The following is a 407,735-nucleotide window of genomic DNA, read 5'->3' as shown; positions in this document are numbered from 1 at the left end:
TATAGTGCCATTCAGAAGATATTAATTTTTACGTTGTAAAACTCAGTATTTTCCCTTTATAATTCTGGTTTTCGGATGATGTTTACATCTTGCCATTGTGTTTATAAAATATCCACGCATAATTTCTTTGAGAAATTTTCTGATTCAATTTAATCTTTGATTAATCCCATATTTATTTTTGTATATGAAGTGAGGCAGGGGTCTAATTTTACTTTTTAAAATGGCTATGCAGGGGCGCCTGGGTGGCTCAGTCGGTTAAGCTCCTGCCTTCAGCTCAAGTCATGATCTCAGGGTCCTGGGATGGAGCCCGACATCTGGCTCTCTGCTCAGCCGAGAGTCTGTTTCTCCTCCTCTCCCTCTGTGCTCTCCCTTTCTCTCAAATAAATAAATAAAAATCTAAAAAAAATGGCTATGCAGTTGCTTCAATACTTTTTCTTGAATAACTCTTCCTTGCTGACTTGAATCATTTCCATATATATATATGGATTTGTTTCTGGACTCTTATTTTGTTCCATTTATCTGTCTGCACTATCACCATAAAATTATTTTAAGATTTTATTTATTTATTTATTTATTTATTTTTTAAAAGATTTTATTTTATTTATTTGAGAGAGAGAATGAGAGAGAGAGAGAGCATGAGAGGGGGAGGGTCAGAGGGAGAAGCAGACTCCCCGCCGAGCAGGGAGCCTGATGCGGGACTCGATCCCGGGACTCCAGGATCATGACCTGAGCCGAAGGCAGTCGCTTAACCAACTGAGCCACCCAGGCGCCCAAGATTTTATTTATTTATTTGACAGAGAGAGAGACAGCGAGAGGGGGAACACAAGTAGGGGGAGTGGGAGAGGGAGAAGCAGGCTCCCGCTGAGCAGGGAGCCCCATGCGGGGCTTGATCCCAGGACCTGAGCCGAAGGCAGATGCTTAACGACTGAGTCACCCAGGCCCCCCTACCATAAATTTTATTTACAGTAGTTTTAATACCTGGTAAAGCAAGCCCCTCTCCCTTACTCCATTATCCCTTGCGTTTTTAGAATTTTCTTGGCTATAAAATTGCATATTTTTTCTGAAAGTGTTTTTCTTTTTTTTATTAACAAGGTGTAATGCTACCTTATTAACTAATTTGCATTCTTTTTTTTTCTTTTAAGATTTTATTTATTTATTTATTGAGAGAGAGAGAATGAGAAACAGAGAGCATGAGAGGGAGGAGGGTCAGAGGGAGAAGCAGACTCCCTGCTGAGCAGGGAGCCTGATGCGGGACTCGATCCCGGGACTCCAGGATCATGACCTGAGCCGAAGGCAGTCGCTTAACCAACTGAGCCACCCAGGCGCCCCTAACTAATTTGCATTCTTGGTTGCTTACTCTCTTTTAACTCACTCTATTAATGAGAGTCTTTTTAAAAAAGATTTTATTTATTAGAGAGAGAGGTGGGGAGGGGAAGAGGGAGAGGGAGAGAATCTCAAGCTGACTCTGCACTGAGGGCAGAGCCTGGTGCAGGGCTGGATCTCCTGACCCTGAGATCACAACCCTGAGATCATGACCTGAGCTGAAACCAAAAGTTGGATGCTCAACAGACTGAGCCATATTAATGAGAGTTTTAATAAGCTCTCCTTAGAGTCCAAGCTGTTCACCCGCTGCCTTATGTGCTTATCTCTTTCACCATTTCTGCATTAATTTGTTAAAGAGCAGGAGAATAAAATTTGTAGTTTATGCCAGGGTAAGGGAAGAAAATCTACAGCCTGTTGAGTGCCATTTAATGGCATTTTACTAGTCATTCTTGCATATCCTCCTCAATATGCACCTGCTTCCTTTATTATTTCCTTTCTTCTTCTTTCTTTTACTTTATTTCCTGTCTCTTAATTCTTCCTTACTGGTAACATCCAGGGAGCCTATCTAGAATGAAAACAAAAACACTGGAGAAACCCATACAATGACATAAGGGGTTTCACCCTTTCTGCATATTTTATATTCATACTTTATTTTTTATTCACTTTTATTTTTTATTTCACCTTTTCTGCATATTTTGATATTTTTATTCAATACAATGGTAACAGTTCAGTAGCCCTGAATTTGGAAGCATATTTATAGTCAGTATTAATCAATGGAGTCATTTGATTCTTGTTTGCCTTATATAATCTTGGATAATATCATAGCCATCCCACTACAGATATATTTTTTAAAGATTTTATTCATTTATTTATTTAAATTTTGTTTATTTATTTGAGAGAGAGGGAGAGTGTGAGAAGGGGGAGGGCCAGAGGGAGAAGCAGACTCCCTGCTGAGCAGGGAGCCCGATGTGGGACAACATCCCAGAGGGCCTCCAGGATCATGACCTGAGCCGAAGGCAGTCACTCACCAACTGAGCCACCCAGGCGCCCGACAGACATTTTTTTAAAGTAATCTGTACACCTAACTCAGGGTTTGAGCTCACAATCCCAAGATGGAGAATCACATACTCTAGTGACTGAGCTAGCCAGGCACGCCTGTTAGAGACATTATTAATCACTAAGATTTCTACGATGTATGGGAAAGGACCACCCTGGGCTAGAGATCCAAGGTCTAATTTTCGCCCTGTTCCCTGTTCATTTAAGAACAAAGAAGTTAAGGTAGAGCCAGGGGCCTGGGTGGGATGATGGAAGTTGGGAGCCCTTGGTTTGCCAACGAGGAAATGGGGAATAATGGAAACTAGCATTTGTTACCTATTATATGCCAGCTAGCATTCTAGATGCTTTACATATACTACTCTTCTATTGAACCGGAAGCTTAGAACTACTTTTAGTTCCATTTTATAGATGACAAACTAGAGACAATGAGATTATAAGTAGCTAGCACATAGTATATGGTTCATAAGGATTTAGTCAACTATGAGATATTCTACCGCTCTTTTCCACCAACTTCTTTCCCTAATTGAGCAGTCTAGGATTGTAAAATGAATACCAAATTGCAGGATGCAAAAGACGAGGCGTTAATAGCAGTACTTACCCTGTTTTGCCTTTTTTCTTCACTGTACTATGTGATCTAGATGCAGAAAATTTTGAAGAGGGAAAAGAAACTATGTTTAGAAACCCCATCTTTTCCATGATAGGTAATGACTGACTCTGAGGCGGTCAGGGGCAGGAGGAAACTCTCTTAATGTTCCCAGAATTGAAGCCACAATCTCTTTAGTATATGTGCTGCCGAAGCGAGCACAGAAGCCACAATCTCTTTTATCTTGCTGGCCAGCTTCACATCTGGCTTGACTGTGGTGCACAAGACTTAAAAGAGGGCTATGTGAGGCAAGAGGTGGGAGGCTTGTTAATGTTTTGATTTGGGGTTTTCCCTCCAAGTTTGGAGTCATCATGCCTTAACACTGCTGTCTCTGAACAGAGATTTCAGGCAAAGGCCAACGCTTTGGTTGCACGCATCACCCGTACATTTAGCTGGTACCAAACATGTTTACATATATATTCCACCGTCATCCCTAAAACCATTTGTCTGGAGATGGATGGGGCTGCCGCCCTTACTGCGAACCTGCAGGGGAGTCATTAGATAGTTTCCTTCAGATTTGACAAGGGCTGGGCAGCAGAAACGTGTCTTGGAACTACAGGGTTTTCCATTCCTCTCAACTTCTGATACTTCTTTTTAAGATTTTATTTATTTATTTGACAGACAAAGCGAGAGAAGGAACACAAGCAGGGGGAGAGGCAGAGGCAGAGTGAGAAGCAGGCTCCCCGCTGTGCGGGGAGCCCGATGCGGGACTCGATCCCAGGATTCCGGGATCATGACCTGAGCCGAAGGCAGAAGCTTAATGACTGAGCCACCCAGGCGCCCCTCAACTTCTGATATTTCTGACCTTTGCCTCTCTTGAATAACCAGTGGGCAATATTGTATATTTTCCTTCCTTCCTTCCTCCGTTTTCACCCCCATTCCTCCCTCTCTTCTCCCCCTCTCTATTTCCGCTCCCTCCCTCTCTCTCTCTTTCCGCTCCGTCATTCTCTCCCTTTTCTCCCCCCCCCAGGCCTGTTCTCTGCTTGCCTGTAACCCTGGCCATCTGCACCCCTCTCAGTAACTGTAGTATGCTTTCAGTATTGCACCGTATTTCCTTATGCTCTGTGATTCTTACCCCGTACTTCTAAGCTGCAACCCCAGGACTTAAGGCCTAGACGGCGCTCCGCAAGCCCGCGTCCTCGCGTCCCCGCGTCCCCGTGTGCCCCGTGCCCCGACGACGCTTACGCTCGGGGAGAGGATAAAGGCCAATTGGGCGTGGCCGTTGGTGACGTCACAACGGGGGGCGGTGCCTTCTGAGCGTCGACGGGCACCGTAGACGGAGTTCGTGGAGAGGGAACCGCGGCGATCGCGGTGTCCGCGGAGGTTCGTGATCCTGCCTCGGCGGAGGTAGGACGGGCCAAAGGTGGGTCAGCCACAGGTTAGTTGAGTGGTTTATGCCTAGCGAGAAGATGTGGCCATTAGTTTAATACTTTTTAGGGAGTCCGCGAGGCAAAGGTTTTGAACTACAGAGCTGCGGTAGCTGACTCTCAGGTGAAGGAAAATGGGCGAAAGCAGAGGGGTTTTTTTTGACTTGGATGAAGGATGGGGAGCGGTGTGTGGCCACCGAAAGCGGGAGATAGAAGTTTGGATGTGAACGACCAAAATTCCGTTGAAGCCGGACCGTTGATGATTGTTGGGGGTGGGGAGCTGAAGGCGCTAGCGGATCTGCGAGAGTGGGAAAAACGACAGCGAGTGATTGGATATTTTGAACGTATGGGCGGTGACGTGGGGAGATTTTGAGCCAATTAGGAGGAGGCATCGAGTACCAGCCAGACCAATCACGGGGTACCTCGAGCCCTGGTTTCCCTGTTGTGGGGCGGATTATGGTAAGAAACGACCGCGTGGAAATTTACTCCAGGCCTGGTTCTTGGCATGCGACAGCCAGGCCCTGCCCCTCATTAACTGCTTTTTCTGAGTTTTAAAACTTCTAAAGCATTTTTTCCCCTTCGGATAACAAGGAACTGGAAAATTTGTAAAGAAATTTTATTGAGAGACTGGAGGATAAAGGACAGAGTATTAAAATATTTTCTTATTTCATAGGCCTGAACCAGAGATTTCAAAATGGACAATACTGATTTTCGTTCCATGGATTTTAAAGGTATATAGCTTTACATGGTAATAAAAATGTCAGGTTGGTTGTTGCCTTATCTAAGATCTAAATGTATTTTGTTTCTGAATTTTATCTCTTTGGTCCAAATTTTCTCATTTATATACCAGAAAAACAACATAGATGTTTAAGACACTGGAACCCTTTTAGAAGCTTGTAAAGGAAACAGAATTCACAATTCATCTCTTGTTTTCTGAGGATTCTTGTGGCATGCAAAATAACACTGGTTTAATCTGAATTAGGGATCAACTACTTAAAAAAAAGTACATTAAAAAAATTACTGCAAGATCCCGAAGTGCCTTGCCATAATTATCAGTGAGAAATAAATTATATCCTGTGTAGTTTTAGATTTAAGTGCATTTTATTGTATCTTAATTATTTTAAGAACTGGTAATCCATGTATGGTATTTATGGGAAATCTTAATTAACAAAAGCAATTTAATTGACCAGAACACCAGATTCCTCAACCATGCCAGACATGGAAGAGTTTATGGTATTTCTTTTTTTCTGGGGACATGATTAGACCTGTAGTGCAGTTACATTCACATTCATATAATAATGAAATGTGTTGTAAGCAGGGTGGCTACAAATCTATTAGGTCAATGTTTTGTTAATGCTTGTCATTTAAAAATTACAGTTTAAGTTTTTTTTTTAAGCCTGAAGTTTTTTAAAAAAACTTTATTTATTTATTTATTTTTAAAGATTTTATTTATTTATTTGAGAGAGAGAGAGAATGAGAGAGAGCACATGAGAGGGGGGAGGGTCAGAGGGAGAAGCAGACTCCCCGCCGAGCAGGGAGCCCGATGCGGGACTCGATCCCGGGACTCCAGGATCATGACCTGAGCCGAAGGCAGTCGCTCAACCAACTGAGCCACCCAGGCGCCCTAAAAAACTTTATTTTTTATTTTTATTTTTATTTATTTATTTTAAAGATTTTATTTATTTATTTGACAGAGAGAGAGAGCGCACAAGCAGGGGGAGCAGCAGGCAGAGGGAGAGGGAGAAGCAGTCTCTCCGCTGAGCAGGGACCCCGATGTGGGACTCGATCCCAGGACTCTGGGATCATGACCTGAGCTGAAAGCAGACACTTAACTGACTGAGCCACCCAGGCGCCCTGATTTTTATTTTTTGAGTAAACTCTATCCCAAACTTGGGGCTCGAATTCAAAATCCCAGGATCAAATCATATGATCTACTGACTGAGCCGGCTAGGCACCCCCAAAGCCTTAAGTTTTAATTTAGGATATAGTAGCTTTCTTATTTATTTCTTTATATTTATATTATTTTATATTAATTTTATTTTTTAAATAATCTCTGTATCCATCGTAGGGCTCAAACCCACAACCCTGAGTTCAAGAATTGCATGCTCCAGGGCGCCTGGGTGGCTCAGTTGGTTAAGGCGACTGCCTTCGGCTCAGGTCATGATCCTGGAGTCCCGGGATCGAGTCCCGCATCGGGCTCCCTGCTCGGCAGGGAGCCTGCTTCTCCCTCTGACCCTCCCCCCTCTCGTGTGCTCTCTCTCATTCTCTCTCTATCTCAAATAAATAAAATCTTTAAAAAAAAAAATTGCATGCTCCACTGACTAAGCCAGCCAGGCACCCAAAGGATATAGTATCTTAAAGGATATAAACATGGAATAGGCATTATGACTTTTAAGTACAGTTGACCTTCAAAAAACACAGGTTTGAACTGCTCAGGTCCACTTACATGCAGGTTTTTTACAGTGTGATATTGTAAATATTTCTCCTTATGATTTTCTTGACATTTGATTTTCCCTAGCTTACTTTATTATAAGAATACAGTATATAATACACATAACATGCAAAATATGTGTTAATTGACTGTTACTGGTAAGTCTTCTGGTCAACCGTAGGCTATTAGTAGTTAAGTGTTTGGAGAGTCAAATTCATAGGTGGATTTTCAAATGTGCAGGGGTCAGTGCCCCTAACCCCCCGTGTTGTTCAGGGGTCAGTTGTGCATGGTATTTGAGATCTCGTATTTACGTAAATATTTGAAGCACACAGAAAAGTATACGGAGTAAGATAATGATATATTATCTGTTTACCACTAACTTTTGCTGAATCTTAACAGTTTGCCATATGCTTCAGATAGGTCATTGTTTCAGAGAACTAAAAGATTACATGTGCCAGTTTTTCATCTTTTAAAATTTTACATAAATTTGTATCATTTTGTATGATTTTTTTCTGCAGCTTGTCTTTTTTTGCTCAGTATTGTGTTTTCCATATTTACCCATATGGATATTTTAGTTCTAGTTCATTTGTTTCCACGGCTGATTAGTACTATTACTTTGAATATGTCTCTCTCTCTCAAATAAATAAAATCTTAAAAAAAAATATCTCTCTTTCTCTCTTAAAATAAATAAACCAAATCCTTTAAAAAGGGGGGATGCCTGGGTGGCTCAGTTGGTTAAGTGTCTGCCTTCAGCTCAGGTCATGGTCCCGGGGTTCTGGGATTGAGCCCCGTGTTGGGCTTCCTGCTCAGCGGGAAGCCTGTTCTCCCTCTCCCTCTGCAGCTCCCCCTGCTTGTGCTCTCTCACTCTCTTTCTCAAATAAATAAAGTCTTTACTTTGAATATAAGTATACCACAATTTATTTATCTAATCTCCTTTGTTGGCTCTATGAGTTGTTTTCAAATATTTGCTATTACAGACGACAGCACTACAGTGGACATTGTGTTGCAGAGAGTTTAGGAGGAGTTTTCTTTTTCCTTTTTCTTGTTGTTTTTTTTTTTAAAGTAATCTCTATGCCCGATGTGGGACTCAAACTCACGACCCAACATCAAGAGTCATATGCTCTATAGACCTAGCCAGCCAGGTGCCCCTAGCAGGAGTTTTCAAACATTTTTGGCCACCACCCATGGCAAGGAGATATATTTTACATCACATCTACACAGTGTATCAAAAGTTTAATGAAATAACCCTTCCTACATGCAGTACACTATGACATTTTTTAATTTAAATTCAATTAATTAACATATAATGTATTATTTGTTTCAGGGGTACAGGTCTGTGATTCATCAGTCTTACATAATACCCAGTGCTCATTATTAATACAGGGCCTCCCCAATGTCCGTCACCCAGTTACCCCATCCCCCACCCCCCTCCTCTCCAACACTATGATATTTTCTATTCTGTGCTTTTTCATTAAAAAATGTTGGTTATGACCCACTAAATTTATTTACTTCTTGAGCACTTGTGGGTGAGGCTCTAGTACAGTGCTGTCTGATTGAAACAGTGCAAACACAATTTTATATTTTTTAGTAGCCACATTAAAAAAAGGCTGAATAGAGTAAATTTTAACAATACAAATTATAGGGGCACCTGTCTGGCTCAGTCAGAAGAGCATGCGGCTCTTGATCTTGGGGTTGTGAGTTTGAGCCCCATGTAGGGTGTAGAGATTATGTAAATAAATAAACTAAAAAACCAATACAAATTATATAGCTCAATATATCTAAAATGTTATCATTTCATCATATGATCAATATAAAAATTATTAGCAAGATATTTTATGTTCTTTTTTTTGTACAAAGTCTTTGAAGTCAGGTATGTATTTTATACTTAAAAACATACCTCATTTTTGACTTGCCTCATTCCAAGTTCTCAGTAGTCACATGGGGCTAGTAGCTACCCTATATAATGGCAGTGCTGTTCTAGGGAATACATTTAGGAGTGGAGCTTCTGGGTCAAAAGCTATGAGCATCTTTAACTTTATAAATATTGCCAAATTGCTGTTGAGTGGTTTTAATAATTTGTACTCCCTCTCCCTTTCTCTTTTCCCTATATTCTTGCTAAGAATTGGTATTGTCAGACTTAAAAGAATTTGCAGGTGTGTGGGCGCCTGGGCGGCTCAGTTGGTTAAGCGACTGCCTTCGGCTCAGGTCATGATCCTGGAGTCCCGGGATCGAGTCCCGCATTGGGCTCCCTGCTCGGCGGGGAGCCTGCTTCTCCCTCTGATCCTCCCCCCTCTCATGTGCTCTCTCTCTCTCATTCTCTCTGTCTCAAATAAATAAATAAAATCCTTAAAAAAAAAATTGCAGGTGTGAAGAGTGTTGTTGTTGTTGTTTTTTTAAAGATTTTATTTATTTATTTGACAGAGAGAGAGTGAGCACAAGTAGGCAGAGCAGCGGGCAGAGGGAGAGGGAGAAGCAGGCTTCCCGCTGAGCAGGGAGCCCGACGCGGGGCTCGATCCCAGGACCCTGGGATCATGACCTGAGCCGAAGGCAGACGCTTAACAACTGAGCCACCCAGACACCCCAAGTGGTGTTGTTTTTAATTACCGTTTTATTTTGGAATACTTTTAGATTTACAGAAATAGTGCAGAGTTCCCATATTACCCCCAGACAGTTTCATTTTCATTTATGTTATCATCTTCCATGAGCATTGTTTGAATTTCCATTTCCCTGATAACTAGTGAAGTTAGGTGTATTTTCATAGATTTATTGGCCATTTGTGTTTTCTCTTCTGTACATGTAACCTTTTCAGTCAAGTTTTGTAAAAATGAACCACAGAAAACCATGTGGCAGCTCTAGGTCATTTTCTTCTTAGGGAGAATTGACATAACATCCATCTTTTTGTATCAACAGTTCAGACAATTTCAAGACCAAGAAGAAATTGGTCTAAGTTATACCCGTTGGGGCTAAATAAGTGTAACTCCTTTTCTGTATGCCAGATCTTCAACTATTTGAAGATATTTATGTCCCCTGGGAAGTCTCTTCTTCAGATTAAGCATTTTCAGTTCGTTCAGTCATTCCTCATGTTTCATGGTTTCTAGTCACCTTATCATCTTGTGTGCTGTCCTCTGAAAATTCTGTTTTTTCATGTTATTCCTTAAAGTGCGGTACCCATAGCAACACAATATTTTAGGTTTTATATGATCAGCACAAAATAATCCTCTTTAGATTTAGGAGTGATCATCATTCTCTTAGATACTGATGTAGTTAAGATTGAATTTTTTTTCTTTTTTGGGGTGAGGCCAGTCACACTACACTGGTGATTCATTTTGAGCTTTTTTGCCCTCCAAAGGCCCTCAGTCTTTTTATCTTTATTATTTTTATTATTTTTTAAGATTTTATTTGACAGAGAGTACAAGCCGGGGGAGCAGCAGGCAGACGGAGAGGGAGAAGCAGGCTCCCCGCTGAGCCGAGAGCCCAAAGTGGGGCTCCATCCCAGACTCTGGGATCATGACCGGAACCAAAGGCAGACACTTAACCTACTGAGCCATCCAGGTGCCCCATCCCTCAGTCTTTTTAAGTACATGCTGCTATTAAGTTACATTTTGCCTGTCATATACTGGTACAGTTAGTTTTGAAGACTTAAATGCAGGACTATAATTTTTTTTTTAAGTAGGCTCCATGCCCAGTGTGGGGCTTGAACTCAGAACCCTGAGATCAAGAGTCACATGTTCAGGGGTGCCTGGGTGGCTCAGTTGGTTAAGCGACTGCCTTCGGCTCAGGTCATGATCCTGGAGTCCCTGGATCGAGTCCCGCATCGGGCTCCCTGCTCAGCAGGGAGTCTTCTTCTCCCTCAGACCCTCCCCCCTCTCATGTGCTCGCTCTCTCTCATTCTCTCTGTCTCAAATAAATAAATAAAATCTCTTTTTTTTTAAAAAAAGAAGAGTCACATGTTCTACTGACTGAGCCAGCCAGGTGCCCCTATAATTTTTTTTTTCTTACATTAATCCCATTACTACAACCAGAGATTTGATTTTTATTCCTGATTATACATCTGTCTTATTTGTTATCTCTCAGCTTCTTCATCCAACTCATTTTTTAAAAGATTTTATTTATTTGAGAGAGAGAGAGAAGGAGAGATCATAAGCCAGGGGTGGGGGGGTTGTAGGGGCAGAGGGAGAAGGAGAAACAGGCTCCCCACAGAGCAGGGAGCCCGACACAGGGCTTGATCCCAGGACCTTGAGATCATGACCTGAGTCTAAGGCAGACACTTAACCGACTGAGTCACCCAGGTGCCCCTTCATCCAACTCATTGACGAAATTGTTAAAAAGGACAAGGCCAAGAACAGAGTGCTATGCCATGAAAAACCTCACTACAGATTGACATCAGTCCATCAAGCAGCATGCTTGTTCAACCTTCCTGATTTGCTCTTGTGTTCAAAGTCTGGCAACTGTCTTATTCTGTACTTGACTTTGTCCCTAGATTTAGAATTTCTGGTTCATCTTTTCTAAGGAGTCTTCGGGCTCTTTGTATATGTACTTCTCTTACCAACTCTCCTGTTGACTTTTTTCCCCCGAGTTTTATTGAGATGTAATTGACATAGTGTGTGTTTTTTTTAAAGATTTTATTTATTCATTTGAGACACAGAGATACAGAGAGAGAGAGAGAGCATGAGCAGGGAGAGAGGCAGAGGGAGAGGGAGAAGCAGGCTCCCTGCTGAGCCAGGAGCCCGATGTGGGGCTCGATCCTAGGCCTCTGGGATCATGACCTGAGCCGAAGGCAGACGCTTAACCATCTGAGCCACCCAGGCGCCCCTGACATAGTGTGTTTTTAAGGTATACAGTGTGGTGATTTTATATATGTGTATATATCTAAATGATTACCATGGTAAAGTTAGTTGACACATTCATCATCTCACATAGGTTATAGTGTTTCTGGGGGGTGGGGAAATGGGTGAAGGTGGTCAAAGGGGACCAACCTCCTGTTTACCTTTGAGGCTGCCTTTTTTTTTTTTTTTAAAGATTTTATTGATTTATTTGACACAGAGAGAGAGAGACAGCAAGAGGGGGAACACAAGCAGGGGGAGTGGAAGAAGGACAAGTGGGCTTCCTGCTGAGCAGGGAGCTGGATGTGGTGCTCAGTCCCAGGACACTGGGATCATTACCTGAGTTGAAGGCAGACGCTTAACAACTGAGCCACCCAGGTTCCCCAAGAAGCTGCCTTTAAAAAAATTATTTTATTTTATTATTATTTTTTAATTTTTAAAATTTTTAATTTTTTAAAGATTTTTTCATTTATTTGTCAGAGAACACAAGCATGGGGAGCGGCAGGCAGAGGGAGAAGCAGGCTTCCCGCCGAGCTGGGAGCCCGATGCAGGGCTCAATCCCAGGACCCTGGGATTATGACTCGAGCTGAAGGCAGATGCTTAACTGGCTGAGCCACCCAGGCATCCCTATTATTTTTTTTAAAGATTTTATTTATTATTTAAAAAATATATTTTTTAATATTTATTTAGTTGACAGCACAAGCAGGGGGAGCAGAAGGCAGAGGGAGAGGGAGAAGCAGGCTCCCCGCTGAGCAAGGAGCCCGATATGGGGCTCGATCCCAGGACCCTGGGATCATGACCTGAGCTGAAGGCAGACACTTAATGGACTGAGCCACCCAGGTGCCCCAAAGATTTTGTTTATTTATTTGAAAGAGAGAGAGAGGGAGAGGGAGAAGCAGACTCCTGCATGAGCAGGGAGCCCGACACGGGGTTAGAACCCAGGACCCTGAGATCATGACCTGAGCCGATGGCAGTCGCTTCATCGACTGAGCCACCCAGGTGCTCCCAAACTGCCTTTGTTTGTTTGTTTCTTTTTTTTCCCTTTCTCTTTCTTTCTGTCCTTCCTTCCTTCCTTTTCCCTTTTCCCTTTCCTTTCCTTTCGCTCCCTCTCTCTCTCCTCCCTCCCTTCCTTCTTTCTTTCTTAGTAATCACTATACCCAGTGTGAGTCTTGAACCCACTACCCCAAGATCAAGAGTCAGATTCTCTTCTGACTGAGCCAGCTCGGCGCCCCTTAGGCTGCTTTCCTGATGTTGAACAAAGTCTGATGTCACACTGTGCTGTCCTGCTCCTGACCTACAGCCTCCTGGGATTTCAGCTCTGCAGTACTTCTTTCTTTCCCCTGCCTCCTGTTCCTCTCTCCTTCCTTTTCCTTTTCTTTTTTTTCTTATTGTTCTTTCTCAGAAATCAGTTGGACTTAAGCATAATTTATGTAGAGTAGAATTTACACATTTTATTTTATTTTATTTATTTTTAAGATTTTATTTATTTATTTGACAGATTCACAGCGAGAGAGGGAACACAAGTAGGGGGAGTGGCAGGCAGAGGGAGAAGCAGGCCTCCCCAAGGAGCAAGGGAGCTCGATGCGGGGCTTGTTCCGCAGACCCTGGGACCATGACCTGAGCCGAACGACTGAGCCACCCAGGTGCCCCAAGAATTTACACATTTTAAATGTATAGGTTGATCCCATTTTTTGGGTAAATGTAAACCATATAAATAACATTTCAATCAAGAAATAGAACATTCTTATCTCAGAAAATTCTGTCATGCCCCTTTGTAGTCCATCTACCGCCCACCCTCCACTCTAGGCAACCACTGTTCTGATTTCTGTCACTGTAGATTAGTTTATAAATGAAATCATCTAGTATGTATTCTTTTTTTTTCTGTGCTGTCTTTCACTAAGCATAGTTATTTTGAGATTCATCCATGTTGTTGCATATGAGTAGTTAATTTTTTTATTGCTTAGTAGCATTCCACTGGATATATATACCAGTGTTTATCCATTCATATCTTGATGGACATTTTTGACTATCATGAGTAAAGTTGCTATGAATATTCATGTATAAGTTTTTTTTTTTTAATATTTTATTTATTTGACAGAGAGAGAGATAGGGAGAGCAGGAACACAAGCAGGGGGAGTGGGAGAGAGAGAAGCAGGCTTCCCGCCAAGCAGGGAGCCTGATGCGGGACTCGATCCCGGTACTCCGGGATCATGACCTGAGCTGAAGGCAGACGCTTAACGACAGAGCCACCCAGGTGCCCCATGTATAAGGTTTTTAAAATGACTTAGGTTTTCATTTCTCTTGGGGGAAATGCCTAGGAGTGGATTTGCGGAGATGTAAAGTGCCTTTGTAACCAGGTTTCAACAGATTGTCTAGAGTATATCCTTTCTGGAGGACAGGTTTTGAAGGGTTCAAATTCTTAATTTGAAGGGGATTAAGAGGTATAAATTTCTAGTTATAAAATAAATAAGTCATTGGGATGAATAGTACAGCATAAGGAATATAGTCAGTAATATTAGGATAAAGTTGTATGGTGATGGATGGTAACTACCCTTATCTTGATGACTATAGCGTATTGCAAAGAATTGTTGAATTCTGTGTTGTGCACCTGAAACTAATATAACGTTGTATGTCAACTATATCTCAATTGAAAAAAAAACAAAACAATAGCATCTGGGCTGGGGGTTTCCTAAAACTGTTCTGTCTGATTCAGAGAAAGTTCCTCATCTTGGCAAGCACCAGGACCATCCAAAATAGAAGGCGACTTAATATGGGAATAGCAAAAAATTTAGTAGAGTTTTTGAAAGAGTATTTGTACCAAGATAATTTAGCTCAGTTGTCCTTCTCAACATTAAGATTGTTTCTTTTTAAAAAATGCCAACTGTTTATCAAGCTTTAGGACTCTCTTTCGTTTTTTTTTAAGATTTTATATATTTATTTGAGAGAGGGAGAGAAAGAGCATGGATGGGGGGAGGGGCTGAGGTGAAGGCAGATGCTTAACCAACTGCACCACCCAGGCACCCCTCCTATGGTTAATTTGGAGACAATTCTCCTTTTTCTAGATTTTTTTTTTTTAAGATTTTATTTATTTATTTGAGAGAGAATGAGAGAGAGAACACATGAGAGGGGATAGGGTCAGAGGACGAAGCAGACTCCCTGCCGAGCAGGGAGCCCGATGCGGGACTCGATCCAGGGACTCCAGGATCATGACCTGAGCCGAAGGCAGTCGCTTAACCAACTGAGCCACCCAGGCGCCCCTTTTTCTAGATTTTTAACATCTTTGTGTTTGCTTTTATATATATACCCTTATGGTCTATTAAGATACGTAATTTTATACTTTCGTTTCCTATTAAATTTATGATGACTGTTAGGAGGTAGATATAAACTAATTTGTTTCAACAAATTTTCAGAAGTCAGTCATGACATATACTCTAGATCAGCCCTATCTATTAGACCTATAATGTGAGCTGCAAATGTAATTTAAAAATTTGGGCGCCTGGGTGGCTCAGTCGTTAAGCGTCTGCCTTCAGCTCAGGTCATGATCCCTGGGTCCTGGGATCGAGTCCCGCATCGGGCTCCCTGCTCAGCAGGAAGCCTGCTTCTCCCTCTCCCACTCCCCCCTGCTTGTGTTCCTGCTCTCACTATCTCTCTCTCTGTCAAATAAATAAATAAAATCTTAAAAAAAAAAAATTTATAGGGATGCCTGGGTGGCTCAGTTGGTTAAGCGTCCAGCTCTTGATCTCACCTGAGGTCTTGATCTCAGGGTCGTGAGTTCAAGCCCTGCAGTGGGCTCTGAGCCTGCTTAAAACATTTTTTTTTGAGTAGTCACATTAAAAAGTAACGAGAAAAAGAAAGTAAAGAGAAACAGGTGCAATTATTTTTAGTAACAATAATAACTTTAATATTATATTTTAGCCCCACATATCCAAAATATTTCAACATGCAATCAGCATGCAAAATTACTGAGATATTTTACATTCTTTTTTTATACTAAATATTTGAAATCTGATGTGTATTTTACAATTACAGCATATTTCACTTTGGACTAACCACATGTCAGGTGCTCAGTAGCCACATGGGGCTGCCCTGTTAGACTGCAGATCTAAACTTAAAAACTTCAGTAGTAAAACTCAGTCAAGATAATTGGCTTTCTTTGAATCTCAATGGTTTTTTTTTTTTTTTTTTGAATCTCAATGGGTTTAAATCATTTGGAAGCTTCCCTGAACTATTTTTTCCTTATTCCTTTAAATGCCATAATGGGATCCTCAGATTAGGAATGGCAGAGTTATTAGGAAATGTTCCAAGACAAGGCCACATAGTTCAGAGTCATGAGCATAGCTTTTTTATTTTTTAAAGATTTTATTTATTTGACAGAGAGAGCACAAGCAGAGGGAGAGAGAGGGAGAAGCAGGCTCCCCGCTGAGCAAGGAGCCCGATGCGGGACTTGATCCCAGGACCCTGGGATCATGACCCAGGCCGAAGGCAGCCGCTTAACCGACTGAGCCACCCAGGCGTCCCATGAGCATGGCTTCTATATGGCCTGTGCAGAAATCTTGTTGGGGTCACCTAGTATGCACATATTAGGTAGCAATAATAATACAGTTTATGAAATAAAGAGGTAGAATAACACAATACAACCTTCTTAGTGTGCCATGTAATGTGTTTCAGGCTCTGTCCCCTACATGCCTGCCTGCCTTTCTTTCTTGTATTTTTTTTAAGTAACGTCTGTGTGCAATTTGGGGTTGGAATTTATGATCCCGAGAATAGGAGTCTCTACTGATTGAGCCAGCCTAGCTCCCCTTCCACTTGCCTTTCTAATGGTGTTTCTTGTAACCTTCCTTTACCCATTTTCTAACCATACATAATTATTTATGGTTATTTAAACCCACTGTGCTTTTCAACGCCTCTGTGCATCCCCCTCCGTTTGGTATGTTGCCTGGCAATCTCTAACTCATCCTTCAAGACCCACCTCAAATGGAATGGCAACTTAATGAAGCCTATTCTGCCATTCTTATAACCCATCTCTCAAATGGGCACTCAGTTCTTTCTTTATATTCATCTTGTACTCACAGCACTTAATACATAGTGTTGTAAATTTTCCCATTTTAATTTCCCTTAGTAGTGTGATACACCTATTTGATGGCATAGACGGCCTCCCTCATCCTTGTATTCCTCGCAAGATCCCCAGTTCAGCCTTCCAAATGTGTTGTTACAGTCTGTCACCTGCATTCCCAACCTTTCCAGGTATTGTTTCTGGTCTGATTTAGATGTGAATCTACTAGGCTAGTGTCTTGGATAAGTCTTTCGTCCAGTGCCTGTCACATTGTTAACACTCAGTAAACAAATCAATTAATTAAATTAAAGTTGCTTAAATAGATGGAAATAGCCTTTGGTAACCATGGTGAGCAAAACACACCAGATCTTAGCTGAATAGAAGATTCTCAGTCAAAAACAATGGGGCTCATATCTTGGCCATTGTAAATAATGCTGCAGTAAACATAGGGTGCATATATCCTTTTGAATTAGTGTTTTCATTTTCTTTGGGTAAATAAATACCCAGTAGTGGAATTATTAGATCATATTTTTAATTTTTTGAGGAACCTCCATGCTGTTTTCTGCAGTAGTTGTGCCGATTTGCATTCCCACCAGTAGTGTATGAGGGTTCCTTTTTTTAAATTTTTAAATTTATTTTATTTTTATTTTTTAAAATTAATTTGTATATCTTTTAAATGCATGTGCCTCTGGTAGAGTGCTCACTTCTTTAATTTTTTATTTATTTGTCAGAGAGAGGGAGGGAGGGGGAGGGAGCCCACGCACAGGCAGGGGGAGCGGCAGGCAGAGGGAGAAGCAGGCTCCCCACTTAGCAAGGAGTCCGATGCGGGACTCGATCCCAGGACCCTGGGATCATGACCTGAGCTGAAGGCAGATGTTTAACCAACTGAGCCGCCTAGGTGCCCCCTTTTCTTTTTTTTTTTTTAAGATTTTATTTATTAATTTGAGAGAGAGAGCAGGAGTAGGGGGGAGGGGTAGAGGGAAAGGGAGAAGCAGACTCCCTGCTGGGCAGGGAGCCCAATGATGTGGGGCTCGATCCCAGGATCCTGGGATCATGACCCCAGCTGAAGGCAGGTGCTTAACAGACTGAGCCATCCAGGCTCCCTGAGGGTTCCTTTTTCTCCAGATCATTGCCAACACTTGTTATTTCTTATCTGTTTGATTTTAGCCATTTTGATAGGTATAATGAGTCCACTGATAGATGAATAGGTAAGATGTATATACACACACACACAGTGGAATAATACAGCCATCAAAAGGATGAGACTGTGCCATTTGTGACAACATGGATAGACCTAGAGGGTATTATGCTAAGTGAAATAAGTCAGACTGAAAAAGACAAATACTATATGGTTTCACTCATATGTGGAATCTAAAAAAAAAAAAAAGAACACACAAATGAATCAACAAAAGGCAGAATCACAATCTGTAAACACAGAGGACAATGTGATGGTTGCCAGAGGTGAGGGGTTGAGGGTGGGGGGGGAAGGGCAAAATGGGTTAAGGGGAGTGGGAAATACTGGCTTCCAGTTATAGTATTAATAAGTCATGGGAATAAAAGGCACAGCATAAAGAATATAGTCAATGGTATTGTAATAGCATTGTATGGTAAGAGGTGGTAGCTACACTTGTGGTGAGTATAGAATAATGTTTAAACTTGAATCACTATGTTGTACACCTGAAACTAATGTAACATCGTGTGTTAACTACACTGAAATAAAAAAACTTAAAAAAAATCTTTTACTGAAAAACAACAATAGGGCTCAACTACAAAGGGTAACAGGGTGTAATGAGAGTAACAGAGTAATATATACAGATACTTGGTAAAGAAGATGCTTAGGGATAGGATTGGATGAGTTGGCAAGTTGAGTCTGGTTATGGGCCTTGTATTTAGAAGAGTGTGAAAGATATAAAATACCTAGATTAGCTGCATCATTTACACAGTGCATTTGGTTGATAGGACTGAGTTGTGGCTCTTTTGAGACATTCTTCCTACTGATGTAGTTTGACCAGAATCAAGCCGGAAATTCCTTTGTGGTTAGCATGATATTGTCAGCTCTTGCTTCCCCCACAGTCCCAGCCAGTTGCCCTCCAAAATTTTATATAGCTTTATCTCCTGTTGAGCCCAGGCTTCGGTTCACTCCAGTCCCTGATCCAGTTCTGTCCAAGGCCAAAAAGAATAGCAGTATTGTGGAGTAGGGAAGAAGTTAGTTTGAAGTGAAATCCTATTGGCCGTCAGATTTGAGATTTAACATGCTAGGGGCAACCTCTAGGTACCTGTTGAGCTTTGGAGCTAGCCGTATCATTTCTGTTTGCCAGGATTTTCACAGAGTTAGCCTGTCCTGCGTCCTTTTCTAGTTGCCCTCCAGGACCAAGATGCTGCTCAGAAGTACAATACACCACTGTGAATAGTTCTCTTTGAACTATGGTGCAGGACTTCTGCATTATGACTTGCTGCTTGGAATCTCTTGTAACATATCCAGTTTGTCAGTTGGGACCTCCTGGAATATTGTATAAAAATGATGATCTCTCTGACCATAGAAAATATTATTTACAATGTGATTTTAATCTAGGACTAAATCTGTTTGAGTTTTCCATGCCCTTTTGACACTGGATATTTGGCTGTGGTCATTCAAACTAGCCTCAGCTGGAGTACTTTTTCTTAGCCTGCAATCAGAATTCTAGTGTGGTATACTCTGAACGGTGTTGGCTCATTTTTTCTCTCCCTGAGGTTTTTTAGTTGTGTCAGTCTTGGCATATCACTTACTTCAGGCCCTTCCTGATAGAACTAGAATAATGGAAAGTACAGGATTTCAAATTAGAAAGCCTGAGTTCAAATCCTAGTTTGCTATTTTCTTTGTATCACCTTTGAGAAGTCACTACACTTTGTTAAATCTCAGTTTCTGCATCTTATAAAATACAGATATCTCCCTTGCAGAGTAGATTGATGATTAAATGAGAATGCATGTGAAAAAGCTTTGAGACTGTAAAGCACTATGCAAATGTTAATTTTATTGTCATTTTCCGTTTTTTTCTCACTAAAGAAGTTGCAGATAATCATCGTGACTCAGAGTAAAATCTTGAATTGACCCTGACAGGTCTTTGAGCTGCTTTGGCTTTCAAATGACTGGTTGAGCTGGTGGAGGCCACAGGGAGAGACTTGGCAGGATGTTTGATAGATTTTTTTTTTCCATGTTATAATGGAAGATCCCTTTCTCAAGGATAGGGAAAATGCTTACTTTTTATTATTCTGTACCTAGAATGCTGTCTACCAAATCAGAGTTAATTGGTACTGATTAACATGGCTATCTCAATAGAGTGACCCCTTCAGGATGAATCTCATTTAAATTAAATTGACTGAAATCATGCTGCAAATCATAGTTTATTTCAGTAGTTAGGAAGATAATTTAATCACATTCTTTCAAAATGTACAGTCTTGCTGGATATAACCTTAATACAGCATGTTGTCTTCAGATCTCAGGAATAGGTTGTATTTATAGAAGCTCTTTTCTGAGCTTCTCTTAGAAGCAAGTCTCTCATTCATGGTGTAAGTCAACCATTTAGCTGTGTGGTGTCTACTACTTACTCAGCTTTGCTGACTGTGTTTTATCCCAAAGCACTGCGTGCTGTCATTGCCTCAGCTGGTGTCAATCAAGTTGCACACCTGAGTGACTTCGAAAATAATGTTTTAAAGGACCAGGATTATATTGACAGAGAACGAATTATATAAAACATTAAGAAAACATTCACAAATCAAAATTAATGTCTTCACAGTCTCATGTGTTATGTAACCACAAGTTATGACTAGTATTCTACTGAAGTATTTTTGAATTTTTTTTAAAAAAGGAACTCAAATTAAGAATTTATATTGGGTTTTTGTTTTCTTGTCAAAAACATTTCAAGAATCTATTTTTAGGTACGCCTGGGTAGCTCAGTTGGTTATGCGGCTGCCTTCGGCTCAGGTCGTGATCCTAGGGTCCTTGGGATCGAGCCCTGCATCGGGCAAATAAATAAACAGTAACAATAAACAAAATCTTTTAAAAAATAATCTGTTTTTATATAATATTTGGATTTTTTTTTCTTAAGATTTTATTTATTTGTCAGAGAGAGAGCACAAGCAGGGGGAGCGGCAGACAGAGGGAGAGGGAGAAGCAGGCTCCCTGCTGAGCAGGGAGCCCGACACGGGGCTCGATCCCAGAACCCTGGGGTCATGACCTGAGCCGAAGCAGCCGCTCAACTGACTGAGCCACCCAGGTGTCCCAATAATATTTGGATTCTTTTTTTTTTTAAGATTTTATTTATTTATTTGAGACAGAGAGAATGAGAGACAGAGAGCATGAGAGGGAGGAGGGTCAGAGGGAGAAGCAGACTCCCTGCCGAGCAGGGAGCCCGATGCGGGACTCGATCCTGGGACTCCAGGATCATGACCTGAGCCGAAGGCAGTCGCTTAACCAACTGAGCCACCCAGGCGCCCCATAATATTTGGATTCTTAAAAACGATTTTTAAACTTTCCTAATTCTTTTTTTATTGAGGTATAATTGACATACACCATTATATTAGTTTCAGGTGTATATCATAATGATTTGGTCATTGTACTTATTGTGAAATGATCACCACAAGTCTAGTTAATATCTATCACCATGCATAGTTATAAATGTTTTTTCTTGTGATGAGAACTTTTAAGATTTACTCTTTTAGCAACTTTCAAATATGCAATACAATATTATTAACTACTGTTACCATGCTGTACATTACATCCCCAGGACTTGATTTACTTTATAACTAGAAGTTTGTACCTTTGACTCCAGTCACCCATTTCGCACCCGCCCCTGCCAGCAACCACCAGTTTGTTCTCTGTATCTATGAGCTTGTTTTTTTTTTTAAGATTTTTTTAAGATTTTATTTATTATTTGAGAGAGAGAGTGCACAAGCAGAGGGAAGAGGCAGAGGGAGAAGCAGGCTCCCCTCTGAGCAGGGGTCCCATTGGGACTCGATCCCAGCACGCTGGGATCACGACCTGAACTGAAGGCAGATGCTTAACCGACTGAGCCACCCAGGCGCCCATGAGCTTGTTTTTTTTTTTTTTTTTTTTTTTTTTTTAAGATTCCACATATATGAGAGATTATATAATACTTGTCTTTCTCTGTCTGACTTATTTCACTTAGCAGGATGTCCTTAAGGTCCATCTATGTTATTACAAATGGCAAGATTTCATTCACCTTTATGGTTGAATGATATTCCATTGTGTGTATATATATAATTTCTTCATTCATTTATCTGTTGATGTACACTTAGGTTGTTGCTGTATTTTGCCTATTGTAAATAATCTTCGATGAATGTGGGGGAGCATATATTTTTTCAAGTTAGTGCTTTCATTTTCTTCAAATAAATACCCAGAAGTGGAATTGCTGGATTATATGGTAGGTCTATTTTTAATTTTTTGAGGAAATTCCATACTGTTTTCCATAGTGGCTACACCAATTTACGTTCCCACAAATAGTGCACAGGGGTTCCTTTTTCTTCACACCCTCGCCAACACTTGTTATTTCTTGTCTTTTTTTTTTTTTTTTTTTTAAGTAGGCTCCATGCCCAATATGGGGCTGGAACTCACAACCCTGAGATCAAGAGTCCCATGCTCTACTGACTGAACCAGCCAGGTGCCCCCGTTTCTTGTCTTTTTGATAGTAGCCATTCTAACAGGTGTGAGGTGCTAACTCATTATGGTTTTGATTTTCATTTCCTTGATGATTAGTGATGTTGAGCATCTTTTCAGGCCCTTGTTGGCTTTCTTTATGTCTTCTTCGGAAAAACGTCTATTCAGATCCTCTGCCCATTTTTATTTTATTTTATTTTTAGATTTTATTTATTTATTTGACAGAGAGAGACACAGCGAGAGAGGGAACACAAGCAGGGGGAGTGGGAGAGGGAGAAGCAGGCTTCCCGCAGAGCAGGGAGCCCGATGTGGGACTCGATCCCAGGACCCTAGGATCATGACCTGAGCTGAAGGCAGTCACTTAACCAACTGAGCCACCCAGGCGCCCCCTCTGCCCATTTTTAAATTTGATTGTTTTTTTTTTTTGAATTGTAGAAGTTATTTATATATTTTGGATATTAATTCCTTAACAGATACATGATTTGCAGGTATTTCCTCCCATTCTGAACTTTCTTAATTCTGTTATCAGTATTTCGAGGAAGGGCTGTAATATATACGCTTCTCAGCCTGATACTTGTCTAATCTTATAAGAATCAAGATATTTAATATTAGCCTTTCCATGATCTATTTTATGGGAGTAGGGAAGCTAGAGGTTTTTCTTTTTGTATATATTTCATCACCTGAGATGTATGAAATATATATGGTATATTTTCCCTAATACCTCTGCTCATGCAGTGGGTACTAAAGATTCCATGAGCTGTAAAAATATATATTTGAGCATAATTTGCTTAGTGAAGTCTATATTATTTTATTAAGTAATCTCTATGCCCCACATGGGGTTTGAACTCACAACCCTGAGATCAAGAGTTGCATGCTCCAACTGAGCCAGCCGGGTGCCCCTTGCTTTATGACATCTTAATGTGAATCTATTTTCTGATGCTTAACTGACGGTTTTTCATTTAGCAGATTATTATAGCGTGTTAAAAATTCTTTCAGAAGGTGCTCTGCAGTGTATAGTATTGTTATGAATATTAACATTCTTGCTAATTGATGCTCAAAAATGTAAGAAATTAGAGACATGTAGAGGTTATGGAGATCTCTGTTACAAGAGTTTGGAAAAATCTCAATTCGATAATATGAAAGGCATTAATTGTGATTTTACATCATGCTTCAGTTTTAAGGAATTCTGTGGTCTTGTAAGATTCAGTTACATGGAGTCTGGAGCTCAGATTGTTTAGAAAATGGTGACATCATTTGTACAGATTCAGTAACTGGTTAATGTTGTTGCTAATTGGGTATGTCATTTTTTTCTCTCAAAGTGAGGTCAGGACTTCAGAGCCAGCATTGTAAGTTATGTCTGTCTAATGCTTTAAAGTATTAATAAGTATTTCAGTTTTACAGGGCACATATATGTCTCCTTTCAGAATTTCTACATATTCTAGTTTTGAAGACATTGTTAATTTCTATTTTGTACTCTACCCTTAGCTACACGAAACTTTATCTCCAGTTTGGTTTTACTCTAAGGATAATTCAGGTTTCTTCATGCTATTATTCATTTTACCAAAGATCTAGGAACAGATTTCGAAATTATTTGCTACTTTTAGCCAATGGTGGTATGGTTCACAGCAGTTTTATCATCCATTGTTATTTCAGAAATTGTTGAAAACCTGATTTTAAGAGATAATTCACCCAGCATACCTGAGGCAATTGACAGACTCTTCGCCGACATAGCAAATATCAACAGGGAGTCTATGGTTGAAATACAGGATGCTCAGGTTGGTATAAAAACAATTTTGTTTATTATAAATTTTTTTTTTAAGGATTTTATTTATTTATTTCAGAGAGAGAGTGAGAGAGAGAAAGAGCACAAGAGGGGGGAGCGGGAGAGGGAGAAGCAGACTCCCTGCCGAGCAGGGAGCCCGATGGGGGACTCGATCCCAGGACTCCAGGATCATGACCTGAGCTGAAGGCAGTCGCTTAACCAACTGAGCCACCCAGGCGCCCCAATTATAAATTTTTTTTGAAATATTTTATTTTTAAAGATTTTATTTATTTGAGAGAGAGAGTGAGTGAGAGAGAGAGAGAGAGAGGGAAGGAGCAGTGGGGGGGTGAGGCAGAGGGAGAGGTAGAAGCAGACTCCCCACCGACCCACTGTGCAGGGAGCGTGATGTGGGGCTTGATCTTGGGACTCCAGGATCATGACCTGAGCCGAAGACAGATGCTTAAGCAACTGAGCCACCTAGGTGCCCCCAAAAGATTTTATTTTTAAGGAATCTCTACACCCAACATGGGGCTCAAACTCACAACTCGGAGACTAAGAGTTGTATGCTCCACTGACTGAGCCAGCCAGGTGCCCCTGATAAATTTTGATGATTCACCATTTTAATTAAAGTCCCGTATAAGTAAAAAATAAAATAGTCTTTATGATTAACCATTATAAATACATAGAAATCTGTTTTTGGATTTTCAAACCTAATGGCTTAATAACAGCTAAAACAAAGAATAAATGATACAATGCAGCATAATTAATTGCTCAATTATGTGAAACTTAATGAATACAGAAATTCAAAGAGGAGAGAGATCCACGTAGACTGTAGTAGTTGCTGAAAGCTTTGTGCATGTTCCTGGTGAGACTGAACTGGATTTGAGTTACATAAAGACAATGGGAGGAGGTATATTAGGTAAAGCCAGTAGTATGAATAAAAGTGCATAGATAGGAATGAACAGGTTGTGTTCGTGGGACAGTCAAATAATTACTCTAACAGTGGGTACATTTTGGGGGAGGCAAGGTAGAATGGTACTAGATTACGGAGGGCCTATAAATGACCAACAATAATCACGTATGCATAAAACATGCAAGAAAAATAATATCATTGGAGGTGGGCAGTATTTTAACTGGCTAAGAAAATGTTTCTCTTGCTTAGCTTGAAGAAATGGCAGTAAACCTGTGGAACTGGGCCGTTACCAAGGGAGTAGGTTTGGTTATAAGTGAAGAGCAGAAAGCTAAATGTACGTATACATTTTGTGACTTGTGGTATGAGTAGTATTTTTATTATACATTAGGTTGTGTTCTTGCAGTTTAAATAATATTTTGACTAGTTTACAGATGGATATTTGTTAAAATAAAACTAAACAAAATGATCCATACATAGAAGTTTCTCAAGCAAACATCCTGAATTTTATGGTTTTTTTTTTCAGAGATTAGCTCCTGATTAATAAAAGCATCACTGCAAGAAATAGTCTGGTGGTGAACAATAAAGATGATAAAAGGGTGGGAAAGTGAGAACTTGAGGAAATGTTAAAGGACATGGATTATTTTCCCTGGAGAAGAGATGATCAGAATCTTCAGGGTTCTGAAGGACTATCAAATAGTAATTTCCTTTCTCCATTAATAATAGAATGAGAAATGTTGCCATATGAGGGATTTAGATTTAAAAATCGGTAAAGAATAATTTCCTCATGAGGTGGGTTGATGAGCTTTAGACTGAGTTACTGAGAAAAATTATAGAAGTTTTTTCCTACCTGTGAGAGCAACCAAAAAGAGTAACAACAAAACAGAACCCCCAAACCGCACTCATCTGCTCGGATGCATTATATGTGGTCCACTGTCTGGCAGAGTTCTGGTGCTTTAGCTAAGTGGTTGGGTCTAGTGTGCTGACAGTTAACCAATTTTCAACAAAGATAGTGACAGTTAATGCATTTATGGAAAGTATATTGCCCCATTATAAAGGGTACATCGAGCCAAAACGTGAATCTCTAGACTGCTTGGCTTTGTAAGGACAAGTGAATTTTGTCTGTATGCAGCAAGTAGACTTCATTGCTAAGTGTTTATCTTTATGAATATAAACCAAACTGTGTACAGTATCAGTGTAGGTCTAGGGTGATTAATGGTTAATATAGTCAATAATATACTTATTTATTAGTCCATTCCTCTATTAGGATGTTTAGAGAATGGTTCTACCTCTTTAGCTCTCAGATAAATGTTGATATTGCTCCTCGGAGCCTTTGACCCTGTAGTTATGGGACGAGTTAGAGATTTATCTGTTGAAGAAACTTAGTACACAGTCGAACTGTGTGATATTAAAATCTAAACTCCTACTGTTCTATCAAGGAACATTGTTCTCGCTGTTTTTCACTATTTGTCAAATAGTAGAGATTTGGTAGCTGGACCTCTCCCAATGTACTGACTCTGTGCATGTAGCAGTTCTTAATTAGACATTTGGGGGCTTGTTCTGTGTATAGTAATTTTAAGAAACAGTGGAAAACAGGATGTGAGTGTAGAAAGCCTCTGATATAAGAGTTTTATTCCAAAAATATGTTGATTGGAAGATATTTTGTCTCCTTAAAAACAAATTCAGTGTGCCCGGATTATGGTATGTGATGAAAAAGTTATCAAGATTTATAACCTACAATTTTTTGTTATTGGGAAGAATTATGGAACACTGAACAGAAACAGGAAAGTCAGAAGTAGAGGAATAACTTGTAAATTTTAGTTTTAGACCTGTTGCATTTGAGGTGACAATAAGTTTGGAGATGTGAGACTAGAACTTATGAGAAAGGTCAGGTTGCCTAGAGATTTGGTAATTACTCACATGGAGGTGATGAAGCCACACGAGTAGTTGAGTTCTCTGAGGGAGAAAATAAAGAGCAGTTATTCTTAAATATTGGTATAAATAAGAATCACCTGTGGAGTCTGTTAAAATGCAGATGCTCAGGCCCCACCATTGGAGACTTTGATTTATAGGTTTAGGATAAAACCTGGATATGTATATAATTTGAAAACTGTTCCCATGTACACCAAATTTTAAGAACCAATGGTGTTGAGAGAACAGAGTGGTGAGATTTTTACCTTGACTCTGGCAGTTAAGGACTGGGAAGAAAAATAACGAGGATAGGAGACCAAAAGTGACAGATTATTCTAGAGGAGACTCACTATCCATTTATTGAGTGCCTACTCCTTATAGGATTGTCATACCATATGGCAGGCAGTAAGTGAAAGGGGCAAGGTAAGACTCCAGAAGAAAAATACCAGGCATACATTATGCTTGAGGATCTGGGAAGGAGTGGATTAACAATAAAAATAAAGAATTCACAGATGCCAGAGGATGCAACACTGTGTTGTCTGAAGTCAATTGAAATACCAAGCTTCGGGCACTGATGGAACAGAGTAAGGCAGATGTAAGGAGTCAGGCAGCAAGCACCTAACCAGTATGTTTATAACACAGAGGGGCCAAGAACAGGCTGGTGAGAAGGCAAAGATAAAGCAGCAGCCGCAGAGAAGACATCTTTATACTGAAGTAGCGTTCTGTCTTGGCCTCAGCTGCCTTTGCCAGAAGGCGTATTGGTGGTGACTATAAACAGCCAGATCAAGAACATGGGGATGGGAGCAAAGTTCTTAGACGAAGGCATTTCCCATAGAGGGAGACTGCTCAGTGCTGAACCGAGACAGTGTGAAGTGAAGGAAGTAGCATTTTTTAGAAAAGATTTTATTTATTTATTTATTTGGGACAGAGAGCAAGAGAGAGTGCGCACACTAGCCAGCAGGGGGAGGGGCAGAGGGAGAGAAGAGAATCCCAAGCAGACTCTATGCTTAGCGCGCAGCCCACGGCGGGGCTCAGTCCCACGGCCCTGAGATCATGGCCTGAGCTGAAACCAAGGGTCGGAAGCTTAATGAGCTGAGCCCCCTAGGCGCCCCGGAGGTAGTATTTTTGAAAAAGGTTATGGTCATTGTGAAATGTTGCTCTGAAGTCAGGGAAGGTGATCTTTGGTAGTACAATTTTAGAAACGTGGTAAGGATGCAAAACAGATGGCAGGGGCTTAATTAAGGAGATGAGTGAGTAGCAAGAAAGTAGAGGTAGTAGACAGACCATTCAACCTAAGAAGTTTGTCTTTGAGAGAAAGAGAAGTGAAACAGAAGCTTGAAGCACAGTGGGGTTAATTGATGTTTTTCAAGGAAGAGAGACAGGTATGTTTGAAGGTAGAAGGGAAGGAGTAAATTGAGAGGGAGGTACTGAAGATATCTTTGGAGAGGGAAAATGACTGAGAGATCAGGTTCCTTGAGAACACCAAAGAATTCGTAAACTTTGGAAAAAATAAAGGAAATATCTTCAAAATTGGAAAAGCGAGACAAAGCAGATATATGATTAGCAGTTATTTTATTGGGAGGTTTTTTTCAGCAATAACTTTATTAGAGGATGACTAGAATTTATATTTCATGATGGGTAATGAGAATCTGACTTCAATTACCCCATAATTTCATCTGGGCAAATCTCTTTTTCAATGGAATATTAATTGAAAATGGTATTAGTATAGGTTGATTGGCTGCTGAGATCTAACATCAAAGCAACTAGTTCAGTTATTTATGAAGTCATCTTTAAAAATTGGACAAGTTTTATGATGAGAGAAACTATGTAAATAAAGAGCTTACAGTTATTCAAACTTTCCTATTTTCGGGGGAAGTGAACTATATAATGAAGATAATCTATATTTTCTAAGTTACACTTCAAGAACTTCTACATCATCAACAGAAAAGAATATATTTAGAAAGATTCACAGTTTAGGGGAATAATCTAAAACTATTCTGGTGTTCAGAAATTTTGTCAGATGTTGAATAGCTTTTTTTTAAGATTTTATTTGTCAGAGAGGGAGAGAGAGAGAGAGCACAAGCAGGGGGAGCAGCAGGCAGAGGGAGAAGCAGGCTCCCCGCTGAGCAGGGAGCCTGATGCGGAACTCGATCCCAAGACCCTGGGATCACGACCTAAGCCGAAGGCAGACGCCCAACCAACTGAGCCACCCAGGCATCCCTGTTGAATAGCTTTTGATTCCAGTTTTACTTAGAATTATTTTTGCTGTCAGCATAATACACACAAAAGCATCACATGGAACTAGGTATCTTCAGTGAGTCTTCAGAATTTAAGACCTGCAGAACTTAAAATTTGAAAACTAAATATCTGTCTGATTAGAGATTAGAGTATTAAGCAAATAATTCATTTGATAATTTTCAGCTCATTTACTTTTGATAATTGATTTTTTAAAAAGGACATTACAGTTATCATTTTAACAAGACTGGTTTCACTTTGCTCCTCTTTTCTCTTCATAAGTATATATAAAAGGAGAATGAATGTTTTGTGTTTATGGGTGTCTGATTACTGTTTTGCAGTACGGCATGTTGCTTGCAAGTTGGTGTGTATGTGTGGAGGCTCAGCTGCTTCCGAAGAAGCTATTCGAAGACAGATTTTGGTAAGTCCTAATTAAATAAGGAGAAAGTGCAGATGGAATGAAATAGCCATTACTCCTATGAAGATGGTTAAAGTTGGTGTGACCCGGGAAGGGGGTTAGATCCTTTAGTGCTATCCATGTTCCTTTTATGATAATTGTACCTATTACAATGAAAGGTCTCAGTACTGTCATTACAGTGATTCAGTGGACTAAGTATTGAACTTAAATTCAGGATTTATGGTAAGTAATAAAAAGTAATAGTTCTCTGCTTCATCATTCCCTACCCCTGTCTTGCTCCCTAGAAGCAAGTGTTATTTTTTTAGTGGAAAATGTTTTTCCCAGTGTTCTAAAATAGTATTTTATTGAAAAGCTCAAATGTGCACACAAAATAGATAAGATGGTACAATGATTTCCCCATTTCCCCATCACTCAGCTAGAGTTATCACCAATTCCTGACCACTCATTTTTTCTATAGCTCCTCCAACAGCAAATCCCTGACCCCATGGGTTATTTTGAAACAAATATAAAACACATCATTTTGTTCAGAAATATTTCAATATGTGTCTCTAAAACACAAGGTATCTTTTTTTAAAGATTTTATTTATTTGAGAGAGAGAGAACATGAGCGGGGCAGAGGGCAGAGAGAGGGAGAGCGAGAAGCAGACTTCCCGCTGAGCAGGGAGCCTGATTCCAGGCTTGATCCCAGGACCCCAAGATCATGACCTGAGCCAAAGGCAGACGCTTAACCAGACACTTAACCTACTGAGCCATCCAGGTGCCCCGACAAGGTGTTTTTTTTAATTCAAACAAACCCAATGCCCATGATCATACCTGATAAAATTTAACAAAGATTTCCTAAAATCATCAAATATCCAGTCTTCCCCTCCTGCCTGCATGTTCCCACACTTCAGACTCTCACACTCTCACTCTTTTACTTGCTCTTGCTCACTTGTGTGCTCTTTCTTTGCTCCTCCCTCCCTCCATTTGGTTTCTTAGAACCAGGATTAAAGAAAGTCCACACCTTCTATTTTGTTAATATGTCTCTTTTCATCTGCATGTTTCCCCCTCCTTTTTAAAAAATCTGTTGAATAAATGTATTTGTTGAAGAAACAAGGTTGTTTGTCCTATAGAGTTTGCTAAATTCTGGATTCTGATGACTGCATCGTCATAGTATCATTTAATATAGCCTTCTGTCCCCCGTTTTTCCTGTAAACTGGTAGGTAGATTTAGAAACATGATCTGATTCAGGCTCAGTTTTGTCAAGAATAATTCACAGGCAGTATGGTATATTTCCGTCAGGAGGTACTAATATCTATTTGTTGTATTAGTGCCCTTTGATGATTATTGTCCCTGGGCCCATTATTTCTATAGGGGTTTGCACATTCTATTTCTATATTCCTTCTTTGTTTATTAACTGGGATAGAGAGAAACTTTCCCTCATCAACTATTTGGTTACCTTGAAGTATACCTTTATAAGAAAGGACAGTCTTGACTTGTTCCTTTTTTTTTTTTTAGCAGTTTTCAGAATGAGTTGGTTCTTTAACATCCTTAAATGATGATCAGGTAGATTTTTTTAAAAGTATCATTGTGAACTCATGGATTTTAACATTTGTAATGCATTTCAAGCCATTTTAGTTATTATTCTTATTGAAGCACCTCTCTTTGGCCAGAAGGAGCCTCTTGATGTGATTCTGAAGCCTTTTAACACTACTCCAGTAATCCTTAATTAAAACTGAAATAATAGTCAAAATTTGATTTCTGATATGGGAAGATATCCAGTCTCATTTTGTATAGTTCCTGCCCTAGTCATTCCTTGAAAGAGCCATGTTTCCTTTTAGTGGAGAATGTTATTTAGAAACCACAATCTGGAAATTACGAGTGCTCATTGCTACTGCATTGGTCTTTGTTTCTAGACCTTTTTACTAGACAGAGCTGTGAAATACATATATTTTTGAAAGACAAAATATGTAATGAGTTCACAGTGATGTTTAAAAAAAGTATTTATTTATTTATTTGAGAGAATGAGAGAGTGCCTGCGTGAACTGGGGGCAGGGCACCGGGGGAGGGAGAGGGACAAGCAGATTCCATGCTGAGTGTGGAGTCCAACATGGGGCTGGATTCCATGACCCTGAGATCATGACCTGAGCCAAAACCAAGAGTCAGATGCTCAATTGACTGAGCCACGAAGATGCCCCTCCATAGTGATATTTCTAATTGGTATTTAGGGTTATAGGATTTTATTTTATTTTTTTATTTTTTCTATTTTATTTATTTATTTATTTACTTTTAAAGATTTTATTTATTTATTTGAGAGAGAGAATGAGATAGAGAGCATGAGAGGGGGGAGGGTCAGAGGGAGAAGCAGACTCCCTGCTGAGCAGGGAGCCCGATGCGGGACTCGATCCAGGGACTCCAGGATCATGACCTGAGCCGAAGGCAGTCGCTTAACCAACTGAGCCACCTAGGCGCCCCATGGATTTTACTTAGCTTCTTGACAATCTTGGTGGCCCTGGCAATCTTGGTGCCTAACAACATTAATATAATGAATGGTTTTATCCAAAAAATGTATATTTATAATTGTTTCATAATACATCAATATCAATATTGATTTCTAAAAATAGTTCAAGAAATTTTTATACTTTTATTCTTTTTTTTTTTTTAAAGATTTTCTTTATTTGATAGAGACACAGCAAGAGAGGGAACACAAGCAGGGGGAGTGGGAGAGGGAGAAGCAGGCTTCCCGCTGAGCAGGGAGCCTGATGTAGGGCTCGATCCCAGGATCCTGAGAACATGACCTGAGCCGAAGGCAGACGCTTAACGACTGAGCCACCTAGGCACCCCTACACTTCTTTTATTCTTAGTATATGTCTCACTAGGGATGTGTAGTCAAAGTATTTTTTAAATATTATTAAAAAATATTTTTAAAGATTTTATTTATGTATTTGAGAGCGAACATGAGAGAGAGAGAGGATGAGCAGGCAGTTGGGGGGAGAAGCAGACTCAGGGCTCGATCCGAGGACCCTTGAGTTCATGACCTGAGCCAAAGGCAGACGCTTAATGACTGAGCCACCCAGGCACCCCTTAAAATATTGTTTCAGAAGTACTCGAAATAATTCCTTTTTCTGTAATGAAGCTATTCACTTGATACATAGTTAGATTTATTATTTATTTCTTTCTTTATTAAAAGATTTTATCTATCTATTTGACAGAGAGAGACACAGCAAGAGAGGGAACACAAGCAGGGGGAGTGGGAGAGGGAGAACAGGCTTCCCATGGAGCAGGGAGCCCGATGTGGGGTCGATCCCAGGACCCTGGGATCATGACCCGAGCCAAAGGCAGACACCTAACCGACTGAGCCACCCAGGTGCCCCAGATAATTTATTTTTGTTTGCTTTTGATTTTTGACAGTTGCTTTTTTTCTGCCCTTAGGATTGAATTTTGTTTTATAATTATGTCAAATATTTACATGGTTCCAAAGTCAAGTCTACTGAAGGAAGTATATTCAGATAAGTCTACCTTCTATCCGTGTCCTCTCTACTCTGTTCCCTCACTTTCCCTGTGGATAGCTATTTTGTTTATTGTTTATCCTTTTTTTTATTTTTTATTTTTTTATTTTTATTTTTTTATTTTTTTTTCCAAAGATTTTATTTATTTGAGAGAGAGAGAATGAGAGAGAGAGCACATGAGAGGGGGGAGGGTCAGAGGGAGAAGCAGACTCCCTGCCGAGCAGGGAGCCTGATGCGGGACTCGATCCAGGGACTCCAGGATCATGACCTGAGCCGAAGGCAGTCGCTTAACCAACTGAGCCACCCAGGTGCCCTATCCTTTTTTTTAAATAAAACAGCAGGTATATATTCATGTCTTTCCCCACCCCAAAGGTTCTTATATAAATGGTAGCATTCCATATATATTTTTTTTCCACCTTTTTTTACCTCATTTAGTGTTATATCCTAGAGATCACTCCATAGCAGTATATAGAGATATTCCTCATTTTTTATAGCTACACAGTATTCAGTTGGTACATATACCTTATTATATTCAACCAGCTTCCTTCCATGGACATTTGGGTGCTGCAATGAATTGCCTTGTATATATGTTTTTTTCTTATTTTTTTAAAGCTGCTACTAGTAATTATTTCTGTTTTCACATCTCATGGTTACCTCCATATATTTTATTTATTTTATTTTTTTATTTTTTAAAGATTTTATTTATTTATCTGACAGAGAGAGACACAGTGAGAGAGGGAACACAAGCAGAGGGAGCTGGAGAGGGAGAAGCAGGCTCCCCGCTGAGCGGGGAGCCCGATGTGGGGCTCGATCCCAGGACCCCGAGATCATGACCTGAGCCGAAGGCAGACGCTTAATGACTGAGCCACCCAGGCGTCCCGACCTCCATATATTTTAATCATACATTCGTATCACTGTCTTAGTTTGTTAGGGCTGCCATAACAAAATAACACAGACGAGGTGGCTTAAACAGTAGAAATTCATTTTCTCAAAATTATGAAGGCTGGATGTGTAAGATAAAGGTGTTTGCAGGTTTGGTTTCTTCTGAAGCCTCTCTCCTTGACAGAGAAGGCAGATGGCTGCCTTCTCACTGTGTTTTCATATGGCCTTTTCTCTGTATGCATGCATCTCTGGTGTCCCTTTGTGTATCCAGATTTCCCCTTATTAGGACACCCATCAGATTAGATTAGGGCCCACCACAGTAGTCTCATTTTAACTTCATCACCTTGTTAAAGGCCCTATCTCCAAATACAGTCCCATTATGAGGTACTGGGAGTTAGGGCTTCAACATACGAATTTTAGGGACACATAGTTCAGCCTATAATCATCATCATCATCATCATAATAATAATAATAAAATCCTGATTTATCAGTTTTACATATGATCTATTTTTTTGTGCTATGATAGATGAAGATTTATCTTCCTATTATTTTTTACCTCCCCGTATTCCTCCTTTCAGTTTTTGTTAACTATATTATACTATTTTTAATTTATCTGATGGCAACCTTTTTCAACCTTAAATGTAATATATTAAAATTTTTCTACATCAAAAACTGATGATGTACTGTATGTTGGCTAACAGAACATAATTAAAAAAAATAAAAATCCAAAAAAATTTTTTCTTTCTCCCATCAATTTTGGAGATTATATTTTTACTTTCCACCTTGTGAGGATATTTGTACTTTTGCATTCTCTCTACCTTTCCCTCATTTTTAACCTTCCAACTTCTGTTAACTTCTAATATTGCATTTTTGGCTTTGTTGATTTTGAAGATAGAAAACTAAAAGGAGCATTTTACTGATTGTGACTGCTATACGATTCTGTGGATAATGCTATTTCTCTTTGTTTCCATCTGTTAGTTCTCTTCATTCTATTTCCTTAGATATTCTTCTGTTGAGTGTGATGTCCTTTAATGAGGTCGGTTTCCCTCAGTTGTTTGGGGATTCTTGCTCAGATTTGATTTGAGATTCCTTGATAGTCTGTGAATACTGTGTCACGCTGTTTACCATAACCTGAATCAAGTGACTGATCAAGAGGTAGAGCTGGATGTTTTGTATTGGCCTGTGTTGTCAGCCATCTGGAACTCTATTTTTCTCTAGCCTAAGTGATTGTACTCAGTGTTCCTTCCTGGGGAGGAGGGAAGATACCTCTTGGTGGGGAGGCCAGCTGCTTGATACTACTATTCACATCCAGCATGTTTTCCACATTTTGCATTTTTGTGCATTTTGGTATGTGGGTTTTTGTTTCATCCCATTTGGTGTCTGTTTTTCAGAAGTTCCTCATAATTTCAGGTCAAATGAAAATGCCCCTTGTTTTTCAGGACTCTTATTGATAAGAAAAATATGTATATATTTTCTCTTATTTCTAGGGAATATATATATATAAATCCTTAGAGATTATATGTATCACATATATGTATATAACATGACATATATAATTTCTAGGGATTTATAGTACATAAAATTTATACTGAAGTTTATAGTATACTTATATCCTATATGTAAATTTATAGTAAAATATACAGTATATTTATTATATATATTTTATACATGCACACATACACACACACATACATATCATTTCTAGGGATTTGTAGAAGGGGTAGAGCTGTAGTATGTGCTCAGTCCTCCATCTTGATTCAGTTCTTGTTTGCTTCCATAGCATTTGTGCATATTACATAGCAACTATTTATTTAGATGTCTGTCAGTTATAACACTGTGAGCTTCTGTAGTGTTCCTGGCTTATAAAGGATACTTAACAAACATTTGTTGGGCTAATAAAAATTTTATTAGAGATGTATTTAAAAACTGGAACCAAGGTGTGGAGTTATAGTCTAATGTGTATCATATAACTTCCTTCAAGTATGTGAAGAATTAATTTTTCAGAACTTTCTATTCTATCTATCCCAATATTTTCTTTTAATAATTCTTAGAAAATGTGTTTTCAAGTCTATTAATTTTTTATTATTGCTTTTCTTGAGACCATTTCTATTAAATTATGGAGTTCAGAGCAGAACATAGAACTGTAATAAATGCTGTTATTTTTTTTCTGGGGATTACACTACTGAAAATGGACAGAGGATTAAATATTTTATTTAATATTCTCTTCAACCAGTTTGGAGGAGTTGTGAATTTTTAAAAATTATTCTCTAACTTCTCTCTTCTAGATGAATATGAAAACAGGAAAAGGGTGGGTGGATGTTGGAAATGCTGTGATTGCTGATCAGTTTTTTCAAGCTGCCATGACTGTAAGTTACCACTGATTTTTAGCTGTAGCCATTATTAGTAATAGTTGTGGTTATTCTCATCATGACATTGTATTATGATTTTATTTTCCAGGGTCTGGAGCAGTTATATATCAAATTAATGCAGAGAAGCTCCACCGAGGTCCACATGACTTTGCAGAAGATGGCTGTGGAGAGGGACCTTTTCAAAGTGCTTTCTTACCAAGCAGAAGCAGTAGGTATCATGGTCACCATAGCCTTACAGTGGGGCATTTTGTATATGTGAAAGCAAAGTGATGAGATATAACTTACTAGAAGAAAGTCAGGTGTCATTGGCCTTTTATGGAGGATATTATATTTGATTTTTTATCTCCATTTTATATCTGAAGTTAACGTTATTAATGGTGATTAGTATCTGTGTGGGGATGGATGAAGTTAGAAAGGCTGATATATAACTAAACATCATTTTTAATCACTGCATGTAATGTCTGTCATTTCTTTATGGCAGTAGCCTCGACTTGAAACACCTCTCTGTGACTTTCTCTTACATTAACAGTCTGCCTAAAATAATTGCCTGAAAAGAGTCTTCTCATTTGCAGTTGTTCTGGGTTGTTTACTGAGGTTTTCTAAAAGTCTGCTGCTATCAGTGTTTAAAGTTGTACTTTACCTCTGTTTGGCTTGTGGGTTTCCTCTTTTGTCATGGTGCAGTTAGGTGTTCATTTATAGTTGACAAAGTGTAAGCCATGATGAGTTTGCTCTGTGTAATTATGTAACATTTGAAATGAAAGAGACTTTAAAAATCATCTAGTATAATCCTCTTATTTTTATTTTCTAACATTTTTTATTGAGATATAATTCATATACTATAAAATACATTTAAAATGTACAGTTCATTGGGGCACCTGGGTGGCTCAGTTGTTAAGCGTCTGCCTTTGGCTCAGGTCATGATCCCAGGGTCCTGGAATCGAGCCCCACATCGGGCTCCTTGCTCCACGGGAAGCCTGCTTCTCGCTCTCCCACTCCCTCTGCTTGTGTTCCCTCTCTCGCTGTGTCTCTCTCTGTCAAATAAATAAAATCTTTTTTTTTTAAGATTTTATTTATTTATTTGAGAGAGAGAGAATGAGAGAGAGCACATGAGAAGGGGGGAGGGTCAGAGGGAGAAGCAGACTCCCTGCCGAGCAGGGAGCCCGATGCGGGACTCAATCCAGGGACTCCAGGATCATGACCTGAGCCGAAGGCAGTCGCTTAACCAACTGAGCCACTCAGGCGCCCCAAATAAATAAAATCTTTAAAAAAAATGTACAGTTCATGATATAGTATATTCACAGAATTATGCAATGTTCACCACAGTCAAGCCAACAGAAGGAAGGAAATAATAAAGATTAGAGAGGAAATATATGATATAGAAACTAAAAAAACAGTAGAACCAGTAATGAAGCCAGGAACTGGTTCTTTGAAAAGATTAATAAAATTGATAACCTCTATCCAGACTTATTTTTTTTTAAAGATCTTATTTATTTATTTGACAGAGAGAGAGATAGCGAGAGCAGGAACACAAGCAGGGGGAGTGGGAGAGGGAGAAGCAGGCTTCCCGCCGAGCAGGGAGCCCGATGCGGGGCTCGATCCCAGGACCCTGGGATCATGACCTGAGCCGAAGGCAGATGCTCAACAACTGAACCACCCAGGCGCCCTATCCAGACTTATTAAAAAGAAAAGAGAAAGGACCCAAATAAATGAAATCACAAATGAGACAGGAGAAATAACCCAACACCACAGAAATACAGATAATTTTAAGAGAATATTACGAAAAACTATATGCCAACAAGTAGGACAACCTAGAAGAAATGAATAAATTCCTAGAAACATATAAACCACCAAAGCTGAAACAGAAAGAAATAGAAAATTTAACAGACTGATAAACCAGTAAAGAAATTGAATCAGTAATCAAAAAACTCCCAACAAACAAAAGTCCAGGACCAGATGCTTTCATAGGCGAATTCTACCAAACATTTAGAGGAGTTCATAGGAGCGCCTGGCTGGCTCAGTTGGTGGAACATGCAACTCTTGATCTCAGGGTTGTATGTTTGAGCCGCCCGTTAGGTGTAGAGTTTACTAAAAAATAAAATCTTTAAAAAAAAGGGAAGAGTTAATACCTATTCTTCTCAAACTATTCCAAAAAACAGAAAAAGAAGGAAAACTTCCAAATTCATTCTGTGTGGCCATCATTACCCTGATACCAGAACCTGATACTAAAAAAGAGAACTGCAGGCCAATATCTCTGATGAACATGGTTGCAAAAATTCTCAAAAAATACTAGCAAACCAAATCCAACAATACGTTAGAAAAATTATTCACCACAGTCAAGGATTTTTCAGGATTGCTTTGGCTATTTGGGGTCTTTGGTGGGATTATCAAGTGGGATTTATTCCTGGGTTTCAAGGATGGTCAATATTAGCAAATCAGTAGACATGATATACCACCTTAAGGGTAAAAGAAAGCATAAGAATTATATGATCATTTTAATAGATGCAGAAAAAACATTTGACAAAGTACAACATTCATTCATGATAAAAACCCTCAACATCTCCCTCTCCCTCTGTTGCTCTCTCTCTCCCTCTGCTGCTCTCTCTCTGTCAAATAAATAAAATCTTAAAAAAAAACCCCTCAACAAAGTAGGGTTAGAGGGAACATACATCAACATCATAAAGGCCATATATGAAAATCACACAGCTAATGTCATCCTCAATGGGGAAAAACTGAGAGCTTTTCCTCTACAGTCAGGTACAAGACAGGGATGTCCACTCTCACCACTGCTATTTAAGTTCTAGCCTCAGCAATCAGACAACAAAAAGAAATAAAAGGCATCCACATTGGTAAATAAGAAGTCAAACTTCCACTATTTGCAGATGATATGATATTGTATATAGAAAACCTGAAAGATTCCAGTGAAAAACTGTTGGAGCTGATACACAAGTTCAGTAAAGTCGCAGGATACAAAATTAACATACAGAATCTGTTGCTCTTCTATACACCGATAATGAAGCAGCAGAAAGAGAAATGAAGGAATCAGTCCCACTTAGAATTACACACAAAAAAAGATACCTAGGAAACAACCTAATCGAAGAGGTGAAAGACCTGGACTCTGAAAACTATAAAACACTGAGGGAAGAAATTGAAGATGACACAAAGACACAGAAAGACATTCCATGCTCATGGATTGGAAGAGCAAATATTGTTAAAATGTCTATACTACCCAAAGCAATCTACACATTTCATGCATTCCCTATCAAAATACCACGAGCATTTTCCCCAGAGCTAGAACAAACAATCCTAAAATTTGTACAGAACCACCAAAGACCCTAAACAGCCAAAGCAATCCTGAAAAAGAGATGTAAAGCTGAAGGCATCACAATTCCGGACTTCAAGCTCTATTACAAAGCTGTCATCATCAAGACAATATGGTACTGGCACAAAAACAGACACATAGATCAATGGAACAGAATAAAAATCCCAGAAATGAACCCACAACTGTACAGTCCTTTAATCTTCCAACAAAACAGGAAAGAATATCGAATAGAAAAAAGACAGTCTCTTCAACAAATGATGTTGGGGATACTGGACAGCTACATGCTGAAATCTTGATATTTGCAATGACATAGATGGAGCTATAGAGTATTATGCAAGTGTAATAAGTCAGAGAAAGACAAATACTGTGATTTCACTCGTGGAATTTAAGAAACAAAACAAATGAGCAAAGGGAAAAAATAAGAGAGACAAACTAAGAAACAGACTGTTAACTCTAGAGAACAAACTGATGGGAGGTGGGCCAGGGAGATAGGTTAAATAGGTGATGAGGATTAAGAAGTGCACTTGTGATGAGCAACTGGGTGATGTATGGAAGTGTTGAATCACTATATTGTACACATGAAACTAATATTATACTGTACGTTAATGAATTTAAATACAAACTTTTTAAAATAATAAAGCATTTTCATCACCCTAAAAAGAAACCCCCTGTCCATTAGCAATCACTCTCCATTCCTCCTGACCCCAGCCCTAGGAACCACTAATCTTTCTGTCTCTATAAATTTTGTTGTGATGAGCACTGGGTGTTATAGACAACTAATGAATCGTTGAACACTACATCAAAAACTAATGATGTACTATATGTTGGCTAACTGAACATACTAAAAAAAATTTACCTATTCTGGATCTTACATATAAATGAAATCAATTAGTGTTCTTTTGTGATTAGCTTCTTTCACTTAGCACGTTTTTAAGGTTCAGCTATGTTGTAGCCTGTATACTTCATCTGTTTATTACCAAATAATGTTCTACTGTATGAATATACCACATTTTCTTTATCCTTCCATTTACTGATTAACATTTGGGTTGTTTCTAATTTTGAACTACTATGAATAATTCTGTTGTGAGCATTCATGTACAGATTTTTCTATGTACCTGTCTTTATTTCACCTGGATATATATCTAGGAATAGAATTGGTGAATAACATGGTAACTCTATGTTTAATCTTTTATGAAACTGGCAGAGGGAGAGAATCTCAAGCAGACTCCCTGCTGAGTGCAACCCTGACACTGGGCTCAATCTTACCACCCCAAGACCGTGACCTCAGCAGAAATCAAGAGTCAGACACTCAACAGACTGAGCCACCCAGGCACCTAGACAGATTTAATTTCTTTATACCTAAGAATTTTGTACTTTCAGCACTTACATTTAGGTCTGTGATTCATTTCAATTAATTTTTGGGTATAGATTGAGGTAGGGGTCCATGTTCATTCTTTTGCATGTGGCTATCCACTTGTTCCAGCACCATTTGTTGAAAAGATTATTCTTTCCCTATTGAATGGTCTTAGCTCCCTTTCTTTTTTTCTTTTAAAATTTTTATTTAAATTCTAGTTAGTTAACATATAGTACAGTTTTTGTTCAGTAAGTGATTCATCACTTGCATACAACACCCAGTGCTCATCATAACAAGCGCACTCCTTAATCCCCATCACCCATGTAGCCCATCCCCCATCCACCTCCCTCCAGCAACCTTCATTCAATTTGTTCTCTATTGTTAAGAGTCTTTTCTGGCCTGTTTCCCTCTCTCCTTTTTTTTTTTTTTTTCCTTTTCCTTCCCTTATGTTCATCTGTTTTATGTCTTAAATTCCACATGTGAATGAGATCATATGGTATTTGTCTCTCCCTGATTGACCTGATTTGCTTAGGATACACTCTAGCTCTGTCCACATTGTTGTAAATGGCAAGATTTCATTCCTTTTGATGGCTGAGTAGTATTCCATTATAGATATATACCATGTCTTCTTTATCTATTCATCAGTAGATGGACATTTGGGCTCTTTCCATAGCTTGGCTATTGTTGATAATGCTGCTGTATACATGGGGGTGCTTGTACCCCTTTGAATCTGTATTTTTTTTAAAGATTTTATTTATTTATTTGAGAGAGCACAAGCAGGGGGAGAGGCAGAGGGAGAGGGAGAAGCAGACTCTTTGCTGAGCAGGGAGCCTCACGCAGGACTCGATCCTGGGACTCTGAGATCATGACCCAAGCCGAAGGCAGACACTTAACCAACTGAGCCACCCAGGTACCCTGGGTTTTCTATTCTGTTCCATTGATCTATGTGTCTGTTTTTGTGCCAGTACCATACTGTCTTGTTGACTACAGCTTTGTAGTCCGGAATTGTGATGCTTCCAACTTTGCTTTTCTTTTTCAGGATTGCTTTGGCTATTTGGGGCCTTTTGTGGTTCTGTACAAATTTTAGGATTGTTTGTTCTAGCTCTGGGGGAAATGCTGATGGTATTTTGATAGGGATTGCATTAAATGTGTAGCTTGCTTTGGGTAGCATAGACATTTTTTAAAAAAAGATTTTATTTATTTATTTGACAGAGAGAGACTGCGAGAGAGGGAACACAAGCAGGGGGAGTGGGAGAGGGAGAAGCAGCTTCCTGCTGAGCAGGGAGCCCGATGTGGGGCTCGATCCCAGGACCCCGGGATCATGACCTGAGCTGAAGGCAGACACTTAACAACTGAGCCACCCAGGCGCCCTGGTAGTATAGACATTTTAACAATATTCATTCTTCCAATCCATGGAATGTCTTTCCATTTCTATGTGTCGTCTTCAATTTCTTTCATAAGTGTTCTGTAGTTTTCAGAGTACAGATCTTTTACATCTTTGGTTAGGCTTATTCCTAAGTATCTTAATGGTTTTTGTGTAACTGTAAATGGTATTAATTCCTTGATTTCTTTTTCTGCTTCATTCTTGTTGTATAGGAATGCAACAGATTTCTGTATGTTGATTTTATATACTGCAACTTTGCTGAATTTAGGTATTAGTTCTAGCAATTTTCTGGTGGATTCTTTTGGGTTTTCTGCATAGAGTATCATGACTTCTGCAAATAGTGACAGTTTGACTTCTTCCTTGCCGATTTGGATGCCTTTTATTTCTTTTTGTTGTCTGATTGCTGAGGCTAAGACTTCTAGTATTATGTTAAATAGTAATGGTGAGAGTGGACATCCCTGTCTTGTTCCTGACTGTAGAGGAAAAGCTCTCCGTTTTTCCCCACTGAGGATGATATTAGCTGTGGGTGTTTCTTATATGGCCTTTATGATGTTGAGGTATGTTTTACCCATGCCTACTTTGTTGAGGGTGTTTATCAAGAATGGATGCTGTATTTTGTCAGATGCTTTTTCTGGGTCTATTGAGAGGATCATGTGGTTCTTATCCTTTCTTTTATTAATGTGGTGTATCATGTTGATTGATTTGCAAATATTGGACCACCTTTGCAGCCCAGGAATAAATCCGACTTGATCGTGGGTGGCACCCTTTGTCAAAAATCAGTTGATCATAAATGTGAAGGTTTATTTCTGGACTTTTTATTCTTTTCTATTGATCTGCACGTCTGTTTTTATTTTTTTAAATTTTTTAAAAAGATTTTATTTATTTTTTTTGTCAGAGAGAGAGAGCACAAGCAGGGGGAGCGGCAGGCAGAGCAGGTAGAGGGAGAAGCAGGCTCTCCACCAAGCAAGGAGCCCGATGCGGGACTCGATCCCAGGACCCTGGGATCATGACCTGAGCCGAAGGCAGACGCTTAAGCGACTGAGCCACCCAGGCGTCCCTGAATGTCTGTTTTTATGCCATACCATACTGTCTTGATTACAGTAGCCATGTAGCAAGTTTTGAATGAGAAAGTGTGTCTTCCAATTTTGTTGTTTTTAATATTATTTTGGGTCTCTTGTGTTTTTATATGAATTTTAGGATAAGCTTCTCAATTTATGCAGGGAAGCCAGCTGGGATTTTGATAGGGATAGTGTTGAGTCTGTAGATGACCTTGAATACTATTGCTATCTTGAAGTATTAAGTGTTCTGATTCATGAATATGGGATGTCTTCCCACTTATTTAGGTTTGATTAACTTTTTGTTTTTTTAATGGTGAAACTGAAGTTCTGAGAGTAAGTTAGTTGAAGATCTGAAACCAGAACCAAGATTTTCTGATGTTCTGCCTAATGCTTCCTTCCCTGCAAATTAGGTTGACTGTATAAAAGAGAACCCCCTTTTGGCAATTTTGTCTTTTACTCTTAATATTTTTGTGGGTTATATTAATGCAACGACTAAAAATTTGTTATGAAGTCCAGTAGGTCTTGGTGTTACCTGTTAACTCTTCTACCAATTTGCTCTATGTCCTTGGGCTGTTACTTTACGTCTCTGAGCCTGTAAAATCCAATATAAATTTGAGATCAACTGTCTGTGCACTACATTATGACAGAGGTACATTTGGCTTGCTGGTAGTTCATATGAAAAAGATCTATGTGTTTTAATTGTCTACAACCTCAAGTTTCAATCAGTGATGTGATGTAGCTGCAAAAAAAGCTAGCACAATCTTAGGTTATATTAATAGATATATAGTGCCAAGACATAGGTAGATGTTTTCAACTAGTTAACATCTTGAATATTGTGATCAACCTAGGCATCACACTTTAAAATCATTGTAATAGTGTGGTAATAGTGTGGAAAATATATCATGTGAAAAATATTTGAGGGATATAGAGATGTCTGCCTGGAAAAAAAGAAGATAGTAGGAATTATAGCTCTCTTTGAATATTTTAAGGATTATCATATCAAAGAAGAATTAAAGTCCACAGGATAGAACTGAGACCATTGAGAAAGATAGTTTCAAAGTTTTTGGCTCAATGTAAAATGTCCTTTTATCAGTGATAATAATCCAATAATAGTATAGTATAGCTTTGTTGCAAGATGGTAAGTCTGTTGTCATTGAAAGACTGCAAGCAAAGGTATGAACATCCTAAGAATTATATATGTTATAGAAAGGATTCCTTCATTAGATAGGAAATTAGGTTAGATGACCCTTTCGTCTCTTCTTAATACAAAGATTCCATGTTTCTAGAAAATGTTGTGGTATTCTTTAGTGTAATGGATGTTGATGTCTAAATGGTATCTTCTTTAGCTCACAGAAATTTTTAGTATTTATGATCAATAATGAGAACCATATAATTCTTGATTTTGGTGATGATGTCTTCAAAATTTGAAATGAAGACTGTTTTTGCTGTAAGTAGATTTTCCATTTCAAAGATATTCTCACCTTTAGGGCCTGTGGGTTTTGTTGATGTCTGCTTGGCAGAAGACATCTTTATGAACCACTGTCAGTAGTGGTGTTTATTAGTGAGTTCTCTGTCCCCGTAGAGTGCCTGAGATATTCTTAGAGATGTATATAGACCTTATCTTTCTGTAGGCATTTCCCATAAACTGATTAGAGAATTGCTTTATTAATTTATTATTTATTAAATTATTCAACAGAAAATGAGTATCTTGTACAAATAGAGTAATATGTTAGGCTTTGTCAGGGAGAGAAATAATCATATATCCTATCTTCAAGGAGATTCTGGTTTAGTTGGTGAGATAAATAATGCATATACAAAATAGAAAGAATTAAGTATCATAAAAGAGGTGCAGATAAATTATCTACAGGCAGTGTTCAGTGCTATATAGGAATAGACTTGTAAGGTATGGTCATTTTCCTCCATAAAATTTTGAGCTAGTTTGGAAGTTAGGCTACAAATGTTGTTTTTTTTTTTTTTTTTTAAAGATTTTATTTATTTATTTGAGACAGAGAGAATGAGAGACAGAGAGCATGAGAGGGAAGAGGGTCAGAGGGAGAAGCAGACTCCCTTCCGAGCAGGGAGCCTGATGCGGGACTCGATCCCGGGACTCCAGGATCATGACCTGAGCCGAAGGCAGTCGCTTAACCAACTGAGCCACCCAGGCGCCCTACAAATGTATTTTTTAAAAGTGGGAAAAGGAAAATATAAGTGCCAAATGAGTGGCATAGATTGGGCAGGGCATAGGCTTTGTCTAAGGTAGTGACATGGTGTTGATAACAGTTGTTAAGAATTTACTTTTCCTCAGTCTCTACATTCACCTACAAGGTGATAATCTTCTGTTTGCCCTTGTATCACAGATTATCTGCAGTCTTTTAGCCTTGTAGAAGTAACTATAGATCTTGTTGTTTCTCCTAATGTCTTCTTCTCCTTGTGTATTAGCAGTGCCTCTTTTCGCTGTCTATATCATCTGCAGATGCAGGGGTCATATGTTGTGCTTCTGCTCCCTTCCCTCTTTACTAGGGTAAGACCACTTATAGAAGCTGACAGGGCCACATGGATGTAGGAAACATGAGTTTATCCATAAAGACTATGATGGAGAGTATCTTGGAAATGCAAGGCAGGTGGAAAGCCCAGTTTCTCTATTATACTGAGGGCCGTGGCCCACCCTCTCCCTACTAGTTAAAAAAGTAGTAACAGGGTGCCTGGGTGTTACCCAGGGTCCTGGGATCAAGCCCCATGTCGGGCTCCCTGCTCAGTGGGAAGTCTTCTTCTCCCTCTGCCTCTATGCCCACTCGTTCTCTCAACCTCACTCTCATGGTCTCTCAAATAAATAAATAAAATCTTTTTAAAAAAGTAGTAACAAAAAGTTAACTTTTATATTGTCAACATCTAGCATGGTACTTGGCACATAAGAGATAACATGTAAATGTATGTTGTATAAATGAATCTGCTCTCCTATTATCCCTCTGTGTCCTCTTTGTTTCCCCAAAAAGAGTAATAGTAGTATATGGGATATGAAAGGTTGAGTGATAACTGGTATATAGAGGTAGGAAAGGGGGCAGAGATTATTGTGAACTGGGTTGGTAGAGGAAGACACACACAGGATTTAGGACATGATTTGGATTTTGGATGCAGGAATAGATATAGAAAAGTAGTAAAGAGAGCACAGGATATTCTAGGCAGAGCAAAGGCTTGAGCATGAGCAAAATCATATAGGCAGACATTGATAGGTCTTGTTTAAAGAATATCGAGTGACCAGTTTCTTTGAAGGAAACTATTTGTTCAGGGACATAGTAAGGGCTAAGTGTAGAGAAGTAAGTTGGGCCAAGTTGAGAGGCCCAAATATACCTCTCTGAAAACATACTTTTGATATTTTCCTAAGGGCAGTGGGGTGGTTGAAAGTTTTTGGGAAGAGGTAATATGGCACCAAGCAAAGAGTAGCCTTGCAGTAGTGCTTAGGAAAAAAGGCGCAGTATTGGGAATATAGTCTGTGATATTGTAACAGCATTATATGGTGACAGATGGTAGCTACACTTGTGAGCATAGCATAATGTATAGAATCACTGTGTTGTACACCTTGAAACATTGTGTGTCAACTATACTCAAAAAATTTTTATTTTTTTAATTTATTTTTTATTTTTTTAAAGATTTTATTTATTTATGTGACAGAGAGAGACACAGCGAGAGAGGGAACACAAGCAGGGGGAGTGGGAGAGGGAGAAGCAGGCTTCCCGCCGAGCTGGGAGCCCGATGCAGGGCTCAATCCCAGGACCCTGGGATTATGACTTGAGCTGAAGGCAGATACTTAACTGGCTGAGTCACCCAGGCATCCCTATTATTTTTTTTAAAGATTTTATTTATTTGAAAGAGAGAGATAGAGAGGGAGAGGGAGAAGCAGACTCCTCGCTGAGCAGGGAGCCTGATGCGGGGCTCGACCCCAGGACCCTGGCATCATGACCTGAGCCGAAGGCAGACGCTTAACGACTGAGCCACCCAGGCGCCCCTCTTTTTTTTTTTTTTTTACAATTTTATTTATTTATTTGTCAGAGAGATAGAGTGAGAGAGCACAAGCAGGGGGAGTAGCAGGCAGTGGGAGAGGGAGAAGCAGGCTCCCCACTGAGCAGGGAGGTTGATGCAGGGCTGGATCCCAGGACACTGAGATCATGACCTGAGCCAAAGACAGACGCTTAACCATCTGAGCCGCCCAGGTGTCCCAAGATGAGAGTCTTAACTATAAGTGTAAAAATAGGAATGGGAAGGAAGGGGGCAGATACAGGAGATCCAAAGGAAGCAAGCATTTATGCTCAGAACTGAACCACTCAGTCCTCGGAGGCAAGAGAGTGAGGATGGTAAGAAAGCCAAGTCATTTCCCAAACATTTACATGTGGGGGAAGATGTAGTAAAATGTAGAACAAACAAAAAGGACAGATGACACACCAGAAATGAAGGAGGACTGGAACAGTCATGAATGGGAAGAGAACATTTCATTGAAAAAGGGATGATCAGTAGTGCAGTGCTTCAGAGAATTAAAGGAAAACGAGGTTGGAGAAAAGGCTCTTGGACATTTAGGATGACAATAGGGACCATAGAAAGTAATTTTAGTAGAAAGGTAAAAGTGGAGGACAGACTGTTAGGAGTTTAAGGGCTGAGTGGATAGTGAGGTAATGGAAGAATTTAGTATGGTGGAGGGATCTGTGAGGGCAAAACTATTTCCTTTTCTTTTCTTTTTTTTTTTTTTAAGATTTTACTCATTTATTTGACACGGAGAGCACACAAGCAGGGGGAGCGGCAGAGGTGGAGGGAGAAGCAGACTCCCCACTGAGCAGGGAGCCCGTCGCGGGGCTCGATCCCAGGCCCCTGGGAACATGACCTGAGCCGAACGCAGATGCTTAACCGACTGAGCCACCCAGGCGCCCCAAAACTAGTTTCATAATAATTCTAAGATGTTATTTGCCCCCTTGCTATGTTGGTGTTTGTACCGTGTTGTGGAAGCAATGGTGGGGAAAACTGCTGGCACTTTAACGTGAATCTAGACAGTGGCACACCTTTTACTAGTCATTGTATTCTTCATCACTACCCACTTGCGGTGAAAAGAATGCCAGTTTTACTTAAAAATGCCCCTGGTGAAACAATAAAAATGATTAAGTTTAATAAATTTTGACCCTTGAGTTTTCATATTTTTGTAATGCAAATGGAAATACCCACAGGACACTTCTACTGCATATTGAAGTATGATGGTTGTCTTGAGGAAAGGCCCTTATGTGATTGTTTTGACTTGTGAGCTGAATTAGCTACTTCTGTTTTAAAGAGTGACTGATAGATAAACTTTGTTCATTCAGACTTGGGTATTTACAGACATTTTCCAAATGAATGAAGTGAGAATGTGACGTCAAGGAAAGAAACTGACAGTATTTGTTGCTAGTGATAAAATTTAAGCTGTTAAGTAAAAGAATTTTGGAAAATTTGTACCTCCACCATGACTTTGATAGCTTTCACCTAAACTTTTCTGATGAAATTGATGATATTAACTAATGTGATTTCTATTTTTTTCAAATTTTATTTTATTTTAAAGATTTTATTTATTTATTTATTTGAGAGACAGTGAGAGAGAGCGTGAGCAGGGTGAGGGACAGAGGGAGAAGCAGACTCCCTGATGAGCAGGGAGCCCAGTGTGGGCCTGATCCCAGGACTCTGGGATCATGACCAGAGCTGAAGGCAGACGCCTAACCGACTGTGCCACCCAGGCGCCCCTGACTAATGTGATTTTTTAAAAAATTTTATTTTAGGGGCGCCTGGGTGGCTCAGTCGTTAAGCGTCTGCCTTCAGCTCAGGTCATGATCCCAGGGTCCTGGGATCGAGCCTCGCATCGGGCTCCCTGCTTGGTGGGAAGCCTGTTTCTCCCTCTCCCACTCCCCCTGCTTTTGTGTTCCCTCTCTCGCTGTGTCTCTGTGTGTCAAATAAATAAAATCTTTAAAAAAAATTTTTATTTTAGAGAGAGAGGGAGTACATAGGGGTGGAGGGGTAGAGGGAGAGGGAGAGAGAATCTTAAGCAGGCTCCGTACTGAGCGCAGAACCCTGAGCTGAAACTGAGTCAGATGCTTAACCAATTGTGCCACCCAGGCGCCCCTTAACTAATGTGATTTTTAAAAACTTTTTATTTTGAAATAATTATAGGTTCACAGGAAGTTGCACAAATATTTTGAGAGTTCTGGAGTACCTTTCACCCAATTTTCTTCAGCAGTAACATCTTCTGTAAATGTAGTGCATTATAAAACCAGAAAATTGACATTATTACAATCCATAGGCCTTAGTCATATTTCACCAGTTTGACATGATAAACTCATATGTGTGTCTGTAGTTCTATACAGTTTATCACATGAGTAGATTCATGTAACCACTACTACCACAATCAAGATATAGAACAATTCCATCACCAAAAAGATTGCTTGTACTTCTTCTTTGTAGTTATAGCATGCCCATTCCCCCATTCCCTCTTCTAGGCAACTAATATTCTCCACCTCTATAGTTTTGTCATTTGGGGATATTATATATATAGAATCATATAGTATGTAACCTTTTGATAGTGCCTTTTTGTTTTTTTTTTTTAAGATTTTATTTATTCATGAGAGACAGAGAAGGGGAGAGAGAGAGAGAGAGAGAGGCAGAGGGAGAAGCAGGCTCCCCAAGGAGCAGGGAGCCTGATGCGGGACTCAATCCCAGGACCCTGGGATCATGACCTAAGCCAAAGGCAGACGCTTAACCATCTGAGCCACCCAGGCACCCTTGATAGTGCCTTTTTGAGCTTAGCATGATTGCTTTGACATCCTTCTGAGTTTTGTGTATCAGTTGTTTGTTCTTTATTTGTAAGTAGCATTGTACGGTATGGATCTACCAGTTTGTTTAGCCATTTACTATGGAAGGAATTTGGGTTGTTTCCAGTTTTTGGCTATTGCAAATAAAGTTGGCATGAACATTTGTGTAGAGGTTTTTGTGTGGACATAAATTTTCATTTCTGTGGGATAAATGCCCAGGAGTGCAATCACTGGGTTGAATCGTTAGTGTATGTTTAGTAGTTTGTATTTTAAGAAACAACCAGACTGTTCCCTAGAGTGGCTGTGCCATTAATCCCTACAAGCAATGTATGGAAGTTCCCATTTTCTGCATTCTTGCCAGCATTTTTGTATTGTGACTAATTTATTTTAGTTATTCGATGTCTAGTGATGTTTCATCCTGGTCTTAATTTGTACTTCCATAATGGCTAATGATGTTGAACATTTTTTCATGTACTTATATTTGCCATCTGTATATTCTTTTTTTTTTTTTAAAAGGTTTTATTTATTTATTTGACAGAGAGGGAGATAGCGAGAGCAGGAACACAAGCAGAGGGAGTGGGAGAGGGAGAAGCAGGCTTCCCTCCGAGCAGGGAGCCCGATGTGGGGCTTGATCCCAGGACCCTGGGACCATGACCCGAGCCGAAGGCAGACGCCTAATGACTGAGCCACCCAGGCGCCCCTGTATATTCTCTTAAGTGAAATGTCAGTTTGTGCTTCTTACCCATTTGCTAATTGGGTTGATTTTTTTTTTACTGTTGAATTTTGTGAATTATATATTCTAGATTTGAGTCGTTTGTCAAATATGTATTTGTCTTTTCTTCCTCTTAATAGGGTTGCAGAGCAAAAGTATTTAATTTTGATGAGTTTAATTGATTTTTTTAATGGATTCTGCTTCTGGTGTCATGTCTCAAAATTCTTCAAGCTCTAAATCTGAAATACTTTCTCCTATAAGTTCTATAGCTTTACCTTTTATGTTTAAATCTATGATTGATTTTGAGTTAATTTTCTTTTAAAAATGTAGGCTCCACACCCAGCGGGGAGCCTAATCTCACACCCCTGAGATCATAACCTGAGCCAATATCAAGAGTTGGATGCTTAACCAACAGAGACACCCAGGTGCCCCAGCATCATTTTTTTTTTTTTTTAAAAAAGACTACTCTTTCTTCATTGAATTGTCTTTGTACTCTTATAAAAAGTCATTTTACCCTAAATCTATGGATTTATTTCTAGACTGTTTTATTCCATTGATTTTTATGTCCTGTGTCATTACATAAATTCAATTACTGTAGCTTTGTAGTAAATTTTGAAATAGGGAAGTGTGAGCCTTGCAACTTTTGCTCTTCTTTTAAAAAATGTTTTTGTCTGTTCTGGGTCCCTTACATTTCCATATAATTTAAAATTAGCATGTCAGTTTTTGTAAAAGCCTGCTAGAATATTGATAGGAAATGCATTTGAATTTGTAGTTCAATTTAAGGGGCATTGCCATCTTAAGAATATTAAGTCTGATCTGTGAACATGAACTTTTCATTTTATTTAGGTCTTTAATTTCTTTTTTTATTTTATTTAATTTATTTATTTGCGAGAGAGAGAATGAGAGACAGAGAGCACAAGAGGGAGGAGGGTCAGAGGGAGAAGCAGACTCCCTGCCGAGCAGGGAGCCCGATGCGGGACTCGATCCTGGGACTCCAGGATCATGACCTGAGCTGAAGGCAGTCGCTTAACTGACTGAGCCACCCAGGCGCCCCTAGGTCTTTAATTTCTTTCAACAATATTTTGTAGTTTTTAATGTACAGTATTGCAGTTCTTTTGTTGAACTTATTCCTAATTATTTTATTTTATTTTTATTTTTTAAGGATTTTATTTGTTTATTTGACAGAGAGAGACACAGCGAGAGAGGGAACACAAGCAGTGGGAGAGGGAGAGGGAAAAGCAGGCTTCCCGCTAAGCAGGGAGCCCGATGTGGGGCTTGATCCCAGGACCCCAGGATCATGACCTGAGCCAAAGGCAGACGCTTAATGACTAAGTCACCCAGGCGCCCCTTAATTATTTTATTTTTTGATGTTAATTTAAATGGAATTAATTTTTTATTTTCATTTTTAAAGATTTTATTTATTTATTTGAGAGAGAGCACAGAGGGAGAGTGAGAGGAGCAGACTCACTGCTGAGCAGGGAACCCAATGTGGGGCTCAGTCCGAGGACCCTAAGATCATGACCTGGGCCAAAGGCAGACACTTAACCATCTGAGCCACCCAGGTGCCCCTAAATGGAATGCATTTTTTATAAGATTTATTTATTTGAGAGAGAGAAAGCGTGCGTGCATGTGTGTACAAGTAGGGGGGAGGGGTAGAGGGCGAGAATCTTCAAACAGACTCCCCACTGAGCGCAGAGCCCGATGTGGGGCTCAGTCTCACGACCCTGAGGTCATGACCTCAGTTGAAACCAAGAGTCAAACGCTCAACCGACTGCGCCACCCAGGTACTCCTTAAATGGAATTAATTTCTTAATTTCAGTTTTGGTTTACTCATGGTTAGTGGGTAGAAATACAGTAGATTTTTGTATTTTGTACCCTGCAACCTGGCTGAACTTGTTTATTCATTATAATAGTTTTTTTTGTATGTGTGTGTGTATTTCTTTTCTTCTTTTTTTTTTTTTAAGATTTTATTTATTTGACAGAGAGAGACACAGCAAGAGAGGGAACACAAGCAAGGGGAGTGGGAGAGGGAGAAGCAGGCTTCCCGTTGAGCAGGGAGCCCGATGCGGGGCTCGATCCCAGGATCCTGGGATCACGACCTGAGCCGAAGGCAGACGCTTAACGACTGAGCCACCCAGGCGCCCCGTGTGTGTGTATTTCTGAGGACATTCTATATACAAGATCATGTCATTTGAGAATAGGGATAATTTTATTTAGGAATTGTATTCAGGAATAAATTTAACTAAAGAAGTATAAGACTGTATACTGAAAAATGTAAAATATTGTTGAAGGAAATTAAGAGGATCAAAATAAATGGAAAGTTAGCCTATATTCATGGATTGGAGGACTTAATATTAAGATGACAGTATTCCCCAAAACTGATCTACGAATGTTATTCAATCCCTATCAAAATTCCAGCTGCCTTGTCTTTTGTAGAAATTGATAAATTGATCCTAAAATTTATGTATTCATGATACCTAAAATAACTTGAAAAATAACAAAAAGATCTTGTAAAAGAATAAAGCTGGGAGACTCACACTTCTTAATTTCAAAACTGAAGTATCAAGACAGTGTGGTATTGGCATAAGAACAGACATACAGATCAAGTGAATAGAATTGAGAGTCCAGAAATAAACCCCTACATTATGGTCAAATACCTAAAAGAGATGAAAGTATAAAGCTCTTAGAAGAGAACATAGGTATAAATCTTTGTGATGATTAGTCATTTCTTAGATATGATACCTCAAGCACAAGCAAAGAAAGAAATTGCTAAATTGAACTTCATCAAAATTTAAAACTTTTGTTCATCAGAAGATACTATGAATAAAGTGAAAAAACAGCCCACAGAATGGGAGGAAATATTTGCATGTCATATATTTGAGAATTATCTAGCATCTAGAATATATAAAGAGCTCTTAGAATTTAACAATGAAAAGAAAAATAACCTAAATTTAAAATTGGCAGAAGACTTGAATAGACATTTCTCCAGTGAAGATAAACACATGGCCAATAAGCACATGAAAAGATGCTCAACATTATTAGTCATTAGGGAAATGGAAATCAAAACCACAATGAGATGCTACTTCACACTCACTCAGGTATGTAAAATAACAAAAATCAAAAATAAGAAATTGGTGAGAATATGGAGAAGTTAGAACCCTCATAACTGCTGGTGGGAATGTGAAGTGGTAAAACTGCTGTGGAGAGCAGTTTGGAAGGTCTTCATAAAATTAAACAACCCACTTGGTTGTGGTGAATAATACCTTTCATGTACTGTTGGATCCTGTTGGCTAGTATCTTGGTGAGAATTTTTGCATCCATGTTCATCAGGGATATTTTTCCGTAATTCTCCTTTTTGGTGGGGTCTTTGTCTGGTTTCGGGATCAAGGTCATGGTGGCCTCATAGCTGCTGTATCACTTTCCAGTAGCTGGCTTGGGTAGGCTCCCTCCCCCTGAGGTTTATCTTCCCCTATCGCCTTGCATTCACTTTGCTGCACCTCCTACCTTGCAGAAGGTGGTCGCTTTTCTATTTGTAGAATTGCAGCAAATCTTTTCTTCTTAGATCTCTGGTTGAGTTCACAGGTGTTGAGAATGATTTGATAGCTATCTAGCTGAATTCCAGGGACCAAACAAAACTAAGGTCTCCTACTCCTCCCTTATTTAAATTCTAGTTACCGTATATGGTAAAACTGATTTCAGGTGTAGAATTTAGTGATTCATCACTTACATATAACACCCAGTGCTCATCACAAGTGCCCTCCTTAATACCCATCTCCCATTTAGCCCATCCCTCACCCACCTCCCTCCATCAACCCTGTTTCCCTCCCTTTTTTTTCCATTCCCCTATGTTCATCTGTTTTGTTTCTTTTTCTTTTTTTAAAGTTTTATTTATTTATTTGAGAGAGAGAGAGCACAAGCAGGGGGAGCGGCAGGCAGAGGGATAGGGAGAAACAGTCTGCCTGTGGAGCAAGGAGCCAGACGTGGGGCTCAAGCCCAGAACTCTTGGATCCTGACCTGAGCTGAAGGTAGATGCTTAACTGACTGAGCCACCCAGGTGCCCCTGTTTTGTTTCTTAAATTCCATATACGAGTGATATCATATGGTATTTGCCTTTCTGTGACTGACTTATTTTGCTTAGCATAATAAATATTTTTTACATTTCAGCTTTTAAGTTCAATTAAAAGCAATGAGAATATTGGCAAAAGTTGTCAGAATGAACTTTGTAGCTCTTTATTGAACTTTATTAGAAATTACAACTAGCTATAACCTAGATAAAATCTCTTTGAGTCCTCAAGAATTTTTAAGAGTTCTAAGGCTCCTGAGACCAAAAAAAAAAAAAAAAAAATCAGAGCTGTTGGTATAGGATTGGTCTGGAGCTGTGACTGACAGCATCAATATCACCTAGTGGGGATGCCTAGGTGGCTCAGTTGGTTATGCGTCTGACTCCTGGTTTTGGCTCAGGTCGTGATCTCATGGGTTGTGGGATCGAGCCCTGCGTTGGGCTCTACACTCTGCTGGGAGTCTGCTTGAGGATTATCTCCCTCTGCCCCTTCCCCCCAGTCATGTGCATGCACACGCACTCTCTCTCTGTCAAGTAAATACATCTTAAAAAAATAAAGGGTCATTTAAAAAAGTATCACCAGGGCGCCTGGGTGGCTCGGTTGGGCGACTGCCTTCGGCTCGGGTCATGATCCTGGAGTCCCGGGATCGAGTCCCGCATCGGGCTACCTGCTCAGTAGGGAGTCTGCTTCTCCCTCTCCCGCTCCCCCCTCTTGTGCTCTCTCTCTCTCACTCTCTCTCTCAAATAAATAAAATCTTTAAAAAAAAAAAAGTATCACCAGGAACCTGTTAGAAATGCAAATTATTGGATGCCACTTAGACCCAATGAATCAAATTCTGGAGGTAGAGCCCAACAATCTGTGTTTTAGCAAGCCTTTCATATAATTGTTTTATGCTAAAATTTGAGAATATTCATATTGCATATTCTGTCAGGATGTTTGACAGTGAGAAGAAAAATTGAGTTGTAGCTACTCAGAGAAGGATGGTCAAAGGAAGATTATTTTCAAAATAGAGTATATATAAGCATAGGTTGAATATAAAAAGCAAGGGAGAAGAAGATTGGAGGAGTTGGATAAAGAGGTGTCATATACCAGAAGATGGAAATGAATCTGATCAATACATATATAGGGGGATAAAGAAGCATTTATCTAGTGCCTGCTGCGTGTGTGTGTGTGTGTGTGTGTGTGTGGTATACATATATATGTCAGTATATATAAGTCAATGGTCTGTGCAATAGAGGTAAAAAGATCTATAACGTTAGTATGTAGTACCTCCCTTATAGGAGCTTAAGGTAAATTTTGTGGTAGATAGAGATGTGTAAACAGATGCAATACAACAGGGTAATTGCTTTAAAAGAAATATGCATGATGTTCCACAATAAAACAAAATATGAGCAAGTAACTCTGCTGTGAAAATTAAGACTGAACTTTTCTGGTAAGGAAAGGGGGCATAAGATAGATATTTTATTTTATTTTATTTTTTTAAGATTTTATTTATTTGACAGAGAGAGACAGCGAGAGAGGGAACACAAGCAGGGGGAGTGGGAGAGGGAGAAGCAGGCTTCCCGCCGAGCAGGGAGCCCGATGTGGGGCTCGATCCCAGGACCCTGAGATCATGACCTGAGCCGAAGGCAGATGCTTAACCGACTGAGCCTCCCAGGTGCCTTGCCAAAGAGGTTTCCTCTCTTTAACAATGAGTACCACATAAGAGCAATTAACCTCTTTTATTACAATTCTTGGCACTGGTGGTGGCGTTGACTGCTAAAATTATTCATTTTTGTATACTGTCTTTTAATTTTTTTAGAGAGAGGGGGAGGGGAGAGGGGCAGAGGGAGAGGTAGAGAGAGAATCTTAAGCAGGCTCCACACGGCTCCATCTCACGACCCTGAGATCATGACCTGAGCTGAAATCAAGAGTCAGACACTTAACCAACTGAGCTACCAGGTGCTGTCTTAAAGTTTATGAAATGCTTTCACATCTGTGATCTCATTTGATTCTCCTAAGTTCAATCCTGTGTGGTAGATATTACTTGTCTTTACACTTAAGGAAATTGAGGCTCATTGAGGCTCATAGAGGCTATGACTTGCCTAACTTCACTGAGCAAAGAAGTAGAATTGTCAAATAACTGTGTGGTACACCTGAAACTAATAGAACCTTGTATGTCAGCTATATATTTTTTAAAGATATTATTTATTTATTTGACAGAGAGAGACAGTGAGAGAGGGAACACAAGCAGGGGGAGTGGGAGAGGGAGAAGCAGGATTCCCACTGAGCAGGGAGCCTGATGGGGGGCTCAATCCCAGGACCCTGGGATCATGACCTGAGCCGAAGGCAGACGCTTAATGACTGAGCCACCCAGGTACCCCTGTCAACTGTATTTTGATTAAAAAAAAAAAAAAGGCAGAAAAACTGGGAATCCAAAGCCCATATCCTTTTTACAGCATCAGTATAGGCTGGGCATCATCCCAGATGTAATGAATCAGAATTTACAAGTGATGGGACCAGGGCATGTGATTTTTGAAGAGCTCCATTGGTGAGTCTGATGCTCACCAAAGGTTGCTAGAGCATTACATCATGCTGCCTCTTCTTTAAGACGTCTTGTACCCGAATTCTCTATCTTTTGGGTTTGAAATATTGATTTGTGGCCCAATAAGATGAATAAATTTTCAAAACTAGCTTGAATTATTAGAGATTTCATTTCCACTGAGGTAAAATCTGATTAATGATGGATACTTTATGGATTTTTTACAGCATTATATTGCTTTATATGTTATAAGAACAGAAGACATTCTCCAATATGGGGTTTGTCACTCAGCATTTCTCCTTTATGATGATTTCCTCCACCTTGAATAATGAATCAGTCAGCAAGTATTCATCAAACATCTATTTGTATAGACATGAATAGTATTTTGTAAACTCTGTAGATAATTGAGATTTGGTTTATTGAGGCTCTTGTGTTTACAATTTATTTTTCCCTTTAACACAATTTAGCATTTAAGCCTTAGAGGAGGGTTTTTACTCAGCAAGATGTCAAGCTTAATATTCAGCAGGTAGATAGAGGAGAAAACTAAAAAGAAGCTGGCTTCTTACATTCTTCATCTTTTCTTCTCTCTGCTCAATTGTTTTGTTACCCAAAGCACAAGAGTATTTGATGTCAAATAAGACAGAGAAAAGAACACAGAAAATATAGGGATTTTTCCCCTACGAAGTACTTCATCAAATTATTTTCTTGTATATGTCCATGTTTTTTATTATGCATTTATTTATTTATAAATATTTTATTTATTTATTTGACAGAGAGGCACAGGGAGAGAGGGAACACAAGCAGGGGGAGTGGGAGAGGGAGAAGCAGACTCCCTGCTGAGCAGGGAGTCCAACCCAGGACTCGATCCCAGGACCCCGGGATCATGGCAGACGCTTTAGGACTGAGCCACCCAGGCGGCTGTCCATGTTTTTTTTTTTTAATATGGCTTGTCAGCTAAATTTTTAAATGACTGAAAGAAGCCTCTTCTACAAGTGCCTATGTAATGTGTGAATGATGTTTTCATTCATTTGACGTTGTTCAGTCAGAATGATAGAGCTGACAGGAATCTTAGAGATAATGTTGTCCTGATTTTATGGATGAGGAAACTGAAACCATGAGAGTGTAAGGTTCAAGGTTATATATAATAAATAGCAGAGTAGCTCTTCTGGCTCCAAGATAGGATTGCGCTTACCTGCCTTTCATAGCAGATATTCACAGCAGTTCAGACTATGAGGTTATTGTGAGCCTGTTTTAGGACAAAAGACTCCTATTTAACATTTAAAAATCCTTCTAATGTGGAGATAAATACAAGAGCTATTCAAGTTGGGGAAGCATCTATTAGACGTGGCATTATATCATAATGTACTAACACAAGATTATACACCAGTTTTACCATTTCCAGAAAAAAGTAAATGACTCCCATCACTATCAACTCTTGTGTTACCCAAGATTCTTCTTATTTTTTTGTATTTTGAGCTGGCTATTATGTTTAGCTAGACCAATTAGTGTTGCTAAAAAGATTAGAAAACAAATTAAGACTTTTTAACGAGAGTTAAAAATATGTTGAAATTGGCTTATAGAGAAATAGCTTATTTCATTTTAACCAATTATTGATATTTTTTTCACTTTCTCAGGCATGTGCTCAAGGGGATTTTCAAAGAGCATCTACATGTGTGCTGCGCTGTAAGGATATGTTGATGAGTTTCCCCAAAATGGTGAGTGAAATCTCTGTATTTATTCTCCAAGAGTTTGAAAATATGCTATATCAGGTTCTAGGTAGAATCATGACTACTTCATGCAGCCCTTCAGAGATTATATTTGAGGTCAGTTCCACTCATTTAGCTGATCTTTGAAATATTTTCTTTGTTCTTTACTAGAAAGGGTGTTTAAAAATGCAAAAGGCTATTTCTTAAAATTTCTTTGCTTTCCTTTTTATTGTCAGACCATTTTGATAATATTTCCTCCATGTTTCAAGCTATGTGATGAAAGATTGGAAAAAAAATGAGTTTATTTCCCTGCTGCCAAGGTTGATAGCAGTTAATCATATCACTGCCATTGTATTTTTCTATATTGGGTTGTGGGGGTGTGAGACAATTGATAGGATAAATAAATCCTACTTCCCAGTCTGGTTCTCATCAAAATTCCAGGGTTGATAATTTTTAATTTTTCTACTTTATCTCCCTTTTCTATTATTTCTTTCTTATTTCACCGCTTGTGTCTACTTCACTCTTTACTATCACAGAGGGAATTGATAGATATATTTGGATGTTAGGATGAATGTTCCTAAGGCTTCATGTATTATACCTAGTTGTGAGTTTGGTCTTATCTTTCCCCCAAATTCTGTGTTATAATGTAGAACTTAATTTAGTAAATATATATTAACAATTATATGCTAGGTACTCTTCTAGGCTTTATTTTTGTATTTATTTTATTTAAAAAAATTTTTTTTAAAGATTTTATTTATTTGAGAGAAAGAAAGAGAGAGAGGGTGCCTGGGTGGCTCAGTTGGTTAAGCGACTGCCTTCGGCTTGGGTCATGATCCTGGAGTCCCGGGATCGAGTCCCACATCGGGCTCCCTGCTCAGCAGGGGGTCTGCTTCTCCCTCTGACCCTCTTCTCTCTCATGCTCTCTGTCTCTCATTCTCTCTCTTTCTCAAATAAATAAATAAAATCTTAAAAAAAAAGAGAGAGAGAGAGCATGAACAGCGGGGAGGGGTAGAGCGAGAGTGAGAGGGAGAAGCAGACTCCCCGCTGAGCAGGGAGCCTGATATGGGACTCGATCCCAGGACCCTGAGCTGAAGGCAGACATTTAATTGACTAACCACCTGGGTACCCTCTCTTCTGGGCTTAAAATAAAATTTTTTTTTAATTTAAAAAAATTTTTTTTATTTTTTAAAGATTTTATTTATTCATTTGAGAGACAGACAGAAAGCAGGAGCAGAGGGGAGAGGGAGAAGCAGACTCCCCACTGAGCAGGGAGCCCGATGCGGGACTCGATCCCAGGACCCTGAGATCATGACCTGAGCCAAAGGCAGACGTCTAACCATCTGAGCCACCCAGGCACCCCTAGACAGTGTCTGGGGAGCATGTGACTCTTGATCTTGAGGTTGGGAGTTCAAGTCCCATGTTTGGTGTAGAGATTACTAAAAAAAACTCCATAAAATTTTTAAAAAGTTAAAAAAATTTTAAGGCAATTTCATATTTTTAAAAAACGTTACAAGAATAGTATGAAGAACTCCTTTCATCGTTTGCACAGAGACCTCATTCAAGTTTCCCAAAACTGTCCTCTATACAAAATGGAATCAATCTGGGATTGTACCTAGTCTCTTTCAGTCTGGGACGCTTCCTCACTCTTGCTTGACTTTCGTGACTTCGGCAGTTTTGAAGATTACTAACCAGTCATTTTGTAGAATGCAACTTAGTTTTTTTAATTAAAAAATTTTTTTTAGATATGATTGACATATTGTATAAGTTTGAAGTATACAGCATGTTGGTTTTATACATTTATATATTGCAATATTACTATAGTAGTGTTAGCGAACACCTTTATTATGTCACATAATCATTGTTTTTTTGTGTTGAGAACTATTAAGATCTAGTCGCTTAGTAATTTTGAAATTTATAATACAGTGTTGTTTACTGTAATTACTATGTTGTGCATTAGATCTCCAGAACTTATCTACTAGCTGCAAGTTGCTACCCTTAAGCAACATCTTCTAATTCCCCCACCCTTAATTTGAGTTTGTTCAGAGCTTCCTCATGTTTAGAAAAAATTATGACTCTGGGACCAGAAAATCACAGAAGTGATTCTGTATTCTCCTCATGGCTTCCTGTTGGGTGGCAGACAGGATTTGATTTAATCTGTTATTAATGGTGCTAATTTTGATCTCTTGATTAAAATGGTATCTTCCAGGTTTCTCTAGTATAAACGTATGTATTTTTTCCCTGTGTTATTCATAAGTATTTTGTGGGGTGATACTTTGAAACTATATGAAGTCCAATTTCTCATCCTACTTTCACCATCCATTGATATTTCTTGCCTAAATTAGTACTGTGATGGTTGACAATTGGCTATTTTTCTTTATTTATTTCTGTATTTATTTGAGAGAGAGTGAGAGAGAGCATGAGAGGGGAGAGGGTCAGAGCGAGAAGCAGACTCCCCGCTGAGCAGGGAGCCCGATGTGGGACTCGATACTGCGACTCCGGGATCACCACCTGAGCTGAAGGCAGTTGCTTAACCAGCTGAGCCACCCAGGCGCCCAGACAATTGGCTGTTTTTCTAATTCCATCTTTCTTTCTATATTCATTAATTGACATTCTATAAAAACATTTTTATTGGGCGCCTGGGTGGCTCAGTTGGTTGGGCAACTGCCTTCGGCTTAGGTCATGGTCCTAGAGTCCCAGGATCGAGTCCTGCATCGGGCTTCCTGGTCAGCAGGGAGTCTGCTTCTCCCTCTGACCCTCCCCCCTCTCATGCTCACTCTCTCTGTCTCATTCTCTCTCAGGTGGATGAATGAAATCTTAAAAAAAAATTATTAAAAAAATTTATTGTGGGAAAATATATATAACATAAAATTTGTCATTTTAACCATTTTTAAGCATATAATTCATTGGCATTAAGTACATTCACAATGTTGTATGACCATCACCACTATCAGTTTCCAAAATTTTTCATCACTCCAAATAGAAACTCTGTACCCATTACACAATAACTCCCTATTACCTTTTCTCCACAGTTCCTGGTATCCTCTAATCTACTTTCTATCTATGGACTTTCCTGTTCTAGATATTACATATAAGTGGAATCATATAATATTTATCCTTTTATGTCTGGCTTACTTCATTTAGCATTAATATTTTTAAGATCCACCCATGTCATAGCATGTATCAGAATTGTATTCCTTGCTATGATTGAATCGTATTTCATTGTATGTATGTACCACATTTTATTTATCCACTCATCAATTGATGGATACTTGGGTTGTTTCTACCTTTTGGCTATTGCAAATAATGCTTCTATGAACATTGATGCATAAATATGTTTGAATCCCTGTTTTTATTATTTTTTTGAACCCTTGTTTTTTTTAAAGATTTATTTATTTTAGAGAGTGTGAGCATAGAGAGGGGCAGAGGGAAAGGGAGAGAAGCAGACTCCTGCTGAGCGCTGAGCGCAACGTGGGGCTCGATCTCACGACCCTGAGATCATGACCTGAACCAAAATCAAGAGTCAAATGCTTAACCAACTGAGCCACCCAGGTGCCCCTTGAGCCCTTGTTTTTAATTCTCTTGGATAAATATCTAGTATTGGAATTGGAGGGTCATATGGTAATTCTGTGTTTAACTCTTTGAAGAATCACCAAACTGTTTTCCGTAGCAGCTGCACCATTTTACATTCCTGCCAGCAATGTATGAGGGTTCCAGTTTTTCCATATCCTCACCAACTCTTATTTTCCAGTTTTAAAAATTATTATAGCCATCCTAGTTGGTGTGCAGTGGTCTCTCATTATGCTTTTGATTTTCATTTCCTTTGAAAACCTTTTCATGTGCTTATTGGGCATTTGTATATCTTCTTTAGAGAAATGTCTATTAAATTCCTTTGCCTATCTTTATTTTTTTATTTTTTTAAAAATATTTATTTATTTGAGAGAGAGAGAATGAGAGAGCATGAGAGGAGAGAGGGTCAGAGGGAGAAGCAGACTCCCCGCTGAGCAGGGAGCTCCATGTGGGACTTGATCCAGGGACTCCGGGATCATGACCTGAGCTGAAGGTAGTCACTTAACCAACTGAGCCATCCAGGCGCCCTCTTTGCCTATTTTTAAATTGGGTTATCTTTTGGTTGTTGAGTTTTAAGAATTCTTTATATGGTCTGGATATTAAAGCCTTATATGATTTGCAAATATTTTTGCCCATTCTGAGGGTTGTATTTTCACAGTCTTTTTTTTTTTTTTTTAAGATTTATTTATTTATTTGAGAGAACGTACATGAGAGGGGGGAGGGTCAGAGGGAGAAGCAGGCTCCTCGCTGAGCGGGGAGCCCGATGCGGGACTCGATCCCGGGACTCCAGGATCATGACCTGAGCCGAAGGCAGTTCCTTAACCAACTGAGCCACCCAGGCGCCCTATTTTCACACTCTTGATAGTGTCCTTTGATGCACAAAAGGTTTTAATTTTGATTAAGTCCAGTTTATCTATTTTTTCTTTTGTTGCCTATGCTTTTGGTGTCATTTAAGAAACTTGCCAAATCCAAGGTCATGAAGGTTTTTGTGTTCCTTTGAGAGTTTTACAGTTTTAGCTCTTAAATTCAGGATTTTTTTTTTTTAAAGATTTTATTTATTTATTTGAGACAGAGAGAATCAGAGAGAGAGAGCACATGAGAGGGGGGAGGGTCAGAGGCAGAAGCAGGCTCCCTGCCAAGCAGGGAGCCCGATGTGGGACTCGATCCAGGGACTCCAGGATCATGACCTGAGCTGAAGGCAGTCGCTTAACCAACTGAGCCACCCAGGCGCCCTAAATTCAGGATTTTGATCCATTTTAATTTTTGTGTATTGTGTGAAGGGTCCAAGTTCACTATTTTGCTTGTGGATATCCATTTATTCTAATACCATTTGAAGAGATTATTCTTTCCCCATTGAATGGTCTTCGCACCCTTGTCAAAAACCAATTGACCATAGATTTCAGACTTTATTTCTGTGCTCTTAGTTTTGTTCTCTTGGTCTCTATGTCTATTCGTATGCCAGTACCACACTATTCTGATTATTGTTTTGTTCTGCTATACATTTGAAGTAGGGAAGTGTGAGACCTCCAACTCTGTTCTTTTATTTCAAGATTGTTTTGGGTCTTCTGGGTCCCTTGAGATTTAATATGAATTTTAGCATAGGTTTTCCCATTTCTTCAAAAATGGTGATTGGGATTTTGATAGGGATTACACTGAATCTATGGGTCTATTGGATAACATTGTCATCTTATGATACTAAGTTTTCCAATTGTAGGTGTGCTGACAATACTCCCATCTTTGGTTCTCCATCTTGTTCGTGTCCGTTCAATGAGTGCTCCTGGGGCTACATGTTTTGGGCCCCTTGGAGATTAATATACACACTTTAGAAATGCCCACCAAAGCTGGAATGTAGGGAGGCTTGTTTTAGCCTCTCATGAGTGTGTTAGAGATAGTATAGTCTTCCCCATCTTGATGCACACATAAAATCATGAGGTCTATTAAATGTTAGTTCTCAGGTGCACGCAAACCCTTTGAAGTGCATACATACCCTTTGATCTCACTACAGTGCCCTCCCTCGTGTCCCCTTGCTTAATAAAATCTGTAGACTAAGGTCTAGACTTTGTGGAAAATAGCTGCAGCTGCCCTTATCATCATCTGCCCAATCCTCCTTATCAGTTACCCTAAATAAAACTGTGTAAACCGTATGGAGTTGCCTACTTCATTTTTCAGTCTCAAAGTGGCTTCTCAGTTTGGAGGACACCTTCTAACACCAACCCATGAACATGGGATGTCTTTCCATTTATTTAAGTCTTCCTTAGTTTATTTCAGTAATGTTTTATAGTTTTCAGTGTACAGTTCTGTACCTCTTTGGTTAAATTTATTCCTAAATATTTTATTCTTTTTGATGATGATATAAATGGAATTATTTTCTTAATTTCCTTAATTGAGGGGCGCCTGGGTGGCTCAGTCGTTAAGCATCTGCCTTCGGCTCAGGTCATGATCCCAGGGTCCTGGGATGGAGCCCCGCGTTGGGCTCCCTGCTCAGCAGGAGGCCTGCTTCTCCCTCTCCCACTCCCCCTGCTTGTGTTCCCTCTCTTGCTGTTTCTCTCTCTCTGTCAAATAAATAAATAAAATCTTTAAAAAAATTCTTTAATTGATTGTTCATTTCTAGTGTATAGAAATACAACTGATTTTTGTGTGTTGATTTTGTAACCTTCAACTTTGCTGAATTCACTTAATACCCATAAAAAGGCTTTTTTATTTTTTTAAGATTCTTTAGTATGTTCTGTGTGTAAGATCATGTCATCTGTGAATAGAGATAGTTTTACTTCTTCATGTCTAATCGGGATGCCTTTTTTTTTTTTTTCTTTTTTAATTGCTCTAACTAGAACTTCCAATACTGTTTTGAATAGGAGTGATGAAAGCTGGCATCCTTGTCTTGTTCTTGATCTTAGAGGAAAAGCTATTGGTCTTTGACCATTGAGTATGATGTTAACTGTGGGTTTTTCATTACACAGCTTTTATCACGTTGAGGAGGCTCCTTTCTGTTCCTCGTTTGAGTGTTTTCATTGTGAGAGGTTGTGGAATTTGTGAAATACTTCTTTTAAATCAATTGAAATTTTCATGTGTTTTTCTATAATTTTTGATATATTGTTATTTTCTTTTTTGAGAGAAGACTGCATACATCGTGTACCTTTACTGCTTAATACTGCAGTGTATATTTCTTTTTTTTTTTTAAGTAAACTCTGTCCCCAACATGGGGCCATGTTACATAATCTACCAACTGAGCCAGCCAGGCGACCCCAGTATATATTGCTTAAGAATAGAATATTCTCTTCTTTATAAACACAGAACAATGATCAAATTCAATAAATGTAACATTCATAAGTACTTTAATCTATAACTCATATTCTAATTTTGTTAACTGTCCAAATAGTGTACTTTATAGCATTTGTTCTCCCCCGTCTCCAACCAGTCCAGGATCCAGTTCAGGATTATGCTTGCATTTGGTTGTTCCATCTCTTTTGTATCTTTTAATCTGCCTTCATCTTTCATGAAATTGGCATTTTCAAAACAGCTTTATTGAGATATGGTAAATCATATACATTTAAATTTTATAGTTTGATGAGTTTTGGCATATGTATACACACATGAAACCATCATCACAATCAAGATTATGAACCTTTCTATAACCCCCAAAAGTTTTCTTTTGTCTCCCGTTCCTCCTCCCACCTTTTTACCCAGGCAGCCACTGATTGGTTTTCTGTCTTTATAGTTTGCAGTCTTTTCTATTTTTATATAAATGGAATCATGATTTGTCTTCTTTTACTTAGTATAGTGATTTTGAGATTCATCCATGTGTTTGTGCATGTTAGTAGTTTTTGTTTATTTGTTTGGTGGTGAAACAAGAAGGGAATTTATTTCAGTGAGGCCAACACTGGGAAGAGAGCAGACTAGTATATGAAAGACTGTCTCCCTAGTAGTTTGTTTTTATTGAAGAGTAAAATTCCATTGTATGGATAGATCACAATTTGTTTATTACCCTGTAGATGAGATATTCAGATTATTTCTAGTTTTTAGCTATTTTTTTTTAATCTAATATAAACGGAACTGCTTTAAACATTCATGTATAAATTTTTTTGTGGATATGTGTTTTTATTTCTCCTGGGTGTTCTAGGAATGAAAAGGCTGCATCATATACTAGCTGTTTGTTAACATTTACCAAAATTTTATGTATGTATTTATATAAATTTCAGCTATACAGCCTTACACTTTGACATCTGTATATAGTACAAAGTGACTACCACAAGTCTAGTTATACCATCCATCACCATACAGTTGATCTCCTTTGTCTTTCTCCATCTGACTTATTTCACTTAGCATAATACAAGAGAATGGAGGAAGGAGAAAATAAAAACCAAAACAGGATTTCTGCCCTGTCTGAGTAACTGAAACCAGACCTAGAGATACTTTCTCAGTGTGCACCATGGTACTTATGCTTAGTTTCTGGCTGCATTCATTTAGGCCGTGGTGTACCAGGGGAAAAGAATGGTAAACTCACCAACATCTTGGTGTTACTTTGAATTCTGGTATTCTTCCCCAATCTGTCTTCTGTTTGCTTTTCAGAGACCTCAAATAGTTTCACGCAGTTGGTCCAGGTTTTATAGTTACATTAAGTGGGAGAGAAAGGGTGGCATGTACTTATTCTATCTTATCCAGAGCTAAACTCAGTTTATTTTGATGTTCACCTTTTCCCAGATTTTGCCATTAGAAGCCCCTATAAATTGACTTCTTTGCCTTTTTTGACATATTGCCATCACCTGTGAGTACTTCTTTCCTTTCTGTCCCTGTAAAATGTTCCAGGCTCATCCTGTACTCTTCACTTAAGCCATGGAATTAGCTATTTTATCTCAGTTGCTTTGGTTCCTTTTGATGGAAAATGTTATTTAGAAGCCAAGATCTGGACAGTACGTGTGCTTATTGCTTTTGGGGGTGTCACTGCTGTCATACTGTCTCAGTGAACAGAATGTGTGTGTGTGTATTTCTTCACACATTTGTATATATAGATACATAGATATTTATATATAACATATATATGTTATATATATATATCTGTATACATATATATGTACACACACATTTCCATCCATGTTTATATGTAGCATCTCAGTATAGCTATTTATTTTTTTTTAAAGATTTTTATTCATTTGAGACAGAGATACAGAGAGAGAGAGAGCATGAGCAGGGAGAGGGAGAAGCAGGCTCCCCGCCGAGCCAGGAGCCTGATGTGGGGCTCGATCCCAGGACCCCGAGATCATGACCTGAGCCAAAGGCAGACACTTAACCATCTGAGCCACCCAGGCGCCCCTTTCTATCTATCTATTTAATCTACTGAAAGCCATGATACATTCAATTTCAGTGTAATGCCAAAGTGTTCATCCTAATGTTCTCCCTTTCCATATTTCTTTCTTTCTTTTTTTTTTTTTAAAGATTTTATTTATTTATTTGAGAGAGAGAGAATGAGAGACAGAGAGCATGAGAGGGAGGAGGGTCAGAGGGAGAAGCAGACTCCCTGCCGAGCAGGGAGCCCGATGCGGGACTTGATCCCGGGACTCCAGGATCATGACCTAAGCCGAAGGCAGTCGCTTAACCAACTGAGCCACCCAGGTGCCCTCCCTTTCCATATTTCTAATTTTCTTCTCCAGTAATGAGAAACCTAGCTTTTATTATCTTTAATATATTTGCTTATTTAATTAGTATCCCCTGTATGTAACCAATTTCCCATCTCCTCTGCCACCCTCTCCACTCTGAGGATGCCCTCCTCTACCTGTTCATGCTCTAGCTCTTCCTTCTGGGCCTCCGTGCATGGATGCTCACTCCCCTTCACCTGCTCCAACACCCTATGCCTGGCCATTACTCCCCGTAGAGGCTTTCTTACCCTTCTTAGGCTCTGAGTCTCCATACTTGTCTGATGGGTGGATGAACAATACATTCTTGTACTAGCTGATTGCATGGAATCTTATCAGGGAAACCACTCAGTCCCAGAGTGTTTCTCCCTCTGGAAAATTATAGAACTATAAAAATAAATTCCGAAAATCCTGTAATTCGAGTGGCTATTGTTACAGAGAAGAGAAAGCACACAAAAACTGGGTACCAAGAATAGCTGACTTGACATCAGGATGTCCCTAGCCCTTGGAAGAGGATTTTATGAAGCTCTTAAAAAAAAAAAAACCTACTCTGAAGAAAGTTGAACTTAATTAGCTTCTTTTTTTTTTTAAGATTTTATTTATTTATTAGAGAGAGAGAAAGCACAAGCAGCGGGAGTGGCAGGCAGAGGGAGAAGCAGGCTCCTAGCCGAGCAAGGAGCCCGATGCGGGACTCGATCCTAGGACTCTGGGATCACGACCTGAGCCGAAGGCAGATGCTTAACCGACTGAGCCACTCAGGCATCCCGAAACTTAATTAGCTTCTATTTTAAAGTAAATGTATGTCACACAACAGTTCCAGGGGCTTGATGGAGATGTTGTGAAATCAAATAAAGAAATGGTTGGAAATAACTAGTTTAGTGTCCAACTTTTTTATAGGTGCATAGTGAAAAATCAATGGGAATAATTGGGACATAGTGGTATTTTGTTTAATTGAACTTTGTTTAGTGAGAGTTAGAAAATTCTTCCAATTTGAGCATTTATTTAAAAAAATTTTGCGGGCGCCTGGGTGGCTCAGTTGGTTAAGCGACTGCCTTCGGCTCAGGTCATGATCCTGGAGTCTCAGGATCGAGTCCTGCATCGGGCTTCCTGCTCAGCGGAGAGTCTGCTTCTCCTTCTGACCCTCCCCCCTCTCATGTGCGCTCTCTCTCTTTCTCATTCTCTCTCTCAAATAAATAAATAAAATCTTAAAAAAATTTTTTTGCATATATTTAGCTACCTTGGTAAGTAGAACATAGAGACTGTCTTTTTGATATTTGAGACTCTTGTAATTACTCAAAACAAGGTTTGTGATCTATGTGTACAGCATTGTAGGAAAGAGCTACTTAATGGGTGTAGCTAGTGGTGAGATATTTATTGCTCTGAAAATCAGTGTCCACAACTGTAAAACGAGTGTATGACAACATGGTCTCAAATGTTCCTTCAATATAAAAATTCCTAGTGCTTGATTTAGAGAAGCCCTGGGCAATAGCCCAGAGTGTGTGTGTATGTATATTTTTTATAGTTAAGCTTTCTTTTAGCAGATTGCTTACTTAATTCTTTTACCTGTTTCTCCTCAAAGTTTGAAACTTTAATTGGAATTTTATTTTCATTAGTTGATTCATGTGTTCAGCTTGTATCGTTTATTTCTATTTTTAGATTGCTCTAGAATTTATTTTTAGTATAGAATTTTTATTTCATTGTGAAACTTTTCATTTACACAAGGAAAATGGCCAGTTGGTCTCTAAAATCCTTTGCAATAATTAGTTCAAGATTCAGTTAGATTTCATTGCTGCTTTGTTAGGGGCGCAAAGTTTCTAAATGAAGTGTAGGCTGCCTAGACTTATTACCATGATTTTATTTTTTGTCTATTTAAACATGATTTTACATATTTAAGAATTTGTACATATCTCTCTGTAGTAAAAATCTAATCTCATGGCACACAAATGAATTATGCCTCTGGAAGTAAAATTCAGTTTTCTGCCTGTTATGGGTTAGTTAGGATATAATTGCTTTCTCTGACCCTTTCCACCCACTGCTTTGTGTATCTGGGAGAGCATAAATCTCTTAAGGGTATCAACTTTCATTCCAAACTCAAAATCATTTGAGCCTTAAAAATGACTCATTGGAATCTTTGTAATGGCATGTTCCACTAAATTTTAACTGAATTTTATACTTTTTAAATAAATAACTACAGCATATGGAAAGCCTGGCTGTAGTAAGGCTCTTTATATATCCATTAGAACACTAATCCTTTTAACAAACATCAGTATTTATTTTTAGTTCAGGCTGTTATTGTTATTTTTTTAAAGATTTATTTACTCATTTTAGAGAGAGGGAGAGAGAGACAGCACAGGGGAGAGGCAGAAAAGAGTCTGAAGCAGACTCTTTGCTTAGTGCATAGCCCCATGCTGCATGGGGCTCGATCCCACAACCCAGAGACCACGACCAGAGCTGAAACCAACAGTCAGACACTCAAACGACTGTGCCACCCAGGCACCTCAATCATGGTTATTTTTAAATGTGTATGGTTTACTTTTTATTCTGACTTTTTATATGTAACTTTTATTTTTTTATCACTGTATATATGATAATGGTTTAATGAGAAAAATAGTTCTACAGTTCTTGTTATAAAATCATCAGTCCCCCCCCAAAAATCAAATCAAATCATCAGTCCCTCCCACCCCATTTTTTAATCTTGCAGAACTGTTACTTTCAGTTATTTTAGTTGGTTCTTTTGGTATTTACCTTCCCATCTCTGAGTAGTGTTCTTTTACTACTACTACTTCTTGATTTTTTTTTTTTTACTATTTCTTGTTTTTTTTTGATTTAGGTATCATCTGTTGACTTCCCATTTTAGAACATGAATTTAAATCCTTTTTGGCCTCCCCTTCCCCCACCACTCATATGCCTATTTCCACTCTCACTCCATCATCTCTATATAGTTACGCCATAATTTTGATTAGATTAATATTCAGTGTTTACACTGCTATGTTTATGTAAATGCTATTTGTAGTTGAACCGTATAGGGTACTATGATTATTTTTTTCTTTCCTGCATAACATTTTGTTTTCCCTGGAGTTAATAGTTGTATTGGTTTTCCTGATCGGTTAGTATTATATGTACTTATTATGGTCTCTTCCCCAATATTGTTTCTCCCCTAATTATGTAGACTTTTCAATATGTTAAAATATTTTAGTTATTTTATCAGTTTCATTTGTTCAAGGAAATCTCTTCTATAGTTTCTGATCTGCTCTAATCTGGGCAGGTTGCTCTCTACGCATGTTACACAGTTGTTGTTTGAGATATTCTTCCTCCAGTGACTTGGGAATTCCCTTCAGCTCTCTCTTAGTTTGGATCCCTATTTCTTGATTTCTGTGTCTTTTTGTGGTTTTACTCTGTCATTTTTGTAGGGCATATCCTGCAGTATCTTCCTAAGAATAGTTGCTTGGGATATAGATTTATTTATTTATTAAAAAATTTATTTACAAGACCAGTGCTCTAACCCCTGAGCTATGGAGCCAACCACTAAAAATTTATTTATTTAAAGATTTATTTATTTATTGTAGAGAGACAGAACGAGAGCATGAGCAGGAGGGGCAGAGGGAGAGGGAGAGAGAATCCCAAGTAGACTCTGTGCTGAGTGCTGAGCCCGACGTGGGGCTCAATCTCAGGACCCTGAGATCATGACCTGAGCCAAAACCAAGAGTTGGATGCTTAACTGATTGCACCACCCAGACGCCCCTGGGATATAAAATTATTTAAAGACTTTGCATGTGTAAACATTTTATTCTACCATCACACTTAATTTATAGTTTGACTGGATGTGGAATTATGGGTTAGAAATCATTTTAAAGATTCCATTACATTGTCTTCTAGTTTCTGATGTTACTATTAAGAAACATGATGCGTTCTTTTTAGTTTTTTTCTCCAATATATTTATTTTTATTAAAGTAAGATTCCTATAACATAAAATTAACCATTTTAAAGTTTACAGTTCAGTGTCACTTAGTATATTCACAGTGCTGTGCAACCATCACCTCTGTCTAGTTCCAAAACATTGTCATCATCCTCAAAGGAAACCCCATACCATTAAGTAGTTGCTCCTTATTACCCCTTCTTCCCAGCCCCTTGGAAACCATTAATCTGTTTTCTTTTGCTATGGAGTTACCTATTACAATATTCCATGGCATGTGTAAACCACATTTTCTTTATCCATTCATCTCCTGATGGACATTTGGGTTATAGCCTCAGCTACTATGAATAATGACGCTATAAACGTTCATGCATGTGTGATTTTTTTAAACTTTAAAAAAAATTTTTATTGGGTGTTATTTTTTCTTATTTTATCTTTTTAAATTTAAATTCAATTAATTAACATATAATGTGTTGTTGGTTTCAGAGGTAGAGGTCAGTGATTCATCAGTCTTATATCACACCCAGTGCTCATTACATAATGTGCCCTCCTTAATGCCCATCACCCAGTTACCCTATCCCCTTCCCCTCCAGCAACCCTCAGTTTGTTTCCTATGATTAAGAGTCTCTTAAGGTTTGTCGATTTTTTAAACTTTTTAAAAAACTTTTTTTGTTGAAGTGAAATTCACATGGTATAAAATTAACCATTTTAAAGTGAACAAGTTCGTGTAGTACATTCAAAATATTATGCAGCCATTACTTCTATTTAGTTCCAAAACATTTTCATCACCCTGTAACCATTAAGCAGTCACTCCCTACTGCCCCCTCTCCCTGGATACTGGCAGCACCAGTCTACTTTTCTGTATCTGTGGACTTAATTTTTCTGGCTGAATGCATTCCACTATATTGATATACCACAATTTCTTTATCCATTCATTGGTTGATGGACCTTTGGGGTTGTTTCCACTTTTAGACTACTATAAATAGTGTTGTTCTAAACATTTGAGTACAAGTATTTAAACACCTGTTTTCAATTCTTTTTTGATATATATCTAGGACTGGAATTGCTGTCATATGGTAATTCTGTGTTCAACTTTTTAAAAAAAGATCTTTAAAATTTATTTTGAGAGAGAGAGAGAGACAGAAGCTCACAGGGGAGTGGGAGGGAGGGAGAGAGAGTCTTAAGAAGACTCCATGCTGAGCGTGGAGCCCAATGTGAGGCTTGATCTCATGACCCTGAGGTTACGACCTGAGCCAAAACCAAGAGTCAGATGCTTAATGGACTGTGCCATCTAGGCGCCCCTCTGTGTTCAACTTTTTTTAAAAAAAGATTTTATTTATTTATTTACCAGAGAGAGAGTGAGCACAAGCAGGGGGGACAGCAGGCAGAGGGAGAAGCAGGCTCCCCATTGAGCAAGGATCCCAGTGCAGGACTCGATCCCAGGACCCTGGGATCATTACCTGAGCCAAAAGCAGACGCTTAGTCGACTGAGCCGCCCAGGCATCCCTATGTTAAACTTTTTGATGAAGCGTCTGTTTTCCACATTGGCTGTACCATTTTACAGTCCCATCAGCAATGTACAAGAGTTCCAATTTTTTTACATCCATCCTCACTAATGCTTGTTAATTTCCAGTTTTTAAAAAGTTCTTAAGAAGTTTTTATTTAAATTCCAGTTGATTAACATATAGTGTAATATTGGCTTCAGGAATAGAACTTAGTGATTCATCATGTACATATAACACCCAGTGCTCATCATAATAAGTGCCCTCCTTAATACCCATCACCCATTTAGCCCCTCACCCACCCACTAGCAACCCTCAGTTTCTTCTCTATAGTTAAGAGTCTCTTATAGTTTGGCTTCCTCTCTTTTTGTTTTCCCTTCCCCTATGTTCATTTGTTTTGTTTCTTTTTTTAAAAGATTAATTAATTATTTTTATTAATTTAATATTTCAGAGAGAGAGAGGGAGAGAGTGCAGTGGGGAGGTGCAGAGGGAGAGGAAGAGAGTGAATCTCAAGCAGACTCCCCACTGATCACGGAGCCCACACGGGGCTCGATCCCAGGACCCTGAGATCATGACCTAAGCTGAAATAAAGAGTTGGACACTTAACCGACTGCACCACTCAGGCACCCCAAGTTTGGTTAAGTTCTTTATAGATTTTGGATACTAATCCTTTATCAGATAGGTCATTTGCAAATACCTTCTCTCTTTCTGTAGGTTGTTTTTTAGTTTTGTTGATTGTTTCCTTTGCTTTGCTGTGCAGAAGCTTTTTATCTTGACAAAGTCTCAATAGTTCATTTTGGCTTTCATTTTTCTTGCCTCTGGAGATGTGTCTAGTAAGAAGTTGCTATGGCCGATATAAAAGAGGTTGCTGCCTGTGTTCTCCTCTAGGATTTTGAAGGTTTCCTGTCTCACGTTTAGGTCTTTCATCCATTTTGAATTTATTTTTGTGTATGGTGTAAGAAAGTGGTCCGGTTTCACTCTTCTACATGTTACTCTCCAGTTTTCGCAGCACCATTTGTTGAACAGACTGTCTTTTTTCCATTGGAGATAATTCTTTCCTGCTTTGCTGAGGATTAGTTGACCATATAGTTGGGCTCCATTTCTGGGTTTTCCGTTCTGTTCCATTGATCTGTGTGTCTGTTTTTGTGCCAGTACCATGCTGTCTTGGTGATCACAGCTTTGTAATATAGCTTGATGTCTGGAATTTTGATGCCTCCAGCTTTGCTTTTCTTTTTCAGGATTGCTTTGGCTATTCAGGGTTTTTTGTTGTTCCATACAACTTTTAGGATTATTTGTTCTAGCTCTGTGAAAAATGCTGGTGGTATTTTGATAGGGATTGCATTAAATGTGTAGATTACTTTAGGTAATATAAACATTGTTAATGTTTGTTCTTCTAATCCATGAGCATGGAATTTTTCCCATTTCCTTGTGTCCTCTTCAATTTCTGAAAGCAGGTTCTTGAACAGGTAATTGCCACACCCATGTGTATTGCAGCATTATTCAAAATAGTTAAGAGGTGGAACTCAAATGTCCATCAACAGATGAATGGATTTTTTAATATTATTCAGCCTTAAAAAGAAAACATTTTGGGGGCACCTGGGTGGCTTAGTTAAGTGCTGCCTTTGGATCGGATCATGATCCCGAGGTCCTGGGATCAAGCCCCGCGTCGGGCTTCTTGCTTGGTGGGGAGCCTGCTTCTCACTCTCCTCACCACTCATGCTCTGTGTTGCTGTCTCTCTCTCTCTCTCTCTCTCTCTCTCTCTCTCAAACAAATAAAATCTTTATTTAAAAAAAGAAAAGAGGGGCGCCTGGGTGGCTCAGTCGTTAAGCGTCTGCCTTTAGCTCAGGTCATGATCCCAGAGTCCTGGGATGGAGCCCTACGTCGGGTTCCCTGCTCTGCTGGAAGCCTGCTTCTCCCTCTCCTCCTCCCCCTGCTTGTGTTCCCTCTTTCACTGTGTCTCTCTCTGTCAAATAAATAAATAAAATCTTTAAAAAAAAAAGAAAAGAAAACATTTTGTTAAATGCTATAGCAAGGATGATCCTTGAGGATGACACTATGCTAAGAGAAATAAGCCAGTCATAAGAATCCAAATACTGTATGATTCCACTTATATGAGGTATCTAAAGTAGTCAAACTTATAGAAACAGAAAGTAGCATGGTGCTTGACAGAGGTTGGGGGAAGGGTTGGAAATGGGGAATTGCTTAGTGGGTATAGTTTCAATTTTGCAAGATGAAAAAGTCTATAAATCTTCTGCACAACTATATGAATATAGTTAACACTATTAAATTGTACATTTAAAATGGTTAGATGGTAGGGGCGCCTGGGTGGCTCAGTCGTTGAGCGTCTGCCTTTGGCTCAGGTCATGATCCCAGGGTCCTGGGATCGAGCCCCGCATCGGGCTCCTTGCTTGGCGGGAAGCCTGCGTCTCCCTCTCCCACTCCCCCTGCTTGTGTTCCCTCTCTCGCTGTGTCTCTCTCTGTCAAATAAATAAATAGAATCTTAAAAAAGAAAATAAAATGGTTAAGATGGTAAATTTTGATATGTGCTTTTTACAGAAGTTTTATTGGGGTTTCAAGAGAGCAGAGGTAATCGTGTGTACTCAATCTGATGTCTTTAATAGGATCTTGATGCTCTCTTTTTTTTTGGTTTGTTTTCTTTTGTTTTTTTCTGTGTTTTGCTTATCTGTTTTACTTTTTTCCACCTTTCTTTGGTTTAGGTGAATCCTGTGGGATTTTTAGAATTACATTTTGATTTGTCTATATTTTAGAGTGCTGTTCTTATAAGGCCACCAGTCCTTTTAGGGTTCACCCCAATCCAGTTTTACCTTCTCTTGATTACATTGCAAAGACCCTGTTTCCAAGTAAGGTAACATTCACTGGTTCCAGGTAAACATGAATTTTGGGAGGACATTATTAAACCTAGTATAGTCTTCTTTTTTAAAGATTTATTTATTTATATATTTGAGGGAGAGACAGAGAGAGAACACACAAGCTTGGGGTAGGGGCAGAGGGAGAGAATCTCAAGCAGACTCACCACTGAGCCTGGAGCCTGACACAGGGCTTCATCTCTTGACCCTGCGATCATGACCTGTGCTGAAACCAAGAGTCGGACACTTGACTGACTGAATCACCCAGGTACCCCTAGTCTTTTTTTTTTTTTTATGGTTTTGTTTTTAAGTAATCTCTGCACCCAGTGTGGGGCTCAAACTCACAACTCCGAGATCAAGAGTCACATGCTCCACTGACTGAGCCAGCCAGGCACCCCTAAACCTAGTATAGTCTTGATAGGACAGGTCCTACTTTGTTCTTCTTCACCGTTGTCTTAGATTTTCTGGGACTTTGCCCTTCCATATTCATTTTAGAGATAGTTTGGTGAAAAGCTATTGGGGGGCGCCTGGGTGGCTCAGTCGTTAAGCATTGCCTTTGGCTCAGGTCATGATCCCGGGGTCCTGGGATCGAGCCCCGCATCAGGCCCCCTGCTCAGCGGGAAGTCTGCTTCTCCCTCTGCCTCTGCCTGCCTGCCGCTCCCCCTGCTTGTGCTCTCTCTCACTATCTCTCTCTGTGTGTCAAATAAATAAATAAATAAATCTTAAAAAAAAAGATTCTCTAAAAAGTATTGCAATGTTGATTGAAATAGCATTGGACTTCTAGATTAATTTGGAGGGCATCATTATCTACATAATACTGAGTCTTCCTATCCATGAATGTGATAAATCCTAATTTATATAATTTTCTTTAATGTGTTTCAACATAGTTTTGTAATTTTCTGTATAAAAACATTTCATATTCAATCGCTATCATAAGCGATATCTTAAAGATCATGTTTTTAAATTGTCACTAATGTATAAGAATGCATGGCTTAAAATGTTTAATATCCAGCAACTTCTCTGAACTCTTACTAATTTAAAAAAATTGTTCTGTAAAGTCTCTTGGATTGTTTGAATTTTTATGTTTTTACCATTTCTCTCTTTTGGCTCTGGTTCTTTTGCTATCTATTTCACATTGTAAATTACTAAAAGACAGAAACCTTTCTTCAATATGCTTTGGAGAGTAAATGGACAGTGAGTAGTATATTGAAATATATGAAAGGAGATTCTTAGGTGGTGTTTAGGAAAAGAAAACTTTTGATATCTTGCACAGTGTTAGTGCTGATAAAGGGAAAAACACATGTAGAGAGAATGGAAAAGGGCTGAATTAAAAGATCTAGGATATATAACAGAAGAGTAATTATGCCTTTGTCAGGATGCGGCTACTAGTAAACAACATTTAAGTCCAGAGTTAAGAGTTTATATTTTATGTGGAAGGTGGTTGATAGAACTATATTGTTAGGACACTCATGATTTTTATTTTAAAGGTCAATGCAATTATTTAGTGTGTTTTTTTATTATTAATTTTATTATGTTATGTTAGTCACCATACATCATTAGTTTTTGATGTAGTGTTCCATGGTTCATTGTTTGTGTATAACACCCAGTGCTCCATTCAATACGTGCCCTCCTTAATACCCATCACCTGGCTAACCCATTCTCCCACCTCCCATTTAGTGTGTTTTTGATGGGCTTAAGGTTTAGGTAGCGGCCCTGAAAATCTAGAGCAGGAAATCTTATAATGAGAGGAAATGATCGGATAAAGACTAGAGAAGAGCTAACATAATGTTATTTACTTAAAAGGAATTAATGAATTAAATAAACCAACTCTCTTTTTTTCTGAGACATCCTTTCTGTATGCCAAAACTGGATTAGAAATTACTGTAAGGTGTTAACATGAAGGCAGAAGGTAATGCTGTTCAGAGACAGAGAAATAAAGTGTTTGGAAAATTGTGTCTTAGGGCACCAGGAGAAATAACTAATGACCTATAGTTGATTATTATTGAGATATCCGAGGTTTAAAGAAAGCTGAGTCAGGGAGGGATTGGAACGTAAATGTCTTAAAGCCATTAAGGAAGAAAGCCAGGCAATTATCATTCAATTCTTGCTACATTGTTAAAATTGAACAAAATGTAAAAATATATGATCTATAAATGTGTAAAAGACAACAAAAGCAGAAAGAAAAATAGTTCAGAACTTGGGACTGGAAAAATAATTCAAGGTTTGTTTTTTCTGAGTTTTAAAATCCTAATATACAAAGTAATTTGCAGGAGAGATGACCTTATCTAGTTAATTAAAAATACAAGGCCTCCGATTGAACGTGAAAGTTAGTGATGAAACTCATTTTTAGCAGCAATATCTGAGTTTTAAAAATCATCCATATAATCTCATGTTGGCATTGTAAAGTGAGTATTCAGTTGGAGCTGTCTTTCTGGGCTGGTAGATTTAGCAGTGGATGGAGGTTCTAGAGATTCCATAGGTTCTGGAGCTTCCATAAGTCCCTTTCTGTATGACCAGTATAACAACAGACTTACAGATCTGCCTTCTTTGTATTGTTTTTTGCCATTGTGTATTGCTTGCAAAATGAGAGGTTAGCACCCCATGGAAGGCTGGGAAGATATTTTTATTTTTTATTTTTTGTTTTTGTTAAGATTTTATTTATTTGAGATCAAGCGAGAGAGAGATGGGAAGATAGCACAAGGTGGGGGGGGGGGGGGGCAGAGGGAGAGGGAGAAGCAGGCTCTCCACTGAGCAGGGAGCCCGACTCAATCCCAGTAGCCCAGGGTCATGACCTGAGCTGAAGGCAGAAGTTTAACCAACTGAACCACCCAGGTGCCCTGGGAAGATATTTTTAAAGAGATATTTTTATGAATCTTAGTACTTTATACCCTGTAGAAATGTGTCATGAGGGCAGGGATTTTTCTCTGTTTTGTTCACTGAGGTATGTGTAACGACTAAAATAGTGCCTGATAGATAGGAGATGCTTAGTAAATATTTATTATTGAATGTATAAATGATTGTGTGCATGGAACAGTACTGGTAGTTAAAAGATTTTTTTTTGTCATTACATTGAAAATACGCTGTGGTTCTCTTAAAAGATACTTTAGTATTTTATAGCTTTGTTGTTGGAAGTTTGTTATTATTTTGCATTCTTTTTTCCCTCTAGGAAGTAGCATTTAATGTAAGTACACTTGAAGATTTTGTGAGGGCAAAGACAAATCCTGGGGAAACTGAATAAAGACTTAATACACTTAGATGTTAGTCGAAAGTTTTATTTTCCATTTTCTTCTGTGCAAGTTAGTTACAGGCCTCTCTGCAGTGAGTGGATGTGAGCTGCATTATTACAGTATAGCTGTATAATTGGTGTGGCCCTGTGTGAACCTATGGGATCTGGGGCATGTAATGAGTTAAGCTTTTTCTGCTGAAATGTCAAGAATGCATTTAAATACTTCTGGATTCTTGCCAGACCCACATTACCAAGACTATTCTTTATTTTAGATTCAAATATACAGTAGGTCTGAAGTGCTCAGGCATGCATATTGAATTTCTTTCTGAATGTACTGTAATTCAAAAGGAAACTTTTTTTTGAAGGAAGACAGGTCTTTACACATTACTTATAAATAACTTGCCTCAGATCTTGGATTCTTAATTGAAGATCTGCTTCTGTAGTCTTACTCAGGTAAAACTTATAAAGGACTCTATTATATGGGTATAATCAGATTCTGGATAGATGGTGTCTGTAAATACTGAAGGGATATTTGGATAAGTTATTAGAATTTTAAAATTTGTCTCTTAAGCCATTTCCCAGTATTTTGACAGGTGACAATTATGTAAGATATGGCATTGATGCAGGGACTGAGATGCTGATAATCCATAAAAAGTATTTTCCTATGGCACCATTCACATACTTGTTCCTACTTTTATCTCAGTGGTAATTTATGTAAAGAAAATTTTTGTTGTTAAAGAGGGTTCATTAAACTATCCTAAATATGTCCTATGACTAGACAGTGTATTGGACACTTTTTAGAACTTTAGAATTTTTAAAAGTTGTCTTGATTTTGAAAAAAAAAATCCCCTTTTATGGTGATGTTTTTCTTTGACTATACTCACTGATCTAATGCCTCTTACTGGATCTCGCAACCTACAGAGGAGGTTGTCCTTTTGCTGGGCAATGGTTAGGTTTCCCATTTCCTGTTACAAAGTACCTTTCAAGTTCTAACAGTAATGTATTACTTTTCCATATTTAACTATTATCCCAAACTGAATATTTTGTAGCTCCTCTTTAGATAATTTGGGAGGTTTTAATAAGGAATAGTGGGTTATTTTGATGTACAGAATACTTTATGTCTTTAAGACTCTTGAACTGTTATCGATTTTTTAATGTTAAAAAAAATCATGACTCTGACCTTTTTTTTTTTTTTTTTAATATTGCAGACTAGATATCTTCACATTCTCTGTTACAACTTCGGAGTAGAAACCCACAAGCAGAATAAATATGAAGAAAGTTCTTTCTGGCTTAGGTAATACAAACAAAATTAGTGAATGTGAATTTAGGGATATCATCATACAGTTAAGTAAATACTTACTATGTGGTACTTTGTCAGTTTAAACATTCTCTGACTTCAAATGCCAATATGCTAAATTTATTTATTCCTTTAATATGTGTTGTTTATTCTTACATGTTGTCTAGGAAAATGTATTCTATTCTTTTTTTTTTTTAAAGATTTTATTTATTTATTTGACAGAGAGAGACAGCGAGAGAGGGAACACAAGCAGGGGGAGTGGGAGAGGGAGAAGCAGGCTTCCCACTGAGCAGGGAGCCCGATGTGGGGCTCGATCCCAGGACCCTGGGATGACCTGAGCCGAAGGCAGACGCTTAACGACTGAGCCACCCAGGCGCCCCATGTATTCTATTCTTAATAAAACACAAGACTATGTTCTTCTTTCATTCCTCCTTCATATCTCCATCAAGAATATGAATTTTTTGGGACGCCTGGGTGGCTCAGTTGGTTAAGCGTCTTGCCTTCAGCTCAGGTCATCATCCCAGGGTCCTGGGATTGAGTCCCTCATCTGGCTCCCTGCTCAGCGGGGAGCCTGCTTCTCCCTTTGCCTGCTGTTCTCCTTGCTTGTGCACGCTTGCTCTCTCTCTGAAAAATAAATAAAATAAAATCTTAAAAAAAAAAGAATATGAATTTTTCTTTTACTTTGTTACATATTGCTCTCTGCCAACCCCAGAGTATACGGGTGGATGGGTGAAGAGTAGGATCAGGATCAGCTAAAATTGTTATTATTAAATGACTCTGCTATTTTAATATCAATAAGTGTATATTTAGCACTTACTGTATGATCAGTATTATACTAATATTTGTACTATTGTGTTGAATCTGAAAGTATCAAGGGAATAATGTAAAAATGTAGCAACTATATGCAAGAACCCTGTCTTTCACTGAACACTTAGGCACAGCACAGGTTCTGACACATAGTAGATATTCAATAATTGCTAGTTAAATGAATTTATGTGAAAAATGTATTTTTCTGGAGATGTCACATAAGGTACTTTGAACATCAGGGGATTATGGAATAAAATATATCAAATCAATTCACTAAATGTTTCTCCATTGTGAGTATAGGGTTAGTTCTGGTTATTTGGAGATACTCTCAGGGTTAGTTTAACTGTTGTGAAAATTACATTTGCCATTAATGAAATAAATGCAAATATGGTCTTTGAGATTATAGTAATCACAGGTTTATATATCCCTAACAAAATATTTATGCAAATAACTTTTTTATGTAAAAGCCTTTTTTTTTTTAAAGATTTTAAAAAATTTATTTGCCAGAGAGAGAGCATAAGCAGGGGAAGCGGCACAGGGAGAGGCGGGCTCCCTGCTGAACAAGGGGCCTGATGTGGGGCTCAATCCCAGGACCCTGGGATCATGACCTGAGCTGAAGGGAGATGTTTAATAGACTGAGCCACCCAGGCGTCCCTGTAAAAGACTTTTTAGAGCCTAAAGATTGATCAAACTCTATGAAGAACTATGCCTAGCAGAACAGGCTTATAAAGTTATGAGTTATACTTGACTCAATTTAGAATGTTTCACACAAGTGGAATATACCTGAAGTTATTATAAAATTGCATTTTAATAAATTGAATTATTTCATATATAATCAAAGGAGCTGAGTAGTTTAGCACAGGTTTTACAACAGGTTTCGTTTAAATGAATCTTTTTGTAAAGTGAATGATAAGTGAGTTTTGTTACAGGATTTGGCAGTATTGGGGGGTACAAAGTTTGTGGCATCAACCTATCAAAAAACTAGTATGCCAAGAAGACAGGGATGAGGAGGACAAAAGAAATTAAAAAAAAAATACCCCCCCCCCCCAAAACATGCTGGTGCCATGGGTGGCTTCTGGAAGCTTAAAACTGTGGAGGTAAGCTTGAAGTTTATGCCAAGAATGAGGTGGAATGTTTTCTAGGAAATGGTCATAAGAATAGGCTGAGGCTTAAAGTGGCATATGTAGGCCATTTTCACATATGCCATGGGTTGTTGATGTCTTATCTGTCGTTACCATTTTTAGAACACCTTACAGAAGAAAAATTTGATGGTGACAGGATGATTGACATACATATCATCAGCTGGCTATATCAGATTTTTACTGTATGTTTAGTGGCTATATTTTTAGGAATATCATTTGATCCACAGTCAGATTTTCATCAAAATCTATATTGTAAATTTATAGAGCACCATTATATTTTGAGTCTTTTGTGTTCTTGTCATTAGAATGAGATTAGGGAAACCAGGAAGAACTTAAATTCTAGCTCTAGGGGCGCCTGGGTGGCTCAGTCGTTAAGCGCCTGCCTTTGGCTCAGGTCATGATCCCAGGGTCCTGGGATCGAGCCCCGCATCGGGCTCCCTGCTCGGCAGGAAGCCTGCTTCTCCCTCTCCCACTCCCCCTGCTTGTGTTCCCTCTCTAGCTGTCTCTCTCTCTCTCTGTCAAATAAATAAATAAAATCTAAAATAAATAAATAAATAAATAAATTCTAGCTCTAGTTATTATATATGATTTTAATCTCTGCCTGATTATATTTTCTACCTCTTTTGGGGATATAAAAATATCTTGGTGAAGTATTTTCAAATGCCCTGAAAAATTACATTTTAATGCGTTTTAAAAGAGACAAAAATAATTATCAATGTTGTTAACAGTAGGAATTTTAGCACAGTGGATAGTTTTTCTAGTATTAGACCAACTCAATCAAAATTTGAGTCCTCTATGACGTCAGGGTGAAACTGGTAATATTGTGATACCTACTTTTTAGAATTACTGTACAGCTTAAATATGTTGATGCATGTGTTGTAGAGTGTTCAATATCTTGCTTGGGAAACAGAAACTGGTCAGTAAATGGTAGCTGTTGCTGCTATTTCTTTTTTTTAAAGATTTTATTTATTTATTCATGAGAGACAGAGAGAGAGAGGCAGAGGGAGAAGCAGGCTCCCAAGGAGCAGGGAGCCCGATGCGGGACTCGATCCCAGGACCCTGAGATCATGACCTGAGCCGAAGGCAGACGCTTAACCATCTGAGCCACCCAGGCGCCCCTGTTGCTGCTATTTCTAGGTGATATGTTTGCTCTTTACTGTAAATGAACACTAATGTGGCAAGTCCACTAGTTTAGTTCTAAACTTTATCACAGTGAAATCAAACGTGGATTACTTGTTGACTTCCCAGGTAACTATATTATAAAGACAAATACCCACATTTTCTGTCATACTGCTTATCTTTGGAAGTTTTTCTTTGTGCTTTAATTATCCATGTATTAAGACTATTGGGAGCAGTTGGTGGTACTGTAGAAATGAATAGCTGCTAATTAAACATCCGTCTCTGTAAATTTTACACCAGAAGGAGGCAATGGAGAGTGTACTTTCTACAGGCTTAAGTCTTTTGTAAACAGTGAATATCTTAAGGTAGAGGTTATATGCAGTTTGAAAGTACCCGTTCAGGGGTGCCTGGGTGGCTCAGTTGGTTAAGCGACTGCCTTCGGCTCAGGTCATGATCCTGGTGGAGTCCCGGGATCAAGTCCTGCATCGGGCTCCCTGCTCGGCAGGGAGTCTGCTTCTCCCTCTGACCCTCCCTCCTCTCATGTGCTCTCTCTCATTCTCTCTCTCAAATAAATAAATAAAATCTTAAAAAAAAAAAAAAGGAAGTACCCGTTCAGTCTTAAAAGGAAAAACTCCAGTTTTACACAAATGATAACATATCAAAATTGCTATAGTATATTAGAATTTTGTTGAAATAGAAGCCTAGAACATAAAAGAGTGGTGGTGGGTATTGTTTATAAAGCTCTTTTCTGTCCCTCAGTTCTTGTTAACAGATCTCACTCAGTTCAGGACCTTTTTCAGTTTTTGTCTCCCCCTGCCTTTTCTTTTGCTAAGAAAAGTTCATGAACAGCTGCTGTTCTTGCTTTTTTCTACCACACTTTTTTGATCACGTCCCCTTATTAGAGATGCCATGGATTAAGAGAAGGCTGCTGTAATTATGAATGGAATTGGGAATCCTTTAGCTTACTTTACTGTAGGCATCAGGGTACCTGCCTCAATGTATTCAATGACAAATTTAGTTAGGACTCTGTTAAATATAAAATTTCAGACCTTTGAAATCAAATGCTAGTATTGGAAATATATTTAAGAGGTTTTTTTGTTTAATAAGACGCATTTTGGGGGGCACCTGTCTGGCTCAATTGGAAGAGCATGTGACTCTTGATCTCAGGGTCACGGGTTCAACCCCTACGTTGGGTGTAGAGATTACTAAAAAAAAGAAATAAACTTTGCTGCTCCTCCCCTTTTGTAATTCTTGCTATATTGAGCTCCTCTGTCTGCTCCTAGCAGAAGACAAGCATAAGTAGATGGGAAGAGATTAGTGATATAGAACTTTCTTTCTTCACAGTCTAGGGGATTTCAGTTGCTCTGGTGGCGTTTAAATTTAGTCTTTATCTTTTAACGTCCTAATAATTGGGACATATATTATGCTGAATTTGGCTTTTTATAAAAGATATACAGAAATTGCACGGTAACAAATTAGTATTCTAAAAGAAGCACTTGTAAACCAAACAAATACAGGTAAGTCTAACTCAAACGGCTTTGGGATTACATTGATTTACTGCAGAGATTTTGCAGATTTTTTTCTCCCTGGGAGGAAAACGCCTTAATCGCAAAACCTTAGTCATATCCTTAATCACGGATGATTTTTCTTTTATTTCTAGTAGTTCTAATTCAACTGTGTTACTTGGAGCTACTGACTGGTACACACTTGGGAGGCTCACTTTTTTCCTTTTGCTGTAAGAAGACCTATTTTGTAATTGTGGCAAATTAAATTTCGGAGAGAACAGTTAAAATGAAAGTGATGCAGTAAAAATGTTTAAAATTTCTTCGCTGATAAAAGAAGTTATATGTGCTAATTATGAAAATTTAAATATTACAAAAATATATAATGTGTTAAGTAAAAGTCCTTTGTAATCCCACATTCATAAATGCTCATTATTAACATTTTACTTTGTTTTTTTAAATTTTTTTCACAAACAGTTTTTAAAAGGTCTTTTAATATGTTAAATGACAAGGAAGACATGAGAATCATTGAAATGCATTTGGAGGATTTAAGGAATTGAGTTTTTTCAAAATGGACTGTAAATAAGGAAAATTAATGGAACAAAACCAAGCCAAAGACTATACGTAGGACAATTCCTAATTGCTGATCTCTTGTTAGAGACAGTGAGATAAATTGGGAAAATGACAGAAGACATTTGAATTGGACAAAATCATGGAGAATTGGATAAAACCCTGAAGGTGTTCTATAAAAAATAATCTAATTGATCTTAATAAATGAAATAAAAATGACCCTACTTTCTTTGACCTACAGGTCAGAGACTGCTTAAAGATTCCTGAAGAGTCCTTTGTAGGTTAAATTGTGAATATTTCTCAACTCCTTGTGTGAGAGCTCTGTGCTGCCTTTTCCCCTACAGAATCCAAAGAAAGCACGATTTCTTCAGCATCCTTCTGAGACCGTAATTACAGTTTATATTTTCTTTAAAAAACTTCCCAACCTAAACTTAGTGTTGCTAGATTTTTTGGATGTGAATAAATAATTGGGTAGACGGTATATTAGAGTAGGAATAATTTTGGAGCTCCTCTTCTAACACTACTTTTAATTTCTCTAAAGTTAATCTAAAACCTGTCTCAGTTGGTAGCTAATGTGAGTTAGGAATAGTTTTTACCCTGCACGTAGTATCCTCAAGTGAAGTGTGTCTCTTTCCTGCTTCTATAAAACTTCTTGTATCTCTCATTGAATCAAAAGAGGAGAATTCAGCAAAAATTATACTACTGTTTTTTTTTTAAAGATTTTATTTATTTATTTGAGAGAGAATGAGAGACAGAGAGCATGAGAGGGAGGAGGGTCAGAGGGAGAAGCAGACTCCCTGCTGAGCAGGGAGCCCGATGCGGGACTCGATCCTGGGACTCCAGGATCATGACCTGAGCCGAAGGCAGTCGCTTAACCAACTGAGCCACTCAGGCACCCATATACTACTGTTTTCTAAATTTATAGCGCTTAGAGTTAGCGAACCAGATTATGTAAGTTCCATGTTGGGTTTAAAATAGGTATTATGTTTACAATAGGGACAGTATTTATGAGGTATTTTTATTTATAACTGCCTAGTCTTTATAATGGTTATATATAGGAATATATATCACCAGAGGTCTTTTTTTTTAAAGAAGATTCTACCTTTTTAAGTAATCCCTACACACACACACACAGGTGGGGCTCGAACCTACAACCCTGAGATCAGGAGTTGCATGCTCTACTGACTGAGCAAGCCATGTGCCCCACCAGAGGTCTTCTAATAAGGAAATAACAAAGGAAATATAAATATGTTTTCTGCACAAATATTAATGATTCATTGTATGAGCCCAGGGGAAATTTGTATCAGTTTCAATGCTACTTAATGCTCATCCCTTTATTTTCCCTTTGTTCTCAGCCCAAGACCTTGAGAATTTGACAATATTATTTATAGTCAGGCAATGTGATCTAAGGAATGATCACAGAGCTAGCAGTAGAAAATCTGTTACTAATCAATTGTGCAACCTTGGGTCACTCACCTAATAATGTGCTGCAATGTCTATCTGAAAAATGGGTACAGTATTATCTGTGTCACAGGCTTGTAATAAAGATGCCATAAGGAACATAATAGGACTTTGAAAAGTTAAGGGTATTACATAATCATAGACTGTGATAAATTATTAACTATAAAAATCATATGCAAGACCTATTTTAATGGTAAATGGAATGTATTAGCACCATCTTGTGGAAATATAATGAATTGTATAACAGCAGTTTTAACAAGATAATTTACTAAAGCTAACACTTAGAGCTGTAAGATTCTTTACAGATCTAGTTCAGTAATTTAGGAACTGTGTTCTCTGGTGCTCTCTGGTTCTGCCAGAACAGCTTTTCAGAATCTCCATTAAGGGAAAAAGGAGATGTAGCCACAATTCTCTAACACACCCATCTTGATTCAGAGAAGTTAGGCATTAATTTTGGTAAGTAGTATGTCCATGCAAGATTTTGTTTGAAAAAAGTGATTCACTTGCTTACAGTTTAAAAATGACTGGTATAGATCAATTTCATCTTGTATAGATAGGGAAGTGTACATTTAGAGAGATTTATACAGTGGCACCTAGTTGGGACCTAGATCTCCAGTCTTTTAGGAATAGTCTTTCTCCAAAGTTCAGTAATGAGGTTCCCTCTTTGATTCCTGATTTTGACTAGTATGAGTCTTCTCTCTTCTTTTCTTGGTCAGTCTAGCTAAAGGTTTGTCAGTCTGTTGGCTTTTTTCAAAGCATCAACTTTTGCTTTTATTGATTTTTCTCTGTTGTTTTTCAGTTATTTCATTTAATTCCTGCTGTAATCTTTATGACTTTTCCCATCCATGCTTGCTTTAGATTTAGTTTGCTCTTTCTGTTCGATTTTCCTAACATGGAAGGTTGAGATCTTACTTCTCTTTTAATATTGTTATAGGTATAAAATTTCCCTTAACCATTGTTTTCCATCCCATAAATTTTGGTATGTTGTATTTCCCTGTTCACTCAGCTCAAGGTATTTTCTAATTTCTCTTGTGATTTATTCTTTGACTCATTGGTTATTTAGGAATGTGTTGTTTAATTTCCACTTAACTTCTTGATTTCTAATTTAATTTCATGTAGGTGGGGAACATACTTTCTATAACTTCAGTTTTGTTAAATTTACTGAGGCTTTTTAATATGTTCTATTCTGAAGAATGTTCTCTGTGCATTTGAGAAGAGGGTGTAGTCTGCTATTATTGGGTGGAGTATGATATAGATGTCTGTTAGGTTAGTAGGTATATAGTGTTGTTCAAGTCTTCAGTATCCTTTTTGATGCTCTGCCTAGTTGTCCTGTCTGTTATTGAAAGTGGGGTATTGGGTGCCTGGGTGGCTCAGTCGGTTAAACGTCTGCCTTCAGCTCAGGTCATGATTCCAGGGTCCTGGGATCAAGCCCCACATCAGGCTCCCTGCTCAGCGGGAAGCCTGCGTCACCCTCTCCCCCTCCCCCTGCTTGTGTTCCTGCTCTCACTATCTCTCTCTCTGTGTCAAATAACGAAAGAAAATCTTTAAAAAGAAAAAAAGAAAGTGGGGTATTGAAATCCTCTGCCTTCATTGTTGAGTTATATATCTTTCCATTCAATTTTGTCAACTTTTGTTTATGTATTTTGGGGGCTCTCTTGTTAGGTTTATATATGTTTTTGTTATATCTTACTAATGGATTTGCTCTTTTATCATTTTAAAATATCCCTCTTTATCTCTAGTAACATTTTTCATCTTAAAGTCTATTTTGTCTGATATTAGTGTAACCACTCTAGTGCTCTTAGGTTGCTGTTTACATGGTATGTCTTTTTCCATCCTTTACTCTCAACCTCTTTGTATGTTTGAATTTAAAGTGTGTTTTTTGTCAGGGTGCCTGGGTGGCGCGGTTGGTTAAGCATCCGACTCTTGGTGTCAGCTCAGGTCATGATTTCAGGGTTGTGAGATTGCGCCCTGCCTCAGGCTCCACGCTCAATGCGGAGTCTGCAGAGTTTCTCCCTCCCCCTCTGCCCCCCACCCCTGCATGTGAGCTCTCTCTCTAATAAATAAATATTAGAAAAAAATAAAGTGTGTTCCGTGTCAACAGCATACAGTTGGATCTTTTTAAAAAATCCAGCCTGAAAATCTCTGCCATTTGATTTTATTGTTTAATCCATTCAGCCTTTTAATGTTGATATTGTTGGATTTATAGCTGACATTTTGTTTTCTGTCATGTCATGTCATGTCTCATGACTACCTATTCTCTCTTTTCCTCCTTTACTACTTTAAGTGAATATCTTTTCAAAATTAATTTATTTTTTGTTGTGGTAATGAATATATACAACAAAATTTGCTATTTTAATTATTTTAAGTGTATAATTCAGGGGGATTAATTACATTCCCAGTGTTGTTCGACCATCATTGCAATCAATTTCAAAAACTTTTTTCATCACCTCAAATAGAAATTCCTTAACTTTTGGGGCGCCTGGGTGGCTCAGTCATTGAAGCGTCTGCCTTCAGCTCAGAGCATGGTCCCAGGGTCCTGGGATCGAGCCCCACATCGGGCTCCCCGCTCAGTGGGAAGCCTGCTTCTCCCTCTCTCACTCCCCCTGCTTGTGTTCCCTCTCTGACTGTGTCTCTCTCTGTCAAATAAATAAGTAAAATCTAGGAAAAAAAAAAAGAAATTCTCTAACTTTTGAACACTAACTCCCCATTTCTCCTTCCCCCTTCCCCGGTCCCTGATAATCTCTAATCTCCTTAATATCTCTGTGAATTTGCCTATCTTAGATATTTCATGTGAGCAGAATCATACAATATTTGTCTTTTTTTGTCTGGCTTATTTCACTTAGGAGAATATTTTCAAGGATCATCCATGTTGCGACATGTATGAGAACTTCATTCTTTTTTTTTTTTTTTACCAATAATTTACTTTATTGTGGTAAAATATACATAACATAAAGTTTACTACCATTTTAACCATTTTTAAGTGTACAATTCAGTGGCATTAAGTATACTCACAGTGTCGTATAAGCATTACCACTGTCTATTTCTAGAATGCTTTTATCCTAAACAAATTCTGTACCCATTAAACAATAATTCCCCAATCCTCTCACCCCTGGTAACCTGTATTCTACTTTCTATCTCTATGACTTGGCATTTTCTAGGTTCCTCATATGAATAAAGTCATACAATATTTGTCCTTTTGTGTTTGGCTTATTAACATGTTTTCAAGGTTTATCCATGTTGTGGCATGTATCAATATTTCATTATTTTTATGGGTGAATAATATTCCATTTTATGGATTTAACACATTTTCTTTATCCATTCAGCACGTGATGAACACTTGAGTTGTTGCCATCTTTTTTTTTTTTAATATTTTATTTATTTATTTGACAGAGAGAGGGGTAGTGGTTCAAGCAGGGGGAGCGGCAGGCAGAGGGGGAGAGAGAGGCAGAGGGAGAGGGAGACGCCGGCTCCCCACTGAGCAGGGAGCCCGATGTGGGGCTTGATCCCAGGACTCTGGGATCATGCTCTGAGCTGAAGGTAGACGTTTAACCGACTGAGCCACCCAGGCACCCCTCCATCTTTTTTGTTATTATGAATAATGCTACTATAAACTTTGGTGTATAAGTATCTGCTCGAGTCCCTGCTTTCACTTCTTTTGTATGTATACCTAGGAGTAGAATTGCTGGGTCTCATAAATGGATATCTTATAGTATACCATTTAAATTGGTTAACAGTTTTTAAAATTACATATTCTTCGTGTTATTTTCCTTATGGTTGTTCTAGGGCTTACAATATACATCTTAATTTATTAGAAGTTACTTCAGATTTATATTAACTTTCTACTGAAAGAAGTTTTACTTCTTTTTTTTTTTTTTTTTTAAGATTTTATTTATTTATTTGGGAGAGAGAATGAGAGACAGAGAGCACGAGAGGGGAGAGGGTCAGAAGGAGAAGCAGGCTCCCCGCCGAGCAGGGAGCCCGATGTGGGACTTGATCCCAGGACTCCAGGATCATGACCTGAGCTGAAGGCAGTTGCTTAACCAACTGAGCCACCCAGGCGCGCAAGAAGTTTTACTTCTATATAGCTATTCCCTATTCTCTTTTTTTGCTATTATAATTATATAAATTATGTCTATATATGTTTAAAAACTCAGTAATGTGTGGTTATAATTATTACTTTATATAATCTTATGTATTTGAAAGAAGACGAGAGAAAAAAGGAGAGCATAAATATTTTTATAGAATCTTTTTATGTATTAGCCTTCTCATCAGTTTTGGTTGTCTTTGTTTACTTCCTATAGATTTAAGTTACCATTTGGTGTTATTTCCTTACACTAATTATAACTTTATTCCCACCCACTTCTTTGTGTTGTCAGAGTAAAAATATATTACATATACAATGCCCAACAATAAAGTTTTATAGATATTTATATAGTTGCTTTTTAAATAAGGAAGGAAATGAGAAGAAATATATAATCATATTGTCTTTTATAATTATCTAAATAATTACTAACACTTTTTTTCATATGAATTCACATTAATGTTTGGTGTCATTTGCTCTCAGCTTGAGGAATGTTCTTTTGTATTTCTTGTAAGACAGATCAGCAAGAAATTCTCTCAATTTTTGTTTATCTGGGAATGTATTTAGTCTTCTTTTGAAAAATAGTTTCTCTAGATACAGGATTCTTAGTTGACAGTTTTTTCTCTTTAAGCACTTTAAATATGTCATCCCTGCTTTCTGGCACCCATTATCATGTGATGAATAGTTAGCTGTTAATCTTGTTTCCTTTGAAATGATGAATCATTTTTCTCTGACTGCTTTCAAGATTTTCTGTTTATCTTTGACTTTCAGTAATTGGAGTATGATGTGTCTGGGTATGGATTTGTGTGTGCATGTATGTGTGATCCTACTTGGAGCCCATTAAGGTTCTTGGATGTGTAGGTTATTGTTTCCCCTCAAATTTGGGAAGTTTTCAACCATTATTTTTTTGAATATATTTTCTATTTCTTTCTCTTGCTTCTCTCCTTCTGGTACTCTCATGCATATGTTGTGCTGTATGATGTCCCACACGTCTTTGAAGGTCTGTTCTTTTTTTCCACTCTTTTTTCCCTGTTTGTTCCTCAGATCTGTATAATCACTACCAATCTATCTCCAAGTTTATATATTCTTTTTTTGCCTGCTCAAATCTACTATTGAGCCTCTCTAGTGAATTTTTCATTTCAGTTATTGTACTTTTCAACTTCAGAATTTCCACTTGGTTCTTTTTTATAATTTCTGTGATTTAATTGTTATACTCTTATTCTCTATTTGCATCATTGTTATTATACCTTCCTTTAATTCTTTAAATATGCTTTCCTATAGTTCTTTAAACATATTTATGATAGCCGCTTTGAAGTATTTTTCTACCAACTGCAACATCTGGGACCTCTCAGAGGCAGTTTCGATTGCCTTCCTTTTATCCTCTGTATAAGTCCACTTTACTGTTTTATTGCATGTGTTCTAATATTTTGTTGAAAACTAGACATTTTGGATAATACCTTGCAGCAAGTCTGGATACCAGTTTCCCACCTTTATGGAACTTATTATTATTTTAATTGTTTGGTCATTTATTTATTTGGTTATTTGACTGGACTAATTCTGTGAAGTTTATTTTTCTCACAGTGTGTGACCTCTGATGTTCCTGCTCAGGGTTTTTCCCCTTGTTTTTGTCTTTTTATGGCTTTCTAGGCTTCACCTCGCATCCACATAAGCCACTTGTTGGTCAAGGGTTGTGTTTAAGGTCACTTGACCAGTTAGTTAATTCACCCTTTCTTGTTGGATGTGTATTTGTCTTAGAGGTTTCACAGTTCAGTGAATTTATTATTTTACCCTGCATTAGCCAGGGGCTAATAGCTAGTAGGTTCCCTTTCTGATCATGCCTGAGAGGGCAGCCTTGGGCATGTGCACAATCTCTCAGACTGCCCAAATATGCGTGCAATTTGGTTATTTAAAACAAACATGTTTTTTAGAGCAGTTTTAGGTTTACAGCACAGTTGAGAGGAAGGTAGAGATTTTCCACATATCCCCTGATTCCGCACATTCATAGCCTCCCCACTAATCAACATTTCTCCCCGGAATGGTACATTTTTTTTTCTAAGGATGAACTTACATTGACACATCGTAATCCCCCAACTCTGTAGTTTACCTCAGGGTTCACTCTTGCTGTTGTATATTCTACAGGTTTAGACAAATGTATGATGACATATATCTACCATTATAGCATTTTAGTGTCATACAGAATAGTTTCACTGCCCTAAAAATCCTCTGTGTTCTGCCTCTTCATCCCTCTCTTCCCCAAACTCTATCAACCACTGATCTTTTTGGTCTCCATAGTTTTGCCTTTTCTGGGATGTCATATAGTTGGAATCATATAGTATGCATCCTTTTCAGATTGGCTTTTTTCCCTTAGTAATAATGATTTAAGTTTCCTCCATGTGTTTTCTTGTCTCGATAGCTCATTTATTTATTTATTTATTTTAAAAAGATTTTATTTATTTATTTTTGGGGGAGAGAGAGAGAGAGAGAGACCATGAGCGGGGGGGCGGGGGGAGGAGCAGAGGGAGAAGCAGGCTCCCCGCTGAGCAGGGAGCCCAACACGGGACCTGATACCAGGACCCTTGGATCACAACCAAGCCGAAGGCAGATGCTCAACTGACTGAGCCACCCAGGCACCTGATAGCTCATTTATTTTCAGTGCTGAATAATATTCCACTGTCTGGATGTACCATAGTTTATTTGTCCATTTCCCTACTGAAGGACATCTTGGTTGCTTCCAGTTTTGTCAGTTATGAATAAAGCTGCTATAAATATCCACATGCAGATTTTTGTGTGGGTATAAGTTTTCCATTCCTTTTGGTAAATACCAAGGAGTGTGATTGCTGGATCATATGGTAAGCATATATTTAGTTTTATAAGGAACCACCAAACTGTCTTGCAAAGTGGCTGTACAATTTTGTATTCCCACCAGCAATGTATGAGAGCTCTGTTACTCCATATTCTCACCAGTGTTTTAGACTTAGTGTTTTAGACTTGAGCCATTCTGATAGGTATGTATTGGTATTTAATTTTTGTTTTAATTTGCATTTCCCTTATGACATAAGATGTGGAACATTTTTTCATAGGCAAATTTATTTGCCATCTGTACATCTTTTTTTGGTGAGGTATTTGTTAAGAACTTTGGATCATGGTTTAATTAGGTTGTTTGTTTTTTTACTGTTGAGTTTTAAGAGGTTCTATTTGTATATTTTGGATATCAGTCCTTTATCAGATGTGTCTTTTGCAAATATTTTCTCTGAATCTGTGGCTTGTCTTCTAATTCTCTTAATATTGTCTTTCACAAAGCAGAAGTTTTTAATTTTATTTTTATTTATTTATTTGAAGATTTTATTTTTAAGTAATCCCTGCACCCAGCATGGGGCTCGAACTTACAACTCTGAGATCAAGAGTTGCATGCTCTACCAACTGAGCCGGCCAGGCATCTCAGAAGTTTTAAATTTTAATGAAATCTAGCTTATCAATTATTTCTTTCATGGATTGTTTCCTTGGTGTGTTGTATCTAAAAAGGCATCACAGGGGCACCTGGGTGGATCAGTCGGTAGAGCATGTGACTCTTGATCTTAGGGTCGTGAGTTCAAGCCCCACATTGGGCATGGAGCCTACTTAAAATAATAATAATAATAATAATAAATAAATAAATAAAAAGGCATCACAATACCCAACATCATCTAGGTTTTATCCTATGTTATCTTCTAGAAGTTTTATAGTTTTGCACTTTACATCTAGGTCTGTGTTCCATTTTGAGTTAGTTTTTGTGAAAGATGTAAGGTCTGTGTCTGGATTCTTGGATGTCCAGTTGTTCCAGCATCACTTGTTGAACAGATGGTTGTTGTTCTGTTCTGTTTCCTTTGCTCCTTTGCTCCTTTGTCAAAGATCAGTTGAATGTATTTATGGGTGCTCTCTATTCTGTTCCACTAGTCCATTTGTATTTTCTTTAGCCAATTCCTTGATGACTGTAATAATGTACTGTCTTGATTGCTGTAGCTTTTTAAAAAGATTTTATTTACTTGAGAGAGAGAGAGCACAAGCAGGGGGAGGGGCAGAGGGAGAGGGAGAAGCAGACTCCCTGCTGAGCAGGGAGCCCGATGTGGGGCTCGATCCCAGGACCCTGGGATCATGACCTGAGCTGAGGGCACACACTTAACCAACTGAGCCACCCAGGTGCCCTGGTTGCTGTAGCTTTATAGTAAGTCTTGAAGTTGTGTAGTGGCAGTCCTGTCCTGCAATATTATGTTGACTATTCTCATCTCTTATCACTCCATAGAAACTTTAGAATGTTGAACTAGTCTTGCATACCTGAGATAAATCTCACTTTGTCATCATGTATAGTTTTTTAAAATTGTATTTTGGGTTTGATTTGTTAATATTTTATTGAGGATTTTACATCCATGTTCATGACATATATTGGTTCATAGTTTTCTTGTAATGTCTGACTGGTTTTGGCTATTATTAGGGTAATGCTGGCCTAATAGAATGAGTTAGTTAGGAAGTATTCCTTCTGCTTCTATTCTGAAGAGATTGTAGAGAATTGGTATAATTTCTTCCTTAAATGTTTAGTAGAATTTACCACTGAACACATCTGGGCTTGGTGCTTTCTGTTTTGGAATGTTGTTAATTTTTGATTCAATTTCTTTGATTATCTATGGGCCTATTTAGACTATTTCTTTTCTTTTTTTTTTTTAAAGATTTTATTTATTTATTTGACAGAGAGACACAGCGAGAGAGGGAACACAAGCAGGGAGAGTGGGAGAGGGAGAAGCAGGCTCCCCGCAGAGCAGGGAGCCCGATGTGGGACTCGATCCCAGGACCCCGGGATCATGACCTGAGCTAAAGGGAGATGCTTAATAGACTGAGCCACCCAGGTGCCCCTAGACTATTTCTTCTTGTGTGAGTTTTGGCTGCTTGTATTTTTCAAGTAATTGGTCCATTTAATCTAGGTTATCAAATTTGTGGGCATAGAGTTATTTATAGTATTTCTTTATTACCCTTTTAAATTTTCATGGTATGTGTTGTGATGTCCCCTCTTTGATTTCTGATATTAATAGTTTCTGTCCTCTCTTTTTTTCTTAGTTAGCCTGGCTGGAGGCTTATCAGTTTTACTGATTATTTCAAATACTAGTGGTTGGTTTCATTGATTTTTCTGTTTTTTTTTTTTTTTTTTTTTAAGATTTACTTCTTTGAGAGAGAAAGAGAGAGCACACGTGCACGAGCATGTGAGTGAAAGGAGGGGCACAGGGAGAGGGAGAGAAGCAGACTCCCTGCTGAGCACAGAGCCCAACTCAGGCCAATCCCAGGATCCTGAGATCATGACCTGAACCAAAATCAAGAGTCCTCGGCTTAACCGACCAAGCCTCCCAGGCACCTCTTGATTTTTCTCTGTTGATCTCTTTTGATTTCTTGTTTTAATTTTATGATTTTTGCTCTAATTTTTCTCATTTTTTTTCATTCTGCTTTTTTTGGATTTGATTTGCTTGTCTTTTTCTATTAAGGTGGAAATTTAGATTATTGATTTTAGATTTTCTTTCTTTTCTGATATATATTCAATGATACAAATTTTTCCCTAAGCACTGCTTTTGCTGCATCTCACACATTTTGTTAAGTTGTGTATTCATTTTCATTTAGTTCAAAGTATTTTTGAACTTATTTTGAGATTTCTCCTTTGACCCATGTGTTATTTACAGAGGGGTATTGTTTAATCTCCATGTATTTTAGAATTTTTCAGTTATCTTTCCATTATTTACTTCTGTTTTAATTCCGTTGTGGTCTGAGGGCAGACTTTATATGATTGTTGTACTTCTAAATTTGTTTAAGTGTGTTTTATGGCCCAGAATGTGGTTTAGCTTGGTGAATGTTCCATATAAGCTTGATAAGAATGTGTATTTTGCTGTTGTTGGATGTACTAGTCTGTAGATGTCAGTTATATCCAATTGATTGATACTGTTGTTGACTTCAGCTATGTTCTTACTGATTTTTTTGCCTGCTCTATTTCTGAGAGAGGGGTATTGAAATATCCAACAATGATAGTAGAGTCATCTATTTTTCCTTGCTGTTCTATCAGTTTTTGCCTCACACACAGTTTGATGGTCTGTTAGGCTCATACACATTAAGAATTGTTAGGTCTTCCTGGAGATTTGACCCTTTTATCATTATGTTATACTCTTCTTTATCCCTAATATTTTTCCTTACTCTGAATTCTGCTGTCTGATATTAATATACCTACTCTTGCTTTCTTTGGATAGCATTAGCATGGTATATTTTCCTTCATCTATTTACAGAGATTTACATTAATCTCTGTGTATCTTTATATTTAAAGTGGATTTCTTTTTTTTTTTTTTTTTAAAGATTTTTTTATTTATTTGACAGAGAGAGAGACACAGCGAGAGAGGGAACACAAGCAGGGGGAATGGGAGAGGGAGAAGCAGGCTTCCCGCAGAGCAGGGAGCCCGATGTGGGGCTCGATCCCAGGACCCTGGGATCATGGTCTGAGCCGAAGACAGACGCTTAACGACTGAGCCACCCAGGCGCCCCTAAAGTGGATTTCTTATAGACAACATTCAGTTGGGGTTTTTGTGTATATATTTTAACGATTTTATTTGTTTATTTGACAGAGAGATAGAGAGAGCCAGAGAGCACAAGCAGGGGGAATGGCAGAGGGAGAGGGAGAAGCAGGCTCCCCACTGAGCAGGGAGTCCGATGTGGGGCTCGATCCCAGGTTACTGGGATCATGACCTGAGCTGAAGGCAAGACGCTTAACCGACTGAGCCACACAGGCACCCATATTTAAATTCTGTTAATTAACATAGAGTGTATTATTAGTTTCAGAGGTAGAGTTCAGTGATTCATCAGTCTTATATAATACCCAGTGCTCATTATATCACGTGGCTTCCTTAATGTCCATCCCCTATCCCCCATCCCCCAACCTCTCTACCCTCCAGCAACCCTCAGTTTGTTTACTATGATTAAGAGTCTCTTATGGTTTGTCTCCCTCTCTGATTTCATCTTGTTTTATTTTCCCCTCTCTTCCCATATGATCCTCTGTTTTGATTCTTAAATTCCACATATGAGTGAGATCATATAACTGTCTTTCTCTGATTGACTTTTGTTTAGCATAATACCCTCTAGTTTCATCCATGCCGTTGCAAGACAGTCTCCGTCTTTTAATTGGTGTATTTAGACCAATTGAAATTCAAAGTGATGATGATATAGTTGGATTAATATCTACCATATTCATTACTGTTTTCTTTTTGTTGCCCTTTTTCGTTTTTCCTACTGTCTTGCGCTCCTTTTCTGACTTTTGTGGCTTTATTTATTTTTTTAAAGATTTTATTCATTTGTCAGAGAGGGAGAGGACTTTTGTGGTTTTAATTGAGTATTTTATGATTCCATTTTCCTCTCCTTTCTTAGCATATACGTTATACCTCTCTTTCTTTCTTTCTTTTTTTTTTTTTAAAGATTTTATTTATTTGACAGAGAGAGACAGGCAGAGAGGGAACACAAGCAGGGGGAGTGGGACAGGGAGAAGCAGGCTTCCCGTGGAGCAGAGAGCCCGATGCGGGGCTCGATCCCAGGACCCTGGGACCATGACCTGAGCCGAAGGCAGATGCTTAACGACTGAGCCACCCAGGCGCCCCTATACCTCTCTTTCTTTAAAAGATTTTATTTGGGGCGCCTGGGTGGCTCAGTCTTTAAGCGTCTGCCTTTGGCTCAGGTCATGATCCCAGGGTCCTGGGATCAAGCCCCGCATGGGGCTCCCTGCTCAGCGGGAAGCCTGCTTCTCCTTCTCCCATTCCCCCTGCTTGTGTTCCCTCTCTCACTGTGTCTCTCTCTGTCAAATAAATAAATAAAATCTTTAAAAAATAAAAAAATAAAAGATTTTATTTACTTATTTTGAGAGAGTGAGAGAGGGGTGGTAAGGGGAGGGGCAGAGGGAGAAGGAGAAAGAGAGAATCTCAAGCCAACTCCATGCTTAGCATGGAGCCCAAGGCTGGGCTTGATCTCAAGACGACCCTGGGATCATGACCTGAGCCGAGATCAAGAGTTGGACACTTAACCGGCTGAGCCACCCCAGGCATCCCTATACTACTATTTTTAAGATTTTATTTTTAAGTTATCTCTACACCCAACATGGGGCTCAAACTCACAACCCTGAGATCAAGAGCTGCATGGGGGTGCTTGGGTGGCTCAGTCAGTTAAGCATTGGACTCCTGATTTAAGCTCAGGTCTTGATCTCAGGGTCGTGAGATTGAGCCCCGAGTTGGTTTCTTGGTCACTGGGGAGTCTGCTTGAGATTCTCTCGCTTCCTCTGCCTCTGCTGCTCTCCCTGCTCAAGGTGCTTTCTCTCTCAAGATAAATAAATCTTAAAAAAAAAAATTGAGCCAGGCACCCACTTCTTTCTTTCTTTCTTTCTTTTTCTTTCTTTCTTTCTTTCTTTCTTTCTTTCTTTTTCTTTCTTTCTTTCTTTCTTTCTTTCTTTCTTTCTTTCTTTCTTTCTTTCTTTCTTTCTTTCTTTCCTTTCTTTCCTTTCTTTCCTTTCTTTCCTTTCTTTCAAGATTTTATTTATTTATTTGACAGAGAGAGACACAGCTAGAGAGGGAACACAAGCAGGGGGAGTGGGAGAGGGAGAAACAGGCCCCCCGCCGAGCAGGGAGCCCGATGCGGGGCTCGATCCCAGCACCCCGGGATCATGACCTGAGCCGAAGGCAGATGCCCAATGACTGAGCCACCCAGGCGCCCCTTCTTTTTTTTTTTTTTTTTTAAACTTTTTTAGTGGCTGCCCCAGAGTTTGCAGTGTACATTTACAATTGATCCAAGTCTACTTTCAGATCACACTGTACCACTTCATGGGTACTACCCATGTGTGAATGCTTTGTAAGAATTTGTAAGAATTCTTCAGAATTCCTCCCATCTATTTGTATCATTGCTGTCATTTGTTTTACTTTATTCTAAGCACATACATACATAAGATATATAAATTAAGCATGTATACTTGGAATACATCATTGCTATTATTTCAAATAAATTGTTTTCTGTTAGATCAGTTAAGAGTAAGAAAAATGAAAGTCCTTATTTTACTTTCACATATTCCTTCTTTGATGCTTTTCCTTATTGTATATAGATCCAAGTTTCTGACCTATATTATTTCCCTTCTGTATGAAGAACTTCTGTTAACATTTCTTGTAAGGCCAGTCTACTAGCTACAAATTCCCTCAGTTTTTGTGTATCTGAGAAAATCTTTATTTTTCCTTTACTTCTGAATGATATTTTCCTATGGTTCAGAATTCTAGGTTGGTGGTATTTTTCTCTCAACACTTTAAATATTTCACTCCATTCTCTTCTTGCTTGCGTGGTTTCTGAGAAGTTGGGTGTAATTCTTATTTTTGTACTTTTATAGATAAGGTGTTTTCTTCCTCTAGCTTGCTTTAGGGTTTTTTCTTTATCTTTGTTTTTCTGTAATTTGGAATGCATAGTTGTAATTTTTTTGGTATTTATACTGCTTGGTGTTCTCTGAGATTCCTGGATTTGTGGTTTGGTATCAGACATTAATTTGGGGGAAATTCTGTCATTATTGTTTCAAATATTTCTTGTGTTTCTTTGTTTTTTCTCCTTATTGTATTCCCATTATACTTACATCATACCTTTTGTAGGTGTCCTATAATCCTTGGATAATCTGTTTGTTTTTTTTTTTTTTCAATCTTTCTTCTCTTTGCTTTTCTGTTTTCAAGGATTCTGCTGATATATCCTCTACTCATAGATTGTTTCCTCAGCCGTGTCCAGTTTATTAAAAAGCCCATCAAAGACATTCTTCATGTCATTTACAGTCTTTTTTATTTCCAGCATTTCTTTTTGGTTCTTTCTTAGAATTTCCATCTCTCTGCTTACATTGCCCTTGTGTCTTATTTTTTATTCCTGAACTAATAATTCTAATATCCTTGCCATGTCTGGTTCCAGTGCTTGCTCTGTCTCTTCAAATTGTGTTTTTTTGCTTTTTGGTATTCCATGTAATTTTTTCTTTTTCTTTTCTTTTTTTAAAGATTTATTTAGGGCGCCTGGGTGGCTCAGTTGTTTAAGCGACTGCCTTCGGCTCAGGTCATGATCCTGGAGTCCTGGGATTGAGTCCCGCATCGGGCTACCTGCTCCGCAGGGAGTCTGCTTCTCCCTCTCCCGCTCCCCCGTCTTGTGCTCTCTCTCTCTCTCTCACTCTCTCTCTCAAATAAATAAATAAAATCTTTAAAAAAAAGAGATTTATTTATTTGACAGAGAGAGAGATAGCGAGAGCAGGAACACAAGCAGGGGGAGTGGGAGAGGGAGAAGCAGGCTTCCTGCCGAGCAGGGACCCTGGGATCATGACCTGAGCCGAAGGCAGACGCTTAACGACTGAGCCACCCAGGCGCCCCCGTGTAACTTTTTCTTGATAGCTTGACATGTTGTACTGGGTAAAAGGAACTGCTATAAATAGACCTTTAGTAATGTGGTGGTTAGGTGTTGGGTTAGTCCTACGTTTAGTTCTTAGTCTTTTGGTGAGTGTATGTATGCCTTTGAACTGTGAACTTCACAAGTGTTTGCAGTTTTTTCCTCCACCCTTAGGTGTGGTATACCATGGCTAGAGTAGTCTAGGGTTGAGTATATCTCTTCCCCAGGTAAGTTGGGCTCTGATAATACCCCAGGAGGTGGGCTCTAGTTAACTAGTTTCCCCTGAAGACAGGCCTTATTAAGAAGAACAGATTGGTTCCTTATCATTAATTCCTGACAAAGCCCAAGAGGATTTTCTCTGATATTTACTGTGGGAATCTTGAGCTTCTGGAGATAAATCTGACAATATGGTGGGTATGCCCCTAAGACTATGTTGTCCCGGAGTTTTAAATTCTCAGACTCGTTCACAACGAGCCTCCAGCAACCTGTCAATTATAGTTCATAATTTCCTGCCTCAGCACTGCTTCCCCTGGCAGTTTCCACTGGTGAGTCCCTCCTGTGGTAAGCCACAATTCCTTGTATTTTGCCTGTCCATCTCTCCATTGGGGGGGCTGGGTGGAGAGACAGTGGTTTGCCCTTTGTCCTCCCCTCTTTTATGGATCCAAGTACAGTTGTTGATTTTTTAGTCTTTTCAGCTTTTTACTTGTTAGGACGAAGTAGTGACTTCCAAATTCCTTACATGTGGAACTGAAAACTGGAAGTGTGATTTGATTTTTAAGCTTGGCTTCCTTACCATTACCTTGGATCAGAGTAGCTACATTTTCAGTGTTTGGTAAGAGGTTCTGCTTAAGCCCCTTGAGCCACTGAGGCTCTGGATTCTTGGCTGATGTATTTGTGTGTGCCTTGAGGAATGCTTTCTAGTCTGCTCCACGTCTCTCCTTCTGATCCCTCCTGGGTGGGTGCAGCCTAGCGAATATGCGTAGCCTTCTGTATCTCCAGGGGTGAGTGTGACCTCCCGGATTATTCTTCTTGGCTGCCTCTTTCCCTGGTTCTCTGTGTTAAAATTCTTGCTGGTCTGCTATTTCACTTGTTGATATTATTATCACAGAGCTACCACCCCCCTCTTAATTGCTCACCACCAAGATCTCCCTTGTTTTTGACAGTGCCTTGGGCAGGAACTTCTTGCTCCATTCCAAATAAGTCAGTCCTCTCAGGTAGAGATGCTGAGCTCTGTTTTCTTTATTGCCTGTTTCTTCCCCGCTGGGGCGGACCTTTGTGCCACACTACTGGAGTTGGTGGCAAGAGCATGGCCTGCTTCTCTTGGCGTGAGAGTGGGTGTTGGGGGGGGACTGGTCGCCTCTGATCTTCTTAGCAGGCGCTCCTGGCATGGAACCACTGCTTAATGAGACAGTCTGGGTGAAGATCATCAGGGTCCCAGTATTCTTGACCTGTCACGCCTGAGGTAGAGCCCTTACCGTAAGAGTGAGAACTGAGGTGTGCCTGGGTGGCTCAGTTGGTTAAGCGACTGCCTTCGGCTCAGGTCATGATCCCAGGGTCCTGGGATCGAGCCCCACGGGAGCCTGATTCTCCCTCTGCCTGCTGCTCTGCCTACTTGTGCTCTCTATCTCTCTGTCAAATAAATAAATAAAATCTTAAAAAAAAAAAAAAAAAAAAGAGTGAGAACTGAGTGGGGAAAGGAAGACCCAGTCCTCTAATTGTGCCTGCCCAGAATTGCACTTCCACAACACAGGCCTGGGGAGGATAAGAGAGGCCGGCAGCCTGCCTCTGCTAGGTGAAACCATGACCTAAGAGTCTAGGAGCTGCATGGAAAGGGAATTACTCCCTTCTTGACAGCACCCATCCGGAGTAGTTTTCATCATGGGGAGCTGGTGTGGACAGGGGCAGATTGTGACTCAAATGCCATAGACTCTCACCGTTCTCACTGAGATTTGGTTGTTCTTGTTGTTGTTTTAAATAAATGTTTTTCCATTTGCCATATGCCCTTGGGAAAATTTCCAAAGACTTTACCTGGTTGTCTGTTGTAATGATTTTTCCAGGCAATTGGTTGTTTCATTGGGGAGAGGGTCCAAGATTATACCACCATTGCAGAAGTTTCATCCTCATTGGTTATTTTAAAAACTGGAAGTAGGTTTAATGTACCAAAGGAGACCTCTGTGAGATAGGGCTTAGGATCACTAGGCCAGTGTTACATCCTTGCTAGTGATCTGAAAACTCAGTTTGGCAGTTCTGAGTCTTTTAGAGTTTTTTAAAAGGAATATTTCAAAGTACCGTCTTCAGTTTAGTTCAGTTCACCAAAATTTTATTGACATCTTTCCTTGGAATACCAATCTTATGGTGAATAATCTTTGTTTTGCGTTTTAGGTTTTGAAACCCTGAGGCTCATGCTGATAATATTATTTGTGGTTATCAGAATGTCCCATGGATAATATGGTTTGCTAATTAAAGCATAGACTGAAAATCAAATTTCTCTACTCCCCAACCCCTCACTCTCATTTTCAGTACCAATCTAGGATATATTAGAAATCACTTAACTGCTAAATTGCTTAATTCAGCTGTAAAATAGAACTAATAGTGCCTCACAAGGGTGTTGTGAAGCTTAATAAATATTGCTAAAGCGTTTGTTTCTGTAAAAACTCCTGTATTTGTTTTATTTTACAAATATATTCGTATTTCTAGACTTTAAAATGTGCTCATTAAAAGGTCGTATATACACGTAAACTAGTTTTAAATGCAGTAAAATGCTATATATATATATATATAGTATACACAAAGCACTATATACCACATATATCCAAATGGAAAAGAATAATAATATAGTGTTAATTTGTTGGCAGTACATCCTGAGGAAATTGTGGTTGTCTACTGTTTGAAAGAGTTGCTTTATATATTTGATATTCATATATTAATAGACTAATAATGTGTTGTAGTGCAAAACAGAAAAGTTGGAATAAAGTATAATTATACCATGTCTTCTTAGTGATACATAATCTTAAAAATATAATTTGAAATGAATATGTATTCTTTTTCCTTTTTTAATGATAGCCAGAGCTATGATATCGGGAAGATGGATAAGAGTTCTGTTGGACCAGAAATGCTGGTAAGGATCATGTTAAATATTGTAGAAGTAGGTTGAAGAAATATATTTTGTGTTATTGTTATTAAACTATAATAGTCTGTCCCCACTTTGTGAGTAAAATTATCCTTTGGGCACATCATTAATATCTCCGTGTATTAGTTTCTGTAAAATTGATATACTAGTATAATCTACAATGCAGGTAGATTCTTGTACCCAAGAGTTAATATATGGAAATGCTTGGAACAGTGTTGAGCTATGTAAATTTTAGATTTTATTATTGCATGTTAAAATTTTTAGGTTTTTCCCTAACCATATAGAGTGTGCTTGGTATGAAAGTTAATTTTAATATTTAATCAAGTAAAATATGATTAGGTAAATAAATCCAATGTAAAAGTAATTTAATATATGCCATAGCAAAATGGAATTTTGTTTGAAAATCCATCTTTGCTTCTTACCTTTACAGTGTCTTAATCAAAATATAACTAAATACCTATATATATATAGCAATGTGATAGGTGGGGAATAACAGAGAAGTATAAAACATGACTTCTACTCTTAACAAGCTTATGTTTGGAGGATAAAACTAATACAAGTGAATATAATGGAATAATATTCAGCCTTGAAACAGAAGGAAATTTTGACACATGCTACAACATAGATGAACCTTGAGGATATTATTCTAAGTGAAATAAGCCATTCACAAAAAGACAAATACTGTATGATTCCACTTAAATGAGGTTATCTTGAGTAGTAAAATTTATAGAGACATAAAGTAAAATGGTGGTTGCAGGAGTTTGGAGGGAGGAGAACTTTGGGGGAGCTATTGTTTAATGGGCACAGAGTTTCAATTTTGCAAGATTAAGAGTTATGGAGATATATGATGGTAATGGTTGCACAACAGTGTGAATGTACTTAATACTACTGAACCATACACTTAAAAATGATTAAGAGGGTCAATTTTATGTGTATTTTAACACAATTAAAAATAATAAAAACATTGTTATAGTGTCACATCATGGCATGTTATATAGGAATGAGAATAAATGAGCTACAGTAATTGCAACAGTATGGATGTTCTCACATATAATGTTGAGTAAACAAAACAATTTATAAAGTAGTACATACTGTATGACTCTATAAATATAAATGCCAAAGCAAGTAGACCTAATGTACATGGTGTTGGAAGACAGGTAATTGGTTACTCTTGTTTGGAATAGTGTCTGAAGAGAGTCTTCAGGTGAACCTGTTGCTGTTAATGTTCTGTTTCTTGATTTCTGTGTTGTTAACATACATGTGTTCACTTTGTGAAGATCAGAGCTGTGCTCTTGAGATTTTTGAACTTTTTTAATGTATACTTCAGTTAAAGTTTCAAAAATAGATTTTAAAAACTAGTATAAGTGATTTGGGAAAAATAAGTGATAAACTGTGTGGTACAGTAAAGGGGAATGTCAGGGTTGGCTAGAGAAGTTGAAGAAGCCTTCTGGTAGGATGGCCTTGAAAAGTAGATGGGATCCATACAGTGAAAATGGAGGGAGAAGGGGATACCAGGCAAGGGATCTAGATGGAGGAGAAGGTAAGGAAGAAGAGTATAGGAGTTAACCGTGTGATTAAAATGTAATATTTCTATTGTGAATTATGGAGAGGTAAGATTATGAAGTAGTTTATGAAGTAGTTTTTCTTTTGTGCTAGCAGTACCTTATTGAGGTATAGTTTATATATATTAAATTGCACAAATCTTAAGTGTACAGCCTGATGAATTTTAATATATCTAGATAATCTTGTAACAACCACGTAGATCAAGATACAGAAATTTCCATGACCCCCAAAAGTTCCCTTGGCCCTTTCTGGTTGATTGCCATTCATACCCCCAAGATAAAACCACTATTCTGACTTCTGTGGCTGTAGATTATTTTTGTTTTTTCTTGGACTTTGTATAAACAGAATCATATAGTATCTACTGTTTTACGTATGGCTTCTTTTGTTTAACATAATGGTTTTGAGATTCATTCATTTTGTTAGATCTTTCTGATTATTTGACCCTTTTACTATTACAAAATAGAGTTTTTCTCAGAGATGCCATATTTACTCCATAAAAGTCCTCTGGGGAAGTTTATAAGTTGAGAGTTGTTCCATAATAATAGTAATGATATTAAGTATATTGTACACATCTTATTTGATCCATCTTAGTTTTTGAATTAAAAAACTCAGAAATAGAACACCCTAAGTATCGTTTCTCTGGATTTACAGAGCTCTAATATGTTAAGATTATCTTTGCCTGGTCCTACTCTCCTCATTATATTTAGAGGCAGATTCTTCATTGAAATAGAGCTCTTCTTTTCAAAATCTAAATCTGTAGTTAAATAAATGCTGTTTAGAGTTACTCCCCTTATCAATATAAACCTGGCTGGAGAAACAGACTTAATTCAGCAATACATATTAATTTTAAAACTTAGCTGAGTTGGGAGAAACCTCTATAGGAAAGCATATCTGTTCCTATAAAATGATGGTATATGTGCTCTTGGTCTAATTGGTTAATTGCAACTAGGCTGTAAAGTCTTTGAGAGAGCAATTATGTCTTTCTATTTATCTTTTTTGATGGAGTCCTAATGCAATGCTACCTATACAGTAGGTTGTAAGATGATTAAATTAAATAGTGCTGTGCTATTGTTTACTTTATTTGTAGAGTGGGGATAATAAAGAACTTCAATGCTAAAACACTGTTAAAAATATATTAACACAGTTGTTATAAAATTCTTAGTGTTTGATGTGGGTAGCATAATGATGAGACATATCCCAAGACTATGTGGCTACCTAAGGAAATGCTATTTCATAAAAATAGCTTAAGTTTGAGAAGATGCCTTTCACTGTGTAAGTGCTGGTCAGCTGTTAACTGCAATTTAACCCTCACCTGAGTGCTTTTTCTATTTTTAATTATAGGCTAAAGTTCTGCGGTTACTAGCCACTGCTTATTTGGATTGGGATGACAAAGAATATTATGATAAGGCTCTCAGTGCTATAAACCTAGCAAACAAGGTATGAGAGGTTTCTCCTTTGGAAATTAACTTAATGAATTTTTTAGAGCTTCGATTCACATTTTGAAATCTAGACATTTGCTTCAGTATTCCTGCTTTTACTTAATTATTTGCTCTTTATTTTTTTTATGATATACAGATCACATTATAATGGAGAATTAGAAGTAAAAAAGAAAATAATGGTATTATTTATACTTAGTAAAAAATAAAGTATAATTAAATTGCTTTGATTTAGTGGCAATTCACAGAAGATACCAGATAAAACAAAAATGCTTTTCTCACATTAAGAGTCCTATGTATTTCTTTCTTTTTTTTTTTCCCCCGGGAGGTTGCCAGAGGGGAGGTGGGTAGGGGGATGGACGAAATAGATAAAGGGATTCAAGAAGTACAAACTTCCAGTAACAAAATAAAAAAGTCATGGAGATGAAAAGTACAGCATAGAGAATATAGTCAATAAGATTGTAAAAACGTCATTTGGTGATAGATGATGACTACACTTATTGTGGTGACTACTGAGTAATGTATAGAATTGTGGAATCACCGTGTTTTACACCTGAAACGAATATAACACTCTGTTAGTTATACTTCAGTAAAACAAAGAAACATCCTTGGGTTTTTTTTATAGCATCAGATTGTTTCGATCTGTTCTGCACAGAAAGGAAAAATTAAAATACACCTCAACAACAGATTTTTTGAAAAAATTGTCTTTTGCATGGAACAGAAAGTGTTCTCTCTGCTGTTAGATTTTAGGATAAAGAAGGAAATGGTGATAAAACAGGCAGATAATGGGATTTTGTTTAAAAAATATCAGTGGGAGGACACCTGGGTGGCTCAGTCCGTTAAGTGTCCGACTGTTGATCTTAGCTTAGGTCTTCACCTCAGAGTCCTGAGTTCAGAACAGCTCTGCATTGAACTCCACGCTATGGAGCCTACTTAAAAAAATCAATCAATAAATAAACAAATAAAAAACGTTAGTGGTTCACTTTCATCTCATGTTCATACATACATTCACACATATATGCCTTTACCCTCCTGGACAAAGAATATTGATAGGGTGATGACCATTTACAAAGAGATTTAGGGGTGATAGGCTGGCTCAGTGGGTGGAGCTGTGACTATTGGACTTGGGGTTGTGAGTTCGAGCCCCCACGTTGGGTGTACAGATTGCTTAAGAATAATAAATCTTTAAATAAAAAAAGAGATTCATTTAGGATCAATGTATTTTACTTATTAATAAGGCAAATAATTATACTGATACTTTTTTTCAGTTTTAATTTAAATCCAATCAGTTAGCATACAGTGTAATATTAGTTTCAGGTATACAATATAGTGATTCAACACTTCCAATACAATACCTGGTGCTCATCACAAGTATACTCCTTAATCCCTGTCACCTATTTAACCCATCCCCCATCCACCTTCCCCCTGGTAACATCAGTTTGTTCTCTATAGTTAAGAGTCTGGTTTCTTGGTTTGCCTCTCCTTTTTTACCCTTCTGCTCATTTGTTTTGTTTCTTAAATTCCACATATGAGTGAAATCATATGGTATTTATCTTTCTGTGACTTAGCATAATACTCTCTAGCTCTATCCACATCATTATAAATGGCAAGTTTTCATTCTTTTTTATGGTTGAATAATATTCCATTGTATATATACCACATCTTCTTTATCCATTCATCAATCAATGGACACTTGGTCTATTTCAGTATCTGGTGTATGGTAAGTAATGCTGTTAAACATAAGGGTGCATATATCCCTTCAAATTAGTATTTTCTGTTCTTTGGGTAAATACCTAGTGGTGCAATTGCTGGATCCTAGGGTAGTTCTATTTTTAACTTTTTGAGGAACCTCCATACTGTTTTCCAGAGTGGCTGCAACCAGTTTTCATTCCCACCAATAGGGAAGGGTAGAAGGGTTCCTTTTCTCCACATCCTCGCCAACACCTGTTGTTTCTTTTCATGTGTCTGTTGCCCATCCGTATATCTTATTTGGAAAAATGACTGTTCATGTCTTCTGCCCATTTTTAAATTGGATTATTTGGTTTTGGGGTGTTGAGTTTTATAAGATACGTCATTTGCAAATATTTTCTCCCATTTTGTAGGTTGCTGTTTAGTTTTGTTGATGTTTCCTTTGCTGTGAAGAAGCTTTTTATTTTGATGAAGTCCCAATAGTTTATTTTTGCTTTTGTTTTCCTTGCCTCAGAAGACATAACTAGAAAGAAGTTGTTATGGCTGATGTCAGAGAGGTTACTGCCTGTGTTCTCCTCTAGGATTTTGATGGTTTCCTGTTTCACATTTAGGTCTTTCATCCATTTTGAATTTATTTTTGTGTATGGTGTAAGAAAGTGGTCCAGTTTCATTCTTTTGCATGTGGCTGTCCACTTTTCCCAACACCAGTTGTTGAGGAGACTGTCTTTTTTCCATTTGATATTCTTTCCGGCTTTGTTGAAGTTTAATTGACCATATAGTTGTAGGTTCATTTCTGGGTTTTTTTTCTTTTCTGTTCCATTGATCTATGTATTTATTTTTGTGCCAGTACCATACTATTTTGATCACTACAGCTTTGTAATACAACTTGGAGTCTGGAATTATGATGCCTCCAGCTTTTCATTTCTTTTTCAAGGTATCTTTGGCTATTCTGGGTCTTTTGTGGTTCCATACAGTTTTAGGATTGTTTGTTCTAGCTCAGTGAAAAATGCTGGTGGTATTTTGATAGGGATGGCATTAAATGTATAGGTCAGTTTGGGTAGTACAGACATTTGAATAATATTGGTCCTCCCAATTCATGAGCGTGGAATGTCTTTCCATTCTTTGTGTCATCTTCAATTTCTTCCATCAGTGTTTTATAGTTTTCAGAATACAGGTCTTTTACCTCTTTGGCTAGGATGTTTCCTAGGTAGTTTTTGGTGCAATTGTAAATGGGATTGTTTTCTTAATTTATCTTTCTGCTTCCTCATTATTGGTATATAGTAATGCAACAGGTTTCTGTACATTGATTTTGTATCCTGTGACTTTACAGAAATTGTTTATCAATTCCAGCAATTTTCTGGTGGAGTTGTTCAGGTTTTCTTTTTATTAATTAATTAATTAATTAATTAATTAGAGAGAGAGAGACAGAGAGGGAACCCAAGCAGGGAGAGTGGGAGAGGGAGAAGCAGGCTCCCCATTGAGCAGGGAGCCCGATGTGGGACTCGATCCCAGGACCCTGGGATCATGACCTGAGCTAAAGGCAGACGCTTAACGACTGAGCCACCTAGGCGCCCTGTTTGGGTTTTCGTGTAGAAATCATGAGAATCATGTCATCTGCGAATAGTGAAAGTTTGACTTCTTCCTTGCTGATTTGGATGCTTTTATTTCTTTTTATGTTCTGATTGCTAAGGATAGGACTTTCAGTACTATGTTCAATAGCAGTGGTGAGACTGGACATCCCTGTCCTGTTCCTGACTATAGAGGAAAAGCTCTCAGTTTTTCCCCACTGAGGATGATATTAGCTATGGATTTTTCATACATGGCCTTTATTATGTTGAGGTTTGTTCCCTCTAAACCTTTGTTGAGGGTTTTTATCATGAATGGATGTTGTACTTTGTCAACTGCTTTTTCTGGATCTATTGAAAAGATCATATAGGTTCTTATCCTTTCTTTTGTTAATGTGGTATATCACCTTGATTTATTTGTGAATATTGAACCACCCTTGCAGCCCAGGAATAAATCCCACTTGATCATGGTGAATGACTTTTTAAATGTATTGTTGGATTCAGTATGCTAGTATTTTATTGAGAGTTTTTTAATGTTCATCAGGCATCTTGGCCTGTAGTCCTCTTTTTTTAGTGGAGGCCTTAACTGGTTTTGGAATGAGGGTAATGCTGGCCTCATAGAATGAATTTGTTCCTTTTTTGTTTTTTGGAATAGTTTGAGAAGAATAGGTATTAACTCTTCTTTAAAAGTCTGGTAAAATTACCCTGTGAAGCCATCTGGCCCTGGACTTTTGTTTGTTGGACGTTTTTGGATTACTGATTCAATTGCTTTGCTGGTTATCAGTCTGTTCAAGTTTTCTGTTTCTGTTTCTTCTGTTTCAGTTGTGATAGTTTATATGTTTCTAGGAATTTGTGCATTTCTTCCAGGTTGTCCAGTTTGTTGGCATATAGCTTTTCATCATATTCTCTTATAATTATTTGTATTTCTGTGGTGTTGGTTATTTCTCCTGTCTCATTTGTGATTTCATTTATTTGGGTCCTTTCCCCTTTTGATAAGTCTGGATAGAGGTTATCAATTTTATTAATTTTTTAAAAATTTTATTTATTTGAGAGAGAGATGCAGAGAGAGAGCACGAGCATGAGTGGGGGGAGGAGCAGAGGGAGAGGGAGAAGCAGACTGCCCCACTGAGCAGGGAGCCTGACATGGAGCTCTATCCTGGGACTCCAGGATCATGACCTGAGCAGAAGGCAGATGCTTAACCAGCTGAGCCACCCAGGCGCCCCAAATTTTATTAATTTTTTCAAAGTACCAGGTCCTGGTTTCATTGATCTGCTCTGTTGTTTTTTTAGTTTATCATTTATTTTTGCTCTAATCTTTATTATTTCCTATCTTTGCTGGCTTTAAGCTTTGTTATTCTTTCTGTAGCTCCTTTAGGTGTAAGGTTAGGTTGTTTTTTGAGACTTTTCTCGATTCTTGAGGTAGATCTGTATTGCTATATACTTCCCTCTTTGAACCACTTTTCCTGCATCCCAAAGCTTTGTACTGTCATGTTTTCAATCTCATTTGTTTGTTATTTGGTTTCCTGGTTATCCCATTCATTGTTTAGTAGAATGTTGTTTAACCTCCATTTATTTGTGGTCTTTCCAAATTTTTTCTTGTGGTTGACTTGTTGTTTCATAGCATTGCTATCGGTAAAGGCACATGGTATGATTTCAGCCTTTTTGTATTTGATGAGGCCTGTTTCATGACCTAGTATGTGATTTATTCTGAGAATGTTGCATGTGCACTTGAAAAGAATGTGTATTCTGGTATTTTAGAATGGAATGTTCTGAATATATCTGTTAAGTTCATCTGGTCCAGTGCGTCATTCAGAGCCCTTCTTTCCTTGTTGTTCTTCTGCTTAGATGATCTGCCCATTGCTGTGAGCTGATCTGTCCATTGCTGTCCCTACTATTACTGTATTATTATCAATGAGTTCCTTTGTGTTTGTGATTAATTGTTTTATATATTTGGGTGCTCCCATGTTGGGTGCATAAATACTTACAATTGTTAGATCTTCTTGCTGGATTGTCGCCTTTATTATTATATAGTGCCCTTCTTTGTTGCTGTAGTCTTTGTTTTAAAGTCCAGTTTGTCTTATATAAATAATGCTACTCTGTTTTTTTTTTTTTAATATCCATTTGTGCTGTAGATGTTTCTCCTTCTCCTCACTTTTATTCTGCAGGTGTCTTTAGGTCTAAAATGAGTCTCTTGTAGGCAGCATATAGATGGGACTTGTTTTCTTATCCATTCTGATGCCCTGTATTTTGATTCGAGCATTTAGTCCGTTCACATTCACAGTTATTATTGATAGAAGTGTATTCAGTGCCGTTTTATTCCTTGTTTTGTCATTGTTTCTGGAGATTTTCTCTTTTCCCTTCTAACCTTTGTCACTATTGGTCTTTCTTTCCTGCTCAGAGAGTTCCCTTTAATATTATTTGCAGGGCTGGTTTAGTGGTCACGGACTCCTTTAGTTTTTGTTTGTCTGGGAAACTCTTTCTCCTTCTATTCTGAATGATAGCCTTGCTGGATACAGTATTCTTAGCTACAGACTTTTCCCATTCAGCGTGTTGAATATATCATGCCACTCCCTTCTGGCTGTCCATATTTTTGTTAAGAAATCTCCAGCTATTAAGGACTTCTTTTGGGGCACCTGGGTGGCTCAGTTGGTTAAGTGACTGCCTTCGGCTCAGGTCATGATCCTGGAGTCCCTGGATCGAGTCCCTCATCGGGCTCCCTGCTCAGCGGGGAGTCTGCTTCTCCCTCTGACCCTCCCGACCCTCCCCCCTCTCATGCTCTCTCTCTCTCAGTCTCTCTCTCAAATAAATAAATAAAATCTTAAAAAAAAAAGGACTTCTTTTGTCTTGCCATTTTTAAGATTTTTTCCTTATCACTGTATTTGTCCAATTTAATTACAATATGTCTTGGTCTTGGCCTGCTTTTGTTGATTTTGATGGGAGTCCTCTGTGCCTCCTGGATGTGGGTGTCTCTTTCCTTCCCCAGATTAGGGAAGTTTTCAGCTGTTGCTTGAAATAAATTTTCTGCTCCCTTTTCTCTTTCTTCTTTTTCTGGAACTCTTATTATACAAATGTTATGATTCATGGAGTCACTGAATTCCCTAAGTCTTTTCTCATGTTGCATAATTCTTCTTCATCTCTTTTGTTCAGCTTTATTATTTTCCATTATTTTGTCTTCTAGGTCACTAATTTGTTCCTCTGCTTCTTCTAGGCTGCTGTTCATTGCATCAAGCCTGTTTTCAATCTCATTTATTGCACTTTTCAGCTCTGATTCTTTTTTATTTTTTTATTTTATTTAATTTATTTTTTTAAAGAATTTTTTATTTATTAATTTGAGACAAAGAGATATGGAGAGAGAGAGAGAGCAGGAGCAGTGGGGAGAGGCAGAGGGAGAGGGAGAAGCAGACTCCCTGCTGAGCAGGGGGCCCGACGCGGGGCTTGATTCCAGGACCCTGAGATCAAGACCTGAGCTGAAGGCAGACACTTAACTGACTGAGCCACCCAGGCACCCCAGCAAATGCCCTTTTTAATACCCATCACCCATCTAGCCCATCCCCCACCCACCTCCCTCCATCTACTCTTAGTTTGTTCTCTATTGTTAAGAGTCTCTTATGGTTTGTTTCCATCTCTCCTTTTTTCCCCCTTTCCCATATGTTCATCTCTTTTGTTTCTTGAGTTCCACATAGGAGTGAGATCATATGGTATTTGTCTTTCTCTGACTGATATTTAACTTAGCATAATACACTCCAGCTCCATTGATGTCATTGCAAATGGCAAGATTTCATCCTTTTTGATGGGAGAGTAATATTCCATTACATAAATATACATGCGCGCTCGCACGTGCACACACACACACCCCACATCTTTATCCAGTCATCAGTCAATGGACATTTGAACTCTCCATAATTTGGCTATTGTTGACAATGCTGCTACAAACATGGGGCTGCATGGATCCCTTTGAATCTGTATTTTTAATCCTTTGGGTAAATACCTAGTAGTGCAATTGCTGGATTGTAGGATAGTTCTATTTTTAACTTTTGGAGGAAACTCCATAATGTTTTCCAGAGTGACTGTGCCAGTTTGCATTCCCACCAACAGTGCAAGAGGGTTCCCCTTTCTCTGCATGACTGAGTCTTTCTTTTAATTATTTATTTACTTATTTGTCAGAGAAAGAGCACATAAGCAGGGGGAGCAGCAGGCAGAGGGAGAAGCAGGCTCCCTGCTAAGCAAGGAGCCTGATTCAGGACTTGTTCCCAGGACCCTGGGATCATGACCCAAGCTGAAGTCAGACACCCAACCGACTGAGCCACCCAGGCGTCCTGACTGATTCTTTTTATCACTGTGGTAAGGGTCTTACCAATGTCCTCTATTCTTTTCTCAAGTCAATGAGAAAAGACAAAGTACAATGAGTACTCTTGTGATTGTTGCTTTAAATTCTTCATCAGGCATGTTACTTATATCTGTTCCACTTAGATCTCTGAGATAAGGCCATGGCCTTATCTTGTTCTTTCATTTTGGATAAATTCTTCCATCTTTGCATTTTGTTGAAATCTCTGCCTTCTCTGTGTTAGAAAAGCCAGTTATGTCTTCTGATCCTTTTTCAGTATGGCCTCTTCTCTCCCTTTAGTTATGAAGTTTGTTCTGTCAGTCTTCAGGTTGATTTCTCTGATATTTAGGATGATTTTTTAATTATCTAGTTGTGTTTGTGGGAGGAGTTGAGCCTAGGGACCTCTTACTCCACTGCTATCCTCTTCTCCTTTATACTGACACGTTTTAGAATTTTTAAAAAGAGATTAGAAGCATAAAAATGAATAGTTGATTAACCAGAATATTAAATTTCCCAAACAGACCACTTACTTGAATTATATTTTCCTGAAATTTATATCATGTGGATGGAATTATTTAATGCTGAAAAACCTTTTTAATATTAAATTTTTTTAATTTAAAAATATTAATAGAAATAAACACTTTCAAAAATTGCATGCTTTTTATATTTGCTAAGAAGCAATTTCTCTCCCCCCTGCCAATAAACAGGGCAGGAGAACTGAGGAGATTGCATACCAGCTATATGCCTTCTTGCCAGCATGTCTCTCTGTTCACTGGATGCAAAAGTTGTAGTTTTTATAGCAATTATTGCTATTATTCCTGAATTACTGTATTTAATAGCCTAATGATTGATCCTGGACATACCTAAATTGGGTGTATTGGGATTTCAGTGGCAATAGACACTTAAAAAGGTTTTATTTGGAAATAATTTCAAACTTATAGAAAAGTTGCAAGAGTGAGAATAGTCCAAAGAACACCAGTATATACGGGGTGCCGGGGTGGCACAGTTGGTTAAGCTTCCAATCTTGATTTAGGCTCACGTTGTGATCTCAGGATCGAGCCCTGCATTGGGCTCTGTGCTTAGCTTGGAGTCTGCTTGAGATTCTCTCCCTCTCCCTCTTCACTTCACCCGGTGCTTGCTCTCTCTCTCTCAAATAAACAAATAAAATCTAAAAAAAAAAAAACCACTTGTATATACTTTATCCAGATTCACCTGTTATTAATATTTGTGCACTCTCTTTACATATTGTTGAGGGAATATAACCCATAATATATCCATATTATTGAGGGATTTAATATATATTATATACCCACAATAATGAGCTTTATAGCATTTTTCTTTTTTTTTTAAAGATTTTATTTATTTGAGAGAGAGAATGAAAGAGAGAGCACAAGAGGGGGGAGGGTCAGAGGGAGAAGCAGACTCCCCACTGAGCAGGGAGCCCGATGCAGGACTCGATCCTGGGACTCCAGGATCATCACCTGAGCCGAAGGCAGTCACTTAACCAACTGAGCCACCCAGGCGCCCCGCATTTTTTCTTTCCAATATGGGGTTACTCTAGGATCAGGTATTCTATTTATTTGTCATGTCTTAGTCTCCTGTACTCTGGAACATTTCCACAACCTTTCTTTGACTTTTGTGTCATTGACATGTTGGAAGAATACAGTAGCTTCCCATCTTGTTTTAAGTGAAAGTTCTTCATTTGAGGTTTATCTCATGATTAGATTCAGTTTATACTTTTGTGACTGGAATGCTACATAAATGATGGTAATGTGTCCTTTCTCAGGGCATCTCATCTGGAAGCCCATGATGTCCATCTGCTCTTTATTGGTGATGTTAATATTGATCACCTGAGCAAAGGTGCTGCCCAATTTCTTCATTGTATATTTATTATTTTTCCCATGAAACGAATAGTGGGGAGGCTTAAAATTGTGTATGTACCCCGTTTCTTTTTTTTTTTTTTAAGATTTTATTTATTTATTTGAGAGAGAGAATGAGATAGAGAATGAGAGCACAAGGGGGGGAGCGGGAGAGGGAGAAGCAGGCTCCCCGCTGAGCAGGGGAGCCCGATGTGGGACTTGATCCCAGGACTCCAGGATCATGACCTGAGCCGAAGGCAGTCGCTTAACCAACTGAGCCACCCAGGCGCCCTGTACCCCGTTTCTCATGAAAATTTCCCTTTAGAGTTAGTGCTGTTGCTTAAACCAGTCTTAAGATTGTTGCCAAATGATCGTTTTTTTTAATTTTAATTTTTAAGTAATCTCTACACCCAATGTGGGGCTCGAACTCACAACCCTGGCATCAGGAGTCACATGCTTTACTGACTGAGCCAGCCACGCACCCTGCCAAATGATCATTTTTGAACTTTAGCACTCCCTCCACATTTACTAGGTGGCAGTCAGCATTCTACTATAAGCATTCATTTAGTATTTATTTATTATTTACTTACTTATTGGCTTATTTCATTTAGTATCAGTATGGATTTCTGTATTCCTATTTTTTCAACTGATTCTTAATTACTCTTAATTACCAGTTATATTGAGTTATAATTGACATACAATAAACTGCACATGTTTAAAGTATAAAATTTGATGAGTTTTAACATACGTATAAATCTGTGAAACAGTCACCACAATCAGGGTAGTGCATATATACATCACTCCTCAAAGTTCCTTCATGTCCTTTTGTCAACCCTCTCTCCCACTTTTCCTTAAGTAACAGCTGATCTGCTTTCTGTCATCATAGATTAGTTTGTGTTTTCTAGAGACTTATACAAATGGAATCATAGAGAATATATTCTTGTTTTATATGGCTTCTTTCACTCAGCATAATTATTCTGAGATTCATTCATGTTGTGTGTATGCATAGTTTATTCCCTTATTGTTGAGTAATGCCTCATTTTATGGATATGTACCACAGTTGCTCTTTAATCTACTTTGTCTTTATTATTATAGTTACTTCAGCTTCCATTGACTGGTGTTAGCGTGGTATATCTTGTGTCCTTTTCACCACTCCGGTCTTTGTGTTTAAAGAGCGTGTCTTGTAAGCTGCATATAGTTCAGTCTTGCTTTTTTTGTTGAATCTGACAATCTTGGTCTTTGAACTGCGGTGTTTAGAATGTTTACATATGATGTGATTATTGATATGGTTAAGTTTGAGTTTATCATCTTGTTTATTTTCTAATTGTCCCATATATTGTTTATTCCCCTTTTCTTCTTTTTCCACCTTCTTTTGGATTATTAGACTATTTTTTCAAAATAGTTAATGAATGCAGTATAATTTTTATACCAACCTCCTGAAGAATTTATATTGGAATATTATGAAAAGATTCTAAGGATTATCTAGAAGAATAAGCAGTGAGACTAGCCAAGGAAACTTTGAAAAGAGTAATTAAAAAGGCCTTGTTACATGACATATTTGAGTAATTTTTAAGATTCACTTTTATTTCTTTTGTTGGCTTATTAGTTATAACTCTTTGTTTTGTTATTTTAGTGGTTTCTTTAGTGTATATACTATATAGCTTATCTTGGTCTACCTTCATATGTCATCATAGTATACTTCCATATCTCCCAGCCTGACCTTTATGCTATTGTTGTTGTGCATTTTACTTTTACAATATGATATAAAATTAATAATACTTACTATTTTTGTTTGTATTGTCAATTTTCCTTTAAAAGTGATATAAATAATAAAAATCTTAGATATTTACACATGTAGTTACCATTTCAAATGATTTTTATTCCTTTGTATATATCAAAATTTCCATCTTGTTGTTTTTCTTCTGTTTGAAGAACACTGTGTTAGGATTCTCCAGAGAGACCAGTAGGAGATACCTATATTTATGTCTATGTCTCTGTCAACATGTATACCTATATCAATATAGATGTATATAGATATGGAAAGAGAGGGTTGGGGGGATGGTAAGGAATTGGCAGCTCCCAGCCTTATGGAGGCTGGTGAGTCTCAAGATCTGCGGGGTGAGTTGGTAAGCTGGAGACTCAGGAGAGCTGAAAATGTAGTTCCAGTCTGAGTCCAGAGGCCTGAGAACCAGGAGAGCTAATGATATAGTTCCAGGTTGAAGGCTGGCAGACTTGAAATTCAAGAAGAGCCAGTGTTTTAGTTCTAGTCCAAAGGCAGAATAAAGCCGGTGTCCCAGTTCAAAATCTGTTAAGTCAGGAAGAGTTCTGTCTTATTCAGGGCAAGGTCAGCCTTTTTGTTCTGTTCAAGCTTTCAACTGATTGGGTAAGTCGTACTCACATTATGGAGAGCAATCTTCTTTACGCAGCCTACTGGTTTGAATGTTAATATCATCCAGAAACAGAAAGACCCAGAATAATGTTTGACAAACTATCTAGGTACCCTGTGACCGAGTCAAGTTGACACATAAAAGTAGCCATTACAGACATCTTTCAGCGTTTCTTGTGGTGCTGCTGTACTGATGAGGACTAATTTCACTCAACATTTATATGCTTAGAAATGTCTTCACATTCTTTCTTTTAAAAAAAGCTTTATTTTGAAATAGTTACAGATTCATAGGAAGTTACAAAAGTAGTACAAAGGAAGAAATAATAAAAACAATCATGGTGAGGATTTAGAAGAAAATTTTAACACCCACCCCCAGGAGATAGCACAAAGTCCTGTGTTCCCTTCCCCAAGCTTCCTCTAATGATTACCTGCTACATTACTATATCAAAAACAGTAAATTGTCATTGGTATAATGTATGTGTATAGGTCTATGCCATTTTATTCCATGTGTAGATTCATGCAACTACCATGGCAGTAAGATACCGAACTATTTCATCACTCCAGACGTTTCTCTCATGCTACTTTTTAATTCACACTCATACATGCCCCACCCCTAAGCCCTTGCAACCTCTATTTTTTCATCTCTGTAATATTGTCATTCCAAGAATATTATACAAATGGAATTAAGCAGTTTGTGACCTTTTGAGATTGGCTTTTTTCACTTAGCATAATACCCCCCCCCTTTTTTTTTTAAGATTTTATTTATTTGCAAGAGAGAGAATGAGAGACAGACAGCATGAGAGGGAAGAGAGTCAGAGGGAGAAGCAGACTCCCCGCCGAGCAGGGAGCCCGATGCGGGACTCGATCCCAGGACTCCAGGATCATGCCCTGAGCCGAAGGCAGTCGCTTAACCAACTGAGCCACCCAGGCGCCCCCACTTAGCATAATACCCTTGAAATCCATCCAACTTTTCCTGTGTATCAATAGTTGGTTTCTTTCATTGCTGAGTAGTGCATGATATAGATGGAATCAGTTTAACTATTCATCTATGAAAGGAAACCTTGGTTGTTTTCAGATTCTGCTATTATAAATAAACTTGCTATGAATATTTGTATATAGGTTTTTGTGTGGATGTAAGTTTTCATTTTTCTGGGTAAATGCCTGGGTGTGCAATTTTGGGGTTATTTGATTTTTAAGACATTGCCAAACTGTTTTCAAGAGTGGCTATACTGGGGCGACTCCAACTCTTGGAGTCGGCTTAGGTAATGATCTCAGGGTCATGAGATTGAGCCCCACATGGGGCTCCACGCTCAGCACAGAGTCTTCTTGAGATTCTCTCTGCCCCCCCGCCACCCATGCTCTCTCTCTCTCTAAAGTAAATAAATAAATCTTAAAAAAAAGAGTAGGTGTACTGTTTTGCATTTCCACCAACAGTCTATGAGAGTTCCAATTTCTCTGCATTTTCCTAGCATTTGGTATTGTCACTGTTTTTATATTTTAGCCCTATTAATAGGTATATGGTGGTTTTAATTCATACTTTTCTAATGACTAATGATGTTGAACACCTTTGCATGTGCTCCTCTTTGGTGAAATGTCTCTTCATAGCTCTTGTCCATTTTATAATTGGATTGTTTAACTTTTTACTGTTGAGTTTGAGAGTTCTTTATATATTCATGATAAGAGTTCTTTGTCACATGTCTGGTTTGCAAATATCTCCCAGGGTGTAGGCTCTCTTTCCAGCTTCTTGGTGATTTGTTTTGTGGCCCAGGATATAGTATATGTTGGTAAATATCCTGTGAACACTTTAAATATGTGTATTCAGCTCTTTTTGAGTGGAGTATTCTATAAATGTCAGTTAGATTCTGTTGATTGATGGTATTGTTGAGTTCTTCTATATCTTTACTGAGTTTTTATCTAGTTCTATGAGTTTTTGAGGTGGAAGTGTTGAGGTCTCCAACAGTAGTTGTATTTCCATAAATTGTTCCATCAAATATTTCGCAGCTCTTTTGTTTGGTGCATACATATTTAGAGTTACTATTTCTTCTTGGTGGATTGACCCTTTTATCATCATATAATGTTCTTCTCAGTTACTGGTAATTTTTTTTTGCTCTACAGTCTACTTTATCTGTTATTAATATAGCCATTCCTGCTTTCATATTTAAAAATTTTTCATAGCATAGAATTTACCATCTTAACCAATTTAAGTGTATAGTTCAGTGGCATTGAGTATATTTATATTGTATATCCATCACTACCATCCATCTCCAGAACTTTTCCTCTTACAAAATGTAAACCTGTACCCATTAAATAATAATTCCCCGTTCTCTTTTCCCTCTAGTTCCTGGCAGTCACCATTCTTTCTGTCCCTGAATTTGGCTATTCCTGGCAGTCACCATTCTTTTTGTCCCTGAATTTGGCTATTCTAGATATCTCATATAAGTGAAATCAAGCACTGTTTGTCCTTTTGTGACTGACATATTTCATGTATGAAAATGTCCACAGGTTCACCTATGTTATAACATGTATCAGAATTTTTTTTCCTTATTAAGGCTGAATAATATTCCTTTCTATGTATGTACCACATTTTGTTTATCCATTTTTTTATTGATGAACATGTTGGTTGTTTTTACCTTTGGCTATGTGAATAATGCTACTGTGAATGTGGGTGTACAAATAACTGCTTGATTCCCTGCTTTCAGTTGTTTTGGATATAAGTGTAGAAGTCTCTAACTTTTTGAACATATGAAATATAGTTATGAAGTGCAGGCAAGTTACCTGGAAACAAATTGACCCTGCTGCTCTTTCTCAGTATGAATTTTTAGTTTGTCTTTAATGGAAATTAATCTTTTAGAGTCCTATACAGCATGGATTGAGGTCATGGCCCGACAGAGAAGCTGTCTGTTTGCTTTAGCCATCTGTCCATGAAGTATCACTCGTTTGGCTACTTTTATTTTGATTTTTCAGTTCTTGGACCATATCAGTAGTGTAAATTTGAACTCCATATCTACCTGAGGTCAGAGCCTGTTAAAAAATTCTCCAGGCCAGAAGAAAATTTATCTGGATGAATAAATTTTTTGGCCTCATTTAGAGATTAGGCAGAAGAGAAACAAATTTCCTATACCATTAGATTTTTTAAAAAGATTTTGTTTATTTATTTGAGAGAGAGAGAGAGAGCATAAGTGGGACAGAGCAGAGAGAGAGGGAGAAACAGACTCCCCGCTGAGCAGGGAGCCTGATGCAGGGCTTGATCCCAGGACCTTGGGATCATGACCTGAGCCCAGGTCAGACGCCCAACTGACTGAGCCACCCAGGTGCCCCATATACCATTAGATTTTTGAAAGAAAAAAATTCTAGGAAACTCACCATTCCCACTCATTTCACTTCTCTCTGTTTCTGTGCCTCACTGAAATATTTCTACTTTTTACTTTTCAGGGTCCTCAGGTTGTTGCTTTGTATATCTTGCTCAGAGTTTTTAGTTGTAATTAGTAGAAGATTTAGGAGCCATGCTCCATTTTGGCTGGAACTGGAACTTAGAGTAAAAATTTTAAATATCTGTTTTTGAAGGAAAATTAATATTTGGTAGCTTTATGTTGTTCCATAACGTTATTTTTGAAAATTTATTGGTATAATGAAATTGAAAAAGTCTTGGGTGCTTTGACAAGCCTCCAAAAGCACAAGCAAAAAGGAAAATTAGATAAAATTGGGCTTCATTAAAATGAAAGTTTTGCTTCAAGCAAAATCATCAAGAAAGTGAAAATACAACCCATGGGATCCTCCCAATAAAATGGGAGAAAATGTTTGCAAATTACATATTTGGTAAGTGTCTAGTATCCAGAATAAATAAAAAAACTCGTACTACTCACTAGTAAGATAAACAGCTAATTAAAAATGAACAAAAGAGGGGCGCTTGGGTGGCTCAGTTGTTAAGTGTCTGCCCTCAGCTCAGGTTATGATCCCAGGGTCCTGGGATCGAGCCCTGCATCGGGCTCCTTGCTCTGCAGGGAGCTTGCTTCTCCCTCTCCTTCCCGCTTGTACTCTCTCACTGTCTCTCCTCTCTCTCTCTCTCTAATAAATAAATAAAATCTTTAAAAAAAATAAAAATGAACAAAGGATCTGAATAGACATTTCTTCAAAGAAGATATATATACCAATAGCCAATAAGCACATGGAAAGGTGCTCAACATCATTAATTATCAGAGAAATGAAAATCAAAAGCACAATGAGGAATCACTTCACACCCCACTAGGATTACTATAATTTAAAAAAATGGACAAAAACAATTGTTGGTATGAATGTGGAATAATTACAAGCTATGTATACTCCTGGTGGGAATGTAAAATGATATAGCCACTTGGGAAAACAGTTTGGCAGTTCCTCAAAAAGTTAAACATAGAGTTACCATATGATCCAGCAATTCATTCCTAGGTATATACTTAAAAGAACTGGAAACGTGCCTGCACAAAAACTTGTGCATGAATGTTTCTAGCACCCTTATTTACAATAGCCAAATGATGGAAACAGCCCAGATGTCCATCAACTGATGAATGGATAAGCAAATAATGGTATATCCATATACTAGAATATTATTCAGCTATAAAAATGAGCACAGTACTGATACATGCTACATATTAATGAACCTTGAAAATACTATGCTAATTGAAGGAAATCAGCCACAATAGAACACATATTATATCATTCTATTTATATGAAATGTCCAAAATAGGCAAATATATATAGACATGAAGTAGAATAGTGGATGCTAGGGCTTGGGGCATGGGGAAATAGAGAAGGACTACTGAAGGGTACAAGGTTTCTTTTTGAGGTGATGAAAATGTTCTAAAACTGACCGTTGTGATAGTTAAACAACTTTGTGTATATACTAAAAATTATTGAGTTGTGTGCTTTAAATGGGTGAATTGAATGGTATATAAATTATAACTCAATGAAACTATTACCCTAAAAAAGGTCCTGCAACAAATTTTCTTTGCTAAAAGGTATTTGTAGCCAGAATGTGGGTAAGGTTCCTGAAGGAGAGTGTATAGAGAAAAAAAGTATTTAGCTTTAGAGGAGCTGAACTTTAGGAATGACTCACAGTAGAGGCCTAGGAGGATAAAAAGAACACATTAAAGAGGTAAAATACCCACCAGATTGGCAAAAACTTAAAAGTCTGGTAATTCCAAGTGTTGACAAGGATGTGGAACACTGGGAATTCTCATCTACAACTGATGTCACTGTAAAGTAGTATACCACTTTGGAATTGGAAGTCTGAGTCTTCCTATTTTGTTCTTTGTAAAGAATGTTTTGGCCATTCTAGAACTCTTGCATTTTCATATGAATTTTGGGGTCATTTTGTCAACTTCTGCAAAGAAGCCCCTGGAAATTTGACAGGGATTGCATTGAATCTGTAGATAAACTAGGGGATTGTTGTCATCTTAACAATATTAAGTCCTCAATTCAGGAACGTGGGATGTGTTTTCATTTAGTTAGGTCTCTAATTTCTTTCAACAGTGTCCTGTGTGTTTTCAGTATTCAAGTCTTGCCCTTTTGTTTAATTTATTTCTATGTATTTTATTCTTTTTGATGCTACTTAAAATGGAATTATTTTCGGGGTGCCTGGGTGGCTTAGTCATTAAGCGTCTGCCTTCGGCTCAGGTCATGATCCTAGGGTCCTGGGATCGAGCCCCGCATCGGGCTCCCTGTTCCGCAGGGAGCCTACTTCTCCCTCTCCCACTCCCCCTGCTTGTGTTCCCTCTCTCGCTGTGTCTCTCTCTGTCAAATAAATAAAATCTTTAAAAAAATGGAATTATTTTCTTAACTTCAATTTTGGATTGTTTATGGTTAGTATATAGAAATACCATTGATTTTTAAAATACGGATGTTGGAATCTTTCTGAACTAATTTTTAGCTTTAATAGGTTTTTATTAAATTTCTTAGGATTTTAATTTTTATTGTTGAAATATAGTTGACATACAGTGTTATTACTCTGGGTGTACAACATAGTGATTCAACAGTTACATACATTATAAAATACTCACCGTAATAAGGGTAGTTACCATCTGTCACCATACAACATTGTTAAAATATTCCCTGCATTATACTTTTTCATCCCTGTGACTTGTTTTCTAATTGGAAGTTTGTACCTCTTAATCCCCTTCACCTATTCTGCCCTTACCCTCACTCTCCTCCCTCTAGCAACCATCAGTTTGTTCTCTGTATTTATGAGTCTGTTTCTGTTTGTTATGTTTTCTTTTGTTTTTGAGATTCCACATATACGTGAAATTATATGGTATTTGTCTTTCTCTGACTTATTTCACAGCATAATACCCTCTAGATCCATTCATGTTGTTGCAAATAGCAAGATCTCATTCTTTTTTTTCCCCCTAGTTTTACATAAGTGCACTGTTTCTATTACAGCTTATTTTTTAAAATTTTAATTCCAGTATATTTAACATACAGTGTTATAATAGTTTCAGGTGTACAATATACTGATTCAACAATTCCATACATTACTCAGTGCTCATCATGTTAGGTGTACTCTTAATCCTCTTCACCTATTTCATCCATCCCCCCACCCACCTCCTTTCTGGTAACCATCAGTTTGTTCTCTATAGTTAAGAATCTGTTTTTCGATTTTTCTCTTTTTTTCATTGTCCATTGTTTTATTTCTTAAATTCCACAGATGAGGGAAATCATATGGTATTTGTCTTTTTCTGACTTATTTCGCTTAACAGTATACTCTCTAGCTCCATCAATGTCATTGCAAATGGCAAGATTTCCTTCTTTTTATGGCTGAATAAAATTCCTGTGTATGTGTGTGTGTGTGTACCACATCTTCATCATCCATTCGTCAGTCGATGGACATTTGGTCTGTTTCAATACCTTGGGTATGATAAGTAATGCTGCTATAAAAATAGGGGTGCATGTATCCCTTTGAGTTAGTGTTTTTGTATTCTTTGCGTAAGTACCCAGTAGTGTGATTGCTGGATCATAGGGTAGTTCTATTTTTAACTTTTTGAGGAAGCTCCATACTGTTTTCCAGAGTGGCTGCAACCAGTTTTCATTCCCACCAACAGTGTAGAAGGGTTCATTTTCTCCACATCCTCAGCAATACCTGTTGTTTCTTGTGTTGTTGATTTTAGCTGTTCTGACAGTTATGAGGTGATATCTCATGGTGGTTTTGATTTATGTTTCCCTGATGATGAGTGATGTTGAGCATCTTTTCATGTGTCTGTTGCCCATCTGTATGTCTTTTTGGAGAAATGTCTGTCCCATGTCTTCTGCCCATTTTTTAATTGGATTATTTGATTTTAGGGTTTTGAGTTATGTAAATTCTTTATATATATTAGATACTAACCCTTTATAGGATATGTCATTTGCAAATAATCTCTGTGATTCCTTAGATTACCTTTTAGTTTTGTTGATTTTTTTCCTTGACTGTGCAGAAGCTTTTTATTTTGAAGTAATCCCAATAGTTTATTTTTGCTTTTGTTTCCCTTGCTTCAGGGAACCTATCTAGAAAAAGTTGCTATGGCTGATGTCAGAGAGGTTACTGCCTGTGCTCTCTTCTAGGATTTTTATGGTTTCCTATCTCACATTTAGGTCTTTTATCCATTTTGAATTTATTTTTGTGTGTGGTGTAAGAAAGTGGTCCAGTTTCTTTCTTTTGCATGTTCCTATCCAGTTTTCCCAACACAATTTGTTGAGGAGACTCTTTTTCCCATTGGGTATTCTTTTCTGCTTTGTTGAAGATCAATTGACCATATAATTGTGGGTTCATTTCTTGGTTTTCTGTTCCATTGATCTATGTATCTGTTTTTGTGCCAGTACCATACTGTTTTGATCACTACAGCTTTATAATATAACTTGGAAGTCCTGACTTGTGAGGCCTCCAGCTTTGCTTTTCTTTTTCAAGATTGCTTTGGCTATTGGGGGGCGGTCTTTTGTGGTTTCATATATATTTAGGATTATTTGTTCTAGTTCTGTGTAAAATACTATTGGTATTTTTATAGGGAATAGGATTTTCTATATACAAGATCATGTTATCTGCAAATAGAGATAATTTTACTTCTTCCTTCCAGTCTGGTGCCTTTTATCTCTTTTTCTCCCCTAATTGCCTGGCAAGTATGTCCATTACAATTTTGAATAGAAGTGGCAAGAGCAGACTTCTTTTTCTTGTTCCTGATCATAGGGAGAAATCTTTCAGTATTTCACCATTCAGTATGGTGTTAGCTGTGAGTTTTTCATAGATACCCTTTGTCAGGTTGAATAAGTGCCCTTCCACTCCTAGTTTTTTGAGCATTGATATAGCTACTTTGAAGAGTTTTATTTATTTATTTACTTGAGAGAGACAGAGAGCATGAGTGAGCGAGCGGGGGCCGGGGGGTAGAACAAAGGGAGAGGAACAAGCAGTCTCCGTGCTCAGCACAGAGTGTGACACAGGGCTCAATCTCTCGACCCTGAGATCATGACCTGAGCTGAAATCAAGAGTTGGACACTCAGAACTGACTGAGCCACCCAGGCATCCCATGATACAGCTACTTTGGATACCAGTTTGAGATTACTTGATAAAGTTGAACTTAACCATATCCAACCACCCAGCAACTTCACTCCTAGGTATATACTTTGGAAAAAAAGTTGTTGCATTTTTATACTAGGAGATTGTACAGAAGCTGATGCAAGGATTGTTCAAAATAGCAATTGGGTTGAAAATAACTTTGATGTCTAAAGTAGAATAGGTAGATAAATTTTGATATATTCATGCAATGGAATACTGTACAATAGTCGTTCTCAAACTTTAGCATGCATAAATATTAACTAGATTTCCTATTAAAATGCAGTGTTCTTATTTATTACCTTACTAAATAAGTACTAAAATTTATGTTGAAATGGAAACTTCTCATAATGCAAATCAATAGTAATAATTTTATCCATTTTCTTAAAAATAATACACACACATACATAGTTTATTGGGCCCTACCCATATTTTCTGATTCAGTAGATTTGGGGTGAGACCTGCATTTCTAATAGGTTTTCAGGTAATGCTGATCAAGGAATACCCTTTGAAGACCTTGGTATACAGTAATGAAAACACATAAATTCCATGTATCAACATAAATGAATCTGAAAATCATGACATTAAACGAAAGAAGCACGTCCAAGAAGAATTTATATTTCTGTTTTAGTGAAGTGAAATGCAGGCAAAACTAAACAATATATTGAGTATCTATAAAGAAGAGAAAGGGAATTACTGCACAAAATTCAAGTGGTGTTTACCTTTGTTGGGGAAGATAGGAGGTTGCAAATGGGCAAGAGTATACAAGAGGCCTGTGGTGGTTGTATTCTGTTTCTTTATCTGTGTGATTAGTGCATGGGTGTTTGTTTTATCTTTATTCTGTAGACTCTGCATATGTATTTTATATAATCGTGTGTGTATGTGATAAACTTTGCACTAAGAAAATGGCAAAGTTATCTTTAAAGCTTGCAGGAGAACTGGACAATAAATAGAAGGGAGGCCAAGTGTAGAAAGAGCTTCACGAGAGACAGCATATTACAGAAAAGATTATGGCCCTTAGAGTCAGAAAGATCTGAATTCAAAGTTCAGTTCTACCACTTACCAACTATGTCATTGTGTGTAAGTTACTGCATCTGGGCCTCAGGTTTCTCATCTGCAAAACAGGATTTATAGATAACTTGCCTTGAAAATTTTTTGTACCTGGATCCTTTTTTTCCAATAACTGTTTGGCAAAAAGAGAAAAAAAAAGTAAGTAGAAATCTAAGGAATAAGAGTGAGAAAAAACAGTGAGAAAAGTTACAGAAAAGACAAGGATATTAATTATAGGGAGAAAGCTGATGGATTTAATAGGTAGTTATGATTTCTGAAAGTGTAGTTTCAGGAGACAAGGATATACCCTACAGTGCAAATGTTTACAGAAGTGAATCCATGATTATACAATGAAAGCAAAGTGTTGTCCATTCTCTGGAGTTGTTTGGTAATGAAATCAAAGGGAAAACCAGAATGTCAACTTGTGTGAGTATAGTAGACTGAAGGAAAACAGATCCTGCCAAGCCCTGGAAGACCTGTACATCTCTGAAAGTAAAAGGGGATTGAATCCAGGACCTATTCCAACATGTCTGTCAGGAAATGTGGCAATGCAGTAAAATAAAATTTGCAACCTCGGTTTATTATTTGTACTGATGGCGTCTATATTTGCAAACCCTTTTAATACCAGTGCATCCTTTCCCTAACTTTCCATTCTTAAGGCATCTCACACATGAATTGCTATAATTATTTGCCAAGGTTGGAGCTAATGAGTACAATGTTCATGTAGAGGCTAAATGCCTTTGTAAAGAGAAGGGTTCTCTTCTGTGGGCCTAGACTGCCCTTTTAATCTGAGCCAGCTGTTTAAATATGTATCCTGTCAGGCAAAAGCAGAACCAGGCAAGAGACCACAGATAGTGTAGAACCAGCTAACAAGGATTTGGAAAGACCATTCAGAGTACATTGTTATTAATAGTAAATATGACCGGCATAATGCTATAGGGAAGACAGTACGTTTTCATTTCATTCAACCATGTTTCCAAAGGACCTTTGTTGTTACTAAAATCTCAAAAGAAAGCAAATATAATTGACATGTGGAGTTTTGCTTATCAAGTCCAGAATATGGCCTTACATTCACACAGTTTAAGTATTGATCTTGCCGTTAAGTGCTTGCCACTCAATCAAATGTTTAAATGTTTTTTTCCTTGTATTATTTCATTTAAATTAGATAAAATACCAGAAAATATCCTCAGGGATAAACCAGATTTTATGATCTGATCTTTTATAATTTTGATTTTCATGAGTCATTCTGCTGTGGTTGAATAAAACAGGCAATTACTTGAAAATTGTCTTTTACATTCTACAGTTTTAATGTCATTGTGATTTCTCTGTTTAAAATAGGAACATTTAAATCCAGCTGGGCTTTTCTTAAAGATGAAAATCCTCTTGAAGAGTGAAATAGCTAATGAAGAACTCCTTGAAGGTATCATCTCTGCGTTTGAAGAACACACAATTTTGAAATATCATCACCAGTTTGTTTAATATAGGATCTTTTATAGTATGCTAACAATAAGTGCAATTTGATGGTGACTGAGAAGGAAATTGATCACATAGGATAAGGAGAAGCCTGTCAGCTAGGAAGAAAAAGAGAAGGAAGAGGGAATAGTTGCAAATTTAATGGGTAGTAAAAAAAAAAAAAGAGGTGAATAAAAACTATTTGGTTTTTTTTTTTTTTTTCAGTTTAGCAAAAATTGCAGCTGCCCTTCTGAAGTTGTCTAACACCATGAAAAAAGATTAACTTTGGGTAGAAAAAGCCTTTGTACTGCTGTGCTTTTTATAATTACTTGTATAAACATTGCTGTTTGTTTTTCAAAATTCTTTTTTTTTTAAGATTTATTTATTATTTTAGAAGGAAAGGCAAAGGGAAAGGGAGAGAGAGTCTTAGGCAGACTCCGTGCTGAGTGTGGAGCTTGACATGGGGCTTGATCTCATGACCCTGAGATCACGACCTGAGCTGAAACCAAGAGTGGACCCTTAACGGACTGCACCACTCAGGTGCCCCTTTTTCAGAATTCTTAAGGGTCTAGAATGTACACCTCACAGAGTAAACATCCTGATACACATCTTTGAGTCATTTGGCAAGTCACTTAATTTTTCCCTTGCTTCAGTTTCTTCGTCTTTAAAAGAGATATAATAATAATGTCTACCTCATTGTGTTATTTTGAGAATCCTTGAGAAAATGTATATAAAGCATTTAGCAGCATGCCTGGTGCAGAGTTAGTGTGCAAAACTTGTTACCTATTATTGTAGCTATTATTATTACTGTTACTACTGCAAAAAGTCTCTCTATGCACACTGGCCCCTTAACAGTATTTCAATTATGTTTAGCCGTAAATATAATTTAAATTCTTTTAATGTGTATGTGCTTTATTTTTTTCTATATAAAAGTATAGTTGCATTATAGAGGTATATTATTTTTACTATATAAAATTATATGCTATAATAACTATCCCATAGATAATAACGATTTTTAATAAATAGGATAATAATCAAATTTGGTAGTAGCTCTAAATTTAGTTCTAATTTAGTACTTCTGAAACTTTCTGTGACCTCTAGAGTTTTAGCTAATCACTAGGAGACCTTAGAAGCTGAAGTGTATAGAGGATTCTGTATCTCTAGGTAACAGTATCATCTCAGTATACACAGGTTGAAAAATGTTAGGAACCAGGAAGACAACTCTACTTTTTTTCCACTAGGAGAATAAACAAACCAACTAACTAATTAGAGGAATAGGCTTACTCAAACCAATACAATATAGGAAGAGCAAAGGGATTATGGAGTCACCTACTGTAAAGTTGACTAATCTTAGATTAGAATTCCCCATTATAATATTTATCAAAATGCAGATAAAAAGCAGAGTTTAAAATGAAACTGTTCTATATGCCCATATTGTTTTTATTTAATCTAGTCTCTTGATATTCAGAGTAATGAAGTCGCAATGTTAGATTACAAATTAGGAGACTTCCCTGAATCCAAGTTTTCTATACCTTAAAATATTAAATTATCTTTTACTTTGTTGTATCGAGAGAATGTATGAAACTTGCGTTTTTGTAGTCCATTCATTTCTTTGCTAGTGGAAGTACTTTACTCTTAGAATGGTCAGTCTAACTGCTGGTATTAGAATTTCACTGGTATTTTTTGTAGTAGAAAAAGTGGAAAAATATACAAATTTTTTTTTTATTATGAAAGGGTAGCACATACCCATTAAGGAAACTTTTGGAAAATACTAAAAATATCCATAGTCCCGCCATTCACTGGAATATAAGTTCCTTGACAATAGGGATTTTTGTGTGTGTTGTCCATTACTGGGTTCTTAGCACCAAGCACGGTTTCTGGCACAGAGAATACACTCACTAGATATTTGGTAAATAAATAGTCTGAACACTCACTTCTAGCAGTTTGATCATTTATTTTCAGAGCTTTTTCTATTTTGGTTAAATTTGTTTGTTTTATAGAATTTTGACCATATAGTACATGCAGGCTTTATTTCCTGATTTTTCACTTACTGATCTTATAAACATTTTTCATACTAGAGCATATTCATTTTTTCTGTTATTTCATACTCAACGCTTTAAATGGTTTTTGTAATAGTTTATCACCTACCTATAGTGAACACTCAAGAATATAGTTCCTTTTTATTATTACAATCTACACTGATTTTAATATCTTTGCTTATAAACATTTTCCCTTATTTCAGACGACTTTTCAGAAGTACACTTTTTGCAGTAGAGGGAATACGTAATAATAATAATAGTCACTGTCATTTGCTGAATGCTTACTCTCTTTGCCATGTAATTTACATTCGTTATCTCATGTAACCCTCTCAACAAACCTAAGAGATGGGTGATATATTCCCATTTTACAGATGACAAAACTAAGGCACAGAAAAACTAAGTAACTTGCCTATAGCCATGAAGGTGGCAAATGGTTTCAAATACAAGTCTGACTTCAGGTCCCAAGCTTTTAACCACTGTGTTCTTAGCATACATTATTGCCAAATTGCTTTTCAAAAAGATTATACCAAGTTACTTTGCCATCCATAGAAGAGTACCTGGTTCATTACACTCTGGCATTGGATGTTACCATTTTATAAAAAGATTTTGATAAATTATTAGGCAAGGCATGGTATATGGCAAATGTTTAGAAAGCAGATTTTGAACAGAGGAAAATTACTGAAAATAGCTAAGCTTCCTCAGGAATGAAACTGATACAATTATTTCACTTTTTTTCTTTTTTAGCTGTTACGGAAATAATACATCTTGACACGTCTCTAGACTTTTGTCTGAACGTTGCTAAACTGCTGATGGATCATGAACGGTACAGTAGAATTGATTTTTTTTTTCTTTAAAGACTAACATTTTTTAAGGTTTCCATTAATATATATTGAATATATCCATTTATATTCATCCGTATTCACAGAGCACCACATTTGCCATTGTGCTGATCAAATTAGAAGATGGAACTGCTTGCTTAATGATTTAAACAGTCAAAAGTCAAGTTAATTTTTAAAATTAACAGTAAAATTTTGAAAAAGAAATAAAAGGAGAAAAGAATAAGGTAGTCGGGGCTGTGAAAAACAGGAGTTAAGCCTAGGTTAACCTACAGGGCAGTGTCAGGTGGAACAGGAAGGCATGAGCAAGTGCAGTTCTACGAGTAATGCACCTCTCTGGCTCTATCTTTATGGGACCATTAGTGTCGAAAGGGATCTTAAAGTATTTACAGACCTCTTAATGGTTCCCAGACTTCAGTGTGCATCAGAATTACTGGGGAATAAGCACTTGAAAAGATGCTCAGCATCATTAGCCATCAGAGAAATGCCAATCAAAACCACAACGAGAAACCACTTCACCCACTAGGATGGCTATAATCAAAAAGACAGATAACAACAGATGTTGGCAAGGATGTAGAGAAATTGTAACCCTCATACACTGATGGTGGGATGGTAAAATTGTACAGCTGCTTTTCAAACAGTCTCTTAGTTCCTCAGTGAGTTAAATGGAGAGTTACCATATGACCCAACAATTCCATTCCTGAGTTAAATAGAAAACGTATGTCCATAAAACACTTAACGTGTGAATGTTCATAACAACGTTATTCTTAATACTCAAATGTGGAAACAATTAAAAATGTCTATCAACTGATGAATAGGTAAACAAAATGTGGTATACCCATAGCATGGAATATTATTTGGCAATAAAGGGTGATGTATGGAACTGTTGAATTACTATATTATACACCTGAGATTAATATAACACTGTTAACTAACTAGAATTCAAACCTTTAAAAATTTAAGAAAAAAAACCAGAGTACTGATATATGTTACAACATGGATGAACCTTAAAAACATTATGCTAAGTGAAAGAAGCCAGTCACAAAGATCATATATCATTCCATTTATATAATATTTCCAGAATAGGTACATTTATAGAGACAGGAGGTAGATTAGTGGTTGCCTAGGGCTGTGAGACTTGGGGAAAATGGGGAGAGACTGCTAATGGGTATGGCATTTCTTTTTGACGTGATAATAGTGTTTTAAAATTGATTGGGTGATGGTTGTACAACTGTGAATATACTAAAAACCATTGAATTGTGTACTTTAAATGGGTGCTTGTATGGTATGGGAATTATACCTCAATAAAACTGTTATACAAAATGATCACTAGGGAACTTTTTAAAAATATAGAGATCACAGGCCTTGCCTTAATCCAACAAGTCCAGACCTCTATTCTTTATTAGTTCCTTTAAGTGGTTCTGAGAATCACTATTTTAGGTTAGTAAACATTTTCTGTAAAGGGCCAGGTGGTATTTTAGCCTTTGTAAACCATAAATTCTCTGTAACACTTCCTTTACTCTGCTCTTACAGTGAAAGCAGCCATAGAAAATCTGTAAATAAATGGAAACGACTGTGTTCTAATAAAGCTTTATTTACAAAAACAGGTGGCTGGTTGGATTTGGCCTGCAAGCTATAGCTTACCAACCATTGTTGCAGACCAGTCTCCTACCTGACATGACTTCTTGGATGAGAAATGATTATTATGTTTCTACAAAGCCAGAACACACAATTTTTTCTTATATACAATTGATACATATTTTCCAGTAATTTCTAAGGCTGCTAGTTCTGCCATGTGGTAACATCAAAATCTTTTACTTGACAGTTCTTCCCCACTTCATTCTAACATTGTTCATTAATATTGGTCAGTCACTTCTAGTTTGTAAGTATGGTAACTGGAAATGAACATAATACTACAGATGTGGTCTAACCAATAGTGCCTACTTTTTATGTTCTAAATGTTCTAAACCTGCACTATCCAGTATTGTAGCAAGCCACATATAGCTATTTAAATTTAAATTAACTAAAATTAAACAAAATAAAAAAATTTAGTACCTCAGTCACACTAGATATATCAAGTTTCATTAACCACATGTGCTGAGTGGCTATAGCTTACTGAACAGCGCAGATAGAGAACAATTCCAATATCATAGGAAGTTCAACTGGGCAGCACTGTTCTAGAGCCTGTTTCTTTTAATGAAGCCAATGTTAAGATTAGTGCTTTTCTTACAGCCACATCACATAGTGAATTTACTGGGCTTAGAAAACTAGATCTTTACAATATCAGTTGCTCTTATCTCTGAATTTACTTTTGTGATTGAATAAGTACCCAATGGCCACACTAAAAGGAAAAAAACCTAGTTCTTTCCTACTGTGTGTTTTTCCCATGTATATTTCTTCGCTGTGAGTATCCTTTACTACTCACACAAAACATTTCACTTCCTGTCACTAAATATGTGGAGGTTTTTCCCCACACCAAGCAATTCTTTGTGACACTAGTTGGTGTCCTGCAATTCAACTCAATTCTGACACTGTCTACCTGGAGATAACATCAGATCCCACAGTTTAAGGGCTTGGTCTCACAAGACTGCCCCCCCCCAATACTTCAGAAGCCAGTTGCAAGCCCAGGTTATCACCTATGTTTCTGACCAACTGGATATAGATCAGAGGTTCTAACAACCCCCCTCCTCAGGTTCAATTAATTTGTTAGAGTGGCTCACAAAACTCAGGGAAACACTTAACTTATGTTTACCAGTTTATTGAAGGACATGATAAAGGATACAGATGAATAGCCAGATGAAGAGATACATAGGGTGAGGTCTGGGAGAATTCTGTGCACAGGTGCTTCTGTCCATACGGAGTTGGGATGTGGTACCCTCTTGGTGTGAATATGTTTACTAGCCAGGAAGCTCTCTGGACCCTGCACTATTGGGGTTTTCTGGAGACCTTCTCATGTAAGCACGATCAATTACTAATTCTATTTCCAGTCCTTCTCTCTTCTCTGAAGGATTTGGGGTGGAGCTGAAAATTCCAAGCTTCTAATCATGGCTTGGTCATTCTGGTGATCAACCCCCATCCCGAGCCATCCAGAATAACCTCAGTAGAACAAAAGATGCTGCTAGAGCTCTTATCACTTAGGAATTTATAGTTTTAGGAGCTCTGTGTCAGGGATGGGGTAAAAAACAAATATTGGAACAAGAGATGCTCCTAGTGTTCTTATCACTTAGGAAATGACAAGGGTTTTAGATATTTGTGCTAGGACCCAGGGGCAGAGATCAATATATATTTTCTATTATCCCACATGTATTTTATAAGCTATTAAGTTTCAACCTGATTGTTATAGCCTATTTTTTTTTAGTTGTTCTAATCCTGTGAATTTTAATTCTGTCATGTGGTGTATTTAACTTCTCTTCCCAGTTTATGTTATCCAGATTTTATAGGCATTCCAGCTGTCTTCATCCAATTCACAGTAGCAAACTTTCTCGTAAAGGACAAGATAGTATATATTTTAGGTTTCTGGACCACACAGTTTCTTTTTTTTCTAATTTTTTTCTTCAAAATTTTATTTAAACTCTAATTAGTTAACATATAGTGTAATATTGGTTTCAGGAGTAGAATTTAATGATTCATCACTTACATACAACACCCAGTGCTCAACACAACAACTGCCCTCCTTAATACCCATCACCTGTTCAGCCCATCCCCCACCCACTGCCCCTCCATCAACCCTGAGTTTGTTCTCTGTCGTTAAGAGTCTCTTACGTTTTGCTTCCCTCTCTTTTTTTTCCCTTCCCACACGTTCATCTGTTTTGTTTCTTAAACTCCACTTATGAGTGAAATCATGGTATTTGTCTTTCTCTGACTTACTTCACTTGCACAATACTCTATAGTTCCATGTACATCCTTGCAAATGGCAAGATTTCATTCTTTTTTATGGCTGGGTAATATTCCATTGTATATATATACCACATCTTCTTTATCCACTCATCCGTTGATGGACCTTTGGATTCTTTCCATAATTTAGTTATTGTTGATAATGCTGCTATAAACATTGGGGTGGATGTGCCCCTTCGAGTTAGTATTTTTATACCCTTTGGGTAAATACCTAGTAGTGCAGTTCCTGGGTCATAGGGTAGCTCTATTTTTAACTTTTTGAGGCACCTCCATACTGTTTTCCAGGGTGGCTGGACCAGTTTGCATTCCCACCAATAGTGCAAGAGGGTTTCCCTTTCTCCACATCCTCGCCAACACCTGTTGTTTCTTGGGTTGTTAATTTTAGGCATTCAGACTGGTGTGAGGTGGTATTTCTTTTTATTTATTTATTTATTTATTTATTTATTTATTTATTTATTTATTTGTCGGAGAGAGAGAGAGCGAGCACAAGCAGGGGGAACGGCAGGTAGAGCAGGCAGAGGGAGAAGCAGACACCCCGCTGAGCAGGGAGCCCGATGTGGAACTCGATCCCAGGACCCTGGGATCATGACCTGAGCCGAAGGCAGACGCCCAACTGACTGAGCCGCCCAGTGTCCCATGAGGTGGTATTTCATCATGGTTTTGATATGTATTTCCCTGATGATGAGTTGATGTTAAGAATCTTTTAATCTTTTCATGTATCTCTTAGCCATCTGGATGTCTTCTTTGGAAACATGTCTGTCTATTCCTGTCTTTTGCCTATTTCTTAACTGGATTATTTGTTGTTTGGGTGTTGAGTTTGATTAGTTCTTTATTTTATAGATTTTAGATACTAACCCTTTATCAAATATGTCATTTGCAAATATCTTATCCCATTATGTAAGCTGCCTTTTAGTTTTATTGATATTTTCCTTTGCTGTGCAGAAGCTTTTTATCTTGATGAAGCCCCAGTAGTTCATTTTTGCTTTTGTTTCTCTTGTCTCCATAGACATGTCTAGTAGGAAGTTGCTGCGGCTAAAGTCAACGAGGTTGCTGCCTGTGCTCTCCTCTAGAATGTTGATGGTTTCCTGTCTCACATTTAGGTCTTTCATCCATTTTGAATTTATTTTTGTGTATGGTGTAAGAAAGTGGTCCAGTTTCACTCTTCTACATTTTACTGTCCAGTTTTCCCAACACCATTTGTTGAAGAGACTGTCTTTTTTCCATTGGATATTCTTTCCTGCTTTGTTGAAGATTAGTTGACCGTATAGTTGTGGCTTCATTTCTGAGTTTTCTATTCTGTTCCATTGATCTAAGTGTCTGTTTTTGTGCCAGTGCCACACTGTCCTGATCACTACAGCTTTGTAATATAGCTTGATGTCTGGAATCATGATGCCTCCAGCTTTGTTTTTCTCTATCAAGATTGCTTTGGCTGTTTGGGGTCTTTGGTGGTTCCATACAAATTTTAGGATTGTTTGTTCTAGCTCTGGGAAGAATGCTGTTGGTATTTTGATAGGGATGGCATTAAATGTGTAGATTGCTTTGGGTAGTGTAGACATTTGAACAATATTTGTTTTTCCAATCCGTGAGCATGGAATGTCTTTCCATTTCTTTGTGTCATCTTCAATTTCTTTCATCAGGGTTTTATAGTTTTTAGAGTACAGATCTTTTACCTCTTCGGTTAGGTTTATTCCTAGGTGTCTTAGGGGTTTTGGTCCAATTGTAAATGGGATCAGTTCCTTGGTTTCTCTTTCTGCTTCTTCATTATTGGTGTATAGGAATGCAACATATTTCTGTATGTTGATTTTATATCCTGCAACTTTGCTGAATTTGTGTATCAGTTCTAGCAATTTTTTGGTAGAGTCTTTCAGGTTTTCTACATAGAGAATCATGTCATCTGCGAATAGTGAAAGTTTGGCATCTTCCTCGCTGATGTGGATGCCCTTTATTTCTTTGTGTTGTCTGATTGCTGAGGCTAGGACTTCCAGGACTATGTTAAATAACAGTGGTGAGAGTGGACATCCCTGTCCTGTTCCTGACTATAGAGGAAAAGCTCTCAGTTTTTCCCCACTGAGGATGATATATATGTGTGGGTTTATTCCTGGGTGGTCTGTTTTATTCCTTTGATCTATGTGTGTGTTTTCATACCAGTACTATACTGTTTTGATTATTGTATCTTTGTAGTATAGTGTGAAATCCAGGAGCATGATACCTCCAGCTTTGTTATTCTTTCTCAAGATTGCTTTGGCTATTCAGGGTTATTTGTGGTTCTGTATAAGTTTTAGGATTCTTGTTCTACTTCTGTGAAAAATGCCATTGGTATTTTCTTTTGTTGTTGTTGTTGTTGTTGTTTTGATATCAGGGTAATTCTGGCTTCATTAAATAAGTTTCAAAGTGTTCCCTTCTCCAATTTCTTGGAAGTTTGGGAAGGATTGGGATTTATTCTTTAAATATTTGGTAGAATTTGGGAGTAAAGCCATCTAATCCTGAGCTTTTCTTAGTTGGGAAATTTTTGATTACTGCTTCAGTGTCTTTGCTAGTTATAGGTCTGTCAGGTTTTCTGTTTCTTAATGATTCAGGCTTCGTAGATGGTTGTGTTTCTAGGAAATCATGCATTTCTTCTAGGTTATCCAATTTGGTATATAAGTTTTCATGGTAGTCCCTTATAATTATTTTAATTTTTGAGGCATCAGTTGTAATTTCTTTTCTTTCATTTCTGATTTTATTCACTTCTAATCTAGCTAAAAATTTGTCACTTTTGTTTATCTCTTCAAAAAAACCAACTCTTAGTTTCATTGATTTTTTTTTTCTATTGTTATTCTAGTCTCTATTTCTTTTATTTTGCTCTAATTTTATTATTTCCTTCCTTCTGGTAGTTTTGTAGTTCGTTTGTTCTTCTTTTGCCTATTCCCTTAGTTGTAAAATTAGGTTGTTGATTTGAGATCTTTCTTGTTACTGAATGTAAGCATTCATAGATATAAATTTCTCTCTTAGCATGGCTTTTTTTGTTCCCTGTAAGCTTTGGTAGGTTGTATTCTCATTTTCATTCAGTCTTAAGTTTTTTCTAATTTCCCTTGTGATTTCTTCTTCATTTCATTGGTTGTTTAAGTCTATTGAGGGGTGCCTGGGTGGCTCAGTCAGTTGAGTTTCTGACTCCTGATTTCAGCTCAGGTCATGATCTCAGAGTCATGAAATCGACCCCCCACATTGTGCTCTGCAGTGGGCATGGAGCCTACTTAAGATTCTCTCTCTCCCTCTCCCTCTGCCCTCTGCCCTGCTTTTGCTCTCTCTCTGTATAAACAAACAAACAAATAAATAAATAAGTGAAATCAAATCTACTGAGACTAAATTTGTGGCCTAACATTTGGTCTATCCTGGAAAATGTGCCATGTGCCCTTGAGAAGAATGTGTATTTTGTTAATGGGTAGACTGTGCTGTACATGTCTCTTGATTTATTGTGTTGTTAAAGTCCTCTATTTCTTATTTTTATCCAGTTCTATCCATTTTTGAGAAGAGGTCTTGAAGTCTCCAACTATTATTGTAGAGCACTATCTTACCTTCAGTTCTCTTAAATTGATGGTCTGTTATTATTTTATATTTTCTTGCAGTATTGGATTTTTAATTAATGTATAATGTATTTCTTTGTCTTTTGTAACTTTTTAAATTTAAAGTCAGTTTCGTTATAACCACCCCTGCTCACTTTTGGTTACTATTTGTATGGAATATCTTCTGTCATTTCACTTTCTACCTGTTTGTGTCTTTGAATCTAAAGTGAATCTCTCCTGCACAGTATATAGTTGGATTCTTTCTATCCATTCTTCCAATCTCTGTCTTGTGATTGGAGTTTCATCCATTTACATTTAAAGAAATTATTTATAAGGAGGGGCTTTTGTTATTTTATTGTTTGTTTTATATATACACCTCATAGTTTTTTTTTTGTCCCTCATTTCCTGAATGTTGTGTTTAAGACTGACAAACTTTTCTCCCCAGTTCTACATTCTAAAGGAATTTATCATGTAGCAGAGTTCACAAATCAGTGGACTGTGAGCTGGATATGGCCAGAAATGTGTTACATAAGGATTAATTAATTGCCAATATTTAACAATTTTAAATAAAAATCTGGATTTCTGACTTCTCTGAAAAATCTGGAAACATTTGGTCAGTATTCCTGCTAAGCAACAATCATTTGGAGCTAAGTGGCCATTGCCACCTTTAGACATTGGGGCGTGTATTCTCCAGTTTGACATAGTCCACACACTTCCTTATTTTCTACCTTATCCTGTGTGTCAAGTTGTCACTTGTCTTTTTTTGTGTTGTTATCATTCGTAGAGCAGATATAAGGGGAAACTAAATGTTTATGGCACCCACATTTCTTTTTTAAAAGTGAGAGAATGTAAGCTAGACTGAGAGGGCATTTCAAGAAAATAAGAGAGAACAAATTTCTTTGTGATGGAAATAAAAGATTCTGGTGTGTTTAATATACAAAGTGTGTTTGTGTCAAATGAATACAACTTACAAGCTCATTATAAAGCAAAATAAAGGAGAAACTATGGCTAGTATACAGAAAAGTGATGTCATGAAAACTTAACTGAATAAAATAAGCAATCCTGTTATAAAATGCAATTTTATAGTTATATATTAAGGAAAAAGATTGCCCAGGAGTCAAACACTTTTACAGATGACAGTTTACAAAAGAGTATCTATTGAGAGAGGCACAAGATGTGTTCTTAAGTTTCAAATGCAAATCTAATCCGAAATGCTGTTGTTTGGCACATTGAAGATATGGTTGGTAATTTATTGGACGGGTTGCTTTAAAAGGGGTTATTTGTTCTTTTTTTTTTTTTTTTTTAAAGATTTTATTTATTTATTTGACAGAGAGAGACACAGCGAGAGAGGGAACACAAGCAGGGGGAGTGGGAGAGGGAGAAGCAGGCCTCCCCGTGGAGCAGGGAGCCTGATGCGGGGCTCGATCCCAGGACCCTGGGATCATGACCTGAGCCGAAGGCAGACACTTAACGACTGAGCCATCCAGGCGCCCCAGGGGAGTTATTTGTTCTTTGTTGTTGTTGTTGCATAGACAGATGTGATACTGCCCAGTAAAGCATATTTATTGGTGGTGTCAATGAGAATTTTGATATGACAGAACTTTTGAACACTGTTGCTGTGTTTTACAAGTTTAATATTGATTGGTCAACATAATTTGTGTGACTACAGAAGGTATTTCTGCAATAGTTAGTTATTAAAATAAATCTTGATTTGAAATTTAAATACAAGGTTGAAGTGTTTTTTAAGAGTATAAGATGTCTATTAATTGTATCATTTACCAGGAAGCCCTTTGTGCTAAAAAGTTAAAACTCAAACATGTGGATGTGTTAATAATACATGTATGGATGGATAATCTTCTGTGGCTTCAACAGAGATTATTGCTTTGTTGGGTAAATTTGATGCATAATACAGTAGTTGCATCTATTTCTTGGAGGTTAGGGGGCTTATTGGATGAGGTGCTGTTAAAGGTTGGGATGTCCTGAAGGCCGACTTTTAAGATGGTGTTTAGTGTGCACATAGTTTATTGAGGGGTGCTCTTAGGATCAGTGCCTATGAGGGGAGGAAGAAAAGGATGCTGGACTAGGTAAAGGGAGAAATTGGGCTAATGTAGAGTTGCAAGGCCTCAGCTTATCCCACCGGGAACTCTGAAGCTGGGGTGGTCCTTCGGAATTGTTTTCGGTTAGAATAAGATGGCCATGTCTTGTAGCCTGGTGTTGAGTAGTCTTGGATGCCACCTGCCCTGGAAAGATGGCATAATCTTGGGTGAGATGGCTCTCTTCAGGGTAATTCCTAAAGAGCAACCTGGAAATAAATACTTCAGTCCTGAAGGGAAGATCTGTATGATGCAACACAGCATTCATGACAGGTGCTAAATAAAGAGATATTTTTTGAACTGTTGAAAGAATTCAACTTGCTCATGTCATCCACGGGAAAATTTCTGCCTCAGCTCAAAGACTTGACCTCTTTGGTGACTATGACAACCCATATTAACACTCTGAATCTCTCTCTCTCTGCAAATGCATTCATAAGTAATTACAGAAATGAAAATTGTAATTCATGTTCTTAGTGAAGTAATTTCTTTGGGAAACTCATTTGGCAAAGAGTAATCTGACTCACTTCTCTATGCTTAAATTGGCTTCCAGAGATAGAAGTGATTACCTAAACTACATATTCAAAGATTGAATTCGTAAAATGTTTTGTCATTTCCAACATTATGCTAATGAAAAACTATTTATTTTGCCTTTCTCAATTAATACTACTAATGTGAAAGAAGAACAACAAATTGAACTGTAGTGTAATGTGGTATTGAATTCTAATTAGACAACTTAGGCATATCAGATGTAGTGGCCATTAATTGCTTTTGGTCAGATGCCATTCATTCATTCCACTTTCCAACTGACATCTCTTGATAACAGTACTCAAATTTTCATGTAGGCATCTACTTTTCTCTCTCAGCCCATGTGGATATTGACATATTGATATAGAAAAGTTTCAGGTTTCTATTTCCCAATCAACAGAGAAATCAATTTCAAAAGGAAAATTTGATAAATTAAGTGTTTTTATTTTTAAATTTCAAATTTAAAGTATAGCTTCTATTTTCTTACCTGTTTGTACTATGTTGTTAACAATGCTTATACCATTGTTCAGTTAATAATAAGGTTTCAGAGACGCCTGGGTGGCTCAGTTGTTGGGTGTCTGCCTTCGGCCCGGGTTGTGATCCCGGGGTCCTGGGATCGGGCCCCGCATCGGGCTCCCTCCTCTGCAGGAAGCCTGCTTCTCCCTCTCCCACTCCCCCTGCTTGTGTTCCCTTGCTCGCTGTCTCTCTCTCTGTCAAATAAATAAATAAAATCCTTAAAAATAATAATAATAAGGTTTCATTATATATCTGGCAGTTGCTTTTTCTTAGTCTGTTTCACTCATTTATGTTACACGCTTGGCATCTGTAGACAGTAGAGGAAGTTGCATTATAAAATGGACAATGATATTTTTATAGCAAAAGAATAAATATATTTTATATACAGAAGTTTGTTTTAGCAATAAAAGCTAAGTGTGCAGAACATTAACTTAGATAGTGAATGCAGTTCTGCTATGTACTTTAAGCTAATGTTGTATAGACCTAGGCTTCTGATGATGCACCTTGATGCAAGGATAAAATTTTGAATACATTGATAAATGGATGGAAATACCATGTCTCTCAAGTGATTTTTTTTTTTAATGTCACCTTTTCTAGTCAAGCTTCATTAGAAGTTAGTGTGCAGACAATTCTAGGTGACACACTTAGGAGATCCTGGTAATATGTGGTGGTATAATAAAGGAAGACCATATGCTTTAAATTATACAAAAGCAGTTAGATGGTTTGATATTCTGTTATTATGGGTGATTTTTCCTGAAATTGTTAGATTATGTTTACTCTCTGACTTTATCATTTAAGTAAACTTGTCAAAAGATAAAATAAGATTAATTTGGCATGCCTTTTTCTGAACAAATTCTTGCTGTTTTATGTTAATGCTTCTCAGATTTTAATGTGTATATGAATAGCTCAAGATCTTGTTAAGATAGAGATTCTAATTCAGTAGATCTGGGGTGAGGCTTGAGATCTGCATTTCTAATAAGCTTTCCATGTGATGCTGATGATGTTTGTCTGTGGACCACACATTGAGTAGCCACGTTAGGGAGTCTGTTGCTCTCTTAAAAAAAAAAAAAAAAAAAATCAAAGTTTTCCTTCTTCAGTCTTCATCACCCCTTCAGTTTTCTGTATGTAATTTATTAAAGACTTCTATAACTTAAAAGTCTCATTTATAAATCTAGGGATCCTGAACTCCTTTACAACAACTAAGTTACTATTACGTCTTCTCACCTTGAGCTTTAATTCTTTCTTTTCAAAATTTTTATCTATTTTATTTTTTATTCTATAAACATACCATGACTATAATAAAAATTTTAAAAGAAGAAAGATCATATGTGGGGCGCCTAGGTGGCTCAGTTGTTAAGCGTCTGCCTTCGGCTCAGGTCATGATCCCAGGGTCCTGGGATCGAGCTCCACATCGGGCTCCCTGCTCAGCGGGAAGCCTGCTTGTCCCTCTCCCACTCCCCCTGCTTGTGTTCCCTCTCTCGCTGTGTTGTGTCTCTTGGTAAAATAAATAAATAAAATCTTAAAAAAATAAAAGGAAAAGAAAAAAGATCATATCTAATCTTACACTTAAGATATCTTGTTATTGGTAAAATGGCTCAGACCCTTCCTTTTAGGATTAATCAGTTACTGTTCATACCAGTGAAAAGAATATCAAATCAAATAATCAAACTAAGAGATTTTGAATTGGAACAAGACTACCCAGATAGTCAGAAACCTTGAGATAAAGTGATCTAGAAAAGTCAGTGTAACGTAAAAATATGAACAAGATTGTAGGAGATCAGATTGACATTGCCAAACTAAAATCAAGAGTAGAGAAAAGCAAAATCAGGTTTCTGAAGTCAAGATCAGAATTTTTGGAAGTCAGAATTAGATGCAGGGAAAGCAGTTTGTTTAGTCTCATCAAGTTTAAAAAAAAAGGGGGGGGGAACAGAAAGCCTTACAGGTTAACCACTTTGTTCCCAACCTTCCTGTTATGTAAGACCTGATGTTGTTTTATTAATAGTTTTTGAATTCACTGTTGAATATTACAATAAAATGTTTTAGAGCTCTCAATTCTATGCATTAAATGAATTCTAGAAAACTTCTGTTTAGAGAAAATCTGATACAGTAAATAGTAGTTTTCCATAGACTTAACATTAAAAAATAAAAATGACTTACCTCCAAAAAGTTTTTGGCTCTAAAATACAGTACAGTGGGCGCCTGGGTGGCTCAGTTGGTTAAGCGACTGCCTTCGGCTCAGGTCATGATCCTGGAGTCCCTGGATCGAGTCCGCATCGGGCTCCCTGCTCGGCAGGGAGTCTGCTTCTCCCTCTGACCCTCCCCCCTCTCATGTGCGTGCTCTCTCTCTCTCATTCTGTCTGTCTCAAATAAATAAATAAAATCTTTTAAAAAAAATAAATAAAATACAGTACAGTCATATTTAGGAATGCAGCATATTATTTATTTATTTATTTGAGGGGGCGGGGACACATGAGCAGAGGGAGAGAGTGAGGGAGAAGCAGACTCCCCACTGAGCAGAGAGCCTGACTCAGGGCTCTATCCAAGGACCCTGGGATCATGACCTGAACTGAAGGCAGGCGTTTAACCCAACTGAGCCACCCAGGCGCCCCAGGAATGCAGCATGTTTTTTAAATCATATGTTTAAATGAAATTTATTCTTCTGATAATATAATAACAAGTACTTGAGTGGCTTGCAGAAATGGCATGCTGAGATGAGTGAGATAATATCCTGAAAATCCCGGGAAAGAGACAGATATAATATTGAAGACCTAATACTCTCAACACTAATTCCTTCCTGGGATAGATCTAAAAGGTTATCACCAGACACTCAGAAGTAAAAGCAAACATCCACTGGCTCCTGGGATTTAATTTAATCATGCTTACATGGATATTCTCATCTAACAGCCACTGTCAAAGCTGACTGTTGGTAAGAATTATCACCATGGTTCTTTCGTCTCCTTTCCCATTTCAGGTCAGATACCCATACAACATACTTTGTAGGGCATCCATTAGAATTTTTTGTTTTAATAAAAATTGTTAATGAGTTTATTAGAAAAAAATAGTTCCAGTCTGTAGGAAAGGAAGTTGGTACAGAATATATACTCAGTTCTTGCATCTTCACTGTATTTGGTTTGGATAGATGGTTTATGTGTTCCCCCCCCCCCCCGGCAGGGTGGAGGGGGAGTTGGTTTTAGGGTGTTTGAGATGGGAAGAGGAATTAAAGGGATTTTTTTAAGGTTGATTGCTTCTTGGAGACAAGAGTTCAATTTTCCTTAGCACATTGGATACATTTAAGTACATTTTATCAACAAAAATTGTGCCTGGTGCAACATGTTGTCTGGAGTCTGGTTGGAGCTTAAAAAAATATAAGAAACAGACATTCCTCTAATGAATTTACAGTCTGCTGTAGCAAGTTAAGCATATATATGATTAGTCAACTGACAGTAAAATGCAGGATATGAGAAATGCATGATATAGTGATAAATCCTGTATGAATTTAGAGGAGGGGGTGAAAGATCACTGTGGGCTCTACTGATCAGAGAATGCTAAATGGAGGAGATGGGGACTTAGAAAATGTAGATCAGCATAGGTGAATGAATAGGAATTTCTGGCAGGAAGATTAGAGTGAGCAAAAATGTGAGCACAAGGCAGGTTTAGAGACAGTAATTTAGTCCAATTTAGTATCTTGTATGTAAAGAGCAGCATATGGAAGGCATAGGAACTTCTTTTAGGGAACTTACAAGCCTTATTGGAAAAAAGTATATTTGTAAAGATAACAATATAAGATAGGGCATAGAAAATGAGGATAACTGACAAATTAGTATAGGAATTCAGCAGAGGCCTAGATCATTAATGGACTGGGAACATCAGAAAGGGTTCTTTGAAGGTGAGACTTCAGCTGGGCTTTGAAGATGGGAGAGAATTTAGTAAAGTGGAAAGGAGAAGTAAGGACATTTGTAGCAAGTAGATAGGGAGACGACATAATCTGTTCAGAATATGATTAATGGATCAGAGAGGCTGTAGCATGCATTTTATATAAAAGCTGTAATGAGATATAAAGTTAGGTAAATTGGGGTCGTTTGTGAAAATCCTTGAAAATCAAGTTAAAGGACTTTATGATATAGGCAAATAAGGACCCACTGAAGGTTTTCAAAGAGGGTAGTGACATGCTAATGGAAACATATGCAAGAAGTTGAGAGGGGTGAGATTAGAAGTAGGAAAATCAAATAAGAATCATCACAGGTGGCTCACATATGAAGTGATAAGAACCTGAATTAGATTGATAGTAGCGGGAATGCATTCTTTCCCACCTGAGTTCCTACAGTGTATCAGTTATTTTGTCGCTGGGTATTAAAGATACAGAAATTAAATAATATATAGTCCTTGGTCTCAAGAAGATCACTGCCTAATGGGGAAGAATAGTTCATAATTATGAAATAAATACAATCAGAATATTTTGGTGTCTCCAAAGAGGGCCTAGAAAGTGGATGATTTATAAAGATAAAACTATTCTTGCCTACATATTTGGTATTAAAATTATATTGTTTTGAGTTGTTGTACTGCCTTTTGCTGTTTTTGCTTTTTTTCAACCTTGTTAGTAACTAATTTGCCAGTCCCACACTATCTTCAGAACCTATCTTTTTTTAAACATTTCCATAGTAAAGCCATGAACTATGCAAATAAGTTCTTGCCATAAACTATACAAATAAGGAATCTTACTCTCAGAGATTCCAGTATAGGAAATTGAGGGAAGTGATGATAATGAAAGAACATGAAAAATAATAGTTGCAGACTTCAGTACCCCACTTTCAGCAAGCCAGACAGAAAATCTACAAGGAAACTTTGGACTTGAACCATATGTTAGATCAAATGGACCCAATAGACATTTATAGAAGAACATTCCATCCAACAGCAGCAGAATACACATTCTTCTCAAGTGCACATGGAATATTCTCCAGGATAGATAATATCATAAAATAAGTTTTAGCAAATTTGAGAAGATTGAAATCATACCAAGTATCTTTTCCATTCACAATGGAATGAAACTAGAAGTTAGCAAGAAGAGGCAAGCAGGAAAATCTACAAATTTTCAACAGGAGTGTTTAATTAACAACACACTCTGAAACAGCCAGTGGGTCAAAGCAGAAATCAAAAGGGAAATAAAAAATATCTCAAAACAAATGAAAATGGAAACAACACCCCCAAATCTGTGGGATGCTGCAAAAGCAGTTCTGAGAGGGAAGTTTATAGCAATAAATGCACATATTAAGAAAATAGATCTCAAATAAACAACCTAACTTTATACTTCAAGGAACTAGAAGAAAAGCAAACTAAGCTCAAAGTTGGCAGAAGAAAGGAAGTAACGAAGATCAGAGAGGAAATAAATGAAATAGAGACCAGAAAAACAATAGAAAAAATCAATGAAATGAAGAGGTAGTTTTTTTTAAAAGATAAAATTGATACAACTTTAACTAGACTAAGAAAAGAGAAGACTCAAAATTAGAAATGAAAGAGGAGACATTACATCTGACACCACACAAATATAAAGGAGTGTAAGAGAATATTATGAACAATTACATGCCAACAAATTAGATAAACTAGAAGAAATGATAAAATCTTAGAAACATCAACCTACCAGGACTGAATCAGGAAGAAATAGAAAATCTGAACAGAAAGTAATGAGTAGGGAGGTTGGATCAGTAATCAAAAACCTCCCAACACAGAAATGCCAGGGATCAGATGGCTTGACTGGTGAATTTTACCAAACGTTCAAAGAATTAATGCCAGTCCTTCTCAAACTCTTCCAAAAAACTGAAGAGGAGGGAATACTTCCAAACTCATTTTATGAGGCCAGCGTTACCTGATACCAAAGCCAGATGAGGGCACTGTAAGAAAACTATAGACCAATATTCTTTTTTCCCCGAAATTTTTATTTAAATTCTAGTTAGTTAACATGTAGTGTTTCAGGAGTAGAATTTGTGATTCACCACTTATATATAATACCCAGTGCTTATCATAACAAGTACCCTCCTTAATACCCATCACCCATCTAGACCATCCCCCACCCACCTCCCTCCATCAACCCTTAGTTCTCTATTGTTATTCTCTCTCTCTTTTTTTCCCTTCCCATATGTTCATCTGTTTTGTTTCCTAAATTCCACGTATGAGTGAAATCATGTGGCATTTGTATAGACCAGTACTCTTGATGAATATATATGCAAACATTTGCAACAAAATATTAGCAAACCGAAATCAACAACACATTAAAATGGTTAAACAGCATTACCAAGTGGGATTTATCCCTGGGATGCAAAGGTTAAACAGCATTACCAAGTGGGACTTATCCCTGGGATGCAAGGATGGCTCACTATATGCGAAGCAATAAATGTGGTTGATATAGTACACTAATAGAATGAAAGATAAAAATCATGATTTTATGTGAGGGATGGGCAAAATAGGTGAAGGGGATTAAAGTATACAAACTTTTGTTATAAAATAAATGAGACACAGGGATACAATGTCTGTCACAGGGAATATAGTTAGTAATATGTAGTATGTACATAGTATAGTGACAGATGGTAGCTAGATTTAGCAGGGTGATCACTTTGTAATGTATATAACTGTTGAATCACTATATTGTACATCTGAAACTAATATAATATTGTATCTCAACTGCACAAAAAATCATTATTCTCCCAAGAGATGCAGAAAAAGTGTTTGACAAATTTATATCCTTTCATGATACAAAACCCTCAACAAATTGTGTATAGAAGGAACATACCTGTACGTCTGAGGATTAAATTAATTTGTGTAATATTCCTGGGACATAATAAGCATTCAATAGACTTTGGCTATTATTACTTTTGAAGAAGTATTGAAACTAATATTTTATCATTTCAAGTTGAGCCATGTATCTACAGAATAGAATTCATGTTCACCATTTTATATAAGGCTAGTAGTACTGGACATGATTGAGATACTACATTTAGCTTCTTAAGCAGTTTTGTGAGCATCCCTTGCTCATTTATTGTGCAGTTGTGAGCTGTGCCTTAGAGTAAATTACAGGACAATTTTACTAACTCTGAGCCATTTACAGGCATTGAAGTGATGATTACTAAAATGCTATTTAGCATGAGCAGTGAGTATATGTCAGCAAGAGGCAACATGAGGTGTATTGGAATGAGTCCTTGCTAATAACTGAATGACCTCAGACAGGTCATTTAGCTCCTCAGGGCCTGTGAAAAGCAGAATAATGGCCCCTAAGGTCCATCCATATCCTAATTCCTGGAAGTGTTAATATGTTACCTTACATGGCAAAAGGGATTATGTATATGTAATTAAAGCTATTAATCAGTTGAATATAAAATAAGGATATTATCCTTGATTATCTGGGTGTGCCCAGTATAATCACACGAGCCCTTAAAAGCAGAAGAGGTATGCAGACTGAAGTCAGATACATTCAAAGCACAAACACTGGTCAAAGGGAATTCAGGCGGCATCTAGGAGCTGAGAACAAATCCCAGTTGAAGGCCAGTAAGGAAATGAGACCTCAGTTCCCACAACCTTACAGAACTGATTTTTGCCGATGCCTGAATAACCCTAGAAGGAAATTCTCCTCTAAAGCTCCCAGATAAGAGCCCAGGCCAGCCAATACCTTGACTTGGCCTTTTGAGACCCTAAGCCCAATTCCCAGGTGAGCCTGCCTAGATTTCTGACCTACGGAATTGTGAAATAATAAATGTTTTTTTTTTTTTTAAGATTTTATTTATTTATTTTAGAGAGAGAGCGCATGAGTGAGGGGAGGGGCAGAGGGAGAGAGAGAATCTCAAGCAGACGCCACGCTGAGCATGGATCCCACGACCCTGAGATAGTGACCTGAGCCAAAACCGAGTCAGGTGCTTAACCGACTGAGTCATCCAGGTGCCCCAATAAATGGGTGTTTTAAACAGCTAAATTTGTGATAATGTGTTACAGCAACAATAGAAAACCAAAGCCTCCAGTGCTTCTGTAAATGAGGGGGTAGAGAAGGTTTGAATAAATAAACTTTAAGGTTCCTTCTAGCTCTAAATCCTATGATTGTGGGATTCTCATTAAGCTGCTAGTTTGTGAACTGAAGCCTAACAACCATAAATAGGATGGCCACATAACACACACACACACACACACACAGAATACTTTACGAGATCCATATGTTTAAAGGTTATATATGGCAAAGCTACAGGTTGGGGGACTCTCTAATGCCAGATCAACTAGATTGCTAAGTGGGTTTTTTCAACTGCAAAGCGAATAGTTGCAGCCAAAGCCGGGTTCTTCAGGTGTAGCCTAAAATTAGGGTTCAATGAAAAGGTTACTTTCTATGTGTAGATTATTTATACCCTTAAGTAGAAAATGGTTGTTATTATCAAACCAGAAGATCAGTGATGTCTATATGCCTACTAGCATTATAACAATTTATTGTTCTTAGTCCTTCAAGGATTATCAGTTATATACCCTATATTTCTAACACATAACAGATTCTCAGAATTCATCATATTTGGCTAACTTGTCCTTTGTTTTTTATGAAACTAACTCCAAGGAGCAGAGATTTTGATATTACCTGTAAATGAGTATTTAGTACATTCCTCAGAAATGTAACAGTGTTTTTAGAGCAATCTCCAGGGTTCTCTGTGCAAGGTGACAGTGAGTTCATGACAGTTCTAACTGGCCTTCCCATCCTCCTCTAGCAATTATGCAAAGTAATGCCCAATTTCCTTTATTTTCTTATTTTTTTATTTTTATTTTTTTAAAAGATTTTATTTATTTATTTGACAGAGAGAAAGAGACAGCGAGAGCAGGAACACAAGCAGGGGGAGTGGGAGAGGGAGAAGCAGGCTTCCTGCTGAGCAAGAACCTGATGTGGGACTCGATCCCAAGACCCTGGGATCATGACCTGAGCCCAAGGCAGATGCTTAATGACTGAGCCACCCAGGTGTCCCTCTTATTTTTTAAAAACAGCTTCATTGAAGTGTAATTGATATAAAATTCAATGCATATATTTAAAATAAGTGGACAATTCAATAAGTTTTGACACATATATAAACGATAGGTACCATACATTCATGTATAGACACACATTTTTTTTTTAAAGATTTTATTTATTTATTTGACAGAGAGAGACACAGCCAGAGAGGGAACACAAGCAGGGGGAGTGGGAGAGGGAGAAGCAGGTTTCCACTGAGCAGGGAGCCCGATGTGGGGCTCGATCCCAGGACTCTGGGATCATGACCTGAGCCAAAGGCAGCCGCTTAACTGACTGAGCCACCCAGGTGCCCCTTAATAGTGTCTTGATAAAATGAATTGGGAAGTGTTTGCTCTTCTATGTCTGGAAGATATTGTATAGAATCAGTGTTAATTCTTAAGTATTTGGTAGAATTATTCAGTGAAACTATTTTGGCCTGGAACTTCTTTTTTAGGAGTTTTAATTTTTTAATTTTTTTTCATGAGTTTTTAAATTACAAATTCAATTTCCTTGACAGTTGTAGGGTTATTCAAATTATATATTTTATACTGATGAATTGTGTTAGTTTTGTGCTTTTGGGGGTATTGGTCCATTTCATCAAACTTGTTAAATTTATGTATGTGGAATTGCTCATAGTGTTCTCTTGTTCTTTTGATGTATGCAGGGTCTGTAATAATATCCTGTTTCATTCCTGATATTGGTAATTTGAGTCTGGTCTCTTTTTATTTACAGTCAGATGGTTATCAATTTTTATATATATTTTTTTTAATTTGAGTATAATTGACCACATACTGTTTATTAGTTTCAGGTGTACAACATAATGATTCAGTATCTTTATACCATTATGCTTTGTTCACCACAAATGTCGCTACATCTGTCACCATACAATGCTATTACAATATCATTGACCATATTGATGCTATTCCTTTTATTCCTGTGACTTCATTCCATAACTGGAAGTCTGTATCTCCCACTCCACTTCACCCATTTTGCCCATTTACCCACCCCTTCCCCCTCTGGCAACTGTCAGTTATCTGTATTTAGAGGTGTTACTCGGCTTTTTGTTTATTCACTTTTTTTAAAAAAAATTATTTATTTTTTCTTTTTTTTTATTATGTTATGTTAATCACCATACATTACATCATTAGTTTTTGATGTAGTGTTCCATGATTCATTGTTTGCATATAACATCCAGTGTTCCATGCAGGATGTGCCCTCTTTAATACCCATCACCGGGCTAACCCATCCCCCCTCCCCCTCCCCTCTAGAACCCTCAGTTTGTTTCTCAGAGTCCATAGCCTCTCATGGTTTGTCTCTCCCTCCACTTTTCCCCCCTTCATTCTTCCTTTCCTGCTATCTTCTTTTTTTTTTTTTTTTAACATATGATGTATTATTTGTTTCAGAGGTACAGGTCTATGATTCACTTTTTTCTGTTTTTAGATTCCACATGTAAATGGAATCATGTGGTATTTGTCTTTCTCTGTCTGAATTATTTCACTTGGCATAATACTCTCTAGGACCATCTGTGTTGTCACAAATGGCAAGATCTCATTCCTTTTTTATGGCTGCTTAATATTCCATTGTAGATATCTATATCTATATCTATACATATATATCTATATATATCTATTGATGGACACTTAGGATGCTTCCATATCTTGGCTATTGTGAAATATGCTTCAGTAAACACAGGGGTGCATATATCTTTTTGAATTAATGTATTTTTTTCTCCTTTGGGTAAATATCCAGTAGTGGAATTATTGGATCATATGGTATTTCTATTTTTAATTTTTTTAAGGAACCTCCATACTGTTTTCCATAGTGGCTGCACCAGTTTGCATTCGCACCAGCAGTGCACGAGGGTTTCTTTTCTCCACTTCCTCACTAACACTTGTTACCTTCTTATTTGAGCCATTTGACAGGTATAGGCTGATATCTCATTGTAGTTTTGATTTGCATTTCCCTGATAAGTGATGTTGAGCATCTTTTAATGTATCTGTTGGTCATCTCTATGTCTTTTCTGTTATATATTTTTTGAAGAACCAACTTCAGCTTTTCTATTGATTTTTTTCTATTGTTGTTTTAAAATTTTATTAATTTCTGTTCTTTTTTAGAAGATTTTATTTTAGAGAGAGAAAGAGAGAGCACACACACAAGCAGGAGGAGGGTCAGAGTGGGAAGGAGAGGGAATCTCAAGCAGACTCTGAGCTGAGCAGGGAGCCTGATGTGGGGCTAGATCCCAGGACCCTGGGATCATGACCTAAGCTGAAGGCAGACACTTATCTGACTGAGGCCACCTGGGCACCCCTGGTCCTAGTGCCTTTTATCTTTACTTTTATTGATTCACTTTGTAGCCTTTCATTGTAAGAAATTTAGCTATGATTATTACTAATAAAAAAGAAGATATAAACCTGTACACACACATAGACACATACACACACAGCTACAAAGCACAAGAAGCAAAACCTAATAGAACTAAAAGAAGAAATAAGCAAGTCCACAATTAGAGTTGGAGACCTCAACACTCTGTCAAAAATTCATAGAAATAGAAAAAAACCAGCTACGATACATACTCATCAACTCTCAGGATCTGACATTTACATTAGACTTCATCAAACAGCAGCAGAACACACAGTCTTTCCAAGTGTCCATAGAATATATGTTGAAATAGACTATATTCTGGGCCAAAAAAAAGAAAGAAAGAAACTTAAAAGAAGTAAAAACATAGAGTGTTTTCTCTGGTAACACAGATCAAATAGAAATCAATACCAGAAAGATAATTGAGTTAAACTGAAAACAATACATCAGAATTTGTGGCATACAGATATAGCAGCACGCTAAGCGGGAAGTTTTTTTTTTTTATCATTAAAGGTTTATATTAGGAAAGAAGAGAAGTCGGAGCACCTGGGTGACTCATTTGGTTGAGTGTCTGCCTTTGGCTTAGGTCATGATCCCAGGTTCCTGGGATCAAGCCCCACACTGGGCTCCCTGCTCAACAGGGAGCCTGCTTCTCCCTCTCCCACTAGCCCTGCTTCTGCACTCACTCGCTCTCTGTCAAATAAAAAAAATTTTTTTTTAAAGATTTTATTTACTTATTTGACAGAGACACAGCAAGAGAAGGAACACAAGCAGGGGGAGTGGCAGACAGAGGGAGAAGCAGGCTTCCCGCCGAGCAGGGAGCCCGATGCGGGGCTCGATCCCAGGACCTGGGATCATGACCTGAGCCGAAGGCAGACGCTTAACGACTGAGCCACCCAGGTGCCCCCAAATAAAATATTTTTTTAAAAAAGTCACTAGGACCAAAGTCTGAAGGAAGGACACCAGGAACAAGCTTCCAAGAGTTCCTTCCCATTAGAGTTGCACAGGACATGCTTAATTCCTCTAGCAGTGAGTATGACAACATGTGTGAACTGTTGTTTATCAGGGAGCTCATTAGAGACTAAGTCCCTCAGGCTTTACATGGGGATGCTCACGTAGGTACCCCTCCCTAGCGCATACCAAGATTCCAGATACCATTTTGTTTGTGCAGTCTAGACATAGTGAGCCACCCTTAGTATTAATGGAATGCTTTATATCAGTGTAGGGAACTGTTTACCAGCCAAGTGACCAGATGTCAGCCAAGGGCCAACTTTTCAAGCAGGCCTTTCTTTTTTTAAGCTTTTATTTAAATTCCATTTAGGTAACATCCAGTGTAATAGTAGTTTCAGGTGTACAATTTAGTGTTTCAACACTTCCATACAACACCTGGTGCGCCAAGTACACTCCTTAATCCCCATCACCTGTTTCACACGATCCCCCCCACCCCGCCACCTCCCCTCTGGTAACCTTCAGTTTGTTCTCTATAGTTAAGAGTCTGTTTCTTGGTTTGCCTTTCTCTCCCTTTTTTCCCTATGCTTGTTTCTTTTATTTCTTAAATTCCACGTATGAGTGAAATCATATTGTATTTGTCTTTCTCTGACTAACTTATTCCACTTAGCATAATACTCTGTAGTTCCATCAACATCATTGCAGTTGGCAAGATTTCATTCTTTTTGATGGCTGAGTAATATTCTGGTGTGTGTGTGTACCTCCTCTTCTTTATCCATTCATCAGTCGATGGACACCTGGGCAGTTTCCATAATTTGGCTATTGTAGATAATGCTGCTATAAACATTGGGGTGCCTGTATCCCTTTGAATTCATATTTTTGTACTCTTTGGGTAAATACCTAGTAGTGCAATTGCTGGATCCTAGGGGAGTTCTATTTTTAACTTTTGCGGAACCTTCACACTGTTTTCCAGAGTGGCTGCACCAGTTTGCATTCCCACCAACAGTGCAAGAGGGTTCCCCTTCTCTGCTTCCTCACCAGCACCTGTTGTTTCCTGTGCACAAGGCCTTTCTAAGTATAGGCAATCTCAGCCTTGCTATGCGTACTCTTTTCTGCACCCTGTGTCATATACTGATGTATATATTCTTTCCAAAACATAAAGGTATAACTGATGTGTATACACTCTTAAGGGTATAATTTCTGTAAATTAGCATTTCTAAATCCTTTTTAATATGCCTATTTCAAGATTCTGTATATGTATTTATCTATATTTTTATTCCATTACCTGAATTGCTATTTTCAGCCTCAATAATCTTGTTTTGCAGTTCTTTTCTTTTATTCTAATACAATAAATTTTAGTTTTTTCTCCTTCATTGTATCTTTTTCCTCTAACAATTGTTTCCTCTTTCAATTATATATTGATAAAATACTCATTTTTCTTTACAGCTAATGGTTTAGTCACATAAGAATACATACAAAAGAATGTAAACGGCCATTGGCTTTCAGGAGGGCTTGTTGAGGGGCCTGTTCCTTTCCTTCAGACCCCTGAGGGTTGAGGGCTCTAGAGAAAAGGTAGAGAGGCCATCATGCCCAAGTAACAGATTTCCTGAGAGCTCACAGTAAGTGAGGCCTCTGGATAGGGCATGGGTCTTAGAGAGAAGGGAAAGTTGCTGCAAGTGTGGATCCGGGAGAGGCAACAGAGGGAGCCTGGATTCGCTGCCAGGGTCAGAGCCTACCTACACTGAGCTGTGAATGCCTTGAGTGGCCTGGTTGGGTGAGAGAAAGGGCTTAAAGAAATGTGGACGGCCTTAAAGAAACGTCTGCATTACTCTCTGTAGATGGAGATTTTTTAGATGGTGGCATATTCCCGGCAGCAGTTCATATGACTTTATTAGATCCTAATTGTCAGTATTTATTTTGATCACATCTTTAGCATTTGTACAGATCTCTTATGGGAGGAAGAGGAATCCAATTAAAATGATTTATAGTTAACTTGAAATAATGAAAACACTTAATATGGGAGTTAAATAATTTTCCTTTGAATCACATCTATGACCACTGTTACTGTGATCCTGAATGTTATTTTCACAGAAAGTCGGTACAGTACAATGGGAAAAACTCTAGGGGTAAAAAGACTTGGATTCAAATCCTGAATGCTGCTTTTGTTTCTATTTTATGTGTTTTATGGCCTTTCTGAGCCTCAACTGCAAAATGAGTATGATGCAACACACTTTATGGTGTTAATATAAAAATTTAATAAGATAGTGTTAGGTGCTTAGCACACTACTTAGCATAGAAACTGTACCCACCCAGTATTTGTAACCTTTCATTACCTTTTTTTTTTAAGATTTTATTTATTTATTTGACAGAGAGAGACAGTGAGAGAGGGAACACAAGCAGGAGGAGTGGGAGAGGGAGAAGCAGACTTCCTGCTGAGCAGGGAACCTGATGTGGGGCTTGGTTCCTTAACAACTGAGCCACCCAGGCACCCCATTACTTTCTTTTTTTTAAATTAATTAATTTATTTGACAGAGAGAGCACAAGCATGGGTAGGGGGAGAGGGAGAAGCAGGCTCCCAGCTGAGCAGGGAGCCCGATGTGGGGCTCGATCCCAAGACCCTGGGATCATGACCTGAGCTGAAGGCAGACGCTTAACCGACTGAGCCACCCAGGCACCCCCCTTTCATTACTAAGTCTCCTTATGTTGGTATAAGAAGGTTTCCTGAAAGAGGAAATATTCTCTTCTTTCTAAGAACAGTATCTTGTATCATGCCATTAAATATTTCACATCTGTAATGTTTGAAGAAAATTTGGGCTTTTCATGGGAACAATGATTTTTATAGTTTTTAAGTTATTTTTCTCCAGAATCGATGACAGGAATGGCCAAAGTTGTTTTCCTTTCATATAGATTTCCTTTCATATAGATTTCCTTCATATAGATTTCAAAAGAAATCTATGTTAAATGATTTATATAGTTGTCTTCTGATATTTGGGTAGGAATTTTTTTTCCTCTTTCTTTTTAGGTGTGAAGGAGAATTCCAGGAGAAAAAGGATAGTAAAAGTTTAAAAATCAAGCAGAACTTGAGACGAAGGCTTCTGATTCAGGATGGGTTGGCAGAGTATCAAATTGGCAAAACCTAAAGTTTCATTATTATATTAGGTGATGCTGATGGAATTGAAAATTTTATATGCTATGCACCTACTGACATTTCCAAGTTGACAGCTTCTCCAGCACCTACTCTTTTGGAGGACAAATTGACAGGATCAAAATTTAAAGTTACTCATATTCAGCAGTTTTACTCCTTGGTATTTATAGGTGGTACTTCACATGTTTACAGGGATATTTGCCAGAACATGGTTTGTAATAGTGAAACACTGAAAGCATCTTGAGTATCATCAGTAGAGGAATAGATAAGAAAAGTAAGGTATCTCTATACAATAAAATACTGTGTGGGAATTAAAAAAGCTAAGGTAAATCTATATGTAATGAACTCTAAGACATGGTATTGAGAGAAAAAGAAGCATCGTATGCATAATATGTCACTTATATATTTTATTTTTTTTTAAGATTTTATTTATTTATTTGACAGAGGGAGAGAGCACAGGCAGGGGGGACAGTAGAGGGAGAGGGAGAAGCAGGCTTCCCACCAAGCAGGGAGCCCGATGCGGGGCTCAAACCCAAGACCCTGGGATCATGACCTGAGCTGAAGGCAGACGCTTAACCATCTGAGCCACCCAGGCTCCCCGTCACTTATATATTTTAAAAACTATGTTTCTGTAAGTACAGACATGCATATAAGTGTACCAGGAAAGGACTGGAAAGGATACTTACTAATCTTAGAAGTGTCTACCTCTGAGAAAGGGACTGGGACAGGGTAGGGGTCCTCAGAAACATAAGCTTTATTTTTACTATTTGTAATTTTTTATTTAAAAACTTTTAAAAAGTTTTTTTAAATTCTGGTAAAACACACATAACATAAAATTTATCATCTCAACTATTTTTAAGTGTCTAGTTCACTAATGTTAAGTACATTCACATTGTTTTGCAACCAATCTCCATAGCCCTCTTTTCATTCTGCAAAACTGAAGCTCCGTGACCACTGAACAATAACTCCTCAGTGCCCCTTCCCCCAGTCCCTTGCATCCATTAATCTACTTTCTGTCTCTATGAATGACTAGTATAGGTACCCCATATTAGTGAAAATTATACAGTATTTGTCTTTTTCTGACTGGTGTATTTCACTTAGCATAATGTTCTCAAAGTTAAACCATTTGTCAGAATTCCCTCTCTTTTAAAGGCTGGATAATATTCCATTGTATGTATATACTGCATTTCATTTATTCATTCATCCATTGATGGAGACTTGGGCTACTTCCACCTTTTGGCTATTGTGAATAATGCTATGAACATGGGTGTACAAATATTTCTTTGAGACCCCGCTTTCAGTTATTTTGGGTTTATACCCAGAAATAGAATTCCAGGATCATACGGAAATTCTGTTTTTAATTTTTTAAAGAAATTTGCTATACTGTTTTCCATAATGGCTGTATCATTTTACATTTCCCACCAACAGTGCACAAGGTTTCCAATTTTTTCACATCCTCGCCAACACTTGTTTTTGTTTGTTTTGATAGTAGCCATCCTAATGGATGTAAGATGGTATCTCATTGTGGTTTTGATTTGCATTTCCCTACTGATTTGTGATATAGATTATCTTTTCATGTGATTATTACCATTTGTATATCTTTTTTGGAGAAAATATCTATTCAGGTTATTTGCCAGTTTTTAAATCAGGTTGTTTGCTTTTTTTGTTTCTGAGTTTTAGGAGCTCTTTATATATTCTGGATATTAACCCTGTATCAGTTTGATTTGCAATTATTTTCTCCATATTATTCCATAGAGAGCCTATTTCACTCTCTTGTATCCTTTAATACACAAAAGTTTTTAATTTTAATGTAGTCCAGTTTATTTTTGTTTTTGTTACCTCTGATTTTGGTATCATATCTAAGAAATTATTACCAAATCCAATGTTATGAAGATTTTCCCCTGTTTTCTTTTTTTTAAAAGATTTTATTTATTCATTTGTCAGAGAGAGAGAGAGGGAGAACCACAAGCAGGGGGAGAAGCAGGCTCCCCATTGAGCAAGGAGCCTGATGCAGGACTCGATCCCAGGACCCTGAGATCATGGCCTGAGCCGAAGGCAGATGCTTAACCGACTGGGCCACCCAGGAGACCCTCCCCTATGTTTTCTTCTAAAAGTTTTATACTTTAGTTCTTCTGTTTAGGTCATTTGATCCATTTTCAGTTCATTTTTGTATATAGTATAATATAAATGTCCAGTTTCATTCTTTTGAATATGGATATCCGTTTTTCCTGACACCATTTGTTGAATAGACTGTTCTTTCCCCTACTGAATGGTCTTGACACCCTTGTTGAAAATCATTAGTTTGTAGGGGCACCTGGGTGGCTCAGTCGGTTAAGCGTCTGCCTTCGGCTCAGGTCATGATCCCAGGGTCCTGGGATCGAGCCCCGCATCGGGCTCCCTGCTCTGCGGGGAGCCTGCTTCTCCCTCTCCCACTCCCCCTGCTTGTGTTCCCTCTCTCGCTGTGTCTCTCTCTATCAAATAAATAAAATCTTTAAAAAAAAAAAAAAAAAAAAAAAAAAAAAAAAGAAAATCATTAGTTTGTATATGTGACATTTTATTTCTGAATTCTATTTTATTCCATTAATGTATATATCTGTCTTTATGCCAGTACCACACTGTTTTGATTACCTTGGTAGTAAATTTTGAAACCAGGAATTGCTAGACTTTCAGCTTTGTTTGGAGTCCCTTGTGATTCCATATGAGTTTTAGGGCAGAGTTTTCCATTTCTGCAAAAAATGTCATTGGGATTTTCACAGGGTTTACATTTAATCTGTAGATGCTTTGGTATTATTGGCATCTTAATGATATTAAGTCTTCCAATCCATGAACTATGTGCATTTTTAAATAATCAGAATATACTGTTGTACTATTTGTATAATGAAGCATAAATAAATTTTTTAAAAGGAGTTGCTGGCAGAGGGAACTGGTTTCTTTTTTCTCTTTCAGTTTTGTTGAGATATAATTTACATTCAGCACTGGATAAAGTTTAAGGTGTCTATCACAATGGCTTAAGGTGGTCAAGAGGTACAGACCTCCAGTTCGAAGATAAATAAATACTGGGGATGTAATGTATAACGTGACTATAGTTAACACTACTGTATGGTATATTTGAAAGTTACTAAGAGTAGATCATAAAAGTTCTTACCACAAGGGACTAGTAAATTTCTAATGTCAGTTCATGTGTCTTTACTGGATCTCATGTTCCAATTTTTATAAATTGGCATCAGTTCTAGAAGCAGAAGCATAAATTAGATATTAGAGAGATGATTATCTGACTATAGGTGTTCATGATAAGAAAATGTTTGTGGCTTAATAAATTAAACAAATTGAATTAAATAATTTATTGTTAACAAATAGGCTTACTTAGACATTTGATGATATTACCTAAGCTCAGATAACAGTTTTATCTTGCATGTTTTGCTCATTCGCAAATAAACTTTAGTCCCTTTGATCAAAAACCAGTTATTCTATTCATGCCATTTAAAATTGTGTCTCATTGAACAGAGAGACTGTTGGGTTTTATTTCATGAAGATTATCTGTGAACATTTTAAGTCATCAGAAAATATTGGAAAAGCTCTACTGCTCCACATTGACATGCTTTTACAAAGAAAGGAAGAACTGCTTGCCAAGGAGAAGATTGAAGAAATCATTTTAGGTCAGTAGGATTTCTGCAGGTTTTATTATTTTTTTACTTTTATTTTTTTAAGATTTTATTTATTTGTCAGAGAGAGAGAGGGAGAGAGAGAGAGCACAAGCAGGGGGGAGCAGCAGGCAGAGGTGAAGCAGGTTCCCTGCTGAGCAAGGAGCCCCATGTGGGACTTGATCCCAGGACCCTGGGATCATGACTTGAGCCAAAGGCAGACACTTAACTGACTGAGCCACCCAGGTGTCCCTTCTGCAGGATTTAGAAAGGTGTTAATATGCATGTAATTCTTAGATGTCAGAACAGTGGCAAAATCCTTAGGTCAGTGGATCCCTTTTTCTCACTTCCTTTTTTTCTCCCTAATAACCATTAGCTATAACACCTCCCTGATCTAGATTTCACAAACTAGAATGAGAAACAGCAAAAATAGCAAAACATCAGCAAAAACAGACAAACCTCTGAGCTTCAATCTCTTGTGTAGTGAAAAATTGTGAGGTTAAAGGCCTAATTTCATGATTTCAGTGTGATCTCCAATAAGCTCTGTGTGCCTTCTGGCAAGTTAATAACATCTCTGGATCTTGTTTTTTTCTAACTATAAGACAGAGGTTGTGAAATAGCTTCCTAGTTTTTAACTTCCTTTTTAGCCCCAGCATCCTTTTTGTCGTGCAATCTTATGTGAACCCTGTCCCAAATAAAATAGTTTCTCTGTTAAAGCAGAGATGTAGAATCAAATTTCAGCATTCCCCTAACCCCCTACCTCTCTGTAGAACTCTGTACCCTGAAGAACACAGATAGTATGATCCCTTTCTTGGAAAATTCTCACCCCAATACATCCTTCCAATTCTACACATATACAGAAATATAACAGGAGTGATAGTCACTAAATGTTAATACTGGGATTTATTCTGAGTGATGGCATTTTAGGTGACTTGTTGCTTTCTTTCTTTTATTTTTTTTTTTAAAGATTTTATGTATTTTTTTTTTTCGAGAGAGAGAGAGGAGGAGAGAGGAGGAACAGAGGGAGAGAGACAAGCAGACTCCACGATGAGCACGAGCCTGATATGGGGCTCCATCTCACTACCTCAGTACCATGACCTGAGGTGAAATTAAGAGTCAGATGTTCAACTGACTGAGCCACTCAGGCGCCCCTACTTTCTTTATATTTTACCAGATTTGTTGAATTTTTACAAGCATGTATCATGTTTTTATAAAAAGTCACTGATTTTTTTAAAAGGAAATCTTTTTTTTTTTTTTTTAAGATTTTATTTATTCTTTTGACAGAGACATAGAGAGAGAGAGCACAGATAGAGCAGCAGGCAGAGGGAGAAGCAGGCTTCCCGCTGAGCAGGGAGCCTGACAAGGGACTCCATCTCAGGGCCCTGGGATCATGACCTGAGCTGAAGGCAGCCACCTAACGGACTGAGCCACCCAGGCGCCCTTAAAAGGAAATCTTTTGAGCAGATAATCTCTAAGAGCCTTTGAACTCTAGATTCTGTGAGCCATATTTAATTGATAATATGCTCCCTCACAAGAATCCAGTTATTTTTAGACCCAATTTTGATAAGTTTGATTATCTGGTTTTCCACCCCTTTAGCATTTTAACGGTAGCATATTACAAAGAGAGAAAGGGTCTACAGGGAAATACGTAGATAATCTGACCACAAGGGAGGAGAAAACTCTACAAATTTTATAAAACAGTTTCAAATATTTTTAAAAATACAACAGTAGTTCCCAAAGTCACCACTGTGATATTTAAGTATAATAAAATACAATAGTTGTTAGTTATTGACCTTGAATGGGCAAGCAAAGATTAAATTGTGCTTCAGAAACCTAGAAAGTATGTTTACAAAAACATAATTTAGGGGCGCCTGGGTGGCTTAGTCGGTTAAGCGTTTGACTGTTGATTTTGGTTCAGGTCATGATCTCAGAGTGTGAGATCAAGCCCCCGTGTCAGGTTCCATGCTCAGCGGGAAGTCTGCTTCTCTCTGTCTCTCTCCCTCTGCCCCTCCCCCTGTTCATGCTCTACATGCTCTCTCATCCAAATAAATAAATCTTTTTAAAAAGAAAAACCTAATTTATAAAACCTAATTTTTAGAAAAATTAAGAACTTTAATGAAATAATTTAGACTTTTCAAAATAAAGAATGTTTTATTTTTAATGAAAGTTAACTGTCGGCTAACTAGAAAATGTATTTATCCAGAATGACTAATTTTCCTAAGATTATAGTTAACCAGTTTTATTGTGATATTGAATTATAAACTTATACTCTCAAAGTCATGTAATATTTTAAGTAGGTACATTAAATAGCATTTTACTCTCATGTGAGTAATTTTGTCTAAGCCATGGAACAAATTAGGTCTGTGGACTGGGCTGGGAGGTCAGAGACTCTTTGTGTTCTTATCAAGACTTTTGTGGAAATCAGTAGTGCCGAAGGGGTAGAAGAGAAGGGGGTATAGAATTCTGTTACAATTTAAACTTTACCTTAATGTGTGCTAATGTATTTGAACCCTGTAAATGTCTAGACCAGAAACAATCAGACATGAGTTACAATTTAAAGTAATAAAGTTTATGTGTAAACATGGTCTTAAAGTATTTTACAAAGGCTTTAAGGTATAATTGGCCTTTCTTGTGAACTTGATCTGATCTTGTTAGTACATAATAATATAAACACTTCTTATTAACGATTTTTAGCTTTGTTGTCTCTTCATTCACAATAACATTAAAGCACCAGATGATGATCAAATTTGGAACATGGAAAATACGTTAAAAAGAGACTAAGCTGGAAAACTATCACAGATTGATAGGCGAATTACTGTGATTCTAGCAAACTCTGATTGTATTATGTAATCAGTTTTGCTAGTAAACCTAAAATTGATGATGAAAACCTGTCTGAATGTGATTGTGTTTATAGCCATTACTTAAAGATTACAGGTTCTGAATATAGCTAGCACTCTTATTTAATGTAATAGATCTTGAGTTTTGTTTTTAGAGCTTCGGTTTTTATTTTCAGGTCACCAAACAGGAAGACGATTGACAACAGAATTAGTGAGCTGTTTACACAGCATTCTGTGGAAAAAAGCTGCCAGATGTTTTGAGGTTTGGGAAGAATCTATTTTCATTCTTTATATTCTTTCTCTACCCTAACAAATAAGTGTATTCACTATAAAAATCATAGAGCATCAAATATTTTAATAATCTCTCTGTTTAGGTACCATCTATGTATTAAATATTCATAATGTAGAATGTTAATGGGCATTGGATAAGAATTCATTTAAAACTACTAAGCTTGGTTCATCCCCATTGGGAGCTTACAATGTAGGGAAATGACATGTCTGATATTAAGATATAGGAAAGTAATTTATTTTAACATGACAAACAAGAAAGTCAGAGCTTTATTCCCTTTAAAAAACTATGATTTGGAGCACAGAGGATTTGTAGGGCAGTGAAAATACTATGAATGATATTGTGATGATGGATATTTGTCATTATGCGTTTGTGTAAGCCCATAGAATATACTACACCAAGAGTGAACCCTAATGTAAACTGTAGACTTTGGGTGATTATGATGTGTCCATGTAAGTTCATCAGTTGTAATATGTACCACTTTGGTACATTTGGTAGAGAATGTTGACAAAGTGGGAGGCATGTGTGGGGGCAGGAGGTCTATAGCCAGTCTCTGTACATTTCCCTGTTTTGCTGTGAACCTAAAACTGCTCTTAAAAAAAGTTTTTGTGCAATTTAAAAATGCAAAAACATGGTAATATTTTTTCTCTTTACAAAACAATCCAGGTTTACTATGGAAAAAATTGACACTTCAGATAAGTTGTGTGTTTGTTTGTTTGTTTGTTTTTTTTAGAAAGTAAAGAATAGGGGTTGGCTCATTTGGTAGAGCATGTGACTCGATCTCGGGATCATGAGTTCAAGCCCCATGTTGGGTGTAGAGCTTACCTAAAAAAAAAAGAAAGTAAGGAATAGTCGAGAGCACGGGCAATTAATTTCTCAGACATCAGCTGTAGCAACATTTTTCTAGACATATCTCTTGAGGCAAGGGGAACAAAAGCAAAAATAAACTATTGAGACTGCATCAAAATAAAAAGTTTCTGCACAGCAAAGGAAACAATCAACATAACTAAAAGGTAACCACTTGAATGGGAGAAGATATTTGCAAATGACAGATCCAATAAAGGGTTAGTATCCAAAATATATGAAGAACTGATACAATTCAACACCCCTTCCCCCAAAATAATCCAATTAAGAAATGGGCAGAAGACATGAACAGACATTTCTTCAAAGAAGACATCCAGATGGCCAACAGACACATGAAAAGAGGCTCAACATCACTCATCATCAGGGAAATGCAAATCAAAACCACCATGAGATATCACCTCACACCTGTCAGAATGGCTAAAATAAAAAAGACAAGAAACAACAGGTGTAGGTGAGGATGTGGAGAAAAAGGAACCCTCTTGCATTGTTGGTGGGAATGCAAACTGGTGCAGCTACTCCGGGAAGGAGTATGGAAGTTCCTCAAAAAGTTAACAGTAGAACTCTCCTATGATCCAGTAATCATACTACTAGGTATCTTCTCCAAAAATACAAAAACACTAACTCAAAGGGATACATGTACCTTTATGTTTATAGCAGCATTATTTGCAACAGCCAAATTATGGAAGCAGCCTGAGTATCCATTGATAGGTGAATGGATAAAGAAGATGTGGTGCATAAATATATATATATATATATATTATTATTAGACATGAATATTAGACATGAAATGGAATATTTGAATATTAGACATCATGGAATGGAATATTAGACATAAAAATGAATGAAATCTTGCCATTTACAATGACATGCATGGAACTTGAGAGTATTATGGTAAGTGAAATAAGTCAGAGAAAGACAAATACCATATAATTTCACTCATATGTGGAATTAAACAAATGAGCAAAGGGGAAAAAAGAAAGAGAAACCAAGAAACAAATTCTTAACTATAGAGAACAAACTGATGATTACCAAAAGGTAGGTGTGGGGGCGGGGAATGGGTGAAATAGGTGATCAGGATTTAGAAGTGCAGTTGTCTTGATGAGCATGGGGTGATATATGGAATTGTTGAAGCACTACATTGTACACCTGAAACTAATATAACACTGTATGCTAACTATACTGGAATTAACCAAAATGTAGTAGAGATCATACTTGTGTGTTTGCCTGAGTAATTGCTCCCCCCCCCTCACTGATAACCTCCCTCCAAAGAAATGAAAAAAACAAGACAAAATAAATGAAAAAGTGGTTTTTGAGACGCTGGACATCAGGCAATGGAGAGTAATCTTTGGGTGATAGGAAGTAAGCAAGGTGAGTACTTAAGTTGTGTAGCTTACTCCCTTGAGTTTCCAGGCTGTAGCACAAGAAGAGGAACTGAAATGGATCCTAGCAGTCTTCCTAATTTAAGGAGATGGAGCTGAGAGTCTAGGGAGACCAAAGCAGCTAGAGTTCATAAGACAGGGTGCCAGGGAGAAGAGCACAGCTCAGAAAGAGACCCCCAGCAGTCAGAGAGTCCTCCTCCCTTGTTTAGCCAAATACTAATTAGGACAATATGGGATGAGAGGACCTGGAGCTAGGGGGGAATAACCATCTAAAAATATTAATGTGGGAACAGTGCCTGGCACTCACAAAGGTCTGGGAATAGGGCCTGTTCATACTAGCCAGACAGAAAATCCTCTAATTCATGGGACATTAGGTAGAAAACTCAGGCAGGTCTTGTCTGAGTAGTGGGGAATAATTAGTTCTGCACTGAACATTGTTCCAGACTTACCTAAAATATCAAAAGTATGACCTGAAAGGATGAAATTGATCCCAATAAGCTTAATTGCTTCCCAGAGTAGAGGTCAAGAATATTTATCAGAATACCAAACTATCCAGCACCCAACAAAGTAAAGTATACAATATTTGGCATCCAATAATAAATTACCAAATATACAGTGAGGCAGGAAAACACTTTATAATGAAGAGAATGAGCAATCACTTGAAACTGACATGAAAGTTAGCATTAACTGAACATTAAAATACCTCATATAATTTTATTCCATATATTCAAAAAGTAGAGACACAGAAGATAAAAAAGACCCAAGTCAAATTTCTAGAGATGAAAACTAGGTCTAGGATAAAAAATATATTGGGTAGTATTAATATCAGATTAGACATTGCAGAGGTAAAGATTAATAAACATGGCAATAGAAGCCATCCAAAATGAACCACACAGGGAAAAATTTTTTTTAAATTAAAATAGCATCACAAGCTATGGAAAGACTTCAGGTAGCTTAATATATGGATAATTGGAATCCCCAAATGAAGAGAGAGAATAAATATATGAAGAAATAATGGTTGAAAACTTTTAACATTTAATGAAAACTCTAAATCCGCATATTTAAGATGTTTAGCAAACCCCAAATACAAGAAACATGAATAAAACTAAACCAAGGCACATAATAATCAAATTGCTCAAAACCAGTGATAAAGAGAGTATCTTAAAAGCAGCCAGAGAAAAATGACAGCCTGCATACAGAGGAACAAATTAAGGAAGACGCTGGATTTTTCATGAGAAGCAGCAAGCAAGAAAACAGTAGAGCAACATCTTTAATATAATGAAAAATAACTGTAAACCTAAAATTCTATACACAGAACAAATGCTGTTTAAAAATGAAAAGTAGTTGGTAGGAATGTATAGAAAGAAATCTGTAGTGCACAAACAATGAATCATGGAACACTACATCTAAAACTAATGATGTAATGTATGGGGATTAACATAAGAATAAAAAAAATAAAAAAATAAAAAAATAAAATCTGTAAAAAAAAAAAGAAAGAAATCTGTAGAAAGCAGTATGGTGGTTCCTCATAAAATTTAAAATAGAATTACCATATGATCCAGCAATTCCAATTCTGGATGTATATCCAAAAGGATTGGAAGGAGGATTTATAATTCAAGAAAAAGGAGATAAAATAGTATTATGAAGAATATTTAATAATCCAAAAGAAGCAGAAAAAGAGGAAAGTAGGTAGGACAAATGGATAACAAATAGGAAGATGATAGATTGAAATCTCAGCATATGCAAAACTCACATTAAATTAAAATGACCTCAACTCTTCAGTGAAAAACAGACATTGTCAAAATGGGTTACAAAGCAAGACTCAACTTTATTTTATGACTGCTTAAAAGACATAAATATGAAGATACAAATAGGTTACAAGCAAAAGAATGAGAAAAAATATAGATATTCTAAAATTTATACATAAAAGCAGAGGAATGAAAATAGCTAAAAATAATTCTGAGAAAAAAGGAACAGAGAGGGAGGAATTACTCTACCTGACTTCAAGATTTATATAGCTACAGTAATCTTGACTGTGTGGTATTCTCAGAGAGATGAACACATAGACCATTGGAACTCAGTGGAGAACCCCAAAAGAATCCCATACCAGTGTGCTCAACTTATTTCCGATAATTTGCAAAAGGATTCAATGGAAGAAGAATGGTCTTTTCAACTAATAGTGTCTGAGTAATTGCACATCCATAGGCAAGAAAGTTAATCTTGATCTAAACCTTACACTTTATACAGTTAACTCAAAGAAGAATCAGTGACAGGAGGAAAACTGGAAAATTCACAAATACATAGAAATTAAACAGCATACTCTTGAACAACCAGTGGGTGAAAGAAGAAGTCAAAAGAGGGGAAAGAAGGTGAGGCAAACCAGGCAACAGGCTCTTAACTATAGAGAACAAACTGAGGCTTACTGGAGGAGAGGTGGGCGGGAGAATTGATTAAATAGGTGATGGGTATTAAGGAGGGCACTTGTTGTGAGGAACACTGGGTATTATATATAAGTGATGAATCACTAAATTCTACACTGGAAACTAATGTTACACTGCATGTTAACTAACTGGAATTTAATAAGAATTTGGAAGATAAAAAACAATCTTGAGACAAATGAAAATGGAAACCTAAGTTACCAAAATATATCGGATGCAACAAAAGTAGTTCTAAAAGGGAAGTTTATATTGACAAATGCCTCAGTAAACAACCTAGTACACTTATCTTGATGAGCACTGAGTAATTTATGGAATTGTTGAATCACTATATTGTATACCTGAAACTAATATAACACTGTATCATAACTACACTGGAATTAAAAGAAAAGAAATAAAAATAATAAAAACAAATAAACAACCTGACTTTACACCTCAAGGAACTAGAAAAAGAGTAACTAAACCCAAAGATCGCAGAGAAAGGAAATAACAAAAAAGCAGAGCAGAAATAAATTAGAGATTAAAAAAAAAGAAAATTTCAACAAAATGAGAGTTGGTTTTTGAAAAAATAAACAAAATTGCAAATGTTTAGCTAGACTAACCAAGAAAAAGCAGAAAAAAAAGATAGTGGACTCAAATAGAATTAGAAATGAGAGACATTACAGCTGATACCTCATAAATACAAAGGATTGTAAGAAACTATAGTGAACAATTATGTGACAACAAATTGGATAATTTAGAAGAATGCATAAATTTCTAGAAATTACAAACTACCTAGACTGAATCATGAACAAATAGAAAATGTGAACAAATCAGTAATGAGTAAGGAGGTAGAATCAATAATCAAAAATCTCCGAATAAAGTACTGCCTAGGACCAAATTGTTTCATGGGTAAATTCTACCAAACAGTTGAAGAAGAATTAATGCTAATTGTTCTCACACTCAAACTCATCCCAGACACTTCCAAACTATTTTACATGGCCAACATTGCCCTAATACCAAAGCCAGACAAGGACACTATAAGAAAAGGTAACTGCAGGCCAAAATCCCTGATGAACAAAAAAACCCTCAACACAATACTAGCAAACTGGATTCAACAACATATTAAAAGGATCTTACACAGTGACCACATGGAAATTTTCCCTGGAATTCAAAGAAGGTTTAACATATGCAAATGAGTAAATATGATACACCACATTGAAGGGAATGAAGGATAAAAATCATATGATCATCCCAATAAATGCAGACAAAAAATTTAACAAAATTCAACATCCTTTCATGATGAAAACTCTCAACAAATTAGGTATAAGTGGAATGTACTTCAACATAATAAAGGCCATACCTGACAAGCCCACAGCGAACATCATACTCAAGGGTGAAAAACTGAAAACTTTTCATTAATGATCAGGAACAAGACAAGGATGTTCATTCTTACCACTTCTATTCAACAGTACTGGAAGTCCTAACCAGATCATTTAGGCAAGAAAAAGAAATAAAAGGCATCCAAATTGGAAAGGAAGAAGTAAAGTCATCTCTTCAGATGACTTAATATTATATATAGAAAATCTTAAAAGACTCCACAAAAAAAAAAAAACCTGTTAAACAAATTCAGTGAAATTGCAGGATACAAAATCAATATACAAAAATTAGTTGCCCTTTTATATAGTAACAATGAACTATCTGAAAAATTAAGAAAACAATCCCATTTATTTTATTTTTTAAAAGATTTTATTTATTTCTTTGACAGACAGCGAGAGAGGGAACACAAGCAGGGGGAGTGGGAGAGGGAGAAGCAGGCTTCCCTCTGAGCAGAGAGCCCGATGTGGGGCTCGATCCCAGGACCCCGGGATCATGACCTGAGCTGAAGGCAGACGCTTAACGACTAAGCCACCCAAGTGCCCTGAAAACAATCCCATTTAAAATAACATCTAAAATACTTAGAAATAAATTTAACCGAAGAGATGAAAGATCTATACACTGAAACCATAAGACATTGATGAAAGAAATTGAAGAAGACACAAGTAAATGGAAAGATATCATGTGTTCACAGATTGCAAGAATTGAGATTGGAAGAATTAATATTGTTAAAATGTCCATATTACCCAAAATGATCTATAGGAAAACCTGTCATTTGTGACAACACAGATAAATCTCGAAGACATTATGCTGTGAAATAAGGCAGACACAGAAAGACAAATACTGCATGATCTCAGTTATATGTGGAATCTAACAAAGTCGAACTTATAAAAACAGAAGAGGATGATGATTATCAGGGTTTAGGAGTTGGGGGAATTGGGGATATGTTGGTGAAAGGATACAAACTTTCAGTTATTAAATGAATAAGTTATAAAGACCTAAGTTACTGCATGTTCTCTATAATTGTAATAATGTATTATATACTTGAAATTTGCTAAGGGAATAAATCTTAAGTGTTTTCACCACAAAAAGTAACTATTTGAGGTGATGGGTATGTTAATTAGCTTGATTGTGGTGATCATTTCACAATGTATTTGTATATCAAAATGTCTTGTTTTACTCCGTAGAATCAGGTACTGCAAAATAGAATGGTATTCTTGTTCTCTTTTAGAAGGCCTGTATTTCTTTATGGAACAGATTTAAAATTACTTCAGAATTCCCTTCTCCTATTGATTCTCTTTCTTTTCCCTCATTTTCCAGTCTTGCAGAATGATATTTTTAAACTCCCACTTCCAACACTGGAGAAGAATATAATCTTGATTCTAAATAGTAATAAGCAGTGTTGGACCTACACAGCACAGTTTTTTCTAGTTGAAGAGTGTTTTATTCCATTTAGGTCCTAATGACTCCTGTTCTTCGTTGAAAAATGTGAAGCTTCTTGATGGGGAGGGTACAAGGGACTCATCTACCTTACACACACACCTCATTGTGTGCATGAGCAATCTGAATTTTCTTAGTTTAAAAAAAGTTACCCAGATTATTTCTATCAGATTTTTCCTAATAGTGTCTTACCCTTGAAAATTTGTTAGTGCCTCAAAAGTAAAAAAAAAAAAAATTGTACAAAAACACAGTGGCACTTCATTATCGTAGTGAAAAACCTGGAAATCAATTAAATATCTAGCATTAAGAAAATCATTGTATATTAACTTAATTGAATGTTAAATATTCCTTAAATTGACAACTGTGAAGACTCCATAGTAATATAGATTAATATTTACAAAATAAAGTCAAATGGAAAGAATGGAACATGAAACTCTAATATAAACTATGATTGCAACTATATACAAATACAAAAGGACAAGGTTAAAATGGAGTGTAAAAAATGAAAATAGCTGTATTAGCATGGTGAATTATGGATATTCTTTTTAAAAATTTTTTTTTAAATTTTATTTATTTGAGAGAGAGAGAGAGAGAAATAGCATGAGAGGGGAGAGGGTCAGAGGGAGAAGCAGGCTCCCCGCTGAGCTGGGAGCCCGATGCGGGACTCGATCCCAGGACTCCGGGATCATGACCCGAGCAAAGGCAGTCGCTTAACCAACTGAGCCACCCAGGCACCCTAAAAATTATTTTTTTTAATTAATTCTTTTTAATGTTCAATTAGTACATCATAAGTTTTTGTTGTAGTGTTCAGTGATTCATTAGTTATGTATTTAATAACTAAAATTGTTTTTTGAGTTTTCTAGGGTGGTTCACCACCCCTCAGACTTTCCATCCCACATGTGAAATTTCTTTTTAAAAAAATTTTATTGAGGTATAATTGACACAGTTAAGTGTACAATGTGATGATTTGACTAGGTATATGTATACATTATGAAAGAGTTCTAACCATTGATTAACATATTCATCACTTTTTTTAGTGAGAATATTTAAGTTCTATTCTCTTAGCAAAATTCAATTATACAACCTAGTATAGCTGTAGTCAGCTATAGTCACCATGTCATACGTTAGATCCTCAGACCTTTTTCATTTTTTTTTAAGATTTTATTTATTTGAAAGAGAGACACAGTGAGAGAGGGAACACAAGCAGGGGGAGTGGGAGAGGGAGAAGCAGGCTTCCCGCGGAGCAGGGAGCCCGATGCGGGGCTTGATCCCAGGACCCTAAGATCATGACCTGAGCCGAAGGCAGATGCTTAACAACTGAGCCACCCAGGCGCCCTGACCTTTTTCATTTTATAACTGAATGTTTGTACCCTTTTACCAACCTCTCCCCATTTCTCCTGCCCTCCAGTCCCTCCCAACCACTCTTCTCTCTGTTTCTAGAGTTTAACTTTTTTTTTTTTCCAGATTCTACATATAAGTGATGACATGAAAGATTTTATCTTTGTCTGGCTTATTTCACCTAGCATACTAGTCCTCCACGTTCATCCTTGTCACAAATGGCAGGATGCCCCCTCTTTTTTATGGCTGAATAATATTCCATTGTGTACATATACCATATTTTCTTTATCTCTTTATCAGTAAATGGACACTTAGGTTGTTTCCTATACCTTGGCTATTGTGAATATTGCTGCAGTGAACATGGGAGTAGAGATATCTCTTTCAAATAATGACATGGGATTGCTGGATCATATGGTAGTTCTAATTTTAATTTCTTGAGAAACCTCCATACTGTTTTCCATGATAACCCTACGTTTTACATTCCCACCAACAGCGTACAAGGTTTCCCTTTTCTCCACATCTTCACTAGCATTTGTTATCCCTTGTCTTTTTGATAATAGCAACTCTAATAGTTATGAGATGATATCTCATTGTGGTTTTGATTTGCATTTTCCAGATGATTAGTATTGTTGAGCACCTTTTCTTCTATCTGTTGGCTATTTGTATGTCTCCTTTTTTTAAAGATTTATTTATTTGAGAGAGAGAGCATGAGCAGGGGGAGGGGCAGATGGAGAGAGGAGAGAGAAAATCCTCAAGCAGACTCCCAGCTGAGCGTGGAGACTGACCTGGGCCTTGATCTCACAACCCTGAGATCATGACCTTGAGCCAAAATCAAGAGTCGAATGCTTGGGGAGCCTGGGTGGCTCAGTTGGTTAAGCATCTGCCTTTGGCTCAGGTCATGATCCCAGGGTCCTGGGATCGAGCCCCACATTGGGGTCCCTGCTCAGCAGAGAGCTTGCTTCTCCCTCTCCTGCCTTCCCTGATTGTGCTCTCTCTCTTTCTGTCAAATAAATAAATAAAATCTTAAAAAAAAAAAAAAAAGAAGAATCGAATGCTTAACCGACTGAGCCATCCAGGCACCCCTGTATGACTTTTTTGGAAAAATGTCTATTCAGGTCCTTTGCCCATTTTTAAATTTTTTTTTTGTTTTTTGTTTTTTGCTTTGCTATTGAGTTGTAGGAGTTCTTTGTATATTTTGGATATTAACCCTCTATTGAATATGTGGTCTTCAAATATTTTCTCCCATTCCCTAGGTTGCCTTTTAATTTTGTTGATGGTTTCTCTGAAATTTCTAATGTGGGGAAAGAAGAGAGAATATTGATTGCCACTTAATCTGTAACTTATACTGATCTAGACGGATCATAAAATGCACTTAGAACTCAACTAGAGAGGGTATTTTGTTTTGGTTGCCTAAAAAAGAAAACAATACAATTTCTTGGTTTTTTTCTAGAGGAGACTTAGAAAAATTAAGGTGAAATGTAGAGATATCTCTGTAATTTTATTATTTCTTTTCAACCTTTAGATACAAAGTTACGCTGATGCCCTAAACTGGTACTATTATTCTCTGAGATTTTATGCAGCTGATCAAACAGATCTGGACTTGGCCAAGCTGCGGAGGAACATGGCTTCCTGTTACCTGCATTTGAAACAACTTGATAAGGTCTTTTGATTTATCTGTTTTTCTTTTTCTTTTTTTTTTTTAAAGATTTTATTTATTTATTTGACAGAGAGAGACAGTGAGAGAGGGAACACAAGCGGGGGGCAGCGGGAGAGGGAGAAGCAGGCTTCCTGTGGAGCAAGGAGCCCGATGCGGGGCTCGATCCCAGGGCCCTGGGATCATGACCTGAGCCGAAGGCAGACGCTTAACGACTGAGCCACCCAGGCGCCCCTGATTTATCTATTTTTCAAAGGCAGGAGGTGTTACATGCAGTGGCAGAGAGGTAGATACAGTTTGGTGTGTCTTCTTGGCTACGAGGTTAAGATATCTGAGAGTTCTTTCATACAAGATAAACTCAAATTGATATTTTCCTGCTTTGTACACTGTAAACATGACTGATTGGGACTTCCCAGAAAGAGAGAACTTGAAAAACTATTAATTCCATTACTTACTGGGTTTTTTTGGCATCCTTTTCTGAAAAGTAATATATCATTGGAACTTCTGAACAAAGTTGTCTTGCTACTAACCATCTGCAATATTGTCTTTGAAGCCGACTAAATTTTAAGGTACACTTTTATTGGTCAAACATTTCAGTGTGGGAAAATACTCAGATAAAATGGTCATTCTTTTATGTACTGGGTTATCTGTTACCTATTCAACCACTTTAGAAAATGTTTAGCAACCGATTGTTTTTCAGAACAAAATTCTAGGAGGTGAATGAGATAAAAACCTATTTAAGGAAGGGACATTTCTTCCTTTGGGCATCATATAGTATGCACTTAAGTGGGGAAAGGTATTGGCTTGTGGAAGGACAAGTGTGGGCCCAGATAAAATATGAAGGCTTTTGTTGCTTTTCAGGTTTTAATGACAAGTTTAGGGGAAAATATGTGATTACTGATTGCAATTCCAGACATTTTCTTTGAGTTTTTGTTTACTTTGAAGGGTTGTTTGACTAAATACTTTAAATTTTCTTTGAAAAGAATATTTACCATTTAGTTTGTATTTTAAAAACTTATAGTTCTGGAAGAGATGTTGAAATGTTACTTAGTTCATGATAGTTCAGCATAGCCTAGCATTTAAGTGTTTCAGAAAGATAGTTGACACTACTATTGACTTAAAGACCTGAAAAAGAAGATTATCATACAGGTTTCATTACCTAATTCATTATATTTCTGCGTAGGATGCCATTAACTATTTCAGAAAGATAGTTGCTTACTTAAAGACATAAAGAAGGTGATCAGAAAGTTACTGTAACTTTCATGATTTATGTTGGCCTGATAGTTTGGGAAGGACTTGGAGTCAGACATGCCATTTGGATGAATACTTTTCAGGCCAAGGAAGGGTATCTCTTCTGCTATCTGTTCAGCTAATGCGGATAGAGTACAGCACAAGACACTGTGATAGTCTTTGAGGATACAGACGTGAATAAGACATAGTAGCCTTTAACTCAACCAAGCAGCTAGCCTCAGGGTATCCTAATGGGCAGATCTTTAAAGGTTTTATTTATTTGAGAGAGAGAGCGAGTGCACGCATGAACGGGGGGTGGGTGAGGGGCAGAGGGAGAGGGAGAAGCAGACTCTCCATTGAGCAGGGAGCCCAACGTGAGGCTCGATCCCAGGACCCAAGGATCATGACCTGAGCCAAAGACAGATGCTCAACTTACTGAGCCACCCAGACATCCCTAGAATATGAGGCTCTTTTTTAAGAGTGGAGGTCAGGCATAGGGGACCAGTCTAGGATGCAGTTACTAGAACTGAAGTGAGTAGATACAGTCTTTCAAGACTTGAAGCAGTGCCTTTTCCTTTTTTTTTTTTTTTAAAGTAGTCTCTACACCCAGTGTGGGGCTTGAACTCACGACACTGAGATTGAGTCACATGCTCCACCGATTGAGCCAGTCAGGCACCCTGAAACAGTGCTTCTTAAGTCTCCTCTGACTAATGTCAAGTTTGATCTTAGAGCCTAATATAGGAGTAAGCCTATAATTTTGAGTACAAATGGTATTAGTAGTAAGGAGGAGAAGAAGAGGAGAGCGGGAAACCAGGCATGTCCTAATAGTGTATACTCAGCATGTAATTATATCATTTAAGGCCAGACTGGTGATGAAGCCAAAAGTTATTCTCAGTATGTTCAAGGTAATCTTGTTGATTACTGTTAGTATATTTTTCTCTTCATCTTTTCTGTCTTGAACTTAGCAGACATTGATTTGGTACCCGCCATATGTAAGGAATACTCTCCTGTGCACTAAGACAGATAGAAAGGTGAAAAGAAATTACACAATCCATTATATTTTACTGTTTTACTATTCCCACCTTCCCTTGTTAATTTTCATTGTCTTTTTTTCACTCCTTTCCTTGAGCTATTTGAACGTTGTTCAGAAAAAATTTATGAAACCATGTTTACTGGATCTGCTAAAATTGCATGGTTTTTCAGCTAGGTACTCAATAAAACTGACTCTTACTAACTTTCTGTCATATTCCTCACAATGGTGATTCCAAAATTTTTTGTCCTTAAGCCACCATGCTTTACCCTTCCCTTTAGCAAAAAACTTTATCTTGTAATTTTCTGAACTTATAGCCACTCACATAAACTTCGTCAACTTTTCCTTTCTTTACACTTCCTTTCTTCTTCTTATCTCTTAGAAAGAACTTTTTCTGGGGACCTTCTCTACAAATCTCAACTTGAACTCTTGTTTTTTTTTTTAAAGATTTTATTTATTTATTTGACAGAGAGACAGCGAGAGAGGGAGCACAAGCAGGGGGGGGAGTGGGAGAGGGAGAAGCAGGCTTCCCGCGGAGCAGGGAGCCCAATGCGGGGCTCGATCCCAGGACCCCGGGATCATGACCTGAGCTGAAGGCAGACGCCTAACGACTGAGCCACCCAGGCGCCCTCAACTTGAACTCTTTAATATTTCTCTCTCAACTGTTTCTTTCCCCATCACTACAATTATTTTGACATCTTCTTTATTCAAAAACCCTTCTTCAGGCTTGTCATCCTGCTCAAATTACAGTTCTCTCTTGTCCTTCCTTTCACCAAACTTTTTAACCTAAAATTACTGCTGATATTTTTTTCACTGTGCATTTATTTAAAAAATATGTATTGACTGTTTACTATATGTTAAGTACTGTCCTAGGCATTGGAGTATAGTAATGAACAAAACAGACAAAAACACCTACACCCATGGAGTTTATCACTCTCCTAGGAGAGACAGAAAATAAAAAGATGAATATTATGGCATATTACAGAGGTCAGCAAAATTTCTGTGAAGAACCACATAGTAAATATTTTAGGTGTTTTACACCATACAGTGTCTGTTGCAGCTATTCAGCTCTGCTGTTGTTCCATGAAAACAGCCATAGACCATGTGTAAACAAATGGGCATGGCTGCATTCCAATGAAACTTCATTATTTAGGAACACTGAAATGTGAATTTCATATAATTTTCATGTGTCATAAAATATTATTCTTCTTTGGATTTTTTTTTCAACCTTTCAAAAATGTAAAAGCCTTCTTAGCTTGTGGACTATACAAAAATAGATGGTGGCCTAGAAGTGGCCCAAAGGCCATAGTTTGCTGGCCCTGTTACATTAGTGATAAGTGCTACGGAGAAAACTAAGGAGGAAAGGGTGGCATTAAATGTTTTAGAAGAGGAATAAAGGGTTGAAATTTTAGATAGGGTGGCCAAGGAAGGCCCCAGTGAGAAGGTGATTTTTGAGTAGAGACCTGAGGAAATGAGGGATCTGGCTATGTGGGTATCTGGGGAGGGGGGAATCCCACGGCATTCCAAATAGCAGGAATAGCAAGTGCAAAGGTAGTGGGGATAGGAGAATACCTGGGGTATTTGAAGAATAGCAAAGGGACGGGTGTGGCTTTAGCACAGGTAATATTAAGGAAAGTAGGAACTGTGATCAGGGAAATAGTGGGGAAACGGATCATGTAAGAAAGACATTGTAGTTCATTGTAAAGATTTGTCATTAATGCTAGGCGAGATGGGGAGCCATGCAGGGTTTTGGGCAGAGGAATGACATGATCTGACTTGCATTTTATTTTATTTTTTGAGTTTAAAAAATTTTTAAGATACAGAACACTTCACAAATTTGCATGTCATCCTTGTGCAGGGGCCATGCTAATCTTCTCTGTATTGTTCCAGTTTTAGTATATGTACTGCCAAATTGAGCACGATCTACCCTGCATTTTAATAAGATCAGTCTTACCACTGTATTGAATAGGCTAGGGCAGGTGCAAGGGTGGAGGCAAGGAGACCATTTAGGAGGCCACTGAAATAATCTAGGCAAGAGATGAGGTGGCATGGACTGGAGTGGAAGAATTGTGGATGGGGAGCAGATTCTAAATAGAGTATAAAAGTAAAGATGACAGAATTCCCTGACAATTCCCAACCAGATGTAGGATAGAAGAAAAAGAATAGACAAGGCTATCTAAGGTTTTTGGCCTCACTACCTATCCCCCTCTTGATGATTTTTGCATCTTTGATTCTATAAAGATCACTAGTGACCTTTTAATGATCAGGTCTAATGATCTTTTCTCAGTCCTTCTTATCCTCTGATCTCTCTAGCACAAAACAATGTAATACTGTCAACCACTTCATCCTTCTGGAAACTTTCTCTTTGGCTTCTATGACATCTCTTAATCCTATTTATTGCTCTAGCTATTCCTTCTCTGTTTCTGTTACTGGCTCTTTTCACCAAATAAATATTGGATGAGGGCAGGTATTATGTTTGTCTTCTTCACTATTTTATCCCTAACACCCATGACCATGCCTGGTACTTGGTAAGTTTTCAATAAACATTTGTTGAGTGAATTTATTATCTGGTCTCTTCTTTTTTTTTTTTTTCTTCTGTACACTCTACCCTCAGTAATCCATCTTAGCTTCAACTCTTCATTCCTAAATCTGTATGTCTAGCCCTGATCTCTCTCATAGCCCACATTCACTTTTCATCGTTGGGTGTACCCAGCAATCTGAGACTGAAATTTTAGATTCTTGGATTCCTTCTGCTCCCCCTGTATTCATCATGTGCCATGGCTGATCAGTTCTATTTCTGCAGTATTTTTGCCAGCTGTCTCCTCTTCCATCTTTACCTCACTACTCTAGTCCAGGCTTTCATCACCTCTGTCACCATTGGAATAATGTTCTAACCAATTACAGGGAGCCATTCGATAATTTTCAGTGGCTCTCTGTAAATAAAGACCAAATTCCTTGGTGCTTAAGGTCCTCCAAAATCTAGACATAATATAATCCTATTTTATTTCCATTACATGTATACTGTGTTTGTCCTAAATTGGATTATTTGCAGCTTCCTAACCATGATCTGTGCTTTTCTACCTCTGTACCTTTTTCCATGCTTCTCCATTGCAAATGACCTCTTCCCTGCATTTCTACCTTATGAAATTTCCTTTATCAAAGCCTAGGTCCTAATGACAATCTTCGCTTTATAAGGAAATTTCTGAGTCTTACTTTTCTTCTAAAACTTTGTAACACTTCTGTTTCTACCTAGGTACTTATATTCTGCACTGTATTCTAGTTATTTGTATACCTGACTTAGCCCCCTATCAGAGTGCCATCTCCCTGAGACAGGGACCATATCTTATCTTTATTTTCCCTGACAGCTGGCATAGAGACTCAATAAATACCTGTCAGTTTCTTGTGATTAAAGGAATTGCATTTGTTCATACTGTTTCTGTCCTTGCTCCTGTGGAAAATTGGAAACTAAAAGTGATGAAGATCTATGCTTGATTATCAGAACTGAAGGAGATTACATTATTTTAGAAAACACCCCATTATTCTTTTTTTTATTATTATGTTATGTTAATCACCATACATTACATCATTAGTTTTTGATGTAGTGTTCCATGATTCATTGTTTGCGTATAATACCCAGTGCTCCATGCAGAACGTGCCCTCTTTAATACCCATCACCAGGCTAACCCATCCTCCTACCCCCCTCCCCTCTAGAACCCTCAGTTTGTTTTTCAGAGTCCATCGTCTCTCATGGTTCATCTCCCCCTCCAATTTCCCCCCCTTCATTCTTCCCCTCCTGCCAGCTTCTTTTTTTTTTTTTAACATATAATGTATTATTTGTTTCAGAGGTACAGATCTGTGATTCAACAGTATTCCACAATTCACAGAGCTCACCATAGCACATACACTCCCCAATGTCTATCACCCAGCCACCTATCCCTCCCACCTGCCACCACTCCAGCAACCCTCAGTTTGTTTCCTGAGATTAAGAATTCCTCATATCAGTGAGGTCATATGATACCTGTCTTTCTCTGATTGACTTATTTCGCTCAGCATTAATACCCTCCAGTTCCATCCACATCGTTGCAAATGGCAAGATTTCATTCCTTTTGATGGCTGCATAATATTCCATTGTATATATATACCACATCTTCTTTATCCATTCGTCTGTCGATGGACATCTTGGCTCTTTCCACAGTTTGGCCATTGTGGACATTGCTGCTATAAACATCGGGGTGCACGTACCCTTTCGGATCCCTACTTTTGTATCTTTGGGGTAAATACCCAGTAGTGCAATTGCTGGATCGTATGGTCAAAAGCTTTTTATCTTGATGAGGTCCCAATAGTTCATTTTTGCCCTTGCTTCCCTTGCCTTTGGCGATGTTTCTAGGAAGAAGTTGCTGTGGCTGAAGTCGAAGAGGTTGCTGCCTGTGTTCTCCTTTAGGATTCTGATGGACTCCTGTCTCACATTGAGGTCTTTCAACCATTTGGAGTCTATTTTTGTGTGTGGTGTAAGAAAATGGTCCAGTTTCATTCTTCTGCATGTGACTGTCCAATTTTCCCAACACCATTTGTTGAAGAGACTGTCTTTTTTCCATTGGACATTCTTTCCTGCTTTGTCAAAGATTAGTTGACCATAGAGTTGAGGTTCCATTTCTGGGATCTCTATTCTGTTCCATGGATCTATGTGTCTGTTTTTGTGCCAGTACCATGCTGTCTTGATGATGACAGCTTTGTAATAGAGCTTGAAGTCCGGAATTGTGATGCCGCCGGCTTTGCTTTTCTTTTTCAATATTCCTCTGGCTATGCGGGGTCTTTTCTGGTTCCATACAAATTTTAGGATTATTTGTTCCATTTCTTTGAAAAAAGTGGATGGTATTTTGATGGGGATTGCCTTGAATGTGTAGATTGCTCTAGGTAGCATTGACATCTTCACAATATTTGTTCTTCCAATCCATGAGCATGGAACGTTTTTCCATTTCTTTGTGTCTTCCTCAGTTTCTTTCATGAGTATTTTATAGTTTTCTGAGTACAGATCCTTTGCCTCATTGGTTAGATTTATTCCTAGGTATCTTATGGTTTTGGGTGCAATTATAAATGGGACCGACTCCTTAATTTCTCTTTCTTCTGTCTTGTTGGTGTATAGGAATGCCACTGATTTCTGTGCATTGGTTCTATATCCTGCCACTTTACTGAATTCCTGTACGAGTTCTAGCAGTTTTGGGGTGGAGTCTTTTGGGTTTTCCACATAAAGTATCATATCATCTGCAAAGAACGAGAGTTTGACTTCTTTGCCGATTCAGATGCCTTTTATTTCTTTTTGTTGTCTGATTGCTGTTGCTAGGACTTCTAATACTATGTTGAATAGCAGTGGTGATAGTGGACATCCCTGTCGTGTTCCTGACCTTAGGGGGAAAGCTCTCAGTTTTTCCCCATTGAGAATGATATTCGCTGTGGGTTTTTCATAGATGGCTTTTATGATATTGAAGTATGTACCGTCTATCCCTGTGCACTGAAGAGTTTTGATCAAGAAAGGATGTTGTACTTTGTCAAATGCTTTTTCTGCATCTATTGAGAGGATCATATGGTTCTTGTACTTTCTTTTATTAATGTAGTGTATCACATGGATTGATTTGCAGATGTTGAACCAACCTTGCAGCCCAGGGATAAATCCCACTTGGTCGTGGTGAATAATCCTTTTAATGTACTGTTGAATCCTATTAGCTAGTATTTTGGTGACAATTTTTGCATCCATGTTCATCAGGGATATTGGTCTGTAATTCTCCTTTTTGATGGGGTCTTTGTCTGGTTTGGGGATCAAGGTAATGGAGGCCTCATAAAACGAGTTTGGAAGTTTTCCTTCCATTTCTATTTTTTGGAACAGTTTCAGAAGAATAGGTATTAATTCTTCTTGAAATGTTTGGTAGAATTCCCCTGGGAAGCCATCTGGCCCTGGGCTTTTGTTTGTTGGGAGATTTTTGATGACTGCTTCAATTTCCTTAGTGGTTATAGGTCTGTTCAGGTTTTCTGTTTCTTCCTGGTTCAGTTTTGGTAGTTGATACATCTCTAGGAATGCATCCATTTCTTCCAGATTATCTAATTTGCTGGCATAGAGTTGCTCATAATATGTTCTTATAATTGTTTGTATTTCTTTGGTATTGGTTGTGATCTCTCCTCTTTGATTCATGATTTTGTTTATTTGGGTCATTTCTCTTTTCTTTTTGATAAGTCTGGCCAGGGGTTTATCAATCTTGTTAATTCTTTCAAAGAACCAGCTCCTAGTTTTGTTGATCTATTCTACTGTTCTTTTGGTTTCTATTTCATTGATTTCTGCTCTGATCTTTCTTATTTCTCTTCTCCTGCTGGGTTTAGGTTTTATTTGCTCTTCTTTCTCCAGCTCCTTTAGGTGTAGGGTTGGGTTGTGTATTTGAGACCTTTCTTGTTTCTTGAGAAAGGCTTGTATTGCGATATACTTTCCTCTTAGGACTGCCTTTGCTGCATCCCAAAGATTTTGAACAGTTGTGTTTTCATTTTCATTTGTTTCCATGAATTTTTTTAATTCTTTAATTTCCTGGTTGACCCATTCATTCTTTAGTAGGATGCTCTTTAGCCTCCGTGTATTTGAGTTCTTTCCAACTTTCCTCTTGTGATTGAGTTTTAGTTTCAAAGCATTGTGGTCTGAAAATATGCAGGGAATGATCCCAATCTTTTGGTACCGGTTGACACCTGATTTGTGACCTAGGATGTGATCTATTCTGGAGAATGTGGCATGGGCATGGGCACTAGAGAAGAATGTGTATTCTGTTGCTTTGGGATGGAATGTTCTGAATATATCTGTGAAGTCCATTTGGTCCAGTGTGTCATTTAAAGTCTTTATTTCCTTGTTGATCTTTTGCTTAGATGATCTGTCCATTTCAGTGAGGGGGGTGTTAAAGTCCCCCACTATTATTGTATTGTTGTCGATGTGTTTCTTTGCTTTTGTTATTAATTGCCTTATATAATTGGCTGCTCCCATGTTAGGGGCATAGATATTTACAATTGTTAGATCTTCTTGTTGGATAGACCCTTTAAGTACGATATAGCGTCCTTCCTCATCTCTTGTTACAGTCTTTGATTTAAAATCTAATTTATCTGATATAAGGATTGCCACCCCAGCTTTCTTTTGGTGTCCATTAGCATGGTAAATGGTTTTCCACCCCTTCACTTTCAATCTGGGGGTGTCTTTGGGTCTAAAATGAGTCTCTTGCAGACAGCATATCAATGGGTCTTGGTTTTTTATCCAATCTGATAGCCTGTGTCTTTTGATTGGGGCATTTAGCCCATTTACATTCAGGGTAACTATTGAAAGATAGGAATTTGGTGCCATTGTATTGCCTGTAAGGTGACTGTTACTGTATATTGTCTCTGTTCCTTTCTGGTCTATGTTGCTTTTAGGCTCTCTCTTTGCTTAGAGGACCCCTTTCAAGATTTCTTGGAGGGCTGGTTTTGTGTTTGCAAATTCCTTTAGTTTTTGTTTGTCCTGGAAGCTTTTTATCTCTCCTTCTATTTTCAAGGACAGCCTAGCTGGATAAAGTATTCTTGGCTGCATATTTTTCTCATTTAGTGCTCTGAAGATATCATGCCAGTCCTTTCTGGCCTGCCAGGTCTCTGTGGATAGGTCTGTGGCCAGTCTAATGTTTCTACCATTGTAGGATACAGATCTCTTGTTTCGAGCTGCTTTCAGGATTTTCTCTTTGTCTCTGAGACTCATAAGTTTTACTAGTAGATGTCGGGGTGTTGACCTATTTTTATTGATTTTGAGGGGGTTCTCTGTGCCTCCTGGAGTTTGATGCCTGTTTCCTTCCCCAAATTAGTGAGGTTCTCTGCTATAATTTGCTCCAATATGCCTTCTGCCCCTCTCTCCTTCTTCTTCTTCTGGGATCCCAATTATTCTAATGTTTCGTCTTATGGTATCACTTATCTCTCATATTCTGCCCTCGTGATCCAGTAGTTGTTTATCTCTTTTTTTCTCAGCTTCTTTATTTTGCATCATTTGGTCTTCTGTATCACTAATTCTCTCTTCTGCCTCATTTATCCTAGCGGTTAGAGCCTCCATTTTTTATTGCACCTCATTAATAGCCTTTTTGATTTCAACTTGGTTAGATTTTAGTTCTTTTATTTCTCCAGAAAGGGTTTCTCTAATAAGTTCCATGGTTTTTTCAAGCCCAGCTAGCATCTTTAAAATCATCATTTGGAACTCTTGTTCTGACATCTTACTAATGTCCGTATTGATTAGGTCCCTGGCAGTCAGTACTGCCTCTTGTTCTTTTTGTTGAGGAAATCACCCCATTATTCTTTTCTGTAGCTCAGTTCCTTTCCTTTGGGAAGAGGGAAACACATTTTGTTTTATTCTCCTTTAAAATAAAATATAAAAAAAATAAAAAATAAAATAAAATATTAAATCATAGGTCAGAAGTTAATTTGGGTGGATTAAAGGAGTAGGAATATATTCCTCTGAACTCTTAGTAGGTTATGTGCATTCATTAGTTCATATATTTGGCAACATCCTTTTGAGATAGTAAACCTAAAGATAGATACTTTCTTTTGTGTATTTTCAAAGTGATATAACTGTAAATTTTTCATTGCTATTATCCATTGAGAGTATCTCCAGTACTTTGTATGAGACAACATTAAACTGTGTAGTTTCATAGACATCATCTCTGCCTTTGGGGAGTTTATAGTACCTTAAATCCAGAATCTTAATATTATTACATTATTTTTGAGAATTTTTAAGTGTTTGGTTTGCGTAAGTCATAGGCTTGAATAGACAGACTTAGTATAGGGGAAACGAGCTTGGGTTTTATGTATAGGAGCAATTGATAACAACTTCATATAATGGGATTTTGCTGCAAATCACAATAAAACCTTAATTTTTATTAAGATATGGATAATGGATTGTTTCGGTGATAGTCTATGATAAAGTTAATGGTAATGCACAATTGAGCACTCTTTAACTCAGTGTAGAAATCTCGTCTTCTGCTTACAACTACGATTTAGCTACATGAAGTGTCATTAGTACTACTAAAGATTGATGAAACTAAAGCACGATTTCAAAGCACAGTGTGGTGATAAGACAACATTTATAAGGTGAGACTATTTAGAGAATATTTATATGACCTAAAGTGAAAACCACCACGTCTCATGTGTTGGTTCTTCTTATTCTTACTACATGGAGTTCTAAAAATCATGCCTTTTTATTGTAGGACTGAAAATGACCTTGTGATCAGAAGTAAACTAGTAATGGTCACTAGGTGGCACTGTGGCCTTTGTTTCTATTATAACAGCTTGTCATTGATTTTGTGATGCTTTGGCAGGTGTAGCCATTCCTACGATATTTTAGTCAACTAAAAACCCCAAATCTTTCACGTGTGCTGCTGATAAGCCACATTTCATCTATTCTGTTCTTGTACAGCTTTTTGGGGGGATCCAAGTATGGGATATTTTGTTACTACCTCTTTATCTTCATCTTACTCGAATGGGCTCATCATTTCAGTCTATTGAAGTGTCTTCAGATCTGATTCTGTCTTCTAACATATTAGTTACTCTTTTCGGCTTCAGGTCATATCTACACTCAATCAGTATTCACAAAAGTCCTCATCTACACATTCCGATTCTAAATTCACATGATATACGCCACACCACTTGATATTCTATTATACACTTTTATTAATTTGCAGTTACGTTGTACATGTAAATTTTCTTTCCACAAAAATATTTTAAACTTATCTATAGAAAGGATCATGTATTCTACTTATTCTATAATACCAGATACAGATTAGGCATTCAATAAATATTTGGGGACTTAAAACCTCAATTACGGTATTTTTATAGTATAGCTGTATCAAGAATGAGCCCCAGCGGAACTTCATCTCATGTTTACTTATGTGCTTTCTTTTACATCCATATAGATTATTTCTAAAAATTTTTACATCCACAAGACTATTTCTAAAATAATCACCCTGTATTCTGCTCTGGTTACAGCATATCTACAGTATTGTGTAGGACTAGGGGGCAACCCTTTTTTTTTTTTTTTTTTTTTAAAGATTTTATTTATTTGAGACAGAGAGAATGAGAGAGACAGAGAGCACACGAGAGGGGGAGGGTCAGAGGGAGAAGCAGGCTCCCTGCCGAGCAGGGAGCCCGAGGCGGGACTCGATCCTGGGACTCCAGGATCATGACCTGAGCCGAAGGCAGTCGCTTAACCAACTGAGCCACCCAGGCTCCCCGGGGGGGGTGGGCAACCCTTTTTAAGGAGGATATTGACAAACTGCTATGCCAAGGGGAAGACACTCAGGATGGTGAGAGCACTCAAACCATCTTATTGGAAGAATAAAGCAAATATGGATGTTAAACTTGGAAAGTGGAAGATTTAGGAGGAACATAATAGCTTCCTCCTAATATTTGAATGGCTGTCAAGGAGTAAAAGAATTAAATTTATTCCATGCACATTTCCATGGGTGAGACTTACAAGGAGTGAGATTTCAGTCATCATAAGGAAACTCTAATGATTAGACCAGTCCAAAACTGAAATGGATTTTCTTAAAATATAATAAATTCGCTCTCAAATAAATAAATAAAATCTTTAAAAAAATATATAGTAAATTCCCTCTCCCTGAAGGTATTTAAGCAGAGAGTGACTACTTGGTGTGAATGTTATGAAGAAGATTCAAGCATCAGAAGAATTTTTTTGACTAAGAGAATTTTAAGATCTCTTCTAACCATATTGCTCTAAGATATCATTATAATCTGGTAAAATCTTTAATAATCAGGTTTTTTGGGAGTTCATAAATTCACAGATTATTGAATTATGGAACTAAAAGGACCCTTATAAAACATTATTAATTTACTTTAAAAATCAAATTTATTAAAGTATAATTTACACTAAAAAAATACTCATTTTAAGTATACAGTTAGATAGTTTTAGCAAATATATACCCCAGCGTACCACTACCCCAGTCTAGATATAGAATATATTCATTACCTTAAAAGATTCCCTTGTGCTCCTTCCAAGTCAATCCCCATCCACATTCTCAGCTCCAGGCAGTCACTAATACACTTTCCATCACTATTGATTACATTTATCTTTCCTAGAGTTTCATATACATGTAATCATACAGTATGTGCTTTTTGTTGTTGTTGTTGTTGTTTTGTTTTTTTGGTCTGACTTCTTTCAGTTATCATCATGTTTTAGAGAATCACTCATGTTGTTGCCTATATCAATAGATTGTTCCTATTTATTCCTGAGTAGTATTCCATTGTATGGATATTCCACAGTTTGTTTATCCATTTATCTATTGATGGACATTTTGGTTTTTCCAGTTTGAGGTTATTATGAATAATGCTACTATTGAACATTCAAGGTAGAAATCTTTGTATGGATATTTGTTTTGATTGCTCTGGGGAAATATCCGGAGGTGGAATTGCTGGGTTATGTGGTAACTATATTTCTAAGTTTATAAGAAATCACCAAACTGTTTCCCAAAGGAGTTGTACCATATTACATTCCTGCCTATCAATGGTGAATGTGCCAGTTCATCCACATCCTTGCCAATATACGGTATTTTCAGTTCTTTTAATTTTAACAATTCTAGTAGGTGTGTTTTGGGTTTATTTTAGTAAAGTCAGATTTATTATATTTTTCTTTTATAGCTTGTTTATTGTATCCTTAGAAATCTTTGCTTGCCCCAAGATGGAAGAATTTTTCTTCAATGCTCTTTTTTTTCACTTTTGATATGTTTTACCGATTTACCCAATAAGCTTGGCTGTACATTTCTTCTGTGCTTTTTTCTAGACATTTTATAGTTTTAGCTGTTTTTATTTACTTTATTTATTTTTAAAGACTTTTATTTGAGAGCCAGTGAGAGAGAGCACGAGTGGGAGGGAGGGACAGAGGGAGAAGCAGACTCCCCGCTGAGCAGGGAGCCCAATGCGGGGCTTGATCCCAGGACCCCGGGATCATGACCTGAGCTGAAGGCAGCCGCTTAACTGACTGAGCCACCCAGGCACCCCACGTTTTAGCTGTTTTTAGACCTATGGCCCATTTTGAGATAATGTGTGTGTGTGCGCGCGCATACGCGCGCGTGCATGTGACAGAAAGAGGGAGGGAGAGAGAGAGAGAGAGAGAGAGAAAGGGTTAAGGTTCATTTTCCCCCATATGGATACCATGTTATTCTAGTACCGGTATTGAAAGACTGTCCTTACCCAACTGAATTGTCTTGGTACCTTTGTCAGATATCTAGTAATCATAGATATTGGGATTTGCTTCTGTACTCCATTCTGTCCTGTTGATTCTTTTTTTTCTTTTTTTCTTTTTTAAAGATTTTATTTATTTATTTTGACAGAGAGAGACACAGCGAGAGAGGGAACACAAGCAGGGGGAGTGGGAGAGGGAGAAGCAGGCTCCCCGCTGAGCAGGGAGCCCGATGCGGGGCTTGATCCCAGGACCCTGGGATCATGACCTGAGCCGAAGGCAGATGCTTAACGACTGAGCCACCCAGGCACTCCTGTCCTGTTGATTCTTTATATCTATCCTCATTCCTCACTGTCTTAATTGCTGTAGTATTATAGTAAGTCTTAAAATCAAGCTAGTAAGTCCTCAACTTTGTTCTTTTTTAGAATCTTTTGGCTACTTTAAGTCCTTTGTATTTTCACATAAATTGTAAAATCAGTTTGTCAATTACTACAAAAATGTTTGGTGGGATTTTTATTGGCATTGCATTGAATCTTTAGGTCAATTTAAGAAACAGTTAATATCTTAACAATTGTATTCAAATTCATTAACACAACATAGCATTCTATTTAGGTCTTGTTTAGTTTCCCTCATCAATATCTTACAGTTTCCAGCATAAAATCTTGCACATATTTTGTTAACTTTATCCCAGAGAATTCATGTTTTTGATGATATTGTATATGGTCTTACTTTATTAATTTCAATTTCCAATAGTTCATTGTTAGCATATAGAAATACAATCGATTTTTTAAAATTATGGTAAAATATATCATCTTAGCCTTTTATTTTTAAAGATTTTATTCATTTATGTGAGAGAGAGTGAGCAAGAGAAGAGAGCACGGACAGGGGCAGAGGCGGAGGGAAAGGGAGAGGGAGATGCAGACTCCCCGCTGAGCAGGGAGCCTGACTCAGGACTCGATCCTAGGACCCTGGGATCATGACCTGAGCTGAAGGCAGATGCTTAACCGACTGAGCCACCCAGGTACCCCTTAACTGTTTTTATGTATAGTTCTATGGCATTAATACATACACAATATTCAGTATCCATCTCCAGAACTCTTTTTATCATGTAAAACTGACACTCTGTGCCCATTAAACAATAATTCTTTGCTCCCCTCAACCCCCAGCCCTTGGCAACCAGAATTCAATGTTCTGTTTCTATGGCTTTGACTACTTTAGATACCTCATATAAGTGAAATCATACAGTACTTGCTCATTTCTGACTAGCTTATACCACATAGCATAATGTCCTCAAGGTTCATCCATGTTGTAGCATATATCAGAATTCCCTAACTTTTTAAGACTCAGTAATATTCCACTATATGCATATTACCACTTTTTGTTTATCCATTTATCTGTGGATGGACCCTTGGGTTGCTTCCATCTTTTAGCTTTTGTGAATAAAATTGCTATCAACTAGGTATACAAGTATCGGAGTCCCTGTATTTAATTCTTTTGTATATATACCTAGGAGGAGAATTGTGGGATTATTATTATTATTATTAGAATTGTGGGATTCTATGGTAATTCTATGTTTAACATTTGAGGAACAGCCACTGTTTTACATGATGGCTGTGTCATTTGACAGTCCCACCAGAAAGCACAAGTGTCCCAATTTCTCCACATCCTGACCAGTAGTTGTTATTTTCTCGTTTTTTGATAATACCCATCCTAACGGGTATGAAGTGGTTTCTTGTATTTTTGATTTGCATTTCCCTAATGAGCACTGATGTTGAGCATCTTTTCATGTGTTTATTGGCCATTTGTGTATCTTCTTTGGAGAAATTCCAAGTCTTTTTGCCCATTTTTTAAATTGGGTTGTTTATATTTTAGTTGTTGAGTTGTAGGAACCCTTTAATATTCTGGATATTAACCTACTATCAGTATATGATTTGCAAATATTTTCTCCCATTCTGTGGATTATCTTTTCCCTTTCTTGATAGTGTCCTTTGAAGCACAAACATTTTGTAATTTTGATGGAAGTCCAAATATCTATTTTTTATTTTGGTGCGTGTGCTTTTGGTGTCATATCCAAGAAATCACCACCAAATCCACTGTCATGATTTCCCCTTAAGTTTTCTTCTAAGACTTAAAATTGCAGCTTTTCCATGTAGGTCTTTGAACCATTTTGAATTACTTTTTATATGTGGGGTAAGGTACGGATCTGACTTCATTTTTCTACATGTGGATATCCTATTTTCCCAACATCATTTGTTGAAAAGACTGTCCTTCTTCCATTGAATGGTCTTGGCACCCTAGTCAAAAATCATTTGAACATATATGTGAGGGGTTATTTCTGGGCTTTATATTCTAATTCATTGGTCTATATGTCTGTCCTTATGCAAGTATCACACTGTTTTGATTACTGTGGCTTTGTACTACGTTTTGAAATTAGGAAGGGTGAGTCCTCCAAGTTTGTTCTTTTCTTCCAAGATATTTTTTGGCGACTCAGGTCCCTTGAAATTACATATGAATTTTAGGATGGGATTTTTTTAAATTTCTGTACAAAACAAAACAAATGGCATTGAGATTTTCATAGGGATTGCATTGGTCACTTTGGTTGTCTTCTTTTCAAAAAACTCTTTATCTTTTATTCTGGAAAATATATATGATTTTCAATTCTTTTTAACTTTAAAATTTTCCTTCCTTTTAACTTTTAAAACGTTTCCTGTGTTCTTTTGGCATTATTGGCTGTGTTTATTTACTCTCCTATTTCTTTTTTAGTCTTAATTTCTGAAATGGTTTATTTCTAATTTTTTTCAGAGATCTAGTACCTCATTTTTGATTTTTTCTAATTCTGATTTATGCCATTCTTTTATATCTTGTATCAATTTCTTAATATCTTTTATCTCATTTTGAAATGGTCAGTTATAGTTTTGACCTTTTTAAATTGAAGTATAATTAACATACAATGTTATATTAGTTTCAGATGTACAACATATTGATTCAACAGTTCTATAATTATTCGATACTCACCATGATAAGTGTAGACACCATCTGTCACCATACAACATTATTACAGTATTATTGACCATATTTCCTATGCTGTACTTTTTATCACCATGACTTATTTATTTTATAACTGGAAGTTTGTACCTCTTAATTTAATTTATCTATTTTGTGCATCCCCGCAGCTACCTCCCCTTTGGCAACCACCAGTTTCTCCTCGGTATTTAAGAGTCATTTTGTTTGTTTTATATATTTCACACATAAGTGAAATCATATGGTATTTGTCTTTCTCTGACTTACTTCACTTAGCATAATACCATCTCTGTCCATTCATGTTGTTGCAGATGGCAAGATCACATTTTTTATGGCTGAGTAGTATTCCACTGTGTGTGTGTGTGTGTGTGTGTGTGTACCACTTTATCCATTCATCTCTCAGTGGACACTTGGGTTGCTTCCATACCTTGGCTATTGTAAATAATGCTGCAGTAAACATAAGGGTGCTTATAACTTTTCGAATTAGTGTTTTTGTTTTATTTAGGTAAATATCCAGCAGTGGAATTACCTGATCATATGATATTACTATTTTTAATTTCTTTGATGAAACTCCATACTGTTTTCCACAGTGGCTGTACCAGTTAACATTTCCAGCAACAGTGCATGAGGGTTTCCTTTTCTCCACATCCTTGTCAAAACTTGTTATTTCATGTCTTTTTAATAGTAGTCACTGTAACAGATGTGGGGTGATATCTCATTGTGGTTTTGATCTTCATTTCCCTGACAATTAGTGATGTTGAGTTATCTTTTCATGTGTCTTTTGGCCATTTGCATGTGTTCTTTGGAAAATTGTCTATTTAGGTTTTCTGCCCATATTTAAAAATTGGATTGTTTGGGAGCGACTGGGTGGCTCAGTTGGTTAAGCCTCTGCCTTCAGCTCAGGTTATGATCCCAGGGTCTTGGGATCGAGCCCCACATCGGGCTCCCTGCTCAGCAGAGTCCCTGCTTCTCCCTCTCCCTCTGCTGCTCCCCCTGCTTGTGCTCTCTCTCTCTGTCAAACAAATAAATAAAATCTTAAAAAATATATAAAAAATAAAAATTGAATTGTTTGTTTCTTTGTTATTGAGTTGTATAAATTCTTTATATATTTTTACCGGCCCTTTATTTGATATATCATTGGCAAATATCTTTATATTCAGTAGGTTGCCTGTTTGTTTTGTTGATGGTTTCCTTTGCTGTGCAAAAGCTTTTTATTTTGGTGTCATCCCAATAGTTTATTTTTGTTTTTGTTTCCCTTGCTTGGCCAGACACATCCATAAATATGTTGCTGAGGCTGATGTCCAAGAGATTACTACCTATGTTTACTTTTAGGAGTTTAATGATTTCAGGTCTCACATTTAGGTCTTTGATCCATTTTTTATTTTTTGAATATAGTGTAAGAAAGTAGTCCAGTTTCATTCTTTTGCATGTAGCTATCCAGTTTCACAGCATCATTTATTGAAGAGACTGTTTCTCCCCATTGTATATTCTTGCCTTCTTTGTCATAGATTAATTGAACATACAGATGTGGGTTTCTTTCTGGGTGTTATATTGTTCTGTTGATCTATTTCTGTGTTTGTTCCAGTACCATACTGTTTTGATTACTATAGCTTTGTGGTGTCTCTTCAAATCTAGGATTATGATACCTCCATCTTTGATCTTCATTCTTAAGATTGCTTTGGCTATTTGGGATCTTTTATGATTCCATACAAAATTCCATACAAGATAATTGGTTCTAGTTCTGTGAAAAATGCTATTGGTATTTTAATGATGGTTGGCATTGAATTTGTAGATTACTTTGGGTAGTATGCACATTTTAATGAAATTAATTCTTCCGATCCATGAGTGTGGTATATATTTCCATTTGTCTTCTTTGATTTCTTTCATCAGCGTCTTATAGATTTTAGAGCATAGATCTTTCACCTCCTTGGTTAAATTTATTCCTAGGTATTCTATTCTTTTTGGTGCAATTATAAATGGGATTGTTCTCTTTTTTTAAGTTTTTATTTAAATTCCAGTTAGTTAACATACAGTGTAATATTAGTTTCATGTGCACACTATAGTGATTCAGCACTTCCATACTACACCCAGTGCTTATCACAAGTGCACTCCTTAATTGCCATCACCTATCCCCACCCACCTCCCCTCTGGTAATCCTCGGTTTGCTCTCTATAGTTAAGAGTTGTTTCTTGGTTTGCCAGGGTGCCTGGGTGGCTCAGTCGTTTAGTGTCTGCCTTCAGCTCAGGTCATGATCCCAAGCCCTGCATTGGGCTCCCTGCTCAGCAAGAGGCCTGCTTCTCCCTCTCCTACTCCCCCTGCTTGTATTCCCTCTCTTGCTCTCTCTCTCTCTGTCAAATAAATAAATAAAATCTTATAAAAAAGAGTTGTTTCGGGGCACCTGGGTGGCTCAGTCGTTAAGCGTCTGCCTTCGGCTCAGGTCATGATCCCAGGATCCTAGGATCGAGCCCCGCATCGGGCTCCATGCTCGGTGGGAAGCCTGCTTCTCCCTCTCCCACTCCCCCTGCTTGTGTTCCCTCTCTTGCTATGTCTCTCTGTGTCAAATAAATAAAATCTTTAAAAAAAACAAAAAAAGAGTTGTTTCTTGGTTTGTCTACCCCTCTTTATTTTCCCTTTGCTCATTTGTTTTCTTTTTTTTTTCGAGAGAGAGAGCACACACACACGAGGTGGGGGGCAGAGGGAGAGGGAGAGAGAGAATCTTAAGCAGACCCACGCAGGGCTCAATCTCATGACCCTGATATCATGACCTGAGCTGAAACCCGGGAGTTGGTTGCTTAACTGACAGAACCATCCAGGCGCCCCCATCTGTATGTCTTCTTTGGAGAAATGTCTGCTTATGACTTCCGCCCATTTTTTTGCTTGGATTATTTGGTTTTGGGGTGTTGAGTTTTATAACTTCCGTATATATTTTGGATACTAACCCTTTATTGGATATGTCATTTGCAAATATCTTCTCCTGTTCCGTAGGTTGCCTTTTAGTTTTGTTGATTGTTTTGTTCACTCTGCAGAAGCTTTTTATTTTGATGGTTATAAATAACAGTAGGTTATTTTTGCTTTTGTTTCCCTTGCCTCCAGGGACATATCTAGAAAGAATATGCTACAGCTGATGTCAAAGAGGTTATTGCCTGTGTTCTCCTCTAGGATTTTGATGGTTTCAGGTCTCAGATTAAGGTCTTTCATCCATTTTGAATTTATTTTTGTGTATGGTGTAAGAAAGTGGTCCAGTTTCGTTCTTCTGCATGTTGCTGTCCAGTTTTCCCAATACCATTTGTTGAAGAGATTATCTTTTTCCCATTGGATATGCTTTCATGATTTATCAAAGAATAGTTGACCATACAGTTGTGGGTCCATTTCTGGGTTCTATTCTGTTCCATTGATCTAAGTGCCTGTTTTTGTGCCAGTACCATACTGTCCTGATCACTACAGCTTTGTAATATAACTTGAAGTCCAGAATTGTGATGCCTCCAGCTTTGATCTTCTTTTTCGGGGTTGCTTTGGCTATCTGGGTCTTTAGGGTTTCCATATAAATTTTAGGATTGTTTGTTCTAGCTCCGGGAAAAATGCTGGTGGTATTTTGATAGGGATTGCATTAAATGTGTAGGTTGCTTTGGGTAGCATAGACATTTGAACAGTATTTGTTCTTCCAATCTGTGAGCATGGAATGTTTTCCCATTTCTTTGTGTCATCAATTTCTTTCATCAGGGTTTTATAGTTTTCAAAGTACAGGTCTTTTACCTCTTTGGTTAAGTTTATTCCTGGATATCTTATGGTTTTTGGTGTAATTGTAAATGGGATCAATTCTGTAATTTCTCTTTCTTCAGTCTCATTGTTAGTGTATAGAATGCAGCTGATTTCTGTACGTTGATTTTGTATCCTGTGACTTTACTGAACTTGTGTATCAGTTCTAGCAGCTTTTTGGTAGAGTCTTTCGGGTTTTCTATATAGAATATCATGTCATCTGCAAATAGTGAAAGTTTGACTTCTTCCTTGCTGATTTGGATGCCTTTTATTTCTTTGTGTTGTCTGATTGCTGAGGCTAGGACTTCCAGGACTATGTTAAATAACAGTGGTGAGAGTGGACAACCCTGTCCTGTTCCTGACTATAGAGGAAAAGCTCTCAGTTTTTCCCCATTGAGGATGATATTAATTGTGGGTTTTTCATATATGGCCTTTTTAATGTTGAGGTATGTTCCCTCTAACCCTACTTTGTTGAGGGTTTTTATCGTGAATGGGTGTTGTATTTTGTCAAATGCTTTTTCTGTATCTATTGAGAGGATCCTTTCTTTTATTAATGTGGTGTATCACATTGATTGATTTGTGAATACTGAACCCCCATTGCAGCCCAGGAATAAATCCCACTTGATTGTGGTGAATGATTCTTTCAGTGTACGATTGGATTCAGTTTGTTAGTATTTTATTGAGAATTTCTACACCCATGTTCATCAGGGATATTGACCTCAGTTTTTCTTTTTCATTGGAGTCTTTATCTGGTTTCGGTATCAGGGTAATACTGGCCTCATAGAATAAATTTGGAAGTTTTCCTTCCTTTTCTATTTTTTGGAATAGTTTGAGAAGAATAAGTATTAACTCTTCTTTAAATGTTTAATAAAGTTCGCCTGTGAAACCATCTGGCCCTGGACTTTCGTTTGTTGTGAGATTTTTGATTACTGAATCAATGTCTTTGCTAGTTTTGAGTCTGTTCAGGTTTTCTATTTCGTCCTGTTTCAGTTTTTGTAATTTATGTTTCTTGAAATTTATCCATTTATTCTAGGTTGTCCAATTTGTTGGCATGTAATTTTTCATAACATTTCCTTATAGTCCTTTATATTTCTGTGGTTTCAGTTGTTATTTTTCCTCCCTCATTTCTGATTTTATTTTAGTTCTCTCTCTTTTTTTCTTGGAAGTCTGGCTAAAGGTTCATCATTTTTGTTTATCTGTTCAAAGAACGAGATCTTGGTTTCATTGATTTTTTGTATTTTTTTTAAGACTCTATTTTGTTTATTTCTGCTTTACGTCACTATTTCCTTCTACTAGCTTTGAGCTTGGTTTTTCTTTTTTAGCTCTTTTAAGTATGTTCATTTGAGATTTTTCTTGTTTCTTGAGGCCTGTATTGCTATAAACTTCCATCTGAGAACTTATTTTGCTGCATTCCAGAGTTTGTACCCTTCTGTTTTCATTTTTGTCTCCATGTATTTTTTAATTTCCTATTTGATTTCTTGGTTGAGCCATTTGTTTTTTAGTATCATGTCATTTAGCTTTTACATGTTTTTTTTTTTTTCTTCTGGATTTTATCTTAATCGAGTTCTAGTTTCATATTGTTGTGGTTTGAAAAAATGCTTCACATGATTTCAATCTTCTTAAATTTATTAAGACTTTTTTTATTGTGCTAACATGCAATCTATCCTGGAGAAAGTTCCATAGCACCTGGGAAGAATGTGTATTTTGCTGGTTTTGGATGGAATCTTCTGTATATATTTGTTAGGTCCTTCTGGTCTAATGTGTCATTTAAAGCCACTGTTTTCTGGGTGGCTCAAACGGTTAAGCGTCTGCCTTCGGCTCAGGCCCTGATCCCAGGGTCCTGGGATCAAGCCCTACATCGGGCTCCCTGCTGAGCGGGGAGCCTGCTTCTCCCTTTCCCTCTGCCTGCCACTCCCCCTGCTTGTACTCTCTCTCTGTGTAATGAAAAAAAAATTTTTTAAATCGAAAACCACTGTTTTCTTACTAATTTTTTTGTCTGGATGATCTATTGATTGATGTAAATGTTGTCTTAAAGTCCCCTACTATTTTGTAAAACTGTCAATGTCTCCCTCTGTATCTGTTAACATTTGCTTTATGTATTTAGGTACTCCTACGTTGTTGTATTTATATTTACAATTGTTACATTCCCGTGTTGGATTGATCCCTTTATTACTATGTAGTGCCCTTCTTTGTCTCCTGCTACAGTTCTTTGTTTTAAAGTCTATTTTATCTGATATAAGTATTACTACACCAGCTTTTATTTTCACTTTCATTTGCATGGAATATCTTTTTTCATCCCTTCACTTTCAGTCTTTGTTGAGTTCTTATAGGCAGAAAAAGGTGGGTCTGTATTTTTTTATCCATTCAGTCACCTTATGTCTTTTGATTGGAGCATTTAGTCCATTTCCATTTAAAGTAATTGTATATATTGCCATTTTGTTATTTTTTTCTGGCTGTTTTTTTTTTTGTTGTTCCTCTCAGTTCTTTTTCTCTTGCTTTTTTTTTTTTCTCTTTGCTTTAATGACTTTGTTTAATGTTATGCTTGGATTCCTTTTTCTTTATTTTTTGTGTATCTGTTTTAGGGTTTTGATTTGTGGTTACTACTGGCTTCATATATAACATCCTACATGTATACCAGTCTATATCAAATTGATGGTCACTTAAGTTCAAATGCATGTTTATTAAATCTTACTTGTTATTTTCACTTATTTTTGCTCTGCTCTTTATTATTTACCTTCTGCTAATCCTGGGCTTACTTTTTTCTTCTTTTTCTAATTCCTTGAGTTGTATTAGATTATTTGAGATCTTTTTTTAATGTAGGTGTTTATCACTATAAACTTTCTGCTTAAGATTGTTTTTGATGCAAGGGTGCCTGGGTGGCTCAGTTGGTTAAGCGACTGCCTTTGGCTCAGGTCATGATCCCGAAGTCCCGGGATCAAGCCCCACATTGGGCTCCCTGCTCAGGAGGGAGTCTGTTTCTCCCTCTGACCCTCTCCCCTCTCATGCCGTTTCTCTCTCTCTCAAATAAATAAATAAATAAAATCTTTTAAAAAAATTTTCTAAAAAGAAAAGATTGTTTTTGATGCATCCCGTAAGTTTTGGATATGCTGTGTTTCCATTTTCTTTTGTTGCAAAATACTTTTGGATTTCCCTTTTGCTTTCTTCTTTGACCCATTAGTTGTTCAGGAATGTGTTTTTCAGCCTCCATGCATTTGTGAGTTTTTCGTTTTTCCTCCTGTCGTTTATTTCTAGTTTTTTATCCATTGTGTTTGGAAGATATTTTTTCAGTCTTCTTAAATTTGTTAAGGCTTGCTTTCGGGTCCAACATATGGTCTGTCCTGGAGAATGTTACATGTGTGCTTCAAAGAAATATGTATTCTTGTGCTGTTGGATAGAATATTCTATATATGCTTATAAGGTCCATTTGGTCTCTAGTGTTTTGCAGGTCTACTATTTGTTTACTAATTTTCTGTCCGGATGATCTATGCATTGTTGAAAGTGGGGTGTTGAAGTCCCCTACTGTTTATAATTGCTGCCTCTTACTCCCTTCAGTTTGTTAACATTTGCTTTATTTATTTATGTATTGTTAAATTCAAGTATAATTAACATACTGTGTCATATTAGTTTTAGGTGTACAGTTTTATACATATCTCCATGCTCATCAAGATAAGTGTACTCTTAACCACCCTACCCACCTTTCCTCTGGCAACCACCAGTTTGCTCTTTGTATTTACAAGTCTCTTTATGTCTGTGTCCTTCTTTGTTGTTTGTTTTGTGTGTTAAATTACACATATGAGTGAAACCATATGGTGTTTGTCTTTCTCTGAGTTATTTCACTTAACATTATATCCTCTAGACCCTCTAGGTCCATCCATGTTATTGCAAATGCAAGAGTTCATTCTTTTTTATGGCTGAGTAATTTCCATAAAGTATATACCACATCTGCTTCATCCATCTATCAATGAACACTTGGATTGCTTCCATATCTTGGCCATTGTAAATAATGCTGCAGTAACGCCGCAAACAATGCTGCAGTAGACATAGGAGTGTAACATTTTCAAATTAGTGTTTTCCCTTTTGGGGGGGTAAATACCCAGTGATGGAAATACTGGATCATATGGTAATTCTAATTATAATTTGAGGAAGCTCTGTAGTGATTTCCACTGTGGCTCTACCAATTTGCATTCCCTCAAACATTGTATGAGGATTCCTTTTTCTCCACATCTTTGTCAAAACTTGTTATTTCTTGTGTATTTGAATTAACCATTCTGACAGGTGTGAAGTGGCATCTCATTGTGGTTTTCATGTGCATTTCCCTGATGATCAGTGATGTTGAGCATCTTTTCGGTTAGTATTAGTTTTAAATATTTAGTTGCTCTAATGTTCAGTGTATATATATTTATAATTGTTATATCCTCTTAATGCGTTGACCCCTTTATCACTATATAGTGACCTTCTTTGCCTTTTGTGACCAATTTTGACTAAAGTCTATTTTATCTGATATAATTATAGCCACTCCTGCTCTCTTTTCCTTACCATTTGCATGTAATATCTTTTTCAGTCCCTTCCAGTTTATGTGTATCCTTATAGCTAAGTTAGTCTCTAGCAGGTATAATACTGTTGGAATATTTTTATTAAAAATCATTTAGTCCCTCTGTGTCTTTGGAGAATTTATTCCATTTATATTTAAAGTAATTTTGATAGGTAAGGACCTACTATTCCCATTTTGTTACTCGTTTTCTTAGTTTCTAATTCCTTTGTTCTTTTTTCCTCTCTTGCTGTTTTTTTAAAAATTTATTCTTATAGTGGTATGCTTTAATTCCTTTTTATTTATCTTTTATGTATGTACTATGGGTTTTTTCTTTGTGGTTACCATGTGGTTTACATAAAGCATCTTTTAGATATAACCGTCTATTTTAAGCTGTTAACAACTTATGTTCAAACGCATAGAGAAACTCTACACTTCTCCTCTCCTCACATTTATGCTATTCATGTCACACTTTATATCTTTTTATGTTGTACATCTGTTAACAAATTTTTATAGCTATAGTTATTTTTAATATTATTGTTTTTAACTTTTATAGTAGAGATAAAAGTGATTTACACACTATCATTACAAAATTAGGGTATTCTGAATTTTATTATATTTTTATAACCTATTGAAAGATATTTTGGTTACTTCCAAGTTTTCACAATTATGAGTAAAGTTTCTATAATAAGTAATGTGCAGGATTTTGTGTGGACATTAGCTTGCAGCTCATTTGGGTAAAATACTAAGAAGGACAATTGCTAGATCATATTGTGAGAGTATGTTTAGTTTTATAAGAAACTACGAAACTGTCTTTCAGAATGGCTCTACTATTATTTTTCTTACTAGCAATGAATGAGAATTCCTATTTCTCCACATTCTCACAAGTATTTGGTTTTGTCAGTGTTTTAGATTTTAGCCATTTTAATAGTTGTATAGTGGTATTATTTTAATTTGCGTTCTCTTGATGAAATATAATGTTGAGCATCTTTTTATATGCTTATTTGCCATCTGTATGTCTTCTTTAGTGAGGTATCTGTTCAAGTCTTTTCCTCAATTTATAATTGAGTAGCTTCTTGTCTTATTGTTGAATTCTTTGTATATTTTGTACATCAATTTTTTATCAGATACGTGTTTTACAAATGTTTTCTCTCACTGTGCGGCTTATGTTTTCATTCTCTAACAATATCTTTCACATAGCAGACATTTCTAATTTTAATAATGTCCAACTCCCAATTTTTTCTTTCATGGATTGTGCTTTTGGTGTTGTGTTTTTTAAAAGTCATCACCAACCTAAAGGAAATAGATAAATTTCAAGAAACATATAAATTACCAAAACTGAAACAGGAAGAAACAGAACACTTGAATAGACTCATAAATAGCAAAGAAATTGGATCAATAATCAAAAATCTCCCAACAAACAAAAGTCCAGGGCTGCATGGCTTCACACCAATGTCTAATGTCTATAGCAGCATTATCTACAATAACCAAATTATAGAAAGAGCCCAAATGTCCATCGACTGATGAATGGATAAAGAAGTTATGGTGTATATATATGCATATTTATATATGCAATGGAGTATTGCTCAGCTATCAAAAAGAATGAAATCTTGCCATTTGCAATGACATGGATGGAGCTAGAGAGTATTAGGCTAAACAAAATAATTCAGTCAGAGAAAGACAAATACCATATGATTTCACTCATATGTGAAATTTAAGACAGAAAACAAATTTCCAGGGAAATAAGAGAGAGGCAAACCAAGAAACAGACTCTTAACTATAGAGAACAAACTGAGGGTTACCAGAGGGGAGGTGGGTAGGGGGGATGGGTTAAATAGATGATGGGGATTAAGGAGCGTATTTGTCATGATGAGCACTGGGTATTGTATGGAAGTGTTGAATCACTGTATTATACATGTGAACCTAATATTACACTGTATGTTAACTAATAAAAACTTTAAAAGATAAATAAAAAATAAAAAGTCATTAGCAAACCAAAGGTCACTTCAGTTTTCTCCTTTGTTACTTTCTAAGAGTTCTATAGCTGGGAGTTTTATATTTAAGTTGATGATCCATTTTGTGTTAATTTTGTGGAAGGTTTATGGTCTGTGTTCAGATTCATTTTTTTTGCACATGGATGTCCATTTGTTTCAACACAGTTTGTTGAAAGGAGTATCCTCTGTTTTTTAAAATTTCTGGTTACCCCCTTCTATCAATGTGGAAATTACTTAGTGTTTCAATTCTTTCATTTGTCGTCTTAAAGATAATAGAATCTTTATTTAACTGTCCATGTTTGTAATATCTGAACTGCACTTTGCCTAATTTATTTTGCCTTCTCTTTCAGTTCACTAATTTTCCCTTCTCATGTTTCTCATCTGCTATTGAACCTATCTACCATGTTTCCATTTGGGTTATTGTATTTTTCATTTCAAGTACTTTTTCAGATCATCAAGGTCATATTTTATAGTTTGTTTCCTACAAACTTCTCTGATATTCAAGATGTGTAACAACTGATATGCCTTGGGCAATAATCAGAATTGAGATCAGCTGCAAATAACCACTATACCATATCAATATGTACTATTGTATATCAACCTACTTATATATATTTTTGAGGATCTTTTATTTCTTTAAACTTTGAAAACAGGTGTTTTATAGATAGTTTTTTATAATTCTGGCATCTACGTTTTGAGAATCTGTTTCTGCAATTTGTTGTTTCTGCTGATTCTCATTTATGGTGTATTGCTTCTTAGTATGCTTGATTTTTTTTTATGTTTATTACTCCTGATTCTTGAAAAATCATTTTTGGAAATATTTTGAAGCCTAGGATGAAGGTTACTTCCCCCAGAGAATATTTACCTTTGTTTCTTCAGATGTTTGGGACCAACGTCAAATAAATTCACAGTTTGAGGTCTTTTGGCTTCCTGTTTAATGTAATTTGGTGCCATAAATACACACCTCAGGGATTGGTTCTCCCCATCACATTTTGTTGTGTTCCTCTCAACTTTCTTTGCAGTCCCCTGGTGATGCAGGTAGGAGCGGTTTAGTTCTGGTAACCTAAGAGTGTGGTCCCTTGGGTCTCTTGATGTCTGTTTTCCTAACCTAGTGAGATTCATTTAAACTACAGCTAACATTTGTCTAGATTTATAAATGCCCACCAGAAAAAAAGTGGCTTTAATTCTCTGCTTGTTTCTCTGGAACCTCACTTTTCCTTAGATTTTATTATCTTGTAAGTTGCTTTGGAATTGAAAAAAAAATGTTATCTAACATTTTTCGTTGTTTTCAGTAGGAGAGTTGGTCTGACAAATATAATGCACCCTATTTCTAGAAGTAGAACTCACTGTTTCTTCAGCATTTTAAGAGAACAGTTCTTTAAAGATTTTACTTAGATTCACATCTTTTTATGATAAGTATCCTCAGCCATTGTGACTATATTAATAATTTTAGTAAAATATGATAAGGTCTTCCTTATTACCTTTATAAAAGAGATCCAATATTTTCTCTTTTCAGGCTAAAGAGGCAGTGATAGAAGCTGAACAACGTGATCCTAGAAATATTTTCACTCAGTTTTATGTATTCAAGGTTGCAGTTTTAGAGGGCAACTCTGGCAGAGGTATGAATGTTATTTATGAATTATATTTAACTGTTAATATAAAGAATAATAATCTTCTTCTACCATAAAGAAAAAAACATTGTTTTTAAGACAGTGGAGTTATATATTCTATATTCTAGCTTTCCTATGTAAAGATGATACAACCATGCAACAAAAAGGAATTATGACGGTTACATAGGAATAAAAGAACAGGGGCTGCCTAAGGAATTGGGGAGAAAGTCTTGTCGTTGTATACTTTTTTGTATTTTCTTTCATTTGAACCTGTTAAAAGTTAAGTTTAAAAAGCTGTGGGGTCATCGGGCTCCCTGCTCAGTGGGGAGCCTGCTTCTCCCTCTCCCTCTGCCTGCCTCTCTGCCTACTTATGCTCTCTATCTCTCTGTCAAATAAATAAATAAAAAAAAGCTTCAAAAAAAAAAAAAAAAAGCTGTGGGGTAGGGCGCCTGGGTGGCTCAGTCAGTTAAGCATCTGCCTTTGGCTCAGGTCATGATCTAGCCCCGCATCGGGCTTCCTGCTCAGCGGGAAGCCTGCTTCTCCCTCTCCCACTCCCCCTGCTTGTGTTCCCTCTCTCGCTGGCTTTCTCTCTGTCAAATAAATAAAAATTTAAAAATCTTAAAAAAAAAAAAAAAAAAGAGTTGTCTTAGACAAAGTCTCCAACTTACTTTGAAATGTTTTCACTTATTTGGGAAGTGATTGGTAAGAGATTTGGCCTTGAAATGGAGTTTCTCTCTATGGAGTTGACAATTGCTGGAATTGCTCACATGAACATCATCCCATTAGTGTTGGGCCCTTTCCATTAAGTTAGGTATAGTTTGCTAGTTGATGTGTCTGTACACTCCTGTATCTTGACTTGGTTTCAGATACGCCTGTGCTGTGATATTATTCCCATTCAGCTCTCAGTGTAGCTGAGAATATCCTGAGGCAGTTGGAGCAGTTGTGAAGGGCTTAAGTTGAGAAATTGAGAAGTTTAAATTAATGGATCCAAACAGAATTTATACTAATCCAACTGAGCAACTGTTTATGAATACCTACTATGTGCAATGGACTCTGCTTTGCACTCCATAAAAAAAGAATGATAACTTATTCTTCTTTGAAAAAGAAATGTTCCAGGGTAGTAAAGTATTCCTGTATATTAATTAAAGATTAGCAAATTGGAGTCAGTTCTTTATCAGGGTTTATAGTGTAGTCATGTCCATCATCAATGTTTTCGTTGGAGACTCCTGGGAATTTGTTTTATTTGATGTATTATGTTGAAAGATTGAAAAAATTTGAAACTTTTTACCAACAGAAATGGCAAAAAGTAGATTTCCTATTAAACCTTTTAACATTCTATTAAAATATATATTTTTTTTACTTTTTAAGCATAGCATCAACTCAGTCTTTTTATTTTTTCCCCAGTTATCTGTGACCATTTTTAAAGCCATGTTTATTGATAATATATAGAATAAAACTTACTAGTATATGATTCTGTGAGGTTTATTTATATTAATAATTCTATGAGTTTTAACAAATGTATACAGTCATGTAACCACCATTACAGTCATGATATAGAACAAAAAATTACCTCAGGTTCCCTTGTTGTCATTTCTTCCAACCACTTTTAGTCCTGGAAACAACTGAACTCATTTCTATCTCTATATTTTTGCCATTTCCAAAGTATCATATAAATGGGATCATACATTATGAAGCTTTTTGAGCCTTTCTTTCACTTATGATAATGCATTCAAAACTCATTCATATTGTTGTGTTTCCATAGTTTGTTCTTTTTTATTGCTGAGTAATAGTCTATAGTATGTATGTACCACAGTTTGTTTGTTCCTTCACCAGTTGAAGTATATTTGGATGGTTTCTGTTTTGAGCAGCTGTGAATAAATGTGCTACAAATATCTGTTTACAGATTTTGTGTGATGATAAGATTTAACTTCTCTAGGATAAATATCTAGGAGTTGGATTTTTGGATTGTGTGGTAAATATATGTTTAACTTTATTAGAACCTGCCAACCTGTTTTCCTAAGTAGCTATACAATTTTACATTCTAACCAGCTGTATATGAGTGTTCCAGGTGATCTGCATCCTCAAACAGCACTTGGAATTGTCCATTTAAAAAATATTTTACCCATTCTAATAGTAGGGTAATGGTATCTTATTGTGGTTTTAACTAGTATTTCTGTAATATTTGACATGCATATATCTTCTTTGACAGTGTTTGTATAAATCTTCTGTCCAGTTTTTTATAGGGAACTTTGTTTTTTTTTATTCATCTCTATATGTTCTATACATCTTCTATCATAGTGGCTAGAACATAGGAAAGAAATATATTTTAGTTACTAAGATATAGGGAACTTTGTTTTCTTATTGAGTTTTGGAAGTTCTTTATATATTTTAGATACAGATTATTGGATATATGTTTTATAAATTTTTTCTTTTTATTCTCTTATGTCTTTCATGAGAAGTTTGACAGTCTAATTTATCTTTTTTCCTCTTTTATGGAGTGTGCTTTTGGTATTATGGGTAAGAAATCTTTACCTAATCTAAGGTCACAAAAATTTTTTCCTGTGTTTTCTTCAAGAAATATAGGTTTAAGTGTATGGTTAGTTCTGTGATCAATTTTGTATATTAATTTTTGTATTTAATTTTTTTTTTAAAGATTTTATTTATTTGAGAGAGAGAGAGCATGAGAGAGGGGAGGGTCAGAGGGAGAAGCAGACTCCCTGCCGAGCAGGGAGCCCGATGTGGGACTCGATCCTGGGACTCGAGGATCATGACCTGAGCTGAAGGCAGTCGCTCAACCAACTGAGCCACTCAGGCGCCCAATTTTTGTATTTAATTTAAGGTATGAACTGATGTTCATTTTTTTGGGCACATGGCTATCTAATCATTCCAGCATCATTTTTTCAGCATCATTTATTTAAAAACTATCTTTTTTTCGGGACGCCTGGGTAGCTCAGTCAGTTAAGCGTCTGCCTTCGGCTCAGGTCATGATCCCAGGGTCATGGAATCGAGTCCCACACTGAGCTCCTTGCTCAGCGGGGAGTCTGCTTCTCCCTCTGCCAGCTCTGCCTTTTGCTCCCCCTGCTTGTGCTCTCTCTCTCTGACAAATAAATAAAATCTTTAAAAAAAATAAAACCTATCCTTTTTCAACTGAATTACCTTTGTGCATTTATTGAAAATCAGTTGTAATATGTGTGTGTGGGTCTCTTTCTAGATTCTTCATTCTGTTCCATTGATCTATTCATCTGTCTTTATACCACTTCCACACGGTCTTAATTAGTCTAGCTGTGTAATAAACTTGAAATCATATAGTCAAAGATCATAATTTTGGGGCGCCTGGGTGGCTCAGTTGGTTAAGCAACTGCCTTCGGCTCAGGTCATGATCCTGGAGTCCCGGGATCGAGTCCCGCATTGGGCTCCCTGCTCGGCAGGGAGCCTGCTTCTCCCTCTCCCGCTCCCCCCTCTTGTGCTCTCTCTCTCTCTCACTCTCTCTCTCTCAAATAAATAAATAAAATCTTTAAAAAAAAAAAAGATCATAATTTTGTATGACTTGAATCCTTTTTAATATGTTAAGGCTTGTTCCCAGAATATTGTCTTTATTTGTAAACGTTCTATGTGCACTTGAGAAAAATGTATATTTTACTGGTGTTTGTTTGAGTGTTCTGTAAATGTTATTCAGGTCAAGTTGATTAATAGTGTAAAGTGTACTGCATCCTTACTGATTTACTACTTGTTCTATCAATTACTAAGAGAAAGTACTGAAATCTTTGACTATAATTGTGGATTCGTTAATTTGTTAATTTTTCCTTGCAGTTCTTTAAGTTCTTTAAGTGTTTTGAAATTTTGTTATAAGGTGCTGAACATTTAAGATTGTTATATTCTCATAATGAATTAATTCCCTTATCATCATGAATTAACCTTCTGTTATGTAATATTCTTTGCTCTGAAATCCATTTTGTCTGATATTAATATAGCCACTCCAGCTTTCTTTTGATTATCTTTATCATAGTATATATTATCCCATGTGTCTTCTTTTAACTAATTTTGTCTTTATATTATATTTAAAGTGTGTTTCTTGTAGGTAGCATATAGTTGAAAGTTGCTTTCTTTAATTCAGTGTGACTATCTGCCTTTTACTTGGGTCATCTATACCATTTATATTTAACATGATTATTGGTATGGTTAGGTTTAAATTTAGCATCTTTTTATTTGTCTTCTGTTTGTCCCATCTGTTCATTGTCACCCATTTTTCTTTTTTCTACTTTCTTGTGGATTGAGTATTTTTTATGATGACATTTATCTCATCTTTTGGCCTATTAGCTCTCTTCATTTTGTTATTTTAATTGTTATTTAAGTTCTATAGTGCATACATTTAACTTATTGTAGTCTACCTTTAAGATATATAATGGAATGTAATACCACCATTCATTTTTAAATTTAATTCTGTTTTATATTCCATTTTATGAATGTACCAAAATGTATTAGGCCATCCATTAGTGATAGAATTTAGGTTGGTTGTATACTGTACTCTTTAAAAAAATTGCTGGATAAACATATTTTTATGTTTTTGTTCACTTTTGCAAGTATATCCATGGGATAAATTCATAGAGGTGAATTGCTCAGTTGGGCATTTTTCTGACATTCAAGTCCTCCTTGACAGTTTAGCAATTTAGATGACTTTATGTAAATTAACTAATATTTTAAAGATATTAGTGCTCTTTGAACACTACATCAAAAACTAATGATGTACTATATGTTGGCTAATTGAACTTAATAAAGAAAAGATATTGGTGCTCTTAAAATGAGTTCTAAAGTCACTGTGGTATAATTAACCATATATAGCTATTTTGTTTGATAAGAGCATCTCATTTTTTTAATTGTTTCCTTCTTTTTCAGCTTTGCGAGCAATTACTACATTAGAGAAGTTATTAATATTTGAAGATCCAGAGGAGAATGGGACACTTAGAGATAAAGAGTCACCTGTCATGCTCCTCAGTTTAGCTGCCCAGTTTGCTTTAGAGGTAATTCTTATGTATTTATCCCCAAGATTTTTTACCTCTTTTCCATTTTGAGAGACAATTCATGGAACTCTTTAGAGGAGTTTGCTACAAAGAAAAGAAATTGGTCAGTAGTTGGTGTGAGAAGTAGGATCAGAGGTTTGTTTGTTTGTTTGAGATGGGATGAATGAGAATGCTTATATGCTGATGGAAATGACCTAGTAAGAGAACAAAAAGTTGACAATGTGTGTGAGAGAGAAAAGAGAATTGTTAGAGCAATGTCCTTAAACAGGCAAGAGGTGATGGACACAAGTGTATAAATTCAGGGATTGGCTTTAGGAAAGAAAATGGATAGTTCATCTATAAAAGCAGTTGAGAAGTTAGAGTATGTGGTGTGTTCCCTGGTGTATGAATAAATGTGGTAGTGGGAATCTGGAAGGTTTTTTTTCCTGATGGCTTAAGTTTTTTCAACAAAGTAGGAAACAAGGTCATCACCTGGAGTGAGAATGGGAGAGGAGATGTTGGGGAGTTTGAGAAGATAGGGTAAGGTGTAAACTAATCATGCAGGAAAGCAAGAAAGCGAATGACATGCTAGTGTGGGATGCTTGCGCAGTAAGTGTTAAGGCCTATTTGATGACGTTTTAAAATAAAAGAAATAGGGCGCCTGGGTGGCTCAGTTGGTTAAGCGACTGCCTTCGGCTCAGGTCATGATCCTGGAGTTCCTGGATCGAGTCCCGCATCGGGCTCCCTGCTCGGCAGGGAGTCTGCTTCTTCCTCTGACCCTAACCCCTCTCATGTGCTCTCTCTCATTCTCTCTCAAATACATAAATAAAATCTTTAAAAAAAAGAAAAGAAAAGAAATAGTTGTACAGGTTTTTATCCAGCCACTTTCAGCTAAATGGATGTAGGCACAAAAGTCAGTAGAAAGTTGGATTTAACCAGGTTTGTGGTTTTGCCAGATGAATACAATGAAGCAAAGGAGGAAGAGTAAGAAAATCAAGAAACGAGGAATTGATTATCATTAATCCCCATGGAATTTAAACTGGTCGTGGAGGAGGACATCAAGGGGATGAGGGACAGTGAAAAATTCGTACCATAAATGGTTTGGAGGTCTAAGTGCAGTGGAAGGATTGCTGGAGTAACAGAAGGGAGTGAATTAGAAAGGTAGGAGGGGCGCCTGGGTGGCTCAGATGGTTAAGCGTCTGCCTTCAGCTCAGGTCATGGTCCCAGGGTCCTGGGATCAAGTCCCGCTTCGGGCTCCCTGCTCCTTGGGAGCCTGCTTCTCCCTCTGCCTCTCTCTCTCTCATGAATAAATAAATAAAATCTTTAAAAAAAAAAAATAGAAAGGTAGGAGATGGTGGTCAGAAAGTGGAATATATGAAACAGAGCAGGACCAAGATGAGGAAGTGAGGTACTTAAGGAAGCATCCACTTTCTGAGTCATGCAAGTGCAGAGTTGGTTCTTGCATGACCGTAAGAGTGAGTGCCTCCTTAAATTTTGCACCTTAAGAGCCTCACTTACATCACTTAGCTCACCCTAGTCCCAGCCCTGACTGAGAGTATGGAAGGTTTGCAACCATTAGTAACAACAGAGTCCAACACAGAGATCGATGGAACAGAATAGAAAACCCAGAAATAAACCTATAATTATATGGTCAATTAACTTTTAACAAAGGCGGAGAGAATATGCTGTGGGAAAAAGACAGTCTCATTAACAAATGGTGCTGGGAAAACTGGACAGTTACATGCAAAAGAATGAAACTGGACCACTTTCTTGCACCATACACAAAAATAAACTCAAAATGTGACCTAAATGTGAGACCTGAAATCATAAAAATCCTAGAAGAGACCACAGGCAGTAATTTCTCTGACATCAGCCGTAGCAACATTTTTCTAGATATGTCTCCTGAGGCAAGGGAAATCAAAACAAAAATAAACTGTTGTGACTACATCAAAATTAAAAGCTTCTCCACAGTGAAGGGGATAATCAACAAACCTAAAAGACAACGTACTGAATGGAAGAAGATATTTGCAAATGACATATCCAGTAAAGGGGCAGGATCCAAAATATATAAAGAACCGACACAACTTCAACACCCAAAAAAACAAATACTCCAGTTTAAAAATGGGCAGAAGACATGAACAGACATTTCTCCAAAGAAAACTTATAGATGGCCAACAGACACATGAGAAGACAGTCAACAGTAATGAGAGGGTACAGTCAATGACTGTGCTAGTGAACAGCTAATAATTGGCAGAGTAGAATTCAAGGAAATAAGAGACTAGGATATTAGGAGGATCATCTGTCTATATATTGAAAGTGCCAAAAACTAAGACAGGAGTAGTTTTTCGAGAAAATAACTGTACAGTAGATAAGTCATCAAGAAATGAGAAGAAATGGCCAGAGAGCTGATAGAGCAGCACAATGGATCAGAGAAATGGTGGGTGATATAGTCTGATATAGTCTGATGAAGGAAATTCAAAGCTAGGGATTTGGGGAGGGGGGAAGGGAAAATGATTTAAAACAGCAATGAAGAGCAAATACAACGCCTACTCCATCTCCAGGTCTGGGTAGAAGGGAAATGAGAGCAAAATCACCACTACTTGAGAGGGCTTCTTTGGAAGCAGTATCCTTGGTGGGACCTAGATTTCCATTACAGAAAGAATGTGGAGGGAACTTTCAGAGAAGAGGTTGCTCATAGAGAAGATTTTGATGATAATGAACTGGACTTTAGAGAACAAAAGTGGAAAGATTGGGGGAGTTGGGGAGAAATGGGAAAAGAGGGATTTATAGAGCTTTATGGGGATTCGGGTGCTAAAAATGAAGGTCGGGTTTCCTTTGGTTACTGCTAATGAAAAAGGATAAAGATCACCATAAAATTAGTCCTAGTGGGTTCATGGCAGTGTTTGCAAGTCTGTGAGTATTTGTGGATAGGGAGGAGTGGATTTATGGGGCCAATATGAACCTGTTCTGGTTTTGTCAATGAGTTGTTTCTTCATTCTATCATCTTGCATTAGCTCTTTTGATAATATAAAATGACAAGTTCAGATTTTTTTTCTTGTCCTTAAAGGACAGGAATATAGGTAACATTTTGTGTAAGTACCACTTTGAAATGTAATTTAACATATTATATTTGTTCTTTTTAGAATGGACAGCAAATTGTGGCAGGAAAAGCTTTGGAATATTTAGCTCGATATTCAGAAGACCCGCAACAAGTCCTTACAGCTTTAAAGTAAGTAATTCACGTCCTGTAGATGTGAAAGGATTTCCTGTTATTCTTGGTCTATAAACTTTGTCAAAATAGTGCTGAGGTGATGTGATCAGGCCTACTGTACCAACTGTTATTTTAAATTTTTTCAAGCTTTATTGAGATATAATTGACAGATAACGTTGTATAAGTTTAAGGTGTATAACCCGATAATTTGAAACATGCATATATTGTGAAATGACTGGCACAACAAAATTAGTTAACATATTCATCACCTCACAAAATTACAATTTCTTTGTGTGTGGTAAGAACATCTAAGATTTAGTCTCTTCCCGACTTTCAGATATGTAATACAGTCTTGTTCACTATTGTCACCATGCTCTACATTAGATCCCCAGAACTTGTGTATCTTATAATTTGAAGTTTGTACCCTTTGACCACATTTCCCCACTTCTTCCACACCTAGCTCCTAGCAAACACTGTTCTACTGTTTCTATGTTTTTCACTTTTTTTAAAAAAAGATTCAGCACATAAGTGAGATAATACAGTATTTGTCTTTCTTTGTCTTTTCACTTAGCACAGTGCCCTCAGAGGCCATCCATGTTGTCACAAAAGGCAGGATTTCCTTCTTTTATATGACTAAATAAAATAATACTCCTGTGGGGGTGGGGTGCCTGGGTAACTCAGTCAGTTAACTGTCTGACTCTTGATTTGGGCTCAGGTCATGATCTCAGGGTCATGAGATCGAGCCCTGCATCAGGCTCTGCGCTGGGCATGGAGTCTATTTGAGATTCTCTTTCTCTCTTTTCCTCTGCCCCTCCCCCCACTCGTGCTCGCTCTCTCTCTCTCTCTCTCTCTCCCCCTCTCTAAAATAAATAAGTTAGGGGCGCCTGGGTGGCTCAGTTGTTAAGTGTCTGCCTTCGGCTCAGGTCATGATCCCAGGGTCCTGGGATCGAGCCCCGCATCGGGCTCCCTGCTCTGTGGGAGGCCTGCTTCTCCCTCTCCCATTCCCCCTGCTTGTGTTCCCTCTCTCACTGTGTCTCTGTCAAATAAATAAAATCTTTAATAAAATAAAATAAATGTTAATTAAAAAATACTCTTGTGTGTGTGTGTACATACCACATTTTCTTTATCCATTCATCTATCAGTGGACACTTAAGTTGTTTCCATGTCTTGGCTATTGTGAATAATGCTGCAATGAACATGAAGGTTCAGATACCTTTTCAAGATAGTGATTTTCTTTCCTTTCGATCTATACCCAAAAGTGGGATTGCTGGATCATATGGTAGTTCCGTTTTTAATTTTTGAGGAACCTCCATACTGTTTTCCAGTGGCTGCACCAATTTATGTTCCCACCAAGAATGTCGAAGGTTTCCCTCTTTTCCACATCGTCACCAAAACTTGTCTGTCTTTTTGATACTGGCCATTCTAACAGGTGTGAGATGATACTTCATTGTAGTCTTGATTTGCATTTCCCTGATGATTAGTGATGTTCAGCATCTTTTCATGTATTTGTTGACATGCATGTCTTCTTTGGAAAAAATGTCTATTCAAGTCCTTTGCCCATTTTTAAATCAGATTATTTGTTGGGTTTTTTTTTTTTTTGAGTTGTATATGCTCCTTATTTGTTTTGTATAGTAACCCCTTATCAGATACATGGTTTGCAAATATTTTCTCCTATTCTGTAGGTTGCCCTTTCATTTTGTTTCCTTTGCTGTGCAGAAGCTTTGTGGTTTGATGTAGTCCCACTTGTTCATTTTTGCTTGTGCTTTGGGTTTCATATCTAAAACGTCATTGTCAAAGAGCTTTTCCCCTGTGTTTTCTTTTAGGAGGTTTACTGTTTTCAGGTCTTAAGTGTTTAATCCATTTCAAGTTAATTTTTGTGAGTAGTGAAAGATAGTGGCCCAATTTCATTTTTTTGCATGTGAATAATCTAGTTTTACCAGCAACATTTACTGAAAAGACTATCTTTCCCCCATTGAATATTCTTGACTCTCTTCTCAAATATTAGTTAACATGGTATATACATGGTTTATACATGGGTTTATTTCTGGACTCTCTGTTCTTTTGGTGTATGTTGCTATTTTTGTGGTGGTACCATGCTGTTTTGATTACTATAGCTTTGTGGTATAGTTTGAAGCCAGGAGGTGTGATGTCTCCAGCTTTATTCTTTCTCAGGGTTGCTTTGGCTATTCAGGGTATTTTGTGTTTCCAAAAGAATTTTAGGATTTTTTTTTCTATTTCTGTGGGAAATGTCTTTGGAAATTTGATAAAGATGCTTAAAGTTAAAAAAAAGATATCAGTTGGGGTGCCAGTGAGTTAAGCATCTGCTTTTGGCTCAGGTCACGATCTCAGGGTCCTGGGACCAAGCTCCTCCTTGGGCTCCCTGCTCAGCGGGGAGTCTGCTTCTCCCTCTCCCTCTGCCTCTCCCCCTGCTGTGCCCTCTCTCTCTCTCAAATAAATAAATAATTCATCTTTAAAAAAAAGACATCAGTTGAACTTGATTTTTCCCCCTTTTCTCTTTTTATGAAGGAAAATGGTTTATCAAAAGGGAACTTTTAGGGGCGCCTGGGTGGCTCAGTCGTTAAGCATCTGCCTTCGGCTCAGGTCTTGATCCCGGGGTCCTGGGACTGAGCCCCACATTGGGCTCCTTGCTCAGCGGGGAGCCTGCTTCTCCCTCTCCCTCTGCTCCTGCTTGTGTTCCCTCTCTCGCTGTCTCTCTCTCTGTCAAATAAATAAAGTCTTTAAAAAAAAAAGGGGGGGGGAACTTTTATAGTGAGATAGAGGGTGAGGTTAGGACATGATAACTCCTAATGATGTGACTGAGAATATGTCAGTGGCAAAAATCGGAAACCAGAAGGGTGCTATAGTGGTTTTCCTATTGGTCAACTACACTTGAAAAGAAATGGAGTCACAGAAGTAAGTATCAGAGAAGTCTTGAGTTACTTGCATGCCTTCAGTCAGATAAATATCTAAAATCACTCAGGATAGATGGTATTTTTAAAAAGATTTTTAGCATTTAAAACTTTACAAGCTAGCTTATTTTGTTAGTTCATCATTATGCTGTTAGATCCCCTTGAAAGAACAGTCATCCTAATTTATGTGGAACCCAAAGGCCACCTCCAGGTTCCTTAAGAAAAATATTAAGGGGCACCTGGGTGGCTCAGTCGTTAAGCGTCTGCCTTCGGCTCAGGTCATGATCCCAGGGTCCTGGGATCAAGCCCCGCATCGGGCTCCCTGCTCCGCGGGAAGCCTGCTTCTCTCTCTCCCACTCCCCCTGCTTGTGTTCCCTCTCTCACTGTGTCTCTCTGTCAAATAAATAAGTAGAATCTTAAAAAAAAAAAAAAAAGAAAAATATTAAGATCTGTACATCATACCTGATGTTCTAGCGGGTGATTTGGAGCAATGATATAAACAGTGGAACTATTTAAGAATTTGTCATAAGCAGCACTTTTGTTTTTAAATTATTTTCTTAAATTACTCTCCCCAAATTATAAAATTTGCATGTTTTCATTACAACCATTAAAACAATACACTCCCTGCTCGGCAGGGAGTCTGCTTCTCCCTCTGACCCTCCTCCCTCTCATGCTCTCTGTCTCTCATGCTCTCTGTCTCAAAAAAAAAAAAAAAATCTTTAAAACAATACAAAGATCTATAAGTAAAATAAAATTAGTCTCCTCCTTACCCTCTCTGTTCTCACTTTTGCCTCCTAGGGTAATCAAGATTAATAAGTTGGTCAATATTCTTTCACATGTTTTTTTTCTAAGCATCACTTTTTGTATTACTTTATCATACAGGTGTTTGTTTCGTCTAGTGCTCCCAAGAGTGTCTCAGATGCCAGAATCTGAAAGCAAGTAAGTTGAAATAACTTACTTACATATGTACTTACAGAAATGATGTACTTGCCATTAGAATAATTATAGTAACTTTCACTATAAACCTTATGTTGAGAGATGTCCAGTACAGTAAGATCAGTATAGGCTCTGGCGCCAGTCTTCCTGGGTTCATATCCTGTCTCTGCCACTTATTAGATGTGTAACCTGGGCTTTTATTTCCCCATCTGTAAAATGAAAATAGAATAGTACCTACCTTATGGGGTTGCTGTGATGACTCAAAGAGTAAATACATGAAAACACTTTGAAGAGTGCCAAGCACTTACTAAGCCCTCAATAATGTTAGCTATGATTTTACTATGATATTGCATCTGTTTCCCCCTTTCTTAACATGAGATGTATATAGTCAGGTCTCTTACTTCGCCACAGAAACATATAACGTGGTCAGCTTATTGATTGTGAATCTGTATCAGCTCAGCTGGGAGTATTCAAATATCTTTCTGCTCACAGTTGCTGTGGCATAAGACATCAAGAACTTAACAATTGGTGGAAGAATTAGGTCACCAATTTTTCATTCACAAAATTCACTACCTCCTGATGATTTGAGAGAAAACTCTATTCCGGGTCTTGATTAGGGAAAACTTTCAGAGAAGTAATCACTCATCTCTGTATTCTCTACTTAGATAAAAACTCTGTAATAGTGTATCTCTATTTTGCTTTTGCTATATATATAACTTGTACCTGGAGGCAGTACATTTTTTCAGCTAAATTCTTTGGGAAATATCTGTGACTGAGATAATACTGGACTGATGACTTAACTTTTTTCATGACACAAATTTTACCCAAGCATAAATTTTGCCTCTTCTTTACAGGCTCTATGAATATATTAAAAGAATGCAAATAAACTAAAAAAGATACTGAGAAAATTATAAATTTTAGTAATGACCAAATATTTGATGATATTAAGACATTAATTTTTAGACCTATAATGATAGTGTGGTTATTGCTTTTTAAAAGAATCTTTATCTCTTAGAGACACATCCTAAAATATTTATGGATGAAATGATACGATGTCTAGAATCGGTTTCAAAATAATAGGGGAGGGAAAAGAATGGGTGGAGGTGTGATTGAAATAAGATCGATGATGAGTTTAATAATTATTGAAGCTGGGTAATGGATACATGGGGATCCATTTGTCTGTTAACATAGAAACATCTTGGCAATTTTCCACAATAAAAAGCTTAAAAATACAATGGTATTGGAATAGGCTTGTATGGTGACTGATGGCAGCTACACTTGTGATGAGCATGGCATAATGTATAGACTTGTCCAATCACTGTGTTGTATACCTGAAACTAGTGTTACATTATGTGTCACCTATACTTCAATTTTCACAATTTTAAAAAGTCATTTAAAAAATTTTAAAAAGAAAAGAAACTCAGAGACTAAACATAGCTAGTAGATTATAAGATCTTTGAGGGCTAGGACTATTTGTATTTATCTTTGTATCTCTGAAACCTAGGACAGTATCTGACACATAATAGCCACTCAGTTTATTTAAATGGCTGAATATCAATCAGTTCTTCACAAGAAGATCTTTAGTACTGGTATTAAAAAGTACTTCATATTCCATGTAATTGTGACATATAGTCAAACCTTACTCATCAAAATCAATTTGGAAATGGGGAAAGGAAAGGAATCCTATTTAAATTAATGATAAACTTAAATTACAGAATAGTTTAAAAATAGACTTTTATTGTTCTCAAGTAAATATAGTCATAAAGAACATCTGCTAGCAGTGTTTTCAGAGAGCAGACAGCACTTATTTAACAAATAGATTATTAAAAAAAAAAAAAAGCCCAATTCAGTGAAAGAGCCCGAGAATTGAGTTCCAGTTTCAGTCATTTCACTAACTCCGGTTCACCTTAGACAACAACAACTTATTTTAACTTCTCTAAGCTTTATTTTTTTCATCTTCAAAAAAAGCTAGACTGGGTAATCTTTAAAGTTCCTTTCTCTTCTAAAAAACCCACGGTTTTCATTTAGCAGTATCTACCTAAGTTAACAACTCACGTGCTATTAAAGCAGTTTGTCTCTTAAATAGACTATATACATCCCGTTCCAGTTCCTCATTCTTATTTATACTATGTATTTGCATTAATGGACCCTTACTGGATTATTTTATAGTCACTGAACTAAATAAGTGAGGAAGTCAACTTTAGATCAGCTGAAATTCAAATCAATAAAGTTTACTTTAAGGAGTTATTTTAAGTAAACCAGACTTCTATTTATCTCTGAGAAAGCTGCTACTTTTCCTGAAGCATAGTCTTTATTATATAATACTAGAGCTCCTCATGATAGGGATAGTCTCATAGTATACTCTAGTATACTTAAGTTCCTTAGTTGAACTTGCCAGTACTTCCATATTCATTCCTTTGTTCAGTAAAATGACATGTTTTCCTCTGTTAAAATTTATATACCCCTTAAAGAAATTTGACAAAGGGTCAAGAGACCTGTGTTGTAGACCTTTATGAAAACTGTGGGGGAAAAAAAAGAGAGAGACCTGTGTTGTAGTCCTGAAATTGTCATTAATTGCATGACATTAGACACATCATCCTCCATTTCCAGATCTGGTTCCTCATCTATAAAATGAAGGGTCTGGACTGGATAAGTGCTTTTTAAAATATATTTCAGAACCTTGGAAATTCTGTGGCACAGCCTCAGGGACTTCCAGGAAGGTGAGGCTCTAGGCCTCTTCTCACCACTGGTTAAAACAGAACAGCTAAACTTACATCTTTTCTTGTATATTAGATTTTCATCAAAGTTTATTTGAAACAAGGGTTCTAATTCCTCTCTTCAAAAAAGAAAAAGCTTGAAAATCACAAAAATTACTCTCTGCTCTCAAATTCAGTGACCCTGTAATATAAATCCTTTGCTGAGAGTAGGAGTAGAAGGGGAAGAGAGAAAAAATGTGAGAGCACTGGGGAATGAAGAACAGTATCCTATAGTGAGGAAAAATAGTGTTGAAATGATAGGATGGAGCCTCGAACAATAAACTTCACAGTTTTGCATTGTCTTTGTGTAGCTCTCTTGGGGTCTCATTTTGGTACTTTTCTGTAGTAAAGCTTTGGAACAGTGGGAAAACACTCTTTTCTTTATTTTTTAGAAAGAAAGAAATGGATAGACTTTTGACTTGCTTGAATACAGGTAAATATCATCTTGGTTATTTTCACTCCTTCATCTTGCCTCTGTCTTCTATTAAATTCTCCAAGTACACGACTCAGACAGACTTCATGTTTGAGTTAAGCTTCATGCTTTTATTAATGTTTGCCATAGAAGTCTACTTTGGTTTCTTTATTCACAAGCAGAGAAAAGTTTATCATCACTCACATTCATCTCCAAATGTGATTTCAGCTCTCTTTTTATTCCAATTTATTTTAAAGACATTTCCTTCCTTCCTTCTGTCCTTCTTTCTGTCTGTCCTTATTGCTGTTTGATCCTAACCTAAGAATAGAGCAGGTGAAAAAGGATCAAGACAAATAAAAATGCTGTGCACCCTGTTAATTTTCATGCTCTCTGAATCAGATTCAGATTGTTTACTCTGTTATTTTGAAACTTGTTTATCAAACTACCCAAGCCTATGTCCTCTCCCCTTTCTACCACTAATTCCTCCCTCTTCACTTCAAGCTAACCTCCTAACCACATCGATTTCTTTTTTCCAAACCTGTGCTTTCTTACCCAATGTCTCTTTTGCCTAACAGCTCTTCCTATTTCCACTACCCAAGTACCTATTTCCTCATGTCCAAAACATCTTAGAAACTTTATTTTCTTTATTTCAGGAGTTCAGTTTTATACCTCAATTACCTATCACTAAGGTGTTAAGTGTAGCAAAGTGGTTTAGAAACCAAGGCTTTCATACTTGGCTGTTTGGTATTCTTACCTCTCAGAAGGGTATGTGGGTAGGTAGTAAATGTCTTGGGATGATGACAGCATGTTCTGGTTCTTCAGTATGCTTGCTGTGGGAGCTCAGTAAGTATTATGGCAACCTGTCGATACTCTTCCAGTTCTCCATTTCAGTCTTTTTAATGATTGTTCCTACTCTTTTGTTTCCTTACATGTAAATCCTATCTTTCTACCTCAGGTGGTGAATGATTAAGTAAAATTATAAATCTCTCCAAAAATGTGTTTATTCCCCCAAAGTTTGAGATAACTGCTTCTTGGAGCTTTGGTAATGCTTTGTGTCATTTTAATTACTTTTGGTATGTACCTATGCACACACACACACAAAGAATTTTCTCATTTCAAACCCATGTTTGACTGTTTTTAAGGCAGTATTAAAAATTTTGCTAGAGGGCGCCTGGGTGGCTCAGTTGGTTAAGCGACTGCCTTCAGCTCAGGTCATGATCCTGGAGTCCCGGGATCGAGTCCCACATCGGGCTCCCTGATCAGCAGGGAGCCTGCTTCTGCCTCTGACCCTCCCCCCTCTCATGTGCTCTCTGTCTCTCATTCTCTCTGTCTCAAATAAATAAATAAATAAATCTTTAAAAAAAAAAATTTTGCTAGAGTATAAAGTAAAAGACCTCACTATAAAATCTTTCTGTTCAATGCAGCACTCCTGAAACTCTCTCAGCCTTTCAATGGAGAGGCCTCGACTCCAGACTCAAGAGCTAATGAAGCTCATTGGTTTCGAAAAATAGGTAAAAGGATATTCTGTGGCTATGGGAAACTGGTGGGTGGTAGAATCAGACATATGTGGATTCACATTCTGGCTCTTTTTTTTTTTTCAAGATTTTATTTATTTATTTGAGAGCGAGCAAGCAAGCAAGGGGAGGAGGAGAGGGAGAGGGACAAGCAGACTCCCCTCTGAGCACAGACCCCAATGCGGGGCCTGTTCTCATGACCCTGAGACAACAACCTGAGCTGAAACCAAGAGTTGGACGCTCAGCTGACTGAGCCACCCAGGCACCCCAAATTCTGGCTCTTTATGTATAGCAGTGGGTACAAGGATAACTTACTTAATCTCAGTTTCATTATTTATAAAAGGGAAACAATTATACATACTTCACAGGGCTAGTAAAGGTTTTAAATAAAAACCTGGGACATAGTAGGTACTCAATAAAGATTAATTTTCTTTTTCTCTAGAAATGGATCTAAGAATAAAATGAAGACTTACAATTGCAGGTCCCCAAGGCTATGCTCCTAAATTTGATCTGGAATGCCTAACTTATCTCTAAATTTGATTTATCAAAAATAAATTACCTGTGGGATACCTGGCTGGCTTAGTATAAGTACAACATGCAACTCTTGATCTCCGGGTCATGAGTTTGAGCCCCATGTTGGGCATAGAGATTACATAAAAAATAAAAATGAAAAGTCAACTACATGCAGCAAAATGAATGAATCTCACAAACATAATGTTGAACAAAAGAAGTCAGACATTGATTCCATTTATATGTGGTAATAAAAAAAAAAGCAGGCAAAACTAATTTATGATATTAGAATTGAAGATAGTGGTTTCCCTTGAAGGGAGTTGGACTTGAAGAGGGATGCTTGGGTTGCTTCTGAGTTTCTGGTAATGATCAAGGTCTCTCTTGATCTGGATTGGTCACATCATTATATTCACTTTGAAAATTCATCAAGCTAACCAATTATAAGTTGTGTAATTTACTTTATTAGGCTTAATTTCAGTAAAAACACTTTAAAAATTGTGGAGGCAATTGCTTCTCGGCCTTTTGGCTAATTTCAAGTATAAAAATTGTGGAGGCAGTTATTACAGTGATAAGTAATCATGAGCAATTAAGCAGCAGTGTCACAAAGTGGACTCGTTCTCATGAATCTTTTTCTGCTTTACGGGGTTTACTGGGACTCTAATCTAGGAGAAAATGGAATAAACACAGCAATCTGGCTTCTCAGAAACTTACACAACTAATTGAAAATAACACCCATTTAAACTATAGAAAGGTTTATAATGACTTTGATCTTTTGGAAGTTTGAGAAGTTGTTTTCCAATACTTCTTTCACTGAAATTTAATTTTAATTTTCCAACATGAAGATTATGTTAAATGTTGCCAAATGGGGCCTTCCAGTGTTCTATGGAAGATGTGAATCTTTACAACAATTTTCTTCAGCCTTTGATTCTAGTGTACCCTGTTCTTTGCTGAACTTTTTTTCTTTTCAAGTTTTTATTTAAATTCCAGTTAGCTAAGATATAGTGTAATATTTGTTTCAGGTGTAGAATTTAGTGATTCATCATTTACATACAACAACCAGTGTTCATCACAAGTTCCCTCCTTAATACCCATCATCGTTTAACCTATCCCCCTGCCCACCTCACCGCCAGTAACCCTCAGTTTGTGCTCTATAGTTTGGAGTCTGTTTCTTGGTTTGCCCGTCTTTTTTCCCCTATGTTGCTCTGTTTTGTTTCTTAAATTCCACATATGAGGGAAATCATTTGGTATTTTGTCTTTCTCTGACTGACTTATTTCACTTAGCATAATACTCTCTAGCTCCATCCACATCATTGCAAATGGCAAGATTTCATTCTTTTTATGGCTGAGTAATAATCCATTATACACACACACACATACACATCACATCTTTATCCATTAATCAGTTGTTGGACATTTGGGCTCTTTACATAATTTGGCTATTGTAGATAAGGCTGCTATAAAAATATCAGGGTGCATATATCCCTTTGAATCAGTATTTTTGTATTCTTCAGGTAAATACCTAGTAGTGCAATTGCTGGATCATAGGACAGGTCTATTTTTAACTTTCTGATGAACCTCTCCATGTTCATCAGAGATAGTGGCCTGTAGTACTCTTTTTTAGTAGAGTCTTTGTCTGGTTTTGGAATCAGGGTAATGCTGGCCTTACAGAATGAGTTTGGAAATTCTCCTTCCTTTTCTGTTTTTTGGAACAGTTTGAAAGAATAGGTATTAGCTCTTGTTTAAATATTTGGTACAGGGCGCCTGGGTGGCTCAGTTGGTTAAGCAACTGCCTTCGGCTCAGGTCATGATCCCAGAGTCCTGGGATCGAGTCCCGCATCGGGCTCCCGGCTCAGTGGGGAGCCTGCTTCTCCCTCTGACCCTCTCTGCTCTCATGCTGTTTTTCTCTCTCTCTCTCAAGTAAATAAGTAAATAAAATCTTTAATAAATAAATAAATAAATAAATAAATATTTGGTAGAATTTCCCTATGAAGCCGTCTGGCCTGGGACTTTTGTTTGTTGGGAAATTTTTGATTACTGATTCAGTTTCTTTACTGGTTATCAGTCTGTTTAAATTTTCTATTTCTTCCTGTTTCAGTTTTGGTAGTTTATATGTTTCTAGGAATTAATCCATGTTTTTCTAGGTTGTCCAGTTTGTTGGCATATAATTTCTCATAAGATTCTCTTACAATTGTTTGTATTTCTGTGGTGTTGTTATTTGTCCTCTCTCATTTGTGATTTTCTTTATTTGGGTCCTTTCTCTTTTCTTTTTGAGAAGTCTAGCTAGGGGTTTATCAATTTTACTATTTTTTTCCAAGAACCAATACCTGGTTTCATTGATCTGTTCTTTTTTTTTTTAAGATTTGTTTATTTATTTGAGAGAGAGTGCAAACAGAGGGGAGGGGTTCATGGAACGATGAAAGGCTTGATCTCGGGGTTCTGAGATCACGACCTGAGCCAAAACCAAGAGTTGGATGCCCAACTGACTGTGCCACCTGGACACCCCTTCATTTATCTGTTCTACCGGGGTTTTTTTTAGTTTCTGTATAATTTATTTCTGCTCTAATCTTACTTATTTCCCTTCTTCTGATGGCTTTAGGCTTCATTTGTTCTTTATTTAGCTAGTTTAGGTTTAAGGTTAGGTTGTTTATTTGAGATTTTTCTTCTTGAGGTAGGCTTATATTGCTATATACTTCCCTCTGAGGACCACTTCTGTTGCATCCCAAAGGTTTTGGACTATTGTGTTTTTATTTTCATTTATTTCCATGTATTTTTTTATTTCTTCTTTGATTACCTGGTTGACCCATTCATTCTTTAGTAGCATGCTGTTTAACCTCCATGTATTTGTGGCCTTTCCTAATTTTTTCTTGTGGTTCTCTTCAAGTTTCATAGTGTTGGGGTCAGAAAATATTCATGTTATGATCTCAGTCTTTTTGTACTTGTTGAGCCTGATTTGACCTAGTATGATCTCTTCTGGAGAATGTCCCATGTGCACTCAAGAAGAATATGTATTCTGCTGCTTTGGGATGAAATGATCTGAATGTATCTGTTAAGTCCATCTGGTCTGTTATGTCATTCAAAGCCATTGTTTCCTTGTTGATTTTCTGCTTAGATGGTCTGTCCACTACAGTAAGTGGGGATATTAAAGTCTCCTATTATTATTGTACTATTACCAATGAGTTCCTTTATATTTGTTAGTAATTGTTTTATATATTTGGGTGCCCCCATGTTGGGTGCATAAATATTTACAGTTGTTAGATCTTCTTGCTGGCTTGTCCCCTTTATTATTATATAGTACCCTTCTTTGGGTACCTGTTGTTACAATCTTTGTTTTATTTTTTAAAGATTTTATTTATTCATTTGAGAGAGAGAGAGACAGAGAGAGCACAAGCAGGGGGAGAGGCAGAGGGAGAAACAGACTCCCAGCTGAGCCAGGAGCCCAATGTGGGGCTTGATGCCAGGACCTGGAGATCATGACCTGAGCCGAAGGCAGATGCCCAACCATCTGAGTCACCCAGGTGCCCCTAGTCTTTGTTTTAAAGTCCAGTTTGGGGACTCCTGGGTGGCTCAGTCGGTTAAGTGTCTGCCTTCGGCTCAGGTCATGACCCCAGGGTCCTGGATCAAGACCCACATCAGACTCCTTGCTCAGCAGGAAGCCTACTTCTCCCTCTGCCTGCCACTCCCTCTGCTTGTGCTCATTTGCTCTCTCTCTCTCTGACAAATAAATAAAATTAAAAAAAATAAAGTCCAGTTTGTCTGAGATAAATATTCCTACTCCATTTTTTAAAAATATCCCTGGGGCGCCTGGATAGCTCAGTCATTAGGCGTCTGCCTTCAGCTTGGGTCGTGATCCCAGGGTCCTGGGATCGAGCCCCGCATCGGGCTCCCTGCTTCACGGGAAGCCTGCTTCTCCCTCTCCCACTCCCCCTGCTTGTGTTCCCTCTCTCACTGTGTCTCTCTCTGTCAAAAAATAAATAAAATCTTAAAAAAAATATATCCCTTTGTGTGATAGATGTTTCTCCATCCCCTCACTTTCAATCTGCAGGTGTCTTTAGGTCTAAAATGAGTCTCTTGTAGGCAGCATATAGATGGGACTTGTTTTCTTATCCATTCTGACACCCTATATCTTTTGATTGGAGCATTTAGTCCGTTTACATTCACAGTAATTATTGGTAGATACGTATTTAGTGCCATTTTATCCCTTGTTTTGTCATTGTTACTGGAGATTTTTCTTGTTCCTTTCTAGTCTTTTGTCATTTTTTTATCTTTCTTTCCCACTCAAAGAGTGCTGTTTAATATTACTTGCAGGGCCGGTTTAGTGGTCACAAACTCTTCTAGTTTTTGTTTGTCTGGGAAACTCTTTATCTCTCCTTCTATTCTGAATGATAGCCTTGCTGGATACAGTATTCTTGGCTGCAGATTTTTCCCATTCTGCATGTTGAATATATTATGGCACTCCCTTCTGGCTTGCCAAGTTTCTGTGGAGAGATCTGCAGCTAACCTTATGGGTCTTCCCTTGTAAGTTAAGAACTTCTTTTGTCTTGCTGTTTTTAGAATTTTTTTCTTTATCACCATATTTTGCAAATTTAATTACAATATGTCTTGGTGTTGGTCTGCTTTTGTTGATATTGATGGGAGTTCTCTGTGTCTCCTGGATTTTTATGTCTGTTTCTTTCCCCAGATTAGGGAAGTTCTCAATTATTATTTCTTCAAATAAACTTTCTGCTCCCATTTCCCTCTCTTCTTCTTCTAGGGCTCTTATGATATGAATGGTGTTACATTTGATGGAATCACTGAATTCCTTAAGTGTATTCTCATGATCCATAACTACTCTTTGTTTATTGTGCAGCTTCATTATTTTCTATTATTCTATCTTCTTTATCACTTATTTGTTGCTTTGCTTCTTCCATCCTGGTGGTCATTACATCCAGTTGGTTTTCAATCTTGGTTATTGCATTTTCCATTTCTAATTGTTTTTTAACTCTTTTATCTGCAATAAGGGTCTCCCTGCAGTCTTCCATGCTCTTCTCAAGCCCAGTGTGTATCCTTATGATTGTTGCTTTAAATTCTCCAACAGGCATGTAACTTACATCTGTCTTGATTACATGTCTGGCCATGACCTTTTGTTGTTTTTTCTTTTGAGATGAATTCCTCCATCTTGGCATTTTGTCTATGCCTCTGCCTTCTTCTGTGTGTGCCTATTATGTTTCCTGCTCCTGAGAGTAATGGCTCTATGAGGACGAGGTCACTTAGTGCTCAGGGCCTGGGCACTCAGGGAGTGTTTCTTGAGTGTGCTGCATGCACTCTGCTGGTGTGTTTTGGCTGCTTTATTCTTTAGGTCATTTGTCTGCAGAGACGTTCCTTGCCTGCGGTGGGCAGTTTTTGGACCTTTGCCAGAGTGTAGGGAGTTTTAAATAGGCAGGCTCTGGTCTGCTTGTTAAATGAGACCCGATGCCACTTCCATTAGAACTGAAGAAGCCTTGCAAAACTTTTTGGTCAGTAGTTGAGGTTCATGCAGAGGTGTGTGCTGGCCTTCTGGGGAAGGGACCTGCTGCACTGGGACTGAGGCACACTTGCCAGAGTAGGGCGGTACCAGCAGAGCACAGTGGGGGCAAGACCTGGTGTTAGCAGGTTAGGCAGCCAGTGTTGATGCTGTTCTGTTTACTGAAGTTCGTTTATGCCGAGGGGCAGGGGAGGGAAACGGCACCAGCCAGCTCCATTTTCCCTGGAGTGCGGTCTCCATGCTTGCTGTTCTGAGGGAAGCACTCCCAGAAGAGCAGATAATTTCCCCTTGTACATACCAGGCGTTTTTCTGATTGCTCTTCTCACACTGTCTGTCTCCAGGTTGCTTGCCTGCCTGAAGCAGTGCAGAGCACTTTGGACTCTATCCTAGCCAAGTCTGCTGACTATTAAAACTCCAAACTTTAGTGACCTGCTGTGGCAGGGACCTGCTCTTGTCTTCTGGGGGAGGGTCTCGCTGTGCTGGGGCTGATGAAGGTTTGACCCAGAAGGGCAGCTGCGCCACAGTGCAGTGGTGTGGGATTTGGAGCAGAGCAGGCTAAACAGCCAGCACCCTGGTTAGCCACCCTCGGCAGGTATGTCTGTGCCTGTGCTGAGGGAGAGGGGGCAAGAAATGGCGCCTGCTGGCTCGCTCTTCCGTCCCTGGAGAGGCATCTCCCAGATGTGCTCCAAGAAGACTGAACAGTCTCTCCCGCGCACGCCAGGGGCAATCTTCAGATCACCCTGTCTGCCCCCCAGGGTTGCTTGCCTGCCTTCTCTCCAGGAGTAGAGCAGTGCCCTCATGGCTCTATGCCAGCCATGCCCGTGGACCTCTAAAACTCCAGTCTTTGAGCCCCACTGGTGGAAAAACTCACAAAAAAATCAGCCCCTCTCATTTTCCTAGCCAATGGCTTTGGGGAAGTGTTCTCCTTGTGCATATCCCTGTGTGCCCCACTGCCCCTCGTCTTTCTCTACAACCAGGGCCCCCTCCCCTCCATAGGACCCATGATCCATTTCTCCCTAAAACCACATCTCCGCACTTCCTACCTTCCTCAGTGTGGACTCTTCTCTCCCTCTGGTTGTGCAGTTTGTTCTGCCCGTGCTCAGGTCAATTTCTTGGGTATTCAGAATCATTTGATAGTTATTTAGCTGTGTTCAAGGGATGAGGCAAGCTGCCATCTTAGCTCCCCACCTCTGCTGAATTTTAACGTACTTTTATGAATTCCAGTGGTGAGCTCCTTGGTGATCCTTATTTTATAGATGGATTTATTCCAGCTGAGAATGTATTGTATGTCCCCAGTTTTTATTAAAAAATTCAGCACTACCTCCATTAGTTATTGGCAAGATTTGAAGATTGGAAGTGATAAAAGTCTCTAAATTTAGAGAATTTAAAATTCTCTAAAAATGTAAAGTTAGCTTTTTTAACCCGCAAAACCCCTTATTAGTATATTAATATTAAAAATGCAGGTAGTGGGGCGCCTGGGTGGCTCAGTTGGTTAGGCGACTGCCTTCGGCTCAGGTCATAATCCTGGAGTCCCTGGATTGAGTCCCGCATCGGGCTCCCTGCTCGGCAGGGAGTCTGCTTCTCCCTCTGACCCTCCCCCTTCTCATGTGCTCTCTCTCATTCTCTCTCTCTCAAATAAATAAATAAAATCTTTAAAAATAAATAAATAGGGGCGCCTGGGTGGCTCAGTTGGTTAAGCAACTGCCTTCGGCTCAGGTCATGATCCTGGAGTCCCGGGATCGAGTCCCACATTGGGCTCCCTGCTCAGCAGAGAGTCTGCTTCTCCCTCTGACCCTTCTCCCTCTCATGTTCTCTGTCTCTCATTGTCTCTCTCGCAAATAAATAAAATCTTAAGAAAAAAAAATTAAAAAAATAAATAAATAAAAATAAAAATAAATAAAAAATAAATAAATTAAAATGCAGGTAGTGAAGATTATAATGGTCCAGATTAAACCGATTTTCATAATTACATTATTTCATATAACTTTCAGCTTGGAACTTGGCTGTGCAATGTGGCAGAGACCCAGTGACAATGAGAGAGTTTTTCATCCTCTCTTACAAGGTAAGTCTCTTCTAGTAAATATCTCACGAATGGACCACAACAAAGATATGACCACTGTGGCTATTTTCAAGGGCTAAATATAAAGTGGTATTGGCTTTTAATCTAGAAAATTTTAGAATACATGTCTAAACAGGAATGACCTAAGGAGCATTTGTTCCCTGTAGGATACAATGTGCAAATATGAAGCAGTTCTCCCCATACCAAAATATTACAACCAACCATCAGGGAGCCTGAAGTCTTACCATAAGAGACTTATTTCTTTGCTTTTGAAGGAATTCAGTCTCCCAGAATCCTATATTAAAATACAACTCTCTTTAGGAGAGGAATACTGTAAGTTACCAACTAATAAAACATTAGGAAGGGTTATAAATCTGTAGGAGTATAGAACAGGTATCTGGGGAAATGAGGAGGTGAAAAGAATGCTAAGAATCTTGGGCCTACTTTATAATTTTTCTTAGAGAAGGTTCTGTATGTAAGGATTTGGAAGCTTGTTTTGCAATTATAAGCATTTTTAAATAGTCATTAGTCTCCAAGGTAGAGATTAAATGCCAGAAAGGGAAGAATATTAATTAGAGAATAAAAGGAGAGAGGGGCTAAGAATGTCTCTCTTACACATTTAGGAGTACACCGTCTGATATGTTGAGACAGATTAAATGTTAAGAGTTTTAGAACTGGAAAGAACTAGAGAGATAATCTCGCATATCTCCCTCATTTTATACACTAGTAACCTGAGACCTAGAGAGATAAGGTGTTTTGAAATGCTGTTAATTCAGTGACAGTGATGATGATGGTCACTAAACATCTTGGGAGATTAAGAAATAGTCTTTGAAAGTTTAGGTGTAATTGCCACTTAAATTAGGTGAAATAAATTAGTTTTAGTTTGAACATTGGTGATAGCCCTAGTAGGGTTCTGTGTAAGAATCCCAAGTGGCCTAGAGGTTTATTGTAGTAAAAGCTGGGAGGTTTTCCTAAAGTTAGAGGACAAGGTTTAATGATGAGGTTATGCCTAAGAATGCCTGTCAAGATTTGACATTGTCTCTTTCAACCATGACAATATATGTGCTAATATCAACTTCATTCAATACAAAGGGGAAATCTATTTGCCAGGGGGAAAATCACTTGGAAATTATAACACAAAGCAAGAAATAAATCACTAGATAGAAATACAGGGCCAAATGACAGTACCTATCACTGGGAAGATAGGAAAATTGCAAAGAAATGAAGCTTTTTATCTCCAGAAAGGTTCTTAAAAACAATGGAAAGTAATATAAAATTAAAACCATAAATCAGGGTTATAGTCTATATCGTTTTTAAGGTGAGGTGTGTTTTCCCAGCTGAATTTTTTCTTTCAGACAGGATGTTGCTGATTTTCATTCTGATTGTTTCTGTTCACCTGGCAGAATTTGCAGTATTCATTGATGTTCTGGTTATTTCTTATCAGCTGTCCCAGTTTTGTCCTTCTGATCAAGTAATTCTGATTGCACAGAAAACATGTTTACTTATGGCAGCTGCAGTTGATCTAGAGCAAGGGAGAAAAGCTTCAACAGCTTCTGAACAGGTAATGTGCAACCTTCAAAGAAAACACAAGAAAGAGTTTAGTGTGCTATTTGGTGTGTTTGCCTTCCCTGATGCAGTTCTTTCTGATTTTCTTTAAAGAACCCTTTCATCCTTTCCAGGAGCATCTTGATTTCAAAGGTTTGTAATGGTTCATTCCTTCCTAAGGAAAGGTCACATTTGGCTTAGCCTCATCTTTTAAAAAGATTGAATATCTCTTCTTTGAAAATGCCTCTTCCCGTGGACCACTCTTCCCGAATCTGTTTTTAGATAATTCTTCATCATCTCCCTGCAATCATACGTGGCCCATAAGAAACAGTTTTCTCTATTTTTTTTCCTTTTACATATTCTCTAAGGAAGAATTCATCTACCTCCACAGCTTCCATAGCCATCTGATTACTTACTTGGATTGTTTTTCTTCACTCTAATTGCATTGGCTTTCTTCGACCCAGGCCCTTAAATATTTTATCAGTAACTCAGTTTTAACAACAAAAAGACAGAATTCCTACTTTTGCCTGAATTCCACTCTTAGCTTTGTAAACCTTACCCCTTCTAGAAAATGCCAACATCAACATCTCAGTCTCCCATAGACCAGAGTATTGGTTTGTCTTTAGTTTTCTACTGTCTTTCTTCCAAGCTAAGAAAATGGTCTCCAAGTTGGACCGCTAGCATTTTTGGTATGATTTTAAAATCTAGTTCTCTCTGCTTTTTCTCTCTTACCTACACAAAGAAAACTTCCCAATTTCCCATACTTGCCAGCTTTTCTTTCCAAATGGTATAAAATCCTTCTTGCTGTTTATTTCCTTCCTTCTGTTAATTGCTTCTTTCATATGATTCTTCAGATCTGGAACAAACTGTCACCAGATCTCTGCCAACATATTTCCCTTCCTTTCTGTTCCCTTGTTGACTTCAGCTCAAAAAACATTTGAGTATTAAGTACTCTGCTAGGTACTGGAGATAAAGAAGACAAAATCCTTAACCTTGAGGAGTAAAGGGACCTCTTTTTAGAAACCTTTCCATTTTAAAAGAATATGAGAAAAGAATCTATGTGCCCCAGAACAAAAAGAAAAGCAATCATTTTGCTTCTTTTAAAAAGCATGGGTAAATGTTCATCTAAAACTAATGTTGTAATGTAAGGGGATTAACATAAGAATAAAAAAATTAAAAAAAAAAAAAAAAAAAAAAGCATGGGTAAATGCAATTTTATTCTCAATAGGGTCTTTTGCTTTACTTAAAAAGAGTAATAGCATCTAGTTTTTGCATGGTGCTTTTAACCTTTTAGAAGTTTTTCCCTTAGGGGCACCTGGGTGACTCAGTCAGTTGAGCATCTGACTTTTTTTTTTTTAATCTTTCTTTTAAAATTTTATTATGTTATATTAGTCACCATACAGTACATCATTAGTTTTTGATGTGGTGATCCACGATCCATTGTTTTCGTATAACACCCAGTGCTCCATGTAGTACTTGCCTTCCTTAATACCCATCACCGGGCTAACCAATCCCCCCTCCCCGCCCCCACTCTTGATTTCAGCTCAGGTCATGATCTCACAGTTGTGAGATTGAGCCCCACTCCACACTGGGCTCTGTGCTCAGCGGGGAGTCTGCTTGAGATTCTCTCCCACTCCTTCTCCCTGTCCATCTGCTCCTCCCCTCACTCGCACACGCTTTGTCTGTCTCTCTAAAATAGAGAAACAAATCTTTTTTCAAAAAGTTTTTCCCTTACATTGGTAGTCCTGACTTTATTAAATTTTGTATCTCAATGAATAGAGATCAAATTGATGTGAGGGAAATTTCACAAACTCTTAAGTATAGTCCTTAATTGTTTTGTTTGTTTCCAACAACTGTTCTTTTTTGTGTGTGTTCTTTCTCTTGCAAATGTTAATGGTTTCTAAGAACTCCAACCTAGTAACCCTTCTATAATCATCTTTGCTTTTGAAAGAATATCTATTTAGGTAATTGAAGATGCATTTCTGCCTTTCACCATCTAAGTCTGGTCCCTGTAAATTAGACCATGGTGTTCTGTCTGTCTCATGAAGACTTGTTGAATTCTCTTCTATTCATCTGCTCCTTGTTCTCTAAATGCTCATTAATTTGAGTATTTCCAAATACTCGATGAATATAGATGGAATGTATAGTTTTATCAACATTGTCTCTACTCTCCTGAGTATGAGTTGGGGGGAAGTGAGGGATGCTTTAAAAAAATATATAGCAGTTATAATATACCATTGTATATATATATACCACATCTTCTTATCCACCCATCTATCAGTGGACCCTTGGGTTGCTTCTATATCTTGGTTATTATAAAATAATGCTGCAGTAAACATAAGGATGCATATATCTTTTTGAATTAGTGTTTTTGTTTTCTTTGGCAAATACCCAGTAGTAGAATTACTGCATCATATGGTATTTCTTTATTTAATTTTTTTTCAACTCCTTACATGTGTGAACAGGCTTATTTATTTCAGGTGAAAATGAAATCTGTACTTAAGTTCAACCAAAAAGTGAGAACATATTAACTAATGTGTGTCATGTAAGAATCTTACACTGATATGCTTTCAATTTTCCCTTCCATCTTTTGTACTATTGTTATTACACATTTTACTTTTACATATGTTATAAACTCTCAATATATTGTTCTTATTTTTGATTAGGCCGTCAATTTATTTTAAGAGCTATTAAATAGAAGTAAAATGTTCTTTATATTTATGTACATTTTAAGGGCTTCCTTGAATCTTCATTTCTTTTTTTTTTTAAGATTTTATTTATTTATTTGACAGAGAGAGAGACAGCGAGAGAGGGAACACAAGCAAGGGGAGTGGGAGAGGGAGAAGCAGGCTTCCCGCAGAGCAGGGAGCCCAATGTGGGGTTCGATCCCAGGACCCTGAGATCATGACCTGAGCCGAAGGCAGATGCTTAATGACTGTGCCACCCAGGTGCCCCAATCTTCATTTCTTTGTTGAGATCCACATTACTGTTTGATATCCTATTCCTTTTGCCTCAAGAACTTTAACATTTTTTTGTAGTGTTGATCTATTGAATTTCCCCAGTCTTTTTCTGAAAAAGCATTTTTCCTTTATTTTTCAAACAGAGTTTTACTGTGTGTAGAATTTAGAGCCATCAGTTCTTTTTTTAATTTTAGCACTTTAAAGATGTCACTCCACTGTTGTTGGGCTTGCACAATTGCTGAGGAGTCTGTTAGCCTCATCTTTGTTCTATATACAGATATCTTATTTTTTCCTATTGACTGTCTATAAGATTTTCTCTTTTCTCTTTGTTTTGTAGCAGTTCGAATATAGTATATCTAGGTTAAAATTTTAAAAAAAATCCTTGCCATTCTCTGAGCGTTTTGCAACTATGGTTTGATGTGTTCCATTAATTTTGAAAAATTCTTTACCACTATCTCTTCATTTTTTTTCCTGTCCCGTTTATCTCTCTTTTCCTCTTAGGATTCAAATTACACATACAGTAGACTATATGATATTGTCCCACAGGTCTGGTATGTTGTGTTGTTTCTTTTTTTCTCATTTTTTTCAATGTAAATATTAAATATTTAATATGTAAATATTAAACAACATAGTACTGCACAAGCAAGGCACCAAATAAGAAATCAAACAGCAAATCAAAATATGTCTCAAAACCTATGGGATACAGCAAAAGTGGATTTTACAGAGAAATTTATGCTATAAATGCTTGTATCAAGAAAAATGTTCAAATAAACAACATTACACCACAAGGAACTAGAAAAAGAAGAAATTTAAGCTGAAGTTTAGAGGGGAAGGAAATAACAAAGAAAAATCAGAAATTAATAAAGTAGAGACCAGAATAAATAATAACACTGAAAGTAATGACCAGGTTTTCCAAAAAAATAAACAAAATTGGCAATGCTTTAACTACATTAACTAAGAAAAAAAAGAGATGACTCAGAAATCAAAATGAGAAATGGAAGAGAAAACAACACAGCAGATAACCACAGAAATACATTAGGGTGATAACAGATTACTATAAACAGTTATACACTAACAAATCAGATAACTTAGAAAAGTAAAATCAGATAATTCCTAAAAACGTACAAATTACCAAGATTGAATCATGAATCTTGAATCTAAGAAATAGGAAATCTTCTTAGGCCAATAACAAGAGTGAATGTTGAATTAGGAATCAAAAATCTCACAACACAGAAAAGCCCAAGACTACATGGTTTCCTTGGTGAATTCTACCAAACATTAAAAAAATAATTAATGAACATCTTTATCAAAATCTTACAAATAATGGACCAGAGGGAACACATTCAGAATCATTCTGTGAGGCCAGTATTACCTTGATACCAAAGTAGGATAAAAACAATACAGGAACAAAAAAGTCCAGTTTGTACAATATAAGTATTACTACTCTGGCTTTCTTTTAACATCCATTTGCATGATAAATATTTCTCCACCCCCTCACTTTCAATCTCTCAGGTGTCTTTAGGTCTAAAATGAGTCTCTTATTGGCAGCATATAAACGGGTCTTGTTTTTTAATCCGTTCGGACACCCTGTGTCTGTTGATTGGAGCATTTAGTCCATTCACATTCAAAGTAGTTCTTGAGAGAGATGTATTTAATGCTATTTTATAAGTTGTTTTGTCATTGTTCCTGGAGATTTTTCTCTGATCCTTTCTTGTCATTGTCACTTGTAGTCTCTCCTTTGCGCTGAAAGAGTCCCCTTTAGTATTTCTTGCAGGGCTGATTTAGTGGTCACAAACTACTTTAGTTTTGTTTGGGAAACTCTCTCTCCTTCTATTCTGAATGATAGCCTTGCTGGATACATTATTCTTGCTGTAGATGTTTCCCATACAGCATGTTGAATATATCATGCCACTCTCCTCTGGCTTGCCAAGTTTCTGTTGAGAAATCTCTAGCTAGCTTTATGGGTCTTCCCTTAAGGGCTTCTTTTGTTTTGCTGCTTTTAAGATTTTTTCTTTATCACTATATTTTTCCAGTTTAATTACAGTATGTCTTGGTGTTGGTCTGTTTTTGTTGATTTTGATGGGAGTCCTCTGTGCCTCCTAGATCTCAGTGTCTCCTTCCTTCCCCAGATTAGGGAAGTTTTCTGCTGTTATTTCTTAAAATAAATTTTCTGCCCACATTTCTCTTTCTTCTGGGACTCCTATAATATGAATGTTACACATTTCATGGAGTCACTGAGCCCTAAGTCTATTCTCATGTTGCATAATTCTTCATCTCTTTTGTTCAGCTTCATTATTTTCCATTATTTTATCTTCTAGGTCACTAATTCGTTACTCTGCTTCTTCCAGCTTGTTGTTCATTGCATCAAGCCTGTTTTCGATCTTGTTTCGATATTGTACCCTTCATCTCTGATTGATTCTTTTTTCAATCTTTTATCATTGTGCTGAGGGTCTCACTGTTGTCTTCTATTCTTTTCTCAAGCCTAGTGAGTATCCTTATGATTATTGCTTTAAATTCTCTATCGGGGGCAGCTACATGGCTCAGTCAGTTAAGCAACTGACTCTTGATTTCGGCTCAGGTCATGATCTCGGAGTCATGAGACTGAGTCTCGTGTCAGGCTCTGCACTTAGCAGGGAGTCTGCTTGAGATTTTCTCTCTCCCTCTCCCTCTGCCTTGTCCAACTCCACTGTCTGTCTCTCTCTCCCTCTCTGTAAAATGAATGAATGAATGAATGAATGAATGAATAAATAAATAAATTCTTTATCAGGAACATTACTTATATCTGTTTCACTTAGATGTATGGCCATGGCCTTATGTTGTTCTTTCATTTGGATAAATTCCTACATCTTGGAATTTTGTCGAAGTCTCTGCTTTCTTCTTTGTGTTAGAAAAGCCAGTTATGGCTCCTGCTCCTGAAAGTAATGTCCTTATGAATAAGAACTCATGTCATGCCCAGGGCATGGTGCTTCAGGGAGCATCTCTGGTGTGTGCTTTGTGCACTCTGCTGTTGTGTTTTGCCTGCTCTGTCCTTCAGGCCAGTCGTCTGCAGAGGTTCTCCTTGCCTGTTGCGGGCAGTGTTCGGTCCCTGGCCTGCATGTGGCAAGTTTTAACTAGGTGTGCTGCAGTTTGCTTGTGAAATGAGACCTGACACCAATTCCACCAGGACAGAGGCCCTGCAGAACTCTCTGGTTGGGAGATGTGGTGTGGGCAGGGGTTTGTGCTGGTCTTCTGGGGGAGGGGCTTGCCGTGCCGGGACTGAGGCAGGCCTGACTGAGAAGGGCAGTCCCACCAGAGCACAGGGGGGTGGGGTTTTGTGTAAGCAAGTTAGGCAGCTATTGTCCATGCTGAGCTGCTTCCCTCAGGTGGTTCTGTGTTTATGCTAAGGGGCTGGGGGAGGAAATGGCACCAGCCAGCTCTTTTCTTCTCAGAGAGGCCTGAAGGAATAATCTCCCACTGTATGCCCCAGACAGTCTTCAGATCTCTGTTTCCATGCTGTCTTACCCCGGTTGCTTGCCGGCCTTCCCTCCAGGAGCAGCACAGTGCCCGCCAGGCTCTGTCCCAGCCAAGCCTGCTGACCTTTAAAACTCCAGGCCGTAAGCCCCACTGGTTGCAAGAACTCCTGAAATTCAGCTCCTCTCATTTTCCAAGCCAGTGGCTTTGGGGAAATGTTCTCCTTGTCCATTCCCCTATATGCTCCTCTCTCTTTCTCTTTCTCTTTCTCTCTCTCTCTCTCTCTCTCGCCCTCTCTCGCCCTTCTCCATGACCACAGCTCCCTCTCTTCCGAAGCACTTGTGATCTGTTTCTCCCTTAAACCACGTCTCCACACTTCCTACCTTCTTTGATATGACGTCTTCTCTCCCTTTAGTTGTAGAGTTTGTTCTGTTAGTCTTCAGGTTGATTTCTGGGGTATTTAGGATGATTTGATTGTTATCTAGTTGTGTTCATGGGACGAGACGAGCATGGTGTCCTCCACTCTGCCACCATCTTCCTCTCCCATTCCTTCTATTTTTAATTTTTTGAGCAATAAAAAAGAATGATATCTGATGATTTGTGACAATATGGATGGACCTTGAGTGTATTATGTTAACTGAAATAAGTCAGACAGAGAAAGGACGTATAAACCATATGATCTCAGTTATGTGTGGAATCTAAAAAGGAAAACAAAAAAAAAGAAAAAGGAAAAAACAAACAAGCAAACAGACTCTTAAATACAGAGAACAAACGTGATTGTCAGAGGGGAAATGGATAGGGTGATGGGCGAAATAGTAAAAGTGAATTAGGAGATACAGATGTCCAGTTATAAAATAAATAATTTGTGGACATGAAAAGTACAGCATAGGGAATATAGTCAATAACATTTTAATAACATTATATGGTGACTGTACGTAGTGTGGTGAGCATTGAGTAATGTATAGAATTGGCCAATGAATATGTTGTGCAAATGAAACTAATATAACATTGTATGTCAATTATACTTCAATAAAAAATATACAGCCTGGTCCCTGGGTGGCTCAGTCGATTAAGAATCCAACTCTTGATTTCAGCTTAGGTCATGATCTCAGGGTTAGGGGATCAAGCCCCGTGCTCCCACTCTGCACTCAGTGGGGAGTCTGCTTGAGGATTCTCTCCCTCTGCCCCTCCCCCTGCGTGCATGTGCGCTCTCTCTCTGTCTCTAAAATAAATGAACAAATCTTAGAAAAAAAATATACAGCCATTACAATTTATTGAGGAACTACATCTCTTTCCCATTGGATAAACTGCTGACTAGCCAAATCAGGCTGATGGCCTGTGTTTCTGCAGCCTGAATGTTAAGAATTTTTTTTACATTTGCCAAAGGTTGTAAATGAAAATAAAGAAAAATACGTGAAAGATAGTTTGTGTGGCTGGCAAAGCCTAAAACATTTACTGTTTGGCCTTTTATACAAAAGTGTCCTGACCCCTATCCTAGATTATTTTTTAACAGACTTATTGAGATATAATTAACATACCTTATGATTCACCCAGTAAAGTATACAATTTAATGGTTTTTAGAATATTTAGATTTGTGCAGCTATCAACACAATATAATTTTAAAACATTTTCATCGCTCTAAAAAGATACCACTTACCTATTAGCAGTCACTCCCTATGCCAGCCAGCAGCCCTAGGCAGCCACTAATCTATTTTGTATCTTTATAGATTTGCCTATTCTGTATATTTCATATAAATATTATCATATGACTTAGTCTTTTCTGACTGGCTCCCTTTATAATTTTTCAATAATTTTTAATAGGTTCACCATGTTGTAGTTTGGATCCATTCCTATTGATGGCTGAATGATATTCCATTGTATGAATATACCACATTTTGTTTATCCATTGATGGATATTGAGTTTTTTCAATTTTCAGCTGTTACAAACTGTGATAAACATTCATATACAAATTTTGTGTGGATATGTGTTTTATCTTCCCTTGAGTATATATGGAATTGCTAGGTTTTATAACTCTATGCTTAATCTTTTGAGGAACTACCAGAGTATTTTCCAAAGCAGTGAAACCATTTTACATTCCCACCAGCACTAGGCTAGGGTCCACTTTCTCCACCTCCTTGCCACCACTTGGCTATTATATCCTTTAGATTATGGCCATGCTGGTGAGTATGAAGTGCTATCTCATTACAGTTTTGATTTGCATTTTTCTAATAAATGAGGATATCATGACTAATAACAAAAGATATGAACATCTTTTCATGTACTTATTTGCCATTTATATATGTTCTTTGGAAAATGTCTATTCAGGTTTTTTTGCCCATTTTTAGTAGGGTTGTTATCTTATTATTGAGTTCTAATAGTTGTTTTATATTCTTGGTACTAGACTCTTCTCAGGTAACAATTTACAATTATTCTCTTTCATTATGTGGGTTGTCTTTTCCTTTTCTTACCAGTGCCCTTTGAAGCACAAACATTTTTAATTTTGATGATACCCATTTTATTTACTTTGTTGTTGTTGTTACTTGTGCTTTTGGTGTCAATGTTTAAGACTGTTGCCTAATCAAAGATCATTAAGGTTCATCCCTATGTTTTCTTCTAATGGTTTTATATTTTTACTTGCTACATTCAGGTCTATCCATTTCGAGTTAATTTTGTGTATGGTATGAGATGATGGGGGTCCAACTTCATTTTTTCCGCATTTGAATATACAGTTGACCTGGGACCATTTGTTGGACATTTTCCCCATTGAATTATCTTGTCACCCTTGTTGCAAATCAAGTAACCATAAATGAGGAGGATTATTCCTGTTCCGTTGATGTCTATGTCTATCTTTATGGCAAAATCGTACTCTTTTAATTATTATAGCTTTAGGGCGCCTGGGTGGCTCAGTCGTTAAGCGTCTGCCTTCGGCTCAGGTCATGATCCCAGGGTCCTGGGATCGAGCCCCGCATTGGGCTCCCTGCTCTGTGGGAGGCCTGCTTCTCCCTCTCCCACTCCACCTGCTTGTGTTCCTGCTCTCGCTGTGTCTCTCTCTGTCAAAAAAAAAAAAAAATTATTATTATAGCTTTGTAGTAAGTTTTATAATAGAGATGTGTTAGTCTTCCAATTTTGTTCTTCTTTTTCAAAATTGTTTTGGCTATTGTGGGTCTTTCGAATTTCCCTATGCATGTTGGGATCAAGTTGTCAATTTCTGCAAAGAAGCCAGCTAGGCTTTTGATAGGAATTGCACTGAACCTGTAGATCAGTTTGGAGAGTATTGTGATCTTAACAGTATTAAGTCTTATTACCCATAAATATGGGATGTCTTTCCCATTCATTTAGGTTTTAATTTCTTTCAGCAGTGTTTTATAGTTTTCAGAGTATATTTTTACTTCTTTCTTTTTTGTAGTCTAGTAGATTTTCCATTTCTGAGTCAGTTTCAGTAGTTTATATTTCTGGAAATGTGTCCATTATAATCTAAGTGATCTAATTTTTTGGCTTACGGTTGTTCATAGTATTCCCTTATAATCATCTTTTTTATTTCTGTAAGTTTGGTAGTTCTGGCCCCTCTTTCACTCCTAATTTTAGTCATTTGTGTCTTCTTTTTTTTCTTGACCAGTTTATACAACATTTTTTCAATTTTGTTGATCTTTTTCAAGAACCAACTTTGATTTCTTTTATTTTCCTATTATGTTTCTGGTCTCTCTTTCATTAATTCCCACTCTAATCTTTATCATTTTCTTCCTTCTGGTTGCTTAAGTTTTAGTTTGCTTTTCTTCCAGTGTCTTACAGTAGAAGTTTAGCTTAGTGATTTATTTCTTCTTTTTGTAATATCAGCTTTTATAGCTATAAATTTCCCTCTAAGCACTGTGTCTTAAGAGTGAAACACTGTAAATCTGAGGGACACATTCAAACCCATAGCATTCCTCCCTTGGCCCCCCAGAATTCATGTCCTTCTCATGCAAAATACATTCATTCCATCTCAACAGCTCCAAATGTCTTAATTCATTCTAGCATTGACTCAAAAGTCTAAGTCCAAAGTTTCATCTAAATATCATCTATCTGGGTACATTTCATCCTGAGGCTAATTGCTCTCCAGCTGTGAACCTGTGAAATCAGACAAGGTATATGCTTCCAAAATACAATGGAGAGACAGGAATAAGATGGATATTCCCGTTCAGAAAGGAGAAATAGGAAAAAAACCAAGTTAATGGGTTTCAAAGTAAGTCTGAAACCTAATCGGGCAAATAACATTAAACACCAAGGCTTGAGAACAATCCTCCTTGGCTTTGTGTCCCACATTCTGGACCCACTGGGGCTGCAGTTGGGCCCGCAAACCTCTAGGCCCCACACACATGGTTCTGCCAGGTGTAGCCCCATGCTGCAGTTCTCACAGGTTAAGGTTCGGGCTGGAGTCCCTCAGCAGCTGTGCTGCCCTGGGGTGGAAAGCTCCACTAGGTATTGCCCCTAATGGGGGCCTCCTGCAGTAGCCCCACCCCCACAGAGGTTCTTTGGGCTCCAAAGGTTCCTTGGGCATCTTTTGAAATCTAGGTGGAAGCTGCTATGCTCCCAGCTCTTGCACTCTGCATACCGTGAGATCACCAAGCTGATGACTTCCCAAAGTCTGTAACCTGTACGGTCTGGAGGGGCAGCCATAACAGCCTGCACTGCACTTGGAGTGGCTGTGGAACATGGCACCAGAATTTGAGAAGGGGAGCCAAGGAGGTGCGGTGGCACTGGGCAGCTGTGGCTCCTCCTTTGAAATCATTCTGCCCCTTAGGCCCTTGCACTCTAGGGCTTGTGTTGGGAGGCCATTTTAGGGCTAGCCCCAAGAACTCTGAACTGCCTCAGGTCATTCTTCCATTGCTTTGGACAGTAGGTACTAACTTTTGTTTCGATGGCTGGCCAGTCTCCCCATTGTCTTGGTGTGAATAGCTCCTAGCTTCTGTTGAGATGGTTGAGCCACAGCATTCTCCTTATCAAATTCAGCCATACCTAGCTTAAACTAGCTTTCTTACTTCTTTCAATATTGATAGGCTGAAAATTTTCCAAATTTTTAAATTGTGCTTCCTTTTTTAAAAAAAGGTTTTATTTATTTGAGAGCGTGTGAGAGAGCAAGCAACAGCGGGTGGGGGGGGGCAAAGGGAGAGGGAGAAGCAGCATCTCCACTGAGCAGGGATCCCGATGCAGGGCTTGATGTGGGGCTCAATCCCAGGACCCTGGGATCAACCTGAGCAGAAAGCAGATGCTTAATGGACTGAACCACCCAGGCACCCCTGTGCTTTCTTTTTGATTAGCATTTCCACCTTTAAATCATTTCTCTCTTCTTACATTTTACTGTAAGCATTCAGGAGAAACTAGGCCACTTCTTCACCACTTTGCTTAGAAATTTCTTTAGCCAAATATCTCACCACCACCAAATATTACCTTCTATAAAATACTAGGACATAAACACAATGCGACCAAGCTCTTTGCTATTTTATAACACGGATGGCCTTTCCTCCAATTTCCGTTGTTCCTCATTCCTCATCAGAATGACCTTCAATGTCCATATTTCTACCAACACTCTCTTCACAGTATTCTCAAACTATTCTCCAAGAAGATCTCTGCAGCTCTTCTCTTCTCTTTCTCGGTCCTCATGTAACCGGGGCTCAGGGATGCAAGAGCACCTGGCTCTGGGGGTCCCAGACACACCAGGTTTGGCCATTCGCTGTTGACAAGATCCAAAGGCAGAGAGATGATTGGTGGTGAAACAATAAAGGAATTTATTTCAGTGAGGCCAACGGCGGGGAGACAGCAGACTAGCGTCTCAAAGACTCTCGCTGAAGTGCTGAAAATAATTCTAGGTTTATACAGGGAAAACATGGGACAAAGGTCAGTAGGTACATGAAGATACAGTCACTGTCTTGGGGTCAGTCACATGGGGTCTTGCTGGCTCAGGGCAGTCCTTATTGCTTGAGAGGGTAGTTTGGTTCCCATCATGGGATGCTTTGCCCACAGGGTCTTTTGCCTGAGTTAAGAGATAAGCCAAAAAGAAGAACTTTACCAATTAGAAAGTACAGACTGAGGTAAAAAATGGAGGTAGCTGAAGTCCTCTTTCAAATATGAGAATTGGTCTTAACCATTCATTCACAGCAATGTAGATTTTTTCTAGCTCACACCTCCAAACTCTTCCAGCTTCTGCCCATTACACAGTTCCAAAACTGCTTCTGTATTTTCAGGTATTTGTTACAGAAGCACCCCACTCTCAGTGCCAGTTTTCTGTCTTAGTTCATTCAGGTTTCTATAACTAAAACACCACAGACTGGGAAGCTTATAAACAACAGAAATTTATTTCTCACAGTTCTTGAGGCTAGAAGTCCAAGATCAAGGTACTAGCATGGTTGTGTTCTCTCGTGAGGCCCTCTTCCTGGTTCATAGTTTGCACCTTCTTACTGTATCTTCACATGGTAGAATGGGCTAAGGATCTCTCTAGGGCCTCTTATAAAGGGCACAGATCCCATTTATGAGGGCTCTACCTTTGTGACTTTAGCACCTCCTAAAGGCCCCACCTACTAATACCTGCACCTTTGAGGTTTAAGATTTCAACATATGAACTGGTTGAGGGGTACACATTCAGACCATAGCATACTGCTTGAGCAGCATCCCATAAGTTTTGGTATGTTGTGTTTTCTTTTCATTCATCTCAGATTTTTTTTTTTTTATTTTCATTGTGATTTCTTCTTTGACCCATTGTTTATTTAGTAATCTCTTATTTAATATCCACATATTTGTGAATTTCCCAAACTTTAGTATCTTATTGATTTCTAAGCTTATTCCACTATGGTCAGAGTACATAGTTTGTGTGATTTCATGTTATTTTAACTTTATTTGAAGTTTGTGTTGCAGCCTAGCATATGGTGTATCCTGGAGGAAGTGCTGTGTGTGCTTGAGAAGAATTTGTGTGCTTCTTGGGTTGGTGGAGTGGTCTTTGGATACCTGTTAGGTATAAAAAACAGTGGCTTTATACAATTGCTTTTTAAAACAATTGAGAGAAGAAAGAAGAAATATATATTTATACACTCTTTTATAATTACATAATTATTACATAATTGCTTTAACCAGTGCATTTTTTTCCATTTGGATTCACATTACTATCTGGTGTCATTTGTTTTCAGCCTGAAGAACTTCTCTTACCATTTTTATAAAATGGTTCTGCTAGCAATAAATTCTATCAGCTTTTGTTTAGCTGGGATTTTTTTTTTGCTTTTTGCTTTCAGTTCTGAAAGATAGTTTTGCTGGATATTAGATTGTTGGTTAACTGTTATTTTCTTTCATCATATTGAATAGGTTATCCCACTGCCTTCTTTATTGAGATTCTATATTGCTGAGACATTTTCATCAAATCTTTGTTAAAGTGTGATTTCCCTTTGTTGTTTGAACATATTTTAAATAGCTGCTTTGAAATCTTTGCTAAGTTCAGCATCTGGACCCATTTTTCAGTCAATTCCTGTTGCCTGCTTTTTTCCTGCATTTGGGTTCTATTTTACCATTTCTTCACATATCTCACAATTTTCTGTTGAAAACTGGACGTTATAGATAATATATTGAAGCATCTTTGAATACTCATTCCCCTCTGTGATTTGTTGTTGTTAATACTTGCTTGTTTATTGGTTTAGTGACTTGGCTGGGCTAGTTCATTGAAGTCTATTTCCCTCAGCTGTAAAGAAGTGTACAGCTTCAGATATCACTCCTTAGAGGTCACCATCTTTGCCTGTGGAGTCACCCTGGCCCCTCCTCTACAAAGGGATGAAAGGGTTATTTTTATAATTTCTCTTTCCTTGATATCCTTGTTAACTTTAGAATGGTCTTTTGTTGGTATTAACCCAGATGTTAGTCTTGACTAATTACTAGGGTGGTTGCTTTGTGTGGGGGGGGCAGGGGGCAAGTGAGTGTGTGTGCGCGCGCGTGTGTGCACATGTGCATGTGTGTATTTAAAAATGCTTTTTGGCATTAATTGTTCCATAGCCTGATACAATTAATGTGAGGCCCCTTTGAAAAGTGGTAGGGGTCTTAGTTTTCTCTTACCCTGGTTCCCTCTGTAAACATCCGGCTGGTCTTCTGTTTTGCATGTTGATATCATTGATCTATCAGCCACTTTTTAAGTACTCAACTCCAGAATCTCCTTTTTTTTTGTAGTAGCCTTAGACTTGAACTTCCCCAAGCTGTGTTCCAATTAAAGTCAGTCCTCTTAGGCAGAGATACAGAGCTCACTCTCTAATGAGCTGCTTCTCCTCCTGAGAAGTTTTGTACCACTGTTTTGGAGCTGGAGGTGGGGGCGTGGCACATTTCTGTCAGAGTGATAGTCCAGCTCTATGAGTAAGGGGCTGGGCAAGAGTCATAGTCCCTGGCATTCTGAGCTTGCCTCTCCCAGCATGGAAACTCTGTCCTATAAGCAAGCTGTACTGAGGGCAATTGAGACCAGTAATTGCAATTTTCCGTGCCTGGTTATAGGGACTGGGTAGAGGAAGAGAGCTCCAGGCCTCTCATTTGTGCATGTTTATAATAGAGCTCCTACAATACAGACCTGGGGGAGGAGGATGAGAAGTATGCAGCATGCCCCTTCTGGAAATCCCTAGCCTAGAAGCTGAGAATAGAGGGAGCCCCATCTTCTTGGTCACACCCACCTAAAGAAGCACTCACACTGAGCTGGGGGTGGTTGGTGAGCAGATCAGGGTTCAACTATCATGGGTGTTTACTGTCTTATTGAGACGTAGTAGATTTCCTGGAATAGATGTTTCTTCATTTTCTTTTTACCCTTTGGGCAATTTCCTGAGACTTTACATGTTTGTGTTTTATAATTCACCAGTTATGGTTGTTTTGCTAGGGAGAGGGTCCATGGAACTCTTCATACCACCATTCTAGAAGTGCTACTCTTCTGTCCTAGATTATTAAAATTGATAGTGCTCACGATTTTCTGTTGAATTCTCATTTTCTGGGACATTAAGAAAAATACAAATGGGGCACCTGGGTGGCTCAGTTGGTTAAGCGTCTGCCTTTGGCTCAGGTCATGATCCCAGGGTCCTGGGATTGAGTCCCGTGTCTGGCTCGCTGCTCAGCAGGGAGTCTGCTTCTTCTCCCTCTGCCGCTCTCCCCTGCTTGTGCTTTCTCTCTCTCTCTCTCTAAATAAATAAATAAATAAAATCTTTAAAAAAAATACAAATAGAGGTTAATATTTTTATATAAATTATAAAATGTTCAGTTTAAACTGTAATTTTTCTGTCATTTTATTTTTAACTGCTTTTAATGAATATATTATTTTAATTTGCTTAAAGTTTTGTCTGGTTGAGACTAATTTTCTTATTACATTGTTGCCAAATAGACCAAGTTACTGAATCGTGCCCTTGAGCAGATCCATAAATGCAAAGAAATCTGGAATCTCCTGAAAAAAACAGGTACAGTGGGAACTGGGAGTTTGGTAACACAGTTATGAAAGGCATTTCAAGTCTGAATACTCAGTCTATATCGCCAGAAATTTGTGCCACTTCAGTACTTGATAACCAGTCAAATGATTATTTGAGGACTAATTTTTCTCTACTGTATGTCTGTACTTTGACTCACTGACACACTGCTTGGAGTAAGAATATTTTTTACTTTGTTTTTTATGGAAGTATAGTATTAAGTATAAAAATAAGATCATTATTGTTCAGTATGACATTATTGCCCTTAGGTCACTAGATTTCATGTCTAATTTAATCAAGCTCTAATTCTGAGTAAATGTAGGCTACAGAGCATTCCAAACCATAATCATATCAGATACTGTTAACATTTTATTATGAAATAATCAAAATAGTAGTAAACCTTTTAAAATTATATAGTAACTTGCTACTGTTTCTTCATTAAGGATGGTATTGGCTTTTAGGTTTCAGCATACTTTTTTATGTATTGTCCATCTGTTCCTATTTTAGTTAGAATTTTAAAGAATCAATATTGAATTGAATTATATGCCTTTTCAGCTTCTGTAGAGATAATCATATGGTTTTTCTCTTTTAAAGTATTAATATATTGAATTAAAGTAGTAGATTTCTAAAATTAAGTCATCATTGCATTTCTGGAATAAAGCCTACTTGATCATGGTGTGTTATTATAATTGTTGATGAATTTGGTTTCCTAAAATTTAGAAATTACTGGTTTGTTTTTTTCCTTTTGTGTATATGTGATATCTTTGATGGATTTTGATATTGAACTATAGGAATTATAAGGAAGAACATAAACATAAAATTTAATTCACCTTTCTCAATCTATGATAGCCATTTAAAGGAATAAAGAAAAAAAGGATAGAGAATACCTAAATAACATTTATAGAAGATTTAATAGAAACATACACTATAGCCTGAAAATAGAAAATTCATCTTCTGTTATGTACCCTTTGAGCATTTACAAAATTGTTCACAAGGAAAACCTGAATAAATTCCAAGACATAAAAATAAAACAATGTTATCTGATCACAATGCAATACAAAAAGGAATTGATGGAATCAGGACAAACCCTTAACGACTTGGACATTTTAAAACACAGAAACTACGAAATAGCTAGAAAATAATGATCTTGAAAATATAACAGAATCTAAAGTGCTAAAAGCAGTTCTCAGAGCAAAATTCATAGCTTTGGAGCGCCTGGGTGGCTCAGTGATTAAGCCTTTGGCTCAGGTCACGATCCCAGGGTCCTGGGATCGAGCCCCATATTGGGCTCCCTGCTCAGCAGGAAGCCTGCTTCTCCCTCTCCCACTTCCCCTGCTTGTGTTCCCTCTCTTGCTGTCTCTCTCTCTGTCAAATAAATAAAATCTTTAAAAAAAAAATTCATAGCTTCAATGACTTTTATTTAAAAAGTATGTCAGGGCGCCTGGGTGGCTCAGTTGGTTAAGCGACTGCCTTCGGCTCAGGTCATGATCCTGGAGTCCCGGGATTGAGTCCCGCATCAGGCTCCCTGCTCAGCGGGGAGTCTGCTGATACCTCTGACCCTCCTCCCTCTCATGTGCTCTCTCTCTCTCTCTCTCAAATAAATAAATAAAATCTTTTAAAATAAATAAATAAATAAATAAATAAATAATAAAAAATAAAATAAAATAAAAAGTATGTCAGAATGCTGTCCACTGAAAAATCAATTTCTTCATTCTAGGAACATACCTGGGCTACATATATATATCTGCATCTCTATCTAGATGTCATTACAGAATTGAAAATTAAAACAATGAGATACTACTACATACATATTAGAATCGCAAAAATCTAAAACACTGACACCACCAAATGCTGGCAAGTATGTGGAGCTATAGGAAACTCTTATTCATTGCTGGCAGGAATGCAAAATGGTATTACAGACACTTGGGAGACAATTTGGTACTTTGTTGTAAAACTCTTACTATACATTCCAGCAACTGTACTTTTTGGTATTTACCCAAATAAGTTGGAAACTTATGTCCATGCAAAGACCTGCAGGTGGATGTTTATAGAAGCTTTATTCATAATTGCTTAAACTTGGAATCAGCCAAGATATCCTTCAGTAGGTGAATGGATAAATAAACTGCGGTATGTCCAAACAATGAAATATTAGTCAGAGATAAGAAGAAATGAGCTATCAAGCCATGAAAAGTCATGGAGGAATCTTTTTTTAAAAGATTTATTTATTTATTTGAGAGAGAGGGAGAGTGGAGGGAGGGGCAGAGGGAGAGAGAGAATCCTGAAGCAGACTCCCCACTGAGCACGGAGCCCAAGTGTGGGGCTGGATCTAGGACCCCAAGATCATGACTTGAGCCAAAATCAAGAGTCAGCCACTTAACCTGCTAAGCCACCCCAGGCACCCCATGGAGGAATCTTAAATGCATATTATTAAGTGAAAGAAACCAATCTGAAAAGGCTACATACCACATGATTCCGACTATATGATAATCCAGAAAAGTCAAAACTGTGGAGAAAATAAAAGGACCACTGGTTGACAGAGGTTACTGGGGGAGGAAAGGATGAACAGACAGAACATAGAGAATTTTTAGAGCAGTGAAACTATTCTGCATGATACTACAGTGGTAGATACCTGTCATTATATATTTGTCAAAACCCATAAAACATACAACATCAGGAGTGAACCCTAATGTAGCTATGGACTTTGGGTGAAAATGATGTGTCACTGCAGGTTCACTAATTGTAACAAATGTAGCACTGTGGCATGGAATGTTCAGTAGTGGGGGATGTTCTTTGAGGGGGGTGGGTTTGGTATATGTGGGAACTTTGTACTCTCTACCCAATTTTGCTATGAACCTAAAACTTCTTTAAAGAATGCCTATTATCAAAGGGACAAGAGATAAAAATGCTGAAGAGGATGTGGAGAAAAGAGAACCCTTGGCACATTGGTGGGAATGTATAGTTGATAACAGCCACTATGGAAAACCGTTACGGAGGTTCCTCAAAAAATTAAAAATAGAATGATCTAGAAATTTTACTTATGGGTATATATCCAAAGGAAATGATATCGCTAACTCAAAGAGATATCTGCACCCCCATATTCATTGCAACATTATTCACAGTTGGCAAGTCAAGGAAATAATCTAATGTCCATCAAAAGATGAATGAATGGATGAAGAAAATGTGATATGTATATGTCAATATGCATATACAATGAAACATTCAGCCTTAAAAAAGAAGGAAATCCTGCTGCTTACAATGACATGAATGAACCTAGAAGGCATTATGCTAAATGAAATAAGTCAGAGAACTGTTTTTGAACAATTGTTTTTATTTCATTATTTCAGTTTTCTTCCTTGGGGACTTCGTATGTTTGGATCTCCTTTGCCTGTCTTCCAAATGTATCATTTTCTCTCTTTTAGAGTTTTAATTTCCATTTTTATTTTTTTAAACACATGTCAAAGATTTTATTTAACTCATTAATTAATAAAGGAACCACTGAGATGTTACAGGTGGTTCAAAGAAGAATTAGAAGACACACACAGGCAATTAGGAAGTGAATTTCCAAGTATATGCAAAATTGAATTGTGTGTGTGTTTTGTTATCTTTTGCTATTCCAAAGCTAGGATACCAGAGCCAAGAAACCCTCTCTACCAGATTTCACCTGTAGCACCTATAATTTAGAGGAAAGTCATCTTTTCTCAAGGTCCCTGAAATTTACTGAAGGTTCCTGACCTCTTAGAAAGTGAACTCCCTACAACATTTATACTGGGACCCTGTAAATCAGGTACCAGGATAACTCCCTGAGGGGATTGTGTAGGCATGTGCTCCATAAAGTTGAGGTAAGTTCAACCTTATACCTTAAGTTTATCTTATCATACCTGATTAAATGGCTGTCATTCTCAAGTATGATACTCCATGTAAGGCCTTGGTTGCACAATCAATTTGTCCATTTATATCTTGGTTTTAAAAAGAGGACAACAGAATTGATTTTTAGGTTTTGATGCTGTAGTATATAAGACTAAACAGAACAGCAGATCTTGAGTACATTTATTATTGTTTTAATTTGTTTTTATTTTAATTCCAGCTAGTTAACATAACTAGTTTCAGATGTACAATATAGTAATTCAGTAGTTCCATACATCACTCTGTTTTCATCATGACGTGCACTCTTTAATCCCCATCACCTATTTAACCCATCACCCCACTACCCTCCCCTCTTGTAACCATTAGATTGTTCTCATAGAGTCTTTTTCTTGCTTTATCTCTCTCTTATCTTTTTTCCCTTTTCTTCTGTGTTTTGTTTCTTATATTCCACATATGAGTGGAGTCATATGGTATTTGTCTTTCAGTTCTGTTGTATAAAAATCTGGAGTACTCAAGCTTAAACCTCATCTCCTGTCAAGTCTCTGTAACCATGATAAAAAATGTAAAAACATATAAACTAATAAACTATTATTTAAAAGGTAAAAGGACAGATTCTTATACAACCAATATATAACTGTATTGCTATGAAAAGTAGGACGACTTAATAAAAGTTTCTGAATTCAGAAGGCTGGGTAAGATAGGGAGGAGGTGAATGAGAACCATATTATTTTAAAATATTTTAATTTAGTTTACAGAAGCAGTGTCTACTAAATTGTTTTGAGTTACAAATAATTTTCAGAGAAAGAGGATTTTCTCATATAATCAGAAAATGGAACATTAAAACAACATCAGCAATATTCCAAATACATAACCACTAAAATTTCCCTCATCAGTTTATTCAGTACTATGTAATTGCTATTCTGTTGAATCTTGGGTCAGTAATCTGCTTTTATAAACTGTACGCTTTTAGACTAGAAAAAAAACCTGCACTGGTATGGTCTCAAAGTTGTCTATTCAGTGTCAACTCAGAAACCTGTAATCAGGAGTATCATTTTTTTTTTAAGATTTTATTTATTTATTTCACAGAGAGAGACACAGCGAGAGAGGGAACACAATCAGGGGGAGTGGGAGAGGGAGAAGCAGGCTTCCTGCGGAGCAGGGAGCCCGATGTGGGGCTCGATCCCAGGACCCTGGGATCATGACCTGAGCCGAAGGCAGACGCTAAACGACTGAGCCACCCAGGTGCCCCCAGGAGTATCTTCTGACATGTCAACAGTTTGAAGTACCTGGTATAGTCCTTTTCTGTGAGGCTCTGAGACTGTCCTTTGTTAAATACACAAACTCTTCCCTGTCACTTATAGCAGAGTCTTCAGGCAAACATCGGAGTAAAACAGAAACTGTCTGTACATTACAGAGATTTAATGACTGGTTAATTTAGTAAGGTAACCAGTAATACCAGAATGGAAGGAAAGTAAAATTCTCTGTTGGGGTGCATTATATAACTATGTCATAACAGTTTTTAACTGTGATTATATATATATAAAACATAAAATTTGCCATTTTAGCCATTTTATGTGTAGAGTTCAGTGGCATTAATTACATTTACAATGTTGTGAAACTTTCATTATTATCTATTTCCAAAACTTTTTCATCACCCCTAACAAACTCTGTACCTGTTAAGAAAAATAACTCTGTATCCCCCTTTCTCCCAGCCCCTGGTAACTTCTAATGGTACTATCTAGATAAAAGTGGAATCATACAATATTTGTCCTTTTGTAACTGGCTTATTTCACTTAGCATAATGTTTTTAAAGTTCACCCATGTTGCGACAAATCAGTACTTGCATTCTTTTTTATGGCCGAAAATATTCCATTATATGGATATATGCTACATTTTGTTCATCTATTCATCTGTTAATGGACACTTGGGTTGTTTTCATCTTTGGCTACTGTGAATAATGCTGGTGTGAACATTGGTGCACAAGTATCTGCTTGAGTCCCTGCTTTCAATGTTTTGGGTCTATATCTAGAAGTGGAATTGCTGGGTCATAGGATAACATAATGTTTAACTTTTTGCAGAATTGCCGAACTGTTTTCCACAGCAGCCTCACCATTCTCCATTCCCACAAGCACTGAGAGAGAGTTCTAATTTCTTTACTTCCTTGCCACCACTTTACTATTAATGTCTTTTGGATTACAGCCATTCTACTGAGTATGAAGTGATATCTCATTGTGGTTTTATTTGCATTTCTCTAATGAGTAATGATGTGGAATGACTTTTCATGTGTTTATTGGCCATTTATATATCTTTTTTTGAAAACAAACACTTGTCTGTCACATCCTTTACCCACTTCTTTGGGTTGTTTGTCTTTTCATCATTGCATTGTATTAAACCTAAAAAAGAAAAACCTGAAGTTCTTTCCTCCTCTTGTATTTTTCTTCCCTGTGTATCTTCTTTACCTTCACAGGGAACACTTCACTTCTGATACTTCTGGTTACCAAATGTGTGGATGTTTTCTCCCCACAACAAGCAATTCTCTGTAACATCAGCTGGGCGTTCTACAATTCAACTCAATTCTGACACTGTCTACCCAGAGATCGCCTTAGGCCCCACAGTTTATGGGTATAGTCCCACAAGACTGACCCCCACCCCAACCATTTCAGACACCAGTCACAAGCCCAGGTTGTCACCTGGGCTTCTGACCAACCAGCTATACATTGGAGGTTCCAATAACACTCACCTTGGGTTTGATTAACACAAGTGATTTTTGCCTGTTGGTCTTGTACCCTGCCACTTTCTTTCCCTTTTCTTTCTTGTGGATTCATTGAGATCTTCTTGCCCTTTTCTTTCTTGTGGATTCATTGGGATCTTCTATACATATATAGGATCATGTCATTTGTGAACGGTGAGTTTTGCTTCTTCCTTTCTAACGTGGATGCCTTTTATTTCTTTTGTTCTTTTTTTTTCTTTTCCTAATTTCTCTCACTTAGAACATCCAGTATGGTGTTGAATAGCAGCAGTAAAAGCAGGCATTCTTTTGTTGTTTCTAATCCTAAGGAGAAAGCCTCAGTCTTTCACAGTTGACTGTGATACCTCTAAGTTTTTTGTACATGTTCTCTGTTAGGCTAAGTATATTCCCTTCTATTCCTAGTTTTCTGAGTAGTTTTTTTCTTTATCATGAAAAGATTCTGAATTTTTTATTTCATTGATTCAAATTTTTTCTATTCTTTGTTTCATTTTTATCTGTTCTTTATTACTCTTTATTACTATAAAAATAAGTCTTTACAGCTGTAGATTTCCCTCTGAATACTACCTTCCCTACATCCCATAAGTTTTGGTATGTTGTGTCTTTGTTTTCATTCATTTCTACGTATTTTCTAATTTCTCTTGTGATTTTTTTTCTTTGGCCTATTATTTAAGAGTATGTTGTTTAATTTCCACATATTTATGAATTTTCCACTTTTCTCTCTGTTTCAGATTTCTAGCTTTGTTCTGTTGTGGTCAGAGAATATACTTTATATGATTTCAGTCTTATTAAATTTATTGAGACTTGTTTTGTAGCCAGCTGTATGTTCTATACTGCAGAATATTCCATGAGCACTTGAGAAGAATGTGATTTGTGCTTTTGTTAGGTGGAGTATTTTCTATATGCCTGTTAGGCCTACTTGGTTTATAATGTTGTTCACATCTTCTATTTCCTTGTTGATCCTCTATCTTGATATTCTGTCCATTTCTGAAAAAAAATTTCTAAGTATTTTTACTTAGAGGGGCACTGGGTGGCTCAGTCATTAGGCGTCTGCCTTTTGCTCAGGTCATGATCCCTGGGTCCTGGGATCGAGCCCCGCACCGGGCTCCCTGCTCGGCAGGAAGCCTGCTTCTCCCACTCCTGCTCCCCCTGCTTGTGTTCCATCTCTCACTGTGTCTCTCTGTCAGATAAATAAATAAGATGGTAAAAAAAATTTCTAAGAGTTATGATTAGTGTTTCTCTTGAAGTTCTACTCACAAGATAGTCATCTTCAGGAACTGCTCATAAGGTATACGGTTCCTGAAAATTTTATGTTAATAGTTTTTTACTTCTAAATTTTAATATAAGGAAGGCTAAGCATCTCTTCTGATTTTGCAACTCTTCTCATGTAACTCTTAAACAATAGTAACCCATCAAATGAACCTCATTCTCACATTTCTCTCTTTATGAGGAGAAAGAATGAATTTTTGCATTTTTCCAGGGTCCCTTTTAGAAATCTAAAAGATAGTTTTAGGTTTAAAAGATATCCTGGGGGCGCCTGGGTGGCTCAGTTGTTGAGTGTTTGCCTTCGGCTCAGGTCATGATTCCAGGTCCTGGGATCGAGCCCCGCATGGGACTCCCTGCTCGGCCGGAAGCCTCCCTCTCCCACTCCCCCTGCTTGTATTCCCTCTCTCGCTGTGTCTCTCTCTGTCAAATAAATAAATAAAATCTTTAAAAAAAAAATATCCTAAAAACTTTATAAAAACTTTATATCTTTTATAACAGGGATGTGACTTTTTGGAAGAAAAAAATCAAGAGTTGTTAGAGATGATTTGGGTACTTAAGATAGGGTCATGGATGTCTCAGAAACAACACTTGATTGCCTATCTAAGCAAAATGACATCAAAACATTTTAAAAAGAAGCATAGGAGGTAACAGTTTTAAAGAAGTTTAGCTCTTTGATAAATGAGGAAACTTTGTACTTTGTTTGCCATTAAATGATCAAGAATAAAGACATAATAAACACAACATAAAGATCAGAAAATTATTCTGGTAAAACACACAATCTTCTCTCTAGGCAGATTACATAGAAAATACAGAATAACCTTTCTTATTGTAAGTGAAGACATTAATCAGTAAACCAAGCAAGCAAGCCCATCAAAATCAAGATAATTTTGCTACATTTAAGTACATTACAGAGCTTTATCTCAGACTCAGATTTAAACCAGGTCAAATAAAATTTACTTTCCAAATCAGTCCTTCATTATATGCTCTTTTATATTCTGAAACAAACTGACAATCTTTTTGGTAATCTGCCAGGTCAAAACTATTTTCGTAATACTAAGACATGTCGTTTTCCAGAAGCTATTTGATGTGTGATATTGTAATAGATCGAGTACAGAAGCATATATGAGAATCTAGCTATTTCTATTAAGTCAGAGTAAAGAGCTTTTAAAAATTTTCCACAGGCTTCTCATTGACTTTTTAAATATAATTTTTTTGAAAATCGACATTAGCATTCAGTGATTTTTGTCAAATAAGTTTAGTCAGTAAATATATTTAAATTTTCTGTTCTGATTTCTAATATGGCAGTTATTGATATATATAATCCACATTTGAAAAATCTCTTTGGGGGGGTGCGCTTGGGTGCCTTCAGCTCAGGTCATGATCTTGTGGTCAAGCCAAGTGGCAGGTTCCCTGCTTAGCAGGGAGTCTGCTTCTTCCTCTCCCTTTGCCCCTCCCCCCACCAACTTGTGCACACATGTGCTCTCTCTGTCTCTCTCAGATCTCTTCTTTTTTTTTCTTTTCTTTTTTTTTAAAGATTTTATTTATTTATTTGACAGAGAGAGACAGCAAGAGAGGGAACATAAGCAGGGGGAGTGGGAGAGGGAGAAGCAGGCCCCCCCGCAGAGCAGGGAGCCTGATGTGGGGCTCGATCCCAGGACCCTGGGATCATGACCTGAGCCGAAGGCAGACGCTTAACGGCTGAGCCACCCAGGCGCCCCTCAGATCTCTTCTTAAAAAAAGAATTTCTCAAAATCTCTTTGAAGTTCTTAATAATTTTTTTCAGAGGGCAAAGGGGTCCTGAGAATAGAAGTTTGAGAACCATGGCTTTAGGAATAAACTACATGTTCCTTTAAAAACAAAAACACATATCCATTTGTTACTATTGCTCATAATATAATGTCAGCCACTTATTTTAATTGTTACATTTTTTTTTTTACTTTTAACCAAAGTAATTTTTATTTCAAGAAGAAAATTTGGATGCGTGCAATTGAGAACCATCTCTTATAAGCTTTATAGCAAATTAGCAGAATTCTTGAGGATACATAGCATAGCTCTCTGTGGCCACACCCATCCTTTTAAAAAGGAAAAATGAACACATTCAGTAACATGACCCAAAGATTTCACCTCTCTATAGCATATAAAAATAGGCAATAGTATAAAACTTAAATCTGTGCTTTGTAATCAATATTTAAGTATTCGATTTTAATTAAAATTTCTTTTTATTCAGTAATTATTTATTAATTGACTCAATTTAATAGTAGTCTTGCATTTTAAGTTAACTAAATGTCTTGGAAACTATCTTAAACCTAACATACTACAGCACATAGTTACAGCTGAAATTAAGTTTGTCAGAACAATGATTCAATTTTAGTTGAATACACTTTACGTTTTTTATCATCTTAAATGTTATATATAAGAACTATATAATATTAATCAATAAACCTGTATACATCTAGGAAAAGAGACCTAGTTTCAAATTAAATGTAAGTTTGTTTTATACTTTATACAAATAAACCACAAAAAAAGACCTAGCTCTTTGTTTTAAACCAAAATTATTAAACTAATCTTGCTTGCCAAAGACTTACCTTAACTTTGGAATCTTAAAATGTTTCTGAGTTGGCAGAATTTTTTTATAAGCACACTCTGGTTTAGCACATTTAAAATATTAGTTTAATTTTCTTTTTGTGAGAATTTTAAGAATATTTTATATAAGTGCTTACTTATGTCTATAAACCAGAACAGAGCTCCTTTAACGTAGAAGACTTTGTCATCTAATTTGTGGAGACCAGCCAGAGATGGGAAAACATTTCACACTCATGTGATGTGAGGTCAAGGCCTTTCTTGAGTATTGACACATAGACACAGACATAGGGAGCTTATGGATTCAGAGCTACAGTTTCAGCTGCAGATCAAGAGTACACTCACCAGTCTAGATGGATATCAGAGTGCTGTTTTCCCTCCCAGCAGGCATGAAATAATTGTTTAATCTGAGCTCAAAATGGTCAAAAAGAATAACAAAAAAGACTAACAAATTAAATTGTCTGTTGTTTCTTACCCAGAGACATAATCCATTAATCCATTTACTCAACAAATGGTCAAACCATATTCCCATTCATTGCTGGTACCAGGGCAGGGAATGACATTGGCTGTACATAAACCAGAAACAAAATGAAACATAAACTCAATAGAAAAGAAAAAAATATTCCTCAAAGTTTTGTTGGCACTTTAAATTTAATCTGGGAGCCAAGAGAAGATGAGTTTAGTCCATGAGTTTTACTTTACCAGCAACACAGTTTACCTGGTTTTGTATCCATTAGGCATTTTGGTCAATAATTTTTTAAAGATATAACCATGACTGTCATACAAATATAAAATGAACATGTGTTAAAGATTTTATTTAACTCATTAATTGATGAGGGAGCCTGAACCAGTTTCAATTTTCATTTCATTTTGGTTGTTTTTATCTTGTTTTCTATGTTCTTACTGTTTATCCAGCAATGTCTCTTCTCTCTTTTGCTGCTTTCAGTTTTACCTTTATTCCTGTGATGGTTTTGTTTTGTTTTGTTTTGTTTTTAAGATTTTATTTATTCATTTGACAGAGAAAGACACAGTGAGAGAGGGAACACAAGCAGGGGGAGTGGGAGAGGGAGAAGCAGGCTTCCCGCTGAGCAGGGAGCCCGATGCAGGGCTCGATCCCAGGACTCTGGGATCATGCCCTGAGCCGAAGGCAGACGCTTAACGAATGAGCCACCCAGGTGCCCCTCCTGTGATGGTTTTATTTTTTCTTCTCATTTCCTTTTTTTTCTAAAATGGCTCATATTTCATTTTCTTTTATCTACCAGCCATTCATGAGCTCTTAAATCCCTGCTTTATATTCTTATTTTATAGACATGATTCCTTAATTAATATTTTGAAATTCAGGTTGACATACTTGGTCACAATTTTATTCTGCTTTATAGCAATAGGTCTCTGGTAAGAATTCTCCTCCTACCATTCTTTTTTCCTGTTCCTCTCATTTCATTTTCAAGTAGTATCTTACACTGTTATTTCTTACATCTTTTTTAAAGTTTTATTTTGTTGTGGTAAGAACACTTAATATGAGATCTATCCTCTTAAAGTATTAAGTGTACAGTATAGTATTGTTTACCATAGGTACCAGGTTGTATAGCAGAGCTCTAGAATGTATTCATCTTGTTTAGCTGTTAACTTTATGCCTATTGACTAACATTTCTTCATTTCTCTTCCCCCAGCTCCTGGCAACCACCATTCCACTCTTTGATTCTATGAATTTTACTCTTTTAGTTATCTCATCTCATATAAGTGGAATCATACAGTATTTGTCCTTCTGTGACTGGCTTATTTTACTTAATGTAATGTCCTCAAGGTTCATTCATGTTGTCACATATTGAAGAATTCTCTTCCTTTTTAAGGCTGAAGAGTATTGTTACACGTACATACCACATTTTCTTTATCTATTCATCCCTCAATGGATATTTACATTGTTGTCACATCTTGGCTATCTCTTCAAGATCCTGACTTGAATTATTTTGGATACATACCAGAAGTGGGATTGCTGGGTCATATAGTAGTTCTATTTTTAATTTTTTGAGGAACCTCTCTACACTGTTTTCTATAGTGGCTATACCATTTTGAATTCCAACCAACAATGTACAAGGGTTCCAATTTCTCCACATCCTCACCAACATTGTTGTCTTTTTTTAAAATATATATAATAGCCATCCTGACAGGAGTGAGTGATATCTCATTGTGGTTTTTCTTTTTTAGATTTTAAGTAATCTCTATAACCAACATGGGGCTTGAACTCTCAACATCAAGAGTCGCATATTCTACTGACTGAGCCAGCCAGGCACCCCTCGTTGTGGTTTTGATTTGCATTTATGTGATGATTAGTGATGTTGAGCATATTTGCATATACCTCTTGGCCATTTGTATGTCTTCTTTGGGGAAATACCTATTCATGTCTTTAGCTCATTTTTTTTTTATACTTTTTTTTTATTCTTATGTTAATCCTCATACATTACATCATTAGTTTTAGATGAAGTGTTCCATGATTCATTGTTTGTGCACAACACCCAGTGCTCCATGCAGAATGTGCCCTCCTCAATACCCACCACCAGGCTAACCCATCCTCCCACCCCCCTCCCCTCTAGAACCCTGTTTGTTTTTCAGAGTCCATCGTCTCTCATGGTTCGTCCACCCCTCCGATTTCCCCCGCTTCATTCTTCCCCTCGTGCTACCTTCTTCTTCTTCTTCTTTTTTTTTTTCTTAACATATATTGCATTATTTGTTTCAGAGGTACAGATCTGAGATTCAACAGTCTTGCACAATTCACAGCGCTTACCAGAGCACACACCTTCCCCAGTGTCCAAAACCCAGTCACCCCATCCCTCCCACCCCACCCCCCACTCCAACAACACTCAGTTTGTTTCCTGCGATTAAGAATTCCTCATATCAGTGAGGTCATATGATACATGTCTTTCTCTTTTTGACTTATTTCACTCAACATAATACCCTCCAGTTCCATCCACGTCGTTGCAAATGGCAAGATCTCATTCCTTTTGATGGCTGCATAATATTCCACTGTATATATATACCACATCTTCTTTATCCAGTCATCTGTCGATGGACATCTTGGCTCTTTCCACAGTTTGGCTGTTGTGGACATTGCTGCTATAAACATCGGGGTGCACGTACCCCTTCGGATCCCTACATTTGTATCTTTGGGGTAAATACCCAGTAGTGCAATTGCTGGATCATACGGTAGCTCTATTTTCAACTTTTTGAGGAACCTCCATACAGTTTTCCAGAGTGGCTGCACCAGCTTGCATTCCCACCAACAGTGTAGGAGGGTTCCCCTTTCTCCGCATCCCCGCCAACATCTGTCGTTTCCTGACTTGTTAATTTTAGCCATTCTGACTGGTGTGAGGTGGTATCTCATTGAGGTTTTGATTTGGATTTCCCTGATGCCGAGCGATATTGAGCACTTTTTCATGTGTCTGTTGGCCATTTGGATGTCTTCTTTGGGAAAATGTCTGTTCATGTCTTCTGCCCATTTCTTGATTGGATCATTTGTTCTTTGGGTGTTGAGTTTGATGAGTTCTTTATAGATTTTGGATACCAGTCCTTTATCTGATATGTCATTTGCAAATATCTTCTCCCATTCTGTCGGTTGTCTTTTGGTTTTGTTGACGGTTTCCTTTGCTTTGCAAAAGCTTTTTATCTTGATGAAGTCCCAATAGTTCATTTTTGCCCTTGCTTCCCTTGCCTTTGGCAATGTTTCTAGGAAGAAGTTGCTGCGGCTGAGGTCGAAGAGGTTGCTCCCTGGGTTCTCCTTTAGGATTTTGATGGACTCCTGTCTCACATTGAGGTCTTTCAACCATTTGGAGTCTATTTTTGTGTGTGGTGTAAGGAAATGGTCCAGTTTCATTCTTCTGCATGTGGCTATCCAATTTTCCCAACACCATTTGTTGAACAGACTTTTTCCATTGGACATTCTTTCCTGCTTTGTCAAAGATTAGTTGACCATAGAGTTGAGGGTCCATTTCTGGGCTCTCTATTCTGTTCCATGGATCTATGTGTCTGTTTTTGTGCCAGTACCATGCTGTCTTGATGATGACAGCTTTGTAATAGAGCTTGAAGTCCGGAATTGTGATGCCGCCGGCTTTGCTTTTCTTTTTCAATATTCCTCTGGCTATGCGGGGTCTTTTCTGGTTCCATACAAATTTTAGGATTATTTGTTCCATTTCTTTGAAAAAAGTGGATGGTATTTTGCATTGAATGTGTAGATTGCTCCTAGGTAGCATTGACATCTTCACAATATTTGTTCTTCCAATCCATGAGCATGGAACGTTTTTCCATTTCTTTGTGTCTTCCTCAATTTCTTTCATGAGTATTTTATAGTTTTCTGAGTACAGATCCTTTGTCTCTTTGGTTAGATTTATTCCTAGGTATCTTATGGTTTTGGGTGCAATTGTAAATGGGATCGACTCCTTAATTTCTCTTTCTTCTGTCTTGTTGTTGGTGTATAGGAATGCCACTGACTTCTGTGCATTGATTTTATATCCTGCCACTTTACTGAATTCTTGTATGAGTTCTAGCAGTTTTGGGGTGGAGTCTTTTGGGTTTTCCACATAAAGTATCATATCATCTGCAAAGAGTGAGAGTTTGACTTCTTCTTTGCCAATTTGGATGCCTTTTATTTCTTTTTGTTGTCTGATTGCTGTGGCTAGGACTTCCAATACTATGTTGAATAGCAGTGGTGATAGTGGACATCCCTGCCGCGTTCCTGACCTTAGGGGGAAAGCTCTCAGTTTTTCCCCATTGAGAATGATATTTGCTGTAGGTTTTTCATAGATGGCTTTTATGATATTGAGGTATGTACCCTCTATCCCTATACTCTGAAGAGTTTTGATCAAGAAAGGATGCTGTACTTTGTCAAAAGCTTTTTCTGCATCTATTGAGAGGATCATATGATTCTTGTTCTTTCTTTTGTTAATGTATTATATCACATTGATTGATTTGCGGATGTTGAACCAACCTTGCAGCCCAGGGATAAATCCCACTTGGTCGTGGTGAATAATCCTTTCAATGTACTGTTGGATCATATTGGCTAGTATTTTGGTGACAATTTTTGCATCCATGTTCATCAGGGATATTGGTCTGTAATTCTCCTTTTTGATGGGGTCTTTGTCTGGTTTTGGGATCAAGGTAATGCTGGCCTCATAAAATGAGTTTGGAAGTTTTCCTTCCGTTTCTATGTTTTGGAACAGTTTCAGAAGAATAGGTATTAATTCTTCTTGAAATGTTTGGTAGAATTCCCCTGGGAAGCCATCTGGCCCTGGGCTTTTGTTTTTTGGAGATTTTGATGACTGCTTCAATTTCCTTACTGGTTATAGGTCTGTTCAGGTTTTCTATTTGATCCTGGTTCAGTTTTGGTAGTTGATACATCTCTAGGAATGCATCCATCTCTTCCAGGTTATCTAATTTGCTGCCATAGAGTTGCTCATAATATGTTCTTATAATTGTTTGTATTTCTTTGGTGTTGGTTGTGATCTCTCCTCTTTCATTCATGATTTTGTTTATTTGGGTCATTTCTCTTCTCTTTTTGATAAGTCTGGCCAGGGGTTTATCAATCTTGTTAATTCTTTCAAAGAACCAGCTCCTAGTTTCATTGATCTGTTCTACTGTTCTTTTAGTTTCTATTTCATTGATTTCTGCTCTGATCTTTATTATTTCTCTTCTCCTGCTGGGTTTAGGATTTATTTGCTGTTCTTTCTCCAGCTCCTTTAGGTGTAGGGTTAGGTTGTGTACTTGAGACCTTTCTTGTTTCTTGAGAAAGGCTTGTATTGCTATATACTTTCCTCTTAGGACTGCCTTTGCTGCATCCCAAAGATTTTGAATAGTTGTGTTTTCATTTTCATCGGTTTCCATGTATTTTTTTAATTCTTCTTTAATTTCCTGGTTGACCCATTCATTCTTCAGTAGGATGCTCTTTAGCCTCCATGTATTTGAGTTCTTTCCGACTTTCCTCTTGTGATTGAGTTCTAGTTTCAAAGCACTGTGGTCTGAAAATAGGCAAGGAATGATCCCAATCTTTTGGTACCGGTTGACACCTGATTTATGACCTAGGATGGGATCTATTCTGGAGAATGTTCCATGGGCACTAGAGAAGAATGTGTATTCCGTTGCTTTGGGGTGGAATGTTCTGAATATGTCTGTGAAGTCCATTTGGTCCAGTGTGTCATTTAAAGTCTTTATTTCCTTGTTGATCTTTTGCTTAGACGATCTGTCCATTTCAGTGAGGGGGATGTTAAAGTCCCCCACTATTATTGTATTGTTGTCGATGTGTTTCTTTGCTTTTGTTATCAATTGCCTTATATAATTGGCTGCTCCCATGTTAGGGGCATAGATATTTACAATTGTTAAATCTTCTTGTTGGATAGAGCCTTTAAGTATGATATAGTGTCCTTCCTCATCTCTTATTACAGTCTTTGGTTTAAAATCTAATTTGTCTGATATAAGGATTGCCACCCCAGCTTTCTTTTGGTGTCCATTAGCATGGTAAATGGTTTTCCACCCCCTCACTTTCAATCTGGGGGTGTCTTTGGGTCTAAAATGAGTCTCTTGCAGACAGCATATCGATGGGTCTTGTTTTTTAATCCAGTCTATTAGCCTGTGTCTTTTGATTGGGGCATTTAGCCCATTTACATTCAGGGTAACTATTGAAAGATAGGAATTTAGTGCCATTGTATTGCCTGTAAGGTGACTGTTACCGTATATTGTCTCTGTTCCTTTCTGGTCTATGTTGCTTTTAGGCTCTCTCTTTGCTTAGAGGACCCCTTTCAAGATTTCCTGGAGGGCTGGTTTTGTGTTTGCAAATTCCTTTAGTTTTTGTTTGTCCTGGAAGCTTTTTATCTCTCCTTCTATTTTCAATGACAGCCTAGCTGGATAGAGTATTCTTGGCTGCATATTTTTCTCATTTAGTGCTCTGAATATATCCTGCCAGTCCTTTCTGGCCTGCCAGGTCTCTGTGGATAGGTCTGTTGCCAATCTAATGTTTCTACCCTTGTAAGTTACATATCTCTTCTCCCGAGCTGCTTTCAGGATTTTCTCTTTGTCTATGAGACTCGTAAGTTTTACTATTAGATGTCAGGGAGTTGACCTATTTTTATTGATTTTGAGAGGGGTTCTCTGTGCTTCCTGGATTTTCATGCCTGTTTCTTTCCCCAAATTAGGGAAGTTCTCTGCTATAATTTGCTCCATTATACCTTCTGCCCCTCTCTCTCTTTCTTCTTCTTCTGGGATCCCAATTATTCTAATGTTGTTTCGTCTTATGGTATCGCTTATCTCTCGAATTCTGCCCTTGTGATCCAGTAGTTGTTTATCTCTCTTTTTCTCAGCTTCTTTATTTTCCATCATTTCATCTTCTATATTACTGATTCTCTCTTCTGCCTCATTTATTCTAGCACTTAGCACCCCCATTTTTTATTGCACCTCATTAATAGCCTTTTTGATTTCTACTTGATTGGATTTTAGCTCTTTTACTTCTCCAGAAAGGGTTTCTCTAATAACTTCCATATTTTTCTCAAGCCCAGCTAGTATCTTTAAAGTGATGATTCTGAACTCTAGATCTGACATCATACTAATGTCCGTATTGAGTAGGTCCCTGGCAGTCGGTACTACCTCTTGTTCTTTTTGTTGAGGTGATTTTTTCCGTCTTGTCATTTTGTGCAGAGGAGAATAGATTAATGAGAGAACAAAATGCTAGCAGAGTAAACACGTCCCCAGAAAATATACTTTAAACAAATCAGAAAAGACCTGAAGCAGTGGGATAAGAAAGGGAAAGAGAGAAAAAAGCAAAAGAAAAAGATAAAGATAAAAACAAAAACAAACAAAACAAAACAACAACAACAAAAGAAAAACCAGAATGTGATCAAATATGATCTATATGGTATATAGATCAGTGCCACACACTAGATTTGGGGTGTATTTTGGTCTTTTAGAAGAAAGTGCCTTCCAAAATTTTAAAGAAAGAAAAACTTATATATGTACAAAAATAAGGGTTGATATGATGAAGGGATGGAACATGACTGTAAAAATGGAAATTATAAAAAATTTTATAAAAGGAATTGATACGAAGTTGTTTGAAAAAAGAAAGAGGAGGATTTAAAAAAAGAAAAAGAAAAAAAGAAAGAAAAAAGGGAGAGGATGTGATCAGGCAGGGGAATAAAAAACACCATATACTAGAGATTTAGGGTATATTTTAATCTGTTAGAAGAAACTATCTCAAAATTTTAAAGAGAGAACAACTTATATATATAAGCCAAAAATATGGGTAACTACTATGAAGGGATAGAATATGACTCTAAAAATGAAAAATAAATGTTTTTTTTTAAAAAAAGGGATTGATAAGATGTTGGTTGAAAAAGGGCAAAAGAAAAATTCAAAAAGAAATAAAAAGACAAAAAAGACAGTTAAAAAAAATTAACTTTGAAAGACTAAAGAATCATGGTAAAAAAAGCCATGATTTCTATGTGCAGTAGTCCCCTAGCGCTGGAGTTCTGCCGTTCTCATTGATCGGTGAACTTGGTCTTGGCCGGCTGTTCTCGCTGATCTTCTGGGGAGGGGCCTGTTGCCGTGGTTTCCAAATGTCTCTGCCGGAGGCGGAATTGCCCCGCCCTTGCCCCCTCCCGGCTGAGTAATCTGCTCGGGTTTGCTCTCCGGGGCTTTTGTTCCCTGCGAGCTTTCCGTACAGCTTTGGAGGCGGAGAGTGAAAATGGCGGCCTCCCAATCTCCGCCCTGGAGGAGCCGAGAACTCCGGGCCCCGCTCCTCAGTGCGCCCCCAGAGAAAAGCCGTCAGTCACTCCCGTCTCCCCGGTCTCCGGCCGCACTCCGTGCTCACCCGGCCTGTGACCGGGCGTTTCTATCTCTGGCACCCGACCCTGGGTGGAGTCTCCAAACCCAGCAGATCCCTGCGGTGCACTCCCGCGCGGCTCCTCCCGGGGGAGGAAGGTGAGTCTCCCGGATCTGCCGCTTGTTGGGTCCCTGCTGGAGGAGCAGGGGCCCGACTGTGCCGCGGATCACGGTCTATGGCGACCCCGAGCTGAGAGCCCGCGCCTGGGCTCCGCCTCTGCAGCCGGCTTCCCCGCTCCGATACCTGGGAGCTCTGCCACACTCAGGCACCCCCGGTCTTTCTGTGACCCCGAGGGTCCTGAGACCACACTGTCCCGCGAGGGTTCCACCCCGAGCTTAGCCACCGGAGTGACGTCCCTCAGTAGAGCAGACTTTTAAAAGTTCCGATTTTGTGCTCCGCGGCTCTATCACTTGCCAGAAGCGGCCGACGGAGGCCCCTCCCCCGCCGTCTATCCTCCCGAATATCGCCTCGGATTCACTTCTCCGCACGTCCTACCTTCCAGAAAGTGGTCGCTTTTCTGATGAGAGAGTTGTTGCTCTTCTTTTCTTCGATCTCCTGTTGGGTTTGTAGGTGTTCAGAATGGTTTGATCCCTATCCAGCTGAATTCCTGAGAGGAGACGAAATCCAGGTCTCCTACTCCTCCGCCATCTTGCTCCGCCTAGCTCATTTTTAAATTGGGGTTGTTATTTTTTGCTATTGAGTTGTGATAACTTATCTTTAATCGCGGTACTTTTTTACAACTATTTGCAGGAGATTCGTGTGGAAAGGAGACCAGGGCCATGATTCAGACTTGCAGAAATTATGCTTATGATGATCTAAGGTTGTCGTGTACATGATTTTTTGTAGCCTCTACATTTTCCCAGCCAGTGGATATAGGCAGCTGTAGGGCTTCTCATAACACAGAGAGTCTTTTTTTTTCTTAAAGATTTTATTTATTTATTTGACAGAGAGAGAGAGACAGCAAGAGAGGGAACACAAGCAGGGCGAGTGGGAGAGGGAGAAGCAGGCTCTTCACTGAGCAGGGAGCCCGATGTGGGGCTCAATCCCAGGACCCTGGGATCATGACCTGAGCCGAAGGCAGACACTTAACGACTGAGCCACCCAGGCACCCCAACACAGAGATTCTTCTCTACTGCCTCACTGACCAGCTGTGTACTCTTCAACCCTTTGTCTTCTGCTTCTCACAACCCAAATCCAGACGCATTCCCTCCACCAGCCTATAAACTCTGTTTTTGTTATTGTAGGTAAAAGAAATGCACCTTGGGGTGTGCCCCTCACTTTGGAGTGTTATACTCTTGCTGGTCTTTTCTGATACTCAGTTTTTATCTTTAAAACATATATGTGTATACATATTTGTATGCACATATGCTAGACTATAAGCTCCATGAGGAAATATACTGTGTCTGTTTTTGCTTGTCTTTCTATATCCAATACCTAGCACATTCATGATATTGGTTCATGCATGAATAAACAGAAGAATATATATATTATAACACACACATACGCACATATATAAGAATGTATATATCATATATAAATTCTTGGAAGGATACACACCAAACTCAACACTTGCTTACTACTACTCGTAGGTTAGGATTTAGTGAGTTTGGGAGATTTACTTTTTATTTTATTCTTGTATTGTTTGACTTTATCAATGAATATGTAGTACTTTATTAAATAAAACAAAAATACACATGACATGGTACTCTATACAGAAAACCTGAAAGACTCCACCAAAACACTCCTAGAGCTGATACAGAAGGTCAGTAAAGTAGCAGAATACAAAATCAACATACAAAAATCTGTCAATTTCTATACACCAATAACGAAACAGCAGAAAGAGAAATTAAGGAATCAATGCCATTTACAATTGCATCAAAAGCAGTAAGATGCCTACAACCTAACCAAAGAGGTGAAAGACCTATACTCTGAAAACTGTAAAACATTGATGAAAGAAAATGAAGATGATACAAAGAAATAGAACGACATTCCACGCTCATGGATTAGAAGAACAAATATTGTTAAAATGTCTTATTACCAAAGCAATGTACACATTTAATGCATTCCCTATCAAAATACCACCAGCATTTTTCCCAGAGCTAGAACAAACAATCCTAAAATTTGTATGGAACCAGAAAAGACCCTGAATAGTCAAAGGAACCTTGAAAAAGAAATGCAGAGCTGGAGACATCACAATTCTGGACTTTTTTTTTCTTTTTTTACAATTCTGGACTTTAAGTTATATTACAAATCTGTAATGATCAGGACAGTATGATACTGGCACAAAAATAGACACATAGATTAATGGAACAGAATAGAAAACCCAGAAATGAACCCATGACAATATGGTCAGTTAATCTTTGACAAAGCAGGAAAGAATATCCAACAGATATTCTCTTCAACAAATGCTATTGGGAAAACTGGACAGCAACATGCAAAAGAATGAAACTAGACAAATTTCTTACACCATACACAAAAATAAATTCAAAATGGATTAAAGATCTAAATGTGAAACCTGAAACTATAAAAATCCTAAAGGAAACACAGGGAGTAACCTCTTTGACATTGGCCATAGCAACTTCTTTCTAGATATGTCTCCTGGGGCAAGGAAATCAAAAGCAAAAATAAACTGTTGGGACTTCGTCAAAATAAAAAGCTTCTTCACAGCAAAGGAAACAGTCAACAAAACTAAAAGGCAACCTATGGAATGGGAGAAGATATTTGCGAATGACATATTTGATAAAGGGTTAGTATCCAAAATCTATAAAGAACTTATCAATCTCAACACTCAAAAAACAAATAATCCAATTTAAAAATGAGCAGGAGATACGAAGAGACATTTTTCACTTTTTTTTTTTTTTTTTTAGAGAGAAAGAGCATGCACACATGAGCAGGGTGGGTGGAGGGGCAGCAGGAGGGAGAGAGAGCATCTTAAACAACTCCATGCCCAGCATGGAGCCCAGTGCGGGTCTTCATCTCATGACCCTGAGATCATGACCTGAGCTGACATCAAGAATCGGGTGCTTAATGACTGAGCCACCCAGGCGCCCCTCAAGAGACATTTTTCCAAAGAAAACATACAGATGTCCAACAGACACATGAAAAGAGATGCTTAACATCACTCATCATCAGGGAAATACAAATCAAAACTACAATTAGATACCACCTCACACCTGTCAGAATGGCTAAAATCAACAACATAAGAAACAATAGAAATTACTGGGAAGTTGTTTCAGATCATTCTGTTTATTGATGTAAGGTGTTGGTGAGTATGTGGAGAAAGGGGAACCCTCTTACACTGTTGGTAGGAATGCAAACTGATTCAGCCACTCTGGAAAACAATATGGAAGTTCTTCAAACAGTTAAAAATAGAACTACCCTAGGATCCAGCAGTTGCACTACCAGGTATTTACCCAAAGAATACAAAAATACAAATTCAAAGCGATACATGCACCCCGATATTTATAGCAGCCTTCTTTACAATAGCCAAATTATGGAAACAGCCCAAGTGTCCATCAACTGATGAACAGATAAAGAAGATGTAGTGTGTGTGTGTATATATAAAAGGAATTCATAAAAAGGAATGAAATCTTGCCATTTGCAATGATGTGGATGGAGCTAGAGAGTATTATGCTAAGTGAAATAATTCAGTCAAAGAAAGACAAATACCATATGATTTCACTCCTGTGGAATTTAAAAAACAAAACGAGCATAGGGAAAAAAGGGAGAGAGAGGCAAACCAAGAAACAGACTCTTAACAACTATAGAGAACAAACTGATTGTTACCAGAGGGGAGGTGGATGGGGGGATGGTTTAAATAGGTGTTAGGGAGTGGACTTGTAATAAGCACTGGGTGTTGTATTGAAATGTTGAATCACTATATGATATACCTGAAAGTAATATTACACGGTATGTTAACTAACTGAAATTTAAATAAAAACTTAAAAAAATAAATGATATAGAATCCCCATATAAAAAAACCCATATCTTGTTACCTTTGAGACTTATGTGGTAAGTCTTATGTGGTATTGATATTTATGCTCAACCTGTTGATTAAGATTAAACTTTGATTAAGTTTAAACTGGAAGGTAGGGGCAGAAATTATTGGGAAATTGTTTCAGATCCTTCTGTTTATTGATGTAATTCCCAAGTTTAAACGTAAGTCATTTATTTAAAAAAGAATGAGATGGGGAAAAATATATTTAGAAGAAACTAATCTGAGTTGTTAAAGGTTTATATTTCCTAAGACTGGGTATTTCTAATGAAATAATGCCTAAAAGTATGAGCCCAGCTTGTGAGTAATGTAAATAAATCATTAAGCTACCAACTGTAAACAGACAAATTAAGGGAAAGTGCAAAGCTGGTGAATCATAAGCTTCTGGGGCAAAATTGAAAAATGCCAACCTTTTAAAAATCTATTCCAAATCAAAGTTAATTAAGAACTATATAAACAGTGACTGAAATCTTAGTATTATGGGAATTAGCTTTTACAAAAGGATTAACCCTGACATGCCATTATTTTAGTGACCTAAGGAAAGCAGCTTACCACATTCATTTTATAAAGTCTTTATTAAATGCCAAGTACTACTAAGTATTGTGGAAACATAGGGAAATGTGTTGTTGTCTCTGTCCTTAAGAAATTTACAGTGAAGAAAGGAGGTAAGAAACATAATTCATTCCACATATACAAAGCGAAATGAAAATAACTTCAGTAATAGAAATATAAAGTATGTGGGATCACAGAGCAAGAAATGATCCATTCTTAAAGGTAATATTTGAACTTATTCTTGAAGAATGATTGGGATTTAATGGTTAGAAAAGCAAGTAAAAGGCATTAAAAGCTGTAGAAACTAAATAAACAAAAGCCAGATGTATAAGAGAACATTGTTAGTTTTGGAGTTGTCTCTTATTCAGGGTTTATATAGTGGGAGGTGAAGCTGAGAGTAGTGTGATTTATGATGTGCCCTTTCCAAACAATCAGTCAGGCCAGCAGTATTTCCTTAGTCCAAGCTACTTCATCTTTCATCTGGACTAATGTAATAGCTTCCCAACTATCCTCTCTGCTCCCACTTTTGCCCCTGTGTAAATCCAGTAGCCACACAGCAGTCAGAGTATTATAAGTCATATCATGTCAGTCCTCTTGTACTTCCTATTTACTTGGACTTAAGATAAAATTCAGAGTTGTTATGATCTACAAGACCATAGATTTTCTGGCCCTTGGTTACCTCTCTGCCTCCATCTCCCATCACCTGCCTCTCAACTCACCATACTTTAGTCCTACTATATCAATAATACTACTTTCCTACCTCTGGGCCTTTATATTTGCCATTCCTTTTTCATAGAACACTCTTTTCCTGGATATTCATATGGCTTGCTCCCCCACATCCTCTGCTCAAGTGTCACTTCCCAACTTAGATCTTTCCTGACCACACTCCTTCTAAAATAGCACCTTCCATCACTACCTCCATAACCTATATATATATTTTTACAACACTAATCTCTACTTGATATATTATATTATATATTATTATATTATTACTGATATATTGTCTTGATGTTATATTATTATATATGTTTATATTGTATATATTATTTCTCTCCCCAACTAGAATCTAAGTTCCACGTAGGCAGAAAAGTTGTCTGTCATGTTCATTCTTTATCTCTACCTCCTAAAACTATCTGGTACATACTAGAGCTTAATAAATATTTACTGAATGAAATACTGCTATGGCACCAGAAATTCTATCATTAGAGAGTCATTCATTTGAGTATTAGAATATTTTGGTCTTTGAGAGCCTTCTATGCAAAAATCATTGAGGAAGCTCACAATTGAAGTCATTATCAGTTTGTACTTTGGGAGAAGAACATTTAGAAAAAATACTTTGATAAAGATTCAACTTGGGATATAGGTATAGGGCAGAGAAGGGCAAGTTAGGTGTCCAGGAAAAGAAAAAAGAGATGTAAGGGGAAGTAGGGATTATACCAAAGATGACTGCTTATGATTATAAGACACTCCAAACACAAGGAAGGTCACAGATTCTTAATCAGTCTTTCCGGCTCCTTTTTAGGGTCTCCACTGAAGAACTTAACTTTTAGATGTTGCTAAGAATATCCTTGCAATTAATACTCTACATAAAATGTCATCAAATGTTAAGGCTAGAAGTAATCTTAGTGATTAGATTTCTTAAAGCTATCTGTTTTGTAATATGAGTAAATTTTTTATTTCAAAATCATGAAGATGGAGAAAAGCCTTTAAGTTATTTTTTGAGTCATTGCAAATTTCACTTATCTCCAATGCTATAATTTTGACCTTGGTAAAAAGTATTCGTCAAATGTCATCATTGAATGTCTTAGCGGTTATTTCAGAGTAAACCTCCTGAGAGCTTTAGAACAAAACCCAGTATGAATCCTCTACCAACACAAAGGCAGTTCCGCTGACAGGATGGGATTATCTATACTTTTATATATATTTATATATTATGGTCTCCTCAGCCCAGAACTGGAAGGGTCATTTCTAATTTATCCAAATGCAGTAGATAAAAGCAGTCATTTATCAAAGCTCATGTTGGAATTACCTGTTCACTTACACACACCAAAACTGGGATTAAATGCTTATTCCTTCATCAGACATTCTTTACTTGGTCCCTCCATTGGCTTAATAACTAGCAGTCAGTCATGGGTTGCTTTTGGCTCAGAGATTAGTTCTCAATGGATAAGAAATTCTCAGAGATGATAGTTTTGAGATTAGCCAAGAGAAGAAGCAATTGGAGCTGATCCTCAGGCACGTTAAACAAAATGACAACACTTGAGTGGATTTTCTAGTGTACATTTTGGGTCTGGCCTTAGGCCACAGAAATAAAAGAACCTGAATTTAAGATTATTTCTCCAAAGGAAATTAAACAATTATCTGGAGATACCCAAGTATCTCTGATAGAAGTTGGTCCTAAAAATCTTCAATTTTGACATCATTCCATTTGAATTATGTCTCATAGGCAGCATAAGCCTACCCTAATAATACAAAGGAAAGCCCTAATGGAGAATATGTTCATGACTCTGGAGACACAAAAAAATTACCTATAAAAACTATAAAAGAAAATACTGATAAAGTGGACTTCATTACAATTGAGAACTTCAGTTTGTCAAAAGATACAATCAAGATAGGAAAAAGACAAGCCATAGACGGGAAGAAGATGTGTTAATACATAAGCCTGAGAAATTCCAGAGTGTATAAGGAACTGTTAAAACTCAGGGTTGCTGGAGTGGTGGGGGGTGGGAGGGATGGGGCGGCTGGGTGATAGACATTGGGGAGGGTATGTGCTATGGTGAGTGCTGTGAATTGTGCAAGACTGTTGAATCACAGATCTGTACCTCTGAAACAAATAATGCAATATATGTTAAAAAAAAAAAAAGAAGAAGATAGCAGGAGGGGAAGAATGAAGGGGGGAAATCGGAGGGGGAGACGAACCATGAGAGACAATGGACTCTGAAAAACAAACTGAGGGTTCTAGAGGGGAGGGGGATGGGAGGATGGGTTAGCCTGGTGATGGGTGTTAAGGAGGGCATGCTCTGCATGGAGCACTGGGTGTTATACACAAACAATGAATCATGGAACACTACATCAAAAACTAATGATGTAATGTATGGTGATTAACGTTAACAATAAAAAATTAAAAAAAAAAAACTCAATGATAAAAGACAACCCAATAAAAAATGGGCAAAAGAATTAAACAGGAACTTCACAAAAGATATACAAATGATCAACAGGCAAAGGAAAAATGTTCAACATCATTACTCATTAGAGAATGTCAATTAACACCACAATGAGGGATCACTGCACACTCACTGAAATGGCTAAAATTAAGATAAGTGTTAGTAAGGATGGGAAGCAACTGGAGCTCTGATACATTGGTAGTGGAAATGTAAATTAGTACAAACACTTTGGAAGACCATTTGGCAGTATCTGCTAAAATCAAACACGTTTGTTACAGCAATGACCCAGCAATCCCTCTCCTAGATATATACTCAGGTGAAATGAGTGTATCTGTAATATGTATGAGAATATGTATGTAGTATGTATGAGAATGTTCAAGACAGCTCTATTCATAAGAGCTAAAGATTTGAAAACTCTAGTGTCATCAACAGGAGGATGGATTAAGTAAATTGTGGTACATTCATACAATGGAATACTACAAATCAAAAAAGGAATACACTTCTGACTCAGAAAAATATAGATGAATATCACAGACATTATCTTCAACAAAAGAAGTCAGGCACAAAGGAATATCACACAGGGTAAAAAATCATTTTGAAAAACAGCTTTATTGAGATATATAATTCACATACCATACAATTCACACATTAAAGTATATAATTCAGTGGATTTTAGTATATTCACAGATATATACAACCACCACGACCAATCAATTTTAGAACATTTCCTCACTTCAAAAAGAAACCCCCATCACATTCCCTATCCCTGCATTTCCCCCAGGAGCCCTGTGCAACCATTAGTCTAGAGAGACTTTGTGTCTCTCTAGATTTGCATATTTTGGACATTTTATATAAATAGAATCGTATAATATGTGGACTTTTGTGACTGATTCCTTTCACTTGATATAACATGTTCAAAGTTTATCCATGTTGTGGCATTTATCAGTATTTCATTCCATTTTATGGTCAAATAATATTCCATTGTATGGACTTATCACATTTAAAAAATCCATTCATCAGGGTGCCTGGGTGGCTCAGTCGTTAAGCCTCTGCCTTCGGCTCAGGTCATGATCCCAGGGTCCTGGGATCGAGTCCCACATTGGGCTCCCTGCTCAGCGGGAGGCCTGCTTCTCCCTCTCCCACTCCCCCTGCTTGTGTTCCTGGCTCTCGCTATCTCTCTCTCTGTCAAATAAATAAAATCTTTAAAAAAAAAAATTAGTACAGATGTTGTTAAAAAAAAAGATAGTACAAAAAAAAATCCATTCATCAGTTGTTTTCATCTTTTGGCTATTATGAATAATGCTGCTGTAGACATTTGTGTATAAGTTTTTGTGTGGACATATGTTTTCATTTCTCTTGGGTACACCTAGGTCATATGATAACTGTATTTTTTTTTTTTAAGATTTTATTTATTTATTTGACAGAGAGACACAGCAAGAGAGGGAACACCAGCAGGGGGAGAGGGAGAAGCAGGCTCCCCGCAGAGCAGGGAGCCCGATGTGGGACTTGATCCCAGGACCCTGGGATCATGACCTGAGCCGAAGGCAGTCGCTTAACCGACTGAGCCACCCAGGCGCCCTGATAACTGTATTTTAATCATTTGAGGAGCTGCAGAACTGTTTTCCAAAGTGGCTGCACCCTTTTATATTGTCATCAGTAGTCTGTGAGGCTTCTGATTTCCCCACCTCCATGCCAATACTTGTATTATCTGACTTTTTCTTTCTAGCCATCCTAATGAGTACAGAGTGATGTCCCATTGCAGTTTTGATATCCTGATGCATGACTTTCTGGACAACTAATGATGTTGAGCATCTTTTCATATGTTTATTGGCCATTTGTATATCATCTTTGGAGAAATGTGTGTTCAGACTCTTTGCCCAATTTTTAATTGGGTTATTTGTCTTTTTATTACGAAGTCATAAGTCTTTTACATATTTTAGGTACAAGTCCCTGATCTGATTTATGACTTGAAAGTATTTTCTCCCATTCTGTGGGTTGTATTTTCCCTTTCTTGATATAGTGTCTTTTGAAGCACAATTTTTTTTTAACTCTGATGAAGTACAATATATTTTTCTTTTGTTGCTCATACTTTTGGTATCATATGTAAGAATCAACTGCCAAATTCAGAGTCATGAACATTTATTCCTATGTTTTCTTCTGAAAAGTTTTATACTTTTAGCTCTTATATTTAGGTCTTTGATCCATTTTGAGTGAATTTGTGTACGTGGTATGAGGTAAGAGTCCGACTTCATTCTTTTCCATGTGGCAATGCAGTTTCAGAACCTTTTTTTTTTTTTTAAATAGTCTTTCCACAGTAGATGGTCTTTGCCTCCTTGTGGAAAATTAGTTGATCATAGACACATCATTTTATTTCTGGATTGTCAATTCTATCCCATTGATATGCATGTCTGTCCTCATGTCAGTACCACACTGTCTTAATTATCATTGCTTTGTAGTAAGTTTTGAAATCAGGAAGTGTTAGTCCTCCAAATTTGTTCTTTTTTCAAGATCATTTTGGCTATTCTGAGTTCCTTGAATTTCCATATGAATTTTAGGATCGGCCTGACAATTTCTGAAAAAAGAAAAAAGCCAGCTGGGATTCTGATAGGGATTGTGTTGAATCTGTAGATCATTTTTGGGAATATTGCCATCTTAACAAAGTTAAGTCTTTTAATCTATGAACATGGAATATTTTTCCATTTATTTACATCTTTAATTTCTTTCAGTGATGTTTTATAATTTTCATTGTATAAGTCCTGCACATCTTTTCATTTATTCCTAAGTATTTTATTGTTTCTGATGCTATTGTAAATGGAATTGTTTCTTAATCTTATTTTCAGTTTGCTCATTGCTATTGTATAGAACTAGAATTGATTTTTTTATATTGATCTTAAACTTGTTTATTAGTTCTAATGGTATTTTACTGAATTCCTTAGGAATCTTATTTACAAGATCACATCCTGTAAAAATAGAGATAGCTTTACTATTTCTTTTCTGGTCTTGATGTCTTTTATTTCTTTATCTTGCTTAATTTCTTTGAGTAGAACTTCCAGTACAATGTTGAGTAGCAGTGGTGAAAGTGTGCATTCTTTTCTTGTTCTATATCTTAGAGAGAAAGAATCCAGTCTTTCAGTAGTAAGTGAGTTGTTAGCTGTGGGTTTTTCAGAGATGCGCTTTATCAGATTGAGGAAGTTTCCTTCAAGTTTGTTCATCGTTTTTATCATGAAAGGATATTGGATTTTGTCAATGCTTTTCTGCCTCTGTGGAGAACATCATGTAGTTTTTGTTTCTTATTTTATTGATACAGTATATTGCATTAATTGATTTTCACTCGTTAAAGCAACCTTGCATTTCTGGATAAATCCCACTTGGGTATGTTGTATAATTATTTTCTGTGTTGTTGAATTCAGTTTACTAGTATTTTGTTGGGAATTTTTGAGTTTATATTCCTAAGAGATACTTCTCTGCAATTTTCTTTATTTGTGATGTCTTTGGGTTTCGGTATCACAGTAATACTGGCTTCATAGAATGAGTTCCAAAGTGTTCCATCCCCTTCTAGTTTTTTAAAGATTTATTTATTTATTTTAGAGAGGGGGAGTGCACAAGTGGGGGAAGGGGCAGAGGGAGAAAAACTCAAGCAGACTCTGTGCTGAGCATGGAACCTGACATGGGGCTCCACCCCACAACCCTGAGATATGACCTGAGCCAAAATCAAGAGTTGGATGCTCAAACAACTGAGCCACAGAGGCGCCCCCATCCCCTTCTATTTTTAAAAGAATTTGTGAGAATTAGTATTAATTCTTTAAATGTTTGGTACAGTCCAGTGGTGAAGCTGTTTAGGCCTGGGCTTTTCTTTTTCCATAGTTTTTAAAACTGTTTAAATTACTTTATTCATTGGTGCGCCTGTATGGCTCAGTCGGTTAAGCATCTACCTTTGGCTCAGGTCATGATCCCAGGGTCCTGGGATCAAGTCCTGCATCCGGCTCCCTGTAGCAGAGAGCCTGTTTTATCTCCCTCTCCCTCTGCTGCTCCCCCTGCTTATGTGCACTCACGCACGCTCTCTCTCTGTCAAATAAGTAAATAAAATCTTTTAAAAAAATAAATTACTTTATTCATTATAGGTCTGTTTAGATTGTCTGTTTCTTCTTGATTCCATTTCCGTAGTTTTTCTTTCTAGGAACTTGTCCATTTTATACAGGTTATCTAACTTACTGGCATACAGTTGTTCATAACAGTCCTTTGTAAATCCTTTCTATTTCTCTAAGGTTGGTAGTGATGTCTCCTTTTTTCACGTCTGATTCTAGTAATGAGGCTTTTAAAGATTTGTCAGTTTTGATCTTTTCAAAGAATTAGCTTCTCATTTCATTAATTTTTCCTATTGTTTTCCTATTCTCTAATTTATTCATTTGCACTCCAATCTTTATTATTCTCTGCCTTCTACTTGTTTGGGTTATTTTGGTCTTAACTAAGGTAGAAGTTTAGATTATTGATTTGAGATGTTTCTCCTTAATGTAGGTGCTTAGAGACATAAATTTTCCTCTAGGCACTACTTTAGCTGCATCGCATTTGTTTTGGTATATTGTGTCCTGATTTTTATTCATTTCAAAGTGTTTTCTAATTTCTCTTTTATTTTTTGACCCACTGGTTGTTTAAGGGTGTTTTTATTTTACATATATTTGTGCATTTCTCCAGTTTTTTTCTGTTATTAGTTGGTAATTTTATCACATTATGGTCACAGAACATACTTTGCATTATTTTATACTTTGAAATTTACTGAAGTTTGTTTTATGACCTAGCATATGTCTCTCCTATGTGCACTTGAGAAGAATGTATATTCTGCTGCTGTTTGGGGGGGGGGGAGCATGTTCTATAAATATCTGTTAGGTCTAGTTGGCTTACAATGTTTTCATTTTTTTATTTCCTTATTGACTTCTGTATAGTTCTACATATAATTCATTTTTATGAAGTTCAAGAACACCCAACTATCAATAATTGCATTAAATATAAATGGTGTAAATCAGAGAACTTTTCTTAAAGTGCCAATAGTGAATATTTTAGGCTAGCAGGTCTTGGATACAACTGCTCAACTCTGCCATTGTCACAGGAATACATGGACCATATTTAAACCAAGGACATGATTGTGTTCAAATAAAACTTTATTTGGACAACAGACAGCCAGCCCACAGATTGTAGTTTGCTCACCCCTGGTCTAAACACACAATTTAAAAGATGAAGAATGTCAGATTGGATAAAAAATCAAGACCCAACTACATGTCTACAAAAAAAAAAAAAAAACCCACTTAAATATGAAGACATAGATAGGTCAAAAATAAAAGGAATTGAAAAAGGTACACTATACAAACACTAAGAAAAAGAAAGCTGGAATGACTATATTAATATCGAGCAAAAAACACTTTAGAACAAGGAACATTACTCAGGATAAAGAGGAACATAATGAAAACGTGATCAATTAAACATGACATCATAACTATCCTAAATATGTAATGTACCTAACAACAGCTTCAAAGTACATGAAGCAAAAACTGATAGAAATGAACAATGGAATAGACAAATCCATAACTACAGTTGGAGACTTCAATACTCATCTCTCAGTAATCAATAGAAGTCAACAGATACTCAGTAAGGATGTAGAACACATGAACAACACTCTCAACCAACTTGATCTAATTGACATTTATAGAATACTCTATCCTACAATAGCAGAATACACATTTCTTTTTTCAAATGCACACCGAACATTCATCACAATAGGCCATATTCTGAACCATAAAACAAACTTCAAAGAATGTAAATGTATTGAAATCATACAAAGTACTTTCTCTGACCATAATGGAATTAAATTATAAAACTATAATACAGAGCCATCTGTAAAATCTCCAAATATTTGGACATTAAACAGCACACTTTTCAATAATCTCATGGGTCCAGGAGCAAGTCACAAAAGGAAATCAGGAATAGCTTGAGTGGAATGAAAATGAAAACACATATAAAAATTGAGAGGATACAACTAAAGCAGTGTTCAGACAAAAATTTATACAATTAGATAGAGATCTCAAATAATCTAAGCCTTCACCTTACGAAACTAGGAAAAATTAGCAAATTAAACCCAATCAAGTGGAACAAAAGAAATAAGAGCAGAAATGCATAAAATTTAAAACAGGGGTGCCTGGCTGGCTCAGTTGCTCAGTGTGCAACTCTTGATCTTGGGGTTGTGAGTTTGAGCCCCACATTGGGTGTAGAGGTTACTTAAAAATAAATTTTAAAAAATTAAATTAAAAACAAAATAAATTAAAAACAATTAAATCAAAAGCTGTATTGTTGTTATTGTTGTTGTTTTGAGATCAGTGCAATTGATAAACCTCTACCTAAGCAGATAAAAACAAATTAACAATGTCAAGAATGAAAATAGAGACATCACGGGGCGCCCGGGTGGCTCAGTTGGCTAAGCGACTGCCTTCGGCTCAGGTCATGATCCTGGAGTCCCGGGATTGAGTCCCGCATCGGGCTCCCTGCTCAGCAAGGAGCCTGCTTCTCCCTCTGACCCTCCTCCCTCTCATGCTCTCTGTCTCTCATTCTCTCTGTCTCAAATAAATAAATATAATCTTTAAAAAAAAAAAAAATAGAGACATCACTACAGATCCTGCAGACATTTAAAAAGATGATAAGGAACTATTATGATCGGCTTTATGCCTATGACTTGGACAGCTTAGATGAGATGGACAAATTCCTTGAAAGTCACAAACTAACAAAGCTCCTTCAAGAAGAAAGAGATCATCTGAATAGTCCTATAACCATTAAATTTGTAGTTTAAAATCTTGTAACAAAGAAAACTCCAGTAGGGAATTCTATAAAATAAAGACATACACCAGCTTTATACAGACCCTTCCAGAAAGAAGAGGGCATACTTCCCAGCTCATTTTATGATACCATTTTTACCCCGATACCAATATGAGACAAAATATGAGAAAAAAAAGCTATGGACCAATATTCCTTATGAAAATAGCTGCAGGGGGGGCAGAGCAAGATGGCGGAGGAGTAGGAGACCTGGATTTCGTCTCCTCTCAGGAATTCAGCTGGATAGGGATCAAACCATTCTGAACACCTACAAACCCAACAGGAGATCGAAGAAAAGAAGAGCAACAACTCTCTCATCAGAAAAGCGACCACTTTCTGGAAGGTAGGACGTGCGGAGAAGTGAATCCGAGGCGATATTCGGGAGGATAGACGGCGGGGGAGGGGCCTCCGTCGGCCGCTTCTGGCAAGTGATAGAGCCGCGGAGCACAAAATCGGAACTTTTAAAAGTCTGCTCTACTGAGGGACGTCACTCCGGTGGCTAAGCTCGGGGTGGAACCCTCGCGGGACAGTGTGGTCTCAGGACCCTCGGGGTCACAGAAAGACCGGGGGTGCCTGAGTGCGGCAGAGCTCCCAGGTATCGGAGCAGGGAAGCCGGCTGCAGAGGCGGAGCCCAGGCGCGGGCTCTCAGCTCGGGGTGGCCATAAACCGTGATCCGCGGCACAGTCGGGCCCCTGCTCCTCCAGCAGGGACCCAACAAGCGGCAGATCCGGGGAGACTCACCTTCCTCCCCCGGGAGGAGCCGCGCGGGAGTGCACCGCAGGGATCTGCTGGGTTTGGAGACTCCACCCAGGGTCGGGTGCCAGAGATAGAAACGCCCGGTCACAGGCCGGGTGAGCACGGAGTGCGGCCGGAGACTGGGGAGACGGGAGTGACTGACGGCTTTTCTCTGGGGGCGCACTGAGGAGCGGGGCCCGAGTTCTCGGCTCCTCCAGGGCGGAGATTGGGAGGCCGCCATTTTCACTCTCCGCCTCCAAAGCTGTACGGAAAGCTCGCAGGGAACAAAAGCCACGGAGAGCAAACCGGAGCAGATTACTTAGCCGGGAGGGGGCAAGGGCGGGGCAATTCCGCCTCCGGCAGAGACATTTGGAAACCACGGCAACAGGCCCCTCCCCAGAAGATCAGCGAGAACAGCCCGCCAAGACCAAGTTTACCGATCAATGAGAACAGCAGAACTCCAGCGCTAGGGGACTACTACACATAGAATTCATGGCTTTTTACCCTGATTCTTTAGTCTTTCAAAGTTAATTTTTTTTTTAACTGTCTTTTTTTCTTTTTTTTTTAATTTTTCTTTTTCCCCTTTTCAACCAACATCTTATCAATCCCTTTTTTAAAAAACATTTTTATTTTTCATTTTAGAGTCATATTCTATCCCTTCATAGTAGTTACCCGTATTTTTGGCATATATATATAAGTTGTTCTCTCTTTAAAAATTTGAGATAGTTTCTTCTAACAGATCAAAATATACCCTAAATCTCTAGTATATAGTTTTTTTCCTACTCCCCTGCCTGATCACATTCTCTCCCTTTTTTTTTGCTTTTTTTTTTAAATGCTCTTCTTTCTTTTTGCAAACAACTTCTTATCAATTCCTTTTATAAAATTTTTTATAATTTCCATCTTTACAGTCATATTCCATCCCTTCATCATATCAACCCTTATTTTTGTATATATATAAGTTTTTCTTTCTTTAAAATTTTGGGAGGCACTTTCTTCTAACAGACCAAAATACACCCAAAATCTAGTGTGTGGCACTGATCTATATACCAGCCTGATCATATTTGATCACATTCTGGGTTTTTTTTTGTTTTGTTTTGTTTTGTTCTGTTTTAGTTTGTTTTTATCTTTATCTTTTTCTTTTTTTTTCTTTTTCTTTTTTCTCTCTTTCCCTTTCTTTTCCCACTGCTTCAGGTCTTTTCTGATTTGTTTAGAGTATATTTTCTGGGGACGTTGTTACTCTGCTAGCATTTTATTCTCTCATTAATCAATGCTCCTCTGCACAAAATGACAAGATGGAAAAAATCACCTCAGCAAAAAGAACAAGAGGTAGTACCGACTGCCAGGGACCTACTCAATACGGACATTAGTATGATGTCAGATCTAGAGTTCAGAATCATCACTTTAAAGATACTAGCTGGGCTTGAGAAAAGCATGGAAGTTATTAGAGAAACACTTTCTGGAGAACTAAAAGAACTAAAATCTAACCAAGTTGAAATCAAAAAGGCTATTAATGAGGTCCAATCAAATATGGGGGCACTAACTGCTAGGATAAATGACGAAGAAGAGAGAACCAGTGATACAGAAGACCAAATGATGGAAAATAAAGAAGCTGAGAAAAAGATAAACAACTACTGGATCAAGAGGGCAGAATTCGAGAGATAAGCAATACCATAAGACAAAACAACATTAGAATAATTGGGATCCCAGAAGAAGAAGAAAGAGAGAGAGGGGCAGAAGGTATAATGGAGCAAATTATAGCAGAGAACTTCCCTAATTTGGGAAAGGAAACAGGCATCAAAAACCAGGAGGCACAGAGAACCCCCCCCTCAAAATCAATAAAAATAGGTCAATACCCCGACATCTACTAATAAAACTTATGAGTCTCAGAGACAAAGAGAAAATCCTGAAAGCAGCTCAGGAGAAGAGATGTGTAACCTACAATGGTAGAAACATTAGATTGGCAACAGACCTATCTACAGAGACCTGGCAGGCCAGAAAGGACTGGCAGGATATATTCAGAGCACTAAATGAGAAAAATATGCAGCCAAGAATACTCTATCCAGCTAGGCTGTCCTTGAAAATAGAAGGAGAGATAAAAAGCTTCCAGGACAAACAAAAACTAAAGGAATTTGCAAACACAAAACCAGCCCTCCAAGAAATCTTGAAAGGGGTCCTCTAAGCAAAGAGAGAGCCTAAAAGCAACATAGACCAGAAAGGAACAGAGACAATATACAGTAACAGTCACCTTACAGGCAATACAATGGCACTAAATTCCTATCTTTCAGTAGTTACCCTGAATGTAAATGGGCTAAATGCCCCAATCAAAAGACACAGGCTAATAGACTGGATTAAAAAACAAGACCCATCGATATGCTGTCTGCAAGAGACTCATTTTAGACCCAAAGACACCCCCAGATTGAAAGTGAGGGGGTGGAAAACCATTTACCATGCTAATGGACACCAAAAGAAAGCTGGGGTGGCAATCCTTATATCAGACAAATTAGATTTTAAATCAAAGACTGTAACAAGAGATGATGAAGGACACTATATCGTACTTAAAGGCTCTATCCAACAAGAAGATCTAACAATTGTAAATATCTATGCCCCTAACATGGGAGCAGCCAATTATATAAGGCAATTAATAACAAAAGCAAAGAAACACATCGACAACAATACAATAATAGTGGGGGACTTTAACACCCCCCTCACTGAAATGGACAGATCATCTAAGCAAAAGATCAACAAGGAAATAAAGACTTTAAATGACACACTGGACCAAATGGACCTCACAGGCATATTCAGAACATTGCATCCCAAAGCAACGGAATACACATTCTTCTCTACTGCCCATGGAACATTCTCCAGAATAGATCACATCCTAGGTCATAAATCAGGTCTCAACCGGTACCAAAAGATTGGGATCATTCCCTGCCTATTTTCAGACCACAATGCTTTGAAACTAGAACTCAATCACAAGAGGAAAGTCGGAAAGAACTTAAATACATGGAGGCTAAAGAGCATCCTACTGAAGAATGAATGGGTCAACCAAGAAGTTAAAGAAGAATTAAAAAAATTCATGGAAACCAATGAAAATGAAAACACAACTATTCAAAATCTTTGGGATGCAGCAAAGGCAGTCCTAAGAGGAAAGTATATAGCAATACAAGCCTTTCTCAAGAAACAAGAAAAGTCTCAAGTACACAACCTAACCCTACAGACCAATATCCCTGATGAATGTGGATGCAAAAATTCTCACCAAAATACTAGCCAATATGATCCAACAGTACATTAAAAGGATTATTCACCACGACCAAGTGGGATTTATCCCTGGGCTGCAAGGTTAGTTCAACATCCGCAAATCAATCAACGTGATACAATACATTAACAAAAGAAAGAACAAGAATCATATGATCCTCTCAATAGATGCAGAAAAAGCATTTGACAAAGTACAGCATCCTTTCTTGATCAAAACTCTTCAGAGTATAGGCATAGAGGGTACATACCTCAATATCATAAAAGCCATCTATGAAAAACCTACAGCAAATATCATTCTCAATGGGGAAAAACTGAGAGCTTTCCCCCTAAGGTCAGGAACACGGCAGGGATGTCCACTATCACCACTGCTATTCAACATAGTATTGGAAGTCCTAGCCACAGCAATCAGACAACAAAAAGAAATAAAAGGCATCCAAGTCGGCAAAGAAGAAGTCAAACTCTCACTCTTTGCAGATGATATGATACTTTATGTGGAAAACCCCAAAGACTCCACCCCAAAACTGCTAGAACTCATACAGGAATTCAGTAAAGTGGCAGGATATAAAGTCAATGCACAGAAGTCAGTGGCATTCCTATACACCAACAACAAGACAGAAGAAAGAGAAATTAAGGAGTCGATCCCATTTACAATTGCACCCAAAACCATAAGATACCTAGGAATAAATCTAACCAAAGAGACAAAGGATCTGTACTCAGAAAACTATAAGATACTCATGAAAGAAATTGAGGAAGACACAAAGAAATGGAAAAACGTTCCATGCTCATGGATTGGAAGAACAAATATTGTGAAGATGTCAATGCTACCTAGAGCAGTCTACACATTCAATGCAATCCCCATCAAAATACCATCCACTTTTTTCAAAGAAATGGAACAAATAATCCTAAAATTTGTATGGAACCAGAAAAGACCCCGAATAGCCAGAGGAATGTTGAAAAAGAAAAGCAAAGCTGGTGGCATCACAATTCCGGACTTCAAGCTCTATTACAAAGCTGTCATCATCAAGACAGTATGGTACTGGCACAAAAACAGGCACATTGATCCATGGAACAGAATAGAGAGCCCAGAAATGGACCCTCAACTCTATGGTCAACTAATCTTTGACAAAGCAGGAAAGAATGTCCAATGGAAAAAGTCTGTTCAACAAATGGTGTTGGGAAAATTGGATAGCCACATGCAGAAGAATGAAACTGGACCATTTCCTTACACCACACACAAAAATAGACTCCAAATGGTTGAAAGACCTCAATGTGAGACAGGAGTCCATCAAAATCCTAAAGGAGAACCCAGGGAGCAACCTCTTCGACCTCAGCCGCAGCAACTTCTTCCTAGAAACATTGCCAAAGGCAAGGGAAGCAAGGGCAAAAATGAACTATTGGGACTTCATCAAGATAAAAAGCTTTTGCAAAGCAAAGGAAACCATCAACAAAACCAAAAGACAACCGACAGAATGGGAGAAGATATTTGCAAATGACATATCAGATAAAGGACTGGTATCCAAAATCTATAAAGAACTCATCAAACTCAACACCCAAAGAACAAAGAATCCAATCAAGAAATGGGCAGAAGACATGAACAGACATTTTCCCAAAGAAGACATCCAAATGGCCAACAGACACATGAAAAAGTGCTCAATATCGCTCGGCATCAGGGAAATCCAAATCAAAACCTCAATGAGATACCACCTCACACCAGTCAGAATGGCTAAAATTAACAAGTCAGGAAACGACAGATGTTGGCGGGGATGCGGAGAAAGGGGAACCCTCCTACACTGTTGGTGGGAATGCAAGCTGGTGCAGCCACTCTGGAAAACAGTATGGATGTTCCTCAAAAAGTTGAAAATAGAGCAATTGCACTACTGGGTATTTACCCCAAAGATACAAATGTAGGGATCCGAAGGGGCACGTGCACCCCAGTGTTTATAGCAGCAATGTCCACAATAGCCAAACTATGGAAAGAGCCTAGATGTCCATCAACAGATGATAAGGAAGATGTGGTATATATATATACAATGGAATATTATGCAGCCATCAAAAAATGAAATCTTGCCATTTGCAATGACATGGATGGAACTAGAGGGTATTACACTTAGCAAAATAAGTCAATCAGAGAAAGATACGTATCATATGATCTCACTGATATGAGGATTTTGAGAAACAAGACAGAGGATCATAGGGGAAGGGAGGGAAAAATGAAACAAGATGAAACCAGAGAGGGAGATAAACCATAAGAGACTCTTAATCTTAGGAAACAAACGGGGTTGTTGGAATGGAGGGGGGTGGAAGGGGTGGGGTGGCTGGGTGATGGACATTGGGGAGGGTATGTACTATGGGAAGCACTGTGAATTGTGTAAGACTGATGAATCACAGACCTGTACCCCTGAAACAAATAATACATTATATGTTAATTTAAAAAAATTTTTTAAAAAGAAAATAGCTGCAGAAATCCTCAACAAAATATTAACAAGTTAAATTTAGTAAAATTTGAAAAGCATAAGAGACCATAACCAAGTGAGGTTTATCCTAGGTTCAACATTGTAGACTCAATTAATTTACCATATCAACAGATTAAGTGAAAAGATTGAACATCCATTTATAATTTAAAAAATACTCTGAGCAAACTAAGAATAGTAGGGAAGTTTCTAAACCTGATAAAGGGCATCTACAAAGATAAAACTACAGCTGATGACATACTTAATGACGAAAGACTGAATGCTTTCTCTCTATGGGTAGGAACAAGTCAAGGATATCTACACTCACTCCTGTTCAACATCATCCTAGAAGTCCTAGCCAGTGCAATGAGCCAAGCAAAAGAATGGAAAGAAGACATACAGTGAAAAAGAAGAAATAAAACCACATATATTTACAGATGACATGATTGTCTACATAGAAAATCCCCAAGAACCTAAGATTAATGGGTTTTTATTCAGTTTATTGTATGTGTGCTGTACCTCAAAATTTTTTTAGGAGTGCCTGGGTGGCTCAGTCGGTTAAGCAGCTGCCTTCAGCTCAGGTCATGATCTCAGGGTCCTGGGATCGAGCCCCGCATCGGGCTCCCTGCTCGGCGGGAAGCCTGCTTGCTTCTCCCTCTCCCTCTGCCTCTCCCCACAGCTTGTGCTCTCTTGCTTACTCTCTCTCTCTCTCTCAGATAAATAAAATCTTTAAAAAAGAAAGAAAAACTTTTTTAAAAATTCAGTCTAACCAGGATGAATGAAAACCATGTCACATCGTGTGGTATATGCCATCTAATACAAGTTTCTGCCCATGGTGATACCCAAGAAATATTGTTGACTGACTAAATGAAATAATTTGGAAATTCTCTTTTACTTTGCTTAAAATAAAACCAGTTAGTTTATATAGCACTGTATCTTTTGGTTAACACAGTCATTAAAGAGAGGCATATAAACATTGGATTTGGATCAGATAGTAGCAGCACTTTTTCAGGCTATTTAGGAACATCATGGCAATAATTTCAGGAAATGTAGGCAATGCTACTGAATGCATTATAGGGTGCTTAAAGTGTTGGTAAATTTATAATGTAGTTAATGATTTAAAATGTAAAAGTGTATTTAATGATTTAAATTTATAATGCATTTAATGATTTAAAATGTAAAAATGTATCTAATGATTTAAAAATGTAAAACATCTATATACAGACGCTAGGACAACCTTCAAATTGTAAATAGAATTAATTTTCCTCAACAGAAAAATCTCCCCAGAAGAGAGATTAGAATAGAATAATAAAATATAATCACAGAGAATGTTGCATTTTTGCCTCCCTCTTAGGGGACTTCTCAAGTGATCCATGTGAGACATTGCTTCTGCTGTATGAGTTTGAAGTTAAAGCCAAAATGAATGATCCGTTACTTGACAGCTTCCTGGAATCAGTGTGGGAACTGCCTCATTTGGAAAGTAAAACATTTGAAACAATCGCATGTAAGTGCTATATTTATGTTTTTGGAAGACTGTTACCCATTTAGATTGTACTACTTTTTATTCTTCTCTCTGTTCTTCATTTTTTACCCTCAGGTGGGATATAATGTTTCCTCATAGCACTTTGTTTCTCCTTCTCTAATGGTATCCTCAGATTGTCATGTATTATAATCATTAATGCATCTATCTTTTTTTTTATATGAGACTATAAGCTCCTTAGGGTCATGAAAAATAATTGCTTGTGTCTGGTGTACTTAGAAACCCGAGTAAAGTGCATTACTCATAATAGGTGTACCTATTCTAGGTGTGGAATTGAATTGTATAACTACACAATAGGGGGAGCTTGAACTTCGGAAAGTTAGTTTTACTCAGCTAGATAGAAATGACAGTCAGCTGCTTCACTGATCAAAGGTGATGCAATCTTAGCAACTTATTAAAGTGTACAAAGAACGTCAGGCACCTGGGTGGCTCAGTTGGTTGGGCGACTGCCTTCGGCTCAGGTCATGATCCTGGAGTTCCAGGATCGAGTCCCGCATCGGGCTACCTGCTCAGCGGGGAGTCTGCTTCTCCCTCTCCCGCTCCCCCCTCTTGTGCTCTTTCTCTCTCTCACTCTGTCTCTCAAATAAATAAATAAAATCTTAAAAAAAAAAAAAAAAGAATTAAAGTGTACAAAGAGGGGCACCTGGCTGGCTCAGTCAGTAGAACGCGTGACTCTTGATCTCGGGCTTGTAGGTTCAAGCCCCACGTTGGGTGTAGAGATTACTTAAAAATGAAATCTTTTTAAAAAATAAAGTGTACAAGGAAATGCTGGTAATATTTTTTTTAACACAATTGCCACTTTCAAATTTCTGGTTGGGCTATAAGTAAAAAGTATTTGGGGTCCCGGAACCTGCATGGGGATATGCTGCAGGAAATGGCCTAATTATTTTCCCTTTTTTCTCTCTTACCCTCCTCGGGAGCTGGTGTGTAGTTAATAAAGGTGTTAGGTAGCCCCAAGTGCACAAAGGTCACATTTGCCTTTCCTTATCTCACAAGGCAAAATTCCTAGAGACATGGAACAGGTGGTCTATACTTTATGGACATGTGATGGTGACCACTTCTTGTATAATGGATCTCCAGTTAAATGCATTTGGAAGTTTTAGGGTTTGTTATCTCTGACACTCACTCTCATGTCAAGTGTTTCCTGGTTTTAGTATCAGACCAGAACAGCATATTGTAGTATAAATCTGTTTTTGATTATTGCCCTTTTACTGATCTGCTTTTTGTTTCCACCTTTGTGTACCCCTCCTTGACTCTGGCTCATAAGATTATTGCTTTACGTGTATGACTATGTGCAGGGTCACAGAAACAGTAGGTTCTCTATTGATGTTTGCTGAAGAGAAGATGAGCCCAGTGACCCTACCATGTTACTCTGCCCAGAATCTATAAGCTGTCTCTGAAAGCCACCATGGACCCCTCATTTCATAAAATTCAGTTTTAGGTTTTTTTGTCTGTTGGTTGGTTTGTTTGTGTTAATCTGTTTCAGGCCAGTTTCATTAGAGAGAGCAAGTTGTAGCCTGGGATGAAAACTGATAGATAAGGTGCTCACAGCCTTTTTTCTTTCCTTCTTATAGCATTAGCAGTGGAAATGCCTGCACACTATCCTTCCATTGCTCTGAAAGCCTTGAAAAGGGCTTTATTGCTTTACAAAATGAAAGAATCCATTGACGTTTTGAAATACAGGTTAGTAAATCTAACTTAACACTGAAGCTAGGCTTTTTGATAGCCAAAAGAGCTATTGGTCAATGCCTCATAAGTCATCAGTCATACTCAGCTCGTCCAACTTAAAAGATAGATCAGGGCACTCCTATAACTCCTGAGCTAAAAAGCCCTCAAAACAACTCCATATTTAGAGTTGTATTATAGACCAAGAATTAATTAGCTATGTCAAAGAGTCTGAATTTCCCAAAAAAGGAAAAAAAGGGGCAAAGTTGCTTCTTTGTGTGAGACTATATATATATGATAAAATTTCTAAGTACCTTTCAGAGATTAATATAACAACCACCAATGTATCCACCACCCAAATTTAACAAATGTTAACATTTTGCAGTATTTGTCCCAGATGTTTTCTCTAAGCACCTTTCTTTAAGGACTAATAAGTGCTGTGCATCATAATACAAAATATTATTTACTAGAGATTTTATGTTTTCTATGCCTAGACATGGGGGAAATGATGTTGTGTGATTTTTCTATGGAAAACTTTATTACAGTCTTTCTTTTCTGAGACATGAGAGACAGTTCTCCTGGAATTATTCCTAGTTTAAATCCCAATTCCCTTGCCCATTTGGGGATGTAACGAGATGCTTTAAAGTGCCTATAGATTGAACCAGCTCATAAAATATAATAAACAGCTACAACTCCTTAGTGCAGGAAACTAAAAAAAGGTGAAAGACAACCATAGGCATAATAAAAAGAAGGATTGGTCAGCCCCTTTTATAGCTTCAAAAATCTGTCTTCTGAGGTTGGAGGCCAGATAAAAATGAGGGAAGAACAGAAGTGTTTTGAAGCTTGTAGTCTGGGATGAGATCCAGATTTTACTTGTCTTAGCCATGAAGCCAATGATTTATTTCCTTTTGGGATGAGTTTTCTCTTTTTGATTTCAGCAAATGTATGCACAACTTAATTAACCTCTTAGTGCCAGATGGGGTGCCAAGTACAGAACTCTGTCCCCTGGAAGAAGTTTGGGGTCATTTCGAAGATGCTCTGAGCATTATTATCCATACCGTAAGTCAACCAGTGATATTAAGCTGTTCTTTAAAATTAAAACTGTCTTCTGTGTTATAAATTACATAGAATAGTGCTTTCTGATGTGAGTTTTAGGGTAAATGAATTCATATTTCAGTATACTTACACACTATAAAATTTCCCTGGGTTTATGAAACGTAAAGAGTTAAAAGTAGAAAACTTCTGATACAAGTATACTATGGATTAAATGAAAATAGCAGTACCACCTGGAATTTTAAAACTTGGTAGAATTGTTACTTCCCCTGTGATGATACTAACCCTTTGAAAAACCTTATTGTTATTTCTTCCATTTCTCCAAGGCAGGTAATAGAGTAGAAGGAACACTGAGGACCTGTATATTTGTCCCTCCTCTGCTGATTTTTTTCTTTTCAGCACAGGTTTATTCAGTGATTTTTAAATTAGCTTTATTGAGGTGTAATTTACATACCATGAAATGTAGCCTTTGTGTGTGTACCATTTGGTGATTTTAGTAAGCTTATAGAGTTAATGCAGCTGTCACCATGATCCAGTTTTAGAATATTTCCATTACCCCAAAGTTTCCTCTCACCTATTTGCAGTCACTCCCTGTTCTCACTTAAGGCCCAGGCAACCACAGAGCTGCCTTCTATCTGTGTCAATTTTCTCTTTCTGGACACTTCATATGAATGAAACCATGCAGCGTCTGATCTCTTGTGTCTGGCTTCTTTCAATTTAACATAATATTTTTGAGGCTCATCCATGTAGCATGTATCAGTATTTTAATCCTTCCTATATTATTATATTCTACTTAATGGATATATCACATTTTCTTTACCCACTCACTAGTTGGTAGACATTTGAGATGGTTTTAGTTTTTAGCTATTATGAATAATACTGCAATGACATTTGTATACAACTCTTTGTGTGGACACATGTTTTCAGTTCTCTTGAATATATGAATTTCTGGGTCATTTGGTAACTTTATGTTTAACTTTCTGAGGAGCTACAATCTGTCTTCCAAAGTGGTTGCGCTGTTTTACATCCCTACCGGCGGGTGTATGAGGGTTCTAATTTCTCCACATCCTCATCGACACTGTTACTGTCTATCTCTTTCATTATAGCCATTTTAGTGAGTATGTAGTGGTAGCTCATTGTGGTTTTGACTTGTCATTATTTTCTTGATGGCTAATGGTGTTGATAATTTTTTTATGTGTTTATTGACCATTTATATGCCTTCTTTGGGAAAATGTCTCTTCGATTATTTTCCCATTTTAAAAATTGGGTTCTTATTGAGTTGTAAGATTTATTTATATATTCTAGGTACAAATCATTTATAGTATACAGTTTGTAACTGTTTTCTCCCAATCTCTGGCTTGTCTTTTCATTTTCTTAATGACATAACTTAAAAAGCAAAAGTTCTAAGTTTTGATGAAGTCTAATTTATCAATTTTTTCTTTTATTGTTCATGTTTTGGTCATGATAAGAAATCTTTGCCTATCTCAAATTTAGAAAGATTTTCTCCAGTGTTTTCTTGTAGCAGTTTTTATACTTTTATCTCTTACATATAGGTTTATGATCCATTTTTAATTGTTTTATTTATGGTGTAAGGTAGGGTCTCTTATTTGTTTGATTTTCCATATGGATATCCCTCCTGTGCTGTTTGACTTTGGTTTCCTCATTTGTAAAATGGAAATAATACCTGCTCTGACTCCCACACTGAGGTTTTAAGGATCAATTAAAATAATATGTGTTGTAAACTTTAACAGCTCATACACATGTAAGGCGGTATTGTTATTATAAGGGAGCTATAAAATGTTAAGGTTAAATGGCTTGCTTAAAGTCACACAGAAAGTCATTATTTGAGTCCATGTTAATAACTGAGGATCCTGACTCTGCTTTGGGCTCAGTTGCCTCTTCATGTAAAAATATGTGCAAACCACAGCAGATGGTGGAACAGTATAGCAGGGTGACAACCTGGAACAAACCAGCATCGACTTCAAAAACCTAGAATTCTCCTGGAGCTGTGTAATTATGGCCTGTGTGAATTTAAGTTTTAAAAAAATGTTAGCATTGAACATTTTGGATACATATTTTTTTTACTTTCTTTTGGGAAGAAGAGAAAATTCTATTTCTAAGCCATGAGCCTCATCTGGACCTTCAGATGTGTTTGCCATAGTAACTAATACAAACTAAAATTAAATTGTACTGTAAATCCAAATTGATCCATTTCCATAGTCTCTATATAAGGCCTAAACTTCTCTGAGCAATTTTTTTTTTTTTTGCCACTTTTATTCTGTCTGTTACTGTTCCATCTCCCTGGCTCTTGGGTTTCCTGCTAGAGAGCTCAGTGTTTGACAAGTCTTACATCCATTATTGCTCATCCCCTGAAACATGGTGGGATAGTTCACTTTCTTATGCAGAGATTAGTTTAATAATCCTGTTGGTTCCTTATATAATATATGTTGCTTTTTCCTGTTTGATTGAATGTGTTATGTATCTCCTTTGTTTTAAATGCTTGGGAGAAAATTCTGCCCTTGTTTGAGTTTTGTAATGACCAGTCACTCATTCATTATTTATTGAGCAGATAACCGTTACCAAGTGCCTCCATACTTTGGCAAAATGGCTGTTGCCCAAATATAAAACCTCTTGTCTCACAGTACCATGCTTTACATTTTACAAAGCATTCTTATATCCATTATTTCATATGATCCCTGCCCCCATCCCCAGCAATTCTGTGAAATAGAGAGTGCTGTATTACTATCCTTGACAAATCCTTACAAATGAGGAAATTCTTAAGTTTCAGAAAAGTCAAGTTACCCCGTTGGTAACTTGAGCATAGCTGCCTTCCAAAAAAGTCGAGTTACCAATTTGCCTAAATTCATATGGCTAATGAATGAGAGTCAGGACTAGAACTCAGGTCATCTGACCTCACTTCCAGGGCTTTTTCCACCAGAACACACATCTTCTTTACCTGCTCTTGCTAGGATTCAGTTCAAAGGAAAGGCTCAACTTGGTATTCAGAAGCTACTGCCAATGAAAAAGCAAGAAGGATGACTTACATGCTTAAACAGGCAAGCCTATATTTAGGTTCATATTCTAGATGATTTTTAAGAGAAAATGGATTGCTGTGATTTTTCTTAATTAAAATTTTATTTTGAAATAATTGTAGATTCACATGCAGTTGTAAGAAATAATACAAGAGATCTTATGTATGCTTTACCCAGTCTCCCCCATTGGTAACATCTTATATAAAACAATATCACAACCAGGATGTTGACATTATTACAGTCAAGACACAGAACTTTTCGGGGCTCCTGGGTGGGTCAGTCGTTAAGCATCTGCCTTCACTTCTGGTCATGATCCCTGGGATTGAGCCTGCTTCTCCCTCTCCCCCTCCCCCTGCGTGTGTTCCTTCTCTGTCTCTCTCTCTGTCAAATAGATAAATTAATTAAAAAAAAAAAAAAGACACAGAACTTTTCTATCACAAGGATACCTCATATCGCCCTTCTATAGTTCCCACCTACTTCTTTCCCACCCCAACCCCTCCTTAATACCTGGCAACCACTAACCTATCATCAGTTTCTGTAATTTTGTCATTTCCGTAATGACAGATCATACAGTACCTAATTTTTGAGATTGGCTTTTTTTCAGTGGGCAGAATTCTCTGGAGATTCATCAAGTTACAAGTTGTTGCATGTATCAGTACGTCACTGTTTTTTATTGCCAAATAGTATTCCATGGTATGGATGAACTGGTACCACGGTTCATTTAACCGTGAAGGTCACCTGTTGAAGGTCATCTGGGTTGTTTCTAGTTTGAGGCTATGACAGATAAAGCTGCTGTAAACATTTGTGTACAGGTTTTTGTGTGAACATGAGTCTCCGTTTCCCTGGGATAGTACCTAAGAAGGCAGCTGCTGGCTCGTACAGTAATTGCATGTTTAAATTTTACAGAAACTGCCAAACTGTTTTCCAGAGTGTCCGTAACATTTTACATTCTTGCCAGAAATGTGTGAATAATCCAGAACCTCCACACCCTTGTCAGTATTTGGTGTTGTCACTATTGTTTATTTTAGCCATTCTGATAGGTGTGTCACAATATCTTTTGTGGTTTTAATTTGCATTTCCCTAACAGCTAATGATGCTGACCAGCTTTTCATGTGCTTATTTGCGGTCTGCATATCCTCTCTGGTGAAATGTCTGTTCGTATCTTTTGTCCATTTTGTAGTTGGATTGTTTTGCTTGTTTACTGTTCAGTTTCAAGAGTTCTTTATAGTGTAGATACTAGTCAGATGCGTGACTTGAAAATATTTTCTTCCAGTTGCAGCTTGTCTTCTTGTCAGCTTAACAAGGCCTTTCACATAACAAAAGTTTTTTTTTAATTTGTCCATTTCATCAACTTCATCTCACTGATCCTACTTTTGGTGTCAAGTCCGTTGTAGACCTCCTTGCCTCGCTACATCCCAAAGATTTTTCCCCAGTTCCCTTGGGTTTTTTTAAGTTTTTATAGTTTTCTGTTTTACATTTAAGTTTATGATACATGTTAAGTTAATTTTTGTATGAGGTATGAGATTTAGGTTACAGTTCATTTTGCCTATCTATGCATGTCTATTGTTCTAGCACCATTTTCTTGACAAGGCTGTCTTTCCTCCATTAAATTGCTTTTGTGCTTTTGACAGAAATCAGTTGGGCATATTCATGTGAGTCTGTTGCTGGGTTCTCTGTTCTGTTCTGTATGTGTCTGTCCCTCTGCCAATATCACACAGTCCTGATTACTGTAACTATACAATAAGTCTTAAAATCAGGTAGTGATTCCACCCACTTTATTCTTTCGCAAAATTGTTTTGGATGTTCTGGTTCCTTTGCTTTTACATATTTATTTTAGAATAATCTTGTCTATGTCTACAAATATTTTTTCTGGGATTTTGATAGCAGTTGTGTTGAACAGTATTCATTTCCTAGGGCTGCCAAAACAGATGACCACAAACTGCTTATAACAGAAACTTCTCTCGCAGTTCTGGAAGCTAGAAGTCTGAAATCAAGGTGTCGGCAAGGCCACACTCTCTTTGAAGTCTCTAGGGGGAGGGTCCTTCCTTGTCTCTTCCTAGCTTCTAGTGGTTGCTGACAATGTTCGGCGTTCCGTGGCTTATGGATTCATCACTGCAATTTCTGTCTCTGTCATCACATGGAATTCTTCTTACGAGTCTCTTGTTTTTCTTCTGTCTTGTTATCAGGACACCAGCCATTATTGGGTTAAGGGTCCATCCTACTCCAGTATGATCTCAACTTAATTACATCTTCAATGACCCTGTTACCAAATATGGTCATATTCTGAGGTTCCAGGAAGAACATGAATTTTGAGGGACACTATCCAACCCAGTGCGATGTATATCAAGAATTGACATCTTTAGTTATATCTCAATCGAAAAAGAATTGACATCTTTATTATATTGAATCTTCCAATCCATGAACAGAGTATGTCTCTTTATTTAGTTTTCTTTATCTCTTTCATTAGCATTATGTACTTTTCAACATATAAGTCCTGTACATGTTTTGTTAGATTTATACCTAAGTATTTCAGTTTTTTTTGAGTGATTGTAAATGATGTCCATGTATTAATTTCTAATATAGTTGACTCTTGAACAACATGGGAGTTAGGGGTGCCAACCATCACACAGTCAAAAATCTATGTATAACTTTTAACTACTCAAAAACTTAACTATTAATAGCCTACTGTTGATGGGAAGACTTACCAATAACATAGTTAGTTAACACATATTTTCAATGTTATATGTATTATATACTGTATTCTTACAATAAAGGAAGCTAGAGAAACAAAAATGTTATTAAGAAAATCATAAGAAGGAGAAAACACATTTATAGTACTGTACTGAATGTATAAAGAAAATCTGTGTATAAGTGTACCTGCACAGTTCAAACCCATGCGTACAAGGGTCTACTGTATAAAGAAATACAGTAGATTTTTATGTGTTTGTCTTGAATCCTGCAACCTTGCTGAACATACTCATTTCTGGAATTTTGGGGGGAAAGTTTCCTTAGGATTTTCTATGTAAACAATCATGTCCTCTGCAAATAGGGACAGGTGTTTTTTTGTTGTTGATTTGTTGTTTGTTTTGTTTTAGGGTCTTTCTCTTCTTTTTTTTTTTAAAGATTTTATTTATTTATTTATTTGAGAGAGAGAGAGAGTGAGAGAGAGCATGAGAGGGGAGAGGGTCAGAGGGAGAAGCAGACTCCCCACTGAGCGGGGAGCCCGATGTGGGACTCGATCCTGGGACTCCAGGATCACGACCTGAGCTGAAGGCAGTTGCTTAACTAACTGAGCCACCCAGGCGCCCTCTCTTCTTTTTTATTGAAGTATAATTAACATACAGTGTTATATTTGTTGGTGTACAGTATAACAGTTCATTAATTCTATGCATTACTCAGTGCTCATCAAGATAAACGTACTCTTAATCCCCCTTCTCAAATACAGACAGTTTTATTTCTTCTTTTCCACTATATATGCCTTCTCTTTCCTTTTCTTGCCTTATTGTACTGACTAGAACTTTCAGCACTATGTTAAGAGTGGTGAGAGTGGGTATTCTTGCCTTGTTCACTATCAGGGGGAAAACATTCAGTCTTTCACCATTAAGTATAATGTTAGCTGTAGGTTTTTGTAGAGGCTCTTTATCAAGTTGAAGAAGCTCCCTAACCCCATTTTTTTTTTCCCTGAATCTATCATGAATGAGTGTTGAATTTTGTCACATGCTTTTCCTGCATCAGTTGGTATAATCATGTGACTTTTCTTCTGTATAATATAGTGAATTACATTGACCAATTTTAAATGTTGAACCAGCCTTGCATCCTTGGAATAAACCCCACATGATCATGGTGTATAATTCTTTTTATATATTGATTAATTCTCTTTGCTAGTGTTTTTGTTAAAGATCTTTCATCTATATTCATGAGAGATATTGGCCTCTAGTTTTCTTTTTGTATACTGTCTTGGTCTGCTTTTGGTATCAGGGTCATACTAACGTTTTATAAAATGAATTGGGGTATGTTCCCTTCTCTTCCATATTTTTGGAAAAGATTGTATAGATTTTATGTTAATAATTTTCTGAATGTTGGGGCGCCTGGGTGGCTCCGTTGGTTAAGCGACTGCCTTCGGCTCAGGTCATGATCCTGGAGTCCCGGGATCGAGTCCCGTATCGGGCTCCCTGTTTGGCAGGGAGTCTGCTTCTCCCTCTGACCCTCCTCCCTCTCGTGCTCTCTGTCTCTCATTCTCTCTCTCTCAAATAAATAAATAAAATCTTTAAAAATAATAATAATAATTTTCTGAATGTTTGATAGAATTCTCCAGTGAAACTATCTGGGCCTGGATATTTTTTTCAAGTGTTGTTAAATTACAAATTTACTTTTCTTAATAGTTACAGAGCTGTTCAAATTATCTGTTTTCTGTTGGGTGAGTTGTGGTCAGTTGTGGTTTTCAGTGAAGTGACCCATGTCATCTAAGTTGTCAAATTTTTGTGTATAGAGTTCTTTGTATTATTCCCTTATTATTCTTTTGATGTGTGCAGGTTCTATAGTGATATTCACTATATTTCATTACTGATATTGATAATTTGTCTTCCTTTTTTTCTCTGTCATTCTTGCTAGAAGTTAGTAAATTTTATCCATCTTCTCAAAGAACCAGCTCCTCCAATGATTTTTCTCTGTTGTCTTTGTATTTTCAGTCTTGTTGATTTCTGCTGTAATCTTTATTATTTACTTTGTTTTGCTTACTTTGCACTTAGTTTGCTCTTTTTCTAGGCCCCTGAGATGGGAGCTTAGATTATTAATTTTATAATTTTTCTCATTTTCTAATGTATGCATTTTAGGGCTGTAAACTTCCCTGTCAGTGCTGCTTTACCTGTGCCTACAAATTTTGCTATGTTGTATTTTCACTTTCAGTTATTTCATTGTATTATTTATTTCTCTCAAGACTTCCTCTTCGACTCATGAATCACTTAGAAGTGTGTTGTTTAATTTCTGAGTGTTTACAGATTTTCCTTTTATCTTTCTGTTACTGAATTCTAGTATTATTCAGTTGTGGTCAGAAAACACAGCTTGTATGATTTCAGTTATTTAAATTTTTTGAGATTTATTTATGGACTAGGATATGATCTATCTTACTATATATTCCACAGGAACTTTGAAAAGAATTGTAACCTGTTCTTGTTAAGGAGGATTGTTCCATAAATGTTGATTAGCTCCCACTGGGTGATGGTGTTCCAAGTTCTTATATATCTTTGCTGATTTTCAGGCTAGTTGTTCTGTTAGTGTTTGAGCAGGCATGTTGAAGTCTCCAACTATAACTGGAATTATTTGGCTCTCCTTTCACTCCTATTGGTTTTTCCTTCATGTATTTTGTGACTGTGTTGTTGGATTCATACACATTTATGATTGCTATATCTTCTTTGTAGAGTAACCTTTTTATCAGTATATATTGTCTTTCTGTTTATCTGGTGATTTTCTTTGCTCTCAAGTCTACAATCACTAATATTAATTTGCCACTCCTGCTATCTTTTGATTAATGTTTACATGATATACCTGTTTGCATCTTTTTACTTTCATCCTGCCTATAATTGTATATTTGAAGTCAATTTCTTGTAGACAGCATATAGACAGCCCATTTTTAGTCCACTTTACTAATGTGTCTTTTAATCAGTTTATTTATTTATTTATTTATTTATTTATTTTTAAGATTTTATTTATTTGAGAGAGAGAGAGACAGCGAGAGAGGGAACACAAGCAGCAGGGGGAGTGGGAGAGGGAGAAGTAAGCTTCCCGCAGAGTAGGGACCCCGATGCGGGGCTCGATCCCAACCTGAGCCGAAGGCAGACGCTTAACGACTGAGCCACCCAGGCGCCCCTTAAGCAGTATATTTAGATCACTAATCCGTTAGAGAGTAAATCTGCCACTTCATTTTTTTGTTCTTTGGTTTGTTTGTTTTGCTCTCTGTTTTTCATTTCTTTTTTCTCTTTCCTGCCTTCCTGTGGATTACTTGAACATTTTTTAGAATTCCATTTTGCTTCATCTGTAATGTTATTAACTGTATTTCTTTGTGTAGCTTTTTTTTTTTTAGTGGTTGCTTTAGATATTAGAGTGCGTGTGTGTGTGTGTTTGTGAAACTTATTACTGTCTACTGCTGTCATCATGTTACCAGTTCAAGTGAAGTATAGAAACCTTACCTCTAGGGGCGCCTGGGTGGCTCATTTGGTTAAGCATCTGCCTTCAGCTCAGGTCATGATCTCAGGGTCCTGGGATCGAGCCCTGTGTCAGGCTCCCTGCTCAGTGGGGAGTCTGCTTCTCCCTCTCCCTTTGCCCCTCCCCCCTGCTCGTGTGCGACCTCTCTCTCACACTGTCTCTCTCTCTCAAGTGAATAAATAAAATCTTTAAATAAATAGAAACCTTACCTCTCTTTACCCTCCCCCACTTAATAATTGACCTAAATTGTCCTGTATATACATTTAGAACCACATCAGTGTTGTAATTTTCACTTCAACCTTCAACCATAATTTAGAAAACTCAAAGGAGAAGGAAAGCTCATTGTATTTACAGGTTTACTATTTTCTTTTTTCCTTTTGGATGTTGCAAGGTTCCTTTCTTATCCTTTCTTTTCTGTTTGGAGAGCTTCCTTTAGCCATTCTTTTAAGTAGGTTCCCTGCCCAACGTGGGGCTTGAATTCATGACCCTGATTGAGAGTCACACGCTCTACAGACTGAGCCAGCCAGGCGCCCCGCCTTTAGCCATTTTTTTAGAGAAGATCTGTTGATGATAAATTCTCATAGTTTCTCTGTATCTGATAATGTCTCTATCTCTCTGTCATTCCCAAAAGATGTTTTTGTTACAAGATTCCAGGTTGATGATCCTTTTCTTTCAGTACTTCAAAAATATTGTGTCACTTCTCTGGCCTCCAGGGCTTCTGGTGAGAAATCTGCTAATGTTTAACTTGTTTTCTCCCTGTAAGTAAAGTGTTATTTTTCTTTGGCTGCCTTCAATATTTTTTTTGTCTTTAGTTTCAGAAGTTGGACTATGATGTCTCTTGGGTGGATTTCTTTGAGTTTATATTGTTTGGGATTCACTCAGCTTTGTGAATCTGTAGGTTTATGTCTTTTGCCAAATTTGGTAAGTTTTCACACATAATTTCTTCAAGTACTTTCTCAGCCCGACCCTCTTTGTCCTCTCTTTCCAGGACTCTGATGACAGAAAGGTTAAAACCTTTGTCATTGTCCCATGAGTCCCTGGTGGCTTTATTCTCTTACTTTTTTGTCCATTTCCTTCTGTTGTTCAGATTGAGTAATTTCTATTCTTTGAGTTCACTGATCATTCCTCTGCCTCCTCCATCCTGCTGTTGAACCTATTCATGGAGGGGTTTTTTTTCCTTTTTTTAATTTGTTAGTTGTTTGTTTATCAAGAGAAACTATTCCATAACCCAATATTCATGTTTCATAGTTCAGGAACACAGGTCAGTGACAAACTTCAATGGAACTCAACCCAAAGGAATTCTTTACATTCCAAAATCACTGTGCACTCTGAAAGATACCACCCATCTTCATCTCCTCAAAATCTCTCATGGAATCATAATTTCTGTAGAAATCTGCATATGCCTTCTTTCTTGGTTCTGCCACAGCAAACTTATAGAAAGCTGCAAGCCCCAGGGATACAGAAATGCTCTGGCAGTATGAAATCACAGAAGCTTGGCCAGAAGGCCTCACATCTGAGGTTTCTTCAAAGCACTGAAAGTCATGGTAGTTACTCTCCTCAACACCAACCTCAAACCCAACGTCTTTCCTAACTGATACTCATGGAGGTTTTTATTTCAGCTATTACATTTTCCAGTTCTGAAATTTCCATAGGTTATTCTTTATATCTTCTGGTTTTTTGCTGAGACTTTTTTTTTTTTTTAAGATTTTATTTATTTATTTGACAGAGACACAGCAAGAGAGGGAACACAAGCAGGGGGAGTGGGGGAGGGAGAAGCAGTCTGATGCGGGGCTCGATCCCAGGACCCTGCGATCATGAGCTGAGCAGAAGGCAGCCGCTTAACGGACTGAGCCACCCAGGCACCCCTTGCTGAGACTTTCTATTTTTTTCTTTGAAGTATGTACATTATGGAAGCATTTTTATGACGGTTACTTTATTTTTTTAAGTTTTTATTTAAATTCCCCTTAGTTAACATACAGTGTAATATTAGTTTCAGGTGTGCAATTTAGTGATTCGACACTGCAGTACAGCACCTGGTGCTCATCACAATCAGTGCACTTCTTAATCCCCACCACCTACGGAACCCATCCCCTTACCCACCTCCCCTCTGGTAACCATTAGTTTGTTCTCTATATCGTTAAGAGTCTCTTTGTTTCCTGGTTTGCCTCTCTCTTTTTTCCCCTCAGTGATCATCTGTTTTGTTTCTTAAATTCCACATATGAGTGAAATCTTATGGTATTTGTCTTTCTCTGACTGACTTATTTCACTTGGCAGGATTTCATTCTTTTTGATGGCTGAGTAACATTCTATTTTGTGTGTCTAGTGTGTATATATATATATATATATATGTCTGTATGTTTATATATATGTATCTATATATATATAGATACACACACACACACACATATATATATATACATACCACCTCTTCTTTATCCATTCATCAGTCAACATTTGGGCTCTTTCCATAATTTGGCTTTGTAGATAATGTAGCTATAGACAGCAGTGTGCATATATCCTTTCAGATTAGTATTTTGTATTCTTTGGGTAAATACTTAGTAGTGCAATTGTTGGATCATAAGGTAGTTCTGTTTTTAACTTTCTGAGGAAACTCCACAGTGTTTTCCACAGTGGCTGCACCAGTTTGCATTCCCACCAACAGTGCAAGAGGGTTCCCCTTTCTCCACATTCTTGCCAACACCTGTTATTTCTTGTGTTGTTGATTTTAGCCATTCTGACTGGTGTGAGGCGGTATCTCACTGTGGTTTTGATTTGTATTTCCCTGATGATGAGCATGATGTTGAGCATCTTTTCATGTGTCTATTGGCCTTCTGTATGTCTTTGGAAAAATGTCTCTTCCAGTCTTCTGCTCATTTTTTAATTGGATTATTTGTGCTTTGGATGTTGGATTTTACACGTTCTTTATATATTTTGGATACTGTTTACCAGATATGTCATATGCAAATATCTTCTCCCATTCCATAGATTGCCTTTTAATTTTGTTGATTGTTTCCTTCACTATGCTATGATGGTTAATTTAAAATCTTTGTCAGATATTGTAACATTTCTGTCGTCTTGGTGTTGGCATCAATTGACTGTCTTTTTTCATTCAATCTGAGTTCTTCCTAGTTCTTGGTCTGATGAATAATTTCTTATTGAAACCTGGACATTTTCATGTTATGTTTGTGAGACTCTGGATCTCATTTGAACCTTCTGTTTTAGCTGGATTTCTCTGGCACTGCTATGCCAGGGAAGAGAGTTTGGCCTTATTACTTCCAGGTAGAAATAGACGCTCAGGTTCCCCACTTGGCCTGCATTGATACTCAAGGGGGAGGATTCCTTGTTACTGCTGGGTGGAAATGGTGCCCCACATGGTCTCCACTGACACCATGGTGGGGGTGCCTCATTATCTGCTGTGCGATGGTTAAAGTCCTGCCTCTTCACAAGTGTTTGCAGACTCTGTTCGTCCTTTGTTCCACCTTCTCTGGGGGTGGAAATCTAGGTTCCACTGATACTTCAGAGGGTAGGAGAATGCCTCATTACCAGCCATTGGGGATGAAAGTCTTGTCTCCCTATCTGGCATTCTCTGATACCATGCAGGCAGTGGTTGGCGTGCCTCATTACACCCTCACAAGGATAGAAATTTAGGCTCCCCACTTGGCTTTTGCTGGAGTGGGTGGGGCTAGGACCACAGTGTTTTCTGCAATGTTCAGCTGTAATGGGATAGTTAATGTCTAAAGGTTTTCTGTCTTGCATTGCTGCCCTTTTCCTGGTACTTTGTCTAGGGAGAACATACTTTTCGTGGGGCGTTTGTTTGTCTGTGCCTGTTGGCATCTCTAGCACCGACTGTCAGATGTACGAACAACTGAAAACCCAGGGAACTCACCAGTATATCATTCCTTGGCCCCAAGGTCCCTAGCCAGTCTTCCTTCTCTCTACCTTTCAGAGTCTTTTATTTGTTTTATGAGTAATATCTTTTTGAGTCTTCTTATGGTTATTTTATGAACAATGTCTAGGGTTTTAGTTGTACTTAGTAGAAGGAATAGAGATAAGTACATCTACTCCGTCTCATAGAAATGGAAGTTCCCTGGTTCATTGTTATGACCATACAGAAACATAGGTAATAGGGGGAAATCCCTATACATTTTTAAATAAAAGGGACAAACGAAATCTCACAGCTGACATCTGAGTCACAGAGAGTCACAAAGGCATGTTGCATAACCAGCAAGAAGCCCAGGAGAAAGCAGCCTCATTTCTTTTACAAAGGAAGCTAAGGTGATTCAAACTACTGAGCTATACTTTCTAGGAGTTTGCTCCTCAGAGTAGAGTCCATGGACCAGTAGCATCAGCAATCCCCTGGGAGCTTGTAAGAAGTGGCGAAACTCAGGCCCCATCCCAGAACAACTGAATCAGAATCTTCATTTTAACAATATCCCCAAGTGACTTGTATGCACTGTGAAATTTGAGAAACACTGCTTGCCCATTTGTCAGTATCATCTTTCCTTTCATGTTTAGTATTGACAGAATTACTACTTCTGCCAATCTTATAATAGCTTATAAACAAGACTTAGGATCTAAAGCTTCATTCATTGACTGATAGAATTTAGAACTGAAATGAATGATCTTTAAAGTTAATCCATTTCAATTTTATTATTTCGTAAACTGAGGCCTTGAAAGATTAAATATCTTACGCAAGTTCATGCAGCTATGTAAAAGCAAAGCTGAGAATTGAACCTGGTGCACTTTCTTCATAGCACAATGGTCCTAGGGTTTTTCCTTCATCAAATTTTTCTTCTTCCAAGCTTCACATCTCCTTGTAGCTGGAATTGAGGTTAATGCAAAGAAATCTTCGATCCAGGCTTAGATATCGTGTCTCTTCTGGATTTCTGTAGTTAGTTTCCTAAGTGGTCTCTAACTCCCCTCCAGTTCTACCTGTTCATCCCTATTAAATATGTCGCCCTAAAACACCAACTTTGTTACATCACTCCTTTTTCCCCATGTTTCCTTTTCCCCCCCAAATCTCTGATAGCTCTGCATTCTCTAAATTCTTACCCTCACTCTCAAGGTTATCTATAACTTCATCCAGCCTCCCCAAAAAAGATAGAGTGTTTCCCCCACAGAACTGTAGGCAATATTCTCCTTATTATCAATCTTCACCTCTTCTCCCTTCTTCCTCTTAGAACAAAGCAGGATCTTCCCTCAAGACAACATGTCCCTCACTAATTGTTTTTGTGGAGGGCTCATCTTCTCCCACTCCCTTTTTCTTGGCAGAAGAAGAAACTAAATTACCTGAATCCCTGCTTCGTGTTATCACTTTGTGCTTTTTACACACCATCTTCCTGCTGCTTTTCTTCACTTAAAATCTGTCTTCTGTCTCTTTATTATCAGTGTTGTCATGAACTAGCGCTTTCTGAGCCCAATTTTTTCTTCCTTGGTAACTTCAGTTTATTATCCTAAGTGACTTTGGCATCCATGTTATCAATTCATCCACCTCATGATGGGGGGGGATGTTTTTGCTCTTTAGCCACTGTCTATACCCCATATAAGCTCCATTTCCAAGATTGTCAACTCAAAGTTTTTCTAGTTACTATAATCTCTTACTTCCCCACACCTATTCTTTGCTCTCACTTGGACTTCAAATAACTCAGCTCTTCCCATTCTCTTTTAGACCAATGTAACCACATCCCTTTTTTCCTTTTCTTTTTCTTTCTTTCTTTCTTTCTTTCTTTCTTTCTTTCTTTCTTTCTTTCTTTCTCTTTCTTTTTTCTTTTTTCGGTCATGCCTGCTGTTTCATTTTTTTCCCTAGCCTAGTGACCTACCACCATCAGTCTTTCTCTTGATATTAATCAGCAGAATCACTAGAGCAAAGCACAGAGCACTGGGTGTTGGGTAAGACTGATGAATCACAGACCTGTACCCCTGAGGCAAATAACACATTGTATGTTAATTATGAAAAAAATAAAAATAAATTCTAAAAACAAAGCACAGAACTGTCCAATATGGATTCATGTTAAACTTTAAATGGGTTCTTGTCACTGCTCAGAAATCCTTTCATTCCTGTCAAGTTTTTTGCAAACTCAAGTAAAATGGCTGCTTCAGGCCTTTTCTGCTCTCATAAAGAGCCTTTTGTACTTTGATAAAAACTTAGAACTACTTCATGATGACCCTAGTAAATGATCTCACCATATCTTTTTAAATGAGAAGATTAAGGACATTAAGTATGAGTTCCCCCATTGGTCCATGTTTCAACCATAACATTCTGCCATTGTACTTCTTTAGTCCTCTTAACCTTTTTCTTAAAGGAAGAGATATTCCTGCAGTCTTATACTGTGAGTTTAATCTTCCTGTACCTCCTGAAGCACTGTACCAGTTCTCCATTATTTTCAATCTGTATCTTTCTACAGATCTTCCCTTTCTGCTCTAAAAATGTCATAGTTCTCCAACAAATGGAATATATACCATGTTCCTGGATGGGGAGGCTTAATAGGACTCAGTTTTCCTAAATTCAATCAAAATAAAAATCTCAATAGTATTTCTTTTTTTCTTAAAGATTTTATTTATTTATTTGACAGAGAGAGAGAGCGCACAAGCAGGGGGAACAGCAGGCAGAGGGAGAGGGAGAAGCAGGCTCCCCGCTGAGCAGGGAGCCCGATGTGGGGCTCCATCCCAGGACCCTGGGATCATGACCTGAGCTGAAGGCAGACACTTAAGTGACTGAACCACCCAGATGTTCCTCAATAGGATTTCTTAATAGGATTTTTTGAATAAAATGTGATGATGCTAAAATTCCCCCAAAGAAAATAAGCCAAGGGAAGACTTGACTGATCAAATATAAAAACTATAATGTATTATTAATTTTGAAAGTATGATATTAGTTTAAACAAAAACACAATAATAGAAGAGGATAGAGCCCAGAAAAAGACCACATTTCTATGAGAATGTAGTATGCAATGAAGGAAGTATATCAAATCACTGAGAGAAAGATGGTCTATTTAAAAAATGACATAAGGACAATTTAGGGGCGCCTGGGTGGCTCAGTCATTAAGCGTCTGCCTTCGGCTCAGGTCATGATCCCAGGGTCCTGGGATCGAGCCCCGCATCCAGCTCCCTGCTCAGCAGAGAGCCTGCTTCTCCCCCTGCCTGCCGCCCCCCTACTTGTGCTCTCTCTCTCTCTGACAAATGAATAAATAAAATCTTTAAAAAAAAATGACATAAGGACAATTCAAAAAGTAAAGTTAAAGCCTTACCTTTAAACTGAGAGCCAGTATAACACAGTGGTTGAACACAGACTTTGGAGCCAGGCTGCCCATTTAAAATCTGGCTACACCATTTATTAGCCGTATGACCTTGGTCTTATCACCGAACTCTCTGTGCCTCTGTCTCCTCATCTGTAAAATAAAGATAATAGGGCGCCTGGGTGGCTCAGTCGGTTAAGCGGCTGCCTTCGGCTCAGGTCATGATCCTGGAGTCCCCGGATCGAGTCCCGCATGGGGCTCCCTGCTCGGCAGGGAGCCTGCTTCTCCCTCTGACCCTCCCCCCTCTCATGTGCTTGCTCTCTCTCATTCTCTCTGTCTCAAATAAATAAATAAAATCTTTAAAAAAAAAACACACACAGAAAAAAATAAATAAAATAAAATAAAGATAATAATAGTACCTACTTTATAGTGTTATTAGTAATATTAAATAATTAATATATGTTAAGTACTTAGCTGTCTAGCACATAGTAGTATATAAGTGGTAAGTATTCATACTGTTTTTTTACCTCATACCACGCACAAAAATAAAGACCAAAAGAATGAATATCCAGATGGATTAAAGAACTAAACATGAGGGGTGGCTCTCTTAGTTAGGACGCTGACTCTTGATTTCGGCTCAGGTCATGATCTCAGGGTCCTGGGATTGAGCCCTAGGTTGGGCTCTGCACTCAGTGGGGAGTCTGCTTGAGGGTTTGCTCTCTGCCCCTCCCCCAGCTCGTGCTCTCTCTCTCTCTCTCTCTCTCCCTCCCTCTCAAATCAATAAATAAATCTTAAAAAACAAAAAACAACTATGGGGCACCTAGGTGGCTCAGTCACTTGGGCATCTGACTCATGATTTCAGCTCAGGTCATAGTCTCAGGGTCATGGGATCGAGCCCCACGTCTGCTTGGGATGCTCTCTCTCCCTCCCCCCCAGCCCCTCCCCCCACTCGCACACGCACTGTCTCTCTCTCTCTAAAATGAATAAATAAATCTTTAAAAACTAAAATTAAAAATTAAAAAAGAACTAAACATAAAATCAAAGATATAAAGGTATTAAGAGAAAATATAGGAAAATAGGTTTTTTAATTATGGGATGGAGAGGACCCACCCAGAAGTGGTACAGGAAAAAAAAATAGATTCAGTTACAGAAATTTTTTAAAGATTTTATTTATTTATTTGACAGAGAGAGAGCAAGCACAAGCAGGGGGAGGGACAGAGGGAGAGGGAGAAGCAGGCTCCTCGCTGAGCAGGGAGCCTGATGCAGGACTCGATCCCAGGACCCTGGGATCATGATCTGAGCTGAAGGCAGTTACTTAACCGACTGAGCCACCCAGGCACCCCTCAGTTATATAAATTAGTGAATGACCCAAGATACCACAGAAAGCTTTAAAATAAGCCACGGACTTAGATAAAATATTTGTAGCATTTTTATTTTTATTTATTTTTTCATTTGAGTTGACACACAATGTTACATTAGTTTCAGGTTTACAACTTAGCGACTTGACAAAGTTTATACATTATGCCGTGTTTGGCACAAGTGTAGCTGCCATCTGTCCCATTACACCCATTACATGGCTAGTACAACATCACTGACTGTACCCCTTATGCTGTGCCTTTATTCCTGTGACCTATCCATTCCGTAACTGGGAGCCTGGATCTCTTTCTCCCCTTCATCCATTTTGCTCAACCCCCACCTCTCTCCGCTTCGGCAGCCATCAGTTAGTTCTCTGTGTTTATAAGTTTGATTCTGCTTTTTGTTTGTGTATTCATTTGTTGTTTGGGGTTTTTTTTTAAGGTTCCACTTATGAGTGAAATCCTATGGTATTTGTCTTTCTCAGTCTGACTTCTTTCACTTAGCGTAACACCTTCCAGGTCCATCCATTCCTGTTGTCTCAAGTGGCATGAGCTCATCCTTTTTTATGGCTGTGTAATATTCGTGTGTGTGTGTGTGTGTGTGTGTGTGTACACCACACTTTCCTTATCCATTTGTCTGTCAATGGACACATAGGTTATTTCCGTATCTTGGCTATAATGTTGCAATAAACATAGGGGTGCATATATCTTTTTGAATTAGTGTTTTTGTTTTCTTTGTGTAAATACCCAATTGTGGAATTACTAGATCATATGGTATTTCTATTTTTAATTTTTTGAGGGACCTCCATACTGTTTTCCACAGTGGCTGCACCAGTTTGCATTCCCACCAACAATGCATGAGGGTTCCTTTTTCTCCACGTCCTCACCAACACTTGTTATTTCTTGTCATTTTGATTTTAGCCCATCTAACTGGTGTAAGCCGATATCTTATTGTGGTTTTGATGTGCATTTCCCTGATGATGAGTGATGTTGAGCCTCTTTTCATGTGTCTGTTCACCATCTGTAGGTCTTCTTTGGAAAATGTCTGCTCAGGTCCTCTGTCCATTATTTTAATCAGATTGTTTTTGGGGGGTTGAGTGGTGTACACTTTTTATATATTTTGGTTAGTACCTTGTCAGATATATATCATTTGCAAATATCTTCTCCTGTTCATCACGTTGTCTTTTTATTTTGTTTCTGGTTTCCTTTGCTGTGCAAAAGTTTTTTATTTAAATGGCAGTCCCAATAGTTTATTTTTGCTTTTGTTTCCCTGGCCTTAGGAAACATCTAGAAAAATGTTGCTATGACTGATGTCAGAGAAAGTACGGCTTGTGTTCTCTTCTAGGATTTTTATGGTTTCAGGTCTCACATTTAGGTCTTTCATTCATTTTGAGTTTGTTTTTGTGTATGGTCTTAGAAAGTGGTCCAGTTTCATTCTTTTACATGTGGCTGTCCAGTTTTCCTGGCACCATTTATTGAAAATACTATCTTTTCCTCCGTTGTATATTATTACCTCCTTTGTCATAGATTAATTGACCATATAATCATGGGTTTGTTTCTGGGGTCTCTGTTCTGCTCCATTCATCTATGTATCCATTTTTAAATTAAAAATCAATAAGAAAAGATTACCAACACCAGAAAAAAATGAGCAAAAGCAATAGCTTTTTTTTGTAGCCAGGTAAGCTACAAAAGAAGACCTGCAGTTGGCTAAGAAACACATACAAAAGGTGTTCAACCACAGAATTAATCAAATCAAGGAAATCTATATAAACAACAATATATTTCTTTGTTAACATCAGGTGAAAATGGAGACATTTTCCCTAAATTGGAGGTTGTGCTTGGGAAAATAACCAGTCAAAGGCTTGTGAGTGCCCCTGGCTTCTACTCTTATCCGTGCCACAAGCATACTGTGTGGCCCTAGGCAGATGGCACTGAATATCTTGGCCTCAGTTTCCTTATTAATAAAAGGAGGTTTCTAGAGACTTCCACCTCTATAATGGCAATATGAGAATCTGAATGGGCATGTTCCCCAGCAAAACAACCACACTGGTGAAAATTATAGAAAAAACAACTAGGGGCACCTGAGTGGCTCAGTTGGTTAAGCATCCAACTCTTGATTTCAGCCCAGGTTATGGTTTCAGGTTCGTGAGCTTGAACCCTGCATCAGGCTTCTCATTCAGCGGGGAGTCTGCTTGAGGATTCTCTCCCTCTGCCCCTCCCCCCCACTGGCTCGCGTGCTCTCTCGCTCTCTCTCTCTTAAACAAAAATAAATAAATATAGGGGTGCCTGGGTGGCTCAGTCGTTAAGCGTCTGCCTTCGGCTCAGGTCATGATCCCAGGGTCCTGGGATCGAGCCCCGCATCGGGCTTCCTGCTCGGCGGGAAGCCTGCTTCTCCCTCTCCCACTCCCCCTGCTCCTGTGCACTTACGCTCTCTCTCTCTCTCTCCCTCTCAAATAAATAAAATCTTTAAAAACAAATAAATCTTTTAAAAGAAGGAAAAGAAAGAAAAAGCAATAAAGTCTTTAGAAATTGTTTTAAGAGCATACAGAAAATGGAAAAGGGCCTCTTCAAGAAAATCTACTAAATCTTGGTAGGATCCTTGGGAGTCTGTGCTGCTTGAGCCACGACCCACTCGGCGCCCTCCCCCACCCCCAGCTCAGCATGAGGGAAGCTCCACTCCAGGAAACTGTGGCCATGGAAACAATGCTCCTCAGCCTCCCAGTCGAACGATACGCTGGCCCACAAAGAGCAGCAGGCTGTCAGCACTTCTCTCCCACCTTCAGCTCCAAGCTACAAAGGCTAAATTTTTGGCAAGTATGGCCAAAAGAGTGAGGCCTCCCTTCCTTCTCCCAGCCCCCACTTAGAGGGCGAAGGACCTTCCTCAGGCAAGTCAGACCACCGGGACCCTTGCCCCAGCTAACTCGGAGGGCAGAGGTTCCCCACCCAAAGAGGCAAGCCGAGAACACTAGAGACTACCGCCCTACCCAGTACCCTACTCTAAAAGCAGGTGTATCACTCAGAAGAAAGGGGTCCACTGCCCCCCGCCAAAGCTCTGGAGCAGGGACTTAGAGATTTTCTCCCGGGGTAAGGGCAATCTATAAGAACAGAGGCTGTGTCCTGAGAAGCAACATAAGAGGCTTCTCATGTGAGGGGAACAGACTTTGCCATAAAAAGAAATGAGTTACTGACACATACTACAACACGGATGGATCTTGAAAACATTATGCTAAGTGAAAGATGCCTCTTATAAGGACCACATACTGGGTGACTCCATTTATCTGAAATGTCCAGAACAGGCCAATCTAGAAGAGAGAGAAATGAGATTAGTAATTGCCGAAAGATGTGGGAAGAGTATTGGGGGAAATGGGGAGTGACTAACGGGCACACGGTTCCCTTTAAAGGGAATAAAAATGTTCTAAAATTAATTGTGGCAATGGTTGCAGAACTCTGTGAATATACTAAAAACCATTGAATTGTACACTGTAAATAGGTAAATTGTATGGCACTTGAATTATATCTCAGTAAAACTGATATACACAATAATCACTTCAGGAGCCCCGAGGAGAACCTAAAGAGACAGTCATTGTGTTCCAGAACACCTAGTTTTGTTAGAAATTTGTATGACTGCTGTATTTATTAAGATGGTGAGGACAGAAAAAGACTGGCTTCTGTTATGAGCCCCAGAAAGTCCTAAGAGCCAACACCTGTATTTGCTGTCATTGACTTGTATGTCACCTAGGCCAGTCTAGGTCGCTTTGGGGTGAGTAGCTGCGCTGATGCATTACTTTATTGAGGATTAGTGATTCTCCTAAGCCACGCTGGACGTGAAATAAAACTCCTGTGGTGTTGCCTAACTCATTGAATGGCTCCATCGTGTTTCTAGTTGCCGATAAGCCAGACACGTAGGCATCACCCCCCATTTCTAGTGTGTCACCAAGTCCTGTCAGTTCTGCCTCCTAAATATCTCAGATTCATTCACTTCTTCCCATCCTCCACCATCACCAGCCTAGTTCAAGTTATCGTCTTCGCCTCAGCTACTGTAGGAAACGTTTAGCTGGTCTCCTTGCATCTCTTGCTTTCTTCCATACCTTTTTCCATCAAGTGACCAGAATGATGTTTTAAATTTTCAAATATGTGACCTTGCTTATCTTCGTCTGTAGTTTCCCAGTGCTCTTAAAGACCAGAATTCTGAATGTGGCCTACATGGCCCTTGCCTCCTTGTCTGTCCTCATCTTGAGCCACTCTTTCCCTCACTCCCTGCCCCGTTAGCCACACTGTACTGAGCGGCGCCGCAAATTCCTGACTGCTAACAAATCTGAGAGCCTCTTTCTTTACCCCGGCCCTCATTATTAACCTCTGCCTCCTCACTGAAATTTGTTCCTGTGTCCTTTATTTTCACACCGCTCCTCTGCATTATCTTTTCACTCCTCCACCCAACTGTGAACATTTCCATGATTCTCTGCTCTTTCCTTCTCTATATTCTGTAACTCTGTCCTTCAAGTGAATTGATACACTTCAAGTGTTATCTCAGTTCCAGTCCATACGTGCAACAGCTTACCTATCTCCCAAAGCTACCTCAAGCCCAACATGATTAAAGGAGAACTTATCATTATCTTGGTCCCTTATCCCCAGAATCATCTTCCAGTTCCTCCTTTCAATGGTATCAGCATTCCCTCAGCCACTCAAACTATGCACTTTCGAGCCATTTTCAGTTCATGTATCTTTCATTTCCCCTATCAAAGCCGTCACCAGGTTTTATTGATTCTTCCTTTAGAATCTTCCTTACCTCTTTCCATTGCCACTATGTTAGTTCTCCCCGTTGTGCACGTCTTAGTCACTTCATCCTTAGACTCTTAACAGTTCCATTTAAACAGGCCTCGCTGTTTTCTCACACTCACGTCCATCCTAAACACCACTGGCCTTTCACTCTCAAGAAAACTCTAATTTCATCACTATCCGTTCCCTTCTCAGAAACTTTCAGTGATTTCTCATTGCCGGCAGAATACATTCCAAAATCTATGGCTTGTGATGCAAAACCCTTTACGCTCCAGGCCAGTGTTTCACAAACGACATTCCACAAGATGTTAGTAGATGCTCTGCATACCCTGTATTAAGCACAGTCACATGATTTCTTTTCTGTAAAACTTCCTGGGACGCTGAATGAACGAATGTGCATGATACTGCTCCAAGAGGGTATGTGTAGAACGCAGCGTGTCCAAGACATACGGGGCTGAAGAGCCCTGTTTTTATTGACCATCTATTTTTCATGACACTGCTGTTCTGAGGAAAGGATTTAGGACCTACTTAGGTAGCCCTGCCCTACATTTCTCGTCCTAGTTCCCACTAAGTTCCCTACATAAATTGTCTGCTTAGGCCAAACACGTATTAGTCCCCCTGAGACGTGCACAACCTCAGGCACAGCCCAGGTCTTTATTTGTCCTGTTCTGCCCACACGGAATCCCTTCTCTTTCTCTGTATGTCTAGATTATCATTTTTATTGAGATATAAGTCATATATTATACAACTCACAATGGTAAAGTATCCGGTTCTGTGGGTTTTCGTATGTGTTGTGCAAGCGCCATCAGTGTCCGAATCTGTAGCATCGCTGTCACTCTGAAGAGACCCTGTAACCAGCAGGCGTCCTTCGCCATTCCTCCCCGCCCCAGTCCCTGACGGCCACCAGTCTGCTTTCCACGCATTTGCCTCTTGTGGAGATTTCCTGTCATCTCCGGATGTCTAGGTCCGACTCCTCTACCCTCAGGCCGTGTTTGTTCAGTCATCTGGTCGTCCGTTCAGTTACGATCGCGACCCTGTCAGACCCTGTGCCGGGCTGTGACTTTACAAAGGCAGATGCCACGCTGCCTGCAGGGAGCTCCCGGCCGAGTGGGGGAGACGGCCAACACCGTGTTACGAAGTGCTGTTGCGGTGCTGCGAACTGCGGGCCGTAGGAGCCGAGTGGCGCGGGCACCAGGGACTGCCTCACAGAGCGGGGAGCCTTGGGGCATTGAGGCATTCGTTCGTGCATTCATCCATCAAGCATCCGTTGTGCGCCCCTTCCGTGCCGGGCATGGTGCGCAACTAATGAGCAAGGCTAATGCCCTGCACCTCCGCGAACGCAACCGTCTGGCGGAGGACATAAATACATGCACAGGGCCAAAGCGAGGTGCTCGGAGTTGTGTCAGGGACGTAAAGCTTGCTGTGGAAGCAGAGAGAAAGGAGTACGGGACTCTGCTTGTGAGTTTGAAGAGAGAGTAGACATTTACCGAGTGGACAGGGCCGGGAGGTGGCGTTCCAAGGAGAGACGAGACCTCCTCTGACTGCGCCAGTCTGATGCTCGTTTGTTTGTTTTTTAACCGAATTAGAGCACCGACTGCCTGTGTGACTCTGCCTACTCCTTAATCACATGCCTTGTGTAGTCCTCTCTGTACACGGATGCCCTGGCTCCCCAGAGGCACTGTGTGGCCTTTGGGATAAGAGCCTTGTTTGGTCCCTCCTAGCGCCCTCATTCTCAGAGGGTTTTATGCACGGTGATTTCTGTAGACCCAAATGAGTGAAGGCATTTCAGCTGAGACGTGGAAACTCCCAAGAAACCGCGGCCCGAGTCTTCTATCACATTTCCCCCTTCAGGGGCCTGTTGCGTAGATGAAGGGCTTTAACCTGGATCGAGCACGTGAATGCTCCCTTCGTGGTCCATCTCCTATACAAGAACCTGGAAAGTAGCTCCTCAGACCAATCCCTTTCTTTATTGCAAAATCTTGTGATCAGCCACGTTGAAGACTACTCTTAGGTGAAGGGACCGTCTTAGAAATGGGCCCTTTTGTTCATAGCTAGGTACGTGTCGTCAACACAGAAGAGTAGTATTTTCCTTTTAATTACAATGGGTTGACTTTAAATAAAACGGCTTACCCTCCAAAACCAGGTTTTGCCTTAAAGCAAAAACTGAGATTTCCCGGAGAAGGAATTCTGCCTCAAGATTGTAACAGCAAAATCCTGCCCGAGTCTCCAGCCCGCTGGCTTGCCCTACAGATTTCAGACTCAAGATTGCAACATCATCTCTTACCTGAATATGCAGCCTGCTGGCCTCCCCTACAGATTTCCAACTTGCCAGCCCCCACAATTGTGTGAGCCAGTTCCTTAAAATAAATATATATGCAAAACCTAAAGATGAGTATCATTTCTATTCTAAATACCCACTGATTCAGGTCGAGGAAATTAGCAGATTCGATAAAACTGCTTCTTGACAAGCTTCTCTGAGAATTAGAGATAATAGACTGAGGGCACACCAAGGGGAGCCACCAACAAGACAGAGGGTTTTCTCCTGTGTCAGGGAGACCAAGGCTGAGTCCAAGCGGGCCTCGGTGCTTTTTCCAGTTTACATGTCACTTCCTGAGGTCTTGCTGTGGAGCATTCTACAGCTGACAAACCTTCAAGATGCTCTCCTCCTACTCTCGAGGGGCTTGGCATTGTTCATGGAGGCTATGGCTCTTTCCTTGGTGTTAGCAGAGCACCCATGTTTAATAATGTTTAATAATAACGGGCGCAGCACTGATACTGTTCTTTGATTTCAGGAAGGCTACCCAGAAGCAGAGATTCTCTGGCTGATGATCAAGTCCTGGAACACTGGCATATTTATGTATGGCAGGAGAAAGTATGTCTCTGCAGAAAAATGGTGTGGCCTAGCCTTGCGTTTTCTTGACCACCTTGGCTCCCTCAAGAGAAGCTATGAAACTCAGGTGAGGAGGGAAGAGGACTAGGGGGGGCCGAGAGATTCTATCTGGGCACCCGGTAAAGACTCAGCCCTACCTTCTTGGCTGGGAAAGGATCCTGATCATTGTTCCTCGCAGTGCTTCCGCAGAACTACGAGACTTAGGGGACTCTAAACAGTAACGTCTTAGAGTGAAAACCAGGAAGATGGTGAACGCGGGGCAGGGGGCACCTGGGGAGAACAAGTGGAATCTAAGAAGAATGCCCAGATAGAGCTCTGGAAAGATGCATCACCGTCGATGCCAGTGCAAGTGGGGAAGGACTGACCGCTGGGCCAACGATGACGGTTTCCGGAGGTGTTTTCTCGAGGGAGTAGTCTGGGTTGCAGACTTCTGGGCCACTAGCTAACCAGGAGAGGCTTGAGGGGGGGTGGGGGGAAGTCTTGCTACCAAATAAGAGCAAAGGCTATTTTATGGTTTAAGCACCTTCTCCCTTATAATCGCTGCTGTCCCGAGTCAACGGACCTCGTGCGATGGGGTCCCTCTTCCCTAAGAGTCTGGGAAGCGGTGCCACATTTCCTTGTGTCTCAGGAAATCTATCTGCTGTTCTCTTTCCCAGGTGAATATTCTGTATAGTGAGCTTGTGGAAGCGCTGGATCGAAAGAAGGGCTCACTTTTTAATGAAGAGTGAGAAGTGCCGGGACAAGGTGTATGATATGAGCAGGCAGGCTGCCAGCAACCTGAAGATGTTTGGTCCTGAGATGCTGAGCATTTACGTTCTTGCCAGACTTTCTCCTGTTTTGTTACTGTTTTCTCAGGACCTATTTTTGATGTTGTCAAATGACAGTTTCTAAAATAAAAGCATTTTGACTTTTACTGTGGTGACCAGCTCATTTCTGGGGGACAAATAAATTTTCCAGGGTGCTCAGGATATTATATATTGAAATAGCCCACATGAGAGCCGGATGACTCATGCCCCATGTGAACAGAAGGAAATGTTCATCTGAGTCCAACACAGGGTGCATTTCATTCCTGAAGTGCTCAAATTCCCACTACCTGAAGATAACAGAGAACCGTGGGCTCTCCATCAGAAGGACCTTAGTCGTTATTGGGCCCAGAATTGAGCAGACTCATAAACTCGCTTGATGAGGATGGGTTGTCCCGCCTCTTTCAGAGCATATCCTACGACGGGGAACTCCCGAGATAGCTCAATCCCCCTTTTTTGCTCTCTAATTGGTAAATAGCCCTTCCTCATACTGAACAAAAATTTGTCTCCCTATAGAGGTCTGCTCTCTCTGTCCCAGATGCACTTTGGAGAACTGAAGACCGGAAGTCAGGCTCCCCGCTATCCTCCTGGCTTTTTCTTCTGGTTGAACATTCCCAGAGCCCTCAGTGGTTCCTCATCCGATACAGGCCCCTCACCTTCCAGGAGCCAAATCCCACGTTCCAGTGAGGTCTGACCCACACAGAGTTCAGCGGCCTCATTCTGGCTAGACTTGCATTAGTGTACGGTAAGATCACGTTGGCTTTTTTCTCCCAGTTGATTTGGATTAACAGTGTTTAACTTTGGATTTCGAAATAGTTTCATAACTTACAGCAAAAGTGCAGATAAGCACAAAGAACCATACACCCTTCACCGAGCTTCCCTGTGTGTCGACATTTTACCACATTGTTCTGTCATTCTCTTTGTTTCTTTCTAAACCATTTGAGATTAATTTGCAGACCTCTTGCTCTGTGACCCCTTCATACCTCAGTGTGTATTTCCTAAAAACAAGGATAGTCTCTTCTAGGACCCCAGCTGAAGCATCAAAATTAGGAAATTAACAATGATGACATTCCACTGTCTAATCCATAGACCCCATTCCAATTTCACTGATTGTCCTAATAAAGCCCTTCCCAAGTTCAGAATCATAAGTTGCATTTAGTTGTCATGTCTCTTTCATCTCCTACAAACAGAAACAGTTTCTCATCCTTTCATTCATGACCTTGACATTTTTGAAGAGTACAGGCTAATTACTTTGTAGCATGAACCTCAGCTCCGGTCTGTTCGATGTTTCCTAATGATTAGATTCAGTGTGAGCATTTTTGGAAGGTCTGCAACAAAATTGATATGTTCTTCTTGGTGCATTGTACCAACAGGCATGCAATGTCAATTTGTCCCATTACTGGCTAAGGTTAAGATGGCATCTCCCAGATACTTAGTAATTAATAAGTAATTGTGAAGTGTATCGCAAAAGATAATTGGATTTTCTGTTCCTCATTAAACTCCCACTTCCTAGTTTTAGTATCCATTGACGAGTCTTGCCTGAATCCATTTTTACCGTGATGGTTGCTAAATGTTGATTTTTTTTTAAATCTCCATCATTCCGACTTCATTTTATTAGTTGGTGTTTGTTAGGTGGAACATTTTCTTCTCCCCCCACTAATTTGTTCATGTTTTTTAAATGTTTTAACACAGACTGATGGATTTCTGTTTTCTTCAGTGAGTTATAATCCACCATATCATTATTTTTCTAGAAGCTCTTTATTTTCTGTCAACTTCATTTCTGTTTGGTGTGCCTTTGTGGACGAGCAACTTCAGACCACTCGGCGGAATGGGTTCCTACCCACTCAGTGGGAGCTGCGGACCAGTCCTCAGTAGGGAACTGCTGACAAGGCACCGAGGGCGCCTGCGCGTCTTCAGACCAGTCTGTGACTTCAGGCTGAGTAGCGGTGAACTCGGGAGCTGGAGCCTTCCGTTCACCATGGAAGTCCTCCTTGCTCACAGCCTATTCAGCGGCGGCCTGCCCTTCCTTTTCAGTCTCTTCAGGATCTCTGTAGAGGTAGAGATCACACATGCGCGGAACCTCTGTATCATCATGTTGCTGCCCAAAGCGGGCACCTCTGCCCTTATGACACCTCCCCCCGTTTTCTGAACACTTCCTTACTTTGTGACCCAGTCAGGTGTTCCAGGCTCGTGTTGTACTTTCCCTGCCCCGGCACCGGAATCAGGAATTTCTCCCAAGGATCCCTGGTTCCTTTTCACTGAGAATGGTAGCCAGTGCCCACGTTCTGGGGCACTCGTTACTGGGGCACCATTGTTTCTAGGTCCTCTCAGTGGACAGAGCTAGGAAATAGTATCCAGAGATCTTTTCTTTTTCTTTTTTTTTTTTTAAATAATCTGTACACCCAGCGTGGGGCTCAAACTCACGACCTCGAGATCAAGAGTCGCACATTCTACCGACCGAGCCAGCCAGGCGCCCTCAAGAGCTAGGAAATCAGTGTGTGTCTGTGTACATACACATACACGTATACATGCATATCTGTAGATACATAGATGTAGATACAGTTGACCCTGGATAGAGGGTGCCAATCCCTACGCAGTCGAAACCTCACATATAATTTTCTGACTTCTCAACTTCACTACGAATAGCCTACCGTTGACTGGAAGGCTTACCGACAACAGAAACAGTGGGTTGACACGTATCTGGTATGTCTATTATATGCTGTATTCGTACAATAAAGTGAGCTAGAGAAAAGAAAAAGTTACTAAGAAAATCATAAGGAAGGGAAAATACATTTACAGTATTGTATCGATAAAAAGCCTATCTACGTACATACGTAAAAGGCAGTTCGTACTGGGCGCCAGCCAGGGTGGCGCATTTGGGTAAGCAGCCGACTCTTGGCTTCGGCTCAGGTCGTGATCTCGAGGTCGTGGGATTGAGCCCTGCTTCAGGTTCTCTCTCCCTCTGCCCCCTCCCACTCATGCTTCCTCGCTCACTCGCTCTAAAATAAATAAGTTAATTTAAAAAAAAACCCTGAGTTCATACTGATACCTCCATTTATCAATCCAACACCAGAGACTTTGTTCTAGCCTCCTTCCCCTTCCGTATTTGCAACTCTCTTCTCCCAACACTGAGACACCTGGCTCCTGTGAGCCTCAAGTATCCACCTATTGGCTCAATCTCCCTGTTCGAGAGCGTTCTCCCAGCTATGCGGCTGTCTCCTCAGTCCTAACCCCAGCAGCCTGACCATGAGGGCTGCCCCTTTGACAAGCCCTGGAAAACACACCGACCGAGTCATCGACTGAGCCCATCCACCTGGCTAGCAAGCACGTTGAGTCCCTAGCCGAGTCTCGGCCAAGGGGAAGGGCAGGGACCACAGTTTGCATGTAAGCAGGTATTTTATACTGTTGGCTCACTTGACTTACCGTTTACTCTCCACCCCGCCCCCACCCCCACCCCCCACCCCCCGCCCCTTCACCTTAGCGTATTCCTCCTGAGCCTTGAGAAGTCAGCTCAAGTGTCAGTTCCTCTAGTTCCTCTGAGAAACCTTCCCTGACCGGGCCAGGTTCCTTTGTCATATGCTCTCCTAGCACTTGATTTTATTCATCACAGTTTGTCAATATATATTTGTTTATGGACTAAATTTGATTACTAGCTGTCTCTTCCAATAGTCTTTAAGCTCCAGAAGGGTGGACAGTGCCCTGGTTTTCCTCACCACTGTATACCCCCAGCGTCTAGCACAGTGCCTGGCACTTTCAGTAGATACTTGTTGAAAGAATAGATGAAAACTTCTTTTTTTCATACCTTCCTGCCATTAATTAGTGTCTCAGTGTTTCATCTGAGTGCATTCATCTCTATTAAATTGCTCTTGCCAATTGTTCTTTTTGAGTAGAGTCTGTCTGTATTACGTTGTTATCCCTCTCAGACCTACTTTATCTGCATATTTGGTCAGCATGCCATCTAATATCTTTTTTTTAAGATTTTATTTATTTATTTGTCAGCAGAAGCAGGGGGAGGGACAGAGGCAGAGGGAGAAGCAGGCTCCCCGCTGAGCAGGGAGCCCGACGCGGGGCTCGATCCCAGGACCCTGGGATCACGACCTGAGCCGAAGGCACACGCTTAACCCACTGAGCCACCCAGGCGCCCCTGTCTTGAGCTATTCTTAAGTCAAGGACTTTCTAAACCCTTTGTGATCACTAGCTTCCATCTAGGTGTCATGCAAGCCATCCCTTCCCATAATGTATTCTAGAAACCTGCCTGTGATTAAGCTGAAACCTACTTGTCTAAAGCTTGTGAGGCCTACCATCTGCCCTTTAAAAAGGAACATATGTCCTTCTCTAGGCTTCCAGCATCTTTCTTATTCCCCCTGGCTCCCCAAAGGTTACAAACAGCAAGCGCAGTGATCTCATCTACAGGTTATCCCTCTCAACATCCTGAAATACAGTTTGTCTGGGGCCAAGAGGCTCAAAACCATTTAAAGCACCTTGCTGCTTTCTTAGAACTTCAGTAGTTAACTCCCATAGTTCCCTTTTAGCAAGGTCTGCTTGACCCTTTCCAGGCTAATGGGCAGAGTTTGTATGGCGGGGAGACCAAAGCGAAGTGGAAATTCAAGAGGTTGTCTTTACCTTTGTTGTCTGTTGTCCATTTCGTGTTTAAGCTCATACCCTGAGGCACTGTTGGAATTCTTTTTGCATGTGCTTATAATTTTAAAAACTAATTTTAGTTAAAACAAAACATACTATCTGCCCCAATTTGCAGGCCTCAGGGCCTCCTTCCTTTGCTTTCTGATGCAAACAAAGTGGAAACAGCCTCTTTTTCTTACTCCTAGAATTAGCTCATCTGGGGCCAGGCCTCCCTGATGGGATTTTGGCAATTCCGCGTTACCGTTTCATATTCGGCCCTGCTCTTCCGCCTTTGTCATGTCTCATCATCAAAGGATTCTCTGTGCATTTACATCATTTCCTTTTGATACCTTTCCTTTTATTTCTTCATTAAAATACCTCACAGTTACATGGTCAGAATTTAGTTCCTAAGGGCCTCTCACCCTTTGGGGAAGGGAGGCCAAACAGAAAGTGCCAGAAAACGAACAAGTCATGCATAGCTACTGGGTGCTAAGCCCTTCGCCTGGGCTATCTCATCTGATTGTCCTAGCAAGCCCAGGAAGTAGGCAGTGCCACTCGATTATTATGCCTTCCTCCTGTCCTTTCTTCTCATTTTCTCCCTCCCTCCCTTGTCCTTTCTGTGGAAAACAGAAGCCCAGAGAGTTGTTGTTGTTGTTGTTGTTGTTTTTAAGATTTTATTGATTTATTTGACAGAGAGAGACACAGCGAGAGAGGGAACACAAGCAGGGGGAGTGGGAGAGGGAGAAGCAGGCTTCCCACGGAGCAGGGAGCCCGATGCGGGGCTCGATCCCAGGACCCCGGGATCATGACTAAGCCGAAGGCGGACGCTCAACGCACTGAGCCACCCAGGCGCCCCGCCCAGAGAGTTTAAGTAACTTAAGCAAGGTCACACAGCTGGAAGAAGGCAGAAGCGTGATTTAAAGCTAGATCTCCTGGACCACTGCTTTTGCTTTGCCCTCATGCTGCCTTTCTGTTCTCTGGGCCCTCTGTAGTCTGCCTTCTTACGTTCTAGGGCAAATGCCTTCCTGTGTCCAGCCTTAGGCTCTCACAAACTCTGAGCTAAAAGGCTTGCTCTTCAAATTTCCGCTTGGCCAATCGGCCCTTCCATCACTGGTTCGAATGAGGACCTGAAGAACAAACAATCCCTCTTGGTGGGTTCTCTACTGTCTGAGGGGTAATCTTGTCAGCAAGACAAGTAAACAACTTCTAAATGCTCGGCCGTTAGGCAAATGCAACTCATGACAACTCTGGACAGAGTCCCTCATTGCTGCTAGGACTTGCCCTGGCCATTTTTGTGATCTGCACCAAGAGTAGGTCGTCCACTTCCCCCATCCTGGAGGCCAGAGTGTGATGTACTTACACCGTGTCCCGAACACCTGTTCTGTCCTTTAAACGTCAGCGAATCTCCGTAGCAGCCTCTGTCCTCATGTTTGTGAATTTCTATGCAGGTAGGACTTACCTGACTCCCATTCTCAAGGCCATCCTTCTTTATTTTTAAGATTTATTTATTTGAGAGAGAGAGCAGGGGGAGGGGCAGAGGGAGAGGGAGAGAGAGAATCCCAAGCCCACTCCCTGCGGAGCTCGGAGCCCGACGCGGGGCTCGATCCCATGGCCCTGAGATCACGACTTGAGCCGAACCCAAGAGTTGGACGCTCGCCTGACTGAGGCACCCAGGCACCCCGATTTCTGACTCTTTTCACAGATGCATTCTTCTGCGACTGAATGGGCACCTCTTACAGTAGTGTTCTTGCCGTCATATCTGATAGCATCCATAGTCATTGATTTTATAATATTATCAGGGCATTTTTCTGCTTTTCCCCTCCATTCTCAATTTCAAGTTCTCTTTATCAGATCAGCAAGGCTCTGGGTAAACACATTTTTTTTTTAGTTATCGTAGAGAACTCTGTTCGTAGCCAAGAGCCCAGCAGTCTAGTATTTTTAACTATGGTCCGGACAAATCCTATTCTAAAATTCCATCTCTATAGGCAGCCATTTCATCTTCCACATTCCGTATTCTTTTCTTTTCCAAAGTACCAGTTTTCTTTTTTTTTTTTTAAAGATTTTATTTATTTGACAGAGAGATAGACAGCGAGAGAGGGAACACAAGCAGGGGGAGTGGGAGAGGGAGAAGCAGGCTTCCCGCCGAGCAGGAAGCCCGATGCGGGGCTCGATCCCAGGACCCTGGGATCGTGACCTGAGCCGAAGGCAGACGCTTAACCGACTGAGCCACCCAGGCGTCCCACCAGTTTTCTTTTGTAAGAAGAAAAGAAAACACCACGTGGTCTCCCAAGTCCTTGAATTTTCTGCACACAACCTCATAGTCCTTGGAGACGGTTTCCATGTCTCCTTTGGTGGGTGGGGCTCCTCACCCTACAGGGGGACACCTGTTAGATTAAGAGGTGGAGGAAGGTGAGGGGCACCCGGCTGGCTCAGTCGGTAGAGGGTGCAATGCTTGATTGATCTCGGGGTGGTGAGTTCGAGCCCCGTGTTGGGTGTAGAGATTACTTAAATATTTTATATGAATATAAAATAAAATATTGTATTTATTTTTTAAAAGATTTTATTTGTTTATTTGTCAGAGAGAGAGAGAGAGAGCACAAGCAGGGGGAGTGGGAGGAGAGAAGCAGGCTTCCCCGCCGAGCAGGGAGCCCAATGCGGGGCTCGATCCTGGGACCCCGGGATCATGACCTGAGCCGAAGGCAGATGCTCAACCAACTGAGCCACCCAGGCGCCCCTTGACTGTGGATTTTAATCCCTTCTACCTTCCCTATTGTTTGTCATCTCTTCTCCAGAATTATCCAAATCACTTCCAACGGGTTGAACCCTAGTAGCCCGTTGTCTCCTCCTTTGACATTGCTCTACTTAACAGCAGGGAGGTTTTCCCTGTTGACCATTTTAGGATCTTTGAACCTTTACCTCCTGGTCTTTCTTTCTCTTTCTTTCTTTCTTTCTTTCTTTCTTTCTCTTTCTTTCTTTCTTTCTTTCTTTCTTTCTTTCTTTCTTTCTTTCTTTCTTTCTTTCTTCTTTCTTTCTTTCTTTCTTTTTCTTTCTTTCCTTCTTTTTCTTTCTTTCTCTTTCCTTCCTTCCTTCCTTCTTTCTTTCTTTCTTCCTTTCTTTCTTTCTTTCTTTCTTTCTTTCTTTCTTTCTTTCTTTCTTTCTTTCTTTCTTTCTTTCTTTCTTTCTTTCCCTCCTTCCTTCTTTCCTTTTCTTCCTTCCTTCCTTCTTTTCTTTCTTTTCTTTTTTTTTCATTTTCACCCTCAGTCTGCCTAGGAATACCTCAACCTCTGTGGTAAGTCAGGAGAGGTTGTTCGCAAACCTTTTCACTTCTTCAAGAAAAGTCGACAGTTGAAAAGCTTGCATTTAGTGTAACGAACACAAAGCCACTGAATTGCTTCCAACCGCAAGACAGAGCTGGTAGGTACTTGCCTGGGACGGTCTCCATACCTCCCCGCTTGGAGTTCTCGCACTCTCACGTGCGGTCACCCCCAAACCTCCCTCACACTCCTCTCAGCTGTCACCCGGAAATCCCGCCAGATACTGCTGTCTGCCACTGTGGGGGACCTGAACCCTCCTCATGAGGGCATCGAGTGGCCCGTTTGGCGTGTCCACACTCCTCTTTTCCTAGCACCATTTCTTTGTAAGTAATCAGAATCTGTACCCTGTTCTGTGACATTTCCCTTTTTTTTTTTTTTAAGCTGTCCTGGAAACCTACCCCTCTTCCCAGCTGGGAAAGGGACATTTCCCCTGTCCTAGTCCACGCATCTCTCCTGGATCCTTTGCTCTCTCACAGCAGGTACCCGGCCTCTATCTGTGTGTAATGGTTAATTGTGCAGAAACCTAACACGCTCATGTGCCATGCTCTTCGGCAGCTGAATTTAACCTCTGGCATCTGCCTCACTGTCCCTTTGGGATTTTTTTTTGAACTGAAAATTCGCAAAAGGCACGCACTTTCTTTTTGTGGATTCATAGTGCACGTCCTTCAGAATTCTCTTTTATCATCACTGATAGGAGAGGCCTTAGAACTCATCTGTGCAACTTCCTCATGTTTTAGATTAAGATAGTGAGGTCCAGAAAGAGGAAGTTCCCTCTGCAATCATTTATTGAGCATCTGGCACATGTTAGCTGCTGTGAGGGACACAAAGATGCCAGATGCAACCCCCGGCTTCCAGAAGCCTTTTGTCTAGCTGGAGAAGACATAATGGGGCAGCTAGCTACCGTGCAAGGAAGAACAGGGTGAGTTCCATCGAACCTGCTAGAGTGGCGCAAAAGACAGCAAGGGGAAAGCTCGTCTGGAGTGACCAGTGACGTCCTCATGGAAAATGGCAACTGAGCTGCAGCCCGAAGGGTTTCATGGACGTGGGGACTGGACACACTCCAGACAAAAGCCCAGCTCACGGGTAAAAAGGCAAATAGTCTAGGCTGGTTGGTAGAGAAACAAACATTGGGACATAATCCTGGATGAGCAAATTGGGGCCAGTGGAGGGTGGTAAATCCTTCCTTCTATCAGTCTGATCCTACTGGCCTTACAAGTCTCAACCTGAACATCACCTCCTCCAGGAAGCCTTTCCGGGGCACCTTCTCTTAAGCAGGTCCTCTCATTACATTATCCTCCATTGCTGCATCCCACGTACGTCCTTCGTAGCATTTGGCGTAATGTGTAATTACATACTTAAGTCACTGCCTTGTTTGTCACCCTCCCCCAACTAGACTATAAGGTCCTTGAGAGCAGGGACCGTTCTTTGACTCGCCATTGTATTGTTCGCATCAGGCACGACAACCTGTTGCTAGGCGCTCAGCAAGCTGCAGCTTGTGCTATCACGAGGGTGCGGGCAGTGATGATGAAACCCAAGGACCAAACTGAACAGATAGCGTCAAGAATCAACACGTGGGGGCGCCTGGGTGGCTCAGTGGGTTAAGCGTGTGCCTTCAGCTCAGGTCATGATCCCGGGGTCCTGGGATCGAGCCCCGCATCGGGCTCCCTGCTCAGCGGGGAGCCTGCTTCTCCCTCTCCCTCTGCCTGCCTCTCTGCCTACTTGTTCTCTCTCTCTCTATCTCTCTGTCAAATAAATCAATAAAATCTTTTTTTTTTTTTAAAGGCAGACAAAAAGAGATAAGGGCCATAAACCATTCCAAGTGTGGCCGAGTGCGAGGGGGCAAGCGTAGCACCTCGGGGCACAACTACTGCGGCCCCACAGCCCGTGTGTGACTCGGCTCTGCCCCTTAGGAGTAAGCTGTGTGGCCTGTCTGGGCCTCCGTTTCCTCTTCTGGGAAAGGAGAGGACACGAGCACCCCTGTCACAGGGCGGTTTGGGGCACTAGGTGAAGGAAAATGGGTAAAGCCCTTAGCACAGTGCCTGTCACGCAGGAAGTACAAAATGAAGGTCAGCTGTTGTGACGCCGAAAGGTCTGGTACAGGGTCTCCTGGCACTAAGGAAGGGACAGTCCAGGCGACCTAAGAGGCGGGAGCGAGAGAGGGGGCACATAAGGGAGGAGCAGGCTTCCGGCCGAGCGGGGAGCCCGACGTGGGGCTCCATCCCAGGAGCCCGGGATCACGACCCGAGCCGAAGGCAGACGTTCACCCGATGGAGCCACCCGGGCGCCCCGGGAGGGGGGAAGCTCTTGAAGCGAGTCTTAAAAATACGAAGAGGAGTCTTGCGGGTAAGCAAGATGGCGAGGCAGCGATGGGCAGGAAAAGAGGCGTGAGCAAAACCACGGGGCTGTGGTGGTCCAGGCTGGGGCGGCCGGACGCGGCAAGAGGCGAGGCAGCGGAGACGGCCCAAGGCCTGGTGGCACAAGGGCCACGCTACGGGGCTTGAACTTTTCCCCGCGGGTAGCAGGGCCCCATGGGAGGCCGGTTCTGCGGGCTACGTGGAGGACGGTTGTGGGCTCGGCAAGGCCGGCGAGGACAACACGGTCCGGCAGGCGCCCTGCAGGCGGGTGTGAACCCTTGTTCTCGAGCCCCCCACCCCCGGTCCTTGGAGGTACCGGGACGCTCGCGCTTGGCGTGCGGGCGGCTGGGCGGGGGCAGGCCCCGCAGGCGGTCCGTTTGCTCTGTCGCGCAAGCCGCCAGTGCGGATCACACGGCCACCGCGGGCTCGGCTCTGCGGAGGAAGACGCGGCCGGGGCCTCGCTGCGGGGGACCCCCGGGCGCTGGGGAGCCGGTGCGGCGCTTCCGTGCAAATGGGGGGGGGGCTTTTCCACGTGTGGGGTTTGCCCTTCGGGAAGTTCCATGTGCGGTGACAGAAGGTCCTAGAGGTGCCAGGGCACTGACTGGGCGGATACAAGGACGGATGGAACCGAGGCCACGGACTGCTGGGCGGGGACAGGCGTGAAGGGCCGAGCCTGGAAATGCGGACACCCTGCGGACAGTGAAGGGACCCTGCCGGGGCCCAGACGGCTTGGCGCGCTTCTCCCCAGCTCCGACCCTCACGGTTTGCGTTTCTGCAAGGCTTCCTGACACCCGGGGCTTCCAGGGCTTGGCGCCAGGCAAGCGCCGTCCCTGTGGGAAGGGCCCCGTGGCCTTTCAGCTCGAGCCCGGCGCCCCTTCAGGCCCGGCCTTTACTTGCTTGCGCCTTGGTCCCCCCGGCCTGCCGCTCGGCCGCCCCCTCTCCTCTGCATCCTGGTCCGTCAGCCTCGTCCCGGAGCGCGACGTTTGCACAAAACTTTTGCCTTCATTAGGTAATTTCTAGCCGCACTTTCGCCTCACCGGGAGGTCGGTGGTCTGTAGCCGGACACAACTTTCTTGTCATCGTATCACCCGAGGAAGGTTTGCACGCAAGGCCGCTCGGAGCTGAAGGAAGCGCGACGGGACTCGCCGGGCTGTCTGCGGCAGCGGAACCGGGGAGACGGCCCGGCCCCGACCCGGGGGAGATGGGGCTCTGGCCAGCTGGTCACAGCAGAGCTTGCGGGGGGGGGGGGTCTACCGTGGGTGTTTGAGTTGCTCAGTGGCTTCCCCTGGGGGCCGGATTTTCTCCAGCTGAGCCTCCCCCGCGAGGAAGGGCAGCTGCCAAGACAGCCGGCGCCTCACCGCGGTGGGGGGACAGGGCCGCCTCTTTGCTCCCTTTGCCCTTGGGAGCCGGATGCCCTTAAGCCCTCCAGGAGCATTCTGGGCACTCCCTTCTGGCGGGCTGCCTTCCAGCAAATGAGAGAACGGGGCGAAGGAGTCAAGCGCCGCGAACAGGTCGGGAGGAGCCTCCGTCCCGTGGCTCAGCCCACAGCGGCCAGGGCTTCTGAGCAGCCATCGCTCTTGACCGCGGTCACGGCCGTGGCCCCGCAGGCTGGTTCACAGAAGCTGCGCGGCCATCAGCCAGGTCACGCGCCTGCTCTCGGCGCTCCTCTCTTCGGGGGGCCGACCACCTGCCCTGCCACCTGGGGCCTAGCCTGGGCCCGGCTCCCCCATTTCCCCCTGAGCTCTCAGTGGTTTCTGGAAACACGGGGAGCCAGCAGGCCAGCTCCTCGGCGCCGCATTCATCACTCAGCCCCCCGCTGCGAGCTGGGCCCCTGCTTCCTCCGTAAGAGATGTCCTTGCGGCCGCAGGCGTCCCCCAGCTTGTGCACCTTTGCGGGAATGTCAGCATCCTGCCTCGGAGGCTATGGACACGCCTCTCACCTGCTTGGTGCTGTGAGGCGGCGTTTGGGGGCCATAGTGGGAGACCAAGCATATAGCTTTCACGAAGGACCGGGTACAAGCACAGCGGTCTGGAACCATCCAGAGGAACACCAGACTCAGTCAGCAGATGGTCACTAAGTAGAGTCTTTTGAAGATTTTTGAGAGAGAGAGAGAGCACGTGGGTGAGGGCAAGTGGAGAGGTGGGGAGAGGGGGGCAGAAGCAGAGGCAGAGGGACAAGCACACTCTGCACTGAGCGTGAGGCCTGACGCAGGGCCCGATCGCCCGACCCCGAGATCACGACCTGAGCCGAAGTCAAGAGTCGGATGCTTCACCACCTGAGCCGCTCTGGCGCCGCTGGATAGAGAGCCTTTCAGACCCCAAAGTCTTGAGACTTTTCCCCACGACTGTGCCCCCACCCTCCCTTCTCGTCCCCATGAAGAAGGCCTCTGAGCCACACACAGTTCATTGCAACTATCGTTTATTAAAAAATATATGTCTCCTTGGAAGGAACACTGGTAAACCAACTAGTGTCATGCTTACTTTGAATCTTGATTTCCTTCCCTGGGAGGGGCAGAGGGTTGAGCATCACTCAGAGTACAGCACTTAACATCAGGGAAATCAACACTCCCCGCTCACCCCCTCCTCACCACAGTCACCATCGCCCACCACGTCATCCCTCTTTGCCTTCAATCCAGTGTACTGCCCAGGTGAAGCTGCTGCCCTTTCTTTCCCCTCATTCTGGGCCCCACACTGTACAGTTAGCCTCATTATGCCGGTAGGAGAACTGTTAACAGATTTCCTAAATTTTGCTGGTAGCACTCAGAGCGCCTTCGACATGGCGTCGCTCGCCACGGGTCACGACGCCGCGGGCTGGGAAACCGCGGACTCAAGCCCAGGGCCAGGCGTGTCCATGCTCTTCTCCCCTGTGTCATGCCCATCGTGGGCCTCGGGAGGCACGGTGGCTGCAAAAACAGCCCCGGGGGGGGGGCGGGGCGGGGCCCGAGGCCCACCTGCCCCCTGCACTTGTGGTCAGAGGAGAAGCTCCCCCGGCCGCAGTCACTGCCTTCTGACTCTGGCACAAACCAGCACGGTTTCAGGTCTCACCAGCAAGGGAATCCTAGCTCCACGGGTCACGCGGACGGCCTTCGAGTCCGCGCTCTCCCCGAAGCAACAGTAAGCTACCAGCTGTTGGTGCGGGCGCTGGGGTAGGGCGCACGGAGCAGCTGCGGAAAAACCCCAAAGCCAACTTCTCATCACACGGCTGGCCAGGCCCAGTGCGGTCCCACCGTCCCGGCGCAGAGCCGGAAGGCAAGTGACTCCCCGGCCCCGGTGCTGGGCCCCGCGGAGGGGCCTCTGCGGGGGGCGGGGGGGGTTCGGGCGCAGCCCCGGCCCGGGAGCAAAGGGACCCGCCGCGGCGCGGAGCCCCAGCTCCCGCTCTCCGCTCCCGGCAGCCCCCGCGGCCCCTCCGCGGACCGGACGGCCACGCCGGGCGCACCTACTCTATCGCAAGGCCCGGCTCCTCCACAACGTCATGAACCTTTAAAACACTTGTCAAATTGGATTCTACGCATTCACTTAAATAGTAAAAGTAAAATTTGGAATAATGAAAAGGCTGACACGGTAGCACAACATGGTTTTGGTTTAACAGCAGCTTAAAAATGAACAAAAAGGAAACCTCTCATGCAGACACATTGGGTGGCAGAAAACAATAGGCAATTTAATCTGGAGCACTGCTAGCCATTCTCTCGCTTTCTGCACCCGGGACTGACTGTGCCTCCCGGGCGGCAGCTGCTTCGGGGTCCCGTCCCCAACCCTCTTGCCCCCAGAGAAAAAGCCCGCTCGCTGACCCCGACCTAGAGACAACCTCAGCTTTCAAGAGAATGACCAAACGCGAGTGCCCTTGGTACAGCACTTACTACCACTTGCGATCCCTCCCCAACCAGCTGGGATATAAGATGCCATCTGATTGGAATATGAAAATTAAAGCATTTCTCTAATAACACAGTACCATTGATGAAGTCTCCATAGATTTTCTAGTCCAAATGTGTGTGAATATATATATATTATATGAGAGTGTATAATATATATATATAATAATTTCTATATATTTTATATAAATTACATATATATATCTATATATAAATAAGATACTTTCTGTCGCCATACGTTGCACCGTTCAGCGCTGCGTGACAGCAGCGTGAGAAGCAGAAATGCCCGGGGGCATCTCGGCACGCGGCACACCGAGCTCGCTTCACAAGCCATGCAGCCGTCCAGAGCCTGGCTTTCCGGCAGTCCTCCTCTCGTCTCTTCGCTTCTGCTTGGTTTTTATGAAAACAATGACTCTGATGGATTTGCACCTGTGCTAGCGCTTGGGAAAGGTCCATGCAGGAATGGGCACAGTCACGTGATGAGTGAGATGGCATCATCCCAAAAAATAAACTAAAACAAGATGAAAATTTAAAAAAACAGAACAGGACTAGAAAACTCAATTTTTGGGACATATCTAAAAAAGGGGACAAGAACAGTAGTCATTTGTTCTCCTGGTGGGGACAGGACTGAAGAGGGAGGAGGGAAGAGGGACTTGATGTCTTCTGTTCACAAGAGAGTGCTTGGTGGGGATTCTTCAGAGTTTTTCAGGGGATGGGACCCAAATGTAGTGCCCAGACTGGTCCTCGATGATTTGTTTGATCTTGTTGTAAATCTCTTCCAGTGAGTCACCCTGTACAATGGCTAAAGTGAAGAGGAAAACAGAATTATTAATGTGCTCCACAGCACCCCAAACCCGGCAGTCCAGCCTGCCCCGGCCCCCCCCCCCCAGCTCAGCCTGGCAGAGATGCCCACACAGCCTAGGGCAACGAGGGAAACCGGCAGGTGCTCTCAGCCCACGGCCCAATGTCAACTTGCCGAGACAGTGAGACTAAGTGGCAATGAATGAGAAAACGGATTGTTCAAAAAATGTTTACTGAGCACCCATTAGATGCCAGACCTCGAGGCTCACATTGCTCTTGGCAGCCATGAGGCCAGCAGCTGGTCATTGTAAACAGCCTCAGTAGAAGATTTGGAAAATCCCAGTTAGCCAAAGAAAGAACCGAAAGAAACGGTTTCTAGCAAGAGGCAGGGCTCCCGGGGCCATCATATCTGCTCTATGTCAGAGGTCAGCCCGGAAAACGAGGACACGGACGTAACAGTAAAGGGAAGGTCCGAAAGCCTCGGTCTGACAGTACGGCTACGTGTCCTTTCCCTGTTTCACCTGGTGGCACCAGCAGCTGCGGCTCACCCAGCACCAACCTGCACACAAATGTCACTGTGCTTTATTTTTTTTCAGTTTCCGTCTGTAAATTCTAATCAGTTAACCTACAGGGTAATACCGGTTTCAGGAGCAGAACCGAGTGATTCGACACTTACATACAACAGCCAGTGCTCATCCCAACAAGCGCCCCCATCCAGCCCACCCCCCCCACCTCCCTGTGACTGCACTTTAAAGGTAAGCAACATACTACAGAGAAACGTTAACAGCCTTTTAGGGACTGACCTTCCAAAATAGGGGCCATATACACACACACAAGCACGCCATGCACACACGCACACACACTGACAGACAACTCGAACACCCCACTGATAAATCATCGTCATCAACCAACGTGGATTCGGCACCTAAAACACGCAAAACCAAGTACTACACTGGGAGGAGGAGCTGGGAGGGAGAGAAGCAAAGTAACATAGGGAGCCTCTAATCTGGTAGGAATATGAGGACAAGATGAACAAAATGAGCCAAGGCAGCAGTTGGTGGTGGTGGTCGATACTATAAACTGGCTAAACTCCCCTGGATGGAAGGAGCTTGAGTATTTTGCAAAGGTCTGACTTCCAAAGCGGCCAGAAACTCTGTGCTGGGTATCTAAGCCTTTTGGAGACACTTAGAGGTGTCTGGCTGGTTACTCGAGCCGGGCAGCAGGGCTTCTTACCTGTGAAGTATTCTCCAAACTCCTGCTCCAGTTTCATGGCTTTGTCATAGATTTTATTTGCTTGTTCATATGTCTGCCGTCGGTTCATTTCCCTGCCGAAGACAGAGAAGAAAAATGGTACCAAACTGGATGTGTTTTTTTTTTTTTTTTTTTGAGAGAGAGTGCACGAGCTCGGGGCGGAGGGGGTGGGGCATGTGCAGAAGGAGAATCTTTTGTTTTAAAGATTTATTTATTTATTTTAGAGAGCACACAGGCAGGGGGCGGGGCTGGGGGGGCAGATGGAGAATCTCCAGCAGACTCCCCACTGAGCGCGGAGCCCGAAGCGGAACTCGATCTCACGACCTTGGGACCACGACCTGAGCCGAAACCAAGAGTTGGACGCTCAACTGACTGAGCCACCCAGGTAGGCCCTGGATCCTACATTTTGATTAACATAAAGGATTGCTCCCAGGCTCCCTGAAAATCTGCTCAGCTGCCCTATGAGAGCAGCAGTGGCCCACGGCTCAACATCTGCCCCAAACTTGCCAGGTTTAAAAAGAGCAACTGGAATACAGGTGCAGACGCTCAAAGCAGAAGGAAGCCTCGGGGACCAGCTGGGGTGCCGACTTGCCTTGGAGCTTCCATGGGGTCTGACCCCTGCCCGACAAATCAGTTTATTTTCTTGTTCCTTTCCAGGGCCCTCCCCTAGCTGGGAGCGTCTGAGGCTCGCAAATACTTACATAAGTGCTTCAATGGACTTGGGCTTGATGAAAATGGCAATGGGGTAAAGTTGTGCTTGCTGCAGCCTCTTGATAGCATTGCCGGAAACATCTAAGATGCAGTGCTTGCCCTGAAAAGGCAAAGACCTGTTATCAGCCCACCCGGTCTCGGTCTACCCAGCCCCAAGCCCGTACCCAGCAGCAACCCAAACATCTGCCTGGAGGGGGGGAACCCAGGGTCACCCAGAGAGGCCTAGAAGATTCTATCGCTGAGGCACCCAGGCCCCACATTTTGCTCCTACTAGCCAGAAAAGGCCACATCTGCAGAGGGGTCCCTGTGCATGTCGGTGACACGCTGGGGTGAGCTGCGTGGAGGAGACACAGCCACCTCCATCCAGGGGCTGGGAACACGCAGAGCCGGCATGCCGCTTGATAGGCCCTGTGCCGGGAGGAGGCGGACCCTAACGGAATGCCAGTGGGGCCGTTTCGGTTTTTCCTTTGACGGTTGTATTTAGCAGGGCCATCTCCTCTCTTCTTACCCTCTCTGCAACTGCCCGCACTGACTGGATGCTGGTCCCATAGAGATTATCATTAAATTGGCCTGCTTCAATGAACTTGTTGTCCTGAATATCCTTCTCCATCTGTTCTCGGGAGACCACAAAGTGGTAGTCTTGTCCATCCACCTCATTATCACGCCGAGGCCGAGTGGTATCTGAAGGAAGAAAGGAAATGCTGTGTGGCCCAAGGACAATGACCTGCCCCAGGCCAAAAGAGATGACTGTTCCTCTCTCACCTGGGCCCTGGGGCCACTCCAATATTTTCCAGGTGAGTGGCGGGGAGAGTAGCTGAAAGAAGTGTGTCTTGCCTACTTCTCTTGTAACCACCAGGGCTCACACACAGGGAGCTATTTGCTTTAGTTTAAACTGGACCAGAAAGGTAGGGTTTCCTGGGCCAAAACCTGGCAGAAGAGGCCAAATGTGGCACGGGAGCCAGCGAACCTAACAAGCTGTCCATGGGGCTGTGCCAACACCACTTGGACCAGGCCCCCCATTAGTCCAATCCTTCCCGACCATCACCACTCAAAACTTCTCTCCAAGGGAGGAAGCAGGCCAGCCTGATGGCTTAGGCCTCCCAACCCCATCAGCCCTGTGGGAATCTACTGCTGCCTAATCTCTTCCAGAGCGTTAGACGCTGTTCCCAGAGAACCCTAGTACCTGGCCCCACACCCTTTCCACAGAACATCAGAGTAATCGTTCCCAGGGCACCAACGCCTCCCTCCCAAAACCTTCCTGGGCTCTTACGTGGCACACAGGATCCAAATTTATGCGGGAACTCCGAGATCAGGTCATCGTTGACTCTGTCCTTCATTGGGCCCAGGATGATCACAGGCCTTGCATAGTGAACTGGAGAAAGAGAGCATGGAGGTCGTGAGCGAGGCCTCCCACCAGACGGCCTCTTCTACCTCCAAGTCTGCCTAGAACACCGCAGCTCTGGAGCCGCCACTCAGACAGGGCAGAGTGTCTGCGGCCATTCCCTGGCTTTTAACTACAAAGACATCAAAGAGCCTTTAATTTGAAAATATCTAAGTCCAAGGCAAGTCTGAAATCAGAAGCATCTCCCCTTCCAACAGATTCAGGAGAAATCTCTGCATGGGCACCAGCAGCTAAGCAAGGTTTTTTCCGAGGAGCCACTACAGGGAGGGACCGGGACCTTTCTTTTGGAAACAGTCACACCCACTGAGACTGACCCTTGCCCTCTTTGTCAACCTGTCCTATCCTCTGGAAGGCACCCCGGCAGCAACAAAGGTATGGTGAGGGGTGCACACTGGGTTTCCTTCCCCATTTTCTACAACAAGAGGAAGACGCAGGAGAGAAGGAGACGCCCAGGGGCTGGACGTGCGATGGGCCCCGCCATGCACTTCCCTCCGCCGACACGGCCAACCACTGCGTTGGGCCCCACGACCACGAGACCAGCTTGAAGGCAAGACTCTCAGAAGGGGGCTTACTTTCTTGCCGTGTCACTGGCTCATATGACAAAATTGCATCCTCTTGTCCTTCTGCAACAAAAAAGGGAGACACGTTAGCACTTTGTAATCTGCCTCCCTGTGTCCTGGTCCCCCTACAACACTCCCCTCACCCCCACCTCTGCCAGAAAACAGCCTTGTCAATGTGGTACTTGCCACCACCTGCCCTGTGGGCCTGTCTGCTACCCATTGGCAAGAAAGCACAGGAAGCCCTTCACCACCCCTGGGACAGGAGTCCTCTCATTCAGCAAAATATCGCTGACCAAAGGGACATGACCCAGAAGCCATGAAGCCTCCACCAAAAACCACCCTCATTTCTCAGGAACTGTTCTTATAGGTAACAGTCAACTGTGCTCAATTACCCTCTTGCTCTGGTAAGAATCACAGGGAAGCTTCAACTGGTCCAGAAATACTGTCCACGTCCCCTAATCTGCAAGCAGGGGAGTCAGGGCACTCATGCAAGCTAACTTTGCCCTTTTAAGGGTCTACCTATCCCCCCTGCACTGGAAGAAATCTCCAGATAAGTGGCTCAAGGCTGGGCTAAGGTCCCCAGTCCCCTTTAAGAGCAATGCTGAGCCCTGCTCTCTCCTCATGGTAGAGCTCCATACATCCTAACAGTGATGAACTTGGGGCACCCAGGTGGCTCAGTCGGTTAAGCATCTGCCTTCGGCTCAGGTCATGATCCCGGGGTCCTGGGATCGAGCCCCACGTCGGGCTCCCTGCTCATCGGACAGCCTGCTTCTCCCTCTCCCTCCGCCTGCCACTCTGCCTACTTGTGCTCTCTCTCTATCTCTCTGTCAAATAAATAAATAAAATCTTGGGGAAAAAAAAAACAAACAGTGATGAACTTTTCCTAAAATAGTCACCAAGCCACTTGGTTCTGGGTACCTGGAGGTCCCCAAGGGGCTGACAGCAGTGCTGGGGAAGGCAGCAATATTTGCATCAAGCCCCAGGATGCTTGCTCACAGGCCTCCTCTGAGCCTGACTCGTGGGCAGATTGTACAAGACCTCTAGCCATAGCTCCCGAGAGGCCAGGGCTCCCAAAGTTCGTGGGGTTCCAACTGTGGCTTCTCTGGCTTGGTCACAGGATCTCTGAAGGAAAACCGGGCAGTTACCGGATCACTTAACCCAGCAAAAAGACAGACACCGAGCCTTGACCCGGGGGTCCTAGAGACCCGGAAAGGCAATTCAGGACAACAGCCCACAGGAGCCATTTGTCTTTTGGTCTCTAAGCAAATCTGTCAAACCGGCAGCATTTACAGCCCAGGATGCCCATGGCAGGGATTGACTCACTGGCAGCTCACCCCTCCCGAGGCCCCAGGGACGGTTTTAAGTCAGGTCCTGGCCACAAGTGCAGGCCTTATACTCTCCTTTAATTCACGGCCTAAAGCCCACCCCGTCAGGACAAAATGGCCACAGCATTTCCAGGATCTCCAAGTGCACATGGCTGAACGAAGCACTAGCCTCTGAACAGAAATGGCAGCCATGCAACGCGGGAATGAGGATGGCTGGGACACATGGTGGAGCCACACGACATGGGGGAGAATGACACACACTTACTGGAACTGCTTTCGCTGTCACTGGTGTTGGATGTCACTCCCTCTGCAAGCCAACAAGAAAGAGACTCCGATTCAGAACACACCACTGAGAGGTCACACGCGGCACAAAACTCAATTCCTCCAGGAGGCAAGACACCGAGCTGCCAACCAAGTCAGGCCACAGGAGGCCTGCCACATCCAGGCTACCAACTGGGAGGCAGAGCTCCAACTCTGAGCCCCTGGCCACCTCATACTTGTCCCCAGAGCATTCTCGGGCTGCCAAGGCCCTCCCTGTACACTACAAGCCTTCCATTCTTCGGCAGCATCTTCTTCATCTGAATCAAAACAACGGACTTGGATGGTTTCCAAATCCTATCTCAAAATGCATCTCCCAAGGCTAACAACAGGAAAGGAAAGGCAGTGACAGTAGCAAAGATGAGTCCAGGGATGGGGCTGCTCTTGAATTCCCTTCCCCAGACAGAACCCCCGATGTACAGAGTTGTGCGGTGCTCCAGAACTAAGAGGCTAAGCACTAGGTACGCTGAGCTGTCACCAGGGAATGCGGCTCTGACCGTTCGGTGGGACCTGCCACCCCTATCATCTAGCCTCCTCCTCCTCCTAGCTTGGCCTCAGTGGTGAGGGAGGATGCTCCTCCATCCACAATCGGACAGACGTGTCAAAACACAGAGACCACAAACACAGAACACTGGGAGGCCAAGACAACCGTCCTGTCTCAGACCACTGGGACTTGCCTACATCTGAGTGTGGGCATGGCCGCCATGCTCAAAGGAAGCACAAGGTGCAGTATGGCCCAAACAAAGGCCACCGCTCCCAAGACGAAAGGCAAATGAAGATGAAACATGAACACAACAAACGATGGACAGAGACACTGCTCGTTTCAGCCAAGATGACACTGTTCCAGACTGTGATATGCTGTGGCCCCCATAGGAAGGACTGAGTGAGTTGCCAACCAAGGCTAGCTCCTGAGCAATCCCCTGAGGAAGCTCCTTTACTTTCATGCCTTTATTACTTATTGAAGGAGAGTATACACTGACAGAACCTCCCGGCACAGCCACGTGTACGTGCACAGAGGGGATGCTAAGGTGCTGTCCTCTCAGTTCCTTCATTTTTCACTCTAGAATTATTTTTCAGAGAGGACAGGTCAGAGCTTTCCCGACCTAAGGCACTAGATATAAATGTATATATGGTCCATAAATGCCACTGAGACCCTCCCCCACCAGCTCAGCCCCTTAAAGATGCTCCATGGAAAGCCAGCCCATGGCTTTTCGAGGCCCCTGGACCTGCTGGGATGTCCCAGATGCATGATGGGTAAAGGGCTTCACAGTACTCTTGCCCCTAGTTAGACCCAAACTGCTCATTCTTAAGCCCAATTCTTTAGTGCTGTGTCGCTAGGGAAGAAGCCAACCAGTGGGCACCCCTCCCCTCAACAATAGGCTAGAGATGAGCTGAGTGGTCACCCTTGGAGAAGTATATCTTGCCTACCTCATTTCTAAGGCGGGGCACCAAGATGGCTCCCCATCCCTTCCAGGTACAAAAGGAAAATACAGACGTGAATGATAGGCTTTTATTAGGGTACCAGGGATCCAGAGCAGAAGTGTGACATTCTGAGCCACTTGTTCCTCCTCCTGCTGTGGTGTCAGAGTCCTCACAACACTGTCCTCCCCTCACCCTTTGCCCTCACCCACGTTCGCTACACCCCCAACCCCAGCATCTCCACTCATGCCAGAAATATAGTTAGTGGTGTGTAAGTTTGACTTACTCAGGTTCTTTGCTCCATAATAATCGTCACTTAACCCAGGGAAGTCCTGATTTCACAGACAGCAGGGACAAAGAGAGAGGGAAAGAGGGAGGGAGGGAAGGAGGGAGGGAGGGAGGGAGGGAGGGAGGGAGGGAGGGAGGAAGGGAGGAAGGGAGGGAGGGAAAGAATTGGGACAAAAGAGAAAATAGAAAAAAAAGACAAGGGGAAGGAAGAATACAGAGCCAGGTGAGCATTAGTGACAGAAGTATGAAATACTATGAAGACCTATAATTATAGTGAGGTTAAGAACTTTGCTACAGAAAGAATGCCCCAGATCCATTAAGATACGGGTACTTCATCCTGCCCAACTTGCTGCCAGAGGGCCTTGGAGCGGACTACCTTTCTGAGGTGGTCTACAGTCTATAGCCCAACAGGACAGAACAGGTAGACTTTCCAAGGCTTAGAGTACCTGCTTTGGCTGAATTTGTACTTACAGAGCCCCAGTCTCTGCTCTGCCCCTGTAATCACCATTTCCCTCTGAGGGTGCACCAAAGAGCAGGCAGAATTATCATCATCCCAAGGAGCTTTTGCCTAATACTGACTCACCCTGTCCAGACCCTTCAGGGAAAGCTTCGTGCAGTGTCCGGTATGGCCTTCAAAGCTGACCGGAGTTGTGCAGACCACAGAGGATGAGCTCAGCTTCTGGAGAATTAGCACTAGGCGGTTTCAACTCTCACCCAACAGGCAGCCCCTGCCCCTCAGCTGGGCCACCCAACGGTGAACCCTCCCCAGGCTAGATCGAGCACGGGTACGTTCTGAGGCTGATCCAGTGAACTGTGGTGACCTCCCTTCAGACCATCTCCCACTGCTCGCGAGCAGAACCAGCTGCAGCTGGTGCTTCTTACTGAGCTACCCAGGATTATGACCCATAACCTCCATTTGGATGAAGGCACCCTTGGATTGACTAGCTACCACTTCAGACAGCAATGACCTACGTAGACCATGACCATGAATCAGGCTGGCCTAGACAAAGTTAGTCTCCTGCCAGTCCCAACAGCCCAGGACCCCAAGGCCCCTCCTTATGAGGCAGCAGAGGAGAGGCTTACAGTTCACCATGAGCCATATGAGAAGTGTTTCACCAGCTTGACCTGGTGTTTAAGGTGAGGGTCAGAGCAGTTAATTTCCGAGCCATATGGTAGAATACGAATATTTCTCAGGATTACATTGGTTCTTAAAAGTCAGCTTATGGCCTTTCCTACCATTTACTGTTTTTCAAAAAATCTTTATTTAGACAATGTTGAGTAATCCCCCTTCCACGTCAATTCCTTTAAGCAGGAAGGATTTTATTTTGAAGGCTGACTCTGTAACTGGGATGACAGTGAGGCTGCTGGAGCCGTGTGGACATCCCAGGTGCATATGCACATGCATGTAATTCAAGAAGCAGGTCCAACTCCAGGTGGGAAGAAAAGGCTCTTCTCTTAACACAGATGAGTAAAGTTAAGGGAAAGAAAACACAGGAGGAAGAAGCCAGGAGAGCAACACTGAGTCCCTTGACCTGGTTCTCTTGAAAAAACCATTCTTCTAACCCTGACACTGTGGCTGAGAACTGATCACTACCACAGCAGAGCTTGGCCTGGCACCCCAACGCCAGTGCCAGGGATGTCCTGGTAGACCAGCCTTGGAAGCAGCTGGTCCTCAGAGCCTCCGACATTGTTTCAGAGTGAGCAGCTGGATGAGAGAGATCCAATGTCTCCCCATGCAGATCAATCTCTACACTGACTGCAAATGAGCAAGGGTGCACGCGCACACACACACTCATGCACGCACACATGGACGGATGGACGTGCGTGCGTGCACGCGCGCGCGCGCACACACACACACACACACTTCCCCCATCTTCTCATAAGGGGAGGTGCAAATGAGGAAGAGAGGGCGGGGCTGTGGGCAGTCTGCTCTCTGTACCCTGCTGCTACTTACGTTCCTGTACGCTGCTCTCCTGGGCCATGTTTTCTTTGCTCTTGTAAAATGGAAACTTTCGAGAGAGGCGGAAACTCTTTTTACGTTTCGTTTTGATCGACTGTGAAAGAACATGAAGATGGAGGGGAAGGACAGAAGAAAAAAAAAACAGAACAATGGATTTTAAAGCATGCAAGAAAAACTAAAATGGAGACAATGGTGAGCTAAATAAAAGACCATCTCTCACAAATGGAGTCTATGAGATTAAATGAAAGTTGATGTAAGAGGAAAATTATGTTTACAGGAAAATGTTGTAGGGATGTTAGAGGTTTCTACCTAATCCAGACTCACAGCACTCACTGGCACTTTCTAAAGGACAAAGGTCACTGATACAGTCATCTACTCCGTGTCTCTCCTCCCTCTACTGCTCCAGAAGTTCTTTGGCCTGCGAAGCTCACAGAAGAAAAGGGGTGAATGACTGAGCCCTCATGCCTCATTGGTCTGAGGGGAGGTGGTCAGAGCTCTGAGGCTGGCCTTCCTCGTTGGGTAACAAGGCCAGGTTCTGCTCAGGATCCCCACAGCTCTGACAGGGTCTGCGGCCAGGGACATAACCACAGATGGCTTCATGTACCCGGAACAAGTCAGCCTTTCCAGACAGTCCAATTCCAACACATCTTCAAGAGCCAGTAACCCAGGGGGAAGGAGTACAGACTGGACACAGAATTTCAGTGCCCTCTCTCTGCTTTCTGAAAAGCAGTCAGTGTTCTGATAGGACAGAGCCAGCCCCCTGAAAAAGAGATATTCTGTTGTGCTCCCCAGTTCTCTTATCCAGCAGACAGACTCCAAGCTTCTTACTCCTTTTCACATATTGGCTGATTTCCTTGGGGATCCCCACTTACCCTGTTAGACTCAATCATCCCCGTCCTGGCATGGAACTTCACGGTTTTCAATCGAGCTCTTTCTTTCTTTTCCACCCTGTTTTGGAGTCAGAGAGGAGTCCTGTTACTCACTGCCAGTACGTGGCCTCAGCAGCCACCTTTTGGCTCCCTGAGTCCTAACTGTGTCTTGAGCACCAACTCTACCGAAAAGGAATGATAGAGCACATCCATTGCTCTCAAGCAACTTATAGTATAATAGGTACAAAAGAAAGCAATACCAGGAAGAGGGCAAGGAAGGCCTCAAGATCATGACCACTCACCTCTTCTTACTGGGGATCACACCGATTTGCTCGCTTTCTCCATGCGGGGTCACCAGTCTCGCCTGCCACCACTCATCATCAGACGCATTAATGACGTGCAGAATGTCACCATAGGAGAAGCTGAGCCCCTGGCTTGGCAGGCAGCTGTCCCGAGTTCGATCATAATCAAACAGGGCCCTGAAACACACAGCGAAAGATGAAGTCATCATCCTAACCCAGAATGCCAGGAGCCTGGCACTCTTGAAAGGATGGCAGAGGAAGGCCAACGCAAAGAGTCAGCACAGACCCAACAGTCTCAGAGCAGACCAGAGGGAATTCTCCAGGAGACTGCATCCTTCCTTCGGTCTCGATGTTATAGATATATGCCTCTTCTCAAAGAACATCCCACTCTCCCAAAAAAGGGGAATAAGAGAAAATCTTTCATGAGTCCCAATGCCTCAAAGCCTCTATCTAGACACAAGGTGGAAATCCAAAGTAGAACACACAACAGTCCTCCCCACTCACCCACATCCCAGGGAAACAAGTTAGCTCTACCAAAGGGCTTCCTCAGTTTACAAACATATCTTCAAAAAGTAGCTGAAGGTAGGACATAAAAATGTTAACTAGTCTCAAACAATGAATGGTAAATGCTGCAGAGACACAAAAGAGAAAAGGACCCCGTGTCCTGGGACAACTAAGGAAAAAGCTAAATCTGACATTCACCCACACAATAATAAAGTTGAAAGGACCCTGCCAAGAAGCCTCCTAGTTTAATCTCTCATCTTGCACAGAGGGAGAGGGAGGCTCAGGGAGGAAGAGTAATGTGACCCAGATCACACACCTACCTAACCTAGGATGGTGGCCAGGTCCTCTGACAAGACATGCAGAGTAGAGTGATAAAGGAGAAGGTGGGAAAAGGCGGGAAGGGAGCTATACCATCCAGGCTTGAGAAAAAGGAAGAGCCCAGCTTGGCTGTAGCTGGAAGTCCTAGAAACTGAGGTTGGAAATAAAGGTCCGGGCAAAATTTGGAAGGCTCTGAATATACCTGATCCAGTGGTCCCTGAAGATTTGAGAGTAGGGAAGTGACACATCAAAAGAGCCTTAGGAACATGAATCCACCCTCATATGTAACGGGATAATCGTGTGGAGTGGGGTGGGGTGGATTTGAAGGCAAATCTAAACCAAAACTACATGCTCAAATCCTTCAGGATCCACCGCTGGCTCTGGCTCTGGTGAAGCTAGCACTTCACACCAAAGCTCCCCGCTTCCGGGAATAAACTCACCTGCATGAAAGTGTCTACTATTCTCACCCACTGGATCTCTGCTCATAGAGTCACTGCGAATGGGTGATTTCAGTGAGAAGTTTGTATTTTTCTACTCGCCATCGAGCCTCTCTTTTTTATATTCTCTGTTAACACCTTTGTACACACAGCCCAGTGCATTTCCCAGACTAGTTCCAAGATTTAGACTTCTACCTGCAGTTCGGTGGTCTGTGGCTCGGCTGGAAGCTGCAAAGTAAAACCCACTATTTCCCCACGTGCAGGCCCAAATGAAATACAGAAGACAGTAAAACTGTGCAGAGTGAAATACCCATCTACTTTTTAAACTTCTTCAAACAGAAGTCTTAAGAAATCAGTATCAGATTATTTGAAAATGAAAATACCCGAACTCCCACATAAAGCCTTTATGTCCCTCAACTTGTGCACTTGAAGCGGTAAGGAGAGAGGCCGGGCCAGCAGATCAAGGAGGCACTCTGCCCAAGAGGCTCTTTCCTGGCTCTGTGCAACAGGATCAAGGCTGAATGCATTTGCCCTGCATTCGAAACTGAGTTTCCTAAAGCAAGGAAGGCATTCTGTCAGATGTTCCTACAAAGACGTGCATGGTGAAGACCTTATTCTAAGTGACAATGAGAAACACTAAATGTCATTCTGGGCTTCAAAGATTAAAACAAATGTAGTAGGGAAAAGAACAGAACTTGGATTAAGTACAAATTAGTTTGGGGAGGGAAGAAGGAAGATGTTAAAATGAATTAGGAGAGATTAGGATGAGGTTGTAAACACTGGAAGGGAGAGCTTACTGGTGACAATCCAGGGACAATCCAATATATATTCACCAGTAAGCTGCAGCACATGTGATCAAGTTGACATAAACATGTTTTCTGGATGTCAGGCAGCCAATTATTGGTCATTTTTTAAAATGTGACATTGAAATGAAACTAACATGGCAGGTCACTTCCAAGAGGAATTTCAGATACCTTACCATATTAAGACACATGTGCCAGCCACGAGCTAAGTAACAACAAAGTAAGTGTGGATCCCAGTCACCGAGAACGCCAGCAGCGAGCACTGCACACGGGCGGCAGCGCCGTGTGCTTCGCTTCTACCCACAGGCACAGGGGCCTTTTACAACTTTACTTTTAAAAAATATAAGTCAACATAAAAAGAAACTGCTTTCTAATATTTGTGCTGTTTCTTTTTCTTTTCTAACACATCTCACAATCACTGCTTCTTCTTGCTATTTGTTGATTACTTTTTTTTTTTTTTTACATTTTAGACATTAGATATTGGTTTTTCTTTCTTTTTTAAAAAATTTTATTTATTTATTTGAGAGAGATCTCGATCACAGAGGGAGAAGGAGGAGGAGACTCCCCACTGAGCAGGGAGGCCGATGCAGGACTCGATCCCAGGACCCTGGGATCATGACCTGAGCCGAAAGCAGATGCTTAATCAACTGAGCCACCCAGGCGCCCTGAGATAAATGGTTTTCGATAGCACTCACCTATCCTTTTGCCCCTGTCCTCCCAATTTAGTTATATCACATTCTGGGGGGAATAAACCATATTTAATTTTACATTATTATGTAAACAGTGTCCATAGATGACTACCCTTCCTTTCCTATAAGGTTTTTCTATGGTTTCTTTCCTGCCAGAAATACTTAATTTTTTATCTGATAATTTTTCAATATCCCTATTATTTTGTAGCTTATCTAACACAGAGGTCTATTTAGATTTACTGTTTCTTTTTGTTACAGCCAAAATATTTGAAAGCAGTTTCCTTTGTAGAGCCAGAAAAGAGGAGATAGGAAAAAGTTTAATTTTTTTGCATGTTATTATAGTATTTGAGATTTTATACTCTTCATATGCATGAATTTCACTAAAAATTAATATAAGCTCATTATAGATAATTTGAAAAACATAAAGTCTAAAAACAGAAAAATCACATTTAATATAACTCAGAACTGTTCTTTTTTTTAAAGATTTTATTTATTTATTTGACAGACAGAGACACAGCCAGAGAGGGAACACAAGCAGGGGGAGTGGGAGAGGGAGAAGCAGGCTCCCCGCAGAGCAGGGAGCCCGATGCGGGACTCGATCCCAGGACCCTGGGATCATGACCTGAGCTGAAGGCAGTCGCCCAACCAACTGAGCCACCCAGGCGCCCAGAACTGTTCTTCATATTGTTGTGATACTATATAATATTGTGTAATAAGTACACAGAAAACAGATTTCACTGAGATGGAAACATGCTGTGTATGTACAATTTGGCAACCTTAGTTGTCACTTGAAATTGTATCATTAATATTTCCCATATCATTGATTATTCATCAAAACTAATATTTTTAAAGATGGTACAATATTCTACTCTTAAGGATATTCATTAATTAAACAAGTATTTTTGAGCATCTAATATGCTCAGGCACTCTTCTGGGTGTTTAAGGAAAAAAAAAAAAGGAAGGAAAGCACCTGGCTTGAGTCATTTACTTCCGGTAAGGAACATGTTTGGCTCTAAGTTGTCCAGCAAAGAAGGCAAAAAAAAGCGCTATATCCTACTAAAAAGTGGTCCCTAAGTTTACCTGGATTTTGTTTGATGAATTTGTGGATGAGGAACACTGAACAACAGAATAAAGAATGTTTTTAAACTATGATTTTGTTAAAGACATAGCAGCACATTTGAATTTGAAATAAAAGAAAATGAATTTGAAATTCTGAACCATAACATCATTCTCAGTTGAGAATGTAAAATGAATGAATAAGAATTTCCTTTCCTTATCAGTCAGAACTACAAATGGAAAAAGAGCTTTGCAGAACATCGGAGCCTCCGAAGTCCCTAAGTTTCTTTCCAGCTCTAGCATTTCATGAGCTCAAGTCTTTCCTAGGTCTTCTCTACCAGGTTCAACATGCCCAATTCCCTCCCGAGTCCTTCCACTGTCGTGATGGTGATTTCTTTTCCAAACCCACGGTGTAGATTTTCTCTAAATCCACTTTCTCTCTTTTCCTGCGGAAATTTTATTTGACTATGAGCTAGAAAACTTCCTCAGAGATGACAGAAAGCAGGCCCAGAGGCACACACGGCCTCATCTAGAGTTGTGTGGTGGGTGACTCTCACACTGGGGCTCTTAAATCTCAAAAAAATTTCATGAGGTCTAAGTCACAGTCACATTACAACCCCCCCCCCAAAAAAAAAGCTAATTCCCCACTTGGCTATGTCTAAAAAATACCTTTCTTCCATTATTTAAACATTCACTTTGTCTACTTTGTGTGGGGCACTGTGTTTGATAGGTGGGAGACGCAGAAGCAAGATTAAGTCCTGGCCTTACAGGGTGTGCTGGCTGAATGTGTGGTAGTGAGAGGCACGAAGGCGAGATAAGACAAGGCCTAAAAGCATTCAGAGGGAGCATAGGTCAAACCTAACTTGGGAAAGCTATGAGGAGGGGTTGACTTTTGAACTGGGTCTCAGTGAAGGTTCGGGATTTCAAGAGAGATGGAGAGATGCCCTTCTGGCTAGAAAGAACAGTGTGAGCAAAGTCTTCGAGGCAAGCAAGCCACGGTGTGTGGCAGGGTCAGCAGCACCCAGATTTGGCTGCAGTGCAAGGTGCTCAGTCCGCAGTCCAGCTAAGGAGTCGGGCATTCACTTAGTGGGCCTTGTAAGACCAACTTCATGGCCTCAGCTTTTTTTTTTTTTTTTTAAAGATTTTATTTATTTATTTGACAGAAAAAGAGATAGCGAGAGCAGGAACACAAGCAGGGGGAGTGGGAGAGGGAGAAGCAGGCTCCCCGCAGAGCAGGGAGCCCGATGCGGGGCTCGATCCCAGGACCCTGGGATCATGACCTGAGCCGAAGGCAGACGCTTAACGACTGAGCCACCCAGGCGCCCGGCCTCAGCTTTTTTATCATTATCAGGCGAAACTTCCATGTGGAAGGTACAATTAAGAGAGAACAAGGGGCGCCTGGATGGCTCGGCCGGTAGAGCACAGGACTCTTCATCTCAGGGTCGTGAGTTAAAACCCCACATTGGGCATAGAGCTTACAAGAAAGAAGGAAAGAAGGAAGAAATTAAAACAACAAGCTGTGTAGTAAACTGAAAGCACCTTTCAAATGATGTATATTTCCTGTAATTGAAAAAAGTATGTAAATTAGACCTTAATGAATTTTGGGGGCACCTGGGTGGTGCAGTCGGTTAAGCGTCTGACTCTTGATTTCAGCTCAGGTCATGAAATCAAGCCCCGAGTCGGGCTCCATGCTCCGTGCGGAGTCTGCTTCAGTTTCTCTCTCCCTCTCACCACCCCGTATCTCGCTCTCTAAAATAAATAAATAAATAAATAAGTCTAAAAAATTTTTTTAGATTTTATTTTGAAAAAGTATCGACTACCTACGTGAGATCTTTAAGAAGCATGTTAAACTGTGGCCATCTAGCAGTGATGATCTCTCTAAGGAACAGCCTGGAACCTAAAATTGACAAGGACTGGCTCCTTGTTACACATGCCTCAGGTTACTGGTAAGGAACTGGTAAGAGGATGAAGGAGCACCTTTCTCCACAACCTGGATATATCCTTAGGGCAAGCACTAGAGAAAGTCAAGGCAGATACCATCCCACCCCTTTTAAATCAGACTGAACCACTGTCCCGAAACTGAAATCCTATACATGGAAGGCCCAGATGACATAGCAACAAAACTTTTCAACCTCTGACTCAAAAAGACTGAACAGAAAAAAAGAAAGTCAATACCTATTTGTCTCCAGACACCTAAAACCACAGTTAACCACTCTGGTACCTTGGTCCCACCCCCGTGTGTGTGAGTTTATTGACAAGATGGTGTGTTGGGACTAGAAGCTTCAGAAACCCCTTATTCTTTCTGGGTCTAGATAAAAAGAATTTCATGACAGACCCTGAGTTGAGGACTGGTCAGTTCAGAGGGAAACACTATGTCAGGAGAGAACAAAGCTTATGGAAATATTACCATCTCCAGCCTAAGATCACAGTAAGTAAGTCTACATAAAAGATTATTCTTCAACCCTGAATATGTTCCTCCTTGGTTATGGCCACACACCTCTGTGAAGCAAGGGAAAGCCAGATCCTGGGTTTTCCTGCAACTTCTCAAACATTATGGCCAGGCCAGAAAAACACCAACCTCTCTTAAAAGCAGGGTAAAGACTGGCCCCGAGAAAATGTGGCATGTAAAAACAAAGTGCAAGTGGGCAACGAAGCAGGCTTCCAGAGCCAAGTCACACCAGCAGGAAAAGCAGATGCTCACTTCCCAGGGTCTGCAGGTTGGAGTTCCTGAGCTAGGCTTCAGCACGGCAGCTTTAAAGGCCGCTGCCTATCTTCCTAAGGAGAAAGTGCTGCCAAAGGTTTTGAAAGATATGTTGTGTAAGTGGTGACCTTTCAAACAGTATCCCCTAAGAGCTGCGTGCACCTGCCCACATAATTCACGTGCTCTGGGGGCCTTTGCCTAATCTTCCCTTCACCTGGGACCTCACTGGCGGACGGGAAAGCAGGAAGACAATCAGCTCAAAGTAAACAGATTACCAGGCCAGTCTCCGCAGTTCAGGTCCTAAATTGTGAGGTTTGGGTCTAAAAGATCCAGAGAAATCAGAAGCACCTGGCACAGCCACCTCGGTGTCTTGGTGAACAGGAATGCAAAGAAAATGGCAACTACCAAGGAAACCGGTCGGGCAGGTTTCTCCAAGCAAAATAAACAAGAGCACTTCAGCCTCAAAGACAAGCGGCTGCTTCCGCTGCACTCACCTAGCAGCGCGCCCACCCGTCTGCCCCCGGCTCCAGCTCTCTGTGTGGCCTGGGGAGGTGGGGGAGGGGCTCTGCTGGTCCCCTCTCACCCTCATCAGCTTCCCCGGGTCCAACCCAAGTCCCACCCTTCTCCGTGACCCTGCCCACTCCAAATTTCTTTCTTCCAAACTCATGCTATGTATTTAGCAAAGACCTTTCTTAATGTTTTCTACTTACGGCTATTTAATTCCTGCAGTTTTAAAATCTTTCATAGTATATCACCAAAGGGGAAGCCCTTTGCAGACTAAGGCCCTGTCTGACGCTCATAAATGGTGGAGATCAGACTGGGGGAGTGGGGCACAAAACACCTTCCCAGTTACTCTCCAGTTGCTATCCCTCAGAGTTCTCCCATTGCACTTCCCTCCCATGCCCATTGGGGTCTAAGACACTGCTTTCTTCCTTTGGTCAGTGTTATGGGTTGAATGTTTGTGTTCCACCAAAATTCATACATTGAGGCCCTAACCTTCCAGGTGATGGTGTTTGGAGATGGAGCCTGAGGGAGGTCATTCGGTTCACATAAGGTCATGAGAGAGAGAGTTCCCCTATGAGAAGAGGAAGAGACAAGGAGATACCGCTCTCTCTCTCTCCTTGCACGCACCCAGGAAAGGCCAGGTGAGGACACAGCAAGAAGGTGGCTATCTACAAGCCAGGAAAGTTGGGGGGTGTTGCTCACCAGAACCTGAATCTGCTGGCACCTAGATCTTGGACTTCCAAGTGTCCAGAACTGTGAGAAATAAATGTCTATTGTTTAAGCCACCCAGTCTATGGTACTTTGTTATAGCAGTCTGAGCTTCAGAAAGTACCAGATAAAAGGCACGCATTATTTGAAAATTGAGCAGCCCCTCTCTTGCCTGGTCCATGTGAAGCATGTACTGAGAGCCATAAGGCAATAGTCATTCATCAGCTCTTGACCTTACTATGAGAGCTAAAATTGCTAGCAGCTTCCGAAAAGCAACCTAAAAGCCCAAACTTGAGTACTCAGGTCGATTCAAGATGGGTCATCACAAGACGCACAAGTGCAGCTGACAGCAAGTCAGGTCTTCGTGGCACTCTGTGCAGAAGGGAACATGGAGAACAAGGAAGGGCACTGTTCTCCTTAGTCTACTTCAAAGTCTCAGGCCTTAAAGGTCAGTTATGACGTTAGACAGGCAGTCAAGGACCAATTGCCCCGCAGTACATGAACATTTGGGGTCACCACACCTGTTGGGTCAGCTGAGGGGATTATAAGCACAGGTCCAGGACTGCTGTTTGGGGAATATGCTCTAGCAACAGGCAGTTCAAGAATCACTGACACAGGAAACCTGCCCCACCCACCCTCTGGTAGCCCGGAACACCACAGAAATTGCTGTTGCTTGTTAAGATGTATATTATTATCACTCCCCAAATCTGTCAGATAGTGAGGCCTGCCAGAATCACCTCATTGGCATTTTAATCCACTACTGAAGCTCATTAATGAACAAGACAAAGTCAGGCTCTCCTAAGCACCACCCTGGGCTATAAGCACAGGACAGCTGCACAATTAATGTCTGCTTGGTGACGAGAAGGAGCCTTCTGCGGCCTTCTTTGATGATCAAGCCAGTATTTCTGACACGGTTTCGGGAATGGAGACTACAGATGCCCCAACATGATTTCCTTCCTCAAGTGGGAAGAAGACTGGGATGGTAGATGGCCAGCCGGGAGGCCAGGACTCCCCCAGAGACCTGCCTGATGTAGTTCTGTGGCTGTGAAGAATGCACCCAGCCTGGTGATTTGCAAGAAGAGACTTGCAAAAGCTCTTTCTACAAATATACTCTCAAGCCTCTTGGCAGCTTTTGGAGGACAAGGTCTTTCGTTCATTCATTCATTCAAGAAATAGACAAAAGAACATCCAAGTTTAGAACTTGGAGGGTCCCTGGAACTCTCACCTACCCTGTGTCTTTTCGTACTCCCTTCACATCAGAATGACCTGAATTAAACACCCCAACCACCCTGATCCTGAGCAAGAGGCTCAAGAGAGACATACTTCTGTGGACTTTTCCAGCGTGGAAGGCAAGTTCACTAGCAGACAAAGCTCTAGAGTGGGCAGAAAGACAGGCTCCGCTCATCCTACCTACACCACTGAAGAGATGAGGCTAGTATGGTGAAGGCTGGGGAAGGCCTTTCCATTAAGTCACTAGTGATCTTAAAACCAAGTCACATTTTCTAAACACTGTAATCTTTCCTTCTTCCCACAAATCCCACCGCCCCCCTCTCATTCGTACAGCCGCAGCTACCTAGGGCTTCACCTGCTATAGGCTCGGTGGCGCTGCAAGAGAGTGTTATTTGCTTGGCAACCCATGCACACCAGAGAATAACAGACACTCAGGAGAAGGCAAGGGAGAAAAAAACGTATCAGAGGGGAAACAAGAGCGAAAAGAATCAGAGGTGAAACCCCAACTGAAAAGGGCTCCTTCGCCTGAACCACCTGCTGCCCAGTGTCTTCTGTGTAGAGGGCAAGCTACTGGAGGGCAAGCCCGGCATCCGCTGCTTCCTTGAATCCACCTCCACAACCATGCCCCGATTCTCAGCCCTGTGCTTCCCTGCTTTCCGCACAGTAGGAGCTACCGTAAGCATCATGTTCGGTTGTTCAAGTGAAACAGAAACAAATAGCCACTGTGACAAACAACTGGTTATTCCTGAGCGTTCTGATTGCTTGTTAAAAAAAAACAAACAAACATTTCCCCAAACCCAGTGAATCCAAAGCAGTAAAAGAGGAGCCTGGGGATCTGTATTTTTCCTAGCATGCGGGCTGATTCCTATCAGCAAGTTTGGGAAATGCTGAAAGAACCAGGCTCCATGGTCAGAACAACCGGGTTGAAATTCCAGTTTTGAAACTTCTTGGCTGTCTAACTGGAGTCTGTTTTCTCATCTGTAAAATGAGAATAAGGTCTACTTTGCAGCATCATTTAAAGGATTTTAATCACAATTTAAAGAGGATCACAAAGGCCCTAATGCATAGATGTTCCCTGACAGTTTGCTTCCCTTTATCCTGAAGACATCTCAGAACTACTGAAAACTTCTGATTAGATTATGTCCAGATTGTTGCTTTAGCTTCAAGCCCCTCTTGCAACAGCCAGGCAAATGGGTGCCCAGCCTCTTCTGAAACACCTCCAGTAACAAAAGATCAAAATTTACTATCTCTGGAAGCAGTCCATTCCATTTTCAGACAGTCTTAATCATCAGCTCTTTCTTCCTTCTGTGGAGCTGAGATCTGCCTTGGGTGACAGAACAAATCTAATCCCTTTTCCACATGATAGGGCGATGCAATTAACTCAGATAAGGAAATTGAGGAGCAGCAGGTGTGTGTGGGGGGGGTTCAGTTTTGAACACACTGCTTGTTTGAGGCACTGGGAGCGCAGCTTCATGCACACATCCAGCAAGTAGTTGATATGCAGGTCTGGGGTTCACTAAAGACATCAGGGATGTCATTTATACAATAACAGGATCAGAATCTGTGAAAATAAATGACATTGCCATTTAGGGGGCAGAGCTAATGAAAGATATCAAGGAATGATTAGCAAGGTAGGAAGAGAGCCTTTAAAGAAGCAAGCAGGGAATTCGTGGGAACAAATGTGGTGAAGAGGTCAGACCAATGGCAGAGAATCAGTGAACCAGTCATTGGATTTGATGACTAAGAGGTCACCGTGGATCCCTGACAGAGCTGGGCTTCTGCTCCTCTCCGGAGCCTTCCGGAGTTGCTTGGAACCACACCACCATGCTGAAAAGCAGATGCACACTTCCTTTCCTACTGAAAGAGAGGTGATTTGAAGACATAGCAGGGGCAAGTACAGATAACTCCCAGGCTCCTATCTTCTGGTGCAACTCTGTCTAGTACAGTCCTTCCTGGATATGAACCACAGTAAAGAACTTTCCTGTGTTTAATACTGCATTTGCCCAACTTACTGAACCATTGATTTTGCACACAATACTTATTAACATCTCGGGGAACCAGTGTTTCCTGGCACAGAATTTGGCACATGTGGCAAAGAGAAGAGAGACAACAGTTTAAGGGACTATTGGTATCAAGGGAATTTTTCTTCTCTTCTTTTTAAGAATGGAAGAAACTTGAATTTGTTCACATGCTAATGAAAAGGAACGAAGTGCAGAATGAAAGAATGCCAAACAGGCACAAAAGGGAACAGAACAAGCCAGGCTCTGGTAGAGGGGTTAGTTTAGCGAAGACCTCAGCTCACTGCTTTAGCCCCATAAAACACTTTCCTTGACGAAGTCTAAGTCTAGTGATCACAAATGTTCATTATTATAAAGCAGAGAGCACCCATGTTATCTAGATGAGGTTAAGGGCAGATTATATAAACCATATAAACTGATTCACTAGAAACCGAGTGCAGTGTCCACCCCCTCCCCAGAGTCAGACACAATGTATCCCTTTCCCCAGGGCCAGAGAAGAGGGTGTTCCAGGTCTTTTGGGTCTTCTAGGTCAGGAGCTAATGCCCCACTTCCCCTACCCAGGCAGGGAGAGCTCTAGCACAGGATAGGTGGAGAGAGGAAATCTAAAAATAAAGCTCTCCGAAGAAACTGTCTTGCCTAAAGAGCAGCTTCCCACGCACACTGGAGTGCCACATCTGCGGGGGCTGGCAGCACGGGAACGGAACAATCCTGACCAAGTCACATAAGTATTACCCTTTTGCCGGGGGCAACAGCACATTTCTGCTTCCCCCATCAGTGTGCCGGGGTCTAGGCTACAGACCCAGAGCAAGGGCTTAGTGACGGAAAACAGGAGACTGAAAAGATCACCAGTGACTAGTCCAGCCTTCCCCTAGCTCTCCTCCCTTCACAGCAGGAGATGGGCAAGCTACTGGAGGGGAAGCTTCTATGCATATGTGGAAGGGGGGGATGCAAAAGTGAAGAAAGCTGCTCTCAACAAACAAGGAGTCAAGTTGAGGGCTCATTTTTTAAAAAAGAATCATGAAGGTTTCTAGTGGGCTTTAGACTCACAGCTGGGCTGCTCCCTGGGCTCCGCTCCCTGCAGGCAGGCCAGGGACTACCAGCTGAGGGAAAAGGAAATCAAGCACTGGAACCGAACTGCAATTAGCATTTATATCCACTTGCTATCCTCAAGTCAAACCCCAAAGACAGAGCAGTTGTCCCATTGCCAGGCAATTAGCAAATGTAGCCTTCTCTCCTAACCCCGCAGCAGGTATCAGAGGCCACTAGAGAAAGTTCAACCCAAGAGTCTAACACAGCCCCACACCTAAGCATTAAACACACACACACACACACACACACACAGAGCGCTATCTCTGACTCAGGGGAGTTACCTCACCACCTCTTACTCTAAGGATTTTAACCTTGGAAAGATACAATGTACTTGCACCACACTGTTGGGAGTTTTGCCAAGAAGCTAGGGCAGGAAGAAGAAAACTATCCCTACTTCTACAAGGAGGCCATAGTGTTCACTTAGCAGTCCAACTCCCCAAGAGGTTTGTACTTTGACCTGCCAAAGTATTATAATATGCCTCCAGGGTCAAAAGCTTAACCTTGCTCAGTATCTCAGAATAGCTTTCAGCAGCAAGACAGTCAATGCTATATATCCGTTCCCTCCACCCACCCTTCCTGGGGACCATACACCATCCCATCCCATGTTCCATGATTCAGATACGGCAGACCGGCGCAGCAGGGAGGAAGAAAACACCGTTTTTAAAAAAAGACCCAGAAGCAGCAACCTGTCAGTTCTTTGGTCTCTTACAAGAGACCCTGTACCAGAACACAGTGATAGCTGATATGCTCAGACACAAAGGCTGATGTCTACTATGCATATGTGGAAGGGGGGGATGCCAAGTTTTCCCCTCAAATCACAGATTGCGAGCAAAGTACTCTGAACATTTGAGTGCTGTTTGAATGCTGACTAGCAACAATCACCCAGCAGTCTTTTACAATTAGAGCAAACTGAAATGTTCTCGTACTGAGTCATTCATGAGCAAAGAGGAAGAAGCCAGCTCACAGAAGGGAGAGACCCTGACCATAAAGTACACAGCCTGAGCATACAGTGCAGAATGTTGCTTTAGTACTGGGAGCACACGCTCCCAATCCCACTAGTTAAACAGGAAGGGCTGTGTCGGCACAGAGCTCTCCTCACGCCGCACAAGGCCTGGTGCTCAGAAGTGTGACTTACCTGACATACAAAGACCTCTTCTCACTTGTTCGGAGGGACCCAGACCCAGAGCTCATGCTGCTGTTCATCATTTGTTCTCGCAAGTCATGTATCTTCGATTCAAAGCGACTGTACTCTGTCAGGGAGACAAGGAAAAGAATGAACCCAAGGAGCTGCACCAAGCCTGGGGGCCAGTGGCTGAAGAGCCAGGAGGACACTGGGCTTCAAAGCCGCCGGCGCCAGCACAGTCAATCTTTGCTGTGATAAGCAGAGTCCCTCCTCCAAGCACAGACAGACGTCTTTCCACTCACTGACCAAGAGAAGGAAGAAACACACCTGAAAAAGGAGTAACCTTCGGACATACCGAATGGCAAAAGCTCTTATCTGCCTTGAAATCTCACTGATCCTTAAAAAAACAAAAACAAACAAACCAACAAAACAACTGGAAAGAGGTTCCAGTGCAGCCTTCATAAATCTTTGGAGCAGGCACTAAGGCCCAAGGAGAGCAGATGGGAAAGGAGACTTTCCCAAAAAAGTGGATTGCAGAGAACAGATGGCCCTGAGACACAGGGTGGAGGGGCTGGAAAGGACCTGAGGCCATTATATCATTGTTAGGCAAGGAAGACGATTTGTTTCTAGATGACGTTTTCTTTTTTTGGAGGGGGAGATTGGAACCCAGTACACAAAGGTAAAAACAAACAAACCTCACAAGCAGATGAGAAGATCACAAAGCTCTCCCGAGTTATTTCCCTTCTAACAAACAGAAATTCTCCCAAACCGAGAAGTCTGCTGTCACCTTTCTCCTCCAAAATCATCTAGTCCATGGGGTTGTTAAGTCCATATGCCCAGCTTTATACCCCACTACCACCATCACAACAGCCTGGAAAGGCAACTACGCGTTTACTCCCAACTTGAGAAAACCTGATAGAGGAAAATTAATTCTAGCTGTACAATTATTATAAAAGGCTTTTTTTTTTAAATAGGGATGCTTTGCTGTGACATTCTCCTGGTACATTTAAAATACGATATTCACATTTATTCTCCCCCCACACACAACAATTTTTAAGGTCTGTAACTGCTGCATAAAATGGGATATATGTAAAGCACAGGCTGTGGAAATGGGAGAAGATAGGCATACCTCATTATGACAAGATTTCAAAGGAAGACAAAATTTATAGTAGGGGTTGAAGGTTGTAGAACTGCTTTAAAAAACAAACATATTTCCAGGGAAAAAGAATTCCACAAAAGCATTTTCATGCACCATAGAGGGCTGGCAAGAAGCATCCCCATCTAGTCTGTATGACTCTACACACAGAAAACAAAACACCTGTTCCAACACCTGACACTCCCCTTCCCTCCGCAAAGCAACCTGACCTTCAGCTGGGTATAAAGGGAAATGCTAAAAAGCCTTAAGGGGAGGGAATGGAGTTTTAACTCACACAAATATCCTCAACAAAGTTTATTTTTGTTCACTCTGGTACCAATGAAGCCAACTGGTTAAATTCATGTGTTCTTTGATTCATCACGCACTGGTGTTATGGTGATTTGTCCTCATTACCCACTCCCGTCCCTGAAATCCTGCAGGAAGCGGTTAAGTCACTGACTCACCCATTAAGTGTTGGGGGAAAAAGACAGCAGCTGGACAGTGTCCCCGTTCTGAGGGTTACAAGGCAACACATCAATATCAATGAGGCGTCACGATCGAAATGTAGAGGGTGGCAACCGGTGTGTCACAGAAGCCCTGGACCGCCCGAGAGTGCAGCAGCAGGGCTGTCTACCTTTCCTCCTGCCCAGGGAACTGGCCCTACTCCAGGGCTCAGCCCTCCACCCGGGCCCTCTTGTGGGCTCCTTTCTGGTCCTCCTCCTCACTCACGGGCTAGCAGGAGAAGTTGGTGAGACAAAGAGATTTCTGACCAGGCAGCCCTTTCTTGGGGAAGATAAAGTAGAAGGCAGAAATACGCATTGAACCCAGAAAAAATATATACCAAATCTATCCCTAAGCCATTTCCCCCCTCTCGCAACTTGTTTATATATTCCCTTCTTTGGAATTGACTTGCCCGCTGAACTCCAACTTAGCAGCAGGTCACGGCAGTTGCTTAGTAACTACGTTTCTTAAAAAATCCTTTAAAAAACAACCACCAAACCACTATTTCCTCAAAGCTCCTAATCCAAGGTTGATAATGCTGGGCCAGAGGGCCCACTTAAAATAGACTACAGAAAGAGAACAAGGCTGTTGCTTTAAGGAATCCACGTTCTGTCTTCTATGTGCTACTAAGTTTTCAAGACTATTAAATTGTGTTTTATTCATTTTCTCCCATTCAGATGATCCCCTTAGAGTTCCAACTGCTCATCAGTCTCTGGCTTTTATCTGTAGAATTATCCAATGTCCACTAGGCACAGGGTAGCCTCTGAATAAATGACTGTTGGGTAAATGAGGAGCAAATTAGAAAACGGTGCCCAAGTTGATGCTTCTGTTCTCAAACTAATAAACCTAATGGTTTATTTAACTGATGGCTGCCAGCTTCACTGAGGGCTTGGGAAGGTAGTTAAGAACTGTTACCATTTCCTTTCATTCCCAAGGTTAACTGTTGGGAGTAATTAGGGTATATGGTTTTTTTTTTTTTAAAGATTTTATTTATTTATTTAAGAGAGAGAATGAGAGAGAGAGAGAGAGAGCATGAGAGAGGGGAGGGTCAGAGGGAGAAGCAGACTCCCCGCTGAGCGGGGAGCCCGATGCGGGACTCGATCCCGAGACTCCAAGATCATGACCTGAGCCAAAGGCAGTCGCTTAACCAACTGAGCCACCCAGGCGCCCAGGTATATGGTTTTTAAACACCCTTTTGTAATGTTAATAACCCACAGTGGGCATCTGGTTAACAGACTTTGTTTATAACAAAGAAAAATAATAAATCTAACAAAAAACATTTAGAATAGTCTTTAGATAGTACCTCATCTTAATACTAGAAGCATCATTTTCCAAGGACAGAAGCTTCACATAAAAAGCATCTGAAGTCTAAGACCTCACCGTCCCTCCTCCCCTTCCACTTATAACTAAGGAAGCCATCGCTGGAAGGCATCTCCTAGGCTGGTCACTGCCTAGTCACTGCCTACCAGACCAGCCTCTAACCCAAAGGGCCCACTTCAAATAGACTACTTTAAAGAAACACCACTTACTACTTAACTCTCAAGTCTACTAAACTATGTTTTATTCATTTTTTCCCATTCAGATGAACCCAACCATTTGCGACCCACAAAGATATCCACAGTGAGTCACTGCTCCCTGGTTCCCTTTGCTAATCATGGAGAGAGAAATGAGGAGTGGGGGCACAATCAGATGTCATTCCCTGAAACAGGGTTTCTCATTGACCGCCTGGGGTGCCACTGAAAGAGCAGGATTTTGGATCCAACCCTAGACACACGGACTCAAAATCTATTGAGCAGGCCCAGGAATCTGCATTTTTACCAAGCATCAAGGTGATTCTGATGTCCGATAAGGTTTGAAACTGCTGGTCTTGACTTACAAAATTGAGTTTGTTCTATTAGTTCAGGGAAAAGCTAAGGTAAGTATCCTGCAGCGTGTATCAAAAGGAAGGTAGGCCCAGAGGGTTGGAAAACTCTCAAAAAAAAAAAAAAATTTGCCAATACAGTTGCAAATCCTGAAGGAAAGGAAAGCGCTAGAGGCCTCTGTCCAATGTGCCTGCACAGAAAGCTGATGAATTTACACTTTTTTAAAAATAAAAGTAGCACATGATTTTAAAAAATCTTTACCTTTTTCCTTTAGACATTCCTGTATCACTTGCCCCATCCCACTTACCCAAAGATAACCAGTTAATATTTCTAGCACGTATCCTTCCAGACTTACTTCCATAAACATATATATATATACTCACAAGTCACAAAGAGTCACATAAATCTACTTTTTTCATCCTCTAATAGGTCATGGAAACCCAGCCATGTCAGTACATAGAGATATATCTCATTCTTTTTAATAGCTGCATAGTATTTCATACTATGGATAGACCATAATTTATTCAGTCATATCCCAACTGATGTACATTTAAATTGTTCATAATTTTTAATATTACCACCAATGCTGCACTGTATATTTGTATGAGCATTTCTATAGAATAGATTTCCCAAAGTGAAGCTGCAGGGTCAAATTATATGCACACAAAAACATTTGACTGGCACTACCAAATTGAACCCCAACCTTCTGAAACCTTTATGACTGGAGGCTGAGGACAAATTGCTATTCTAAAGCTTCCAGCAGCTTTTCCATTTCTGAAGAAGTGGAGGCAGAATTTACCTTTGAGGACAAATTGATCTTTTGTTTGGGGAAAAAAACCACTTCAATGAACCTTTTGGTTTTGCAAAAGTAAAGGCAAGACTGTAATATGGAATAGACAAAGACAAAGAGGAACCTCAGATATTCCCTCCGCATAATCACAGAAAATGTCAGCCTCCTGTGGGTGGAGTTGTTGGTTCAAAGGACTTGTCCTACCACCTATATGATGCTCTATAGACACTCTGGAAATATCTACCTCTAGACTTGACCACTCTGCCTCCCCCTACTTGATGACCTCCCTGTTACTGTAAACAAAACCCCCTTTCCCCTGCACACAACCGGTGTTTCAAGTTTTGCTGATATTTGTTCCTAATTGCTTCCTCAATCCACCGCTTTCTTTCTAACTTCATTGTTGTTGCCTTACTGTTGATTTTGCCTCTTCATTTTCTCTTGACTATCCTAAGAGTGATGGAAAGAAGTTATTATTTTTTTTATAAAGATTTTATTTATTTATTTGATAGAGAGAGAGACAGCGAGAGAGGGAACACAAGCAGGGGGAGTGGGAGAGGGAGAAGCAGGCTTCCCGCCGAGCAGGGAGCCCGATGCGGGGCTCGATCCCAGGACTCCGGGATCATGACCCGAGCCGAAGGCAGACGCCCAACGACTGAGCCACCCAGGCGCCCCTGGAAAGAAGTTATTAAAAGATTTTAAGTGAAGGAATGACTTGAGCAGGGGGGTGTGTATGTGTGTATCACGAGGGCTACTAAGGGGAGATAAAGTGTGGTTGGTGCCTCACATGTAGATTTAACAGCAGAGGACCACGCTTTCTCTTTCTGTCTAGCCCCTACAGCCCCTAGTATAAGTAGCCCCCGCTTTTACATCAGCCAAACCAGCCAGCACTCAGCCTCTTGCTCAAGTATGTCCAATGTTGGGAAGCTCTCTATTCCTTCGTTATTAGACTAGACAACCCTATTCAAGAGAAAATTCTTGGTTTAAGGGCCATTTCTTTTGCCAGCTGGTCCTAATTTTGGTGTCTAAAACAACATTTAAAACATGATGGATCTCTTCTTCATAATAGTATGAAGGAACAGTTTAAAGAAGGTCAAAGAACTGGGAAAGCCTGGAGCAGGTTCCAAGAATACTGAATAAGTCTGAATAGAAGGTAGAGTGTGAAAAGGGTAAGGTGGCAGTGATGGAAGGTTGGGGACCAGATTCTAAGAGTTTGAGATAAGACTTTCTTACTAGGCTAGGGGAACCACTGTTAAGTGTTTAAATAGGGACATGACACAATCAGAACTAGGGGGTTTGGGGGGAAGATTATTCTGGGAATGTAATATAGAATGGAGGACAGAGAGAAAGATAACAGAGACCAAGAACCTCTTCTACGGGTAGAGACAATGACTTGAAAGGCCTGACATAGCAGGGGGGGCAATTGAGAATACAAAAAAAGGGACAAGAATCAAGAAATATGTTGGAACTAGAAGAGATAAAATTTGACATCTGATTGGATGAAGGGATCAAAGGCAACTTCTGAGTTTTTTCCTGAAAGACCAGGAAAAAGTGGGATAATATCAGCCATAATAGAGAATAGTCATCATGTCCTCAAAATAAGCTATCCCTTCTCCAGGCTAAATATTATTACTTCCTTAAGTATTCTTCGTCTAACATGGTTTCCAGACGCTGTACTACTTCTCCCTTTTAAAACCTAGTGCCCAGAATTTGTGGTGATGTCATTTCCTTTACAAAATTATAAGCTCCTTGATGTGGGTTTTTTTTTCCTTCTCAAAGTTTGGCAATCAGCACCCTTGTTGAGTCAACAAACTTTTATTGAATGTGTTAATTCATGATAAAGATCTAACAGGACAAACCTGGACACTAATTCTCAAGTTCTGGCTCCTCAGGAACAAATTAAGAAAAAATACAAAACTTTCCCCTTCTACCCACCCCAAAATGCTAAAAACTGACCAACAAAACCACAAACCATTTATGCAAAACACTAACATGTCAGAGGTTTCAAGATCTACTTAATAGCCTAATAAAGCATCAAAGAGGACCAAAACTACAATGTTCACTAATATGAACTGGACACACATCCAAGCCTCCAAACCCATCTCCCCTCTAATAAAACTTTGCTCTCAAACCCATCTACCTTCCTAATGACAAAACTGTTTTCTCAGGGGGCACCTGAGTTAAGCTTCCAGCTCTTGATTTCAGCTCAGGTCATGATAAGCCCTGTGTAGGGCTACATGCCGGGCAGGGCACCTGCTTAAGATTCTCACTCTCCTTCTCCCTCTGCCCCCCCCACTCTAAAAAAACTGTCTTTTCTGGATAGAAAATGACACTTGTCATTAATTTGGAAAAGCTGAAAGGGGCTCAGTTTCTTAACCCATAGAAAGTTTATTTGGGCCTTGATTACGGGTAGGAAAATGTAGAGACAGGAAACAAATGGTAGCAACAAAGGGTACTTATTCTTCACGTGGTATAGACTACCAATGATTTGAGTGAAGATACAAAAAAGGAAATGCTACAAAATAAAATAAAAGCCATGCCTATCAAATTTGGAAATGACAACAAAGCCAGGGAAACAACTGAATGACAGACTTCAGACATACAGATTTCAACAGGTAGCAACAATAGGAAGACACAAATAAAGTACAAAAGAACTGTAACTTCCTGACCTTGAGTCCCTGTACAAATACTGAGCAGGGAAGACGGGGCTGGATAACTGCACGTGTATTGATTAGCTAGAAACTCCAAATAAGTCAATAGCTGCCCAAAGGCTCATTTGTTCTTACAGAAGTACAGGTGTTCAAATCTCAAACTCATACAGCTCTTGTTTGCCATTAGCTGAGCTGCACTGAGCTCAAGGGAATCACCCACTGTGAAAATGTACAGAACTGTGGTGGAAATGAAGTGACAACCTCATGAGACAGTCACAGATTTTGATGTGTATGAATAGTGTTTTAGGTTTCTATAGTTGCCTTTGGAGCGCAGACCCTCAGGATGTGTCTAAATTACAAGCATCTGTCCCAATAATATAGCTCATGTTTTCAAAAGAAATGGATGGAACTGATCCTTAAAGAAGAAAGAAAGAAACAGAGAGAGAGAGAGAGAGAGAAAGAAAGAAAGAAAGAAAGAAAGAAAGAAAGAAAGAAAGAAAGAAAGAAAGAAAGAGAAAGAAAGAAAGAGAGAGAGAGAGAGAGAGAGAGAGAGGGAGGGAGGGAGGGAGGGGAGGAAAGGAAAAAAATGGATGGAGCTGAAAGTAAAATAAGTCCATCAAGAAGATACCTGTTGGTGTGGAGGTAAGTATATAAATAGCCAAATAGCATATTTCTAGGAATCACAAATAAAATAATATGATAATATTAATAATAATTAGTTGGGTTAGTTTTTAATTATAGGGTCTACTATTTAAAGAATCTAAGACCTCTAAAACGAGACAGTTCCTCAGGTCCCTTCTAATTTTGACATAATTATGATTTTATGACCAAATCAATGAGGCCCATAAGGAATCAAACCTAGGGCTAATCTAAAATTTTTAAATATGAGCCAGAAGAGGGAAATCTTCACATCTGCAAATAATCTTAAGTTCTCTGGGTCAAAAAATAATACCAAATCAATGGGTAGAAATTGCAAAAAAAAAAAAAAATGTCTTAAGGCTATGTGAGAGGGCAGAAAAGTGGCAAACAGGTCTCAATATGAGCAAATATTGCTCGAAGAAAAATAATTTCAGGTCTACTTTTAGAACAATGGGCTCGGAACCATGACTAACCCAAAACAGAAACCTCAGTGTCATTGTTCTGGTTCCTACATTGCCACAATGTGCTTCCTCAGCCATACACACACATGGCCAGGGTTCTGGATAGCATCCTGATACTGGAAATAAAACAGATCAGCATGCCATAAAAGATTCCAGTTTATCCCTGTTGACTGGATGTTTCTGTCCCCCAAAGAGCTTAGTGAGGATGCAAGAAGAGCTACTGAGCAAAAGTGCTACAGAATATAAAGGTTTCATTACATTCAGCCGCCTGGTCTTAAATGAGTAGAATGATAAACGCTTTGACCTCACACCAAGCAAAGAAAAAGTTATTCACAGGACTTTGCCATTGGTCCTTCTCACCTATCCCAGATGACCCAGCAGATTAGGGTAAAAGCCTCAACTAGGACCTTTTCTCTGTTTCAAAGGAGCTTCATATAGTATATTCAAATGCAGGATTAACAAAGCCTTTAGCTCCTTCAACCCATAATCCAAACTGTATATAAGAACCACCCCAAGACAAAACACCTCATCTAGAAAACATGAGAATGAAGACAAAATATACCTTTCCCTGCTCTCAAGATAGCGGGCAATCTTGTTCATAATAATCTTCCACTTAACAGAGATGCTGCAACACAGTGATTGAAACAAAACATTTTATGATTAAACTTACTAACTTGAGTTAATGTTAATGTAACTGATTTCTACATTTTACCAGGTCAATTGAGAGTCTAGAGTCAAATGTTCTTCACTCTGACAGGATCACAAATCCACTGACAATCTTTACTGGGGTATCAACGGAATCTTTTGAATCAAGTTTCCATGGGAGGAACCCAGAAAAATGGGACCTAGAGAAAGACTTCCTGTTACTGTGGTCGTCTGTGGTCATTTTTCAGTAACTGATAATCCCAGAGTAAAATATTACAGAACAGAATAAGATACCAAAATCCAAATTGTGTGTGTGTGTGTGTGTAATAAAGGTGGCACTTCAAAACAGTAGGGAAATGATGGATTATTTATATTTAATAAATGGTACTGAGGTAATTCATTAAACATCTGGAGCACAAAAAGGTACTATCCTACCTTACATCATAAATTCCAGGCAGGTTAAGGTTTTAAGTGTGAAAACAATAACATTAAATAACTAGAATAAAACAAAAGCGAACATTTACTTGTTAAAGGTACAAAAGAAAACACTGATAGACTACATAAAAACATAAAATATCTGTACATCAAAATAAAATAAAAAAGCAAACTACAAACTGGGAAAAATCTTTGTAATATACATGACAAAGAATTAATATTCTAACTACATTTAAGCTTTTACACATCAATAAGAACTTATGAACACACCTCAATAGGGAAATGGAGAAAAGGTATGAACAAGCAATTCACACACACACAAAATGACCAGTGAACATATACATGCACACACACATTCAATTTTTTTTTTAATTTTTTTTTTTATTTATTTGAGAGAGAGAGAATGAGAGACAGAGAGCACGAGAGGGGGGAGGGTCAGAGGGAGAAGCAGACTCCCTGCTGAGCAGGGAGCCCGATGCGGGACTCGATCCTGGGACTCCAGGATCATGACCTGAGCCGAAGGCAGTCGCTTAAACAACTGAGCCACCCAGGCGCCCCTCAATTGTTATTAAAAAAAAGAAATAAAAATTAAAATATGAGTGAAATAACATTTTTACCTATCAAATTTGCAGAGATTTAAAAAAAATAATGCTCCATGTTAGCAAGATCTCAAACTACACACCCTCTATACTGTTGGTGGAGGTGGAGACCAATTTGGCAAAATATATCAAGTCTTAAACATGTTCATACCCTTTGGACCAATAACTCCACACCAAGGAATTCATTCTGAAGAAGCAATATCAGATTCACAAAAAGCCTCATACAAGGATATCCATCAGTGTTATTTTTAAGATAAAAAATTGGAAACTGGGCGCCTGGGTGGCTCAGTTGGTTAAGCGACTGCCTTCGGCTCAGGTCATGATCCTGGAGTCCCGGGATTGAGTCCCGCATCGGGCGCCCTGCTCGGCAGGGAGTCTGCTTCTCCCTCTGACCCTCCTCCCTCTCATGCTCTCTGTCTCTCATTCTCTCTGTCTCAAATAAATAAATAAAATTTAAAAAAAAAAAATTGGAAACAACCTAATGTCCACCAAAAAGGGAATATAGTCACACGAATTATGGCACACACATGATGAAATATTATTTAACTATTAAAAACCATTTTAGTAAGATATTCATGACATACGGCAAGTTAAAAGCAAGGATACAAAACTGCTTAAATCAATGATTCTAGTCTTGAAAGAGATACATACATATTATATGATATATAAAAGTTTGGAGGGAAATAACAGCCAACACATACATACACATACAGACACAAACTGGTTATTTCTAGAGGTAGTTTTACAGGAGATTTGATTTTTTTTTTTATTTTGTATTTTTCTGTATTTTCCAATTTGCTATAAATCTAAATGCAATACAAAAATAAATATAATTTGAGGAGAGTGGGGAGGCAGACTGAATAGGAAAGGCCCAAGGACAAAGCCAGGACACACACAACCACTAGAAACTCCCCTCCACACTGCTCCTGGCTCATTCATCATTTTCCTTTGGGACTGATCAATCAGTTGCAGACAAATCCCCTTAGACATATTATCACTATTATCACCTCACCATCTTATCCAGAGAAACCTTGCCAATTCCTTGTCAAAATCTAGATATACCACATCTACCATATTTCCCTGACCTACCAGTCCAGTAACCCTGTCCCCTCAAGGCAATTTGGCAAGTCTGACATGACTTGTTTGAACCTGGTAAACCAATACTGGTTCCTGTGCTCACCATTTTTTTTCTGAGTGTTTACAAAACAACTCTTAATAATCTAGTCTGGGGGCACCTGGGTGGTTCAGTGGTTAAGGTTAAGCATCTGACTCTTGGTTTCTGCTCAGGTCATGATCTCATGGTCATGGGATCAAGCCCCATGCATCGGGCTCCGAGCTCAGCGTGCTCAGCAGGAAGTCGGCTTGAAGATTCTCTCCCTCTGGCCCTCCCCGCCCCACTCGCATGTGTGCACATACATCCATGCACTCTCTCTCTCTAAAATAAATAAATCTTTATTTTTTTAAAAAAAGATTTTATTTATTTGACAAAGAGAGAGCACAAGCAGGGGAAGCGGCAGGCAGAGGGAGAAGCAGGCTTCCCCGCAGAGCAGGGAGCCCAATGCAGGGTTGATCCCAGGACCCTGGGATCATGACCTGACCCGCAGGCAGTTGCTTAACCAACTGAGCCACCCAGGCATCCCTAAATAAATCTTAAAAAAAAAAAATCTAATCTGGAATTTAACACAAGATTTGCAAAATTCTTCCTCCCTTGTGAAAATCTGAAGAATATGTATGTAAACCAGACCCTTAATGTACATATTTATACAAAACATATTAGTTTTCTTCTTTTGGTCTATTTAAATTTTTATCACTTAATTTCATCAAGTGGGAAAATCCCCAAATTTCTATGGCCTTTGCTTTTTTAAAGATATCCAAATTCAATGAAAAGTAAACAAAGATCCATTTCTCTTTTTTAAAAAAGATTTTATTTATTTGAGACACAGCAAGAGAGGGAACACAAGTAGGGGAAGTGGGAGAGGGAGAAGCAGGCTTCCCGCGTAGCAGGGAGCCTGATGTGGGGCTTGATCCCAGGACCCTGAGATCATGACCTGAGCCGAAGTCAGACGCTTAAGGACTGAGCCACCCAGGCGCCCCAACAAAGATCCATTTCAAGAGAATGAAAGCCTTATCACAGGAAAGAAGAGGGGAAGACAAGGCCCTTATTAAAGCAAGACGGTTATTAGCTCAAGACTTTGTGATTCAATAACAGTCTAGGTACAAATAGAAATGTAAATTGAATTTTCAACTCAATTCCATTTATCTGACACAAAATTTGAGGTAGAAGAAACATTAGAGATCATTTTGCACAGTCCCCTTATTTTACAGATCAGAAAATTGAGGCTCAAAGAGATTGACTAGCATAAGATCATTCAGCTAACTTAAAAATAAAGTGAGAACTAGGACACCCGGGTGGGATCAGTCGGTTAAGAGCCCAACTCTTAATTTCAGCTCAGGTCATGATCTCAGGGTTGTGAGATCGAGCCCCATGTCAGGCTCCATGCTCAGGAAAGATTCTCTCTCTCTCTCTCTCTCCCCCCCCGCCCCTCCCCCACAAAAAGATAAAGTAAGAACTAGAACCCAGGGCCTTGGCTCCTCCTCCAAGATGATTCCCATAGGATTTAATGACTTAGCATTTATACATACACACACACACACAAAATATATGTGTATTTTTATACATATGTATACACATTATTTATATATATATTCTTAACATAAGGAAGCAAAAACTGTATTTTTTCAGTAACAATGACAGGCCCAAATTATTCTACTTCTCCTATTTCTCTTTAAAACAAAACAATTTCGGGGGTGCCTGGGTGGCTCAGTTGGTTGGGCAACTGCCTTTGGCTCAGGTCATGATCCTGGAGTCCCTGGATCGAGTCCCGCATCGGGCTCCCTGCTCAGCGGGGAGTCTGCTTCTCCCTCTGACCTTCCCCCTCTCATGTGCTCTCTCTCTCTCATTCTCGCTCTCTCAAATAAATAAATAAATAAATAAAATCTTAAAAAAAATAAAAAAATAAAACAAAACAATTTCCCTATTACAGAATATAAGGCTAAAGCTTTAAATAAATCAACAGTGTAAATAACAGGGTCAAGATTTCAACAAGCAATACACTGAATTAAAAGGAAATCTCAAAGAGCTATAACTAAATAAATAATTCCTTCTCATTCCTATATATTATTATAGCCATTCTATCCTATCAGGAAAACTGATGTTTTTTGTTTTTAAAAATTTTTATTATTTATTTGTCAGAGAGAGAGAGCGCTCACAAGCAGGGGGAGTGGCAGGCAGAGGGAGAAGCAGGCTCCCCGCCGAACAAGGAGCCCATGTGGGGCTCGATCCCAGGACCCTGGGATCATGACCTGAGCAGAAGGCAGACGCTTAACCGACTGAGCCACCCAGGCGTCCCAAAAAACTGATGTTTTATAGGATTTTGTCTCAAACCATCTAACAAGGAAAAGAAAGCACCTGCCTAGCTAGGTGCAGAATGCTTTGCCAACTCCAGCTACCATGTGCCTGGGCTACATGGGAGATAGAAAACCCCCAGCACAAACACACATATCTGTATATAAAGTTCAGCCCAGTAGGCAAAATTGGAAAGAAAGCTAACATTTTTTTCTCTTCTAAGTTTCTCTCCTAAGTTAACAAACTTCAGGGCTGGCCTAAAAGGTAAAAGGGTGCAGCCACTTTGGGAAATAGTTTGGCAGTTCCTCCAAAATGTTAAATGTTAAGTTACCTTATGACCCAGCAATTCCATTCCTAGGGATGTGTGTGTATGTGTGTGTATGTATACATCTCCAAGAGAGTTGAAAACATGACCACACAAAAACTCGTCTATGACTGTTCACAGGAGTATTCGTAATAATCAAAAGGCAGAAACAACTCAAATGTTCATAAGCTGATGAATACAGGAACAAAATGTGATAAAGTCACAGGATGGAATATTATTCATCCATAAAAAAGGAACGAAGTACTGATACATGCTACAACATGGATGAACCTAGAGAACATTATGCTAAATGAAAGAAGGCAGACACAAAAGACTACATATGGTATGATTCCATTTATATGAACCGGCCAGATAAAGTAACTTTATAGAAACAGAAAGTAGATTAGTGGTTGCCTAGGGCTAGGGGAGGGGAGAAGTTGGAGGAAATGGGGAGTGACTGCTAATGGGACAGGGCTCCTTTTAGGGGTGAGGAAAATGTTCTAAACTTAATTGTGGTGACAGTTGCAGCAGTCTGAACATTCTAAAAAACACTGAACTGTATGCTTTAAATGAGTGAATTGTTGGGTATGTGAATAAGCTGTGGTTTTTTTCTGTTTTTTTGGGGGGGGGGGCCCTATCACTTTTATCAGGTCAGCATTCCTAGCTAAAATTATCTACACCCAAGGCTTCAGCCCCTCTAGCCCTCAGTGATAAGAGTGAAAGGTAGTCCCTTATCCTCCTGGTTCCCTCTGATCACCTGAGTAATAACATAGTTGTCCTGCTCTGGTCTCGAGTCAATTTAGAAAAGAAATAGGGTGAGAATCAAATCAGGGGATGGAGCAAAGCAAAAATGAATAGGAAACAATAAGCACATGAAAAAATGCTCAATGTCACTAGCCGCTGGGGGAATGCAAATGAAAACCCCAGAATATTATTTCAGACTCACCAGGATGGCTAGAACCAAAAAGACTGACACTAACAAGGGTTGGTGAGGATAGAGAGAAAGTGGAACCCTCACTGCTGGGAATGTGAGGTTGGTGTAGCTGCTACGGAAAACAGCCTAGCCATTCCTCAAAAGGTTCAACATAGAGTTGCCATATGATCCAGTAAGTATACATACCCAAAAGAAATGGAAACACATGTCCATGCAAACCTTTGCATATGGATGCTCATAGAGCATTATTCATAATAGACTCAAAGTGGAAACAACCCAATATCTGTCAACTAATGAATGGATAAACAAAATATGTTGTATGCATATAACAGAATATTATTCAGCCAGAAACAGAAATGAAGTCCTGGTACATGCTACAACACGGATGAACCTTGAAAACACTATGTTAAGTGAAAGTAGCCAGTCACAAAAGACCACAATTATATGAATCCATCTATATGAAATGTCCAGAATAGGCAAATCCATTAAGAGAAAGGAAGTAGATTAGTGGTTGCCTAGTACTCAAGGGGATGGGGAGTTGGGGCAGGGGGGTGGTTACACCTAAAGGGTACAGTTTTCTTTCTGGGTTGGTGAAAATGTTCTAAAATTGACTGAATTGATGTGAATATTCTGAACACTACTGAATTGTAGCCTTAAATGAGTGAACTACAAGGTCATAAAAAAATGAATGACAAATACTCCATTTCACTTGAAGAAATGAGAAATGCCTACTTACTGAATTAATATTCTTAAGACTGCACACATTTGCTACTATGTCAAAGCAAACCAGCTCCCATCTTTTTGTTCCTCCTGGGTTCCCCCACATTATCATTCTATAGTAGTCTTCCAAAGCCCACTTTCTTTTTGTAGGAATCTGTAGGTCTCCCTCAGGCTTCCAGCAGCCCCTCTACTCCCTGGTTACTTCCTCCTTTGGTACAGGAGTTTGGGGCCATCAAGACTAAAAAGCTGACATTTGGCAGTTGGTTTTACCCCATTTGTTAACAGCTCCTGGCACCTGGAGAGTCTCAGAGCATTATCTTTTTCTGTGTCTAGATGTATCTGGGTAGAAAGAGGGGGCTCACAGCTTCTCTGCTGTGATGGGAGGTAGTTGTGGCCTAGAGGCAAAAGCCCTGGACCTGAAGTTCTCAGGAAATCAGACTTCAAACTTTGATTCTGCTCTTTACTGGCTGTGGGACCTTGAGCAAGTCACTCAACCTCTCTGACCCTCACCTTCCTCATCCTCCAAATTGGGGATGATACCATCTATCCCACAGGGCTATCCTGAAGATGGATGCTTACAAAACCATCTGGAGCATATAGAGATACTCACTAATTCAGTAGAACAAACCATGGAACAGGCTCTAGTCTATGTGGGGGGGGGACACAAGCATGAATACAAAACGAGTTGCCTTTAAACTATTCAGTGCAGAAATGCTGTTAACAGGACTTCATTTTCTGCCTTCCCTATATTAGTCTTCTTTTAGGATAGCAAAAGGAGTTTCAGGAGTTGAATTCTTTGCCTTGGTAAACCTTCACCTCTGTGCTCTCAAGAGAGATCACGCTGATAGGGTAACAGCTATGGTTACATCTTCAATTCTCCAACAGGGGGAGATGGGATGGTTCCTGAACGTCATGGGAAAAATGCTACTTTTATGCTTTCAAGTTATTATCATCACTGATCCTTAATTCTTTCATGAAGGCCTTCCCTAAAGGCATTTCCATGGTCAAAGTGTGCTTATTCAGCACTTCAAAGTAAGTATGGAAAACAGATACTCTCTTACTCTCTTCCCCCCTTGCCTGTCCAGATTTACATGCCATGTGAAAACTTCTGGTCATAAGATATCAATTCCCAGTTTAGCTACCTTAGTGACCAATTTCTGGCTCACCTCCTGATTTGGGGCTCAGGTTTTACTCTAAAAACAAAAGGGCTTTCCAGAAAAATACTAGTTCAGCTTATAAACAGAGGCTGAAAACAAAGTAACTAGGGGGAAAAATGTAGGAGATAGTTCCTAAATTAAAATGTTATAACATGAAGCCCATACTTCCCTTGGTGGAGCAATTTCACAAATCACAGAAAAATATTTTTCATTTTAGAATAGATTGGGCGAGAGCCTTTGCCAAGAGCCAGTTGTTTAAATTTTCAATTTGAGTTTTGAGCAGGATTATACATGCCCAAGAACATCATGCTATTTTTAGCTAATAGGTAGGATTGCTGTGTCCACAACAGTTTGGGGCAATCAAGAGTGAAACGATTAAATAGCATCTCTCACTGTGGTACCTTATCATTTAGCACTTCTATTTCTATTTTAATATTTTCCAAAGCTTCATCATAAAAATTCTTGTAAAGCACCCATGCTAGGCACAATACAAAGTTCAACTAGATAGACATGGTTTCTATCTTCATCATGTGTTTAACGCACACTGAATAAACCAGATATATGAAAGAATCCCAAGGTTAAAGCACTCCCATCAAGCTGCCATCCAGCCCCTAAGTGCCCAGGGGAGATACACTGGGAAGCAACTGTCCTACACTTAACACCCTTCCAATGCTTAAACCCTCTCTATGTATTAAAAGGGGAGAGGTAATGAACCTGGTCTAAAATTGACTGCGATGCTGGATATACAACGCTGTGGATACACTAAAAGCCAATGAATTGTACACCTAAATGGGTGCATTGTATGGTAAATGAATTATATCTCAATGAAGCCATTAAAAACAAGGAAAAATTATTCTTACTCTGATTGTTCTAATTAGTCAAAGCTATTTTTTAAGCTCTCATGCTAAATGGTATCTAGCCAAAGACTGCACTGGCTTGGCAATGGAGCTCAGTGGCCACTACGGAGCTCACTCTAATCTACCCCTGCCCATACATCTTTCTTTCCCTAGTCTCTCTTCTTTATTTCCCCAGTTCTTTTCCTGTTGTTCCTCCACTCCAACTAGGTCTTAGGTCTCTCAGGTATTCCCAAGCATGGTTTGTCCCAACTGGTGGACCTCAGACCTAAACCAATTGCTGACCCCTGGCAACTTTCCCTTCATGACCTTAGGCAAATCATGTCCTTGCTCTCCTGTCACTGTTTCGGTTTGCACAAAGACGGGCTGGGGTAGGCAAACCTTTCCAGGTCCCACATTCTATGTGAAAATAATACAAACAATGAACACTTAACGTGGTCCGAAACATGCAAAGTCTCTGCCATTTTGGCCAAGAGACATATATTTGGATTATTCATTTTGTAAATGGCCATGTAATACAATTTTCCAAAGAACAGTATTTAATATATTCATCAAATGATCAACATGGAGTCCTTATTTTTAAAAGCTATCACTTTATCAAAGAAAATTCAGAGCCCAATACTGAATGCTCGACAGTCCCTCTGGACCTGTCTCTGAGGGTCCATTTTCGAAAAGAACAACAACAAAAAAAGCTTTTTGCATGTTGGGGCCCTGCTGGATTTACCAAAGCGAATAAAGAAGTTACCACTGGAGTGGCAGAGCCTTGCCAACACTGGTTCAACTAAATCCTAAGAAAGGCTTTGTTTAGCCAGTGGTAGAGAGACCTAACGTTAAGACAGCACCTCAACATACATTAGAAACTCTCAGAAATACGCTCAGAGAGCAATACACGTTGGCAGGAAAGAATCCCTTTATCCTGGACAACTTGCAGCTTTTTCGGCAAACCAGTTACATTCTCCCAATAAAACTGATAGAAGTATGTAGTCACCAGTTTCCAACATACTACCACCAAATAAATTCACAGTATTGTTTCCATGTGCCCATGGAACATCACAGAGCAAAACCGAAAGAAACACATCAATTTCTCCTACACACACACACACACACCCCCAAATATGCAAGAGAAACCATTTTCTTTGCAGAACCTACAGTTGTCTAAGTTGTGGGCATGACATGATAAATACTGGTTGCTAATAAAAATCAGATGGATAGCTCTCCACTGAGAAGCAAAGCGCACACGCAGAAATAAGAAAACCAACCAACCAACCAACCAACAACCCTAAGGTGTGTTTCTTGTCATTAACTGAACACCAAACATGGAGAGAAATGACTCAAAGTATCCATTTGCATCCCTCTTTCCCTTGACCACAGACCAACAAGTTCTCCTGTTCGTCACCTCCCCACACTTCTGCCCCCATCACAGAAGCCTAGAGCAGAAGGTGGCAGGCCCCTCTCTCCTTCCCCTTCAGGCCCTCGCCTTGAGGCACTGAACCGGGGCGGGGGGGTGGGGGTGGCGGAAAGGACAAAGGTAGGCGCTTCCGATCCCTCACAGCTCGGCGACAGGGCTCCCGGCCTCTCCCCTTCTCATCACGGAACCAGAGCACCTGCCCGGGAGAGGTCCCTTCCTCCCCCTTAGTAACCGGCCCACGGGGCCTAGGTGTCCAAGGAGTCCAGGCGCTGCAGCCCCAAGGGACAAAGGCCGGGCTTACAAAGAGGAGGGGGAGGCGAAAGAAGTCGGGAGCGGTGTGAAACCCTCGCAAACAAAAGCGGGGCTGGGGGTGGGGTCCTGAGACTACCAAGCCAGGCTCGGGGGTTCCCAGAGGTAGCCAGGTTTGGCGGATTAATGCGTGTGGGGGAGGGGGGCGGCAAGAAAATTCCTCGGAGGAAAGGGATTAGGGAGCTGCGGGGACGCTGCGGCCGCCGGGCAGGAGGCTGCGGGGAGGGCAGAGGTCCCGGGGCGAAAAGGGGCACAGTTCGTGAGTGGAGAGAGGTGATGGCAAAGAGGTGAGGGCCACACAGGGCCCAGTGGCGGGAGAGCGGGCGCTCAGCCCCGGGCGGCGCTCCCCCGGGGCCGAGAGGGGGGCTCTCAGGAGCGGCTCCCGAGCTGTGCGCACCACACGGGGCTGGGGGCGTGAGGCGGCGGGAGTCCGGGGAGGGCGCAGAGTAGTTGGGGGCGCAGTGCTGGAAAAGAGAGAGTTTGAGAACAGAACCGTAGAGAGGCGGGGGGGGGGGGGGAACTGCGAGGGGGCCTGACCCTCGTCCGCCCCACCTCACCTGGCGCCGGGTCGGAGTCCAGGTCTAGTGCCGAGAAAGCGCCAGCTCCGGCCAGCCCCTCCGTCCCGCGCGGGAGACCACGGACACAAAGCGGGGCGCGCGGGAGGAGGGGAGGAGGGGAGGAGGGAGGGGGAGGGGAAGGGGAGGGGGAGGGAGGAGGAGGAGACGCCTGAGGCGCGCGACGGGGCGGGGGGGGAGGAGGGGCGCCCGCCGCCCTCCGCCTGGGTCACGGGGCGGGGCGTGCGGCTGGAGGCCGCGCTCGGCCCGCCAATGGCCACCCCGCCGGCCGGCTGACTGGGGCGCGCCATCCGGCAGCTCACCTCGGCACCTGGGCCTCGGCTGGCCCCAGCCAATCAAACGCCTTCATTTGCATACCCAGCCCCGCCCTTTCGCCCCAGCCAGGGGCCGGCTCCCCGAGAACACAAAGAAGGCCCCCCGTAGGGGGAGGGGGTCCACTCCCGAGTGCCTAGCCCGACGGCCTAGCATCACCTTTTCAGTGCGTTTATGGATCTTTCTCAGTCACCCTGATGAGAGGAAGGAAGTGGGGGGGTCATAGGGGTTTGGACCAAGATCCCTTAAGAGGTCGGATCTCTTCGCCGGGAGGTCCTTCTACCCGAGTGCTACTCTCCTCCCGTTCCACCGCACACATTTGCGCCGCTTCGCCTCTGAGCCCTGCACCTCCGCCCCTCTTCCTCCTGCCCTTTTTCTAGTCGCCCCAATCTCTGTGCTTCCTTCCGTAGGCTGCTGCCCACTACTGGCCTTCCGCTGCACTGCAGCCCTCATCCGCAGGCTCTGAGCACAGCCTCCGAGAGATGCTTCCAAAGGCGCCCAAACCTACCCCTGTCCAGAAGGAAAACCAGAGAGGAAGAGGTTACTGCCCTAAGGTAGAAGGGGCCTGATCGAGTGACTTTGGTACCTGTGATGGCAAAAAGCCGACACTTTGGTCTAAACTCCCCAAATCATCTTGTCCAACCTTCCATCTCCTACCTTCAGGTCTGTACTGGGCCACAATGGTGACTGACTGGCCGGCGCGTTTTAGAGCAGCTGCAGCTTGCTCGTGGGTTGCATTCCTCAGGTTCACGCCATTCACCTGTCCAAAGAGAGGAGCTATGAGCCATCCCCAAAACAAGAAAGGCTGTCCTCTGTCCTAGCAGTTAGGAGAGGGAGATGGGTAGCCCATCCCTAAGCCTGCTCAGCTGCGTTTCTCAATATCCCATCCTTGCCCCTAAGACGCGACCAAAAGAATATGACATCTCTAGTGTAATAATTATCTTTGTGGGGGTCAAATGCCAACCAGGGTTAAGATCCAACACACATTCATTTCCTCCTCAAGGATAAGTGTGGGCTCAGTCCCTGGCACTCCCTAAGGTCATCTCTAAAGAGAATGTTCAGTTTTCTCCAGCTCAGCCTTCCCCCATCTCAAGAAGCATTCCCTGGAGAAAGCAAGATCTCCCCTCCTCCCTTTCAGACTGGCATGGCTCCCATCCTCCCACCTCTCCTTTGTCTCCTCACCGATAAGATCCTGTCTCCCCTGCGCAGCTCCCCACTCAGGTCAGCTGGGCCTCCTGCCAGGATGAAGGAGACAAAAATGCCTTCTCCATCCTCTCCTCCTACGATGTTGAAGCCCAGGCCTGTGGAGCCCTTGTGCAGGATGATCTTGCGGGGCTCTCTGGGGGGAAAGAAGTAGAAGGGTAAGGACAAGGTGGCTATAAACTGTTGTCCCTGTGAGGGCCAGCCTAGAACAAGGCCCATAGTGCTTTAGCATGACTAGGTCCCTTTAGGTATGATAGCCGGTTGCTTCCTTCCTCTCCCGAAACCTGCTTGGCTGCTGTCTTCTGCCAGGTGCCAAGTTTCAGTTCCTCTTCCCTCCCTTCTTCCTGAGGGCTTGCAGTCAGCTTCCCAGTGGACAGTCCCCTACTCTCTCAGTTCAACACACCCGTACCCTGTCTAGAGACCGTCACCTCGGAGCCCATTCACTCATCCTCTTTCTCCCCAGATTCTCCTATCCCACCACCTGCGTGAGGGACCCGGGCCACAACAAGGGGAACCAGTTAGGGGCACTGGAACCCAGCCTGGGGTTGATCGCTCTCACCATCCGCAAAATGTACCTACTTCCTTTGCATATGCTCTTCCACAGTCTCAGAATTCCACCCACCAACTGTGACCCCTCCTACCTTCCCCAACCACAGATCTGGTCACCAGCTACTACTATGTGCCCTTGCCAGGTCATGTGGGAGACAGGTAAAGAAATCCCAGGTCCCCAGAAGGAGCCGAGGAGCCTAACTTAAGATTGAGTTAACACAGGAAAACTCCCAACTGCAACTAACCATGTTATGTCTGGGGCAGCCCTCTGGAAATGGTCAGTGCCATCAGGTGAGAGCTACGGCCGCTCGCGTGTATCCACAGAACCCGACTCCCAGCACACTTTTCCTGGCCCACCGCCTTCACTTGAAAGCATCTTTCCTCAGAAGAGCCCCAAGTCCAAGACTCCTCCTTTGTTGCTCCCCGTCTTGGGTGCGAGGCTCCCTCCCTGAGTCCCGGATGCTCTTCGCTCAGATCCCTCTCTCCTCCTACCTGGCATCCCCTCCAGGCCGCAGCGAGCGCAGCGGCCAGGCCCACCTCTGCGAAGCCCTCCTCCAGGCCGAGGCCGAGGCCGGGCCCAAGCCCAGGGCCAAGCCGGAGCCTGAGAACTTGCGTGCCCTCTCCATGGCTCCTCCAGCTCTCCCCCCGTTCCCCCGCACCCGTCCGCCTACCCTTCCGGCTCCACTGCAGCCTACCAGGCCCCACCCCGCCGCAAACCTGTCCCCCGGAGCCCCGGCCGGCCGGACCAGTTCCACGGCCCGCCGCCGCGGCGGCCGCCGCCAGAGCGGGGCGGGGCCGTTCCCTGGGAGGCCACCGGGCCCGCCGGCCTCCCAGCGTCCCGCCAACCCCGCCGGCTCAACGGCTTTTTTCCTCTAATTTAGGACGCCTGCCGCAGAGGGGGGCAGCAACTGTCTCGGGGAAGGAAGCCCCCGCAGCTTCCACCTCCTCAGCCCCTACACGCTCCACCCCGCCTTACTCGCTACTTTCGGATCGGGGCCACAGGCTCGGCACTCCCCCTGATGGTGGAACTTGTCCCTGCAGCTCCCTCTGTCCCTCCCTAGGGCGCTAAGGGCTGAGAGAGGGAGGGCTGCAGACCCCAAAGAGAAGTGATGAGGACTTTCTCCTCTTCTCGGCCATACTACAAGGAGACCTGTGGCTAGCCAGAAACGGATTCCTATCCTCTTCAGCCCTAAGTAGGATAACGGGGTGGCGAGGGGGGAGCTTTTTACCTGGTGAAGTCCTCCTCAGCCAGCATGTGCCTAGGGATAGGAGAGTAGCGGGCAGGGGGAACCTGAGGAGGAGCAGGGTAGCTGACCTTGCTCTCCACAGCTCCAAGATAACCCAGGCTGGAATTATGGCTTATGTGGTTGTCAGCCAAGGCAGTAAAAGCTGGAATCAAGAAAAGGAGCGAAAAGTTCAGAGACCACTCCACGCACGTCCCTACCCCACCCCCGCCAAGGACTGAGGCCCCACACCCCACCTCAGATGCAAAAGCCACCAAGGGATGCTGATTCCTCAGGCCTCTCTTCCCCTCTCCCCCCCTCCCACCCCCGGGTTCCTCCTCCACAGTCCCTTTCTGAATCCTGGGCTCACTCCTGTGAGTCTTAGAAAGAGCTAAAGTCAAGCAGTCTACAAAGAAAGGCATGACTAGAGGTGTGACTAATAATAATCCCTCACATCTCTATAGCCTAATACGGTTTTCCAAGGGCTTTCTCGTCCATGATCTCATTTGATCCTTGCAGCAGTCCTATGAGGAAGGCAGCCCATATATCATTAGCTCCGTTTTGCCAAAGAGGAAACTAAAGACAGGCGAAAGGGACTCGTCCAAGGGCACCCAGCTCTAAGGGACGGAGCTGGGCTCCGGACTCAGTTCTCCCGAGCACTAGCGTGCGCGCGCTCTCTCTCCCTCTCTGAACAGGGGGGTTGAATCCCTTCCCCTCCAGAAACCAGGGGGGCAGGGGCTTCAGGCCAGGGGCAGGGCGGACCGGTACGTACTGCTGGCGTAGTCAGGGGGTGCATACATGTCGTTGAGGTGGAGGCTGCCTGGCTTGGCCACCTTCAGATAGACCATGTCAGATGTGTTCTTCAGTGAAGCCACAGCTTCCTCATGCCTCACGTCCTGCAGATTGGTGTTGTTCACCTAGAAGAGGAGAGGCCTTCTTAGGGCTGGCACTGGGGAGAAGGGAGGGCCTCTCCAGGGAACCCCAAAGGTGCCCTATCAGTGAAATTCGACAGGGCTCTCTCTAACGGAGGCCCAGGGTAGTGCTGTGAGAAGTGGAGAAGCATTAAGAGAGCAGAGCAGAAGGGAACAGCCTTGCTCCTTGCCTGACGCCCCAGGCTTAGGGGGCCCCAGCCATGAAAAGAACGAGGCCCTTGGTATCTGAGTGCACACAACTCAGATGGTGATGATGCTCTTGAAATCCCCCCACAATGCTGGGGGCCCCTGAATGAGGTTCAGGTAGAATGAGAGGCTACTTGCGCCCCACCTCCCCACCCTACCCTACCATTTGGGCATCCCCAAAGGCTGTCTCACCGCCAACAGCCGGTCCCCGATCTGCAGGCGTCCGTCCTTCTGAGCAGCACCCCCCTCGATGATCTTGGTGATATAGATGCTGTTGTCTCCTGGGATGTGCTGGTTGCCAATCCCCCCGGCAATGCTGAAACCCAGGCCTGGGTGGGGGCCCGAAGGGAGCGGGAGAGGGCCACAAGGAGAAGTTAGAGTGCTCAGTCAATCCCAGACCGAACTGCCCACCGCAGCCAACCCACTGGCCCCACGGGAGCACCCCTCACCGCCCCCCCCCACGGCGGGGGGGAACCCAGACACTAGGCTGCCATCCCCAGGTCAGTCAGGGGGAGTGAGATGGGAGGTCAAGAAAGAAGCCTGTGAGCTAGAGCGGGGCGTCAGGCAAGGAGTAAGGCTGTTCCCTTCCATGTCCTAGGGAGCCAACCAGGGGCCTCTGGCCAGAGCACAGGAGCCCAGAGGGCCGAACCTTTGGGCCCTTTGAGCAGGTTGACCTCCATGATGGTCTCAGGCGGGGGCTGTCTCCTCCGCACCACCAACCGCACCACAGGGCCCGCCTCCTTCAGCGCCTCCACGGCCCGGCTGTGCACCACCTCCGACACGTCCACCTCATTCACCCTCAGCACACAGTCATTCACCCTGCGGAAGAAGCCCCAGAGGCATGACACCCTGCCACCGCCCCTCCACCCCCTCTCCCACCTCCTCTTCCTTCCCTCCCCGCCCCTCCCCTGCGCCCTCTGAGATCTAACAAAAGGGTCATCCTGCCCGGGCTGCCCTCCTCCCCTCATGTCCATCCTGCCCCTGCCACCCCCGGCCCAGCTTTCAGACCACCTCACCCCAGCCTCCCGTCCATGGCAGCTGCTCCACCAGGGATTATCTTGGTAATAAAGATGCCAGGGTCATCGGGGACATGGGGGTTGTCGATGCCACCTGCAATGCTGAAGCCCAGGCCAGAATTGCCCTGCAGAAGGGGGGCGGAGGGGCACAGTCCGCTCACTCAGAGGGCATGAGGGAGGGTTCTGGATCTCCCCGCTTTGCCCCACCCCCCAGAGGCAGGTTCTTTGCCAGGCCTCAGAAGGGGCCACGGCCGGCTGGCACACAGCTTCCCTGTGCCGACCGACCGTTCTAGCACAGAGGCCTCAGCAAAGCCAGCCCTTCCCCAATTCCCCAGGCCTCAGCGAGCAAGGTCAATTAATATCTGTTAGTTGGTTGATTGATTGATTGATGCAGTATGCGGGCCTCCAAGAGCCACCGTTCCCCCCCCCCAGTCGTCTCAATGCAGGTGCCCCTCCACGAGGCTTGAGCCTGAGGTCCTGGGCCCTTCCCTTTCCTGGTCTGAACCCTCTCTTCCCCTTCCATCCCGACCCGCTGGCAGACTCACCCGCTCAAGTACTATTTCCTCATACTTGAACATGCCGTCGCTGCCATTCACCTACAGGGGAAGACACAGGCACTTCCATGAGTGCTTCCTGCCCTCTCCCCGACCCCCACCCCTCTGCCCCCGATCAACCCGCTCCTCCCCCACCCCCCAAGAGTAGCAGCCCGAATTGACCCCAGGACACCTCTTGGCCACAAATGGGGACAGGCTGACCCTGCGGAGGCCACACCCCTCCCTCGCTTCCAGCCATGTCAGGCCGACCCCATTTAGCCCAGATCAATTGTCTGGGACTGAGCCAGCCAGTGGTGCACTCACTGAGAGGCTGGGCTCCAGGGCCTCGGGGTTCTCTTAGGAGGGGTGCAGCGCTGGCCTAAGGGGGATGGCGGAAATGGAACATGGTAGGCAAACCACAGCACAGCTAGCATCTATGGGTGCACACCCAGTGGCCCCGATGGGGACCTATTCCCCTCCCGGACCGTAGCTCTCCCTGACTTAGGGATCACAGACTCCCACCATGTCCGGACTGGTAGGACAGCAGACACCATCTTGTCCAACCGCCCTCCTGTGACAGACGGTGTGACACTGAGGCCCAGAGAGGACACAGGTTGCAAACCCCAGAGCGCACTGGGGGTTAAGTGGTGGAGCAGGGGTTAGAACCGGGATCTCCAGGTGCTCTTTTGACTAAATCAAGCTGCCAAGGCCACGGGTGTTTTGGCCACTCACCCCCTTCCCCAGCAGACCTCATGAGAAAAGGAAAGGCCACCCTTCAGAATACCCCCAGGAACCCTCCCTCTGTATCTCCTCTGTGTCCCCAGGAACCCGATTCTTCAAACGGGCGGAAGGAGTCAAAGTCCGAATCCATTTTCTACCAAGGGGCTTTTGATCCTGAACTCTTTGTGTTTCCCAGCAGAAAAAGCCGGGGTAGGATCTGGGTGGGAGTCAGAGGCAAAGCCAGGGGCGGGATGGAAGCGGAGTGGACAAGGCTCCCCAGGAGGGAGAAGCTCATAACCCATGGCCTGACTGGCAGCAGAGTCCCTGGCCTTCAGTATACAGCAGCCAAGGGAGGAGAGGCAAGGGAAGGGGATGGAAGCAAGCATTGTTCTGAGCAACCCACAGAACTGGCCTCCCAGACAAGACATACTTGTGGCCATTGTCAAGTGAAAATGTGAGTGTGGGCAGACAAGTAGTCCCTGCTCCCTGGCTCCCACTCTCATCCCCAAGAATGGAGGAACTCCCTTGCCTCTCTCCCCAGGTATCCCAGCCCCCCTCCTCCATCTTTCTCTGGCTGCATTGCCCCTTTCCTGACCCCTGGTGTCCTCCTCTGAAGGGAGCTGCAAACCTAGGGTGGGGGCTCCTTCGTATGCCCTGCTCTACTCCCCGCCACTCCATTGCAGCTTTGGCTTGGAGAAACAGAGAAGGCAGGCAGGGGGGAGGGGGCGGGGGCGGGCTGGCGAGTCATGTCTCCACCTTTTCAGGGCCTGACCCCAGGACTTTATGCCCCGCAGCCCTGGGAGTTGGTGGGAGGACCCCGGCTGCAGCCCCACTCTGGGCCCTGATCCCATGGGGAAGAACCCCCGACGGCTTTTCAGAGCCCCCAAACCAAAACGGCTGCCTGAAGTAACATGCAACAGACACGCAGGCAAAAGGACACCCATGCGGCTCTCTATGCATCTGGTGTACCATGTGTGCCCACATGTGATAAGTAAGCCATGCTTCCATCTCAGCTCCAGCGAGAACCAGAGGCTCCAGCCTCCCGCTGCCCCGCTCAGGGACCCTGCTTCCTGAGCCGGGGGCCATCTGGGCTCAGCCCTGGCAAAGAAACCTTGACCAACTGGCCCAGCCTTGGGACTGGCACCTGTCTGCCAGTTGAGCAGGATAAGCCTGAGAGAGTGTTTGCAAGGGTAGGGCCCCAGGATACGGGGTGGGGGGTGGGAGGAAAGACGGGGACTCACTGGAGAGGGCAAGGAGCCGAGGCAAGGGCCATGGGGAGCAGAGAGTGTGGACAGACAGAAGGCCAGAACTGAGGACTCTTCTCCCTAGGAAGTCCCCACCTTTGCTGCTGAGTGAGAGCACATTCTATCCCCAGAGGAGGACAGAGGCGGCCAGAACGGTCACCAGCTTGGGGCGGGCAGCACCTGCCCTCGACAGCAAAGCCTCTTTCTCCTCTCTCCCTAACCTGGGGGCTGCAGAGCCAAATAAGCAGACAGGCCCTCCGCTATGCATGCCAAGGACCTGGCTCTGCCGGCCCAGCCTCCATTTTGCTGCTTCTCCCACAGATGCTCCTTCCATTTTCTAAGCTGGCAGCTTAGACTGGGAGTAGAATCCGGAGTTGTGCCCAGCACCCAGGGGTTCCCAAGCTGTGCCAAGTCAGGGCTCGGGGGCCAAGTTCTCTCACATCTGGAGGTACCCGAGGGGGCCATGCCCCACTGGGGCCAGTCCTGCAGCAGGGCAGCTGCCCCTTGCTTGGCTCCAGGCACCATGCTTGCTTCTGTCCCCCCCCCCCCCGCATTTGGGCACCCCCCCCAGAACACACACACTTCAGAGCTGCTGGGACAAAAGAGTCCGTCCTTCTCAGCGGCCTCTCAGCCTTGCTTGGGACGTGTCTCTTGCCTCCTCCCCCTCCCCTCCCTTGCCTGTCAAGCGCCTCTCACCAGGGACAACACACACACACACAGACACACACGCACAGGCACACGCATGCACACACTTGAACCACATGCTCAGACACATATACATGTAGCCACACACACGGGCCAACACAGCCATCCCCGCAGCCTCATCTACAGAGACACCTCCACATTCGGAGAGACACCCCCACATGTCCATGTGCACATTCACACACAAAGGGACTGGGACGGAAAGGGACTCATGGCATTGAGGGATGAAGCTCCAGCAGCCGGGCACATGGGCCCCCTCGACATAGATTCCCAGGCGCTCCATCGCCTCCCTCCACACACCTTAACATACATACACACACACACACGTATGTGCCCCCTACGCAGAGCACCGTGCCCCCTCCTCCCCTCCCGCGGAGACACTCACCACACACAGCCCCCGCAGAACCTCCCGCCCCCCGCCAGACACAGAGACGCTGCTAAACCCCCGCACGGAGACAAACCCAGTTCCCCCCCACAGGGAAATGTGCCCCTCCGCCATACCTTTACCTCCTGACACACACAGCTCCTCCCAATCCCCTCCGAATGGAGACCCCCAAACAGACACACACAGGGAAGCACACATTACCAACGGCCTCTCTTGGCCCAGGTGAAACGCTAGGGCTCAGGTTCTACTGGCTTGAAGCCTCCAGGAACCCCTGCTGCACCCCCAGGCCTCTAGGCCCCCACTCTCCAGCCCCCCCCCCCCGGTTGCCCCACCGCCCCCCCCCACCGCTGGTCCATACCTGCTCATACCAGTCCCGGTTGGTACAGGTGCACTCGGGCCACCAGCTGGGGCCACTGCCGTTGAGTTTGGGGGTGCTCTTGCCTGGGACTGGCTTAGGGGGCACTGGCCCCACATCCCGGCCGGTGGGGATGAGCTTGGCCTTGGTGCGGGGGGTGGGGGTAGCCCCCGCCTGTGAGGGCAGGGTCTGCGAGCTGTAGCCCCCATAGCCCGCGCTGGCTCCATTGCCCCCACCTGGCCCATAGGGGTCAGGCACCTGCCAGTCCCCATAGCCGGGAGGCTCGAGGCGCCGCAGGGCAGCCAGGCGGGTCACCTCATAGCACTCGGGGCACTTACAGCAGTGCTGGTGCTTGTGCATGGCACTGCCCCCCGCCGCCCGGACCCCCCAGCCCACGCCGGTTTCCACGCCGCCGCCGCCGCCGCCGCCGGGCTCCCGGGCACACTCACACTGCTCGGACCAGGAAGGGGGGGGCACCCGTGGGGGCGCTCGGGCGGAGCGGGGCCTGGGGCCGGGCGGGCGTCCCGGGGCTTCTGCCCCCACGCTGCCCCGCACCCACGGCTCCCCCTCCAGCACTGGCGGCTCCGTGTCGCCCGTCGTGGCTCCTGGGCCGAGGCCCAGCGGCAAAGAAGAAGCGGGAGCCTGGGCAGAGGCTGGGCGCTGGGAGGACCGCTCCTGCACTGGTCCCCAGGATGGATCTGAGTGGAGTCAAGAGCATCTCTCCCTGGCTCCCTTCTCAGTTGATTCCAGCCAATCAGCGTGCAGAGTCAGGCAGCGGCAGCGGCAGCGGCAGGAATGCTAAACAGCGGCTCCTTAAAGGAACAGAGGCAGTGGCGCCCCCAGGCTCAGCCCCAGCTCCCCAGATATCTGGGCTACGGCCGACCCTAAAGCGGGGACGGGGCTTTTGGGCCACGGGTGAGCTCAGCCCCCGATCTAGTGCTTCCACATCTCCAGCTTCAGCCCGTCCTCCGCCCACTCCACCCCACCCCACTTCCAAGAGGGAGTTGCAGGGAGATGCTCAATGGGTCCCTGGGCTTGCTCTGAGCTGGGGCTAGCAGAAGTAAAGACTTGAAGCAGCAGGACGGACCAAAGGGACGTTGGAGCAGGGCAGGGAAGGTGGTCTTTCTTAACGGGGGACGACGAAGAGGGCAGCGTATGTGGCTACTTCTGGCAGTGCCTCCTCCTCGCCACTATTGTTCTCTCAACCTCTAGGCCTGAAATGACCGCAATCTCACACTTGACCTGCTTCCATCACTAGTGAGGGACTCAAGCCTAGAACAGGAGGAAAGGAGAGCTCTAAGCTCTTGTCCCTGGCCCACAGGCTCCTGTCTCCTTCGCCCTATTCCCGCACGGTTATGATGGGAGAAAGAACTTCAGGCTGCCAAGAGGAAAGAGTCCAGGGCAGAAGGAAAGGGAAGAAGAGATCTGAAGTGAGAGAAACCATTCCAGGGGACCCGGAGAAGAACTTGAGAATACTTGTCCAAGGACATCTCCTTAGCCTCCCCGGCTCAGCCGGCTGAGGGACGGAGGCAGGATGACATGCAGGGAAGACCATCTTTTTTGCCGTTCTTGTGTTGTCCTTAGCTACCAATTATCGAGTCTTTACTCTAAGTGCTTTACATGCAAACAAAACCCCTACCAACATGCTACTATGCTTATTTTAATTTTACCAATCGAGAAATTGAGGCTCGGAGATGTTAACACAGCTGGAAGTGACGGAATTAGGATGCAGATCCTGGCTATTTGATTCAAGCACCCATGCTCTGAACCACCCTGGTACAACAGGTCTATTCTAAGTTCTCCTGTAGAATGTAGATCTCAGTTCAATTCAACAAACGCTCGTTGCACACCTACTCTATGCAAGACCTCGATCTTGGTCCCAGGGATACGGAAATTCGTTCTTTTTTTTTTTTTAGATTTTATTTATTTATTTGACACAGAGAGAGAACACGAGAGAGGGAACACAAGCAGGGGGAGTGGGAGATGGAGAAGCAGGCTCCCTCCTGAGCAGGGAGCCCAAAGCGGGGCTCGATCCCAGGACCCTGGGATCATGACCTGAGCCGAAGACAGACACTTAACGGACTGAGCCACCCAGGTGCCCCCGGAAATTCATTCTTAACAAACATTCATCTAGCACTTGCTTTGTGCAGACACTGTTCTAGGATTTGGGGATATAGCAACAAACAGAACAACATTTTATCAGGTTGAGGGAAGTACAGAAACTTCACCTCCCTTTAAATATCTTTACCGTGTCCCATTTGTAGTATAGTATTTTACGGTGCTGTGGGTAAAGAGAAAAGTCGATCAGAGAAGAGGGTGTTGGGGGAGGGGGAAGACCCCGGGTTGTGATCATCTTTCAAGTTTTTTACCTCTACATTTTAATACGAAAAAAAATTTTTTTAAGATTTTATTTATTTAGGGACGCCTGGGTGGCTCAGTCGGTTAAGCGGCTGCCTTCGGCTCAGGTCATGATCCCAGGGTCCTGGGATCGAGTCCCACATCGGGCTCCTTGCTCGGCGGGGAGCCTGCTTCTCCCTCTGCCTGCCTCTCCCCCTGCTTGTGTTCTCTCTCTCTGACAAATAAAAAAAAAGATTTTATTTATTTATTTGTCAGAGAGAGAGAGACAGCGAGAGAGGGAACACAAGCAGGGGGAGTGGGAGAGGGAGAAGCAGGCTTCCCCCGGAGCAGGGAACCCAATGCAGGGCTCGATCCCGGGGCCCTGGGATCATGACCTGAGCCAAAGTCAGATGTTTAACAACTGAGCCACCCAGGCACCCCTAATATGAAAACTTTCAAATGTAGGGAAAATTGAAAAAATGTTGTAGGGAACTAAGGCTACCTGGATGCTCTAACATTTTGCTACACTTGCTTTATCATGTATCTCTCCTCCACGTATTCTCTCTAACTTTTTTTTAAATGAAAATTCACAAACATACAGAAATGGTGACAGAATAGTACAATGAGCATCTATATATCTTTCTCATAGACTCAGCAACTGGTATTGTCTTGTTATATTTGCTCTCTCGATCTATCATGTAGCTACATTGTTTTCTGAACCATTCGAATGTAAGTTACAGATTTCATCACACTTCTCCCCTAATTTTTTTTGTTTTTTGTTTTTTTAAAGATTTTATTTATTTATTTGACAGAGGGAGAGAGACAGCGAGAGACCGAACACAAGCAGGGGGGAATGGGAGAGGGAAAAGCAGGCTTCCCACGGAGCAGAGGGCCCAATGCAGGGAGCCAAAGGCAGACGCTTAATGACTGAGCCACCCAGGCGCCCCCACACTTCTCTCCTAATACTTCAGCATACATCTTGTATTTTCCTACACGACCACAATATTATTATGACATCTAAGAAAATTAACAATAATTTCATATCATCCGATGGCATCTAATGTCTAGTCCATATTCAAATTTCTCCAAATTTGCCTTTTATGTTTTTAACATCAGAATCTAATCAAGGCTCCCCCATCGCCTTTGTGTCTTTAACCACTTTTAGTCTAGAACAGCCCCAATCTTAAAAAAAAAAACAACCAACTTTTTATTTTGAAATAATTATAGATTTACAAGGAAGTTGCATAGTACAGAGAGGGCCCATGTACCCTTCACCTAGTTTCCCTCAAAGATTACATCTTACATAATTATAGTACAATATCAAAACTAGGAAATTGACATTAGTACAATGTGGGTATAATTCTGTGCCATTTTACCACATGTGGAGATTCCTGTAACAACCGTTGCAACAAAGATACAGAATTATTTTGTCACCACAGAGATCTACCTGTCAGCATTTTATCAGGTTGAGGGAAGTATAGAAACCTCACCTCCCTTTAAATACCTTTACCGTGTCCCATTTATAGTATAGTATTATACTGTTGTCTTAAATATTTCCTCCACATATATTGAGCTCCACATCAGACAATGTTATTGCTTCAAAGTATCAAACATAATTCAGACACCTTAAGGGAAGGAAAGCCTATTGCACGTACTTCCATTTTTACTCATTCAATTCTTTCTTCTTTCCTGATGTTCCAAGATTTCTTTTATCATTTTCTTTCTGTTTTGAGAACTGCCTTTAACCATAATTTTTAGGGTGGGTCTGCTGGTGATGTAGTCTCTTAGCTTCCCTTTTTCTGAGGGTATCTTGACTTCTCCCACATTTCCAAAAGGTATTTTTACTAGGGGTTGGCAGTTCTTTTCTTTCAACGCTTGAAATATGTTGTGCCACCTTCTTCCGGCCTTCATGTTTCTGATGAGAAATCCACCCACATTTGAATTGTTTTTCCTCTGTAGGTAAGGTGTTGTTTCTTTCTTGCTGTTTTCAAGATTTTCTCTGTCTTGTTTTCAAAAGTTTGGTTATGATGTATCTTGGCATGGGTTTCTTTGAGTTTATCCTGTTTGGGTTTTGTTCAGCTACTTGAATTTGTAGGTTTTACCTTTTGCCAAATTTTCAGCTGTTATTCCTTGAGGCCTTTTTCAGCCTCACCTTTTTTCTCTTCTCATTCTGGGACTCCAATGATGCGAATGTTAGGTCTTAGGGGATAATCACTACATGTCTCTGAGGCATGGTTCATTTTTTAAAAATTCTGTTTTCCCATTGTTGTTCAGATTGGGTAATTTCTTTTTTTTTAAAGATCTTTTTAAAAAGATTTATTTATCTGAGAAAGAGAGAGAAAGAGAGAGAACGAGAGCACAGGGGGAGGGGCAGAGGGAGAATCTCAAGCAGACTCCCCACTGAGCACAGAGCCCACCGTGGGGCATGATCTCACGACCTCGAGATCATGACCTGAGCCAAAATCAAGAGTCAGATGCTTAACTGACTGAGTCACCCAGGGGCCCCCCAGATTGGGTAATTTCTAATGTTCTATTTTCAAGTTCACTGATTCTTTCCTCCATCCTGTCCCTCCTGTTGATAAGCCCATCCACTGAGTTTTTTACTTTGGTTATTGTATTCTTTGATTCTAAAATTTCTATGTGATTCTCGATTGTATCTCCTACTTCTTTGCCAAGACTTTTTTTTTTTTTAATTTGTTTCGACCTTGTTTGTAATCGCTCACTGAAGCATTTTTTATGTTGGCCGCTTTAGAATCCTTGTCAGATCATTGAAAGCTCTCTGTCATGTTGGTGTTGGCACCTGTGGATTATTTCTCATTCAAGTTGAGGGTGTCCTGGTTCCTGGTATGATGAGTGATTTTTTTTTATCACATCCTACACATTTTTGGATATTATGTTATGAGACACTGGATCTTATTTAAATCTTGTTTTTGGTAGGCTTCTTCTGACACTGTTGCCATCAGTGGAAGGAGCCACTGCCTGGTTACTGTCAGGTAGGGACCAGAAGTTCAAGTTCCCTCAGTGGTGTCAGTTGATACCTGAGGCAGAGACTCCTCCCTGCTGCTGGACACGGGTGGGAGTTCCAACTCCCCACTAGACCTCCACCGATACCTCTCTGGCTGGGAGGGGTGGAAGTGCCTCTTTCCTGCTCCCCAGGTGGCTTCCACTGACCATGAGTGGGGGGTACAGGTAGGGGCAGAGATGGCAGAACAGTGAACTGGCAGGAGAGGACAGGGAGAGCAGCAGTAAAACCCTGGAGTCTCCACTAGGCCTCCTCTGACACTCTGATATCATCCAGCAGGGATGGGAAGCCATGTTACCCTGTGGGGATGGAAGTTCCTGGCTCCCTATTCAGCCTTTCCTGACACCACCCGAGAGAGTGTTGGGGGAGTCTGGTGAGAGCAGAAGTCTGGGTTTCTACTTGGCCTTTACTGGCACGGGTGGGGTTGTGGTTCTTTTCTCTGATGTTTGGTTACAGTAGAGTGGTTCTTGTTTAAGAGTTTTCTGTCTGGCTGAGCTGCCCATTTCCTGGTCTTTTGGCTAGAGAGAACAGGCATCTATTGAGGCTTTCTTTGGTCTGTGCCCACTGGCATGTCCAGGCTGCTGGCCTCTCCAGCACCAGTCTGGGCTATATGAGGCAACGAGAAAACCTAGGGAACTCGCCACCTTGAGTTCAGGTCACTGGGGTGCCTAGTAAGTCTGCTCTTTCCTCCTTCCTTCAGAGTCTTCTTACATTTGTTTTATATATAATGCCCAGGATTTTAGCTGTAGTTAGCAGGAGGAATGGGGAGAAGTTGATCCACTCAAACTGGATCCAGAACTAGAAGTCTCTCAACTTTTTTTTTTTTAATTAATGACACTGATGTTCTGAAGAGTACAAGTCAGTTGTTTTGCAGACTACCCTACCTTCTGGATTTGTCTTTTTGTGTTTTTTTCCCTCATGGTGTTATTTATTTCATTCCTCTATACCCTGTTTTTACTGGAAACTGGAAATTAGAATGGAGACCATCTTAAATAGGTTGGTCAGGGTAGGCCTCAGTGAGAAGGTGACATTTGAGCAAAGACTTGAGGGAGGTGAGGAGGTGAGCCATACAGAAGGGTATACCCAGTAAGGGAAGAACTGGTGCAGAGGTCCTGGGGAAGGAGTACCCCTGGCTTGTTCAAGGAACAGCAAAGAGGACCAAGTGGCCAGAGCAGAATGAGGGAGGGGAAGAGCACCAGGAGATGAGATCAGAAGCTGAGTAGGGATTAAGATTGTATAGGGCCTGTAGGCCATCATAAGGATTTTGGCTTTACCCTGAGAGATGTGGAGAGCCACTGGAGGGTTTTGTCCAGAGAACTAACATGGTCTGACTTGGGTTTAGCAAGATCACTCTGGCTTCTGTGTGGAGAATAGGCCACAGTGGACAAGAATGGAAGCAGTGAGACCAGTTAGGACGCTGCTGCAGGGATTCAGGTGAGAGATGATGGTGGTTTGGACCAGGGTGGTTGCGCTGGATGTGATGAGAAGTGGATGGATTCTGGATGTACAGGTATCCCCCACTTTTCAAAAGTTTGCCTTACGCCACTTTGCTTTTAAGAAAGACACACATCACTACCTGTTTTCGCCAACTGAGAGAAATCCGAAGAGGATTTTTGCTTTTATTTATTTTTTCTAAAAGGGGTAAAAAAGTGAAAACATCATTCAGCATTTGTTTGGCAGCGAGCAGTTACAGAGACAGCAAGCAGCTAGAGCAGCCTGGCCAAGCGCTTTCCTGGGGAACTGCTCTCAGCAGCTCAGCATCAAGTCACTGTAGCTCGGAGCTGTGTCTGTGAGCCTCTGTGCTTTATCTCCATTTATTTTGTGCATTCGTTAGCAAGATGTGCCCTGAGGTATCAGAAAAGCCTAAGAGAGGTTATTTTGGGGGTCTGGGAACGCTCGAAGATTTTTTCTTACACATTAACGGTAATTGCTTTTTTGCCATTTCAGCTTCTGAAAGGTTTCAGAGGAACCTGTATTTTTGAAGAGAGAGTCACTAGATTTGCTGACAGAATGGATATGAGGTGTGGTTCCAAGGCTTTTTGGCCAGAGCCACTGGAAAGGTGAATCTGCCATTGACTGAGATGAGGACAACCTTAGGAGTGTCCATTCTGGGGGGCGGGGGGGGGGGGCGGAGATCAGACGTGCAGATTTGGACATGTTGAGTTTGAGATGTCTATTAGACCTCCAGATGGAGATGAATAGTAAACACCGGCACTGAGGTGCTCAAAGTTAGAGAAATGGAAATGTGGAAGCAGATCGTTACAGTCCCCGTGAGAAGTGCTGTTTCAGAGGGGTGTATGGAAAAGCAAGTTATTGACTCTCCTTGTGCGGGGAGGACTTAAGAAGAGTTTCACGAAGGAGATGACATTTCTAGTTTGGTCCTGAAGGGTGATTAGGTGTCCATCAGGTAGTGAAAAGAGAGAGGCGTCTCGCCTTCTATATTCTTAGACCCTGGCACACACCAGTTGCTCAGTCAGACCCAACCCAGTCACGAGTCGTGTGACCTTGAACATGCTCTGAGCTTTAGCCTCTTGACTTGTGAGATGGATATAATCATAGGGTTTTTGTGAGGATTAAATGTAAAACACTTCGCACATTCTCTGGTACACAACGGGTTAGGGTTAGTTATTTAGTTATTTGGTTAGTTACCAAGTCTAGGCTAGGCTGGTAACCCTGGAGCTTGAAGTCTTTTATATGCTCAGCAGTTTGACAATATTGACAAAAAGAGTGCTAGACTCTTCGCCACATCCTAAAAGTGGCTCAGGAAAAAAGCCCCCTGTAGCCTGGGCCCTCTGCAACGCTCTGATTGAGGAATAAGCATTGCGAAGCCTAGAGAGAATGGAGAGGGTCAAACATGCCTTCCCCATGGCCCATCCCTACTGACTGGTTCTCACTCACTCGCTCGCTCTCTCTCCCTCTCGCTTTCTCTCTCCATCCCTCCCTCCCTCTCTCTCTCTTTCATCTTTTCATTTTTAATGAATATGAGTAAAATCCCTTTAGAATCATAGTGAGCTTCTCCCCACTCACTCCAGAGAGACTCAGACTGGACTGGGTTGGCGAGGCTGGGAGGACGCGGTCAACCCTGAGACGCTTTGACGCTTGGCACACCCTCGCAACTGCTAGAGCCTGAGGCCCCAGGGAGACAGGCGCCCCCTACAGGTCCAAAGCAGCCCCGCGCCCCTGCAGGCGGCTGTGGTTGCTAGGCAACCGGGCGGCCTGCGCAGAGACTGAACCCACCAAGGAGTAGTAAGCAAGGGGATCCAGGAGGAGGGGAGAGACCATTTCTCACCCCATCCATCGTCTCTCTGGTGCCCTCAGCAAAATGACCCGGTTGGGGCAGGGCGGCCTGCTGCTGCCTGATAATCCGGGCTCATTCTTGAAGGTGGAGCTGTGTACAAAGTAGACAGATTTTGTGTGTGGAGAAACAATCAGCCTTGCCCCAAAGCCCTCTGGTCTCACCTGGGAGCTGGAGATCTGGGTCGCTTGAAGGCAGAAATTTCTGGTTTACAAGTAAGGGGGCTGTGGGGGTGCATCCTTGGTGAATGGGAATTCTAGCAAATTGGGTGTGGGTGGGAATGATGTTGGTGAGTAGTTCAGTAAAGTATCAAGATTTTCCCACCATTACCAATGTATGGATTAGGGAGTTCCTACTTTATTTTTTTAAAGATTGTACTTATTTATTTGAGAGAGAGCACACGGCGGGGGGGGGGGGGGGTGCCGAGGGAGAGGGAGAAGCAGACTCCCCGCTGAGCAGGGAGCCTGATGTGGGGCTCGATCCCAGGACCCTGAGATCAGGACCTGAGCCGAAGGCAGATGCTTAATGGACTGAGCCACCCAGGCACCCCGGGAATTCCTACGTTAGCCCATTGAAATAAAAAGTCTCCACAGAAATGACGATATTCATATCTTGGTAGAGACAAGTTTCTCAGTGGCTTTCCTGAACTAGGTTTCTCTATGGAGTTGGGAGAGATCCTGAGGTCGGTTGACCCCTGTGAGTAGGGATCGAGCCCAGCAAGAAGGAAAGAAAAAGAAGAATCGGCAGGTGGTAAACACAGAATTCAGCAGTTTCCTAGTGCTGTGTCTAGTTTGGGGCTAGCAAGTCTCAGATCTGTTGCCCCCTCTCTTAGGACCATGCTGAAGCACCCCATCCTTATGAGGGCCTGTGGGGACCAGAAATCCACAGCTTCCCTTCCTAGTCATCTAGTATTCTAGCCCAAGAGTGGGTCCAGGCAGGCCAAGGCTGTAGCCACAATGACTGTTCTACTTGGGACTCTTGCCTTCACTCTCAGCTAGTACAACAGGAGTTTCACTGTGGCCGAACCCCACGCCACAGCAAACTGAGGGGACAGCTGTGCCCAGGAGTCTTGTTGTGGGCCTTCCCTCAGGAGTTCCAAGGTAGAGATACCAAGCGGAGGTACTGGTAGCCAGAGAGGTACTGGGTCAGCCCCTGCCTCAGTCCACAAGGTTTCCACAGGGCACGGCGACAGAGGGAGGCTCCTTGCTCCCCGTGCTTCCAAACTGAACTGGGTCGGGGCTGTGCCTCAGCTCTATTAATAGCCCCCTAGCCCAGCCTGCTAGCCCCAAACCCGGATGCCAGGAGCTGTGAGTCAGCAGCTAAAAATAACGGAGAGCGACTGCACCCCAACCCCAACGAGCAGCTCCCTGAGGCCCTCCACCCTCACGTTTCGGTCAGTCCCAGTCCCCAGTAGAGGGCCTCCTAGAAGTTCAGTGTGCCGTAGCTGTCCAGTCCTCCTGGGAAGACGGTAAGGATAGGCGGTGGCAGGCTCAGGGCCGAGGGAGGACTCAGGGGCCCGGGCCTGTAGGGTCTGGGACTAGGTCCTGGCATTCTGGCCCCGAGTCTGGACTCCGAGGTGACACGACTGCAGCTGAGAGCCTGGGAGCGAAGAAGTTGAGGCCGCGGGGGATTGTCAGGACTGGGTCGGAAGGGGAGGGGGAGGAAGAGGCTGCTTGGCTGCGAGGCCGGACGCCGGGGAGGGGACAGAAAAGCAGGGGTGCGGGGTGGAGGTGCGCGCCGAGAGGCGAGAGCCTGGCAGTACCTGACAGGCTGGCCGCCCCCGGAGCTGAGGCCGGCGATCGGTCAGATTGAGGGGCGGATCGGGAACCGGGAAAACTAAGGAAATGCAGCTTGAAAGGGGAGTGTGTGAAGGAGACCTGGCCGCTACGCGGCGGCGCGGACGCCCCAGGAGACTGGGACCGGACAGCGGCCGCGGCGTGGGCTCCCGACGCGCCTACCTCCTCCCCGCCCATCGCGCGCTGGCGCCCCCCTCCCACCGCGCCAGCTGCAGGCCAGGTATGTTGGCTTGGACCGCGGCCCGTGTACGTATGTGCGTGTGTATGCATGGCGGGGGCGGGGCGGTGAGAAGGGAAGGGGCGGGGCCCGGCAGGAGGAGGGGGCGGGAATACAAATTCAAACTCGCTTCCGTCAATCCCGAGACCGGAAGCGGTCAGGGGTCTTTTGGGAATTGTAGTTCCCGGGGGCTGCCTTGCAATCGAGCAGGGTCGTGTCCCGAGGGGCTGGTGCGGCCCCCCCACCCCTCCCTCCCGCCGGGTCCCAGTCTGGCGAGAGGAGAGGAATTGAGAACCGAACCTCCTGACCTCGCCAGCGTCTTAATTCGATTTCCCTTCGTGTGGAGACACGAACCGGGGGGAATGTTGGTGCGGTGGGGGACTGAAGAGGCAGCCACAGAACCCGCTCCGGTCCCCGGTTTTGCCTTGGCCCCTCCCTCCCCCTTCTACCGGACTCCTCATCCTAGGTCAGCTCCTCACTGGTCTCCTTAACTGATTTAGCCCAGGACCTCCCGAGCAGCACATACACTGGGGAACTTGTTCCTCGAGGGGAAGGAGGGCCTGGGGACCAGACCCTGCGCGCAGCAGCTCAGAGAGGCGAAAACTTGTGGAAATCTTGTGGAAATCGGATTATACCCTCAGGGTCTAGAGTCAAGGACACAGGTCCCCAACCGGCACGGAAAACAGGTGGCATTCAGACGTCACGGTGACGACTGACGCGGCCTTCTTCTTGCGGCAGGTGACCACAAGGTGGAGCTACAACGCAACTCTGCGCAGCGTGCCTCGGCCACCCAGAGTGTCCCCCGCGGGGGCTGCTCTCCTGCTTCCCCTCTTGCAGCCCTTCGTCGTCCCAGGTGGTCCTCCCGCCTCCAGCCCAAGATTCTCGCCCGTGATGACCCCTCAGTGTCATGTCACATTAGACCGGGATGGAAGGTGCATCCCCCACCAAGCCCCCCCCCGCGCTGAAAAGATCAGACCACGACCAAACGGGAGTTAAATTTATTGAGTAACAGATTAACAACATAGGAGGAGCCAACCTGTCTTGAAGAAAAGGCTGTGAACAGCAAAAAGCCACCTATAGGCGCAGAATTAAATGGCTACATGGGCTCTTCAGCCCCCAGCATCTAGGCAGGAAAGCAGTTAAATTGCAGGGGTCAGGAGAGACAGTGAATGGAGTGGGATTGGTGTTTCCATCATCTTAGTTCTCCAGGAAAGGCCGTTCTGTCATCTCCTCCAGTCATTGGTCCAAGCTAGTCGATCCCTGACACACCCTGTGCCTTCTACACAAGAACACGTGTACGCAGATCTGAAACATTATTGTGGCAACCTCCTTCCCACTTTCTCTGTTCTAGTTTCATTTCGGGAGAAACTTCCCGTGACTCACGGTCTTCCCAATGACCTCAGGTCAAAACCCCAAGGGGGAGCCAGACTCCATGGAAGCTTGCCGCATGCCCTCATAGTTCAAAACCTTCCGTTGGCAAAGTTTACCCCACCCCATCCCCACTCAGCCACTCTCCCTTCCTTGTGGTTAGTCAATCCAGACAGGCCTCAGACTCTGGTTGGTGGGGGTCCAGGGTTGGGCATTCACTCCATTATGAAATTGTTGATCCTGGTCAGCAGCACTGCTGTTTCTAAGCCTAGAGCAGGGGGTGGGGAGAGGGGAGGACATATAGGGAGTGACCAAAGGGCAGACTAGAGGAAGAGAGAAATGAGGTGAGGGAGGACGTTCTTACCAGTTTTCTCTCTCTCCTTCTTACATCTCCTAAAGGGAGAAAAGCTTCCCATTATGAGTTCAGCCGGCCTCGGCCATGACCCTTTGATCCCTGGTGCCCCCAAACTGCCTTTCCCCAAGCCAATTTGGCGTGGAAGGAAGGGTCTCAGAATCTCAAAGGCACCAAACAGACCCAACCCCACGCTCCGGGCAGCATACGTGGGTCTGAATCAGCCACGTCACCGGGACCCTGGGGGAGAATGCAGACCCGGAAAGCTGAGGTGTGAAGTGCTCACCCTTGGAGGAGGAAGGTCCACAGAAGCAACAGGGTAGAGACACAGTTGGTGATGATCCACATCATAAGGTAGGTTTGAGGGGGCTACGGGAAGAGGAAAAGGCACCTGTCGGTGACCAGAGCACCAAAGGTAGTATATGGGGTGGCGGGGGTGGGGAGTGGAATATGTAAGGAAGAGAGGGCCAGGGATAAGGAGGAGCAGGGACGGGGGAGGAAGGGGTGGGCTGACAGTCCCAGAGCCCTTACGATGATCCAGACAGGGTAACGCATCTGCTGCAGCAACTGGCAGTCATTGGTGGTGACCGAATCCACCCCTGCGCACCAGAGCAGGGAAAAGAGCCAAGGCTTGTTCACCACAAATAGGTTCACCGAGACATTATCCTGGTGTAGTGCCCTGTGGAGGTGGGAAACAGGAATATCCAGGATCACGGGGCACGAGGCACAGGAGGCAGCCCCCGTCCACGCTTGACTCTACAGTGTTGCTGCCGAGGAACTATCAGTTCGATCTTTACATACAGCCCCTGACCATCAGTGATTTTCTTTGCATGGCTGAACTTTGCCTCCTGGTGGATCCCACCTCCGGATCCTAGCTTTGCCATCTGGGGCCGCACAACTGTGTCTCTCTTCTTTGTCCCATGACAGCCCTTCGGAGGTCTGGGGAGCAGGTGAGCATGTCTCCGAGTCACCTCCTCTGCAGGCCCGACAGCCCCAGCTCCCTTAACCAAGGCCCGGGGACCTGGCTTCTCCTTCCCTTCGCCATCCAAACCTCGCCCAAGCTGATCTTGCTTCAGTTTCTCAGTGTTCCTTTCGAAGTGTGGGGGCTTGCATCTGAACATGATATCCCAGGTGGGCTTGGCCCAGCTTTGAGTACAGCAAAAACTCCTCTTGGCTTCTGGGCATGATGCCTGCATGCAGGCAGCCCGGGGTCGGGTTCGTTTTGGCAATGTCACAAGCCACTGATGACTCATTATGCACACTATTCAGTCAAAGCCCTGGTCTCTCTCGCACATGTTCCTGCTGAATGCCAGTATCTCCTCTCTCGGCTTTGTGCAATTGAGCTTCCTTTGGACTGCAAATAGAGGTCTTTACATCTATCCTTGTGTTTCCTCTTGGTACATTTGGTCCATCGTCTTAGCGCGCGTAGGCCTTTCGGGGCCTTGATTTCATCACCAGTGTATTCATTACCAATTCATGTCTTTTGGAAACATGATCAGCAGTTGAGGTTGACTAGGACAAGACTAAAGGGAGGGCCAAAGCCAATGTCGTGTCGTGACAGCTCGGGGAAAGGTCCTTAAAATACTTGCGATGACTGGGCTATCATTCAGGCCACGTTTTTTTTTTTTCCCTGCCTGACCGCAGGGACCTTATAAGAGACCTTGGCAATGGCATGCTTTGCCGTCCATCCTGTTTACTGGCTGGGTCAGCTTCCGGGGCCCAGCTCACATCCGGGACTCTCTTGCCTCTCTCCCCTGGACCCCTCCTCTCTTGCTCTTACTTATCTCTGTGGTGAAGAAGGAAAGCTAAATCTGTTCTTGTGGCCTACAAGGTCCTACCCAGTTTGGCTCCTGCCCACCTCCCCAGCCTCACATTCCCCTTGATTCGGCTGCTGTCCCTGCTCCTCTTGCAGCTCTTCTCAGCATTCACTAGCTCCTTGTGACCGCGACCGGTCAGGTCTCAGCCCAGATAGCACCTCCTCTTTAATGACTTTTCCTAATGTGGCCCCTCTCGAGCCCTCACTCCCAAGCCTAATTGCTCTACTTCATCTCCCCGTTTTCTTATCTTCATATCACTTATCACTACCCAATACGCATGTAATTCGTTCGGTTTGTTATCTGTCTCTTTGTATGTGTGCCCAAAGCCTGCAACAAAGAGTGCCTGACACAGAGCGAGTGTTAAATATATTGATAAATATTTGTTGTATGCGTGAATAAATGAATGGCTTTTGCCCTCCCTGAGGTGGCGCTACCCTGCCATGAAGCTTCCTGGGATCCCCTTGGCTCCTTTCCCCGGACACTCACTTGATATCCAACAGTGGCAGATCTTGGTAGGGGAGGTTGAGAAACTGGGGTCTCTCAGTTCTGTTGCTTCCCTGCTGTCCATATATCTGGCGCATCCTGGGTGCCCGTTGTTGGACATTGGCCCGATCTTCATCTGGTAGCCAAAGGACCTGTGGTTCGGAGAAGATAGCTGTGAATCTGGGGAGAGCTTGGGGATTCCAGGGGCAGGGGCAGGGGCAGGGGCAGAGAGGTCCGACCACAGAAGGGGGTATATGAGTTGGGGTAGGACCCTGGGGCAGGGGGCCACCTCAAAATGATCACCATGGCCTCGGGAAGGCAGGGGCTGGGGAGAGGGGCAAGAGGGAGCACTTGGGGTCCTGGCAATATCACCATGGCTTGGGGCACCCTCGCGCTCAGCACGGTCTCCAAGGTCTGGTTCACAAATGTGTCATGGTATGTGTGATTTCGTGGGGGGCGGCGCAAGTCAAACATGATGGAAAGGTTAAGGACTGCGGCTTCCTTTAGCAGCTCTTCCAGCGTTGGTACTGACTGGTTCTCAGCCTCCTTCCGATCAGGGCCTGATAGCCGCTTGGCCCCCCAGAAGGGTTGCCTCTATAAGAACAGGAAGGTTATTTCAAGATCAGAAGGAGCCGTTAGGCCATTGCCCCATCCTTCCCGTTTTCACTCATTTCCCCTACTTGGCGCCCAGCTTCTGTGCACCTCTGAGCCACGGTCTTTCTTTCTTCCAACTGTGGCCCTTTCCAGACCGTCTAACACCTTACTCTGTGACCCCCCAACCTCCTCCCCTCCCAGTTTCCTAACTTCCTCTCTCCCGCTACATTTTCTCTTTGGCCTTGCAGAGACCTCTGGGGTCTTGGCCCCTTGGTTTCCTCCCGGTCCATCAGCCCCTTTCTGCCACACCTACGTCCCCTACCCTTGGTCCGTCCACGGCTTGAATTACTTTTCCATAGCATCCTCAACTCTATTCCTGCCCTGCCTGCCCCCCCCCCCCCCCAATCTGGAACTCTGATTCAACTCTATAATTGTCTGCCTCCTCCAGCCTTAAAACTGGGGAGCAGAGCACATCGTGTGGACTGTCGCTATAGTCCTTTTTCACCTTCAGTGCCACTTCATCATCCTTTTTTTTTTTTTTTTAAAGTAAGCTCTACGCCCGACATGGGGCTTGAACTCATGATCTTGAGAGTCGCATGCTCTGATGACGGAGCTAGCCAGGCGCCCCACTTAACCATCCTTTTCCTTGTTCTTGTTTTGCTCCTTCTTCCATTCCTGGTGGCTCTTCCAAACCTCTGCCACTCTCCTCTCCTCCCCTTGTAATCAACAAACGCCCTTACCTCCTAATCACCAACATGGACAAAGCAAGCAATCTAATACCTATTAAGTATTGACTTATGTGCCAGGTGGTGTTAGAAGTGTATTAATTTGGGGTGCCTGGGTGGCTCAGTCGTTAAGCGTCTGCCTTCGGCTCAGGTCATGATCCCAGGGTCCTTGGGTCGAGCCCCGCATCGGGCTCCCTGCTTGGCGGGAAGCCTGTTTCTCCCTCTCCCACTCCCCCTGCTTGTGTTCCCTCTCTCGCTGTGTCTCTCTGTCAAATAAATAAATAAAATCTTAAAAAAAAAAAAGAAGTGTATTAATTTATTTAATTGTCCCAATAATCCTACAGGATAGGTCCTGTTTTGATGCCTATTTTACAGATGAGGAAAATGAAGCCCAGAGAGACTAAGGAATGTTGCTCAGGCTCACACAGCTAGTAGGTGGTGAAGCCAGGAGTCAAACCCAGACACCCCTGGTCTTAATCCCTCTGATATGTCATCATACATAGAGTTCAGTGAAAAACCAATCAAGGGCCGCCTGGGTGGCTCAGTCAGTTAAGTGTCTGCCTTCATTCAGCTCAGGTCATGATCCCAGGGTCCTGGGATCAAGTCCCATATCGGGCCCCCTGATCAGTGGGGAGCCTGCTTCTCCCTCTGCCGCTCTCCCTGCTTGTGCTCTCTCTCTCTCTGACAAATAAATCAATCAAATCTTTAAAAAAAAAAAAAAAGAAAAACCAATCAAAGTGCAAAGGAATATATGAAGTGATCCTATTTGTGCAAAATGAAAAGTACGTGTGTGTACATACGTGTGTGTACATGTATGTATGTATATATATGGACATATGGAATACATACCCAACTGTTAGCAACGAATATCTCAGAGGAGTTGGATTATGGGAGACTTTTCAAACGTTTAGGTTATTTCTCTAATGTTTAATTTTTTATGAGGAACGTGTATTCCTTTTATAATCAGGAAAAGAGGAACTGAGAAAATAAAGTACCCTTAATGAATATTTTTTGTCACCTACAGGACTGAAGCCTGAACTGGGGCCGGCATTCAGAGCCCTTCGAGACCAAGCCCCTGCTCCCCTTGCCAGTCTCACCTCTTACTACTCCCATGAATTTTATCTCCCACTTGCACTGAGCCACTTTTTGTCTCCTGGAAACACTTCTTCATACCTCTGCGCTTTGCATATGCTCTTCCCTCTGACTAGAGTTGTCAGTCCCTGCTTTGCCCACTTAAAAACCATTGTCATTTCATGTGCTGCTCAGGCCTTCTCTCTTGTGAAACCGCTCCTGATCCTCTCCCACGCCCACCGTGCCAAACAGTGGCTTTGCCAAACAGCGGCTTTGCCAAACAGCAGCTTTGCTCTCTCTCCTCTCTGTTTACTTTCCTACCTACTTATTTATTTATTTATTTGAAGATTTTATTTATTCATTTGAGAGAGAGAGGGGGAGAGCATGAGCAGAGGGGAGGGGCAGAGGGAGAGTGAGAAGCAGACTCCCCGCTGAGCAGGGAGCCCTGACACAGGGCTCCATCCCAGGACACCCCCCCACACCCCGGGATCATGATCTGAGCCCAAGGCGGGCGCTTAATCATCTGAGCCACCCAGGTGGCCTCTCTCTTCTCTATTTCGTAAAGCTCTTGTGATCGCTCTAGTTTTCCTATGCTTACAGCCTATTGGCTCAGCTCTGTCCTGTCCTTGGAGGGAGTGACTTGCGGGCAGAGACTGGATACCTATTGCTCAGCACAGGGCTCAGAAAATACTTATCGATGAATGAACTCTCCGCTCCCCCCCACAAGTGCCCCTACAGGTGGTTGCCTCTTCTGTGAGGCTGTCTTCACCTCTAGGAACCAGGTCCCGGCATTGAGCTTCTTCAGTTCAGCGCAGGAGAAGTCGCTGCTGTGGGAGGAGGTTCGGGCTGGGAACACAGAGGCCACATCCGTGGTGCGGCTCAGGTGCTCATCATGCATGAGGAAGGGGATCCCGTCAGAGCTGAGGGCACAAGGCGGGGGTCAGAGGGCTGAGCTCTGGGACTGCTCATCACTTCCTGAGCTCCCCTGCTGCCTCCCTCTGCCCCCCCCCAGCTTCTTTCACCTGACCATCACGTCGGTCTCAAACACAGCAGCTCCACATTCAGCGGTCTTCCGCAGGGACATCAGGGTGTTCTCGGGGGCCAGCTGGGCAAGGGAATTGACAGGGAGGTAGCAGAGAAGGGTGGGAGCCTGGGAACCCACAGGCCCGATCGCTGCAGCCTGGAGGAGCAGACCCATCCCACCCAACACTCACCATGGGGGCCCCTCGGTGTCCCACCAGACCAGGCTTGGGGGGTAAGTCTCTGGGCTCCATGATACAGGGTGAGGAGATGCATAGTGGGGCCAGGTAGACGGCCAGGGAAACTCCAAAAAATAGGAACAGGAGCAGAGTCTTGGGACCTGTGGGGCACGGGGGAGAGGCTATGGAGAAAGGGCAGTGGGTGAGCTCTGGCGGGGGGAGCGGGCAGAGAGCCGAGTACAGGTGCAGTAAAACAGAAGTGGCGATGGCCAGTGGGGGTACGTCGGGGAGTGGAGGTGGCACCTCTTCGACGGACACGGTAGAAGGTAGCAGCCACAGGCCAGGCCAGGAGGGTGACACCAGCAACTGCTCCGATATGCAGGAATGGGGCTGTGGCCTGGGGACAAGAAGCGGTGAGGAGGGTTCTTCGCCCTCGCGCCCCTCCCCTCCGCCTCCTAGGACCTGAGTCCGGAGCTACTTGTAGCTCTGGGGACCAGGGGGTTGGACGCAGGCCAAGGTTCCCACCTAGTTCCCCGGAGATCAGTCACTCACCTGCAGTGACAGACGTAAGCTACGCCATTCCTGCTGCCATTGGACGTCCAGTCCCACAAGGCCAGCGGCCACAAGAAGCATAATGAGCAGCAGCAGCATCTGGGGGAACCAGGGACGGACGGGGCCTTCTTGGTCAACCCGGGCTCTGCCCCGCCCCCGCCCCTGCCCCCGCCCCACTCTCTGAAAACAGGACCATTTCTTTCCCCCTGACTCATCCCCATTCCTTCTCTCACTCAACACGTATTTACTAGGCTTCACGTCCTGAGCTTGAGTCCGCGCGTAGGATACTAGGGTGCTCGGCAAAGACCTGGCCCAGGGCCCCCCTCTGCCCGCTCACTCCCATCCCCACTGTACCTTGTGGACACTGTGCAGATGCAGAGGCTGACCACAGAGCCGCAGGAGCAGGGCCAGGAGCTGGAGGCAGAGGGCGGTGGCAGGAATGAGGCACCCAGCGGGGTCGCTGAGATGCGCTTCCCAGGCTGATGCCTCCCTCCTGCCCTCCCCTCAGTGGCCAGGGGGCGATGCTGAACAGGAAGGGAGGAATTAACGGGGTGGGGGGGTGGTTAGGCGGGCTGCTCCCCGACCCACCAATAGCAGGGATGCATATGTGACAAGTAGAGAGATGACCAGCAGAAATGCCAGGGACCAGTCCATCCAGTGTCCCCAGTGGTGGAACAGGAATCTGTGGGAAGGGAGAGGAAAATGTCTGAGTGGGGGCAGGGGTGTGAATAGTGGCCTGAGGGGAGTTGGCGTGGGTGGGTCCAGAAGGATGACCAGAAGGGAGTGAGGGGAAGCACTTCATGGGGCCAGGGGTCCCAAGGACTGGGGGCCGGGGGGGTGGGGGGGGACTCCGTGGAGGAATTTTCTAAGGAGGTTGGGTACCAGGACAGCTGGGCAGGGCTGGGGATGACTGAGCCCCCAGGGGTCCCAAGGTGGGGCAGAGATTAACATGGATGCTGAGGAAGGAGGGGGTCCATGACACACTCATTGAAGTTGTGCAGGTCATTGAGAAGGATGAGCCCGATGTACAGCCAGCCCAGGGAGAGGAGAAAGGTGAGGAAGAGCAGGCCAAACCAGATACAGTCGCACTGCAAAGGGGCAGGAGAGAAGCTCACAGCCGATCCCCACTTCCAGCTCAGAGTCCCCAACGGATGGCAGCTCAGTGGGGCTTCCTGCCAGGCGTTGGGCTGCTCTGCTCTGCCCGGCAGACAGGGACAGATTTTCTTCCTGGGGAGAGAAAGCCCCTTCCCCCCAGCTGCCTCTGAGCACACTTGGCCTCCTTATCCCCTCCAGGCGGCCTCTGCCTTGGACTTCCAGTACCCCCCCATCCCCACTCCACCTTGCTGGTTTGCATCCTCTCTTTGGGGCATTTCCTCCAGTGGCAGCTATACAGGCAGTGGAGGCAGCGGGCCCAGACGGAGCAGCAGCCGGGGGACTCGGCCATGGTGAGGGCCTGGGAGAAGGGACACTCAGCCATCAGGCACCCTGGCAGAAGACGGACCCCAGCCTCCCTCCCAGGGCATCTCAGGAGCTTCGGGGGAGGAGCAGAGGCCTGGGCCGCTGCTCAGCAACGGGAGGGAGGTCATGGGGCTGCCCGAAGTGCCAGATTGGACGAGGACGTGAGCCGGGGCGGGGGATAATCTCTGGGGTCTTTCTTTCCCTTGAACCCGGATACC

At 40.3% G+C, this 407,735-nt stretch overlaps 3 protein-coding genes and 1 non-coding gene across 10 annotated transcripts; 1 reads left to right on the top strand and 3 right to left on the bottom strand.

The window, feature by feature from the left end:
- Positions 1-2,371: 2,371 nt before the first annotated feature.
- TEX11 (testis expressed 11) lies at positions 2,372-320,055 on the top strand. Of its 2 annotated transcripts, XM_045879303.3 has the most exons (30): positions 2,372-4,385; positions 5,063-5,120; positions 24,003-24,124; positions 25,274-25,358; positions 29,509-29,588; positions 36,241-36,321; positions 36,413-36,532; positions 59,180-59,260; positions 81,163-81,248; positions 105,422-105,476; positions 108,393-108,488; positions 131,250-131,331; positions 134,147-134,225; positions 163,762-163,913; positions 166,912-166,997; positions 177,359-177,496; positions 206,792-206,894; positions 211,779-211,903; positions 215,026-215,111; positions 218,885-218,941; positions 222,087-222,127; positions 223,531-223,617; positions 231,622-231,692; positions 233,134-233,250; positions 249,004-249,076; positions 290,752-290,901; positions 292,512-292,620; positions 293,541-293,661; positions 319,047-319,211; positions 319,801-320,055. In XM_045879303.3, the coding sequence occupies exons 2-30, from the start codon at positions 5,084-5,086 to the stop codon at positions 319,870-319,872; spliced, it is 2,757 nt and encodes a 918-aa protein (XP_045735259.1). In that variant the 5' UTR covers positions 2,372-4,385; positions 5,063-5,083; the 3' UTR covers positions 319,873-320,055. The 2 variants fall into 2 exon arrangements, with proteins under 2 accessions (XP_045735259.1, XP_064430278.1); XM_064574208.1 differs by lacking the exon at positions 223,531-223,617.
- LOC123851336 (U6 spliceosomal RNA) lies at positions 181,564-181,670 on the bottom strand. Its single transcript, XR_006792546.1, has one exon. It is a non-coding gene; the product is annotated as a U6 spliceosomal RNA (small nuclear RNA).
- A 12,581-nt stretch (positions 320,056-332,636) lies between the features above and the next one.
- Positions 332,637-387,591, bottom strand: DLG3 (discs large MAGUK scaffold protein 3). Of its 6 annotated transcripts, XM_045879285.2 has the most exons (20): positions 387,235-387,466; positions 383,838-383,888; positions 383,293-383,417; positions 382,926-383,095; positions 382,469-382,605; positions 381,931-382,075; positions 381,165-381,324; positions 379,366-379,522; positions 378,841-378,943; positions 358,502-358,616; positions 345,310-345,486; positions 345,011-345,086; positions 344,133-344,232; positions 340,419-340,460; positions 338,841-338,891; positions 338,137-338,238; positions 337,375-337,547; positions 336,857-336,966; positions 336,138-336,229; positions 332,637-334,905 (listed from the first exon to the last, which is right to left on the bottom strand). In XM_045879285.2, exons 2-20 carry the CDS (start codon positions 383,868-383,870, stop codon positions 334,799-334,801), a joined length of 2,175 nt encoding a protein of 724 aa, XP_045735241.1. In that variant the 5' UTR covers positions 383,871-383,888; positions 387,235-387,466; the 3' UTR covers positions 332,637-334,798. The 6 variants fall into 6 exon arrangements, with proteins under 6 accessions (XP_045735241.1, XP_045735234.1, XP_045735239.1 ...); XM_045879278.2 differs by lacking the exons at positions 340,419-340,460; positions 344,133-344,232 and adding an exon at positions 342,177-342,222 and having other exon boundaries at positions 387,235-387,591; XM_045879283.2 differs by lacking the exons at positions 340,419-340,460; positions 344,133-344,232 and adding an exon at positions 342,177-342,222 and having other exon boundaries at positions 381,931-382,056; positions 382,507-382,605; positions 387,235-387,591.
- Positions 387,592-398,984: 11,393 nt separating this feature from the next.
- GDPD2 (glycerophosphodiester phosphodiesterase domain containing 2) lies at positions 398,985-407,503 on the bottom strand. Its single transcript, XM_045879266.3, has 15 exons — positions 407,399-407,503; positions 407,044-407,147; positions 406,648-406,741; positions 406,414-406,473; positions 406,060-406,158; positions 405,811-405,904; positions 405,523-405,668; positions 405,331-405,413; positions 405,078-405,228; positions 402,291-402,512; positions 401,922-402,070; positions 400,150-400,297; positions 399,905-399,987; positions 399,631-399,659; positions 398,985-399,534 (listed from the first exon to the last, which is right to left on the bottom strand). The coding sequence occupies exons 1-15, from the start codon at positions 407,501-407,503 to the stop codon at positions 399,482-399,484; spliced, it is 1,620 nt and encodes a 539-aa protein (XP_045735222.3). The 3' UTR covers positions 398,985-399,481.
- Positions 407,504-407,735: the final 232 nt, after the last annotated feature.

The sequence above is a fragment of the Mirounga angustirostris genome, unplaced genomic scaffold (genome assembly GCF_029215605.1).
Source record: "Mirounga angustirostris isolate CCGP_5_RB_7025 unplaced genomic scaffold, mMirAng1.0.hap1 SCAF_11, whole genome shotgun sequence".
Classification (NCBI taxonomy): domain Eukaryota; kingdom Metazoa; phylum Chordata; class Mammalia; order Carnivora; family Phocidae; genus Mirounga; species Mirounga angustirostris.
This window is presented reverse-complemented; position numbering and strand designations above follow the sequence as displayed.

What these genes read in the sequence shown, in the direction of transcription:
- GDPD2 (XM_045879266.3), bottom strand. Translation starts at nt 407,503, where the DNA reads ATGGCCGAGTCCCCCGGCTGCTGCTCCGTCTGGGCCCGCTGCCTCCAC. An exon ending in GACACCGAGGGGCCCCCATG is followed by an intron (nt 405,414 to 405,522) that starts GTGAGTGTTGGG and finishes TCCCTTGCCCAG; the next exon opens with CTGGCCCCCGAGAACACCCT. An exon ending in GAAGGAGAGAGAGAAAACTG is followed by an intron (nt 399,535 to 399,630) that starts GTAAGAACGTCC and finishes CCCCTGCTCTAG; the next exon opens with GCTTAGAAACAGCAGTGCTG.
- TEX11 (XM_045879303.3), top strand. Translation starts at nt 5,084, where the DNA reads ATGGACAATACTGATTTTCGTTCCATGGATTTTAAAG. An exon ending in TTTTCATCCTCTCTTACAAG is followed by an intron (nt 231,693 to 233,133) that starts GTAAGTCTCTTC and finishes ATTTCTTATCAG; the next exon opens with CTGTCCCAGTTTTGTCCTTC. An exon ending in TGAGCATTATTATCCATACC is followed by an intron (nt 293,662 to 319,046) that starts GTAAGTCAACCA and finishes CTTTGATTTCAG; the next exon opens with GAAGGCTACCCAGAAGCAGA.
- DLG3 (XM_045879278.2), bottom strand. Translation starts at nt 387,591, where the DNA reads ATGCACAAGCACCAGCACTGCTGTAAGTGCCCCGAGTGCTATGAGGTG. An exon ending in TTATGGAGCAAAGAACCTGA is followed by an intron (nt 338,892 to 342,176) that starts GTAAGTCAAACT and finishes TTTTTGTTGCAG; the next exon opens with AAGGACAAGAGGATGCAATT. An exon ending in ATTTGGATCCTGTGTGCCAC is followed by an intron (nt 337,548 to 338,136) that starts GTAAGAGCCCAG and finishes TTCTTCCTTCAG; the next exon opens with ATACCACTCGGCCTCGGCGT.